This window comes from Neovison vison, chromosome 1, assembly GCF_020171115.1.
Source record: "Neovison vison isolate M4711 chromosome 1, ASM_NN_V1, whole genome shotgun sequence".
Classification (NCBI taxonomy): domain Eukaryota; kingdom Metazoa; phylum Chordata; class Mammalia; order Carnivora; family Mustelidae; genus Neogale; species Neogale vison.
In genome coordinates, this window is record NC_058091.1 from 126,114,044 (window position 1) to 126,571,157 (window position 457,114).

The following is a 457,114-nucleotide window of genomic DNA, read 5'->3' on the forward strand; positions in this document are numbered from 1 at the left end:
TCTGTGAAATTCTTCTTAGACACAAAGACCTTACTTCAAACACTCTGAAATGTAAGTAGTACCAACCAGAGTTCTCTACAATACATTATAGATCAATACTAGCATTCCTTCAAATTGCCCTGAAAAAAAATTATTAAAATAAGGAGGCAGATGCATGGCTATTTCTAAGGCAAACTATGACTTGTATACAATATGTAGCTGTAGATGGTACTCAGGTTGAATCAGGAAGCCACATAAAAACTAACATATTAAAAAGAAAACAGGTCCAAGATATAACAATTTTGCAAAGAAATAATAAATGTTAAGCTCTACCTGAAGTTTGGTACAACCTGTTGTTTAAGGCAATATGGAAAGAGGAGATGCAAGAGGTTATAACAATTACTTAAAATACAGTAATTACCATGTATAGGAGGACATCCTAGGGTCTGAACCACTCCAAGTGCAGAGTACAATTTCCGGCAGATAAAAGGAAGTTTTGCAGAATTCAAGATGACTACCAATTCTCTGGTAAAAGTCTTTACTCTCAGTTGGTGTAAGTCTTCTGAAAAGACAAGTGTCCACTCTGAAAGGAAGTATCCTCTCTCTCAAATGCCACTTTGAGCCCCTGTTTAAACTAATATGGTCCTTGATCTCATGTTGCTCAGCTGTTGCCTTCTTAGTCAGAAGGGGAAGAACATTAATTTTAGACACCAGGCTTTTCAAGGCCAATGGCTCCATTTCAGAGGTCAGGTAAGGAGAGGATGTACTGGGAACAGTGGATGAAATATCACCTTCACCTTTTCTTCTCATCAGTGTGGCAATACTCTCAGAATTACCAAGGACCATTTGCTTTGGCGATCAGATGCCCTGCTCTCATGCCCCTTTTAGACTCATGATGATTTAAGTGCTCATTCCCAGCCAAGAGGATTCTGGGTGTGGGAATCCTACAGCCACCTTTGTTTGGCCATGTGACACATAGAACATACATAACTGGAATAGGAGACATCTTTTGAAAACACAGCAAGTTTTGGTTTTCTCAGTGCTTAAATTGATTTGCCATATCTCCAACTGCTTCCAGCTCTAGGAAAGGTCAACTGTTTAGGCATCCACAGAGTTGCAAAAACAAGAATGAATTTTCATAAATTCTCCTTACAAAGAACACTGTGACTTTACCCCCCATTGTCTGTCACAGGGTAAGAAGAGGGAATCTAGTGCAAACAACCCACCTGCATGATCCAACCCACCTACATGATCCCACCTACATGATCCAGGAGCGTATCTCTGGATTTAGTTAAGTGGCATAAAACCTCAACTACCCGAGCTCGTAATACAGACAATCGTACAATTCTTCAAGACCCAGAAATCATCTTCTTCTTTGGAGCCTTAGCTGACCCCTGCACTCCCCACACCAACACCAGCCTCTAGAGTTCTCTTGTTTTTCCAAAAGAAAAAAATTTCTTATTCTTAACTCAGATCATTGTGCTCCATATAATATAAAAATACATTTCCATTTTGAGTAGCATATAAGGAATAGTAGCAAGATCTTTAAAAAGGAAAACTTTAGGTGTTTTTCTAGGATTAGAGAACTTTGTTCTTTAGGAGGAGTAACTAAACAAAACTAGGTATTTGCTAAAGGTAAATTATTTAACAAAATTGTTGCGAAAAGAGTGAACTAATTTGAGGTTACCAATTTTGCTTGGACTAGTTAAATCGTGAAAAAAGTGATAAAGTGATAAAATGACAAATCCCCTGCCCAAAGGCAACGTGTATGGCCTTCTGCTGATTTGACCATAACTTCCATCCAGACCATCCATATAGGATCAAATCTTCCATCCCCTCAGTCCAGCAAACCAGGTACAGGATCCAATGAACCAGAAAACAGCAAGATCTGCTCCTTTGCTTTTTCTTTTAATAAGTTGTTTTATTTTAGGGTAGTTTGAGATCTACAGAAAAGGTGAAAAGTGAAAAGATAGCACGGAGAGATTCCACATGCCCTCTTGTATACGCAATTTCCCCTATGGTTAACATTCGACACCTGTCACAGTTAATGAACCAATGCTGATATGAAACCATGTTTCATTCAGAGTTAATGAGGTTTTCCCTTATGTCCCTTTTCTGTGTCAGAATCTCATCTAGGAATTTTCATTCCATTTAAAGCCACCAGAATTTGTGATGGATTGGATCTGGGGTGGGAAAGGAAGATGATAGACAAGGATGACTTTTCCATTTTTTTCCTGCGCATTTGAAGGTCAGAGTAGACATTAACTAAGATGGAGAAGGGCATGGCGGGGGGGACAATTTTGGGGGTGGATGATCAGGAGCTCAGCTTTTGACAGGTCCATTGGACATTTAAGTTGAATAGGTTGTGAAATGGAAATCTCAACTTCAGGGAAGAAGTCCAGATTGGAGATATAAATTTGGAAGTCATCACATGTAGATAGTTCTATGCACAATATGTATTTGATGGATATTTGTTGATTAATAACTAGAGAGAAGCTTTTAAATTATGTCTATCATAAAAAAGGAAAACTCAATTAAAACAATCTGTGCTACCTGTCTTCTAAAATTAGATGACAATCCAGTTCCTGCTATGTCGTATTATTTTCAGCTTCTGATAGCACAGAGGACAAGCAGCCTGGTACAATACTTGACCACCAAAACAAAACAAAACAAAACAAAACAAAAAACTATATAACATATGCAAGTCCATTATGATCTGTCTACATAGCCTCAGCATCCTAAGTCCATACCCCAAAAATAATTGAAATGTCTTAAAGATGCTCCTATGCTTGGAAAAGTTGACAATGAGGCTATAAACAGACTCGGTGATACTTTTCCTGGCTATCCCTGATATTATGGAGATACAAATCCTTTTTTTTTTTTTTTTAAGTACTAGCCTCAGAAAAACCACATTCCACAAAGCCATGGGAATTGCAATTCATTTCAGGGGACATTTTCACTAATTAACAAGAGACTGTAATGTCAAAAAAGCCATAAAAGCATGGATGGCCAAGGACCGTGTGCTGGTTGACATTCAAACAAAGCTGAATAGTGCTTATAATTTCTATTTGGACACAGCATTCTGAATGTTTCCAGAACAGCAAACCTCTCGAACATTTATTCACAAAAGTGGAGCAATCTTCACAAGTACCAAAATGCAAATCAAAGACATCCCTGATATCCACATAACTATTGAATTTTCTTCCTTTCAAAAATCACCGCTAAAATGAGCCATAAAAGCAAAAACTTATAAGTTGCTCTTCACAGAAATTCAAAATTTGCTCTTCAAATGGCAGCATAGGAAAATGAAAAGACAAGCTACAGACCTGGAGAAAATACAATGAAGTTATACATTTGATAAAGGATTTGTGTCCTAAATAATATAACCAACTCTTACAGATCAGCAATATAATAACGACCTAATTTTTTAAAAGGGACAACAGATTTTAAGGACATCTCAGCAAAGAAGAGACATAAACAAGTGGTTACAAAGCACAAGAAAAATTGTTCAAAGTCAGTCATTAGGGAAGATGTAAATTAAATCACAATGAAATAGCCTCTTACACCCACTTGAAGAGCTATAATTAACAAGACAGACCAGAATAAATGGCGGGGACGTGGAGTGACTGGACCCCTCATCATGTATGTTTGTGGGAATGTAAAATGGTACAGGTTTTGGAAAACAGCTTGGCAGTTTCTTAAAAAGTTATTTCCTGTGTGACCTAACAATTTTTTTTTCTAGGTATCTTACCCAAGAGAAATGAAAACATGAACACTCAGAGCTTGGCACATGGATGTTCTTCGCAGAATTATTCACAAGAGCCAAAAATTGGCAACACCATAAATGTCCATCATTGGTTTGGTAAAAAGAAAGAGAGAATGTGATGTGCCCATTCAAATGGAATACTGCTCAATAATAAAAAGGAAAGAAGTACTGATCCCTGCTACAACTTGGATAAAAAAAAACATTGTGCTAGGTGAAAAAAGCCAGAAATAAAGACCACATATTAAAGAGATCCATTTGTTTGAAATGTCCATAAAAGGCAAATCCACAGACACAAAAAGTAGATTCGTGGTTTCCTGGGGCTGAGAGCAGGAACAGGAATTAACTGTAAATAAAATCTTATTGAGGTGGTGGAAATGTTAAAAAAAAAACTGTTCTGTGGGGCACCTGGGTGGCTCAGTGGGTTAATAAACCTCTGCCTTCTGCTCAGGTCATGGTCTCAGGGTCCTGGGATCGAGCCCCGCATCAGGCTTTCTGCTCAGCAGGGAGCTGCCTCCCTCTCTCTTTCTCTGCCTGCCTCTCTGCCTAGTTGTGATCTCTGTCTGTCAAATAAATAAATAAAGTTTTTTTAAAAAACTGTTCTTTTGTGATAAGTGTGCAACTCATTCAGTTTCCTAAAACATTGTTGAATTGTATACTTAGAATGAGTGAATTTCATATGTAAATTATACTTCAATAATGTAATTAAGAAAAAAGAAAACCTAATAATATGATAGACAAAGAGTAAGCTTGTTAAAAGAAAACAAAGGAACAAAGCACTACTGAACATTTATGGACAGCTTTTCCAGGTGACCAAGGCTGGGATCCAAAGAGACATAAATTATACCTGTTACTTGTTGGGTCACCTGGGGCCAAAGAAAAGGATAAGGAAATAGCGAGTGGGGAAAAGTCAAGACTCTCACTGTTTTCTTCTGGTATGAACACTACATAGTGCATGATTTGTAACTAATAGAAAAATTAGTGGCAACTTAAAACTAAATTCTATCTCATTTTCTTCTCAGAGACAGAGACATTTCTTCTTAGAGCAAGGATAATGATGTTGCAGAAAGTACAGTTGTATTTACATTAGACCCTTATTATTCCCAAGTGACTTTTTGTAAATAGCTAAATTCTGTGTAATTAAAAAATGAAAATAAAAACAGGAGGGTTAAAAAAAAACAGATAAAAATATAGATGGGACCATTTAAAAATTAATCATCAGAAAAATTAAATAGTGTTCTACTTCATTACTTCTATAATGGTTGAACAATTTGTTCGACTAGTTATATCCTTTTTTACTTTCTTATAAAATGTAAATACATGTCACTGAGGAAATATACTATGGCTTAAACAATACATGTAATATTCAGTTGGAAGACAGAACATTGTATAAATATTGTGCATAAATAAATTTCCAAAGCTCATATGACTTTCATATAATTTTTGTTAAATATTTTTCCTTTCCTCTGACTTTTTTCTTTTTTTAAAGATTTTTTAATTTGTTTTATATATAGAGGGAGCACATGTAAGCAGGTGCCAGGAAAGGGGATAGAGAGAGAGATTCCCAAGCTGACTCCCCGCTGAATGCAGAGGTCACATGGGGCTTGATCTCAAGACCCTGAGATCCTGACCTGAGAGCTGAAACCAAAAGTCCCGCTCTCAACCACCTGAACAACACAGGCATCCATCCTCTGATTTATTTCTTAAACGTAAAACCTACAGAGAATTTACGTGGATAGAACAATGACTATCCATATACCCTTTACATAGATTCACCAAACGTTAACGTTTCCTATATTTGCTGTCTTCTCTGAGAGTAAGTCACAGACCTCATGAAACTTTATCCCTAAATACATTAGTGTATATCTCCTGAGAATAAAGATAACTTTCCCACCTAACAGGATCCAAACACAAATCACACAGCACACTTAGTTGGCATGTCTTTTTAGTCTACTTTTACATATTTGGGGAACAATAACCTAGTCATCTTCATGACATTGATAGTGTTGGAGACTCCAGACCTATATTTTCACAAAATATCTCTCAATTTGAATTGTCTCCTTATTTCTTCATGTTTAGAACTGAGCAAACCATTGGGTATGAAAACCATGTAAGTGATGTTGTGTCTTTCCAAATGTCACAAGAGGTGGTACAAGGTGTAGCTTGTAGTATGATCAGTCATGTGAAATTTGATGATCTGATTCAGTTTTCCAATGTAAAGTTACCCTTTTTCTTTTTGGAATTAATAAGCAGCTCTGTGAATTTATGGATATCCCCTTCCCCAACAATCTATTACCCTATGATTTTAGTATCTATTCTTGCCTGAATCAATTATTACCAGAGCCATTCTTAAGCGGTGATTTTCTTTTTTTTTCCTCTCCTTTTGTATTTATTTTTTTATTAACATAATGTATTATTTGCCCCAGGGGTACAGATCTGTGAATCATCAGGCTTACACATTTCACAGCACTCAAAGCAATGATTTTCTAATTGTATCATTTCTTCTCCATTTATTAATGGGTATTCATCTGTAAAAGAAAGGAGGCCAGGATGTCCCCATCCTGGCCTCCTTTGCTTTTTAGTATCACCACAAACTGGTGGATTTTTAAAAATGAATATGCATTCCCTATATTATTCATTTTGATGCTCAATTTCTTCTAGATTTGATCCATGGGAGCACTTTTGAGCATGCTCCTGTGTACTTTTGACATGCCGCCATTATTTATTGAGTACTTCCTTACTTTTATGGCATAACAAGATGTTCATAGCTCACGTTGTACCTTTCCAGCTCTATTTCTAGAATCTGACCTTTCTCAAAGGAGCCCTGGTTCCTTTTAGAGAAGAATGGTATTTAAAAATTAAGATAAGGGTAATAGGAGTGTTTTTTGTTACTAGGGTGTCATTGCTTCTAGCTCCTTCATGGACAAAACTAAGAAATATAGTTTTTTTTTTTTAAATCATGAGTTCATACTTGTAAATTTCTAATTCTAACCTAACACCATAGGATTCTTTCTTCTCCTTCCCCCATTCTGTATACATATCTCCCTCCCATAAAAATAAAAAACATAATAAAATGCTTGCTATACGGTAAAATCCGTGCTTCTCTGTGACTACCTACTTCAACCAAGGGAGCAAAGTCTAAAAGTGTTCACTACCAAATTTTTAAAAATTCCATTCTACAGCATGAATCATCTTTTCCTTAGTTTTGGGAATTGGAGAAAGGGTATATTTACGTTTACATGCTTGGGAATGCTTTTCTACCTTCTAAATTAGAAGTGAATTTCAGGAGCTAGAAGAAGCTTATGATAGTAACAAGGCATGAAATTACAGAAGTGCAAAGCCCAAGTCACGCTCTTCTGACCAAATGTTGGCCTGCTCTTCCCAAGAGGGTAAGGTTCAGGGGAGAAATTTTCCATGGGGAAAAACACTGCAGTAGAGAGGGTATTAGTGGCTGATGAGGAGATGGGTGAATACTTCACCTACTTTTAGAGATGTGTTATTCCCTAATAAAGGTAAAAGTGGTATTTTTACGTAGATGATAAATCTGGCTTTATGTAATGGTTCACAGTATGTTCTTGGGTTTTATGCTATATACTTGAAAGCATTGATTTGGGGGGGGGGGTTACAAAAGGACCATAGGAACTAGCAAAATGGCATTACACAGAAAGGACCATAGGAGCTGGTAGAGTGGCCTTATACGGAAATACTCTCAGTGTAAATGAAGCTTGTGTGGGCATAGGGCAAGGGACACTCTCATATACTTCTCGTTGGAATGTAAATTGTTCTAATCTTTAATCTAATCTAATCTGAAAGGCAATTCAGACATACCTTTTGACTCTCAAGTGCATTCCTAAAAATTTTGCCTCTCCCCAAATAGAGTTACAAACAAAATATTATATTTGACGTCATCCACGATGACATTATTTGTTCTATTTAAAACCCTGTAAGAGAACCTAAGTACAAGATGGTTGAATGGATATGGTACTTCTAGAAAAAAGAAAATAGGCTTCCATTAAATCCCATGTAAAAGAATGTTTAACAACATGAGAAGAGATGGCTGTGGTAGTTAGGAGGAAAGGGACAGGTTATAGAATAATGTATGCAATAAGATTCCAAATTTGACTAAAAAAAGATACACAGTAAATATATAGATGAATGGTAATACAGATAGATACACTGTTAGGAAAATGGATAAGGTTGCTACACCAAATATTAACAATGGGTAACTCTAGAGTAGAGATGGAAATTATGGTTTGTGCTTTTCAAGAATTATCAGTTTTTCTAAAATAAACATGTATTTTCCTCTTAATCTGAAAAAATGCCATTAAAATCATAAATGCCATACTAAGGAGACTAGCCTAGTGGATAAAGCATGGGCTTTGGAAACATTTAGGCATGCATTTGAGGACTGCTTGTTGTCTGAAGTCAGCAAAGTTGCTCCATTTTCCTGAGCCTAGGCTTTTTTCATCTCTTAAATGAAGACGACATTTACCTTATATGGTCATTTAAATATAAGAAAGGAGATAAGAATGGCTAATGCATCAGAAGGACTTGATAAATGTCAACTTATATGGTTATTTTCATTGGTAATATAATATTACCAATATATACCTTGGTAGTATTTTTATAAAAAATAAAAGGTATCAATTGAAAAACATAAAGCTCAAATTCTAAGAAGGAAAAATACTCCCAAGTACCTCAGTTTTCTTAATGACAGTGCAAGATCATTTACTGTACATCAGGGCCTCCCCAGCCTATGGCTGCAAAATGAAGTCATGCTAACTCGAAATATATTTTTCTTTCATTGGAATATGCATATTTAGAAAGGACATACAACTGTATGTACAGCTAAGAAATAATTAGAAACACCCATAAAGCTACTAGAATACCACCAGCACCCCAAAATCCTATTCCCTTGTCCTCCCCCTTAAATTAACCACTAATTTGAAATCTTATAACAACTTCTTTGATTTTCTTTGTAGTTTTACCACTTATATGTGCACACTAGATATACAGGGGGTTTTTTGTTTGTTTAAAATTTTATCCATCTATTTGACAGAGAGAAAGAAATCACAAGTAGGCAGAGCAGCAGGCAGAGAGTGGGGGAAGCAGGCTCCCCAATGAGCAGAGAGTCCAATGCAGGGATCAGTCCCAGGACCCCGAGATCACGACCTGAGCCAAAGGCAGAGGCTCTACCCACTGAGCCACACAGGTGCCCCAATATACAGTTTTGTTTTGCCAGCTTTGGATTTGTGTGTGTGTAGATGTATTCATACTACTTGCATTATTTTTTTTTTCCCAATTTATTTATTTTCAGAAAAACAGTATTCATTATTTTTTCACCACACCCAGTGCTCCATGCAAGCTGTGCCCTCTATAATACCCACCACCTGGTACCCCAACCTACTTGCATTATTTTTTATCTTGTTTTTCTGTTAAATCTGTCTTTGATTAATCATATTATTGGGCATAGTTGTCTCTGTCATTTTTCATTATCATGCAATATTTCGTTCTATAAATATTATAAAATTTATGCTTACACCCTACTATTGATGAACCTTTTGGCTATTTTCAGCTTGGGACTTGTATGAAATTGTTGTGCATGCATGATGTATATTTTTAATGTATACACCAATATAGATCCATTAATGTGGTTAATTACATTATTGAATCTTTTAGTGTAAAATCAACCTTGAGTTTCTAGAAAAACTCAACTTGTTATTCCCTACTATCTTTCACATATTACTTAATGAGATGTGTTAATATTTTGTTTTTGACATTTCTCCATCTATATTTCTTGAGTAAGATTAGCCTACAGTTTTTCCTTTAAAAAAAAAAGTCCTTATGGGGTTTTCAGCCTTCTTTCTGTTATAACACATGCATTAATGTTACAATTTTAAATTATCTCTATTGTTTTAAGTACATCTCTCGGGTTTTGAAATGTAGTATTTTTGTATCATTGAACTTAAAACATGTTCTTTTTTTAAGATTTTATTTATTTATTTGACAGAGAGTTCGAGAGAGATCACAAGTAGACAGAGCGGCAGGGAGAGGGAGGAGAAGCAGGCTCCTGGGATCACGACCTGAGTTGAAGGCAGCCACTTAACCGACTGAGTCACCCAGATGCCCCTCAAAATGTGTTCTTATTTCCATTCTGAATTCTTCACTAATGGGTTATCCAAAATGTATTTCTTTCTGTATAGAGGGTCTCCCTGTCCCTCTGCGAAATACTGGGAGCACTTCTCAGAAATTCAGGACCAAACAAGTTTTTGTCTTGAGGCTCAATTCAGGAAACTGCAAGGCCAGGCTACAAAATCACACAGAGCTGAGCCTGTAGCCAAACTGCTCAAAGATAGGCACTCTTAACATATGGCTCAGTGCCAAAGCAACCTTTCCCACGATCTCACAGGAGCAGTTATGGCTTTGGGTTTACTTCCAGCTCACTCTTACCATCAGGGTATTGCCCTTTGGGGGTACCAGCTTAGCACAAGAAGGTATAGTAGACCCCTCCACCTGGGTAGACCCCAAGCTGGACTACTGTCCTCCTCATTCCATAAGGCCACCAAAACCCAAGCCCACGTCTGGCAGAATTCCCAAATCCCGCAGGGTAAGAACTTTCCTGTGCAGGTCTCTCTTGTCTCTGGATTTGGACTTCCCTTGACGTTTTGTTTATTTATCAGGCCTTTGATACTTTAAATATTTTTAAAATATTTTACAAGCATCTTCAGTTGTTTCCAACTGAATTTCCCAGCTGCCATTATTAAAAATGAAAGCCCCATGCATGGAGCACTGGGTGTGGTAAAAAAATAATAAATACTGTTATGCTGAAAATAAATAAATTAATTTAAAAAAATGAAAGCCCCTCACATTCATTTTTTTTAAATAAGATAAAATTTGCTTATGGTGAAATGTGGAAGTCTAAAATACTATACAGTTCTGTGGGCTTTGAGAGATGTGTATACCCAAAAACCAAGAAACCAATCAGGATATAGAACATTTCCATTATGCCCCCTTTCAGTCAATTACCCCAGCGACAGCCATCTTCTAATTCCTTTTTTTTTTTTTTAAGATTTATTTATTTATTTTAAGGGGTTGGGAGGCAGAGGGAGAGGGAGAGAGAATCCCAAGCAGATTCCCTGCTGAGTGTGGAGCTGATGCAGGGCTTGATCTCACAACTCTGAGATCATGACTTGAGCCAAAATCAAGATTCATATGCTTAACCTACTAAGCCACCGGGTGCCCCCATCCTTCTAATTTCAAACAATATATTTCTCCTGCTCTTACCTTTTCTTGAACTTCCTATTAAAAATCATAATCTGGGGCGCCTGGGTGGTTCAATGGGTTAAGGCTTCTGCCTTCGGCTCAGGTCATGATCCCAGGGTCCTGGGATCGAGCTCCGCATCAGGCTCTCTGCTCAGCAGGGAGCCTGCTTCCTCCTCTCTCTCTCTGCCTGCCTGCCTCTCTGCCTACTTGTGATCTCTGTCTGTCAAATAAATAAATAAAATCTTTAAAAAAAATCGTAATCTATGTTGTTTTGTGTTTGTCTTCTTCCACTTAATATTTGTGTAAATCTTTTATGCTGTTGCATACATACACAGTTCATCCTGTTATATTGCAAGGTAGTATTTCACTGTGGGAATAGACCACAGTTGATCCCTTCACCTACTGATTTACATTGTTTCCAGGTGTTTTCTTGTTTTGGTTTGATTTGAGGTTTTTTGCTGTTAAGAATAAAGCTTCTATCGGGGCGCCTGGGTTGCTCAGTGGGTTAAAGCCTCCGCCTTCCGCTCAGGCCATGATCCCAGGGTCCTGGGATCGAGCCCTACATCAGGCTCTCTGCTCAGCAGGGAGCCTGCTTCTCCCTCTCTCTCTGCCTGCCTCTCTGCCTACTTGTGATCTCTCTCTCTGTGTCAAATGAATAAATAAATAAATTTTTAAAAAAGAATAAAGCTTCTATCAACATTATTCAACAAATTTTTTGTAGACATGTTTTCATCTCTCTTGCATAAATACTTAGGAGTACAAGTGCTAGGTCATAAGGTAGATGCACATTTAATTTTACAAGAAGTTTTTCAAAGTGTTTGCACCATTTATATTTCCACCAGCAACGTACTAGCAACGTATGGAAGTTCCCGTCGCTCTACATCCTCACTGACATTTGGTATTGCTAGTCATTTGAATTTTAAATCATTTGCTTAGGTATGAAATAGGACTCACTGTATTTTCAAAAATCAATACTGTTCAGATAAAATCTGCATTAATAAACTGTACTCATTTTAAGATTAGAGTTTGATGTGGGTTTTTTTCAGTTTGATATTTTTATAAATATATATAACTATGTAACCATTTCCTCAATCAATACACACCGTATTGCTGTCGCTACCTCACCAAATCCCTAATGCTCTGTCACCATCAATAATGCCCACCCTTCTGCCCCAGATAGTCACTGACATGAGTTTTTACATTAGAGATTAGTTCTGCCTAGTCTAGAATGTCACATAATTAGAATCATACAAAATAGACTCTTTTGTGTCTGGTTTCTTTCATTCAACATAATGTTTCTGAGATTTATCTTGCAGTATATTTTGGCAGTTTATTTTTTACTGAGTAGAATTGCATTGTATGACCAAACCAAAATTTGTTTTTCCATTCATCTGTTGATGGGCTTTCGGAATGTTTCCAGTTTGGGGTTATTATGAATAAATCTACTATAACCATTTGCATACAAGTGATGTTGTGTTGGATGTTGTAGACATGTTTTCATTTCTCTTGGGTAACTTCCTTAGGAATAGAATCACTGGGTTATGCAGCTAGGGTATGTTTCACTTTTTAAGAAAATTGCTAAATGATTTTCCAAAATGGTTATACCAATTTGGTGTATGAGCAATGAGTTAGAGCACCAACTGTTTCTTATCCTCCAATGTTTAATATTGTCAGTCATTTTTTTCTTTCCAGTCATTCTAGCAGGAATGTAGTGGAATTTCATTGTTTTTTTTTAAGATTTTATTTATTGAAGAGAGATAGAGAGAACAAGTTGGGGGAAGGGGGGAGAGGGAAAAGCGGACTCCCCACGGAGCAGGGAGCCTGACATGGAGCTTGATACCACGACCCTGAGATCATGACCTGACCCAAAGGCAGATGCTTAACTGAGTGAACTCAGGTGCCCCTCATTGTACTTTTAATCTGCATCTCCCTGTACATGTTTCCTGTGGTTTTTGGCTATTCATGTATCTCCTTCATGACATATTATTTTATACCTTTTCCCCATTCTGCTTTATTATTGAATTGCAATTATTCTTTATATATTCTGGATGTAAGTCTAATGTAGACAAAGGTATTGAAATATTTTCTCTCAGTCTATTGCTTGTGTTTTTATTTTCCTAAAGATATCTTTTAAAGAACAGGTATTTTTAAATTCTGATGAAGTCCAATTTATATATACCTATATTTTTAATAACTAATGCTGTTTGTGTTTTCCCAAAAAATCATTGCCCCAAAGTCATGAAGATACTCTTCTACATTTTATTGTAGAAACTTTATACTTTTAGCTTTTACATCAAGGTCTATGATCCATCTTGAATTAATTCTTGCCTGTGGTGTAAGGTAGAAGCCAAAGTTCATTTTTCTCTTTTGTTTATTCAGTTTTTGACAAGATCATTTGTGACTGTCACATTAATTTTAAATGCCTTTTTAAAAAAGGTGTCTAAGATTCTCCTTTGCAATGCCTCACTCTAACAACCAGCCACCTAGCAGCTCCCAATGTATCCCCAACTTATTTCTGGAAACTCCTCAAAGAGTGGCTTCATTTGTGTTTCCAACTGTTCTGTGGGCTGCAGTCATCATGTCATGTCTGCAGGGCTCTACTCAAAGTGAAGGTCAATGCTCAGGAGCCTCCTCGAAGAAGCCTGACTGTTGCTGCGGCTCATGGTGTCCACGGTGCAAACATCAACCTCTGTGCCGGGGCTGCTCTCCACAGGTGCTGTCCACAAGTGCTCAGAGCCAGAGCAGGAGAGAATATGGCCTCCTCTCCAACTCAGTGCTGCTGGGTCTTCTAGCTCCCAAAGCAGCAACATTTACACCCAGAACATCCAGTTTCTCACAGTTTGTTCATCTTCTGGTCTTCAGCCCTCTCAACATGAGTTTTCAAATGCAGTTTGATTGGCAAGAAAGAAACAGATGTCATGGTAAGCCCTCTACATCTTCTGCCACCTTCAGTTAAAATCCATGTCTCCCCAAAGCAACTCAGTCTGACTTCCCAGGGTCAATTCTCCATTGTCCTAGATGACCACCTTACTCTCACTGATGGGGGAAAAAAAAATAGATATCTTTTTTTCTTTATGGAATGTTGTCTAAATACCTCTGTGTCAGCAATAAGTCTTTACCAAGCCTTTCCATAAATGAAAACCCAGTCAGGTGACTTTTACAAAGAAATAGAATGCTCCAGATGTGAACTTTAGGAGAAAACTGTTAAGTCTGTACTTGAAGCCTGCCTGATTGCTTTTCTTCATGGATTCCATTCAAGTACATTCCTAGTGTCCACTACATGGGAAGCCTGTGGTCTGGCCCTGCTCAAGCAAGGTGACAAACTCTATCCTATGATGGAAGTGGAGGCAGGAGTGCAAATAGACCCGTAAATGGGCAGGTATAATCCTATGAAGATATCCATGATAAAGAATAGACAAGGTGTCAAAAGGCACCAGAGCATATGGCAAAGGGTGCCAAAGCAGCCTAGAGGCAGGTAAGCAGGACTTACCGAAACTCAAGAGTAAATGGTAATCCAGACATAGCAAAGGACTAGAAGCAAACTATAGGGCAAGAAAGTAAGATGCATATGTGTGAAAATATGATGATTATCTTTACTGTTTTTGCCATGAAATATAACAATGGCTGCTAGTTTGTGGCAAAAAAAAAAATAATTACCTTAAGAAGACATCTTTCTCCTATTTTACTAAAAATTGTTTTTTTAAAATCAGGGATTGAATTAAAATTTTATCTACACCACTTCAAATTTCACTTTAGAATATTAAGAGACCTGCTCTCTCCAACAATTTAATAATACCTAGTACACATTAACACAATTCAAAAAGAGACACCACAGGCTAAGGGAAAAGTTCTCCACCAGACTGCCCCCACACCATCCTCAAGTCTGAGGGGCCAGCTGCACTCCTGAGGGGTTCTCATGACCCTCTCATTTTTGGATAATTCAGTAGAACAAATCACAGAATTCACTGAAAGCACTCTACATACAATTACAATTTTTTTAGTGAGGGATACACAGAATGTGATGTCTGAGAGGGACCAGATGTAGAGCTTCCATGCCCTCTCCCTTGGAGACAAGGCTCACTCCTTTCTCTGCCCATCAGTATGCTCACCAACCAAGCATAAAGAAGCTCAACTGGGCCTTGGTATCCAAAGTTTTCGCTGGAGTTTCATTATGTAGGCATGCTTGATTAGATCACTAGCCATGTGATTAAACCCAATCTTTAATGTCCCTCTCACCCCCAGGTTGGTATGAAGTTCTAATTGTGTGGGTGATCTTTCTGATGACCAACCTCCTTTTTGAAGCTATGTTAAGAACCTATCAGAGGCAACCTGATTGGCATAATACTCTATTGTCACTCAGTAGAGTCCAATGGTTTCTGAAGCTCTGTGTCAGGAACCAGAGACAAAGTTCAGATACATTATTTTTATATTATATCAATAGAAAATCATTTAAAATCAATAAAAGAGTTCTAAAAAAGCAAATATGAAATAAATTAATAAAAAGTCAATGCATTTCTTTTATACCAATAAGACCAATAAGAAAATAGAACACTCAGAAGATATTATTATAATATCAAGAAAATGTACACAACCTATTAGAATAAACTGAATAAAAAATGTGGCATAGATTCCAGAAGATACAGGGGAACGTCAGGAAAGAAAGGAACATGAGGTTAGGTTAGGGAGAGGAATCACAAAGCCGAAAGGAGAACAGATAATCATAGGGCTCACTTCTAGGATGGTGACTAAAGATGTCAGGGATTAAATGGACTCCAAATGTCCAGCATAACTGGGGTATAAATATGAGGCAGCAAGATGATATCTGGAGGTTCAATAATACTTGACCACAGGGCTTATTTGAGTTACCCACCAAATACATCATTCCCAAACTGACTCTGGAGAAGGAGGACAGAGAAGATAGTTAGGCGGCTAAGAGTAAACCGCAAGGCCAGTTGAAAACAATCAGTGGGTTATTTAAAGAGAAAATTTAAGCCTGGATTTTACTGCTTTACAATAGTCTCATTTCCTGCAACCTTATCATATGGTTTAAATTTATTTGTATTTAGCTGATTTTTAAAACAAAGTTTAAATTTGGTTAGAAAAATCAGTATGGTAGATTCAGTTTATTTTCCTACCATCACCATCTAGTGGAGAATACTTCAAACTTCAGGCAGAACGAGGTAGGGTTCAGAAATAAAATAAAGGCGTTGTTGGGTCGGGCACTACGCTACACACGTTACATTTATAAGGTCATTGGCTTCTCACAGCAGATCAGGTAGTGCCTCATGGAGGTAGGCACTGTTGTTCCTCTTTTAGGTTTGGGAAAGTGAGTCTGAGAAGTTGAGTGTCTTGCCCAAGGTCACACTGTGGCCAACTCAAATCCAGATTCCTGAAGTCCATGTCAAACGCCTCATAGTATATCCAAATACCTCAACTTTATTCATGAATATGACTATGGATGCCGTATACATACATATGTGAAGATTTTTCTTTCCTTTTATATTTTTCCCTTTTTCTTATTATTTCTTACATATTATATATATGAGCAAAGCACATGTATTGAAAAGAAAATATTGTATAGTTTTGTATTCTAATTTTTACTCCATATTACATAAATACTTTCCCATTACAATAAATACCTTTGATTTACTCATATATACATATACATATTAGGTAACAATGAAGACAGCTATAGAATAACATTTATATGTAAATATACAGTGTAATCCTAAAATGCATTTTGAAAAACTGGAAGAAGCTGCTAAAATATAAACTATGCTGATCTCTGAGTAGATTTTCCATAATAACATGCATTATTTCTAAAAATAAATATATTTTAAGTCTTATATTTACCAAAAGAATAGACATTCAAGAAACTTTGCCATTGTCTGATTTGTTATAATTATTTAAAAATAATTCGTTTGTGTTAGGGGTGATCATATGTCCTTCTACTTCTATAATAGTTTAAATTAATATAATACATTACATTCCCATGTTTAGTAACATTTTCCTTCACAACCTGTTTTAAGGACAGTCCTAGAACCTGAAGAGTACCAGGATTTACCACACCAAAATATACCACTTTTGCATATGGATTAAAATTGACCCTTAAACAACACCGATTTGAACTGGGTAAGTCCATTTACATATGAATTTTTTTTTAAAGATTTTATTTATTTATTTGTCAGAGAGAGAGGGAGAGAGAGTGAGCACAGGCAGACAGAGAGGCAGGCAGAGGCAGAGAAAGAAGCAGGCTCCCCGCCGAGCAAGGAGCCCGATGTGGGACTCGATCCCAGGACGCTGGGATCATGACCCGAGCCGAAGGCAGCCGCCCAACCAACTGAGCCACCCAGGCCGATAAATATAGTCCTGGGTTGGGGTACCTGGTTGGCTCAGTGGGTTAAGCCTCTTCCTTTGGCCTCAGGTCATAATCTCAGGGTCCTGGGATCGAGCCCCCACATCAGGCTCTCTGATCAGGGGAGCCTGCTTCCCCGCCTCTCTCTGCCTGCCTCTCTACCTCATTGTGACCTCTCTCTCTATCAAATAAATAAAATCTTAAAAAACAAAACAGTACTGGGCAGCTGGTTGGCTCAGTTGGCTAAGAGACTGCCTTCAGCTCAGGTCATGATCCTGGAGTCTCAGGATGGAGTCCCACATCAGGCTCCCTGCTCAGCAGGGAGTCTGCTTCTCCCTCTGACCTTCTCCCCTCTCATGCTCTCTCTCTTTCATTCTCTCTCTCACATAAATAATAAATAAAATCTAAAACAAACAAACAAACAAACAGTACTGATATGTGGAATTTAAGAAACCAAAAAAACGAAGGGGAAAAAAAAACAGAGAGAAAAGCAAGCCAAAAACAGCCTCTTAACTGAACAAACTGGTGGTTACCAGAGGGGAGGCAGGTGGGGTGAAGTGTTAAACAGATGATGGGGATTAAGCAGTGTACTTTTCCTGAGGAGCCCGGATGGCATATGGAAGTGTTGAATCACTATATTGTACACTTGAAACTAATATCATACTGTATGTTAACTAACTGGAATTTTAAATAAAAACTTAAAAATAAAATATTTAAAACTGCTAAAAAATAAAAATAAAAACAGTGCTGTGCTGTAAATGGATTTCCTCTTCCATATGATTTTTCTCAATAACATTTTCTTTTTTCTAACTTACTTTAAACACAGTATATAACATATACAACATATAAAATATGTACTAATCAACTGCTTATGTAATGGGTAAAGCTTCCCATCAACAGCAGGCTATTAATAGTTAATTTGGGGGAGAGTCAAATGTTATATACGGGTTTTCAACTGAGTGTTGAGAAGAGATCACTGCTCCTAACACCACAGTTGTTTGAGGGTCAACTAACTGTATTTTGAGCTGAAGACAATTAAGAAGCAGCAGATATAAGAAAAGCTCTCTGCTCTCCCCAATTTGCCTAAAAGAACATAAATTTGTAAAGACATCCCTCCTCCCCTCACTACCAGAAAGGACAGAAGTTAATTACCAGGGGGACCTGGGTGGCTCAGTCTGTTAAGCCTCTGACTCTCTCTGATTTCAACTCAGGTCAAGCATCTGATTATTGATTTCAGTTCAGGGCATGATCTCAGGGTAGTGGGATCAAATCCCACATCAGGCTCCACATTCATCATGGAGTCTGCTTGAGATTCTTTCTCTCTCTCCCCTTCTCCCCCTCCCCTGCTTGCACTCACTAAATAAATAAAATAAAATAAAATCTTTTTAAAAAAGAAGTTAGTTACCAGAGACAGCTCTAGACCCTTATCAGCCCCCAGTTGGTACCAGAGGAATCACGAACTTAACTGGCCCTTATCTTCCATTTGTTTCCCATATATTTACCTTTCCACAATTTGTCACTCTTGAAATTCGGTCTTTTTCCTTTGTCTTATCACTCCTCTACAGATTTATCATTCTTCTCTTAAGATGTAGTAAGCCCATGCTCATCACTAAGCACTTCCATGTGTATGAGTGCTTTACGTGTTAATGTTTTTCTTTTTTTTTTTTTTTTAACTTGTTTTCTCTTTTAGTCTGTCTTTTGCAAATTTGATTGACGGGGACCAATAAACTTAAGACGGGTAGGGGTAAAAGACTTTTTCTCTCCCTAACAAACCTCTTCTCTAAGTACTTGCTTCCGTGATGTTCTGCGATGGTTGCTCTGGGGGATAGGTAAAAGGCTATAGAAAGTCATGCTCCTTCATTTTTGCACAATTTCAGATTATGATGACCAAAGAATAAAGATTTTTATCTCATTTTTACATATTTTTTCTATTAATTTTCTTTTTGAGCCTGACATATCTAGTCAGAAAATCATGAAAAAAAAAAAACACATCTCACATCTTTTCACAACTACCAGGAGGCTGGGCCACACACTTCACAACCAATTATCAACTGAAACAATGCTTCCTTTACCTGAACTTTTGATTACTATTGTTTATCTAATTCTACTTCCTTGTGAGTCTTTCCCCTTTTTGTAAAATCATCTTAATAAAGAGACTTACAAAATCCTCAGCATTTGCTTTGGGATAAGTTTCATGGAGATGTTCTTGTACAGCTTAAATAAAAATATCATTCTTGTCAACTTTTAGAAAAATTCGTTCTTTCCTAAAATTCATTGTTTTTTCATTCTTCACTCTCCCTCAATTTTCTTCCAAATTACAAAAAAAAAATAGTAATAGTAATAATGCATCCTTACATTTTTGAAGGAGAGGTTTACAGAAAAGTAGAAAATAAAATTGCAGACAATAGTAATCCTATCATTCGAAGACGTAGAATACCACACTTTTAAATCTCATTTGTTTTTTCATTTATGGCGGGCATCATCTGTTACTGCCTATAACGCTAAGTTTGACTGATTCCCTAATATTTTATTGCTATGGGGATAAATACACCCGATTTGGATTACCCTCATTTAGAATTAAGTCTGCTTTTGAATATTTAACTCTTAAACAGCAGACTGAGACAAGCATCTAAGTGTGTTAAGTAAAAAGCCCTTGGGTGAAAAGGCCAAAAAGCCAAAAGGGGGTGAGGTGGGGGTATTCTCTCTTTATTTGCGTTTTCTGATGTAAACAGTTTTTTCAGACGTGTAGTTGCTTGCATTGTTTTCTTTTGTTCAGGTCCTTTGTCCAGTTTTCTTCTGCAGGGTTTGAGGGTTTCCCCATTTTCCTTTAATTAGAAACAACCTGCCATGGGCCTCCTCTCTTCCCCACACGCCCGCTGAGTTTCCTGGGTGTGAAAAGCCGCTTTCCCAGGTGCAATCTCTGCACGTTGTCTCGGACTCCTCCTCGATGTCACCAGCCTGCAAGGGTGCGGGAGGTGCGCCGTTTTCACCTCCGCGGCTCCTGCGCACGCGCAACTCGCCAGTCTCCGGGCCCCTCACAAAGGTGGCTCTCGGGGCCGGCCGGAAGTGGACGCGCCGCGGCCGGGGCTGGGTAGTGTGCACTACATTTCCCGAAAGGCCAAGGGGCGCGATGCCAGCGGTGGCTAGGTTGAACCGCCGCGGACTACACTTCCCGACGCGACACGCGAGGCGTTGCCAGCGGCGGCTGAGGTAAACGGCTGCGGACTACTCTTCCCGACGCGCCGCGCGAGGCGCCGCCGGCGGCCGGCCGAGGGCGGGCCGACGCGGGAAGCTCCGGACGTGAGGCATGAGCGGCGCCCTCCCCCGGCCCGCGCGCGTCCTGCTGCCTCCCCGAGCGAGGGTCGCGCGGTGCGGGGCCTAGCGGCGGGCATCTCGAGCCCTCGGCGTGCGCAGGGGCTGCTGCGGCCGCGCCGGGCGCCGGCGAGGGCGGCGGCCACCATGGAGGTGAGCGGGCCGGAAGACGACCCCTTCCTGTCGCAGCTGCACCAGGTGCAGTGCCCCGTGTGCCAGCAGATGATGCCCGCCGCGCACATCAACTCGCACCTGGACCGCTGTCTGCTGCTCAACCCCGCGGGGCACGCGGAGCCCTCGGCCGGGCCGCACCGCGCCGGCGAGCGGGCCAAGGGGCTCTCGCCGCCCAGCGCCAAGAGGCGGCGGCTCTCCGAGAGCTCGGCGCTGAAGCAGCCGGCCACCCCGACGGCGGCGGAGAGCAGCGAGGGCGAGGGCGAGGAGGGCGACGACGGCGGCGAGACCGAGAGCCGGGAGAGCTACGACGCGCCGCCCACGCCCAGCGGCGCCCGCCTCATCCCCGACTTCCCAGTGGCCCGCTCCAGCAGTCCCGGGAGGAAGGGCTCGGGAAAGAGGCCGGCGGCCGCGGCCGCGGCGGCGGGCAGCGCGTCTCCGCGGAGCTGGGACGAGGCGGAGGCGCAGGAGGAGGAAGAGGCGGTGGGCGACGGCGATGGCGACGGGGACGCCGATGCGGACGGCGAGGACGACCCGGGCCACTGGGATGCGGACGCCGCCGACGCCGCCGCCTTCGGGGCCAGCGGTGGGGGCCGCCCGCACGCCCGGGCGCTGGCGGCGGAGGAGATTCGGCAGATGCTGGAGGGCAAGCCGCTGGCCGACAAGATGCGTCCCGACACGCTGCAGGACTACATCGGGCAGAGCAGAGCCGTGGGGCAGGAGACGCTGCTCCGGTCCCTCCTGGAGACGAACGAAATCCCCTCCCTCATCCTGTGGGGACCGCCGGGCTGCGGCAAGGTGAGTGCCGCCTTGGCTGGAGGGTTCCGAGTGTCGATCTCTACGGGTCGGGCGTGGATCTAACGGTCAGAGGCCGTCGCCGAAGAACCCGCGCGTCCACCCTGGATGTTGAGGCCTGAGGGCAGGGCCTCAGATACTATCTGAGCCGGGGCCGCGCCTGGTCCACAGGTGGAGTTAGTGATGGGTGTGAAAAAGACACACCGCGCCAGATTTGTAAGACGCGTTTTCCGGTCATTTGCAAAATGAAGATGTCTGAATTCATAGGTTTGCAAAAATATTTGGACTCTTAGATTTGAGCTATCTCTGTGTTCCAAGTGTGCCTCGACCCTCCCATTAATAACCCAATTCTCAAGGAAATGACATGCTGCAAATTGCAAAGGAACATTTGTATATTCGATTTGTAGGTATATGGGTTTAGCTTTGGGGGGGATCAAAAATTTTTCTGTTTCGATTGTGTTTCTCTTCCCGCCCTCTAGCTGTTGGTTTATTTTTAACAGACTGGTGTTTATTTATCCTTGAGAATGTGTTTATTTACCAAGTCTAATATGAAAACTCTTTTCCCTTTCCAAGTCGTTTTATCTAGCATTTCCATAACTGTCCTCACTATGCTTTCTGCTTTAGAGAAGAAACATCAATGCATTTTGATGTCCAGTTGTATGTACCTTGTTAGAAATTGGCATATGTCCAGAGGAAGGTGGTTCAGATATTGGGGTCTAGAAAAGGTGTCATTGGAGAACACTTGAGAAACAGAGGCAGAGTTAAACAAAACAGAAGACTAAGAGGTGTTTAAATATATGATTTTTTTTTTCCTATCCACAGGAAGAGAAAGGAGGATGAGCAGCAGTGAGTGAAAGGCAAAATTCAGTATCAAAATGTAAAGGAGCCCTCTTAGCTTTGTGATTCACACTCCTTAGTTAGTATGCAAGGGCTTTAATGATTTTTTCCCAGTTTTTCTTTCTGACTTCGTCTCCAACTTAATCACACCTTCCTTTGCTACGGTTCCTGGAATGCATCTGGCTCATTTTGTGCCTTATTGTTCACTTCTATCCCAAATAATTTACCCAGAGGGAGATTTAGTTGCTACCCTATTTAGGAGATTGAGCAAGAGCATTATTAATAATTGTTTGTGAAATCTTTACATAAGGTCATGAGAATGGCTAATCAGCTGTTGGCAGACTAGATGGCAAGAAAAACCTCCAGAGGAAAATGAGTAGGGTGAACTAATAAAAGACGTCATGCAGAAGATGTGATGGGCGGCTCAGCATCGTGGTTGGTGGTCACAAGCCTAGGCATATGTGGTGTAGAAGCCCATAGGCTGGGATTTGATGAAACAGCAGCCACAGTAGTTTAATGATACACTACAAATTTTAGAAAATAAAATGTACCTTCCCATTCATTCAGTATAGAATTTGTCCCTCTCATTAAACACTTTTTCTTTATTTTCATTCTTATTATTATACTTTTCTGTGAACAATAATAATGATATTAATAACAGTATATGCAATTTTATGGAACACCTGGTACGTACCAGGCACTAAGCTGTGGTTTCCTTGGATCTCACTATTGTCTTCTCATAACTACTAACATGGTCAAAGTGCTATTGTTTAGTCTACTTCCACAGCAGACATTCAGAGGTGGCAGTATGCAGTCATCGTTAATGCTAGGTAGTTGTCATTGGTCTTTCAGTTCAAAGGCTCACTCCTTTTCCAAGCTGCACTAATGAGCCTCCAGTTGTAGAATTGAGTGATTCTGTGGTTCTGCACTCCATTTCTACAACTAGTCCTTCAATAGTAGTGCTTTCTTGGCTGGAAGAGGTCACAGCTGTCACTCGGGCTCTGCTAAATCAAGACAGCCGCTCTTTATTGGAGATTCCAAAGATCTTAGAGTCCCCAAAAAAGGAATCAAACAGGGTTAGGTATAAAGGAGAAAAGGTCAGGATCAGCCTAAGGTTTAGCTACTTTCCTGTTTTATTTTTAACCGTCTTTTTTTTTTTAATTTTTAAAAATGTGCTCTGGTATTTCAGATTGCATCTGTGCTGCTGAGCATTCTTTAGAGTTCAAGTTGCTTGGTAAATAGTGCTGATGCTGCTTGTGTTAGTGCCCATGGGTGCTTTTCTCTCTGTGTCTGATCAGCTTTCCAAACTCTGTGTGTCATATTTTCTAGACCACTCTGGCTCACATCATAGCCAACAACAGCAAGAAACATAGCATAAGATTTGTGACATTGTCTGCAACAAATGCCAAGACAAATGATGTGCGAGATGTCATAAAACAAGCTCAAAATGAAAAGAGCTTTTTCAAAAGGAAAACCATCCTTTTTATTGATGAGATTCATCGGTTCAATAAATCTCAGCAGGTATATTAACTTCCTTCTACCTTTTGGTCATTGTGAACATTACAGTGAATATAAAGTATGTGAGATTACTTTGAAAAACATAAAGCAGTATGCAAATATAAGAATTAATGTTACCATTAATTTTCTGTGCATAAAGAGGTATAGATTGTCAGCCCATCTCCTTTGAGCCTTTTTCACCACTTTTTCTTAGTGTTTTTTGGTGACAAGAAAATGCTTTCTGTCTGATAATGAAATTATTAATATGGTCCTGAGTTATACTGTATCAGAAAAACAGCTTACCAAGTTTCTCATTTTTACAGATTTTTGGATCTCAATATTAAGAGTCCTTAAGAAATTTAACTTGATTTTAAGATCCTTATTTTAATATTTTTAAAGTTCTTTCCTATATAGTGTAACTTTTTTATTTTTAAAATTAAAGAGTGTTTTCTGTGACCTCAGAGTTTCAGCCGGGTGAATGTTACAAGATCTAATCACCACTACTTATTTAATGGCTTTCTGAGATAAAAGTAAAAGTACAGTTTATTTGTATAAACAAAGTCAAGCCACTGTTGTATTTTTGTAAATAAACATTAACTTTTTTCTTCCAGTACTTTTCTCTGATATATTTTGTTAAAGCTTTTTAATCAGAGACAGAAATATTTTATAAAACCTTACTAAGCTCTTGTTCCTGATCTGAATCTCTTATTTTTTAATTTTTTTTATCTGAATCTCTTTTTAAATAGACTCTTCAGAGTTCTGACAAGATGTTATCGCTTTCAGTTTCATTAGACCATTAACTCTTACCATTTCTTCCCTATAAGACAATGTCCAGTGGTTACATATTCACCAATGCATATTTACCAAGTTTGTTAGGAAGAATGGCTGTTATGACCGAGTACTCCAGAGGAAAATTTTACAAATACTAATGTTTTTGTGTTTTCTTAAACTCGAATAGCCACCTGCCCACTGGGATAGAAGCCTTAGGATAGAAGATAATTTTCTAAGTAAGAAAATCATTTATCTTGAAACTACCTTAGAATTGTACTTTGAGGTTTAGTGTACCAGATAGGGGCCAGGTTTAGACATTCACATTGCAAAAGGTGTGTTTTTGGCTTAAAAAGCGTGAGTTGCACTCACCCGACCGTGCATCCACATCCAATGAATATAAAGCTGTTGTTCCTGAACTCAAAACTAGGAGAAGGAAGGAATGGCCAACTTACATAGGATTCTGCAGGTTGTTGACTGGAATCAATTTCTTCTGTTTTCCTCCCATGATTAGGACACTTTCCTTCCTCACGTGGAATGTGGGACGATCACTCTGATTGGGGCTACCACGGAGAACCCTTCCTTCCAGGTCAATGCTGCTCTCCTAAGCCGCTGTCGGGTTATTGTTCTTGAGAAGCTTCCTGTAGAGGCAATGGTGACTATTTTAATGCGAGCAATCAACTCACTGGGAATCCACGTCCTAGACTCCAGCCGTCCCACTGACCCTCTGAGCCACAGCAGTAACAGCAGTTCAGAGTAAGTTGACTGTGGGCAGTATCCCGGGGGCGCACACCTCTCAGAGAATCCCCTGGCAGAGAGCCAGAAAGGGCTGGACGGCAGTAAGGAGAGGGTAGGGACAGAGAAGAAATGTTGATCTAGTAACGAAAACAGGAGTGGAAGAAAGTGCTCAATTGTACCAAGTGTATCTCTGCAAATGTTTCCTTTCTTTTAAGATGGATTTTATAGCCCTGTAAGGGGTGCATCTAATTTTTCAAGCTTTAACATTGTTTTGCGTGTTTTTTCAGTCCTTGGGTATTTTCATTTGTGCTTAGGGATTTTTTTTCCTAACACACTTTTTTTTTAATAAGACTTGGAAGATTATGGGAAGCCTTACTGATTATTTTCTTTCATCAAATAGGCTTGACCTACAAATCCTTCTCGAGATTTATATTCAGATTCCCAATTTTTTTTTCCTGAAGTTTACTCCTCTTTTAGAAATATTAACTATAAATTAATGTGAATGTTACCATAACAGTTTTTAAATCTTAAAAATTATTTTGCACATTTTAAAAGTCAAGCTCAATTCTGTAAAAGTAAAGAAACTTTACCTGAAAATGACATATTAAAAGCTCTCTCATTCCTTTTGGCATTCTGTTTCTGTATCATGAATACTGTGTAAGTTCATTAATACCAGAGTATATATGAAGTTGTATGTAATCAATTAGTTTACTTAGGTTAGAGGTTTTCTTTATATTCGAATATATTCTTCAGATGTCGTTTATTCATATGTCAACTGAAATAACGCAGTGGAACATAATCTGGTGTGATGAGAGACTAATGCCTGCTTCTTCATGCTGTGGACCCCACAGCTGCTGGTGCCTGCCCCGAGGCCAAGTTCTGGAGCCACTCTTCTGTGAGGATTAAAGTACAAGACATAGTTTTAGGTTCAGGGTTTAGGTTTCAAAAGTCTCTCCCTGTGTGTCTGGCCTCTCCCATTTGCCTCTGTCTCATGTAGGAGGAATTATGCTGTGGCTCATGAAAGCCTTGAAACATGGCCAAGTACTCCCAGGTGCAATGGAGTCACATCAGTTTAGGGTAGAGTTGTGATGGCATAGCCATCAAAATCGTGGCTTAAAAGAAATACAGAATCTGCTGGTATCGGTTAAGTATATTCATACTTAGAACCCTTTGTGTGCTGGGCACTTGTCAGGGTCAAAAGGGGCTACATACAGCCAGCCCTCACATCTAGTATAACTGTCCTGTAAACAACATTTTCAATACAAAACTCATATAAATAACCAAATGATAAAAATGGAAAGAGAGAGGAACAACTATCCTAGTATATTTCTGTGTATTTTTATTTCTGTGTACTAGTTATCATAATATATCTACTACATATTCTGTATTTTTATTAATTAGGGTATTTTATTGATTTCATTCAGGTCATGATTTCATGGAATTGTTATTCAGATATCCTCAGGTTTTTTCTCCCCAATCACTACCATGCCAAAATTAGGTGAAATGAGAAAGACAGTGGAAGAACCGTGGAGCTCATTTTAAAAAGGATTTCCGCATTTTAACCAGATCTCCGAATCATTTGCATGCATATTAAAATTTGAGAGGATAAGTGAAAGAATTAAGATTTCTCTATTACTGAGACTGCGAGCCTGATACAAAAGTGAGCCAATGATTCTTAATCTGCTAAAACTATATTTCAGTCAGAGAAAACCTGCCATGTACAATAGATTGTTTGCTTTTTCCACTGTCACTCATTTGGAGTTGATTCTAATTATAGCTTATTTTTATTCACTTGTTTCCTTTCTAATTCCCATCCCTCCCCTTCCTGGGAGGGCTAAGAGGATAAGAACTTGTCCTCCTTGTTCATATTCCCAGCATAGGCCTAGTATATACATGCTTAGTAAATGGTTTGTGAATGAATAAATTCTAACTTTCAGTTTGAGAGAAATAGTTTAATTTTTAATTTTTGGATCATCCAGCTTAAGGGATGATTGCCTCACAGCCTGGATGTCAAGAACCTTTTTATTTAATACTACTGCCTCAGCAAACAATGAAATTAAAGATTATTAAGCTTAGTTAATTGATTTACTTGTTAGCAATTCTGAAAAGAAAGTTAAGTTGGGAGATGCCATAGGCCACAGAAAGAACTCTTATATTATAAGTGATTTCCTAACTGAAGCACCTGACCACCCCAGTGGAGAATTAAACACAGGTGTTGTTTTCTTTCAATTTTAGGTAAAATTGTACTTCCACATCTATTGACTGGCTTCAAATGTATATACATTCTTGTGAACATAAGTTGGGTTTGGTAACACTAATCTAGCTGGAAGGAATGACTTTAAACCCCAAATAATTATTTCTCTGGGAAGCCCTGAGTGCATTTGTAGTCTTGTGTTTTGGTGCCCTAGTTTACGGAGAAATCTAGACTACCACTGTGCATGAGAGTAGCTGAGCAAGTACTGGTCTGGAAACCAGTGGAGCTGATTGCTAGACCATTGTTGGTTTTTCTTGAATTGTGAATTCTCATCTAGTATATGTTTGTACATGACAGATTCTTGTGAGAGTGAGATAGAAGTGTTCTTTTTAAATTTTTCTTTCCGTATTTATTTCTTGAGCATTAATTGAAGGCCCCACATATGCAAGGCATTGGCTGAGTGTTGAAAAGTGCCTTCCTGTCCGTTTAGAGAGCTTAGTATATGATAAGGAGATAAGGTGAGTAAGTGGGCTTCCAGGGACATGCTATGATTGAGTTATGACCAAAGAGTAATAGGGGATAGAGAAGAGGCATCTAGAATATGTGAAATCAGATATCTCACCTGATAAATGAGGGGATGCTGAGTTGAATTTTGAAGAATAAGCAGAATTTAACTAGATGAAATGGAAAGTTCATTTGGCAAGGGAATATAGCACCTGAAAGTCAAGGTGGTAATAAATAGTATGATCCACTCATTATAGCTGAGTGGAAGAGTGGGCATGAGGAAGTGGTGGGCAGTGAAGCCAGGGAGGAAGGCAGAGCCAGATTATGAAAGACCTGTGTGCTAAGGTAAGGTGAGTGATGTGGAGAGCTATGGGAAACCATAGAAAGATTTTAAGCAAGAGAGTGACATATCAGCTCTACATTTTAGGAAGATTGAGAATAGCATTGGAGAGATGGTAGGTTGGAGGGAGTCAAGTCCCATCTTCCCTGCCCCTCACCAGAGATCGGGAAGATCAGTTAGGATGCTATTAGAGTGGTGCTGAAGATAAGTGACAAATGCAAGTGACTTGAACAAAAGCCAAAGCTGCTCAGAGAAGTTGGAAAGTCATGATAGGCCTGGGTGTGAGGAGGGAGGAAAAAGGATTGTCTAGATGACTCTCATACCAGGTAACTAGGCAAATAATTACACTTCTGGCAAGAACGGTATGAGGAAGAGGAGCAGAGGAGGTGTGGAGTTCAGTTCGGGACTTACTCAGCTTGTGGGGCCTCTGGATGATTTCATATGAAGAGGTTTTCTAGGCAGTTAGATAAAGAACTCAGGAGAGCAGCAGAGTTCTTTGAGTCTGAGATTTGGAAGCCACCAGCACTTCAGAGAACATATAGTCCATTTGTTTGAGTAGGAGAACTGAAGGGAGCCAGGAAGTAAGGGTAGTAAGTTGGAGACCTGTCAGCATTTATTGTGTAGGAGAAAGACAAAAGTTTAGAAAGGTAGGAAAACCAGAAGGATGCTCCGCAGAGAAGAGCTTCAGCAAGCCAGGAGTATTCAACGTTTTTGAGCCAAACTTAGGATGCAGTTTGGCTGCATATACTGGGAAAAAAATCAAATTAACTGCCATAAACAAGATAGAACTTTCCTTTTCATGTTAAAGAGTCCGAAGATAGACACGTATAAAAAATGCAGCTGCTAGTCAGCCTCATGGTATCATCAGGGACCCAGACCCTTATCTTTCTGCTCTACCACCTTCAGTGCATGGCTTCTACCTCATGCCCCAAGGTGGCTACTGGAGCTCTAGCCATCATATTTGCATTGCAGGAAACAGGAAGGAAGAAGAGTCAAAGAAGAGCATCTTCCCCATCCCCACTCCCCTATTTTCCACTTCACAGCTTTAGTGAGACGTTTGCAAAGTGTAATACTCTGTACTCAATTGTGATTTTATTGTGAAGAGAAAGATAGAGGTAAGCTGGTGATTTATGTTGAATTATCCATACCATAGTTCTTTTGGTCTGTTTGGGTAGTCGGCAGTTTTATTGTATTTTACTAAGTACCATGGTCACATGGTACAAACAGTGAATCGTGTTTTCTGTGCCCTCGGTTAATTTTGCAGAACAAGGGGGGGAAAAAAAAATCCATGCATGGTCTGTCATCCAATGAACTTGTGCTGCTGGTGATGAGAAAGTGAACTAGTGTTAAGTCATTCTGAGAACTTGCTGCTTTGAAGGATTATAGATTCCAGATAAGACATATGCATGTTCAGAAACCCCCTAAAGAATCTATTGTTTGTGGGCTAGATAACAGTGCATTTATTTGTGGGTATGAGGAGAATAAAGTGAGGAGCCATGATTGCCCTGTCACTGTCTAATGAGGCAATTCCGACAGTTGCTTGGAAGTTAAAATGGCTCTGTCCTTCTGAATTGAGGGTGCTATGGCTTGACTCTGAGACTGGGGCTTTTCTGTAATTACCAGGAGAGGAGAGCCCACACAAGCTGGCTGTAGGTTTGTTGGGCTAGGTTTTATTACTTAATATTATTAATATTATTGCCTGCCTTTCATAAATAATCTTTTTCTAACACTGAACGGAGAGAAAGGTAGTGGACCACAGAATAGAAAGTATTGATCAGAATGAGTTGTGGATTTAGTTAAGAGTGGATTTTAATAATTCTCCTTAAAAATGGTTTGGTGTAAAGGAAAAGAGGTATATAAGCATATGTTATGGAAATGATGAAAAAAATAATGAAAATAATGGCAATTGGAAATACCGATCAATCTCATTGATCTTGTATGTTTCCTCTTACTGCCGTCACAAATTATGGGTATCCCCTACTTTTTGAAATCCACATTATACCACTTCACATTCACAATAGACCTACATTAGTAGGTCATGAAAGAAATTAGAAGAGGATTTTCCCTCTTACCAAAGGGAGGGGGAGGCAAAAAGCAAAAACAGCATTCTGCACTTGTTTTTCAGTGAGTCCTTTAAAGAGGCAGTAGCACCTCGCAAGTAGAGTGCCGCCACCCAGCTCCTTCCCCAGGAACTACATTCAGCCTCTCAAATCAGGCCACCATAGCTTTGGACCATGTCTGTGAGCATATGCTTTTTATCTTAATTTATTTTGTGCACCTGTTAGCAAGATGTCTCCTCTAAGATCTCAGAAAAGCCTGAGAGAGGTCACTTTTTAGATCTGGGAACACTAAAAAAAAGAAACAAACAAAAAAACTCCATTGTAAATTAATTAATGTTAACTGCCTTTTCACTTTATGCTATTTTGGCTTGCAAAAGGTTTTAAGGGAACCCTCTATTTTCAGCTGGAGCTTCTGGTGGCTTCTGGCATTCCTTGGTTTGTGGCAGGATCACTCCAGTGTCTGCCTCCGTCTTCACATGGCTGTCTCTGTGCCTCTGTTTTCTCTTACTGTCTCCTATGAGAACATTTAAGATTAAGGTTCACACTAAATCCAGGGTGATCTCATCTTGAAATCCTTAATGTGGCTAAATTCACAGGTTCAGGGACTAGGATTTAGGTACGTCTTTGGAGGCCAATGTTCACCCCACCATTCTCTACCAGGTATAAGGTATGGTGTAATTGGAAAAGATGTGTGCTGCCATGGCATTAAACACAAACAGGGCATCATCTGTGAAGCTGATGTTCTCTCTTTTTGGGGAAAATAGTTTTGTTTTGGTTTGTGTTATTTTTAGTCTGGTTATCCTGGAAACAATAGAGTTGAGGGCTCTGCTTGAAGATTTGCAGTTCTAGAGAGTATGCTGCTGAAGAGGCTAATTAGGATGATTCTCTTCGATATAGGTATCCTTACCTACTTTTTTAGATGAGGAAATCTGAGGCACAAAAAGGTGTAACAGTATGTTCAAGCCCACCCAGCTTGACTGTGGGAGGGCTGGATTCTGAGGCACGTTTCTAGCCATAGGCATACCTTGGACATAATTTAGGTTTCGTTTTCCACCATTGCAATAAAGTGAGTCATATGAGTTTTTGGTTTCCCAGTGAATATAAAAATTAGGTTTACACTGTAGTGTGTTAAATATGCAACAGCATTATGTCTAAAAAATCAACGTGCATACCTTAATTTAAAAATAACTTTACTGTTAAAAAATGTTAACCATCATTTGAACGTCTGCAAGTCTTGATCTTTTTGCTGGTGGATGGTCTTGCCTTGATATTGATGGCTGCTGACTGATCAGGGCGGTGGTTGCTAAAGGTTGAGTTGCTGTGGCAAATTTGTTAAAATAAACAACAGTGAAGTTTGCCACAATCAGTTGTTCTTTTCACAATTTCTCTGTAGCTTGTGATGCTGTCTGATAGCATTTTACCTACAGTAGAATTTCTTCCAAAACTAGAGTCCATCCTCTTACCCCCTGCCACTGCTTGATCAACTAAGTTATGTCATATTCTGTATCCTCTGTTGTCATCTCAACAGTCTTCATGGTCTCTTCACCGGTAGGTGCCATCTCAGGAAACCACTTTCTTTGCTCACTCAAAAGAAGGAACTCCTCAGCATTCAAGTTCTATCTCAAGGCTGCAGCAATTTAGTCACATCTTTAAACCCCACTTTTAAGTCTAGTTCTCTTGTTATTGCCACCACATCTGCAGTGCCCCCTGTGAAGTCCTGAACCACTCAGAGTCATCCACAAGGACTGGAATCAGCTTCTCCCAGTGTCCTGTTCATGTTGATATTTTCATCTCTTCCCATGAATCACAGATGTTCTTAATGGCATCTGGAATGGTAAATCCTTTCCAGAAGGTTTTCAGTGGACTGTGTCTAGATGCATCAGAGGCTCTAGCCTTACAAGATTTATTTCTTAAATAATAAGACCTAAAATGTTGAAATGACTCCTTGATCCATTAGTCACAGAATGGATGTTGTGTTTGCAGGCATTAATCTCTTTATACATCTCCATCATAACTTTAGGAAGACCAGGTGCATTGTCAACAAGCAGGAATATTTTGAAAAGAATCTTTTTTTCTGAGCAGTAAGTCTCCACAGTGGGCTTAAAATACTCAGTAAACCAAATTGTCAACAGACATGTGGTCATCTAGGCTTTGTTCTTCCATGTATGAAGCACAGGCAGAGTAGATTTATCGTAATTCTTAAGGGCCCTGGGATTTTCAAAAGAATAAAGGACCATTGCCTTCAACTTCCGCTGCTTTGGCCCCTACCAGGCGAGTCAAATCACCCTGGTTTTAAAGGCAGGCTTTGGCTTCTCTCAAGCAACAAAAGTCCTAGATGATACCCTCTTCTAATAGAAAATGGTTTTGTTTACAATGAAAATATGCTGTTCAGTGCTGTCTCCTTCGTCAGTGACCCTAGCTAGATGTTCTGGATGGTTTGCTGCAGCTTCTCCATCGACACTGGCTGCTTCATCTTGTGCCCTGATGTCATGGAGACGGCTTCATACCTTAAACCTCAGAAACCAACCTCTGCTAGCTTCAGATTTTCCTTCTTCAGCTTCCTCACTTCTCTCAGCCTTCACAGAATTGAAGAGAGTTTCCTTTGCATTCTTAACTTAGCTGTTCGGTGCAAGAGGCTTAGCTTTTCGCCTGTCTTGACTTTCACTGTGCCTTCCTCACCAAGCTTAATCATTTCCAGTTTTTAAAATGCCAGACATGCAACTCTCCTTTTCATTTGAATGTTGAGAGACCACTGTAGGGTTATTAATTGGCCTGATTTCAATATGGTTGTATCTCAGGGAATAGAGGAACCTGAGGCGGGGGTGGGGAGAGAGATGGGAATAGTTGGTTGGTAAAGCAATCAGAACACAAATATTTGTCAGTCAATAAGAGTTCTCTGTTTTGTGGTTTGTGGTGCCCCAAAACAATTAGAATAGTAACATCAAGGATCACTGATCATAGTTCATCATAACAAATAATGAAAAGTTCAAAGTGTTGCAAGAATTACCAAAACAGGGCGCCTGGGTGGCTCAGTCAGTTAAGGTTCTGCCTTCCGCTCAGGTCATGATCACAGGTTCCTGGGATCGAGCCTCTGCACCTTCCTGCAGAGCAGGAAGCCTGCTTCTCCCTCTCTCACTCGCCTTGCTTGTATTCCCTTTCTCTCTGTATCTCTCTCTGTCAAATAAATAAATAAAATATTTTTTAAAAAAATAATTACCAAAACAATGGCCTAGAGACACAAAATGAGCAAATGCTATTGGAAAAAAGGCCCTGATAGATTTGCGTACTGTAGGCTTGCCACAGACCTTCAGTTTGTAAAAAAAAAGAAAAAAGAAAAATAATGTCTGTGAATGGCAATAAAACAAAGCAAGGTAAGGGAGATGTGCCTATTCTCAGTTGAGAAGGGATCTAGGTACCAAGTTAAGCAAGTTACTCGCTTTCACTTAGAACCAGGTTAAAATGCTACTGGGAAAGATTTAACATTGGACTCTTTCTCTGTGTTTCTTCATTAAGAACGATACTTTTAATTTGTAAAGGATTAGTAACAAAAGATTCCTATCTATAGCAGTATTGCCTTTTAACCACATTTGCACATCACATTTTACCAGGAATACGTTTTAAAAATATAGTTGACCCATGAACAACATGGGTTGGAACTGGCTGGGTCTACTTATACACAAATTTCTTACAGAACAATACTGTAAATGGATATTCTCTTCCTTATTTTCTTGATAACTTTTCTTTAGCTTATTAAGATTATAGCATGTAGTAGAGGTAACATACAAAATAGGTGTTAATTGACTTGTTATTGGTAAGGTTCTGTCAACAATAGGCTATTGATCGTCACGTTTTAGGGGAGTCAGAAATTTTATGTGAATTTTTGACTGTGTTGGGGGTCATTACCCCTAACCCCCACATTGTGGAAGGGTCAGATCTGCAGGTACCCAGAGTCTGTCCCTGGAGGTTTTAGTATCAGTAAATCTGTGATTAGATATACACATCTATATTTTAGGATAATTCTCTGTAATCTGATACATATCCTTGGTTGAGGACCACTATTAAGCAGTTGTTACCCTGACCATGGAGTGTTCCTTTTCTTTAGTGAAAGAGATTCATAGAGTATAGTTTTGTAATTTATGAGAGAGAATTTAATTGAGCCATACATATTTTTTTATTCTGCTATAAAATAACAAGTACATTTTCACTTATTTTTACTCCTCTTCCAACTTAAACAGCTCACCATATAAAAAGAATTCTCCAAATCCCAGTATCCTCCACCACAAAAACAGTGTGTGGAAGGATTCAGGCCCTTGGAAATAAAAAGGAAAGGAAGAAGTTGTCTTTACAGCCTGCTTCCCATATTCCTGTTAAGACCAGTGCATTTCTGCTCAGTTGGAGAAACAAGGCTAAGTCTTCGATTTCTTCATCCAGTAACTGGGAGTATGATCTTTTCAAATGCACTTACTTTATCTATTTTTTATTTTCTATAGTTTATGCTTAAATTTCAAAATAATGTCTCTGGACTAGGAGTGCTCTTCCAAGATTATTTGTGCAATAGTTACTGTTTCCTGAGGGGTTTTGCAAATACCAATATAATATTCCTTATTGCTGTTAGCGTGAACACTCATGTACTCCCTCTTCTAAGATCTCAAGATATTTTAACACATTTCATTACTTTTCAGAACCGAGGTAGTGTAAATTTGGGTTCAGGATATATTGGAGAATAGATAACCTTTTGAACATCCTGTACAGTGTTCTTAATAGCAAAATTTCATTTGGTAAGTTGCTTGTGTGACCATTTTGAGGGCCATCAGCAGTCACCTTTTATTACTTGAACAGAGTTGCTGACAGATTCATCTGTGTTTAAAAATACTCAATTCTGGACAGGGTTGAAATTTGGAATGTGGATCATATCAAGGGGGAGGAAGAATGGAACATCGGGAACTTGGGTGAAAGCTCTCAGCTCTGATTTTATTGTGGCAGCTCTCCCACTCCCTGTGACTCCAAACCTGATAAAAAGGACAACAATAGAATAATTCATACTTTGGTTAAGAGTTTAAAAACTGAAGGAAAGATCCTATTTTCCGACCCATAAAATACCCACTTAAAGGCTTATTTAAATTTATATTTACTTAAATTTATAAACAGTGTGCTGTTTATAAGTCTATGGCGTGGTCTGCTAGTTGGCTTCTCTCAGATATTAAAGCCTACTCACTGACTTTTTATGAGGACCAACGGAAATGAGGGCATAGAGTCAATGCTAGGGTGTATAAGGACACTTGTCTTTTTTCTGACCCAAAAGCACTTCATGCTGCTAAATATTTACAGTGGACAAGTTCATAGAAAGGGGATATATGCCAAAATACTGACATTAAGGAAGTACAGCAGTAGGTGATTTTTGCCCCTATGTGTCCCCCTATGTGTCTATTTTCCAATTTTTATATAATATACACTTTGTTTAGAAAAGTAATATTCAGAGTTTTGAATATTATTTAATTGTTAAGGATACAACTATATATAGTACGATCCGAATTTTGTTTTAAAAATTAGATGTAAGGTTGATGGTTCCATGGTTGGTTGGATCATAAAGGAAATTCAACAAATGACCTAGTAGCTATTGTTATCTTTAGGTGGCACAGAAAATGATTTCTTTTTGTTTTTTTAATGTTTTACCATATGTTATAATTATTAAAAAATAAACATTTTACTGAAATTGTGGGGAGAATTGAAATTAGTCCATTCATTGTACAGATATCAAATGCCTATTCTCTCCCAGGCACTAGGGGTATAAAAAAGGAATAAAACATAATTCCTATTCTTGAGGTCTCCACATTTGGTGGGGATGGAGAGATGACAAATTTGATCAACAAATGGCCCCACTCCTGTGATGGCTTAGTCAGTTAGGATTGATTAGGTCTCCTACTTTACTCCTTTTTTCTTCCTGCAAATGATCCCATAGGGTCTTTGTTGCTAGGAAGCTTTCCAAGGAGATGGAAGGCTTTGCTTTTATTAGTCCTGGAGCTGAAATGAGGTGTTCAGGCACCATCTCCACCCACTTCTACCCTCCCCATACACACACATGTGTGCACACACATGCACACAACTCATTTAACATACGGTAACCAAGCCCCCGGAGTGCCCTTCCCTTTCAGGCACTTCGGTTGCTACCGCACCCCCTCTGATGTTAGTCACTCTAGCTAATACATTTTCTTGAGTATGTGTTACCTGTCATTTTCTTCCAAATCATCTAGAATCTGCTAAACAGTATCTGTTTGAGAAATGCTTCATCAGCTTTACATAGTGCCAGTGATGTCGGTTTGGTGTGTGTTTTGAGTATCTGTCTGGTCAAGAAGGGAGGAGGATGGGCTTCTAAACTGTAACCATGGTTTTCGGGGCCGAGGCAGCTGTCAGGAGGAGTGTGATAAGAGATTCATTCATTATCGGCTATGAGAAAACAGGTGCCTTATGTGTAGTGATAGATGAGAAACTGGAAGTCTTGATTTGGTAAATAAGGGGCGGGATGAGGCAGTCTTTAAGATGTTAGAAACAAGAGGCACCTGGGTGGTTCAGTCAATTAAGCCTCTGCCTTCAGCTCAGGTCATGATCTCAGGGTGCTGGGATCAAGCCCCAGGTCCGGCTAATGCTCAGCTGGGAGTCTGTTTCTCTGTCTCCCTCTGACACCCCCACCCGCCTTTTGTGCTCGCTCTTTCTCTATCTCAAATAAATAAAATATTTTTTTTAAAAAAAGAAAGATGTTAGAAACATATCTGTTAGTGAATGAAATGCAAATTGGTGTGTGTTCAAGTTACTCACTCAAGCCGAGTAGCGGGTGGGTATATGGTATGGAATTATGCAGAGACAGGCTGGGATCCCCTTCATGGACTGGACCCCCACCGCCCTGCCTTGGCCCAACACCATTGGTGCCTGTGCTTTGTTTTCTAGGTAGCTGATGAGGACAGTCCCAATCAGCTTATTAATTAATAGAGACATTTTCAGCTGAAGGTTGGCAGTGACATGGTGAGCTTAACTCTGAAGAATTATATTTTGCTTTGTGAATGTGCAGCTAGCAGCTAGGCAAGAATAGTAAGACACCTCTAAGTAACTATATGTGTGAGATATTTTGTCTAACTAGACTAGAAATAGAAAAGTTTGCTGAATTAGACTTGAGAACAATCCTAATTAGACCTTTATGAAGGTCCACATTTGGAAATGTGATGGTAGGTGACTTATCTCAGGTCTTACAGCCAAGTTTTGTCAGAGTCTTCTAATGGATACCCAGACTAGTGACCTCTCCACTACTCTGTGCAGCCTTTATGTGATTAATACCTTCTTGGAAACATGCCTCAGGCCAGAATCCCAGAGGCTTGCTAGGCCCCGTGTGTCTAGAGTAACTGGGGACCCAGGTTGTTTGTAAAATGAGGAACATTAACTGCATGATGCAATCCTGGCCCTTTCCTGTTTGGGAAGTGGTCTGAGCGTACCTATCTCGTCAGGATGTGCACTGTGTTTGACGTATGTTTTCTGTATACTGTAATGAAGCCCAAGTATTTCTGTAGTTTTCACTCTAGTAGGATAGAACCAGAGAAGCCATGTATCTTTCCATGCCTCCTTCATGCATGCTTATGGGTGTGTGCTATACAGCACAATAATCTCAGGACTCTGAAAATAATCTTACGACTCCCAGTCTTGATAATGCTTCACCATATTGATAACATGAGTTAGGGAGAAAGGGTAGAAGCATTGAACCTACAGTAGCTTTTTAGTGACCTTGCTCAGAGCCGCTCTGTAAAGGTGCTACAGAACAAGTGTCAGACATGAAAGTGGAGGTAACTAACCCTGTTTGTGTTACAGGCCGTCCGTGTTCATAGAGGATAAAGCAGTAGACACTCTGGCTTATCTTAGTGATGGGGATGCTCGAGCTGGATTGAATGGACTACAGCTGGCAGTGCTGGCCAGGTTAAGCTCTAGGAAGATGTTCTGTAAGAAAAGTGGGCAAACCTATTCTCCCAGTAGAGTTCTGATCACTGAAAATGATGTGAAGGAAGGTCTCCAGCGATCTCATATTTTATATGACCGAGCAGGTAAGTAAGAGAAAGTGAAAAGAGGGGAACTTTAATGAAATAAGTTGTATCTACACATTCCCATCCTAGACTTCTGGCTTCAGCTGAGTTTAGAACATGAACCTCATTCTCAGTTGGATCTCCATTATTGGTAATTGAATTAAACCTCCAACTCAGAGCCTGTTCAAAGACCTAGCTTCCTGATTGATCTTTCTTGTGAGAGGCACAGAGCAGAAGCTATCCTGATAAGAACTGAGAGGAATTTTCGTGTTAAAATTGCAGGTTCAGACCTGCTTTGTAAGGTAGGTAGGTATTTTTTCCATTACTCTCTGTAGTGCCTTTTAAGATAAAAACATTTTGAAAGCCCCTACGTTCACAGTTGACAGTAATCTTTGTGACCATTTATAATGGCAATAATAACAAGACTTTTGCAATAAGTGACTTAGTTCTATTAGTTTAATGAGAAGTAAAGTCCATAATTTCTAGAGTCCTAACTAAAAATGAAGTTTATGTGGACCTGGATGTGATGTTTTTGGTTGTGGTAGCTTTTTTAAACAATTTTTCTGCATACACTTCGGTACTTTTGTAGAACTGCATTTACAGGTAACAGATTTAAAATAGAGTCTTAACTAGATCTGTGATCTGGCAATATTAAATGTCATAAGCACAGCACAGTTGTATCTTTTTATATAAGGGATGGGTGGTGAAGATTAGCATATGGTAGATTAGGCTGGACTCTGGGGCTTGAGTATTTGTGATTCTGGATAGAGAATCTGCAGTAACTGGAATCCCATACCTCTAAAAGTAATGCAAGAAATGGAAGCTGATCATTAAACATTCCAGATACCACATAGGCAGCACCTTGTCTACAATATTCTGAAATGCTTTTTGATGATGAAGAATAGGTCTTACTGGTTAGAGCAGTGGGGTGGAGGAGCTTGGGTTCTGGACATTGCCTCCTGATGAGCAGAACACTGACTTTGGGCAAGTGGCAGAAGCTCTTCAGCCTTAGTGTGCCTCAACTGATTGGGAGCTGGGTGCATGGGAATACTAATAAGTACTATGGACACATTAGTTAGGGACTCATTAGAGGCATTTAACAAACAGTCCTGTCTCCTCTCTGATGTGAACATGCCTCTCGGCAAGACCTCTCCTAGCACAACCCAAAGATCTCCGGTGGCCAGCTGTCTGTGCTCCTGAATGTCATGGGATGCTGTTAAAGTCTGAAAAGTAAAGTATTCTAGACACAGAGCTTTGCTTTCTTTTGGCCAAATACAAGAATGGGGGATATGAACAAAATTTAAAATTTTAAGAGGTAAAAATATTCCCACATGCTGGGTTCTCCAACGTTTTGGGGGGTTCCAGCAACAGGTATTGTTCTCCCTTATACGTGGCCTAAAGGAGACTCTTCATTTTGACTAGATGAACTGGAACTGTTCTTTCACATTTTATCAGACTGTCATTTAAAAATCAAAATGGTACCATTTACCATAACATTAGGTAACATTGAATATTGGAGCGTTTTCTATATGTTGTTCCTTTTTTTTAAGTCTTAAAGTAACCTTAGGAGGTAGTTATCAATAGTATCTCCATTTTATAGATAAAAAACTTGCCTTAGTTCACAAAGCAAGTGATAAAACTCATTCTCAATCACAGGTATAAGACTAGTTCCTAGGATTATGTCCTTCCCCACTGGCGGTGCTGCCTCCTTACCAGCCCTGGCCTGACATCACCAGTTTCCCGCTAGAGCATGTTCACTCACACACAGTAACACACACTTACGTGAGTACACTCACAGACCCCCATATGCACACAGTGGATATCAGACATGTCTAGTCCTAGGATTTCTACTTCTCAAGGCTCACATTCCATCCAAGGGAGCCATGCGCCGTGGGGATCACTTTGTCTACAGCTCTGCACTGCCCGTGGAAGAGCTGGGGACAGTGGAGGCTGCCTGGTGTCAGGCCTTAAGAACCCACACATTCTACAAGTCCTACACTTACTGTGACTGTGGCCCGCCCTGCCGCTACCCCACTGGAGTGTAGCAGCACAGCCGTGAATCTGTAGATACTCATAAATACAGTTCAGATCCTAGAGAATTGTTCTTTTCCAAGCTGTGTTCCATAAATAGGGATGATAGAAGCATTGCCCTGGAAACCTGCTAGCTTATACTCCTGGGCCTTTTTAGAACTCTGGTGAGACAAAAATCCCCAGCCCCAAGATTTTAATTATTTCGTGTCTTCTGGCGTATAGTTACCCACTTCTAGGATCCAGTAACTAGCTCACATATTTATGTATCAGAGTGAAGAAATTTCTAAATGAACACAGTTTCTCTGCCTTGCATTGAGGTCAGGGTTCTACATAAATAATGTCGAAATTTTAAGTTAAAAAATTTTATATGATCAAAGCAAAAATGGAAGCTAGCGTAGAGTAACGTCTAACACTTCCATGTTTCTGCAGTGCTTACTCCATACTAGGTGTACATTATTTAAGACTCAGAACCCTAAAAGCCAGCTAGTCTTTAATCCCCACTTTACAAATGAGCTGCCCAAGGCAAAGAGAGGATCAGTAACATGTTCTTAGTCACATGGCTAATAAGTTTGGTGCTCACATCCAGGGTACCTGGCTTTAGAGCCCATGCTCTTCCCTGTTAATTAGCCTCTCATCTTTGACCTGCAGTAAAGGTCTGAGTCAGTGAGTAAGTTTGTCAGGGAGATTCATTGCCACCTCATTTACGTTTCACAGAAAGTGGTGCGAAGCAGCTTCTTTCATCTCCCACATATCTGCAAGGTGGCCAGGCCTGTGACTGGGGCCAGGACCTTGTGGTTTTCACCCAGAACCCTTTCCCACCCAGTCTCCTTGACAATGTGGCTTAGCTAGGAAGCCCAGAGATAGATGACAAGTCCATTTGTCCACAGGAATCTGCTGGCTGGACTAAAAACCACTGATCTGCACTCTGCCTGAATGGGAGGTATTTGGCCCCCTACAGTCAGCCTCTTGGGTCTTTCCTCCCTGACAAGCCAGCGTCTTGTCTCATTCTGTCCTCAGAGGAAGGCCAAAGACGGTCCTACCAGCATGGTCAACTGGGGCGGGACTTGCCCCTGGGTCCCCAATGCTGTGCAGAGTAGGTCATGGATTCTCTGTCCACCTTGGTGCTTCCCTGAAAGGACTAATGCAAATAAGAATTCCCTGCCTTTTTTATGAAGTGACTATTCTCTCCTCAAACTTAGGGAAGAGTTGAGGATCAGAAAACCCTGAAATAGTTCTCTTCTTAATTATGTTTTTTTAAAGCATAGTTCACTGATTTGTTTACATGGGAATCCTGGGTGAAAAATGGGGGGAAACCCAAGTGGTGAGTGGGGGGCTATAGTGCTTTCAAGGTGAGAGCTCTTAGTCCATGTTTCAACCCTTCTGAGATCCTGCCACGTGAATGTCCCTGTACCAGATTTAAGTGACCACAGCCTTTAGATACCAGAAAGACAGCTGGAAAGGACACTGAGGAACAAATGGGCCATCTGTAACAGCTGTCCTTGTCATTGACTCTCCATCCTCATGTCTCCAACCAGGCCCGGGGACAGTTTCCTCAAAGTGACAGTGGGGGCACATGGAAACAATATCAGATTGGTTCCCTCCACCTTTCATTGTGGCAATCCACGGAGGTCCAGGAGGACCAGCTCTCCATGTGCTGCTCTCCTTGTCCCCATCCCAGGCCTCTGCTCGTGTTCAGCACGGGCAGCACAGGTACTCCAGCAGCCTCCTGCGCTGAGGCTGACCGGGTTATGAGACAAGCCCACAGACCCCAGAGGGAGCTCCTCTGGTCTCCAGCATCCTGCACTGGTGCCGTTGCCGCCTCCTGCTGAGCAGCTTGAGGGTAGCAGTCAGACTTCACTTTGCCCAGGCTTTCCTAAGTCCCTTATTCAGGCTTCCTTAAAATCAACCTAGTGGAACAAACCTACGGCTTAGATGACCCTCCTACGGGCTCTGTGGATTTCCTCTTCTGCCCATAATCGAGCACGTGCTTTTTGTGTTACCCAGGAGAAGAGCATTACAACTGCATCTCTGCGCTTCATAAGTCTATGCGGGGCTCAGACCAGAGTGCCTCCCTCTACTGGCTTGCGCGCATGCTTGAAGGAGGAGAGGACCCGCTCTACGTGGCAAGGAGGCTGGTGAGGTTTGCCAGTGAGGACATAGGTGAGTGTTCTGGGAAGGACCAGACCCTGGTGTTCAGAGTGTGGCTTTTTATGTACGGGAGCCGGGGAAGGGGGCGTTCAGAAGTGCTGACCACTTTGGAGCCTAGGAATTTCCTGGGACCATGTGGACAGGTAAGCAGAAGAGAAGATAAATAGGAACTGACTGGTTTATTTTTTGGCATCGTGTATGTGCTTTTGAGTGGTTATATTCTGAAGAAGTCATCATTATCTGTTTCCTCTTCAGTAGTGCTTTTCCTAACATGGGTATTGAAATAGAAGAAATGTTTTAAATGCTTTGCAGTCAAAGCATTTCAAGCAGTTTCATTGGACAGCTCCTGAAATAAAAAGGGAAGATTCTGGACACTATGTAATGAAAAACATTAGGAAAACATTTCTTTGATATAGTAAATGTTTTGTTTTTAATGTGTCTGTCCTTGTGACTGTCTGTATGGCCTTAGCCCCTCATGTTTGTCATTCACACTCTCATATTTTTCCTACTAGATATAGTTTTTATCCATGAAGAAACAATTCTTTTTTTTTTTTTTTTTTTTTAAGATTTTATTTTATTTATTTGAGAGAGAGAGACAGTGAGAGAGAGAATGAGCGAGGAGAAGGTCAGAGAGCGAAGCAGACTCCCCATGGAGCTGGGAGCCTGATGTGGGACTCGATCCCGGGACTCCAGGATCACACCCTGAGCCGGAGGCAGTCGTTTAACCAACTGCGCCACCCAGGCGTCCCTGAAGAAACAATTCTTGACACCACTCAGTAAATATTTCTCAAATAAATTAATGAGATCAGAGGAGAATCTGTTCTGATAAATGGGATTTTTCTGGTCAGTAACATCTACAGGCAGTGGTGATCTCTGGTCGCATCAGCTCATAGACAGGTCTGGGTGGGAGTGTGCATTATGACTTAAACTTTCCTTTGTCTTTCCGTGTGTGTGACAGGTCTGGCAGACCCTTCTGCATTAACACAAGCAGTTGCTGCCTACCAAGGCTGTCATTTTATAGGCATGCCCGAATGTGAGGTAAAGTAATCAGCCCAGTTCTTCTCAAATCACTTCCTTTCTCTTGTGCCATGTCCCTTTGTGGATTTGAACATATGTCCTGCCATCACCTTTAATGTACAGGCCCACCAAAGAAGCTGCTTGGCTTCTCAACTCCCTTTTTAGAAGCTTACACTCTAGAGGGGAGACCTTACGTATAAACAAGGTCACGTTTTGAAACTTTTCTGTAGTTGTGGTTTCAAAGGAAGTGCTCAGCTCTTTCCTGGGGCAGAAGTATTGAAAGCGCTGAACAGGAAGTTTCTCTAAGTTCAACCATAACCAGCAGCTTCATATTTATGTTTTATATGTTGGGGTTTTAAGAAAAAAAATCATTTAATAAATATTCTTCTCTTTAACAAAAAAAAAAAAGAAAGAAAGAAATCTTTTTCATCCTCTTACCTCCTGTAGGAATTCCTTCTCTCCATCACAACTGGTTATTTTGGCTGTAGGTAGAAAAGGAGGATAATAAAAGCATAGTGACAATCTTTTCCGAATTAAGTAGGGATGTCATAAAATAGTCTATAGGACAGAAACTTTCTGGCACCTTCAGTAATGTTTTCTTTTTGTCCTAGGTGCTTCTGGCCCAGTGTGTAGTCTATTTTGCCAGAGCCCCGAAGTCCATTGAGGTGTACAGCGCCTACAACAACGTCAAAGCATGCCTGCGAAACCACCAGGGGCCCCTGCCCCCCGTCCCACTGCACCTGAGGAACGCGCCCACCAGGCTGATGAAGGATTTGGGCTACGGCAAGGGCTACAAGTACAATCCCATGTACAGTGAGCCTGTGGATCAGGAATACCTGCCGGAGGAATTGAGAGGAGTCGACTTCTTTAAGCAAAGGCGATGCTGACTCTCGTAGGCTCTGATAGCAGTGGGATGTGTCGTTTTTTAAGGAGAGCGAGAGTAACAGAGTTGTGGAGTCAGTTGCCCGTGGAAGTTAAACGAGACCAACATTTTGTGCCAGAAATGTCAGAGTTGCTTAGGTGGAGGCACACGTACTTCAGCTAAATGTGTAACATTGAAATTGTGTTCATTTGCACTCTGTGCAACGGTTATGCTTATGAAAATATCTGGCAGCTTTGTGCAATGAATTAATGTTATAAGGAATTATCTATTTTGTCATAGTATTTAAGTCATAATGTCATTTCAGAATTCAGTTCTGTAGGATTTTTTTTTTCTTTAAAAGATGTATATTCAGGGTAGTTTGAATTGGTAAAAAAAATGTAATTGTGATTTAATACTGCATAGTGTTTTGGGTATTTTTTTTATATGCAAAGGTCTTATGAGCCAATAAAACTATTTCAAAGTACTCTTCAGTTCTGTCACGTCTCTCCCACCTGGGATCCTAGCTGCCAGTATCGGTCACCCTCACATGTTGGTAGGTAAATACTGTGAAAGAAAAATGCCTGTAGGGGAGAAGGTTGGAAGCTTAATGAGAAGCCTGTGGATCTTTGTAAAAATCCATTTTAAGTTTTAAAGGAATACGCTCGAGTTGTAAATGGCTTATGAAAGAATCCAGTAGTTTCTTCTTCCTCCAGTTTCTTCTTGCAGCTCCGTGTTTCTAAATGATGCATTCTGTTTTACTTTTGTGATTTCCTAAACGTAAATACCACACACGTGCGTGCACACACACAGCTTTGATTCCTTTGCAGCTGTTTCTTCCCAAACTACTTAATAGTCATCCACAAGAATCGTCCCTTCAAGTAATCAGTCAGTTCTGTTTCTTTCTCCCTCTCCCCCAACCTGGTGCGATCCCTCCAGGAACGCACTTCCTTCTGTCCAACCGCTGCACAGCTGATGTCCAGGGACTTCGCTGCCTTTCTCCTCCACGAGGATTCCTGTTTTCTCCATAGTATACCAGCCGTCTCGGCTCATCCCAGCATTTCTGTACAACACATGCTTTACTAGTTTGAGCAGGCTGGAGCGACAGTGACCTGCACTCAGCAGGCCTGGTGTGTTAACTCCCCTCCTCTGTCTGGGCATCTCCCTTGTACCTGCCTCACGTGTTCTAGTTGTGGGGTCCAATGCTTGCCTTTTTCTCCTGAGGGGATCCACATCTTTAAGAGCTTTATGGAACAAGGATGCATGGGAGGCAAAGTACTTCTAGCTGTTAAGAGTCTAAAAATACCTTTATTCTACCTTCAGACTTACCTGATAGTTTGGGAATAAATTCTAGGTTGGAAATTACATGTCAGTTGTCTTCCTCTTTCCCATGTTGCTATCAAGAAATTTGAAGATACTCTGATTTGTGACCTCAGCAAGCTGATAGAATCTTCTCTCTTTGTTCCTAGTTTTTAAAAAGCTTACAGTGATTTTACCAGGTGCTGAGTGGACCCTTTCAGTCTAGAAATTCATATCTTTCAGTTTTGGGAAAGTTTCTTTATTCATTTACTAAGTGTTGGGTACTTGCCTCATGCTAAGGACTCTTGGGAACACATCAGCTAAGGAAAAACAACATCCTGTGCTCATGAAAAACATAGTATGAAAAATCGTATTTTAATATGTCCGCTGATGATGAGTGCCGCGAGGGAAATAATCAGGGAACTGAGCTAGAAAGGGTGAGGAGAAGTCAAGATTTTATTTGGAGTAGCCAAGGTAGACCTCGTCAAGAGGAGAATATCTGACTCAAGAATTAGAGGACATGATTATGCCATTCAAGGATAAGGGAGAGCGTTCCAAGCAGAGGGAACAGCAAGTACAAAGGCCCTGAAGGAAGGTGCCTGGCTGGCTCAGTGCTACAGAGGAGGTGAGTCAAATTGGGATGGAAGAAGTAGTGGAAGTGGAGAAGAGATGATGGGGGTTTGGATTAATGTGGCACCTTCCTAGTCCTGGGAAAGACTGGCTTTTACTCAATCATTCTGGCAAAGGAGTGTCACAGTGACACATTTTGTAAGGATAGCACTCGCCGCATTGTTGAGGGAAAGCAGGGCAAAGCAAGGAGAAGGGGCATCAGAATTTGCTTGCTCCGGTGGAGGAGGTGACAGGATTGGTGGGAGCGGGCATGGTGAGGAGTGGTGTGATGAGGAATATGCTTGAAGAGAGAGTGCACTTCCTCACCTCCATTTTCCCGGAGATTGGCCCTCTTGAACTGATGTTTTTCTTCCCTCCTTGTTGCTCATCCTTTTGTCTTTTTGCTCTACCTCCTGGGAGATTCCAAAAATTTACTTTCATCCCTTCATTTTTACCATCATCACATTTTAAATCTCCAAGAGCTCACTTTTAATGTTCCCCTTTGATTTGGGGGGAGTAGCCTGTGTTTGCTTACTCATTCATGTGATGACTGCTTATCTTATCTCCCTAAGGATATTAAATTTCTTTTTAATTTTCTCCCTATATACTCTCTTCCATGTTATTTTCTGTTTGTTTTAGTCTCTTTCAGACTAAAAGCTCTGAGCTCTTGGTGGGAGTGGACTTCGATCCTTACTGAGCTATTTGTTGGTTAGGCTATTAGGCTGGTTAGGGCCCCAGAGAAACTCTTCTCCCGCTGAGTAGGTTGAGATTGGCTCCCTGTATTCTGGTAGTCATCATACAGCAATCAGTATGTCTATGTCCCCTTGATCTCTGAATATGAATTAGTAGCCAGCAATTACCCCCCCCGCCAACTCTCTTTGGGTCTAGTTCAGAGATTCCCCAATCACCTGGAATAAGAGAGCATACCTGCCACTGCCCAAGCTTTTGAGACATCTGCCACATGGATCAGGTGGGTTCTTGCCTTTCCCCACCAGGATCTCTCAAGTCAGTTACCATTTGCCCGTTGTCTTCACAACCTCCAACACTGTGTTGCCATTATCACTTGTTCTCTATCATTTTAACAGCTGATGACTTTTAAAGATTACCGTAGTTTTTGGAGGGAGTGGGGGTCCTTGAGAAAAAAATTAAATGTAGGTTCAATCCATCATCTTTATGAATATTTGGATATTTAATTTAATAAAACTATTTACAGTTTACAACCACAGGAAGCAATTCCAACCCAAGACCTGAGGAGGCAAGGGGAGAGAGCTCAGGGGAAACGCTAGGACTGCCTTCTGACCAGGATGGTGGCTGTACGTAGAAGCAGAAGAGTTCGGCAGCTACAGTACCTCTTGGCAGAAATAGGGGAGCAAAATACGTGAAAGGGAAATGAATAGCTTAACCCCTCTCCTACCCTCTGATCTCTTGGTGGTGCCTCCCATTGGCCGAACCTATGGAAGTTTTCCTGGTTAAGATGCAACGCAAGACGGTGGAGAATCGATTTAAAGGAATAAGTGATGAACACTTAGAACGGCCAGATCTCTGAAATAAGAGATAACTTCTGTATTTGAAAAGAGAATTCTGCATGATTTTATATATATGCCTTGAGAACCAGAAAGAATAGTTTGAAAAATTAACAATGGAGTCTAGGAAAATGGTTCAATGTTAACAGTACATGAAAATTAGTAGATTCTGGACAACTAACTGTAGTCAGAAAAGATACTAAGAAAAATATCCCATTCTCAGTAACAGCCTTAGTCTCTGAGGAACAGGGCCATACTATTGAGATTGAGAAAAGCTGAACAATAGGAGAGGCAACATAATTTTATTATAAATATGACTTATAAACACTAATTAAACTTGTTTTCATATTCCCATCATGGTTGGCATTTAGAATGTGATCACTACAAATTTGTTGAATGATAAATGAGTGAATAAAAAAACTTTCACCTAACTATTTATGTATGTGTCTTCAACTAGAGGTCTGTCCATGATACTTCTGTCCACCAGGAGTCAGGCTTCAGCTGTGACAGATGAGCCCATGTTTCAGTACTTCCTCCCAGCTCCCCTGGGACTGGGAAGGGTGCGCTCACTGTTTAATAGCTTCATACACTAATAAACGGGTTTTAAAAGAACTTATTTGTCTGATTATAAAAGTAGCCAGGGATCATTGCAAAAAAGATACAGGAGGAGAGACAACAATAGCAAACAAACAAAAAAACATACACCGGCACAGAGAGAAAATTGTAAAAATCGACTTTAATCTTTGTTCAGGGATAATTGATGTTAACATTTTAGTAGACGCCCTCTGGGTATTTTCCAGTGTGTATGTGTGTGTGTGTTTGCGCACATGTGTGAGAACTGGGAACATACGCCATCTGCTCTACAGCTTGCTTTTTCTCACCTCACCATATGATTTTTCACATCCCGAAATTAGTCTCTTAGCATCTAACTTTTCATGGCTGCCCACAGAGCCCCCCGGGGCCACACATGCCTTGTGCCGCACGACACCAGCTGTACCATCCACACAGGCTGTGACACAGTGGGCACCTCAGAATGGGGATCTAACAACCACCAGAGAAACCTATTTTCTGGGCCTCGAGCCACTTCCTTGGTGTCCCTTGCCAGCCCTGGCCTCTCTGTCCCGGGGCCTTCCCTGGACCTCAGCACGTTCCTTCCCCTGTGCCCCGGGCTGTGCGGTCCAGTGAGGAGGGAAGGAAGGAGGGCAACCATCTGATCCCGTGCCCTCAGCCCCTCCTGCCTAGTGCTTGCAATCCTGCCGCGCTGTTTCTCTGCTCTCGGTGTGAAAACAAGTCCATGGCCTGAGCCCGACCTCCTCCCCAGCTCCACTTCCCCCACACTCCTGCCCCAGTGACCCCCACCCCAGGTTCTTTCTGCGCTTCCACCAGCAACACAGGGTGAAGAGCGTGGCCCAGAGTCCTGTCTGCTTGGGTTCGAATTCTATCCGAGGCCACTTCTCCACTCTGTGACCTGGGTTTTCATCCTTTTCACTTTTCTCCTCTATAAAATAGGGATGCAAATATTACCTAATTAGGACGGGGACCACCTGATTTAAACAACATATTGCTGAGAGCAATGGTGAGTGTCACAAAGAGCTAGATAGGAGCGTCACACATTCTGATCTCAGCTGATACATCGCTGTCTTTGGAAGGCCCTTAGATCCCGCAGGTGAGTGAAGTCTAGGAGACGCTCCCACTGCCCGGGAACTTTCACCTGTCGCTCTGTGGGCACTTGTGCTTTTCTGGGGCTGCCACGGGCCGGCGGGACCTTGCTCTGTTCCTCTGGGCGTGCAACGTGAGCGACTGGGGCCCAGGCCACTGGCATCCTCTTTCATTTCCTTCCCTGAGGGGCCCGCACTCAGCTAGGGAGACTAGCCCAGGGGCAGTGCAGGGTTGCAGTCTTCCAAGGACACTTGATACTTATTTTTGGCTGGTGTCAATAATTGCAAACATGTGTACTGACTGCTATGTGTTGGACACTATTCCAAGTGCTTTACGTTTACGATCTCAATTTCCAAAATAACTATCTGAACTATTATTGTTATTGCATCTATTTTAAATATAGAAGGGGACATTGTGCCGGGGGAGGGGGGGGCTGCTGAGTAGCTCAGTCAGTTAAGCATCTGCCTTCATTTCAAGTCATGATGCCACGCTCCTGGGATTGAGCCCCGCATCAGGCTCCCTGCTCAGCGGGGAGTCTGCTCCCCCTGATTCTCCTCCTTCTCATGCTGCCTCTCCCTCACAAATAAAAATAAAATCAGAAAGGAAGGGAAGCGAAGAGAGGGAAGGAAGGAAGGAAGGAAGGAAGGAAGGAAGGAAGGAAGGAAGGAAAAGAGGACTTTTGGGTGGTTAAGTGACGGTCCCAGAGTGACAGATCTAGGCTAGGAACCCATGTGGTCTGGCCAGCTTCTTGACTCTTGTGTGCCTCAGAAGAGCCATTTGCTATTCTTGTTTAAACCCTAGAATTTCTAATTCCGTCCGTCTGCGATGAGCCCTAAGAATTTGTTTCTAATGAGTTCCCCAGCGATGCTGTCGCCGCTGGTCACCTCACCATGCCACATTCCCAGCCATCAATACTCTAGAAAGAGGGTTTTCAATGGCAAACACACTTTTTTCAGACTGAGGGTAAAATTGCCATGTTTGTTTTCCCCCCACCTATACCCATTTATCTTGACTTTGTTGCTCTAGTCAGTGCCTTACGAAGCCACGAGGCCTGTCCAAAGTCCCCATGCCAGCTGGGAACGCCTCCCTTCCCACTTTTCCCTCAGCTCCTTCATATAGCGGGCGTGGCTGGGTTAAGTCCTCCACACTTGCAATCGGCACGTGAGTGGGGAAACAGGGCTGCTGAGCGTCCTGCCAACCTGGCAGGCCCAGGGGCAGGGCAGCTGAAATCCAGAGGAAAGGGCCTCCATTTCCGATTCTCAGGTTCTCAGGGAGGTGCCACATGGGCTGGGGAGACTCTTGAGGGAAGATGGATTTGGGAGCAAGATGATTGCTGAGTTTCTTGCCTATCTTGATAAACTTTGAGCGTCTACTGAAAACACGGTTTTTCCGTGACTTGGCTCCTTCCCGAGGAACGAGATGTATGGACTTGATCTTGTAGCCAGGAGGTTCCCTACTCAGCCGGGCACCTCCTCACTATTACAACGAGCTGAATCAGGTATTGTGATAAGAGAGTCTCTCGCTGGGCCAAGAGCATGGAGATGGTCAGAACTGAGCACGGATATAGGAAGTGAGCACAGGCGGAAGGGGCCTTGTGCCTCAGATGGGGTTGTGCCCCGGTTAAAAGCAGCTCTGAGGAGACCAGCATCCATGGGGCCATCTGCTTGGGCAACCTGCAAAGTCACAGGGCTGGTGTTGCTTTACTGTGAGTGGAAGTTATGTAAGCGGCAGCCTACGATCACACAGTTATTTTCCAAAGCGGCTAGCCTTTGAGTTGGAATCGTAGATCTCTTCCATTAATTTTTTTGAAATCTTGCCCCAAGAGCCATCAAAAGCATGAAGTCCTCGCTAAACCAACCAGTGAGAATCCACTGCTCTTCCCTCTGCTTACCTCACACCCGCCCGCCAGCGCTGCCTACAGTCTGTCTTCTGGGTGGTGGCCGAAAGCCTGCTGAGGGCAGTCAGACCACTAGTCGTGTTGGCCTCACAACATCTGGCCGGCTCCTAGCAGGCTTTGCCAAGCATCTGTCTCATTGACTTTCTTGCTAGAGAAGATGGTGATATCCAAGAGGAGGCGTCTTCCCGTCACCGAGGGTGCGGGTATGAACTTGCCCTAGCTCAGGGCAATGCATCTGGCTTTCTGGGCTTCTGTAAATGCCTGGGAGGGATGGTGTCCTTTAGGATAAGGTATGAATTTTCCATTTCTGCACTAAAAACAGAGTCCATGTCCCTTTTGCAATATCTTTATTGAAGGAATAACCTGATTGCAAAGTAAGTGTTCTGTGATGTCTTAGTGGGGCAGAATAAAACTATACAATTAACACAATTGAGGCGGTAATTCATAAAACACATTTGGACGACTTCTGGAATCACAGAATATCAATCAGCCTCTCTAAACCTCTGTCTCCTTATCTCTTGAAGGAGGGTAGGTTAAAATAATCTCTAAAAACTCAGGCAGTTTGCAGATACATGCTTGTTATACACATCATAAAACCACTTAAAGGAAAGTCCCTCTTTTGCTGATGAGTCACTCAAAGTGTACATTTTAGATCTTTCTAGAATTCTTCAATGGCAGGCAAATGATTTGGAGACAAAGCCATTGTCCAGTCTCTGGCAAGTCACATGCATTCTTTGGGCCTCTGTTTTCTCAGCTTTAGAGTGAGCATAACAGAGGCTGCTGTGCTCTTTTTGACGTTGTACAATTCTTACAAAAGACATTAAGACAACACAGTTCATAAGGGTACTTTTTAACTGTCAATAAAGTCTAAAATTGAGGGACTTTTTTTTTTGTCCACTTACAGATGAAAGTGTTAAGAAATATTAGCAAGTTTCAGAGATCTATTGCCATGAGAGAGTTTTTTCATCAGCATTCTTAATACACAGGAATGGAAGGAACTCCAGAAAACTGATAAATATGCTCCCACTCCCAACTCCTGGGCTCCTTGTCAGTCACCCTGCGGTCTCAACCACTTCCTCTCCCCTAACGGTCCTGAGCAGCCACAGATAGGAATGAATTTCTGTTCTTCTTTGTCCTTGTCTCCCTTGGCAACATGAGTGGAATCTCTGCTTGCCCATCTGCCTCCACCTTCCCTTTCCCAGAATCAGAACCTGGTGATGGTGTGGAACTCAGGAAGATGAGACCTGAGCATCGTATCAGGAACCTCTCTTCTAGTTTCTCTTGTCCTACGAGTGTCCCAACTGCACAGGAGGCAGACAGCTGTTGTTGCAACATTTGATGTTTAGGAAATCTTTACCAACATTTTCCCAAGTCATGCTTGAACTGGGAGTGCCATCTGACTCTGGGGTGGATAACGAGTCTTGTAGGATTCTGCGGGACAACGAGCATTGTCTTCTTAGTCAGCGCTACTCAAAGTGGGGTTCCCTGAACTAGCAGCAGCCCCACAAACATGCGAGAAATTTAGGGTGTGAGCAGAAAGGCTAAGGTCCAGGAGTCTGTGTTTTAACAAAATCTCAACTAATTTTTGTGCCCGCTAAATTTTAAGAAACAATGTTCTGAGTTATTCTCAGAGACTTTGGTCCCATAATACTAGAGAAAGGGACTGTGACTTAGGAACAGTCAGGTAATATCAAATAGCCAATCAGGTTCTCCAAATTCTTCTCTAATTTCTCAGGAACCTCCAGAGGACTTCCCTTTTCAGTCTACCTAGAACCCAGAGATCTTGCTCATTTTCCCACAGTTCTGGAAAGCATGCAGGGCTGCCCTGGAAGCCCTCAGGGCAGGGAGAAGGAGAGGACAGATGGCTCCACCGCCAACCCACACCCACCCCCAATCACCAGCCGGAAACCTGGCAGATCCTCTCTCGTCTCATCCCTCCTTTTCCACAACCTCAAATCTCTTCCAGGAAGGGTATGTCTGGGCCACACCAAGGCTGGGTGTCCCTCAACAGAAAGAACCTCACTCAGATGTTGGTATGTCTAGAGCTCACCCTATTACTTACTGCGGCCCACCCATTCCTTCTAGATTTGGGGGCAAGACACCCAGCAGACCCAGGCAGAGGAAAGAACCATATGGGACAGCGCCCGTGCTGGCCCCATGAGTCTGGCATGGGGCTGGCTGTGTCTGCAGGACGGAGCACCAGAGGGAGCCCAGCTGGAGCCATTAGTGGTATCTGTGAATTGAGAAAATGTCCCTGTGAGGAGAAAAAAGGAGGTGAGAGGAGGCAGGCCAGGTGTGACTCTCGGGCCCTAAGGCCCAGAAGCTCAACACTCAACCCAGTCCGGCAACTTTGCAGACATGGTTTAACCTGGCCCCCTTCATCCACAAGCGCATTCTCTAGGTCACAGAAGCCCCCCGAAGCTCCCTATGCTGGTGAGGGTGGGAGAGAAGGGATTGGCCCCCAGTGACGGAGTGAGCCAAAACACGTCCCTGGAACCGCACGTTGGGACCAAGAATGAATGTGTCCTTAGTTCTTCCCGTCCGTCCTCTGCCCTCCCCACCCCAAGCAGCCAGCAGGGAAGTTCCCACAAGCAGCACCCTCCATGGCTCGGTCCCTAGTGCCCAGCGCCCCTGGAGGCCTCCAGGGGACAATCTATACCCGAGGGAGCAGGGAGGGTTCACTCAGATTTACACAAAGAAGCCATCCACTTGAACCCACGGCACACATTCCAGTCATCACTCAATTTTATCAAAGGCAAGATGTCTTCTTCTGATCCTTCCCGTGTTGCTGCAGGCAATTCTGGGAGAAGTGGAGGGACCTGTGTTTCCTTTAAAATCAGATTCCAGGGGCAGCTGGGTGGCTCAGTCGGTTAAGTGGCCAGCTCTTGATTTCTGCTCATGTCATGGTCTCAGGGTCCTGGGATCAAGCCCCGGGTTGGGCTCTGTGCTCAGCAGGGAGCCTGCTTCAGGATTCTCTCTTTCTCTCTCTTTCTTTCTCTCTCTCCATTCTCTCTCTCTCTTTTTCTCTCTCTCTTTCTCTCCATTCTCTCTCTCTCTCCCAAAAGTAAATAAATAAATCTTTAAAAAAAATCAGATTCCACTGTGGTTTCAAGCGGATGCGTCTCACTTTCTTCAAAGGAACCCCTCCTCTGCATCTAAATTTGTTTAAATATCCTCATTCAGCTTTTCAGCATCAGAAAGATACTTTTAAATAGATATTTGTAAATCTGTAAGGATACACTTGTGAGATAGTGCGTAAGTAAATAATATTTTGAACATAAAATTCCTGTAAAATCCTGGATTGGCTTTTAATCCTTGAGTGTAAAGAGTTACAGTATGGATAGTTACCGCCTGATTTCCAACCCTGTGCCCCCTCTCCCTAGCGGTGCCCAGAAGACACTGGCAGAGGTTTCCTTGGGCAGTGACAGTGGACACCTAGAATCTTGTGTGTACAGACCAGCCATTGCTTTCTTTGGAGACATTCTGCTCCTCTGCCTGGAGCGTGTGTCATGAAGAGAGGTTACGGCTTCCACACCCGCCCCGGCCCAGGAGCCAAGCTCCGTGCACTTGGCTTCACTGGGTGCCTGACTTTCAGGGCCTGACCGCCAGGCCCCGGTTCTGCCCAGAGACCAGAGAGGTGAGTCCCCATTCTTCCTCGGCCATGACACTCAGAGATGTGAAAATGGGCTTCCTGCTTTGTGAAGAAATTCTGTATGAGGAAATCAGAATGACACATGAAAAGACAGGAAAAGGGACAAGCCCAGAGCCTTGGAAGCCCCGTTGGGTATGTTCCTGAGGGCAGCCACACCTCTGCCATTTCTGGGGTTGAAACTGCCAGTAATCCCCACTTTCTCTCCTCTTCATCCGGTTCAGGTTGCGCTTCTATAACCTGGTGATTCACGGACACCTTGGGCTCAAGAGCTGGGCAGTGGAGGAGGTACTGAGGAGTGGAGGCCTTACTCAGCTGTGACTCAGTCGCTGTCAGAAGGCAGTGGGTGACGGATAGGTCGAGGGCGGCTCTCGAAATCTCACACCCATTTTTATTGGTAACTTGCTATTTTGGATTTCCTATTGAAAAAGCTCCAACTTTATTTTGAAATGGAGGCAAAGTGTCTTCAAGAACTACCAAACTCTGGTAGGAACATCCTTGGCCTTTATAATTCTTTGAGTTCAAAAGCAGCCAAGGTTGTCTGCTACTCCCCTCTTACACCTGTCCGTCTTCGCCCCAGACCTGTCCATCTGTCCCTACCCTATGCCCTGTTACCACAGTTGTTTGCTGAGAGGTGCAGAGGGGTGGTGAGGAGAGCCTGGGGTTTGGAGTCAAGCTTGGTTCGAATCCTGGCTCATTAGACCTACACTCTGGACCTTGGTCTCTTCACTCGTATAAATGAGCTAATGACACACTTACTTCTATGACCAGAGAGAAGTCAAAATTATGACTAGAACATGCCTGGCATATAGAAGGTGTTTCGTTATCAATCTTGAAAAACCCTTATGTAACACGCTTTCTGAAAGTAAAGATTTTTTTTTTTTCTGCTCCTGGGTATTTTCAAAGGTGGCCAGTATTGTTTCCATGTGCTGGGACCTGTCCAGATATGATTTTCCCTTTGACCTGTGAAGCCAGGTGTGCCCAACATCCCCTCTGTGATTTACTTCTGGGGATCCTTTTCCTTGTGTTGTTAGAACATATAAATCAAGCTGCATTTCAGTCTCTGTTTCAGCCCTAAGAAGAGATCACTTATAAGAACGCCGGGGGAGGGGGGGGCTCAGTCATTAAGCATCTGCCTTCAGCTCTAGTCATGATCTCAGGGTCCTGGGTTCGAGCCCTGTGTCAGGTTCCCTGCTCAGCGGAAAGCCTGCTTCTTCCTCTACCCCTCCTCCCTCCTGCCCCTTTGTGCTCTCTCTCTCTCTCTCAAATAAATAAAATATCTTTTTAAAAAAGGATAGATCACTTATCGATAATTGATGCTGTCTCACATAGCATCATAAGACCGTAAAGGAACTTCTGAGTCATTTAACACAGGTCCTACTGCCCATGTGACAGACATTTGACTGTGGTAGAAAAAGAAAAGATCAAAATCAGTAATTTTGATGGATCATTTGTTCAATCATAACTGTCCCATTAACATACCTAGTAAACACCAGTCCCTAATTAGTCATCCTGATGATACTTGTGCCTGCAAACAAAATAGAGCACATTAAAAAAAAAAAATAAGATCAGGCTATCGTTATGGAAAATTTTACTTGAGAAACATACTATTACTCTTGAAACATTCTCCTTTCAGTATGTGCTTAACAGGCCAAGTTAACCCCAGCAAGGCTCTGTGCACTTAGACAAATGCCCATGACATCATTCCATTTCTCCAGTTTCTGTGCATGTTCCAGGTTTGCTGGAGAACGGTCTAGACAGTTTTCCTCTGAACTGAACATAAAAGGAAGAAGTGGGAGCTCAGCATATCATTTCAGAAGCTCCACCCAGCAGCAGCGTACCATCTCCTTTTAAATCCCTGTCTGGTCACTGGACACGGGCACCTGATTGTATGCATTCATTCCCTCACTCATTCACTCATTCATTTCCTCCCTCACTGATTTAACAAAGGTTGGATGTTGGGAATATAAAAGTCAGTGAGAGAACTCCAAAGCTAACCTGGCAGAATAAATACACACGCAATTGAATTACTTTCACATATCACTGTAAAAGAGTCGATACTTTGTGTCTGATAGTCAGTTTGTTAGTAACAGGCAAGTTGGGTTGGATTTGATCTCCTGGATGTCTCTCTGTCTGAACTGATCTTTCTCTTCTTCACACTCCAACAGGGATGTACAGCATCTTTGGTGTGATAGTGCTTCCTGGGTTCTGTTTTATGTATTAGCCAAATTACTATGATCTGAAGAAGATATAAAGAAATAAGCAGGAAATGGGTCTTTGCTCTCAAGGCGTTTATAGTCTATTAGCAGGTTTCAGACGGGGCACTAGCAATCTTTCCAAGATATACCTGGTAAGTGTTTAAAGGAGATCCACACAAAGAGCAACAGAGAAGATGTGAACAAGAACACGGCATCACCAGGGAAGGATTCAGGTGGCAGAGGGAGTGGTGACAGGTGACTTGCAGGTGTATTTCAGCAGGTACATAGAGTAAAAATCAGCATTCCAGAAAGAGAAAGGGGCACTCACAGTTCTGCTTCCGGGATTCTCAACCTCGGCATTATTGACGTTTGGGGTCAGACAACTCTTTGTTGCCGGGGGGCTGTCCTGTGCAGACTGGGACGTTTGGCAGCCTCACTGGCCTCCCGCTACTCCATTCCAGTAACACCTCCCCCGAGTCATGACAAGCAAGAATGTGTCCAGATATTGCCACATATCCCTGGGGACGGGGAGCAAAATCATCTCTGTTGAGAACACTGATACATAAATTCTATACCGCGCAGATGCACACGTCCATACATACATTTACAGTTTTTATCCTGTGCTGCTATTTGAACTGAGTCACATCCTTTGACTTGTCTGAAAGTGGGAATGAAGGTAATAATGTTTGCATTAAAAGATTATTGTAGGAATGAAAGAATGTATGTCAAGTCTTTGGCACATAGTTATTACTGTTCCTTAAGTCAGTTGGTCATGGGATTTTAGAGCAGAAGTTGGTAGGTTCTTAGCTGATTATTATTTTTTTTTATCTTTTAACATCAAAGAATGGGTTGGTTGGAGGGTACTAAACAGGGAGAACTCTGAAGGTGTAACTGTAGAGCAGGCAAAATATAATAAGGGCCTGGCCATAGGTGGTGTTGCTGGGAGTGGGAAGAAGGAATGGCTGTAGGAGAGAGGCTTTAAACAACTTTATTGAGTTATATTCACATACAATAAATGGCACTTATATAAAGGGTATAATTTGCTGAGTTTGACACACATAGACATCTGGGAAATCACCATCACAATCAAGATAGTGAATGTATCCCTTAGCCTCCCAAATGTCCTCCTTCTTTCTGTAATCTCTCTCTCTTCCTACCCCTAGTCCTGTCCCCAGGCAACCACCGATCTGCTTTCTGTCACTTTTGATCAGTTTACAATTACTAAAATGTTATAGAAACAGACTCATGCAGAGTGTGCTTTGATTCTCATCTGGCTTCTTTCATTCAACAGAGTCATTTTGAGACTCATGCACATTACAGAATGTATCGATAATTTGATACTTTTTTGCTGAGTAGTATTCTGTTATATGGATATGCCACAACTTGTACGTTCATCTGTTTGTTGATTGACATTTGGGCTGTTTTCAGGTTTTGATTATTACAGATAAAACTGCAATGGACTTTTGCATATACTCTTTGTGTGGACATGTGCTTTCTTTTCTGGTAAATACCTAGAAGTGGAAAGGCTGGGTCCTATGTTAGGTACATATTTAACCTTTTGAGAAATTGTTTTCCAGAATGGTGTGATGCTTATGTCACCATCAGTAGTGTATACTTAGTATGATGAATCTTTTTCACTTAACCAATCTACTGCATCTATGTCTCATTGTGGTTTAAATCTGCATTTCCCTAATGACTAATGACATTGAACATCTTTTCGTGTGCTTTTTGGCATCACATATCTTCTTGGCACAGTATCTATATAAATCTTTTATTTTAAAAAATTGAATTTTTGACTTGTTATTATGTGCCAAGTATTCCTTATATATTCTAGATTATGTCTTTTGTCAAATATGTATCTTACAAATATTTTCTCCTGGTCTGTGGCTTGCTTTTGAAAACCAAGTATTTTTCTGCTTTGTTTTGTTTTGGTAAGATCCAGTATATTAATTTTTTCTTTTATAATTTGATCTTTTTATGTATTTTTAAAGATACTTTACCAAACTCAATGTCATACAATATCACTAAGATTTGCTCCTATGTCTTAGTCTAGATGTTTTTTGTTTTGTTTTGTTTTGTTTGTTTGTTTGTTTTAAGCTCTTACATCCAGGTCTGTGTTTCTGTTTGTAATTAAATTTTGCATATTAAAATTACATAGGAGAGGAGTGACATTAGCATCTTAGCAGCACAAGCCAACATTCATTTTGTCCCCCTCTCAACAACAAAAAATCAGCATCTATTCACAAACAAAAGTGGTTTTGTTGGAGCTTTGGGATCCAGGACCATACTCAAGGGACCAGGAAAAGTTCCACCCATCTGTTAGTTAAGTAATAGGCAGCAAGACCTTGGTCCCTACTGCAGACCCTCAAATGACCCATGAACCACCTCCATCCCTTCTTGGCCATGGCCCAGGAGCCCTTGGAAAACACTGTCTTAGACCAACAGCCTACAGACGAGACTGGAAGTTTTCACTGCTGGGTTCTACCAAATATTTAAAGAATTAAAGCAAATTCTTCTGAAACTCTTCCCAAAAACTTGAAGAAGAGGAGATGCTCCCAAACTCATTTTAATGAGCAAGCATTACCCTAATACCATGGCCTGATAAAAACACTATAAGAAAGGAGACCTACAGGGGTGCCTGGGTTGCTCAGTCAGTTAGTGTCTGCCTTCAGCTCAGGTCATGATCCAGGGTTCTGAGATCAAGCCCAACATGGGCTCTCTGCTCAGTGCCAAGCCTGCTTCTTTCTCTGCCTCTGCTGCTCTGCCTCCATGTGATCTTGCTATTTCCTTCTGTAAATAATTAAATAAAATCTTTTTTTTTTTTAATTATAGAAAAGAGAACTACAGACCAATATCTCTGGTGAACATAGATGTGAATATCCTAACAATATATCAGCAAACCAAATTCAATATCATAGTAAAAGGATCATACACTATGATCAGGTAGATTTTATGTCTGGGATAAAGGAGGGATAACATCAGCAAATCAATAAATATGATATGCCACATTAATAGAATCAAAGGTAAAAATCATGTGATCATCTCAATAGATGCAAAAAAAGGATTTAACAAAATACAGCATCCTTTCATAATAAAGACAGTCAATAAATTGGGTATAGAAGGAACACAACTTCACCTCAACATATTTCAACAACTTCAATATCTTCAACACATTTAGATTTTCAACTAATAAGCACCATGTAGGAAGCCCATAGCTAACACCACTCTTAATGGTGAAAGGTTGAAATATTTTCCTCTAAGATCAGGAACAAGACAAGGGTGTCCACTCTCAGCATCTCGTGTTCAACATATTACTGGAAGTCCTAGACAGAGCAACAAGACAAAAAAAAAGTCATCCAAATCAGAAAAGAAGAAGGAAAATGATCCTTGTCTGGATGTGATATGATCTTATATAAAGAAAACCCTAAAGACTCAACCAAAATACTGTTAGAACTAATCAATGACAACAGTCAAGTTACAGGATAAAAAATCAATATACAGAAACCACCTGCATTTCTATACACTAACAACAGAGTATCTGACGAGGAAATAAAGAAAACAATCCCGCTCACAGTGGCATCAAAAACAATAAAATACTTGGGAATAAATTTAATCAAGGAGGTGAAAGATCTGTACACTGAAAACTACAGGATTTTAATGAAAAAAATGGGAGACACAAACGAGTAGAAAGATATTCATGTTCATGGATCAGAATTTATATAGTTCAATTGGTTGATCATACTAGCCAAGCCATCCATAGATTTAATCATTGGAGCTATCAAAATTCAATATTCCAATGGCATATTTCACAGAAATAGGGGGAAAAAAACAGAAAAAAAATATGTTTGGGACCACAAAAGACCCTGAATTGCCCAAGTAGTCCTGACAAATAAGAACAAATATGGACATATCACACTTCCTGATTTCAAATTATACTACAAAGATGTAATAATCCAAACAGTATGGTACTGACCTATAGACCAATGAAGCAGAATCAAGAGCCCAGAAACAAGCCCTTACATATACAGTCAACTAGTATTTGACAAGAAAGCCAAGAATACTCAATGAAAAAAGGCTAGTCTATTCAATAAATGGTACTGGGAAAACTGGGTAATCAAAGGCAGAACAACGAAATTGGATCCCTAACTTACACCACTCACAAAAATCAACTCAGAATAGAGTTGAACACTTAAACATAAGACCTGAAATCATAAAACTCCTAGAAGAAAACTTAGGGGAAAATCTCCTTGACATTGGCCTCTGCAGAGATTTTCTGGGTATGACACCAAAGCACAAGCAACAAAAGCAAAACTAAATAAGTGGAACTACACAGAAGTAAAAAGCCTGTACAGGAAAAGAAACAACAAAATGGAAAGGCATCCTGGGGAATGAGAGACAATGTTTGAAAAACCATATATCTGATATATCAAAAATATGCGATAATATATTAAAATATTAAGAATATATTAAAATATATTTTAAAAACTCAAGTGGACCCCTGGGTCACTTAATCAGTTAAGCATCTGCCTTTGGCTCAGGTCACGTTTCCAGGGTCCTGGGATCTGGCTCCTCGCTCACCGGGGAGTCTGCTTCTTCTCTTCCTCTGCTGTGCTCTCTCTCTGTCTTTCAATTAAACAAATAAAATCTTTAAAAAAAAATACATAAGCAGTTCAATACCAAACACAATCTAATTTAAAAATGGGTGGGGAAACTGAGTAGACATTTTTTTTAAAGATTTTATTTATTTATTTGACAGTTAGGGATCACAAGTAGGCAGAGAAGGCGGGGGGTAAGCAGGCTCCCTGTTGAGCAGGGAGCCCGATGCGGGGCTCAATCCCAGGACCCTGAGACCATGCCCTGAACCGAAGGCAGAGGCTTTAACCCACTGAGCCACCCAGGTGCCCCTGAGTAGACATTTAAAACACACACACACACACACACACACACAAATGGCCAAATAGGTTCATGAAAAGCTGCTCTGAATCACTTAATCATCAGGGAAATACAATTCAAAACTGGGAGATAATCACCTCACACCTGTTAGAACGGCTGTCATCAAAAAGACAAGAGATAACAAGTGTTAGTAAGGATGTAGAGAAAAAGGAACACTTGCGCACTGTTGGTGAGAATGCAAACTGGTGCAGCCACTCTGGAAAACAGTGTGGAGTTTCCTTATAAAAATTAAAAATAGAACTACCCTATGATCCAGCAATTCCACTTCTTAGTATATATCCAAAGGAAGTGAAAACAGGATCTTGAAGAGATATCTGTATGCTCATGTTTACTTTATTCACAATTGCCAAGATATGGAAACAACCTAAGTGTCAGTCGAAAGACGAATGGATAAAGAAAATGTGAGATATCTTCTATCTGACTATTTACCTATCTATCTAGGAATAATATTCAGCCACGATAAAGAAGAGTTATCCTGCCATTTAAGAGAACACGGATTGAATTTGAGGACATTAGTCTAAGTGAAATAAGTCCGAGAAAGTAAAAAACTTATCAATTTTATGTAGAACCTAAAAAAGCTCAACTCATAGAAACAGAAAGCAGAGAGGTTGTTACCAGGACCTGGGGTTTGGGGGGATGGGAAAAGCTGTTTAAAAGATACACGCTTCCAGTAATAAGATAAATAATTTCTGGGGATCAAATAAATGACTTGGTGATTATAGGTAGTAATTCTATATAATATACTTGAAAATTGCTAAGACTAGGTCTTAATTGTTTTCACCTCAAAAGAGAAATGGTAATTATGTGTTGTGGTGGAGAGGTTAACCAGCTCTCCCGGATAACATATCATTTTACAATATGTGAGTGTGTCAGATCCACACATTGTATACTTTAAATTTAACACAATGTTATGTTCAATTACATCTCAGTAAAGCTGAAAAGTATATATAAGAAAGACAGAAGTGTTGAGATTCATATCTTTGAATATGATTGTCAAATTGTTCCAGCATAATTTGTTGAAGTGATTGTACTTTTCCCATGGAATGCTTTGGCACGTCTGTTGAAAGTCAAGTGATCTTATGTGTGTGTGTGTGTATTTTTGGACTCTATTCTGTTTTCTATATCTGTATAATGTAAACATGATATATGTCATGTAATGTTATTTATATGTATTCGATACATATATATACACATATTATATATGTATATATGTACATTTTTATTTATATCATATATGTACATATATATTTACATATATACATATACATATATGTATATATGTACTTTTTAAATTTATATCATATATACATATATATGACATAAATAGAAATTTTTCTCTTTGATCTCAATACCCCCATTTTCTTGATTATTACTGGGGCTTTATTACATCTTAAAATAAGGTAGTTTAAATTCTCCAACTTTGTACTTCTTTTTCTTTTTCCAATTTATTTATTTTCAGAAAAACATTATTCATTATTTTTTCACCACACCCAGTGCTCCATGCAAGCCATGCCCTCTATAATACCCACCACCTGGTACCCCTACCTCCCACCCACCCCCCGCCACTTCAAACCCCTCAGACTGTTTTTCAGAGTCCATAGTCTCTCATGGTTCACCTCCCCTTCCAATTTACCCAAATTCCCTACTCCTCTCTAATGCCCCTTGTCCTCCATGCTATTTGTTATGCTCCACAAATAAGTGAAACCATATGATAATTGACTCTCTCTGCTTGACTTATTTCACTTCAAAGTTATTTTGGCTATCTTAGGTCCTTTGCATCTCAATATAAATTTTGACTAGCTTTTCAAACAAAGAAGCCTTCTGGGTTTTTATTGGGATTGTATTGAATCAATAAATCAATCTGGGGAGAATTGACATGTTAGCAATATTGAATCTTCTGATCCCCAAGCACAGTAGGTCTCCCAACTGATTTTTGGTTTTCTTTAATTTCTTTGAGCCTTGTTTTGTAGTTTTCAGTATACAGATCTTTCACATATTTTGTCAAATTTATCCATATGTAATTTGTATTAGTTATTGTAAGTGGCATTTTAAATAATTTCTATTTTCAATTGTTCAATGTGCATATATAGAAATGCAATTGATTTTTGTGTATTGCCCTTGTACCCTGAAATTTTGCTATGTATTAGTTCCAAGTAGATTTTGCATACTCCTTAGGATTTTCTACAGAGTTAGTTATATTGTCTGTAAAGACCATTTTAATCTTTAATGTCTAATTTGGAAGCTTTTATTTCTTTTTCTTGCTTTATTTCATAGCTTAAAACCTTTGGTAAAATGTTGAATAGAAGTGATTAAAAACAAGCATCCTTGTCTTATTCTCAATGTTAGGGTAAAAGCATTCACTCTTTCACCATTAAGCATATTAGATGTACTGGTTTTTGTTTTTGTTTTTGTTTTTGTAGATGCCCTTTATCAGGTTGAAGGTTTTCTTCCATTTCTATTTTTCTGAGAGTTGTGTGTTATCATAAAAAGATATTTAATTTTAAATGTTTTTTCTGTATCTGTTGAGATGATCACAAAGTTAGTATTGTTTTTAATCTGATAATATGGTGAATTACATTGTTTCTTTATTATGTATTAATCAATTTTTTTTAATTTGACAGAGATCACAAGTAGGCAGAGAGGCAGGCAGAGAGAAAGGAGGAAGCAGTCTCCCTGCCGAGCAGAGAGCCTGACGTGGGGCTCAATCCCAGGACCCTGAGATGGTGACCTGAGCCGAAGGCAGAGACTTTAACCCACGGAGCCACCCAGATGCCCCGAATTGATCAATTACTCCTTAAGTAAGCATTTTTACTATAAAGAGGACTTAAATGTTCACAGTAACAGAAATGATAGCTTAGTCACGGAATTTCAGGTATTAATCAGAAGATAAGCGAAGTCTTTGGAGCAGAGGAGCTGGAGTCCTCAGGGAACAGCTGTAGACTATCAGCGGTTCTACTTGGCTTCCACCAGCCTGGTTTCAGGTACAGTTGAGTGCTAAGTGTTTTCCAAGTTTGAATTACAACGATTTAAGAATCTTCCTCTGTTCTTACATTAAAAAAGGGAACATGGGACTCCCGGGTGGCTCAGTTGGTTGAGCGGCTGCCTTTAGCTCAGGTCATGATCCCAGTGTCCTGGGATCGAGTCCCACATCAGGCTCCTTGCTCAGCAGGGAGCCTGCTTCTCCCTCTGCCTCTGCCTGCCACTCTGTCTACCTGTGCTCACTCTCTCTGACAAAAAAAAAAAAAAGTTTAAAAAAAAAAGGGGGAACTTGCCTCGTTGCTTTGTGTTCAAAGTACCATGCTCTTCCTGCTCTCCAGGAAAGTCCAGTTCTGACCAAATTCTTTACAACATAGGAACCTGAATCTCGAGTTTTTCACCTTTGCTTTCTGCCCATATAATCGCATGCTCTGCCAAGGCCTCACAGATTGTATTTTTAAAATCCAACAGTAATTTGTCCCATAATACTTCAAATGCAAACCAAAGTTGAGATGCAATTAAAGTACTGAAACACCCAGCCCCTTATCTTATAATAAATTCTGATGATCTATCACTCTATTTCTGCTGCCTGGTAATTCGGGAACATAAAGGGACTTTATTCTGTGTAGGAGGGAAAAAAATAGGGATAGATTTGCTGAAGTTACAGAAACAATGATAAGAGGAGATATGAAATCAACAAGGAAATGGTTGCCAGGCAACATGCTTGGTTGTCAAAGAGATAGAAAGAGATAGAGCATTCTTCAATAATAATCCATGAGCAATCTTCAATAATGGCTCATAAATCTCTCAGCTAGAAAACGTCTATGTCATGAGTGGGTTACAGCAAACACTTTTCCAAAGAACCAAAGCATACAGCTATCCTATTCCATTCCATAACAAGAACCATGCTGTAAATATAAGGCCCTGGGGTGACGCATGTTTGAGGAGTGTAGGGTCCTTGCTAAGTGGAACATTTTGTAGCTTTTTTCTATGGTTGTATCCCCAGCTGTATGTACTATTTTTACTCAGCACAATGAACTGCAGTCCCATGATGCACCCAAATTGTGCCCAATATCTTGTTTTGCAAGCCTGGTAAAGTCTTGGTGGTTTGATCACCAACGTATGGCCTCTGAGTCTCATTTGTAAACACGACTGTGAAGACTGCAGAATGTTAAGGTTTAAAGGAAACTTATAAGACATTGGGACTGCATTTTTCACTTCCCAGGTGAGGAATGTGGCTTCTATGATTGACACATTAATGGCCATCTCCTTTTGCGATTAGAGTCTACCATTCGAAATAGAACCTGGTCTTTAAGCTTGGAGTCTTCCGCAGCTGTGCTCATTCTGTCGTTTTCCTCCATGAAAAGACTCTTTTTTTTTTTAAGATTTTATTTATTTATTTGACAGAGATCACAAGCAGGCAGAGAGGCAGGCAGAGAGAGAGAGGAGGAAGCAGGCTCCCTGCCAAGCAGAGAGCCCGATGCGGGGCTTGATCCCAGGACCCTGGGATCATGACCTGAGCTGAAGGCAGAGGCTTTACCCCGCTGAGCCACCCAGGCGCCCCTGAAAAGACTCTTTGACAAAGAATTCTGCTCTACTCATCCCTGGTCACTGGCCACTGTTACAGCACATTAACACATCATTTCACAGGATTATTAATACATTAACCTGAGCAATGATCTTCAAGACAAGGAGTGAATTATAATGCAATACTGTGGCTAAGAACACACACACTCTGGCACCATACTGTCTAGGTTGAAACTTGGCTCTTTTTGAACCTTGACAACTTAACTCTGTGCTTTGGTTTTGCCATCAGTAAGCCAAGGATATTAGTTATACCTAAATCCATCAGACTGTTGAGAGGATTAAACAAGCTCTAAGCAAACAGGTAAGTTTAGAAAAGTTCCTGTCACACAAGCATTTTGTAGTATGAGAATATTACCTTCTTTTGTTTTAGAGTTGGATATATGTCAGTATCATTGTTGACCATTGCAAAACAAATTCTCCCAGAGTTACAGATTGGAACTAGGAAGGGCTGTGCCCATGGGCAAGGTGCAGGGTTGGGAGAGGTGATGGGAGGAAGGGAAGCACCTTTTCTTTCCTTTCCTTTTCTTTTCTTTTCCTTGGCATTTTTAATTAATACATGAGCCACTTGATTGCTGGGTTGGTGATTCTTAGCAATATAAATTAAGCGATTATCTGGCTTTTCCTCACAGGATTTTCCATGTCAATGTTGATTTTTATTTACTTTTATTTCTTCTAAAGAGTAGCCAGCAAAGAAGTTTACCAAGAATTGTACTCATTGTTGTAACAAAACTGGTTAACTGCTCAGAAAAAAAAAGCTTTCCTGCTTAATGGGTGATAAGTTTGCTTATATTTATAAGGCTTTCTTGACATACAAAAGAAAAGAGCAGTCTAGAGAAAGAAAAATACAAATAGGGTAAGAATTCTTTATTATCACTTGGACACATAAAAACCAAACACAGAGCTTCAATCCTAAGGGATGTTGCTTTCTTCACAAGATAATTTGATCATTCAAAATGGATTTATCAGGGTGCCTGGGTGGCTCAGTTGGTTAAGTGTCTACCTTTGGCTCAGGTCATGATCCCAGGGTCCTGGGATGGAGCTTGGAGTCCTGCCATTGGGCTCCCATTGGAGAGTCTGCTTCTCCCTCCCCCTTTGCCCCTACCCCCTGCTCTTGCTTGCACCCTTTCTCTCTCTCTTTCAAATAAATAAAAAATAAGTAAAAAAAAAAAAAAACCTCATTGATTTTAGCACATGTCATTTATCAAAATATAGACTTTTTAGAGAGTTTTATAAGTTGTATAAAGTCCAATAAAGGTGATCCCTAGTTAGGAAATTTGATGGTTGCAATGATTGAAAAACAACAACAAAACATATTATCTAAAAGAGAACTGAATGGTAATGTGTGGAAAAAACACTCAGTTCCAGGATTAACTGATTCCCCTCCCCCTCTTCCTTTCTGCCCCCTGGGGCAAAGTAAGTCACTTCTTTCTTTGAAAATGCTTAGTCCCTGCCTCTGTCCTGGACCTCTCATGCTTTATTGTGATAATTTGCTTCTGGTACTTGTCTTCCAAAATAGTCACCATCCAAAAGAATGATTTTGTCTCAGTTACCTTTTAATCTTTAGCACCTAAGGCCATGAGAGGCACACACACCTGGCTCATTTTCCACCTGTTGAAGGGCTGTGAGGACAGAGAACTTTCCTTCTGGGCCCTGGTTGGGGAGATTTCCAGTTCCTAGGACTGGAATCCTGTAGAATCCTCGTAGAGCCAACGGCTCCTCAGAAGTCATCCACCCAGCCTCTCCCCCTGACGCCCGGACACACAACTACCTCTCATGGCGCATATCTTAGGGTTACTATGCCCTGGTCATATATGTTGCAAATATTTTCTACAGGTAGAAAAAATTTATGAAATGAAATATGTAAATCTCTCCTTTATGACTCTTGTCATTTGTTTTATGAAGCCCTTTCTCTCTCAAGGATTTTAAATATGTTCTCTGAGGTTTTATCCCAGTACTTTTATTACTTTATCTTCTTAACTTATAGCTTTATTTTTTTCAGTTTCGGTCTTTAATCTACCTGAGATTCCTTCAGGGTATGAAGTGGAGTTATTTTTTTTTCCCCAAAAGTCAGCCGATTGCCCCAACCCCCACTTAGTCTATCCACATTAATTATTTAAAAAATTAATTATTTAACAAACTCCCACATATTCACACAGTTTCATCATTAGACACTCTGTTTTCTTCTGTTGATTGATTTGTCTATTCTGAGAGTCACACTGCTTACATTATTATAGTTTGAGTTTTCTTTCATTTTCCCCTCTTTTTAAAAGAATTTTTCCTGTTTTACTCATTTACGTCTCCAGGAAAACCTTTAATTAGTTTATCAAATTGGGGTTTTGATTGGAATTATGTTAGAATTATAGATGAATTGACCACATTGGTTCTGTCTTGTAATATGGTTGCTGTAAGTCATTTTCCCTGTTTTTCACTCAAGTTTCATGGGTTCCTTTCTTCTCTTGCACTTCTATTAATTCCTAGATATTTTCTAATTTTGTTGATAAAGTAAATGGGATCTTTTAAAAATTTTTTAAAGATTATATTTCTTTATTTGACAGAGAGAGCGAGCACAGGGAGGGGGAGCAGGAGAGAGAGGGAGAAGCTGACTCCCCCCTGAGCAGGAATCCTAGGCAGTCAGTACTTAAGCCAAGAACCTGGGATCAGGACTGGAGCCAAAGACAGATGCTTAACCAACTGAGCCACCCAGGCATCTCAGTAAATGGGATTTTTATTACAATTTCTAATTTACTATCATGTTAAATAGAGACCTATTAATTTTTGTAAATTCATCTGAAATCTTGTTATCCTGTTGGTCTCATTATAACTAATAAGTTATAATAGTTTGTGAATCAATTCTCTAATTCTCTAGATATTTTCTTTGTCTTTTCCCAATCCTCATATTTTAGTTCTCCTTCTTGAGGCATTTCACTATCCGGAATGTCTAGAAAAATGTACAATACCATATGTGATAAGAGGTTTTGCTTTGGTCTTGACTTTAATGGAAATGCTTGTACTATTTTAATACCAAGCATGATGCTGGTTTCTAGCAGAAACTTATTAACAAGTTAAATGTTACTAAATGTTTTTCTGCTATTTATTGAAACAAGTATATGTATGTTTTTCTTTTTTGTGATTCTTGTAGGTTTTCTCTTATATTGTTTATTCTTATTTCATTTTATTTTTTTTTCTCTATTTCTTCTTATATTGGTTTTCTTCTTGGAATTAGTAATTGAGTGATTACGACATGTACTACTAGGTTATCTAATGCTGAATTGTTCTTGCTTTCATAAGCATAGATCCACCTTAGTTACATCTATTAAAAAACGAGTGGGTAATTAAATTGTAGTATATCTATACAATAAAATACTGGTTGGCCTTGAAAGGGAATGAATTAATACATGTAGCAACATGGAAGAATCCCCAGATCAGGTCAGGGGAAAAGTCAGAGACAAAAAGCACCTGTGTAGGATTCCATTTATATCAAATCCTAGAACAGACAAAAGTTATCTATAGTGATATCGAAAAAAATCGGTGGATGCCTGGGGTGACAGAGGTGTTCTATCTATTGATAAGGGTAGTGCTTTCATGCATATATACATTTGTCAAAATTCCTTGAACTTCATACATTAAGCGGGTGATTATAAACTATACTTCAGTAGGTTGATAAATAAGAAAAAAAATCTATGCTATTGTCACAGTCTTGCAGCTTGTTTTGTCTTTAGTACCTAAAACAGGGTATGGGACCTACTAGGGTGAATGGAGTAATTGCACTTAAGATAGAAATCCCCAGGGCCACCTGGCCTTCAGTGCTCTACAGGATCCAGGCTCTCCACTCCCTGGACACATCCCTCTTGTTCTTCCCTTTACTTGTTCATCTTCATTCACACCATCCTGATTTTGTTTCCCTAACCTTGTGTCTTTGATCACATTCTTCCCTTTGCAAGGGGAGCACCTGTATGCTCCTAGATTAGCTGTGCTTTGGGGATTCACAACTCTGTTTCGACAGTACACCCCGGGATAAGTATATCCAGGAGGGGGAGTAGATAGATACCAGCATACGTACCCCGATAACAACGTAAGTACAGACCAACTAATTACCAGTTTACCAAATAATGCAGAAGAAAATGCCTCCCAGAATGTTAGCACTCTTTTCTTGGGTTGCAATAAAGGAAAAGATATGAGCAAAAGCACAAGATTAACGTGCCAGCAGCCATATTGGTACTATTGCTATCAATGGGTCATTAACCAAATGAGTTATTGGAGAACTAGATCATGAACTAGTTCATGAACATAAGCTACCTCAGGGCAAGGGCCTCACTGGGCTCATTGTCCATCGTTGCATCCTTAGAGCGTATTCCAGAGCTTAGCACATAATATACAGAGAATAAAAGTTAATTAGAAAAATGAGTGGATGAAATCGATTTGAACACTCTTAAGAGATATGTCATGCCATTGTTGTGGTTCAGTAGAAGATGGTGAGCTTTGACTATGAAGAACTTTACCTGTTCTAGGCAGTTTCTGGAGTTACTATATTTTTGCTTAAAAGAAAACCCACAATGATTAAAAAATATTAATTTTTTTAAAGTAGTTCAGCAAGTAATGTAGGACATGAGTAATAATAACAAATTAATGAGTTTTAAAAGCATAAAACTCCTGGTGTGCTTGGGTGGCTCAGTCAGTTAAGCATCCAACTGTTGATTTCAGCTCAGGTCATGATATCAGGGTCATGAAATTGAGCCCCCTGTCCATGCTCAGTGTGGAGCCTGCTTAGAATTTTCTCTCTCCCTGTCCCTCTGCTCCACCCCTTCCACTTGCACTCTCCTTCTCTAAAACAAACAAACAAACAAACAAATAAATAAATAAAATAAAAGCATATAAGTCCTTATAGTAGTATGGTTATGTCATGTGAAGCAATTGAAAATTTTAATATCTCTTATTTTGCCTTGATTGAAAACACCTGGGTTTACCTAAAAATAGGAAAATCTTACCCAGTTTCCTAAATATCTCAGGCAACGTACCAAATTTTGCATAGAAAACTAAAATGTACAGTGCATATTCTATCTTTGAAAACTGACCTTTTAAAATACTGTACAGCGACCAAATATTTAAGTCATTCATAAACTCATTTATCTGCTGAAACAAAATTTCTTACTACAAGGATTTGGTGTAACATAGTTACAAACTGAAGGAAGGGCTTGTGCAAGAACTCTTTGGAAACCTCTTTCAGTAATATCCTCTTATTCTTGTTATGCATTGCCCCCCCCCTTTTATTTTCCAATTGTCCCACCTGTGTACTAGAAAATCACCTTCGGGGGCACCTGGGTGGCTCAGTGGATTAAAGCCTCTGCCTTCCGGGATCAAGCCCCACGTCCGGCTCTCTGCTCCGCAGAGAGTCCGCTTCCCCCTCCTCTCCCTGCCTGCCTCGCTGCCTACTTGTGATCTCTGTCAAGTAAAGAAATAAAATCTTTTTTTAAAAAAAAAAAAAAGAAAGAAAGAAAGAAAAGAAAATCACCTCCGTTCCATGCACACATGTGGTTTTGCACTACAAATTATTCTTTGGCAGTTTAATTTTGAATGGATCCATTCACCCCACATCACTCCCTTCACACCCTGTAGACTGGGCCCCTGTCGCTGCAGCTACTGACTGTTTGATCTTTCTCAGATTGTAAAGTGCCTGATGTCAAGTTCAGTCTACATAATTAGAACACTGAGTATTTGGATGAAGAAATGCTTTAGAGCTGTACACGTTTATGAGCCAGCCACCTCTCCAAGGTTAAAGTGTAACACGTACTTCTTCAGTGCCCCCAGCTGGTTATTATTATTATTTTTTTTAATGCCCAATTCTTCTTCCAAAGCATTTCTTGTCCCCAACAAGATCGTTTTTTGTAGTGATCTCAGCTTTTGGCAGTGGCATTGGAGGTGAACAGGGTGCAGAATTCGTGCCATGGAAAAATGGTAACTCAGCAGGTTCTACTGAAATGCCCTTTACCTCCTGCCTCGAAGCAATCCCAGGTTATATTCTTCCTTTCCAAGAGCAAGTCTATTTGAGATTGTAGAATTATTGAAGGTTTCCTTTTCAGTGGCTGAGACTGGCAGCTGAGTGTGAAATTGTAACATTAATATTGAAGGGCAGACTCTCTAAGACTCACTTAGAATGCATTTCTCGTCCCTCTGGGTGAGACTTGTTGGTGACACTCTGGGGACCTTTCAGCTCATGATGAATCACGGTGATCTCAGCACTGCAGAGCTCTGAGCTGCAATCCCCATTCCACTTCTCGTCTATAGAACAAAGACGGTAACACCCACCTCATGGGGTTGGCGTTAATACAAGTGTCACGTATGAAACATGAGGCTGCCCCGTGTCATTCTTCATGAAGTTTGAGTGAGTCTCTCCCTGACCTAAACTGGGAGAAGTTATGGGCACATGACAGTTCTAGGTTACAGTCTTATAATTTATTTCTGAGTGAGGAAGAATCAAGAATAGCAAGAACATGGCAGTAATCTGTTTAAGGAAAAACACCAATGTAGAAATCGCCTGAGCAATTTGACTTTGGATGATGTTAAAAGCCCTTTTGTTTTGGTAGTACCCAACCAGATTCCCCTTCTTTCCCTCCTGGAGATGGGCTACCAGTTTCTTCAGGTAGTCAAGACAGCGTTTCTGACCTATAAAAACTCTGAAGATATTTGGAAGCCTGTTCTCCAAAGCTGTACCTTCACAAAGTCTGGCTACACTAATCATAATTTTTGAGTTCTAGCCTGGGAGATAAAGAGGGAAAGGCTCAAGATTTGGAAACCTGCCTTTGGGAACATGCTCTCAGACCGCTACGGAGATGTTTCCTCCTTGGGGCACTGGCCTCCATCAACTGATCTGAGGTTTGTCTTTTTCACTCTCAATAGCGCATGATACAGGACTGAAGTTCTTTATTTTCGCTTGGCCCAGCTTATCATAAAAAATGTCCAAATGCCTAGAAATAAATTTAACAAAAAATTGTTTATGTGTGTGTGTCTTGTTAAGAAATCACAAGTTCATGAACATAAATTTGTATATGACCTTCTAAAATTTTATTGTTTTGCTCTCAGAGTTTAAGTCCAGCTGGTATGAATATTTGTTCAGGTTCAAGACAGGAATCAACTTGAATTACTTTCCATACGCATTCCCAAATATCCCAGAACAATTGATTGAAAATTTCTTCCTTCACTCTCAACTTTGAAGTGCTATGTTTGTTATAGCTAGGATGACCATATGACTTATTATCCAAACTGACTCAATTTTCAGAGTAAAAGAGGACATTGACATTAGTTAGAGGAAGTCTCAATTTAATTATGTCCTGTCACCTGGTTCTTCTTCCAAGACTGTCTTGGATATCCTTGGTCATTTTACATTATTGTATAAATACTAGAACCACTTAACATGTTCCACCAAAAATATCTGTAGCTTATATCTATTTCTATGGTATTTGTACCATATATATTCTCCATTCTTTTCTTTTAAACTCTATTTTTATGTTACAGATATATTTCTTATAAACACCAGATAGTATTATTTGCAATTTAGCCTAAACATCTTTGTCTTTTAACTGGCACAGTTAGCCAATTTGCATGTTAAGTAGTTACCTAGATATTTGGTGTTTAATATACCATCTTGGTATTTCTCATGTCTGCTCTATGTACTTTTCTCTCATCTTTCTTCTTTTTGGATAGTTTATTTTTTCTCTTTGTTTTTTTTTTCGGTTATAAACCCTTTCACTCTTCTCCTAGTGGTTACCTTAGACTACACAACATGCACCCCTGACTTATCAAAATAGAATGTAATTGTAATTGTGCTTCTGTTCTATTCTCTTCCCAGACAATGTAAGGACTTTAGAGTTTTCACCTTATTTCCTTCCAGAAGAAGAAAACAAGGAAGGAAAGCTTTCCGACAACAGATTTGCCAAAATGTTTTTTTTTTATTCTGAGGACTGTCATATGGACATCAGTTCCTTCAGGCCAAGAACTCCCTGTTTTACTCTTGGCTTATCTAAGATCCAAGAGAACAAGGAGGGGACTGAGATGAGTCTGGCTTATAGAATCTTAGGAACATTTATTAACCAGCCAACTAGTTTTGTGGGAACAAGAAAATGCAGCATTTCAAGCCTCATTCCAAGCAGTACATGTATATCACTCAGAGTCCACCCCCTACTTCCCCCCACAGCCTGCATAAAGCCATCCCATTGCCACAAAAACCAGTATCACATGACTGAAGTCGAGAACCTTCATCAGAAAACAAGCAAGGAAACAGTTAACAAGTGAGATCTTGGCACCCCCTCTTTGCTTAATAGCGTTTCCCACTATATTACTCTTTCTGTCATTTCTTAGCATCTTTTATGATAAGACACCTACTTTTTGACTCCATGTAATCCCACACCAATGCCACATCACGTAGGATAAAGGAGAATGAAAAGGAGAAGGCAGGCTATGACCTGGATAGCCTGGTGGCTCTAAGAGTTTGAAAGAGTAAGAACCACCACCAAAAACACTAATCTTGTAGAATAAGGGATCAGAAATCTTGGCCAAGGCAATTTTGTCTTTATAAACCAGGCCCTTAATTGAGGCCCTATATTTCCACTGAATATCCGTTTTTAAGCTTCCTTTCTACAGTATGTGTCTCTCGATTTGGGCTTTCAAAATTCTGTGTGTAAAATAAATTACAGAATTACCATGTTTCCTTTGGTTACCAGAAGAGCATAGCAACTTCATAGACTACTATGTTGTCAAGAATCTAACACATCTCGTTTCTTGATTTTTTTTTTTAACTTGCATTCAAAAGCAATCACTGGACTTTGTCACTATAAAAAAAAATAGGAAAATAGATATCTGTGCCAAAGTTCATGGGTGTATGTAAACAGGAAAGAGCTGAACTTACAAGTGAAATTAAAGATCTGCTTAGGGATGGTAGTGGTATTGGCAAAGATGTGTGAAACTTGACACCATTAAAAGTGCAGCTAACAAAGCTCTAAGCTTGACCTCGTATTTCCAGTCTCTAAGGGGAAGAAAGTCTGCCCAAGAACAGGATGTGAGATGAGGGATTGTGCCGAATGAAGAAAATGAATGGATGGTCAGCAACAAAGTTCTCCTCATGTATCAACATGGCAAAGGTGGCAATGCCTGCTGTAGCGGCCGCCGCCTCTGTGCCCTCTTCATTCACTTCCACAAAGGACTTGTGGACAACTTTTGATATGAAAAGATCCCTGGTTCCTGACATGCCAGACAGATCAGCCTTGCGACTAAAGAGATCCTCTGTACCCAGGTGGGCTAGGTGGGAGTTGAGGTCATAGCTCTCCTCCAGTTTGAACTTGGGCAAGTGGACGTTGACTTCAACCCAATCCAGATTCTCAGCTTTGGTCCACTCATGCAGTTTTTCCAGAGTCAGCTGTTCCTCAATCTGGAATAAGAATGGGCAAAAAGAAGAAGTGAGAACAATTTTACATAAGCAAACTAGTAAAACATTATTGAAATGAACGGACCCATTATATCAGTTGCTAATTAGTCTCCTCCGTGTCTTGTCCCCAGACAGATTCCATTTGGAAGATGTCATTTCTTTCCAGGGACTGGAGAGAATATAACAGAGCTGTTCCCTGACAGTAGCTGAAAATGTAGCTGAAAACTTTGGGCTTTGGAGTAGTCATGTCCATGAGCCACTTGACAAAAGAATGACAAAGCACTGGAAAGGAAAGAACCCTCCCTAAGCACACATCAAGCACCGGCCACTACCACACAAGGCAGGTGGATACAACCGGAAGAGACATGAAGCGTGAAGCTGGGAGCTGTTACCTTCTTGAGACCCGTGGACCCATCCTCAATGTCATCAGGCAACAGGATAATCATGCTGAGCTCCTTGCCCCGGTAAGGCAGTTCCAGCACACGGCACTTGAGGTCCTGGATGTAGCCAAAGGGGAGTTTCTTCTTCTGATACATCATTTTCACAGTTTTTTGGTCTTTCTGAAGAGTTGAAAACAAACAAACGAACAACTCACATTTTTATCCCCATTCTCTTTGAGCCAAGAGTAAGTTTAGGCAGTTACCTCTCTCTCACCTTATTCAGTCGGAATTGGGCATCCGCAGTGTCTTCCTTCCGAAACTCGTCCTCCCAGCTGCCTTTGAAATAGACGGCATTCACCAGCACGAGTTTAGTCATGCTGTCAACCGTACCTGTAGCCAACAGTTCTGGAATCTTCCCTAAAAAGATACAGTTGGCTTTTTAAAAATAAATTCATCTATCAGAATTCCAAATTGGAACTAACAATCAATTAGCACTGAAATGCAATCCAAAAGCAAATTCTGTACTTAATTTTCCTTTCACGTGGTATGAAGTTAGGAAAGCCCTATCAGCATGTTTCTAATTTAAATAATCCAAGTAAAGGGCTAATGAGCTAAAACAGGACATTTCTCCTTTTCTGGAGTGTATGGTAAACAAGGAGCTTTATTTTAAGAATGACCATTCTTTTTCAGGAAAAAAAATATCCTGAACAAAAGTATTTTGGGGCATTAGTAAACCACTTTTTCAAATCCTCTAAGTAGAAGCCTTCTCTCTCTCTCTCTCACACACACACACAGCAAAAGAAAAAGAAAAAAAAAGCTTTTAGTACATATCCAAAAAGTAGGGCAGTTACTCCACTGAAACACGGGATCCACCCTAGAACACAGACAGTGCTGCCCTGAACAACTCTTTGTATGGAAGACAGGTGTTCTGCAGGTGCCCTGACTTCTTCCACGACTAGGTCAGAGACAGCTGTGCTCGAAAGTCCCAGCTACCATCCCTGATTTCTTAGACAAGAAGTGGACCAAAATTATTTATGACCACAGTGGTTTGTGAATATTCACTCACAAGTATGAGCATATTCCTTTCCATGTGTATATGAAATAATCCGGGCCAGGCTAGATTTCCCTCAAATTTTTTATTCCTTTTATTCTACATTCAAGGTGAGTTTTCATTTTAAAATGGACTTTTGGGAACTTACGAGGGAAAATCTATTTAGCTACTTCAGTTAAATCATGCTGACATTTCCTCTGTGAAGAATTTTCTACGTGTGAACACTGTCCAACTGGGTGGTGCAGAGTTCATGCCCAGGATGAACCCCAGGATTCCCAGGGTCAGGATGAGGGAACAGGAAAAAGGCAGAGGCAATCACATGCAGGTGGGGAAGCTGGAAGGAGGAGGAGAACGTGTGTAATGATTACATTCTGCCCTCTCTCTTACCTTCCGTCTGCCCTTTAACCCACTCATTAATCACCTTCCTCGAATCTTCAGAGGCTTGCTGAAAATCCACACTGGCCAATTCAGCACCATACATTTTCTGAGTTGAAGCTAGGAACTCCTGTTTAAAAAAAAAGGTAATGTCATGAATAACTCCTACTACATACAGAGATAGTTTCCTAAAATCCTTTAAAGCAGAAATGGTCCTAAAGGTACAAATTGCATTATAACAACAACAAAAATTCTAACATTATACTTTTTTTTTATTATGGTTAAAAAAAAATAAAAAACTGGGGCACCTGGGTGGCTCAGTGGGTTAAAGTCTCTGCCTTCGACTCAGGTCATGATCACAGGATTTTGGAATGGAGCCCTGTATAGGGCTCTCTGCTCAGTGGGGAGCCTTCTTCCTCCTCTCTCTCTCTCTCTGCCTGCCTCTCTGCCTGCTTGTGATCTCTGTCTGTCAAATAAATGAATAAAATCTTAAAAAAAACCCCACAGAACACTAAATTCTCCACCTTAACCATTTTTTAATGTATAGTTCAGTAGTTTTGGTGTTGCATAAAATTTACCAATTCTTTTCCAACATTTGGCTGACATGTTCATAAATAAGCAAATACTGATTGTCCTTGGAAAAGAATTATGGAATTCACTCTTGCTTTAGCAAAACAGCCAGGATCAATCTTTTTCACTGTGAAGACTATAAAATGAAGCCATGTCTATTAATGGGAGTGCTGTCATATGTTTTCATTCTGTCTCATTTTTTCTGAGTTTTTATAAAAATTTTAAAATATTTCTATGGCTTGGTTATGCTAGAAAAAAATCTGCATTGTCTAAGTGAGTTTTTGAACAGGAAGTGCAAAGTACTTACAGGGAGGAAATTGTACGTCTTCTCTCCATATAACCTATTAGCAAGTTTCAGGATATAGGAAGCTCCACGTTTGTTGATATCAGCATTCAGACTCTGAAATCTTGAATGAATCTCTTCAACCATATCAAAATGAAGAGTCTAAAATAAAGAAAACGTTCCTTCTATAACATTCTTATTTTAAATTATAAGGTGATGCCTTGGCATTTGCTTCCACCAAACTAAATTAATGTGGTTTTGGTTTTATTTTTTTACTGATTATTCATGATCTGCAGCCCAATATTTTATTAATTTCTCATAGGTGAACAAATAATAGAAAATCCAAAATGTACAGCTTTGTGAGATATAATAATTACATCAGAAACTACTTTTATGGGGCGCCTGGGTGGCTCAGTGGGTTAAAACCTCTGCCTTCGGCTCAGGTCATGATCCCAAGGTCCTGGGATCGAGCCCCACATCAGGTTCTCTGCTCAGCAGGGAGCCTGCTTCCCTTCCTCTCTCTCTGCCTGCCTCTCTGCCTACTTGTGCTCTCTCTCTGTCAAATAAATAAATAAAATCTTTAAAAAAATAAAATAAGAAAAATAAACTACTTTTATACTACTTTTTGTTATAATTCTAGTTTTACAGTATGAGTGGTTAATAAACTGTTTATACAAGTCTGCTTTTTGTCCCAAAGAAAGTCATAAATAAATCATGTGCTTATCTTGTATCTAATATAATTTCACTGAACATTCTCAGAAATAAACAGAAAAAATAAGAAACATGACCCAGGCAGGAACTCAAACTTACTATAGGCAGAGGGGGAATTCTTTTTTATTATACTATTAGCATCAGTAACTCACTTACTTAAAAATAACTTCTTTAAACTTAATATTCGGCAAAAGTTTAGTTCCTCATGTATCAGTTACAAATCAAGAGTCCTTTTATGGTTTTATGAGGCCTGGCCTGGTTCTTTGCTTTTAAGACACAAGGAACAAACCTCTACAGTGTACAAAGTCCACTTACTCACCAAGATACGGAATGTTTCCATAGTTGCTGCAATCAATCTGCTTCAGGGGAAATAGGGGTGGGGAGGACCTTGAAACTATTCTTTGCTGAAGGCATAAAGAAAGCCTCCAAACAGGAGCTGACAGGGAGCCCCAGAGTGGCTCAGTCCGTTAAATGTCTGCCCTTGGCCTCCGGTTCTGATCCTGGAGTCCGGGGATCAAGCCCCAGGCCGGGCTCCCTGCTCAGTGGGCAGTCGGCTTCTTCCTCTCCTCCTGCTTCTCCTCCTGCTCCTGCCCTATATCTCTCACTTACTCTCTCTCAAATAAGTAAAATTTTTTTTAAGATTTTATTTATTTATTTGACAGAGAGAGATCACAAGTAGGCAGAGAGACAGGCAGAGAGAGAGAGAGAGAGAGAGAGAGAAAGAAGCAGGCTTCCTGCTGAGCAGAGAGCCTGATGCGGACTCGACCCCAGGACCCTGAGATTATGACCTGAGCTGAAGGCAGCGGCTTAACCCACTGAGCCACCCAGGCACCCCATAAGTAAAATTTTTTTAAAAACAGAAGCTGGTATTAACCTTCAGGGAGTCATTAAAAATTACTACCAGAGGGTAAGAAAAAAAGAAGAGCTTCGAACATTTTTAAATGCTTTCATATCTGCACTGATGTAGAGGATTGGTTCTTCATAAAGTACAGTCATAGAGGCTTTGCAGCTGGAACAGACCATAAACTTGAATCCAGGGCTGGACCTTTCCTAGTATCAGCCGCCCTGTACTTTATGACTGGTACGTCAGAAAGCCCTTCCCTCTTGGTACTCCTTTCCCCTAGATTCCAAGGGAAGCCAGGGTTCCCCTCTTGGAATGAAAGAATACCCAGCATGGAAGTGGGCTCCACCCCCACAAAGGACAAGAGGAAGGTTGGGCATTTGCTTCTCCTCCTGGGAGTGAGAGAGGGACCTGCCACACCCTCAAGGGCTTGGTCCCCCACCCCTACCCCCAGCCACTCCCTCCCTGCGGGGCCCTCCCACTCACAAAGGCACACTGTGTCACAGCCCACAGAGCCACACTTGGTGCCAGGCCCAGGGCTAGGCGGAGGCAACACCGAATCACACACTTGCTTTGTCCTCTCGAAAGGACACCACTGCCAACTTCTCCAATGTGGATCATTTCCTATGTGTCATTATGCTCAAAAGTAACATTACATAAACAGGCTCATCACATGCAAAGCAGAGAATGGAAAATCCTCGTCCAGGAAGAGATCTTCTGGCTTACAGAAAAGCCATCATGCAATAGGCACACCACGGGGCTTTCATCAGACTTCCTCACTGCCCTGCCCTCAACCACATAAAAAACAGTGCCTGGCACATAGCAGGTGCCCTGTAAAGACTTGATCATAAAGGAAAGCCTGCATACAAATGGACTGTTCTTGGGGCTTCTTCTGAAATTCTGACCTCACAGTATATGGTTGAACACAGAAATACAGTTTTAAAAACACACTGTTAAGGGCGCCTGGGTGGCTCAGTGAGTTAAGCCGCTGCCTTCGGCTCAGGCTCAGGTCGTGATCACAGGGTCCTGGGATTGAGTCCCACATCGGGCTCTCTGCTCAGCAGGGAGCCTGCTCCCCTCCCCACCCCCACCTGCCTCTCCATCTACTTGTGATCTCTATCAAATAAATAAATAAAATCTTTTAAAAAAAAAAACCGTTAAGAGGGGTGCCTGATGGGGTGCCTGTGTGGCTCAGTGCGTTAAGCCTCTGACTTCAGCTCAGGTCATGATCCCAGGGTTCTGGGATTGAGCCCCACATCGGGCTCTCTGCTTAGCAGGGAGCCTGCTTCCCACCCCCACCCCCGCTCCCCGCCATCTCACCCCACCTCCACCACCCCCCCCCCGTCTGCCTCTCTGCCTACTTGTGATCTCTGTCAAATAAACAAAAATCTTCAATTAAAATTAAAAAAAAAAAAAAAGAGGGGTGCCTGAGTGGCTCAGTCGTTTAAGCGTCTGCCTTCGGCTCAGGTCATGATCCCGCAGCTCTGGGATAGAGCCCCTCCTCAGGCTCCCAGCTCAGCAGCAAGTCTGCTTCTCCCTCTGCCCTCCCCCCACCCTTCACACTCTCTGTCTCAAATACATAAATAAAATCTCAAACACATACACACCCACTGTAAGAGCTCAAAGGCACGACCTCTCAGTACAGACTTGACCTGAGCAAGGAGACTCAAGGGAGAGCGGGCTGTTTTTGTTCGGTTCTGCTGACCTTGGACACCTGTGCTGCAGTATTGCCTCGAGTCCCCAGAAAGATCATGGCCAGTGCTGATGAAATGCTGAAGGGAGAGATGAAGATGTTCCCAGTAGGATTGTCCTCATTCAAAGCGCGGAACAGGTCCACGGCGAAATGGGTGTTGGCTGTGCTCAGCTGCTCCATGGTGAAGGCTACAACACAGAACAGAGGGCCCGAGCTGCCCACCGGCCACCGCAGCAAATGAGGCAATCCGCATCTCCCCAGCTCCTCCTTGGCGGCTGCCAACCGCCCTGGAATGCCCTGAAAGGCCCTGCAACTTGTACTTTCTCTTTCTCACTTTATTTTTAGGAAGGCAAGATACTTACCACATGCACGCATGTGGGACTGGGGATGACCCCCGCAGGGTCCAGCTATGTAATTTCACCAAGGGATTTAGCAGGGACCCCGGACTAGGGCACCCTAAAGGGCTCTAACCTCACAGACAGGCTGAGGAGGGGCCCACACAGAGCCTCGCCTACTAAGTTTAGGCGCACACACATTGCTGTGCACCTTTGGTTCAAGTCCCTGATTCATCTGGGCAACGAATCCACTGTCCATATTTACCTGCAATAATGTGTCTACTAGAAAATCATTACTACCTACCTGTGCCCTAAAGCAAATTCCACTGAAGTAAATATAATTGTCCTCATTATTGAGATTTAGTCTAACGCTTCCACAGGTTAAGTATCGCAAGTCTCATAGCTTCGTGTTGGATATGAGTGCTAAAAAACACAACACAGGTCCCAGGGTGTGGCAGGGCAGCGGGACAGGGAGGTGACAGCTATCTTCTCTGTCACTCTTGCAACAGTTAGGGGCACCTGGCCTTGGGTCTCAGCCACTGACTTCTCTCAGAGCCTTAATGTCCCCACAGAGAGGCCAGGAAGACCACCAGCTGTGCTGGCCGCCTAGCGGGTAAGGAATTAGCTACATTACTGTTAAATGAGAAATCATCTCACGGATCTGGCCTCCTTTCTCTTCCTCCTGTGGCAGCTCCCCGGGCCCGCGCTGCCAGGAAACTGCCACAAACACTCAGGCGAGAAGGGAGAACAGGTCGAAAAACATTCCGATCGCGGGTCCTACTGACTCCAGCCGCCACGCACTGACCTCGGCCCTCGCCGGCCTAGCGCCCCCGGCGCGGCGCTGGGGGATCGGGGCTCCCGGGGGCGGGGCGCGCGGCGTGGGCTGCGGCGTCCCCGGCGCAGGGCAGGGGGGCTGCGCAGGGAGCAGTCCGCGCGCAGGGGCGGGGGCTGCGGGGATCTTAGGCATCCGGGACTCGGCGCCTATGGAGTTCCGTCTGGCCTGTTCCGCCCGAACCACCTCCCCAGACTCCCCGGCCCCGCCTTACCGGCTCCGCGATCCGACAGGCTCCGAGTAAAGAAGCTTACGGTCCGAAGCCCTTATAGCTGCGGAAGGGGAGTGTCGCCCAGGCAGGCGCGAGCAGGCAGTAGGGCAGGGCCTTGGCCCTTCCCCCAGAGGACTTCCTGGGAGTCCGGGCTTGGAGGCTTGGCCTTGTAGAAGGGAGGTAAATGTGGGCTCCGCGCAGCGTCCTCCTTTCAACCCCTTTCTGAGTTCTAGGCAAAGTCAGATCCCTGGCAAGGATCTGATGGGCTATTTTTTACTAAGATGTGAATGACTGCCATGATTACTCTTAGAGGAGAGACTAGCACCGTTGACTGCCATGCCATCCGTGTATGATATACTCCAAACTTGAAGGTTATTTGTTTTATTTATTTTTTGGTGGGGAAGCGAAGTAGGGACCTCTTGTGTAGGACGCAAAAGGGGTTTCCAGAATAAGAGAAAACAAAGTCTGGTCCTAACAATATCCTTGCTGTCACTGTCAGGTACTACAAGTGGGCTCTGCTCCAATACTTCCTTCACAGGTGATGACCACATCAGCTGAGTCAACTCACACGCCACACACCATGATAACTGACAGCTGTGACAATGAAGAATTGCTTACCCACTAGAGTAAAATGTGGACTCACCAATTTTTCTTCCTGTACTATTAAAACAGAAGGACTGTGGTTGAGTAGTAAAGGCACTAATTATTTCTGTGGGGTTTTTGTCTATTCGCTTCTCCTTTTAAAATCCAGCTATGTATTTTCACCAAAATTTATAGTGCCCAAAGGTATGAAATAATTCTGTATCCTTGAAACTTCTCCCCTGCTTTTTTTTTTTCAAATATCACCATGTAAAGGGGACAAAGGAAAATCCTATTGCTTTATTAGTACGGGTGATATAGTTTGAATAGATTAGTAGATCTCTTTCAACTGTGAGAACTTGTTTATAATGAAAGGAAGTAAGAAAGATCACAGTAGTGACTAATAAAAATACTGTCCATAGTTATTTTTAAAAAGCAAGGATTTAATAACTGGGATTGTAGAGTGCTTTACAATTTACTAGGATAAATAAATCAACATTTATGGAAAACCAATCGCAATTAAGTTGAAGCAGTTTGATCAAATCTGGTAAGCTCTCCACCAATTCTCACAAAACTAGAGAACAATTCAGTAGCTTCTGTGAGAAAGTCAAGAGTGCAAAGCTGTGCTGAAAAGTTAAATTAAAATCTGAAACACGTAAACCAAAAAAGAAAAGTGTTCTGAATTTTTATTTTTTTCTCCTGACATTTTACATTTGTGCTTATCTGGAGTTAGTAGTAATCTGGGTCAAATATAAAAGGAAACAATTTCCTAAATCAATACATTTACTGTCTAAGGTCAAGACAAAGTATTCTGTTGTATAACATTGGAGTGTCCTTCTTGTGGCTTTAAACTGTGCATGGCCCTCTATCAAAGGTCACACAGAGATACCCTCTCACCCTGGTGATGGCACAGCCAGTTTGGACAATGCTTGGCCTATCTACTGATCTCAAATGCATGCTTACCCTAACTGTGATCCGGAAATTCCACCCCAGGATTATACCCAAGGAAAATGTTTGTAAGGGTGTGCACCTGGAGATACATACAAGAATGGCTCTAACAACGTTATTTATATGAGACCTGACCTGGAAACCAGCTAAATGCCCATCCACAGAAGAACAGATCAATTACTGCAACAGAATGATATACAACAGTGGAAATGAACACACTACAGCAATACACAACAACAGGTCTGAATGTTACCAATACACTGTTGAACAAAAGACTTCAGACACTAAAGATTCTGGTTCTAGTTACAGAAAGTTCAAAAACAGAACTAATTCAGGGTGTTTGATGTCAGGAAAGACATTCTCTCTGGGGAGGAAGGAGCACTGTACTGATTCTACTTTCTTGTTTGCTCTGGCATTTGGGGACCTGATCCTGGAGTGTCTGCCCCTACCACAGCTAGCTAATTCCTAGAGATAGTGAGTGGTTCCCGTGATAGCGAAACTTGGGTATACAAACCCCACCAGTTCCGTGACGGTACTCTCAGCTATCTTTTTCATCAAACTCTCACACCTCAGGCCAGTACTCCCACTGCCCTAAATCACCCCAGGGCAAGGCACCAAACAGAGACCACCTGAATAGCCCAGAGCCCAGCAAAATTATTTAAAGCTCCCAGTCCTATGTTTTCTTAGTGTACCTACCTTGTCTTGCCATTCCTTCCTGTAAGAACCCCAGTAAAGTCTCCGGGCCACGCTTTGCCCTCTTGCCTTCTGCCTGGGGTGCTTCCCAGGTCCTGCATGGTCTGGCAAGGTGTGGTTTGCCTTTTATTTCCAGGTATCTATGAGTATACACCTCCTTCATGACTATCATGTCCATGTCAGCAGTCCTACCATGACTGACAAAAACATATCCCAGGTTCATCTTTAAACACAGGGGGCATGAGTAGGAGCAGCATGGGGTGGGGGGGGCTCTGGGGTACTGATATTGTGGCATTTCTTGACATGGGTAGTAGTTACACAGGTGTATTCACATTGTGAGAATGTGCTGAGTTGTACACAAAATTTCTGTTCTTTTCTGCTTGTATGTTATACTTCAATAAAAATTATTATACTTTATATATATATATACTTTATACTTCAATAAAAATTATTAAAAAGTAGCAACAAAAAATGTTGAATGCTAGTGATTATCTTTTTTCTGTCCCTCCTTTTTCCCCTGCTGCAGGGTCAATCAGCTTGAAGCTGGCTGGCATGTAATCCAGCCTGTCCACCCCCTAACTGTGTCCACAGTTTGTGCCCAAGGGACCCAGATGAGCTAGAGAGCCTTCTGCCCTTCCTCTCTCCCAAGTCCAGCGACACACAACTCCGAATCCAGGTAAGAAGCCCTTCCCATCTACTCCTACATGTGAGCACACTTCAACCACTACTTCAAGGGGCACAATAAAGGAGATGCAGTATAAATTTTTCAAGACCCATAGCCAGATTTACAAAACCCAGGAGAAAAATCTCAAGCAGCACTGATAAGTGTTTGAGAAATAATTGTGTTTGTTATTGACTTCTAGGTTAATTGCACTGAGGTTAGAGAACATGAATTCTCTATTATTGTCATCTTTAGAAGTATTTTCAGATTTGCTTTATGGTCCACATTATGGTCAATTTTTCTAAATACTCCTGTGCATCAGAAGAAAAGATATATCCAAAATCCATTAGGGGCAATGTTCTATATATGTGGCCATTAGGATAAAGGCAATTAATCATTTTATCCTGCTCTCTGCTTAGATCTACCAAACATATTTAGCAAGGCAGTCACTAAATGTCAGTATTACTATTGACTAGTGACAGATGGAAAATGAAATTAAAAGAAAGATATCACTTAAAGTAGCCTCAAAAAAATCAAGCAAGTGGAAACATGTCCAGCAAGATATATTTTTAAAAACCTCTATACAGAAAGCTTTTAAATGTTATTAAGAGAATTTTTTTTAGAAATCTAACTGAATAAAGCAGTATCTCATGTTCAATGAGGGGAACTCACTATTGGTAAAGATGGCTGTTTACGTCTGATTGATTTTTTAAATCAATCCCAATCCTAATCAGTATTCCAAAGGAAGTGTGTGTGTGTGTGTGTGTCTGTGTCTGTGTGTGTGTGCACACGCACGCGCACAAGCTGATTATAAAATTTGCACGGTGTTGTAAATGATCAAAACACTCTTTTTTGCTGTTGCTATTTATTATTGATTAAAACACTCTTGAAGGAGAACAAAGCAAGGGGCCATGTTTCCATTATATATCAGAACTTATAAAGCTGTAATAATTAAAACAGCCCAGGATTGGTGCAGGGAGAGATGACAGGTCAATGAAAGAGAATAGAGGGTCCAGGAACAGAACTTTGCATGTACTGACATTTGATAGAAGTGGCAAGGTGTCAATGAGGAGAGGATACAATATTTAATAGGTGGTAGAGACAATTGAATATCCAAATGCAAAAAGTAAAGAGACAGCTGGGGCTGCCTGGCTGGCTCAGTCCATAGAGCATATGACTCGATCTCAGGATTCTGAATCTGATCCCCATGTTGGATGTCGAGATTACTTAAAAATAAAAGTCTTAAAAAAGGAAACGAGAGAAAGAAGAAAAAAATTCCTCACCTTACCCTATACAAAAAAAAAAAAATCAGTTCCATGGATATTTAAGAGTATGAAATACCATGTGAAGAGTAAAATTAACTAAACTTCTAGAAGAAAATGTAAGACATTTTTCCATGAGTTTTCAAAGAAAGCATTTAAGAAAAAAGAAACAATTAATAAGTCTGACTACTTTAAAAATAAGAATTTCTGTTTATTACAAAGACAAATTAGGAGAGTTAAAAACATAAGTCACACAGTTGGATGAGAATTGAATGGCATATGATGGACAGAGACGGTTATCACAGTGCATGCACGCATATAACTTACACAAATCACATTAAAAACTTTAAAAAAGGCAAACAATCTGAGTAAACACTTCAAAAAGAGAAAAGCCAAGTGGTTTATAATGTATTAAAAAGTGTTAAATACAAATTTTAATGAGATACTTTGTACTCACATTGGCAAAAATTTAAAATTCTGACAATTCCAAGTGTTGACAAGGATATAGAGCCACCAGTATTCTCTTGCTCCTGGGTGGATTATGAACTGATAAAACCCCTTTGAAAAATAGTTCAATGTTATTTAAGAATGTTGGCCCAGCAATTCTTCCCTCTCCTAGAGAAATATGTTCACATTTATATCAAAGACATGTACAAAGGGGCAACTGGGTGGTTCAGGTCATGATCCTGAGATCCTGGGCTTGAACCCTGGATTGAGTTCCCAGCTCAGTGAGGAGCCTGCTTCTCCCAATTCCCCTGCTAGTACATGTGTATGTGCTCTCTTTCTCTCTCTCACACACATAAATAAAATCTTCTTTAAAAAAAAAAGACTTGTAAATAATATTCAAGGTAGCTTTATTGGTGAACTGCAAAGATCAATAGTAGGAGATTGGATACGTGAACTGGGATATATCCATTCAGTGGAGTGGAATACTATGTAGCAATGAAAAGAGACAAATTATTGCTGTGTTCACAACATGGATGAAACTCCCAAAAATAAGTTGAGCAAAAGAAGGCACATTCTAGCGACTACATTTCAACATTATCTCATTTATATCAATCTCAAAGTCAGCTAAAGCAAACTATGGTATTTTAGAGAGAAGCAAGAACATGGTTGCAAAAGTCAGAAGAGTTGTTACCAGTGGGGGAATGTGGGGGCTGTGATCTGGAGGGGTCACGTGGAGGGGAGAGTATTTGATATTTTGAGCTGGGTTACTTGAGTGCGTGCTTTATAATTAGCTGTTCCACAACTCTTATGATCTGTGCAGTACATTTTACAATAAACGAGGTAAAATCATACCAAGTGATCTAACAGACTAACATAGCACCAAACGCCTGAAAAGCTGCTGCACATAGGAGCCAGAGATAAAGGAGTACTGGGCAGGGGCGTGAGCAGGTGAGCTGATTCCCATACCAATGCTGCCTCCCTTGACAGCCCTCCCATGAGATTCCTCCCTTGTGCTCTGTGCTGCGTGGCCCCCTGCTGGAATGCACTGTGACAGGTGCAGCGCTGACAACAGAGGGCTGTAAGGAGTACGTCCCCATGGGACACGCCAGGCTGTGGCGGTGTTGCCAGACCCTGTCCTCTCAGCTGGCTGCCAGCGTTGGTAGCTCTATGCAGCAGTAGCTGAATTTTTTTTTAAGATTTTATTTATTTATTTGACAGAGAGAGATCACAAGTAGGCAGAGAGGCAGGCAGGGAGAGAGAGAGGGAAGCAGGCTCCCTGCTGAGCAGAGAGCCCAATGCGGGACTCGATCCCAGGATCCTGAGATCATGACCTGAGCCGAAGGCAGCGGCTTAACCCACTGAGCCACCCAGGTGCCCCTGAATTTTTTTTTTTAACAGACTTTTGATTTTGTTCAGAAGTTTCCAGTCAGATAAAAGCCAGGCTTAAGTAGGGAGAAAGAGCTTGCTGTGCACTTGATGGATGAATTGAGAATAAGTACAAACAAATCCGCAAACTTGCCATTCTTGTAAAGAGTATGGAGACTCATCGGTGAAGACTGTCAACCTTGAGTGAAGTTATCTGACATGCCAAGTCACCGCATGAAACCGAGTGCTCCCAAATCATTGGGAGCCATGCTCCCAAATCATTGCTCCAAAGCCAAACAGACATCCTAAAAAAGGAACTGAGAAAAGTAAAAAATCAGATGCTTAAAATGATATAAACTGCTTGAAGACATTGTAAGAAAGATATCTTCATTGAGACGGAATCAAAGTCTGTCAAACCACATGTGCCTTTTCCATGCAGAATGCAAGGGAGAGCGAGCATTCCCATCCACTCCCTGATCAGTTAGTTTGGGTTGGAAAGGAGAGCTTCCCCCAGTGTTCACACAGACGGTCTCCAATGCTGTGGGCACCTTCCTTCCTCCCAGTCTAGTCTGAGGACTCATTGCCAGTGGGTGAAAGGGAGCTCTTCCTAAGACCTCCTCTTCATCCCTAATGTTGGGCACTGCCAACATTACTTCCCACCAAGTCTTCCCAGCCCAGCTTGACCTCCAACAATAAAGAATATCAGTCCTCCACGGGGTGACCCTCCAGCTGGACTTGAATTATTCCTCCTGCCCCACATCTTGAAAGTAGGAGGGTGCTATACTTAGATTTGCCTTGACCTTCAAAACAAGGTGATCACTGATCATCCAGAACCCCCATAAAAATCTTGATTTTTCTCCCTCTCTTTTCAAAAGCCATTTTGAATTGTTTTGCCATTCAATTTAAGACACTGTAATTAAGTGAACTGTTATACTTTTAATTAACTTGAAGTTTGGCTGAGTTAAATGCCTCACAATACTGTTTTGTAAATACATTAAATGTGGTTCTTATGAGTAACTATTTCCATGTTGTTGTGGTCTCTAGATAAGATATTTTATCTTAGATAACCCCTCAAGACATAAACAAAATGTACAATATTCCATGGGCGTGGAAATATTTTAAGCTTATAAAGTTATTTTTGTAAACCAAGAGCATTATTTACTATAGCTGAAAGAGAAATATGACAATTACTGGCTATTTACTTAAATAATTTTTCAACTTTTTTCAGTAATTTACTTTTAACTTGTTAAAACAAGAAGAATGACTGAAATCACTCTGTGAATAATGTTTTCCTATAAACAGTGTGAGAGTTTTAGGTGAGACACAGTAATTTCATGAAAATGAATAATTTTAGCCCTGGTCAGTGGCTACAGGTGACTAGACAGTCTTGGGAAATTCTACACCAATTACATTCTCGTATCTTGGGCAGCTTAATGATTGGGGTTATAGAATTGGAGAAAACAACCCCTCAAAGTTTCTTCTAGTCCCTTTACTTTCCACCAAAAACAATGGGACAAACTCCATGTTTAAATTTCAGCTGCATAACAGAGTTTCATCCACTAGAGGGCTGAATGTCTTCATTATAAAATAACGAGGGATCTGATGTCCAAATACCGGGAACCCTCCTGTAGTTCAAACAAGATCAGTCCCCTTTCTAGGATACCTGAAGTTTCCAGAAAATTAATTTCCTCTTACAAATATGCATGTCAGTCAGGGCTTTCCTTTCACCTCACCTCCAGCTCTTTCCCCCTCATTTCATAAGGTGTTTTTTGTTTTTAATCTCTCAAATCAGAAGGCCCACTTTCTTCCAAATCTTTGTCCCTGCTACTATCTGGCCCTGTAGTGACTGATTCCTTTCAAGTCTGGCCTTTGCTAGATGCCCCCTCCGCTGAGACTGACCCTGGCCACGAGGACTCTGTTCTTATTCCAGGTGACTTTGTTTGCTTTCCAGCACCTGTCTCCAGCAGAAATTACCCTGCTTATGAATGAGTCATCTCTCTCAACAAACTATCCCATCACAGCAATGGGGCTTTGATCCCGTTTTTCACCACCACTTCCACAGTATCCAGAACAACAGCTAATGCATGGTAGATGTTTAGTAAATATCGTTGAAAAATACCTGGGGGTGCCTGGGTGGCTCCGTGGGGTAAGTGTCCCACTCGTGGTTTTGGCTCAGGGTCATGAGATCGGGCCCTGTGTGGGACTCCACGCCCAGCAGGGAGTCTGCTTGAGATTCTCTCTCTTCCTCTGCCCCTCCCCCACTGCATACGCCCCCATAAATCAATAAATAAACCTTTTTTTTTTTTAATAAAGTGCCTCAATATATGAATGAAGGTTAAAGCCCAAAGCAAACTGCGCTGTTAAATAGCCTGAGAGATGGGTAAGACACCTTGTTAGGTTGCTTGGGTTGGGAGATGAGAGTGTGTGAAACCCTGCAACGGCAATGTCAAGAAACAGAAGGGGGTACTTTCAGAGGAGGCGGGTCCTATCCAGGAAGGACTATGCAGATGTTGAGGTGGGTTTGCTGTGTGTGGTGTCATAGGTGAGAAGGGCTGAACTGGTCATCTGGGCAGAGCAGCAGAGAATTCAAAGCTGAAAGGGCAGCCAGAGGATATAGAAGAGAGAAGAGGCGACAAGAGGCTGGCTTCTGAGCAGAGAAGAGGGGGAAAACCCCAAAACCTCACTTCTGCTGGTGTGGCCAAGGAATAGATAAGTCAGGGGTACAGCCCTGCTCCACTCCCTATAGCCCCCTCCCTCCTCCTTGGCCTCTCTCAGAGGCATCCCCTCCCTCCCCTGACCTGCCACAGCCCCTCCCTGCTCCCTTGACTCTCTCCTGCATTTTCTCCTACCCATTTCTTTTGTTTTTAAAGATTTTATTTATTTATTTGACAGAGAGACAGACCACAAGTAGGCAGAGAGGCAGGCAGAGAGAGAGAAGGGGAAGCAGGCCCCCACTGAGCAGAGAGCTGGATGCGGGGCTCAATCCCAGGACCCTGAGACCATGACCTGAGCCGAAGACAGAGGCTTTAGCCCACTGAGCCACCCAGGTGCCCCTCTCCTACCCATTTCTCAGTAAACCAGTGCTACCACTGACCTTTTGTGTGAGTGAGGGTTTTCTGTTTTAATCCCCAAGAGCAGAAGCTCCTCTCTGACTCTTACACTCTGTATGCTAGGGCTCAGCTGATTCAATCAGTCCTGTGGAAGAGACTCTTCCTGTTGACTAATTCAACATAAAGCTATTAGGACTCTTAATAACATTTCTCAACTATCACTTCTTCTTTGCCATTTAAAATAGCATAATCACGGGAGTCCTATCCCTCATGGTCACAAGTCCTACCATCATTCAAGGGGAAGGGATTATACAGGGGGTGGAAATGTGGGGCTCCATCTTAGAATTCTACCCCCTAAATCATCCCAAGCATTTTCAGTCTCTCTGTGTCCTCTCAAAGACACCAGAGAATTGTTAACATCTGTAATCTCTGGGACTCATTGAATATGTAATGACCCTACTCCTTTCCTGCTCTACTTTCCTTGTGTCCTGGCAAGTTGGCCACTACTCTTGTTTTTTTTCTTAATGTTTCATTTAAATTAAATATAGTTAACATATATAATATATTATTAGTTTCAGGGGTAGAATTTAGTGATTCATCAGTTGCATACAACACCCAGTGCTCATTACATCAAGTGCCCTCCTTAATACCCATCACCCAGTTACCTCACCCCCCGACCCACTTCCCCTCCAGCAACCCCCAGTTTGTTTTCTAGTTAAGAGTCTCTTATGGTTTGCCTCCCTCTCTGTTTTCAACTTATTTTATTTTTCCTTCCTTTCCCCTGTGCTCATCTGTTCTTTTGTAAATTCTGCATATGAGTGAAATCACATGGTATTTGTCTTTCTTGGAATGACTTATTTCACTTAGTCTAATAACTTCTAGTTCCATTCACGTCACTGCCAATTGCAAGATTTCAGTCTTTTTGATGGCTAAGTAGTATTCCAGTGTGTGTGTGTGTGTGTACACATACATATACCACATTTTCTTTATCCATTCATCTGTCAGTGGACAACTGGGCTCTTTCCATAGTTTGGCTATTGTAGACATTGCTGCTATAAACATTGAGATGCACGTGCCCCTTCGGATCACTACATTTGTATCTTTGGGATAAATACCCAGTAGTGCAACTGCTGGGTCATAGGATAGCTCTATTTTCAACTTTCTGAGGAACCTCCATGCTGTTTTCCAGAGTGGCTGCACCAGCTTGCATTCCCACTGACAGTGTAAGAACTATCCCTATCAAAATAGCACCAGTGTTTTTCACAGAGCTGGAACAAACAATTCTAAAATTTGTTTGGAACCAATAAAGATTCCAAATAGCCAAAGTAATTTTGAGAAAGAAAACCAAAGCTGGAGGCATCACAATGCTGAACTTCAAGCTGTATTACAAAGCTATAGTCATCACGACAGTATGGTACTGTCACAAAAACAGACCTATGTCTGATCAATGGAACAGAACAGAGAACCCCAAAACGAACCCTCAACAATATGGTCAACTAATCTTCCACAAAGCAGGAAGGAATACCCAGGGGAAAAAAGACAGTCTCTTCTACAAATAGTTTTGGGGAAATTGGACAGCTGCATGCAGAAAAATGAAACTGGACCACTTTCTTACACCATACACAAAAATAAATGCAAATGGATGAAAGACCTAAATGTGAGACCTGTCTCACATCAGAATCCTAGAGGAGAACACAGGCAGCAACCTCTTTGACACTGGCCACAGCAAGTTCCTACGAGACATGCTCTGGAGGCAAGAGAAACAAAAGCAAAAATGAACTATTGGGACTTTATTAAGATAAGAGACTTCTGCACAGCAAAGGAAAAATCAACGAGAAACTAAAAGGCAATCTCAGGTTCTTAATCTACCACCCGAAGATAATGCAAGCTCTCACGTGCCATGGGGGTTACTGTAAATTCTTTGTAATTACAGGTTGCTTAATGGTGATGTCTCCAATAAAAATCCTCTTATAGTTTCATTAAATGAGTGTTTGTAACATCCCTGTTCATAATGGACCCAAATGGAAACAATGCAAATTTCTATCAACAGTAAAAGGGACAAATACAATGTATATTTATACAATGTATATTTATAAAATGGTATATTTATACAATACAATGGTATGATGCAGTGAGAATCCACTACAACTGAACTAAAACATAACAGGGGAATTTCTGTGTAATATATTTAGGGGGAAAACCAACCATAGATTTGTGAAAACCGTAGAATGACATTTTTTTTTAATTTTATTTATTTATTTGAGAGAGAGAGACAGTGAGAGAGAGCATGATCGAGGAGAAGGTCAGAGAGCGAAGCAGACTCCCCATGGAGCTGGGAGCCCGATGTGGGACTCGATCCTGGGACTCCAGGATCACGCCCTGAGCCGAAGGCAGTTGTCCAACCAACTGAGCCACCCAGGCGTCCTGTAGAATGACATCTAAATAAAAAGTTCCAAAACAGACTAAGCTAACTTACAATGTTCAAAATCAGCATAATGCTGAAAGGAAGAGTTGAAATGATTGGAAGGCTGACTCTGTGGTGTGGTTAATGTTGTATTACTTGATCTCAGTATTTTTTTTATGAGTTATTTCAACAAGTAAAAATTCGCTGGACTCTATACTTTGGAATAATATTATTTTATGCATATAATTTATATCTCAACAAAAAGTTCAAGGATATGTAAAGCACATGATAACCACAAGAAAATATATGGAAGTAAACTATCCTCAAATAAATTACAAACAGAAGATAAGATGATCATCCTTCAGAAGGATATCTTTGTGATAACATGCTCTGCATGTGCGATGATACTGACTTTGAAAATTATTTTGCAAATTAAGTCAGGTTACAATGAACGTAGAGTTACCTATCAACTCGTACATATGAGAACATAAGCACGTTTTCTGGAATAAAACTCTCCCTTTTATTTCCCTACAGATCAGGTAGAAGTTCAGGCCTGAGGCTTTTGTGCTGTTTCATTCACTTCAGCACAGAGTTTGGGGTTAATTTTGGTGGAATTGTTATGTGCCCTCTAGCAAGCATCTCAGTATATTTCAGTGAGCTTGGCACCTTTCTTTGTATATATTATTATTAAGGCACGAAATGTAAATAATTTTTTAAAAAATATATATAACCTTGTAGTTTATTTCCAATCACTTGCTTTATACAGAACAAAATAAACAGTGGCATATCGTATTTAATCCAAGAGTAATCTTCTCAAAAGATGTGAATGAATGACATATGAATGAATGACCTTACATTAAGTGAGTAAATATCACGAAGACAGATACATGAATATTAATTGTAATATATCTTAGAATGGCAGTGATTCTGACTTGAAATCTATATTTCATATTTAATTCTGGAAAATCTTTGTTGGCATAATACTTTCTTTTATCTTGTGTGCGTATCCACTACTGGTGATAGATTTCATTATCTATGGTAGTTTTGTGTTGAGATCACTAAATATAGGGTAGTGCAAAGCAGTGGTGTCAGGAGTCTATATATTTATACTTTGACTCTCCTGGTTCTTCCTAGACTTTTCATCTTCTCATTTTATTATCTTCCCTAGGTGATCCAGTCCATTGCTCTCCTCTAAGACACTACATCTACACTGCTGACGTTTTTAAAAGCTTTTATTTCTTATTCAACAATTCTATACGTTACTCAGTGCTTATCATGACGAGTGTACTCTTTAATCCCCGTCACCTATTTCGCCCACCCCCACCACCTCTGCTTTGGTAATCCATCAGTGTGTTCTCCAGACTTAAGATTCTAGAGACTTAAGTGTTTCTTGGTTTGTCTTTCTCTCCTCCCCCCCCTTTTTTCATTTGTTTTGTTTCTTAAGTTCTACATATCAGTGAAATCATATGGTTTTTGTCTTTGTCTGTTTGGCTTGTTTTGCTTAGCATTATACTCTCTAGTTCCATCCCTGCTGTAGCAAATAACAAGATTTCATTGTTTTTTTTATGGCTGAATAATATCCAGCTATATATATATAACATAGGGGTAGATGTATCCCTTTGAATTAGTGTCTTTGTATTCTTTGGGTAAATACCGAGTAGTGCAATTACTACTAGTTCCATTTTTAATTTGTTGAAGAACCTTCATACTATTTTCCACAGTGGCTGCACTAGCCTGCACTCTCGCTCTCACCAACAGAGCATGAGGATGTGGAGAACATCTTCTCCAATACTTACTGTTTCTTGTGTTTTTTATTTTAGCCATTCTGACAGGTGTGAGGTGACATCTCGTTGTAGTTTTAATTTGCATTTCCCTTATGATGAGTGATGTTGAGCATTTTTTCACGGGTCTGTTGGGCAATAGAATGTCTTCTTTGGAGAAATGTCTGTTCATATCTTCTGCTCATGGGGTGTCTGGTGGCTCAGTGGGTTGAGCCTCTGCCTTTGGCTCAGGTCATGATGCCAGGGTCCTGGGATCGAGCCCTGGCATCAGGCTTTCTGCCCGGCGGGGAGCCTGCTTCCTCCTCTTTCTCTGCCTGCCTCTCTGCCTTCTTGTGATCTCTGTCTGTCAAATAAATACATAAAATCTTTTAAAAAGATAAAAAGAATAAAAATTTTGCATGCTAAAGGAAAGCCAATTCCGATTACGATATATATGGTCTGCTTGGACTCTTATTCGCTCTGTTCTTGGAGCCTTTACAAACCTCTGATTTGGAGAGCGATAATGAGTGTTCAGGAGAAACTAAAAAAGAGGAATCTGAACGTGCCATCCCGGAGGAAAACGAAATTGCTAAGGTCATTGTAAAGGAATATATAAAGGAGGAATTTCCTCTCCCCCCTCCTCCAATAATAGAACAAAAGGAGGGAACAATTGCTACTGTGCCACGACCCCCTATGAGAAGGTGCCATTTAGTGAAAAGGATGAAAAATCCATGCTATCAGCCATTCAGAAAACCTCATTAAAGCAAAGTGAGCAGGAGACCTAGATGAATTACATTTTAATTTCCCAGTTACTATTAGAAAACATGTCACTCCAGGATATGATCCCAACAATCCTGATGGTGTCTATGAGGCCAGGCATGAGCCATTTCCCTTCCAGTTATTGACAGAATTTAAGCAGGCAGTACAGAACTATGGAGTTAATTTCCCCTATACAACGGGGATCATTCAAGGCATCGGAGAAGACAATCGACTTACTCCAATTGATTGGTTATTGCTAGCAAAAAGAGTCTTATCCTCAAGTGAGTTTTTATAATTTAAAACATGGTGGCAAGATCATGTAGAAATAGCAGCTGCCCGTAACAGAGCTATTAATATTCTTATTTCCATGGAACAGCTCATGGGCCATGGATCTGAGTAAAAGATCAAGTACTAATGAATGATCAAGCTATTGAGCAGTTCTGTCATTGAGAGCCTGGGAGAGAGCAGAATCCCAAGGAGAGAACTGCTCTTCTTTTCAAAAGGTGGTACAGGGTCCTATAGAACCCTATACTGATTTTATTGTGAGATTACAAGAAGCTGTTAAAAGACAGGGAAATAATCTCAAAGCTGCTGATACTATTCTTCAGCTGTTGGCGTATGAAAATGCCAAGGCTGGTTGTAAAAAACTGATTGCACCCTTTAAAGGCAAGGGAAATTAACAGACTATATTAAGCTATGCCAAAGAATGGGGATAAAGACCTATAAACCCGATTTGTTAGCTCAAGTAATGGCTGCTCTGACCACAGGAAAATTTGAAGGACAGCTTTTCAGCTGTAGGCAAACAGGGCATACTAAAGCTCAGTGTGGGCAACAAGGAAAATTCTCTCCACAAAATGCAAGACACAAGCCACCAGGTCTCTGTCCTAAATGTAAAAAAGGGAATCACTGGGCAAATCAATGTCATTCCAAATTCCACAAAGATGGATCCCCCCCCCTTTCAAGGAAATGTACTTTGGGGCAAGCTCTAGCCCCCAAAACAAGGGGGCCAATTCTCCCATAACACCCATCTATCAGACAAATGTACCATTTTATTTTTTTTAAAAGATTTTATCTATTTATTTGACAGAGAGAGAGAGATCACAAATAGGCAGAGAGGCAGGCAGAGAGAGAGGGGGGAAGCAGGCTCTCCACTGAGCAGAGAGCCCGATGTGGGGCTCAATCCTAGGACCCTGAGATCATGACCTGAGCTGAAGGCAGAGGCTTTAACCCACTGAGCCATCCAGATGCCCCAAATGTACCATTTTAAATTTACTGCACACTATGCCTGCCTGGTAGTGCCGGACTAGATACCCCCATTCCCAAAGATCATCTCTTAATGCCTGCCAAGCTTCCCACTAAAATTCCAACTAATATTTTTGGCCCTTTACTGAAAGGAACCACTGGGTTATTTTTTGGACAGTCTGGCCTCACCTCAAAGGGAGAATTAGTCCACACCGGTGTTATTGATTCGGATTCTACTGGTGAAATTTCAGTGATAATAACTATAGTGGCTTCCATCCTGTTTTCAGAAAGGGGACTGCATTGCCCAGTTACTACTTTTACCCTATTTCCAGAGTCAATTTTAAGAATATGGAAAGAAACTCTTAATGGGTTTGGAAGCGCTGGAAAAACCGGGCATATTTGACTGAAAAAAATTTATCTAGATAAACTGATTTTGCCATGTTAAAATACAAGGAAAGAATTTTCAGGTCTAATTGATACCAGAGCTGATTTCTCAATCATAAGCTCATTACATTGGCCTAAAAATGGGCCATATAAGGGCACCTGGGTGGCTCAGTGGATTAAGCTGCTTCCTTCTGCTCAGGTCATGATCTCGGGGTCCTGGGATCCAGCCCCACATCAGGCTCTCTGCTCGCAGGGAGCCTGCTCCCCGCCCGCCCTCCTGACTCTCTGCCTATTTGTGATCTCTGTCAAATAAATAAATAAAATCTTAAAAGAAAAAAAACTATTTTAAAACATGGCCATGTAGTCCATACTGTAGTATTACAGGATTAGGACAGGCTACCGGTGTGCATCAGAGCGCTAACATTCTTGTCTGTGAAGGACCTGAAGGTCAAAAGGGCATTATTGCAGACTTGCCTAGTAACCTTTGGGGACGAGATTTATTAAGTTAATGGGGAGTCTCTGTGGTTATACCTTCCCCTAAGGAGGATTCCCAGATTCTTCACTGAGGGCCACTGCTCCGGAACCCATTAAGCTAAATTGGAAGAGTGTTTGTGTGGAGCAACACAAGCGAGAATACTTGCTTTACGAGCCCTGGTTGAGGAACAGATAAGAAAAAGGCATATTGGGACACCTGGTTGGCTCAGTCGGTTAAGCCACTGCCTTCTGCTTAGGTCATGATCCCAGGGTCCTTGGATCGAGTCCCACATCCGGCTCTTAGCTCAGCAGGGAGCCTGCTTCTCTCTCTGCCTCTTCCTGCCACTCTGCGTGCTTGTGCTCTCTCTCTCTCTCTGACAAAAAAATAAAATCTTTTAAAAAGTAAAAGAAAAGGGCATATTGAAGAATTTCACAGTCCTTAGAATTCACCTGTCTTTGTTACTAAGAAAAAATCAGAAAGGTGGAGACTTTCAATAGACCTGTGCATGGTAAATTCTAATACAACCAATGGGTCTCTCCAACCCAGACTGCCTTTGTCTAATTTAGTTCCACACCAATGGCTAGTAATTATCAGATTTACAGGATTGCTCCTATACTACACCACTTGCTAAGAAAGATTATCTCCGGGCACCTGGGTGGCTCAGTGGGTTAAGCTGCTGCCTTTGGCTCAGGTCATGATCTCAGGGTCCTGGGATTGAGTCCTTCATCGTGCTCTCTGCTCGGCAGGGAGCCTGCTTCCTCCTCTCTCTCTCTCTCTGCCTGCCTCTATGCCTACTTGTGATCTCTCTCTGTCAAATAAATAAATCTTTAAAAAAAAAAAAAGAAAGAAAGATTATCTCCATTTTGCTTTCACTATTCCCAGTATAAATTTAAAAGAACCAGCCAAATGGTAATCAATAGAAAGTTTTACCAAAGGAAATATTAAATAACCCTATTAACTGTCAGGAATATGTGGCAAAAGTTATACAGCCAGTCAGAGATAAATATCCACAAATTTATCTTATCCTTTACATGGATGATATATTATGTGCAGCCTCTGTTAATGTACAATTGCAGGACACATTTAACATACTTTAATTACAGTTTGAAAAAATGCAAACTAATTATAGCTCCAGAAGAGATAAAAACTACCACACCTTTCTCATATTTGGGGTTCATTATGGACAGGACCTCAATTAAACCACAAAAGGTTCAAGTTCATAGAGATTAGATTATGACCTTAAATAATTTGCAAAAATCATTGGGAAACATTAATTGGATAAGACCTAAAATTAAGCTTTACAACATCTATTTGCCTCTCTGAAGGGAGATCCTAACTTAAATATCCTATCAAAAGAGGCCTTAAAAGAATTGCAATTTGTCGAAAACCAGATTCAGTCAATGCGGACAGATAGAGTGCAACCTAAAATACCCTTAGATCTTATTTTTCATACCCCACATACACCCACTGGGCTAATTATCCAGGAAGAACTAATCATATAATGGGTATTTCTTCCAAAAACACTCACTATCTATATAGACCATATTGGTAGCATTATTCAATTGGGAAGAAAAAGAACTTATCAAATAACAGGGGTATGATCCAAAGGTTATTGTTCTGCCTTTAAATAAAATAATACAAATTGAAATAACATTCCAGAATAATTAAATTGGCGATTGCCCTCAGTGGTTTTACTGAAAGCACATCATCTCATTTACCCCTCTTTACCTATTTCATTTCTAAACTTTTGTGTTTCCTAAAATTACCTCTAAAAATCCAATAACAGATGCCCCTGCTTAACTTTTTTGATGGTCCTGTCAAAAGCAAATCTTGTTATTATGGTCCTACCTCAAAAATCATATCTACTACTGGTCTCTCAGCACAAATATCAGAATTAATGACAGTTACTACATTATTTCAAGAGTTTCTTCTGCATTTATCACAGAGGATTAATTTGTTATCTGATTCTTTATATACACTGTATGTTGTACAGCATATTGAAACTGCTGCTATTCTACATCTGATGTACTATGCTGGCCCTCATCATGGTAGCCGCAAGCCTTCCGAGATATTTACACAAATAGGTAACTTTACTTATTGGGTGTATATTCCTAATCCTCCCATGTTCTGTCCAGTAGAGTGGGGATAAGATATAATAGCAATTTATTTGAAAGCCTCTGAACAGGTACCTGGGATATAGAATCGTAGATCACCATTATTGCCCCAAGAAGAGGGCACAGACATTAATCTTACCTTGGGATATCAAAATAGACCAACATATGTATCGGCAATCATTCCGGTTGTCTTATCCCTGACGATGAAAGAAGGTTGGTGGCCTCTCCTATTAATAATAGTCTGATTAAAGTTCAGTTACGTTTACTTTCTACTAAAGGATTCCATGTCAATGAATATTGGAGTCCTAGCTATAGCACGGCAGCGCCCTGTGTGCAAATTAACACAGATGTGGTCCAATAGGGAATTTGCCCCTTGTGGGAGGATTGTCTCCTTCTCACCCCAGTGTCCTTATCAATGACTCCCTATGGAATTGGATGGTCCCCTAAGGGGATGGCAGTCACCAGTTGCCCTGGGAGACCTTGATTCTCTCATCGGAAGTTAAAATGGCAAGTTTCTGATCACCTTACCTCACCACAAACCTCTACTTGGGGAAATGTGCCTCTGGTCTGGCATGGGCAAGGACTTTCAGCACCATCCCTTTTGTTGGTTATTATAAAAGACAAAAAAAAATGATGGAAGGTCACCACCACTTTAAATCACCTAAGAGTTTGGAACAGCTCTTGGATTTATCAGTCCAATCATTATGCATTCACCTTTTCCCTGATGAGAGAAGAATGGGTAAGAGCTTGTGTTAGAGATACTTACGTTTTTGTTACCAGAAAAATGACTTTTGATGATAACAAAAAAGAAATATACTGTCCCAAATGTAAAATGTTCACCTGCATGGATGAGAATGTTTACACAGACAATTCTATTATTCTCATCGCTAGAAGAATAATAGGAGTCTGGTTACAGGTGAAATACCACCGTGTTAGGGAAAGCTTTCCAGAAAACACATGTACTTTTAACAGTTTTGAAGGACTGGGTCCACAAAACAAAAAGGATTCTTGGGCTGCGTGTAGCAGCTGTTTTAGGAATTATAGCTATTACTGCAGTGGCTACCACTGCTGGTATGGCCTTGCATCAGACCATACAAACCACAAAATTTGTGCAAAAATGGCACGAGAATACTAGCAAGCCTTTGAATCAACAAAGACCAAAGATCAAATGAAAGAGTCTCTGATTTAGAATCGGCCATGGTATACATAGGAGATGACCTTCAAAATATAAAGCTTAGGTTCCACATTTTATGCGATGGGAATGTTTCTTCCTTCTGTATTACTCCCTACACCTATAACGAATCAGAACTATTGTGGAACAAGATTTCGCTATCACCAGTCATTATGGCAATAATTTGACTTTGGATATTAAACAGCTTCAAGATACTATTCAGGACATGAGTTGCCCATCATCACAATCGGTTCCAGGAGTGAGTCTCCCACTAAAGGATTAATGATACCCTGTTTGATCTAAACCCTTTCAGTTGAATCAGACAAACTGGTCTTGGCATTATAGGTGGAATGATAATTCTTTTTATTGCTATAATATTTTTATGTTTAGTCCTCAGATGTGCATGAAAATCCTTCCTGTCGCCCTCTACCCGCAAGGACGACAAGAAGCCCCGGTTCACATGTATCTTCTCTCTCTTTATTTCCGCAAGTCTACACACTTATATACGTTTACATGACCAATCAGCGAGCAGGGTGACCAATAAGGGGCCAAGCAATGGGGAGAGCCAATGAGAGTCCTGTTACTATGCTGATTAAATTTGAAACGGCCAATGACTATGTCCTCCTTTAGGCGGGATTCACCAGAACATTCGTTGTTTACTTGGAGCGTATTTTGCTGGCAGTGAGCCAAGTGCCATCTTGTAATGGCGGGGACTTTCTCGGCCGGCCGGAGGCGGTCCCTGACACCTTCCAACAACTAATGGATCGAGAAGTTGCAGAATCGACCTTCCTACTTCTACACAAACAAAAAGGGGGAAATGTAACCGTCCCTCAGAATAATAATACTGCTTAAAATATAACCAGCAAGGAGTTGTATTGGTCACTCAAGCATGCTTAAAGATGACCTTGAGAAAAACCTGTACTAGCAGCGGGCCTCTGGTGGAGAGGATGATGCATGTCCTTGAAGCCGAGCATCTGGGGATGCCTGGCTTGCTCATGGCCAAACTCAGTCCGCTTCATGGAAGGGAGCAGCTGGGAACACCCGGCCTGCTCCGGGTGGAATGATTGCTTCCCTTTTTCTTGTCTCCCCTGCCTCAGAGAAAGCCTGCTCTTTACATGTGCTTGCTCAACAAATTTGTGCTGCTGGACCAAACACACTTTACTCTCTTCCTCGTTTATAAGACTTGTGATCAACATATGACTCACATTCCTTCTTGTTTACCTATAAGACTAATATAACCTCCTTCTTTTTCTTGTTGGTTATTATCTTGCATCTAATAAATACAGAACTGAGGAGTTGTTGGGGGTGACAGTCCATTCAGCTGTTGTCCCAGGCCCACTCATTCTCAACAGCTGACTCATTTGTGCCTCATTCTCCCGTGCGCCATTAGGAAGTGACATGTCCCAACCACAGTTGCTGGGTCATAGACTAAGTACAGGTCTCACTTTGAAAGAAACTGCCAACTATTTCTAGAGTGTACATACTCAACCAGTGATGAAGTCTGAGTGATCCAGTTTCTCCAAATCCTGGCAGCATTTGGTGTTACCACAATTTTTTGTTTTAGTCATTTTAATAGGTGTGGAGTAACAACATATTATGATTTTAGTGCATTTATGCATTTCCCTAGTGGCTAATGATACCAAACATCTTTTCATGTGTTTATTTGCCATCTATTAATCCTCTCCACTGGAATGCTAATCATGACTTTTGCCCATTTTCTAACTGGACCTCCTTGTTTAGCTGTAAGATTTTATACATCCTAGATACAAGTCATTTGTCACATACATAGTTTGCAAATATTTTCTCCCAGTCTACACCTTGTTTCTTCATTCTCTCCCCCAAGATTCTCTGGCAAAGAAAAATATTTCACCTGTGGTGAAGTCCAATTCACCAAGTTTTTTTCCTTTTATGGATTGTACTTTTAGTGTCAAGTCTAAGAACTCTGCATTTAACCCTAGGTCCTGAAGATTTTTTTTTTTTTTGGCAAATGTTTTATAGTTTTACATTTCACATACTAGTCTCTAATCCATTTGAGTTAACTTTTGTATTAGATGTGAGAATTAAGTCAAGGTGGTTCTTTTTTTTTTTCTTTTTCTTTCTTTTTTTTTTTTTTAACTATGGATGTCTGGTAGTTGCAGCACCATTTCTTGAAAAGTCTATTCTTATTTAAATTGCTCTTTCATATTTGTCAAAACTCATCTGGGCATATTTGTGTGGGTCTATTTCTGAGTTCTCTAGTTCTCCATTCTGTGCCATTGGTCCATGTATCTGACCCCCCACTGATAATGCTGTCCTGATTACTGTAGCTAGACAATAAACCTAAACACTGCACAGAGTAATTCCTCCCAGTTTAATCTTTTTCAAAACTTTTTAATCTATTCTGTCCTTTGTTTGTCCATACAGATTTTAAAATAAGCTTGTCTACAAAGGGATCTTGATAGGAATCATCCAAAATCTATAGATCATTGAGCATTGACTCTTTTTACTATCATGAGTCTTCCAATTCATGAACATGGTATGTGTCTATATTAGATCATCTTTGATTTCTTTCATCAGCATTTTGCAATTTGCATTTTACAATTTTCAATGCATAGATCCTGTATATGTTTTACTACACTTATACCTAAATACTCATTTTCTTTTGAGTGACTGTAATTCATTTTTAAGTGACTGAATTCATTAATTAATTCAAGGAGGGTTTTGTGGCTTCATTTAGAGTTACTACATAGATAATCATATCGTCTATAAAAAACAGTTTTATTCTATTACAATCTAAATGCCCTTTGTTTTCTTATTTCCTCATTACACTGGCTAGAACTAGTATCACTGTTTGTAGTTGATAGGTCTCCTAAATCTCTCCTTTAAAAAAAAAAAACTTTTTTAGAATGGTTTTAGATTTATGGAAAAGTTGCAGAGATAGTACAGTTTCCCTTAACACCTTACCTTAATGTACATTTGTCACAACTAATGAATCAATACTGATACATCATTAAAGTCCATAATTCATTCATGTTTTCTTAGTTTTTACCTAATGTTCTTTTTATATTCCCGAATCCCAGTCAGAACAAAAACATATTTAGTCTGCACATTTATTTTTTTTTCCAATTTATTTATTTTCAGAAAAACAGTATTCATTATTTTTTCACCACACCCAGTGCTCCATGCAAGCTGTGCCCTCTATAATACCTACCACCGGGTACCCCAACCTCCCACCCCCCCGCCACTTCAAACCCCTCAGACTGTTTTTCAGAGTCCATAGTCTCTCATGGTTCATCTCCCCTTCCAATTTACCCAAAAGCACATACCCTCCCCAATGTCCATAACCTTCCCCCCTTGTCCCAACCCCCCTCCCCCCAGCAACCCACAGTTTGTTTCGTGAGATTAAGAGTCACTTATGGTTTGTCTCCCTCCCTATCCCATCTTGTTTCATGGATTCTTCTCCTACCCACTTAAGCCCCCATGTTGCATCACCACTCCCTTATATCAGGGAGATCATATGATAGTTGTCTTTCTCCGCTTGACTTATTTTGCTAAGCATGATACGCTCTAGTTCCATCCATGTTGTCGCAAATGGCAAGATTTCGTTTCTTTTGATGGCTGCATAGTATTCCATTGTGTATATATACCACATCTTCTTGATCCATTCATCTGTTGATGGACATCTAGGTTCTTTCCATAGTTTGGCTATTGTGGACATTGCTGCTATAAACATTCGGGTGCACGTGCCCCTTTGGATCACTACGTTTGTATCTTTAGGGTAAATTCCCAGTAGTGCAATTGCTGGGTGATAGGGCAGTTCTATTTTCAACATTTTGAGGAACCTCCATGCTGTTTTCCAGAGTGGTTGCACCAGCTTGCATTCCCACCAACAGTGTAGGAGGGTTCCCCTTTCTCCGCATCCTCGCCAGCATCTGTCATTTCCTGACTTGTTGATTTTAGCCATTCTGACTGGTGTGAGGTGATATCTCATTGTGGTTTTGATTTGTATTTCCCTGATGCTGAGTGATATGGAGCACTTTTTCATGTGTCTGTTGGCCATCTGGATGTCTTCTTGGCAGAAACGTCTGTTCATGTCCTCTGCCCATTTCTTGATTGGATTATTTGTTCTTTGGGTGTTGAGTTTGTTAAGTTCTTTATAGATTTTGGACACTAGTCCTTTATCTGATATGTCATTTGCAAATATCTTCTCCCATTCTGTCAGTTGTCTTTTGGTTTTGTTAACTGTTTCCTTTGCTGTGCAAAAGCTTTTGATTTTGATGAAATCCCAAAAGTTCATTTTTGCCCTTGCTTCCCTTGCCTTTGGCGATGTTCCTAGGAAGATGTTGCTGCGGCTGAGGTCGAAGAGGTTGCTGCCTGTGTTCTCCTCAAGGATTTTGATGGATTCCTTTCTCACATTGAGGTCCTTAATCCATTTTGAATCTATTTTTGTGTGTGGTGTAAGGAAATGGTCCAATTTCATTTTTCTGCACGTGGCTGTCCAATTTTCCCAACACCATTTATTGAAGAGGCTGTCTTTTTTCCATTGGACATTCTTTCCTGCTTTGTCAAAGATTAGTTGACCATAGAGTTGAGGGTCTATTTCTGGGCTCTCTGTTCTGTTCCATTGGTCTATGTGTCTGTTTTTGTGCCAGTACCATGCTGTCTTGATGATGACAGCTTTGTAATAAAGCTTGAAGTCCGGAATTGTGATGCCACCAACTTTGGCTTTGTTTTTCAATATCCCTTTGGCTATTCGAGGTCTTTTCTGGTTCCATATAAATTTTAAAATTATTTGTTCCATTTCTTTGAAAAAGATGGATGGTACTTTGATAGGAATTGCATTAAATGTGTAGATTGCTTTAGGTAGCATAGACATTTTCACAATATTTATTCTTCCAATCCAGGAGCATGGAACATTTTTCCATTTCTTTGTGTCTTCCTCAATTTCTTTCATGAGTACTTTATAGTTTTCTGAGTATAGATTCTTAGCCTCTTTGGTTAGGTTTATTCCTAGGTATCTTATGGTTTGGGGTGCAATTGTAAATGGGATGGACTCCTTAATTTCTCTTTCTTCTGTCTTGTTGTTGGTGTAGAGAAGTGCAACTGATTTCTGTGCATTGATCTTATATCCTGACACTTTACTGAATTCCTGTATAAGTTCTAGCAGTTTTGGAGTGGAGTCTTTTGGGTTTTCCACATAGAGTATCATATCATCTGCGAAGAGTGATAATTTGACTTCTTCTTTGCCGATTTGGATGCCTTTAATTTCCTTTTGTTGTCTGATTGCTGAGGCTAGGACTTCTAGTACTATGTTGAATAGCAGTGGTGATAATGGACATCCCTGCCGTGTTCCTGACCTTAGTGGAAAAGCTTTCAGTTTTTCTCCATTGAGAATGATATTTGCAGTGGGTTTTTCATAGATGGCTTTGATGATATTGAGGTATGTGCCCTCTATCCCTACACTTTGAAGGGTTTTGATCAGAAAGGGATGCTGTACTTTGTCAAATGCTTTTTCAGCATCTATTGAGAATATCATGTGGTTCTTGTTCTTTCTTTTATTGATGTGTTGTATCACATTGACTGATTTGCGGATGTTGAACCAACCTTGCAGCCCTGGAATAAATCCCACTTGGTCGTGGTGAATAATCCTTTTAATGTACTGTTGAATCCTATTGGCTAGTATTTTGGTGAGAATTTTTGCATCTGTGTTCATCAAGGATATTGGTCTATAGCTCTCTTTTTTGATGGGATCCTTGTCTGGTTTTGGGATCAAGGTGATGCTGGCCTCATAAAATGAGTTTGGGAGTTTTCCTTCCATTTCTATTTTTTGGAACAGTTTCAGGAGAATAGGAATTAGTTCCTCTTTAAATGTTTGGTAGAATTCCCCCGGGAAGCCATCTGGCCCTGGGCTTTTGTTTGTTTGGAGATTTTTAATGACTGTTTCAATCTCCTTACTGGTTATGGGTCTGTTCAGGCTTTCTATTTCTTCCTGGTTCAATTTTGGTAGTTTATATGCTTCTAGGAATGCATCCATTTCTTCCAGATTGTCAAATTTGTTGGCGTAGAGTTGCTCATAGTATGTTCTTATAATAGTTTGTATTTCTTTGGTGTTAGTTGTGATCTCTCCTCTTTCATTCATGATTTTATTTATTTGGGTCCTTTCTCTTTTCTTTTTGATAAGTCTGGCCAAGGGTTTATCAATTTTATTAATTCTTTCAAAGAACCAGCTCCTAGTTTTGTTGATTTGTTCTATTGTTTTTTTGGTTTCTATTTCATTGATTTCTGCTCTGATCTTTATGATTTCTCTTCTCCTGCTGGGCTTAGGGTTTCTTTCTTGTTCTTTCTCCAGCTCCTTTAGGTGTAGGGTTAGGTTGTGTACCTGAGACCTTTCTTGTTTCTTGAGAAAAGCTTGTACCGCTATATATTTTCCTCTCAGGACTGCCTTTGTTGTGTCCCACAGATTTTGAACCGTTGTATTTTCATTATCATTTGTTTCCATGATTTTTTTCAATTCTTCTTTAATTTCCCGGTTGACCCATTCATTCTTTAGAAGGATGCTGTTTAGTCTCCATGTATTTGTGTTTTTTCCAAACTTCCTCTTGTGGTTGAGTTCTAGCTTCAGAGCATTGTGGTCTGAAAATATGCAGGGAATGATCCCAATCTTTTGATACCGGTTGAGTCCTGATTTAGGACCGAGGATGTGATCTATTCTGGAGAATGTTCCATGTGCACTAGAGAAGAATGTGTATTCTGTTGCTTTGGGATGAAATGTTCTGAATATATCTGTGATGTCCATCTCATCCAGTGTATCATTTAAGGCCTTTATTTCCCGGTTGATCTTTTGCTTGGATGATCTGTCCATTTCAGTGAGGGGAGTGTTAAAGTCCCCTACTATTATTGTATTATTGTTGATGTGTTTCTTTGATTTTGTTATTAATTGATTTATATAGTTGGCTGCGCCCACGTTGGAGGCATAGATATTTAAAATTGTTAGATCTTCTTGTTGGACAGACCCTTTGAGTATGATATAGTGTCCTTCCTCATCTCTTATTATAGTCTTTGGCTTAAAATCTAATTGATCTGATATAAGGATTGCCACTCCTGCTTTTTTCTGATGTCCATTAGCATGGTAAATTTTTTTCCACCCCCTCACTTTAAGTCTGGAGGTGTCTTCGGGTTTAAAATGAGTTTCTTGGAGGCAACATATAGATGGGTTTTGTTTTTTTATCCATTCTGATACCCTGTTTCTTTTGATTGGGGCATTTAGCCCATTAACATTCAGGGTAACTATTGAGAGATATGATTTTAGTGCCATTGTATTGCCTGTAAGGTGACTGTTACTGTATATTGTCTCTGTTCCTTTCTGATCTACCACTTGTAGGCTCTCTCTTTGCTTAGAGGACCCCTTTCAGTATTTCCTGTAGCGCTGGTTTGGTGTTTGCAAATTCTTTCAGTTTTTGTTTGTCCTGGAAGCTTTTAATCTCTCCTTCTATTTTCAATGATAGCCTAGCTGGATATAGTATTCTTGGCTGCATGTTTTTCTCGTTTAGTGCTCTGAAAATGTCATGCCAGCTCTTTCTGGCCTGCCAGGTCTCTGTGGATAAGTCAGCTGCCAATCTAATACTTTTACAATTGTATGTTACAGACTTCTTTTCCCGGGCTGCTTTCAGGATTTTCTCTTTGTCACTAAGGCTTGTAAATTTTACTATTAGGTGACAGGGTGTGGGCCTACTCTTATTGATTTTGAGGGGTGTTCTCTGAACCTCCTGAATTTTGATACTCGTTCCCTTTGCCATATTGGGGAAATTCTCCCCAATAATTCTCTCCAGTATACCTTCTGCTCCCCTCTCTCTTTCTTCTTCTTCTGGAATCCCAATGATTCTAATGTTGTTTCGTCTTATGGTGTCACTTATCTCTCGAATTCTCCCCTCATGGTCCAGTAGCTGTTTGTCCCTCTTTTGCTCAGCTTCTTTATTCTCTGTCATTTGGTCTTCTATATCGCTAATTCTTTCTTCTGCCTCATTTATCCTAGCAGTGAGAGCCTCCATTTTTGATTGAACTTCATTAATAGCTTTTTTGATTTCAACTTGGTTAGATTTTAGTTCTTTTATTTCTCCAGAAAGGGCTTTTATATCTCTGGAGAGGGTTTCTCTAATATCTTCCATGCCTTTTTCAAGCCCGGCTATAACCTTGAGAATTGTCGTTTTGAACTCTAGATCTGACATATTACCAATGTCTGTATTGATTAGGTCCCTAGCCTTCAGTACTGCCTCTTGTTCTTTTTTTTGTTGTGAATTTTTCCGTCTTGTCATTTTGTCCAGCTAAGAGTATATGAAGGAGCAAGTAAAATACTAAAAGGGTGGCAACAATCCCAGGAAAATATGCTTTAACCAAATCAGAAGAGATCCCAAATCGTGAGGGGGGATTTCTCCCCCCTCACGATTGGGTGAGGGATCTCCTCTGATTGGGATCTCCTTTGATTGGGATCTCCCAATCTCTTCTGATTGGGATCTCTTCTGATTTGGGGATAAAAAGAGGTTCAAAAAGAAAGAAAGAAAAAAAGAATTAAAAAAAAGAGATTGAATTAAAAATTCAATCAAGAATTTAAAAAAGAATTAAGAAAAAAAAGATTGAAGAGATTAGGATCTCTTCTGATTTGGGGATAAAAAAAGGTTCAAAAAGAAAGAAAGAAAAAAAAAGAATTAAAAAAAAGAAAATGAATAAACAAAAGTATAAAAAAGAAAAATATATATATTAGATAATCTAGTTAAAAAACGTTAAAAGAGAAAAGGGTAAAAGTTATAAAAAATTTTAGCAGAAGAAGAGAAAAAAAATGAAAAAGAAAAAAATTAAATTAACTGCAAGACTGAAAAATCACAGGCAGAAAGCCATGAGTTCCGTGGTTTGTTTTCTCCTCCTCTGGAATTCTGCTGCTCTCTCCTTGGTATTGAAACTGCACTCCTTGGTAGGTGAACTTGGTCTTGCCTGGATTTCTTGTTGATCTTCTGGGGGAGGGGCCTGGTGTAGTGATTCTCAAGTGTCTTTGCCCCAGGCGGAATTACACCGCCCTTACCAGGGGCCGGGCTGAGTGATCTGCTCGGCTTTGCTTTCAGGAGCTTTTGTTCCCTGAGCACTTTCCGTAGAGTTCCGGAGGACGGGAATACAAATGGCGGCCTCCTGGTCTCCGGCCCGGAGGAGCCGAGAGCCCGGGGCCCCGCTCCCCTGTGCGCCCTCAGCGAACAGCTCCCAGTAACTCGCGTCTGCCCAACCTCCGGCCGCGCTCCGAGCTCACCGAGCTTGCGACCGGTTCAAGGCAACTCCAAGCTGCGAGCTTACTGTCGGCTCTGTCTCTGCAGCCGGCTTTCCCGTTCCAATATCCGCAAGCTCTGCGACACTCGGACACCCCCGATCCTTCTGTGACCCCGCAGGACCTGAAGTCACGCCGACCCCGTGTGGGCTTCGCCCCGGTTTAGCCTCCGGAGCGATGTCCCTCAGCGGAACAGACTTTTAAAAGTCCTGATTTTGTGCTCCGTTGCTCCGCCGCTTGCCGGGAGCCGGCCCCTCCCCCTGGGGTCTATCTTCCCGTCGCTTTGGATTCTCTTCTCCGCCAGTCCTACCTTTCAGAAAGTGGTTGTTTTTCTGTTTCTAGAATTGCTGTTCTCCTCGATCTGCCGATGGATTTGCAGGTGTTTGCAATCTTTAGATAAGCTCTCTAGCTGATCTCCTGCTAGCTGAGGTAGTCTCAGCCTGCTACTTCTCCGCCATCTTGACTCCTCCCCCCTAGTCTGCACATTTAGATATCAGGTTTATCTTAGCTATGACAGTTTTTCAGATTTTCTTTCCTTTTGATGACAGGTTATGGGATTTCAGAAGAAAGATCACAGAGTTACCTCTGAGTGCCTTTCTCATCAAAACATATCAAGGATACATGCTATCTCAACATGATATATTACTTTTGATGCTGACCTTGGTCACCTGACTGAGGTAATGTTTGTCAGGTCTCTGTCCTTTAACTCTCCCACTCCAACAATGAGAAACTTGTTCCCACCATCCACCTACTTAATTGTTCATTGGTAATATTACTTTGAATCAAGAGAGACATGGAGAAAGTCCCTCAGACCCCTTGATACTCAAACCAATGCCTAGTTACAATTCCTCACATGAAACCCCCTTGATTTTCCCAGTTTCATTTAATTATCTTCAATCTACCTAATAACTGAGGCTGCTTAGTAACCTCGGGAGTGAGCGTACTTACAGCTAATGCTGAAATTGGAAAGTTTGTGTGGATGGTAACATTCACATTTTTTGACATTTCCAAAAAATTCACACAATTTCTTGTCCAGTTATAAAAGTCTGAAACTTCAGAGAAATAAAACTGTTCGCTTCCCCCTGTAAAATCACCTTTGTGGTTTCTTATAACTTACAGTCAGCTGTGCTTATGTGGGTGTCCAGACAGCCTAAAATTCCCTTATTTCTTATTCTGTGTAAGTCTATGTTTGAAAATCCCATGCCTTAAAGAGAACACGAACAGATAACCAATGCCAAGCAACAATCTTGGCCAAGGGCTTCCCTCTTGAGAATGTAATGCTGCATGACCACATGCCCACCAGGATGGAGCACAAGGCATACCATGGGACGTGGGACATTCTCCTGAGAAAGGACTCTTGAGTCCAGTCAAGTGAATCAACAGCTCAGGAAGTTCTGTTAGCTCTTACGAGTTCTCCTAATGAAAGTATTCTCAAAAAGTGTACCAGCCCTTTTATCTTTCCACATCATGTCTCAGAAGGAGAGATGTTTAAGTGCACTTTCAAGCTGTTTAAAAGGGTGGAACAACAGAGGCATCTTTATCTGGGATCTTTATCCTGAAGGTGAAGGGCAGACAGTTGTCACTACTGAGATGAAAAAGTAGATGGGTTGAAGCACTGGAAGGCTAGTGCCTTCCTGCTCTTCCATGGAAGGAAAGGTGAAGGTGTGAATGCTGACAGACATCCTGGGGACTGCAGATGTACCCCTTAAGCAGAAAGCTGCAAAGAGCCATTTCCTCCTCTAAACTTGAAGATAGGCATTTTCTTTCTAAACCCAAATTAAAACTCATTCTGCTCCTCTAATTTCCAACATACCCTCAGAACATTCTGAAGTTTTTTGAAAATCATAAGCATAAACCTTAAGTGTACAAATAAAGTTCTGAGCTCAGAATTTCAAATGAGCTTCTTAGGGTGTTCTCTCTCCTGTGGGGTTGAGGTCAACTACATGGCTATTGTCATGGGAAACAGAAGAATATAGCACAGCAGCCGGAAGGAACTGGCTTAGGGAGAGGAGAACCTTCCGCAGATTGCTCTCTGCTCTGTGGTGCTAGATGAGGAAAAGGAATGGGTAATCTGTATTCAACCTTCCGGGTTTGGGCATCTTGCCACCTCAACCACCACAGTGCTCACAACAGCCACTCCTGTGCCTCCCTGATTGACCTCCACAGAGGACCTGTGCACAAACTTACATAGTGACACTTCTGTCTTGGACAAGATTCCAGAGAAGTCAGGCTTGGGATCATCAAAAGCATTGGTAGTTCCCCAACTGCCAAGAACAGACCCCACAGTGCAGTTTTCTTTGTTGTCTGTTGCTCCTGGCTTTGTTCATTCACTTAAGCTTGACATGTGTAAGCTCACTGTTCACCTGGAAGAAAAGCAGAGCGAGCCCTAGGGTCCGGATGGTGGGCCAGTCACTCAGGTCTGCACTGGTTCCCTGTGGAATTACCCAGGACTGTGGCATCACAAAGTCCTCTGTCCATGAGGTAAGGCTGCTTCACGGAGGTTCAGACAAGGCCCAGACCAGTATCACTTTTTGAGTCTCCAGCATTAATAAAAAAAAAAAAATTAAGAAATACTAACATTATGGTATATTTTAAAATTTTGTATTTAATAAATGGATGCTTTTAAAAATGCAACGCTATTTGGTGTTACCCCAAGTTAACTATAGGATTTATAAATAAGGCATTATTATATGGCTTCTTTTATGGGACATGAGCTGAAATTTTATAATTAAAGTACTGTCTGTCTTTTCAGTGGATCTATCTCTGTGACTGGACATTAGAAAATAATGTCAACAGTTGAAATTCGAGGAAGCTGTTCCCAGTCCTGGGCTCTCTTGCCTGGCATGCCAAGGCCTGGAAACTGTACCAGTCCCCAAGTACCCTGACATCAGCTCCTATCAGTCACCTGGGCCCTGGAGGGAGGTGTGCAGTTGTATGCAACAGGTCAAAATGGAGGGATCCCTGATCACTGAAAAAATGAGCAAAGGAGGAGCACAAATGTCTTTCAAAGAAGGTTCTTGGATGATGTGGAGAAAGTGGAGCCTTCGAGCGCTATTGGCACAACACTGTGAGAAACGGTATGACGGGTCCTCAAAAAATTCAACATACAATTATCCTATGATCCAGGATTTTCACTTCTGTGTATGTACCCCAAAAAATTGAAAACAGACTCAAAAAGGGATCTGCACACCCGTGTACAGAGAAGTATCATTCACACCAGCCAAAAAGTGGACACACCCCACGTGTCCTCAGAAGGATAACTGAAAAAATATGGTGTGTATAGACCACGGAATATTATTCAGGCTTAAAAAGGAAGGAGTTCTGACAGATGCTACAACATGGATTCGACCTTGAGGACATTATGCTCAGCCAACAAAGCCAGTCACAAAAGGACAAAGACTGTATGATTCCACTTATATGAGGGACCTGGAGTAGTTGAATTCATATGAACAGTAGAATGAAGAAATGAAAGTGGAATTGGGGGGCTGTTGGGGACTGGGGGAAGGGGGGAGGGGATGTTAGTGTTCAATGGGCACAGTGTTTAATGAGTTTCAGTTTGGGAAAATGAGAAAGTTCTGTGGATGGATGATGGTGATGATTACCCAACAGGGTGGATGTATTCAATGACACCAAACTGTATACTCTCCCTCCCTCTCTTTTATCATTCAGTTAGAAAAAGAGAGTTCTCACTCAAGTAGGCAAAAAATAGTCTGGTTTCATTTCATTCACTCCAGCTAATTGCAGGCAGCTTTCTGCTCAAAACACAATACACCGTCTTGAACAAACAGAGCCCAGCCAAGCTCCCGGTCAGGAGTCCCCCTTTTTCAAGCCCACCTCTGGTTCAGGCCTCCCTGCCTCTCCCCCAACACCCAGATAGCTGCTGCCTGCCAGATCATTCTCTGACCCAGGCCTTCCGTTGTTTTTACCACAAACATTTATAGCACAGTTTCAGTGAAATTGCCAGGAATCAGCTTAGGTTCTGGGAAAACAGAACTGAACAGTGTTCCAGCCTTCAAAATTCTGTTATTTTACTGATGGAAAACAAAGGCCTGGAATTAAGCCCAGATTAAAGACCGCTCCAGCCCTCAGTGCTGTGTTCCCTGTCTCCGCTCTGTCTGTCCCTTCTGTGACCATTTGATGGGTATTCTCTCTCCTCACCTTTGCCCCTCCCATCATGAGGCTTAGAATGCCCTCTCTGTTCAGCCCACCAGCCTTTACCTTGAGTCTGAGTTTAACATTGTCAAAAGACAAAAACTCAAACAGGTAAATTTGAAGTTCTAATTGGCCTTCTATAATGATTCGTCAATCAGCAGCACCGCATGTAGCACGTAGAGGGGTGCTCTAAGAAGTTCTGCAAAATGGAAGGTTTTTGTAGAAAGAAGGTGGGGCAAGAAAGTGCTAGCAAAAGATAAAGATTGTTCTGGGCCAGATCTCTTCCCCTTCGAGAGAAAAGCATGGAGTCTTATCAAGCACGTGAGCTCATCCTGCTCTGGGAATGGAGAACCCCTTTGCCAGACTCACCCTGGATGGAAAATTTTCTGACTGGTCTGATTAGACAGTATTTCTGGTGAGGGTTGAAACCATAACTAAGTTAGGTATTAAGCCCAGATTTGGGGACTCAGGCGAAGTGATGACGTTGGGGCCTGTGGTTTTCTTTAAATAAGCTCCATCCTCTTCTCTTGGTAAGTTTGAGTCCAAGCTCTGCCACCAACCAACTCTGTGATCTCAAGAAAAGTTCCTAAACCTTATTGTCCTAAATTCTTCATTTGTAAAATGTGGATAACTGTGGGGAGTCCAGGTGGCTCAGTCGTTAAGCATCTGCCTTCGGCTCAGGTCATGATCCCAGGGTCCCGGGATTGAGACCCATGTCCAGCTCCCTGCTCAGTGGGAATCCTGCTTCTCCCTCTCCCATTCCCCCTGCTTGTGTTCCTAATCTCATTGTGTGTCTCTCTCTCTCTGTCAAAAAAATAGTTAAAACCTTACAAAAAATGAAATGGTTTTGCCTGTGGCCTAGAGCTATTATAAAAATCAAATACACAGGGGCGCCTGGGTGGCTCAGTGTGTTAAGCCACTGCCTTCGGCTCAGGTCATGATCCCAGGGTCCTGGGACCAAGTCCCGCATCGGTCTCTCTGCTCAGCGGGGAGTCTGCTTCCTCCTGTCTCTCTCTGCCTGCCTCTCTGCCTACTTGTGATCTCTCTCTCTGTCAAATAAATAAATAAATTCTTTAAAAAAAAAATCAAATACACAAATGGATCAAAAGTGGTTTCTAGATTGCTAAAGTACTCTATACCTATTCAGTTATCATGTGCTACATTGTAGCATTGTATTACATTTATTACATTGTAATACATTGTATTACAGGCAGACTAGCTTTTCTTTCATATGTAGTTAACACCTGGCAGAACTGGGACCATGTCAGAATTCTCTCTATGTTCCTCACAGTTCAATAGTACATTTCAACAGTGCTTCCGCCTCCACCAGAGGGCCAGACCACAGGGTTGCCCAGCTCCAGGGACAACACACCTGTCACACTCAGTACGGATGGCTTGCTCTGGAGCTTCGCAAACTAATGAGGCCCTTCCTCTCCTCCCCCACCCCCAAGCAGGAGGGAATCCTAACACCTCAGAAAATGAGTTGTCCTTGCTCTGCCACAAGTTGTTACACTGAATTTTTAAACCATTTTTAAACTGGTGCTGGGAAAGGTATATTTTAGAAGTGGGTGTAGAGACACAATGAGCAATGACTCACAGCATTTAGATCCCCGTTGACGCTGACAGGAGGGAGCAGAATGGCCATGCTCAGCCCCGCAGGGACATAGGGCAGCTCCAGGACCAGGGTCTGCACCTCCTTTACACAGGGTGTGAGAACCCCATCTGCCTGATGTGTCCTGGGCCCCATCTGTTCTCAATCTAAAACAAAACAGGTGTTACTAGGCAATCATGACCAGGGGACCGAAGGGGAAGGCAAAGGTCTTATTCAACACTCTAGCCATGCACGTTGACTTGTTCCTCAAGACAGAGTTACAGATGGAGGTGTTTTGGAGGACTCCTACCATGTCTTTGTCCAATAAAACCAAATTAACTAATATCATCACTATATTTAATAAACACAAAACCTATTAGCTTAAAAATTTGGTTCCTCAGGACGCCTGGGTGGCTCAGTTGGTTGGACGACTGCCTTCGGCTCAGGGCGTGATCCTGGAGTCCCGGGATCGAGTCCCACATCAGGCTCCCAGCTCCATGGGGAGTCTGCTTCGCTCTCTGACCTTCTCCTCGCTCATGCGCTCTCTCACTGTCTCTCTCTCTCAAATAAATAAATAAAATCTTTAAAAAAAAAAATTTGGTTCCTCATATTTTAGTCTAAAATAAATTCCAAAATAGATTAATATAAAAAATGAAACTATTAAAACTCTAAAGAAAAATATAGGTGAATATTTATATAATTTTAGGGCCAAGAAGACTCTCTATGCATGACAGTATAAGAGAAGGAGAAGATATAAAGAAAAGGTGGAAAGATTGACTCTAAAACTGTATTTATGGACATTGAACAAAGCCTATGTGATATTTGATTAAATGAAATGTTGTAGGTAGGACATTGCTAGCTGCTTTAGGGGCTAAAGTTATAAAGTTCCAGAAACTGTTTCTTTTGTGTATCTTTTTTTTCCAAATCCTATTTAAGCTGAAATCAACTAAGATGAGTATCAATAGTAATCTTCTTTGCAGGACATGACACAAGAATGATGTCTTCTTTCTCAATATTTGGGAAAATGAAGGAGATGAGGTGTTCAGAGAAGCTGTTCTGGATGAAAAGAGTTTTAAGAGACATAACAATGAAATTTGATAACAAACCCTTGAATGGATTCTCAGGAGAAGAAAAGAGCTATAAAAGACATTTCCAGGGATGCCTGGGTGACTCAATTGGTTGAGTGACCAACTCTTGATTTCAGCTCCAGTTATGATCTCAGGATCCTGGGATCGAGCACCATGTCTTTGGGCTCTGCACTCCCCGAGGAGTCTGCTTGAGGATTCTCTCTCTCCCTCTGCCCTTCTTCCTGCTCTCACACACTCTCTCTCTCTCTCTCAAATAAATAAATAAATCTTTTTTTTAAAGAGAAGATATTTCCAGGACCATAGGGCAATTTGAATGTGGATTAGATATGAGGAAATAATTGTTCATTTGGTAAGTATGAATATGGTGTTTAATTATGAAGGAAAATGTCTTTTTCTTTAAGATTTTATTTATTTGAAAGAGAAAGAGACAGCATGAGAAAGAGCACAGGTAGGGTGGAGGGGCAGAGGGAGAAGAAGAAGCAGGATCCCCACTGATCACGGAGCTTGACATGGGGCTTGATCCCAGGACCCTGAGATCATGACCTGGGACCAAGGCAGACCCTTAACCGACTGAGCCACCCAGGTGCCTGGAAAATGTCTTTTTTAAAAAATAAATGCATACTGAAGTATTTAGGAGTAAAAGTCATAATGGATTCATTGATTTTTGTTTTCTTTAAGGCAAAGTCTGATCCCCGTTAAGGTTTTTCAATTCTAGACTTTCTTTGTCGTGTGTGTGTGTGTGTGTGTGTGTGTGTGTGTTTTAGTATCTACTTCTCTACTGGGTTTTCATATCTGTTCATTCATTATGCCATGTATTCCTTAAATCTTTTAACATTTTTATAACAGCTATATTGCCATCTTTGGCTGTTAATTTCAACATTTGCATGATTTTTGTGTCTGTTTCTTTTTGCTGCTTTTTTCCCCTGGCTATGGGTCATATTTACTTACACTTTCATATACTTAGTAATTTTTTACTCCGTGCTGGACATTGTGGGTTATGTTGCTTTCCTTCAAATACAGTTGAGTTTCGTTCTTACTTGGTGGCTCAGTTTGATGCTGCTGAGGTTAATTAAGCTTTATTAGCAAGGACTTAGAGTAGCCCTTATTCTTGGGATATATTAACCCTAGTCCTAAGGCCTGGGCTTCTTGGATTCTCAGTCAGATGCCCAAGTTGTTCAGCCAGGGTTTCTTAACTCTGAAAGTTCAGAAGTCTAACAATGCTGTCTAACTGCATTGCAGGACCATGCAATCTGAAATCTTTGTTCAGCCCTCATGACCCTGTCTGTTCCCTGCCAAATCTCCAAGAATCTCATCTCATCTTGCAGCTCACTATTCAGTTAGACTCAAGGAAATGCCTCTGCATGTCTTGGGGCTACTTTTCTGTGTTTCTCCTTTTTCTGTGGCACCATGTCCTCCAACTGCAACTGCTCCAGCAACCTTAGACTCTGATCTTGTTCATTCTACCCAGTGAGACTGCTCCTTTCTGTTTGGGCTCCTCTTCCCTGTGCTACAGTTTAGAAAGTGCACTCAGGTAGAATATAGACCCCATCTCATGTGTTGCCCATCTTTCAAAGATCACAGCCTTGCACTGTCCACTCAATTCCTGAAAGCAGCTAGTTCATATATATTGTCCAGTTTTATGGTTAACTACAATGGGAGGACAAGTCCAATACTTGTTACTGCACTTTGCCTAGAACTAGAAGTGACATCAACTTGCTTATTAATCTCTGAACTTCTGGTTTATCAACACCCATGGCATGAGGCGTTGGGCTAGATCAGTGGTTCTCAAACATTACTACCACTTGGAGGGACCTCATTCTCAGAATTGCTAAGGTCTGGCATGGAGTATGCAAGAATTTACATTTTGGGACACCTGGATGGCTCAGTCAGTAAAGTCTGACTCTTGATTTGGGCTCAGGTCATGATCTCAGGGTTGTGGGATCAAGGCCTGGGTTGGGCTCCGTGCTCAGTGTGGAGTCTGTTTATCCCTCTCCCTCTGCTCCCACCCCTGCTCATGTGTGTTCTGCCTCTCTCTCTCTCTCTCTCTCTCAAATAAATAAATAAATAAATAAATAAAATTTTTAAAAGAGAACGTACATTTCTAACAAATTCCCAGGTGATTGCAATGTTGCTTATATAAGACCACACTCTGGAGAACCACTGGACTAGATCTGTTGGGGGCCGCTGAGGCCCTGATGATGGTCAAGCCTCTCAGGGTTAAGGCCTGGTTTGCACGGTTCCTGCCATCTCTGCTGACCTGATATCTCTCCCTTAGACTAGATACCCATGACCCACTCTCCTGGGCTAGAGACTTGGGAGCATAAAAACTTCAGGGCCATGGCTCTACATGAACAAGCCTGGAAAAATCATCAGTTATCTCCAGACTCCAGGCAACAAAGACTAGATAACTTCAAAAAACAAACAAACAAACAAACAAGAAATCCATCATGTTCCTGCCTTCTCAGGACCCCAAAGACCTACTCGTATCTTGTAATCAGACCACTAAGTCCTTGCCTATTTTATGGCCACATCAGAATGTAGTGTGCCTTAAATATAATCTTTTCCTATTGTACTACTGAAGGTTAAGAACAATGATTACCCTTCCTCTACATATAGATACTTATTACTAATCTGTGTTTGTTCCTTTTTTTTCCATTACTCACTGTAAAAAACCTTTTGTACTGATGTAACCGTAGACAATGCCTATATAAGAAGCGTACCGATCAAATAAACTAGAGATGCCCGATTGCTGAGGACAACCTGTTGAGCGGATCTCTCATTCCTCTCACCAACACTGTCCATCCTTTGGGGACCCCTGGACCTGCTGAGGCTGGACCCCAGCAGCTTATACAAGACCACACTCTGGAGAACCACTGGACTAGATCTATATGTTTCAACTCTGATAGCACATAAAGGTTTTTAAAAATACCAATGTTGAAGCATCAACCTAAAATAACTAAACAAAAATTCCCAGTGGAAGCTAGGCTTGGGATGTTTGTTTGTTTTAATAGACCTATCTTTACAACGGTTCCATCCAACCTCACTTGTCCAGGAGGCCAAGGAGAACTAATTTTATGTGCAAACTTCAAGGTGCATGTCATTATTTTCTTTTCATTGATTTAATTATATTGGTTGTTAAAACTACATTTATGATAAAAATTCAAACATTGCAAAGGAATACACTGAAGAAAAGTAAAATATCCTGGCCTAGATAGGATGATAGTTCCCCAGGAGATTTTCCTATGTGGCCAGTGTGAAGAACCCCTAAGCTAGATGTTTCTATGGGGAACTAACTAGAAAGTGCTAACTTTCTAGAATTCCATGATATACAGAGGGGAACTTTCAAAGTAAGAGAGGGACAAGGACATTATTCACCTGGGGGAGGGAAAACAAAATGGCAGGACACGGAAGTCTTGCCAAGTAGAATTCTCAAATCCAAAAGCTGGGACACATGAGCACCTTAGCAGAGATGACACCTGAGAGAGGACTTTCAAAACTGCACCAATTTCAATTACGCAGGAGGCCCTCACACTCACAAAGCTGTATGTCTGGGTATAATTCTGCCCATATTCAGAACGATTTTTCAGTCCAAGCAACACTTTCTCCACATACAATATGAGTTTCCAGTGTAAAAGTTGGATTTGTTCTCTTGAATAAACTCTTACGCAGTTACAGAAGTTTTTTGAATTAGAAAAATCTTTGGGTATTACAGAGTCAATATTTTTATAGCTTAGATACACATTATTTAGCAGTTTATAAAGCACTTTCACATGCATATTTCATTACTTTACAGATGTTCTGTGTTTTGTGACTATAAGCCAAGCTGATATTATCTTTTATAAGGTTCAGAAAAGTTATATGACTTAGGAAAGCTTCTTTAATGGATCAGAGGCATAGCCTGGACTTTAAAGCTGATCGACTCTCTCCAAGCCCCAGGTCTTCCCACAAAACAACAGCTCTGGGTTTATGTGGAAAGTGAGCCAAGGAAGAAGTAACCACAGATCTTCATGGTCCTACTACACTTTTCACTTTCTTTCTCATTCCAACAGCACTGGCAGAGGTCCTCATGTGCAGTTCTATGAAGGTGTGGGAAAAAAAAACAATGTTTGATTGTATCAGTCAGGATAGGCTTGGTTACACTGTGATAACAAATAATCCCTCAAATCTCCATGGCTTGGAATAACCAAGAGTCACTCAATGTTCAGGCTGTATGTCCATTACAGATGGGCAGGGGCAGTGCAGCTCCCAGTCAGTGGTGGAGCCATCATCTGAAATGTTGCTGATGCCATGCTGGAACAACAAAAGGAATTCTAGCGGACCTCAAACTGTCAGTTAATATTCCCGTGTGTGTCCCTTCTACATATAACCCAGTAGCCAGAATGGGTCATACGGCCCCACAAGGGAGCCAGAGAAAACAATCCTGCCAAGTGCAAAAAGGGAGAAAGCCCAGAAACTTTTGGCAAATAATTCTAATGACTACAACACAATTCCTCCTCCATCTGCAGTGGAGACCTCTGGGCATCTGGACGGCAGTGTTTCCCCTTACCCCCAGGAAAAGCATGACCAAAGCAGAAGAGACATTCAGGAGAGGAAAACACACACACACACACACACACACACACACAGCTTCTTTGAAATCTGGATAGCAATGGTGCCATTTGCTTGAGAGGGCAACAGCAGTGGGGGGATCTGGAACCATAACACAGAGAGAAATGTATTTTGTGTGTTCAACAGTTTGCTGGCCTCAAAGACAGGTGGCTTCTCAGTAGAGCCCGCAGAGTGTTCAGGATTTGGAGGGGAGGAGAAGCTTGGCTGCTGTACAGCCCAGGGATGTGGAGGACAAGGGGGTGCTAGAGAAGCGGCCTCTTCTCTTTTCTCCTCTCACACAGAGGACTCTGCAAAGCAGGGTGATGGCCAGGCAAAGCTGGGCAGCAGTGAAGCAGGGGGTTAAGCTTGCCAAGAGAGGGAGCAATGCCAGTGGCAGCTCCCAGAGGCCATCTGACAGGGAGGAGGGAAGAACGCCTGTCAGACCTAAATCATCACTTCCTTTTAGCCCCTTCATCCCAATCATGCTTCTCCCCTGCCAGCCCACCACTCAGGACCCTCCCTTATGCTGCCTCTGGTTGTCCGAAGATGTCCCCTATGGCAGGGCCCCCACGAATGGCCCCCATCCTCAGGAAGAGAACAACCTGATTAACACAGGTTGTGTTAACAACCTGATTAACAGAGGCTAACATTCATCAAGCCCTTACTGTCAGTTCCCTATTGTCCCAAGTATACCACCCGAATCCTTTGAGACAGGCATCCTTACAGATGAGGCAGTCAGGCTGGAGAACTGCAGTCACTTAAGGGAGTCTAGTCAGTAAGTGGCACAATAAGGGTCACACCCCGGCTGTCCAGGTGCAGAACTCAGGTGCCTCACCACTGTGCTGCCTTTGCGCTCTGCTAATACATATGCCTGGTCAAACATGCCCCATGGATCTTGACTTAGGAAATTTCAGGCAACTCAGGGGCAGAGTTTTGCTTGGCCCCCAGCCAGAGGTCTCCCAGACGAGGGCCTTCTGGTGGACACCAGAGGACCCTCCTGTCATGCCAAGGCCCTCCTCTCCTTGCCCTAGGTAAGTCCAGAACCCTGTCCCAATTCTTATTCTTGCTGGACTTGAGTCCCTCCCAGCCCTTGCCTCCATTTCGGCTTTGTTGACCTAGATGCCTGCCTGGAAGCTCTGCTTCTCCAAGCTCTGGCCTGAAAGGAGCACAGAGCTCTCTCTTTGGAACCCAAACCTGGCTGCCATCTTCGGCTTACCTCTAGAAGGGCCCACTGACCAAGAAGAGGGTTCTTCCTTGAAGTGGAGGGAGTCATAGAGCTCATCTGCCAGAGGGCAGGCCCCAGGATGGTGGTGAGTGTTAGGTCCCCCAATAATGGGTCCGTGATTAAAGGAGCGAGACTGTATAAAGTGAAGGTCAAGCACAGCTTTATTCCGTGCCAAGCATCAAGAATCAAACTAACCTGCCAGGGCCACACCTCTTACAGAGAGGGTGACCTCTCTCTGTTTCATAGACTAGCTTTTAAGGGCAAAGGCCATGCGGTTGGGCCTGGCCACGCATAGGTGGCCAATGAAATTGTAACACACAGAGAAAGCTGCACATTGACCAACTGAATTACAATTTACCCTAGTAGATATTTGAATTAGCCTATTACCTTGGTCAGAATTGGCACCCAAAAGGTGCCCAGAGGGCGGGACCCATACTCCTTGGTAACTAGGGAGACAGTATGCATCCCCCCCACTGATCGGATGTCTCCACCTGGCCTGACCCACCCTTGTATTTGGGCTTTGTTACCTGGGGCTGGTTTCTGGGACTTGTTTTGAGTAAGCTCCCTGGGGGAGAGGTGGCAGGGACAGTTTAAGGGTTAAACTGTTTAACCTGGATGGGAGTGTTCTGGCTACAATAGGTCTTTACAGTGAGAATATCCTGGGCAGTGGACAATCAGAATAAATGCTGGCCAAACACAACCAATGAGACCATACCGCGGCATGCTTGTTAAAGATTAGCCTCATTGGGCTTCTCCCCAAGTTAATGAGTAATTCCAGGTCCTATACAGTCAATATCTAAAATCAGTGCTCATAGAAGGACATAACATCCTGGCTCTCAGAGCCTGCCCTCCTGACCCTTCTCAGCATCTACTCTGCAGTTCTCTCTGAATTGGAATCAGAAGCCTTGGCCTTAAGAAAATAGACACTGAGGTCTTGTCCCTGCTGGTGCAACTGTTTAGTTACTATACAAAACAGCCTTGTTTTCTAATCCACGAGATGCCTGGATCCTGGTGGTCCTTTCCTGTCTTCTCGTAAAGCCAGAATGACTCTCCCAGCACCCCGGGGCTCTCCAAGGACACCCGAAAGACTCAGCTGACCACTGAGAGCGCTATCAATCCCAGAGTCCCCTCCCCCACCTCTAAAGCGTCCTGCCGCTCTTGCCCCTCCTCTTCCGGTTCCAGCGATGGGGCCTCCGCCGGGTGGCTGAGGGGAGTAGGGGAGGAGGGCTGTGGGGAGTAGGGGAAGGAGAGGCTCGGGCCTGGAGGGCGGGGATAGAACCCATCAAACTCGGAGGGGCCGGGAGGGGTGGGCCGGGGACCCGGGGAGGGGTGGGCCGGGGACAGGGCGAGGCCGGGAGGTGCGGGGCTGGGGCCTGAGAGGGGCGGGGCTAGGGCCGGGGCGGGGCGGGGCGGGGGCGGGAGGAGGGCGGAACCGGGGCTTGGCTGGACACCCGGATACCTGGTCCGCACCGCGGAGCAGCTCTCCCATCTACCGCATCCGACCCCAGCTCCTCACTCCAGGCATTTCCTATACGTAATACCAGTTCATCCTGTCCACCCAGGCTGGGGGTCCCAGGGTGGTGGCGCGGGGTCTGGGGCATCAATAAACCATCCTTCCTTGGAGAGATGGAATTTCAGATCCTAGCTACCCTCGCCATCCAGCTCGATTCGCCTGAAACTTCCGGCGAGAGACCCTCCTTAATGTTTAAAGAAAACAAGGACACATCACTGGCAGAACAACGTTTCCACGTTACTGGCCTGGTGTGCCTGGTGCTGTCTGGGAAGCACCAGCTTCAGCAGCATTCGACCTGTATATTGGCAAAAGACCCCGCACTCCCAAAGGCCCTGTCCCTGATCCATGCTCTGTTGTCCTGTCCTGAAACTCAAACAAGAGACCTTTGCTCTGGGCCTCGTGTAAATTGTGTAGCTAGGTGCTGAGTGCTGGAAATCCAGCTGTGGGACACGCCTGCCCTCCAGGAGCTGGTTGGTGAATAGTTTCATTTATATTCAGTGCACCAAATGCCTCAACTTCAAAGAATTAAACACACAGGCAGAGTATTTCACCCACAAGAATTAGTGAGTGTTAACTGCTGATGGGGAGTTAGGGCTGAGGGAGGTGAAGAGAGGGGAAGGGTGGGGAGGAAGGCTTTAGAGGTAGCATGGGCAAGCATGAAACCCAAGAGGAAAGACAGAGCATGGAATCGTCAGGAAAGTAAAAATAATATAGTCAGGCTAGAGTTGAGGATTATCCTTGGAGAAAGGCAAAGGATGGATAGGAGAGTGGGTAAAATTAGGAAGCGTCTTGTATTAGCCCACTGGGACTGCCATAATAAAATACGGCAGACTGGGCGCTTACACAGCAGACATTCCTTTCTCACAGTTCTGGAGGCTGGAAGTCAGAGATCAAGAGGTCAGCAGGGCTGGTTTCTCCTGAGGCCTCTTCTTGGCTTGCAGAGGGCTGGCTTTTTCTCTGCTTATTTGTCCTTTTATCTCTTCTTCTTTTTAAAAGACTATCTATTGGTCAGAGAGAGCACAAGCGGGGGAGCAGCAGGCAGAGGGAGAAGCAAACTCCCGGCTGAGCAGGGAGCCTGATGTGGGACTCGATCCCAGGACACTGAGATCATGACCAGAGCTGAAGGCAGATGTTTAACTGACTGAGCCACCCAGCTGCCCTCTTCTTTTTGTAAGGACACTTATCATGTCAGATTAGGATCACACCCTTCTGACCACATTTAAGTTTAATGACTTCCTTATAGGCTTGATGTTTCAACATAATCACATTCTGTGGTACTGGTGGGGGTGGTGTGGGCATTGACATGTACATTTGGCGGGAGCACAACCCAGTTCCATACTGGTTGGCTCTAAGAGGGAGTTTAATCTTTATCTTAAAGGCGGTGTGAAACTGCCCGTCCTCATCCACATAACCCTCGGAAATATAGGGGCAAAGTATATGAAGTCAGTTTTTAAAAAGCCAGAAATGAACCTTATTCATGAAAAGAGGAAGGTACTTGTTTGACTGACATTCTTATTAAAATTTCTTCTAAAAGCCAAGAATAAAATATTTTAAAACTGTTTATGTGGATTTTATTCCAGTTTCAAAACCATGTCACTCAGAATCATACATGGGATTATATCCTAGAGTTCTTCCTTTGAATTACGTGCAGATCACAGGATTAGATTTTCCTAGCGGAAGCATTAAATAACATTGAGACAGAGAGAGTAAAAACTAGAAGTTTTCCTCCCATTCCCCCTCCAAAACTTTCCCAGAGATAACCTCTGTTAGCAGTGAAGGCTTAGCCTTTTAAACCTTTTCCCAGAGACTCACAAACATGAATTTACATGTAGACATACAGGGTCTATTCATATAAATGTGTGCATCGTGCTAGGCACATTGGACTGTAAGCTGTATTTTTCACTTAATTCATTTTCATGATCTTTTCAGGAACTGTATATAGACCTTCCACAATTTAAAGAAATGTTCTACAAAGTATTACATAATATAAATGACTTAAATTCTTCTCCTGTTGCAGAAAAAATAAAATTCAAAGAGTAAAATTTTAAGGCACCCAATTGGTGTCCCTGAGAAGTGGAGAAATTGCTTGGTGTGGAAAACCTACACAGCTGGTGTCAGAGGTACTTAGTAGCAGGAGGGAGAAATAGTGTTTCTCTTTAGTATGTATTAAACTTTAATTGTTAGCTTATATGTCACCCATAACCAGATAAGGGAAAAATGTTCTCACTTAAAATTATTACAATGAGGGGCGCCCAGGTGGCTCAGTGGGTTAAGCCTCTGCCTTCTGCTCAGGTCATGATCCCAGGGTCCTGGGATGGAGCCCCAAATCAGGCTCTCTGCTCGGCAGGGAGCCTGCTCCCCCCCCATGTCTCCCCTCCCCAGCCTGCCTCTCTGCCTACTTGTGATCTCTGTCAAATAAATAAAAACTTTAAAAATAAAATTATTACAATGACAATAAAAATTTAAAATAACCATAAGAAACAAAACTCAGTCTCTCTCTCTATATATATACACAAAGATATATAAAAAAGTATTTGAATAAATGGAGACTCCTCACATCTTCCCAAACAAGACTAAACTCTGTAAATAGATTAATTTATCCCTGGATTTATGTTTAATGTCACACTAATTCCTCCAAAAAATACCAAAGTTAAAAACATTATTTTGAGTATTGCAAAAGTATTCTGATGTTCACCTTGAAGAATGAAGTTGAGAAAAATCACATGAACACTGGGGAAAAACAGACTATTTAATTATTATTACAAGTGAGAAATTGGCCATTTGTAAATAAATACAATAATATTTTCTCTCAAATGTCAACAACACAAAAACAAATGTCAGAGGGATTAAACAGTTAAATCTATCAAAAACATAACAGTTTAGAAGAAAATATAGGTGATGAACTGGCTTCAATGGGAAAGTATTTTTAAGAATTGAAAGCAGTGTCTGGTTGCAAACCACTGGTTTCTGGCGAATAATGGAGTGTCCTTGGGGCATGATTCTCTCAGAGTTTCTATCAAAAAGGATTGGGTTCTTTGGAGTTTTGTATAAACACTAGTGGTCTGTAATAGCTGGGACCTTTTTTATCGGTGGCTTTATATAGACCCCCCGAGTTTGTGTTCTGTCCGTGAATGTCAAAGCTAAGAACATTACCTGGGGTCCCAGAACACGGAGGTATATAGGAAGTTCCAGAAGGTTGGGGGAGGGGCAGACCCTTTGAAACTTCTGGAACATTCCATGCAACTCCAAGGAGGGTGGTCAATAAAGTTTATTAATCATCCAAAAAAAAAAAAAAAAGAATTGAAAGCAGTGTCAAAATCACTAAGGAAAAACCTAGATTTGACCAAAAGAATAAAAAACCCCTATTCATTAATAAAATATCATAACAAAATTTATGAAAAGTTTCTCAGCAGTAAAAGAAATACAACAGGTATATAAACAGGTATATATTCTTATATAATATATTCAGTAAACATGTTTAATCTACATAAGCAAAACTTGTAATTTGTTAAACTATGTGTGTATATATATATATATTGTGTATATGTGTGTGTATATATATATATATATATACAGTGTATATGTGTGTGTGTATATGTATTTTTTTTTACTCAACATCATCTACCCATAAGACTGAATGTCCACCTACTGTGTACTTTAGTTTCTAACTCCTACATAATATCACAAAGTATGCCCACATATTCATTATCTATTCCCACTGAGAGGGACACTTAGCTAGCTTCCAACTCATTGTCAACATAAATGAAGTTGCAGTGAACACCCTCGTGACCGTGCCTCTGTGGGCCTGGGCCATGACATCACTGGGCCACAGACCCAGAAATAAGCCTGCTGGAGCCCAGAGCAGACACCAATAGAGTTCACTGCCAGAATGCTTCCTAACTTGGCCAAATGTTCCTGTTCCCACAAGTGCTCCTAAATTTCCCTACTTCCTGGATGACGCTGCACAGTATCCAACTTTCTGACACCAGTCTGATGGATGTACAGCAGTAGCTCATGGTATTTCATTTGTATTTTTCTGATTATTAATTGGCTGTGTTATTCTCTTTGATTTGCAGGATTTCTTTGTATATCCTAGCGTTAATTCCTTACTGATTTTTTATAATATCTTCTTTTAGTCTGATCATGGTGTCCTTCATAGAATGGATTTGGGGTGTGTGTGTGTGTATATATATATACCCCAATTATATAATTTTTCACCTTATCACTTGTTTAGATATTATCTTTTTTATCTACTATCAACATCCTTTTTCAATTCAAAAGCAGTTAAAAAAATTAAGTTGGACCCCTATGTCACATCATATATATCAGAACAGATTAACATTCTAAATATAAGAGCTAAAATCATAAACATCTTAGGAGAAAATAGTTGTAAAATTTCCTGACTTTGGATTTGGCAAAGGACTCTTACATATGAAACCATAAGTCTGAGTAACAAAAGAAAATATAGATAAACTGGATTAAAAAATGGATAAAAAATTAGATAAACTGGATGTCACTGAAATTAAAAACCTTTGTGGATCAGAGAGCACTACCAAGAAAGGGAAAATATAACTTACAAGACAACCCAGTGAAAAAATGGACAAAGGACTTGAATAGACTTATCTCCAAAGGAGATATTTAAATGGGCAGGAAACACAGGAAAAGATGTTCAGCCCTAGTAGTCATTAGGAAAATGCAAATAAATCACATGAGATTTCGCTTCCCACCCACTAGAGCGGCCATAATATTTTTAAAAAGAGGAGTGGAAAATAACAAGTGCTGGCAAGGATGTGAAGAAATCGGAACCCTCATACAACACCTACCCAAACAAACACATGAACATGCGTGTTTGTAGAAAGATTACTCATCAATAGCCAAAAGACGGAAACAAATCAAATGTCCATCAACGACATTTCGGCTACAGCTCTACGGTGAAATATTATTCAGTCATGGAAAGAGGTGAAGTACACGCCACAACATGAACAAACGTGTCCTGCCGAGGAAACGCCAGAAACAAAAAGGTCATACGATATATAACTCACTTTTATGAAGTATCCAGAGTCGTTAAATCTATAGAGGTAGGAAGCAGATTGGCAGTTCCCAGGAGTTGGATAGGAGAGAAAGGGGGAGTAACTACACAGGGTTTTCCTTTGGCGTGATGAACATTTTTTGGAACTAGATAAAGGTGGTGGTAGCACATTTTTAATATACTAAAGGCCACTGCTTTGTTCACTTTAAAGTGGTTAATTTTACGCTATGTGAATTTCATCTCAATAACAAATTCTTTAAGAAGACCCCAACAGGGCCACCTGGGTGGTTCAGACAGTTAAGTGTCTACCCTTGGCTTTGGTCGTGATCTCAGGGTCCTGGGATCAAGCCCCACTTTGGGCTCTTTGCGCAGTGCGGAGTCTGCTTCTCCCTCTTCCTCTGCCCTTCCCCACTGCTCATGCTCTCACTCTCTCACTCTCTCTGCTCTCTCTCTTCAAATGAATAAATAAAATCTTAAATAAAAAAAAGGCCCCAATAATGTCACAGATATCTAAACACTTCTTTAAAAATTACAGAGCTCATCTCTGATCAAATTACTTATCGCTGCATTGTACATGGCACATAGACATGTAAAATACAGTCCCACCCCTGAGGAATTTAAGGTCTAGCTGGAGAACACAGATGATTAATAAATAAAGCAACCGCCGTAAGAAAACTGCCCTCCCTCAGTATGCACTCAGAGTTCAAAGATGCACATCGCTTATGCAGAAAAGAAAAATATCCCTGGAGAAGATGCCATCAGAAATGAACTTTAAGAGTTGGGCAGGATTTTTGTTAAGGCTGGAGGTGGAGAAAACAGAAGAAGAGCAGGCAAGGGGATCCCTTCAAGGCAATCCCTTCAAAGGGATCACAGGATAAGTGTAAGGACATTAGCTTGTCCAAGCTAGCTGTCACAGAAGCTACTCTGCTACTCTGGTAGGAAAGACCAGGTGTCAAAGACACCATGACTCCGCCCCTTTGTCTCTAATGCCTGTGGTCCTTTTTGCCATCTGCTTGGTGATGCGTGGAATGTCACCCCAAGATAAAATAAAAATGTGCATTAAAGCAGCTTTCTAAAAAGCCCAGGCACCAGGCAGACTATAAAACAGTAGCTCTAGCTAGCGGCATTTATTACCACTGAAACAGGCTAAGGCAAGTCTGCCAACAGGATTTGAGGTACAAGGCAGAACAGTGTCACTAGAATGAATTACACGTGAAATGAGGGGGGAGTAAGTCTGGGGCCATCTAGGGAAACCTGACATTCGATCCTATGGGATTCGGAGTGTACTTTAAATACTACAGGGAATCATTAAGGTCTCTTGTCCCATGCTCTTGGGGCTGATGAGTGGTCAGGATGGGGACAGCTGGGTGTGGACAAGCATGGGACAGAGATACAGGAGGAATCTGCCCTCCCCTTTGCACTGGGCTTCACGGGCCCATCTTCCTGGGGTTGTGGCGCAGGACAGGAGGACACAGAAAGAGGGAAATGTTCACCCTTACGGAGAGGAAAACCTGCCACAGAACAGAATAGTGTTGGCTGCATTGTGCCTAATGAAGAAAAGGAAGGGGTGGTCGGCGCAGAACGTGGGGCCAGGGTCCATACAACATTCCACAGCCACGATGGCTGACGCGGCTGCGGCCTCCGAGCCTTCCTCATTCACCTCCACAAAACTCTTGTGCAGGAACTGGGACAGACACAGATCTTTCTCTCCTGACATGGCCGAGAAGTCAGCCGCGCCCTCCTGAAAGGCATCAACCATTCCCAATCCCTGGAGCATGGATGCCATGTCATAATCCTCTTCCAGCTGAAATCTCGGAAGGGAAACTTCCACCTCTGTGCTCTGCATCCGGTCTGGCTGGGTCCACGCTCTGAATTTCTCCAAAGTGAGACTTTTTTCCACCTGAAAGACCAGAATTAGACATTCAAACTCATACCTCTGTACATATGGACACACACATCCTCTCCGGCATGGGTGCTGACGGTCACACAGGACCACGGGCACCTTTCTGCGGCGGGATATTTGTGAGACCTCGGACTTGCGCTATTCCAGCCACGGCTCCCCTGCCCAGCACGTGAGGCCGCGCAGAGGCACAGAGACAGGGCTGCGCCTCTTCTCACCCAACACTCTCTGTGAGACATCCATCCTGACAGCGCTTCTCCCTCTCTGACTTTCTCCCTGCTGACTTTCACTGTCTTCTTTTCTTTTCTTTTAACTGTGCTAATTTTTGGAGATGAGGCATTGCTGGTAAGAAAAATGACTGGAAAACAAAGTGCTCTTGCCAGAGCTTTTTGCAAGAGGCACAATCCTGTGTACATTCTGAAGAGCACTCAGGTGGGAAGGACAGACAGAAGCCCATGCCTGCAGCTCTGCTCCCAGAGGACCCTGAGGACAATGGGCGTGCTGTGTGTGCCCCTCAGTGCCTGGACCTAGACCCTGCTGGGCCGTTGCTGACTCACACTGGGGATCCACGCTGAAAGGAAGCAGAGTGAGTTGGGAGTGCCGTTTGGGACTGTTTCTGGCTCTGCTCTCCTGAGTTTCAGGCTCTTGGTATTTAAAATATAACACAGGGCGGGGAGCCTGGGTGGCTCAGTGGGTCAAAGCCTCTGCCTTCAGCTCAGGTCATGATCCTGGGATCCTGGGATCGAGCCCCGCATCAGGCTGTCTGCTCAGCAAGGAGCCTGCTTCCCTTCCTCTCTCTCTGCCTGCCTCTCTGCCTACTTGTGACCTCTGTCTGTCAAATAAATAAATAAAATCTTTAAAAATATATATATATATAACACAGGGGCACCTGGGTGGCTCAGTCGGTTAAGCGTCTGCCTTTGGCTCAGGTCAGGAGCCCAGGGTCCTGGGCTCGAGCCCCACATCGGGCCCCCTGCTCAGTGGGGAGTCTACTTCTCCCTCTCCCTCCGCCTCTGCCCCACCCAACTGCTCTTGTGTGCTTGCATTCTCTCTCTCTTTCTCTCAAATAAAATCTTTAAGAAATAAAATAATGCTAACAACAATGACTATGATAATAATAACGAATCACATTCATTCAGGGCTTATTAGGTACCAAACAATGTGCTAAGCTTGCAACTCAGACCACCCCCACTTTATCCTCCTAATAACTCCCAGGAAGATGTTACCACCATTCCCATTTTTGAGGTGCAAAAACAGAGGTAAGGAGTTTGGCGAGATCACACAGATAATAAGGGGGAACAGTGGGTCCTGCATGACAGTTTGGTTCCAGAGCTCGATGCCCAGATACCGTGCTCTGTGGCCTGGTGGCCCACATCACTGCCTTCAGAGATAAACATAAACACTGAAAGTGGAGAGTGGGTTCTAGCAGGAAGGGTGCAAAAGGTACCCCGGGTTCTCACCGAGCTTAGATCCACATTCTCGTCCGGGAGCAGAATGATCATGCTCAGCTCCTTACCCACGTAGGGGAGCTCCAGGATCTGGGTCTGCACCTCTTTAATATAGGCGAGCTTAAACATAGCCTCCTGAAACATCATCAGCACTGGCCTTTGTTCCTTCTGTTGGGAAGGAATAGATGAGCATGGAATTAAAAACAGGTTCTTGAAAGAGCCAAGAGAATTTCCCAAAAGAGCTATAATCGACTCCAGGAGTGTTTTCAGCACCCATGATGGACACAATGTCCGTGTGCTAGGTCTGACTCTTTCCCATCATCGTTCTGAGGATCTCTGTCTGGTAAACGGATACGGCTCTAGCCTCAGCAAAAAGATGTTTTATTCAACAAAATAAACGTTGACACCCTGCATTTTCCACAGGAGGAAATCATATTTTCTTCCTGTAAAATACACCCAGCAAAGGGGCACCTGGGTGGCTCAGTTGTTAAGCATCTGCCTTTGGCTTAGGTCATGACCCCAGGGTCATGGGATCGAGCCCACACTGGGCTCCCTGCTCATCGGGGATCCTGCTTCTTCCTCTCCTGCTCCCCCTGCTCATGTTCCCTCTCAAGTTGTCTCTCTCTATCAAATAAATAAATACATTTTTTTAAATATGCCTGGCAAATGTATCTAAGGAAACAATAGAATCAAATACAATGAAATAGAAAATCATTTCTCTTAAACTGGAAAAAAGTGTTTATGGTAAAGAGGAAGAGATTGAAGAGTTTTACAGCAGTATGACTGGTGGTTTACGGAGAGAGCCCGTCAGGAAGCAGTCTGCCAGCAAGTAGAAAGATTTCTATTTCTCCTCCTGTATTTAAATCCAGTTGCCCCAGCTCTGAAACTCTAATCCAAGGAAATGATTTTTTAAAAATACATAGGAGGTATATGCACGCAGAATTTAACTGCCGTACTATACTCATTAAAGTTTTAAAAGTTGATGTGTATTATAGAGGGCACAGCTTGCATGGAGCACTGGGTGTGGTGAAAAAATAATGAATACTGTTTTTCTGAAAATAAATAAATTGGAAAAAAAAAGTTGATGTGGATCAGCTATTATAAAAATTAAAACAGTTTCTAAAATTGTTGCTAAAAAAGTTCTTCCCCTCCCACTTTTGTAACTAGAGGGCTGATTATGGAAAGTACACCTTACAGCCCCCTCCAAAAAAGGTTTTACCTGTACAGGACAAGTTTCCTAATTGCATTAAAATGCAATTTTTTTTAGAGGCTTGGAGATTTGGCAAGCTATTTTAATGCCTGTCTGAACTGAAGTTATACCTTAAGACTAACATATTTTTCAGTTAGTTTTAACGTATTAAAAACTTATAAATGGGGGCACCTGGGTGGCTCAGTGGGTTAAGCCGCTGCCTTCGGCTCGGGTCATGATCTCAGGGTCCTGGAATCGAGTCCCACATCAGGCTCTCTGCTCAGCAGGGAGCCTGCTTCCCTCTCTCTCTCTCTGCCTGCCTCTCCATCTACTTGTGATTTCTCTCTGACAAATAAATAAATAAAATCTTAAAAAAAACTTATAAATGATTAACAATAATTAAAAATAATTCAACTCTATATTTATTTTAAATTTTCAGCTATCTGATTAAAGAAAATTCACTCCTTCTCTCCTCTCCCCTAACACATACACCTATCACACATCCTTAACACTTGTTTTTTTGCTTTTCTGTTAAGCAACTTGGGCTTAGAGGAAGTCTGAAGTTTCCAAAACTTAGGTGGCAGTAATGGTGGCCGCCAAAATTAGAGGCATTAGGAGCAGCAACAAAATGCAAAAAATCAGAGGCAGCAAATAATTTTTATTTCTCAGTGCTCTCCTCCTGTGCTTCAAATTTCATTCAGAAATGCACTTTCAAAATTATTTCTAACCAGTCATTTATGTCTTTACAAAGTTAACTTTTTCCAATCAATTTCTTCATGAAACTAGCACAATTTTTGAAAGCATCTCTCACCTGGTTTATTTTAAAAGGCATTTCCCTTGTGTAGCTTTTGTTGAACTGTTCATCCCACCTTCCTTTGAAGTAGATGGCGCTGACAAGAACCAACCTGGTGTCTGCACTGACTGAGTTACCTGGCAGCACCTCTCGGATTTTACCTTCCAGGAAAAGCAGAGAATATATTCAGTTGGTTTTCACAGAAGTGTGGTGGAAAAATTGTGATAAGGCTTACTGGCAGATCTTTGGTTATTAATCAAGAACACAACAGTCTTTTCGTTTCCAAGTTTGCTGAGTTTCGATTGATAAGTACAGAAATAAACAACACATACAAGTGGTTTTCATGGTCAGGTCACCAGTGCTGTGGGCACACCCACAAGGTGGATGATGGTGAAATGTTTCTAAATCACTCAAAGTAAAACACGACACGAGGTCGGACAACAAGGCAAGCAGGGATGGGCTGGGAGGGACTTGGGTTCTTTCAGGTGCTAAAATGGAGTGTTTGATTTAAAGCATCAAAGGTACAACCAGTGCTAACATCCCACAACTATGCCCACATGTCAGAGGCAGCCAGAGGGGAAAGAGCTGAAAACGGGCAGCATGGGTGCTTTGAGGAGCTTCTGGAAGCATGTGGAAGAGATTTCACTATTTGATCCTCTAAACAAAACACCAGACATTCCTAGAAAAGATAAGGTACTTAAGTGAAAGATACTCCCTTCTTCCCTAGATGCCTTTCCAATGAACTAAGAGCATCTCTGCTCATTTGCTGCCTCCAGATACCATAAGTGGCGAATATTCCAAGAAGAAATGGTAGCAATAACTGCTAACTCTCTAAGGAAAGGCAACCTGTTGTTCTTTGTTGTCTGATGTATTGACAGAAATAGGAGTGTTCCTAGTGGTACTAAGTGGAGTTGGTGCAGAGGGCGCCCAATGGTTCAAATGTCACTGAACGTGCAGACCAAGATCAGAACGTGTCATTCTGTAAAACAAAATCGAATAAGGCTCAACGCCAAACAAAGGATGATTTCAGTCTGTAGAACTGATCAGTACTGAGAGAGCCATTGGCCTACCAAATCTAGGATCATCAAACCTAAGTAAAGGAGTGTGCGTAGAAGACATAAAAGCTGCAACAGAATTAAGAATAAGTAAGCTTAATGGGCAGGGTAAAGGTGGTTGTAAGGGAGGTTCACAGAGAATTTCAAAGCCTAAGTGTATGTCTCAGAGAAGATTTGACCAATAGCCTCCTTCCCATGGGGGTGATGAGTTCACCCAACATGGGAACATTACAGGCTAAGTGAAAGTATATTTCAGTGTAAGTTATTAAACCGGAAACCTGGCTTATGAGTTTCTTTGGACATTTGTATCAGTCTTTCTGGTCCCAGGAGAATGGACAAAATTAAGTCTCTGTGGTTGAAAACCCTGAGCATCTGATCGGAACCACTGTGAGTCCATCAAGGTCAAAATATGCCAAGAGGCCCAGTCCGTGAGCAGACTCTGACCATCTGAAACACTAGTGCGATCAAAGCAGCAGGGAAAGTAAGGGGAAGAAGAGGGAGGGAAGGAGAACCAGGGGAAAGAGGGGACGGCAGGGGGAGAAGGAAGAAGGAGGAGGTAATAACATATGATTCTGACCTTCAGTCTTTTTGGAGACCCAAGTGTTGATGTGTTCCCTGGACTGTTCTGCAGCATTGGCAAAGGAAAGCTGCTCCAGTTCAGCATGGTAGAACCGAAGACAGGATTCCTTAAAGGTCTTTGAAGAGAAAAACGTTCAGTATAATTATCTTCCTAAAAAAAAGTTTAACTTCCAAGAAAATTCGAATCTTACATACATTTTATTAAAATGAGTATACATCTCTTAAAAATGGTCATATCTTAGTCTACTAAGTACTAAAATATCAGAGTTTATAAATAGGAAAGTACCAAGCCATGAATAACCAGAAATGGCTAAATGAATTTGAGAAGTGATTCAATTTTAAATAACTCAAGGCACAGTTATGGAATTACGATTTCTTTTAAAAAGATGTTTAGCATCATTTTCAGCTCTCCCAGATCTTGCTTTCTGACTCCATAGTTTGACTACAACTTTAAACCTTCTGCTGACTCAACTTACCGAGAGGAATTCGCAAGTCTTTTCTCCAAAGAGCCTGTTGGCTATTCTGAGCAAGTACTGGGTACCACATTTGTTCACTTCAGCAAGAAGTGACTGGAAATTCTGGTGAATGTCTTTCTCTGTGCTTAATGAAAGCACCTGTTGAGAAAAATAATCTCAGTGAAGGAGATTCCCAGCCTTCTCCTTTGTTCTTGGTCCCCAGGCAGCCCCACTGGACAGAAATAAGCACAGGTGTGTATACACACTGGGCTCCCCTCCCATCCAGCTTTATGGCTGTTCTGGAGCCTGAGGTACGAAGCTGGGTGATGGACCCTAACAACTGAAAAGGCAGTCCCAACTGTGGGGTGAGAAGCAAGCTTACCTGGGCCATCTGGGCAGCAGTGTTTCCTTTTGCCCCCAGGAAGACCATGGCGAGGGCAGAGGAGATGCTCACAGGAGAATAAAACACGTTGTGTGAAGGGTTGTCTTGACATAGGATCTTGAAAAGCTGGATGGCAAAGGTGCCATTTGCTTCAGAAAGAGCATCCATTATGTGGGGTCTGAAGCCAGAGCATAAAGAGAAAGTCTGCCTCAACACACACCCTCCACACATTACTGACCTCACATGTGGCAATTTTGGAATTGTACTTTTTTTTTAACATAATAAAGCTCATAAATATCTTTTTAAAAGATTTTATTTATTTATTTGACAGACACAAATCACAAGTAGGCAGAGAGGCAGGCAGAGAGAGAGAGAGGAGGAAGCAGGCTCCCTGCTGAGCAGAGAGCCTGATGTGGGGCTCGATCCCAGGACCCCGGGATCATTACCTGAGCTGAAGGCAGAGGCTTTAACCCACTGAGCCACCCAAGCGCCCCAAAAGCTCATAAATATTCTAAGTTGAAGAAAACACATTTCCTGTTGCTCTCTCCAAAAAGTAAGTCCAAATTTTAAGATAATTAGCGAAGTGTCGCACTGGCAGAAGATCAAACCGGCTTGAGAGCCTTGGGGGAAATGAAGAGCAATGGTTCCCGGGCACAGACATACAGCAGCACTCAGCCTCCAGAGACCAGGGAAACCCAGTCTTCTCCATAATACTCTCTTCTTCCATACATTTATGGAGAGAATTCCTGAGAGTTTCAGTTACACAAAGATCACAGTCTCTCATTAGCTGATTCTTGAGAAATGTTTGAGATGCTGGTAAGTGAAGAGAGAGAAGCTACAGCTGGGTATGAAATTGGCTGTGAGGGTCCCCCTGGCGCGGTGGGGCCAGGGGACAGCCAATGTGCTCTCCTAATGGGCCGCCCACACCAGCACCCCCAAAGCCAGTTAACTCTGGATATCTCATAACCCAACTCAGAGTGCCCCACCATTGCTAGCCAGTGGCTAGGCATCACAGGACCCTCGGACCTCGGAACTAAACGTGAAGACACGGCATGTTTTTGTTCCACAATTCTTTAGCTAACTCAGAAACACGGATTTGGGAGTTTTACTCCTTAGTCTCAGAAAAAGCCACTAGAGTGAACTGTGCGGGAGAGGGCGAAGCCCAGACCCTGGGAACGCCAGAATGGAGAGGTCAGGACGAACAGAGAAGGGCCCAAGAAAGAGCAAAACCACTGAGAATGGGCCAGTAATCTGCGTAGCTACAGAGGTCAGAAGCATAAATGTGACTAGGCAGGTCTGCTGACCACACACAGCTCCCACCCCCCAGGCCACGCTTCTCCAGGGAATTAACTGAGGGTGGAAATGAGACCCTCACACACGCAACTGCTGGTCTCACACCCTGGGAGACCTCCCAGACTTCTCCTCTCCTGCCCTCATCCCCTCGCACACATCACCAAGGCTTGCCTTCTGCTGTCTACATGGCTCTTGCACCCCTCTATTTCTCTTGAGCCTGCACCGAGTGTAGACCACCTGCTCCCTTTCCCCAATGCCGCCTCAGAACAGAGCCACCCTCCTCCTCTTCCCCCGCCCCACATACTCCATTCCGATAGAAAAGCAGAGCCCTTCAGCCCTCCTCTTAAACCTCAGGACCCTTACAATAAGCTAAGCTCACTTCGTTTACATGGCTTACCCTCCACCTGCCCGCCTCTGGCTCCAGCCTCCGCCTCTACCCACCCTGACCGCCTTTCATTCCCTCCAAGTCATCCCTGGGCCTTTGAAAACACTGTTTATCCAGCTCAGTGCTCCCTACGCTGATGAATGGCACTCAGGCCTCCTCTGCACTGGAACATCCTAGCGTCCAGAGACTTCCGAAGGCCCGCCCTAGACAGGGATCCCTTCGCCCGACCGCCGACCCCCTACCTCCCCCCCGCGCATTACTGCTTGGCCCACTGTGGTCCCCCTGGACTGGAAGCTTTGCGGGGCGAGGGCCAGCAAGAGAGCTCGGGAAATGGGAAGTTCTCTACGAATTTGTGTGGAATGCCTGAAAGGATTAGGGTGGCTGAGAAGTGCTTGGATTTGCCGCTGCACACTGGGGATTTCAGCAGGAAAGAGGAGAGGTAGGGAGGTGTCATTGCGCGGATCCCGAGGAGAGAGAAGGGGTGGGGAAGAAGGGCGGGTGGGAATGCGGCTGCACGGCGGCGGGGCGACGGGGAAGAGGCGTGGGAAGAGCGGAGAGAAGACCTACGCGGAGGGCCAGCAGCTGGGGCTAGTGGGGATCGGGAGGCACCAGCGGGGAGAGCGGTGCAGCCCCGCCGGCGCCACCGAGCAACTGCGCCACCGAGCAACTGCGCCACCGGACCCACCGAGCAGCTGCGCCACCGAGCAACTGCGCCACCGAGCAACTGCGCCACCGGACCCACCGAGCAGCTGCGCCACCGAGCAACTGCGCCACCGGACCCACCGAGCAGCTGCGCCACCGAGTCTCCGTCTCCGTCTGCGTCGGTCTCCGTCTGCGTCAGCAGGGAGAGGGCCGGGCCGGCTCGGTTTCCCTCCCGTCCTGGCGTCCAGTGTCCCGGCCGCAGCGCGGGGGTGCTCCCGGTCCGCCGTCCCCGCCCGGCCCCAGAACGCCCCACTAGCCGCCTTCAACACCGCGCCGCTCCTCCCGCCGCCGCCCTCCCGGCCGGATGCCAAGCCAACCTCTACAGCCGCGCCGCAGGTCCCCGCTCGGGTGACTGGTACCCGCAGGCCTCTGCCCGCCCCCCGGGCCCGAGACCACCTCTTGGCTTCCGCCTCTGCGGGGGCGGCGCGGGGGCGGCGCTCGGCAAACCCCCAGGCGCTTCCTGGCCCCGCCGCCCGAGGGGGACCCCGCAACCAAAAGGGCTGGAGGCGCCCGCGGTCCGCCAGGGGCCTCCGAAACCGATTCAGAAAGCAAAGGCGTTCAAACTGCAGGTGATCCGGCTATGGCCGCTGCGCTGGCGATCAGTGGAGGAAAAAAACGGGGATGGGGGCAAGGGCAGGACGCGAAGAACGCAGAAGTCCTGGCTTTTCTATTCTCAGACTCCCGTGTTAGAGTGGGAAGGGCTGTGAGTCTAAATTAGGGGGAGGCAAACCAGGCAACTAACTGTAATCACCGAGGCACATACTCTTAACGGGCTAACCCCTGTACTCACCTGACCCTGCCTCCCTTTAAAAGAAAAAAATTTTAGCAACTTTATTGAAATACACTTAATGCACCATAATATTCACCCTTTAAAAGTATACATTTCAGGGACATCTGGGTGGCTCAGTCGGTTGAGTGTCTGCCTTCCTTGCGCTCAGGTCATGATCTCAGGGTCTTGGGATCCAGCCCCCAGTCAGGCTCTCCTCTTCTCGCTCTCCTTCTGCTCCTCACCCACGCTAATGCTCTCTGTCTAGGTCTGCTCTCTCCCTCTGAAAAACAGAAACAAAAACACCTTAAAATACGCTTGTTTTAAAAGAAAAAGTGTACAGTTAGTTAGTTGTATACTGATACTAGATAGTTGTACAACTACCCCACCACCTAACTTCAGAACATTGTATCACCTAAAAAAGAAACACCGTGCCCATTAGCGATTATTATCTATTCCCTCCTCCTCCAGCCCGTGGCAACCATTTGTCCATTCTGCCTAGGTTTGCCTATTGTGGGCATTTCAGGTAGGTAGATTCATATATGATACAGTCTTTTGTGACTCCCTTCTTTCACTTAGCATGGTCTTCTCAACGTTGATCTTTGGTGGTTCAAGGTAACAACTACCTGTCTTTGATTTCTTCTTGTGACTGATAATGTAATAATATTGAGTGCATACACGTATATATCCATTTTGATTATTCATTCATCAGTTGGTAGACATTTGGGTTGTTGCCCTCTTGTCTGTTATGAATAATGCTACTATGAACATTCACATATAAGTTTTGTGTAGACATATATTTTCGTTTCTCTTGAGTCTGTACCTGGAGTGGAATTGTTAAATCATATAATAAGTCTATATTTAACCGTTGGAGGAAATCTCAAAATATTTTTCAAAGCAGCGGCTCAATTTCACCATCATCATTGTATGTGGGTTTCAGTTTCTTTTTTAATTTTAGCCATCAGAGTGGGTGTGAAGTGCTATCTCATTATGGCTTGTAGTTATATATTTCCCTGATGTCTAATGATGTTGAGCATTGCTTTTTTGTCATGTGTTTACTGGCTCTTTGAGAAAAATCAATTCAAATACTTTGCTCATTTTCTTTTTTCTCTTTTTAAAGATTTAATTTATTTATTTGACAGACAAGTAGGCATCTGAACTTCTCAGATGTCAGTGCTTTTTCCATGTGGAAAAGCAGAGTTAAATCATAAAATCCACCTGACAACATCATGGGCCCATGTACACACTTATTATCCCCCTCCTGTCTCCCAGCCCCACAGCCCCTGTGCAACTAGGTGGTAGGTTCTGGTCCAAGACAATGCACAGACACTTTTCTTCTTATAAACACACCAAGACTCTTCCGAAATTGGCATGTTTTCCCTATCCAAGGGACACAATAGTAAAACAGCTAGAAAACAATTGAGACCAGCAGAGGTTTTCTCCTCCTCCTCCTCCTCCTCCTCCTTCTTTTTAAAGATTTATTTATTTATTTGTGGGGGGAGGGAAGCAAAAGAGCACGAGCGGGGGTGGCAAGGAGGAGAGAATCTCAAACAGACTCCCCCACTGGACATGGGGCTCGATCTCTTGACCCTGAGATCATGACCTGCACCAAAAGAGTTAGACACTTCATCAACCGAACCACCCAGGGACCCCCAGCAGCAAAATTCCTGTTTGCCCTCACATACCAAGCTAACTGCCTGCCCTGGAGTTAGCACCTGGTCCCCCAAGAGCTGTCACTCATTCTGTGTGTCCACAGGGAAGGAAGGAAGAGCAGAGAGGTGACCTCCATTTGCATCTGCTCCTCCCCTGTGAGGGCTTCTCTTCAATGACAACTCATGGAACACCAGCTCTAGTCCCAGTCTCTCCTCATTTCCTCCAAGTAGCCATGACAGGTCCCATCCATGGCCCCACAAAGGAAGCACATTCTGGTCCCAGGAGAGAAGGCGGGAAATCAGGCAGGCCCCCTCAGCATCCTGGGCAGGGGGGAGCTGGAAGCGGCTCCTACCTGTGGCAAGAGGCCATTCTTAAACTTCCAAGAACTTTGCAAGTCAGTTGTCAAAGTCTTGGTAATAGAAGTCAGCCATGGTGAGAGTGTTTACTCCACAGGAACCAGCAAACACTATTATTCAGGGCTTCCTCCTTCCCCCACCCCAACACATGCACACCACCTCTGGGTGTGCTTAGCCAGTCTGCTAGCACATTGATCCTGTATCTCCTGCCTACGAGTTTACTTCGCCCTCCTGGATTCCCTTCCTTCCTGGCAGAGAAAAATATGTAAGGTAAGTTCCTCACCTGTACTTAAGATTCTTGCTACTCAAAGTGTGGTCCACCGACTAATAGCATCTGTACTATGTGCAGTCTTGTTAGAAATAAGAACAGGAAGGCGACACCCAGACCTACTGAACAGAGACAGTGTCTAAGCAAGATTGCTAAGGCAGCCATAACAACGGAGCCTAGATCCAGTGGCTTAAACAACAGAAATCTATTTACTCGCGATTCTGGAAGCTGGAAATCCAAGATCAAGGTGTCAACAGATTTGGTTTCTTCTGAGGCCTCTCTCCTTGGCTTGTGGATGCCTATCTCCTTTCTGTGTCTTCACATGGCTCTTCCTCTGTATCTATCTGTGTCCAAGTGTCCTCCTTTTAAAAGAACCTCAGTCATGTCAGGTGAAGGCCCACCCTAATGATCTCCTTTTTACTTTATCACTTCTTTAAAGACCCTGTCTCTAAGTACAGTCACATTCTGAGCACAGGGGGTAAGGACTTCAATATATGAATTTTGGGGAAAACAACTCAGCCTATAACAATTTGTATCCGTATTAATGTTTGAGAAATACTGTCTGGATCAATCCCTACCCTGTCTTTCAAGGCTCTTGTTCAATAATTACTGGGCCTTCAACAAACTCTTCCCTTCAGAATAAAAAATAATGTCCTTACATTTTTGGCATAGTCTCTTCTTAGCTTCATCAACCCGTCCTTACCAGCAATTCCACTTTTGAATAAGCAGTAGAAATGCGTACACAAGGGGCTGCCTGGCTGACTCAGTAGAGCACCTCATTCTTGATCTTGGGATCCTGAGTTGGGGACCCAATTTGGGTATAGAGATGGCTTTAAAAAAGAAAGAAATACATACACATGTTCACCAAAAGACTTGCAGTGGTCTTCATCCAGCACTACTTGTGATAATCCAAAGTCGGAAACTCCTGGAATGCTGTCTAGTGGATGGATTGAAAGAAATGAGCTCAGACTGGAACCCATGAACACTCAAGACTCATTGCCGTGGGCTTACCATGCCAGATGAGTATTGTCATCAGGAAGCAGAATGACATCAGGTCCTGGCTGTGCACAGGGCAGTCCCAAGTCCTGGGTTTGCACCTCTCTACATACTCTGTTTTAAATTTAGCTTGCTTAAATATCATATATACTATCTCTGTCTCCTCATAAAAACAAGAAGTCAAAATTAGATTACTGAAACATGAACACAGCTTACCCCCTAAATAATATATCCAGCTTGAAGAACCCCTTGGAGACAGACAAGAGAGTTTTTACTTCTGTATGGATCTTTATGCTGGTACATTTAAATCTTCCTTGGTACATCTTGGTGTTGAGTACAGAGTGCTTGTGTTCCCACAGATCAAATACTACAAGGTGAGCAAGAATAGATCAGCAAATACAGAGAAACCTAAACTTTCTGTATTAGTTTTGGAAGGAGGTGTGGTTTTGTTCCTTTTTTGAGAATCTGCATAAAGAAATACCCCCATGGATCTCCTAATTCAAAAATATTCCTCCAAGTTAAGAGGATCATTAAATAATATTTAGTCCTCTGGGGAGAAGGTTCTGGCTAGAAAAGATACTGTTGGCCAAAGGGAGGATCCCTTCATCCTGAAGAGTTGCCCAATTTTGTCAAATAAATGTAACTCTAAAGCTTAAAAATATATTCAAATATACTTTAAACTTTTCTGTCATTGAGTGATATGCATGAAGGTTGAATTCAACCTATAGCTCCCATCCATCATCCCATTCAAAAGGGAGTGTAGGAAAGTATCTCAAGTTAGCCCTAACACCCAGTAACACTGTTTTCTGAGCTCAGAATTGTAGAGCCTTGAATCTTAACACAACAGGCATCCTTGTCACCCACATTGCAAAGTGTCTGAGTGAATGTAGAGCATGACAGCACGACACACTCATGCTGGCTGTCACTGGGCTCCAGGACTCAGAGGCAATTTATCTCCAATCCATATCCTATCACCAAGGACAGCGGCTGGGTTTGACCAAGGATGAGAAAACAGAACTCTCGCTACAAAAATCATTTTGGGCTTTTTCTCCCTTCCTCCCAGTAAAAGATAGGGAGAGGACATGAAATCCACCCAGCATAGATTAAGAATTGAGAAGTGTTTTGTTTTGTTTTAGAGATTTATTTATTTATTTATTTGAGAGAGAGAGAGAGAGATAGCAGGGGGAGGGGAGAGGGCAAGAGGGAATCCTCAGGCAGGACCTTCACTGAGTGCAGAGCATGACATGGGGCTCATTCTGAGACCCTGAGATTTTTTTTAATACTATTTATTTATTTGACAGAGAGAGACCACAAGCAGGCAGAGAGGCAGGCAGAGAGAGAGGGAGAAGCAGGGCAGTCTCCCTTTTTATTTTTTTTTAATTTTATTTATTTATAAAAATGAACATCAATTAATCAGATGTTTTCTAGAATGACCAGGACTTATCCATGAAGACCCAGCCAGCAGAAGGACCCATGATCATCCCCAAGGAGACTGAAGCTCAGAGCAGGCCACCTCCTTGGGGCAGCACCATGTATTTTTGACTTACAGAAGAATGCTTGGCACAGCTAACCGATGGGATGGTCAGAATCACTCCATCAGTTCATGAATCTTACCATAACATCACCCTATATATTGCATGGTAGTTGGTTTTGTTTCACTTACTGCATTAAGGAAGGCTTTTTCTGGACTTAGGAATTTGGGAGAGACTACCCAGATTAAAGTCTCAGTTTGACAATAAGATTTTTGTTTAGAAAGACTATTTTGTCAGTAGTGTGATCCTGGTTGTGGGGGCTCTCTGTGCATTTTAGGATGTCTGGGAGCATTCATGGCCTCTACCCACTAGGTACCAGGAGCACTTCCCCCATTATGACAATCCAAGTGACTCCAGATGTTGCCATGGGTCTTCCGAGGGGACACCATTGCCCCCAACTGAAAACTTGTGTAGCAAATGTATTCCTATCAGAAAAGTATGATAACAGGGAGCAGAAAGAAAAGAAAAACATAGGTCTTTGGGATTGAATCTAACATGGCCTCAGGGAACATGAGAAAGAGCAGACATAAAAACGAAAATGTCTCACTAGCAATTTTACAGAAGTTCTCCAGACCAGATTGTGATTAAATGTCAAGTCAGAATGGAAACTAAGGTTGTTCCTGTATCTCTCTCCCCAACCCAAACCCAAAGTCTTCCATCTCCAGTAAATGGGAAGAAGGAACCTTAGGGTGACCCCACTGAGGTTCACTGCTGCACTGTGGGGAGTGTTCATACATGCAAAATGTCTGCACATCACAATGCTCTGGGACACTTTCGCCAGATCGTCATAGAAACCCAAAACACAAAGAGGCTAAGGGCTACTTCCCCAAAGCACTACCCACTACTGCATTTGTACAGAAGGTCACACATAACCCACTAGATTATGTGTTTGGGGAAGATTATGTGTTCCCTCTAAACAACTCCAGAAGACATAAATTCTCTCATTTGTATTGTATTTGTCACCATACATAGCCACAATCTAAAAACGATCCATTTACAAAAATTCATGTAGATAACTCCCTTTCCATTTTAAATGTTTTTTTATTTTTATTTTTTAAATTTCTTTTCAGTGTTCCAGAATTCATTGTTTATGCGCCACCCCCAGTGCTCCATGCAGTATGTGCCCTCCATAATACCCACCACCAGGCTCACCCAATCTCCCACCCCTCTCCCCTCTAAAACCCTCAGATTGTTTTTCAGAGTTCATGATCTCTCATGGTTCATCTCCCCCTCCAATTTCCCCCTACTCCCTTCTCCTCTCCATCTCCCCATGTTCTCTGTGTTATTTCTTATGCTCCACAAATAAGTGAAACCATATGATAATTGACTCTGCTTGACTTATTTCACTCAGCATAATCTCTTCCAGTCCCGTCCATGTTGCTACAAAAGTTGGGTATTCGTCCTTTCTGATGAAGGCATAATACACCATAGTGTATACGGACCACATCTTCCTCATCATTCGTCCGTTGAAGGGCATCTTGGTTCTTTCCACAGTTCGGTGACTATGGCCATTGCTGCTATGAACATTGGGGTACAGATGGCCCTTCTTTTCACTCCATCTCTATCTTTGGGGTAAATACCCAGTAGTGCAATTGCAGGATCATAGGGAAGCTCTATTTTTAATTTCTTAAGGAATCTCCACACTGTTTTCCAAAGTGGCTGCACCAACTTGCATTCCCACCAACAGCATAAAAGGGTTCCCTTTTCTCCATCCTCTCCCACACCTGTTGTTTACTGTCTTGTTAATTTTGGCCATTCTAACTAGTGTAATCAATGTGGTTTTGATTTGAATCTCCCTGATGACTAGTGATGATGAACATTTTTTCATGTGTCTGTTAGCCATTTGTATGTCTTCATTGGAGAAGTGTCTGTTCATGTCTTCTGCCCATTTTTTGACATTATTTTTTGTTTTGTGTGTGTTGAGTTTGAGGAGTTCTTTATAGATCCTGGATATCAGCCCTTTGTCTGTATTGTCATTTGCGAATATATGTTTTTAACAAAAGTTTAAAATAAAATAAAACAAAATGAAAATTTGCCTTTTTGTGAGCTAGAGTTATAGTTTTATCTTATTTATCAAAGATGTAATTTTGCTATAATATACTGATACTTTTGTCTGGATAAAATAACTTAATCACTTGATTTCCCCCCATGAACACTGTCAGAGATTCTCTATCCTACACAACTGACCTTTCTACCCATGTCTGCCCTTTCTCCATCACCATGGTGCCCCTCCTGCTATCAATGAGCTGTGCTGGTTTTCATCAGCTGATCTGAAGATGTGAAAAGATCAGCTGTTTGGAATCACAGGGAAAAAAGCATGACCTTGCTCTTCCTTTGTAACAAGCATGCACACCTGGGACATCTGGGCAGCAGTGTTTCCTTTTGCTGCTATGAAGACTGTAGCCAGGGCAAAAGAGATGCTCAGGGCCAAGAAAAACACATGTCCTGAGTTCTCCTTTTTCTCCCACATTCTTTTTTTTTAAATTTATTTTTATTTAAATTCAATTAATTAATAATGTATTATTAGTTTCAGAGGCTGAGTTCAGTGATTCATCAGTTGCATATAACAACAGTGCTCATTCCATCAAGTGTCCTCCTTAATGCCCATCACCCAGTTACCCCATCCCCCCATCCACCTCCCCTCCAGCAATCCTCAGTTTGTTTCCTAGAGTTAAGTGTCTCTTATGATTTGTCTCCCTCTCTGATTTTGTCTTATTTTCTTTTTCCCTTCCTTCCCTTATGATTCTCCTTTTTGTTTTTTAAATTCCACATATGAGTGAGATCATATGGTAATTATCTTTCTCTGATTGAGTTATTTTGCTTAGCATAATACCCTCTAGTTCCATCCACATCATTGTGAATAACAAGGCTTCATTTTTGATGGCTGAATAATATTCCATTATATATATATATATGTATATATATATATCACATCTTTTTTATCCATTCATCTGTTGATGGACATCTGGGCTCTTTCCATAGTTTGGTTATTGTGGACATTGCTGCTATAAACATTGGGATGCAGGTGCTCCTTTGAATCAGTGCTTTTGTATCCTTAGATAAATACCTGATAGTGCAATTTCTGGGTCATAGGGTAGCTCTATTTTCAACTTTTTGAGGAACCTCCATACTGTTTCCCAGAGTGACTGTACCAGCTTACATTCCCACCAACAGTGTAGGAGGGTTCCCCTTTCTCTGCATCCTTGCCAAGGTCTCTTGTTTCTTGACTTGTTAATTTTAGCCATTCTATCTAGTGTGAAGTGGCATCTCATTGTGGTTTTGACTTATATTTCTCTGATGCCGAGTGAGGTTGAGCATTTTTTCATGTGTCTATTGGCCATGTTGGCCATGACTTCTTTGGAGAAATGTCTATTGATGTCTTCTACTCATTTCTTGATGGGATTATTTGTTGTTTGGGTATTGAGTTTAATAAGTTCTTTATAGATCTTGGATACTAGCCCTTTATCTGATAAGACATTTGCAAATATCTTCTCCCATTCTGTGGGCCATCTTTTTGTTTTTTGCGAAAAGCCCCCAAATGGCCAAAGGAATGTTGAAAAAGAAAACCAAAGCTGGTGGCATCACAATTCCAGACTTTCCCCACATTCTTAATGAGCTAATGGCAAAAGTACCACTTGCAACACAAGCAAGTCTGTGACCTAAAGAATCATTGGGGAAAGTCGAAATCGAAAGCATAATCCAGAAGTACATCCAGTCCATTTTTAGTCACCTTGTCATTTGTACCTCTGCCAGTGGACACCGGGTGTGTTCAGCAGAATAATGGCCCCCAAAGATGTCCACGCCCTCATCCTCAAACCCTGTGACTGTGTCACCTTATATGGTAAAAGGGACTTGACAAATGTGATCAAGTTCAGGACCTTGAGATGGGAGATTCTCCTGAATTATCTGGGTGGGCTCAATGGAATCACGAGAGAGAAGCAGAAAGGTCAGAATCAGAAAAAGGAGGACAAATGTAAGGACAAGACTGATGCAGGGTCATCAGCCAAAGAATGTAGGCAGTTTTAGGGGTGGGGATAGGGATAGGGTGGCTGGGTTATGAACATTGGGGAGGGTATGTACTATGGTGAGTGCTGTGAAATTTTTTTTTTTAATTTTTTTTTTAGTGCTGTGAAATTTGTAGGCCTGATGATTTGCAGACCTGTACCCCTGGGACAAATAATACATTATATGGTAATTAAAAAAAAAAAAGACACTGATTTGTTCACAAAGCAGCCAATCCTGGCTGCCTGGGCCCATGATGGCTAAGAGTCAGCAAAGGGACAGCCACTGGGTCGCAGACAGCCTCCAGGACCTGCTTCCTGTGCCCGATATATCCCATAATGGCCAACTTCTGCCTGCGGGCCCTTCTGGAACACTTGACACGCATGGTCTCGAACGCGTCCCTTGCTGAGGTCAGTGCTGTCAGGGCTCCTGCCAGAGGCCAGCGGCAGTCATGACAGATGAAGGCAGCTTGATTCCAGAGCCTGAATCATCACAGAACCAACCCCCACCCCCGCCCCCGCCCCCGCCTCCCGCCACCGTTGCTCCTCTGCCTGACGTGTCTCTAATTTGTAAAAGATGCTCTGTGAATAAATAAGGTGAATGATGTAAATACAAACAACAGTTTGGTCACTGTGCCATGTGAAAACAGCTGGGCAGAATTCACCAGACCTGGAGAGCTGGCTTGAGAAAAGTCTGATCTGAACCGTGAGAAATGTAGAAAAGACTAATTTTACTTGGAAACAGGGGCGCTCCAAAGAGATATGCCATTTTCCAATACAGTGGCTGACACGGGGCCAAGGAGGGGCCCAGCGGGCTCATGGCACGGACAGCAATAACGAACCCAGCCCCGCTCAGCCGGCAGTTTTTTTTTTTTTTTTTAAGATTTTATTTATTTATTTGACAGAGAGAGATCACAGTAGGCAGAGAGGCAGGCAGAGAGAGAGGAAGGGAAGCAGGCCCCCTGCTGAGCAGAGAGCCCCATGCGGGACTCCATCCCAGGACCCTGAGATCATGACCCGAGCCGAAGGCAGCGGCTCAACTCACTGAGCCACCCAGGCGCCCCCCGGCATTTTGCACGAAAGACATTCCTGTGGGTCCCCGGGCTTTATCTCCCGCAGCTGTATTGCGCACGCGCCCAGGAAAGGGGCAGCCGGGTTCATTCCCACGCGCCTAGAAAGAAGGAATACATGACTTCAAAGAGAAGCTTTACCGCTGAACCGAAAGCTAGTGCCGGTTACCGTTCCTTACTACAGGTTTAACAAATCATTATAAGGTTTCAATAAACCTTATTTAATAAGAGGGGATGTTTTTGGTGGTCTACTACTCAATACAATATTGAAGTTCATCCATGCACCTGTTTCCCTCAGCTGCTTTGTTGTCATAATTGAAAACATTTTGGAAAACAAAGGGACAAGTCATCCATAATCCCATAGCCCTGTAATCTGTTTTCTTTTTTTTTTTTTACATGTATGTATATTTTTAGCTCAAAACTTTTTTTTTTAAAGATTTTATTTATTTATTTGACTGACAGAGATCACAAGTAGGCAGAGAGGCAGGCAGAGAGAGAGGAGGAAGCAGTCTCCCCATCGTGCAGAGAGCCGGACGTGGGGCTCGATCCCAGACCCCGGGATCATTACCTGAGCTGTAGGCAGAGGCTTTAACCCACTAAGCCACCCAGGTGCCCCTAGCTCAAAACTTTTAAAACCATATAAGAACTATAGTTTCCAGTTTTGGAAAATGAAAAATAAGCCCAACAAACTTACTGAAAACTCTACCTAGAGATAAGGATCATGGTCCATAGATTTGAGGTTTAAAAATTTTTTTCAGGTGTAGTAAAACACACTTAACGAAGCTTACCATCTTAACTACAGTTAAGTATGCAATTTGAGGCACTGTGACCTGGAGTCACTCACACCGTTGCTCTACCCTCACCACCGTCCGCCCACAGAGCTCTTTCCATTTCGCAAAACTACAACTCTGTACCCATCAAACAGTAACCCCTGCTTCCTCTCCCATCGCCCCAACCCCTGGAAGCCACCCTTCTCCCTCCTATCTCTGAATCAGAGTATTCTAGGTTATCTCAGAAAAGCAGAGTCATACATTTGTCCTTTTGTAACTGGCTTATTTCACTGAGCGTGACATCCTCAAGGCTCATTCAGATTTTGGCATCCGTCAGAAGTTCCTTCCTTTTTCAGGCTAATATCCCATAGTGTGTAGACATCATATTTAGTGCATCCATTCATGCATCTATGAACCCTTGGGTTGCTTCTGCCTTTGGCTATTATGAATAGTGCTGCTACGAACGTGGGTGTACAAATATCTGAGTCCCTGCCTTTATTTCTTTTGGGTAAATATCGAGAAGTGAAACTGCTGGGCCATATGGTACCTCTGTGTTCAATTTTTTGAGGAACCTTCATACTGTTACAGATGGATTTTCACAAGCAGCTGGGTTATCATCTGATCTCTTGCCTTCCTCTTTCCTAGGGGCCTGCAAAGTGCTTCCTCTGCATTTTTGAAAATGTGCTCCATTAAGCCTTAGGCAAAGTCTTGTGATTCTCATAGGGCCACGACTGGGGGAGAGAAGAGCCGGCTGAGGGAGACTAAGGAGTTGTGGAATCACCATTTCAATATGAGCATCTCCTGGGTTAGATGTTTTATGTGAAGCTTCCTCTGACACTAGTTGTTTAAGAGGCAGTGTCTCACATTTGAAAGAAAAAAAAAATGTGAGGGCCACTCTAAATATAGATCCGCCCAAACCAGTACTAATTAAGTCTCGAACAACGTCAACAAGAAAGTACAATAGTGGTATAGTTTGCTCAGCAAACTCTGCACATAATAAGTCATGTTAAATGTTAAAGTTCCTTGACTGTCCTCAAAACACAATGCCTCCCAGGAGCCTTCAGCTACACAGCTTGTCCTCGAAGGCTACAGGTTCTGGAAGGCTGGTGTGTTGGCAATGGGCAAACTGCCTGCAGAGCAGTGTCCAGCTTCCTCCTCCCGGCCGCTGCCGGCCTGCATAACCTCACTTAAGACATTTCAGGATGAAATGGCTGAGAGCCAGAAAGAACTATTCAAACTCCAAAGCACTTGGGTCCACCAAGTAAAGAGACCGAAAGAGGGAGAGAGTTAGGTAGAGCAGAGAGCACAGAGACACAAATAAAATTTGAGTTTGACCCTACTTGACCATCTAGTTTTGCCATCTAGATGAAGCAGGCATAAACCTTGGCTGGTGAGTGTGTGTCTGTGTGTGTGTGTGTGTGTGTGTGTGTTTAATCGTCCTGTCTGCATAGATCAAAGAATGAACTTGAATATCCCATCAATCTCAATGTTGGCTTTTAACCACTTTGACTGCCTTGTTATGGCCTGCTCCCGGTTTCTCCTTTTTTCTTCTTTCATCTCATGCCCTTGCCTCCTTTCCTGTGCTGGAATGGAGGCACAGGAAGTGCTGGTCAATAGCACCGTCTTTCCCATCATCATCCACTTCAGAGCCAGGACACACAGGTGTGCATGCACACTCACGCAGTGTGCCTCCACAGCGTGTCTCAGCTCACACCAATGTCAGCAGGGTGGGAGGGAGGTAACAGAATGACTCGTTCTTCCACTTCTTCGTGCCTTGGTCCCCTTGAACAGTAAAGCTTCTGAGAAGGTTGGAACCTTAAACAACATGGATCTCTGGGGTGTCTGGGGGACTCAGTCAATTAAGCGGCCGGCCAGCTTTTGGTTTCAGCTCAGGTCATGATCTCAGGGGCCTGGGATTGAGCCCTGTGGGAGTCTCTCTCTCTCTCTCCCTTTCCTTCTGCCCCCCCCCATGGGTGCTCACTCTCTCTCAGATAAATAAACGACGTGGATGGACCTCCCAGCAAAAATCTAAAAATGCTTTCATTTCAATACCACACGAACAACACAGTGGGCACCAGGGCCATGTACCCCAGGGTCATGTATCCTGCATGGGGGGGCTCTGACTTCCAGTCATTGCAATTAATTAGCATCAAACCACGTGTCCCTTTACAGGTGAGCACATAAGGCCTGGGGCAATTAAATTACTGTCCTCAGATGTGGCAGAAAGAGGGACAGAATCTCAAAAGCAAGTCTTCTGCTTCCCAGTATGTAGGAGCCTCCCGGGAGCCTTGCAACCCAGGGAGCCACATTGCCATAAGTGAGTTTATTCAGAGAGCATTTACGGAGAACTTTCCTTACATGTTCTGGGGATGAAAATGCAAGCTGTGCTCCTCACCTGAAGCCCAGTCCCCAGGGGAGAAGAGCTACCTGACTGCACAGCTGGCCTGTGGCCCATGAGCTCGGTGACCACAGCTCCCTCACAGCAGACTGACGGGTCTCAACTTGGTTGGGAAAGTCAGGCATGGTTTTAAACAAATGTGGAGTGTGAGTACTTTGGAGTCTTAGAAAAACAACGTGGCCCACCATGGGCTGGCGAGAGCCAGTGGAAAGCCTATGGCAGGGACCACAGCCGTAGACTAACCAGCCGCTGGGATGCAGAGGAAATGTCTTTGTCGGACATGCAGGAGATAGAATTGCCGGGCCACGTGACTGGTCCCTTAGGCTTAGGGAGCAGGAGAAGTCAAGGATTCGTCTGAGTTTGTAGCACACTGAGGGCGAACCAAGGACCACAGGGACAGCGGCAGGAGGAAGCCAGTTCAGAACAGGGAAGCTGATACATTCCTCGGGAGGGCTGTGGGACCTCCCATCTGAACCCATCTCCAACGCCAGCCAAGGGCTGCTGCGCATACAGGTAGGAGACTCAGAGCTAGCAGCGATTCTAGGGTTAGGATCCCTTAGCTTCGCTGTTGCGGGAGGTTCCGTGTGAGTGGATGAAATTTCTGAGAAGGTGTAGTGGAGACACAAGGAAAAGAAATTCAACGAGGTCTGGGGACTTTCCAGTATTTGGAAGTAGTAAGAGGAAGGAGGAGGAGGTGCCTGGGAGCCTGTGACTCCCGCAAGGGAAAGGGGAGGAGAACAGCAGAGGCCCTGAGGCCGGCTGCTTCCGCGAGGGAGGCCTTAACCCCCGGGGCTGAGGGAGTTAAGGGAGTTCCTGCCATGTGACTAGAAGGGCAGCCTGGGGAAGAAGCATTTTTTTTCAAGTTGGGAAGAAGTGGCTGGTGAAGGAGATAAGGTTAAACTGTTTTGTTTTGTTTTGTGTAATCAGGGTAAAAGCAAGAACACAAGGTCACCAGTAAGCGGCTGGCAGATATGGAGGATATGCCGACCAAATTTGCCAAAGGTAGGTCAGGGTGGCTCCAGGCCACTCTCAAGGCCACCAAATCCTGTGCAGTATCACTACCACCCAGCCCTGCCCGTGGGCCACGTGCCCGAGGAAAGATGCACAGGCCTCCGGGGTTCTGACCCTGGGCCTTGGAGGCCACAACTCCAGCGCCAGGCCAGAGTGGGGGTGGGGAGGGGCCCTCATATGACACCCCCACCCCCATGACGCTGTGGGGCACGAGGGAGGACCCCTGCACCTGCACCTGTGAGGCTCTCCTCTTTCCTTCCCTCCCCCTGCCCCCTCCTCCCTCTCTCCCTGTCTGCAGGTGCCCTGCCTGGACTCTCCCTCCCTCCCTTTTCCCCAGCTTACCTGGAGCTCCGGGGGAACGTTTCAGCTCCCACACCTGGAAGGTCTTGCTGGAAACACGTGTGCCTTTTTATTCGGGCACGAGGAAGTGTGGCCAGCTCAACTCTCCTTACTTGACCTACCACCTCTCTGCCCCTTCTGTTTCAAGGAAATCAGAGCCCCTCCTTCTTCCCCAGGACCTAGTGGTTCCATTGCTGTCTCTCCTCCAGCTTTACTCCCTTGTACGCTATGGGAGTCATGTTATTCACATCTCGTACATATGCCCAGTCGCCCCCATGTTCAGAACCAAGTAACCACACTTCTTCTCTCCTTCATTGGACCTATGCCAACCTGATCGCCACACTGAAGCCCTAATAATCATTCCAAATCTGATCACGTTGCAGCTGAGTTGAAAATCCTTCATAACATCCTCTTATCCTAAAGATCAAGTTCAAGCTGTCAAAGAGTGTGAGCCTTTTAAAGTTTTAGTTATTCCTTTTGAGCTGTGGTAAACTGTTCGTAGTCCCTCCATATCCTGCATGTTTATCCTTCTACATGTACCCCTGGAGCGCCTGGCACCCTAGCTTCTCTATCAAAATACAGCTCAAACAGTGCCTCCACCGGGAAGCTTTCCCAGATATCTCCAAGTTGTCACCCTCTTCTGTTTCCAAAAAATCCCATGGCCATTTTGAACCCCAGACCAATTAAGGGAGAATTGCTTGAGCGGGAACCCAGGCAGTGGGATGGATTCCAGAGTGGGGCAATGGTTGAGTACCACGGACCGCTGCGGGAGATTTATCTGATTCTCAATCCTTCTGCATGTGATTATGGAGGATGTCAGGTCCAAAATCTGCAGGGCAGGCGGGCAGGCTGGAGACCAGGGAGGAGCCGATGCTGCAGCCATCTGGAGGCAGAATTCCCTCTTTCTTAGGGCACCTCAGTTACCCTCTCTTAAGGGAAACTGATGAGATGAGGCCCACCAATACGGCATGTAATCAAAGTCTGCTGATTTAAATGTTAATCTCATATTTAAAAATACCTTCCCAGCAGTATTTAGACTGGTGTTTGACCAAATATCTTGGTACTGTGACCCAGTCATAGGTGACACGTAAACTTACCCATCAGACTGAGTTTCCCCTTTGTCTCATGAATTGTGGGAAATCACCAAAAGATCTGGAGTGACGAGAAGCACAGCCATTTCTGTTTCAGAAAGACACCTCTGACTACCTTATCACGAGTATATTGTGGGAGGCTGCTACCACGAGCAGTGAGACATGAGGTTAGGCAAACCCAGCCAAGGTGAGAGATGAGGAAGAGCGTCATGCGGTGGAGACAGGGGACTACAGAGGTCACACTCACCAGCGAGGTGCTATTGCCTGAAGAGAAGTTTCCAGTCCATGATTCAGAGTCTCAGACACTATTCTCAGTCTCACCTTCTGCCTTCTTAACCCCAACCTCATTTCTCACACCTCTTCAACTGGTACCTGCAGTGGTCCCCAAGTCCCCACTCCTTGGCGTGGTTTTTCTGACTGCCTTGGCTCCGGACTCCAGAGACCTCAGGAAGGACACACGCCCAGCTCCCTCTCAGGCTGGGCTCCACTCGTAATTCCCCAACCTCATCTCCCACTCTGGCCACGATATGCTCTGAAGGTTTTCGTAGTTTCGAGAAGGTGTGGGGGAAAGGCTGCACGGTCCTCTGCTGATTCATCCCAGGAGAGCCAAGCTAGCAGCGTGACCCATCAGAGCTAGAAAACCCCTAGAACACGGACTGCTCCTCGTGTTTTCCTGGGGAAGAGAGGGAACGAGGCAACGGGTTTTGGTTCACTGTGGGTCCCACGGACAGTTCGTGGAAAAAACCACACTGTGGTCCATAGACCTCCTTCTCTTGGCTCTTTCTGCCATACTCTGTAGTGGTGGTATTGTCACAGGACAGTATCAAAGAGGGTCCCACACATCCCGCGAGGAAGGAGATGAATGATGAATGCGTGTAGCAAAGTGTTGGGGTGTGGTTGTGTGAATACTTACAGAATGGGGTTTTCACTTTCTGAGAGCAGCCAGACCACATTGCTCCACGCAGCCTTCTTGTTCGTAATCTGTGATGCTGCTTCGCTGGAATGAAACTGACATTTCAACTAGAAAATGATCCTCCGCGCTTTTTTTGCCACTTCTGCTGAGTTCAGTGCGCCCCTCCACACTAACGCGTGTGTTCTCTTCTCTCCAGTTTTCCCACCACTTCCCTCCGTTCACACTGATATAAAACCTTCTTGGGTGTTATTTGGCGAGTCGACAGAGTTAAATAATGATTTACAGAAGACCTGCTTCTGTCCTGTTTCACTCCCCTGCCACCATGCAGCTGGGACAGCGTCGTATCAACACGATCCTAAATTCAAAGTACTCAGTTATCACCTGGTCATGCAGATAATGCAAAACATGCTCATATTAAAATGTGTCAATTACTACCCAAGTGAAAGCATGCCAGTAAAAATAAAGGTTGTGGAGCACATCTCATGCTCCGGAAATGTGTGAATAACCCAGCGGACCTCAATTTCAAAAACATCACAGGACTTTTGCCAAGTTTCAGATTTCAAGGGACTTGTGAGAGAAACAAAGTGTTTCTGACATGATACCACGTGGTGATCGTCAGCAGTGGCTTGTTACCACCCCGTTCTTCTTTCTCTTAATTTTAAGGGTGTTCTTTAGAACACGTTAGAGTCAGCTCCTGAACAACATGGGGTTCAGGGCACACACCCTCCTGCACAACCCAAAATCTGTGTATAACTTATGACTCCCCCCAAACTTAACTACTGATAGCCTCCTGTTGATCAGAAGCCTCCCTGATAACGTAGTCAATTAACACATCTTTTGACTGTTACATGTATCGTATACTATATTCTCATAATAAACCAAGCTCAAGAAAATGGTTTTAAGAAAATCATAAGGAAAATACATGTAGAGCACTGCACTGTAGTTATTGGAAAAAATTGCATGAAAATAGACCCGTGCCGTTCAAACCCGTGTTGTTCAGTTGCATGACAATTAATCAGAGCAGTCTGTTTGTCTTCTAAATATGCCCATTCTCTTTGAGGGGCTTTGACTGGACATATTGCAGGTGGGACATTAAATAGAAACATAACCCTCATATAGTATGGTGTAGTATAGTATATGGAACATAGTGTAGTATAATTAACACACTCTGATTTGTCAGGGATAGTCCTAATAATAGCTGCTCTCCTGGTGTCCCACTTAGTTCTGCAGTTGTCACAACTTTTTCATTTTTAATGAAGTTTCTTTGCTAATAGCTACATGAAACCAGGAGGGGTTTGATAGACCTTCATTTAGTACATCAAGATTCTGCCTTGGTCTTTCCAACACTATGTGACACTCATAGTTACATCAGTCAAGGCCCACTTAAGAGACAAAACCACCTTAGTTCTTTGAATGGGGGAGGCAGTCTACAGAATTGTTTAATAAGCAAAGGAGTGAAATGGGACTCCCAGGGGAGTAGAAGCAGCAGGTGCAAAGGGTCAGCTGCTACCTCAGGGCTGAGGAGAGGGGACAATGAAAGACAATGAAAGGACCAAGGACCTGGAGGAACTGCTGAGATTCAGACCTCCTTGAAGGGGGGTGACTGCCACGGACACATGAAACCAGCCTGGGTCAGAGCTGGCCCAGAGAAGCCAGCTGCTCTTGCTGGTGGGTAGAGCTGGTCTGTAGAAGCAAAACGCCAGGTAAGGGTACAGTTGGCTGAGGCTGCAGCCTTTGTGACCACAGAAGGGCCACTGCCCTGAGGGAAAGCAGGGGAGTGCAGATGGAGATGGATGGGGTGGGCTGCTCTCAACCCTGCAGCTGAGAACCACAGGAGGACCTGTGACTTCTGGGAGGGAAGTCAGTGCCCTCTTACAGGCAACTCCTCGAATGTCTCTCTAGAGCCCCCTGCTGACGAACCCCAACATTGCACCAGCTGGGTTTTAGGGTGTCAGTGAAGGTTGGAGTTAGAGCCCAGAGACAGTAAATTGATAACTGACAGCCATGCATAGAGCTCTCACCGCTCACTGTAAAATGGGGTGAAATCTGAAAGGCAACTGGTGAGTCTGTTCCTGTTTTCCCGACCCTTTCCAGGCCCTCCCTTTCCACGCACATCACTCAGGAAGACCTCATTTTATGGTGTTTTGTTTTAGCAACTTTGCTTTACTGAGCTTTGCAGATTCTGTGGTTTTTGGTCTTTGGGTTTTTTTGGTTTTGCTTTTGTTTTTCTTACAGAATGAAGTTCTGTGGCAGCCCTGCCTCAAGTAAGTCTCCAACAGAATTTGCTCACTTCGTGTCTCTGTGTCACATTTTGGTAATTCTCATAATATTTCAAATTTTGTCATATGTGTGATGATGATCTAGTCCTAGTGATCCTTGATGTTGTCTGGGGCCACCACAAACCATGCCCGAGGGAGAGGAGAACTTAATAATTGTGTGTGTCTGGCTTCACTCCATCTCTCTCCCTCTTCACACACTTTCCTATTCCCCAAGACACAACAGTAGTCAAGATAGGCCGAGGAATCACCATTCAAGTGAAAAAAAGAGTTACACATCTCTCACTTGAAACCGAAAGCTAGACATGATTAAGCTTAACTGAGGAGGACATGCGGAAAGCCAAGACGGTCCTCTTGTGGTGAACAGCTGAGTTGTGAAAGCAGAGGAGAAATTCTTAAGGAAATTCAAAGTGCTTCTCCGGTGAATGCATGAATGGTGAGAATGTGAAAGAGCCCAGTTGCTGGTGTGGAGAAAGTCTGAGTGGCCTGGACAGAAGACGAAACCAGCCACAACATCCCCTTCTGTCAAAGCCTGTGCCAGACCAAAGCCCTCGCTCTCTTCAATTCTGGGAAGGCTGAGGGAGGTGAGGAAGCTGCAGAAGGAAGGTCTGAAGCCAGCAGAGGCTGGTTCCTGAGCTTTCAGGCAAGAAGCCATCTCATCACTCAGAGAGCAAGGTGAAGCAGCCAGTGCTGACGGAGAAGCTGCGGCAAACCATCCAGAAGATCTGGCTAGGGTCACTGACGAAGGTGGTGGCACTAAACAGCCTATTTTCAATGTAGGGGAACCAGCTAGCCTCCCCACTGGAAGAAGAGGCCATCTAGGACTTTGACAGCCAGAGAGGAGAAGTCGATGCCAACCTTCAAGGCTTCAAAGGATAGGCTGACTCTTGTTAGGGGCTAAGGCAGCTGGTGGCTTGAAGTTGAAGCCAGTGCCCATTTGCCATTCCAGAAGTCCCAGGCCTTTAAGAATTATGCTGGGTCTGCTCTGCCTGTGCTCTGTAAATGGAACTACAAAGCCGGGATGACAGCATATCTGTTGAGAACATGGTTTACCGAATATTTAAAGCTCACTTTTGAGACTTAGTGCTCCAAAATAAATGACTCCTTTCCAAATATTCCTGCTTATCGACAATGCACCTGGCCACCCAAGAGCTCTGATGGAGAGGTACAAGTTGATGAATGTTGTTTTCACACCTGCTAACATAACATCCGTTCTGAAGCCTGTAGATCAAGAAGTCAACTTTCAGGTCAAGAAAGAAATAGATTTCATAAGCCTAGAGCTTCCAGAGACAATATTCCTCTGATGGATCTGGACAAAGTCAACTGAAAACCTTCTGGAATGGATTCACCATTCTACACACCCTTCAGAACATTCCTGATTCAAGGAAAGAGATCAAAATATCAACGTGAACAGAAGTTTGAAAGAAACCGATTCCCACCCTCATGGATGACATTGAGGATCTCAGAACTCTGGCGGAGGAAGGAAACTGTGGATGTGGGGAAACAGCAAGAGAAGTAGAATCAGAAGGGGAGCCTGAAGATGCGGCTGCACTGGGGCCATCTCGGGATTAAACTTAAATGAAGAGCTGCTTCTTACAGAGGAGCAAAGACCATGGTTTCTTGAGATGAAGATGCCAGTGAAGACTGATGAGATGACAAGAGAGGGCTTAGAATGTGACATGCCTTAGTTGATAAGGCAGTGACAGGGTTTGAGAGGATGAACTCCAATTTTAAAAGACGTCCTCTTTGGGTAAAATGCTATCAAACGGCATCGGGTGCTACAGAGAACTTGCTCATGAAAAGAAGTCAACCAATGCGGCCAATTTCATTGTTATCTTAAGGTACTACAGCTGCAGGCATCCCAGTCTCCAGCACCCACCACCCTGACCCGTCAACTGCCATCAAGAAGAAGGCAAGACCCTCCACCAGCAAAAAGTTTATTCACTCAAAGCTCAGATCATGGTTAGCAGCCTTAGCAATAAAGAATGTTTAAATTAAGGTATGTATATATATTTTTAGATACAATACTGTTACTGCATACTTCATAGAGTAAAGTACAGTGTATGCATAACTTTTATATGCACAGGGAAATTTAAAAATTCATTTGATTTGCTTTATTGCGATGTTTGTGTTATTATGGTAGTCTGGAACCAAAACCTCAGTATCTCCAAGATGTGCCTGTATGAGGAACTAACTTACTGATAGAGCCACAGTATATCTGTTGGCAAGGTGGTGTGCACAGTCACAGCAGCTAGGGACAGGTAAGTTCTTCTGGTCCCTAGTGTGGGTGGGAGAAGTATTTCATACTTCAACTGCCACTTGGTTGTGCTGTGGTTCCTGCAAGGTGTATGAGAAGCCACCATCTGGCAAGGGCAATTGGAAATATGGAAACTTATAGTTCAGACATATGTACAATATGTCTAGGAAAATAGAGGCTGACCAGTCCGGTTATGCTGTATTATAAAAAAATCCAACTATAGAGATCATAGGGGGAAAAAAGTTCTAAACTCTCGGGCAACAGTGATTTTAACATTCATTATGGGAATGAAAATCTATAGACATTTTCTTATTGTGTGGTGACACTTCTTTATTTTGCAGTAAATTGGTTCGGCAGGCAGTGGGATTGAAAATTAAGTACTGAGTTTTCCTATCTCAAGAAATAGTGTGTGTCATGTGCACAAAATCGTGTTTACCCTCCACTATAGTGGGTATTGTAGTGTGATCTCTAATCACGTGAAGACCCGAAGATGTTATCTATAAGAAAATACCAGCATTTTTTTTGAAGGGTAGAAGTTAATTTTTTTAAAAGATTTATTTATTTATTTGAGAGAGAAAGATAGAAAGTGAGAAGTGGGGAGGGGGAAAGGAGAGAGAGAATCTCAAGCAGACTCCCTGCTGAGCATGGAGCCTGATGCAGGGTTCAATCTCACAACCCTGAGACCGTGACCTGAGCCAAAATCAAGAGTCAAACACTTAACCAACTGAGTTACCCAGGTGCCCCTAGAAGGTAGTAGTTATTTTAGGAAGATTCCTCCCACAGATCTACTGAGATCTAATGAGTCCTGCTGCAGGGGGTACATACATATGTGACTTCATCAACTGACTTTTCATTTGATCAACTGATTGTTATTCTAAATGAGCTTCTGTCATTTCCAAAAAACAAAGCCATATTTGAATGTGTTGGCTCCATTAGCAGAAGAAAAATTACATATTGCCAAAGCCAGTTTCATCAAGGCTTCAAATAAAAAAGCTATTTAAGGTTTTCCTTTAATGGGGCGCCTGGGTGGCTCAGTGGGTTAGGCCTCTGCCTTCGGCTCAGGTCATGATCTCAGGGTCCTGGGATTGAGTCCCACATTGGGCTCTCTGCTCAGTGGGGAGCCTGCTTCCCTTTCTCTCTCTGCCTGCCTCTCTGCCTACTTGTGATCTCTCTCTCTGTGTCAAATAAATAAAAATAAAATCTTAAAAAAAAAAAACTAAAAAACCCTTAACCTCTTTAAAAGAAAAAAAGGTTTTCCTTTAATTCCTGGCTAGAATCAAGTTTCAGCTTGTGGGAGTTGTGTCTCCCAGAGGTGAAATGAACAGTACTCTGAACAGATGCTTTTACAAACTTAGTTCAAATGTGACTCCATGAAGATTTCTGTAATGACAATATGAGTCAGGTTTGGATGGAACACACCGCTGTGTAAAAACGACTTTCTTACTAAATTAAAAACCTTTGGAGAAGAAATGACCTGGAGTTGGTTATGAGACACACAATTGGGACCGCATTAACAAGTTGCAACATTCTTGCAAGCAAGATATAATACATAGTTGTGCAAATTTACAAATACTCTTTATATAATCACAACAACAAACTATTTGTGACGAAGCCACTGTTGAATACAAAACCAGATATCTACTGGGCAGCACACGCTTTTCCTCTCTGTGCCAATCAGCACATGGAATACAGTTATATATGCTCTTTCAAAGAATGATTTTAAATTAACCTAAATGTCCAGTGATGGTGTCATTGAACTTTGAACTGAGTCCTCTAAATGCCAGGGCACTTCGTTCAAAATCAATTAGAAATGTTTGGTCAAAATATTCAAAGAGTGAAGTATTTAAATTAAAATCTTGATGGTCAACCCCATAATTTGCAAACAGGGAGATATCTCAAAGTTGTACCTACAAAAACATGGAAGCATATAATATGAGCTCGATAGCACGCAGGATTTCATTCTGAAATTCTACGATTAAATTTTGGAATATCTTGGCTGGTCGGAAGAATCTTTAGATACAGTTCCTATTTTTAACTGGATAAATTTATACTCCATATCAGAATCTGATGAAACAGAGGTCAAAAAATTTGCAGCATATAAATTTGGAGAAAACCTCAAAAAAAAAAAAAGAGTTACGTAGATAAATCATTTGATAAGTTTTGTCCTATACAAGTAATTGGAAAAGAAACACATTATGTGTGGAGGCAAAAAGACAGTAGTTATGGAAATAGTCTCACTGAAATATTTATACATTTTGTTGATGCAAAAATGAGCAAATCTTTTAAAATTTCTTAAACAAGAGAAAGAAGAGAGTTTTATTCGCACTCAAGTGAGGACAGCTGCCCAGGATACTCAGTCTTCACAAAGAAGAAAGTGCTCCTCTGAAGGATTGTGTAATCCAGAATTATACATGGTTTTTTTTTGTTTTTGTTATATCAAGAGTTACAAATCATCAGGACATAAGACATTCCAGAAAATAACAAACTTTATCTTACAGTTTTAGTATGGGCAAGGTTGCATGCTTTGAGGTGTGGGAACTTTGGGAGATTTTCACTCTTACCTTTAGTTTGAAATGTTTCTTCTAGGTTATTTGCTGACAAAGCAGACGGACATTGTGTGCTATGAGCCAAAATGGAGCCCATGCTTTGAAGTGTGCTAAGTCATTCTGATCCTGGTGAAAGTTAACGTATAGTTTCCCTGGGAGACCAGAGCGGGGCCCACAAACATGAAAGGTTGAAAACTTCCTTTATCAATTTTAATATAAAAAAAATAAAACTGAGAAGATCTTTATTTTTCAGAATTTGCTCTGAGCTTACCTAGGTCCCTCAGCATCTCAAAAAATGAGAGTTTGCTCAATTAAAAAAAAAATGCCATAGTCTACAGCAGCTCTGGCTACATAATTTGAAGGATCTGGTGCAAAATGAAAACAAAGGACATTTTGGTCAAAACTTTGAGGTTCAAGACAATAATAAGAGAGCATTAAACCAACTGTGAGCTCTTCTGAGAGGGACTCTGGATGGCTGCAGTGGCCACGGGCCTAAGAAGCCACGAGTGCTGGTCGACAGTCAGGAGCCAAGTGGTGATGACTATAATTTCAAATTTGTGAATAATACAACGAATGAAAATTCATTAAACATTTTAATAAGATCATATTGAAAAATAAATTTGAGATAAATACCAGTGATATTTCAGCAGATTCAGCTAAGAAGCAAATTAAAATATATTAATAGGTAGCAAGAATAATTATTCTGTTTTTTTTTTTAATTTTTTAAAATATTTATTTATTTATTTATTTGACAGACAGAGGTCACAAGTAGGCAGAGAGGCGGGCAGAGAGAGAGAGGAGGAAGCAGGCTCCTCACTGAGACCCGACCAGACAGGACCCTGGGATCATGACTCAAGCCGAAGACAAAGGCTTCAATGCACTGAGCCACTCAGGTGCCCCATCTGGTTTTTTAAAAAACATTTAAATAATCAGGGATGCCTGGCTGGCATGGTTGGTGGAGTGTGTGACTCTCGATCTTGGGGTTGTGAGTTTGAGCCCGATGTTGGGTATAGAGATCACTTAAAAATGAAGTCTCTTAAAAAAATAAGTAAAAATAAATAAACACTTAGATAATATATTTTTTAAATTTTGCCTTAATTTATATGTTAAATTTAATCTTTTGAAAAAATATTTTTAGAGACCATTTTGACAAGAATTATTTTTATTTTTTTTAACATTTTATTTTATTTTATTTTTATAATATATATTTTTTCAATTTATTTATTTTCAGAAAACATTATTCATTATTTTTTCACCACACCCAGTGCTCCATGCAAGCCGTGCCCTCTATAATACCCACCACGTGGTACCCCAACCTCCCACCCCCCTGCCACTTCAAACCCCTCAGATTGTTTTTCAGAGTCCATAGTCTCTCATGGGGAGGTGAACCATAAGAATTATTTTTATGTCCACTTTAATAAAAGCCAAGTTGGCAGTCAGTAAATCCATTTCTTTTTTTTTTTAAGATTTTATTTATTTATTTGACAGAGAGAAATCACAAGTAAATGGAGAGGCAGGCAGAGAGAGAGAGAGGGAAGCAGGCTCCCTGCTGAGCAGAGAGCCCGATGCGGGACTCGATCCCAGGACCCTGAGATCACGACCCAAGCCGAAGGCAGCGGCTTAACCCACTGAGCCACCCAGGCGCCCCAGTAAATCAATTTCTTAAAAATAAAACAATCAATTCTTTTCATGACCTCTTTCCTTTTCAGGTGTCGCAGTTTGGATACACCACATACCTAGCAAGGATATAAAGCATATACTTTGATATTTCATGTTATAGAGATGTGTATCAGTGTTACAAATGCTTTATGTACTCAAAAAATAATTCTATATTGCCAGAAAAATGTGTTAATTCTTCTCTAATCTGATTCCAGCTGCATGTTGATCTGTTTCCTGTAAGAATGGGGGAGGAAAAGAAAATGTTACTTCTAAAAAAGATTTTTAAAAGAAATATTTATTTATTTAGAGGAAGAGAGAGAGAGTGCTTGAGGAAGCAGGGGTAGGGGCGGAAGAAGAGGGAGAGAGAGAATCTTCAAGCCTACTATCCCCTGAGTGTAGAGCCCAACTCAGGGCTGGATTCCAGGACCCTGAGATCATCACCTGAGCTGAAACCAACATCTGTACACGTAACTGAGTGAGCCACCAAGTGCCTCTTAAAAAGAACATTTTTAAATTAGCTACAATGTAAGATATGAAACCATAAAACTCCTAGGAGAAAACATACAGGATGAATTCCTTGACACTTGTCTTGACAATGACTTTTTTTTTGGATTTGACACCAAAAGCAAGGGCAACAAAAACAAGAACAAACAAGTGGGACTACTTCAAACTAAAAGATTTCCATACCATGATGGTAAAGGAAATCATCACCAAAAATGGTTTCCTATGGAATAGTATGAAAAGGTATGAGAGGGTAATCTATTAAATGGGGGAAAATATGTGCATATTATACATCTGATACAGATTTATATAAATATAAAGAGCTCATACAACTAAATAGCAAACAATCCAATTAAAAAAATGGGCAGAGGAACTAAGCAGACATATCTCCAAAGAAGACATCCAGATGGCTAACAGGTACATGAAAAGATGCTCAGCCTCACTATTCATCAGGGAAATGCAGATCAAAACCACAAGGAGATGTCAACTCATAACTGTTAGAATGGCTTCTTTCAAAAAATATAAGAAATCCCAAGTGTTGGCAAGAAGTTAAAGAAAAGGGAATCCCTGTGCACTCAGAGGGATTGTAAATTGGTGAAACCATATCATCCAGTAATTCCACTTCTGGACACATATCCAAGGTAAATGAAATCAGTCTCTCAAAAAGATATCTGCACTCCTGTGTTGATTGCAGTGTTATTTACAATAGCCAAGACATGGAAACAACCTAAGTACCCTCTGATGGCTAAATGGATAAAGCAAATGTCACACACACACACACACACACACACACACACAGGAATATTATTCAGCCATGAAAAAGAAGGAAATCCAGCCATTTGTGACAACATGGAAGGACCTTGAGGGCATTATGCTAATGAAGTAAGTCAGACAGAGAAAGACAAATATTCTATGATCTCACTTATGTAGAGAATCTAAAACAAAACGGGGAAAACCCCAAATTCATAGATACAAAGAAGTGATTAGTGGTTGCCAGAGGTGGCAGATGGAGTAGGGGGTGAGTGAAATGCGTAAAGATGGTCAAACTTCCAGGTATAAGAAATAAATCTTGGGGTACCTGGGCTGCTCAGTCAGTTGAACCCCAGATTCTTGGTTTACTCGGGTCATGATCTCTGTGTCCTGGGATTGAGCCGCTAGTCAGCTCTATGATCAGTGCAGAGTCGGCTTCAGGATTCTCTCTCGGCCCCTCCCCCGCCCACCTCTCTCTCCCTCTCTCTCTAATAAATTTTTTTAAATCTTAAGAATTTTCAAAAAATTTAATTTTGGGGGGGTATAATTGTAGCAGGATGACTATACTTTTTAAAAAGAACAGACCCCACGTACCATACAAACACAATTCCACCATATAATATTTTCCTGATTATATAAGAATACATGTTCATTGTAGAAAATTTTTAAATTACTAGCTATATCTCCAAATAATAAGTAAAACTCACCTACAGTGCTAGAGCCTATTTTCAACATGTTAGAGTGCAGATCACTTGGAGCTCTTCTACTCACCAGGGCCCATTGGAAGGTGGATTATGGCTCAGGATGATACGGTCTGTAGGATTCAGGGGTCTGTCTCTGGTATCTGCCGCCTCCACCCTCAGTAATGCTGTAGCCTTAAGGTCCCTCTGAGGACCGCAGCAGAATCGAGGGGTGGGAGGCGTGGGCTCCCCAGTGTCCCTCTGGCCCTCCTGGAGTGCTGCCATCCCAGGGGATTCCTAGAGCCTGCTGTGGCACCCAGCCCTAGCTCCACACCCATGGCCCTGGTTCGGGGTCCAGTTTCATGTGTTCTCGGGGCTGGAACTGTCCTAGCCCCACTTTTGCAGATGAGAAAATAGAAGCAGAGAAATGAGACTTCCTGTGAGAGGCTGGGACAGTTGCTGCCCTCCAGGGCTGCTTTGCTGATCGCTGTGCTGTTGGGAACCCTGGTTTCCACGCAGCACCACAGAAGGCGAGGTTTGGAGGTATTAATACTGACCTCAGACCTGGGTTCTTTCCTTGGCTGGTTGCAAGAACTTGTTCAAGTTATTTAACCTTTTGGGCCTCAGAGCCCTCCTGGTTTATTCACTGCTGAGGATCAAGTAAAACCACCTGGGTAAAACACCGCAGTGCAAAGCAGGTGTTCAGTAAACATTTGCGAGTGGGTGAGACCAACACTTTCCTAGAATTAAACCCTAGGGTATTTTAGGTTGTAGATCCTACAAGAAGCACCACATGACAGAAGAGAAATGTCTTCTGGTTCAATCTCATAAGAGACATGGAAGCATTATTCAGGCGACTGTGCCTTTTACTAAAATTGTATGTTGAGTGACCCTTCAAAGGCAACTTGACAGCTAAGTGAAGGCGTTCTGGGCGAGCTCTGAGAGCAGCAAGTGTGTGTCTTCTACATGCCCTGTGCCTTCCGACGCGGTTAGGTTCTGTGTGATAGGTCTCCAACAGAGAAGAGCACTGGTGTTCGTTGTTATGATTTACTGTTGATGGGATCTCACAGTTCTCCAGAGAAAGGGCAGACAGACACCTTGAAACCTGGACGCTTGGCGACTATTACGCTACAGGACATGCAGCAGAGTGGACAACGCTGGTGACAGGGAGGGGGGTGCCAGCCACCTAACCAGCAGTCCCCCGACCAGCAACCCCTTCGAGCCCTCTTTCCTTTTCTCAAGCCACTCATTGTGTCACCTCTTCAGTCCCAGCCTCTCCCCACGGCTTGGGCACGATGGAGAAAGTGGACCAGCCACGGGAAGGAAATACGAATCCCATCAGTTAGGTTCTGATCGCATCCACACAGTTCACGGATGAAGTCCTTGCAGCTGTCCCCAAAACACAGCACAGGTCTCCCCACTGAACCTCACGCATCAGTAGACTCAAGGGTCACTGAGCACAGTGATCACGTTTCTAGCGAGAACACAAGTGGCCACAGAAACCTTAGCCACCTTTTCCCTAATACTTGCAGTAGAACAAAAAAACATCAGTATTTACAGCTCAGGAAGTTGTTTTAGATGACACCACCATGAAGAGAACCTCTCTAATCATCTCTGGCCCCTGGTCACCACTTAGGGAGTTCAGAGAAACTGGATGTTGTCCATCTAAATGCGTGTGTGACCCCTCTGGCTGTGGGCTGCGCTAGAAAAAGCCACAGGGCTGGGCAATGGGACCTGTTTCTCACTGGTCTGAGCTAACGCTCTCCCAGCTCTGTGCTGGCTTCTGGAGTGCTTGCCACATGTGCGGGGCTAGAGCTCTCTGCAGGGGTCTCCAAGACCTGCTCCCCCGGCACCCCATCAACTGTGTCACCCTGGCCTCTCACTAATGTGCCACAGACCAGAGAAGAGAGAGGCACCATGAGTCCTCCTGTTCCTGCAGGAGAGCCACATTCTGCCCAAAGTGAGGACCTGGGGGCCTGGCAGGTGTGAGGGGGGAGGGGACCACACCGCTCTAATCAGCGGGACTGGCTGGCTAAGTGGCTGCCGCTGCCCTGCCAGTGAGCGCGCAGGACTGCCTGAATGGCAGTTTCCAATCCTCAGAAACATTTGAGACGTGAACACAGACACATACAGGAGTCCAGGACACAGTATCCCAAAATCGGGCCTTTTATTTTTGGATTGTCACCCAAGGTCACTTTGCATTGTAGGCACATTGTGAAGAGTCAGGAAAAGCAGGCCAGCAGGAGAAAGAGACCCAAATGGGGCTGACTATGTCCTTACGGGGAGGAGAAGCGGCCACAGAACAGGATGCTGTTGGTCTTGCTGTGCTGGATGAAGAAGAGGAAGGGGTGGTCGGCGCAGAACCGGGGCACGATTCTCGCACACCGCAACATCATGATGGCCGCGGTGGCCGCTGCGGCCTCCGTGCCTTCCTCGTTCACCTCCACGAAGGCCTTGTGCACCACCCTGGACAGATACAGGTCTTTCCCAGAAGACATCCCAGAGAAGTCTGCCTTGGCCGGCTCAAAGGCATCAGTTATGCCCAGAGAGCAAAGGACATTCTTCATGTCGTAATCCTCCGCCAGTTTAAATCTAGGGAGGAAAACTTCCACCTCTTCTTCGTCCAGCATGTCTGTCCTCGTCCACTCTGCGAATTTCTCATAAGTGAGTTCTTTCTCCACCTAGGAGAGAGTGAAGAGAGTTGAAGATGTTCAGATCTAGAACCCTGCTGCCCCCAGAGAACCATGTGCTGGGCTGTGAACGCTCTGGGCTCTGCACGACGAGGTGGCAGGAACGGGACGTCACGTGACCTTCAGAGGCAGCCCCCACAGCCCCTCCCGGCAAGCGCCAGGACTGCCCAGTGCTCCTTACCGTCCTCAGATCCATGTTTTCATCTGGAAGCATGATGATCATGTTCAGCTCTTTGCCCACATAGGGGAGCACCAGAATTTTGGTGAATATTTCTCCTATATAGGTCATTTGAAAGGTAGATTTTTTAAACATCATCTGCACAGGTTTCTCCTCATTCTATAAAGGAAACAGATAAACATTAAGTTGAACAGACCCAGTGGACACATGGGTCAAATGGACAGAATCAGCCAGTGGGGGTTCTACAAACAGTTCCTCGGCTGGCTTCTGGAACACTACCTCGGCCCCCTCTTCTGCCGGCCCATCTCCATTGCCTCAGCCTCCAAACACTGGGGTATTTAGGACTCAGTCCTTACACTGCTTGTCTCTCGGTGATCTCAACCTTGTGACTTTAAACAGAAATACCAAACGTGTACTTGTAGCCGGGACTCCTCCCCTGCACCCTAGACAGTTATGTTGCCGTGTGTTGTGCTTACTTGGCAACTGCATTTGGACAGTGAAGGAACCTCCAATGTCATATGTCACACTGGGCTCCTCACAGGCCCTTCCAGGTCTGCTCCACCCACATGTTCCCCATCTCAGGTGACAGCAATGCCACTCACCCCACCATCAAACACACCGGAGTATTCCTGACTCCTGTCTTTCACCCCACAATGGACTCATTAGCAAGTCGTATCAGCTCTGCTTTTAAAATATTTTCACAAATGAGATCAAATCATTCTTGGGTTGAGCACCTTTCTGTGGTTCTCCTCTACTCAAGGGAGTAAAAAAGCTGAAGCCCTTAAAGTAATCTGTGACATGACAAGAGCTCGTCCCCCACGCTCTCTGCTCCCATCTCCCTTTGCCTGTCTGCTACAGTCACAGGGGCCCCTGGATGGTTCTGCAGGCAAACCCAGCCCTGCTGACCCCAGAACTTGGATGGCATGCACCCTTGCGTCATTCGGGTCTTTGCTCAGTGAGGGCTGCACCCTGAAACTGTATCCCCAGCCCCAGGTTGGATCCTTCCCCTGTGTCTGTCTTGGAATCACTACCGGGGTCCCATACAGTCTATTTTCCCAGGCATGCCCACTCTCTCGCCCCCAGGAAAACGGCAGCTTCATGAGAGAAAGCGTCACCAGTTTTGCACGCACTGTGATGGGACCAGGCACCGCGCCTGGCCCCCAACCAGCACGAGTTGAACAAATGGATTGACAACTACAGGACCAGACAAAACAAACACATCCTACCAGGAGAACAGTGCACTCGTCACCAATGCACCCTGAGCCAGGCAGTAAGAAAGACCCGGGGCAGTGACTGCATCCTAGCCAGCAGCCCCCTCAACTTCCAACTTGCATGCAAGTATGAGATCCACAGTGGCTGTGAACTGGCCAAGCCCCAGGCTGCAGTCCCCGGGTCTCTGGGCAGCACATGACTCTGTGTCACAAGCAAGAAACTTTGGTTTCGGCTTTGCTCCTGTGCCTTGCCCACGCATGCCTGAACTGGCCTGAGCCATGCCTGCGCCCTCATTCCTCAGCGTCCCATTCACCTCCAGGGCCAGCCATCAGCACCCTTTTTCTCTAACAGGCCAGATAGTATATATTTTCAACTCTATGGACCATACAGTTTCTGTCCCAACTACTCAACTCTATAGTTGCAGCATGAAATACATAAGTAAGTATGGCTATGTTGCATTAAAATTTATTTAAAAAGTTCTAGAAAGCCAAGGAAGACCTTAAGCCTGACAACTGACATGGGATTTATGATTGTAGACAGAACACCTGGCAACCATAGCCTATGAGTATGCAGCTACCTTCGATGACACAGCAAAGGAGAAGGACAAGGCACGCTGGTGAGCCCGGCTGCCCAACTGCCTGAGGACGGACAGGGCTTGTGAGGTGAGCTTTCCTGCATGTTTTTAAAACCTGTGTGAACACAGGGACTGTCTCCAAGAATCTTTGTTATTACAGAATATTCACCTTGCTGACTTTAAATGGTCTTTCCATGGTCTGTGTTTTGTTAAACTGATTATCCCAGTTTCCTTTGAAATAGATGGCATTCACGAGAATCAGATTCGTCATTGGATCCACTGAACCCGGAGACAGCAACTCTGTAATCTGACCTGAAAAGAAGAATTAAAAAATCAGTAAATGAAAAGAATTGCAAGATGGTTAGAGAAAGACAAATACCACGTGATCCCATGCATGTGTGGAATTTAAGAGACAAAACAAAGGAGTAAGGGGGAAAAAAAGAGAGGGAGAGACAAACCAAGAAAAAGACTCTTAATGATAAAGAGCAAACTGACCATTACCAGAGGGGACCTGGGCAGGTGATGGGTTGAAATAGGTGATGGGGATTAACAGGGCACTTATCTTGATGAGCACTGAAGAATGTACAGAAGGGCTGAATCACTACATTATACTCCTGAAACTAACCTTACACTGTATGTTAACTAGCAGGAATTTAAATTAAAAAAAAAAAAAAAAGTTTCCCGATGCATGCACCTGGGACAATATTTAAATTGGGCAATCTCCTTGTGAAACACACAATAAAAAAAGTTTACTGTCCCCCAAATATAACCATGTAAGGGGATTCTGCTCCATAAAACAACAGCAGCAACAAAAACTTAAAAAGCCCTGGTAAGAAAAATACCATCACTTGAGCAAAACATAAAATGGACAAAGGAGTCTGTGTGGGATGAATTCCCAGGAGGTGAGACAGAAAGGAATGCCTGGCGCCTATGATCAAAGACAGGCACGTAAGGGACAGTCAGAAAGATGAGCGGCCGTGTGCGTGTCCAGGGCAGTGTCACTGAAGAGCCGCAGGAGGGGGAGGGCTTGAGTGAGGGTCCTACCAGGATGCGTGGCAGTCCACATGGCATGGGCAACACCGGGCAGGCAGATGGCATGAAGCCATCTGGCTCTTTTTCTTTACAGTATTTATGAAAAGAAGGTCTATATTAACAACAATGACAACCATATGGATTGTTCTAGAAGAGGAGTACTGAAGATTGAGGGATATCACAGACGCACCAATGAGACCAGGGAAGAGCTAGAGAAAATAAGCAAACACTGACAATATTTCAGAAGCAGATTTTAAAAATTTACAGTTATTCAGAGAAAAATGTCATTCCTGTTTACATGTGGATGGGCCTGGGAAGGACTGGACAGTGAGATCAATGAAAATACTATTAGGACAGAGTAACACTGTATTTTCACCTTCCGTCCTTTCGGCCACCCAGGTGTTGATGTGTGTCCTGGACTCTTCCGCAGCGGTATGAAAGTCGAGCTCTTCCATCTCTGCTTGGTAGAACTTGAGGCAGGAGTCTTTGAAAGACTAGGAGAGACACAGCAACGTAATCACATGGCTGCAGAAACAGTCAACACTTAGAGCTTACTTCTTCGTGGCGCCCAATCAGAATGTCTGCAGTGTTATGATTTACATGTGGGATATACAAGTATACAATACCATATGCCCTCACCTATTGATAACCTGTCACACTCCTGGGTGATTTCGACAACTTCTAAACATATTTGAAAATAAATGTTTGCTATTTAAATTACTGCTTCATAAGCCATGACTAATCAAACTGAAGTATGAGGAACTAACGAAAATCCATTCTTCAGCTACATTTAATCTTAGCGTATAAACCAAGTGAAATAGTGGTTTGAATATCAAATAAACATCGTGAGTTGCTAGATTTCTCGAGGAACTAGCTCTGCAACAGTGAGGCAAGTCCAGAGACACTGAGACTCTGAGGTTACTAGAGTATCATTCCTGGAGAGCCAACATGTTTGCTATGTGAGTCCCGCCCACAGCAAGAGCCACAGCTGCCTCCACAACATTCCAGAACAATGGACTGGAAACAAGGGTCTGCTGTTCCATACAACGGGGGAAGTGTGTGATCCCACTCCGCCCCTTCTACTACAACTCTCTGTGATGATGTTAGCAATGTTGTAAGTCTGTGCTGTCCCAAACAGTGCCTTGTGCAGCTCCTGAATACTTGAAATAGGGCCCATGCTGCTCAGGAGCTGAAGAGTGAACTGTAGTTTTAATTATTCACATGGAAATTCAAATAGCTACCTGTGTCTAGTGCCTACCACTTTGGATGGAAAGTTTAAACTATATTTTGTTAATATAGTCTGTAAAATGATGATGTAAAATGAACATGTACATCATGCCCCATAAAAGCAGAAAATCTGACAGAAAGTAAACGGACTGAAATAACCCATTTGTGGCCACTACACCCTACACACTACGGAATGGTTTCCCGACCTTTCTTTTGAACAGCTTACAGCTAAATATTTAATCCCCCTTTTCAGGACTGGTTTTCTAGTGCAGGATTTCATGCTTCCCCTTTGAGACAACATGACAGAGGGAATGGGGCACAGTAGCTACCAACGCTGTCCCGCAACTTATTAGCTGTGTGACCTTAAAAAATCAGTTTGTCTCTCTCAGCTTCCTTGTCTTTCCCTGCAAATGAAGATACGGCGTTGGTCTGAGGGCCAGGTGAATTCTTTTTTTTTTTTTAATATATATATATTTTTAAATTTCTTTTCAGCATAACAGTATTCATTGTTTTTGTACCACACCCAGTGTTCCATGCAATCCATGCCTTCACTAATACCTACCACCTAGTTCCCCCAACCTCCCACCCCCCGCCCCTTCAAAACCCTCAGATTGTTTTTCAGAGTCCATAGTCTATCATGGTTCACCTCCCCTTCCAATTTCCCTCAACTCCCTTCTCCTCTCCATCTCCCCTTGTCTTCCATGCTATTTGTTATGCTCCACAAATAAGTGAAACCATATGACAAGATACAGATGTAGTGAAAAGAAGGGCCATCTGTACCCCAATGTTCACAGCAGCAATGGCCACGGTCGCCAAACTGTGGAAAGAACCAAGATGCCCTTCAACGAACGAATGGGTAAAGAAGATGTGGTCCATATACACTATGGAGTATTATGCCTCCATCAGAAAGGACGAATACCCAACTTTTGTAGCAACATGGATGGGACTGGAAGAGATTATGCTGAGTGAAATTAAGTCAAGCAGAGAGAGTAAATTATCATATGATTTCACTTATTTGTGGAGCATAACAGATGAATTCTTCTCGTCAGGGCTGTTTCATACAACATCACTGAATTCTCAGCACGCTGCAGAGGTGGGCGGGGTATCATTTCATTTCATCCCCATAGCGTTTGAGCTCTGCCTATGTTGCCGCTCCACGGCGGCTCCGTGCCCCTGAAAACCGTATGAGTCTCTCAGGATAAGAAACTATTCTGGAAGAAACCTGGGCCCTGGCGTATTGATAACCTGTCACAGTCCTGGGTGACTTCAACAACTTCTAAACACATTTGAAAATAAATGTTTGCTATTTAAATTACTGTTTTATAAGAAATGACTAATCAAACTGAAGGAATATCTCATGGTATGCTGCGATTGGTACTGGATTCTTGGAACACTAAATAAGAAATAATTGAGAAACAACTGCCTTATATTTCAATATCAAAATAAGATTCAAAACATCAATGCTGGGGCACCTGGGTGGTTCAGTTGGTTAAGCATCTGCCCTTGGCTCAGATCATGGTCCTGGGGTCCTGGGATCCCGCACTGGGCTCTCCACTCAGGGGGAAGTTTGCTTCTCCCTCCCACTCTACTTCTGTGTGCACATGCTCTCTCGCTCTCTTTCTCTCTCAGTTAAAAAAAATCTTTAAAAGAAAATTTCACTTAAAAAAAAATCAATGCTTTTCTTAAATTATCCAATAGAAAAGAAAGAAAACTATAGAAAATCCACCAGTTCTTTTTGTTTATTCGAAGTTTTGTTCTTCTTTATGCCAAAGGCTTATAAAAAGATGACAAATGCCTAAGACTAATAAAATAAGATAGGCTGCAAAAAACCACACCATGGGAAACAATTCTTGCCAATATTTGACCTCATGCTTGACTACATTTACTTTACTCCAATTATTTTAAGACAATTTCAGTCTGAAACAAGTTTAAAAAAGTAATGAAAAAAATCATATAATAGAATAAGATTGATACCGTGAACATAGAACTCAAAAAACAGTAAAAGATATATAGCCCAATAAAAAGTGTGCAAAGAAAATTCTCAGAAAGATACAAATGTTCAATAAACATAAAGAGGTCAATCTCATGAATTATCAAAATTTAAGAGGTCAACCACATGCAGTGCTGATGCGAGTGGACCTGCACTCTGCTAATATTTCTAGAGAGAATGTAGATGACCACAGCACTTTGACCAATCTGGCAATATTCGCTACAGCTTGAAAGCCTCACTCCCTTCCTCCCTTCTATGAATCCATCTTGAACACGCACACAGAGGCACTGGATCGTGTACCCTAACGTTCACTGTCTAAATGCCAGTCAGTGGGAGAAGGGCGCACTAGGTGTGGTTCAGTACTTGCATACTGAGGAACAGCAGATAACAGTGAAACAGAGGTCAATGCCCAAGATGCAAAGAATTTCAGACAGAGCTGGGTAAAAAGAAACAAGTTATGAAATAATATTATGGTATAATGACATTAGGTAGAGAAAACCCCACCAAACAGATTTATTTCTCCATGTGTGGGGGATACACCTCAAATCTATAAAAGCTCATATACTGGGAGAGGAATGATGAGGTATGGAAAATGCCTACTTTGCTTGCATTTTTACATAATAAGAATATACTCGTTATATAACAAGAAGGTGATAACATATTACTTAAGTAGTTTCTGGAAAAAAAAAAAAGCCTGAAAGCACTATAAATAAAGAGAACCAGTATAATTAGACAAATAACTTTATAAAAATTCTGCACTGGAAAAAAATGATAAAAATATTTACAAGTGTAAAAAGGTGACCAAGTATCACATGCACAAAAAAAATGATCAAATGTGGAAAACAATGATTAGAAATATTCCTTTTGATCCCTTCTTTGTTTCAGCCAGTTTACCTCTCATTTTTTTTTTTTTTAAAGATTCCATTCATTCACTTGACAGAGAGAGATCACAAGCAGGCAGAGAGGCAGGCAGAGAGAGAGGAGGAAGCAGGCTCCCCGCTGAGCAGAGAGCCTGATGCGGGCCTCGATCCCAGGACCCTGAGACCACGACCTGAGCCGAAGGCAGCGGCCTAAACCACTGAGCCACCCAGACGCCCACCTCTCATTTTTTTTTAAAGGTTTTATTTCTAAGTAATCTCTGCACCCAACATGGGGCTCAAACTCACAACCCTAAGATCAAAAGTCACATATTCTTCTGATGAGCCAGCCAGACGCCCCTTGGCCAATTCATCTTGAACTGTGTTTGCTCCATGTTAATTCTTTTATAATTATCTCATTGAAGCTTCACAAAAATCTAGATGGTATTTGTGAGAAGGCTCACTTTACAGAAGATAGCACTCTAGCAGGGTTCAAGAGAATGCATGAAGTTAGTGAATGGAGAGCCAAGTTCCTGCCCACCAGTGTGAATTTATAACCCCCAGGCTACCTGCTGTCACCTCATGACCCCTCCTCCCCACCCCCTTGGCATCTTTACTTTCTTGGTCAAAAACAGTGTGTATGACTTACCGAGAGGAATTCATGAGACTTATTTCCAAAGAGCCTGTTGGCAGTTCTAAGCAAGTACTGTGTATCGGTCCTGTTGACTTCTGTGAGAAGCGACTGGAACCCCTGGTGCACGTCCCCTCCTCCGCAGCTTTTACTTAAAGAAAGTGTCTGAAATCCAAAACAGAATACAAAGGCACAACATCAGTGTGCCCAGACTTCCCAAAATGGATACAACATAACTCAGCCTAGTACAGATCCAGCTTAAGGAAGACTGGTCCAGTGGAATATAAAAGGCACTTCCTGCAGGGGGGCGGGGCAGAGCCCTGTGAGCACCCTCAGGCCCCAGTGCCCCCTGAAGCCCTACTCTGAGGGCTCACTACTCGGAGTCTGCCGCAAATAAGGCTGCCCACCAGGTCTGCCTTCTCTGCAAACACAGGCACTCCTTGAACAGAAAGGGCTGGATAAGGCTTTGTGCATTTAAGCTGGTCCTCCTGGAAGCTGGGTACCATCTTGTAAGGAAGCCCAGGCCACTCGGCCAAGGATACACGCTGAGGAGGCCACATGGAGGAGGCCCAAGACCCCACACCAGGGACCCTGCTGGGGCCAAGTGGAGAAGTATCTCCAACACAGCCAGAGTCAGATCCCAGGAAATTGTCATCTTAAGCTGCTAAGTTTTAGGGTACTGGTTAGTCAACAGCAAACAACTGAGATGTTACTGGAAACATCTGTGACTGACCAGTGCCATTCTAAGAAGGTTTTATACTTCAGCGAGAAAATTAACGTATCAATTTCTAACAACTGAAAAGCAAGTGACAACATCCAAACACTATCACGGAACTCAGCATGGGCTCTGTGATGGACTCCCTACTCACAATCTCAAACTCATGGAAAAAGCATAGTCCAGGCTAGTGACATCACTCATCCTTCTTCATAGAGCACACCTCTTCCTCCCTCACAGATCTGAGGCCACCACTCCAGGTGCTTGCTCCCTCAGAACTAGCATGTCACCTGCAGCTCTGTCCCCATTCCCCAGCACCCGCAGAGGGACCTGTCAGGAGCAAATCCTGGAGGTGAACATGAAGACCAGCTCAACTGACAAATTAATAGCATTTCCTTCACTCAGAAATGGCTTCAGGTACATACCTGGAACATCTGGGCTGCCGTGTTTCCCTTTGCCCCCATGAAGACCATGGACAGGGCAGAAGAGATGCTCATGGGTGAGAAAAACACATTTTTTGAGTTGTTTTCACCCAGCTTTTTCAGAAGACTTAAGGCAAAGGTACCATTTGCCTCTGAAAGAGTATCCATGACGGTGAGCCTGAAAGAATGGTTCTAAAATCAGTATCACATTCCAAATTAAATAAACAAACAAATAAATAACACAATAAAATCAGTATCACATCACTACAGGATTACACCTTGACTACATTCACTCTGTTATTAGTGCTTACCACTTTGGTTCAGTGGGCAAATACGTATATTCACAAAACTCTATTTCTTTTTGGGGCCTTCAAAATTATTTTGTGCACATCTAATATTAAATGAAAAATAAAACTGAACAACGTATTAATAATATAATCCTGTTGTGTGGTGGGGGAAAGGCAGTGAGGACGGCTATGTCCTCACCCACCTGGGAGCCCAGAGGAAGTGGAAAGTTATACATTTGACAGCTTACCCAAGTTACTTCCAGCTTGTGGGGGGGCAGTCAGGAAAGGAGTTACCGGCTTTTGCTTCCATTTCTTATTGTTTGGTGTGTTGTGTGGGTTTGTATGTATTATTTAATCCTCCAAAAATCATTCAAAATGATGAATCCAACCACAAGGTTACGCAAAAAAAGATGGTTGAATGTTTTAAGATGTGGGAGGGCTCCATTTTAAGATAACGTGAAGCCCAAAGATAAAAGGTAAATCAAACCACATGCAAAGATACATAAAAACCTTAAAAACAAGGACTTTTGACCTTCAGTTCTCCTTCTATGAAACCTCTGCTTGTGCTGAGGCCCAAATAGACGGCCATGTTCCCCAGACCCCCTGTTGCCACAGGCCTTCTTACCCCTTGTTCTGGACAAGGGTATGTGACAGCAGGTACATGCCCCTGGCCACCCCCAGACACAGGCCTCAGGGGTAAGGGGTCAGACTGCACAGGTTGGCATGGAGGGCATGTGGCCATGACCCCGGTGGTCTAGGCAGGGTCCAGAACAGGAACACTTCTGGGCGGTCTAGGATGGGGTAGATATGAGAACCTTCAAACAGTTCTTTAGAAAGACCTATCACCGACTCCCCATTTTATGACAGGGGAGCTAAAGGTCACAGAGGTGAAGTGATAAAGCCAAGCTAAGGAACTAAATAGCTAAGGCTGAACTCGGGGCCAATACCCCGTCTTTGCACTGTGGCTCTAGATGTCCCTACTTGAGGAAGAGCCTGAAGGTAGGACAGAAGGGTCGGCGGGAAGGCAAGAGGCAGCCAAGGGCCCCACCAGCCAGCTTAGCTGCAGACGCAGCAGCGGGCCTGGGAGGAGCAGACTCTGGGAGAAGCAGCCCCTGCCTGCTCTGCTGTCTTGACAAATATTTACCAGACTCACATTTCCCCCGTCAGAGACTGGGGAAATGACTCATCTGAGTTGTGCGTGGGAATCTATGGAACAAGGAAAGGGTGACACTAGATATTTTCAGGGAGTAGAAGAGAGGCGGGGTACAAATCTGACTGAAAGGCCCAGACCAGAGAATGAGGAGTAAACCCACTCTCCACAGAGCGAGCTTTTCTGTTCATAACTGTGGGCCGCTGAATAAGGGCAGCAGAGGGGCCCCCAGCCCAACTCCTGCCTGGAATATGCGAACGTTCCCTTATACAGCAGAGACCTTGCACATGTGATTAAAGGAAGGATCTGGACATGGGGAGGTCACTGGGGATTATCCAAGTGACCCCTAAACGTCATCACGTGTATCCTAATGAGAGGCGGGCAGGCAGAGGAGGATGTGACTAAGGAGGAAAGCAATGTGGGGACAGAAGCAAAGCGCTACCCTGTGGCTTGAAAACTGGAGGAAGGGGAGACAAGCAAGGGTTGGGGAACTGCAGCTCTGGAAGCTGGAAAGGGCATAGGACAGATGCTCCTCTCGAGCTTCTGGAGGGAGCAAGGCCCTGCAGCCCCTCAGTGTGGCTCAGTGAAACCTGCCAGCCTTCTGGCCTCCAGAAGCCTGACAGTAAACGCACTGAGGTTGTGGTGATTTGTTACAAGAGCAGCAGAAAACGAATACTTAATGAATACACCTGATAAATTTTATTTACAGTCCTTGTTTAAACTCTTTGTTTTCAAACTCTCCTTTATTCATTATAGAGAAAAGGTGGGGCGCTGGGCACTCCTGGTTTGCTCAGACTTTCCATCCGTATCTTAAATTGCTAATTTCTGATGAAAGTACAATAGAACATACCCACTACTAAAATTCTCCTAGATACAATTGATTGTATGATACAGAAATAGCTTCAGGAATTCACAGGGCCTTGGGAACATCAACATAAACAAAAGTAGCCATTATATGAAACGGATGCAAAGTTACACTGCTTATTTGGATTTTATATTAGCAAATGCTCCCTACTTATTAATTTTAAAGGAAACAACTGTTAAAAACAGGTTTAAGAATTAAGAACTAGGTAAAAGGATCAATGTGAGAAAGGAATCCATCAAAATCCTTGAGGAGAACACAGGCAGCAACCTCTTCAACCTCAGCCGCAGCAACATCTTCCTAGGAACATCGCCAAAGGCAAGGGAAGCAAAGGCAAAATGAACTTTTGGGATTTCATCAAAATCAAAAGCTTTTGCACAGCAAAGGAAACAGTGAACAAAACCAAAAGACAACTGACAGAATGGGAGAAGATATTTGCAAACGACATATCAGATAAAGGACTAGTGTCCAAAATCTATAAAGAACTTAACAAACTCAACACCCAAAGAACAAATAATCCAATCAAGAAATGGGCAGAGGACATGAACAGACGTTTCTGCCAAGAAGACATCCAGATGGCCAACAGACACATGAAAAAGTGCTCCATATCACTCGGCATCAGGGAAATACAAATCAAAACCACAATGAGATATCACCTCACACCAGTCAGAATGGCTAAAATCAACAAGTCAGGAAATGACAGATGCTGGCGAGGATGCGGAGAAAGGGGAACCCTCCTACACTGTTGGTGGGAATGCAAGCTGGTGCAACCACTCTGGAAAACAGCATGGAGGTTCCTCAAAATGTTGAAAATAGAACTGCCCTATGACCCAGCAATTGCACTACTGGGAATTTACCCTAAAGATACAAACGTAGTGATCCAAAGGGGCACGTGCACCCGAATGTTTATAGCAGCAATGTCCACAATAGCCAAACTATGGGAAGAACCTAGATGTCCATCAACAGATGAATGGATAAAGAAGATGTGGTATATATACACAATGGAATACTATGCAGCCATCAAAAGAAACGAAATCTTGCCATTTGCGACAACATGGATGGAACTAGAGCATATCATGCTTAGCGAAATAAGTCAAGCGGAGAAAGACAAATATCATATGCTCTCCCTGATATGAGGAAGTGGTGATGCAACATGGGGGCTTAAGTGGGTAGGAGAAGAATCCATGAAACAAGATGGGATAGGGAGGGAGACAAACCATAAGTGACTCTTAATCTCACGAAAAAAACTGTGGGTTGCTGGGGGGAGGGGGGTTGGGAGAAGGGGGGTAGGGTTATGGACATTGGGGAGGGTATGTGCTTTTGGGTAAATTGGAAGGGGAGATGAACCATGAGAGACTATGGACTCTGAAAAACAATCTGAGGGGTTTGAAGTGGCGGGGGGGTGGGAGGTTGGGGTACCAGGTGGTGGGTATTATAGAGGGCACAGCTTGCATGGAGCACTGGGTGTGGTGAAAAAATAATGAATACTGTTTTTCTGAAAATAAATAAATTGGAAAAAAAATGCCAACTGAAAAAAACAAAAAAAAACAAAAAAAACACAAAGAATGTGCAAGACAAGGAGTGGATTCTAATGTAAACTATAGATTTTCATTAATAATAATTTATACATATTGGCTGATTAATTGTAACAAGTGTATCACACTAATGTAAGATGTTCACAATAAGAAAATCTGTGTTGGGAAGGTGGAATATAAGGGGGTTTATAGGAACTCTCTAGCCTAATACATTATATATCTGTTTTCAGTAAACTTTCTTTTCTGCTTTGGTAAAAAAAAAAAAAAAAAAAAAAGAACTAGGTAAGAGGAGGTCCCACAGGACAAGAAGCACAGTCCCAAGCATTCCTGATACAGGTGTTGTGGGTTTCTGGACACACAAATCTTTTTGCCTGGGGACAGGGGGACCTCTGGCTTTGCCCCCAAGATAGAACAACCCCTCAATGAACCAAGAAAGCTGAAATATTTAAAAGTATATTTTTGTTAAAAAAAGGAAGAAAGCTGAAAGACCAGTAACTAGTTCCTCAACATAAAGCAGCTCCAGTCTTATTTTAAATACTGAGCCCAGGAAGAACAAGCCAGGACATTCAGAGGGAAAGGCACCAGTCAGGAAGGAGATGAAGTTTATAATCCCAGCTCATGGGCTCTAAATATATTCTTGAGGGGCGCCTGGGTGGCTCAGTGGGTTAAGCCTCTGCCTTCAGCTCAGGTCATGATCTCAGGGTCCTGGGATCAAGCCCCACATCAGGATCTCTGCTTAGCGGGGAACCTGCTTCCCCATCTCTCTCTGCCTGCCACCCTGCCTACTTGTGATCTCTCTCTCTCTGTCAAATAAATAAATAAAATCTTTTTAAAAAATATATATATATACACACACACACACATATACATATTCTTGATTTCTGCTCCCTGTCTGAGGAAAAGAATGGGCCAGATAATGTGTTTTCTTCCATCCTGGATAGGAGGGAACAATGTCATCTGTGGCTCACTCTTCAAAGCCCAGAGAGAAGTCTAATAGCTTCCATTTTTCAGCTGCAAATGACTGATAGCCAACAAATATAAAATTCCATCCACATCCTATAAAAAATGCTAAATAAAAAAGAAACATGAAATCAATGATGCCTCATAGGTTTATCCCAGATATGCAGGATAGTTTTATAGCAGAAAATACATTAATCATGAAATAACTAAATTGTCCACTCACAATAAATGTCCTTGAAACAAATGGGAAATGATACTTTCTATACTTCCTTAATGTGATGATCATGGATGATAAAATATTAGAAAATAGTTCCCTTGTTCCCCAAATAGGAACAATAATAACTAGATTAAAAAGTTTTAACTTCAGAAAAAAATAAATATTGCGTTTGGAGTATATACTACACGCTGGGACCTATGTTAGCACTTTTCCTAAAACACTTTCACACGTCTATAAGGCTGGTTGACAATACCAGCATTTGACATTGCTCTTTTGTCTTGCCCTGTGGTCACAAGACTATACAAGCAGCGGGGTGGTGGCGGGAAACCAGGTCTGGGTGGCTCTGGAGTTCACTCTCTTAATCACGGTGACATACCAAATTCAAAAAAAAAAGGAGAGGTGGAGAGCAAATTAAAGACACCTGTCCCAAACACAATTTTTGAAAGTTCAAAACCATTACTTTCCAACAATGACTAAGATAGGTATTCTTTCCTAATCTGTGTAAACAATTAAATAAATCTGCATGCCAATATTCCCAGATCATAATTTAAAATTATATAAAAAATAAAGGAAGACAAAAATGTCATGAAAACATTCATATTCCCTGAGCCAAAAATTCCACATCTATGGGCTTAAATAAAGGTAAAACTCAGAGTTACTGATACAAATACCAGGCACGGACCAACATGGCAACATAGGTCGGTCCTGTCTTCACTTGCCCTCGCAAGAAGAACTAACATCTATTCAAGAACAAGACGGCACTGAGACAATCCCAGCACAGGGGGTGAGACTGAAGACAGACTGCATTAGACAAGTAAGAGGAGCAGCTACACGCTGGCCATACTGCCCTCCAGCGCCCCAGACAGTGCTGCACCGTAAGGGGAGGTCCCAACTGAGTCTCCGGTTTCTCCAGTGGGAAAAGAGAACCCAGAGGAGATAGCCAGACTCTGCCAGCACTGGGTTTTTTGCAGGAGCCCCTCCCTGATGTCTCTTTACTGAGATTGCAGGGGAATCTGCAGGGCTCAACCACTGGGCATCTATGATGGACAAGAGGGGAGGGGCTTGCAACAACCAGCACGTGGATCTTGGCAGACCGAGTTTAAACCTGCAATGTCCAGGCAGTAATCCCGCCCAGAGGCTTTGCTCATCTGTAGGACTAAGTCAGGGGTGACCTCTGAATAGTGAACATGCTGGGGTGGAGATCTGCCTGATTAGATCCTCAGATCAGGAGAGTGCCAGCCCTATGCCCAGTTTGAAGGTGCCCAGTTTGAAGGTGCCCAAGCTAACATGCTGAGTCATAGCCTCACCCACTGTGGAGAGGGCCTTCCAGCCCCATCTGACCAGAGACCTGGTGGCAACCGGTGGAAGCTGGGTTGCCCAGGGGTGCTCAAGCTGAGAGTCAGACAGGCAGAGCTGACTGTCCCCACAGCAAAGCCAGTACCAGGTATGGAGGCAGAAGGATACATTCACAGAGGACTGAGGGTAGCTCCAGGACTCTCCCAACCAGAGAGCCCATTTGGGAAACTGAGAGTAGCTTGGAGTAGCCTTCCCTCTCCCACCTAGACAAGGTAGCTGAACCACAGTAGCTGCTGTGGAGGGGGTCTTCCAAGCCCCATCTGACCGAAGAGCTGGATACAACCCCTGGGAGCTATTCAGCCCAAGGGTGTTGAGCCAAGAGAAGGACATACAGAGCTAAGAATTTACAGAGCAAAGCCAGCAGTCCTGTTTAACAGGGAAATTGAGATGTGGATCAGTCTGAGTTAAGTCTAAGTTAAAAAGAATTTTACCAGCTCTAGAACTGCTTCTCCCACTGCACTGGAACAGGGAATCTAATTCATAGCCCCACTCATTGCTGAAGACAGTCTTCAGCCCATTCAATCAGTAAACCTATCCAGAGCACATGAGAAGCTCTATAGCCCATTCAACATCCCTAGAATCATAGGCTCTTGAACAGAGAGTACAGCCCATGGCTTCCCACATCTGCAGAGTGAAACCTGTGGCCTCGCCAGAGTAGGGAACCCTGTTTCAGCCCCTCAAGCAATGAGTTGAATAGGGCCTCGGTTCAGGCCTGCTGCCCTACCAGGGCAGGAAAGCTAATTCAGAGCCCCAACCACTACTGAATATAGTACCCATTCCTGACCATCTAGCAGGCAGGACCAGAAATCCAAGCAACTGCTGAGCCTATCCCACAGCCTCACGTAGGTAGGGAACCAAGCCAGTAGTCCTCCCCAGCCAACAGTTCTCAGCCAGTGGCACAACCTACCATCTCCATCTTCAGAGCTCAAACAATTGCCTCATCTCAAAATAGACCATAATAACAGGCCCCACCTGCCTAAAAATATTAGCAGCAGATGTATCCAGAAACCCACTGTGCTGACTGGTGAAGGACGGTCTCTGCCAAAATCAATCAGAAAAGTCTAGAGGAACCCCATTAGTCAAATGTGTAGATACCAACATAAGGAATCAAGGGTCATGAAAAATCAGGTAAAGAGGAGACCATCAAAGGAAACTAATAAAGCTCCAATAACAGACCTAAAAGAGATGGAGATTTATGAACTGTCAGAAAAGGATTCAGAATAATTTTCCTAAGATAGTTTAGTGAGCTAAAAGAAAGTACAGACTTACAACTGAACAGAATCAGGAAAACAATGCAGGATCGAAATGAGAAGTCTGACAAGGACATAACAACCATCAAAAAATTCCAAAAAGCTGAAATCTTAGAGTTGAAAGTACAACACGTGAACCAAAGAATTCAAGAGTTTCAAAGGTAGACTTGATCATTCAGACAAAAGAATCCGTGATCTGGAGGATAGAACATTGGAAATTATTCAGTTATAGAAACAAAATGAAAAACCAGGAAGAAAGTCCAGGGGAATTATAAGACACAGTGAAAAGAAACAATATTTGCACCATGAGAATTCCAGAGGGAGAAGAGAAAGAGAAAGGGACAGAGAGTTTATTTAAAGAAATAATGGCTGGAAACTTCCAAAACCTGAGGAAAAAAATGGATATATACACTCATGAGGCACAAAGGACCCTAAATAGGTTGAATGTGAACAAGGCTACACAGAGACACACCAGAATTAAACTGTCAAAGACAAAGAAAGAATTAAGAGCAGCAAGAGTAAAGAGAGAAGTTACATACTTATGGGAACCAGCAAGACTATAAACAGATTTCTCAACAAAAACATTTCATGCCAGGAGAAAATGAGCCCAAAAACTAAAAACCCCAAACTGTCAACTAGTTATTCTATGCCTGGTGAAGCTCTCCTTAAGAAACAAAGAAGAGATAAAGACTTTCCCCGTACAAACAAAAGCGGGGAGATTTCATTATCACCAGACCTGTCTTTACAAGAGATGCTAAAGGGAATTGAGTGGAAGTAAAAGTACATCAACATAAAAACACAAAAAGGTAGCATAAATCTCACTGGTAATGGTAAATAGTCATAGATTCTGCAACACGGTAATAGTGGTACATATCTCACTTACAACCCTGGTTTAAAAGTTAAAAAAAAAATTAATGTAGGGAAAAAATATCCATAAATATGATAATCTGTTATTAGTTACTCAACATAAAAATGTTATTTGAAATAGCAATTATCTATAATGTGGAAGGGAGAAGTAAAAGTATAAAGTATATTAATTCTATTGCAGTTCAGTTATTATCAGTTTAAAATAGGGTTTATAGGGCTGCCTGGCTGGCTCAGTCAGTTAAGCATCATGATCCCAGGGTCCTGGGATAAGTCCCACTTCAGGCTCCCTGCTGAGTGGGAAGTCTACTTCTTTGCCTCTCCTCTGGCTCATGCATTCTCTCTCTCTCTTTCACTCTCTCTCTCAAGTAAATAAATAAAATCTTTTTAAAAAATTTTTAAACCAAACCTTAGTACACATTTCCATAAACTTCTATAAACCTTATAAATCAAGACTTATACAGTCCAGTAAGCCAGGATTACCTAAGGCTTTCAAATGGGCTTAAGAACACACAAAGCATTACAGTGGTTATAAAAATCATTTCTACACCTGTACTTAAGCCTAGCACAAAGGTATTAACAGCATGGATCTAATGTATTTTATCTTTGTTATATCTTCTTATACATTTCCTAAGGTGACAGTAATGCTCATTTTAATGGTTCCCTGGTGCTCAATCAGTCTTAAGGGACCATCCCCTCCCCGCGCAAGGAGTCTGGTTCTTGGTCACTGGAGGTCCCAGCGGCTCCTTGGAGCTTGGCACTCACCATTTTGTGGACAAGCACACCCCAGTACGTGGGGGAGTTTCAATCTTCATTTCTCCATTTTCTGGGATTTTACAAGGCCAAAGCCAGTCACACTTTCAGTTTCTGGTAACCCAGTGTCTTTCCTTAAAATGAAGTATTATTTGAGTTTTCCTCCATCTGGGTTGTATAACGTGGCTATGAAGCTCAGCTTCATTTTTAGGCCTCTGGGCTGGCTTGTGTGACTACTGTGCTTGGTAACAGACCGTCTTACAGTAACAACCACAGCACTACCTAAAACATTACTGAAATTCCTTTGTGCCTTTCCAAAGCTCATTTCGTCTGCCTCATTTGAAGTCACTAACAGACTCAGGGATTTTTACAAACAATGCTTTAGCTGATCTCCGTTTTCTTCTTGGTGCCTGGACAGCCATAGTGGGCTAGTGGGGGCTTTCTTTAAATTGATTGCTTTATCTTGATGTGTTGATCTCAAAGGTTCTTGCTCTAGGGCAACAACTCTAGTGCTTACCAACCCATTTCCATTTTTTTCCCAGCCCAAAGACCTCAGGGATCAGCCCCTCTCCTGGTTTCTTTGAATGGAGAAGCACTGTAAAGTACAAAATCTGAACCTTCAGGGAGTATGTGAGTTTTGGTGCTGCCTTCTGGGTCACACCAGCGACAAAGCTGGGTAGATGTTTCCTTTCAGGCCCAAATGTGCCATGCTGTAAATGAGACTGCTGCATGAAGTTTTGATACACTTGACTTTTCTAAAGCACAATTGCACTTTGAGGCCTTCTTTGATTACACTCATGCACTGATACCACTGTTTTGTCAGCCACGTCTTGGACACACCGCTCTCCTGCATGCCACACTGCCACCTTCTATGAGAGATCTCTTTGCCAATAATATCCTCTGTGTCAGACCCCAGGGTCTTCCTGCTTCATGATTTACTTATTTTGATGAAGCAAATTGTCAAATAGTTTTCCAAAATAGAATGCATACATTTTGGCTTTTTGCATGTCTGAAAGTCTTTGTCATTCCATGTAATTGACAGTGTGGCAGGGTCTGGAATGAGCTGCACAGCATTTTACCTCCAAATGTCTGACACTTTGCTACTTTGCTTTCCAGCCTGCAGCTCTGCTGGTGGTAAGTCTGATGACATTCTGACCCCAGTTCCATCCCTCCTTCCCCATATCTCCAAAACGCTCATAAAATCTTATCCTTATCCCTGATATTCTAAAATGTCACAATGTGTCCTTAAGATGGGCCCAGTTTATTTATTTGCTGTGTACCCGGTGGGATCTTCCAATCTAGCAATTCGAATTTTCCTTCTTCTCTGGGGAAAATTTTAAGGAACTTGTTAGTTCCTTCCAGACTGACTTTGTTCTCTTTTTTGGTATCCCCTATTATTCAGGTCTTAGAAATCTTGGACTGATCTCATCTGATATTGCCTAAGCAGCTTCATGTCATGGCGCACACAGAAAAAGATATTTGTGTGGCACTTTGGGAAGGGCAAGTTGGCTTCCGCAGACGCAGAAAGTTTTGCTCTGATCTTCTTCCCTCTTTTGCATTTTCCACCACAATGACATTTTTGTCCTATTTCTTGGAAGAGGTCCATGATTTTATCTTCTAAATTTTTACTGATTTTTTTTCTAATTTCATCCATTATATTTTTAATTTCCAAGGACTTCTCCTTGTTCTCTGCTGTTCCTTCTTTACAGCCCTCTATTCCAATTCCTTGAAAAACATCCTTACATTTTTATTGCATTATTTCCTGCTCCCTACACTGTCTCCTTCTCTGGAGTCTTTTTTGTTATTGTGGTTAGTGTACACTTTATTTTTTCTAGGTGTGTTCCATGCATAGGCTTCTCACAAATGTCTGACTGATCCTTGGGTTATCAGTCACATTTAAGAGAAAAACACAAAACAGTGTTGGAAATTGTTTACATGGGGAGGAAATCAGCTGGGGGCTTCCATGCAGTGTGATCAAGAGATCAGTGGCTGGTTGTGGTTGTCCAGCAAGTGGAGGAACCCGCTGGTGTGGCTGCTGGTGTGTTCTGGAATCAAGCTGGGTAGGGCTGGAATTTCTATGGGATCTATAATTCCCTCGTTTCAACCCAGTACCTGGTGGTCCCGGAGTCTGAGCATCAAATTCAGACCTGATCTGGTGGGTGGCTGGTAGGGATGGGAGGGACGGGAGGGTGGCTCCCTGGTTGCCAGGGTCAGGGATAGCAGGTGGGTTCTAATGGACCTGTCAACACATGTTCTAACAAGACCCTGTTTTGCATCCCTGCACTTCAGCCCTAGCCTTCTGGGTACTAGAGCCTCCACCGTTGAGCACGTGGCCTCTGCAAACATAAAAACTGAGTATTAAAGTTTTCATAACGAACAAATGCATATGAGTGTGTGTGTATAAAACAAGCCTAACAAAACTATCCTCGTACCATTATTCTTCCCTAAAGCACCATCAGTAACTTTGAGCAATTAATGTTCACAATTGATTTGATTCAACCGATCAGGTTTTTAAAGTGTTACTATTTGTGTTTCCTTGCCTTCCTGCATTAAGGATGCCTTAATTTGCTACAAAATCTAACCATTTAAAGATTGGCTGAATGGAGACCTGGGCTTCTGCTCTGTCCGTACCTACATTGTCTGGTGTACTCTGTGTATCCTCTGTGTGTTTTACTTTTCTGAACAGCAGTTCTCCAATATGTGAACAGGAGATGATTCCTTCAATGTACAAGTTTACTGTGAAGATTAAATAAACTAGTGTCTGGCATGCACTGGGTATTCAACAAATGGGTAGAATTATACACTATTTCCTTTCTTCTGATGTCTAGGCCTGATCTCAGGTCAGCAAGCTTGGAAATGGAAGGCATGTGGTCTTCCTCCAGATTCTATAACAAATGCCTAATGTGATACAGAGTGCTCTAAGTACAAACAGAAAAGAATGGTGATTACATTCACTCTAATTCCACTCTACTGTTAACAGGCAGAGCTCACTATACAAAATATGCAGAATTGTAATAAGATACCTTGGACTGGAATTGGCCTCATAAAATTTTAAATACTTAGTTCATGTGGCCAAGTATGACTCAAAGTGTACCCTTTCTCTGTGATGACATAAAGGAAATGATACAATCACTCAAAGGTATCATGAAATACTGGGCACACCTCTATAATACTGATAACAGCTTCATTCATGTTAACCCCAGTGCACGTTTCTTAGCTCAGCAATACAATGCTGCCATAGGACCTGAATCCAAAGGTTACATTTGCCGGCTCACCTCACCACACCAGTCCTAAACCACACCAGGGGGGAAGTAGGCAGCCTCCCGACAGTCATATTCCTGTCCTCAGGTACAGCTGGACAGACGCAAGGAGTAAGAATGCCAAAACTCACCCCAGTTCCCCCCTAGCATCTAGGTATTTATTCCTGACAGCATGTGACTATTCATTGCCCATACTTCACTTTTCTAAAACTGAGCTTTATGGGGAGAAAGAGGGAAAGAAGATAACTTCTGTGCCAATTTCGTCAAGCGCAGAAGCCGGAAGTATGATGAAAATTTCTATCATGTCCTTTTAGCCCCTTAGACACCACATCTTGGAGTACTTTGCCTGCGGGGAGTTTAATGAAAAACACAGAAGTAACAATATCTGGAAAGATGCTCACGAGTTCTCTCCGCAGGCCTGAGGGGCCTGGAAAGTGCTGCGGAACTGGCGAAGTCCCCGGACTACAGGGGTGGTCAGGAAGACCAAGGTGCGGGTTCAGTGAACCAGAATCGGGCTGCCTCTCCCACGACCCCCCGGCCTTCTCGAGGGCCTCCAACCCCACTCTGGATTCCCAACGCCCCGCGGGCCTGGGCCCCAGGGCAGGGGGGGGTCACCTGTGGCGGGGGACCGCGCGCGAGGTCACCTGTGGCCGCGGGACCCAGCGTGGCAGTTCCCCACGCTCAGCGCTGACCCCATGCCCGCTCGCGCGTCCTCCACTGCTGGCGCGGGGCTGCGCGTCCCGGTCTAGGCCTCCACGCACAACTCACCAAATGGCGTCACCGTCCTAGACCGCGGGACTCCTCAGGGGAACACGAGCCCAAACGCTCACACGCCACCCCCGCCCAGCCAGAACTGCAAGGGCCGCGGCCCCGCCCTCCCCACGCGCGACCGCGGCCCCCGAGCGGCGACGCCCCTCTCCCTGCGCGGCCACGCCCCGGTCCGCGCAAGCCCCTCGCCCTCGCCCTCCCCTCCCCGGAGCGACGATGCCCAACCGCTCCCCTCGCGCCGCCGCTCCAGCCTGCGTCCCCCGCTCTGCTGGCCTGGGAGCGGAGGACGGACCCCCGTGTGCCAGGGCGGGTCTCACGCCCACCCCAGCCGCGTACCTCTGAGGGTCGGCGCCGCGGTCTGTAGGGAACGGAGCAGCTCCCGGCCTCAAATAGCCGCGCGACCCGAGGGCGGGGCGAGTCCGGGGCGCGAGCCAGCGACTCCCACCCCTGGGATGGCCGAGCCGCAGCCGGGGCGCGGAGGAGGGCGGAGCGGGGAGGCGAGCAGGTGTGCGCCAGGTACTCCGCCGCACTTTGACCGCCGCCCCGGGGCCCGCTGGTCCGCCGGAGGGGCCGCGCCGCCCCTCTGGGCCTAGTTTCACGGACCGCGCCCACGGGGCCACGGGGGGAAGTGAATCAAAGCAAGGCGTGACCATGGCTTTGTGGAGACCGGGAATTACGTCCTCAGCGACCAGAAAAGTGCCAGTTCCTGGTACATGGGCATAAGTTGTACCGTGCAGGACAGAAATTTATTTTTTATGTATTTCTTTTTTAAAGAGAGAGGCGATGGGAGTGGGCAGAGGGAGAAGGACAGAATCTTAAGCAGGCGCCATCTCAGGACCCCTGAGATCATGACCCCGAGATCATGCAAACCAGGAGTGCGACACTAATCGTCAGAGCCACCCAGATGGCCCAGGACAGAAATTTTTAAATGAACAAACTCTACGTGATCCTCTGGGTATTCAAAGACTCCAGTAGTCTTCCGCCCCATGTGAATTACACTCCAGGGCACTGACAAATTAACCAAATGCATAGGAAATCCACGTTTCCCGTCTTGGAGCAGTCTTGGAGAATGGGATCGGCTCAGGTGACCGGAGGAGGGGAAAATGCTCGCCAAGTGTTTAAACACAAGGTCAGTTTTGGAAACTTCAAGACTGTTTCGTGCTTCCTCCATCCTTACCCTAGGCCCGGAGTTCTCACCCTACACACTGTTAACGTCGGAGCTGGATAATTCTTGGTTGCGCTCCCACACTGTAGAACGCTTAACAGCATCCCTGGGCTCTCTAGACACTACATGGCAGTAGTCGTAGCGACCCCGCCATCCCTGTCAAAACAGTTGTGACTGTTTTGATTTTATTTTTGTAGTGAAACATAAAGGAATGCCCAGAGGTATCGCTCCACCTTTATCCTCCCCGTTCCTTTTCAACCCAGTTTTACTGGCTTCAGGTTTGTCTTTCCAGCTCGCCTTTTTGCAAACATGTATGTCTGTGTGCCCTTATCAGAAAGGCGGCGTTCTGTTACCTTTTATCTATCCATAGTTCTGCAACTTTTTTTTTTTTCACTTAACAAATTTTGGAGATCTCTATTTGCTACAGAGAGATCCTTATTCTTTTTCATGGCTACATCGAGTATTTCATCGTGTCACTGATGGTCATGTGGGTTGTTTCCAGTCTTATGTCATTACAAATAATGCCACCAATAACCCAGTGCTGTGCTTCTCAAACTTAAATGCACGTGTGAACGATCTGGAGTATTGTTAAAATGTGGATTCTGATTCAGCAGGTCCTGAGATACAGCATTTCTAACAAGCTCCCAGGTAGCTGAGGCTGCTGTCCCATAGACCACATTTTCAGTGGCAGGAGATTAGTGTAAATACTGTTTTGTATTAGTAGAGAAATATCCATTAACCCAGATTCCTAGAATCCTAGAAGTGGGATTCCTGGGTCAAAGGACAAATACACATATTTGTGTTATTGTCCAATTCCTCTCACTGGGATTGTATCCTTTTTGTCCTCTCACCAGCTATATCTGAACACTAATTCATCTTTGGATACTTGGATATCTTTGGATTTTTACCAGTCTGATGGAGAAACAGTATCCCATGTCATTTTAATTACCATTTCCTTTATTATGAGTGAGGTTGAACATCTCTTCGTATGTTTAAAAGTATTGCCTCAGGACACCTGGGTGGTTCAGTTGGTTAAAACATCCCACTCTTGATAATGACTCAGGTCATGATCTCAGGGTCATGAGATGGAGCTCTGTGTGGAGCTTAAGATTCTCTCCCTCAGGGGTGCCTTGGTGGCTCAGTGGGTTAAAGCCTCTGCCTTCCGCTCAGGTCATGATCCCAGAGTCCTGGGATGGAGCCCCACATCATCGGGCTCTCTGCTCAGCAGGGAGCCTGCTTCCTCCTCTCTTATGACTGCTTCTCTGCCTACTTGTGATCTCTCTCTCTATCAAATAAATAAAATCTTAAAAAAAAAATTCTCTCCCTTGTCCCCTACCCCCACTCTTATGTATATGCATGCTCTTGCTCTCTCTTTAAAACAAAACAAACGAACAAAAGCATTGCCTCTTTTCTGTGTCCCCTTGTGAACTGCTTATGACTTTTGTTCATTTTTTTTAAGATTTTATTTATTTATTTGACAGAGAGAAATCACAAGTAGATGGAGAGGCAGGCAGAGAGAGAGAGGGAAGCAGGCTCCCTGCTGAGCAGAGAGCCCGATGCGGGACTCGATCCCAGGACCCTGAGATCATGACCTGAGCCGAAGGCAGCGGCTTAACCCACTGAGCCACCCAGGTGCCCCTTTTGTTCATTTTTTTTTTTTTTAACTGTTTGGTCTTTCTCTTCTTGATTCTTAGGAGCTCTTTATATAGTAGCATTAGACCTCTCGGATATAAAGTTGCAAATATTTTATCCCAGCTTCTTGTCTGTTTCCTAACTTTGTTTCTGGTGGTTTCAGCCTACTTGTTTGTTTTTCAGGTAGTCAAATTTAATGATTTTTTTCCTTTACTGCTTCTAGATTTTTGCGTCATAGTTAGAAAGTCTTTCTCTAGATTATACAGTTCACCAGTATTTTCTTCCAGTATTTGTATAGTTTCATTCCAGCCCTGAGTAATGACTGGAGGAAGAGAGAGCAGTGAAGATAGAAGGCAAGAGTATTCCAGTGCATGTGCTGAAGGACACCCACACAGCTGTTGTTCAGTGGTACTCGATGATTCATTGGTGTCTAATGTTTAGAAAATTCACTTCAAATACAGCAGTGTTGTCAACAAAAAAGATCTGATACCACAGAATGTCTTTTCTTTCCAATCCCATTTTAACTGGCATCTGTTGTTAACCCTGACTGAAAACATGACTCTGACTCTTGGGCAATAGCGTGGCATTTTATTTCCCGAAACTTCCCAGAATGGGGGATTGGTTCAATTTCAGTTTCAAAAGACTTTGGTATGCCATGTAAAATAAAAGTAAACAGAACCCTTTAGGTGTTTATAAAGCAGTCTGAACTTACAACCAGTAAACTGGAAATAAAGATTAACTAAGAATCTTGATTATGATACTACACTCACTCATTTTACTTATGAATTTGGGATTTTTACAGGTAAATATTTTGCTGTGTTTTATTTTTGAAAACAATCCCCCTTTTAAATGTTGGAAAACCCATTCAAAAATCATGTGGCAACCTGTATTCAGCTCATTCAACACAAGTTGGTTTTGACATGAGTGTACAGCACAGTAATTCACCTGTGAGCAATCAAAGAACAGTAACTGAAACACCACCCTGAATAAGTGCGTTCTATTTTGCTGACATTTCAACCCTAACACAAAAGGAGAAGAAAGGAGGGGCACCTGGGTGGCTCAGATGGTTAAGTGTCTGCCTTCAGCTCAAGTCATGATCCCTGGGTCCTGGGATCAAGCCTTGAGTCCCACATCAAGCCCACATCAAGCCCCCTGCTCAGCAAGGGTCTGCTTCTCCCTCTTGCCCTGCTTGTGTGTTTCTCTTTAAGAAATAAAATCTTAAAAAAAAAAGAGAGAGAGAAAAGAGGAAACTCCTCTCATAATTGGAACCTGTGACCATGACATTTATGTTATGTAATATTGTTCTCTATATATATTTTCAGTGCTATGTGGACTAACTGGAACTAAATTCCATAAAACTGGTAGAGCATTTATACCCTGACCTCAGTGGTAGTGATGGGTTTGTACTGATTTAGCCATACCTTTTAAAAATCAGATTACAGTAAAGGAGCCAAGCAAGACTAAGCATCTAAATAGTCAGCTGGGGCCTTAAATAAGTTAAAAAAAATCATCCTAATAGATTGAACCATCCCTGATTAGGTCAATTGCTTAGCAACCCAATTTAATTAAGTAGATATTTACCACACATCTGCAGTGCAAAACTCAGAGACTGGCCCAGAACTAGAACCTCTGCCTTCCCAGAAAGCACATAAGTTCCCAGGCAACCATCTAACCTCTATTTGGTTTTCCTTACAGATAGTAAACATTGCAAGGTTTCCTAGGAACATAAAATTTATTCGAATGACATGGCAATGGCCCGTTAGTAGCATCACAATACTTAATAGTTCCTCCTATCTAACGTTCTTTCAAAGAAAGTGTAGCAGCCTCTCCCAGAGATTCATTTGAGAGAACTGTTCAGGTCATAGTTTACTTCTGAAAGACAGACCAGGTTGGCAGCAGAGAACAGAGGTCATGAACATGGAGAGTGTTGCTGGAAGGTCGACCCCTGAGGACAAAATGTAACCTTGTCTTCTGCCAGTGAAAGTCATCAAAGAGGCCAATAAAATAACATCCTTAAATCAAAACTATAATGAGATCTTACCTCACCCCTGTCAGAGTGGCTAAAATCAACAACACAAGAATCAACACGTGTTGGAGAGGATGTGGAGAAAAAGGAACTCTCTTACACTGTTGGTGGGAATGCAAACTGCAGCCACTGTGGAAAACAGTATGGAGTTTCCTCAAAAAGTTAATAAAACTACCCTACAATTTAGCAATCACACTACTGGGTATTTACCCGAAGAATGGAAAAACACGAATTCAAAGGGATCCATGCACCCCTGTGTTTATAGCCCCATTATTTACAATTGCCAAAATATGGAATCAGCCCAAGTGTCCCCTCTATTGATGAATGGATTAAAACGATGTCGTATATACACAATGGAATATTACTCAACCATAAAAAGGATGAAATCTTGCCATTTGCAGTGGCATGGATGGAACTAGAGAGTATTATACTGAGCAAAATAAGCCAGAGAAAGACAAATACCATATGATTTCACTCCTTTGTGGAATGTAAGAAAAAAAAAAAAAAGGAAAAAGAGAGACACAAGAATCTAGAGAACAAACTGATGGTCACCAGAGGGGAGGTGGGTGGGGGATGGGTAAAATAGGTGATGGGGATTAAAGAATGCACCTGTTGTGATGGGCACCAGTTGTTGTATGGAAGTGTTGAATCACTATCTTGTACACCTGAAACTAATATAGCACTGTATGCTAACTCACTGGAATGAAAATATAAACTTAAAAAACGTAAAATAAGACGTTGCTCAAAGTGGCAAAATGTGAGCAGCAGAGATCCAGTGAGTCAGCTGGCGTGGACGAACAAAGGCGCGCACTCCCTTCCTCTGGGAGGTGGTGACCCCCTTACCCAGGAGAAAAACATTTGGAAAACTGAGGTAAAGTCTCTATTTTTTTCTACTCCAGAGAAATTTCTGGAATAATATCTAAGGAGTTGAGAGGCAGATGCCAGGCTTCTCTGCGTTTTCCCTTTAAGGAAAGTTTGGGGAGTATCCAGGACTGAATCCCCCAACCCAGCTTGTGAGTGCTGGAGTGCTGATCTAACTTTCTGACTCTAGCATCAGCCTTTAGGATGGTTTGGAAGCAGCAAACAGTGGTGGCAGGAGTCCACTGGGAGTTGACTCTATGGATCCCGAACATAGGCCATGTGGGCCTAAGCCTACATAGTTGGCAGTGGTGATGCTAGTGAGGCAGGGAGCTAGTCGGGGAGCAGAAATCATAGGACAGAATGCCCAAGTGGATTTGGGGAGGAGGGACAAGGAAAAGAATGGAGTTCCAGATGACTTTCAGCATTCTAATTCAGGTAATCGGATACAAGATGATATAATTAACTGAAAGAGAGAATACGAGGGGAGGAGGAGAGGTTCAGGGGTCAAAGAATTAGTTTGAGTCAAAAGGGCTTTATAGTGCTTGTGACACATTTAGGTGATGATATCCAAGATACGGGGAGAAATAAGGATAAAGCTATGGGATCCAGTGACTAGAAGCCAGAAGAGGGATGCATTGGCCCCGCCAAGCTTGTTGAACAGGAAGGCGTCTGTCTGGTGACAGAAGCCGAAGCAATCACAAACATTTTAAAAGATTGCTGGGGGGAGGGAGGAGAAAGCACCCAGCAAAGAAGACTGAGCAGAGCAGAAGAGGCTGGACACTGGAGAGCGAGGTCAATGGCATCAGTAGCTCATGCTGGAGACAGTGGAGAGCTAAGAAGAAAGAGGGCACTTGTCATTCCCAGGTCAATAGTGACAGGCAGGACAACCACTAAATTGAGGGCAATTCAAGATAAAAAGAGACAGGCGGAGACAGCTTTCTTTGAATACTCTTTGAGGAAACATGAGGTGATGACTAAGAGGGCTGGTTAGAGCTGGGGGTCAGCTGGAAGGGGGCTGTTTTAAGGACCGAACAGGGGTGAACATGTCATTTGCCTTCTGAACAGTCACGGTCAGGAAGAGCCGGGAAAATACTAGGCATTTGTCTGACTTAAAGGAAAACCTAAAATGAAAAAATGATTGTTCGGTCAAGAATACCATGGGGAGGGGCGCCTGGGTAGCTCAGTGGGTTATGCCTCTGCCTTCGGCTCAGGTCATGATCTCAGGATCGAGCCCCACATCGGGCTCTCTGCTCAGCAGGGAGCCTGCTTCCCCCTCCCACTCTGCCTGCCTTTCTGCCTACTTGTGATCTCTGTCTGTCAAATAAATAAAAATCTTATCTTATAAATAAAAAAAAAAGAAGAAGAAGAAGAAGAATACCATGATGAAACAAAGCAATGCTGATTTCTGTCTGGACAATTATTCTTTGTTATTTCAGGCCATTTTTAATCCAAGAGCTCAGAAGAAATTCGCACTTTCCAGCCCAACATGTTAACCTAGTACAGGCGTCCTTAACCTAACCTAACCTAAGACAGGTATCCCTAGGAAGAGGGCCCATAGGAAGGGGCTTGGAGCGGGTTCATCTATGGTGTGAATGGTTCCATCTGAAGTCCAGAAGGAGTTTTTCAGAATCTACATTTCAGTTATCTTACTTCATTCATTTTATTATTCTTTTATTTCTTTTGAAATCATGCTCTCTTATTTAAAATCGGAGTTAAATCAAGAGAATCTTATTACTCTGGAGATTTTGTTAATATTCATGATCATATGATTTTAAGAAATAGCTAAATAACTGAATAGAGGTTCCTCTCTGTCTTACTTTTTTCCCCTCTTTCTTTGTTCCTCAGGAGAGAAGCTTGTCTTCTTATACCGTCTGGAATTGCTTGGGTGATCCATTTCAGAATGCAAATGAAAAGAAAGGTGAATAGAAACACTTTGTCCTGGAATAAGATGCCCCTGGGTCTGGGCCACCTTGCCCCGAAGGTCCAGGTCATTGCTGAAGGGAGCCTGATGGATTTGCCTGAGAAGCCTAAGGAAACCTGTTTCCTCAAATACCAGGCTAGAGAGACTTAGTGTGGTTAGTCAGAGAAGTCCCTGTCAGGGCCTGTGCTAATGAAGCCCCTAAATTTTTTTTAAAAAGCAAGCAAACAAAGACAGAGGAGAGCAGAGCTCAATAGTTATATTGTAATTCTAGCCAGCCTATGGCTTGTGCCAAAAGGTGTGAAAATCCCCTCTAGACCTGTCATCTGTCACAGGGCAGGCCTGGGGAGACAGGCCCAAACCTGATCTTACATTACTGAGCAGTGACCTTGGAAACTCAGAAGAGTGTCTTCTTGGCCACGCTTAGTGCTCAAGGGGTGAGAGACTCATGAGAATGAACCAGGTTTTGCACAAATGGCAGTGATGAAGTTCTAGAATCTAGGTGAGGTTCGGTGGGGTGAGCTCCGGAGCCGATGACCAAGAAAGAATTCTTGAGACATCTTTGGTGCAAAATGGTGGCTTATTAAAGCACGGGGACAGGACCCATGGGCAGGAAGAGCTGCTGCCCCAGGGATGTGAGGAGTGGTCTATTATATACTTGTAAATTGGGAGGGGGTTAGGGATGGCGTTAAGTCTCTAAGGAATTTTGGAAGCAAGGTTTTTAGGACCTTTAGGGGCTAGCTATTGTTTGGGAGAAAGAATATTTATTACCAGTAATAAAAACCTTCTCTTGAGACCCTTTAGATGTGTATCAGTGGGTCATATGCTTGGGAATGATTGTCGACACTATCTTGGAGGTTTAGAGATAAAGTTTCCTAAAGGAATTGTTAAAGTAGACTTACTGGATCCTGGTTGGGGGTAGGGAGTTGGTCAGGCTAGGATTGCCCTTTGCCCTTAGCAAAGCCTTATTATTCTTAGCAAAGCCTTACGGTGGAGGTCACTCTGCCTGTCTTAAGGGCTTGTCAGTAGGTAAGGAAATTCAATGATTTTCTTCTGCCTCTATTTCCCACATCAGCAGGAGATTTCATTTCAAAACGCAAGTTTGGGTATCATAGAACGAAAGCAAAAAGGGACACAAGATAAGCGTTTTCATTACTCCTACTTGGTGAGAGGTGGTCAGAACATTTTCATTCTTTTTAAACAAAGACAAGCAGTCCTATCACTTTCTAGGTGCCCATCAGCCTCGAGCTGGAGAACCTCAGTCCCTCACGAGGAAGGTGACTATCTGCTGAGCCCCAGGGACAAAACATCAAGGGCTGAAGGAGGAGCTCTGTTACCTCAGCACTACTGTGTGACGTACATACTTTCTCCCAAGGCCATTGCAAATTCCAAAGGCAGTATAAGATCCTGACTGTGAAGAGTTCTTATCCTATGACTTATCTAAGCAACATGATGAGCAAGGACTTTTAGACCACTTGCAATGGTATTCTCTGATGACTTAATGTTTGCTCATCAGCCTTAATAACTTTATTATATGAACAATTTGGCATTCACAAAATGGTAAGTGATGTCTTAATTGGTGCAATAACTATTTCATTCACTCCATAAACTTTTATTGAGCACCTACTATAGGCCAGGAGCTACAATAAGGTAATATGATGATATGATGGCAATATGATGATAGAAGCAAGGTCCCTGACCTCAAGATATCAAACAGATACTGTGAGAAAATAGGAAACATATCTAATGGTCTGGCCCCTGCTCCTGACAGAGAACCTCCTGAAACCTTTGTAATTTCCTAAGTGATAAGAACACAAGGAACATCTTTTGTTCTCACTGTTGGTCATTGACTCCGGTTATTGACATATGGCTTCTGAAACTCTTGTAATTTCCTGGGTAATAGTGGTGTCTTTTTCTAACAGGGCAACTCTAAGTGGGGTCCTAGATGGCTCCTGGATGAGAGCTGGTCACCGGAAGGACCAAGCCATGATTAGAAACTTGGAATTTTCAGCTCCACCCCCCCTCCTCTTGAGAAGGGAGAAGGGCTGAAAGTGGAGTTAATGACAGATCATGCCTACAAAATGAAGCCCCCACAAACATCCCAGCAAGATGGGGTTTGGGGAGCTACTACATTGGTGAACATACCCACACTGGGAGGGTGGTGCTCCCCACCCCCACTCCAGAAGGACAGAAGCTCCTGCATTCAGGACCCTCCCAGACCTTGTCCTATGTATCTTTTATTTTAAGATTTTATTTATTTGAGAGAGAGCTAGAGAGAAGGATCATGAGTAGAGGGGGAAGGGTAGAGGAAGAAACAGTCTCTGCTGAGCAGGGATCCTGATCTGGGGCTGATACCAGGACTCATTCCCAGGACCCTGAGATCATGACCTGAGCTGAAGGCAGACACTTAACCAACTGAACCACCCAAAGGGCCCCCATATCTGTTCATCTGTATCCTTTATCTTTCTTTTAATAAACTGGTAAATGTGTTTCCTTGAATTCTGTTAGTCATTCTAACAAATTAATCAAACCAGAGCAGGCTTGACATCATCGGAACCTCCCATCCTTAAGCCAAACTGGACAGGAACTGTGGGTAACCTGGGAATCTATTACCTGCAACTGGCATCTGAAGTTGAGGAGTGTGAGAGGCAGTCTTGTGGGACAGAGCCCCTAACCTGTGGGGCCTGACATGATCTCCAGGTAGAATGTGCTAGAACTGAGTTAAATTATAAGACTTCAGCTGGTGTGGGGCACCTGGGTGGCTCAGTTGTTAAGCGTCTGCCTTCAGCGCAGGTCATGATCCCAGGGTCCTAGGATCGAGCCCCACATCAGGATCCCTACTCAGCAGGAAGCCTGCTTTCTCCCTGTCCCACTCCCCCTGCTTGTGTTCCCTCTCTCACTATGTCTCTCTCTGTCCAATAAATAAATAAAATCTTAAAAAAAAAAAAAGACTTCAGCTAGTGCTGTGGAGAACTGCTGGTGTAGGAAATCCCCCCCATACATTTGGTGACCAGAAGGATCAGAAGTGAAGAGTTTTTTATGAGTAGTAAAGGAGATGCACAGGAGAAACACGGGATGGGGGAAGGACTGGGGTTTTTCAAGAGGAAGACTGGACTGAGGTTCTTCCTAATACAGATATGCAAACAAGTGAAGCAGGATGTGGTATGTGCTATAATGGCCTTAAATATAAGGGGCAAGAAAAAGCAGGAGCAGCAACAAAGAGTCTGACTGGAGGAATCAAGAAAGGTGTCACACACTCCATAACACTTAAGCGGAGATCTGCAGAATCGGGCTCAGTTAAGTAGGGGACAGTATTCCAAACTGGGAGACAGGGAAACTTGCAAAATTATGCATGTTGGTAGAAGCAGTTAACTACTCCAGTATCACCAAATATGAGCCAATTTTGAGTAGACAGGGCTTTATATGTCACGCCAATAAATTTTGATTTTATTTCATAGGCATAGAGAGTCTCCAAAGAATTCTGAACTGTGGGACACATAAGCAGAGTTATATCCTGGCAAGATAGTTCTGCAGGAACGTGGACAAGTGCGATGGGAACAAGACTGATGTGTCAGAGCTGCGGTCCTTGAAATGAAAGACCCCAGTCAGTGGGGGTGGGTGGGATGGAAGTATTAAAAAAGAAAATTCAACCGAGTAAACTTGAAGATCTAACTGACTTTATTAAATGATTTCTCACTCAGGCAGTCTCCCATCTAGCAAGCAGAGGTTCTAAGGAGTTGGACAAAATGGAAAGTTTTTATAGGAAGGAGGGTGGGGCAAGAAAGTTAGAAGCAAAAGGAAAAGACTGTTCCAGGCAGGTTCTCGTTTCCTGAGTGGGACAGCAGGGGGGTTATATCAGATTATGTCATCTTCCTTCAGGGGAATGGAGAGGGCCAAGTGATAGACTCACTGACCCCCATCAGAAAACTCCCGACTGACCAATTGAGACTATGTTGCTGGAGGAGGTTGGAATTGCGATTAGATTTGGTATTAAGCTCTGGTTTGGTGACTCGGCCTGGACTAAGTGACTCCATTTGGGGCCTGTGGTCTTCTTTTTCACAGAAAGAAAAGCAGTTCAGGAAGAAGGTAGGATGGGACCTGGGGGTTGTCAGATAGATAGCTAAGGAAGGAGGAATCTGACTTTCAGATCACTGACTTGGGCCGGTGGGAGAATGACAATGACCGTACATGAGATTAGAAAATTGGAAACAGAAGGACAAATGGCTTCGGAGAAGGGAATGAATTTTGGTTTTGTGAGGGCAAGGATGAGGTTCCATGGAAGGCTCAGGTGGGTTGTGTAGGCACCAGCCGTCAATGTGGGGGTCATCAGCAAATGGATAAGGTGAAGTTACCAGCTGGAGAGGTGGGCCAACCCTCAGGAATGCCAAATACTTAAGGATGAACTGAGGAAACGAAGAGCCGGGAAAAGACAAAGAGAAGCCAGGGAGGCATGAAAAATCTGGAAAGAGAACTGTTAACAACAAACAGAAGAGAGTTTTAAAGAAGGAAGCTAGCCCTGTGTGGTTAAGTGGCAGTGTTATCAAAATTGAGTACTGTAGGATCTGATGGAGACCCTAATGGCTGCAGAGGTATGGGCAGATTGGACTGAGGATGCCAGCGGGATGGGTGGGGAGGAAGCTGAGCTGAATGCTGATACCCTCAGCTGTGGGGAAATGGGACCAGAAAGGAGGGTAGAGGCTGGTGATACCCAGCGGCTTGGGAAAGGCCACTCCGGTTCTACCCCAGCCTGAGCGGGAGGAATCAGAACCTTCCGCCTCTGGCAAGAAATGCTGCAAGGAAGGCGAGGCTGGAGAGGTTTGGGGACACGTCAGTTCCGGGTAACCAAGAAAGCAAGCCAGTGAGTCAGAAGGCAGAGCTCAGGGATGAGTCACCTTGAGCCGCGCTCAAGTCACGATGCTCCCGGAAATAGAGGAGAGGCAGGCCTGGGAGGGCTCGCGTCCCTCCTGGGAGCCAGCAGAACTGGGCGATTGCGGAAAGCTGCAGGCACCGCCCGGGGCGCAAGGAGCCAGCCCGGGGTAAGGAGTGACGGGACTCCAGGCGCCCCGCACGGCTCCTTTCCCGCCCGATATCAGGACGCGGGAGGGTGTGCCGCGGGGGACCAGCAAGAGGCAGGCCTGCCGCCCACTCCTGAGACCTACCTACCTCCCCGCCAAGCCTCTGGCACCCGCTGCGCCCTTGACGCCCTGCCCGCCGGCCCCGGCCCGCTTCCTGGAGGCCGCACCCCGCGATCTCCGCCGCGCTGCGATCTGCCAGCCAAGCCCCCCGCGCCCCAGTTCGCCGCGTCTGGGAGAAGCCGGCGACACCGTGGCGGGACCGGGGGACGCGTCCCGGCACCGGGGTAGCAGGGCGTGAAAGGGGATCGCTTGGGGTGACTCACCTGGGGCCCAGGCTTTGTAGAGGAGGGTCAAGTGACACTTGATACACCCTGCGGAGACCCGTTAGTTCTACCACAGCGCCCTCTACTTCCTTCACAGCACTAGCCACTGTCTGTAAGGAGTTGTACTGTCTTCATTTTTAGTTTCCATTGGAAGGTGATTTCCAGGAAAGGTGGCCAGATCTCTTGAGTTCCCCCACTGGATTCAACAGCGCCAGACTCCGGCGGCGCACTGGCCAGGAGAGGAGGGGAGGCTGGAAGACCCGGGGTTAGAGGAAGAGACTGGCGTTCAAAGTGAGCAGAGGTGGGCGCAGCACCTGCTTGGCCCGGGGTCAGCGTGGGGTGCTGTCATTGACTGTGCCCCCGGTCCAGCTAAGGGGGAGGCTCATCACATTACACTGCACCTCCAGTCCACCTTGATGCCGCTCGGACCTCTGCCAGAATCCCCTGGCTCTGCCAAGGTCACGTCCTGTGTTAATTGTATAAAATGTCTGGACAGGAGGGTCTCCATCTTGAAGCTCGATTTCCTTTCTGACTAATCATCTGGAACTGTGCCAGAAGCGGGCATTGTTTTACAAGCAGTTGTTCATAAAATCCAACAGGATCACTGGCATTCGGACCATAAAACTGTTAATAGGGAGACATAAATTTTTTTTTTTTTTTAAAGATCTCATTCATTCATTTGACAGAGAGAAATCACAAGCAGACGGAGAGGCAGGCAGAGAGAGAGAGAGGGAAGCAGGCTCCCCGCTGAGCAGAGAGCCCGATGCGGGACTCGATCCCAGGACCCAGAGACCATGACCTGAGCCGAAGGCAGCGGCCCAACCCACTGAGCCACCCAGGCGCCCGGGAGACATAAAAGTTTATGAAGTCATAAAAGTTAACTAACGCATACCAGGTAAAGCTCCTTTGATAGCACCAATAAAAGAGTCAATTAGATGTTTATTAAAATTAGCACCAAGTTAAGATTTTTTTGTCTTCTTTTCCTCTAAATCATACAATGGTGCCTTCTTTCTTTCTCATAAAACCCCTTGCCTTCCCACAGGAACGGGACACTCCAGAATGCTCCCCAAATTGCATAAGACCCCAAATAAGGGTCTTTGTTCTGTTTTAATTTAACTCCTTTTCTCAGTAGACAGCCCATAGGCCATCAGAGCCTCACCAAGTCCCACAGCCACTGGGGCAGAGTTTGCTCATATAAGTCCTGAGGCCCAGCTTTCTGTTGTCGCTCTAATTTTTAGTTTGATATTTGAGATCTTAACAACACTTAGATCATTTTTGCAGCAATTTCCAAAACAATCACAAGGTATAAATAATTTAACTTCAATCCCACAGTAGAATTTATTTATGGGGGAAAAAAAACTGTAAGTTTGGTTTTCTTGAAATGACACGTTTGTATCATGGTGCATAAATCTACAGATCCAAGCAGCTCAAAGAACTCCAAGTTGGGATGCAAAGAGATCTACACTGAAACATATTATTATCAAACTGGTTATAAGACAAAGAGAAAATCTTAAAGGCAGCAAAAGAGATCCAACTCTTCACGTACAAAGGAGACTTGGTAAGATTAATAACGAGTTTCTCCTTAGAGATGAGGGAGGCCCAATGACAGTGGGATGACATATTTAAAGTGCTGGAAGAAAAACTGTCAATCAAGAATTCTATACTCAGCACAATGGTTCTTCAAAACTGAGGGAGAAATTAAGACACTCCCAGATAAATAGAATCTGAGGGGTATTTGTTACCACTAGACCTGCCATACTAGCAACGTTAAAGGGAGTCCAATTTGAAACAAAATGACATCAGACAGTAACTCAAAGCTGTATGAACAGAAATCTCCAGTAAAGGTGAATACATGGGAAATACAGAAGCCAGCATTGTTGTATTGTTGTTTTGTGCTTATGCTTTTTTATTTCCAAATGCTCAAAAAATAAATGTACAAAACAGAAATCTATGTTATTAGGCAAAAAATGTAGAGAGATGCGATTTGTGATGATAATATAAGGAAAAGAACAGAACTGTATAGAACTGTGTAGAGAAGAGTTTAACTACTGAAATTAAGTTGGTATCTATTCAAATTAGGCTATTATAAATTAGGATATTAAATGTAATCCCCATGGTAACAACAAAGTATCTAAAGAACATACACAAAAGGAAATGAGATGGGAATCAAAATGATTCATTAAAAAAACAACTAAATGCAGAAGAAGAGAATACTGGAGGAAATGAGAGACAAAAGCCTACAGAAAGCAAATAGCCAAATGGCAGAAGTAATCTTTCCATTAGTTTCATTTCCATGATGATGGATGATGTCATTCCACATCAGTAGTTACTCTGAATGTTAATAAAGTCTCTAATAAAAGGCAGAGATTGGCAGATTAGATTAGTAAAACGTGATCCAATTGTATTCTATCTACAAGAAACCCAACCTATATACAAATATGCAAATAGGTTGAAAGAGAAAGGATGGAGAAAGATATTCCATGGAAAATGTAATCCACAGAGAATTGTGGTAGCTATACTAACATGAGACAAATAGACTTTAAATCAAGAATGGTAAGAAGACAAAGAAAATATTATATATTGGTAAAAGTTTCAAGACAGCAAGAAGATATAACAATTTAAAACATTTACACACCTAAGAAAAGACCCTCAAAGTGTTAGAGGCCAAAAATGACATAATTTGAAGGAGAAATAGATTATTGTATATTAATAGTTAAGAGACTTTAATACTCCACTTTAAAAAACAAATGGAACACCTACACAGAAGATGAATAAAGGAGTAGGGAATGTGAAAACAAACAAACAAACTATAAACCAACTAGACCTAACAGATGTGCTACACTGAACAACAGCAAAATACATATTCTCCAGGATCGGCTGTATTTTAGGGCACAAAGTAAGTCTTAACAAATTTTAAAAGATTGAAACCATATAAAATATATTCTCTGACCGCAAAGGAATGAAGCTAGAACCAATTTTTTTTTTAAAGGAAATCGAACCACATGTTCTTAAATAGCCAATAAATCAAAGAAGAAATCACAAGGGAAATTAGAAAATACTTAGAGATGAATGAAATAAAACAACATACCAAAACTTACGGGACGCAGTAGAGATAGCACTCAGAAAGAAATTCCTTGGCATAAATGCCTACATTAAACAAGAAAATAAATTTCAAATCAAGACCTTAACTTTACATCTTGAAGAATTAGAAAAAGAAAATGAAACTAAACACAAAGTTAGCAGAAGGAAGGAGATAATAAAGACTAGAAATATAAATATAGAAAATATATAAATATAAATATATACAAATAAATATATATAAATGAAAATATATAAAATAAAAAATAGAAAAACAATAGAATCAATGAAACTAGGACTTGATTTTTTGAAAAGAACAACAAAACTGGCATAACTTTACCTAGACTGACAAAAAAAAAGAGAGCAGATGTAAAAAAACTAAAAGCAGAAATGAAAATGGTGACATTACTACAGATCTTATAGAAATAAAAATGATGACAGAATACTATGAACAATTGTATGCCAACAAATGTAATAACCTAAATGGAATAAATTTCTAGAGGTTCACAAATTACATAAACTGAAGAAAAAATAGTAAATCTCAACAGATACATAACAAGAGATCGAATCAGTGATCAAAAACCTCTCAATGGGATACCCACTCTCACCACTTTTATGCAACATAATATTGGAAATCCTAGCCAGAGCAATTAGGCAAGAAAAAGAAATAAAATATACCCAAACTGGGAAGGAAAAAGTAAAACTATCACTATTTGCAGATAGCATGATATTTTATGTAGAAAATCCTAAAGACTCCACAAAAAAACTGTTGGAATAAATAAATTTAGTAAAGTTTTAGGGCACAAAGTCAATATACAAAAACCTGTTGCATTTCTGTACACTGATAATGATAAGAAAGAGGAATTAAGAAAACAATCCCATTTACACTTGCAACAAAAAGAATAAAATACCTATGAGTAAATATGACCAAGGAGGCAAAAGACCTTATACTGAAAACTACAAAGACATTGATGAAAGAAATTGAAAAAGACAAATAAATGTAAAGATAATCTGTCCTCATGGATAGATGTCCATGAATAAAATGTCCATACTACCCAAAGAAATCTAAAGATTAATGTAATCCCTGTTAACATTCTAATGGCATTTTTCACAGAAATAGAATAAACAAATCCTAAAATATATATGGACCTAAAAAAAGCCCTGAGTAGCCAAGGTAATCTCAAGAAAGAAGAACAAAGTGGAGGCATCATGTTCCCTGATTTCAAATTATATTACAAAGCTATAGTAATCAAAAAGCATGGTATTGGCATAAAAACAGACACACAGATAAATAGAATAGATAGCCCAGAAATAAATCCATGCATGTATGGTTAATTAATTTACAAGGAGCCAAGGATATACAATGGGAAAAGAACAGTCCCTTCAATGAATGGTGTTAAGAAAACTGGACAGCCACAGGCAAAGGAATGAAACTGAACCACTACCTTACACTATACATAAAAATTAATACAAAAAATGGATTGAAGACTTGAATGTAAGATTGAAGCCATAAAACTCTTAGATGAAAACCATAAAACTCCTGGTAAGCTCCTTGACATAAGTCTTTGCAATTAGTTTTTGAATCAGACAGCAAAAGCGAAAGTGATGAAAGCAAAAACAAACAAGTGGGACTACATCAAACTAAAAAGCTTCTGCACAGCAAAGGAAACCATCAACAAAATGAAAAGATAACCTACTGAATAGGAGAAAATATTTGAAAATCATATATCTGCTAAGAGGTTAATGTATAAAACATATAAAGAATCCATACAACTCAACAGCAAAACAAACAATTCAGTTTTTAATTGATCTTCTGTACAGAAGATCTGAATAGACATTTTTCTCAAAAAGACATACAGATGGTCAACAGGTACATGGAAATATGCTCAACATCACTAATCATCAGGAACATGCAAGTCAAAACCACAGTGAGATGTCACCTCACACCTGTTAGAATGGCTGGTATCAAAAAGATGAGAAATAACAAATGTGGACAAGGATGTGAAGAAAAGGAGACCATAGTGCACTGTTGATGGGAACTGAAGTACACCCACTATGGAAAACGATATGGAAGATCTCCAAAAAGTAAAAAAAGAACTACTACACAATCCAACAATTCCACTTCTGGGTATTTAGTCAAAAACCAAAAACACTGATTTGAAAAGTTGTCCGGGGGATGGGAGGTTGGGGTACCAGGTGGTGGGTATTATAGAGGGCACAGCTTGCACGGAGCACTGGGTGTGGTGAAAAAATAATGAATACTGTTTTTCTGAAAATAAATAAATTGGAAAAAAAAAAAAAAAGAAAGAAAAGTTGTCCGTACCCTCATGTTCACTGCAGCACTGTTTGCAATAGCCAAGACACAGAAATAACCCAAGTGTCCATCAGTAGATGAATGGGTAAAGAAGGTGTGTCTCATATATAAAATGGAATAATATTCAGCCAAAATCTTCCCATTGGTGACAATATGGATGGAATTTTAGGCCAATTATACTAAATGCAATGAGTCGGTCAGAGAAAGATGAATACCATATGATCTCAGTTACATGTGGAATCTGAGAGAAAAAAAAAAGCTCAGATACAGAGAACAGATTGTTGGTTGCCAGAGGCAGAGGGTAGGGATCGGAAAAATGGGTGTAGGAGGTCAAAAAGTACACTTCCAGTTATAAAATAAGGAAATCATGGGGATGTAATAAATATAGCATGGCCACTACAGTTAATAATATCAAATTGTATATTTGGAAGTTGCTAAGAGACTAAATCATTATAAGAAAAACTAGAATTGAGAAATGGTAAGAACCAGATTAAAATATACATGTTCCTTAGCCCCTCCTTTGCCCCTGCCTACTTCCCACAAACCAAATATTCCAACTTAATGTTAACTTAAAGCAAGAAAGCAAGCAAGAAAGAAAACCTCTCAGCAAAGCGAAGTCCAGAACCATGTGCCCTCACTTGTGAATTCTATCAAAACATTAAAAGAATTAACACCAACCCTTTTCAAACTCTTCTAAAAAGTTAAAGAGGAAAGAACATGTCCAAACTCATACGTTGATACAAAAGCAAGGTAAGACACCGCTAGCAAATAACACTGTAGACTAATATCCTTATAAATATTGATGCAAAGTCCACAAGAAAGTACTAGCAAACTGCATCCAACAGCATATTAAAAGGATTATACATCACCACCAAGTGGGATTTAGTCCAGGAATGCAACATGAGAATATCTACCAATGTAATGCATCACCTTAATACAAAAAAACACATAATGGTCTCAACTGACACAGAAAGGCATTTGACAAAATCCAACACTCTTCCATAATAATAATTTTAAAACACTAAGAAAACTAGAAATAGAGGGAACTTCCTCAACATGATAAAGGGCATTAAAACCTATTACTTCTAGCTAGAGCAATTAGATGAAGGAAAGAAAAGTCATTGAAATTAGGAAGAAGTAAAACTATTGCTATTCACATATTATATGATCCTATATATAGAAATATATCAAATGTATAAAATATCTAGAAAATCCCAAATATCTAGAAAATTCCAAATACATAAAATACATAGAAAATCCATAAGAAAGCTACTAAATCTATGGAGAAATGTCTACTCATGTCTTCTGCCATTTCTTGACTGGATTATTTATTTTTGTGGTATTGAATTGGTAAGTTCTTTGTAGATCTTGAATACTAGCCCTTTATCTGAGAAGACATTTGCAAATATCTTGTCCTGTTCTGTTAGGGTGATGGAATGGGGTAACTGAGCAATGGGCATTAATCCTCAAAGGGCACATTAGGTAATGAGCACTGGGTGTTATACGCAACTGATGATCACTGAACTCTACCACTGAAAGTAACAATATACTATATGTTAGTAAACTGAATTAAAAGAAAAGAAAAGAAAGCTATTAAGTCTAATATACAAATTTAGCAAAGTTGCAGGACACAAGATTAACATACAAAAATCAGTTGTCTCTATATATGTGTAATGAACAATATGAAAAAGATATTAAGAAAGCAATTCCATTTGCAATAGCATCTAAAATCATAAAATACCAACAAAATAATATAATGCCTAGAGTTAACTTAAACTAGAGTAAATTTAAATTTAAACTATAAGATACTTCTGAAAGATCTTTAAAAAGAGCTAAACAAATGGAAAGACATCTTGTGTTAGTGGATAAGAAGGCTCAATACTACTCAAAGCAACCTCCGGATTCAGTGCAATTCCTATCAAAATTTCAACCACATTTTTTAATTTTTTGAAAAAAAATTTTAATTTTAATTTAATTCTAATTTTAATTTTTTGCAAAAGCCGATTTTTAAATTCAAATGGAATTACAAGAAGCTCTGAATAGCCAAAGCAATCTAGGAAAAGGGGGACAAAGTTGGAAGACTCCCACTTTCTAATTTCAAACAAACTACAAAGCTACCGATACCAAAACCTTGTGGTTTGGTATTAGCACAAATACAGACATATATGCTAATGGGATGGTATTGACAGTCCAGAAGTAAACCCACAACTCTGTGGTCAATTGATTTCAATAAGGGTGCCAAGTCCCTTCATTAGGGAAAAGAATGGTTTCTTCCACAGATGGTTTGTGAAAGTGGATTTCCACATGCAAAGAAGAAGCTGTACCATTACTTCATACCATATACAAAATGATTAAAATCAACCAACAATCTAAATATAAGAGCCAAAACTATAAAACTGTTAGAAGAAAACACAAGAGTAAATGTTCATGAACTTGGATTTTCCAATAGGTTCTTAGATATGACACCAAAAGCCCAAGGAGGGGATTGTACTAAGTGAAGTAAATCAAGCAGAGAAAGACAATTATCCTATGGTTTTCACTCATGTGGAACACAAGGAAGGGAGGGGGAGGGAGGGAAATCTGAAGGGGGAGAAATCAGAGAGGGAGAAGAACCATGAGAGACCCTGGACTCTGGGAAACAAACTGAGGGTTGCAGAAGGGAGGGAGGTGGGGGGCTGGGGTAGCCGGGTGATGGGTATTAAGGAGGGCACGTGTGGTGATGAGCACTAGGTGTTATACACAACTAATCAAAAACTAATGATGTACTGTATGCTGGGTAATTGAATATAATTTAAAAAAACAGAAACTTCATAAATTGGATTTCATCAAAATTAAATTATTTTTATGTACCAAAGGACATTATCAAGAAAGGGAAAGACACTGTAAATGCAGCTTGAAGGCAGAGCCAATCAAGAGGCACACAGACATAGGCATGCTGTACACTCACCACTGTGTGATTACTTTGAGTCAGGTTAATGGGCTTTAAAGGCCTCTGGGGCTACTCGAGAGGTTGGTGAATTCTTTTCTGGTCACTCCTGTTGTTTGATGTTGCCCAGAAAGCTGAAAAGTTAGAGGATATAAGGAATTGCCCTTCTTAGGAAACCTTTAATTCTCAACTCCTTTGGAAATAGACTCCATTTTTATAGGGTTGGTGGTTCTGATTTTTCTTTGTTTTAATCTTATGAAAAGTTAATAAGTTCCTACTTCCCCACAGCCCCTCTTATCCCATTGGGGATATTTTCATTCATTATCATTGTTAAGAGATGGGCTCTGGAGCCAGGCTGTTTTGCATCTTTACTGAACTCTTCGGACCTTAGTTTTCTCATCTGGAAAATGGAAATAACAATAGAAACTGCATTCTGGTGCTGCTGTGAGGATTAAATCAAGGCAGTAAAGAACCTAGCATACCGCTAGTACATAGCAAGCCCTCTATAAATGCTAACGATTCTTATCCCACACTATCCTAATTATCCAGAAGGTGAAGTTGCCTTTTTAGCTTAACCTTGAATGGCAGGGAGCATTTATTCAATTCACATTCCCTCATCCAAGTTTCATTACTCTGCATCATGAAGAAAGTGGGGGGAAAGGCTATAGAACACAATTCTGGCTTAATTATATTTGTAATTCCCATGGTGCAGTCTTTAAAGTACCATTTATCTACAATTGTTAATCAGAATTATACACAGCAATGTGTGTAGTGAAAGCCTAATACCTCGATCCATACACTTGCCAGAATGTTCTGACTGATTTGGGGTGGCGATACAAAGTTTAAGGTTTGGTTGGGTCCAAATCTCTCGGCAGTGATTTCTAAAGGCATGTTGAATTTGCCAGCGTTTTGGCTGTCAACTAAATCCTTAGTTAGAATAAGTTAAGATATGAGAGGCTCGTGTTCTCATATTTGAGTTATCAATTACTTGAACGGTCACTTAACAACAAAAACCTATTTAATAACACTCTCACTCTCTCATGCTCGTTCTCTCTCTCACTCTCAAATAAATAAATAAAATATATATAAAAAAAAAGGTGGGGTAGGGGGAGGCACGTACCAGGGTGGCTCAGTTGATTAAGTGTCTATCTTCAGCTCGGGTTGTGATCTCAGGGTCCTGGGACAGAGAGCCCCAGAATGGACTCTCTCTCCCTCTGCCCCTCCCTCTGCTCATGCTCTCTCTGGCTCTCTCTCAAGGAAACAAATAAAATCCTTAAAAAAAAATTTAAAAAATAAAAAATAGACTAATAACAAAACACAAATCTAGTCTCCATTGTTTTGTTTAGATGCTGTCCACTTACTACTGATTAATGCAAAAATTTAATTCATACCATGTTGCCTTTAGAATTCTACCCACAACTTTTGGGGTATCAAGACCGATTATTCTTGACAACAGCAGACCTTTCCAAAGTACCACAGGGAGAGAAACTTCTCAGAAACCAGAGGTTCTGTAAGGAGACAGACATTAGAGCTCATTTCCCAATGAAACTAGCAGGGGGTCAATGTCTTCCAGTTAAGTTTGAGGAAAAAGCCATTAGATTTCTTCATGACATTTCAGAGTCTGGATGACCTTCAATTAGAAACAAAGAACAACCTGAAAATAGATAACATCTGCTCACCCTGAAATATTAAAAAAAAACCACCTAAAAATATTCGGAACTACCAGTATGTTCATTGAATGAAGATTGTACCTCCAACCCACCTCCAAAATTATTTACTGAGAACTCAGCAGCAAGATAGAAATAACAATAAAAGGGAATTAAGAAAAAGAATAATGGTTAATTGCTCACAGAGGAATAGGATCCCCCCAAAGTGAAAGACAATATAAAGAATGGGAGAAAATGTTCGCAAATTATTTACCTGATAATATACAGAATATATCAAGAACTCTTACAACTCAACAAAAAATAAACAACATACTTAAATGATGAGCAAAGGACATGCATAGACATTTCCCCAAAGAAGATCTACAAATGGCCAATAAGCACATGAAAATATGTTCACCTTCATTAGCCATTAAGGAAATACAAATCAAAACAGGAGATACCACTTCACATCTATTAGGATGTGTGAAAATTAATAAAGGGAAATCCCACTAAAGTAGAGTCCTTAGGCTAGTAAGGCGAGCCATACAGAGGCAGTACAAAGAAAATGAGAGAGATTTAATTCCTGCAAAGTTTCCATATGCTTAGAGATAAATACCTCCTTCTCAGAAAGAGAAACGAAGGAGAGAGAACAATTCTTCAGGGAGTAAGGGTTATTTGAGCAAAAACAGAAGAAACAGTTCACCCAGAAATAACAATTTTAAGCCTGCCTGCACAACTATTTCTATTTTTCAGGTGCCCTAAAATGTGTCAGCCACTAAAGAGTGACGACCACAAAGTAATGACACTGTTCTGGTCAGCTTCCTTGTATATAAGCAGTCTCTAATAAACTCCACCTGTTTTCTTTCTCTCGAGTTCAAAGTTCATTTCTATGACATTGAGACTCAAGAACCTGGTTTCAGGGGTCCCATAACAATAACACTCCATGCCAATTATGGCAGAATTGTCAATTATGGACCCCCAAAGAATTGTCAGTTATAGACCCCATCAATTATAGGGTCCCAAAGGGAACAGATGTATGCTGCATCTCCTCCAGGAAATTCACCACCGTGCCCCGCCCCCCGCAACTCAGCCAATGAGAAATCATCGTCACCCTGAACTCTAACTCTTCTCCAATGGTCTTTCACTCAAAATAATCCCTCCTAATCTTCTCCCTCCTCTTCATAAAATAACATTCCTCTCCTTTGTTTATTGGACTTGCCAATGGCTTTGCCATAGCTTGCATGTCCCAAATTGTAATTCTCTGTTATTCCTAAATAAACCCATTTTTACTGGTAAAATAATTACATTTCATTGTTAACATTATGGTTAAAATCATTTTTCTAAGGAACATAAACGGTTAGGATGTAGAAAAATCGGAACCCTTGTATAGAGCTGGTGGGAATGTGAAATGGTATAGTCACTACAGAAAAAAGTTGGCCAGCTCTTTAAAAAGCCACACAGAATTACCCCGAGACCCAACAATTTCACTCCGAGGTATATATGCAGAGGAATTGAAAACAGGGGTTCAGACACTTGTAGAGCAATATTTTCAGCAGGATGATTCACAACAGCTAGGCGACCCAAGTATAAACAGGCAAATGGATAAACAGAATGTGTTCTGGTATGGGTCATGGCATAGGATTCAGCCATAAAATCTAATGAAGTTCTGGCTGGAGCTGAGACTTGCAGACAGAGGGTCAGGAGGCCACACCTGTCATGCCTGTTTGTCCTCAGCTGGTTTCTTGCTGGGGAACTCATCCTGAGACTCATTTCTGCCCCCAAGGACTGCCTTAGTGCCTGCTGGCGTCCAGGAATCCCGTTCAGCAAGCTCCACACACTTTCCAAGGAAGCAGCATCCTCTGAATGCCACTTCTTACCACAGCAGTGAGGGGCAGGCATCCCTTTAAAAAAAGAAATCATAAAGTTCTGGTATATGCTATGATATGGATGAACCTTGAAGATGGGATAGGGAAGCTGAGGGGACTCTGTTTTTAGAAAGGCTCTATCTCTGCTGTTTTTCTGTTGGGCCCCATTTCCTCATGTCTGTATTTTGCATCTGTGTAACCCAAAGGAGTTATGTTCCCACTCCAAGAGGGAAGCACATCAGTAAGTCATTCTCTGAGTTTTTCCCAGGTCCCCAAACACCTGATAATATCTAAGAAGAACTGGGACCCAAACATGTACCAGGACATTAGATTCAAACAAACCTCAGCTAACGCTAGCATCGATACCCTCTACCATTGATGATTAATGAACTAAGACCTCTGGTTCAGCTGTCACTTGCCTTTGATCAGACCCTACCCTGGATTCCTGAAGGAACATGTACTCTGGACCCCTCCCCCCTAACTCCAAGCAACAACGAGAATTGTTCTCTTTTCCTTCCCTTGGCTACTGGACATTCTGCCTCCCACAACTGATCACTATTCAGTAACCTCTGCTTCTACTTTCTCCAGCTCAAGTTTGATTTTTATCCTATGCAAAGCCAAGGACACTCTTGGAGGGACCTCTGGGTACCTCCCTCTAGGTCCTCGGACCCAACTTTCTTGCATCAAAAACATTATGCTAAGTGAAAGTAAGCCAGACACAAAGGGCCAGATACTATATGACTTCACTTGCACAAAATATGTAGAATAGGTAAACTGAGAGAGGTGGAAAGTAAATAGGTTACCAGGACTTTTGGGAGCGGGGGTAGGGAGTGATTGCTTAATGCTTACTGAGTTACTCTTTGGGAAAATTAAAAATTTGACGATATATATAATGGTTTTGTTTGCACAACACTGTGAATATAATTAACACCACTGAACTGTGTGCTTACAATGCTTAAAATGGCAAATCTTATACACAGTTTACTATAATAAAAAATATGTTATTAGGAAGAATTTGTTTCTCAAAGGAAGAGGATGCTGTTAACAGAATAAAAGTCATTAAATAAAACCCAAACTATCTCCTCTAGGAGACAGTTTAAACTGCTTATATTAGCTTTAATGTAGCCCTCGCTGTTCATTTTCATCGGAAACAAGTATAGGGAGCTGGGGAGAAGAGGAAGCGTGTAACTAGCTTAACTGCCTCTTTGCCTAGAATGCTTAATTCAGTTCTTGCATTTCTTCATAGCAAGGGGGGGGGGAATGAAAATGGAAATCTCAGAACCCCCTGCAAGTGATTTGCATTGTTGCTGTCAACTGAATTTATTGGGATTTAAAAGCACCGCCTTCTTATTAAACTCAGAATACAAACATGGTCATATCTTATTTGTTTGCAGTAAATACTCAGCTTTCAAAACCAGATTAGCAGGAGATTCTGTTATTTTCTCTTGGCAGATGGGCTCCTGCTGAACTGTCCTAGAAGCAACCATGGGGGTCCACAGGGCTCACAAAGCCAAGGGAAGGCCAGCTTCCATTCTCAAGAGAGTAACTAGCTCAGTCCACATGTGTGATTGCTCCTCATCACCACAAGATGGCGCTGTCGGATCGCACAGAAGCATAATAAACACGGCGTTCCAATTTACCCTTTACTTCTAGTTTTTCAGAGAGTGAGCCTTGGTTTCCCTTACTTCCCGGTTCTTTCAGTTCTCATACCAAGACTAAGATGCACCCAAGACTGGTTCTGGCATTTGCTATTCCACAGTTCCCTGGTCTTCCCACGGCACCCACATCACCCAGAGGTCTTAGAAGTGGCGGGGGGGGGGGGGGGGGAGGTTGGGGTATCAGGTGGTGGGTATTATAGAGGGCACAGCTTGCATGGAGCACTGGGTGTGGTGAAAAAATAATGAATACTGTTTTTCTGAAAATAAATAAATTGGGGGAAAAAAAAAAAAAAAGAAGTCCACACAATACAAGAGACCGGACAATAGGGTTACTTGCCCTCCTCCTAAGTAAGCTTCCCTTCAGGTATGCCAGAGGGCCTGCACCTTCCTTTTAGGATGAATGTGACACAGAGATGATGTGAGGACATCCTCTCAGTGAGTCAACAGAAAGGGGTCTAAGACAAAGCAAACTTCACCTTTGGGGACATTCTAGTCCATCAGAAAGTGCCTCAAGCACTTTTTCCTCTGACAAAGGTCATTCTAAAATGAAAGCTGCCTCGGGGATCTCCTGGGCTCACAAGACGAGGCAGCCCTGTTCCCTGCCTGCATGAGGGCATCTCAAAGAGGCCATATTCTCATTGCTGAATCCATCTGAGGACACCAGAAATCAAAGCATATTGTTTGGGGAGGGTCCTTGAGAAGGTCACAAAGGAAGGCGGGCTATGCTACAAAGGAAGGTAGCATAAACTAGAAAGAGCTGGGAAAAAAGGAAAAGATAATTAGCCCAAACTGCTCACCAGCACCTTTCTCTCTCACACGTGCACACACGCAGAGGCTCTGTTTCATGTACCTCTCTGCCTTCTAGGGGATATCCTTGGCCTTGAACATTCCTCTTCTTTGATTAAGCTTTTTCTTTTCAGAAAATTGTGGACTCCCATGTCGTTTAAGAAACAACCCAAGGGGCATGTGGGTGGCCAACTGGTTGAGCTGGTTGAGTCATACCCTTGATCTCAGCTCTGGACTTGATCTCAGGGTCCTGGAGCCTACGAAAGAGAAAAACAAACAAAATGAAACAAAAAGAAAATAGAAGAGGAGAGGAGAAAAGAGAAGAGAAGGAGAGGAGAGGAGAGAAAAGGAAAGAAAAAGAGGGAGGGAAAGAAAGGAGGGAGGGAGGGGGAGAGAGAGAGAGAGAAAGAAAGAGTAGAGAGACAGCCCCTCTGCCCTTTATTCAGAATCCTGCACTGGGAACATTCTGCCAAACTACAGTGCAGTATCGCAGCCAGGATACTGACATTGACACGGTCCCATACAGAACATTTCCATCACCACAAGGGTCCCTGTTGTTCCCAGTTACCCCCTTCCTAAACCCTGGCAACCACTAACCTGTGCTCCATTTGTGTAATGTGTCATTTCAAGAATGTCACATAAAGTTAGTCCTACAGCGTGGAACCTCTTGAGATTAGCTCTTTTCACTCAGCATAATTTTCTGGAGAGTCTCACCGGCTGTCCTTTTCATTGCTAAGTACTGCGCCGTGGACCCGCCTTTTTTAACCTGGATACCGAACCAGGGATGGAGAAGGGAGAAGCACACAGAAGGAGGGATTCCCCTCCCCAGCCCGGGTCCAGAGCCACTGCTAGAGGTGTGGGGCGGGGCATAGGTCAGGACCGCCCAGGCGGGAGGCGGTGCGGCGGGCGGTGCGGGGGGCGGTGCTGGGGCGAGGGAGTGTAGGGGCTCAGAGGACGCGCCAGGCAGCACCAGTGCACGCGGCCTGGCGGAGCAGAGCGCAGCCGCAGCGGGTCGCCCAGCGGACGTGCGAGAGTGCGGGGCCCCGGGGGCTGGAAGCTAGCTCGGACGCCAGGAGCTTCGCTCCTGAAGGCGGAGGTCTGAGACTTGCAGCTGCTTCTCTGGGTCCTGCGCTGCCCTCAAGGTGAGGGCCTTCCCTCGCCAGGGTGCGGGCGTTGGCGCGGGGTGGGGGTTGGGGGGCACTCTCCGGGACGCTGCGGTCCGCGCCGCGGGCCATTCACCCCTGGACCCTGGCGCTGTACTTACTTCTTACCGCGTGCTAGGTCTGGTTGTGAGTGTTTAGCAGAATCGTCTCCTTTAACGGACCCTCTGCCCTAGGAGGTACGTGGTGTGATTACCCTCGTGTTAAAAATGAAACAGGGCAGCCCAGGTCGGTGTGGACAGGGCGTGCCATCATTTAGGTCCGCGGAGCACCGGCTAGGGCTACGCTGTCCGCAGGGAGCCGCCTCTGTTTTGGCTCCTGGCTGTCTGTAGCAGATCCTGGAAAAATAGTCTTCAGCCTTTTGTCTTCCTGAGAATATTAGCTAAAGGAATGAAAAGGAATATGTATTAAAGGAGACATCAGCTAGCAGTGCTGTTTATAGTTGGGAGGGGAGCCAAATAACTTGGTTGCCCAGTAAGAGAAATGCGCACATTTGAGCATGCATACATGTTTAAAAAAACTCTTAACCTTAAAAATAAAAGTGACAGTTATTTTACCAGCCAAAAAAAAAAAAAAAAAGGTTTATTAGGGAACTGCAGAGATTTGCCATCTGGAGCAAGCAAGCTCAGGTAAAGCCACAGGCAAGTGCCCAGAAGGAACAGGAGCAATGCTGGGAGAAGGGAGTTGGGGAAGGCTGTTAGAACCAGAAAGTCCACTGGAGCAACGCGGTAGTTCCAAGTATACTGGCTTCTCATTGGCTGAGTACGACCGCCTCCCATTGGCTGGACTGTTGCTGGGCCAAGAGGAAACCTTTCTATTTCTTGCTGGGAAACTTAGGTAGTATCTCTCTGCAAAGTGCATCTGTCTCTTCTGCTTGGATCTGCGGTTGACCAAGCGGCATGCAAGGGCTGCTCCTGCTGGCCCCCGAATCTACTCTAAATGACCCTTCCTTTTATTAATTTTCTCAGAAATCAAATAAAAATATTATAAAATAGTTTCTGGGTACTCTGCAGATTAAGATGAAATAATATGCATAAAAATATCAGCCCATTTGGTATGGTATATATAGTTTAATAACCTGTTGACCTAAAAAACAAACAAATAAACAAAACAGTTATGTTATTTTATTTTATTTTTTTTAGATTTTTTATTTATTTGACAGACAGGGATCACAAGAAGGCAGAGAGGCAGAGAAAGGAGAAAGTAGGCTCCCCGCTGAGCAGAGAGCTTGATGTGGGGCTCCATCCCAGGACCCTGGGATCATGACCTGAGCCGAAGGCAGAGGCTTTAATCCACTGAGCCACCCAGGTGACCAACAAAACAGCTATTTTACTAGCAAAATGAGTGTATTCAGGAATTGCAGAGGAATTCAATGTGGAACCTGCAGGCTATGACAAACCATAGGTCAGTCTGGAGAACAAAAGAGAGGAACAGAGGAACATTTCTTTAGAGGAAAAGGAAGAATTTGGGAAGAACTGCTTTGAACAAAGGTTTGTTGAGCCTCTTGGAGGAAGGGAAGAGTTCAGGGTGGTGATCCTTTCTGGTGGGCTGAGTTGTGGCAGTTTCTTACTAACTGGACTGTTGCTGGGCAAGGAGAAAAAAAAATCTTTCTTCGTCCCGCTGGGGCTGTAAAATGAACGTCTTCCTGTTCAGGAATGTAAGGTTAGCTGTGAGGGGAAGTGTATGGGTGAGAGGCCCCCTTATGGGTTGTCCTGAATCCACTTCAAATGATATTTCCCTTTATTAACTTTCGCACACCACATGGTTCCTTTTTCTTATTGAGCTGGGTAAGTGCCTTCTTCCTAACAAAGGAAACTGCCTCTGTGCAGGAGGGTGTTAAGGAAGGAGAGTGCGGAGAGAGGTGAAGAGCACTGGACAGCTAGTAAGGAGCCTGGCTTGGAGTCTTTTCTCTGATTTTTGGACAAGTCGTTCATTTCCTGGGTCTGTGTCTTACCCTCTACAAATAGAAGAATGGACGATGGGGAGTCATGAACTCAAATGCCTCAGGTGGCCAGGTGTGTGATGTGAATATGGAAGCTGGGCCAAGCAAAACAGCAGTGAATGGTGAGGCCTGGGGATGCAAAAGAATGCATGCCTTGTCATGGGCATTAAAATTAAAGCATTTTATCCAAACCCAAACAGAATCTCAGGATAAGGTGTTCCCGGAGCCCACAGTGACACTGATAACCTTTTAAAAAGTAATCAGATCCTACCATTCTCCTGCTTAAGATGCTCCAGTGGCTTTCTGTTAGGCTGAGTAAGATCCTTTCCCCATCCTACAGACCCCACCTCACCTCTCTGACCACATCTCCCACCATCCAAACTTTTTTTTTTTTTTTTTTTTTTAAGCTGCAGGCCAGTCAAACAGGCTTTCTTGAACACTCCAGGCCAATTCCTACCTCAGGTCTCTTTCTTGCCATTCCCTCTGCCTAAACCTCTGATATTTGCATGACTGGGTCCCTAACATCATTCACATCCTTATTCCCAGAGATACTTTCCTGGAGCTCCTATCTAAAATAGCAAATGCACCCCTGGCCATTTTAGTCACAAAAGGACTTTGTTTTCTTATCACTATCGTTCCTTAGCATTATTATTAGTATTTACCACTATCTTGAATATTATGTTTGCCTTCTTTGCCTGCTGGTTTGGTTTCCCCAGCTTCCCCCTCCCCCAGCTGAGAGTATAAAGTTCCATTCTTGCCTGTCTTGTTCACTGCTGTGGCCTCCCCAACCGGGCGCAGTACTTGGCCAGAGTCCTCCTATGAGTCGGTAACCCAGCTGAATGAATGCATAGATTGGAATTGTGTTCCATTCACTGCTGTTGGTGGATAGTCAACTCCACAGGCATTTAATCACGATTCTACGTGTGCTCTCCCATATGAAGAAGTCTGAAGGTTGCAATTCAGGACCCTCTCACAGCCCCAAGGAATCATCAGGAATCCAGGTTCCTTTTATATCTCTACGCTGCCGTCCTTAGTCCACAGCGTCTACCCCCATGACAGCAAATGAATGACAGAGCCCTAACTGTCATTCCACAGTGCGGCTCAGAGGAAGGCCAGCGGCAGGGGCTGCAATGGTGCCCCCACCCTCCCCGTCCCCTAGGTTAGCGCCTTTAAGGATGTGTCCTTGGAGCCACATGTAATGGCTTCTGCTTCACTTCTTTGGCCACCCCTGAGTGGAAGACTGGGAAATGGAGGGATTATCTGGACACACTGACACCTGAATAAATTCAGGGACTGTTGGTGAAAAACAGGAGGGGATGTTGGGTAGCCAAAGACGCAGATTCCCAACTGTTCGGTCAGTAGTTAACTTGAGCAAATGGGCAGGATTTAAACTCACCTTTGAGGGATGATGGTGTTGGTGTTCCCACCCTCTGCCTGGCCAGAACTCTTTGCTCCCGCTCCAGTTAAGCATCCTGCCTGCCCTTGACTCAGTTCCGGCCACTATTATTTAAATCTCTTTTTCTTTCTGTCCCTGGGACGCCCAACCTGGGCCAGAGCCCATTCCCTATCCCAGACAGCTAGAGGTGTGGAGGGCCCAGGAAGAGGCTAATTCAGGCCCTGCTCCAGATTCCAGTCGTGACCATGGATAAATCTGTTTTCTGTCTCTCTGTTCTTGTTACCCTATAAAGATGCACTGATATGTTCAAACTGTCATTTGATGGGGCGCCTGGGTGGCTCAGTTGGTCAAGCAGCTGCGTTTGGCTCAGGTCATGATGCCAGGGTTCTGGGATCGAGTTCCACATAGGGCTCCCTGCTCCATGGGGAGTCTGCTTCTCCCTCTCCCTCTGCTTGCTGCTCTGCCTGCTTGTATTCTCTCTCTTTGTATCAAATAAATAAATAAAATCTTTTTAAAAAATTGTCATTTGATAGAACATGCATCTCACAGCGTCCGCACACTGACCCTGAGCCACAGGCTCTGTGTGGGCTGTTTCTTCTGGCAGAGGGAGCTGCCAGAAAAACCCGTCTTTCCCAGAATGAAGCTGATTATTTAAGAGCTGGCTATCCTGGAGTAAGGATTCAGGCTTCTCTTGTGCCTTTGAGGCCTTCTCGGGAGAACTGGTATTTTTCCAGAGCCCTGTTACATGCAGGCCACCATTTGTCTGTCTTGTCTGTCTTGCTCTTCTCAGCCTTGCTGGGACTTTGCAGACTGCAGTAGACGTAGTAACTGAATTTCTGACCAACACCCCTGACCTTCGTCGGTTCCGCTGTGTTGATTCCTGGTGGGTGGGGACATGGAAATGTGGGAGGGGGAGGAAGGACACAGAAACATGTCTCCTGCTTCTTATCATATCTCATTTTCTAGGACCTACCTTCATGGAAGGTTCTGAGTCCTCCAAAAAAAAAGTCTTGGTTTTGGCACCCTGCATGATTTATCCTCTGAGGCTGAAATCTTAAAGTGGTTCCTTGCCCCTCTTGAGAAAGCTTTTTTCAGACCCATATGCATGTCCTTCCTAAGGCCTGCCGTTGGTACACTGACCTCACCACATCTGTCCCCTTCCCTCACGTGTTTGTGTTCTCTTCCAGATTGTTGGGGTTGCTGAGCAGAGCGACCGACCGCAGCTGAACGCCTGCACCTTGCCCTCTGAATCCTTCCCTGCCCAGGATTAACAGCAGACACTCCCTTTGGTGGTAGTCAGAGCGGAAGAATTCATCATCTTAGAACATGGCAGGTGACTATAACCTATGGGGGTGATAAGCTTTTCTTAAAAAAAAACTTTAATTAGAAATCAAATATGTTATAAAAACCCAAACAACACTGAAATGTTTTGTTTTTAACATGAATCACTATTTGGAATTATCTTGTTTTGTATTTTCTTGTTTTATTGTGCATTTCAAACCCCACCAGACTCTAAGTTCCTCAAAAATGAGAGCCATGCTTATCTTGTTTCTGCTCTGCTTCTAGTCTCTGGAATGATACCCAGCCTATGGAAGTGCTCATAAATACCTATACTGAGTGAATGAACCTCAGGAGTAATCATGGTTTAAAATGTAGCATGACTCAATTTTTTCTTATCCCTGCTCACATACACACACACACACACGTGCACATACACACACACACACACACACACACACCCATCCTGCAGCTTATTGTTCCGCTCAACAATATTACATAAAAATTCTTAATTTCAAGGGGACACTAGGTTCAGTTGGTTAAGCCTCTGCCTTAGGCTCAGGTCATGATCCCAGGGTCCTGGGATCGAGCCCCATATTGGGTTCCCTGCTCAGTGGAAAGCCTGCTTCTCCCTCTCCCTCTGCCTGCTGCTTCCCCTAATTGTGCTTTTTCTTTCTCTGTCAAAAATTCTTCATTTTAGAATGTAAGGATCCACCTTACTTGACACAGTCTGGTATAGACTCGGGCCTCTGACCCTGAGCACTACTGACATCCTGGGCCAGTGACCCTTTGGTGTGGTGTGTCCTGTCCATTGTAGGATGTCTAGCAGCTCTCCCGTATCTATCCACCAGATGCCAGCTGCACTCTCCCTAGCGGTGACAACTCAGAGTGTCTCCAGACATTGTGACTGTCCCCTGGGAGGGGATACCGCCCCCACCTGAGAACCACGGATGTGGATGTTTCATTTGTATCCATTGGTCGAGTTCCTGTGTCACCAGTGAGTCTGAGAAGTGAAAATAAAAATGTTAACCATTAACCTAAGCCCTTGAATCCAACCTTTACACCCAGTTGAGTGCCTGAAACTGCTTCAAACTAACATTGGTATTTCCTCCTAGGGGCCTAAAATGAAAAATTTAAATCAAGAGTTCAAACATTTTAGTCTTTGACATTACCGAGGACAAATTTAAGCAGATAACCAAAGCTGCCTCCCAGAATAAATCAGTACATGACCTCCCAGAATCTTCTGAACGAGGGAGATGTTGCTTCAGAGGCTGTTGGTGTTAATGACACAGGCAGGACCTGTAAAGCTGAGACTCTTCATAGAGCCTTCACATCAGCCCTGTCACTCAAAGCGGGCTTCGTCTAGACCCCGCCTCCCTCTGGGGTTAGGGGTCTGATTTTCCCTGCCTGGTTTACTTGTCCCATTTCTGTGGGCCTGAAGGAGAAGGAAACAGAGCTGTCCGTAGCCGATGCCTGCCAAAGTCGGGTTAGCTGGAGAAATTCGTCATGGTAGCTTTCACTTTTGGTGTTCGTCAACAGGGCCGAAACCTCTGATAGAGGATAACTGCTAGAGGTCGGGCCTTTCAAGAAATTCATGATGCTATTTTTGAGGAATCCTAATTTGACCCATTTTATATCTGTGCATTAGTAAACTCAGGCAACCACGAGCTATGTTATAACTGGACTTTTTCTCAAAACTATTCATTACATTAAAACCGTTACCTGTGACAGAGGTTGGTATTTCCTAACTTGAACCTGTGATCCAACTACGCTTTGTTGTTATCTTAGTCTTCTTGGAATTTTGACCAAGAGGAATTGTTCTTCAGAAGAAATCATTTCTTTTCCGATACAGGCAAGAAAGTGCTCATTGTCTATGCCCACCAAGAACCCAAGTCTTTAAATGGCTCCTTGAAGAAAGTGGCAGTAGAGGAACTCAGCAAGCAGGGCTGCACGGTCACCGTCTCCGATCTGTACGCCATGGACTTCGAGCCGCGGGCCACCAGGAAGGATGTCATCGGTGAGTCATGGGCTGAATGGTGTTTGTTGCTTGAATTTTGGGGTGAGATTTTATTTATTTATTTATTTATTTATTTGAGAGAGAAACAGAGCACGAGCAGGGTGAAGGGCAGAGAGAAAAGCAGACTCCGTGCTGAGCAGGGAGCCCGATGTGGGGCTCAATCCTAATGACCTGAGCTGAAGGCAGACGCTTAACTGACTGAGCCACCCTGGCACCCCTGTTTCCTTTAACTTTGTTTTTTCTAATTTTTTAATGGAAAAAATATTTTGACAAAACTAACCACTGCACACGGTACCCAGTTCTCAAGTCGGGAGAGTCTACATGGCAGATCTTTTTCCCATCCCTGTCCCACCAGGACGCTCATTCGTCTCTCTGTCCTTCCAGAGTGATCTGTGCTTGGAACGCAATTACAGGGGTAGACTCCGTTTTCTCTCCACTTTGTTTCAAAACGGTAGCATATTTTACAGGTGTTGCGCATTGCATGTGTTTTTACTGCCCAGGGTATTCACTGTGTGGAGGTGTCATAGTTCAAGTAGCCCCTACTGATCAGACCGTTCCTGATCTTTTCCTGTTACACACAGAGCTACAAGGAAGAATCATGGCCATGTGTGTTTTTCTACATATCCAGGTGTATCTAGAGGTAGAATTGCTGGTCAGAGGGAAGGTGCAGTCTTGATTTTCTTAGATAATATCAGATGGTAAATGGACCAGTTTACAGTCACACCAGCATGTTTGCAAGTGCTCATTTCCTCTGCTTGACCAATTTTGATAAATTCCAGTCTGAAGAATGGCCTCCTAGTATAGTTCTGATTTGCCTTCCTCTCATTGTAAGTAAGCTTTACTGCTTGTGTTTATGTAAGTAGCATTTTCTCTTTTTCGCAGCTGCATTGAGACACAGTTGACAAAAATTATATATATTTAAGGTATACAGCATGAGGGGGGTTTGGGGAGTTTTTTTCCTAGTATTTTTTTAATTATTAGTTTCAGAGGTAGCGTTTAGTGATTCATCAGTTGCATCTAACGCCCCACGCTCATTACACCAAGGGCCCTCCTTCATGCCCATCCCCCTACCCACCTCCCCTCCAGCAACCCTCAGTTTGTTTCCTGTAGTTGAGAGTCTCTTGTGGTTTGTTTCCCTCTCTGTTTTCATCTTACTTAATTTTTCCTTCCCTTCCCCTGTGTTCATCAGTTTTCTCTCTTAAATTCCACCTCTGAGGGAAATCATATGGTATTTGCCTTTCTCTAACTGACTTATTCCCCTTAGCATAATATTCTCTAGTTCCATTCATTATCTTGCAAATGGCAAGATTTCTTTTTGATGGCTGAGTGGTATTCCATTGTATGTACGGACCCCATCTTCTTTATCCAATCCTCTGTCGATGGACATCTCAGCTCTTCCCATAGTTTGGCTATCGTGGGCATTGCTGCTGCATACATTGGGGTGCGGGTGCCCCTCCAAATCACTATGTTTGTATCCTCTGGAAAAATATCTAGTAGTGCAGTTGCTGAGTCCTAGGGTAGCTCTATTTTTAACTTTTTGAGAAACCTGTATACTGTTTTCCAAAGTGGCTGCACCAGCTTGCATTCCCACCAACAGTGTAAGAGGGTCCCCTTTCTCCGCATCCTCTCCAGTACTTGTTGTTTGCTGTCTTGTTAATGTTAGCCATTCTGACTGGTACGAAATGGTCTCTCATTGTGGTTTTGACTTGTATTTCCCTGATGCCGAGTGATGTGGAGCATTTTCTCATGTGTCTGTTGGCCATTTATATGTCTTCTATGGATGAATGTCTGGTCATGTCTTCTGCCCATTTCTTGACTGGATTTTTTTTTTTTTTTTTTACAACATGATGTTTTGAGTGCATTTTCTAAAATACTTTTTTTGAAAAGTGAGATACTTTTAGCTTTATATTAGTATATTTATAAATGTTTGTATTATACTAACAAAACTTAAGTATTTTATATTCCTTACTTATTTTTCTCTTATGTCTCTTATTGGTTTTAAAGAGCTCTTTATATATTAAAACATATGAATTGTAAACAGACAATTTTTACTTAATATGTGTTTTGTTTTGACTTTGCTTCTGTTGGTTTTTTTTTCCATGCAGGATTTTATTTTCCAGTTGGCTTTTGACCAGTCTTTTTCTCCCCTGACTTCTAGATTTTGTTCATGCTTATATAAACTATTAAGTTTTTTTTTAATTTTATAGTCTTGTCTAGTGTTTGGCATATTTCACTTTAAAAAAATATTTTATCTACTTAAAATTTATTTTGGTATGGGTCCAGTATTTTTTCTAAGAATGCACTGGTTATCTCATAATCATTTATTGCATGATCCAGCCCCTAATTTAAAATGCCACCTTCACTGTGATTTTACTTCTCATGTACCTTTGATTCTGTTCTACACTTTGTATTCTGTTGGTTTTTTTTTTTTTTCCTGTCTGTTCATGGATTTAGTACAGCATGGCTTTAATTATTTTGGAAAATGATACAGTATCTGATAGGATTAGGTCGCCATGTTTGCCTTATTTTCTATTTTTCTAGCTCGTTTTACTTTACTTTCCTGTAAAGTCTTTTGAATTAACTTTCCAGATTCAGAAAGTAACCTGATGATATCTTTATTGAGATTCCATTAAACTTACAGATGAACTTCCATTATACTGATCCTACCCAGGAGAATGTGTGACTTTTCCTTTGCTCCTGTCTTCCTGAACAACCCCGCAGCTCTTCATACAGATCTTGCGTAATACTTGAATTGGTTTTCATTTCTCTATGTGAAGAGGGATAGTAATCTCTGTGTGCCTGTTTGTGTGCCTGCGAGTGTGTATGTACCCAACCATGACTAATTTTCTTACTGTTTGTGTAGATTTTTAGCTCATTCTCTGGGGCTTTCCGGATATACCATCAGATCATCTGCAAATAATGATAATTTGACCTCAGCCTTTCCAGTATTCAATACCTTTAATTTCTTCCTGTTTATAATTGTATTAGCGATAATCCCAAGGTTTAATTTTAATATTGATGGTAATAGCTGACAACCTGTATATTCTTGCCTTTCTTCTGTTTTAATAAATCAGTCATTCATTTTCACTTAAGGAACAACAGAGCAGGGACTGAGAAAACAGACTCTTTTTCTTTTTCTTTTTTTTTAAGACTCTTGCGTTTTTAAGTGGATAAAGTAACACAAGCTTATTTTTAAAAAATATTTTAAAATACAGTGAGTAAGGTGAACATATAGGGTAAGAAATGCAGCCCCTTTTCATATATACTCCATAGTCCGACCCTGTCCATGGAGACAAATTAGTTTAACTTTTTGGTGTAGATCATTGTGGATCTTACTTTAAATATCAACAAGGGTACATATCCATGTAAATTATAGTTTCAAACTCTATGGATACAGATGTAAATGGTGCCATGTCATAGGACTTACTTTTTATTCACTTAGATCTTGGGAAGTCTTAAGTTTTAAATGATTGCATAGCACTCCATGGGATGTAATATAACTTACTCACCAGTTCCCCTGCTGATTTATATCTGTGTTGTTCCTACCTTTTATTTCAAGCTCTGTGCCAGTCTTTGTTTTATGGCTCTGGGTTTTCTGCCTTGCTTAGGAAGGCCTCCCCATACCCACACTTACAAAAGTATTCTTATTTTCCAATGATACTTAGATACCTTTACTTTGATATTTACTTTTGAAATTTACCTGGAATATATTTGGCCTACGGACCTCTTCTCATCTCTGCTCACCATCATCAGAACCTCCCCAGGCCTGCTGTAGGTTCCACACATGGTGACTGGCCAAAACCCTACCTGGAACCTGCCTGAGAGAACACGACCCCATGCCTGTCGCAGTTACCCTCTGGGTTTTCCTGTCAGTACAGAACCTCATACTCAGGAAACACTCAGTAGGTGTTTTTTGGATGAAAATCAAATACAGGTAGATTAAGAGAGGAAGCAAGGAACATTGACCTATTTCTAAAGTATGAGTCTATTTAAAGAGCTTGGATTTAGTCTTCCTCTCGGTTCCTCTCCACATGGCTGGGGGTGTGTTGGCTCCTTTCCAGACCACATGTGGTGGAGTGGTTCACACCTGGCCTGGTCGTCCCACCTCTGCTGCCACCAAAACCTCTGTGGTAGGAACTAGTCACTCAGCCTCTGTAAAGTCTCAGTTTCCTCTTTGGTAGACTGGGGCTTATTCTTCCCAGTTGTTATAAAGACGGAAAGGGCAATGTGTGTGGAGCGCAGCGCCTGATAGGTAGGGGGTCCTCAGTGAATGGTCAGCTGGGATTGATGCTGATCAGTGCCTTGGATGAATCCTTTTTGTTGACCAGGTCCCAGTTAAAAGCATAGATCAAAATAACTTCTTTTTCATTTTGGTTGCCATGGGCAGTGCTGTCAGTTCTACCCGTAGCCCCCTCCGCCCACCCCCCACTGCTGCAGCCTAACTGGGCCTCCCCCACCTGGCTCACTCTTGCATCCCTGCGGCTACACTGAGCTCGTGCACACCCACTTCAGAGCATTCATGTATTTCCCGCCTACGCCAGGGCTCTCCACAGGCAGGAGAAGTTCAGGCTCTACGAGAAGGCTCACAAGACCTGGCCCATCTCTCTGCTCACATCACCTGCAGCCCCCCCGGCCTTTCACCCATTGCTTTGGAGGTTGCCTCTTGGTGGCCCTTTCCTGGACAGGCCCAGCTGCCCAACACCCTGTCTTCTCTGTGTCTGATGCCCAGACTGTCCTGTCTCTTCCCTCCAGGGCGCCTGGTGAACTCCTGCCCATCTTCCAAGCCTGGTTTACAAAGCTCATCACTAGGGGCGCCTGGGTGGCTCAGTGGGTTAAGCCGCTGCCTTCGGCTCAGGTCACGATCTCAGGGTTCTGGGATTGAGTCCCGCATCGGGCTCTCTGCTCAGCAGGGGGCCTGCTTCCCTTCCTCTCTCTCTGTGATCTCTTCCCTTCCTCTCTCCTACTGTGATCTCTCTGTGTCAAGTAAATAAATAAAATCTTTAAAAAAAAAAAAAAAAAAAAAAAAGCTCATCACTAGCCCAAGCAAGCAGAGCCAGCCACGGCTGTACTGGGTTAGACCACATGCATCTTTATTGTAAGATGGGAGGCTTCTCTGGAAGTGACATTAGACTGAGCTAGCTTGACTGTTGTCTTGTATATTCATCATGTGGTTATTATCTACTCTTACTGGACTTTGAGTCCCAGGTGAGAACAGTAGCTTCTTCTCTTTTTATTTCCGTAGCCTGACCCCCAGGGCCCAGCACTGGTGGGGTCTCAGTGAATGTCCGGCCACTTGCTTTAGGGAGTCCAGGTAATGGGGATGTCAGTGGGATAGGCCAGGATGGGCTGTGGGTGCGCATATGAGAGTGAGAACATTTGGCCTTTTCTTCTCCAGGTGCCCTCTCTAATCCCGAGTTTTTCAACTATGGGGTAGAAGCATATGAAGCCTTTAAGAGGAGGTGTCTGGCCAGTGACATAACTGATGAACAGAAAAAGGTTCAGGAAGCTGATCTAGTGATATTTCAGGTTTGTTTTGTTTCCAATTATAACAAATTAGATTCATTCCATATACAAGCTCTTTCCAAATATTGAGTCACACACTTCTAAGAAATGGTATTAATGTTGTTAGCACATTTGCACACTTACTTATGTCTAATTAAGTAAGGAGATCCGTGTAGCCAATATTCACTCAAAATCCTGACTCCCAAGTAGTAAGGAATTCCCCTGTAGCCCAGTGCTCTGAGAAGCATCTACATCATGCAGGGGGAATTGCCTTCATTCCTTCTGTTCCCCACCCCATTCAGGCAGAGGCTGAGTGAAAACCAGATTTGTTGACGCAAGGTAGTTTGGTCCAAAGGCAACTCCTGCCCTAAATATCTCAATTATTAAGAGGAAAGTCGTCTTTTGTTTTCTTCCTGTCACTGGTTTCCTCACCAGCCCACCTGTGCGCTAATTCACAAATTGCCCCAGCCTGGGACTCCCCGCAGAGAGAACTGGGCCCGATCTTGCTTCTGTGGTCTCATCCCGGCCACGCACCCTCCCTTCCCCAGCTAGACAGGCGTGTGTACCCACAGAGGGAACGGTAAGCCTGGCAGCAAAGTAAACGTGCTTTGGGGGAGCTGTTGGGTTGACAGAAGTCCAAGTCAACTAAAAAAAAAGAATTTATTTTCAGGGCCCTGATCCCTTGGGTCTCGTGGAAGCCAAGGACAGGCTAGCTGGGCTTCAGGGACCCTTCTGCCCTCTCCCTCTGATTCTCCTCTGCTGCTCCCCACATGCGGGCTCTGTCCTCTTGCTGCACACCACGGACTGGGGGCTCTAGGTCCAGAATCTCCAAGATGGATCTGATGGGTCCCAGTTGTCTCTGTTTCCAACACAGAGGAAAGGCGGGGAGTGGGTGAGAGAACAAGACCCCCACATGCGGCGGAGGGGTGGAGATGCGACCAGTTTCCAGGTGAAACAACATGTCCAGAAGGCAAAGTTCACAAACCCTTGGTAAAAGAACCCGACGCGCATGGGAGAAGGGAATGCTTCAGCCCTCCTCTTCTGCCCCACCCAGGCTAGCTATGTCTAGACACCCTCTCCTGGCCCCTTCCCTTTCTTTCCCAGGCAACCTGGAGGGGCTAACCTGATCAGAGTGCGAATTGTGCTTCCATCCTGATTCCACGTGGATGGATCACGGTGCCACCGAGCGTGCTTGCCCCATGCTTTGTCATCCACAGGACAGTAGCCACACCGGGACAGTGAAGCTGTATCACAGCTGGCCCAGCATTCTGGGCCCATGGTCCAAGCAGAACCATACTGAGCTCTCTGACTCTTCTTTCCTGTCCCCTGGCGTCAGGTGACCACGTGGAGCCCAACTCTCCTTTCTCCCTGCTCCTGCACTCCTGGATAGCTAAAGCAAGCCAAGGCCTGTCCTTTCTGTACTCATCTTTCTTTTTTGCTACTCCATCTCACAGCTCCTTTCCTTCTGCCTTTCCTCTTTTCCTGATGCTTTGCCCAGAGGGCCTTCATTGTAAGTGTCCTGTTTTTCATTCAACATTAGTAATAACTTCATTCCTCACTACTACTTAGTAGTGATCACTCCTCCCCATCACTCACTGAGCATTTGCTCTATTCTAAGCACTGTTTCGTGTCATGGAATCCTCCCCAGGATGCTGTGGCCTAGTAACGTGTACCAACCCTGTTGCCAGATGAGGAAAAGGAGGCACAGGGAGGAGAAGTAACTTGTCAGCATCACACAGCAGTGGGCCGTGGAGTTTAAATTTCAATGCCAAGTCCTGTCTTAGATTTATAGCAAAGGCACATGAAACACAGGTTTCCCTCTGCCTTTGGTATCAGATCATTATCTGCTCATCTCCTGTCATTGATGATGATTCTGGATATAGTGTAGGGGTTCTGTGGAGACCAGGATGGACTTCAGGTCAATCTTATTGCTGGTGTGTAGAATCTGAGGTTTCATTTGTGTCAAAACCCAGAGCTTCTCAGAACTTCCCTCCGCCTGACTTCCAGAAGGTAGCAACTGGAAATGGCCAGATTCTTCTCCATACCTTTCTCTGGTGCCCCTTGATTGGATCAGTCACAGGGACTGCTGCCTCTGAGCTAGCGTCCAGAACTTCCTAGCACCACCCCATCTGCTCAAGGACCAGCCGATGGGGCTGTCACAGAGCCACCTGTAACAGCAACCAGGACCATAGTCAGCTCTGCCCCCCTGCCCACCATCACCCTGTCCACGCTGCATGCCCCCAAGCGAAAGGGAAGGAAGTCTCCTGGTCGTGCTGCCCTCTGGTTATACTGGCCTGCCCAGCCCCCTGGGAAGAGGAAGACAGTGGGATTCCTTCCAGATCAGCAAACCTGCCACGTCAGGCAGCCTGCAGCATCCGCTTCTCCCTGGTGTTGTGTCCACAGTTCCCGCTGTACTGGTTCGGCATGCCGGCTATCCTGAAGGGCTGGATGGACAGGGTCCTGTGCCAGGGCTTTGCCTTTGACATCCCAGGATTTTACGACGCCGGTTTTCTCAAGGTACGTGCCTCAGGATACAGATCTATGCATACTGTTGCGGGGGCATCTCCTCAAGTCCTGTTTCTAGTTTGCTTTTTTATCAACAAACACTGACTGAGCACCAGCTGTGTGCAAAGCCCTGTGTGCTGTACTTGGGCAAGGAAAGCGTCATTTCTGAGGTCATGGGGCTTTTGTCTAGTGAGGGATATAGATGCAACCACCGCGAACTGCATGGCGGGGCCAAGGAAGGCCCAGAGTTGGTATCGCAGGAGGGCTGCAGTGGGCCCCATGGTGTGAGCTCCGGCTTGGGAGAGGGCGTCTGCGCTGCGGTGCAGAGCTGACCGGGGCCTCACATCTCTTCACCTCACGACTTCACATTCCTCCTTGAAAAACAGGATAATATGACGCGTGTGGCAGGGAGAGCATTGCATGGAACCCAGTGCGTGCACAATGCAGTAGCGGTGAATTTGCTACTAAGTTCACTCTTTACTGAAATAAATAATGTCTTAATTCCGAAAGCCTCAGAAAATAAGGGCAGGTAAGAAAGCCGTCCATAGAGCCATGAGGTCCGTCGTGGATGGTGAGGTAATTCTGCCATTCCGTGAGTGGTCCTGGCCAGGGGCCGTGCTGCCTCATTGGCCCTCACAGCAGCCCAGGCCGTCAGCATCTGGGCCTCGCCTGTCTGCACCCGGCATCACACCCTGCTGTCTTCCAGAAGTCGGGGTGCAGCGGAGCCCCGTGTTCACTCCATCTGGTCCCTCCCCATCCCCAGCGGCTGTGGTTGCTGCCTGTAGCTGGGTGTGTTCGTGGAAAATGTTATCATTTGTCCATTCCTGGAGGGACTGACCTCAGACTGTCCCTCCTGGTCCTTCTGCTCCTTGCTGCTGGAGTCACATGGATTCGTTTTCTCCTCTGCAGAATAAATTGGCCCTTCTCTCATTGACCACGGGGGCACAGCTGAGATGTACACGAAAACCGGAGTCAGTGGAGATTTCCGATACTTCCTGTGGCCCCTCCAGGTACCCGCTGCACCCCCCACCCCCTCCGCTTCCCCTGCAGCCCACCCCACCAGGAGTCAGAGATGTGATGGAGCCCGGAATCCAGACCATTTTGACTCCACCTGAATACAAGAAGTTAAAACATTTTGCCCTTTCAAATGCCTTAGCACTGAAAAAGTGGGCCAGTAGGGAAACACCTATTTATTATGATGACAGCCTTTGACTTTGTTGGGTGGAAGCTAAGCTGAACTTGGTTAACTGCTATCTGCCCCGTGAGTGTGTGCGGAGCACCGGGGCACCGTCTACACTGACGGGCGGTGCTTTGTGAAGGTGGCAACCCACTCAGACCCTGGCAAGAGGGGCCCCAGGGCCAGCAGCCCAGACAGCCTCCCACCACCCACAGGTGATGGTCCATGGAGCCGGGGTCATGCCCCATCCCCAGAGCCCACACCCCTCCCCAGGTTCCCGGGATTCTGGGCCTGCTCTCAGGTGGATACCCAGCTGCCTTTGTGCACCCCTGGACTGTCTGTGAAGGGGACAGCAGGGACAGCGCATATGCAGGCAGGCTGGGGTGTCCCCATGGGAGGCACCCCTTGCTCAGGGACGGAGCTGGGGGTTGGGGCAGAGGGAGCAGGCTCTGGGCCAGGCGGCCACATCCTGGCTCTGAGCTCCTGGGAAACCAAAAGCCCAGAGGCAAACCATTCTTCCAGGATGTTATAAAGGGACATTTGTCCAGCAGTAGGAGATCACATATTCAACAGCTTGTGAGCTTTCTTTAAAGATATGGACAGTGACCTGTGGGCCTCTTGCCCCCTGACTTACCCCTGGTAGGGCAAGCCTGGGTTTTAAGGCAAGGAGTGCAGAGAGGGGAGAGTGATATTTTCTAGTAAGAGCTGTCTTTGAAAAGATAGTGATTCATTTTGTGATGCTCTGTGGGAGAAAGTGAGAACTTACAGGCCTGAACTTCCTCCTCCACAGGTCAACTCGTCTCTTAGGGGTCATGAGCCAAGCTTAAATTCTTCTGGTTTTTAAGAAGTCTTTATATATTCTTTTCATTTTTCAAAAATACATATTAAGAAAAAAGAGTGAGGGTATAAAATATAAAAATAGAAAGCCCTCTTAATCCCCCCTAAAAATAATTACTTTCAGTAATTTGATGTATTTCCTTATGGCCCATACGTATTTTTATATGTGTATTTTTTATTATTAGCATTATTATGTTTATGTTTTTACATAAATGGTATACCACAAATACTGCTTCAGATTTTTTATTATTTTTCCTTGACACATCTTGAACAACCATACGTGGATATACACCATAGCTAGAATAATGTCATATCGTTCTAGAATAATCCACTGTATGAATGAACCATAATTTGCCTAATCAATCAAAACCATAAGGTTTACTGTCTGAGTCAGAAGCAAAGATTACAGATGAATCTCAATTAGGATCGGAAGTTTCCAGCTGCCAGGAGTACCTCACTTGCCCGCATCCTAAGGGTATAGGGCAGTTTGGTTGTCTTTGGTTACCTAGAAGCGGTGAAGTTGTTCTTTTCTTCCTTGAAGGCTTATTTCAGGTCCTTTCTCCACTTTCGTTGTTTACCTTAATGACACGAAGGGATGCCGCTTCTGATCAGCTCTCTGCTTTCCTTGTGGCCGCAGCACGGGGCGTTGCACTTCTGTGGATTTAAAGTCCTCGCCCCGCAGATCAGTTTTGCTCCCGAGATTGCCTCAGAAGAAGAGAGGAAGGCCATGGTGGCGTCCTGGGCCCAGCGGCTGAAAACCATCTGGGAGGAAGAGCCCATCGACTGCACGCCTCCTTGGTACTTCGGGCAGTGACACTTCACGCCACATCCACGTCTGCCCGCGCGTGAGAGAGAAGATGCTCCCATAATAAAATGACGTTCTGACAGAGTGAGCTGGCGGTATTTCCTGTCGGGCAGGGCCGGGTGTCCTACAGCTGGTTACCCTGAATTCTCCTCCAGCTGAGCCCATTAGTCATCCGGGCTTGCTTTTCTCTTCTGAGGTCTTTTCCTCTCCCTGTGATCAACCTTTGCCGGTATTCTTGTTTTCAAGCAGTTCTCCTGTCATGGCAGTTTTTTTCTTTTTCTTTATTTCATAACTCAACTTGGTAGTTTCTGTTTTATCATAGAAAGGTTGAATCCTTGATAGCTAGTGTTTCAGTGCTATGTGTGGACCTTTTTCTTCCATCTCTCGCTCTCTCTTTTCTTTTTGTACACGCAGGAATGATGGCTTTGACGTTTTCAGTGAACAGCTGTTTAACCCGTATGTAGTGTCATTGCATGGGGTTACCGTGAACGTCTCCCAGCATCGCTCCGATCGCGTCCTCTCCCCTCCCTGCACATGTGTTCCCTTGACATTACTGGTAATTACTCTGAGTAGAGGCTTCTGTAGCAGCAGGGATCTCCCTAAAAGCAGGTCTAAAGGGTTAAATCTCCTCCTCCTCCTCAAGGATAGAGCCATGGCCTGTGCACAGAGGCCGTCCTTCCTTAAGGTCCCCAGGGCCACCTGTCATACCCTCCTCAGACTGGCCACCAGCTTGTCCCTAGACTCCCCTCGTCATACTCCTTCAGGCTGATATCCTCATCCTTGAGTAACCTGTCCCCTGCTTCGCCTGTCCCCTGCTGCCTTCCTCTTTCTCAGCATCTCCAGACCCTTTTCCATCTGCCTTCTCTTCCTCCTGTTTCCCCTCTGGTGAATCATCATGCTTCTCTGTGTGTGTCTCCTTCCTCCTCATCTGCATCCCCACAGCCTGCCCCGCCCCCTGCCCCAGACACTCCCTCAGAGCTGCCATCCCCAGATGCTCTGCTTTCAGGACGGTTCCTCCCTAACTTTTTTTCAACACCGTTTTCTTCTAGTTATTTTTTTTAAGCCCTCTTCAAACTCCTTTTCAGAACAATCTTCAGATTCTCTTTCCAAGACATCTTTCTCCTCAGATTTTCAGGGTCAACTTCAGACTTTTTTCAAAGTCTTTTTCTTCAGAATCGTTTTTGAAGTACTCTTTCGAGACTGTTCTCATCACTTTTTGGAACCGCCTTCTTCAGATTCTTTAGGGACTGCATTCTTCAGCATCTTTTTCAGAAGCATCCTCAAAATCTCCCCATCTTCTCATTTTCCGAGTATCTCTCCATGTCTAGATTCTTTCCGTGCCAGGTTAGTTGTGGCTTCTTGAGCATTCATCCTGGATGTGCTCAAGTGTTCTGGAAATGCCTTACTTTTTAGAAAGCCTCGCCTTTGGGAGCAAAGATGGAAGTTGAACACTAAAGGCCTGCACTGGCCTCAGGACACTGAAGAAAGACTTCCCTTCTCGCGGCTGTTCCCCTCCCCGCTTGGGGGTCTTCTCAGCCTGGCCATCGGTAGTCCCACCCCATGTTTAGACAGGGATTCGATGGCCACCAAGCCACCTTCCATCGAAGGTTTGAGTACACAGATAGTTTCCTCAGGACATCTGGATGTCTCTCCAAGAGAAGGAGCTTCCTGGCTGGCCCCAGCTTGAACAGTGTCCAAGGTTTTCTCTGACCTTGATCAGCACCAGTGGACCATCCTCGAAGTCTACAGGGTGAAGCATTGTGATGATGAGCACTCCCAAGTGGGGCTCCCACGAGCCTTCCACCAGCCCTGCTGCCATCATTCCGGAGCCAGCTCCTTCCTGTGGTGCTCGCACCTCTTCCTTTCTGATACCCTCTCATCCGCTTCTGTTGAAGCTGAGCTATCTCAGTATGTGATTTCTAGCTTCTATTTTCATCTCCATCCAAAAGCATTAATGTGCAATCCAGATTCCCTCTTCAAGTAACTGTAGTGCCATCTGCTTCAAGATTCCCTTGGTTTAGCATCGTAAAACTTGACCATAAGTTCTGTCTGAGGATCTCATAATCATGCCAAGTTAAGACAAGTTGTACAAACGCCTCTACTGTGATGTCGGCAGGCAGGGCAGTTGCATTTACATTTGTAGTTCTTTCTTCAACGTGAAACCTTTCTTTTTTCTCCTCCTTCCGAGATCAGTGGGTTTGAGGCTATTTTCTGCAGAGGTCTCTTAGCCTTGCTGAAACATCCCATACATTGGCCCCGGAGCCAGATGTGCCAGCACCGAGAAGCCATAATCATCCTGATGCACAGAGATAGCGTCTCCAGTGATCTCACACCAGCCGCCTTGCCCAGGTGTCAGCCTGCTGCTGCCCAAGAGATTGGTTTTCTCCACTAGGATTCTTGGTCTCTGTATAGTTCTCCATTCACAATTGCTCATATGCAAATTCCTCAGCCAAGTACACTTGACCCATGAATGGCATGGGCTTGAACTATAGTCCACTTAGATGTGGATTTTATTTTTCATAAATACACTGGAAAAATTTGGGGGGATTTATAAAATTTGCAGAAACTCACAGGTGACCCAAGTAGCCTGGAAACCCTGAAAATTTTAAGAAAAATGTATTGTTGTAAGAATATAGTAAATCCCTTTAGAAAATATGTGTTAGTGGACTTTATATGTTATGAGTAAGGCTTCCAGTCAATACTAGCTTATTAGTAGATAACTCTGTGGGGTCAGGAGTTACACATAGACTTTCTGGGGGCATGCCCAGCACCTCTAGCCCTGCATTATTCAGCTGTACTTGCTGCCTTAGTTTTCCTGCCTAACCCAGAGCAGGCTCCAGGCGAGCAAGGGGCTGCCTTGCTCTGGCCTTCCTCAGCACTGCGGTCCAGGCTCAAGATCTGGTACCCGTGTTATTTTTGCTGGGTCTGGCTTTTTTTGTGGCACTATTTCCCTATCAGACACTGCCTCTGGATTCTCTCAAAGTTGCTGATCATTGGAGAATTTACTTGACTGTCTTCCAGGTACCTCCGATCCAACACCTCATCACCTGAGTTCATCCCCCTACCCACAGCCCCCTCACCACCCCTTATCTCAGTAAATGGCAGGAACATTCCTCCAATGTCAGGCCCTGAACCCGGGCCTCACCTGGACTACCCACAATCAAGATTCATGCCTTGCCGACTCCACCTTCTCCCTTTGTTCATTTGCCTGTTATTTCCATCCACAGTTCTACCATGCTCATCCAGGACACCACCTTCTCTCGCCTAGATTATTGCAGCAACCACCTAGATAATTTCCCTTATGTGTGCCTGTCCCTTAAAACCCATTTTCTATAGTTTGCTTAGAGCAAAGCGTGCGCACACACACACACAAACACACACCTCATGCCACTCTTGAGGCCTATTCATCTATTTTGTTTTTTTTTAAAGATTTTATTTATTTCTTAGGCAGAGACAGATCACAAGTTGGCAGAGAGGCAGGCAGAGAGAGAGGAGGAAGCAGGCTCCCTGCTGAGCAGAGAGCCTGATGTGGAGCTCGATCCCAGGACCCTGAGATTATGACCTGAGCCGAAGGTCCCTCAAAGACCCGTGAGGGGGTTCATAGTGGGAAAAGGAGAAGTCTGAACTGAGGCATCCCGCTCAACAAGGACCTAATTTTGTGGGGCTTGAGGATTCTTTTGCCAAATTTCTGTTTGAGGTTCAAAACCTGACCTAGACTTTCATTTCCCGCTCTGTGGCAGATAAGATTTCTGAAGAGCTCTCCTACAGCAAAACTTCTAGAAGCCAGAAAAATCATAACAAACACACTTTTAAAAAAATTTAAATTCAGTTAATTAACATGTATTATTGGTTTCAGGGGTGCAGGTCTGTGATTCATCAGTTTTATATAACACCCAGTGCTCATCATAGCACATACCCTCCCCAATGTCCATCACCCAGTTACCACCCCCCAACAGCAACCCTCGGTTTTTTTTCCCTAGATTAGGAGTCTCTCTCATGGTTTGTCTCCCTTTCTCGTTTCGTCTGGTTTTATTTTTTCCTCTCTTCCCCTACAATCCTCTGCCTTGTGTCTTAAATTCCCCACATCAGTGAGATCATATGCTATGTCTTTCTCTGATTGACTTGTTTCACTTAGCATAATACCCTTAGTTCCAACCACATCATTGCAAACGGTAAGATTTCATGTTTTGGTGGCTGAGTAATATTTCATTATACACACACACACACACACACACACACACCCCACATCTTTATCCATCTGTTGATGGACATCTGGGCTCTTCCCGTAGTTTGGCTATGTGGACATTGCTGCTATAAACATTTAGGTGCAGGTTTCCCTTCTTTTCACTGCATCTGTATCTTTGGGGTAAATACCCAGAGTACAATTGCTGGGTCATAGAGGAGCTCTATTTTCAACTTTTTGAGGAGCCTGCATACTGTTTTCCAGAGTGGCTGCACCAGCTTGCATTCCCACCAACAGTGTAAGAGGGTTCCCTTTCTCTGAACCCTCGCCAAAATCTGTCATTTCCTGATTTGTTAATTTTAGCCATTCTGACTGGTGTGAGGTGATATCTCATTGTGGTTTTGATTTGTATTTCCCTGATACTTAGTGATACAACAAACACACTTTTAAATGCATTAGTGAGATTGTCAGAGACTAAGGAGAATGTTCAAATGTTGTCCTTTCTCTCCCTACTCCACCGAACAACCTTGCCCTATAGCAACAAAAAACCCAACAAGCTGCTGATAGCAGAATGATGAGCAAATGCAGAGTCTTATGCTTCCTCAGGGTCAAATGCTGATATTGATATTCTAGAAGGATCTAGAGACCAGATTTGGGTCCATGCAGCCTGGGCTACTGAGCTGAGACCTTACATAAATGGGGTCACTTGTGAGAAGGTGAATAGAAGATGACATCTGCCTTCAACAGGAGGCAGGAAGGTAACCTATCTATCTCCATCTCATCTCTGGGCAGAAGAAAACAACAACTCTCCAGTACTATAGGATTTGGGAATGGAATTTAGTCTACCCACACTTACAGAGTAGGGGAAAGCTATATAAAGTGGCCCAAAATGATGAGAACCCTCAATGCAGGAAGAAGTAAACATAAATTTGCCCTGGAGGAAAAAACAAACAAACATCATCTCATTCCTGTCAGAATTCTCCCTGATTACAATCAGCCTAATATAAGCCCCTCCAAACTGCGAGACTTAGGAGGAAACAAAACGTCATGGCTGAGAACAAGCAGAAACACCAAGCAACAGATCTTATCGCCCATAGATTCAAACGTCAGCATTATGAGATACATAATACAAAATAACAAAGTGTAAAATCTTTGTTTTTTTATTTTTAAAAGATTTTATTTATTTATTTGTCAGGGAGTGCACTCACAAGAAGGGGGAGCAGCAGGCAGAGAGAGCAGCAGGCTCCCTGCTGAGCAAGGATTCCCAAGACCCTGGCATCATGACCTGAGGTGAAGGCAGCCACTTAACCTACTGAGCCACCCAGGTGCCCAGTGCAAAATCTTTGAAGAAGTAAAAACTGAATCAAACCCTGAATGATATAGAAGAGTCATTCCAAAGTGACCAGATAGTTTTAGAATCTTTTTTTTTTTTAAAGATTTTATTTATTTATTTGTCAGAGAGAGAGAGCACAGGCAGACAGAGAGGCAGGCAGAGGCAGAGGGAGAAGCAGGCTCCCCGCCGAGCAAGGAGCCCGATGTGGGACTCGATCCCAGGACGCTGGGATCATGACCTGAGCCGAAGGCAGCTGCTTAACCAACTGAGCCACCCAGATAGTTTTGAAAAATCAATGAAGAGGTTAAACAGATTATATATAGATGAAGAAAGAATTAGTGAACTGAGAGATGTGGACAAATAAGGAATGAAATGGAAAGAATGAAAGATAGACTCAGTAGGCATAAAGGATAGAGGAGAGAGACCTGCTATATTTTTAATTGGGTTTCTTGAATGAGAAAATGGGGATGTGTCATAATTTCAAAATACACAGTATCTGCTTATGTGCCAGAGTTTATGAAAGATATTAGTACCACTGATTTAGTAAGTACCACCTGTCTCAACAAGCTAAATAAAAGAAAACCTGTACACAGAATAACATGAAACTGCTTAACACAAAAGAAAAATGGAAAGAATAGATATATCACCTATAAAGGAATAACAACTGACAACTGATTTCTCAATAACAGCAACATAAACCAGAAAATGATGAAATCATATCATCAACACATTGCAAAAAAGATAACTACAAATTGAAACCTCTATTTCAACTCTTAGAGTAAAATAAAGACATTTCTCTCTCTCTCTCTCTCTCTCTCTCACACACACACACACAGACACAGAGTTTGCTTTGAACAGAGATTACTAAAAGGAATTTCCAAAAGTTGCATTTCTTTTAGAAGGGCAATGACTCCAGAAGGAAGGAAGGCCTGAAATGCAATAGGAAATGGGGAGCAACGAAAATGGTAAACTTTGACCAATTAGACAAACAATGACTATATAAAACAATAGCAATAACAATAACCATCCTGACTCATAGGGTTAAAAAGCATGCTCGACAAAAATAACAGAGAGAGAGTGGAACCTAAATTAAAACAGCCGACTTTAGAAAATGTACTGTGTAAAACTGCATTTACACACTTTACTCCCCATTAAAAAATAGTTAACTATAGGTACTCAATCAAGATATATACATTTCATAATCAGAAGCTGAGGGAGTGGATAAAGGTCACAGAGTATCACTCAACCTAAGTATAAAAACATGCCAAGTAAAAATTCTTTGGGGACACATACTGAAGTGGTTGAATTATAATGGAATATTCAGAGTAGTCATATGATGGGAAGGGACACACAGGTCTTTAAAGGTGTAATAATGTTTGTTAAGTTAGATGGCAGGGGGGCACCTGGGTGGCTCAGGAGGTTAAGTCTCTGCCTTCAGCTCAGGTCATGGTTTTGGGGTCCTAGGATGGACCCCGGCATGGGGCTCTCTGCTTGGCGGGAAGCCTGCTTCCCCCTCTCTCTGCCTGCCTCTCTGCCTGCTTGTGATCTCTGTCTGTCAAATAAATAAATAAAATCTTTTAAAAAAAAAAGTTAGATAGTAGGTACTTGCTTATTCATTTTACTGTCCTATAAGACATATTTATGTAACATTTACTTTTACATATGTGAAATTGTTGGTTTTTAAAAAAGTAATGATAATAAAGTAATCTAGGTCATTGTTGTAGGTGCCAGCTGCTGAGGTGGGAGGCTCTGCGCCGGGGACAGTGGCCCAGGGAATGTAAACTGAGAGAGTTGCCCGCCCCTTAGGAGCCCACTGCGGGGAACCTGAGGGCCGTGAATGCTCTGAACCATCTAGGGCATGTCCATCCCAGCGAACAAACGTCGGTGAGGCCCTGTATGTCGTTGGTAAACTCGGCAGTGACCCCAAAATGTCAGGGTCAGGAGCACCGGTAGTGGCGGAGGGAGACAACTTTCCAGGTCTTAAGGTTTGGAAGCAAAAGTCTGAGAAAACCCCTCAGGTTCTTGTGTAATTTAAGGGTAGTTGGGGAGGGGCGGATTTTAACTAATAAAGGCATTTAGGGACCCACGAGTTAACTGGAAGAAAATGAAGGCTTCGTGGCCAAGCTGGTGCAGGCTGATGTCTCCAGCCAGGCGGGTTGGAGGTAGGGCGGGCTGGCTCTCTACAGCGCCCTCGCGCGGGCTCGGGCCGCAGCTGCAGGACGGGCGACCTTTCTTGGTTCCTCCTTGGCTGGGGAGGGCCACATCAGGAATGCGGGGTTTGGGCCAGCAGATCATTCAGAGCTCTCAGAGGCTCCTCCTTTTTGCAATATCCAAATTGCAGCCATAAAATCTTCCCCCTGGGGAAAAACGTAAATAAATAAAGACAAATTCCTATTCTTGGGAGAATGGTCTGAAGCTGATAATTTTAGCATTATGTATATATTCGCTTTTTAGGGCCTGAACAAATCCTACAAAAATTGAGGATCTATCATTTTAGTTTTAAGTTGCTCTGGCTTGCACTTAAGCATTTGGATTTTGTAACCCATCCCACACAGAGGGTGCCTGCCATTTTTGCCTTGCAGAAGGTTGAAGAGTCTCACAGGACTTCGAAATGCTAGCCCTCTGTACCAGGGGTGGCGAGGGGCGGGCCATAAGCAAAGCCTGTAAGCCATCACCAGTTTGGATTTCTCATGGCTGCCTGTATCACCACCAAAAGCCGAATCGGTCCGGGGCTTGCTGAATCTTAGGTCAGTTATTTGCACAGTGGGCAAGGAGAAGAAGACATAACTCCATTCTTACAATCAGATTGATATTTATCAGGGTGTGACCATGGCTGAAGGCAAAATGTCAGAGCCCCAGTCATTCAGCACAGAGCATGAACTATATTTATTTCCCCAAGAACAGGGTTAAAATCTCTCATCCCAAAATAACCAAAGCAGAAGAGACTTTTAATAAAGTCTGCTTGTTTCATCCTGAAAAGACATGATTTATTCCACTCTATTTTCTAATTGTAAAAGCCAGTGAAAGTGACCTTGCAAATTACCACTTAAAACACTATAAAATGATCACACTTTTTAAGAAGTATAACTAAAAATCTTATTTCTCTGCTTTGAACATGGTAATGCACTTAAATACAATACTTGCTAATGGTTTTCTTCTTCCCTGAAACATGGCAAAGAATTTTTTTTTCCCCAAAAAGTTTTCTTTATTTTCTTCTTCAGATTTAGGTGAGAAAGTGCTCACCTGGAGAATTAATCACAGGGATGAAAGGTGCAGCCCAGGGAACAGAGAACATGGCAGTGTAATGGCGAGGTATGGTGATGTGGTTGCTACACTGTGGTGAGCATAGCATCACCTAGAGAGTTGGGGAATCACTATGCTGTACATCTGAAACTAACATAACATGGTGTGACAACTATACTTCAAAGAAGGTAGGAAAAAAGGAAAGTGCTCACCATCTATGCACACCAAGAAAGAACCCAGGTCTTTCAATGGAGCCTTGAAAAACTCTCCGTGGATAAACTCAAAAAGCAGGGCTACGTCATTGCTGTTTCTGATCCCTGTTTAAAGGTTTCCTTTCTTTCTTCATAAGAAATCAACTATGACCATAATATTCAATGGCAAAATAAGGACCAGGAATGGGGTTTGAGGAAAGGAACTAATGGTACCCCATTAACATGTCAAAGTTATAAACAGACACCCACAGTCCAAGTACAGATAAATAAGCCTTTTGAGCCACTGCCCAAGAGATAATCAGATGAGCTTGTGAGCCTGAGAAAAGTTTTCAACATTCCTAGACTCTACCAATCCCCCTTTGCCCCAAAGCTTGTAATGTTGTTTCTTAGAATATGAGACCCTCAGGTTTCATGAGGCTGGGCCATATGGTGCCCTGGTATTTTTTTATCATTATATAGTCATCTCTGAAATGGTTGCCAGACCTCCCACCTTGCCCTTTTCTACATTGCTACCGAAGGATGGGTCTAAAACACAAATCTGAACATGCTCTAAGTTAACCTTCCAGCTAAAACACCTTCCATTGCTGCCCTTTGCTTCCAGAAAAAAGCACAAGTCTTCATTGATACAGCCCTACCAATCCCTAGTCTGCTTTCTCGTCAAGGCTCCCTAGCCCTCCTGTGGCTGCCACAAACTCAGCCATAGCCCAGCCCTGACACACACAGACCTTACACTCCAGCAGAGAGCCCTCAACACAATCAAATGCTTTGCCCACAGCGATCTTTTTTCTGCCATCTTTTGGGCTCTTCTCTCTGGAAATTCCTAGGTGTCCTTCAAAATTCCATTCAAAACGTCCTGTCTGGGACGTCTTCCTGACCCACCCTAAGTGGAGCTAATCTCTCCCCACTCCTAGACTTGCTGTACTATTTAAATAGACTTGTTTTCTTTTCTTTTTTTTTTTTTAAATTTTATTTATTTGAGAGACAAAGCACAAGTAGGCAGAGCGGCAGGCAGAGGGAGAGGTAGAAGCAGACTCCCTACAGATCAGAGAGCCCATTGCGGGGCTCGATCCCAGGACCCTGGGATCATGATCTGAGCCCAAGGCAGATGCTCAACCGACTGAGCCACCCAGGCGCCGCTTAAATAGACCTTTTATTGCCTGGGGGTTTGAATATTAACTCTGAGTGATTCTGGCTGAAATCTCTGTTTTCCAGGGTTGATTCGACCAATACAGCTGGCTGAACAGGTAGTTTCCCCCCACATTGCTCCACAGATTTTAGTTCCTTTTATCCATCTGTTCCCCCAGTGCACCTCAGGAAAATGGGAACCCATGGTGCCCAGCACATACTAGAATGTACTAGCCCATACCAGAACTCCAATGAATGAATGCATGTAGACTCAAAAAGAGGCAGGAATATCCTAACCCTGTCTGCTGGGGATGATCTCAAATTTGCATGAGCTGCCCGCTGAGCTCAAGAGTGAGAAGATCTAGGTGTCACATATTTCTCCCCAAGATCTCTCCTCAGCCCCAGGGCCTTCAAGTATGAGTTGAAGCAGATGGAGGCTAAAAGAAGAGGTCTCTGGTCAGAGATAGGATAGGGGAGCAAGAGAAGATTCCGGAAGCCAGTCTGGTGATATTTCAAGTTTGTTTTTTCTCCTATTTAATATTTAATATCACATAAGCCAGGTGTCTGCAGAATGCAGTGTAAGTGCCACGCGTAGACTTAGTAAAGGGCATCAGGGAACGGCACTCACATCACACATCTGACCGCTGTAGCCAGAACCACAAGGAGCCCAAATGGTAAATCCCGAGGCTTCAGGCTAAATTGGCTCGAGGGCTCTTTGTCCCGGTGGTGGCTCCAGAAGTTCTCATGTCATCCCTGTTCCTTCCAAGGGCCAGGCTGCCTGCCAGCTTGGACATGCCATCGCTAAGACGGGATGATCAAGGTCACTTAGGTTCACAACAAGCATTCCACCTAAGTCTGGAGTACTGAAGGAAAATCCTCATTGTCTTTGTTTACTCTGATGATTGTCACATGCTCTTTTTTTGTTTGGTTTTAACAGGTTCACAAATTGATCAGTGACCTGAGTCAATACTTTCCCAAAGTATTGATTCTAATCACATGGCTTGGCCAGTTCTGCGTGGTGAAGCCGCTAACTGCATACTGTGGGGTCCTCGAGCATTGTGCACCTACGTCTGCAGAAGTTGACTGGGGCTCCCAAGACCATATGGATCCACACAGACACAGGGCGAACCCCCTTCACCCGACCCTATGATGCACCCAAGTACTGTGGTTGCCCCTGGAACAGGCAGAGACACAGGCTGCGTATTTGCTTCCCTCTAGTGGCAGGTCCTGGATTGAGCCTCGGGACTCTTGTCCTCCATGGAATGAACCAGTGCCTTCCAGCTTCACTCCCAGACCATTCCCAGACAGCCAGCCCAGAAGCTAAGCTCATTTTTTTCACTGAACACTGACCAGAACCATGGCTAAAGTTTATAGAATGCTTACTCAGTGTCGCACACCGGGCAACAGACTTTATAGAAGTGTGTCATTTAATCCACACAACAAGTAGGTACCATTTAGTAGTAGTCCTGTAGAAGATGGTGCGGGGAGGAGAGCCATGCTGGAGAGAAAGGAAACGGCTCAGCTAAGGAGTTTTAGAGCCTGGATCACACCCCAGGTCCTCTACCAAAGAGCGCAGGCTCTTAACCTCTGTGCATATCGCGTCCCTCAATGCCCATGAACTTAAGCTACGTTCAGATCCACGGCTCCCACCTGCATGGCCCACTCCCAGTACGGAAGCTGTAGGCTGGGCAGTGTGAAGGTAGGCCATCTGTGGGCAGACGAAAACGTCTCATGCAAGTATACAAACCCAGTACAGGAATATAGCCTTTAGCATGGGTTGAAACCATAAGGCTTTAGAACCTTACTCAGGTCAAGTCCAGGATGGCTAGCAACATATTAATCCAGACCTGGAAAGGGAAAGACTGTTTTCCTCTGTCTGTCATGGGCTCTCCCTTGGCGGGACCCTTGTGCCTGAGGAGAGAACAGACTCCACAGGGCCAGTGCCCGGCATAGCTACCAACTGTCTTCTTGAACATCCCCTCCTTTGCTAGGGGATCGCATTACTACAAACACACCAGACACAGCCCCCATAGGACAGGAGGAAGGAAACAGCCCAGTTTATGCCAAACCTGTCTGATCTGCTTGATGAAAGAGGATGGCTGGATTGATTCGGAGTCATTATCAGTTCATGTTTAGATAGAAGAAAGATGAGCTGTGTACAGGGTCTCCCGCCAAAACCCAAGTGTTCATTTCTGTTTGGCTAACTGCGTCTCTTTGGTGTTGCCATGGCTGGGGCCCTTGGTGCTGGCTCGGCGCGCCACCTGTCCTCAAGGGCTGGTTGGCCGGGATGCGTGTGAAAGGTTTTCTTTCAAGCCACCAAAATGCTGTGAATCTGGCTTCCTTCAGGTTTGTGCTCAGTAATACTTGGGTTAGAAGTTCCGTAAAACCTTAGATGATGTTCATAAAGTTTTCTTTTTTTTTTATCCCATCAAGTTAAACCTCCAATCTATTAGATATGTTTATTTTTTTTATTCCATAAATGTTTTTCAAGCAATTATGTGCAGTGCTGTACCTTAAGTGCCTACAGATCGGGACAGCATAGGCCACATTCTAAGTGGACTGTTAAACTACAGGGGGCACACTCATAAACAAATACCTATGACATGTGGCAGGGAATGTCCTATCTGTCTCTGTGCCTGGAGGACACTGATTTGGATTTGCCCCCAGCGATGTTATCAACACTTCGTGTTGGATGTCACTTTTGCTCTTCACCCAATTGTTAATTTTTTCCCAGAATAAATTAGCCCTCTGTTCTTTCACCATGAAAGGAGCCGCCATGTCCACCCGAGTGGGACCTGGGGGGAGACAAGCACTGCTTCCTGTAGTCCCCACAGGGATTTAAGCCCTGGGATTCTCTGGTACAGCGGTGCCTCACTGCATCCCACCCTCCTCCACCTCCTGCCCTACCCCTGAGCAAAGCAGCAGCCACTGGGTGCTGATCATTAAGGTCAATCATTAATGCTCAATCATTAGTTATTAAGAGCCGATTGTGAACAGAGAGATAAAGCCAGGCTTGGGGGATGATGGGCTGCCCTAATTGTTCCCGGAGTGTGTGAAGAAGCTTGATGTTGGCTGACCATGCTTTCTCACAAGGCCCCCTGAGAGCTGATTCATTGAACCCTTCTGGATGGAGTCGAAGGCAAACCTTCCCCACGGGGCTTCAGCTGTCTGGCTGAGCTTACAACGCAGCTGGTGGGCACCAAGTCCCATGTCTCAGGGTGTCCAAAGCAAAGTGCGCGCATCCGAGAACTGCTTTCATGAAGGATGGTCTTACAGAACACAGGGCAGAAGAGAGGCGTTAATGGTGGGTTAGAGGTGGGTTAATGGTTCTAGGACGGAGGCTCCTGCAGAGTGAGGGGCTTTGAGCTTTTCATCGCAGGAACTGGCTGATGATGACTGACACCAGGATTTGTGTCTGACTGATGCTGACACCAGGATTTGTCCCTGTCACAGTCAGAGATCAAAATTGCCTTAACAGGAAATTTGCCTTACAGAAATAAAAATTGCTTACTGCTTACTTACAAAATTGCTTACATTTCTTACAGGAATCAAAATTGCCTCACTTACAGGTGCCTGACTTATAGGAAAAGTTGTATATCCAGTGTGTTCTGCCCTTACACTGAGGGGGACTTTGGTTTTAGCTAACTGCCATTTAACCCTTCTGGAAAGGCTTCGGGGTGTTTGGTTCTCAGAGGAATTGTGAGGGATGGCTTCTAACCAGTTCTTTTTTCTTTTCTTCTCTTCCCTTTCCTTTTTCTTTTCTTTTTTTCCTTCTATCTTTCTCAGATTTTATTTATTTATTTACTTACTTACTTATTTTAGAGAGAGAGAGCATGCAAGCAGGGGGAGGAGCAGAGGGAGAGAGAGAATCTCAAGCGGACTCCTCACTGAGCACAGAACCTGACACAGGGCTCGATCTCAAGACCCTGAGATCATGTCCTGAGCCAAAACCAAGAGTCAGATGCTTCAACGACCGAGGCCCCCAGGCGCTCCCAGTTATTTTCGGACTGACTTCAGGACTGTGTGCTACACTCCCATGGAGCTAGGTCCTCTCCCCTCAGAGGAGTGTTGCTCCTGAGGCTGTTATCAGGCAAAGGAAGGCAAACAGCAGGAGCACTGGGGGCCCGGACGCTGGCAGGCTGTGAGAAGGAAGAGCTCGCCCACTGCCAGCCTCCTTTGTACTCCAGAAAATAACATGCAGCCTGCTCAGCCCACTGAGGAGTGGTCAGATGTGACTGTAGTTAAATAAAACTTACAGAAAAGTTGGCTGAGTAGACTTAACGTGTCCACCATTAAGTTATTGCCTCTTGGCCCCAAATGCCACTTCTAATATTTGCTGCGTGATGAGCACAATTCCCTTCAGCGCTTCTCCTCCTGAGCAAGGAAGATGTAAGTGTCCTTGGTGGAGGGCCCTGGGAGGACAGGCCAGCACAGAGGAAGAGGTTCTGGGGCACTTAATCGTGAGGGCCGGGGTCTGTGGTGTGGCGTCACGACCCCCAGTGGAGGGACCCACCCACAGAGCAGACGCATTGCCAACTTGCAGCCTGGGCCAGGCAGACCCCGGGCACAGTCCCCTCTGCAGGGAAAGCCGAGCCCCCTTTTGCAGATACCACCTATTGCCTGCAGCCCCAGGGTGGCCTACTGGTCTCCCAGCAACTCCAGTTCAGCTCCAACGGGAGCAAAGCACTGAAATTCTTTGCCACATGGGGGCCAAGCCACAGTCTCCCCAACAGGTCTGAACCCAAGCACTGTCTGTCTCTATGTGGTGGTTTCTCTCAGCCCAAAGGAACCTTACAGAGTGGTCTTGGATCTAACATTCACTCTTTTATCATCGTTCACAATTCTTTACATTAAGCTCCTGTTTACCCAACTGTGTGCTATCTCCTGATTAGACCCAGATGCTACATTTAATAATGTGCATAAAGGTTTCCTAACAAGTAAGTAACCCAAACAGTACTAAAATTCTTTCAAGAATTAGTATGTTTAATATCTTACAAAATAAAATCTTTCTAAGTTTTCAAAAGCTACTCTGAAGATACCTGGATTCATATCCCTGGGATACAGTCTGTGCTTTCATGGAAACTATTCTCTACTTATAATTATTTAATAAATTTAATCACTTAATTATTAATTATTTAATCATGGAGCTGAATTTTCTGCTTCTTCCTCTTTTTCTTTTTTTGAAATCATACCAAGTATATTTTCCAACCACAACGGTACCAAAAGTAAGGATCAACAATAAAACAAAGCTGGAAAATCTACAATGTAAATACTTCATGTATAAATATTAAACAACACATCCCTGCACAAGCAATAGCCCAAATAAGAAATCAAACAGCAAATCAAAATATGTCTCAGAACATGAGAAAAGAAAGCAAAGTATTCCAAAACCTGTTGGAGGCAGCAAAAGCAGATGTTATAATGAAATTTATGCTATAAATGCTTGTATTAAGAAAAAAGTTCAGGGGCGCCTTGGTGGCTCAGTGGGTTAAGCCGCTGCCTTCAGCTCAGGTCATGATCTCGGGATCCTGGGATCGAGTCCCGCATCGGGCTCTCTGCTCAGCAGGGAGCCTGCTTCCCTCTCTCTCTCTGCCTGCCTCTCCATCTATTGTGATTTCTCTCTGTCAAATAAATAAATAAAATCTTTAAAAAAAAAAAAAAAAAAAAAAGAAAAAAGTTCAAATAAATAACATGACACCACAAGGAACTAGAAAAAGAAGAAACTTAGCTGAAATTTAGTGGAGGAAGAAAATGACAAATAAATGACAGAAATAAATAAAATCAAGACCAGAATAAACAATGACATAACACTGAAAGTAGTAACTAGTTTTTCATCCCAAATAAACCAAACTGGCAATGCTTTAACTAAACTAAGAAAAAAAAAGAGAGAAGACTCAAAACCAAATTGAGACATGAATTCTCCAAAACCACCTGTGCAGTAGATGATGACAAATGTATCTGATATTATTTTATGTCCAAATAAAATTGTCTTTGATATTAAAGTTCTATCTTCTACATTAAAAAAAAACAACAAAATGAGAAATGGAAAACAATACAAAAGATATCACAGAAATACATAGTATGATAACAGATTATTATAAACAATTATATACTAACAATTCAGATAAAAAACAGATAATTCCTAAAAACACACAAGTTACCAAGTTTAAATCATGGATCTTGAATCCAGGAAGCAGGAAATCTTCTTAAGCCAATAACAAACAATTCAGTAACAGAGTTGAATTGGGAATCAAAAATCTCCCTGCACAGAAAAGCCCAAGACTGCACGGTTTCACTGGTGAATTCTACCACACTGAAAAAAATAATTAACGATAATCTTCATCGAAATCAAAATCATACAAAAAAGGGAATAGAGGGAACACATTCAGAATCATTCCATGAGGCCAGTACTACCCTGATACCAAAGCAGAATGAAAACAAAACAAGAACAAAAACAAAAATGTCCAGCTTGTCTGACAGAAGTGTGCTACTCCAACTTTTTTTTGACATCTATTTGCATGATAGATGTTTCTCCACCCCTTCACTTTCCAATCTGCCAGTGTCTTTAGGTCAGAAATGAGTCTTTTGTAGGCATATTTTCTTCTATTACTAATTTTTTCTTTCAGGAAGTAATGGGACAATTTATGAAGAAATTATTCATTACATTCAATACTTTAATTTCATTCTTGAGAATTTATCCTAAGAAATTATTTTAAAAATCACTAAGTTATAAATTTTTTAAATGAAAAGAACTATAAATATAAGTTTGATGAAGCAAATTATATTGTATCACTTTGATGTAACGTTATATATTTAAAAGAAATATTATGCATTCTTATGCACAACTTATAAAACCTGGTCATGGAAAGTGTTGCACACAAGAAATAAATAATCTGGGACTACATAATTTTCAAGTGCTGTGCAAGTCCTAGGATTTTACCCTACTTACAAGCTAACGAGTTAGTCTATTACATCCTATTTCACAGATGCGGACAGAAGACATGAGAATTCTGGGTCAGAGACAAAGGACTTCATTCATTACTCACAGAGAAAGTGACAGGTAGAGCTTACCATGTTCTTTTGTGTTGGTTCCCCATGCCACCCAAATTGCACAAAGGCAATGCAAAAGGCCCTTCATGGATGCCTTCACAAGCAGAGGATTGCAATTCTCAGGAGAGAAACATGGAGCTTGGGAGATACCCCGGTTTTTCAAAAAGCAGAAACAAGCTTGCTCCTTCCTGGGGAGGGATATTAACTCATCTACTGAGGCTGCGCACTGCAAGTATAACCCTGAGAAATAGCCCAGGCAAAGAGCATTCAAGCATTCTTGGCATACTTGGAAGGAACCTGCAGGGAGCTCAGCACCCTTGCTGGATTGCCTTTCCCAACAACAAAGTAAAAACTTGGCATAAGGCATGAAGACTGAAAAAGGCATGAAAAAATAAGTATAATTTTGTTAGTTTGGTAATATTTTCTTTAGGATTGTTCTGTGCTCTTGTCATATATATATATTTTCATTCAGATACAAGCACTGGGCAGAAAACACAGTCCGATGTCAGTTTTCAGAAAACTAAGGAAGAGAATTCTCCACTCTTCCTGCTGCTACCATCTCTGTTTCTTTCCTTTGTCAGAGAGGCCTCCCAAATTCTCCCTGTCCTTCGGAGAGGGATATTAGGCGTCACTCATCTGTGAGTTATGATAATTTGTGTCTTCATTTTTAATTCTTGTACCATCTTTGCCTTTTTTTTTTTTTTGTATTTAGGGACACCTCCTGTCCAGTAGATAGGTACCCTTATCTTGTTACTGATCTTAATGTGAAAGCTTTTAAGGACTCACTTTAGTATGATCAATAGTTGTTGAATTTATCAAATATTTGTATGCATATAGTGAGATAATCATGTTTTTAATCTTTATCTGTTGATGTGGTAGATTTTAGTGATTGTTTTCCTAATTTCCTTTCCTTTGGCCATTATGTATTATCTTTCTTACATCTTGATGGATTCTGTTTGCTACTAGTTGGTTTTAAAGTTTACCTTTATGTTGATGAGTTATATTAGCTTCTCATTTTCTTTCTCTTCCTGTGTGTGCCACATTTTAATATAAGCTTAATCTCAAAAAAGTGAGTTGGGGAGTGTATTAACTTGATTAAGAATTAAATAATTTGCTCCTTGAATGAAATCATTTGCTTGATAAAACTCTCCAGTGAAACAACCTGGACATGAAATTTAGTTTGGTTTGGTGGTTCTGGATTAGATAAAATAAGTACATTCCACCCCATCTCTCCCACTGAATGTAGTATAAAGCCTGGAAACATGCTTAAAGCAACTACTTCAGGAGTCTAAAAAGTAAATAGTAGCAGGTGGGAGGGGAAAGACCAGAATTCATAGTACTGCCAACATGTATGATTTTGCCCTCCCCTACAGTATCCCTCAGCCTGAACTCAATACAGCCCAACATTCTGAAGTAGGCATAAGTTGAAGACAGAAATCTCCAGGAGATGCTCTCTAGTTCTGACTTGACTGGAAGGAATGGGAATTGTTAATGTTCAGGGAAAGTGGGAGATGCCCCATTTTTTTCTTTCTTTTTTCTCTGACAACCCAGCCTGCAAGCAATCCTGAAATGGCAACAAATGGAGCCTGCAACTGCCAAAACCCCAAAGAAATAAAACATCCCTGTCCAAGCAGTGACACTATGGTCCCAAGAAATTGGGCCCCAATTCTGTTGCTTTCTTTTTCTCTCTGTTCTGTTTCCTTGCTCCAGACAGGGGTACACTTGGAGAAGCGTGTGGCAGAACGGGGCAATTAATGCCCCAGCTTCCTGTCTGCAGACTGGAAATGGAAGTGTCATAGAAACAGAAAGTACTGGGGAGATCCTGGAGAGGGAGAGGGAAGCACAGGGAAACCATGTCTTAATGTTGTGTTTGAACTCCTAAGCTCACCTTCAAGTGGCAGATGTGTGCATCTGATCTCAATCAGCATACTAAATGCTTTGGGAACTGAACTAAGACAGACTACTGCTCAGATCACAGACTAGACCCTGGATGGCATCCACATGAAACAGATCCAAACAGCGTGGCAAAGGACTTGAGAACTGAAATGACACAGGAACCACAGCCCACTGAATGTGTGTTGAAACTAGTGGCCTGAACCTAACTGTGTTGATTACCTGCTAAAACAAAAGTAATAACATTCTTTGTGAAATTTCTGTAAGACCCAGAGTTTCATAGCATGATCTTCAAAGTTGTCAGAAAACAATCCAAAATTAGTTGGTGTTCAAAGAACCCAAAAAGTCTCAACTTGCATTGGAAAAGAAAATCAAATGATGCTACATCAAGATGAGATGTCAGGATGAATTGACAAAGATTTTACAGAAGCTGGTATAAAACTGTTCCAGTGATCAATCACAGTTACTCTAGAAACCAAAAGAAAAGTAAAAAGTCTTAGTAAATAAATGGAAGATATAAAAAAGAAACAAACGGGTATTTTAGAACTGAAAAATACAATAACCAAAATACTATCTCAGTAGCAGACTGGAAAGACAAGGAGAAAAGTCAATGACTTTGAAGGGAGATCAATAGGAAGTATCCAGTCTGAATAACAGAGAAAAAAATGATTAAAAAAAAATGACCATGGGGCGCCTGGGTGGCTCAGTGGGTTAAAGCCGCTGCCTTCGGCTCAGGTCATGATCCCAGGGGCCTGGGATCGAGCCCCGCGTCGGGCTCTCTGCTCCGCGGGAAGCCTGCTTCCTTCCCTCTCTCTCTCTGCCTGCCTCTCTGCCTACTTGTGATTCCTCTCTCTCCGTCAAATAAATAAAATCTTTAAAAAAAAAAAAAAAAAAAAAGACCATAGCCTCAGGGACAGAACCTGTGGCAAAATAACAAAAGGTCTAAGATTGGTGTCACTGGAGTCCAAGAAGAAGAGGAGGAGTATACTGCTAAAAAGCATCTGAAGAAAAATTGACTAAAAACTTCCCCAATTTAATGTGAAAGATACAATGCAACTAATTCAAATCTGAACAGCATAGACTGCAATTCATACTCACATAAATCTTAATGAAACTACTAAAAACTAAAAACAGACAAACAAAAAGCCCAAAACCCCAAAACCAAAAAACAAACAAACAAAAGAACTCTTGAAAGCAGCCACAGAAAAAATGTATTACCTATAGGGGAACAACATTTCAAATGACTGTGGATTTCTCACCAGAAACCCTTTATCTCACTAATAGAACTAGAGATTGAAAATCAGCAAGGAGATTAAAAAATAGAAAAAATATCATCGATCAATTGGATCTAATCAACACAGATAACACTTCATCCAACAACATCAGAATATACATTCTTTTCAAGTATATATGGGACATTAACTAAAATGGACCATATCCTGAGTCACAAAAAGGTTGAAATAAATCATAGTAAATATAATTTCTAGATATAATGGAATTAAACTAGAAATTAAGAGAGGAAAGATTAAAAAAAAACCCTACACACTTGGGAATTAAGCAACATACTTAGAAATGATCCTTTGGTCGAGGAAGGACTTGAGAGAAATTAGAAACTATTTTGAATTGGGTGATAATGAAAATCCTACATATAAAAACGTGAGACGCAGCTAAAAAAGTGCTTAGAAGGAAATGTTTAGCATTCAATTCTTATATTAAACATAAATAAAAGTCTTGAATCAATAATCTAAGCTTCCATCTTAAGAAATAAAAAAAGAAGAGCAAAGTACACCCAACAGAGCAGAAGGAAGGAAATAATAAAGATAGGAGTAGAAACCTATGAAACCAAAAACAGAAAACAATGAAAAAAAAATTACTTAAACTCAAAACTGGTCCTCTGAAATGTCAATAAAATTGATAATTCTTAGACTGATGAAGCAGAAAAGGAGAAGACAAATTATTGATGTAATTACAAACCTGCAGACATTAAAAACTAATAAGCCAATAACATAAGCATCTCTATGCACATAAACTTTAGATGAAATGGACCAATCCTTTGAAAACGCAAACTACTAAATTGTGCCCAAACTGAAATAGATAATTTGAATAAAATTGAATTTATAGTTAAAAGCCTTCTGGAAAAGAAAGCTCTAGGCCCATGTGGTTTTACTAATAAGTTCTTCAAAACATCTCTATGATAAAAAACATCAATTCTACACAATCCCTTCCAGAAAATAGAAAAGGGAGAACTTCCCACTTTATGAAGCTAGTGCTATTATGATAGCAAAAACAAAGACAGTATAAAAAAAGAAAATCTTAAGCCACTATATCTATAGACCATGATACCACTTTTTTTTTAACATAAATGCAAAAATCCTCAACAAGAAATTAACAACTCATAGAATAAAAAAGACAAGAAATAACAAGTGTTCTGAGGGTGTGGAGATAAAGGAAACCTCACCCACTGCTGGTGGGAATGTAAATTGGTGCAGCTGCTGTGGGAAAGAGTATGGAGGTTCCTCAGAAACTTAAAAATAGAAATACCATATGATTCCCAGTAATTTTCTGCTACTAGGTAGTTAGCCAGAGAAAACAACAACCCGCCAGGCTCCTGGGTGGCACAGTCAGTTGAGTGTTCAACTCTTTTTTTTTTTTTAAAGATTTTATTTATTTATTTGACAGAGAGAAATCACAAGTAGATGGAGAGGCAGGCAGAGAGAGAGAGAGGGAAGCAGGCTCCCTGCTGAGCAGAGAGCCCGATGCGGGACTTGATCCCAGGACCCTGAGATCATGACCTGAGCCGAAGGCAGCGGCTTAACCCACTGAGCCACCCAGGCGCCCGAGTGTTCAACTCTTGATTTTGGCTCAGGCCGTGATCTCAGGGTGGTGATATCAAGTCCTGTGTCAGGCTCTGCCCTGACTATGGGACCTGCTTAAGAATCTCTCTCTCCCTCTGCCCCTCCCCTGATTGTGCTCTCTGTCTAAAAAAGAAAAAAGAAAACAAAAACACTAATTTGAAAAAGTATATGCTCCCCTATGTTTATTGCAGTATTATATATGACAGCCAAGATGTGAAAGCAATCTAAGTGTTCATCCATAGACAAATGGATAAAGAAGATGTGGTATTAGACAGATAGAGAGAGAGAGAGAGAGAGAGAGAGAGAGAATGGAATATTACTCAGCCAGAAAAAAAGAATAAGATCATGTCATTTGTGACAACTCTGGGTCAATGGATGGCCTAGAGAGTACTATGCTAAGTGAAATTTCAGATGGAGAAAGACAAATACCATATGATTTCACTTTTATGTGGAATCTAAATGGGTGAAGAGGAGTTGGAAGTACAGGCTTCCACTTATAGAATGAATAAGTCATGGGGATGAAAGGTATAGCACAGGGAATGTAGTCAATGATACTGTATGAGCATTGTATGGTGAGAGATGGTAACTATACTTTGTGAGCATAGCATGACATATAGAGTTTTGGAATCACTATGTTGTACACATGAAACTAATGTAATATTGTGTGTCAGCTATAATTCAATTTTTAAAAAATCAAAATATTAGCAACTCAGAAACAGTAAGTATAAATAAGATGACAAAGTGGGATTTCTCCTGAGCAGGCAAGTGTGGTTTAACATTTGAAAATCAATGAAAGTAATCCAATATGAAGAAAAACACATGATCACTATGTATTGATACAGAGAAGTATTTGACAAAATTTAATGTCTATTCACCAAACTAAATAAATAAATAAATAAATAAATAAATAAATAAAAACATAAACCTCTCAGCAAGCTTGGAATAGAAAGAAATTGCTTTAATCTGACAAAGAGTATCTGGAAACCTCTAGCTAGCATTATACTTTCCCCATAAAATCAGGAATGAGGCAAGGATATTTACTCTCACCACTACGATTCAACATCATACTGGAAGACCTAGTGAGTACAAGAAGATAAGGGAAAAAAAGCTATACACGTGGGAAAGGAAGAAATAAAACTGTCCCTATTTACCGGTTATATGATTGTCTAAATAAAATATTTCAAAGATTCTACCAGAAACATCCTCTAAAACTAATAAAAGTTTGGCAAATTCACAAGATCAACAAGCAAAGACAAATTGTATTTTTATATACTAGCAATGTCCAATTGTAAACCAAAATTAAAATAAAATTTGTGATAGGTATAAAAATGGAGTAATCTTACAAAACACGTATACAATATCTGTTGCAAACTATGAATGGCTGGTAAAAAAGTAAAACAGTTCTAAATATATAGAGAAATACACCATATTCATGAATAAGGAGAATCAATATGTAAGGAGATCAGTTCTTCCCAAATGCATACATAAGCTTGATATAATAATTCCAATCAAAATCTCCAAAAAAATTTGGTAAATATAGACAAGTCAATTCTAAAATTTCTAGAGAAAAGCAAAGTAGCTAGAATAGTTAAAACTTTTGAACAAATAGTTGGACCCATACCAGTCAATTTTAAGACATATTCTGACATTACAGTAATAAACAAAATGTGGTACAGCAAAGGAGTACATACAAGATCAGTGAAAGAGTAGAGAGGAATAGACCCACAAAAGTACAGCTAACTGAATTTTTTGGCTTTTAAAAATTAGTAGACTACAGGTTAGATGTATAGAAAAGCTGAAAACATAGTACAGTTTCCATATACTCCATGGACAGTTTCCCCTATTATTATCTTACATCAGTATGGTACATTTGTTACAATTTATGGACCAATACCGATACATTATTATTAACTAACATCCATAGTTTACTCAGGTTTGGTTTTTACCCAATAGTCTCTTTTCTGTTCCAGGATTCCATCTACAATATCATCTTACATTTAGTTGTCATGTCTTCTTAGGCTCCTCTTATCTGTGATAGTTTCTCAGATTCTTATTTTTAATGACTTTGGGTATTTAAAGAATACTTGTCAGGTACACAGTAGGATGTCCCTCTAACGGAATGTGCCTGATTTTTAAAATCATGATTAGGGACAGCTGGATGGCTCAGTCAATTGAGCATCTGACTCTTGGTTTCGGCTCAGGTCGTGATCTCAGGGTCATGAGATCAAGCCCCATGTGGGGCTCTAGGCTGGGTGTGGAACCTGCTTAAGATTCTTTCTCTCCCTCTGCCCCTCCCCTCCAAACAAATGAATAAAATCTTTAAAATCATGATTAGATGGGAGTTATGGGTTTGAGGTGGAAGATCACAGAGGGAAAGTGCCATTTTCATCACATCATACCAAGGACACAGTGTAAATATGACGATTGATGTTGACCTTGATCAACTGGATTAAGTAGTTGAATTCTACTTTTTCCCTTTGTATGCTGTATTGTTTGGAAAGAAGCCATTTTGTGGAGCTCACATTTAATGAGTGGGAGTTATGCTTCCCATCCTTTAGAGTGGAATGTCTACATATTTGGAATTTTCTGCGTAAGACATTTGTCTCTTCCTATTTATTTATTCAATCATTTATTTGTATTAATATGGACTCATGGGTATTATCTTATAATTTTGGTTATCATCCAATTATGTTATAATCCGATTTATTAATTTTCTTGCTCAAAGTATTCTAGCTTTGACCATTGGTAACTCTTACTAACCAAGGTCCGGGCATTATGTGTGTTTGCTGCTACTGCATAGTGTGATTTCTTTCAGACTGTCAATCAGAAGAGGAAAGAAATATATGTGTGTATACCAACCCCTATATATACATATATCTATAAATATTTCTGTATGTAGCCATCTGTATGTATATCATGTTCTTACTGTCTTCAATTCTATCCCTCCCACATCGAGTACTCTAGTCTCCTCTTCGTATCTATGAATTCCTACTCCAGTGATAAGAAACCTGGCTGCCACCATCCTCTATCCATTTACAAAATTGTTCAATTCCAGTACACATGTATAGCAGTATTAAAATTGTTCATTAGTGTACCATGAGAATTTACTTTGCCAGCCCCATCCACATTGTTGCAAATGGCAAGGTTTCATTCTTTTTATGCCTGAGTAATATTCCATTATCTATCTAAATATATATGCATTTAGATATATAAAAATATTTTTATATATATCACTTCTTCTTTATCCATTCACAAGCTGATGGGCATTTGGGCTCTTTCCATAATTTGGCTCTTGTTGATAATGCTGTTATAAACATTGGGACACAATGTATCCCTTTGAATCAGTATTTGTATCAGTGTTTTGTATCCTTCCAATAGCATGCATTTGCTGGATCATAGGGTAGTACTATTTTTAACTTTGTGAGGAACCTCCATACTGTTTTCTACACTGGCTGCACCAATTGCATTCCTACCAACAGTGCAAGAGGGTTCTCCTTTCTCTATATCCTTGCCAACAACTGTTGTTTTCTGTGTTGTTCAATTTAGCCCTTCTGACAGGTGTAAGGTGATTATCTCAATGTAGTTCGATTTGTATTTCCTTGATGATAAGTGATGTTGAGCATCTTTTCATGCATCTTAGCCATCTGTAGTGTCTTCTTTGGAAAAATGTCTATGTCTTCTGCCCGTTTTTAAATTGGATTTCTTGGTTTTGGGGTGTAGAGTTTTATAAGTTCATTATGTATTTTAGATACTAACTCTTACCAGGTATGTTATTTATAAAAATTTTCTCCTGTTCTGTAGCCTTTTAGTTTTGTTGTTTCCTTCACTGTGCACAAGTTTTTTTTATCTGATGAAGTCCCAATAGTTCATTTTTGCTTTTGTTTCTCTTGCCTCGGGAGGCATATCTAGTAGAAGTTTCTATGGCCAATGTCACAGAGACCATTGCTTGTATTCTTGTTCAGGATTTTGATAGTTTACTGTCTCACGTTTAGGTCTTTTATCCATTTTGAATTTATTTTGTGTATGGTGTAAAAAAGTGATCTATTTTCATTCTTTGGCCTGTTACTGTTCAGTTTTCACAACACCATCTGTTGAATAAACTGCCTTTTTTCCATGCTTTGTTGAATATTAGTTGACTATATAGTTGTTGGTTTGTTTCTGGGTTCTCTATTCCGTTCCATTGATTTATGTGTTTGTTTTTGCACCAGCACCACACTATCTTGATGACTATAGCTTTGTAATACAGCTTGAAGTCCAGAATTGTGATGCCTCCAGGTTTTCTTTTCTTTTTCAAGATTGCTTTGGGTATTTGGGGTCTTTTGTGGTCCAGCAAATTTTAGTATTGTTTGTTTTAGCTCTGTGAAAAATTCTGGTCTTATTTTGACACAGACTGCATTAAATGTGTAGATTGCTTTGGGTGTTATACATATTTTAGAAATATTTGTTCTTCCAATCCATGAGCATGGAATGTTCTTCCATTTTTGTGTCACCTTCAATTTCTTTCATTAGGGTTTTATAGTTTACAGAATACAGATACTTTACCTCTTTGGTTAGGTTTATTCCTACATATCTTATGGGTTTTGGTGCAATGATAAATGGAATTGATTCCTTGCTTTCTCTTTCTGCTTCTTTATTATTGGTGTGTAGAAATGCCACAGGTTTCTGTACATTGGTTTTTTGTATCCTGTGACTATACGGAATTTCTGTATCAGTTCTAGCAACTTTTTGGTGGAGTCTCTTGGGTTTTCTATATAGAGTATCATGCCATCTGCAAACAGTATGTTTGACTTCTTACTACTGAATTTGGGTGCCTTATATTTCTTTTTCTTGTCTGATTGCTAAGGGTAGGACTTCCAGTACTATGTTAAGTAACAGTGGTGAGAGTAGACATCTGAGTTGTGTTCCTGACTGTAGAGGAAAAGCTCTCAGTTTATCCACATTGAGGATGATATTAGCTGTGGGGCTTTTTGTATATGGCCTTTATTATGTTGAGATATGTTCTCTCTGGCCTTTTGTTGAGGGCTTTAATCATGATTGGACGTGGTATTGTGTCAAATGCTTTTTCTGCATCTATTGAGAGGATCATATGGTTCTTATCCTTCTTTTTTTTTTATTAATGTGGTGTATCACGTTGAGTGATTTGCAATATTCAACCACCCTTGCAGCCCAGTAATAAATCCCACCTCATCATGGTAAAGGACTCTTAATATATAGTTGGATTCCATTTGTTAATATTTTGTCAAGAATTTTTGTATCCATGTTCATCAGGGATATTGGCCTGTAATTCTCTTTTTTAGTGGTGTCTTTGGCTTTGGAACCAAGGTAATACTAGCATCATAGAATGAGTTTGAAAGTTTTCCTTTGAGTTCTATTTCTTGGAATAGTTGGAGAAGAACTGGTATTAACTCTTCATTAAATGTCTGGTAGAATTCCCCTGGGAAGCCATGTGGCCCTGGAATTTTGTTTGATGTGAGATTTTTAAATTACTGATTCAATTTCTTTGTTGGTTATCAGTCTGTTCAAGTTTTTATTTCTTCCTGTTTCAGTTTTGGTAGTTCATATGTTTCTAGGAATTGATCCATTTTTTCCAGATACTCCAATTTGTTAGCATATAAATTTCATAATATTCTCTTATAATTGTTTGTATTTCTGTGGTATTGGTTGTTATTTCTTCTCTCTCATTTGTGATTTTGTTTGTTCAGGTCTTTCTATTTTGATAAATTTGAATAGCAGTTTATCAATTTAAAAAATTTTTCAAAGAACCAGCTCTTAATCTTAATTCCACTGATGCTTTTTTGTTTGTTTCTACATCAATTCTTTCTCTCTCTCTTTTTTTTTAAAAAGATTTTATTTATTTATTTGAGAGAGAGAGACAGTGAGAAAGAGCATGAGCGAGGAGAAGGTCAGAGAGCGAAGCAGACTCCCCATGGAGCTGGGAGCCTGATGTGGGACTCGATCCCGGGACTCCAGGATCATGCCCTGAGCCGAAGGCAGTCGTCCAACCAACTGAGCCACCCAGGCGTCCCTCTTTCTCTCTTTTTTAAAGATTTTATTTATTTATTTGAGAGAGAGAGAAGGGAAGCATAAGCAGGAGAGGCAGAGGGAGAATAGAGAGAAAATCTCAAGCAGACTCCATGCTGAATGTGGAGCCCAATGTAAGATTCAATCCCAGGATCCTGAGATCACAACTTGAGCTGAAACCAAGAGTCAGACACTTAACCAACTGCACCACCCAGGTGCTCCTATATCATTTATTTCTGTTCTGACCTTTATTATTTCCCTTCTTCAACTGGCTTTAGGCTTTGTTTGTTGTTCTTTTTCTAACTCCTTTAGGTTTAAGGTTAGGTTTTTTTATTTGTTAGGGATTTTTCTTGCTTCTTGAGATAGGCCTATGTTGCTATCTACTTCCCTCTTGGAACTGCTTTTGCTGCATTCCAAAGGTTTGGACCATTGTGTTTTCATTTTCATTTGTTCGGTGTATATTTTTAATTCCTTCATTGATTTCCTGGTTGACCCATTCATTCTTTAGTAGCATATTGTTTAGCCTCCGTGTATTTGTGATCTTTCCAATATTTTTCTTGTGGTTGACTTCCAGTGTCATGGCATGGCGGTCTGAATATATGCATGATATGATTTCAATCTTTTTATCCTTGTCGAGGTCTGATTTGTGACCCAGTATGTGATCTATTCTGGAGAATGTCCTATGTACACTTGAGAAGAGTGTATATTCTGGTGCTTTAGTAAGAAATGTTGTGAATATATCTGTTGAGTCCATCTTATCAAGTGTGTCATTCAAAGCCACCGTTTCCTTGCTGATTTTCTTAGATGATCTGTACATTGATTGACATGAGTGGGGTGTTAAAGCCTTTTACTACTATTACTGTATTATTAATGAATTTCTTTATGTTTGTTATTAATCATTTTCTATATTTGGGTGCTCCCAAGTTGTAGGCATAAATATTTACAATTGTTAAATCTTTTTGTTGGATAAACTCTTTAATTATGATACAGTGTCCTTCTTCATCTCTTATTACAGTTTTGGTTTAAATCTAACCTATCTAATATAAAGATTGCCACCCCTGGCTTTCTTCTGATGGCCATTAGCAGGATAAGTCACTTCTCACCCTCACACTTTCAATCTGGAGGTGTCTTTGGATCTAAACTGAGTCTCTTGCAAAGAGGAACCCTTGCTCTATCCTTTAGGCCAGTCCTTCAGAGGCTCTCCTTGCCTGCAGTGGACAGTGTTTGGCCCTTGGCCAGAGTGTGGAGAGTTTTAAGTACGTGTGCTCTAGTCTGCATGTTAATTGAGACCTGATGCTATTTCCACTAGAACTGAAGCCTTGCAGAACTCTATAGGAGATAGATGTGGTGTGTGCAAGGGGTTTTGCTTGTCTTCTGGGGAAAAGGTCCACTGTCCTGGGCCTTAAGTACACCTTCCCAGAAAAAGCAGTACCAATAGAGTGCAGAGAGATGGGACTTGGTCTAAGCAGGTTAGGCAGCTAGGGTTGGTACTGTGTTGTTTATTGATGTTGGTTTATGTTGAGAGGCTGGGGAAGGAAATGGTGCCAGCCAACTTCCTTCTGCCCAGAGAGGGAACTCTGTGCTTGCTGCTCTCAGAAAAGCACCCTCAAAAGAGCCAATCATTTCCCCTTCATATATCCCAGGCATTTTTCACATCACTGTTTCCATGCTGCCTGTGTTTGGGTTCGTTGGTTGCTTTCCTGGAGAACTGCAGTGCACTTCAAGCTCTATCCCATCCAAGTCTGCTGACTTACAAAGCTCCAAAATTTAGGTACCTGGTGTGGCAGGGATCTGCACTGGTATTCAGCGGGAGGGTCTCACTATGGTGAGACTGATGAAGGTTTGACCCAAAAGGGCAGTTGAGCCAGAGTGCAGGTTTGTGGGATTTGGAACAAAGCTAAACAGCCAGTGTCCTGGTTAGCTGCACTCAGTAGGTGTCTCTGCACCTATGCTGAGAGGTGGGGAAGGGAAATGGCACCCACCAGCCCTTTTGTCCCCGGAGATGCAACTCTCCAAATGCCATTTATCACAGATGTGCTCCAAGAAGAGCAGTCTCTTCCCACACACATTAGTAAATTGTCAGATGGCGCTGTCTGCCATGGGGTTGCTTGCATGTCTTCTCTCCAGGACAGGGCAACACCTCAGGCATCTATCTCAGCCAAGCCCACTGACCTATAAAACTCCAGTGTTTCAGTCCAACTGGTTGCAAAAACTCATGAGAATCAGCCCCTCTCATTTTCCTAGCCAATGGCTTCGCGTAAGTGTTCTCATTGTGTGTATTCCTATGTACTCCATTCTCTCTCACCTTTCTCCATATCCAGGGCTTCCTCCCCACTACATCACCCATGATTTGTTTTTTCCCCAAACCACATCCTGTCTGCACACTTCCTTCTTTCCTCAATATGGCCTCTTCTCTCCCTCTAGTTGTGTGGGTTTTTTCTGTCAGTCCTTAGGTCCATTTCTTTGGTATTTAAAATTTGAGTTATGTAGCTGTGTTTGAAGGATGAGGCAAGCCTGGTGTCTTCCTACTGCATGGCCATCTTAGCCCCCTCTCATTAATCTTTTTTTTTTTCTTTTTAGTCTCTATTTCATTTATTTTTGCTCTGCTCTTTATTATTTTGTTCCTGGTACTAACCTTGGGTTTAGTTTGTTCTTTTTTCCCCTAGTTTCTTTAGTTATAAATTTAGATTATTTGAAATTTTTCTTATTTCTTGAGGGAAGCCTGTATTGCTATACATTTCCCCCTTAGAAATGTTTTTGCTTTGTCCCAAAGAGTTTGGACCATTGTGTTTTCATTTACATTTGTCTCCATTTATTTTTTTGCTGTTGTTTCCACTTCAATTTCTTTATTGACCCTTTGGTAACATGTTCTTTAGCCTCCACATGTTGTGGGGTTTTTAAAAAGATTTTATGTATTTATTTGAGAAAGAGGGAAAGCAAGAGAGATCACAGAGGGAAAGGGAGAAGCAGACTCTCAGCTGAGCAGACAGCCCAATGCAAGGCTTGATCCCAGGACCTGGAGATCATGATCTGAGCTGAGGGCAGACACGTAACTGACTGAGCCATCCAGACATAACTGCCAGTTTTTTTCCTTGTGATTAACTTCTACTATCATACCATTGAGGTAAAAGGGGTATGATATGATTTCAATCTTCTCATCAAAACTTTCTTTGTGGCCTCACATGTGATCTACCCTGAAGAATGTTTTATGTACACTTGAGAAAAAGGTGTATTCTGGTTTTGGATGGGATGCTCTGTATATATCTCTGAAATCCATCCAGTATAATGTATCATTCAAAGACATTCTTTCCTTATTGATTTTCTGTCTGGATAATTTATCCATTGGTGTGAATGGGGTGTTAAAGTCCCCTACTAATATTGTGTTACCGTCAATTTCTCCCTTTAGGTATGTTAATATTTGCTTTATATATAAGTGCTCTAATGTTGGGCACATAGGTATTTGTAATTCTTACATATATTGTTGCATTTATTCCTTTATCATTATGTAATTCCCTTCTTCATCTCTTCTTACACTCTTTGTTTGAATGCCTATTTTATCAAAATATTCTATTACTACTAGGGCTCCCCTCCACTTCCATTTACATGGAATATCTTTTCCCATCTTTTCACTTTTAGTCTACGTGTGTTTAGCTCTGAAGTGAGTGTCTTATAGGTAGCATAGATGGTCTTGTTTTTTCACCTATTTTGCAACTGTCTTTTGATTGGAGCATTTAGGCCACTTATACTAAAAGTAATTATTGATGGATATTTACTCATTCACATTTTGTTAATTGTTTTCTGGTTGTTTTGGTTGTTCTCCATTTCTTTCTTCTTCTCTTCCTTTTTGTGATTGATGATTTTCTGTAGTGTTATGCTTGGCCTTCTTTCTCGTTTTTTGTTTTTTTTTTTTTTTTTTTGGTGGATCTATTTTAGGTTTGGGGTTGTAGGTTACCATGAGATTCATATATAATATCCGAAGTGTACAGCACTTTATATTTAAAGTTGATCGGTATTTAAGCTTGAACACATCTTTAAACACCTTCTTTTTAACCACACCTCCACATTTTATGTATATGTTGTCATATTTTACATCTTTTTATTCATAATTTTCTTACTTCTATTTTTGGCTCTTTTTTCTCACTTAAAGACATCATTTTAACATTTCTTATAAGGCTAGTTCAGTGGTGATGAACTCATTTGTTTTTTGTTTTTTGTTTTTTTTTTGTCTGAGAAACTCATTATTTCTCCTTCAATTCTGAATGATAGCCCTGACAGTAGAGTATTCCTGGGTGTAGAGTTTTTTCTTCCAGTCTTTGAAGAGATCATTCCTCTCCTTTCCAGTCTGTAAAGTTTCTGCTGAAAAATCAATGGATAACTTTATGGTGTTTCCTTTGTATGTAACTATTTGCTTCTCTCTTACTGCTATTTAAATTTTCTCTTTCTTTTTAATCTTTGACATTTTAATTATTATGTGTCAATTCGTCTGGAACTCTCTGTGATTCCTGAATCTGGATGTCTGTTTCTTTTCTTAGGTTAGGGAAGTTTTTAGTTATTATTTCTTCAAGTAAGTTTCCTGACCCTTTCTCTTTTCTTTTTCTGGGAACTCTATAGTATGAAGGTTCACTTGATATTGTTCAAGATAGTCCTTAAACTCTCCTTATTTTTTAAAATTCTATTTTCTTCTTGCTTTTCAGTTTGGGCCTTTCCATTACCATGTTTCCTAGGCTGCTGACTCATTCTTCTGTATCTGGTAATCTACTATTGATTCCCTCTCGTGTACTTTTCATTTTGATTACTGAATTCTTCAAAGCTAATTGCTCTTTTTTAAAATTTTCACCACCTGGTGACTGAAATGAAGGCAGGGCATGGGCCAGGTGGTGACAGTATCCCCCATCCAGGGGACAAAGGGCCCTCTTCTTGATTCTGTGTTCACTTGGATGCTATAAATCTTTGACAGTTCTTATAAAATTGTTTCAGATAATTTCTACCTGTTTTTTAAATGGTGTGTGTGTGTGTGTGTGTGTGTACAAGAACCTAGAGCTTCCTACTCTGTCATTTTCCTGGTATCATTCCAGATGGAATTCTTACGCTTGTTTCTCTATCATCACAAATATTCCTCCTGATTTTTTTCTCTTTTCTTTCTGGTATTCCAATTACATGTTTATTGCAACTTTTATAGCGGTTCCACTGTTTTTTTCTTAGATGCTTTGTTCTGTTTTTATCATCTTCTTTTTTCCTCTTTGCATTTCAGTTTGGAAAGTTTCTACTGATTTGTCTTCAAACTCACTTTACTTGGTCATGTTCATTCTACTGATGAACCCATCAAAGGCATTCTTCATTTGGTAGTGCTCTGAATTCTAATATTTATCTTTCATTTCTTTCATAAAGTTTCTGTCTCTCCACTTAAGTTCTTGCAAGTTATCTACTTAGCTCACTAGATCCTGCAGCATATTAATCATAGTGTTTTAAATGCCCTGGCTTAGAATTCCAAAACATTTTCACATCTGAGTCTGGTTTTGATGTTTGATTTATCTATTTGGACTCTTTTTATTCTTGACTTGTAGTGTGCCTTACAATTTTTTTGTTGACAGTAGACATATGGACAAGGTGTAAATTATGGACAATATTAAATTATGTAACTAGGTCATTAGTAAGAGGCTTTATGTTAATCTATGAATTAGGCCATATTTAATGTTTGCTATAGCTGTAGGTTCCAGAGGCTTCAGCTTTCTCTAGTTCCCTTATCTCCCTTCTCCTCTATTGTTTTTGGATTTTCCTAAGTACTCTATTTCAAATAGAGTTGGTATTTTCTAGGTCTGTCCATTTTAATCCACTGGTATTATCGTGGAACCCTTTTGATGTGGTAATGTGTGAAGGAGAGGAAGCATTCGATAATCTTATGATTAAATCTTAGTTTTTTAGTTCTCAGTGGCTTGATTTTTCTCCCCCCATATATATTAGGTTCTGGCAAAGTTTTTTCCTTTGGAGAGCAGTCTTGGATATGTGAACTCTTTGGGTGTATATCAAAATGGTTTCTTTCCTCCTCCCCATAACAAAAACGGGAGCAAATTCTTGTTTTGTGTTGGTTCTTTTTCTGTGAACCTAGTGGAGTTCCTGGTGGTAAAACTGATGAAAGTATCCTCTAACACTGAGTCTTCAATAGTTCCTTACTCTCAAGCTAATGCCCATTTATCCCCTAGCAATTCACCAAAATCACCATTTAATTGTTCTACTAGTTTATCTCCCTGGTGGTTTCTACTCCGGGTATGGTAATATTGTGATTCTTTGTATTTTTTCCCCCCCACAGATATCAGGGTAAAGGTTTGCCTTTTGACCTTGATTCTCTGTTGGGTCTAAAGAAGGTACTGATTTCAGGTTGTTCACATTTTTTTTTTCTTACTGTAATGATGGGAGTAGTGACTTACACACTCTTTACACGTGGAACTGACAATGGGCAAACCAAGCGAATTTTGATTAATGTGCCCAAGCAATTCAGAGGATAGTCTTTACAACACATCATGCTGAACTACTGGACATCCATGTTCAGAGAGAGGGAGAAAAGTGAAGAGATTTGATCTAAATTAAGCATCATACCTATATAAATATTAACTGAAATAAATACTTCTAAACATAAAATATAAAGCTATAAAACTTCTAGATAGAAAATACAGGAAAATACTTTCATGACCTAGGCTTGGAAACAGAGTTCTTAGACTTGATATCAAAACTACAATTCATAAAATTTGAAAAAAGTGATTTAATTTAAGGGGAATTAGCATCTTAACATCAATTCTATGAATTGAGGAACAGGAAACATTCTCTTCTTTATTTAGGTATTTCTTCATGTCTCTTGGCAATGTTTTGTAGTTATTTTTGTAGAGGTCCTACATATTTCTCACTGTATTAATTCCTTTCAAAGCTATTATAATTCAATGCTATTGCTTTTCTATCTTCTAACACATCTTGCTAGATATAGAAATACAGATTATTTTTAATATTTATCTTGAATCCACTAACCTTACTAATTCACTTTACTTTTTTTAAAGATTTTTTTTTAAAGATTTTATTTATTTATTTGACAGAGAGAGATTACAAGTAGGCAGAGAGGCAGGCAGAGAGAGAGGAGGAAGCAGGCTCCCTGCTGAGCAGATAGCCTGATGCGGGACTCGATCCCAGGACCCTGAGATCATGACCTGAGCCGAAGGCAGCGGCTTAACCCACTGAGCCACCCAGGCGCCCACTTTTTTTAAAGATTTTATTTATTTGACAGACAGAGATCACAAGCAGGCAGAGAAGCAGTCAGAGAGAGAGGAGGAAGAAGGCTCCCTGCTGAGCAGAGAGCCCGATGATCCCAGAGGACCCTGGGATCATGACCTGAGCCGAAGGTAGAGGCTTTAACCCACTGAGCCACCTAGATGCCCCACTAATTCACTTTATTTTAATAGTTTGTTTTGTTCCTTTAGAATCTACCCACATAGTAATTTCATCTGAAAATAATGGCAGCTTTATTTCTCTCATTCCAGTATTTATAGGTCTTTAATTTCTCTTTATATTTAAATTTATATATTATATAAAGATAATTTATAATTTATATTATATAATTTATATTATATAAAATTTAATTTTTTATATAACTTATATTATATAAAATATAATTTATATATTATATAAAGAGAATTAATATTCTCTTTAATTTCTATAGTGCATTGGCCGGAACTTCCAGTATAGTTTTGAAAATAAGTGATAGTGGACCTCCTTGCCTTGTTCCTGATCTCAAGGGAAAGTGTTTAATGTATCACTATTAAGTATGATGTTATCTATGGTTTTTGTAAATATTCCTTATCTGATTAAGGCAGTTCTCTTCCATTCTTAGTTTCACCATGAACAAGTCTCAAATTTTTATCAACCCTTCCTCTGTATCTTTTGAGAGCATATGATTTTTTATTCTTCTGTAATGTGGTAAATTACTCTGATTTTTGAATGTTAAAACAACATTACATTTATGAAATAAGACCTTTGGTCATAATGTATTATTGTATTAATATATCTCTAAATTCAATTTGATAATATCCAATTTAGGATTGTTTGCACCTATGTTAATGAGATATATTATAACATGACTTTCCTTTCTAGTGCTGTCCTTGTCAGGTTTGGCTACTATGTTTAAGCTATCTTAAAAACTTTTGAGAAGTTTGTGTAGAATTTGCACTAGTTCATCTTCAATGGTTAGAAAAACCTACCAGTGAAGTCAATTGGGTGTGGTATTTTTTTTGATTTTTAAAGATGCTTTCAATTTATTCAAGAGATATAGGACAATTATAATGTTCTATTTCTTCTTAGATCAGTTTTAGCAAGTTAAATGTTTCAAGAAATTTATCTATTTCATCAACATTGTCAAATTAATGGCATAAGGTAGTTAATAGTAATTTCTTATTTTCTTTTCAATGCTTTAAAGTTCTGTATTGATGTCATCTTTTTCATTTTGAATATCAGTGGGTTCTTTTCTCTCTCTCAACTGGGTGGGTCTTGCTCAGGGGTGAATTTTATATAGAGTATCAACTTTTTCTTGACTCCTTTTTTTGTATGTTTGGTTTTTATTTCAATGATTTATTCTCTTTTTGTATTAGAATTTACTGTATTTTCTTTAAGGTTAATTTGCTAGGGAGGAGTCAAGATGGCACAGGAGTAGCAGGCTGAGATGACATCAGGTAGCAGGAGAGCAGCTAGATAGTTTATCAAAGCATTCTGAACACCTACATATCCAACAGGAGATCGATGAGAAGAGCAATTCTAGAAACAGAAAATTGACCACTTTCTGAAAGGTAGGACCTTTGGAGAACTGAATCCAAAGCGGCCCCAAAGCAATGGGGCCAGCTCCCGGCAAGGGGTGGAGCAACAGAGCACAAAATCAGAACATTTAGAAGTCTGCTCCACTGAGGGACATTGCTCCAGAGGATAAGCGGGAGTGGAGCCATCATGGGGACAGTGTGGTCTCAGGTCCCATGGGGTCACAGAACGATCGGGGGTGTCTGAAGAGCTTGCCGGTGGGGAAGCTAACAGAGACGAGGAGTGAGCTCTCAGCTCGGGGTTACCTTAAACTGTGATCCACAGCACAGTCAAACCACTGCTCTCTGAACAGGGACCCCATAAGTGGCAGATCCAGGGAGACACCCCTGGAAGATCGGCAGGGATCTGCTGGGTTTTGAGACTCCATGAAGCTGTGTTCCAGAGACAGAAATGCTCGGTCACAGGCCAGGTGAGCTCAGAGCATGGCCAGAGACCAGGGAGACGGGAGTGATTGAGTGCTTTTCTCTGAGGGCACCCTAAGGAGTAGGGCCCCAAGCTCTCACCTCCTCCAGGCTGGAGACTGGGAAGCTGCCATTTTCATTCCCATTCTCCGGAGCTCTATGGAAAGCGTTCAGGGAACAAAAACTCCCAAGACTGAACCTGAGCCAATTACTTAGTCTGGCACCTGGCAAGGGCAGCACAATTCTGCCTCAGGCAAAGACACTTGAGAATCACTACAACAGGCCCTCCCCCAAAAGATCAGCAAGAAATCCAGCCAAGACCAAGTTCACTTATCAAGGAGAACAGCAGAATTCTAGAGGAGGAGAAAGCAAAGCATGAAAGTCATGGCTATCTTTCTCCCCATGATTCTTTAGTCTTACAAAGTTATTTAATTTTTTAAATTTTTTCTTATTCTAATTTTTAAAAATTTTACTCTTTCCTCTTATAACGTTTTTTAACTAGTTTATCTTAACAATACCTTTCATTAAAAAAAATCTTTTTGAACCTTCATTATTATAGTCATATTTTATCCTTCATTGTATCTAACTTTATTTTTTGTATACACATAGGGTTTTTTCTTCTAAAAAAATTTGGGGATACAACTTCTTCTATTTAATAGATCAAAATATACCCTAAATCTAGCACAGGGCTTTGTTCTAGACTCCAGCCTGAACAAACTGTCTCCACCTTCCTTTTCTTCTTGTTCCCAACCAACTTATATTATCAACTCCATTTTAGAATTTTTTAAAAAAATTTTTATCCATATAGTCATATTTCATCCCTTCATCATGTTTACCCTTATTTCTGTGTGTGTGTGTGTATACATATATGTATGTGTATGTGTGTGTGTGTGCATACATATATTTTTTTTTCTTTAAAATTTTGGGAGGTAGTTTCTTCTAAGAGACCAAAATACTCCCAAAATTAAGTGGGTGGCTCTGTTCTACTCACCAGTCTAATATATATATTTTCTTTTTTCTTTTCCTTTTTATTTAATATAATTTTTAAAAATTTCTCTTTATTCCCTTTCTTTCCCCCCACGATTTGGGGTCTCTTCTGATTTAGTTAATGCACATTTTCCTGGGGTCTTTGCCACACTTTTAGTAGTTTATTCTCTTCTTCATATATTCTTATCTGGATAAAATGACAAGGCGGAAAAACTCACCCCCCAAAAAAAGAACAAGAGGCAGTACCAAAGGCTAGGGACATAATCAATACAGACATTGGTAATATGTTAGATCTAGAGTTTCAGAATGACGATTCTCAAGGTGCTAGCTGGGCTCGAAAAGGGCATGGAACATATTAGAGAAGCGCTGCGTGGAGAAATAAAAGCCCTTTCTGGAGAAATAAAAGAACTAAAATCTAACCAAGGTGAAATCAAAAAAGCTATTAATGAGGTTGCAATAAGAAATAAAGGCTCTTACTGATAGGATAAATGAGGCAGAAAATTGAATTAGTGATATATAAGACCAAATGACAAAGAATAAAGAAGCTGAGCAAAAGAGAGACAAACAACTACTGGACCACGAAGGGAGAATTCAAGAGATAAGTGATACCATAAGATGAAACAACATTAGAATAATTGGAATTCCAGAAGAAGAAGAAAGGGGGGGGGAGATATACTGGAGCAAATTATTGTACAGAATTTCTGTAATATGGCAAAAAGAACAAGCATCAAAATCCAGGAAGTGCAGAGAACCCCCTCAAAATCAATAAGAGTAGGTCCACACCCCGTCATCTAATAGTAAAACTCACAAGTCTTAGTGACAAAGAGAAAATCCTGAAAGCAGCCCAGGACAAGAAGTCTGTAACATACAATGGTAAAAATATTAGATTGGCAGCAGACTTATCCACAGAGACCTGGCAGGCCAGAAAGAACTGGCATGATATATTCAGAGCACTAAACAAGAAAAACATGCAGCCAAGAATACTATATCCAGCTAGGCTGTCACTGAAAATAGAAGGAGAGATAAAAAGCTTCCAGGACAAACAAAAACTAAAAGAATTTTCAAACACCAAACCAGCTCTATAGGAAATATTGGAAAGGGTCCTCTAAGCAAAGAGAGAGCCTAAAAGTAGTAGATCAGAAAGGAACAGAGACAATATACAGTAACAGTCATCTTACAGGCAATACAATGGCACTAAATTCTTATCTCTCCACAGTTACCCTCAATGTAAATGGGCTAAATGCCCCAATCAAAAGACACGGTGTATCAGAATGGATAGAACACCAAAACCCATCAATATGCTGTCTACCAGAAATTCATTTTAGACCCAAAGACACCTCCAGATTTAAAGTGAGGGGGCGGAAAACAATTTACCATGCTAATGGACATCAAAAGAAAGCTGGAGTTGCAATCCTTATATCAAATCAATTAGATTTTAAGCCAAAGACTATAATAAGAGATGAGGAAGGATACTATATCATACTCAAAGGGTCTGTCCAACAAGAAGATCTAACAATTTTAAATATCTATGCCCCTAACATGGGATCAGCCAACTATATAAACCAATTAATAACAAAATCAAAGAAATGCATCAGCAATAATACGATAATAGCAGGGGACTTTAACACCCCCCCCCACTGAAATGGACAGATATCCAAGCAAAATATCAACAAGGAAATAAAGGCCTTAAATAACACCCTGGACCAGATAGACATCACAGATATATTCAGAACATTCCATCCCAAAGCAACAGAATACACATTCTTCTCTAGTGCACATGGAACATTCTCCAAAATAGATTATATCCTGGGTCATAAATCAGATCTCAACCCATACCAAAAGACTGGGATCATTTCCTGCATAGACCACAATGCTCTGAAGCTAGAGCTCAATCATAAGAGGAAATTTGGAAAGAACCCAAATACATGGAGGCTAAAGAGCATCCTTCTAAAGAATGAATGGGTCAAGCAGGAAATTAAAGAAGAATTGAAAAAATACATGGAAACAAATAATAATAAAAACACAACAGTTCAAAATCTGTGGGACACAGCAAAGGCTGTCCTGAGGGAAAAATACACAGCGATACAAGTCTTTCTCAAGAAACAAGAAAGGTCTCAAATACACAACCTAACCCTACACCTAAAGGAGCTGGAGAAAGAAAAACAAAGTAAGCCTAAACCCAACAGGACAAGATAAATAGTAAAGATCAGAGCAGAAATCAATGAAATAGAAACAAAACAAAACAAAACAAAAACAAAACAAAAAAACCACCACCAACAAAGAAAAACAATAGAACAAATCAATGAAACTAGGCGCTTGTTCTTTTAAGAAATTAGTATTGGTAAACCCCTGGCCAGACTTTAAAAAAAAAGAAAAGAGAAAGGACTCAAATAAATAAAATCATGAATGAAAGAGGAGAGATCACAGCTAACACCAAAGAAATACAAACCATTATAAGAACATTTTATGAGCAACTATACGCCAGCAAATTTGACAATCTGGAAGAAACAGGTGCATTCCTAGAGACAAATAAACTACCACAACTGAACCAGGAAGAAATAGAAAACCTGAACAGACCCATAACCAGTAAGGAGACTGAAGCAGTCATCAAAAATCTCCCAACAAACAAGAGCCCAGGGCCAGACAGCTTCCCAGGGGTATTCTACCAAACATTTAAAGAAGAATTAATTCCTATTCTCATGAAACTGTTCCAAAAAATAGAAATGGAAGGAAAACTTCCTCATTTTATGAGGCCAGCATTACTTTGATCCCAAAATGAGACAAAGATCCCATCAAAAAAGAGGATTACAGACCAATATCCTTGATGAACACAAACGCAAAAATTCTCACCAAAATACTAGCAAATAGGACCCACAGTACATTAAAGGATTGTTCACCACGACCAAGTGGGATTTATTCCAGGGCTGCAAGGTCAATTCAACATTCGCAAATCAATCAATGTGACACAATACATTAATAAAAGAAAGAACAAGAACCACATGATACTCTCAATAGATGCTGAAAAAGCATTTGACAAAGTACAGCATCCTTTCCTGATCAAAACTCTTCAAAGTGTAGGGATAGAGGGTACATACCTCAATATCATCAAAGCCATCTATGAAAAACCCATAGCAAATTATCATTCTCAATGGAGAAAAACTGAGAGCTTTTCCGCTAATGTCAGGAACATGGCAGGGATGTCCATTATCACCACTGCTATTCAAGATAGTACCAGAAGTTCTAGCCTCAGCAATCAGACAACAAAAAAGAAATTAAAGGCATCCAAATCAGCAAAGAAGAAGTCAAACTATCACTCTTTGTAGATGATATGATACTTCATGTGGAAAACCCAAAAGACTCCACTCCAAATCTGCTAAAATTTGTACAGGAATTCAGTAAAGTGTCAGGATATAAAATCAATGCACAGACATCAATTTCATTTCTATACAACAACAACAAGACAGAAGAAAGAGAAATTAAGGAGTCAATTCCATTTACAATTGCACTCAAAACCATAAGATACCTAGGAATAAACCTATCCAAAGAGGCAAAGAATCTGTACTCAGAAAACTATAAAGTACTCATGAAAGACATTGAGGAAGACAAGAAGAGATGGAAAAATGTTCCATGCTCATGGATTGGAAGAACAAATACTGTGAAAATGTCTATGCTACCTAAAGCAATCTACACAATCTACACAGGGTTTAATGCAATCCCTATCAAAATCCCATCAATTTTTTTTTCAAAGAAATGGAACAAATAATTCTAAAATCTATATGAACCAGAAAAGACCACAAATAGCCAGAGGAAGGTTGAAAAAGAAAGCCAATGTTGGTGGCATCACAATTCCAGACTTCAAGCTCTATTACAAAGCTGTCATCAAGACAGTATGGTACTGCCACAAAAACAGACACACAGATCAATGCAACAGAATAGAGAGCCCAGAAATAGACCCTCAACTCTATGGTCAACTAATCTTTGACAAAGCAGGAAATAATGTCCAGTGGAAAAAAGACAGTCTCTTCAACAAATGGTGCTGGGAAAATTGGACAGCCACACGCAGAAAAATGAAACTGGACCATTTCCTTAGCACACACAAAAATAGACTCAAAATGGATGAAGGACCTCAATAAGAGCAAGGAATTCATCAAAATCCTTGAGGAGAATACAGGCAGCAACCTCTTCAACCTCAGCCGCAGCAACTTCTTTGCAGGAACATTACCAAAGGCAAGGGAAGCAAGGGCAAAAATGAACTACTGGGACTTCATCAAGATCAATAGCTTCTGCACAGCAAAGGAAACAGTTAACAAAACCAAAAGACAACTGACAGAATGGGAGAAGGTATTTGCAAACAACATATCAGATAAAGGACTAGTATCCAAAATCTATAAAGAACTTATCAAACTCAACACCCAAAGAACAAATAGTCCAATCAAGAAATGGGCAGAGGACATGAACAGACATTTCTGCAAAGAAGACATCCAGATGGCCAAGAGACACATGAAAAACTGTTCCACATCACTCGGCATCAGGGAAATACAAATCAAAACCACAGTGAGATACCACCTCACACCACTCAGAATGGCTAAAATTAACAGGAAATGACAGACGCTGATGAGGACGTGGAGAAAGGGGAACCCTCCTACACTACTGGTGGGAATGCAAGCTGGTGCAACCATTCTGGCAAACACCATGGAGGTTCCTCAAAAAGTTGAAAATAGACCTACCCTGCATCCCAGCAATCATGGTACTGGGTATTTACTGTAAAGATACAAATGTAGTGATCTGAAGGGACATGGGCATCCAAATATTTACAGCAGCAATGTCTGCAATAGCCAAAGTATGGAAAGAACCTAGATGTCCATCAACAGATGAATGGATAAAGAAGATGTGATACACACACACACAATGGAGTACTATGCAGCCATCAAAAGAAATTAAATCCTGCCATTTGCGACAACATGGATGGAACTACAGGGTATTATGCTTAGCGAAATAAATCAATCAGAGAAAGAATTATCACATGATCTCCCTGATATGAGGAAGTTGAGAGGCATCATGGAGGGTTTGGTGGGTAGGAAGGGAATAAATGAAACAAGATGGGATCGGGAGGAAGAAAAACCATGAGACTCTTAATCTCACAAAATACAAACTGAGGGTTGCTGGGGTAGGGGGTAGGGAGAGGGTGGTTGGGTTATGGACACTGGGGAAGTTGTATGCTATGGTGAGTACTGTGAAGTGTGTAAACCTGGTGTTTCACAGACCTGTATCCCTGGGGCTAATAATAGCTTGTATGTTAATAAAAAAAATTTAAAAATTTAAAAAAATTTTTTTAAAGTTTTATTTGCTATTCTATTCTTCAGATTTTTGAGATGAAAACCCAAATAATTGATTTTCAACCTCTCTTATTTTATAATGCATGCATTTAGAAGCCAAAATACACCTTTAAGCACTGATTTGTCTTCATCACATACACACATGAATGCTGTACATATTATTATTTAGTTCAAAACATTCTCTAATTTTTTTTAAAGATTTTATTTACTTTTTTGTTAGAGAGAGAGAGAGAGAATGAGTGAGCGCAGAGGCGGGGGAGTGGCAGACAGAGGGAGAAGCTGAGCAAGAAGCCCAATGCCAGACTCAATCCCAGGACCCTGGGATAATGACCTGAGTTGAAGGCAGACACTAACATGACTGAGCCACCCAGGCATCCCTCTAATTATTATTTTAGTATTTTCTTGGTCCATTAGGTATTTAGAAATGTGATGCCTGTGAGTATTTGGGGACTTTCTAGTTCTCTTTCTGTTATTGCTATCTAGTTTAATTTTATTGTAGCCAGCGAACATGCTGTGTATGATTTCAGTCCTTAGAAACTTGTTGAGACTTGCTTTATTGTGCAGAATATTGTCTGTTTTGGTAAATGTTTCACATGTACTTAAAAGAATGAATATTCTGCAGTTGTTGAATTTAGTTTTCTATATATGTCAATTGGGTCAGTTTGTTTTATTTATTCAAATATTTCTATATCTTTACTGATTTTTGGGGTCTGTTTTTTCTAGCCATTACTGACAGAAGTTTGTTAAAATATTCAACTATTATTGTAGGTCTATTTCTTATTTTTGTTATGTTATTATCTTTTTCTTATTAGACACATACAAAATTAGAATTGTGATAAATTCCCATCAAATTGACTATTTTGTTACGCAACATCTCTTCCTTTAAATTCTATTCTGCCTGGTATTGGAATAGTTATGCCAGCTTTTTTTAGTTGGTGCTTACACTATATAGCTTTTCTATTATTCTCCTTTAGACTTTCTGTCCATATATTTACAATGTGGCTCTTTTAAACAATATATAGTTGAGTTTTGTATTTTTCTTCACATTACACTGTCCTTTAATTGGAGTGTACACTATTATTGACATAATTGAATTTAAGTCTACCGCATTGTTATTTGCCATCTATTTGTTCCATCTGTCTTTATTCCTGTATTTCTCATCCTTTGTCTCATTTTAGATTACTCAAAAGTTTTAGATTATTGTATTTCCACCATATCAGCTTTTTATTTATGCATTCATATATTAATCTTTTAGGAATTAACTATTTATTTTGGGGTATGTCTTTCAGAAATCAGTATTTTTACCACTTCATAAACGATGCTAGAAACTAAAAAGTTTTTTTTCTTTTTTTTTAAGATTTTATTTATTTATTTATTTGAGAGAGAGAAAGAATGAGAGAGAGAGCATGAGAGAGGGGGAGGGTCAGAGGGAGAAGCAGACTCCCTGTCGAGCAGGAAGCCTGATGTGGGACTCGACCCCAGGACTCCAGGATCACGACCTGAGCCGAAGGCAGTCACCTAACCAACTGAGCCACCCAGGGGCCCCAAACTGAAAACAGTTGAATTCTATTTTCTCAACTCTAACATTCCTGTACTAGTTATCATATATTTCATTTCTACATAGGTTTTAAAGCCAACAAATCTTCATCACATAATTGTTTTAAAGATTCAATATTTATCTATATTTATCCATGTATATTTACCCTTTCCAGTATGTTTTTTTACTTCCTGTCATTCTGTGCTCTCTTTGAGATGATTTTCCTCCAGCCTACAGAAATTCCTTTAGTATTTATTTTAATGCAGCTCTCTGGCAATAAACCCTTTAAGCTCTAGTTGTCTGAAATGTGTTTTCTTGCATTTTTGAAGGATATTTTAGCTACTACAGAATTTTAGGTAGGAATGTTAATTTTTTTTCCTATCAGCACATTAAAGAGGACAATTCATTGGCTTCAGTTTCCACTGAAAAATAAGAAATCTATATTGCTGTTACTGTCTTAAATGTAGTATAGTAGGTCTTTCCTCCAGCTAATTTTAGATTTTCTTTTTTTTTTTTTTTTAAATTTCCAACTGGCTTTTCTGTCTAGGTGTGGTTTTCTTTGTATTTATCCTGTATGGTTTTACAACGTTCTTTGAACGTGTTGTTTAACACTTGACAATTAAATTTGAAAGATTTTTGGTCAGTAATTTTTCATATATTTCTCCTATCCCATTCTGTCTCTCTCTCTGGTATTTCAATAGCATAAATACTTGACATTTTCATCATGTTCCATATACCTCTTGTGCTTTTTCCCCCTATTTCCATTTATCTTCCTGTATGTTCTTCACTCTGGATATTTTTTAATTGCCTTATACTCCTCTTCCCTAATCCTTTTATGTGATATCAATCCCATCCATTTGATTTTTTTTTTTTTTTAGATTATTTTATTTTGAGAGAGAGAGAGGGGCGACTGGGTGGCTCAGTGGGTTAAGCCTCTGCCTTTGGCTCAGGTCATGATCTCAGGGTCCTGGGATCAAGCCCCGCATTGGGCTCTCTGCTCAGCAGGGGGCCTGCTTCCTCTTCTCTCTCTGCCTGCCTCTCTGCCTACTTGTGATCTCTCTCTGTCAAATAATTAAATTTTTAAAAAATCTTTTTAAAAAAAATTTTTATTTTAGACAGAGCACATAATCAGGGAGAGAGCGGCAGGCAGAGGGAAAGGGAGAAGCAGGTACCCCCTAGCAGAGAGCCGCATGTGAGCTCAATCCCAGGACCCTGGGATCATGACCTGAGCCAAAGGCAGACACAAAACCAACTAAGCCACCCAGGTGCCCTCATCATAACTATTTTAAGTTCCTTTCTGATTATTCAGTATCTGAATCACAAGTGGTTATTTCTTTCTCTTGTATGTTCCCCCCCCCCTTTTTAAGTTCTATTACTTTTAAGCATGTTTCGTAACTTTTTATTGGATACCAGATATTATGAAAAAGTGTATAAGTACAGAATAGTGTTGTCTACCTTCAAAAGTGTAGTTTCCTCTGGCAAGCACACAGTTTACCAGCAAATTACCATAGTCCTGTTTAGGTGGGTTAAAGCTGCGCTTTGTTAGAGCTGGATTATTTCAATTCTGACTTTATTCTTGGGTCATGTTCTTATTTCAAGGGAATTGCTGTAAACTGAATTGTATGTCCCCTGCCCCAAATTCATATATTGAAGGCTTAACCCCCAATGTGATAGTATTTAGAGATGGGGACTTTGGGAGGTAATTAGGTGTAGATGAATTCATGAGGAAGGAAACTTCATGTTGGGATGTGCGCCTTTGTAAGAAGACACCACAGAACTTGCTCTCTCTCTCCACAAGTGCACAAAGGAGAGGTCGTACAAACACACAGCAAGATGGTGGCCACTAACAAGGCAGGAAGAGAGATCTTTACCAGAAACTAACCATGCTGGCATCCTGATCTCAGACTTCCAACCTCCAAAACAGTGAGAAAATAAATGTGTATAGTTTTAACTACCCAGTCTATAGTATTGTTTTAGCATTCGGAGCAGGCTAAGGCAAGCATGGTTCTGACTCCTAGGGCCTGTCCCTTCTGTGAGATATTAATAGAAAGCCTGGGGTGTTTTCCAAGGCCCATTCAGCTTGGCAGGACTTGAACTCTAACCTTTATGTCCCTAGCACTATGAAGCTGCTGAAAATCCTGTTCAATTTAGCCTCTGGTCTGGTCTTGCCTGTGGGTTTCTTGGGGTCTGTCCCTACATACATATGGTTTAGTCATCAGCCAATCACTGGAGTGTAATATCAATGGATAACTTTGGGGTCACTTCTTTATAGCTCCCTCCTTTCTGAGATTTTGCTCAAGTTCCAAACTCATGTCCTCAGTGACACTGCTACTTTCTGCTTAGGTTCTATTATCCCATGCATAGAATTAGATATAACCCCAGAGAAAAAGCAAGGAAATTAGCTCTCTAATGCCTTAAGTCATTTCATGTATTTTGTCCATTTCCATTATTGTTTCCAAGGCAAAGGAATCATTCTGAATGTTCTGTAAAGACCAGAATAGGAAGTTCTTTGGAGACCAGTTCCGTGCAGACCAGAATACTCATATTTTAAGATTCAACCTAAATGTGACGTCCTTTGTGAAGGTTTTCCTGATTCTTTTGATCCAGAATAAAATTATCATCTCAAGTGGAACTTTTCCAGCTGCCATAGAACCTGGAACATACCTCTGTCATTACCCTTACCAGATAACATTTCCATTTTTATGGAACAATTGCCTCTCTAAGGGACTCATGTATCAATTTCACTCCATTTTCTGAAAAATTCCTTCAAAGACCTAATTATATTCACTGTGTCTCATTTTTCTCCCCATCTCCTCCAACTTTTCCTTGAATGTACTCCAAACTTGCTTTTGCTCCCACCATACCACTTAAGTTTACATTACTATAGTCATTGACCATTTCCATGTTATCAAATCCAATGGTGAATTCTCAGGCCACATCTCACTTGACTTCTTTGCAGCAATTGGCACAACTGATCACTCTCTTAAGGATGCTCCCTTGACCTTAGGTTTCTGCCACTTTCCTAGTGGCTCCTCTTCATCCCGACCTCTAAACATTGTAGAAGCTCCGGGCTCATTCCTGACTCTCTTCTTTTATATCAACACTCCCTTCCTGGAAGATCTTGTCTCTTAGTTTTAGATACCATCCATGTGTTGGTAACATTCTAATTTCTATTTCTATTTCTATTACCTGGACTTCTTCCCTGAACTCCATACTCACACATATATATGCCTACTTGACATCTTCACCTGGGTATTTAATAGACATCTCAAACTTTAAAAGCTCAGGGTTTCTGATATGTCCACCAACATGCTGTTGTCACTACTTTCTCTTCTCCATCAGCAACTCTGTCTTTCCAATTACACTCAGGACAGAAAAGTTCTGGTTTCCTCTTCATTTCTCACACTCTGTTCCTGATCTCCAAGCTAATCATCACTTCCACCTTCATATTTATCTAGAATCTGACAATTCCTCACTATCTCCTTTGCTATCACTCTCATTCAAGCCATCCTTATCCTGTCAACATTACTGTAACAACCTTCAAACTTGTCTTTCTACTTTATGCTTGTTTATTTTATTTTTTAAAAGATTTTATTTACTTATTTGAAAAAGAGAACAAGCAAGCAAGGAGGGGGAGGGGCAGAGGGCGGACAGAATCTCAAGAAACTCTGCACTGAGTGTGGAGCCTGATGTAGGCCTTGATCTCTACAACTCTTGAGACCATGACCTGAGCTGAAATCAAGAGTCAGACTCTTGGGGTACTTAAATGGCTCATTTGGTTAAGCTTCTGACTCTTGGGGAAACTTGGGAGATTAAACCCCCCCACCCCACATGCTCTTGCTCTAAAATAAACAAATCTAAAAAAAAAAAAAAAGACTCATGTTTTAACCAACTGAACCAACCAGGCACCCCCTGTTCTTGTTCCTTTTACTGTATTTTCAACTTAGCATCCAAAATGATCCCATTATAATTTGGACCATGATTTTTTCCACACAAAACCCTTCAATGACTCCATAATTCAGAGTAAAAGGCAAACTTCTTTAAATCATTTACAGAGCTTCACATAGTCTTCCCTACTCCCTATCTACCTTTTCTAACCTCATCCTCTATTACTACTTTTTATCTTCTTTCCTTTTAGGCACCTCCTTGCCATGCTCCTATCCTGAGCCTCTGTCCTTGCTTTCCCCCAAAATATCCTCATGGCTTCCTCCCTCATTTCCTTTAGTTATTTACTCAAATATAACCTTTGCACTTGGCCACCCATCTAATACCGTGAATCCACTCTCCATACATACATGCACATCTTCAATCCAACTTTGGTGCTCTTTTTTTCTCTCTTAGCACTAACCACTAATGTACCACACACTTTCCTCACTCATTCATCTTCCCCACTAGCATGTGATCTCCACAAGGGTAGATATTTTTTTATTTATTCACAACTGAGTCTTTAGTGTTTACAAAAGGTGCTCTGCAAATTTATTGAGTGGATGAATGCCTTTTTTGATCACTTCTATCTACCATCAGATATTCTTATATCTAGTACCTGCTTAGTATACATTAGTCAGAAATGTTTGTTGAAGAGGTACCACCTTCATCTTTTTTATAGGTATTTTAAAAATAAAGTTTTTTTTAATAGTTTTAGTTTCCAAGAAAAATTGAGTGGAAAGAGCAGAATGCTCCTGCATATTTTATTTCTTCCCCTACCTGCAAAGACAGACTACCCTGCCATCAACATTCTGCACCACTGTGGCATGTTATGTTAATAATCAATCAACCAACACTGACACATTATCATGCAAAGTCCATAGTTCACATCTGTTTCACTTTTTCTTGTACTTTTGTGGATTTTGACAATATATAATGTATTCACTATTATGGCATTATACAGAATAGTTTTGCTGCCCTAAAAATCCTGTGCTCCACCTCCCTGCAAACCTGACAACCCCTGATTTTTTCTGCCTCTGTATTTTCGCCTCCTCCAGAATGTCATATAGTTGGAATCATTTATTATGTACCTTTTTCAGATTAGCTTTCACTTAGAAATAAACATTTAAGCTTCCTCCATGCATTTTCATGGCCTGATGGCTCTTTTTTTTTTTTTTTAAGATTTTTATTTATTTGACAGAGAACACAAGTAGGCAGAGAGGCAGGCAGAGAGAGAGAGGGGGGAGGAAGCAGGCTCCTCGCCTGAGCAGAGAGCCCAATGCAGGGCTCGATCCCAGGACCCTAAGATCATGACCTGAGCCGAAGGCAGAGGCTTTAACCCACTGAGCCACCCAGGCGCCCCCCCCTTTTTTTTAAGTGAATAATATTCCATTGCATGGATGAACAAATGTTTTTTGCATATTCACCTACTGAAGAACATCTTGGTTGCTTTCAAGTTTTGGCAATTAGAAATAAATGTGCTATAAACATTCATGGCAGATTTTTGTGTAAACATAAGCTTTCAACTTATTTGGGTAAATACCAAGCCATGTGGTTTCTGGACCATATGAATGGTAAGATTATTTTCAGCTTTTAATGCCCAACTCTCTTCCAAAGTGGACGTAAAAATCTACACACACACCAATAATGAATGAGAATTCCTGTTGCACCACTTCCTCACCAACAAGTATCATCAGTGTTTCAGATTTTGGCTGTTCTAATAGGTATGTAGTGGTATCACACTGTTGTTTCAAATCTGCAATTCCCTAACGACCTGTAATGCTGAGCACTTTTTCCATGTTTGTCATCTGTGTAAGGTGTCTGTTCAGATCTTTTGCCCTTTTTCTAATTGGGTTGCTCCTTTCTTTATTGTTGAATTTTTAGTATATTTTGGATCGCAGTTCTTTATCAGATGTCTTTTGCAAATATTTTCTCCAGCTTGTGGCTTCTTATTCTCTTGAAGTATACATTTGACCCTTGAATACAGGGGTTGGGGCACCAACCGAACCCACACAGTTGAAAATTAGCATAAAAGTGACTCCCCAAAAAGCTTTATTAATAGCCAACTGTTGACTAGAAGTCTTACACTAACAGTCAATTTAACACATAATTTATATATTATATATCATATACTGTATTCTTACAGTAAAGTAAACTACAGAAATGTAAATGTTTAGAGTATCACGAGGAAAATACAACTAGAGTAGTCATTTACCCAAAAATATCCACCTACAAGTGCTCCCGTGCGGTTCAAACCCCTGATGTTCAGTGGTCAAGTGCCTACCTTTCTCCAATATGTAATCGTGTATGTATGGTCTGCTTTCTAATATAACCCTATGGCACTTCCGATGTTGCTTGAGACTTCCCAATCACCATTCTAAAGGGCTAAAGATAAATATCACATTTCTTCCTCCACAGCGCGATTATGTCCACTTCACGGATGAGGGGAGATAAGAAAATGGTAATTTGCCTAAAGTTGTAGGGCTGATAACGCGCAGAGCTCAGAGCGGGAGTTGCGGGGAGTGGTGGAATCTACCCAGTGCTTACCCCTAGACCAAGCTGCTTCTCCCCAGCGGCGGCGGTTTCTATGATTAGGTAACATGTCCTCTTTTGGCCTCCCGGCTGACTCTAAAACAAAGTAAAGTCATGATACTCTGGGTGACATCTCCGGGAATTTTAAAATCTGGGTGCAAGGCAGGGTAGGCCACGGGGCAGGCGCGCCCTCGGCTTTCCCGATTGCGGAGCCCGCGGAGGCGGAGCGAGCAGTCCACGCCCTCTCGCCGGCCCCACCGCCCTCACTCAACACCCAGAGGGCGCGGACACCGGACCAGAGCTCCCGGAGCGCGGCGGTTTTGGCGGGCCCGCGTCTCGAGGTGCGTCAGCCCGCCGCCCGTGCAGGCAGGGAGCCCGAGCCGCGCGGCCGGACGCGCACTGACCGGCGGGGCCCACGGAGCCGGGCGCGGTGAGCGCGCAGCGGGGCGCGGCCGCTCTGCGTCTCGGCCTTCCGGAGCTCCCGAGCTCCATCCCCGGCGACCCCCGTGTCAGGCTCGGGCGTCCGCCCCCTGCCTGTCCCGGCGAGGCTGTCGCGGCGTCGGAGTAATTCCGGAGCCTCCCACCGCTGTTTCTTTCCTTCCTTACCCAGGCCTCGGGAAGTTTGCCGCGGAAACGAAAGTAAATAACTCGGGGCGCGTCTGCGCGGAGGAAGCAGCGGCCACATCCAGGTTCGCCCCGGACCAGCTTCCAGGCGGGGGTGGGGTTTCCTGACTAGACCGGCGGGCGGTGGGCGGGGACGGCGTTCACCGGAAGTCCACTCTTGACTGGGCCTTTCGGTTGGTGGCCGGGGCTTGCGGCGGATGGGGAAGTTGAGTTGTGGGAAAGCCGTCGGTATTCCCGGAAGTAGGGCGGCTGGCTAGACGCGTGGAATTTCCCTGAGTTCGCTGCAGAACTGTCAAAAGCCCAGCTGCGCTCCTTTCTCTCCCACCAGGTGTTAACTCCGTCCGAGGGCGCAGACCTGGCCTCGGGCCAGGAGGACGCTGTGGCGTTGGGTTGTTGCTATCGTTGTTTCGTAGCGGTGTTGGGTTTTTATTATAGTATCATTAAGATACGGTGGCACAAGCTCTCCTCGTAATTGGATGACGTACCAAGCCTTTGAAAGGGCTTTTACTCTTGCCCTTGGGGTCGCGCGCGGGAATCGCAGAGAAAAAGCATTTTGCAAAGCATTTCCGCATAATCCTAGATGTGAGCTGGCAAATGAGAAGGAGGGTTACACTGCCACAACGACAAAAGGGATGAATGTCATAACCCTAAAGACCTCCCAGGTAGTCAGTGGCGTTTGCTTTTACGAAGTGCTGCAGAATCTCGTTAGAGTTTGAAGAGGTTAAGCTACATCCTTCTTTCCTAAGCATCTGACAAAACCCCAGGGGTGGGGTGGGGCGGGGCGGTTTTTTCTTCGTCTCTTGCTGATCATTTGGCTCCTCCTTGCCCTGAGCTGTTGTATGTTTTGGCAAAGCTCGAGTCTGTTACATTCAACCAACTTTTCAGAAGTCCTTGGGTCTTTAGACCACTGTTAAGTCTTCCCTTGATTACACCTGAAGAAATCAAGGCGCAAGTAACCTTTGGAACATAGAGTGACTTAGTAGTTGATCTGCATTTTGTAAACATCGGGTAGATGCCAGAGGAAGGAGGAAATTGTAGTCCGTTATAAATGTGGTGCCTGGGTGGCTCAGTCCCTAGGCATCTGCGTTCAGCTCAGGTTATGATCCCAGATTCCTGGGATGGAGCCCCAAATCGAGCCTGCTTCTCTCCCACTCCTCCTCCTTGTGTTCCCTCTCCCACTGTGTCTTCTTTGTCAAATAAATAAATAAGATCTTTTTAAAAATGGGGAAAACTGCAGCTCTTTTAAACACAGAAAAGTGAAGACTAAGTTTGTTTAAAAACTTTAGGGTGTATGGGGTACCTGAGTGGCTCAGTTGGCTGAGTCTCTGCTTTGGGCTCTTATCACGATCCCAGTGTCCTAAGACTGAATCCAGCTCTGGGCTCCTTGTTCATCCGTGAGTAGGCTTCTCCCTCCGCCCACTAATGTGCGATTGCTCTCAAATAAGTGAATAAAGTCTTTAAAAAATAAATAAAATTTAGGGTGTATCATTTTAATTATTACTAATAAAACAGTAGTGATTATTTACTTTAATTTTCATTTTCCTCTGCACTATATTGAGCAGCAGAGATATGTTGTACCTTTTTAGGGAGGCGGAAGGAGCAGAACAAAAGAGAATCTTAAGCAGGCGCCACTGCCTACTGGAGCCCCATGCAGGACTCATTATCACAACCCTGAGATCATGACCTGAGCCAAAGTCAAGAGTCGGGCTCCCAAACAATTTAGTCACCCAGGCTCCCCAATATGTTGCACTTTTAAGAATGAATATTATTCCTAAAATATCAGTTTCCAAAATGGCAAATTACTACTGGGTGCTTTTTAATTAATAATATGTTAATACCACCAATATTATCTGGGACTTGAAAAAAATATATATATAGGCTCCCATACTTTGGTTGGATATTTTATTCTGGAAAAATGATTGACTGCATTTGCCTGTAAAATACTGATTTTGAACCACATATTTTGTTATGTTTTAAAAATTTGGCCTATGCATTCCCCATGTTTCAGACTGTAGCTTATTCATTTAATACAGGTGAGCAAGGTTATAAGATTAAGTCTTTGGATGGGATTTTAACAAAGATTTTAGTTCCGCTATCTAGGGAAGCTGTATGTGTGGGCAAATTGATAGCGGAAGTTTGAATGAAGAAACAAAGGTTCAGTGCCAGGATCTGGTACTTTAGGTGAATCATTTAACTCTTCAGATTTTAGTTTCTTTTATTTCTGAATTGGGATGATAAGAAAAAACTTACTTCATGGGGTCATAATGTGCTAACATATAGGATAATACCTGGTTGAACTCTTCTAGTCCTGTCCTTTACTCTTCTTTTGGTTCTTCCTTACTCACAGCTCTTGTTTATCTGCATCAAGCCGTTAAAACCAAAGAATCTTCGAGAATTCCACGTTGAATACTTGAGTAAAATCAGAGTTCTGTTAGCAGGGGGAAGGAAGGCAGTGATAGGTAGGCAACTGACATTTTCTAATTATTGAATTCTTGAATTCAATCATCACTGAAAAATTGAGAAATAGTCTTCTATCACTGAAAGGTAAGTATGAATATTTTTTTTAAAGATTTTATTTATTCATTTGACAGAGACAGATCACAAGTAGGCAGAGAGGCAGGCAGAGAGAGAGAGGAGGAAGCAGGCTCCCTGCTGAGCAGAGAGCCCGATGCGGGACTCGATCCCAGGACCCTGAGATCATGACCTGAGCCGAAGGCAGCGGCTTAACCCACTGAGCCACCCAGGCGCCCCTTAAGTATGAATATTTTTAAAGTCTTTTTAAAACTTTTAAAATTAAAGTATAATAATCAGTGTGAAATGCACATTTCATAATTGTACAGCTCTATGAAGTATCACAAAGTGAACATGACCCGGGTTAAGAAAAGAACATTGCCAGTATTCCCAAAACCTTTTGTGCCTCTCTCTTCTCATTCACTATCTCCTGTTTTCTATCTTATAGTAACCACTATCCTACCTCTTAGTATCAGGAAATAATTCTGCCAATTATTCTTGGTATTATTTATTTGTATTTACCCCAGTTTTATTGAGGTATCATTGACAAACAAAATTGAATATAGATGTGAGTATTTTGATATATAGACTATCTGCCTTAGAAGACATTTTAGAAATTTGTGAAATTTTTTGAAATTGTGAATGAATTTCAGTGGACAAAATTTGCTTTCTTGAGTCCCTGAATTAACATCCATTTATGAAAAAAAATTAAGAAATTCCATTAAAATGGGCATGATTACATTACTCGTTGAAATTAGTTAACATAAGATGATATAAGAGGGCAGTGTGCTTTTGTTAATTACTCTGTAACATGGCTTTATAAGGTGGTTTTTTTACCTGCCTACATTCAATGTTTTTGAGACTGTGGGGTATCTAAACCACTCAAGACCTTCCTAAGATATTCAGTGCTTATAAAGTTGAATTGTTCGTGGTGGGGGAAAAGGATCAAAAGTGGTAAAAGCAAAAGAAATCACTGGGAACCATGCAAGAGGTGCATAAGATTGAAGTCAGGCTAAACCAGCGAACTGCAAGACTGAGAGGAGAACTGATTTGGGTCAGGAGCCAACTTCACAAAGTGCAATGGAATCATCAGGAGGCCTCCTTGCCCTGAGGTCCATCATGCTGGCAGGAGGCACTGCAAATCCTAGTTGGCCCTGGCAAATTCCAGGAGACAAGATCTTGACTGAAGGAGAGTGAGCAAGTAGAACTCCTCAAAAAAGTTGAAATCTTATACTCAGATGGCATATTTCAGTTTAATTCCTTCCTGTTTCTTTACTCTCTGAGCCTTTTTTAAAAAGGTCATATACAACAGTATTTTTGAAAACTGCTATATGTATTTCAGAGTATGGATGGGCTATAACTTATCCTCTCTTCTGTGTATGTAAATTGTTTTACATGTTTTTGCCATTCTGTGTAATGTTGCCAGGACCATTGTTAAATAATCTGTCTCATCATCTCTGATTTGACTAAAGAAATACTGAGTGAAGTAATTATTGCCTTTAAAGAAACAAGTTTTATTATAAAATTATAAATGTAATTAATCTTTATTGTAGGAAATTTGAAAAGGTAGAAGTGTACAGAAGAAGTAAGAATCATCCTTCTATCCAAATATAATCCTTGCTAACATTTTGATGTCTTTTTTCCCCCTGTATGTATGTGTATATGTGTATGTGCCATCTACCTGTAAATATATTTTTTTACCTGTAATTTTGAATGGTTATATGATATTCCATTTTATGAGTGTCATGTAATTAATTTTCTCTATCCTTTATTTTTGGACAATTAAGTGTTTCTTTTTAAAAAATAATTACCCATTTAATAATCGATTAGGACATACGGAATCTTCATGGTTTCCTATATATAATATCATGTCTTCTGCAAATAGTGACAGCTTTGCTTTTTTTCTTTCTAATTTTGATGACTTTTATTTATTTTTCTTGCCTAATTGCTGTGGCTATGACTTCCAACATTACGTTGAATACAAGTGGCTACAATAGGCATGCTTGTCCTGTTCCTGATCAGTGCTTAGGACAAAACCTGCCATATGTCCGGGCTTTTTTTTTCCCCCCCTAGGCAATACAGACAGTATACAAAGTAGTTTCCTGCCCCCTGTGTATTAATTAGAAGTAATTCTCAAATTACAGCTATCTTAACTGTTTAAAGGAGAAGTTAAGGAAGCTCTGAGAATGTCTGATGGGAGGACCTAGGATGGCTTCCTTGAGGAAATGACACTTCATTGAGACCTGAAAGATGAGCAGGATGAGCCTGGAGAAGAATGTGCCTTTAGAGGGTTGTAGGGGAGAGTGGAACAAATTACTTGATCTCCCCCACTTCGCCCCTTACCATTCTCACAAGGATGAATCAGTAAAGAACTGCTGGGCAGAGGATCCCAGCAGCACACTGGCATTCTCAAAGTCCGTTGAAATGGGAGAAGTGTGGATAAGGGAGGGCAGCTGGTCCAAACATAGCCAGAACCTTTAAGCAAGGAACAAATCTGTTTTCCTTTCAGAAATGAGGAAATTGAGGCTTTTGAAGTTACACAAGTCATGGGGCTAATACATTACAGAGCTACAGTTCATACTCACAAAAGAAAGGCCTGTGTTCTTTCCACAGTAATACGGCTCTGTTACCTCTCCATCAGTGCCTGCCTCAGAGCCATCACGGCCCTTTGCATCTCATCCTCCATGCCTTTATCTTGGTAGCCTCCCCCACCCCCGTCTACCCATACATAGATAGGCTTCTTTCCAGAGGCTGATTCCTCTTGTTTGGCAATGTCTCATGTTACAGAAAGATGGTCCATAGTGTTGTGTACTTTGCTGATATGTGAGCTTTGCTGGAGTGACATGGTCTGCCCACAGCCTTTGTACACGGTGCAGGTGGTAACCTGAGCCAGAGTGCCAAAGGCCACTACACAAGACTGCCATCAGGCCAGACATTTTCAGAAATCCCTCAATTACTTTCTTTTTTAAACTTCCTGCTTCCCAGTACTTTATTATGAAAAATTTTGAAGTGAGAAGTTAAAAAGATCTTACACCCACAATTAACATCACACTCAGTAGTGAAAAATTAAAAGGCTTTTCTCTAAGATCATGAACAGGATAAAGATGCCCACTCTTCCCACATTTATTCAACATAATATTGGAAGTCGGGTACCTAGGTGTCTCAGTCAGTTAAGTATCTGCCTTAGCTCAGGTCATGATCCCAGAGTCCTGGGGTCAAGGCCCACATCAGGCTCCCTGCTCAGAGGGAAGTCTGCTTCTCCCTATTCCTCTGCCTGCTGCTTGTACTACTTGTTCTCTCTCTCTCTCTGTGTGTGTGTCAAATAAATAAATAAAATCTTTGAAAAAAGTGTCCAAAAAAACCCCATAATTTTGGAAGTCATAGCCACAACAATTAGGTAAGAAAAAGAAATAAAGGCATCAAAATTAGAAAGGAAAAAGCAAAGCTGTCACTATTTGCAGGAGACATAATAATATATATAGGAAACTATGAAGAGTCCATCAAAAGACTATTAGAATAAGTGATTTTTGATAATATAATAGGATATAAAATCAATATACAAAAATCTGTTGAGTTTCTGTATGCTAATAATGAACTATCAAAGAGAAATTAAGAAAATAGTTATGTTTATAAATGTATCAAAGGAAAAGAAAGTGCCTAGGAATAAATGTAACTGAGGATATGAAAGATTTGTGTAATGAAAACTACAAGATACTAAGGAAAGAAATTGAAGAATGCACAAATAAATAGATATTCCATGCTCGTGGATTGCAAGAATTAATATTGTTAAAATGTCCACACTACCTAAAGCAATATACAGATTTAAAGCAATCCCTAATAACATCCCAATGGCATTTTTCACAGAAATAGAACAGACAGTCCTAAAATACATATAGAACCACAGAAGACCCTGAATCAGCAAAGCAATCTTGAGAAAGAAAAGCTGGAGGCATCACACTCTCTGATTTCAGACTTTATTACAATGCTATAGTAATTAAAATAGTGTGCTGTTGGCATAAAAGGAGACATATAGATCCATGGAACAGAATAGAGAGCCCAGAAATAAACCCACTCGTGTAGTCAATTAATATATGACAAATAGGCCAAAAATATACAATGGGAAAAAGACAATCTCTTCAAGAAATCATGTTGGGAAAATTGGACAGCCACATACAAAAGAATGAAACTAGACTACTATCTTGCACCATACAAAAAAAATTAATGCAAAATGGATTAGAGACTTAAATGTACCATCTAAAACCATAAAAATTCTAGAAGAAACCATAGGCAATAAGCTCCTTGACATAGGTGTTGGCAATGATTTTTGGAATCTGACACCAAAAATAAAAGCAACAAAAGGAAAAATAAACAAGTGGGACTACATCAAATGACAAAGCTTATTCACAGCAAAGGACACCATCAACAAAATTAAAAGGCAACCTACTGAATGGGAGAAAATATTTACAAATCATATATCTGTTAAGAGGTTAATATCCAAGATATATAAAGAACTCATACAACTTCATAGCAAAAAAAAAAAAAGATTCAACTAAAAAATGAGCAGAAGATCCGAATAGACATTTTTCCCAAAGAAGACATCCAGATGGCCAACAGACACATAAAAGATGCCCAGCATCACTCATCATCAGGGAAATGCAAATCAAAACCACAATGAGATACCACCTCACACCCCTTAGAACTGCTGTTCTTGTACAGACCAGATAACCAGTGTTGGCAAGGATGTGGAGAAAGGGAACCTTTGTGCACTGTGAGAATGTGAACTGTTTTAGCCACTATGGAAACAGTATGAGGTATGGAACAGTACGAAGCTTTCTCAAGAAATATTTACTCAAAACAAAAACACTTACTCAAAGAGACATATGCACTCTTTAAGTTCGTGGCAGCATCAATTACAATAGCCAAGATATGGAAATAGCTTAAAAGTCTATCAATATATGAATATATAAAGAAGATGTGTGTGTGTGTGTGTGTATGTGTGTGTAAATTCAGCAGTAAAAAAGAAGAAAGTCTTGTCATTTGACAACATGGATGAACCTTAAGGGCATTATGCTAAATGAAATGTCAGAAAGATAAATACTGTATATGATCTCACTTATATGTAGAATCTTTTTTTTTTAATATGTAGAATCTTTAAAAAAAAAAAAAAAACTTCATAGATCCAGAGAACAGATTGGGGGTTGCCAGAGGCAGGGGCTGGGAGAAATGGAGGAAGGGAGTCAAAAGGTTTTAAAAAATTAAAAAATCATGAGCTACAAAAAGCAATGTAGTATTCTGGGTCGGATCCTAGAACAGAAAAAGGGCATTTGTTAAAAAAAAAAAAATGGGTAATATCATAATCAGGTAGGGTGTTTTGTTAATAGTAATGTACAATGTTGGTTTTTTAGTTTTGACATATGTACAATTAGGAACTGGGTGAGGAATATATGGGGGAAATTAGTAAATAAACAGAAATGTAGAAACAAATTTTAAAAAAAAATTTACAGTGAACTTTTGTGTGTCCACCATCAATATTATTTTATTCAGTCTGCTTTATTACAGAATATCTGTTTACTACACTCTTTATCCACAAGTCTGTCTGCAAAGTAAATTGCAGATATCAATACCCTTCCTACTAAATATTTTCAGTATGCACACCACTAACTAGAGTTCAGTATGTTTACAGATTTTTCTTTTTCTTTCTTTCTTTTTTCTTTTTTTAAGATTTTATTTATTTATTTGTCAGAGAGCAAGAGAGAGAGGATAGGCAGGGAGAGCAGCAGGCAGAGAGACAAGCAGACTCCTCGCTGAGCAAGGAGCCTGATGCGTGGCTCCATGCCAGAGTCCTGGGATCATGACCTAAGCTGAAGGCAGACGCTTAACAGACTGAGCCACCCAGCCATCCCCCAATTTTTTCTTTTGATGCCAGATTTGCCTACAGTACATTTACTGAGTATTAACAAATGCTTATGCCTGTGTAACTCTAACCCCCACCGAGATGGGAGAGCCGTACCATCACACCGGAAAGTTTCCTCCTGCTCCAAAGCATGCAGTCATTACCCTGCCCTGGGCTATCTGTTCTGGAAAAGTGCTCCTTTGCCAACACAGATTTCTTTGTTCAAGAGCTTAATGTAGGTGGAGTTGTACAGTATGTATTCTTTTGTACTAGGCTCCTTTTATTTACCATCTTTTGTGATTCGTTGATGTTGTGCATATTGGTAGTTCATTGCTTTTTTTGCTGAGTAGTAACCCATTGTACGAATATAGGATCTTTTTTTTTTTTTTAATCCATTCTCCTATGATGCATCACTGTTTCCAGTTTGGGGCTATCCTGAATAAAGCTGCAATGAACAACAGAAGTCTTTGGGGACATATGTTTTCATTTCTTTGGGGATTAGGATTGCTTAACCATAGTTGAAGTGTATGTTTCGTTTTATAAGAAACCTCCAGACCTTTTCTCAAAGTGCTTGTACCACTTTATATTCCCACTCACAATGTATGAGAATTCCAATTGTTTCTTATCTTCCCCAGTATTTGGTGGTGTCAGCCTTTTTAATTTTGGATATTCTGGTAGGTGCGTAATGGTATCTCATTAGGGTCCCCCATGGGTTTTTATGCTTCAGTTCAGTTTGGGGAAAATGAATGGAAGAAGGGAAGAACGAGAAGGAAACAGTTCTGTTTTGGGATCATATACACTTAGACTTCATAGCACTTATATACAAATTCTCCAAATCCTCATCCTTTTTATACCTTTCTATTCTTTTTCGATAATGCATTGTTCTTTCATATTCTTCAAATTCATTCTTTGTGTTCATAATTACCTAAAACCTATTATTTTCTAAGAGTATTCAATACTCTGAAATTCTTTAGTACCTGATACTGCGCTTGTATCTGCTGGATTTGGCTCGTTTGAACTTTGTGCTTTATAATTTTGGAATAGGAGCTGATGTTTTTAGAATTTATTTGTGGGAATTCTGTCTAGTCTTCCCTGAGGGTGTTTGTTTGCTTTACCCTTAATTCAGTGATATCATGAGCCTGTTAGCCACTTTCTTTTTTTTAAAGTTCTTCGTTTGGGCCATTTCAGCCATAGGAGGAATAGAAAAGCCCAAATCTATTAGAAGACAGGCCCAAGGTTATGAATTCACTTCGAGACTTTTTTTTACACCCCATGTCCTATCTAAGACCAGAAATTGCCTCTGCTAGTGGACTAGCTTTTCCCCTGTGCATCCTTTCATTGATGAGTGCTGTGTTCAGTACGGGGGGTATCTCTGTTTCAACCCTCTTTTCTTGCATGCCATGAACTCGTCTCCTGTCCCTGGCTGCATTTTAGACCTTGACCTTTGGATGTCAAGATTGGCCTTGCACAACAGAGCCACTGTCTCAGTTCAGCAAGTTATTAACACATATCACAAGTTATTGACTGGGGGGCTTAAACAATGGACGTTTATTTCCCACAGTTCTGGAGGCTGGAAGTCCAATATCAAAGTACCAGTAGATGTCGTGTCTGGTGAGAGCATGCTTCCTGGTTGGCAGATGACTCTCCACTTCTTGTATCCTCACATAGTGGGGGCGAGAGAGAGCGTGAGAGCGAGCTCTTATATCTTTTATAAGGACCCTGATCTCACTTGTGAGGCTTTCACATTCATGACCCAATTGTCTCCCAAAGACTCCACCTCCTAAAACTATCACAGTGGCATTAGAGCTCCAACAAATAAACAAATGACAACCGATCAGTCCAAAGCAGCCCCCATGTGGGACATTGCCCTAGGCCCAGGGTCTGTTCTTTTTTTAGTCATAGAGTTAATTCTCCTTTCTCTTGGGCCTATCTGTGCATCTGAATGATGTTTGTGTTATGCTATCCTACACAGATAGGTCTTTTGCAGCAGGGAGGTTTTAAAATTTTTCTGTTTCTCCATGTTGCCAGAAATGGAAGCTTAAAGGAATAAAACTTGTGGTTTTCTCTGATTCTTGAAAATATGACAAACAGTTCATCTTACAATGTCTGTCCTCAAAAAAAAAATTTAAGGCACACTAAGCACATGGTAGAACTTTGCATGTTTTTTGGATAATGACTCTTTGCACTGAGATGCCTTCTTGTTTTTGTTTTGTTTCACAGGGCACAGCTCTGAGTGGGAAAAAGTGGTGCATTTCTGAACATTCTCAGGATTCACAAGGAAACCAACCATGTCCTTGGATGACATTAAGATGAAAACTAGTGACTTACTGGAGAAGGAGTACCTGGACAGCGGGGGTTTCGGAAAGGTGTCTCTGTGTTTACACAGATGCCATGGACTCGTGATACTGAAAAAGGTGTACACGGGCCCCAAGCGCACTGAGTGAGTCAGGAGCAGAGGCGGTTGGGCCAGATTACAGCCTGGCCATGGGAAAAATTACTGTGGAGATGCAGGGCAGGGCAGTGGATAAACATGGCCCAGGCATTAGAGGGAGACAGACCACGGTGTGTCAGTGGGCACAGTTTTTGTCCAATAACGCTGAGAGCTGGTTATTATTACCCCTGTACTGCTAAATGGGGATTCTGAGGCTGGTTAGCAAAAAGCTCCCAGCTAACAGACAGTGGAAGAGAAGTGAAGAGAAGGAATTAGAGAAAGGGAAGGAGATGAGGAGTGATGAGGGAGGCAATGAGATAGACTTGTACTTGCTGCAACGTTTTGGCAGGGACCAGCCCTACCTATAGAAAAAAAAAAAAAAAAGGCCATTAATTAGAAGTTCCAGAAGCCCTCTCTTTAAAGCAGTTGGTAGATTTGTTTTACTTCCCTCTTTTCTTTCCAGAGTTGTTACCAAGAGAGGCTGCATTTTCTCTTGTGCCATCTGTTCAGGCTGCCTCTCCTTGTGGCTCTCCACGTGCTTTGCATTCATTCTTTCTTTGCTCTGATGTTTCTCAAATGCTCGCTACCCGTCACTGGGAAGGACTGAGAAATTCCTCTACCAGTGGATGCGCACTGTCTGGGCCTGGAAGAGATCAGGGCACGCACAGGCATCAACACCAATGTGTGATGTGTTGGAGGCGTGTACTGCATTTCTTGGGGGCACAAGGGACAGGGTGCGAACTCTGCCCATCTTGACAGCACCTTTCTGTCCCACAGGTACAACGAGTCCCTCCTTGAGGAGGGCAAGATGATGCACAGGCTGAGACATAATCGGGTGGTGAAGCTGCTGGGCGTCATCATAGAAGAAGGGAACTACTCCCTGGTGATGGAGTACATGGAAAAGGGCAACCTGATGCACGTTCTGAAGGCGGAGGTAAAGAGGGCTTCGCTGCGTGCTTGACCCGCATCATGCCCTGGGCGCTGCTCTTCTGTGATGGTTCTCACTGTCATAGTTGTTGGTGTCAAATAACCCCCTTATGAGTTTGGATTTTCTGAAGTCAATACCGGGTGGGTGGCTCAGCTGGTTAAGCAGCTGCCTTCAGCTAAGGTCATGTCCCAGCATCCTGGGATCGAGTCCCGCATCGGGCTCCTTGCTTGGCAGGGAGCCTGCTTCTCCCTCTGCCTCTGCCTGCCACTCTGTCTGCCTGTGTTCACTCTCGCTCCTCTCTCTCTGACAAATAAATAAAAAAATCTTTAAAAAAAAAAAAAGGTCCCGAACGTTCCCTGCCCAGAAGGTGGTCTTGCTTTCCTGTCAGTCATTGCAGATAGCTGTCTATACCCCTCACTTTGGGGTGTCCCCCTGTGTCTTAGTGCTGGAGCTGGCCTTGGTCAGCCAGTCCAGCATCCACAGTTCAGGGGTAGGCACTGTCTTCCAGAAGCCCGTGGTCTGACCCAAGGCAGATGCCTGCTGGGTAGCCAGGAGCTGACTGACTGACTGAAGGATGTATACTAGACGTGACTGTCTGTGGAGACAGAATCTTAGTGATTGCTCTTTGATGCCAACTGAGAAACCTAGAGGCTGAATATAGAACATCAGAGGCAACAACACTGGATAAGTAAGACTTACAATAAAAGAAAAATTGTGCATGCAAACCACATCACCTTAATAAAGCATTTTTTAGCGTTGATCTACCTATTAAGGACAAGGCCTCGTGCTAGTTGCTGGGGAGGCAATAGCAAATAGAACAGACACATACCACGGACAGTTGAGGAGGGAACGGTATGGCGTAATGGTGTTTCGGTAGACATCTCCCAGCATGCTGTTGGGAACACAGGGGAGAGGCGCTCGCTTTCCTGTGGAATAGATAAGAAGGGATTCCAGAAGGAGGATGCTTGAGCCAAAGCCTGAAGGACAAGCAGAGATTTAAGGAACATGTGTTCCGGTGAGAGAATGGCAAAGCAAAGAGAATATGCCAAATTTGGGACACTGCAAACAACTGGATTTGGCCAAAGCATAGATTGCTTGTGGGAATGGTGGGCTGCGGCAGTCTGTAGGGCAAATATACCCCCCTTTCCCCTCACCCTACAGCTCTTCTCCCTCACCCTACAACTCCCTAAGGTTATGTCCGTTCTTTAGGTCTTCAAAGCCCCAGACATCTCTCGCAGACAGTTGTGGGAAGGGTATCAGGTGTTCACTGATACACGTTGTGTTATAATTGAGTTAGACTGTTCTTCTCGCCCAAACTAGGCAAGACCAGCTGCTGCATGAAGTAAGTAGGCATCTTGACTGGGAGATAAATCCTGTGTGACACCAGGTGTCGTGCAGGATGATGTGAAGATAAGGTGGACTAGTTTGGGCTCCAGAGGAATTCAGGAGGGTGTGAGGGAGAAAAGCAGAGTGGGGAATGTGAAGGGGATTTCCTTTTGCTTGCTCAGAATTTGTTCCGAAGTCCAAAGTTATACCAAGGAAGAAGGGAAAATCTCTTGACTCTTTTTTGGATGGTGGTGATCATTGTGGGTTTTAAATATGGTATGGGGGGATTCACTTGAGATTCTAACTTCCGTCATTTAAATTTTGGTGTTTACCAACAACCAACATATACATAAGTTTTTAGGAAACAGCCCGTTTGTAAACCAGAGACTGCACGTGTGCGTGCACACACAGTTTGCATTTTTCAGTGTTAAGCAAAACTAATGTTTTGGAATGCTCTACATTAACATTGATATTTGTGTAACTAGAATAGAATTGTTCAGTGAGAATGACTTGCGAATTTACAAGGACCTGAAGTATCTGATAACAGATTACGAAATAGCTAGTAAATTCACTTCCGCATTCTTTTAACATCATGATATCTCACATGTTAATCTTTCTATGTTTGTAATCAGTGTGAACACACTGAGAATCTCTTGTATTCTTTTTTCTCAATATTATTTCATCTACACATTGCTGTGACACTGTTCACCCGTTTAGTATATAGTAGCATATATTAATGCACTGTGGAAAATGCCTGCTTTTTGTTTATTTATTTTTCCCTTCATTCAACAACAATTCTAGGCACTATGCTAGGTAGTAAAGATGCATATATTCTAATCATCATCATGTTCCTCTCTCAAGGGGCTTAATTTAAAAAAAAAATTTTAAGATTTTATTTATTTACTTGAGAGAGAGAGAGTGAGAGAGAAAGCATAAGAGGGGAGAAGGTCAGAGGGAGAAGCAGACTCCCCACTGAGCAGGGAGCCTGATGCGGAGCTTGATCCCGGGACTCCAGGATTATGACTGAGCTGAAGGCAGTTGCCCAACCAACTGAGCAACCCAGGCACCCAAGGGGCTTAATTTTATAGCATTTTAATATATTACCATATTGGCGTGAAAGTTTTATTTTTACATGACAGAACACAGCATTAATACTGTTAGCACGTGGAATGAAATCTTTATTTCAAAGGGGTTTTTTTTTAAAATGATGACAGTGTTGCAGATCATGATAGAAGGACTCCTGGTAGCTACAGATGGACCCTAACCTATGGTTCCACTTAAGATTTTTTTCACTTTATCATGGGCAAAGCAATGGGCATTCAGTGGAAACCATACTTTGAATTTTGAATTTGGATCTTTTCCTGGGCTGGCAGCATGCATTACGATCCTCTCTTGTGAGGCTGGGCCGTGGCAGTGAGCCACGTGATGACACGGGGGACAGCTGATGTCCTCACAACCATTCTGTTACTCACACAGCCATTCACTTTCTCACCTGCTGTTCAGTATCAGTCAATTACATGAGATAATCACCAGTTTATTGTCAAATAGGCTCTGTGTTAGATGATTTTGCCCAACTAAGGCTAATGGAAGCATTCTGAGTAGGCTTAAGGTAGGTATAGGCTAAGCTATGATGTCCAGTACGTTAGATATATTAAACACATTTTTGACTTATGATATTGAGAATGTATGATGTGTTTATAAGGCTATATCCCCACTGTATGCTGGGAAGATCTGTATATCCTCTAGTTCAGATCCCACTACTCTGGAATAAAACAGTTGCTTTGGCCCATTTGACTTACCTTTCCTTTTCATAGACTAATGTCACTTGTTTTAGGTCAGTATCCCCCTTTCTCTAAAAGGAAGGATAATTATGGAGATCATTGAAGGGATGTGCTACTTACATGGACAAGGCATAATACACAAGGACCTAAAGCCTGAAAATATCCTCGTTGATGATGACTTTCACATTAAGGTAAATCGTAATCTGAAGGTTTCTAGAAGATTGGGGTGATTTGATTTTAATTCTCCATTGTAAATCCACTTCTGTACCTGGTAGACCTCTAAAGGAAGACCTCATTCAGCTTAGAGCTGGCAACAGTGGAGCTGGAAGGTTCTGCTGAGCATTGACAAGAAAGTTATGGACTTGATGGAGTTCATATTACTTATTTACTTACTCTAATCTACATTTTTTGTCAGGTTTTTTTTTTAATTTTTAAACTGTAACTTACTCCATTATAGTAAAGGGAACAAGGGGAAGAGGTTTTCCTTTTGTTCACTCAAGAGCAAACTTAACTAGGTGGAACGTCACATCAATTGGTTTTGGCAGCAGGAATCCAAGCACGAGAATCTGAAAGGGGAAGCAGCACTTGGGGGAGAACTCGGGAACTGCTTACGCAGGCATCTTTCCACTACAAGATTCTGCTTCTAACACTTCCTTCTAGTCTTGGACAGATTTTATTCCTACAACATTGAAAGAAGCTTCCTTCTTTACATTAGTAACATCTTTTATGTATCTCTTATGTTACAATCTGGGAATTTTAGATCATCACACTCCAAAACCCATACCCATAGGCTTGGATTCCTAGAGGTGAAAGTGAAACTCTCATCTTTGATTTCTTCTTAACTGTATTGTTCTATTGTTCCACACTTTTGCCCTTGCCTCCTCTCTCTGTTCTGTGTCTGACCTTTGTATTTTTCATTTTGCTTTCTTCTCTGTTCCCCCCACCCCTCTTCTATCCCATCATCTCTTAGGTTCAGGCTACCCATTCAAAACAACGAGCACTGCTGTCCTTCTCCTCAGGACTTCGGAGTCCTTAGAATCTTGTATCCATGGGCTTCGGGACACCTTTTGGGAAAGCTAAAGGTGTGGTATGTTGTCACCATTGGCTGTACAAATCTGCTGAGAAGAAAATACCTTTTCTTCCTAGCCCCCAAAATAGTTGAAAAAAATATGCAGAGTAAATGAGGAATTCAAATAAACATGTTTTGCTATAGTTCATGTTAGAAACGACTTCTGCTTTTTCTCTCCTCTCCCCTGCCCCTAACCCCACTAGCAGATTCCATGGTTTTATTGCATAAGACTCTGAGATACCAGAATTTCACATGGACATTTCTTAGGGGACATTGTCCAACTAGTTGAGGAAGCACAAAGTTTCTATGAATTTGTTCAGAATTAGCTGCTCTACCTAGTGGAAATTTCTGGAAATCCACTCTACCTCCCATCTATTAGTTAACCCCCAAATTTAAAGACAAGGCTGATTTGCCTGTGGCTCTCACAGAATAATCCCATTGGTTTGCTCTCTTGCAGATAGCTGATCTTGGTGTTGCTTCCTTTAAGATGTGGAGTAAACTGACTAAAGAGGAACATAACGAGCAGAGGAAATTGAATCGAGTCTCTAAGAAAAACGGTGGAACCCTTTGCTACATGGCCCCTGAGCATCTGAATGACGTCAATGCAAAGCCCTCAGAGAAGTCAGATGTGTACAGCTTTGGCATAGTACTTTGGGCAATATTTGCTAATAAGGAGCCCTATGAAAGTAAGACATTTGTAGAGGAGTGAGGTGTTAATCAGACCTGCTGAGTAAAATAGCGGTCTTCAGTCAAGTCAGTTAAGACTTATCATGTCTGTTCATTTCACGTCTTTCTCACCCACTAGACCATAAGCTACACAGGGTCTGGGACCATATCTGATTTCTTCAGAGCTACTTTACCCGTATCTGCCCACAAGTGCTTGGAACACAGTAGGTGCTCAACACCATGAGGTTGAATGAAAGTAATTTCAGTTTGGGAATCAGGGATCACAGGACAAGTAGGAGACTTGATGATGTATCTGAGTTCAGAAGGTGCCATAAAATTCTGGGATTCTTCCTGGACAAGAAAGCTTGCTTGCTTCTGCTTATGAGACATGTACTTCATACTTGATTCATTCACTTGCTCCCTTACTCGAGAATCATTTCTTTTCAGTACTTACTGTGAGCACTTTAATTCAAATTAAGAATGAAGAGGTGAGAAAAGACCTCTTGGTTCTTGTAGGAGAACAGATACAGAAGTAGTCATTCTTCAGATTAATGGACATTCTCTGGTCCCATTTTTTTGGGTGATTATCAGCTCCCCTGGTTTAATGATCACCCATTGCCAAGGCCTCTCAAATCTCTTATATCTAGCCCTGGCCTGGATATCCACTTATCTGTTATGTCCATTACACTTACCAGAGGAACCCCAAAGCAACATCCCCTAAATAAACTTATCTTCCGCATGTTCCCCTTGTAGTCCACTCAGCTTTGCTCTTCTCATGTTCAGAAAATGGCATTACCATCTACCTACCAAGTTGCTGGACCAGAAACCTTATGCATCCCAGTCTCAGCTTTACCCCTTGTTTCCCACATCCAATCAGGCATCAAAATCTATGAGTTCAAGGTATACATACACTTCTACCCCCACCAAACTCTCTGCTGGTCACACCCTCTGTATTTCTGCTGAAGCCTGCTTATGCCATTCCCCATTCACACTGCAGCCAAGCTGGTCATCTTAAAAGGCAAGTATGACCATCTCTCATCTATTTAAATCTTTCCAAGGCTCCCTGGGCCTTTAGGATAAAGTTCAAATTCTTCAGTATGGAATACAAGGCCCTCTCTGATACGGCTTTTCTGTCTTTCTCTATCCTTATTCCTTATCTCTCTTTCCTTAGTCAGTATGTCCAGTGAGAGTGAACTACTCATAATTCCTGGGACACTTCATGATTTCGGGGACTTCCAGTCTATTCATATCCTGCTTCCCTAGCCCGGAATCCTCCTCTCTGAGTCCTCCTTCCTGATTCTTCACGTGGATAAATCCTGCTTATTTTGTTGAGTCAGCAAAGCCTTCTCTGACCTTCTAATCACAGTTGTGTTAGAAGAACCCTTTGTACTCCTTGAATAGCAGTTAACCACTCTGTATTCTCAGTCACTCTCAATAGACTGAGCTCCTTACAGGTAAGAGCTATACCATATTTGTTTTTGTATTAAAATCTGGAGTATGCCTTTGGTTTTATTTATATATTCTATTTGTTCTACCAGGTGGCCACCTTGTGATGAATTCTGTCTCTCCTTGCCAAGGTTAAATGTTGTTTGATCATCTGGACAGTAGACTATGTCAGTGCCTTGTCAGGGGGTCATTCTGCCTCTATTGGATGAGGCACCTGGACTAAAAGCACAGCCTAGGGAGAGAGATTAGCAGCTTTGTCCAAGTTCTGCCACCTCCCTACCTGAGACACACAGGATTTGAGGAGAAAGTCAACTTAAATCCTTCTTTGCTTTATAGATGCGATCTGTGAAGAGCAGTTGATAATATGCATTAAATCTGGGAACAGGCCAAATGTGGAAGACATCCTTGAGTACTGCCCAGAGGAGATAATTAGCATCATGAAGCAGTGCTGGGAGGCGAAACCAGACATTCGACCAACATTTACTGGTAAGGGCATCTTTTATGACCTGAACATTGCCAGTGAGGCGATTTTTTCCTAGGAAGATGTAATCAAGAAGTTGCTTTAAGTTTTCAGAAAACTCAGTTCCACTGGTGATTTCAAATTGATTTTCTAGATTTCAAACATTTTGTTCAATGAAAAGATACCAACCCTCTCAAAAGCATGAAGGCCTGCAAGGTGCTCTTATTTCTTTTTTGTTTCACAATTAACTTTTTAAAAATTGTGTTAAGATTGGGGCATCTGGGTGGCTCAGTGGGTTAAGCCTCTGCCTTCGGCTCAGGTCTTGATCTCGGGGTCCCCACATCGGCTCTCTGTAAGCGGAGAGCCTGCTACCATTGCCCACACTCTTTCCCTGCCTCTATGCCTACTTGTGATCTCTCTCTTTCAAATAAATAAATGAAATCTTTTAAAAAAATTAAAAAATGAAATTTCTAAAAAAAAAATAATTGTGTTAAGATATACGTAACATCATTGACCATGTTAACCTTCTCTTAAGTGTACAGGTCAGTGGCATTAAGTACATTCACAGTGTTGTGCGTCTATCGCCACCTCCCATCTCGAAAACTTCTTCATCTTCCCCAACTGAAACTTTGTACCCATTAAATACCAATTCCCCATTCCCCTTCCCCCAGCCCTTTGCAACCATTCTAACTTTTCATCTCTCTGAATTTATTGTTATTTCTATTTTTACATAAACAGAAAGGTACTACTCTGGGTACCTCATGTAAGTGGAATCATACAGCATTTGTCCCTTTGTGCCATGCTTAGTTCAGTCAGCATAATGTCCAAGCTTCCTTCATGTTATAGCCTGTGTCAGAAGTTCTTTCCTTCTTATCACTGGATGGTATGTATTCTGCGGTGTGTATAGACCACATTTTCTTTATTCATTCATCTGTCAGTGGATACTTGGGTTGCTTCCACTGGCCTCTTTGTCTCTTAGCTTCTATTATTTCTTCTCTCTCCCTTTATGTAGCTGGCATCATTGGAAATGTATGTTCTCATTTAGATTGGGCCTGTAGTAGAGGAAGAGGAAAAAGGACATGGATGTTTTGTCACATCCTTGCACTTCTTCCCACTCCCCTAGGTTACCTAGGATCTTGCTAAGATCCTAGATGCAGAGGAAACATGGAAGTCAGAGGAAAGACAATCAGTTGAGCAAAAAATAAATAGCAAGAAGTCACTTAGGAGCCTGTTTCTGCTATAAGAAAACAGAATTAAAGCCCCGCCTACAACTACTACCAAGGATTAGAGGGTTAACTTTGGTTTATTTGCTTGTTTTCTTACTCTCTTAGTTGGTCAATCTTCTCCTGACTTGGTCTTGTCTCTTGTTTTATGCCTTTTTCACTTTTTTAAAATTAAAGTTCTTATTTTGAGATAATTGTAGATGTACGTGTGGTTGTAAGAAAAACACAGAAGTGTACTGGCTGCCTCCATTGGTAGAGTGTGGGACTCCTGATCTCAGGGGTTGTAAGTTTGAGCCCTAGGTTGGGTGTAGACATTACTTAAAAATCTTTAATTAAAAAAACAAAACAAAACAGGGGCACCTGGGTGGCTTACTCAGTTAAGCCTCTGCCTTTGGCTCGGATCATGATCCCAGGGTCTTGGGATCAAGCCCTGCATTGGGCTCCCTGCTCCATGGGGACCCTGCTTCTCCCTGTCCCTCTGCCTGCTACTCCCCCTACTTGTGCTCTCTCTCTCTGTGCCAAATAAGTAAAATAATATTTAGGGGGAAAAAAAGAAGAAGAAAAGAAAAGAAGTAACATAAATATTCCTTATCCTTTTACCAAGTTTACTCCAATGATAACATCTGGTCAAACTATAGTATGGTATTACAAGTAGGATATTGACATTGATACAGTCAGATACAGAACATCTCCATCACCACAAGATTCCCTTATATTGCCCTCTTATAGCTACACCCACTTTCCTCCCCAGCCCCACCCCACTTCTTCACCTTTGTCAGTTACTGAGCTGTTCTCCATTTCTATAATTTTTTTTTGTCATTTCGCAAACGTTACATAAATAGAATCATAAAATACTTTTTGGAAACACTTCAGGATTGACTTTTTGCCACTCAGCATAAATCCCTGGAGATTTGTCAAGGCTGTTGTGTGTATTAATGATTTGTTGCTTTTCCTTGTATTGTATGGTGTGGATGTACCACAGTTAGTTTATTCTCACCTCAAAGGAAATTTGTTCCCAGTTTTTGGCTGTTAAAATGAACACTGCTGTAAATATTCATGTTAGAGGTTTTTGTGTGAATATAAGTATTGACTTCTCTGGAATAAATACCCAGAAGTGAGATAGCTAGGTTGTACAGTAGTTTCATGATTGTTTTTTTTTTTGTGGGGTTTTTTTTGCCACTGTTTTTCAGTGGTTGTACCATTTTATGTTCCTGGCAGCAGTGTGAACCACCAGTGATCCAGTTTCTCTGCATCCTTGCTAGCATTTGATATTGTCACTATGTCATTTTAGCCATTCTGATAAGTATGTAGTGAAATCTCACTGTGGTTTTAATTTGTATTTCTCCAATGGCTAATGATATTGAATATGTCTTTTTTTGTGCTTATTTGCTATTTGTCTATCTGCTTTGGTAAAATATTGCTTTACTAACTTTTGCCCATTTTCTACTTACATTGCTTGTTTCTTTTTAACTATTGAATTTTGAATGTTCTTTATATATTCTATATAGTATTCCTTCATTGGATATGTGGCTTGCGAATATTTTCTTCCAACATGTAGTGCTTTTTTTTAATCCTCTTAGAAGCATCTTTCACAGAATAAAAGTTTTTGATGAAGTCTAGTTTATTAATTTTTCCTCTTATGGATTGCACTTTTGGTGTCCAGCCTAAGAACACTGTCAGGTTTAGCTTTCAAGATCTTATAATGTGTTTTGTTCTAAAATTCTTACAGTTTTACATTTAAGTCTGTGTTAAGTATTTTTCTATAATTGTCGAGGAAAATTTTTAATTGATAACCAAAGAACAATAGCACAGAACTAAATATTTGATTTGTCTTTTCTTACCTGTTACTCAATTTATATTTTATTGGAAAAATAACACAATCCATTTTGAGTGAATTTTTGTATAATATGTGTGGCTTAGGTTAAATCTCATTTCTTGCCTATCAATATCCTCTTCTTCAGCACCACTTGTTGAAAGTCCTTCTTTCCAGGCTCAGTCGGTTAAGTGTCCACCTTCAGCTCAGGTCATGATCCTGGAGTCCCAGGATCAAGCCCCACCTCAGGCTCTCTGCTCAACGGGGAGCCTGCTTCTCCCTCTGTCCCTCACCCCGCTCATTTACTCTCTTTCAAATCAATAAATAAAATCTTAAAAAAAAAAAAGTCTATTTTTCCTCTATTGAATGGCTTTTTCTTCTTTGGCAGAAGTAAGTTGGGATATCTATATGCACTTATTTCTGAGTTCTCTATTCTGGTCCATTGATCTGTGCATCTATCCCTCTGCCAATACCCAGTCTTAATATAATGGTATGTCTTAAAACCGAGTAGACTGATTCCTCCCTTTTTTTTTTTTAATTTAAAAAGTTCTTTTAGCTACTCTAGTTCCTTTGTCTTTCCATATAAAATTTAGAAAAAATCTTGTCTATAAAGAAATCTCACCCTGATTTTGATAGAAATTATGTTAAATCAGTATATCCATTTGAGGAGAATTGAGATCTTTACTATATTGAGTTTTGTAATCCATGAACACAATATGTCTCTTATTTATTTATATCTTCTTTGATTTGTTTTATTGGTGTTGTGTAGTCTTTAGCATAACAGTCCTATATATTTCTCTTTTTTGAGCAATTGTAAGTCAGTTGTATTTTAAATTTAGGTGTCCATTTGTTCATTGCTAGAATATTGAAATATAGTTAGTTTCTTTGTGCTAATCTTGTATCTTATGACCTTATTGAACTGACTTATTAGTTCTAGGAGTTTTTTGGGATATCTTCTTTAGATTTTCATGTCATCTCCAAATAGAGACAGTTTTCTTTCTTCCTTTCTGATCTATATGACTTTTATCTCCTTTTCTTACTTTATCACATTGGCTAGAATTTCCAGCCTTATCTTAAATAAGAGCAGAGAGAGCAGACATCCTTACCTTTCTCAGTATTAGGAGAAAGCACTCAGACTTTCAGTATGAAGTATGTTAGCTGTAGATATTTTGTAGATACTCTTTATCACTTGATGAAGTTCACCATATTTATTCTTATTTTTCTGAGAATTTATCATGAATGCGTTTTGAATTTTGTGAAATGCTTTTCCTGCATTGATTGGTATGGTGGTATGTTTTCCCTTCTTTTAATTGTTAATATGGTGAATTACACTAATTGTTTAATACCTAACCAGCCTTGCATCCCAGGAATAAAACCTATTTGGTAATGGTGTGTGATTCTTCTAGTATATTGATAAATTCCATTTACTAATATTTCGTTAAGACTTTTCCAAGTATAGTCATGAGGACATTGGTCTATAACTTTCTGCTTTTTGTATTATCTTTGTCTGGTTTTAATATCAGATTAATATTGGCTTCACAAAATAAACTGAGAAGTTTTCCCTCCTAATTTTTGGAAGAGAATGGGTGTAAGTGATGTTAATTCCTTTAAAGTTTGGTAGAATTCTCCCAGGAAACTATCCAGGCCTGGAAATTTCTTTCTTTCCTTTCCCTTTTTTTTTTCCTGGAGTTTTTAAATTGAAAAGTTGATTTCTTTAGTAGTATAGGAGCTATCAAGATGATCTGTTTTACATCAGAGTAATCTGTTTTATATCAAAGTAGTGTATCAAATGGTTTGGTAGTTCTACTTGTGGTAGTTCGTATTTTTTGAGGAAATGACATTTCAATTAAGTTATCAAGTTTATATATGTAAAGTTGTTTGTAGTAGCTCTCATTATTGTTTAGATCTCTGCAGTGTTTGTAGTGATATCCCCTGTTTCATTCCTGATACTGGTTATGTATGTCTTCTGTTTTCTTTTGTTAGTCTTCCTGTTGATCTTTTTAAATAACCAACTTTTTGTTTCATTGATTTCCCCTATTGTTTTTGTTTTACATTTCATAGATTCCTGTTCTTCATCATTTCCTTTCTTCTACTTTTTATTTGTTTTGTTCCTCTTTTTAATAGGTTCTTAAGGTTGGAACTTAGATTATTGATTTTGATTTGAGACCTTTTCTCTTTTCTAATGTGTGTCTAATGCCATAAATTTCCTTCTCAGCACTGCTTTAGTTATGTCCTGCAAATTTTGATATATTGTTATTTTCATTTCCTTTATTGCATTTTTAAATTTTCCTTGAGACTTTCCCTTAGATCTATGCATTATTTAGAAGTATGTTGTTTAGTTTCCAAGAGTTTGGAGATATTCTTGTTATCTTTGTTACTGATTTCTGGCTTAATTTCATTTTAGTCAGAGAACATGTTCTATGTGTTTAGCATCTCAAATTTATTGAGGTTTATTTTTTGGCCCAGAATATGGTGTATCTTGGGATATGTTCTGTGGACACTTGAAAGGAATGGATTATTCTGCTGTCGTTGGGTAGAGTGTCCTGTAAATCTAGATTAGATCCTATTGATGATGTTGTTGAGTTCTTTCATGCCTTGGCTGATTTTCTCTCTAGTTCTTTGAATTACTGAGAAAGAGATATCCAAGTCTACAACTATAATTGTGAATTTGTCTATTTCTGCTTTTAGTTTTATCCTCTTTTGCTTTATAGATTTTTCCATCTCTGTTGTTTGGTGCATATATATTTAGGATTGCTGTGTTTTGATGGAGTGATCCTTTTATCATTATATAAATGTCCCTTTTGTCTCCAGCAATTATCTTTGCTCTGAAGTCTACTTTGTTGGATATTAATATAGCTACCCTTCTTTCCTTTTATTAATATTTTTTATCTTTCCCCATCTTTTTACTTTCAGTTGTGTATAATCATGTGAAGTGAGTTTCTTGTGACAGCATGTACTTGGGACATGTTTCCTTAATCTGTTCTGTCAATGTCTGTCTTTTGATTGGTGTTGTTAGACCATATTAATTTAGTGTAATTTTGATATGTTAGAGCTCACATTTGCCATTTTATTTTGCTTTTTATTTGTTCTTTGTTTCTCATTTCTCTGTTTTCTTTTTGTTGCCTTCCTATGCATTCTTGAACGTATTTAGAATCCCATTTGAATTTATCAATAGTATAGTATTTTTTTTCTTTCTTTTCTTTTTTTTTTTAGAAAGAGAACCTGCGGGGCGCCTGGGTGGCTCAGTGGGTTAGGCTGCTGCCTTCGGCTCAGGTCATGATCTCAGGGTCCTGGGATTGAGTCCCGCATGGGGCTCTCTGCTCAGCAGGGAGCCTACTTCCTCCTCTCTCTCTCTCTCTGCCTGCCTCTCTGCCTACTTGTGATCTCTCTCTGTCAAATAAATAAATAAATAAAATATTTAAAAAAAAAAAAAGAAAAAGAAAGAGAACATGCATGTATAAGCAGGGAAGGGGCAGAGGGAGAGAATTTTTTGTGTGTGTGTGACACTAAATATGTCACAACTAGAATTCAATTAAATCCTGACATTAACCACCTGGAGTTATTATTAGACTCCACAGGTTTAAGGGCTTAGCCCAGCTGTAAGATTGTCTCCACTTTAGACACCAGGTGCAGATAGTATGCCCAGGCTACCCACACTTCTGCTCCACCAAATACAAATTTGAGAGTCCTCATAAAACCGTCTTAAGGTTCAATAATTCACTAGAACTCACAGAACTCAGGAAAGCATTTTATTTACATTTACTGGGGTATTATAAAGGATACAACTCAGAACAGCCAAAGGAAGAGATTCATTAAGTTATTGGTGGTGGGATGGGTGTGCCACATAGCTCCCATGCCACTTTCCCAACAGTGTACTCACTTAACGTAGTCACTACTGGAAGCTCTCCAAACCCCATTGTTTAGAGGTTTTCATGGAGGCCTCACTAGGTAGGCAATATTAATTAAATCACTGGTCATTGGTGACTGAACTAAATCTCTAGTCCCTCTCCCCTCCCTGGAGGTCAAAGAGCGGTACTGAAAGCTCCAATCTTATAATCATAACTAGGTGTTTCTGGTAACAAGCTCCCATCCTGATGCTATTTAGCCTCTCTACCTCATCCCTCTAGCCAGGAACTGTCTCATTAACATAGAAAAGACATTCTTACTGCTTAGGGGATCCCAGGGATTTTGAGAGCTCCCTGCCATGAACCAGCTGAAGCTGGGAGAAAGAACAAATATTTATTTTTTAATTATACCACATGTGTTCTTTCTTCCTCCCTGATTCCAAGGTATCTTCTTTTATCATTTCCTTCTGGTTTAGGAAGTTCCCTTAGCCATTCCTTTAGGGTATGTCTGCTAGGGACAAATTATCATAGTTTTTCTTCATTTGAGAATGTCTTGAGCTTACTTTCATTTCTGTAGGATTTTTTTGCTGGGTATAGGATTCTGGGTTGACAATTCCTTTCTTTTAGGACTTAATAAATACTGTGCCACATACTCTGGCCTCCATTGTTTTAGTTAAGAAATCCCTTTTTTTTCTCTGGGTGCTTTCACAACCTATTCTTTATCTTTCAGAGGTTTAATTATTATTGGTCTTGGTATGAATTTGTTTGGGTTTCTTCTGTTTGAGTTTTGTTTTGATTTTTGAATCTATAGGTGTATGTCTCTTCCTAAATTTGAGAAGCTTTCAGCCATTATCTCTTAGAGTACTTTTTTCAGTCTTTATCGTTTCTGAGATTGGGATAACAAAAATGCTAGATCTTATGTTATAGTTTCACTTGTCCCTGAGGCTCTCTACACTTTTTTTCCCCACAGTTTATTTTCTTTCTCTTGATCAGGTTGGTTTATTTCTTTCATTCTGTTTTTCAGCTGACTGATTTTCCTTTTCCCCTTTATTCTGCTGTTGAACTCATCCATTTTGGTTTACTATATTTTTCAGTTCAAAAATCTCATTGAACTTTCTTTTATATCTTGTTTCTTTCTTAAGACTTCCTTTTTTTTTAAGATTATTTATTTGACAGAGAGAGAGTGAGAGAGAGAGAAAGAGAGAGAGAGAGAGCATAAGAAAGGGAATGGCGGGCAGAAGGAGAGGCAGGCTCCCTGCTGAGCAGGAAGCCCAATGGGGGACTTGATCCCAGGGTTCTGAGGTCATGTCTTGAGCCGAAGGCAACCACTTAACTGACTGAGCCACCCAAGTGTCCCTCTTTTTTCATTTGTTTTAAGCTTATTTGTAATTGCTTATTGAAGCATTTGTATCATGGCTGTTTAAAAAGTTTTAAACAGTGAATTCTACTATCTCTGGTATCTTGGCATTGAGATCTATTGATTGTCTTTTTACCTTCAGTTTTAGATCTTCCTGGTCCTTAGTGTGATGAGTGATTTTTCTCTTGAAACTTGCTCATTTTCTTACAATGTTAGGAAATTCTGGATCTTCTTCAAGCTTTCTCTTTTACCTGGCCATTTCTGACATGGCTTTGGCAATGGAAGGTGCTGCCACCCTGTTTGACAGGTAGAAGTCCAGGTTTTCTACTGAGCCCTGTTGACACCTGAGTCGGGGCAGGGGCTCTTTATTTGTACTGGTCAGGGCAGAAGTTCCAGGGGAGTCCATCTGTCTCCACAGACACTGCAGTGGTTGTGAAAGTTGTGACTCCCTGTGGGGCCTCTCCTGACACTTCTCCATTAGAATGGGTGGGAGTGCCTTATTACTGCAAAGTAAGGTTGTGAGTCCAGTTTACCCTCATAGTCCATTGATACCATGGAGTGGAGGGGCTCGTTACCATCTGGCAGGAAGGGAAGCCCTGGTTTTCCATTTGGCCTTCTCTGACATCACCCTAGTGGGGTATTGGAGTATCCTGTTACTGTTGCATGAGGTTGGAAGTCTTAGGTCTCCTTACTTGGCCTTTGCTGGTGAGTTAAGAGTGGAGCCACAGTGTTTTCTGTGATATTTGGCTGGAGAATGGTTATTGACTAAAGGTCTTCTGTCTTCCTAGGCTGCCCCTTGCTTTGTCCTTTGGCTAGAAAGAGCAGGTTTTTGTTAGGGTTTTTTTTTGTTTGTTTGTTTTGTTTTGTTTTTATTGTTTTGTTGCCAGCTTCCTTGTCTGGGATCTTAGAGGCAAAAAGAAATCCTGTTGAAGTCATCATCATGTCTTTCCTCAGATCCCAAAGTCCCTAGTTGGTCTGCCCTTTCCTTTCCTCCTTTCAGACTCTTTTTTATGTTTGTTTTCATGTGTGATATCTAGGGGGTTCTTGTGCTTAGAGGGAGAAATGAGGAAAAGTATGTCTACTCCATCTTCCTGAAAGTGGAAGTTGCCTTTTTCTTTTAAGGCTAGCAGCTTTTAAGTCTTTATATCAAATCCCTATACTAAGTATTCTGTCCTATAATAATTCTGATTCCAGAGAGAGAGAAACAAACAGTCTGTCCACCCCTGTTGACTTGGAGAGGAATTTATATTAGATAGGATTTTGTGCTACAGCTGCAGAAACATGCTATTAGGCAGCATCTCCTGGTTTCCAGTGTTATTTTGTCCCTCCTTCTGTACCCCTAGTTATTAGGCTTATTAGTCTCTTCATGTAAGTTAGTGATCTGGCATTAAAATTTTGTTTTACTGCTCTGTCCACAGATTAAGGTAAGTAATTCAAAGATAATAGATTACTAATATTTAAATTTTACTTTAGAAAATACCTAAGAAGTTTAAAGTACTATTTTTTTTAATACAGGCCTTGAAGAAAAATTTAGGCCTTTTTATGTAGATCAATTAGAAGAAAATGTAGAAGACGATGTGACAAGTTTAAAGGTAGGTAACCTAGCAGGTACTCAATGCATTAACATATTAAAGCATATATATTACCAATCTTGAAAATCAAAGCAATATAATTTGTTACCAAGCTTTGAGGTAAGTGAGCTTGATAACCACGTGTAACAAAATTAGCAATTTTATACAGAAATCATCAAGTTGGCATATTGGACCCATTCACTGGAATAGAATTAAAGGTACCATAGGTGGATTGGTCATTTTGAGGAATTCTTGAACGACAGAAAGCCAACAGAATTATATTTGCTGAGTCATAGAACAGAAAAAGAAAATGCTAACCCAACACAGTTACAAGTGTTGGCTCCTCCCCCTGGTTCCCTCGCACTAAGCAACAGATGGGAGCCAAATCTGCCTCAACCTGAAGTGGATTTGGTGTCTGAGGTCCAAGAGGTATGTCAAAGGTTGTTACCAGCTAAGTAAGAGAAGCAAAGACCTTCCCTACATACATACTTAGGAAACAAGTTGCTGGCATAAGTCTTACAGCAACATGCTGCTATAATCATGAGGGGAAGACTACAGTAAATAAAACAGACAGGTATATGGAGTTTTAAAATCAAAATACAAAATGAGTGAGTCAAGAATTACCAGACTTTTGAGGGATACCTACTCCAAAAGGAGAGGTATCCAATGGAAACTATTCTTGAGCATCCAAAGGCCATCAGGAAGGACAGATAGTCCCTAAAGCTAAAAAGCATTACCATAGTAGTCAGGAATATTTCATAATGATAAAAAGTTCAATTCACCAGGAAGATAATAGCAGCTTTAAATATGTATATGCCCTTAATAACATGGTTTATATATACAAAGCAAAACTTGACAAAACTCAAAGGAGAAATAGACAAATTGGAGATTTTAATACAGATTTCTTACTGATAGAACAAATGGACAAAAAAAATTAGTAAGGATATAGAAAATTTGAAGAACATGATTAACATTTGACTGAATGGAAATAAATAAAATGCTGCATTTAATAACTGCAGAATGCTTACTTTTAAAGGCTTTTCAGGAACATACAGAACATACTTTACAATTGACCATGGCTTGGGAAATAAAACAATTATCAACCAATTTAAAAGGATTGTAATCATGGGGCATCTGGGTGACTCAGTGGGTTAAAGTCTCTGCCTTCGGCTCAGGTCATGATCTCAGGGTCCTGGGATCGAGCTCCACATTGGGCTCTCTGCTCAGCAGGGAGCCTGCTTTCTCCCCTCTCTCTGCCTGCCTCTCTGCCTACTTGTGATCTCTGTCTGTCAAATAAATAAATAAAATCTTTAAAAAATAAATAAATAAAAGATGGTAATCATATAAAGAATTTTCTCTGATTCTATTTTAGTTATGCTCTGATTTAGTTATTTAGTTATGCTCCGATTTTATTTTAGTTATCTTAAAATTAGAAAATCTCATGTGATTAGAAGTTAAGAAATATATTTTTAAAATATTTTATTTATTTATTTGTCAGAGAGAGAGAGAGCGCACAAGGACGCAGAGTGGCAGGAAGAGGCAGAGAGAGAAGCAGGCTCCCTGCTGAGCTAAGAGCCCTGTGTGGGACTTGATCCCAGGACCCCGGGATCATGACCTGAGCAGAAGGCAGTGGCTTAACTGACTGAGCCACCCAGATGTCCCAAGAAATATATTTTTAAATACCCTGTGGATCAAAAAGGAAATCACAATAGAACTTAGAAAAATTTAAAACTGAAGACTAACAAAAACACTACATATTAAAACAAAATGAAAATATGACTAAGAAAAAAACTTAAAAGAAATACCAAAATGTTAATTTTGTGCTTGAAATGGAGGCAGTAAATATAGGTTTCTTTTTAAATATAATTCTGTATCTTTTCTATATTTTCAATAATGGATAGTACCACTTTTATAGCAAAAAAGAATTTCTTTACTTTTTTTTTTTTTTAAAGATTTTATTTATTTATTTGAGAGAGACAGTGAGAGAGAGCATGAACGAGGAGAAGGTCAGAGAGCGAAGCAGACTCCCCATGGAGCTGGGAGCCTGATGTGGGACTCGATCCCGGGACTCCAGGATCACGCCCTGAGCCGAAGGCAGTCGTCCAACCAACTGCGCCACCCAGGCGTCCCTACTTTTTTTTTTTAAGATTTTATTTATTTATTTGGGAGACAGACAGTGAGAAAGAGCATGAGAGGGGAGAAGGTCAGAGGGAGAAGTAGACTTCCCATGGGGCTGGGAGCCCAATGCAGGACTCAATCCCAGGACTCTGGGATCATGACCTGAGCCTAACTGAGCCACCCAGGCACCCTCTTTTTCTACTTTTTTATATTTTGGTAAAATATATGTAGCATAAAACTTGCTATCTTACCCATTTTTTTCTTTTCTTTTTAAACGATTTATTTATTTATTTTAGAGAAGATATGTGTGCACATGATGGGGGAGGGCAGAAGGAGAGGGAGAGAGTCTTAAGCTGACTGGGTGCTGACAGGAGAGACTGACACAGGGCTCGATCTCATGCACGGAGATCACGACCTGAACTGAAACCAAGAGTCAGTCGCTTAAAAGACCACACCACCCAGGCACCCACCATCGTACCCATTTTTAAGTGTACAATTCAGTAGCATTAAGTACACTCACAATCTTGTACAAACACTGCTAGTATCCATTTTTAAAAATCCCAAACAGAAACTCAATTCCCATAAAATAAGGGTTTCCAGCCCCTGGGAATGTTTAATTCCAGTTTCTGTCTATGAATTTGCCTCTTCTAGGTACCTTACAGACATGGGGATCAAACAATATTTGTATTTTTGTATTTACCCTATTTCACCAAGCATAATGTTTTCAAGGTTCATCCATTTTGTAGCCTGTGTTAGAGCTTCAGTTCTTTTTAAGACTGAATAATTCTACATTTTATGTGTTTACCACAGTTTGGTTATTGATTCAGCTGTGATGGATAATGAGTTGTTTCCACCTTTTATCTGTGAATAATGCTGCTAGGAAACATTGGTGTACAATTTTTTTTGAGCTCTTCCCTTCAATTGTTTTGGGTATATACATAAGAGCAGATTGCTACATTGTGTGATAATACTATGTTTAACCATCAAATTGATTTCTGTAATGGCCCTGCCATTTTACATCCCACCTGCAATGCACCAGGTTCCAATTTCTCTACATTCTCAAAAAGACTGTACATTCTCTGGGTTTTGTCTTGTTTTTTTTTTTTTTTTTAAATAATAGCCATTCTAATGAGTGTGAAGTCATATATATCTTACATGGTGGTTTTGATGAGTATTTTCCTAATGACTCATGGTGTTGATTTTTTTTTCATGTGCCATTTGTATATCTTCTTTAGAGAAATGTTTAGTCAAATCCTTTGGTCATTTTTGAATTGAGTTGTTTATGTTTTATTGTTGAATTGCACGAATTCTTTATATAATCTGGATATTCATCCCTTATCAGAGATATATGATTTCAAATATTTTTCCTCCTATTCTGTGGGTTATCTTTTCGCTCTCTTGATAGTGTCCTTTGATGCACAGAGGTTTTAATTTTGATGTAGTCGCATTTATTTATTTTTATTTTGTTGCCGATGTTTTTGGTGTCCTATCTGAGAAATTATTGTCAAATTGAAAGACATAAATCTTTTCGCCTATGTTTTCTCCTAATGTTTATATGGTTTGAGCACTTAAGCTTCAGTCTTTGGTCCATGTGAGTTAATTTTTGTATGTATTAAGGATAAGGGTCCAGCTTCATTCTTTTAGGTGTGGATATCCTGTGTTCCGCCATGCATGGTCTTGGCACCCTTGTTGAAAATCAGTGGGCTATGCAACGGTTTATTTCTGGGTTCTCTATTATCTTCCATTGGTCTCTGCCTGTCCTTAGACCAATACCACACTTTTTCGATAACTGTAGTCTTATAGTAAGTTTTGAAATCAGGAAGTTTGAACCCTCCAAATTTGTTCTTCTTTTTAAGCTTGTTTTGGATATTTGGGGGAAAAAAGTTTAGTTTTTAAAAAAGCTTTATTCCTTGTAAGAGCTATATGAAATCTCTACCATTTGAAAAGATTCATTTTTCTTATAATAATTTTCTGGAACTATTTTCTACTATTTATACTAAAGTATACATTTATGCTGTTAATTACAGAAACAGTATCCAGACCCAGACCAGAATTCATTTGTGAAGAGAATGCATTCTCTCCAGATTGACTGTACAGCAATACCTCCAAGCAGGTCAAATTCAGGTAACATCCAGTTGGTTGGACGACTGCCTTCGGCTCAGGTTATGATCCTGGAGTCCTGGGATCGAGTCCCGCATCGGGCTCCCAGCTCCATGGGGAGCCTGCTTCTCTCTCTGACCTTCTCCTCGTTCATGCTCTCTCTCACTGTTTCTCTCTCAAATAAATAAATAAAATCTTTAAAAAAGAAAAAAGTTTTTTTTTAATGTTTTTAAAAAAGAAAAAAGAAAAGAAAGTAATATATTCACTTGCTTGTTCATGCATTCACTCTCTTCTAGAAAATACTCTTCATGACTATAAAGAAACAGAAGAAGCTATAAAACTTAGGCCCTGCCTTAAAGGAATTTATAATATATTTGGGAGTGAACATACATATATTTGAAATACTAAATAACAGTGTATTCACCAAAATCACAAAGCATCCTGAACCTAAGAGGCCTAATGTACCTGATAGGGAGAAAGCGACGGCTCAGGAACAAGAGGGGACATGTGTCCTTGAGGTCCTTGAGGTCAGGGATAATAGATCCAGAGAACAAGCAGAGAAGTTGATCTCAGATTCAAGGAGGGATACTTTTTTCATTATAACAAAAGGAAAAACAGAGTATAAGATATTGAAACCACTTATTAGCTATCTGTTCTAAGGCAAATTAACCTCTTGTAAACCCTGTCCATCAAATCATGATAATAATTGCTCCTACTCTTACAGGGCTTTTAAAGAATAAAAGAACCCATGGGAAGTACTAAACATCAAGCTGCTCCTGTTCTCATTTTGTAGCCCTGCATCACACCAAGGAGACAGCCACCGTCTCTGCTACAAAACAAGTCCCTTTCTTCCTTGGTCATTCCCATGACACTCAACGTTTCTGTTGCCTGTTAAAATTTCTCCAGTACTCTTTAACTACCATGCAGGGACTTCTACAAATCACCTATATAGCTTATAGGAAGAGGACCATCAAGTAAATGCTTTTTTATTTGTTGTCAAAGGTTTCAGTATTTTATTTTGAGATACAGATGTGTGATGGTGCTCAGCTTTTATTTTACTTCTTGTTGCCTTATGAAACTCTTTCCAATGTTGATCATTTCTTTTCAGCCCCAGAACAGCCCAGCTCACTGCACAGTTCCCAGGGACTTGGGATAGGTCCCGTGGAGGAGTCCTGGTTTGCTCCCGCCCTAGAGAACCAGCAGGAGGAGAATCAGCTCAGCTTGCAGAGTAAACTCCAGGAGGAAGCCAACTACCATCTTCATGGCAGCCGCATGGACAGGCAGACAAAACCACTCAGACAGAATGTGGTTTATAATAGAGAGGAGGAAAGGAGACGAAGGGTCTCCCATGACCCTTTTGCACAGCCAAAACCTTATGAGAATGTTCAGAATCCGGGAGTAGGCCTTCCTTACTCTAGTACAACCAGTCCTGGTAATGCACTACACCAACCAACAGGGCCAACCAGCCAACCCCAAGTACTGTACTGGAACAATGGATTGTTCGGTCCATTCTCTTTTGGAACAAGACCACAGGATCTGGGAGCAGCAAGTTCAAGAGCTTGGTATGGGCCAAATCCAAGCCATATGCCAAGTGTGCATAAAACTCCAGTGCCTGAGACCAACCTACTGGGAAACACACCCACCCTTTCATTCAGCTCCTTCCCATCAAGAGGTAAACAGTTTTTTAGCTACACCATTTTTTTTTAATGTTTCTGAAAATAAAGCTCTCTTATAGACTGTAAGTTGACAAGGGTGAGTTGCTTGTGGCCTTCAGCTACCAGATGCAGTATGCAACCATGGATAGTCTCCATCAGATCACTTGGCCTCAGTTTGGGTGGGATTCATTGGAGCTGCCCACAAGTGTTGGGTTACAAGTCCTTGTAACCAGTAGGTATCTTCTTCTATAATCTGCATCACAATGGTCCCATTATACCCAGTCTCTGATGGAAGTGAAGGTCACTGCTTGAGTTCTTTTACTTGCTTGCTGTTTTCTGAAGGTTAAGAAAGAAGTCTTGAATATTTTAATTCTTATCTTATAGAACTCAAAGACCACCATTTGTGATGAAAGCAAAATGTTGGGCTACCGTCCCCACCATTTATCTCCAGAGCTCTTTTCATCTTCCCAAACTGAGACTCTGTACTCATCAGACACTAACTCCCCATTCCCCTCCCTCTAGCCCCTGGTAGCCACCATTCTACTTTGCATCTTTATGAATTTGACTACTCTGGGGTACGTCATGTAAGTGGAATCATACAGTCTTTGTCCTCTTGTGACTGGCTTATTTCACTGAGCACAGTGTCCTAAAGGTTCATCCATGTTGTAACATGCGTCAGAATATCCTTCCTTTTGAAGGCTGAATAATATTCCATTGTCAGTATATAACACATTTTGTTTATCTGTTCCTCTTTTCCTCTGTTGATGGACACTGGTGACTTCCACTTTCTGGCTCTTGTGAATAATGCTGCGATAGATATGAGTGTATAAATTTTTGAGGAACCTCCATACTGTTTACCACATCAATTTGTATTCCCACCAGCAGCACACAGGGATTCCAGTTCATCCACGTGCTTGTTACTTTGTTTGTTTGTTTTGTTTTGTTTTTTTAGTAGTTGTCCTGATGGATGTGAGGTTGGTTCAGCTACATTTTAAAGAAGAAAATTTCAAAGGTTGGCATAGGATAAAGAATTTAATATGCGTCTGGAGTAAAGCTCTGCCCTTTTACCATGTTGTATTTATTTCTCTTGCTTTCAATCTAGCTATATTTACCTGTGTGTTTCACTCCTTTCAGATGAGACTGTGAAATGTTCCATACGCAACAGTGCTGGCATTCAGATTGGAGACCATAATTACATGGAGATTAGTGGAATGAGTTCAGTGCCACTGGACATGAACTTTAAAGAAGAGCCAGCTGCTAAGTACCACGATATCTTTGGTAAGATTTCCTTTAAGGACCTGTTGTCTAGCAGCCTTGAACTTTCTTACTTGTTTAGAGGGATATTGTGGAATCCTGAAATTTCCCTGATTATTCTCCCTGAAAGTTGCCCCATGTTTTCTCTATAACATGTCTCTGAAATTTCTGTATAATTCCTTTGTGATTTATTTATGTTTATTATAGGGGATAATTACAATATCTAATTAACTGATTTGTTATGAAAATTAAATGAGTCAATATGTATAAGGAGCTTAGAACACTGCCTGGCACGTAGTAAGGTCTATGAAAGTGTTGAACCCATCACCATCATCATCACCATCATCATCAGGATGGACCTGGGAGAGGCAGCTCCCTCCGATCTCATCAAAAGGGATTCTGACAAGATAGAAGACTATGCCCTCAACAGCACCCCTGTAATAAAAACAAGAGAGGTTTCTCTTAGAGGGTTCCACTATGTAACTTACATGTAATTTATGTAACTATGTAACTTATATGTAAGTCTTATAGGGTTCCACTCATAACATTAATCCCAAAACACAACGGTGGGGGTGGGAGGGGGGAGGAACACAGGCATGAGGCCAAAACAACAGGATTTAAGAACCCAGCCTTAAGATTAACCCCAGGATTGGTAAAATGTTTCTATCATATATACTGGATAGTAAATATTTTAGGTTTCACGGGCTTTGAGGTCTCTGTTGCAACTACTCAGCTGACATTGTAGTGAACAGCAGTCACAGACGATAAGTGCATATGTACATGGCTGTGTTCTAATACAAATTTATTTACAAAAACAGGCAGCAGGCCAGATTTGGCCCACAGGCCATCGTTTACCAATCCCCAGCCTAATCCAATTGAAGACTAGGCCTCCTTAGAGAGGAAGTTCCTAAGTTTTCAGGTGACGCAGGTTCCTTTGAGAATCTGATGAAACCAGGGTCCCTCTCCCAGAGAAGTATTGACAAAACTTGGCAAATATCTTGGGAGATTTTTGGACTGCTGCCATCCAGTGGTGGTAACAGAAGCTGCATTGTGGGGTGCTAAGAAAAGAATGGGAGTTGGTGGTGGGGGAGGAAAGCAGGAATGAAATGCCTTTTTCCTTATATTTGGTTATTGGGGTGGCATGAGGATCGAGGAAAATGTGTGTGGTGGTGGTTTTATACTTTAGTTTCTTTTTGTTATTTTTATGAAGGCCTAAGGAGAAGGGACCAGTAGAAAGCGAGGGTATGGCTGTAGGAGAAGAGAAGATAACGCTTAGGGTAGAGGAGAGAAGAGTCCCAAAACAGACCTTGAAAAGTAGATACCTCATTCCTTAAAAGACAAGGGAAGGCACCGTAATTGAATGAGTTCACCCTTGATGGTCTTGGCTTCCCTAAGAGGAAAGTGAATTGTTGGGTGCAGGGGATCGGGAGTTGGATGACCTTGATTCTGGCCAGATATAGGTAGACAATACGAAAAGGAACAAAAATGGTGTTTTTCCCTCTTCACATCAGGAAGGTCTGATATTAACGGGGCCACTGGATAAGGTTGTATAGAACAGCTTCATAGCCAAGCTGGGCTTTCATTCCCAAAGCCATCGGCTCTGGCTCAGAGAGGAATCTGCTAGGAGGAAGAGGTTCTCTATTGTCTTCACATAAACACTCCAAATGGGCTTCCAGACACATAAAGTATCACCTCATGGGTCAACAACTCATAATTAAGAAGTTATCTTTTTTTACTGTCTCCAGATACTCTTTATGTGGGTTTTTGAAACTAGAATGTTCAAATGGATTATAGTCTGATACTTTCTTCTCTTTTCTGTTTGGCAGAAAATATCACTAGTCTGACTGACAAACATCTGGACCCAGTCAGGGAAAATCTGGGAAAGCAATGGAAAAACTGTGCCCGTAAGCTGGGCTTCACTGAACCTCAGATTGATGAAATTGACCATGACTATGAGCGAGATGGACTAAAAGAAAAGGTTTACCAGATGCTCCAAAAGTGGCAGATGAGGGAAGGCAATAAGGGGGCCACAGTGGGAAAGCTGGCCTATGCGCTCCACCAGTGTTCAAGAATAGACCTCCTGAACTATTTGGTACATATCAGCCAGAGCTAACTCCTGGAAGGGTTATGGCAGCATGAGGTCATCTCCTCGCCAGTAAGTAACCCACTGAAAGTGTGCTGCCTCCGATCCTGCAGAATTCTTTCCTCACTGATATAGGTTCTCTGCATGAAAATCTCCTGCATTCCATAGCTGGAGAATGGGAAAGAAATCTACAGCAAACAGCTTACTAACCAGGAAGACCTATTAATGGCTAAGGCCCAATCCAGAAAGAAGCCTAATTGGGTTTTGAAAGAGAGAGAGAGATGTTTGAGAAAGATAATTTTCTTTCAGTTCATTCCATAACCTTCAACAACACCATTCATTTACTTTCCTGGAGTTTTGTTCCAGCCAGAAAAAAAAAAAATTCAGGGGACACAAACAAAGTCAACCTTCTTATTTTATGCACTCTTTTCCATATAGACTCCTGTTATAACCAAAGTATGGTGAAATTGTGGGTTTTTTTTTTGTTTTGTTTTGTTTGTTTGTTTGTTTTTGTATTCTAGCCACAGTTCATTCCAAAACTATAAGATCTTTTAACTTCAGTATCAAATGTTGTGTCAGGTAGTATAGGCTTCAAGAATTACATGTAGTCTCCACTCCATAAATTAACTGAAGGGATTTTCAGTACTAAAACAGAAAAAAAATAATAGAGAACAAAAATATCAGAATTTTCCAGTGGCTGTTGCAAGGAATTGCTACTAATTGTGGTGACTACATCAATTCTTAATGAAGTGTTTAAGTTCTTTCCTAGCATTCTGATACTTTCCCAACTTGTGTGCCCTGCGAAAGGAGCATGTATGTATTGATCTCTTCATACCTGGTTGTGACTGGAGCCTCAGGGCTGATCACTGTCGAGCAGCTTCCTCAGATGACCCCAGGATACTGTAGAAATATTTTCATTTTTTTCTGTGAGCACCTGTGATGTTTAAAAAAAAGGGGGGGGGGTGCTTCAAAGCCTGATCATTGTGCCCCTAACACTCAACCTTTCAAAGCCCACTCGATACTCAGACCCTCAGACCGGAAGACTAGAAGACTGAAGGCAAGCAAACCATTCAGTATCATTGCCTGCCCGTGGCTAAACAGAAAGGGTGTGTCATTGTGCTCAGCCCTTCCAGGAAGGAGGGAGTGATGAATGCAGTATGGTGACTCGGGATATCCAAATAGATTCTACGGTCTGGTGGGATGATAACAATTTTATGGTTCTGATTCTAAAATCCCGCTAGCCCCAACTGACAAACACAAAGACACACACACACACACACACACACACACACCCCTACACTTGAAGTGGGACTACAAAACAGAATTTCTTAACTTTGCACTATTGGCATCTTGGGCCAGATAATTCTTTGTTGTGGGGGCTGTCCCGAGCACTGTAGGATCCAGATGTCTGAAAGTGTCCTCTACCCACTAGAAGCCAATAGTGCCGTTCTTCCCTCCTCCTGTCCCTGGTTGGGACAAGCCAAAATGTCTCGAGACATTGGAATGCTCCTTGGAAACGCCCAGTTGCCCCAGCTGAGAACAGCACCTCTACAAAGTAATGAAGCTCAGTTATCCATACATATCCAGACCCACTACTTTGTTGCCACATAGCATTAGGTCATGTAGACCAAAACAAAAATTGGATGGAGAGAGTCCCAGGCTTTGTTAGAGAGGAGTGGTGGGTGGATGACTGCTTTTCCACGTGTATCCTTGTACCTCTGTCCTAAGTGTCTAAATTCTCTAAATTCCAAAGCGATTGGATGATCAAGTTTAGAGGCAAAAATGGTATTTTTAATGGACTTTTAAAAATAAAATTTTGTACCTCAAATACTGAAATGATGTGTTTGTATAAATGAAACCATTTGGGCTTCTTCACCTAGGTTGGCATTTCCTATATGTATTCTCCGTTTCGCCCTCCTCTGTTAGCAGGCAAGAGGAAGCTGATAGTAAAAAGAGAAGTTTCTGGACAGCTTTTTGGATCTCAGGATGAAATCACACTGCCTTGAGAGCCTGCAGCCCCACTGTCTTTCAAACACAGTTCGGAAGTCTTTCCTTTAGGCCCCACTGTCTTAAAACTGGGCTGAAAAGAGCCAAATTTGTATCTGAAGAGTTTCAATACAAGAAAATCAGTTGGGCAGAAAATTAAGTGAGATGACACAGACTAAAAAATGAGAAAGAAGACTATCCATACTTGGCTTCAGAAAAGATACTCACACCCTAAGGTTTCTACTGGTAAATAACGCTCATTCCCAACTCTTACAGTCTTGTGCAGTCAGTGGATTTTCCACTTGGCTATGCTTACAATATGTGTTTGGGGTCCATCATATGACATTAGATCTTCCAGAATAGTTCTTTCTTTCTCAGAAAAGTGTTTACTTTTTATTTTTTAATTTAAATATTTTTATAATTTTAAATTTTAAATAATTTTTAAATTTTAAATATTTTTTTAATTTTAAATATTTTTAAATATATTTTTTATTTATTTGACAGAAAGAGAACTAGCAAGAGCAGGAACACAAACAGGGAGTGGGAGAGAGAGAAGCAGGCTTCCCATCAAGCAGGGAGCCCGATGTGGGGCTCCATCCCAGGACCCTGGGATCATAACCTGAGCTGAAGGCAGATGCTTGGACTGAGCCACCAAGGCGCCCCCAGAAAATGTTTTAAATCATATTTCGATGTACATTTTAATGTGTCTTATTTATAAAGGTTTTTCTCTTACAATAATATAAATAAAAGTAGGTGTTTACTAAGATAAATGATATGCCAGTTGCAGATAGAAATGGGCTGTGTCAGCAGCAGTCTGTGACCCTACAATGGAAGACAAGCTCAACCTGACTTTATGTAAAAACTTCCTTGCCAGGAATGTACAATGGTAGATGATATTGTTAATATTGGTTTCTCGCCATACAAGCGTAACCATGTCAACAAGATTATTTTAGTCACATCTGTTCTTGTTGGATTAAAAAAAAAATCTACTAACTGCCAAAACTGAATTTAATACATCACAGTTTAAATTTCAAGTTTATTTTAACCCACTAGGTTTTAGTGTTTTAAGAGTAAGAAGTGAAAGATTAATGATTTTTACCCATTGCAGTCAGGCAGGGTTAATGTGCAATTTCACTGCAAGGCACTTAAGTCAAGAAAACAACAACAAAAGAACAAATCAAAGCAAAACTAGTTGTCTATTTGGTCAAGATTTTAGAAGTATCTGATCACAAAGAAATAATCATTGAAGTCCTAATGTTATTCCAGTGAGTTCCATAACATAACAATCCAAGTACAGGTTGTGGAGCCAAGCAGGCTTAAAATCTCCTCTGCTACTCTTTTGCTGGGTACAGAGGGCCTGCTTCCTAACCTCTCTTAGCCTCAATTTTCTCTTCTAGAAATAGAGCAATAAAGTTGATGTGAGGACCAAAATAATGCATCATAAGGTGCCGGCACAAAGTTATTTTTAAAACTATATGATAGTGGGGTGCCTGGGTGGCTCAGTGGGTTAAAGCCTCTGCCTTCGGCTTAGGTCATGATCCTGGGGTTTGGGGATCGAGCCCTTCATCGGACTCTGCTCAGTGGGGAGCCTGCTTCCTCCTCTCTCTCTGCCTATCTCTCTGCCTACTTGTGATCTCTGTCTGTCAAATAAATAAATAAAATCTTAAAAAAAAAACCTGTACAACAGTGTTATGCATAAAGGACTAGTTCTCAAGTATGCACTTAAAAATCAACTGTGACACCAATAACCTAAAGCCTCACAGTGCTACCATTTTTGCTTCTCGGTAGGGTAACATGTTAAAATTGTATGATTGTTTTTACTCTCATGATCTCTGACCAGAAATCCCAAATCAACATCTCAGGAAAAAATAAGGAATTGTTGACCCACCAAAGGTTTCTGAAAGTCAGATGATAGTAGTCAGCTGAAATTATTTCTCTTTCCTTCTATGCGGGAAATTGATGTGACACATTAATGTTGAGAGAATAGTTTTGTATAATCCATTTGTAGGCCAGGCTTGCCTTTATTGCTCAAGAAACTCAAATGGCCAGTGAGGATACTGCTATTACAACAGCGGGGTCTTGTGGAGGATAAAGAATGCAATATGCAAGGAAGCTGTTGCTATCCTGAATAATTGGAGCCAAGGATAAACAGTGATGGTGAAACTGCCAGTTATTTCCAGTTTTTTCTGCACTGAATTGTGAATGCAGGCAATGTTTTATAACCTTTAGAAAGCTTGAATTAGATGATCTGAAGAAGAAAAACACTTTGTGATAAAATACTAATAAAATTTACCATCTTAAGTGGATAGTTAAGTGGCATTAAGTATACTCACATCATCTTGCTACTACCACCACTTCCATTTCCAGAACGCCTCTCATCTTACAAAACTGAAACTCTGCACCCATTAGACACCAACTCCCCATTCTCCCTTCCCCACCAGCCCTTGGCAAGCCACCTTTCTACTTTGTCTCTCTGAATTTGCCTACTCCAGTTACCTCATACACATGAAATCATACAGTATTTGTCCTTTTATGACTGGCGTATTCACTTAGCATCATGTCTCAATGTTCATCCCTATTATGGCGTATGTCAGAATTTCCAACCATTTTAAAGAACAGTATTCCATTTTATATATATACACACATTTATACCTTCATCCCTCCATTGACATTTGGGTTGCCTTCTGCCTTTTCGCTGTTGTGAATAACGCTATGACCATGGGTGTATAAATATCTTTGAGACACTGTTTTCAATTCTTGAGGGTATATAACCAGAAGTGGAATTCCTGGATCTTATGGCAGTTCTGGGTATAATTTTTTGAGGACCCACCATACTGCTTTCCATTGCCACTGCACCATTTTACATGGTGCACAGTGTTCCAATTTCTCCACATCATCGCCAATACTTATTATTTTCTGGATTTTCTTCTTCTTCTTCTTCTTCTTCTTCTTGTAATAGCTACACCAATGGGTGTGAGATGAAGAAAAATTTTCTGAAGGAAAATTTTAATCCCAACATTCTTAGAAACAAATGCATTTCACCCCACCGATAGCAGCCAGCCTGAGCACCCCCCCTTTCTCCACCCACCCCTCCCGAGCCCCGCCTTGCCTGGCCACCCGCCACCCGCTCCCTGAGAGATGGGCGGAACGGATGGATGCGGGCTCGCCTCCTTGAAGGGGCGGGTCACCGTGGCAACGAGTAAGGTAGAGCCGACTCGGACGCGCTCCTCGTGAGCCAGAGCTGGCATCCTGAGGGAAGACGATCTGTGTTGTAGTATCCGTGGGACCCAGAGTCCAGTTTCTGTCAAGGGTCAGGAATAACCCAGTGGGCTACGCGGCTGAGCACCCCGGAGTGACAAGACTTAGACTGGAGAAATGTCACCAAAGAGAGCATGTCCGGACAGAAGTCCCTGCGCATGCGTGTTCCCGGGCAACCAAACAGAGCGGTCTTCGGCGCATGCGTGTTTCCTAGCGACTACGCGAGTGGGGCTGGGGCTCTGGCCGCAGATGGGGCGGGGCGCAGGCTTGCTCACCCGCGGGGCAGCGGAGGCTTCCCAGGGCCGCGGGTGGATCCCGGCGCAGGCGTCCTGCGCGCCTGGCGCCACCTGTGAGCATGGCTGCGGCGCTAAACAGCCAGGTTTTGCGGAGGCTGCGGATTCTCCTGTCGGCTCTGAAGCCCGGGAACCAGGTCTCGCGTGCCGGGCCTGCAGCCGCGTTCGGGTAATGGTACCCGCTTCCCTCCGGGAGCCCGCGCGGTCTGGTCCAAGTTTTGCGGGGCGGGGGGAGAGGAGCGCGCTAACCTGGGGGCAGGCTGGGCGGTGCAGGTAGCTGCCTGGAGCGCCGCGTCTCCGCCCTCTGGCTTTTACCCTGCGACCGGGAGCCTGCCCGAGGTGGGTGCGCGGGAGGCGGTGGAGCTATCCTCCACCTCTGCGCCTCCGGGACTGAGGCCTTCAGCCATGCATCGGCTTCAGTTCTGTGACTCGGGAGCTTTAAAGGACTTGGGTGATGGAGTTCAAGCCCTTCACTGTGCAGACCAAAGAGACCCAGGAGGTAACGTAATTTGCTTTTAGCCGCAGACACTCTCACGCCAGAGATTAGAATTCCAGACGCTTCATTCTTATTCGATGCTCTGTCCAGTCTCTTCACACCTTCATGGCTCTGATCTCTCATGCTTCTAATATAAAAAACCAGCCCGAGAATGTCCGTGACCTATTAGCGCTCATAGTCACCGGTCTCGGGTCCGAAGTCCTCGCGTCATCTTTTTTTTTTTCCTTTCTTTTGCTGATTTTGAATTTTAAGGTGCAAAAGAATCCCCGTGAGCGTCTGGGAAAATTCAGAATCCTTGGCCAGACTCTGAGGTTCCGATGTAGCCGGATAGACCAAGAATCTGCCTTTTTTTCTTTTCTGACTCCCTGTCCCCCATCCTCACGTACACTTCGAGATAAAACAAAACAAAACAAGTAGATTAATCTCTGGCGTACTGTCTTAAAAATGGGTGCCCTTGGTCCCAGGAGATACTAAGCAGAAAATGTGGGTAGAGCAGCGTGAGGCTTACTCTACTTTATTCCCTGCCACCTACTCTACACTCTACACACATGGGTACACGGGGCATGTATGCAGTTAACTGGTGAGGGGTCAGTTCCTTTTATAACTAGGAAAAGCCAGATCCCAAATGGGTACCTGGCATTTAGAACTTCGGTTGATCCAATGGGGAAGCGTCTCATTTGAAATTTTTATTTGGAACGAGAAGGGAAAAATCTGACCAGCTTTAAATTTTTATGTTGTGATCAACTAGTCCCTGAGTTTCATATTTGATTTAAGTTCTTTTTTATTATTATTTTATAACTTTTAGACTTTCAGGACTGTCTTAATACAGGTGGGAAAAATAGGTCAGTGTTCACAGCTGTGTAAATCAACATTGAAAAGTGGCAATTTATCCAGTTTCCTATTTGGAGAAAGAGATTGAAATAAGGTTACTATATACCAATACCCAAGTTAAGATAGGTTAGTTAATGGTTGCAGGAAGGCCCCATCAATTCAGTGCAAATCATTCTTCCCATAACTCTGAAAGACATGTTTCTCTGGATTTTGAACTGCCATTTTGTAAATGCAGTTGCAACTTGATATTACATGTAATCAGAGGAAACCAGCAGTGGTATTGGTCGTCCTGAAATGAAGCTGCAGCCCAATACAAGGAGGAGAAAACACCCCTTTAAGACCTTTGCTTCTGAACAGCCAGTACCCATCCTACACTTGATTTGTGTTCCAGAAGCTTGTTTTGTCTGTGTTTTGGAGCTCTGACTCTTTTTTATTATCTGTGACTCTCTTTTTTAGTTTGTAGTCTGTAAACTGGTTTGTTCCGGGACCCGGTTAAAAAATAATAAAAAAAATAAATAATAATAATAATAAAATTTTAAAGAAAAAGCCTTTCCTACCTGCAGTTGTATATGGAGTACAGTTCTAGTATTGATGATTTGCAGAACCTAACAACCTGCCAGAAGAAAAATGTCTTCTGAGTTCAACCTTGGGATGCTCTGCCTAAGAACCAGAGACCCTCCTTTCCCTGGCACCTGCCACCACCTTCTTTCTGCTGGCAATCAGGGTAGGTGGGGCCCCTTTGGAAGACTTTGTTCACCCATGAGGTAACAGCATGGAGTCTGGTCTTTTACGTGGCTTCGTTGCCACTTCTAGCTGTGCAGCTTTGAGCAAGTTACTTAACTTCTCTAAGCCTAGTGCCTTGCAGTTTTGTTCTGAGCATTAGAGACAATAAATGTAAAGGGCCTGGAATATAATAAGAATTCACTAATTGGTAGCTGCAGTTAGCACTGATAGAGATTTGACTATCTTAGTAGTAATGCAGTGTAAAAGATCCAAAGTAAGTCATCAAAATTCTTTTAATTCCAAGCCCTAGGGGTAGCTGCTACTCTGTTGTAGCTGATGGTTACTTTGGAATAAGTATACAAAATAATTAGCTGAACATAAGATAAACGGAGAACATGTAGGACTTTCAGAGTGAGGAAGTGTCATATTAATTGGCTCCATTTTTATTTCTTTTTTTTTTTAAGATTTTATTTATTTGACAGACAGATCACTAGTAGGCGGAGAAGCAGGCAGAGAGAGGAAGGAAAGCAGGCTTCCTGCTGAGCAGAGAGCCCAATGCAGGGCTTGATCCCAGGACCCTGGGATCATGACCTGAGCTGAAGGCAGAGGCTTTAACCCACTGAACCACCCACCTCCATTTTTATTTCTAAGCAAAGGCAAAATGCCAAAGGTGCTGATGTCAGACACTTAGATATAAACTAGTAATGTGACTAGGGCCAGTTGTTGAAACACTCTAATCCTCAGGTGTATCAACAACAAAATTAGGGTAAGTGTAATGTACATCACAACGATAAAATTAGGGTAAGTGTAATGTACATCACAACAGCAAAAGAAATGAGATAAGTAAGCTCTTAATAGTGTTGGTTACTGAGCTTAAGTAATGAAACTAAGTGTTAGTTTGTTTTCCCCAAGTTGTTAGATTCTTAAAGGAAACTTTCCTTCTTGGAAGGGAGTTAAGGCCCCCTCGGTCAGGGAGTTATTATCATTGTATTGCTTGTTACCTCTGTCCCATTCACATAATTGCTTATCCAGCTTCCCGGAGAAAGAGAGTCAAAGAATAGAAGATAAGGCGATTCTAGAGGAGTATGCCCTCCTACAGGCTGTTTTTATTTTTATTTTTTTAAAGATTTTATTTATTTGACAGAGATCACAAGTAGGCAGAGAGAGAAGAGGAAGCAGGCTCCCTGCTGAGGAGAGTCCCCGATGTGGGGCTCGATCCCAAGACGCTCGGATCATGACCTGAGCCAAAGGCAGGGACTTTAACCCACTGAGCCACCCAGGTACCCCTAAAACTCCATTTTTTAAATTTTAATTAGATATTTAAAAAATTTTTTTTCAAACTACATTTTTATTTTTTTTATTTTTTTTCCAATTTATTTATTTTCAGAAAAACATTATTCATTATTTTTTCACCACACCCAGTGCTCCATGCAAGCCGTGCCCTCTATAACACCCACCACCTGGTACCCCAACCTCCCACCCCCCCTAAAACTCCATTTTTATGCATCGAGTTAGTGAACTAATTACTAGCAGGGAGAAAGTGGTGGTAAAGATGGATGGACACCCCGAAGGAAATATTCATTTTTGGTCTTTAAATTTTCTGAAGTTTTGTATCCTCTTTCCTGTGTGACAGTTTGGGAAATTTGGTCTCTTGATTGTGGGTCAAGTAATAGTGCACATTTCAGGGCCACTGAAGCCTGGTCTCTCTGTAGCCAGATTTTCAATCAACAGACACATAAAATGAGGCCTGACATACTGTCTAAGAGCCCCTTGCTAAGCTGGAGAGAAGAATGCTTCCCTCATTTCAGTGTTCTATTGATGATAAATAAATCATTCAGTAAATGATTTGATAACTATTTTTTTAATTCAGCAACTTTTTTTTTAAATAAAATTTTTTTCTTGCATTTGAAATTGATTTGCTTTGATTTACTTTTGTTCATAAACACTTCCCTGTCCTGTTTCCCTAACCTGGAGATCGATGAAAGGTTGTTGACAGCCTTCATTAACCCCATGGTGTGGGCTGATGTGACAGTGGGGCAGGTATCTCTGGTATGGGGACACATAGGATGTTGATGACAAGACACTAGGGACATGTTATTTTTCCTTAGCCTAGCTGCGGACCTCTTCAGCATTCAGCCCAAACCTTTCTCCCTGTCTGACTCTCCACACTCCTGCCAGGCTGAACACTGCCTTGTCCCCACATAAATATGTCCCTTGCTCTGGGCCTTCGATCATGCTATTTCTTCTTCCAGAAAAACTCTCCACACCATAATCTTTTTTTCAAAATTTTACTCCTTTTGGAAGTTCAACTCAAATGCTACTTCTTTCACTCTTCTCCAGTTACCTCTGCTAAACCCCATATGGTCTCTGTCTTTCTTCTAAAACTATCTTCAAAGTCTTCTGCCTTAGTAACCTCCCTGACATTGAGTTCCTATTAAGCCAAATTCTAGACCACATGGTTTTGTTTTTGCCTTCATCTTGGGCAACGAAAAGATGGGATGGGGATAATTGGGGGGTAAAGTTTGGAATGGGGAACCAAAACACAAATACAGCAAAACGCAAAGGGAGGTTAGAGGTTTTTTTGCATTAGAGACTTTGGAATGATCATGAAAGCTGAAGGAAAGGATGCCTATTATGGCAGTGCCCTTGCCGGAGACCCGAACACTTGCAGACAGGGAGAGTCAGCAGTGTCCAGCCACAAAATCCTACTGTCTTGGATGTTGAGAAAGATGCCGTGGGGAGTGGGGTTCCTCTCATTGTATGTGCCATCTTCCCTGCACAACATGATTCCTATATGCATGTCCTTGAATGCGGCAAGGAAGGGGAGCCCCTCAAAAATCTTAGGACACGAGGTGCAACAAAGGCACACGTCATCGCTAACATTAGCCATGTGAATACAGGTCATCTCTAACTAGTTGCTGCCTCATTTCTGGGTGGTGAATATGGGAAATCCTACTAAGTAGTTCTAGCCGTGCTCGTTGTGCTCCTGGCCTCGGTCATCACCTTCTCTCCCTGGTGGTTTGCAGAGGGAATCTCTTGTCTCTTTATCTTCTCTCCTGCTAGACTGTGGGCAAAAATGAATATGTCAGTTAATGTTTGCAGAGGTGAATCTTTATTCCCAGAGTATTATTTGCCTTTATCTGGATCCTAGAGCCACCTTAACAGTGAAAATGAATGACTCGAAGAACTTGGCAGTGTCAGTATGATAGCACTGTTGCTCAGTGGCTTTATTATTGCTCTTCATGATTTCTCTGTAGATAAGGAGCTTATAGTTATGTCAGGATTTATTACCACCCAATTCTGTTACTTTTGCAGAAATTGTGTTAAGACTTAATGTACCCGCATATAACACATTTGTTTCTGCATTCTCATAAGAAGTTTTAATTTTTGAGAGAGAGAGAGAAAGAGAGAGAGAGAGAGAGTGCGCATGAATGGGGGGGAGGGGCAAAGGGAGAAGCAGACTTCCCGCTAAGCAGGGAGCCCAATGCAGGGCTCAGTCCCAGGACCCTGGGGTCATGACCTGAGCCAAAGGCAGATGCTTAACTCACTGAGCCACCCAGGCGCCAAGGACCTCATTTTTTAAAAAATGCTTCATTTCTTTAAGCATTTTGACTAATTGCAAACAGGTAATAGGGGTAGAAAATACCTAAAGAAAAGGGGGGCAGTGGTTAATTTAAATTCCTTAACATTCTGCCAGGAGAAGAGGAGCACCTCCTTCCAGCATCTGTCCTGGCATGCCAAAATGTCCTTTCTGCACGTCACCCAGCCACCTGGGAAATCCGTGGGAGGCTTTTAGAGCCTGATTCAGGAGTCTTGTGTGTGTTTATTGCTATGTATCCCTGCATAGTCATTCTGGAGGTTCTGGAAGAGCCGCAGAGGAAAGGTTCATCAGAGCGGTACCCTTGATGTGGTCAGTACACTCATCAGTCCAAACAGACCTGGGCACACTCCTATGCCAGCATGTCCAGTTAGATACTATGTCATGGGTAGTGTTGGGCTAAGGAGGGTCAGCGGCCCAGGGAGCGCTCTTGACACGGAAGGTTATGGACCCCCATGTTTAATCATCAACACACATATTGCAACATGTTAAAAACCAGGCCGGCCGTAGCAGTGCAGACAGGCATTCCCTCCAAGAGCCCTGCGGTAACTGACCAGAGAACATGACAAGCCATATGCCTAAAAGACTGCCTAGGAACCAAGTCCTTCTCTGTGGACTCCTGAGATCAGACTTGCCCCAAGGAACACTGCCATGCAACAGAAGTCCCAGGCCACCCCTCTAGACCTGCAAAGGTCCTGACCAGTGACTCCAGGCTCTGTGTCCTGGTTGCTCAACCTCGCATGTCATTGAGTGAAGCTCGTGTCCGCCTGCATTCTTGGCACCACTGGCTTCCAGCTCACCAAGTGTGAGCCCTTGAGGGTGTATGGCCATTGATTTCAGCGACCTCTCAGTACTGTCATAGGGTAAGCCCCGGGCTGGCGGTGTAGGGCATTCAAACGTGAAGGCATAGTTCAGACCGGCAGTCTAGTGAGTGGTCCCCTGTTAGGTTTGGGAAACTTAAGCACAAATCAAAGGAATCCAAGAAGACTGAGAAGGGTACTGGAGTTGACTCGGGTATAGATAAGGGCAGTTTGTTCACATTACGTTTATACTGCTAATTAATCTTTCTTTGGGGGTGGGATTTTTCTCTTGCAGCACCTCAGTAACCTCTGCCAAAGTGGCTGTGAATGGCGTCCATTTGCATTATCAGCAGACGGGAGAGGGAGAGCATGCAGTCCTCCTGCTTCCTGGAATGCTGGGTCTGGAAGTTTTTTAATGGAATTTGTGTGCTGTGTAGTCTATGATGTATTCAGGTTATTAGATGCCAAATATTGATTATTGATTTTAGTGCTTTGTTAAATGCTTTAATATTTGCTACAAATTTAAGTGACAGAAAAGAAAGGTAACTTACTATATGTATTCTTTATTCCCTTAAATACCCAGTTGTTGTTGTTGTTTTCATGCAGTTACACCCTGTAGTTACCTATAATTTGGGAGGATGCCAGGAGTCAAGGAGAAGGGTGTGGGCAGAAGGTATCGACTAACTAGATGAGCTACTGACCAACCATCCCAGTGAGCCTGGAATTGAGGGATTCCAGGATGCAAGACTGCCAGTGCTAGAAGGTGGATTAATCCCCTTGTTGCAGTTGATTATATGCTCAATTAAAATAAGAGCTAAGAGCAAGACTTAATTTAAAGCTTTTTGGAAATCAAAATTAGATTGGCATGAATGGAGCATAGTAAAGCCAAATGGATCCCGATTTTATCTTCCAGATAAGTAATTTACCTGTATCCAGCTCAGGGAGATAATGTCCAGTGATTCCAGGACACTCAAATTTGCTTTTAAGGGTTTTGGTATTGTTTTAATTTAGTTAAATAATACTAATATATACTATTTCCTTGTGATTTATTTTCTTGTAAAAGTTAAATGCTAAAATGCCTTTCCAAACTTATATACACACGTGTGTGTTTGTGTGTAGAAGACATATATATGTGCAAAAACATATGTATACTATGTATATATATATGAAACATTGTATACACATACAATATATGTATTATAGCAACATTGTAGCAATGTGATACATATCTAAGTTTTGTTGTTTTTTTTTTTTAAAGATTTTATTTATTTATTTGACAGACAGAGATCACAAGTAGGTAGAGAGGCAGGCAGAGAGAGAGAGAGAGAGAGGTGAAAGCAGACTCCCTGCTGAGCAGAAAGCCTGATGCGGGGCTCGATCCTAGGACCCTGAGACCATGACGTTTTTTTTTCAAGTAGGCTCCATACCTTGTGTGGAGTTCAACACAGGACTTGATCTCACAAACAGGTCAAGACCTGAGCTGAGATCCAGAGTTGGACATTAAACTAACTGAACCACCCAGACACCCTCTCCATTTATATTTTTGCCTTAGGTTTTCTGATATTTACCTGAAATTCAGAAAGGTAGATCTTCCCAGAAAGAATGGTGGTCCTTGATATTGTTAAATACCATCTTAGAAGACATTTTGTAACAATAACTACTTTATCAAGCAAGATGTTTGGTATCTGTGTGTGGCCTGAGCTACAAGCCCTTACCAGCTAAGCAGACTTTAAAAACAAAATGCTGACTCGCCCCTGGACTGGGCTCCTTAGAACCTTCCATGCCACACACGGTAGGTGTTTGCACACCGTGGCCATGACCTCGTGGGCAGGCTGGGAACTGCCAGTGAGCTCCACCACAGCCTCAAAAACGGGGTTCTACTTGTTAACATGCTGTTGTTTGAATGAAACAAGTGAATCCGATTACTCCCCTCCACACCCTGCCCTCCCTCTCATTTTAATGTTTTAGTTGAGTTTTCTGGTGCTTACTTATAGCCAGAAAATAAAATCTGCAGGCCTGTTCACATTAGCCTAGTTAAAAAAAAACCTGGGAATTTAAAATTCTACTTTGAATAACTTGGATCAAATCATATAAATTCGTTGACAGATAATACTGGGATCTCTCTCATTTGTAACAGTCACTTTTTAAAAAGAAAAAAAAATCACCCAGAAGCATACCATATTAGTAAGTAAATTTCTATGCAGTTTCATGAATTTCTTTTTTTTTTTTTATTAAAAAAATTTTTTTAAGGAAGATTAACTGGGAATGTATCAAAAGTGCTGAAGTAATAAAGGATCAAATGAATCCTCAAAGTAGCCACTAGGAGGAGACAAAAGGCAAGTCTGAACTCTACCAGGAAAGGAAGTCAGCGTCTCAGGAAATGGATTTTATTTATTATCACAAGGCTACTTTGCTGACTGCATCCTGCTGTCCAACTTTTGAGTAGAAACTAGTTACTTTGTTTTAAGATTGCAGTTGTTTCTGCTTTTACCTTAATGTGCTTGAAATAATGAAATCATTCAACTGAGGGTAACCGAGTGGCTATTTTTAGGAAGTGGAGAGACTGATTTTGGACCCCAGATCCAGAACCTGAATAAGAAGCTCTTCACAGTGGTTGCCTGGGATCCTCGAGGATATGGACATTCCAGACCCCCAGATCGAGACTTCCCAGCGGACTTTTTTGAAAGGGATGCAAAAGATGCTGTTGATTTGATGAAGGTGGGTCTCTTAGGGAAGAGCCCAGAGGAGGGAGGAGAGCTGGGCATGTCTTCATCCATTTTGGTTTTTTTTTATTTCTATAAGAGTAATACTGTGTAATTCCTGCAGAAAGTTCAGGGAGTTCAAATAGGTATGAATTAGGAAGTAGAAATATCCCACAATCCAACTATTTAGAGATACTCTTGCTATGACTTTAAGACTGCCTTTCTAGCCAATCTTTTTTTTTTTCAATCTAGTTAACATATAGTGTATTATTAATTTCAGAGGTAGAATTTAGGGATTCATCAGTTGCATAAAACACCCAGTGCTCATGACATCTTGTACCCTCTGTAATGCCCATCACCCAGTCACCCCATCCTTCCACCTACCTCCCCTCCAGTGACCCTCAGTTTGTTTCCTAGAGTTAAGAGGCTCTTATGGTTTGTCTCCCTCTCTGTTTTCATCTTATTTTATTTTTCCTTCCCTTCCCCTCTATTCATTTGTTTTGTTTCTTAAATTCCACATTTGGAATCATATAGTATATGAAATCATACAGTATTTGTCTGTATTTTGCTCAGCATAATCCCCTCTAGTTTCTTCCATGTTATTGCAAATGGCAGTGGAATAAAAAAGATTTCATTCTTTTTGATGGCTGAGGGATATTCCATTGTATGTATAGACCACATCTTCTTTATCCATTCATCCGTTGATAGACTTCTGGGCTCTTTTCTTATTTTGGCAATTGTAGACACTGCTGCTATAAACATTGGGGTGCCTGTGTCCCTTTGAATCACTGTGTATCCTTGAGATAAATACCTAGTAGTGTAATTGCTGGGTCATAGGGTAGCTCTATTTTTAACTTTTTGAGGAGTCTCCATTCTGTTTTCCAGAGCAGCTGCCCCAGTTTGCATTCCCACCAACAGGACAAGGGGGTTCCCCTCCAGGCAGTCTCATTACATATATAAGTACACAGTTTTGTATGACGGCATCATCCTTACCCATAATGTTTTTCCAAATTACTGTTCTTTGAACAATTTGTCAAGGAGATACTTCCATGTAAATAAATAATGGGTTCAAGTAAGTCTTATAATCGTCACACATTATTCCATTGTGGGGGTGCCCTGTCTTACCTCTCTCTAATGGCAGATAAATACTCAAATTTTTAAATTGCTTTTTTGTGTGATCATAAACAGCAGTGCAGGAAATGCTGTTTTATCCGTGGACATTTTGGTCTCTTTTAAACAATGTGGTATGGGCACCCCTGGACCTGTCCCCTGGTGCACAGGTGTAGGAGTTTCTTGCATATCTAGGGGACAATGCTGGGGTGTAGAAGACACAGATGTTCCTTTTACAAGATAGAGCCAAATGATTATCCATGCTACTTATAGCAATGTATATCAGCATCTTGGGCTGATATTTGTTAAATCTTTCATTTTCCAAATCATTCTATTTTTACTTCGAGGCAGCATCTCTCAGATGTAATCTTAATTCAGTTTCCCTGTCGAACACGTTTTCAGAGCCTGATTGATTTAAGGATGAACATAACCTCCCCGTGACACCATTCTCCTCCACCCCGTTCTTCCCACAGTTGCAGTCAGTGGTTTTATCAGATGCAATGACTTCATTCCACCCAGTAAATATTAAGTTTCCCTCTCTAATCTGCATGACTGTTCTCAAAGCCTTCGCTCAGGCGTGGGTGTGTGTGCACATGTTACTTGTCATTCCCAAGGACAGCTGATCGCCACTGTTTCCATAGATTCTGTCCAACCAGAAGATGTGGTTCCCTCATTAATTCAAAACAATACTCTGTACTTAGGGGTTTTTTTAAAAATTAAATTTAATGATGGGCGCTTGGGTGGCTCAGTGTGTTAAGCCGCTGCCTTCGGCTCAGGGCATGATCTCAGGGTCCTGGGATCGAGGCCCGCATCGGGCTCTCTGCTCAGCGGGGAGCCTGCTTCCCTTCCTCTCTCTCTGCCTGCCTCTCTGCCTACTTGTGATCTCTCTCTGTCAAATAAATAAATAAAATCTTTTAAAAAAAATTTAATGAATATATACTGCATTATTAGTTTCAGAGTTACTTAGGATTTTACGATACTTATATTTACCCCAAAACTAATTTAGGAAAACACATTTGCATCATCAAATGACAGTCTAGCATTTTTCTTTAATTGCCAACGGCTGCTCCAAACCTCACAGCTGTATTGATTTTGATGATTATCAGTTACGGGATTCCTTTAGCATAGAGGAGCAGTCGGCTATGCTATGTGTTTCGCTGTATTCCTTGCAGACGCTGAAGTTTCAGATGGTGTCTCTGCTGGGGTGGAGTGATGGTGGCATCACCTCTCTCATTGCGGCTGCAAAATACCCATCATACATCAACAAGATGGTGATCTGGGGAGCCAATGCCTACGTGACTGATGAAGATGAGAAGATTTATCAGGGTAGGTTTCACGAATCCGAGATGTCATGACAATGGCACCTTTGCTCTCCCCTTCTCGGGACTTAACTTCAATGTGTATTGACAAGTCAGTCCTGTCTCATCTGCTTTCAGTTCTCAACTCTGAGTTGGAAAAGTCACGAGGTCTCAGAAAAGTCCTGCAGTTCAACCAGCCTGTGTCTTAACACTTTCCACCCAGCTGTGGGATTTGCAGAAGCGACACCTTAGTGACTCAGGAGAAGGTTCTAGAAAATCCACGTTCACATTTCTGACTACTGATAGTGAACTACAAGGAGGGAGGGCTTGATGGAAAGTGTTCTTCAGAACCTCATTTAAAATTATGGGAGCGTAAAAAGGAACATTGTATTCAAATATGAAACCTTATATTTTGATAAAGAAATTTTGTGCTGTTCACATCTCATAAGGTTGTCCTTCAAGCTTATCTTTGAAGTTTTTAGAAGCAAGAGAACAGGGCCTGGCAAATTACAGCCTGCGGGCCAAATCCAGCCCATCTGTTTTTGTAAGGCTAAGCAACGATGGAGAAGACCAGTGCCGTCAGGCCTAGAGATGAAGTAGGGGTGCCCCCTCCATCCCCGTTTCCTCCTCTGCACCCAGATTTGCTGCCCAGGGCTTGTGCTAGTGGCTGCTTACACACTGGTGACTGCTGGCCATTCCCGGCACCCAGCTGTGGGATTGTGGTCAGCAAATTGGTACTTGCTTAGCCTCCAGCAGGCTGACCAAACTGAAACTTCTCAGCTCTTGGGAGAAAAGAAGGGCACATTGGAATCTGGAGGTGTCTGGGGCAAAACACAAAACTCCCCTGGGCTACTGTATCACCAGCATCTGCCAGCTTGACCCGCCAGGACCCTCTTCTTCAATCTGATGGCTTTTTATTATGAGTATGTTTCTACTGGATCCCAGATGGCCAGGCTCAGGCAGTTGTGGTCAAGCAGGTCAGAGATCTCTCACCTTAAATCTACCTACCTAATACCTTGGATTTTGCCTTTTGGCTTGCAAAGCCAAAAATACTCTCTGGCCCTTGACAGAAAACATTTGCAGACCCAGGCACTTGAATATGACAAGTCTAGTTTTATTCAGCTGGTTCTGCAAGTCACCTGATTTAAGTAAGCCATGAAATGGCAGTGTTCTGTTACAGAATCTTAGTTCTTTGCACTGTTTGGGAAAGGACCGTGAACCTCTTAAATGATGAGTCTGAAGCAGTCACCCATCCTAATCAGTACTCCTGCTTGTCCTTGTTGTATCCCTACCAGGTTCAGAGGGAAGAAAATCCTGTAAAGGGAATGGAGATGCCTGTGACAATGCCTGCCTTCTCTGTCTGATAATGCCGATGTCTGGGTCATCTTAGGGTCAGCATTTGCTGGTTGTCTTTTCCCTTGAGAATTGGTCAGATTTGCTTCTTTTTTAAACATTTTTTTTTTAAGATTTTATTTATTTATTTGACAGAGATCACAAGCAGGCAGAGAGGCAGGCAGAGAGAGAGGAGGAAGCAGGCTCCCTGCTGAGCAGAGAGCCCGATGCGGGCCTCGATCCCAGGACCCTGAGATCATGACCTGAGCCGAAGGCAGCGGCTTAACCCACTGAGCCACCCAGGCGCCCTCAGATTTGCTTCTTTAGGGGTTGTAGAGTTTCTTCATTTATTTATTTGTTGGTTTTGTACTTTGCTTAATTTGGGATTGTTTTTACTGTACTATGTTGTGACTCCATATCCTGTTAAAACTCTGAGGAATGTTGATATATATATATATATATATATATATATATATATTTTTTTTTTTTTTTGGCATGCAGTCAGCCTAGGTAGGTTCATACTGCAAATTCTGTTTAGCTGTAGTTCCAGCATCAGGTCCATTCTTGAAGACTGTGCTACACTTCCTCGTGTCTGCCCCACACAAACCCCACTCAGGCTATGCTGGGACGTAGGTAGTGGTTCATACGGTTGTTCAGTTCTTGACGCTTATGCTGAATGCTTTTTTGCATCTTTCCCAGGCACAGAGAACTCAGGGGTGATCCCAGGACTTGAACCATTTTATCAGTTCATATGCAGAATTAGGGACCCAGCTCCTATGACCAGAAGCACAGACTTCCCTCAGAAAGACAGGTCTCAGCGTCCCCCTGATCCCCCGCTATTGTGCAGTTCATGCAACTGGAGCCATCTTTAGGGAAAAACAGCCAGAGAAAAGAGATAGAAGAAAGAACAGGGATTTTGATTACTATGGTCCCCTTTTTTCTGGTACCTTCAATCAGAGAGATAGTGTTCTCTTGGGGTTTTAGGGGCCTGCCAGCCACCAGACTAGTAGTGCAGGCCCATGGACTAGAGTAGGAAGAAAGAGAGAGAGAGAAACAGTTTTCCTCCAGCAGGGGAACCTGGTCCTGGTCCCTGGCTAACTCTAGGGGTCTTCTGAAGTTTCGCTTTCAGCAACCCCCAGCCACATGTGTGATTCTCCCCTCACCCTGTGTCTCAAAGTTGAGACCCAAAGGAAGAAAAGGGAAATAAGAAACCCATCCCCTTTCTGGGTCGTTATTTAAGGTTTAACTGTCCAGCCTCCTGCTTTTACCCCTTTTAGTTGCTCCTTGTTCCGTCTAGAGTCCAGCTATAATCTCTGAGCTGGGGGCTCACGCCAGCGTAGCCAGCACCCACGCCCGAGAGATACTGGGTGCTCGCCGGAGCAGACATCTCACAGCTTCTGCTATGACTAGGGGTGATGTTCTCTCAGCCACTCTTTAGCCAGACTCCTCCTGAGCCCCGGAGCTGGATTTCTGTCTACTGACTGAGCACCTTCCTCCAGATAGCCTGTAACCAGTGTGTCTGCCTTGAACTCGCTACCTCATGACTCTCGACTCTTCCCATACCCCAGCCCATAATCTCTGTCTCAGTGAGTGGGGCCAGGTCCCCTGGGAGGCAACCCCTCCTCTCCTCCTGCCCGTTTTCCTGCTTCAGACCCTTGGCCTCTGAGGGCGGTTGGTCTTCCATAGAAGAGTCTCCTCACTAAGGCAAAAGCCTGTGACTTAAATTCCTTCAGTGACTTCAGTGACATCCAAGCACCTGGGCCCGGCCCGCCCCGTAGCCAGCTGCTCCTTTCCCCTCAGCCTTCCTGTGCGGCTCCCACGTTGAACAGCTGCTGTTCCTGAAACAGGCCTGCTCCTTTGTGCCTCTCCGCCTCGGCGTCTGCTCCCGTGCTTGCCTCCGTGGCCTCCTGCCCAGCCCAGCGTCCTCACCACACATGGCTGCTTCAGCCACCATCCGAGCTCTTGCGGCCCAGCGCCGAGCACCAGGTGGATGCTTGTGCCTCTCGGGCTCTGGAGCGCTTCGCGCATCCTGTCAGAGGGCCGATTGTCCTGGGCGCTCTCACCCTATGACACCTTTCCCTCAGTCACCACTGTGTGAACTCCACATGTTCAGTGAGTCTGACTTCCCTCCTTTATGCAGACAAATCCTGAGAAGCTCCCTCTTCACCTCCCACTCCTCTTTCTGTTACTTTCTGCTGTGTTTCGACTGTGTTTCGGCTGCCCTTCCTGGCCACCAGGCCCTTCCCGGCCACCAGGCCCTTCCCTCATGCCCCACTCTCTCCCTGACTTTTGCCGGGGCTGGGGGGTGGCGTCCGACCCACCGGCCTTGTGGAACCCGGGCCTCTCTGCTGCCAAGCCCCTCGGATGCTTTATGGCCCTTCAGCTCCTTGGTCGTTCTGCAGCATTTGAAAACACACACATGCTGTAATATTCATCCCACCCTTCTTCCTCTTCTTCTTCTTTTTTTTAAGATTTTATGTATTTATTTGACAGACAGAGATCACAAGTAGGCAGAGAGGCAGGCAGAGAGAGAGAGGGAAGCAGGCTCCCCGCCGAGCAGAGAGCCCGATGCGGGGCTCGATCCCAGGACCCTGAGATCATGACCTGAGCTGAAGGCAGAGGCTTAACCCACTGAGCCACCCAGGTGCCCCATGATCCCACCCTTCTTCTTGAAACTTCCTCTGGCTTGAGGTTCTCACCTCCACGTGCGCAGCTTTCCCCTTACCTCTGCCTGTTCTCTGGTTCGAAACCTTCCCTGCTCTATCTGGCCACCATCCAGAAAGGAGCTCTCTGCTCCTCTTCCTGTTCTTACACCCAAGAAACTTCCCTCGTCCCTTGGCGTCCTCAGACTCCCAAATTCCAGATATTCAACTTTGTGTTTATTCTTCTTACCTGGTTGCCCCACTGGCCCCTTACCTTCAGTGTGTCTGAAGTCGAAGTCATAATCGTTCCTTCACACCTGCTCCTCCTGCTGCATTTCCCACCTTGCTAAGCGACAGTCAGTTGAATGTATTTTTTCTTCTGCAAAAGAATATTTGAATTATGATGTATGGGATGGCTGCTATGAGCTCACGTTAACATAGCTACTTCTGACTCAACCTGAGGCTCAGACAAGCGAAGAAGCCTGTGTTGATGGCCCCGCTGGGAGGTCTGCCATAAAGCCCAGCGTTTCATGTCTGCAGCGTCGTGTTCCCGTCCTCCGAGTTCTTCCAGCGTTCTGCTGAGCTCTGTCTGGAAGCCGTCTCACCTTTTCCGTTCCTCCTGCCAGGCCCCAGGTCCAGGCCTCCCCATCTGTCTCCACTTAGCTCCACCAGCACTTTCCAGCCTGCCCTGTCTTTACCGCCTTTCAGTCTACTTTCCAAACTGCTTGGATGGTAGTTTGCTAAGATGTAAATCTCATTATATCTTACTTGAAAACCCTCCAAGGTCTTGCATAGCTTTCCAGTTAAGTAGAGTTCAGACTCCTCTGCTTTGCTCACAGAGTTTGAATGAGCCTGGATGCCCTGTCTTTCCAGGCCCTTCTGTGCCGCTTGGTCTCCTCTACCCCCATGTGCCCATCCTTTTCTCTGGACACCTGGAAACTCCTGACAGTAGTAGATGGCATGGCTCCCATATTTGCTTGCTGGCTTCTGTTCTCGCAGACTTAGACCTCCTCCAGGAAGCCCACCACCACTGCCACTTCCTGCCATTGCCCGTCTGAGCTCACTAACCCTCCATCGTCCTCCCCCAGCCTCTTCCATCACATCTATCCCACTCTTCTACAGAGGTTGTTTATAACTCTAGACGATAAGGCTCTTGAGGGCAAGAGACCAAATCTCATTGAAATTTGTACATGCTGTGACCCACGCTCAGCCCCCTTCAAATAATGTTTACTGGATTTATTCACTAATTAATAGTGAATGAGTTTTCTTCTGGTGCTTAGCACAAATTATATGCTCAAAAAAAGAAATGTATTCATTCTGGGGGGGATACAAATTATATCTATTTTGCATCAACAAATAGTTTGATTCAAATAGTTATTTTAGGAACTTAACTGTGAAACATAATTGCTACTTATTTTTTGGTGGAAATTATGCTTTGGGGTAAAACTGGCTTCCTCTTGAAAAAAAAGTTAACAGAAGTAAGTATATAAATACATAGAATATTTTTGAGTGTTTGTTATATGCTGGGTACTGTTGTTGCCACATTTCATATGTTACTTATTTACTCTTTTTTTTAAAAGATTTTATTTATTTATTTGACAGAGAGAGAGATCACAAATAGCCAGAGAGGCAGGCAGAGAGAGAGAGAGAGGGAAGCAGGCTCCCTGCTGATCAGAGAGCCCAATGTGGGGCTTGATCCCAGGACCCTGAGATCACAACTTGAGGTGAAAGCAGAGGCTTAACCCCCTGAGCCACCCAGGTGCCCCACTTATTTACTCTTTATCTCAGGTTATTATAGTTCTCATATTTCAGATGAGGAGACTGACACAGAGAGGTTAAGGAAATTGCTCAGGATCACAGAGGTAGCACGAGTGCTGGATTCAGACCCAGCCAGGCTGACTTCTGAGCCTGTGTGCTTAACCACAGTTCTTGTGGTGAATATCTGCTTGCCCAGCTACTGCCGGATTTTTCTGCCCCTTGAGATTTAGATAGTAATGTCCCTAAGAGTCTGAAGCCAGGCCCCAGAATTTACATACTAATAGATCCCCCTCACTCTAGTGCCTGCTTTTACTAAGTTAATTCACTTGGAGAAATCTCTCGCTATCCCGAGGAGGCATTTACATGTTAGCCAGAAAAATGTCTTCACATTGAACATTAGCCAACTTGGATCTTGAAAGATCTTAGCCTTCCTGTCACAGCAGAATTTTTTTATTTTATAAAAATATATATAATTTTGTGGAAAATGTTACACTTACAGTACAATTAATAACATTAAAATATAATAATAAAACATTGTATTATATTAAATATAGATATATTTACATTAAATCTATTTGTGTATCTTATAAATATATAAATTAAACATGAATAATATATATTTATACTATATATTATATAAGGCATATAGTATATATTTAAATTTTATTTTATAATTTATTCTATAATATTTTATGTAAATTTATTATTTTATAATTGAATTTTATTTAATTGATTGATACATATAATGCAACACATGTGACCCTGTAACTTACAGACACCCATGAGCCTGCATGGCACATTAAGACTGATCACTGTTTGTACCTTCACTGTATCCTCATGCTTTCTCCCCAGTCCACCTCTGTCTCTAGCCTGAGGCCTATGATCATCCCTATGCCTTTTGGAAAACACTTCTGTCACACCTATTTATATTCCTAAACAATATGTAATTTAGTTTTATTTGTTTTCGGGCCATACAAAGTGACTTCATACTATAGATCATCTTCTGTGACTCGCTGTTTTCAATGAATGTTGAATTTCTAAGCTTCCTTCCTGATACTGCTGTATCATATTCTACTGGGCAGCAGTATTTTATTTTCCATCTCTTTTATCAATGGACTGTGGGTCTGTTTTCACTGTCACTGTGAACATTCATGCGCATGTCTCCTGGGGCCTATGAGCCGCAGTGTCCATCTGGGGTATAGGCCCATATGTGAGATTTGCTGAATATTGTCATATGCAGAAACACCATGTTGCAAGTGACCAGCTGTTTTCCAACTACATAAATGCATTTCCACCACCAGCATATTAGATTCCTTAATTTACATCCTCAACAAAAACTTGGAATCATCAGACTTCCTAGCAGATGTGAAATGGTACCTTACTGGGGGACAGAATTTGCATCTTCCTCTTTCTAATAGGATTGAGAATCTTTTTACGTATGTATGCACCAGTGCAGTTTCTTCTCCTGTATTGTACCTATTCATGTCTTTTTGTTTCTTCTTGTTGATTTATATATATCAAAGGTTACATAAACGTTTTAAAATGGTATGTTTAACAGGCATACCGTGTGAAGTCTAACAACAGGACATACACCCAAGGACCCTCCACCCAGCCTGAGACTAGACCACTTCCAATATTATTATGATGTTACTGATTTGCAGGATGTTTGCTGTTGGACAGTCTGATTATCCCCTTGCTGATTAGTAATTGCCTTAATCCTTAGGCAGCATAGCTTGTGCCTTGTCCTTTCGCTTCCTTTACACACAGAACTAATATTAACATAAAAAAAAAGTTCCAGCATTCTGTTTTCTCATTAGCTTGGCATGTTTGTGTGTTTTCACTCTTATGGACACGTTCTTCAGTTTCTTGACTCCCCTTTCCTTCTTTCGTCTCAGATATTCCTCCCAAGCTCACTTCTCTTTCTTCTCGAGTTATTTTTTAGAAGTTTTTCAAAGGCAGTTCTGATTTTTTTAATTAACATATAATGTATTTTTAGCCCCAGGGATACAGGTCTGTGAATCGCCAGGTTTACATACTTCACAGCACTCACCATAGTCCGTACCCTCCCCAGTGTCATCAACAAATAGTTTGATTCAAATACCACCCTCTCCCTGTCCCCTACTCCCAGCAACCCTCAGTTTGTTTTGTGAGATTAAGAGTTTCTTATGGTTTGTCTCCCTCCTGATCCCATCTTGTTTCATTTATTCTTTTCCCACCCCCCAAACCCCCCACGTTGCATCTCCACTTCCTCATATCAGTGAGATCATATGATAGTTGTCTTTCTCCAATTGACTTATTTCGCTAAGCATAATACCGTCTAGTTCCATCCACATCATCGCAAATGGCAAGATTTAATTTCTTTTGATGGCTACATAGTATTCCACTGTATATATATACCACATCTTCTTTATCCATTCATCTGTTGATGGACATCTAGGTTCTTTCCATACTTTGGCTATTGTGAACATTGCTGCTATAAATATTTGGGTGCACGTGCCCCTTCGGATAACTACATTTGTATCTTTACAGTAAATACGTAGTAGTGCAATTGCTGGGTTGTAGGATAGCTCTGTTTTCAACTTTTTGAGGAACCTCCATGCTGTTTTCCAGAGTGGTTGCACCAGCTTGCATTTCCACCAACAGTGTAGGAGGGTTCCCCTTTCTCTGCATTCTCGCCATCATCTGTCATTTCCTGACCTGTTAATTTTAGCCATTCTGACTGCTGTGAGGTGGTGTCTCATTGTGGTTTTGATTTGTATTTCCCTGATGCCGAGTGATGTGGAGCACTTTTTCACATGTCTGTTGGCCATCTGGATGTCTTCTTTGCAGAAATGTCTGTTCATGTCCTCTGCCCATTTCTTGAATGGATTATTTGTTCTTTGGTGTTGAGTTTGTTAAGTTCCTTATAGATTTTGGATACTATCCCTTTATCTGATATGTCATTTGCAAATGTCTTCTCCCATCCTGTCAGTTGTCTGTGGTTTTGTTAACTGTTTCTTTTGCTGTGCAAAAGCTTTTGATCTTGATGAAGTCCCAATAGTTCATTTTTGAAGGGCAGCTCTGTTAATAGTGATCTCCGTTTTCACCTCAAAATGTCTTTGATTCCACATTCATTCTTGAAAGATTATTTGGCTAAATGCAGAAATATAAATGGCAGATTATTTTCTCTGCCATTCCACCGTCTTCTGCCTTCCTCGACTGCTGTTGAGAGGTTTTGCCCATTTAGCTTTTCCCCTTCTGGAGTGATGTGTCTCATCTCTGGCTGTCCCAGGTTTTTTCTCTCTCTCCTTGATGTATTGCTATTTTACTATTGTGCGACTAGATGCGAATTCCTTTTTATTTATCCAGTTTGGGTTACATTGATTTTTGTCTGTGGACCCTTACCTTTGATCAGTTCTGGAAATCATTCTTGCCCATGTCCTCCCTCCTGTACTGCATCTCCTCTGTTCTCATCTGCTCTCCCCAACCTCTCCCCAGTCAGGGACTGATCGGACTTTGTGGGCCTTGCCTTCCCATCTTCCCTCTCATTCATCTTCTTATCTCTCTGTGTGGTGGGCTGCATCTTTTCGTAAGCTTTCTCTTCCAATATTCTAGCTTTTTCATTAGCTTTATGAAGATTCTGATTGTTTTGTGACCTGTGATTACCAGCAAATATTGGCTTACTCTTAATCTGAAAACACACACACACACACACACATACACAAAGACCATGCATACAAATTGATGATACTTTCCTTCAGAGAGGATTTACATTTGCTACTCTAGGGAAGCACAGGATCATACCAGGTTGGGGCCATTCTCATCTCCATTTAATCTAGAAATCTCAGATTTGGCTCCACCCACCCAGTCCCAACTACCAGTTCCATTTCCCCCAAAAGCAACCCTGCCCTTTGAGTAGTCTCACCAGTCTTTGCTCTCTTCTTAGGTTCTCTTTCTCACACACACACCTCCATATGATAGTTTCCATTAATTGCGGCAACTCCAAAAATGCAACAGTAAATATGTTTTATGAACAGTCTAGTCATAGGGACACATGGGTGGCTTAGTTCATTGAGTACTGACTCTTGATCTCAGCTCAGGTCTTGATCTCAGGGTCATGAGTTCAATCCCTGCATTGCGCTCCACATTGAGCATGGAGCCTACCTTAAAAAAAAAAAAAAAAAAAAAATCTAGTCATTCCCCAGAAAGGGCACATTGCAGAAGGTGTGGTCTGCAAAAGAGCCCAAAGTAGAAATACCTGTGGGAGAGTTCTTTATTGGCCATCTTTATGACCTCTTGCTGGCTCCTCTTTCCTCTCCCTCTTCCAGCTATCCTTTTTCTTCTTCCCAGATCTCCTCTGTCTCCTCTTAATTTCCAGACTTCTCTGCACCCCTCTGTGAAGTCTTTTCACTCCTGTGCAGAGCAGCTCAGCTCCCCTCAGCCTCCAGGTGCACCGCTGGGCCTACTTCTGCAGGCGGGTACCGATCTGGCACTGGCTGTCACAGCATCTGCCAGTTGTGGTTGTAAACAGCACTTTTCCCTCCACTCTGTAATCTGCATTCACTGAGTGCACACAGGCTGCGTGCCCAGGTCCTCGCGCTGTCGGGAGCTCTGCAGAGGGGTTATTTTCAGTATGAATTCATGTCATTAGTCATGTGTTGTCTTTTGAGGTATGTTGTGTGGGAGAAGCATCATGTTAAAAGCTGACATTAAGCAATGTGTAATATGCTCAGAAGCATTAGAATTATCAGTGTGTTTAAAGAAATATGGAAAAGAGTGGGCTGAGTAATTGAGTTTGTTCATGAGTTTTATTTTTTTTTAATATTTTATTTATTTATTTGACACGGAGAGAGAGAGAGACAGGGAGAGAGGGAACACAAGCAGGAGGAGTAGGAGAGGGAGAAGCAGGCTTCCCACTGAGTGGGAAGCCCGATGCAGGGCTCGATCCCAGGACCCTGGGGTCATAACCTGAGCTAAAGGCCGACGCTTAATGACTGAGCCACCCAGGCACCCCAAGTTTTATTTTTTTGAAGAGTTATTTATTTATATATTTGAGAGAAAGCACAAGCACAGGGAGGGGCAGAGGGAGAAGGAGGAGCAAACTCCCCACTGAGCAGGGAGCCAGACCCCAAGATCATGACCTGAGCCAAAGCCAGACACTTAACTGAGCCACCCAGCTGGTCTGTTATTTCCTTTTCTGAGAATGAATCATCCGTAATATAGTTTCAAGTTTGTAGTTAGCCTTTTATACCCATATTTCTTCAGAAACAGAAACTAGAATGAATAATTTGTCTGTTTTTAGTGTACCTGATCACTCTTCAGAAAAAAACTTTTTCTTTTATAAATCATGTCAGTCTTACTCAGATAACTCTAATTGGGGAAAATCTTTTTATATATCTTTAACAGAAAGCATAAAAGCAGATCTAATTTCATTTAGTGGATAAAAACTTATTTTGTGCCTCTTTTGTGCCAGGCACTGGTCTAGGCTCTGGGGGTAAGTGGGAAACAAAACAAAGCCAAGTTCCTTAAGCTGGAGCTTTTGTCTTTTTTTTTTTTTCTTAATTTTTTTTTATTTATTTAACAGACAGATATCACAAGTAGGCAGAGAGGCAGGCAGAGAGAGAGGAGGAAGCAGGCTCCCTGCTCAGCAGAGAGCCCGATGCGGGGCTCAATCCCAGGACCCTGGGACCATGACCTGAGCCGAAGGCAGAGGCTTTAACCCACTGAGCCACCCAGGTGCCCCGAGCTTTTGTCTTAGTAAGGAGACAGACACTCGGCCATGGACACAGAAAATGCTACAAAGCACTGATGGGTGCCAAGCAGAGTAGATGGAGGGAGGGTGCTCTGTGTGCCTGGGTGTGTGTCGGGGGGTGCTGTCAGGGAAAGCCTCACTGACCTGGGTGAGGTGAGGAGTAAGCCATGTGAGAGCAAACATGGCTCTAGAGTGGACTGTATTTGCAATATTTAAAGATATTTTATTTTTTAATTAAAATTTTAATTTAATTTAATTAAAATAAATTTATTTAAAGATATAAAAGATAAACCTTACTTATCATTAGACTAAACTTGTTGGTTTGTTTTTTTTTTTAAGATCTTATTTATTTGAGAGAGGGAATGAGAGCATGGGCAGAGGGGAGTGCCAGAGGGAGAGGAAGAAGCAAACTCCCCACTGAGCAGGGAGCCTCACGGGAATCAATCTTGGGACTCGGGGCTCATGACCTAACCCGAAGGCAGATGCTTAACTGACGGAGCCACACAGGCACCCCTAGACTAGACCTGTTCTTGTCAATACTTCTATTTTTCAGGTATCCGAGATGTTTCTAAGTGGAGTGAGAAAACAAGAAAACCTCTCGAAACCTTATATGGCTATGACTACTTTGCCAAAACCTGTGAGAAGTGGGTGGATGGCATAAATCAATTCAAACATCTCCCAGATGGTAGGTTATGTGAACTGTTTAGCTGTCCCTTTGCTTGCGTTCCTCCCCTGGTGTTCCAGAATTCCCTGGCGATGAGTGCCCTCAGCCACTGTCCTTTCACGCTGATGTGCCAGCTGAGGATGCCAGCCATGGCGCGCCGTGCACGCTCTTGTGTAGTAAATCTGCCTTAGCAATGCTGTACATACGGCATACACACCTGCTCCATGTATCAGGGTTCACAGTGGGAAGTCTTAAATAGCAGACAGTTCCTTTCTCCTTCTGATCCTTTGTGTGTGTGATGACAGACATTCCCCAGAAGCCTCAAATAGCATGTGTTTCTTTCTAATTCTGGAGTGGGTCGTCAGAAAACAAACATGCTGTCCTGTGTACTACATTTTTTTTTCACATTTAGGCCCATTACCCTGCTGTAGCCTCTGTTCCCAGGACAAAAAAGAAGGGCCTTTGTGTCATGACCTTCAGCCCCCGCAGAATTAGCCTGAGGAAGAACGTTCAGTTTATTCCACACCTTCAGAACTCGGTTATGTGACTGTAACTCCCTGTCTTCAGCTGAAAAGGAGCAGGAAGAACTGACATCATTTAAGAGAAATTCTGAAGTAAAGTGTTTTTCAGTAGTTTTACAGTGCTTACCTCTCACTCTTCTATTTCACCTGCTGAAAGAAAAGCGGGGGAACTAAGATCGACTCTGGGAGCACATTGGTGACAAAATGGCGACTGCTGAAGGATCAGTTTGATCTATTAGGTCATCATTTCCAGAGTGAGTCACCTATCAAAACTTTCACAATGAAAAGGACATTTGGAAATGTTACTTTTCTGGTTCAAGCAAATATATCCTGTTCCAGGGCAGTACCCAACCGTGGAAACAGGTCTTTGAAAAATGTGTCTCCCTCAGCTCTTAAAACAAAAAAATGCCATAAAAAAATGTCTAAGACAATCCTCCATTAAAGAAGGCAAATTTTTGAAATGTAAACTTTTATGCTTTCCTGACTGGGGAGCGGAAGGGGTAGGAAGACTCAAGGGTAGAAGCAGAATTAAATCAGCAGCTCAAAAATATGTCCTACGTTTGTTAAAATTTAAAGTGTCCCTTCTGCAAAAGAGCCTGTCAAGAGTATGAGAAGACAAGCCACAGACGGGGGAAAATATTGGCAAAAGACATGTCTGAGGAAGCACTGTTATCCAAATGTACACAGACTCTTAAAACTGAACAGTGAAAAAAGAACCTCTTTAAAAGATGAGTCAAATAATAAGATCCCAGTACTCACCTGTTAGAATGTCCAAAACAGAAGTTTCAGGGATGGGAAGACACTCTGTGGTCCCACCGTGATGGCTACATGTCACTACACACTTGGCCAAACCCACAGAATGTGCAGCCACCAGGAGTGAACCCCAACATAAACTCCAAACTCTGGGGGACAGTGACGTGTCATTCCATGCAGGTTCATCAGTTGTAAAAATGTCCCACTCCGGTGGGAGGTGTTGATCCTGGGGAAGCCTGTGCATGTGGGGAGCTGGGGGACAGGGGAGATCCCTGAACCCTCCACTCAATTATTCTGTAAACCTGCAATTTTTAAAAAATCAAATACTTTTAAACTTTTCTTTTAAAAAAGAAAGAGAGGGAAATATGTCAAAACATAGAGGAGTTAGCGGTGTATGAATGATCTTGCAGCAAGTCTGTGAATAAACTCTTTCTCTCCCCTGCACACATTAATTTGATAGGAGGCCTTTTTTTCATAATTGTTTGAAATTATTCTTGCAGCATTCTTGGATACTTGGTTTAGCGTAGGGGCCAAGGAGTCAGACAGGCCTGGGTGTGAGGTCTGGCCTCGCCGCTTGATTGCTGTCAGAGAGACGGGCAGACTCCTCAGCGTCTCCAAGCTGCCGTTCCCTGTCTGTGAACCGAAGAAGCTAATAACTACCCCATAAGGTGCTGTGAGGACAAAATGGGCTTCTGCACATTCAGCTGTGGTGCCCTACCAAGTACAGGGTCAGTGCTTGATGAAAGGTTATTAGGACCCTTATTATAAAAGTACTGGGCCTGCCAATAGTTGTACAGACCCGGTGAGCTAAAACAGGTGAGGCCGTGTTTCGTGAGCCTCAAAGCACGTGAACAGTGTCTGACCCGTAGTGCTCAGCGATGAGTGCTCTCTCCGTCCTCTGAGCATGCGGTGTCATCCCAGGGACAGAAGAGGGCAGCTTCTGAGTCCTTGAGAAGTGTTTCTCAGGCCAACCCATCATCTTCTCATTCAGCTGGCAGTGCCCCCTGCCCCAGCCACTGAGGGGGAGGGACAGGCCAGGTGCCTGGGCAGCACCCCAGTGAGCTGGCTCCCAGCTTTCTCAGGGCTCCAGTGACCCCTGGGAGGAGGCAGAGGAGGAAGAAGCTCCCTTTATGGAGTACCTGCCCGCTGCCCAGAACTGTAGATAAGACATCTCTTTTTGGCCTCACGGCCACTGCAGAGAACTAGAACTATCCCCTCTTTGCCCAGGGGGAGGCTGAAACTCATCCCTGAGGAACCACCAAGATTTCCCAGCCAGGAAACAGCAAGATGGACCGGAGCCGGGTTGTTCCTCATCTGCCTTAGAAATGTTGTTACAAATGGAGAGGGGGGTCCTATCGTCCCCAGAGTTGGTCAGTCAGGAACGTCATGGAGGCAGGAGGAATGAAGAGAAGCCCATTTGCTGTGTGTAAATTATAACTTCCCAGGAGGTACAGAAGCTCCAAGGGCTGGCTGGAGCCCCAAGGACCACTTAGGGCATTATTTAAAGGGAAAGCTTTTTTTTTTTTTTTTTTAAGATTTTATTTATTTATTTGACAGAGATCACAAGTAGGCAGAGAGGCAGGCAGAGAGAGAAAAAGGGAAGCAGGATCCCTGCTGAGCAGAGAGCCTGATACAGGACTTGATCCCAGGACCCCGAGATCATGACCGAGCCAAAGACAGAGGCTTAACCCACTGAGCCACCCAGGTGCCCCTCATGGGAAAGCTTTTCAGATGCCAGGCATCTAACTTCCTTTTGCAAACTGGGGTCTGCTCTCCATAATATAAAGAGTTGTGGGATTTTTTTGTTTGTTTATTTTCCTGTCTTGCATACATTATGCATATAATCAGGCAAAACTGCTTGTTTACTAGCAGAGCTTTACAAGGGGCTGGGGGGAGGATAAAGAAACCCAGCAGAGAACCAGAAAAGAAGGCCCACAGATTGTGAGAGTTAGAAGACCCCTCAGACCCTGTCTAATGCAAACCACCTCTTTTAGGGACGGGGCACCAAGGTCCAGAGGGAGGATGGATGAGCCCCAGCTCTCTGCTGCTCCTCTGACTCCCCTCACGGGATGGTCACAGGGAAGCAGAGTCTCAGTGCTGTTTGTCTTGCAGGGAATATCTGTGGGCACTTGCTGCCGCTGGTTCAGTGCCCCACCTTGATCGTGCACGGGGAGAAGGATCCGCTGGTCCCACGGTTCCACGCTGACTTCATACACAAGCACGTGAGAGGGTCGCGGTAAGTTTGGTTCCTGCCCCAGGGCTCTACCTAGAACCTGAGGACGTGCATGCATGGAGGGAGCTCTGGAAGGAAAGGAAACCTTTGGGGTGGGGATTTTTTTTTAAGATTTTATTTATTCATGAGAGACAGAATGAGCAAGCACAGAAGGAGGGGGAGCAGCAGGAGGGAGAAGCAGTCTCCCCGCTGAGCAAGGAGCCTGAAAAGGTGCTGGATCCCAGGACCCAGCAAGCAAGACCTCAGCCAAAGGCAGACGCTTAACCAACTGAGCCACACAGGTGCCCCCAGGTTGGGGGTTTTTAAGGTCTCCCCCTTCCCAGTTTCCCAAAATCAGTAAATAATACTGTTCTGTTTAGGGTTCCAGGAAAACACAAGGGCACAAGAAGCCAGGATCTGTGGGTAACCGGAAACAAAAGGAAAGGAATTCTTAGATGAACATCTTACAGTTTCTAGGAAGACAAATGTGCTAATGGGTACTAAATTCTGTAACACTGCAGACAGTTTAGATTTCTAGCTATCAGTGTTAACAAACAGTTTTATATAATTTGGGGATTTTCAGATGGGTTTATCATTATAAAAGTACTATCTACCCAGGAAAGAAAATGTGTAAAATCAAAAGAAGAAAACAAATTGCCTGCTGCTTGCCACTCATTTAAATAATTCTGCTATTAGCATTTTTTAAATTTTCTATTTATTTGAGAGAGAGCACACAAGCGAGGGTCTGGGGGCAGAATGAGAAGCAGACTTCCTGCTGAGCAGGGAGCCTGGGATCAGAACCTGAGCAAAAGTCAGACCCTTAACAAACTAAGCCACCCAGGTGCCTCCTGCTATTAGCAATTTCAATGTGGTTTTACTTTCTAGTATTTTTTAAGCATAAATATAATTCTATTCTGTATTCAACTCTGAATCCTGCTATTTTCCACTTAAAAATATGTTGTAAACGTCTCGTGTTGTTTCATCCTTAAATATGTACACATCAGATGGGAAGCCTGTATTCAGAATCACAAAACACCAACATACACCAAGCCATGTTGGTGGCTGACTCGATTAGATGGCAGATACATGGTACTTGCTCTTTGCGTTCTTGTTTCTGCCAACCAGTCTTGGACACTGAAGAAGCTTATTATACATGTCAGCAGAAATTCTGTTCTTCAGTCCCGTGCATTTTTGTGTGGAACAGAAATTTGTATTTTAAATACTTTGACAGATGCAGGACCAGCTTTTGCTGGTACTTATATAGAGACGAAAATTTAAAGTTGAATAAATTTGGTATTTCCTTTCCATGCAGTGGATGCATACCCTGAAGGAGAAAGTGAAGTGTGACCAGGGGATAGTGACCTGCTTTTTTTATTTTTAAACCAAACATGCCAGAGGATCAACACCCAAGTGAGCCTTTCCAAGGGGGTGTATCAGTTCCAGGGATACTGTCATTATTCCGGCCATCTTTAGAATTCTATGGAATTCTTTTGAAATTGGCTTTATTAATGACTTAAGAAAATCTTCTTTCCCTCCCTCCCTCCTTTTCCCCTTTCCCTCCATGAGCTGATTTCTGATGCCTACCTTGGGCCAGCACTGCCTGTCCCTGTCCTGAGAGCTCACACAATCTGGTAGGAAAACCAGACTCAGAAAACAGTTCCACTTCTGCTTTGTTTTGTTTTTTAAATTCCAATGTAGGTAACATACAGTGTTATATTAGTTCCGGGTATACAGTATAGTGACTCAACAATTATATATGTTACTCAGGGCTGATCATGATTAAGTGTCCCCTTCATCCCCATCACCTGTTTTGCCCATCCCCCCACCTGCCCTCTGCTAACCATCCGTTTTTTCTCTATAGTTAAGAGTCTGCTTCTTGGTTTGTCTCTTTTTTTCCCCTCTTTGCTTGTTTGTTTCTTAAATTCCACATATGAGTGAAATACTGTGGTATTTGTCCTTCTCTGACAGACTGATTTCACTTAGCATTATCCATTTACAAATGACAGGATTTCGGGTTTTTTTTGTTTTTTTTTTTTTTAAAGATTTTATTTATTTATTTGACAGACAGAGATTACAAGTAGGCAAGAGAGGCAGGCAGGGAGAGAGAGGAGGAAGCAGGCTCTCTGCGGAGCGGAGAGCCCGATGTAGGGCTTGATCCCAGGACCCTGGGATCATGACCTGAGCCGAAGGCAGAGGCTTTAACCCACTGAGCCACCCAGGCACCCCGGGGTTTTTTTTTTTTAATGGTTGAGTAATATTCCTCTGTGTACAATATCTAACTACACTTCACAACAAACTTACGAAAAAATGTAGTCCCCATATATAGATGAGAAAATCAAAATTGAGATAAGTAATCTTCCAAGGTTGCATAGCTAGTAAATGACAAATCCTAGATGTTTTTACCTCCTAATATAGCACTTTCCCCCCACAGCGCAGCTGCCTCTCATAAACAAACTCGTATTTTCATACGATGGTAAGATGCCTGGATTATATACTTGCTGACCTGGTTAATTGTCTTCTAGCTTCAGAAATGACAGGTTTTTGCACACTGACGCTCATGATAAATGCAGTGTGTTCTCTTAGAGAGCCAGATTCAATAAAAGTCAGTCTGCAAGGAAGTTTAATTTAGGAATTCTGTTCCAAACCCATCTCCTAGCAACAGAATACATCAATATGGGGAAAAAAAATAGCCCCTTCCCGTTCAGATGTTAATTATTTCAGGAGACTATTTTGTGGAAGATCATTTTCTTAGAGCAGGAGCCTTTGGAACAAATGAGTGGAAGGTGAAGTGCTGTTGGCAACAATTGTCTTAAACTGGCTTGCATTTTACACCTGCTGCCTTCCTCTGCTAAAATGGGCCAGAACCCACCTAGAACACGGGTGGGTTTTTTCGGACCCCAGAAGAAGGAGGTAGATGCCTTGAACACCAAAGTCCTCCTGAGATTCAGTACCACAGGTCACATGACAATAGGAAAGCAAGGTAGAATGGCAAGTTTTCAATGACCTGGGTATTTCATTACCTTACCAGGTACATTTATAATTAAACTTAAGGATACGGTCTATCCCTTCAAAGATTCTACCAACAAATAGATAATCACATATGAGACCAATGCCTTTCTCTCCTGAGAAGGAGGCCAGCTGAAGGGTGGGGTTGTTCAGGCCTGCCAAACAGGCCTGGGTTAATTTGTCTCTCTTTTTTCTCTTTGTGAAGAACAATGGTAGAGTCTCTTGGACAGAAGAGGCCTTCACAGTCATTCAAGTTCAGTGGTTTTAAAGTTTGCTTTTAGGCAGCTGAGCCCTTCCTCCTAACAAACTCTTATGTAGAAGTCCAAGACATAACATACAAAATAAGAGCTACTCTGATTAGAGCTGGGGTTGGGGGGTGCACCCCTGCCCCTCTGATTCTAGCCCCTGTGGCTGCTCTGCTCATCCGGCCCTCCCCCCTAGACTGCAAAGTCCTGACGCTGCCCTCCACCTCCTTGGCTAGCTGGCTGCTTCTGGGGCACCATCTCGCGTTCAGAGGATTTGCATTGAGCTGAGGCTGACAACCAGGAGACCCTTTGGGGTTGCAGCAGACAAGCCTCGGGAGGTCGTGGGGCTGAGTCAGCTCAGAAGACGATGTGACTTCACAGCTGGCCAAGCCACATGTGTGTTACTCTGTGTTATGGGTCAACAAGTGCCACTGTAATAAATATCACACGGTGAGTGGCTTAAACAGTAAAAATGTATTCTCTCTCTCAGTTCTAGAGGCTCTGAGTCTGAGATCGAGGTAGCAGCGAGCTGATTTCTGCTTGGGCTTCTTTCCTTGGCTTATAAATAGTCCTCTTCTTATAAGGACACAGTGCCATTGGATTAGGTCCCACCCATATGATCTCATTAGTCACCTCCCGAAAGATCTTATATCCAAATAAGGTCACACTCTGGGGTGCTGGGAGTTAGGACTTCAACGTATGGATTTGCAGGACATGAAATTCAGTGCATTGAGCCTGTGTTTCTGTGGAGGTGCTCAGATCTCAGGAATGGGAGGACCACAGAGACCAGGACCCAGTTCTAGACCCGGCTGCAAGTGACCAGCACCATGCCCGGAACCCCTGTCCACAGCCCTCCCCTCCCCTCCCCTCCCCTCCCCTCCCCCCTACTCCCTGACCCCGGCATTGCCCAGCCAAGTGCACTCATCCCTCCAGTAGCCACTCAGATGTATCCTCCTGCAGTTACTCATCGTTTGGAGACCTCACGTCCTCTTTAACAGTTGTGAGCGTATGAATTTAATTTTCCTCCTATTGAGCATGTCAACACTGGTCCCAGGATGTGGTTTAGTGCATTTTAAAGTGCTTAGTACATTTTGAAAGAAAGAGAACATGAGAGGCACACAGAGGCCATTGACCGGTGACTCAGCCCCGAAAAGTGTGGTGTGGTGTCCGGCTTCGTGCTCTGGGGCCCAGGCCAGAAAGTCAGATCAGGTGGGAAAGAATAAGGGGTAAAGTCCACGTGTGCAAAGACTTGGTGCCAAGGGTTCAGTTGAACTAACAGGGAGCAGTGGGAAATGGAGTCTCGCCTGGAGAGCTGGCTTGGCCCATTGGGATCCTGAGCGGTGTTCGCAGTGGGGCTTAAGAACACGGGCAGGGACTCCGACAGCCCTGGGTTTGAGTGCCGTCGCTGTTCCTAAGTGTGCTCTTCAGCAGCGTGCATGTATTTCTGTACTTCTGTTTCCGCGTGTGTAAGATTGGGATGATACCTACCTTCAGAATATTTTGTAGAGGGGCGCCTGGGTGGCTCAGTGGGTTAAGCCTCTGCCTTCGGCTCAGGTCATGATCTCAGGGTCCTGGGATCGAGCCCCGCATCGGGGTCCCTGCTCAGCGGGGAGCCTGCTTCCCCCTCTCTCTCTGCCTGCCTCTCTGCCTGCTTGTGATCTCTCTCTCTCTGTGTGTGTCAAATAAATTAATAAATAAAATCTTTTTTTTTTATTTTTTTTTTAAAAAGAATATTTTGTAGATTTAGTAAAAGGTCAATACACGGTAGCTGCCACTTCCGTGCCTGGAATGCTGGGGCGGGTGCAGATGATCCGGGGTCCCAGGAGGCAGCTGGGCTGTTGCCTGATAGGAGGTCAGTGGCAAGCTGCTCTCTGACCTGACTTCCAGACCATTGTCAGGATAGGTGCAGGGGGGTATTCGTGTTCTCCAGAGAAACAGAACCAATAGAATATACACGACAGACACATATGCACACGGGGGTTGATTTATTTTACGGAATAAGGAATTGGCTCATGCAGTTATGGAGGCTGAGAAGTCCGAGATCTTCAGTGGGCCAGCTGGAACATTAGCAAGCTGGGGTCTCAAGAGAACCAATGGTGCAGTTCCAGCGTGACCGAAGGCCTGAGAACCGGGGAGAGCCAGTGTTTCTGTGTGACGTTTTCTCTACCTCTCCCCATCCCTTCGTCCGCCCAGTACTGCTTCTAGTTCCTCATCCCTAGCTGCTTGCTGCTTCCCTTCAAGGTTGAAGGGAAAGCAGTCAGCTCAAGACCTCACTTTCAGTGGCACCTGGATGGCTCAGTGGGTTAAATAAAGCCTCTGCCACTTGGGTCATGATCCTAGGGTCTTGGGATCGAGCCCCGAATCGGGCTCTCTGCTCAGCAGGGAGCCTGCTTCCCTTTCTCTCTCTCTGCCTGCCTCTCTGCCTACTTGTGATCTGTCAAATAAAGAAAAAAAAAAAAAAGACCTCACTTTCGGCTGGGTAATAGGACAGAGACCAAACAGGATTAGCCTTGTCCTTACAAAGCTGAGTCCTGAGTACTTTAGAGAGAGTGGGGTCTCCTCCTTTCTGGACAAATCTTACCCAGAACATTTGTAAAACCTCTCTTGAGAATCTTCCACTTGGAGTGGATATTTCAGCCAAACGTAAACAAATTATGATCCCAAGTCAGAGCATTTCATACATCCAGAATTAAAACCATTATGAGGATTTTTGCATATTGTAAAGTGTTAAATAGAATAACCAAATAATAAAAAAACAATTTATTGCTCACTGTGTGCCCAGAGGTCCCGTACATTGTGCTTTATGTGCATTTTATCACTTTGTCCGGAATAACCCTGTGGGGTTAAAAGCTATTTCTTGTCCCCCGTTTTCCAGACGAGAAAGTATAACTCAGGGAGATGAAATAACTTGCCAGCCTGAATCCCACACTGATCAGACTGGACAGTCCTGACCCCATACAGCCCATGCCTTTAACCCTGCGGTACAACCTCCAATTACATTCTGCTGTGACTCCAAGCTCTCAGTCCAGTTGGAAGGCCCCAGCGTGGCCCCTGCCATCCTGCAGGTTTGACAAGGCTTGCTTCTCCGTATGCAAGTTAAAAGCATCAATCTGGCAGACCAGGACAGCCCAGAGTTGTCCGCCTCCTAGATGTGCCATTGCCAGAAAAGCTGCCGCTGAGACGGTTTGGTTTCTTTCTAATGCTTGATATGTTGGTTGCGTTTGAGAGAGGAAACTTCTCAGAAGTCTACTTCCCTTTCCCAGACCTCTGCTGGGCTCTCAGGCGGAGGGGGAGAGCCTGCTGGAGAGGACACAGGCTGGGAAGCTATGCTCTACATGCCCTTTTTACCAGCTTGAGGGGGATTGTGGCCTACCCACTATTACCCTTTCCTTAGATGGGCTTTCTGAAAGGAGCAGAGAATTAAGAATATTTATTTAATTATGTATTTGTTTGTTCGTTTATTTATGTAGAGTGCAACGTGTGGGGGAGGGGCAGAGGGAAAAAGGCGAAAGAAAATTCCCAGCAGGCTCTGTGCCCAGCGTGGAGCCTGACGCAGGGCTCTATCTCACGACCCTGAGATCATGAGCTGAGCCAAAGTTAAGAGTCGGATGCTTAACCAACTGAGCCACCCAGGTGCCCCAAGAATGAAGAGTTAAAAAGGGATGCTGTGGGCACCTGGGTGGCTCAGTGGTTTAAAGTCTCTGCCTTCAGCTCGGGTCGTGATCCCAGGGTCCTGGGATCGAGTCCCGCATAGGCTCTCTGTTCAGCGGGGAGCCTGCTTCCTCCTCTCTCTCTCTCTGCCTGCCTTTCTGCCTACTTGTGATCTCAGTCAAATAAATAAATAAATCTTTTTAAAAAAAAAAAAAAAAGGGGATGCTGTTAGCAACCAGGTCTGGATAGCCTTGGAAGGAATGTCTAAAAGTGACCAGGCCTCCCTGTTAGCGATGTGGCTGTCCAGTTGTCACCGTGGAAGAGATCAAGGTACAAAGAACCCACAGCCCACTTTGGTTTGCAACTAAAACAAAACGCTCACAGACTGGACTAGCAGCTCGACGGGTTCAGATACCACTAGAGTTTTATCACATTGAAAATGAAGGGAAAAAGTGCTATGGCACATCACTTAGGGGCTGCTCCTGTCTGTAGCTCCCACAGCTTAATTTGAAAGCTGTCGAGGGTTAGACTGAGGAAGGAAAGGTTGTATGGTGCAGTCACTGTGTTTGTCCTTGGCCACCTCATCTGTAAGGAGCATCCTAGGAGGACCCTTCCCAAGCCCAGGTAAAGTGACCATCGAATTTACACTGTAAGGTCAGACACATTTTAGCTCCTCAGAAGATCTAGAATCAAATCTCTTCTTCCAAAGGTGCCAAATGCAGGTAGGAACCTGCCCCCAGGAAATAGGAATTTGTATTTGCCCCCACGGAGGCCCCTACATTTCCAGTTGCACCATGTGTCTGATGGTGGGGGACTTGCTACAACTTTTCCTGGAAAATGCGATTATTTGAAAGCCACCCTCCATGGAGCATGTAATTTGTTCCTTTTGTTGTTTGGGTGAGAACCTACCTCAGCAGTACATCGCTACATTGCCCTGACAGCTTGTCCAGGGGACTATTCCTGAAGAGGAACACATGACAGGTTTTAAGTATAGTGAATCTTGTGTCAGACCTAAAGAATGAGGATATACTGAGGACCTTGAAATGACCCCCAAAACATATCAAGAAGAGGAATTTTCTTTCTAGCCCCATCCATCCATCCATCCGTCCATCCATCCATCCATCCATCTACAGTCCATTGCAGTTCTAAATGTAGATGCCTGAAAATGGGCCCCCCATATTTTTAATGAAGGGGAATAGTTTTTTATTTCCCTAAGACCTAGAGATTACCATAGGAATAGTGCAGATACACTGAGGCTAAAAAGAAGAGATGCACAGCTGGTATCTCTCCTTCCTTGTTGGGAATCTGAGCAAATTGTAGAAATGGGGTGGGACTTGTGATAGCCAGCTTGGCTACCCACAGAGAGGATGTCCAGCTTTGGTAGGTGAGGGTCCCTTTGCTTCAAAGTTCAGCTTAGCACACATTAGGGGACACAGTTATAGCCTAAACATGTCCTTCTGTGAGCTCTCAGTATCCTTGGCAGTTGCTTATTTTCTGCCTTCTAAAAATGGAGGCCCTTGAGCATCCCTACCAGCCCTGCTCCTTATGTAGGGCAACTGGGATCCTGTCTTTGGGGTTGGTGTGGCTGATCCTTTTTTTTTCCTGAACAACATAAAAATTGACTTTGGAATGTTCCAGCTGTTATTAATGGCATTATTAGCTTTTCCAAGGGCCTCAGAAAATGCCAGCGATACATCCTTCTTTCAAGTAGATAATCACGTGTCTAGGTACCCCTACCCCACACCCCATGTGGCTGAGTTACAGGGGACTTGACATTGTCCAAGGACAGCTCAAATCCCCCAGCTCCTTGACCCTACAAATCCTCCCTGACGTTCTTAGAGCTCTCAACCCCCAGTTGTTGAAAGGTTCGTAACCGGCATTTGCCCCAATAGGATCCATTTAATGTCCCATTGTTACTATAGACAAAAGAGCTTGAACTTGTGCCTATACCCTAGAAGCTTTGATGAACACTTTGTTTCTGCACTTTTACAGCCAATAAATAAAACACAGGACTCAGGTCGTGATCCCGGGGAAGACTGCCTATACTCAAGAAATTACAAACCAGCCACATTTGACCAAAAGCTTATGAAAGAAGTCTTATGAGCACAGTGAGGTTTGCCACAAGACATGTTGTGACAGCTGCAGAACAAAGAGTTGCTGAGGCCGGCCCCAGCTGCTTCATGGGCCCCAGGAACACTTACTTGCCCTTTGTATGTGGCTTCTATTCAGACTTCTTCAATCCTACCAAAGTGACAGGGTGGTTCTGAACCTTAAATGGCAGGCTGGTGGGGGCTGCAATTTCTGATCTAGGCTTTCACTCTAGGATATCCGAGAAAGCTCACCTGTTACAGTCCAGTGGATTCTGGATGTTTCATATTTTTCTTGGCTCTCCAGCCTTCTCTCTTAAAATCAACCTTATTAAAATGGGGTTTCCCCTCTTAGGTAATGACCAGATCACATCTCCTACTCTCAGTCAGATTTAAAGTCAAATCATTTGCTACATGATACAGTTCCAAATTCCAAATACAATGTGCGTGCACTGTTAAGTCAACCCCAATTTGGCTGTAAATGCCCAAGCAGCTCTTTTCCTCAACGTCTGTATTCAGGGAAAGTTTATATTGCGTACCTTACCTTTCCTCCCTAGTAGTCATCATGAAAAAAAAAGATCAGGCAGGTTTTTACTTGAGACTTTCACCAAATGTTAGAACGGTTTAGAGTTTTAAATCATGTGCCATTTAATCACAAACTTTTTTTTTTTTTTAGGTTGCATCTGATGCCAGAAGGCAAGCACAACCTGCACCTACGTTTTGCAAATGAATTCAATAAGTTAGCAGAAGATTTCTTGCTGGGAAAACACACCTGAGAACAGCAGGGACCTGGGGATTCCTTACTGTGGGGCTCAAGCCTGTTGTTGCCTTAGAAACACACTGCTGTCCCTCCTAAGCTCACCTGCCTCCCCATGCTTTCTATACCTCCCTGCAAACTGCTCCTGGTCAAATAGAAATAATGACATATTAAAATGTTTTCTAGTTCTAAGTGCTACAAAAATTAAAGCTGATTTTTTTAACATTAGAGTTGTGAATTTCTACCATTCTGATTCTAATACACTTTCTCTCCGGTGAACCTTAGGTGAAGCCTTTGGAGTTTATGACTGTGATTTCAGATCCCTTGACTCTAGAAGACCTCTGAGAGGTATTCACTGGTCTTTTTACTTCAATTTATCACACTGTCGAAGTAGAGAAAGAGAAGAAAGCCCTTGCATAGGGCCCTTGATACTACATTTTCACAAGAGTTGCTGGAACTACAGCAAATAAAGTAGGCAGGTTTGCTCTGTCCTTAAATCTCCATTCACTCAACACATTGCCTGGGTTCCTTTACTTTCATGTTGGGCCTTAGAAGATGAAAAAATTTGCCTCTTCATCTGTCTTCCCTAAAAGAGCAGAAAGGTTATTAATTAAAAACATTAAAGCAGAAATCCTAGTTTTGTTAAAGTTACTAAACCCAGAAGCATATTTAAGAAGCATTCAATGGAAGAATAAGAATTGCCTTAAATGAAATTAAAGAGACCACAAAGTTTTGGACACATGCTTTTTTATTAGTATAGATATCTTAGACAATACTGTAATTTTTAGGAGTTCCACATTATTACATCAACAGTGTGAATTTCTGACAGAGCAAAACGGAGCACCATAGTATACAAATAGAAAGACCATGCTTGATTGAGGACAACAGAAGTTCACTAAAGATGCACGATTTATCTGAGAAGTTCTTAAGCCTCATCCTCGCCCTCCTCCTCCTCGAACTCCCCCTGTTCATCGGCCGTGGCGTCCTGGTACTGCTGGTACTCGGACACCAGGTCGTTCATGTTGCTCTCAGCCTCGGTGAACTCCATCTCATCCATGCCCTCGCCCGTGTACCAGTGCAGGAAGGCCTTGCGCCGGAACATGGCCGTGAACTGCTCCGAGATGCGCTTGAACAGCTCCTGGATGGCCGTGCTGTTGCCGATGAAGGTGGCCGACATCTTGAGGCCGCGCGGCGGGATGTCGCACACGGCCGTCTTCACGTTGTTGGGGATCCACTCGACGAAGTAGCTGCTGTTCTTGTTCTGCACGTTGAGCATCTGCTCGTCCACCTCCTTCATGGACATGCGGCCGCGGAAGATGGCGGCCACGGTCAGGTAGCGGCCGTGGCGCGGGTCGCAGGCGGCCATCATGTTCTTGGAGTCGAACATCTGCTGCGTGAGCTCGGGCACCGTGAGCGCGCGGTACTGCTGGCTGCCCCGGCTGGTCAGGGGGGCGAAGCCGGGCATGAAGAAGTGCAGGCGCGGGAAGGGCACCATGTTCACGGCCAGCTTGCGCAGGTCGGCGTTCAGCTGGCCCGGGAAGCGCAGGCAGGTGGTGACGCCGCTCATGGTGGCCGACACCAGGTGGTTGAGGTCTCCGTACGTGGGGGTGGTCAGTTTCAGGGTGCGGAAGCAGATGTCGTACAGGGCCTCGTTGTCGATGGAGTAGGTCTCATCTGTGTTCTCCACCAGCTGGTGCACGGACAGGGTGGCGTTGTAGGGCTCGACCACCGTGTCGGACACCTTGGGCGAGGGCATGACGCTGAAGGTGTTCATGATGCGGTCGGGGTACTCCTCCCGGATCTTGCTGATGAGCAGCGTGCCCATCCCGGACCCCGTGCCGCCCCCCAGCGAGTGGGTCAGCTGGAAGCCCTGCAGACAGTCACAGCTCTCTGACTCCTTCCTCACCACATCCAGGACCGAGTCCACCAGTTCGGCTCCCTCTGTGTAGTGACCCTTTGCCCAGTTGTTTCCCGCACCACTCTGGCCTGCCAGACGGAAAGGAGTATATTAGACACTTAAACATTAGGAATTCTGAATTCTGTCATCTGACTGTAGACGAATCTTAAGTTTGCAGATTCATCTCTTTTAGATACACTTTTTTGACTATGGAAAATTTTCTATACATCAATGATCCTCAAAAACACTGGACATCATAATAAGATAAAAAGCAAGTTTGGGGGGCACCTGGGTGGCTCAGTGGGTTAAAGCCTCTGCTTTCGGCTCGGGTCATGATCTCAGGGTCCTGGGATCGAGCCCCGCATCGGGCTCTCTGCTCAGCAGGGAGCCTGCTTCTCCCCTTCTCTCTGCCTGCCTCCCTGCCTACTTGTGATCTCTGTCTGTCAAATAAATAAATAAAATAAAATAAAATAAAATAAAAAGCAAGTTTGGTTCAGATATGCAGTTATTAACTGATCAACAAGATGGTTTAGCAAAACCCAATTGGGTTTTTAGTTTTGTTCTGAAAGAGAGATTGAGCTAGAGAGAGAGCACAAGTAGTGGCACAGCGGGAGGAAGAAGCAGACTCCACTGCTGGGCAGGGAGTCCGACTCAGGGCTCAATCCCAGGACCCTGGGATCATGATCTGATCTGAAGGCAAACACTTAACCAAGGCATCCCAAAACTGGACTCGTTTTAAAATTAGGAACAGGAACCTTCTATAAATATTTACATTAGGTACCCTAAATGGGCAAGGGCAAGGGCACATTATGATCCGAAGAGAACATGGGCTCCAAGCTGCTTGTCCCACTCTGGTCATAACCTGCGCCTTTGGCCTTTGGCTTCCTGACAGTTACCTGCCGGCCCTGGTCCTCTGACATCTCCAGCAGCCCATCAACTCCTACAGCAAGGTTAGCCACTGCTCTGTATTCTTCACGGGTCACAGGCTCCTCTGCAGTGGGGGGCATATGGGCATATGGGCCCTCTACAGGCTGACACTCTTCCTTGAGTTGCCCAGAGAGGGGCCAGAGAAGGGGCTGACCCAGGATTTGGTGGAGCCAGGCCAGGACTCAGGGTTCCCTGTGGACACACAGTCTCCACCTTGGCATTCAACCCTAAGAGCAGTGATTTGCACAGTGCTAAGAAGGGAGACTCACTGAGCCAGCTGCCACTGATCACGACTACATACCGAAGACAAAGTTGTCTGGCCTGAAGATCTGGCCGAATGGCCCAGACCTGACGGAGTCCATGGTGCCCGGCTCCAGGTCCACCAGGATGGCCCGGGGGACGTACTTGTTACCTGTGGGGAACAGAGCCGGACTTAGATGTGCAGCCAGCAAAGGCATCACAGACAAGGCTGTGCCCTATGCGCCTTTCACAGCAGTATCATTAGAGAAAATTCTAGCATCCGACACAAAAGTGAGCAAACAGAGGTGCTTTTCTGCCTCAGAAGAGGGGATAACGGCATGCTTAGTCATGGCCAACACGCAGGAGTCGTGAGGAACTATCTAACGTGTCGTTTTTAGCAGCTGACATTTAAAACGAATGCAAGAAGCATCTCTTTGTCATTTATCTGTTCCTCATCCATTCTGTCTGCCACAGTATGCAAAGCAAGCTTGACTGGGCAAAAAAACATTCAAATAATCACCAGCAGCTTCATTGTAGTACACGTTGATTCTCTCCAGCTGCAAGTCACTGTCTCCATGGTAACTGCCAGTGGGGTCGATCCCATGCTCATCACTGATCACCTCCCAAAACTGGGGAGAAAGAAAAAAAAATCACATGATGGGCTGACATCCTAAACCTCAGTAAGGATGGCCCTTCTCTCCATCTCATGTTCTTGGAACAGCAGCCACTGTGGTCAGCCAGTGAAGGAGTCCTAGAGCTGCACCCCCCATTCCTCCAGGGGCTGCTGCAGAGGGGCTTGGAAATCCGCAGAGCACTGGCCATAGGATGGCGACAGACTGAAAAGCTGGGAAGGGCGCGGAGGGTGGGCACAGCAGCTGCCCTCCTCCAAAAGCCATGGATGCTGGGGAGGCCAGCAGCCCCAGGCAGGGTGAATGTCACTACATCCCAGCTGGTGGGTGGGTCCTGGGAGGACCCAGGACCACTTGGACCCCGCCCCTCGACTGCCTCCAGGGATCCAGGTCTCCTGGTGCAAACTCCACCCAACCCTCCAGGCAGAGCGGTTTTAGACCACTGACATCCATCAAGTCTGCCGCCCCTACCCACGGGCAGGGATGGGTGGGGAAGGACAGGTTGGAGCAGTCTGGGATCCCCACCGGGGACAGTGGGTAGAGCTGGGCACGGTGAGGCACAGGCTTCATTGTGAATTAGTAGCAGGAAAGGGGGCGGGGAGGTCGGGGTGGGCAATATGGCGGTTGAAAGAGACCACGTCCTTGTCCAGGGGCCCGCCCACACCCTTGCACCAGGCTGGCTCCAGCCTCGCCCACTGTGGTCGGCAGTCCCAGCGCCGGGACGTCACCTGCCGCCTCTCAGACAGGAAGCCAGACTCCGACATGATGTCTCATCATGTCGATGGTGCTCATATTTGGGAAATTATCTAACATCCTCGACTTTGAAACCCAACAAGAAGTCTCTCTACCATGTCACTCCAATGACACTGCATATTTTTCATTCAAACTACAGAGGAAAATGTAAAAATTAAATTCTACATAAGGCCACTGGATTAATATGAGCATTCTCCCTATCCAAATTCTAGAGAGTAATACACCCAGGGAAATGCCGACTACCTCTCGCATAAGGGATGTGTCGAGGAAATTTCAAAGGGCCTTGATTAAGGCAGACACCACTGCGTTGCCGCGCGCCTCGTGGCAGGTTGTGTGGTTTCCTGGGCCCCGCCCGGCTGCCCCGCCGAGAATGCGCCACCGGGGCGGGCGAGAGCCGCCGCCACTTCTCCCCGGCCCCTGCTCTGGCCCGCGTCCTGGGGTCCCGCCACCCCCGCCCGGGTCGCACCCTCCGGGCCTGCCTCCCCTTCCCTGGCCCCTGCACGGGGGCGCGCCCACCTTGGCGCCGATCTGGTTGCCGCACTGGCCCGCCTGGATATGCACGATCTCACGCATGGTGCCGGCTGCGGAGGGGGTGGTGGCGCTGGCCCTCGGAGCTGTGCGCACTGCGCGACCGGCGGACTCCGCAGCAGAGACCAGTCGCCGCCCCCCAGCCCCGCCTTTTATAGCGGGGGAGTCGCCCCCTCCCCGGCCTGGCCCGCGATGACGTAATGGCGGGCGGGGCTGGAGGCGGGGCCGCGCGGACTGCGGCACCACGAGGGGGAGCTGGGGCGCGGTGCGAGGTGCGGGGGCGCTCGGGCCGGAGTCCGCGCCTGTAGGCTCGCGAGAGGGCTCCAGCCCCCGCGTCCCGCCGCGGAGGGCGGTGTCCCGGCCTCGGGCCCAGCCAGGCCGGGTCGGCTGGAACCACGGACACGGCCCCACCCTTGCACTGGCTTCTTCAGTAACACCGCATCCCCACCCACCCTTCCACTCTGGACACCCGAGAGGGGCTGGAATCCTGGGTTCTGGGACGGAGGCGGGGGGCTACCTCCAAAAGGGTCCTCGCCTCCGGGGGGAAGGTGAGAAACAGCCAGGACCCCCTTGGAGTCGGGAGTCTAGAATGGTCTGTGGGCCCTACAGTTGTTCCTTAGGTTTCCTGACTCCCTTGGGCAGGGGTCCTGGACTCCGGGCCACGTTCTCTTTCTGTTCCGGGTGGAAATAGTCTAAATGTGGGGAGGGGGTGGAGGATGGGGGAGAGTGGGGGGGGGGGCTCCCGGTGACAGCAGATGGGGACTATGTTTGAGGAAAGCGAGGGTGGGGGAGGGGTCAGCGTTTACTTCCACTTGTGAGAAAGATGGTCGGTTTGGAAGATGCTGGATTTGTCTCATGTCTACTTTGGGCTCTTGGGTCCTTGTAAAGGGCATCTAAATGTGGAAAATTCTGCGTGCGTACCTGTATGTCAGAGAGGACGGAACAGCGGCACTTCAGCCCCGACGTACCCTTACCTTACGTTCAATATGTCACCTAATCCTGAGCAGCACAGTCCCGTTCAAAGGCGACTAGACACGTGTAACTACTGAACACTTGAAATGTGGGTAGTCTGAATGGAGATGTGCTCTCAGTTTAAAATAGTCACTGGATTGCACTGGATTAGCTTAACTCAGTTAAAAGGCTGTAAAATACTCCATTACTAATTTTATATATTGATTACAGATCAAAATAACATTTTGGGTATATTTTTTAAATTAATTTCACTTTTTTTTTTTTTTTTTTTTTTTTTTTTTTACCTTTTTCAATGACTTCTACACTAGTAGTGACTACTGGAAAATTTTGTTACCTATGTGACTCACATTGTATTTCCATCAAACAGTCCTGCTCTAGAGTATACATAATTACTATCCCAGTTTTGCAGCTCAGAAAAGGAGGCTCAAAGAGCTGACTAGCTACAAAGCTAGTAAGTGAAGGCATCTAGATTGCTTCTACAAAGACAAAGCCCAGGTGAATTTTAAAGGCTTGGTCCTAGTGAGGTAACACCCAATCTTAATTGTTCTCCAAGATGATGCTGAACATTGGGCTAGGTGAGAGGGGACCCGGGGACTGTTTTTGTTTGCTTCACATACCCCTTTTCCTCTCTGGGGCCAGTTTCTCCAACTATAAAATGATGATAATTATAGGTGCCCTGCAGCCAGCTTTGTGAGTAGGAAATGAGAAGCTCTATATGAAAGTAGGTCAAGTTTATGGAGCAAAAGTGCCCCCATAAACCCCAAGGTGATGCTGTCGTTAGAAGCATGAAGCCTACTTGCTGTATTAATAGTGGGCATCTGTCAGAGGTGGACAAAGTCATGGCTTCATCACGCCAGCTTGAGGGAACCAGTCCTTTGGGGTCCTTTCAGCTCTGGTCAGGTGCCTGATTCCCTGTCTCAGCAGGGAGTGGGGGCATGCTCCGGGATGGGTAAGGTTTCCTGGAGTGGGGGCATGCTCCGGGATGGGTAAGGTTTCCTGGCTCTCTCCTCTTCTCTCCCCTCCCCATACAGCTGGGCCCCCAGTCCATCCCACTGATGCTGCTCCCATGTTGCGAGGGCTTGGGCCTCCACCCTCTCCCCATCTCTACCTCCAGTTCCTATTTCTTGGGCTGTTCATAGCAGCTGGAGCCTTCTATTTGCTCTCCAGAGAATGGCCCTGCTCCGGGTGACTTCACGGATAACATAGCATGCATGCCATAAAGATTTTCTGGAGGTAATTGCTTCTTAGTCTTTGTTGTTTCCTTCAAGATGGGGATTTGGGACCAAACAGGCGCAGAAGATATGACCTGGAAGGGATGATATTAGGATATTAGGTGGGCATTTCCCTACCTGTGGAAGGAAAAGATCCCCTTCATGGATGGTGCCCACTCTGCTTTGTTCTGTTTGGGTCCTTAAGAAAGTCACCTACCCTCTCTGAGGCTCTATTAGCACATCTGAAACATGGAAATCTGGTTTTGTTATGCGGTGAGCCTGAGAGACATGTCTGTGAACTGGACATTCGGTACACACGCAGTCAATAAATCAATGATGGCATTGATTACAGCAGGCCCGGGGACAGGAGGCCCACCCGGGGCTTACAGGCAGCAGATGTCCTTGCCAAGGCTGCCTCCTCCTGCCTTCCAGTCTGCACCAACCTGCTTTCTCATCTGCTCACTCCTCCCCCAGTACCCACCCTGTTGTCTGTTGGAATATAATCAAAGAGGCACACAGGCAGATTTTAAATAATGCCTGCCCAGCCTAAGGTGACTCATCCGACGGCTGTGAGCTCCTACTCCACTCCATGTGGGCTCTGCCAGCACCAGCCAGTTGTCACACAGCAATGCTCTGGGGCACAGCACCTGGGGTGGGAGAGAATAGGAGGGAATGGAGCCGGCGGATCCTCCCCTCCCCTAGAATAGGCTTTTGGCAAGCTTTGGGGAAAGGTGGTCCCCACCCACCCACCCCAGACCCCCCCCCCACCACCACACTCCTGTCCAAAAAGGAGCAGCTATCCTGGCAGGGTGGCAGGGGGAGGGGCCCCAACATCCTCCAGCCACATGTCTTTTCCTGCTTTGGACCTGATGTCACTGACATCACGTGTGTGAGCCCTCCCTGCCCAGAAGGCACTTTGGGGTGATGATGACAAAATTCAGACCATAAGGGAAAGGAGTGAATTCCCGGTAGAAAGCTGGGCCTTGCCTGCGTTTTACAGACGGACTCAGGATCTTCCCTTTCGCTCTGTCTGCCCTTCATCTCCTGCCATCTGTGAGAGGATTCTAGCGAAAGTGCCCTCTGGGATGCCCTTTCTAATGGGACATGTGCAATCAGGTTCAAAGAAATTTCACTGGGATCCTGACATTTTGAAAGTATCAGTAGGTAGAATGATGAAAACCCAGGAACCATTCCAGCAATCAAGTTGCTTGAATTATTCTGGAACAGTCTCCCAACCTATTTGTGCCCTCAGAGAGGGTCCAGCGGGCAAGGCACCTCAATTTCTCTTTCCTGTGAAATTCTTTTAGAACAGCCATGCCTGCTCCTTCGACTGTGAGCAAACATTTTCAAGCTTTTAATAAAAGCATCTCTTCATGAAGATGAAGGAATTTTATTTAAAGCATTAAAATGCTTTCTTTTTAAAAAGGCTGCTTAAAGTACAGTCTGAACCCCAATTTCACTTACTTTGAAAATATCAACTCCACTAAGTTATAGTTTGTAAATTTTTGCACCAGAGAATAATAATTTGGAGTAATATATGGTAATGTTTTTCAGCCCCCTTCTGGAATGTTTCATGTCCCAGTATGTGTTATTTTTACCAGAATTGTCAATCTGGGCCTTTCAAAATTGAAAACAACAAATTGTGTGTGTGTGTGTGTGTGTGTATTATACACACACATTATATATACATACATATTTTATTATGGTAATAAAATATATATACATATTTTCTGACTATGAAATTAGAAACTTTAGAAAATACCAAAGAACATAAATATGTCTTTCTACTCTTCCCTGTATGTACTTTTTTTCACTGTTTATGTTTGATGCATTACCTTCTTTTCTTCTTCCTTTTCCTGGTCATTTGGATGTTTTTGTTTGTTCCTTTTTAACATCATTTCAATTACATTTGCCTTGGGCATTAAAAAATGAAGAAATACTGCATTTTCTTATGCCATGACTTAAATCACAATCTTACAAATTTTCAAACATGGGTAACCTTGTACCAACTGCTATCATTTTTCCTATAATCTAGAGCATTATAGGAAATAACTGCTTCATACAGCCAAGGCTGTTCACATGACCAGAATGAATGTCCCCCCATTCAGCCCATTCCCACATTCCCTGGATGGAGTTAAGAGCACAGGCTGTGGATGGAGTGGGTGCAAATCCTGATTCTGACACTTACTAGCTGTGTGACTGAGAGGAAGTTACTTATGCCTCAATTGCTTCATCTGTAAAATGGTAATAATAATAGCACCTAAGTCCTAGAGTTGCTACAAGGACCGGATGAATTGATAGGTGAAAACACTTAGAATACCACCTGCTCTGTAGTAAGTGTTTCATTAATCTTAGCTATTGTAATTAGTATTATTATTTCCTTCCTTTCTTCCTTCCTTCCTTCTGGGGGAGCTCCTCTCCACAAATCAGGTCTCAACTCCAATGTCTCCTTCTCTGTGATACTCCCTCCTTTGCACCTCATCATATGGTGTACACACCTTCATATTATAATCCCGACCCTTCATCCCTGAGATTAATTTAGCAAGGAAAAGCACTACTGTAGAAATAAACATGTAGAAGAACTGAGCAGGCAGTGAGCTGAGACTCTGTTTGGATGCTCTCTCCCCCTCCCAGTCCCAAGGGTCTGCAGGTCGGTGGATGTCGCCATACTCTGCCAGAAAGTCGGACCTGAGCACCCCCCACGGGACTGGACCAGCTCCTGGAGGAAGCGTGGAATCCAAGAGAACCCAATTCCCATCACTTTCCAACTTTCTGGCTTCCTTGCCACTTATTTTCTGAATGTAGGCTTTTTTCACCCCAAAATCTGAGTTGCAAAGAATCTGGGTGAGGCCAACCACACTGACTCCCTTGTGGCCAAGCGAGGTGCACAAAAGGTGTGAGTCATTTTCTTGGAAGCTCCAGGGCTCAAGTGATGCTCTCTTTCACTGTCAAGGCGAGTGGCGGTTACGGAAAGGTTGACGTCAGCATTTTCCTCCTGGTGGTGAGAAAGCCATTAGGTTGTGCAGAGCCTAATAATTCTGCCTTCTGCCCCAAGTGTGCTGGGGAGAGGCTTCCAGTGGTGGCTGGTGGGGAGTGGCAGGAGTTGCTGCAAGTTCCTGTTACACAGGAACTTGTCCCGTGCATTCTCAGTGCCCCGCCCCAGACTGCCAGTGTTTTAGCCCATAATGTAGGAGCCACCCCTTCTCTGCCCACCACCAGCATGGTCTGCCAGCTTGCTCAGGAACGGGCTTGGCACTAAGAGCAACCAGCACCACTCATTAAATACCCGGGGGCGGGGAAATGCACTCAATGTATGAAGTGCCTATTTTTTAGCTGTAAAATACTACTGAGGTACATTTTTGCCAAGTATTTATTGGACCAAGCTCATCTAAATTGTGGAAAACTACAGCCTGCTGGGGTCAGCTACATTATATAGCTAGGACTCTTCAGAGAAACCCTGAAATTGTTTCTCATTCCTGCTGCCCTCTTTTTTCCCAACTAAGTGCCAGAAGTGCTTAATTTGTCTGTGCAGAAATACGGTCATTTATTTGTAATCAGTTTTGCTTTATTTTATTTTTACTGGAAACCTGTGCGTCCCACTCTCCTACTCCCTATACCCCTCTACCCCCTCTGGCAACCATCTTGTTCTTTGTGTTTATAGGTCTGATTCTGCTTTTTCTTTGTTTGTTTATTCCTGGTTTTTGGTTTGTTGGTTTTTTTTAGATTCCACATGTGAGTGAAATTGTGGGGTTTGTTTTTCTCACTCTGACTTATTTCATTTAACATCTCTCCATGCTGTCAAAAATGACATGAACTTGAGCACTGGGTGTGGTGCAAAATCAATGAATACTGTTAACGCTGAAAATAAATTTTAAAAACTAAAAAAAAAAAAGAAAGACAACATCTATCCAAATTAAAAAATAATAATAAAAAAAAACAACAATTGAATTAAAAAATGACATGAACTCATCCTCTTTATGGCCGAGTAATATTCGTGTGTGTGTGTGTGTGTGTGCACATGCACGCTCACATGCCACATCTTCCTTATGCATTCTTCTATGAACCCTCAGATTGCTTCTATATCTTGGCTATTGTAAGTAATTCTGTAATAAACAGGGAAGACCAGTGTTTTCATTTTCTTTGGATAAATACCTAGTAGTGGAGTTATTGGGTCGTATCATAATTCTATTTTGAATTTTTTGAGGATTCTTCCTACTGTTTTCCACAGTGGCCGCACCAATTTACATTCTCACCAGCAATGCATGAGGGTTCCTTTTTCTCCACATCTTTGCCAACATTTGTTGTTTCTTGTCTTGTTGCTTTTTGCCATCCTGACAGGTGTGAGGGGATAGGTCATTATGGTTTTGATTTGCATTTATCTGAGGATGAGTCATGTTGAGCATCTTTTCATGTGTCTTCTGGCCATTTGGATGTCTTCTTCGGCAAAATGTCTATTCAAGTCCTTTGTCCATATTTTAATTGGATTTTTTTGGGTGTTGAGTTTTATAAGTTCTTTATATGTTACGAATATTAACCCTTTATCAGATATCTGCAAATATCTTCTCCCATTCAGTAGGTTGTCTTTTGGTTTTGCTATTTCCTTCACTGTGCAGAAGCTTTTTAATTTGATGTAGTCCCAATGGTTTATTTTTGCTTTTTTTTCTCTTGCCTCAGGAAACATTTCTAGAAAATATTTCTGCAGCTGATATCAGAGAAATTGCTGCCTTTGCTCCCTTTCCGGTTTCAGTCTCACATGAAAGTCTTTAATCCATTTTGAGTTTATTTTTGTGTGTGCTATTAAATAGTGGTCCAGTTTTACTCTGTTATGGTTTTCCCAACACCGTTTATTGAAGAGACTGTCTTTTCCCCATTGTATGTTCTTGTAATCAGTATTCTTTATGTCTAGTTGTCATGTAGCACAAAAATAGTAATAGCCTGCATTTCAAATATGTGGTAGATTAGGTTTGTTAAATTTAGTATTTGACTGTACCAAATTTCTGGATAACATGCTGCCAATATTCTTTGGTTTTTCATAATTACAAGGAATATTTATTTCCACTCTTTTAATCTCCCCAGCAAGGCCGATTTTACCCATTTTACTATTTTACCCCTATAAGCATTGCACTTACTAGTATTCAAGACCTGAGAAAATGTTTGAGATGAGTGTGGGGGGAGATAAAACTCCAAAATGTGAATATGAAAAGAAAACTGCAGTAGTAAAATTAGTAAATGTTCAATGACATGTCTATCAAACATAGGATATCAATTAATCAAATGCAATTTAACTTCTATATCATAACATAAATTACAATTAGTGTAAATGTTTTACAAAATAGATTATCTTCTGTAAATAACTGATTATTTACAAAGAAATAATTAGGGGTTTTTTTTGATAGCTAGAAGAAAGAAGGAGATTAAAGAACATGGAGGAAAAATATGTTTGAAAAGGCATCCTCTGAGGGAGATCTAACAGAGTTGTGAACATTGATAGAGGAAAGGGAGGAAGGGGCATCTAGGTAGCTCAGTTGGTTAAACGCCTGCCTTTGGCGCAGATCATGACCTCAAGGTCCTTGGATTGAGCCCCGTGTCCAAATCCTTGCTCAGTGGTGACTCTGCTTCTTCCTCTCCCTCTGTGATCTCTCTTGCTTTTGCTGTTTCTCAAATAAATAAGTAAAATCTTAGAAAGAGAGAAAGAGCGAGAGGGAGGGAGAGAGGGAGGAAAAAAGAAAAGCAAGAGAAGCAAGAAAAGCAAGCAAACTAAAAAGAAAGGAAGGAAGGGAAAGAAAGAAAGAGAAAGAAAGGAAGGAAGGAAGAGAAAGGAAGGAAGGAAGGGAGGAAGGGACATGTTGGTGCACAACTACTTTGGTGAAAATAAGGATGTGTGATCCTTGACCAGTCATTTCCCCTCACTGGTTGGCAGGGGGCGCACTGGCCAAGGGTAGCTTGGTTGTGGGGGGTGTGGGGGAAGAGGGGAAGGTATAGGATGAGAAGCAATGTGTAACCAGAAATTCCTATGTATTGGGTGTTTCAAAGTCAAATTTTTGTTAACTCAGTGAATACTGTACTGATTCACAGATGACTTCTTTTTTTTTTTTTAAGATTTTATTTATTTATTTATTTATTTGACAGACAGAGATCACAAGTAGACAGAGAGGCAGGCAGAGAGAGAGAGAGAGGAGGAAGCAGGTTCCCCGCTGAGCAGAGAACCCGATGCGGGGCTCTATCCCAGGACCCCGAGATCATGACCTGAGCTGAAGGCAGAGGCTTAACCCACTGAGACACCCAGGTGCCCCTCACAGATGGCTTCTAAGGTTGGATAGTTTTGCAATTAATGAGGCATCTGGATCCCATTGAGATACCAATACTGATATCAGAGCAAGGAAGCTGGAAATAGGGCCCCGGTGGAGAGTCTCCACGGTGGGAGAGCCCCCCACAGGCTGAAGACAGGAACAGTAAGAGAGGGAAGGGGCCCGGCACAACTGGGAGATAAGTCAACAAATGAACTGTCAAGTCTGACTGGATAATGCTGGGACCAGAACCTGCAGTCCAGTCTGTAGCTGGAGCCGAAAGGAAGTGATGGGAAAGCCAGACAGGGAAACAGGGAAGTGCATGTGAGAGGAAAGTTAGAACGGGCTCTCGACCTGCAGGGCTGCAGCAAAAATCTTATGTTGCTACTCTGAGCCCAAGATAGAAATTTCCACGGTAGCCGCCTGCAGTTGCAAATTTAACTTACCGAATTGGAACTAGTTCTAAGGCAAATTGTAAGAGGGATTAGGTTTCTCTTTTGATTCTTTCTCCACTTCTTGCTACTCTTTCCCAAATTTGAGCACATGGGCTCCATCCCCTTCTGAAATTCTGTACCAAAGAAATGAGTTAATACTAGCCAATTAAGGCCTTATTTTGATGAGTATATTAATTCTTCCAAGAATATTCACGTAGATCCGTAGATTTCCAAAGGGACCTGGTCAAAAGGGACCTGAAAATCACACTTACTAAAGTTAAAAAATATTCCAAAATCAATCTATCTTGGTTCCCCCTCTCCTGCAGAATTCCGAACAAGAAGTCATACAGCCTGTCCTTGAACACCTTCGTTAAGGGGACACTCATTACAACATCCACTGTTGTACTGTTGTGTGACGAGTACTTTCCAGTTGTTACTTCATTTAACCCTTACATTGACCCTCTGAAGTAGATACTATTAGAACCATTTGTTTGGAAAAAGAAGCTAAGGCTTGCAGAGATTGAATACTTGCCCAAGGCCATACAACTAGTAAATAGAAACATCACTCAGTCTGTGAAGATAGGTTCAGATGTTGGAACCCATTTCAAAGACCACGTGTTTTCAATTCCCCAAACGGCCCATTTCTGGTACGCAGAATTCTAACACAGCCCTGGGAGCCACCCAGCCCTGGTGTGCACATAATTTTCCCAGTTGTTCCAACACTCATCTAGGTACCCCAGTGAAGGGATTTTGCAGATATAACTAAGATTCCAAGTGCATTAGCCTTAAAATAGGGAGATTATGGAGGTGGGCCTCCTCGAATCCGATGAGTGCTTTTAAAGCAGAGAATTTTTTTCTGGCTGGTGACAGAAGAAAACACCAGAATTTCAAAGCAGTAGAGACACTCTCCTGCTGGCCTTGAAGGAGCGGCTAGTCTGTTGTGGAGAGGGCCATGTGCAGGGAACAGCAGGCAGTCTTGTGGAGCAGAGAATGGCCTCTGATCATGGGCCAGCAAGCAAACAGGAAACTCAGACCTACGACCACGGGGAACTGGATTCTGCCAACCACCAGAGGGCCATGGAAGAGGGCCCTGGGCTCCAGATGGAGCAGCTCAGGGTGGTCAGCTGAGGACACGAGCAGGAGACCCGCGACTCATGACCACAGAAACTGTAAGACAACTGTGACACTTTAAGCCACTGAGTTTGTGGTAACTTGGTACATAGCAATAAAAAACGATAGCATCTCCTTTTTGGTGAGTGTCTCAGGTCAGTCCCCCAGAAGCCAACCTGAGACAAGGGTTTGAGTGAACTTTACCCCAAGAAGCAGGTGTAGGAATTGAGCCAGGAAGGGAAAGTCCCTAGATTGCATTTGCAAGCAAGTGCTGGGGTGGGCATAGGGCTCCATGCTGGGGAATCTGTAAGGGACGAGGACGACCATCACCCAGAGTGGTCCCACCAAAAGCCAGGGAAGCTAGGCTATTTAGCCCCTCGTCTGCCCCTCGATAGTCCTCCTTCCAAAGGGGGCATGATGGGTAGGACACACAGCAGGGAAGTCTAGGAAGAAGGGACTAGGGAGTCCCAGGAACATGGGCAAGTACCAACAGCATCTGTTATAAAGACATTACTTAGAAAGTTCCTTCATATCAATTGACACATACCCTTCAGCCATTGGTCCCCGTTTGGTTCCTTGGCTAAAAATGTCTGTCTTCAGCATCCTCTGCAGATGCCTATAATTTCCATACTCCTGAGGTATTGCTTCACTAGTTAAAATTTCCAGTCCCTTCCTGGACTCCCAACCCACAGCCCCATGAAACAGGATTTTGAGTTCAGAAGTAGTTAGATGGTCTTGATTACGAGCTATGAATGCAGCTCTGACCACGTCAGCTTCTGGGCAGCCTTGTCCTGCTGATGACTCATGTGAGGCTGTCCTCGTTCTGTTGTGGAGCTGCTGAGAACCCTCTCGCCCTGCCTGTTCCTCTTATTAGTGTTTAGATTGTAGGGAGGGACGTTTCACCTGGGGAAGCTTCGGCCCCTTTAGGGGATTGCTAAAGGCACTGTGTTCATGACTCATTTGCGCAAGTCTGCATTCAGTGTTTAACAGACCTAAAGTAGATACAATAAATGAGCGAGGGCAAAGGCACATTATGATCCAAAGAGAAGATGGGCTCCAAGCCGCTGGCCCCACTCTGGTCATAACCTGTGCCTTTGGCCTTTGGCTTCCTGACATGGTTACCTGCGGGCCCTGGTCCTCTGACGTCACCAGAAGCCCATTAACTCCTGCTGCAAGGCTAGCCACTGCTCTGTATTCTTCACGGGTCACAGGCTCCTCTGCAGTGGGGGGCATATGGGCATATGGGCATATGGGCCCTCTACAGGCTGACACTCTTCCTTGAGTTGCCCAGAGAGGGCCCAGAGAAGGGGCTGACCCAGGATTTGGTGGAATCAGGCCAGGACCCAGGGTTCCCTGTGGACACACAGTCTTCACCTTGGCATTCAACCCTGTTGATGTTGGCAGTGATTTGCACAGTGCTAAGAAGGGAGACTCACTGAGCCAGCTGCCACTGATCACGACTACATACCGAAGACAAAGTTGTCTGGCCTGAAGATCTGGCCGAATGGCCCAGACCTGACGGAGTCCATGGTGCCCAGCTCCAGGTCCACCAGGATGGCCCGGGGGATGTACTTGTTATCTGTGGGGAACAGAGCCGGACTTAGATGTGCAGCCAGCAAAGGCATCACAGACAAGGCTGTGCCCTATGCGCCTTTCACAGCAGTATCATTAGAGAAAATTCTAGCATCCGACACAAAAGTGAGCAAACAGAGGTGCTTTTCTGCCTCAGAAGAGGGGATAACGGCATGCTTAGTCATGGCCAACACGCAGGAGTCGTGAGGAACTATCTAACGTGTCATTTTTAGCAGTTGACATTTAAAACGAATGCAAGAAGCATCTCTTTGTCATTTATCTGTTCCTCATCCATTCTGTCTGCCACAGTATGCAAAGCAAGCTTGACTGGGCAAAAAAAACATTCAAATAATCACCAGCAGCTTCATTGTAGTACACGTTGATTCTCTCCAGCTGCAAGTCACTGTCTCCATGGTAACTGCCAGTGGGGTCGATCCCATGCTCATCACTGATCACCTCCCAAAACTGGGAAGAAAGAAAAAAAAAATCACATGATGGGCTGACATCCTAAACCTCAGTAAGGATGGCCCTTCTCTCCCTCTCATGTCCTTGGAACAGCGGCCACTGTGGTCAGCCAGTGAAGGAGTCCTAGAGCTGCACCCCCCATTCCTCCAGGGGCTGCTGCAGAGGGGCTTGGAAATCCGCAGAGCACTGGCCATAGGATGGCGACAGACTGAAAAGCTGGGAAGGGCGCGGAGGGTGGGCACAGCAGCTGCCCTCCTCCAAAAGCCATGGATGCTGGGGAGGCCAGCAGCCCCAGGCAGGGTGAATGTCACTACATCCCAGCTGGTGGGTGGGTCCTGGGAGGACCCAGGACCACTTGGACCCCGCCCCTCGACTGCCTCCAGGGATCCAGGTCTCCTGGTGCAAACTCCACCCAGCCCTCCAGGCAGAGCGGTTTTAGACCACTGACATCCATCAAGTCTGCCGCCCCTACCCACGGGCAGGGGTGGGTGGGGAAGGACAGGTTGGAGCAGTCTGGGATCCCCACCGGGGACAGTGGGTAGAGCTGGGCACGGTGAGGCACAGGCTTCATTGTGAATTAGTAGCAGGAAAGGGGGCGGGGAGGTCGGGGTGGGCAATATGGCGGTTGTGAAAGAGACCACGTCCTTGTCCAGGGGCCTGCCCACACCCTTGCACCAGGCTGGCTCCAGCCTCGCCCACTGTGGTCGGCAGTCCCAGCGCCGGGACGTCACCTGCTGCCTCTCAGACAGGCAGCCAGACTCCGACATGATGTCTCATCATGTCGATTTTGCTCATATTAGGGAAATTATCTACCGTTCTGATCTGAGAAATCTGCAAGCATCAGACATCAATCAGAACAGACCTTTACAGGCAGAAATGGTCAGGACTGGCAGGGACTGTGTGGATGAGAAGGGAAAGACACGTGGGGCTGTAGGTGCATAATCAGGTTGCCCAGCTGGAATATTTTTTCTCCATAGTCAGCAGATTCTCAAACTGAACTGTTAAGGGGACAACAAGTTCACCGGTATGCTTGTTTAAACTTGGTGCAAGCCAAAATTTATGGGCTGTGGGTGGGGGAAAACCTGCCTACAGTTGGGTGAAGCAAAGCAGAGGGTAAGAAATGGGCAATTGTGAACAGCTGGTCATTGCCTCCGTTGTTTCAGAGCTACCATATGCTGTTAAATGCTGTGGGGGATGGAATAATGGTCCTTGTGAGGTTGGTGTTGGTTCAATTAGTTATCAGAAGTGGGCTGACTCCCACTGTTGGCTCTGAAGGACTAGCTGTTATCATCGGCTGGGCATGTCCCTATACTGACAGGTAGGTGTTAGAAGTCTTCAAAATCAGGGGTGTCATAAGAAGTATACTTGGGAATACACTAGAAAGAATAATGACTGAGGGTTACATTAGGGAGTAAACCACAATTCGGAGTTTGAAGGGAGTTATTCGAACAGGTTCTGAGATGTTGGGCTTGAAGCATACTTAATGGCAGAAATGAAGAGGACAGTGGCAATTTGATGGATTTCCTGATGTGCAGTAGATATTTCTGGTGATGGCATAGACATTTATGGGAACTCATGCACAATGGTTACTTCTGCTCCTTTGGGAAGCCAGAATCATGGCCAATGCCAGACACCTGTTGAGGTCTATTTCACTGGGGTTCTCCATAGTTCTCTGTGATGGTGTTGGGTCTTGGGTAACATCGTCCATAGTTCTGGTCATGTCCTGAGGCAGAACATAGAAAATGGAGATATCCTGCTAGACTGTCTGAATGGCTCACATAGTCACAGCTCCACACACAAAGATTGCCCACATGTGATCTGCTGTACCAATCAAGCCCTCTGAGAGTCCTCTAACCCCCTAGCCTCTTTTTCTAAGGCTTCCTAGTAACCTGGCAAGGAACGAAGGTAATGCCTGTCTGGGGCTGGGATTCCACATCCAGGCTTGTAGATGTAACATGCTTTTGTAAGCCTTTTGGATCAACTAGTGCCTGCAAAACTGAAATCAGAGGTGAGAATACAGCTATGGGGATAAAAGCAGGCAGTCCAGCTGAAGATTTGATATGGGCTCATAAGATTAGCTCAGTAATAGATAATAGATCCTCAATGACACGATCTATTCCAACTACAGGCAATCTTCTCCCTTTCTTTTTGAATGCCCCTCCCCCTGGGAGACATTTGTTTAACCAAGAGATCATATGCACCCAGAGCTTGCACCCCTCTTTTCAACCATGTCCCATATCCTAGGATGTCTGAATTTCCTACCCAAACTGCTCTGAGCCCACTTCTAGTGAATGTGGAAGTCTCTCTTCCGAGTCTTCCTGTGGACAGGTCATGCCTGCTGTACGCACCTTTAGGACCAAGGGGAGACTGCAAATGAAAGAGGGGTGATGAAGTTCGGATGTGTGCACTGGGACATCCACAAATATGCACATGAGGCACAGCAGAAACTCTGAACCCTGTAGCTCAAATGAGCTTCCCTTGGCAATACTCCATGCACATTGTCACACATAATTGTGGTAAAAGTAACATGTCCTGACTCCATGGAGTGACAACAGAAACTCTATGTATAGTTCTCCTCTGGACTCTGGCTTTTGTACCTTTCCCTTGGCTAATTTAATCTGTAGCTTTGATAGACTTTACCTATAAAAACAAATCTGTAACTGTGAAGATAAGAGCTTTCAGTAAGTTCTGTGAGTCCTTCTAGTGAATTATCAAACCTAAGGGTGATCTTGGAGATCCCTGACCTTGCAGCTGGTGTCAGAAGTAAAGATATTCTTGGAGACTATTCCTTTTGACTTCACAGTTGGCCCAAATGCTTCTCAGTTTGTGTAAGAAGTGGGACTCGCTAGCCTGACTCATGAAACATGGTTCAAGAAGAGAAGGAAGAATGGGTGGGGGTTATTCAGGTAGACACAGGGGTCCCTAGAATACAGGAGAGCTGAGCTGCCTAGATATTAGAGGCAAAAGTTGGCAAAACGGAGTCACCTGGGTGGATCAGTTGGCTAAGGATCTGGCTCTTGATTTCAGCTCCAAACATGATCTCAGGGTTATGGGATCCAGTCCCACGTTGGTCTCTGTGCTCAGCACAGAGTCTGCTTGCTCCTTTTCCTCTGCTCTTCCCCACTCCTGCCCCCCATGGCACTCTCTCTCTTTCAGACAAATAAATAAATAATTTAAAATTTTTTTTTAAGTTGTCAAAAAAATTTAGAAATGACGGCTCCAACTCCTGAGGAGTGGGCTCCTCAGGAAGGGTGTATAAGGACACTGGGTGTATAAGGAAGTGCAAAGTAACAAGAAACAAGCAAAGATTAATCCCTTGGTTGTTATTATTGCCAATAACCAAAATGAAAGGTAGATGTTGGGTGGATCTTCAGGCGGAGACAAGACTGGAATCTGAGTTATCACAGGACTACCACCAAAAGAAATAGTTCAAGTGAAGCCACAGATCGGCAAGATTTGAAAGATAATGGGGGAAAAGGCAAAGGGGTGAGGTGTGGGGTACAGACTGAGGCTCATGGCAAAAGCCTGGGAGTGCCACTGAGCAATGACCCCTGGGATTGCTGTATGAAAATTCCAGAACATTCTCATTTAAAAGACAATTATAGCTTGCTATTTGACATTGATTGAAATTGTTCCTATGACTGAAGAACATAAAATAATCTTGAAATGCTTGAAATTTTGAAATAATGTCCTGGGTAGTGTCAAAAATTACTGTAATGGGGAGGGGAGTGCTCAGAAGATTTCCATATAATAAAAAGGACGTTTGCATAGGAAATGGTAACAAGGGAATCCAAGGAGAGGTATTCATGAGCAGGGAGCTCCTTCTCCTTTAGGACTGACTTTGGAACCATCTAACATGCCGCTGGACACTAAAGCCACTTGGGTGTAGCCATATAAGCAACTCTCTATTGATCAAGAAAGAGCAGCTTGATTATGGATAGCAATTCCAAAGTGAGCATTTCCAAACATCCTGTTTGGAAAGCTGCCACTCTTATCAAAGAGCATAAAAACAATTCAGCTCAGTGGGATGGAATGTATGCTATTTGCCTCTGTGTTTGTGTTCTGATTCATGATGGTGGCCAGTGGCTGGGCCATGGGATCAGACAGATGGATTATGGAAAGCTGACCTATTAAAGGAATACCATATGGGGCACAGGCATATGAAAATCACTATGAGAATTTGAAGGGGTACATCAAAGTAGGACACGTCATTGCCCATGAGAAGGACCTCCTCCTGGTATTGGAAGTGGCTGGAGTTGGCAAGTGGCAATCCTTGAGATGGCCATGGAATAATACATTCATAGGCCCTATAGCAATGCAGAGATGGGCAAATTTAGACACATTCCTCCTCTACCCTATAAGGCACAAAATGCCAACTATACAGTCTGTCCATAAAAAAGACAGAGGCTGGGCGCCTGGGTGGCTCAGTGGGTTAAGCCGCTGCCTTCGGCTCAGGTCATGATCTCAGAGTCCTGGGATCAAGTCCCGCATCGGGCTCTCTGCTCAGCAGGGAGCCTGCTTCCCTCTCTCTCTCTCTGCCTGCCTCTCTGCCTACTTGTGATTTCTCTCTGTCAAATAAATAAATAAAATCTTTAAAAAAAAAAAAAAAAGACAGAGGCTGTAGGTGGTTCTGAGGCAGCCTCCAACGGGAAGACCACACACATAGCTGTCAAATCGGGCTGATGTGAGCAGCCCCTGGAGACTACAGCCAGGTTCCTGCTGTAATAGACACTTGCTCTGGATTGGGTTGTGGATACCTGGTGGTTGAGGTGAATGTTCCAAATACCAGAAAAGCACTGGACTAGAAGATTTTGTACCAATTTGAACCATCAAGGCCCATTTCCTCAACTTTGATCAACTTTGAATATACTTTGATCCTGATAGTTTGAAGATGATTAGAACAGACGATGATTAAGGCATGAAGGGCTTACATGCCCTCATGAGTCTGTGCTGTGTTATTACTCTACAATGCTTCCCCATGGAACCTCCACTTTATTTTTTCCTACCTGATATAGTGGCTCTGGGAGCAGAGCCACAACCACAGGTGCCAGTGGCAAGGAGGATCCCTAAACAAAAAAACTGTCACTATACCTTTAAACCTTCTATCAGAATTACTAAGGGCCTGATGGAGCAGGTAGTACATTTATCTCATCTTGCAAAATTGAGAAATTGAGATTAACAGTGAATGCAGCTATATTGCCTGGGGGTGAAGAAAGTCCACTATTTCTGTACGTATGTAACCCTATGCACCTGTATTGGAATTAGAGTGGATTGAGGGGGAGGTACTTGCTGGACTGGTATTCCTAATGGCAATCTAGACCAGCACATTAGCCAAATCCAACATATTTTCCCAAAAGAGGTGGAAATGCCTGGTAAAATTAAACTGGCAAATGTGGAGTTCTATACAATGAAGGAAATGCAATATTATATTGGTGCCTTGAGAGACACTCTGAGCAAGAGATGGTATTGTCTCTTAGCTCAGTTATACTCAATGCCTTGAAAGGTGGTCCCATACACTGGTGGACTACTCTTGCCTTTGGAAGCTTGACAAGGTCGAAAGGAAACCTGCAAAATGAGAGCGGTGCAACTCAGGGAGACACCATGAGATAGCACAATGGACTGGACTAATTCCTAATGACTCAGTGGCGCTCTGGTAGTGTGGCATATTTCTGACTTGCCATGCTGGGATATGACGTACCACTGGCCGTGTTGATGAGATTCAACCATCTAATGTAAACAGGTCTTCTGGTAATACTGATACTCATAATCAAATATATTAAGAAATTGAGTTAAAGCCTCATTGGGATTAATATCACTATTTTGGGGAACAGCTGGATTTAACTAACCATAAACCAATATTTCTGCTAAATAGTTCTGTACGAGGTTATTATAAGGTACAAACAGCAACACATCAAGAGAGGGCAAGAGTAATCAACCTAGTACAAAATGTGAATATCTACGTCATGGCTTTATAGGGTGAATTAGTTGTTTGCCATTGCTTTGTCTAGTAAATACTGTATTAATCACGGATGCCCAGACAAAGGTGATGGTTTTGCTGTAATAGAGTCTTGGCCAAAGGCCGGGGGGGTGGACTGTATAGTGAAGACTCAATCTTATCCAAAGAGGGGTCTGGCCTTCACTCTTGGCTCCTGGGAGGTGATTTTTTGGCCCCTGGAATGTCCTATCCAGGTCCTATCCCCTGGATGGAATAGGACCATCTTTATTTGCTTGAGGGGTTTGGCCATCAGACAGTCTGTCAATGTGCTTTATGATAGGGGCTTTGGTACTAGTTCAGATCTCCAGGAACTAGAGACTGAAGGTATCCGCTCAACCTCCAGGATGGACTGGAGACTAATGGTTGGCCACGTGAGCAGTATGTGTCCCTGGTGGCAGGAGATAAAAGTCCTCCGCAAAATTCTTGACACCAGAGGCTCAGGCGAACTTCCTTGGTGGGAAATCATTCCCAGATGCTGGGAATGAGCATTGTCCCTGATACTGCGGGGAAGGGATGACTGGAATCTCCACATTCAGACCCTTTGGGACTCTTCCCCAAGTGCCTTCTTTCTTGGCTGATTTTAATCTATATACTCTCCCCATAAGAAACCAGGAACATAACAACTTTCAGTGAGTTCTGTGAATCCGTCTGACTAATTGTTAAAATTGAGGATGGTTTTGGGGGCTCCTTGAACTTGCACTTGTTGTCAGAAGCGAGGGCAGTCTTCTGTGTGAACACTTTGTGTCCTCTAAAACTTCATAGTTGGCCTGGCCGCACTTTGTTCAGGGGATGAAGTGAATATTTACATTACGAATGCTGAAACTTCCAGCCCTCTACTCAGCGAGCAGAAGACTGGTGGCCAGGCAGAAGAAGCAGGATATGGGTGGGGATAATCTGGGCTATATGATCATTTCAAGAACAAAGATGTCATAGGCTATCTTTTGCTGCACAAAAACCCACCCCAATACTTTGTGGATTGAGACAAAGTATTTATTATTAATTATAGGTTTGAGGTCAGCCGAGTGGTTTTGTGACGGGCCAGTTCATCTGGGACTTGATGTTCTGGGGTAGCTTCACTCACGTGTCGGTTGGTTGGCAGGCTTGTTGGTCTAGCGAGGGGTTTATGTCATGTCTGGCAGTTGGCTTGATGCCAGCTGGAAAAGTCATGTGCCTTGCATCATCCATCAGGCTAACCACGCTTGTTTATATGGTGGCAAAAGGGTCTCCAGTGGCAGGAGAGGGCGAGCCCCTATCCACAAGTTCTTTTGCTATCCTTCCTTGTATCACACTTGCTAATGTCCTGTTGGTGAAAGTAAATCATGTAGCCCAACCCAGATTCAAGAGTCAGAGAAATTGACTCCACCTCTTGATTGACAGAGTAGCAAAATCACATTGCAAGATTGTGTATTCGTCCGTTTCTCTAGAAACAGAACCAATAAATCCTGAACTCTGTAGAGCAGGCTGATGTGCTGGAAACTCAAGCAGGTTTTCTAGGTTATGGTCTTGAATGGATTCATCTGTGGGAAACCTCAGTCTTTGCTCTCAAGGCCTTTGACCATTTGGATGAGGCTTATCCCTATGAAAGGTAATCTGTTGAAATGTTAAGTAAACAGATTGCAGTGTGAGTCATGATGAAATACCTTCCCAGCAGCATCTAGACTAGTCTGTGACTGCATAGCTGGGTTACATAGCTTAACCAAGTCGACACACAAAATTTCACCATCACAGAGCAAATAGTCAGCTCTCATTCAGTCTTGTACGCTGTCGCTGACAGTTCCCGGACCAAATAACCAGACAGATTGCTCTTAATTCACCCAAGGAACCCCATGCTCAAAAGGCTCCGTGAGGGGGCCTACAGATCCCAAATAGCCTCTTAGTGTCTCTCTCTTAAAAATGAGCACACAACTGAAGATGACCGGGTACCTGGAAGACGAGGCTCAAACAAGTAAGCCAAGACTAAGAACAAAGAAAGAAACATGGAGAAAATTATGAAGGGAAAAGGGAATGTCCTTTAAAAATCTTATGCATCTCGCCCGAGAAGAGATGATAGTATACCCATGAAATAACAGAATACGTAGAAAATGAAATTAAAGAATTGAGAAATAATCTTAGAAATTTAAAAAATATCAGAGCGCGATTGAAAACCCAGTTGAGATACTGGAAGATAAAGCCAACCAAATCTAAAAAGTATCGGAAAGAAGGGCACGGGATAGAAACTAGGAGAGAATTTGATTAAAAAATTAGAGGATTAGCCAGAGGTCCAAGATCAGATGAGTAACAGCTCCGTAGAGAAGCAGCTGAAGGGGAAAAAAAGTGGGGGGGAGAAAAATGATCATACAAATATATGAAGAAAATGACAGAAGAATGTGAGTTTCCAGATATAACTCTGTATGGTGGCGTCGACCACCTCCTGACGATCTGAATGCATGATCCAGTTACTTGAAAATTCCTTGTCTCCCGTTGGTCTCTTGGGAAACAGACTCGGAGAGATTTGCACGAGGAGCATATTGGAGAACGAAGGGAGCCGGATTAGGGGAAAAGAGAAGCTGAGGTGTGCAGTCCCGGTCAGGCTCTGGAGCTCAGATGACTCTTCAGGGACGTCCCGGTTTGAGGCAAGGGGGCTAACCCTTCATACTGCTGCTTGTGTATGCAGCAGGTCCCCGGGGAAGGCACCACGCCTGTGGGTGAGGCAGTTGGCTAGCTGAGGGCAGCTCAAAGAGCAGAGCTCTGCTGAGGCCGCATCGGGGGCCCAGCCGCCAGGAGCCCCAGAGTCCTGAAGGGGGAATTCACTTCCCTAATTCACCTGGAAACTTCTACTTTTAAGTCCTTTGAAGTTCTTAACGCACACGTGGTCAGCAACCTCTTGTTCCGCTGCATGGCTTGGGTGGCCGTCTGCCTACCGGGGGAGTGTGGTATGGGGTGCCTGTGCCAGGCCCAGGCTTGGCAGGGAGGCCCAGCCCTGGCCGGGGTGCCAAGGCGGGGAGCGGCCACAGTTGTGAGGCACTGCCTGGGATGGGAATGTGAAGTCTTTCCGAGGAGCGGCATCAAAAGCCCCATTGTTGTCACACAGTCAGTAATATGGATTTGTTTTGCTTTTTCAAGATTTTATTTATTCATTTGAGAGAGTGAGAGACAGAGACAGAGAAAGAAAGAGCACAAGCAGGGGGAGAGGCAGAGGGAGAGGGAGAAGCAGAACCCCCTGCTGAGCTGGGAGCCCACCCAGGAGCTCGATCCCAGGACCCGGAGATCATGACCTGAGCCAAAGGTAGACGCTTAACCGACCGAGCCACCTAGGCATCCCAGTAAGATGGTCTTTATCAGTAATAATGCTGCTGTTTCCTCGCCAATATGTCCGACTCCCGCAACCAGCCCTCACTCGGTCTGAATCCAAGCAGACAACAAGGGAATGCTATTGATGGGCTCTTCAAAGCCTACTGTGCGGCTGTGCTGATTCAAAGAGCATCGAAGACATTTTAAACATTTCAGATTTATGGAGGGGATAAGCTAGTAGTATTAGCATTTTTTAAAAGATTTTATTTATTTATTTGACAAACAGAGATCATAAGTAGGCAGAGAGGCAGGCGCAGGGGTAGAGGGGGAGGGGAAGCAGGCTCCCTGCTGAGCAGAGAGCCTGAAGTGGGGCTTGATCCCTGGACACTGGATCATGACCTGAGCCAAAGGCAGAGGCTTTAACGCACTGAGCCACCCAGGTGCCCCAGTATTTGCATTTCAAGGGATTTTTTCCATTTGCAAGAGACTGATCATCTAATGCCACATAATAACATTCTTATTAGGTGTTAAATATCATTTCACTTACAAAAATTGAATGAACATCTCATTTCTTACCAAAATGTTTCTGTATTAGATCTCTGTGCCATTTATTCAGTGGTGCCTATTCCGTGCAACATGTTTGGGAGATGAAGGGAAAAGAAGGGAGCTCCACACTGAGCTCCTTCTGTACTCTACAATCAACTAAGACGCTTTACACACGCATGCACACGCACACACGCACGAGGTAGAGATTATCTCCTCTTGGTGCATGAGGACACTGGTTCGGAGGGGTTAAGAAAATGGCCTGGCATCATGCAATGCCAGCAAAAAACTCAGCACTTCCCTCTCGTGCCGCCTGACAGCACATTTTCTGGAGTTTCACATACATAGTTTCCTAGGTAACCAGCACACAGCCTCCAGGACTGCCTGCATGAAAGGGAAGGGGAGGGGGGAATCCATCTACTCTTCCCCTCATTTCCTGCATCAGCAATGCCACAGCCCTTTGTCGGGGTGTTAATGTGGCGAAAACAGAAAGCCCAAACGCTTGCCTGTGGGATTCTGCTTCCAATGAGATATTTCTACTCGCTGAAGGACCAGATGCATTAAGAAACTTGCCTGTCAGAGCATGGAGCCTGTTTCTGTTTTTATTCACTCCCCTGCTTTCTCCTTTTCTCTTGGGCTTTTTGTCCTTGTAGCAAGTTCCCTTTATTAGTGGGCGAGAGTAGCGAGTACCCCTTATTCAAATGAGCCTGTGCCCTTGAGAAATGCCAGCGTCTCTTCCGCTTTGGGCAAAGGGCTCTGGAGCGTCCTTACAGTTTTGTGGACCAGCCAGTGACCAGGACAAGGGCCAGGGCTGGCAAATGTCTGTGTCACCTGACCCATTCACCCTGACATGGAGTCTTTGCTTATTATCTTCCGTCTGTGATGGTCATTGCAGGTGGCCCTTGGGACCGGAAGAATTTGCTCTCCTTGGCCTGCTGCAAGAGACAGGCTTAGGCTGGGAGATTAAACAAGAAAGGGGAAGGAGAGTTGAAGCAGTTCACTCCTTCAGCACCATCAAGAATTTGATCTTCATCAATTCAAAGCATTCCCTTTACTAAAAAGCTGAAATGCACTTGGCTTTTATGAGCAGCTCTCTTATGATAGAAAGAATAATGAAATTTAAGCTCATGGGTACTGCTAAAAACCATTTTGTTTCAGTAGTGTTGTGCTCAAGGAATAAGTTGGAAATGTCTATGCCCAGCCCTATTACATATCTCGTTACACCTTCCCTTGCCATTTGAAATATCAATGAATAGCTATAGCATGGCCACAGGTCAAGGTCAAGAGGCATCAGCCTAGCTGCAGGGCAAGCCCGCAGAGATAGGAAATGTGGGCTCAATTTTTAGGGATGTGGGAAGGCATCAGCATCCAGGGGTCTGAGCTCATGGATGAAGGTGGTTGGCACCATCTCTGGGCACGGACTGTGCCGCAAGTCAGACTTCTAGTTTTGAACAGGCAGTGGACAGGGCAGGGACAAGGCTCAGTGCCCAGGCGGGTGGGGCTGGCAGCCAGTTCCAGCAGGAAGATGGGCGGAGCCAGTTCACAATCCCAGGACTCTGCAGCTGGCAGCTGGATATTAGGCGATTCTCTTGAATTAATGATGTTTCCTGGGAGTGGTAATAGCATTATGCTTATATAAGAGAATGTCTTTGTCCTTAGCAGGTGTATACTGAAACTTTTAGGAGTGAAATGTTAAGATTTCTATAATCTACTTTCAAATAATTCAGCAAAATAATGTTCCCACACACACAAGCAAATGTTACACAATGGGTAAAACATGAATAACTGTTGAAATTAGAAGAAGGGTATTCTAGAATTTACTGAGCTATCTTTCATCCTGTAAATTTTTAAAAAATATTTTATTTATTTATTTGATGGAGAGAGAGAGCGCGCGCACAAACAGGGGGTGCAGCAGGCAGAGGGAGAGGGAGTCGCAATCTCCCCGTGAAGCAGGGAGCCTGATCCTGGGCTCCATCCCAAAACCTTGGGATCATGACTTGAGCCAAAGACAGATACTTAACTGACTGAGCCATCCAGGTGCCCCCATCTTGTAGGTTTTAAGTGTTATTGTTTAAACACTTTTTTAAAAAAGGGTTAATGGTTAATTCCAGACCTGAAACATAAAAGAGACTTTTTAAAATACTAAGTGGTACAGTTAGTTAATGTTTTGCTGACTTCGCCTTTATAAACACGGTATAGTCCAGGAAGGATAGAATAAGGTAAAATGCTATGGTTAAATCCACCAGTTAAAAAAATGTGTTGCATAAAGCAGGCTAGTGTGTTCTCTTTTTAGCTTGTGTTTCCTTGTTCTCACATTTTCAACGTTTAATTGTTTTCCTCATTCAGAAGAACGTTTTATCTGACTACCCATCCTGTGGCAGGAAGTAGAAGGGAGTGCTGTCTGGAGATTAAACCACAAAAGAGGACAGCAAGTCTTCCAGATCCCTGTCGTGGTTCTGCTTTTCTAACCCTGAGGAAATAACTCCATCAACCAAAACACACAGAGCTGCCACACTTGTACCTAATTAGCAAGATCATTAAAAAAGGGGGGGAGGGGGCTCCTGGGTGGCTCAGTGGGTTAAGCCGCTGCCTTCGGCTCAGGTCATGATCTCAGGGTCCTGGAATCGAGTCCCGCATCGGGCTCTCTGCTCAGCAGGGAGCCTGCTTTCCTCTCTCTCTCTACCTGCCTCTCTGTCTACTTGTGATCTCTGTCTGTCAAATAAACAAATAAAATCTTTAAAAAAAAAAAAAGGTGGGGGGGAGGGCATTTCTATTTGGTTGCTTATGTGGACAGAACACGAACACACGGCTCAAATGGGTCAATGCGTGACACTCACATGATGATATCTGTCTCCCCTCCTGGACTTAATATCCTTAAGGGCAGGAACAGTGTCTCTCCTACTTATATTTGTATTCTTATTGACGGCTCCATAAATATGTGTTCAGTAAATGAGTAAGTAAATGAACAAATGAATGAGCGAAGAAAGTAGAATTAGGAGATGTGACAATATTTAAATTTCACATTAGCCAGGGATTGTGCAAATCCACAATACGATTGTTTTTATGTTTTATCACATTCGTAGACTCAATATAATAGACCATTATAGGAGAAATGCTTAGTTAATGATATAGCATGATATGCATTTAAAATATCTGTGGAGTTAAGCAATGATGAAAGCTAATATTAAAGAAATGAAACTAACTGCTTCTGTTAGAGCAGTGGGATTTCAGGCAGTCTTCTTTAGTCTGTGTACTGTTTGTTTTTAATCAGAACAATTTATAAGTGGGCATGACCCCTGCAGGCAAGCAAACACAAACTATTTAATGTATAAGAAAATTGTACAACATGGAAAATTACTTGCCTCTGTCATGAGGAATGTAGATTCAAAGGACATGTTTATTTTTATTAGGATATTGGGAAGAAGAAGAGAGATTCGGGAAGTAACAAAATCCTGAATCACATGGAGCCTAGTGCCCTGGCCTTGGTTCCAGAAGCCAGAGTTGATTCGAAGGCGTAGGCAGGGCAGTGCATATAGGAAAACCAAATGTAACTTCCATGATAAATAGCATCACCAACGAGAGGGTAGAAGGTCAACTTGAAATGGAAGAATATGTCTCATGAGTGGTCTTTTTAATGCTGGACAGACTGTAAGGCTCGTCATTGTGAGGGTTAATGTTGTGGTCCCCAGGTGGGCACAGGTGAGCTTATCTGCAGATCTGAACCCACAAATGTAAGCTGAACCGCACTCAAAGGCACTGTGGTGGATTTCGGTATGATGTCCCCAACAACATCTGAGTGATGCTCATCCTCACCCATAATTAAGAAATAGAAATAAAAATCGGGGCACCTGCGTGGCTCAGTGGGTCTAGTGGCTGCCTTGGACTCGGTCATGATCTCAGGGTCATGGGACTAAGCCCCGCATCAGGCTCCCTGCCCAGTGGGGAGTCTGCTGCTCCTTCGGCCACCCTTCCCCCACCCATCGCTGCTCATGCTCTCTCGCTCAAATAAATAAAATATTTATAAATAAATAAATAAATATGGGGTTGAGGTATTTTTCATCAGGTTGGTCAAATTTTTAAATCTGATTGTCCATTGTTAGAAAATACAAACTTTTAGAGACACCTGGGTGGCTCGGTGGGTTAAGCGTCTGCCTTCGGTTTGGGTCGTGATCCCAGGGTTCTGGGATGGAGTCCAGCATGGGGCTCCCTGCTCTGCGGGAAGCCTGCTTCTCCCTCCGCCTCTGCCTGCTGCTCCCCTTGCTCATTCCGTCTCTATCTCTCTCTGACAAACAAATAAATAAAATCTTTTTTAAAAAGAAAGAACATAGGAATTTTAGGACTTGAACACAGGTATACAAAAACTTTTAAGTTTTCCTAAAATTAATCTTCATTTCTAACTCAAGAGCCGCTATTCTGTTTGGGAGAAACAACAACTTCAACATAGCCCGTCTAGGTCTGTGTTTGTCCAGTTGGGAGAACCTCAGTCACCTCAGGGCTCTTCCCCTCCCGCCTCCTCCCGGATGAGGATTTTGAGCAGTAGAGGTGGTGGTGATGCCAGTCCGGGGTGGGGGTGCCGGGGTGGGGCTTGCCAGAGAGGGGCGTCCTGCCCACCCTCTCTTCTGCCCTCCGTCCAGCGTCACCCGCCTTTGGAGTCTCACGTTACAGAGTTCTCGCTGACCTCTCCTGTCTCGACTCATTGTGATGGTTAATTTTATGTGGCATCTTGACCGGACCGTGGGGGGGCGGGCAGGGCAGATATTGGGCTAAATGCTATTTCTGGGAGGGTGGTCCTGGATGGGATTAGTGCTTGAGTCCGGAGACTGAGCAGAGCAGATTGCCCTTCCCGGTGTGGGCAGGCGTATTCCATCCACTGGAGGCCCAAAGAGACGAAAGAGATGGAGGTTGGGAGGATTTGTTCTCTAGCAGACTGTGGGGGCCGCGATGTCTGCCTTCTGCTCTCAGATGCCGACGGGCACCGTGGGCTCTCTGGATCCTCAGGCCTTTGGACTCAGACTGGAACTACACCCCCGGCTCTCCTGAATCTCCAGCTTGCAGATGGTGGACTGCAGGACTTTTCTGTCACTGTAATCTTGTGAGCCAATTTTTTGAAAAAGATTTTATGTATTTTTGAGAGAAAGAGAGAGAGCATGAACAGGGGGAGGGGCTGAGGGAGAAACAGGCTCCCCGCTGAGCAGGGAGAACAAAGCAGGGCTCTATCCCAGGACCCCGGGATCATGACCTGAACCTAAGGCAGATGCTTAACCGACTGAGTCACCCAGGTGCCCTGTGAGCCTTTTTTTTTTTTTTTAAACAAATGTCTTTATGTACATATCCTATTGGTCTGTTTCCCTGGAGAACCCTGACTCACAAACCGCCTGTCTAGATAATGAGGACTCTGGCTACCTCTGTTCCTCCTGTGAAAACATGAAATTTTCTGAGATTCTCTTGTAATATTCTGGGGCCCCACAAGGCTCCCAGGGGCTGCCTCGGGACCTCTCAGTCCCGACATACAATGCAATTTCTATTCTACTGCTACACATCAAACTGGTGGGAGGAAACATGGCTGGGTTGGATGTGCCATTTCTCAAATCCAAAATAGAAACCGGTATGCAGATTTCTGGCTTGTGAAACTACCTAGGACTTCATCGGCTAGGATGTTTTTGTCTAGGGGGAATGGAAGATACAACTGAAAATGCCTTTCCCAAGAAGAAATGTGTTATCCCATATGACAAAAATATTATAGGAGTGGTTCTCAAAGTGTGGTCTAGTGACCCCTGGAGGTCCCAGAAAGTGTTTCAGGGACCTCTGCATGATCAAAACCGTCCATTCCCAGTGCAGGATAGACCAACGGGTTTTAATTGTCATAAACCAGAAGTCATGAGTTATTTATGAAAAGCTTATTTCAAAAAAGGTTCTGTAAAAGTTTTATTGAAATACAACCACACTCATGTGTTTATGTATCATCGTAGCTGCCCTTGGGCTACACGAGCTACTTGAACAGTTGTAACAGAAACATCAAGACCTGTAGAGGGGAAAATATTCAGTATCTGACCCTTTATGGAAAAAAGTGTACTGAGCCCTGTAATAAAGTGTAGGTATTTTTGGAGATCATTTCGGAGTCTGCATTATTAATAACCTTTAAGGAATTACAACTTGTTAAGTTTTTGGTGTCTACCAAATAAGAGTAACCAAAATTTTCTGAACACAAATAAAAATACTCCTCCTTTTCTCCACTATGGATCTGAGGCCAGATTTGTTTGTTTGATTTGTTTGTTTGTTTGTCTTTAACTGAAACAAAAGATGAGAACAGATTGAATGCAAAAGCAGTTACAAAAATCCAGTTGTCGGGCGCCTGGGTGGCTCAGTGGGTTAAGCCGCTGCCTTCGGCTCAGGTCATGATCTCAGGGTCCTGGGATCGAGTCCCGCATCGGGCTCTCTGCTCAGCAGGGAACCTGCTTCCTCCTCTCTCTCTCTGCCTACCGCTCTGCCTACTTGTGATCTCTGTCTGTCAAATAAATAAATAAAATCTTTAAAAAAAAAAACAACAAAACAAACAAACAAAACAAAAAACAAAAAAAAAAAACAAAAATCCAGTTGTCATGGGACTTACGAAAAACCAGACATTAAAGAGATTTGCAAGGGATCCCTGGGTGGCTCAGTGGGTTAAAGCCTCTGCTTTCGGCTCGGGTCATGATCTCAGGGTCCTGGGATCGAGCCCCGCATTAGGATCCCTGTTCAGCAGGGAGCCTGCTTCCCCCTCTCTGTCTGTCTGTCTCTCTGCCTACTTGTGATCTCTGCCCGTCAAAATAAGTAAATAAAATATTTTTTAAAAAAAAGGATTCGCAAAAATGTAAAACAATGTCACTCAGATCCCTAAATTGTTTTTTTTTTGTTTTATAAAACACTGTTTTTCATAAAAAATGTTTGTTAACGGTAAAATGTAATGGGTTTTCTATGCGACCATCAATTAATTATCTATTTAAATTCATAATCATTACACCTTTTTAAATGTTCTCAATTTCTACTAATGACATGGTAAATATTGACGGAGATAACCTGCATTCACAATAACTTGTTGGGATCTTTGGTAGTTATGAGGAATGTCAGGGGGCCCTGAGGCTGACAGGTTTGAGAACAGCTAGTTCAGAGCTAGCACAGGTCCAGGGTTGGTTATTCCATCTCACTGTCTTTACCACAGACCCAGGTGTTTTCTAGACTCTTACTCTCAGCAGGCTCTTGGCCTTCCCCTTCTGTTGGCTTCCTCATGAAGCCTATGGCAATGTTTCGTGACATCACATGCTTTCAGAGGCAGAAAAGGCACTACTTATTTTTGCCCAACTATTTTTAAAAGCAAGGAAAACCTCCCTCAGAACCAGAGTATTCTTTGGTTTTTATTTATTTTTTTCTTTTTTAACCACATAAAAAGCCCCCCCCAAAAAAAGCCTCATTAAAAGGAGTGTATGGGAAGTAAATTGATTCCAGACCAACCCTTGTTCCATAAACAATGAGAGTACTGGACAAAATCTATGAAGCAACGGTTTTCAGTCCCTGGAAAACAGACCCAGGAGGACTGATTGTACCTTCTGGAAAAAAAGAGAAACAAATGAGGTGAACCCTCCATTCACTGTGCTTTCTGCCTCAAGAACCTTCTGAACCATGGCACAGAGAGAAGGCATCCACTCGGAGCCCAGCTGTCTCGCTGAGCTGAGAAGACAGAGACTCCCTTGGAACACCGAGGGAGGTCAAAGCAGCAAAACCATGCAAAGAAATTGCCCCATAAATCTGCACGGAACCTTTGAAGGTTCTGACTGAAGACTGGCTTTGTGATAACAGGTGAGATTCCCCAAGGCCAAGCAAAGATCAACCACCATGGGAAAGATCAGCTATTTGGTAATTATTGCTCACATGGGATTGGAGACGTTTGAGCTGGGACCAGCCACACAGAGATATTTCAGTGAACTACCCAGGATATCCCACAAATGTCCCACCCTAGGACTAGAACTCAAGTAGCACTGAAGGAAAGGCTACTCCAAACCCACCCAACAGAGCTTGGAAACAAGGCTGGGAAGGACCACGCTGATCTAGAAGTACATTAACTACCTGCAGGGGCAAAGCCCAACACTCTTTGCAAGAAGACAACCAAATCCACATGCTTAAAAGTGAAACATCTGCCATGCCCTACATTCAATTAGAAGATGCTAGACGGGAAAGGAGGAAAATGTGATCCATAATCAGGGGGGAAATCAAGACAATAGAAAGAGAGCCAGAAAGGACAGATTTTTAAAATGTCAGTATGAGATACGGATCTAAAATAATATATTCTGTTATGAATATATTGAAGGATTTCAGCGGTCGGCGGAGCAGGGCTTGGGGAAGAGGCCGTGCTGGCCTGGCAGCCCGTTAGGGGGCAGCTCTGTGTGAGATTGGTGGGGGCCTGCAGGGCCGGCGGAGCCTGGGTTGGGGCATCCACGGGTTGTGGAGCTGGGCACCACAGCCCTTTGTGCTGCAAGTGCGTGTGCCCCTGAGCAGCCTCACCACGATGCCTTCCACTGAGGCCTCTTTCTCCTCTGCTACCCAGAGCCATGGGGGCTAAGCCCGCTGTGAGTCTTTAGGAATCAGCTACCCTAGAAAAAGTTTTACTCATCTGAGCCCCCTTCTAAGAATCATCTCCCACGGACAGGAAAATCCTGGTGCCTCCAGCTGGGGTCTGGTGCTCCTCTCTGCAGGGCCTGTGGCGGTCGGTTCCCCCAGACCTGCCCTAGCTGTCACAAAGCACATTACTGCAGTAGGTAGCTTCCTAGTCTGGACCAGAGACTAGGACGCGAGCAGGCTTATTCACCAATTATCTGGACAGGAGAATTCCAGACTGCCACCTCCTCTTTCCAGGACTTGAAACCAGAATGGAAACAGAAGATGGGGTTACACCTGAAGTTGTAGAAAAGGATGATGCTGCAGAGATGATAGAAAGCGTGGGAGAAGCGCCTGAAAGAGAACTGGATGCTCTAGCAAAACATGAATCCAGGGAAAATAACACTTTGCAGAAGTTTAAACCCAGAATAGCTTCTGAATCGGGACAAATTCTCAGAGATTGGCAGAGGGATTGTCCTCATCTGGATTCCTGGGGAAAAGAGCTCTCAAGTAAAGGGTATTCCAGATTTCCCCTTTTGTGCCAAGAGAGTATTTGAACTCCAGGCCTGTCTCAGTGGCTCAGGTGCCTTGGGGCAGACACTTGGGGCACGCACGTTGACGAGGCCACCTGGCAGGGCTCCCTGGAGCTCAAAGCTATAGACTGGGCACTGGCTACACAGAGAAATTCGTAGGAAGCAAGATGTAACAGATTCATCTTAAAGCCATTGTTGTAAAACCTTTAAAATGCTGCCAATCTCTGTCTTCCAAAAATTCCATGTCTTGGAATTTATCCTGAAGAAAATGATGCCATAGACACAAGTAAAAAATGTTGTCTTAGGTATTGCTTACGATGCCTAAAAATTACTGAAACAGAAATTCTAGTGACAGGGAATTAAATAAATTTTGGTATATCCATGCAGTGTGAGGCTATGCATTTTAACCTCTTTGTTGTAGAGATTTAATCTCTTAATTGTAGAGACCTGTATGGACACCACATAAGATATGGATTTAATTGACATCAAGATACCATTATGAATGGTAGTTATAGTATGATCGTATTGTCGTAAGAATATTTATACATAGGTATGTGCATGGAAATAAATCTGTAAAGATCAGCACTAGGCATGAACTGGTTACCTACAAATGGTGGGACTGAGTGAAATGATCTTTTCACTTACATGTATATGTCTATCTACAGTAAAAATGCATAATGTGGGGCACCTGGGTGGCTCAGTGGGTTAAGCCTCTGCCTTTGGCTTGGGTCATGATCTCAGGGTCTTGGGATCGAACCCCACATTGGGCTCTTTGCTCAGCAGGGAGCCTGCTTCCTCCTCTCTCTCTGCCTGCCTCTCTGCCTACTAGTGATATCTCTCTCTGTCAAATAAATTTTTAAAAATGTATAATGTGTCTAATAAGGGAAAAAGAAGTCTTTGTTTTGTGGTGTTGTTGGGATGTGCATGTGTGTGAGGTTTTTGAATGGGGGTTGTGATTTCAAAAGTGGAGCAAGAAAATTAAGTATTTTCCAAAACCCTTTGGAAGAATGGATTTTTAGCAATCCAAAGACGTAAAATGAAATGGTTTACAAAACTGTCAAACTGGGGAAAATTAGCCATGCCAAACATTAGGCGAAGCAAGGTAGAACCAGTTTAGAAGGTGCAGAGCATTTAGATTCCTTATCCATTGCATTATATCCAAAGTTGAGAAATTTCCAGGGCAGGAACAGATCGAAAATTCCTGACCCTCTCTGTCTCTGAGTGCTTGGCTTTAGACATCAGCACCCTTCCCTCCTGTCTTTCCCTTGCTACTTTGTATTCTCCTCACCCTGCACTGACAGGGTTTTAATTGATCCTGTCCCAACAGCTGGGCTGTAAAAGCCACATAGCACAGATGACGCACGTTCACCCTGGAACATTTTTCATTCCTCAGCAGTCTGTCGCCCAGCCCTTCACCAGCTGCTGTGAGGCCAAAACTAATGACTTGGAAGCAGGTCAAAGTCCATGGGCATCTCGGATGGAGAGACCTGCCAGCAAGGAGTTCCTACCAGGACGCATAGTACTTAATACCAAAATGCAGTTCAGCAAAAAGTGGCCGATAGGGCAATGGTTGAGACATTTCTCTACACTTAAGAAACTTCAAGTTTAGCCAAGAGAGAACTGGAAGTTCAATGTAAAATTGTCAGAACAGAGTGGGTACACGAAATCCACCTGGTGTTCAAAAAAGAATTCCTGAAAAAAGTGGTGGGGAGTCACTTCTGGAAGCAGGTAAGTTAGCCGTGAATATTAGATTGGATTCTATAGATGGTCTGTAGGAAAAGGGAGCCGCTCAGCAGGAGACTGTGGGGACAGGTTTCTAGAACTGGGCAGGGCTTGAGGTGGAGTGAGTGGACTGTGAGAGGATAAGTTGACTTTCAGCAGGTATCTGAAGGGCCACATTAGGGCCCTTGCACTTTATATTTGCAGAAATAGAATTGTAAGAAGAGAAATCAAAGGGTCAGATTTCCTTTCCAACAATTACTCCTACCACAGTATGAAGCCTGGGTTGGGATTTTTCTTCATTACACAGTATCTCTGACATGGTAGAGGCTCAGGAAAGATCTGATGAATGACAGATCAGTGAAGAAAGGAAAGAAAAAAATCTTTTTTTATAGGCTTAGTGGGTTTACAAGAACAACAACAACAAAGTGGGTATGGAACTCTCCAGACCCGTGGGGTGGGGGTGGGGAAATGGGACAGGGATGTTTTACGCACAACTGGCTGCAACTTGGTTTTATTTTGTTTTTAGTATGCTAATGTTGCACGGGAAAGATTCGTTCCGCCGGCTTGAGAGCTGGAATGCGTTATAGCTCTACCAAGGACATTCTAAAGCCTGCTCTGCACAGGATGGCCTGGCGGCGGAGGCATCCCCAGCTTGCCTGTTGGAAATGTAGAATCGCCAGCCCCACCCCACTGACTGAGTCAGATTCTGCATTCTAATGAGCTCGCCGGGAAGAGTAGGCAGTTTCATGTTGGAGGTGCCAGTCTGGATGCAGAGACTCTGTCCTACGGGAAGAGTCACCAGGAGAACCTGGGAAGTGAGAAGATCTGGGAATCTCCCTTTGCCCAGTTCTCTGCTTGAGGCTAAAAGTGGGACCAACAGGAATCTACGGTTTTCTCCCCAAGCTCCAGCAATTCCACATTGCTGTTCAACCTCATACTTGGTCTGTTTTTTATTTTGCGCGTGTTTTTTGGCATATGAATATTTATTACTGTCTGTGTGCACCATCAAACCTATGTTCTTGGTCTTTCCTTCTTGCTTTCTATGAGGCCAAAAGAGAGACATTGGCTACGTTGACATCTTTAAGACATCTTTAAGTCTCCAGAAATGTCACTGACATTTCCAGCCATGACTTTTCCAGCCCAATCCAGCAACAAGAACCTGTTCATTTTCTTCCAATCCAGCAACCAGACTTGCTCATTTTCCTCGATAAAATTAGAAAAACCATCATTGGGTACAAAGGCTGTGGGTTTTGTTTGTCTGTTTGTTTGTTTGTTCATTTTGTTTTGGGCACTTTTGCCCACCTGGACCCTGACATACTTCCTGATGGCAGAATCTGCGTCACCCACGTACTGCTCAGCCCCCAACCCGCCCAGCAGGCTGTCCATGCGCTGGACGCTGCCGCCCGAGACTCCTGATGGCGGAATCTGTCTGTTTGGCTTCAATCTCTACTTTTTCCAGCACAAGTCCCTTTGTGTGGGAAACACCTCCAAAAAGGTTGGCCTTTAGGGCTGTGCCCAAATGGCCTTTCTTGTACTGTTTATAATGCTACTTCTGATCTCAACGGTGGCTACAGAGCACACTGGCCTTATGGAGACCGCAAAAACTTGCCCGTCCGGCCAGCACCACAGGCCTGAGCAAGAGAACTCAACCTCACACTTTGGAAGCGCCCAGAATGAGACCCACATGTCCATGACTTCTCCTCACGCAGCTCCCCTGCGCTCATGCGTGCACGTACTGGTTGTCATCCTCCTCCTGCTCTCCGACCTGAGCACCATGCCTCTTGAGGAGACAGGTAGGAGGCTTGCCTAGAGGGTCCCTCTGTCTAAGAGATGACAGTTTTCCTGCACTGTCTGTAATGCTCTCCAGAGCCGGTGACCACAACCAGTAATGGTATCAAGCCTGCTGTGTAGTAGGCACTGTTCTAGGAGCTCATGTGTATGTCACCTCACGGTACCAGCATAATAACTGTTCCTATTTTACAGATGCAGAAACTAAAACCCAGAGAGGTTACGTCACTTGCCAAGTCCCACCGTTTGAAATCAGAATGATGCTTGATTATCACCAGAGCTGCTCAACGCGCTAGTGGACAGAACCTTTAGCAAAAGAGCTTTTACACTTATTGCTGGACCGAGGAGCTACAAGCTAAAGAAACCACTCAGAAGGAACTAGGGACTTAGTGAATGGTTTAAAAATGAGTTAATACCAGGATATGAAAAGAATCTGGTTATCCATACCCCTGCAGGGGAGATGTGTTCCCAGGAACCAGGGTGCTCTGTCGAAGTCCCGGTAACTGTGGTGTAATCAGTTCCAAACTCCAGCCCATGCTACTGGGGACGAATGGAGGGGTCTTACTGAAGGATGCAATTATTATGAACAATCAGTCAGCTCTGTGTGCGGAAGGCTGGAGAGCACCAGGAGAGATGGAGGGAAGGTGGGGGAAGAACACCAGGTCAAGGTCACAAAGCTGAAGGATTTGTTCAAGAAGGTTTAAAGCCCCGAAGAGGAATACTGACTGTCCAAAGGGGAAGTATCTTCTGCACCACTGGCTCAGGGATCCCTGAGAGAACACAATAGAAATTCCAGAGGTCCCACCTCAGGCCACGCCCAGAAGTGAGAGAGAAAGAAGGAAGCCAGTACCTGGGAGGACAGAGGGTTTTGTCTCAGGTCCACTGTACCCCAAATGACTGAGTCCCTCTGCTATGTGCCCAAGTCAAGCAGGGCTGAAGTAAGGAATACATGGAGGAACCCGAGTGGGTTGTGCCAACTGAGCCAAGTTGCAAGACAATTGAGTTAGGACAAGAATCTTGTAGCTCAGGGCACCCAGGGGGCTCAGTCGGTTAAGCATCCGACTCTTAATTTCAAATCAGGTCATGTTCTCAGGGTCCTGGGATCAAGCCCTACATCAGGCTCTGTGCTCAACATGGAATCTGCTAGAGATTTTCTCTCTCTCCCTCTCTTGGCCCCTCCTCCACTCTCTCTCTTTCTCAGAAAAGAATCTTGTACCTTCTAAGTCTTTTGCTTCTAAGCTTTAAAGTTTCTAACTTCTTTTGTGAAGTTTCTGAGATCATCTTTTGGAACTGTCATGCAAAGGGGCTCCCCACCTGGTGAGGAATTGGGGTGTCAGTGAGCCCCTAGATTGTAGGAGCAGTGGTGAGCCAGCAGTGACTGGCCTGAAGGCTAGGGTAGGGGAGCTGGCATAGGGACAGTGGGGTCCCCAGAAGGGCCAGGGTGAGAAGCAGGTGGGAAGGCTGCTAACCCCTTGCCTCCAGGACTTTGAATTATCTTCCCCTTCCTTCTCTTTTAGCTTTGGGGTATGCTTATTCTTAGCAGGCTCCCCTTTCTGGAAGGTCATTACTGGGGCTCCCAGAGAGAAGGCCTTCTTTGGCCACATCCTCCTTTTTCCCACCTCTTGCCTGGCCTCATGTGTTACTTTGGAGCTTCTGGTTCTGTAGGAAGCAACAGCATCACAGACCAGAATATACTGCCAAAAATAACCCCATCTTCTATGTTTTTAAAGAAATTTCTAGTTGAAACCTTACATAATTGAATACAGGACTCAACACTTTAAAAAAAACCCATTCTTATGAATAGAAGTGAGACACACACATTGGTACTGTATAATGAATATCTTCCCCCAAAGAGTGCTGTGGGTAGAAGCTGGGTAGATGGCAGCCTTCCCTCCTCCTGTGCCAGCACACACATCAACCCATTGGCTTTATGAGCAGATCCAAACAAAGGGACTCGACTGTGTGAAATGCCAGCCTGGCTCCTTTGCCAGCCTGTGAGTCTCCCCAGGTGATGGGGTGGTGCAGGGCTGGAGGCTGGGGGTGAACATCACAGGTCAGGAGAGCAGGACTGCTTAGTACAGGACTCCTCTTCCAGCAGAGGAAGGGAAAGCTATAATCTGCTGTGTCTCCCATGAAGAGAACGAGATAGGATCTACACCAAGCCCCAGCCATCCTGTCTTCCTCCCAGAGAACTGTCAGCATTGCCAGGGGAAGAGGAAAACAGATAAAAGAGGAGGCTAGGCTGAGGCAATGAGAAGCACGCAGCTCTAATTACCACGCCACGGGTTCTTTAATAACATAGCTTGGTTATTTCAAAGCTGCTGTTTAAATCAGTCCACCCTCCTACAAGAACCCTGATTCCTATTATTAGGTGGATCGCATTAGACCTTCCAGTTTGGGGGAATGTAAGTGTTGCTTCTTCATGAAAATTGTCCTGATTTCAAACCAATAAGAATTAGTCAGTGTCATCACTGTGTTTCCATAGCATCTATTTTTTTTTCTTTGTTCGTTTGTTTCAGGGGTAGAATTTAGCAATTCACCAGTCATGTATAACACCCAGCGCTCACCACAACAAGTGCCTTCCTTAATATTCATCACACAGTTACCCCATCCCTCACCCTGCTCCCTTCTGGCAGCCCTCAGTTTGTTTCTTAGAGTTAAGCATTCACTTATGGCCTCCCTCTCTGTTTTCATCTTATTTTATTTTTCTGTCCCTTCCCCTATGTGTATTTCCTTTGTTTCTTAAATTTCACATTATGAGTGAGATCATATGGTATTTGTCTTTCTCTGACTGACTTGTTTCACTTAGCGTAATACCCTCTAGTCCTACCCACATTATTGCAAATGGCAAGATTTCATACTTTTTGATGGCTGCATAGTATTCCATTGTACATATACACATCTCATTTACCCATTGACCTGTCAATGGACATCCGGGCTCTTTCATATCTGGGCTATTGTGGACATTGTTCTTATTCTCTTGGATCTTCACAGCAGTGGCCACAGCCTGGCTGTGCCTAATTGTGCCTGTATTTGCCTTCCCAGCTAACTCCTTGTAGGCTAGAGCCTGTTTACTCATATTTTTATCTTGAGCACTGCGTCGTGCATAGTGGGTACCCTATAAACACTTGTTGAAGTACATGAGTGATGAAATACAAACGTGACAGTCAGAACTACAAGACTTTAGGCATGATTGGGTCCTGGAAGATCTAGAAGATCATGGAGGTGGGACCATAAGTCTGAATCTGCCTGGACCATTGGCCCCTACCAGCCCCCATCAAAAAACTGACCCAGAAGCTAACTAAATAAATTCTCAAATGAGAAAATCAAAGTTCCCTTTAAGAACAAGCCTTTCAGTGAGTGCAAATTTCTAGACAAGGACTCCATTGTACAGACGATAGGATTAATAGCAGCAAAGGAAAAAGAATCCCAGTAAAAACGGAGGAAGCATTAAGGATCTCTAACGTAGAGTGGTTTCTGAAAACAACAGAAGGGGGAGCTATAGAGCCACGCAGCTCTTAAAGCTATCCTGGCCTTTCTCTTACTCCTAAAACCCCAATAAAACTTGTTTCACTTAAGCACGGGCAACAGAAAAGGATCATGAGCAAATCGATACAAAATTATTAATAAAATCGGGAAGAATTAGGAGCAGAATAGTGTCTCTGCAGATGATGATCAGAAAGACAACAGACACAAACTGGTGAAACCTATAACCTAAAATTTCAAATTAGCCAAAAAAAGAAAAAGTCAAGCAAAGAGTCACAAATGCAAAAGGAAAAAGATACATTAAAATTAGGAAAACTCTGAAATGAGATTCTTGGAGAACAGAAATATTTGTAAATCTGTGAAAGAACTGGGAAAAAAGATAAAGAAAAAATTATAAATGAAGTCCAAATTAAAAGAAATGCAGAAACAAACAAACAGGAAAGACACTAAGAGAATTAGTAGATAGAAGGAAAGAAAACACATTTTGATTGAAAGAAAATGAAGAGAAGAATTCTACTTCTGGCTGAGATGGAGCAGGAGGAGTTGGACTTATCTTCTGACCACAATAACTGAAAAAAGGGGGGCAAAATATATGAAACAATGGTTCTCAGGACATTGGACAATAGGCAGTGCATAACCCTTGAAGAAAGGGAAGCACATGAAGTTAGCTTATGGTTGCTCCAACAGAATTGGGGGTTGCAGGGCAGGGAGGAAGCACCCAAACAGAGCTTGGTGGGTGCACTGAGTTGAGCAGAGAGAAAGCAGAATTCAGAGTACCCAATTCAAGGGGAGCTATAAGACAGTACACGGACATGGGGATATCTTCACAGACAGGGGCTCTGGAGATTCGCAGAGAGGCCCTCTCTAGGCTTGGGCTGAGAATTGATATGCACATTCAAAATTAGAAATTACTCAAGAATAGGGAGGAACAACTGGAAAGCAGCAGACCAAACAATTCCTTGAGTGAAGACAGGACTAGGAATGATTTGTGTTCCTCTTGCCTGGAATGGAAATGCCTCAAAGACACTGCCTTCATAGTGAAGTTAAATTATCCCTAGACCAAAGAGTGCTTTGCACCTGCCCTAGTAAAGTTTAAAAGCAAGCTTTGAAAAGATCCAACCAATTCCAAGTAATGTCATTGTGCCCCAGGTTGAAGTACAACTACATTTAAAGAACTACAACATAGCCAGCACTCAACAGTGTAAAACTCACCATGTCAGCCATTCAGTCAAAAGTTACAAAGAAGCAGGAAAGTATGGCCCATAATCATGAAGAAAATAAGTCATAGAAATAGACTAGAAATGACAAAGATGATGAACAAGGCCCATCAAGCCGCTGTTCTAAAAATATGCCACACATTCAAGAAGGTAGAGGAAAGCACGGACACAAAGAGCGAAATGGGCTCCATCCCAGGATCCTGGGATCATGACCTGAGCGGAAGTCAGACGCTTAAACGACTGGCCACCCAGGCACCCCGAGAAATGGAAAATTTTTAAAAGACAAAAATAGAACTAGAAACTAAAAATATAATATCTGAGATGAAAAATACTTGTATGAAATTAGCAGTCGATCAGACACTGCAGAAAACATCAGTTTTTGAAGGCACAGCCGTCGAAACTGAAGCACAGACAGGAAAGTCTGAACAAAAAAGGAACAGATCTGGGGCACCTGAGTGGTGCAGTTAGTTAAACATCAGACTCCTGGTTTCGGCTCAGGTCCTGATCTCTGTGTTATGAGTTCGAGCCCCGCCTTGGGCTTCACCCTCAGTGAGGCGTCTGCTTGAGCTTCTCTCTCTGCTCTCTCTGCCTCGCCAAAATAAATCAATAATCTTTTTTAAAAAAAGAACGAATCATCAATAGACTATGAGACTACGTCAAGAAGTCTAAAATACAGGGCGCCTGGGTGACTCAGTGGGTTAAGCCTCTGCCTTCAGCTCTGGCCATGATCTCAGGGTCGTGGGATCAAGCCCCGTGCGTAGGGCTCCCTGTTCTGAGAGGCGCCTGCTTCCCCCACTCTCTGCCTACCTGTGATCTCTCTCTCTCTCCCTGTCAAATAAATAAAGTCTTTAAATATTTTTTTATTTTAAAAAAGAAAAAAGGGATCATCCAGTAAAAGCAACTAGACATAAAAATGGAACATGGCATATGGGGAAACAAAGCTGAAAATCACTAGTGACTGTGCATACAGCACAAATCTGGGGACAATGGAATGGCATCTTTAAAGGGCTGGCAGAAAACAGGTCATCTATGTAAAATTACTATAGCCAGCAAAAATATCTGCCAAAAATGAGGCAGAATAAAGACTTTTTCAGCCACACAAAAGCTGAGATTCATGCCGGAAGATCTGTACTACAAAAAATGTTAAAAGGAACTTTTTCAGGTGGAAGGAAATGTGACTCGCCCAAACAGGTGAAGAGACCTAGCTGTACATACGTGACTAAATATGTTCTCCTTAGTTTCTTCCCCCTTTGGAAGCACACTGCTGTAAAAATCTCCCCCTGTGTACGAAGCGAGACAGTATTATCTGATGGCAGATAATGGCAACTTTAAGATTTAAATTAGAAACCCCAGAGTAACCACTAAAAAAATACACATAACTAAGCCAATAGTGGAGATTAAAATGGAATTAAAAAAAAAACCACTCATGATAGAGTACCAATGAGCAATAGCTCAAATTGAAGTTGAAACTGTCAGGATGGAAACTGACATTGCCTGGCTCCTAGAACTGGGCTCTCAGTGTATCAAAAATGCGAGGAATGTGCCAAATGAGGCATCCGAGTAAAGAAAGATTTCTGAGAACAAGTGGAACCTCAGCATAACTCTAAGAGCTGAAAAGCATTTGGGGGAGAGAAGTGAAATAAGATAGTCTTGGGAGGGAGAATGGAAAATGTAATGATGAAGGTAGGAGAAGAGGAAGTATGACAGTTTTTAGTTGGAGAAATTGAAATGACAAAGTGTTTATGTAGAAAGTAACCAGAGAATATTGGAAAATAAAAAGAGAGGTAAAGAGGTTAGCCAGATGGTCAAAGGCTTTGAATTTAGACCTGAGCGGGTGGGTGAGATGGAGTCTCTGAGGGTTGCTTGTCTCTGAGTCAGGCATGCGTCCTCAGCTGCAGCCCTGGATACCCCTTTTTAATGGACTATAATCACTTTTTTGCCATTGTATTGCAAATATCATGACCTTTAGAATCAGAAATCCCTGGGGTTTGTATCCAGGTCCTCCACTTAGAACAGACTGATTTGGGGGCAAAATGCTTATTAATCTAAGCCTGAATTGTTTTCGAAACTGGCAGTTCCCTAAAAGATGAGACAGCCAGTCACGTGGTAGTTGATCACTGTCCCTTTTCCTCTGCCCACATTACTGATTCAGAGATGGACACGTGACATAGTTCTGCCCAGTCTGTGTTCTTTTCTCTGGGTCTCTAGCAATAGGGCGCTAGGAGCCTAAAATTGCCACTATATGGGGAGAGCCTGCCAAAGGCGGAAGCCAAAACAGAAGAATGCAGAGCCCAGAGAGTGATAAAGGACAAAGTTCTGATAACATATTTAGAGGCTCCAGAACTAGTCATGGTAGAACTTGAAAGATCTACCCCTGGACTTTTTGATTATGTGAGTCAATAATTTCCCAAACTTACCTTTTCATAGACAAAACTTTATATGATTTTGGACACAGTCGAAAGCACCTAAACTGGGGGTGCTTGGGTGGCTCAGTTGGTTAAGTGTCCTACTTTTGATTTCCACTCAGGTCATGCTCTCAGGGTCATAAGATCGAGCCCTGCCATGGGTTCTGCTCTCAGCAGGGAGACTCCTTAGGAGTCTGTCTCTCCTTCTCCCTCTACCCCTCTCAGTGCATGCTTTCTCTCTCTCTCTCTCAAATAAATAAATCTTTAAAAAAAGAAAAAGAAAAAAAGGTCTAAAAGCACCTAAACAGGGCATCTGGGTGACTCAGTGAGTTAAGGCCTCTGCCTTTGGCTCAGGTCATGATCTCAGGGTCCTGGGATCGAGCCCCACATCGGGCTCTCTGCTCAGCTCTCTTCCTCCTCTCTCTCTGCCTGCTTGTGAACTCTCTCTCTGTCAAATAAATAAATAAATAAATGAAGAAAAGAATAAAAGCACTTACACTATATACCATTTCTGTAGGATGAAATGAGACAAATGTGTAACAAACAGCACACTTTCAATAACACTGGCAACTATCATTTCCTTATCACTGTATATATCTTAATGACATTTAAAACTCTGAACAAGTAGGTATTAAGAACTCAATTTTATAGAAGGATTTAAGATTTTATTTATTTATTTATTTGTCAGAGAGAGAGAGAGAGAGAGCACAAACAGGCAGAGTGGCAGGCAGAGGCAGAGAGAGAAGCAGGCTCCCTGCTGAGCAAGGAGTCGGACGTGGGACTTGATCCCAGGACCCTGGGATCATGACCTGGACTGAACGCAGCAGCTTAACCAACTGAGCCACCCAGGTGTTCCGAATTTTATAGAAGGATTTAGAGAAGGGAGATAACTTGTTAAGTTCCCGAAGTCAATGAATGACATAAGTGAGCTATCTCTCCATTCTCCATTATAGTCTCTGCAGTACATTCCCAGCACATAGTAGGTATTTGGTAAACATTGATTCCTTTCCTCTTTCCTGTACATGAGAGCCTAAAATCCTGCCTTTCTACCCAGAGATCTGAAGGAAAGCAGAACCTGAAAAGTTGCTTCTCTAGATTGGGCTCACTTTGGTATAGTTTGCATTAACTCTGAATGATCTTACTTCCTTAATGTTGACTCTTCCGTCTTAACCTCTGAAAGTTCATCCCTCTCAGCTGACCTCTCAGATTTCCATCTACTTCTGGATGTGGGCATCCCACAGAGTCCCTGGCATGAATGGGCTGGCCCTCTGGTCCTTTGACTGCATTAGTCACTGATGCCTACCAATATCCTCCTGAGCAGATATATCCCCTAATTTCCTCCACGTGTCCCATTTGGTCCCATAGCTGCTCATGCCTGGAGGGCTCCCTGGTGCCCCCTCCTCCCACCCAATTCATCAAAGTAGTCTTGGTTCTTTCTCTTCAGTGATCAGGTTTGTGAGTCCCAGTGAAATATATTTGTGAAAAAAAAATCCCATTGCTTTAGCTGATAAATGTTCATGATCAGCCCAACCTAATATGGCCATTTCATTATAGGTCATTGATAGGAATTTCTCTCGAAGTCACGGACATGTGCTGTCCTCAGTTGACTACAAGTTAGAAATGCTGAAAAGTAAGTAAACATTTTGATTCAGAAATTTGAATCAAGAAATGTTTCATTTAGTCTTCAGCTCTCTGTTTTAGAAAACGAGGACTCTTAGCTTCATGACAATCCTTGCAAACTGACATTTTTGGAGAGCACTGGATGAGGAGTAGAAAGATCTGAGTCAATGTCACTTCTTAGCCATTCTTTAATTATGGAGAAAACTACCACTTTCCCACTATTCTACTCTCCACTGCTTCCTTCCTAATAGAACCTCTACGTGGTTGGGGGGCTGGATAATGCACCCACCTAAAAGCCTCCTTTGTTCAGCCTTCCCTGCAGAAAAGGAAGTACAAGTAGAAGCCATTGGCGGGGGGGGGGGCGGTGCAGGGAACCCTTGACATAATCTTTAAAGTGGCTGACTCAGCTGGAAGGTACATTTTTGCCCTTCTTCTTCCCACTCTTCCTTGCTTAGAACTAGGTATCATGACCAGAGCTGCAGTGGCCATTCTGTGGCCTGAGGGGAACGTGAGTCTGAAGGCCAGTGACAAGGATCAGTAGAGCAGAAAGAGGATTTCTGGAGCCACATGGCCTAGACCGTGTGTCTCTACACTTTTTTAAGTGAGAGGAAAAAAATAATTCAGAGTCACTGTTGCTAGAAACCAGTAGTATCAGCCCTAACAGAGACAGTGACCAGGGAACGTAGCTAATTAAGCAATGAGGCTTCATTTCCTCATTTGTAAACTGATGGAGTCATGTTAGCTCCCTACAGTCTCCTCCATTCCTATAACTATAATTTTAAGAGTCTATATGGATGCCCAAATGCAAAATCCAGAGCTTGCCTGATCTCTATTCTATCCTGGACTTCTGGGAAAATTCGAAAGCATTTCCATCTTTAGGTGGAAGTCAAAATGATTGTGAACATAGAATTACCACCACATGACCCAACAATTCCATTCCTAGATGTATATCCAGGAGAAATGAGAATATATACATACATGTAAACTTGTACATGAATGTTCATAGTAGCATTAGACTTAATAGCTAAGAAGCAGAAACATAATAGCTAAGAAGTGTCCACCAGCTGATGAATGGATAGACAAAATGTGGCATATCCAGACACCTCAGTAGTATTCATCCATAAACAGGAATGATGTACTAAAGCATGCTACAACACGGAAGACCCTTGGAAACATCATGCTAAGTAAAAAAAAAAAAAAAAAAAAAGCCAGACACAAAAGACCACATCTACTGTATGATTCCATTGATATGAAAAGTCCAGAACAGGCAAATCCATAGTGAGAGAAAGATTAGTGGTTGTGCAGCAGATGGAGGCAGAGGGGCTGGGGAGGGACTGCCAATAGGCATGGGGTTTGAATTTTGGGTGATGATTCTGCCATGACATAGTGGGAATAGTTGCACAAGTCTGTGAATATACTAACACTCACTCGCTTGTACCCTTCTGCGTGGTGACTTTTATGGCATGTCAATTTTATCTCGGTTAAGAGAAAAACTAAACATTTTGAGTGAAATAGGCTGCACTCAGATAGGCTTCTCTTGGGTATGTGCTGGCAAGTGCACCCTAAGAAAAACACGATGAAAGGGGCGCCTGGGTGGTTCACTCAGTTAAATGTCTGACTCCTGGTTTCAGCTCAAGTTATGATCTTAAAGATTGAGAGATGGAGCCCCATATTGGGTTTTGCACTTCGTAGGAATCATGGGATTCTCTCTTCCTCTCCCTCTGCCCTTCCTACACCCCAGTGTGTGCACTCTCTCTCTCTCTAAAAACCAAACCAAACCAAACTAAAAAACATGAGGAATAGGATGGATAGGCAAAAGGCCTCTAAGAAACAAAGGTATGAATGAGTCAGATTTCGAGTAAATAGCTCAGCTTTGAGGCACACTTAAAAAAGCATGACTACACAATAGAATATCTCTTAAATAATGGGAAGAAATCGGCATTAGAGTAAATGTCAAATAGCTTTGTCTAGTATATGTCACATCTTAACTAAAATGGGGATGTGTAAAGGGTGGCACTCCAAAGTGTTATTTCTTACTCATTACTTTCTTACTCATTTTCACAATAACCATGCTCCAGAAGACTATCTTGCAATCAGGATTACATTAGGATATTGTATATATGGTATTTTTAGAACCAGTAAATTCAGTACAGTCTGTCAAACAGTGACCCCACTAGAAACAAAAGCCTTCAGCACTTCATCTCTGTCCAACCCATCCAGGGATGTTGAGCTACAGACCGAGGGACATCTTTGGGTTTTTTTTTCTGGAAGCCAGGGAATTTCTCTTTCCTTTCAAGTGGCCTTGTACGTAACAGGACCTGAGAGAGGCAGCTGTAGAGAAAAGAACGCTAAGTCCGTGATCTGATTTGTACAGAAAAAATTAAGTGATCTTAGACAAGACTCTGAGCCTCAACCTCTTTCCTTACAAAGTAAGGAGGTCAAACCAGATGACCTCTTAAGGTTGCTTTTGGTTCAAATTTCTATTAATCTAGCAACCTTGTGATGAAACAGTAAATCTAACATAGTCTAAGATCTCCTCTGAGTCTGGTGTAGAGGTGTAGGCAAAAATTTGGAACATATGTTACTGTTCCTTCTAGACTCTTAGGAGGAGCTTAAGGCAACTCCAGCTCCTCCTCCCTCATTTTAATCTTCGGATTTTTATCACATCCCAATACCTGCTATAATTTGGATGCTATGTCGGCCTCAAAGTGAATATCCTCCTGGTGGTACTCGGGGAGTGATAGAACATTTCCTTTGTAAAGGGTTGAAAACACACACACACACACACACACACACACACACCACCATCCCCACCCCCTGCCCACCACCACCACCATGACCATGACCATCTCTCCAAATTCCATCACACAATGGTAATGTAACAAAGGAAACTAAGAGTTTCCAAAAGAATCTTTTAATCTAAGTGTTAGTCCGCATTTTCTTGTTTTTGAACTGTTTTCCTAAGTATGCATTTCAAGTTGTCTTGTACAACTGTGCTTTAAAAGCTTTGCCCTGGAGCATCTGCTTGACAGGTCAGTCTGGCACCTGCTGTTTTAATCACGCTGAAGTGAGGCTCTAGCCGTGTGCACACGTGCGTATGCTGACAGGCTAGCAGGCTGGCCTGCCGGCTGCCTGCCTGTCCCCCTCTCACAAGGTGGGAAAGAGAAGCAGGATACTTACAGTATGCCAAGAAGCACCTGGCAGCAATCCCTGCCTTCTCCGAAGTAACCGATCATGAGTCTGACAGGTTGTGGGGAATGCATGGCCAAGGATCCAGGGGGCCCTGGCAGCTGACCCAGTATTCAGGGCATTTAAAACCAATGTTACCCTTCAATTAAGTTGTTGGAAGCTTTACACCAGCTCAGCATGAATGGTACCAGCCAGTTCACTGTTGAATATAGAAAATTGAAGAAGTCACTGACTCTGATCCATTTGACCCTACTCGTTACTAGGTCTAGTTTTTATAATAGAGAATACTTGTAAGCTGCTGCTCTTTTCCATTTTGGAGGCCATTTTAACATTATGTAGATACTGTTCACACTTTTCCTTGGAACCATCTTCATATATTCTTCAGCCTCTTTAATGTGGAAATCCCTTATCTAACCCTCATTTTTTCGCTTCCTCTTTCTTTTAAAAAACAATGATGCAGTAGAACCAACTAGAATGAAATAAATATAGGGTCATATTTAGAGTAATATTTTTTCCTAACTTTGCATTTGTCTAAACATTAGAAAAATCCGAAGCCTACATTTTTTTTTTATCCTATAGGGGTATGTAAATAAATGTACATTTGTTTATAACTTAACACTCCACTTCTGCTTCCCAGATGAGAAACTGACTCGCCCTATCTAAGACAAAACATGGTGCAATGGGGGCAGAAAATCTCCACAGAGAAATTTGCAGGCTAGCTGGTTTCATATACACAATGATATATGCACAAAATTATTCACTGGGGCACTAGAAGAAAAAAAAAAAAAAGCATAGACAACCTACATGGCCATTGGTAGGGAACCAGTGAAATAAAGTATGGCAAGATTACATAATGGGTACTGTGGGAAGCTCTGTGTTTTAAACATACTGTTCAGTGAAGGAAAGAGGCAGCACAACAGTGTTACTATCATCATAGGATGTGTGAAGAGAGGAAAAAAGGGAATAACCTACATCCATTTGAAGATAAATGGAACATTTCTGCAAGGATGCTGAAGAGACAACAGTGGTAAGAATGGTTCCCCTCCAGGGAGGAAAACTATAGCAAGGAGGAAGAGACTTCCTTTCCACTCTCTATCCTTAAGAATTGTGTGCTGTATGCAAGTAGTAACTATTCAAAAAAAAAAAAATTCTTTTTAAGAAGTAAAGATATAGAAGGATTTCTAAACAAAATTATACTTAGTCTGCTTTCAAGGAGGCGTCCTTTCGACTAATAAAATATTTAAGGGTATTTACAGATTTGCACTGATGTCACATCTCATATTGGGTATGACTGTGGTTGGTTTGGTTTTCCCATAACGACAGAGTAAATTCATTTGAACTTTTACCTATCCCTCCCCTTTTCTAGAGGAAGAATTTAATAGGATGTGTTCTGAAAGTTAACAGGCAAAACCATAACAAAGAAGCCAAAAAGGAGAAGAAGGAGACAGAAGAGAGGACACCATTAGGACACAAACGTTTATGTGATTTTAGCCATTACAACAGTAGTTCAGAAATATCTCAAATGTTACATTGATGTCATCAATATTACAAAAAGAAAAAAAAAATGACAGGCAACAGTGAAGAGCACCAGAGAACCAGCGCACACACCTAGAGAAGACCATGCTTCTTTCCTTCAACTGCCAAGAGATTTTCACCACTAAGCCCCCCACCCCCGTGCTTTCCTTCTGGACTTTCCCTAACCTGCTTTCCTTTGTGACTTTAGGCCTCGTCCTCGCCCTCCTCCTCCTCGAACTCCCCCTGTTCATCGGCCGTGGCGTCCTGGTACTGCTGGTACTCGGACACCAGGTCGTTCATGTTGCTCTCGGCCTCGGTGAACTCCATCTCATCCATGCCCTCGCCCGTGTACCAGTGCAGGAAGGCCTTGCGCCGGAACATGGCCGTGAACTGCTCCGAGATGCGCTTGAACAGCTCCTGGATGGCCGTGCTGTTGCCGATGAAGGTGGCCGACATCTTGAGGCCGCGCGGCGGGATGTCGCACACGGCCGTCTTCACGTTGTTGGGGATCCACTCGACGAAGTAGCTGCTGTTCTTGTTCTGCACGTTGAGCATCTGCTCGTCCACCTCCTTCATGGACATGCGGCCGCGGAAGATGGCGGCCACGGTCAGGTAGCGGCCGTGGCGCGGGTCGCAGGCGGCCATCATGTTCTTGGAGTCGAACATCTGCTGCGTGAGCTCGGGCACCGTGAGCGCGCGGTACTGCTGGCTGCCCCTGCTGGTCAGGGGGGCGAAGCCGGGCATGAAGAAGTGCAGGCGCGGGAAGGGCACCATGTTCACGGCCAGCTTGCGCAGGTCGGCGTTCAGCTGGCCCGGGAAGCGCAGGCAGGTGGTGACGCCGCTCATGGTGGCCGACACCAGGTGGTTGAGGTCTCCGTACGTGGGGGTGGTCAGTTTCAGGGTGCGGAAGCAGATGTCGTACAGGGCCTCGTTGTCAATGCAGTAGGTCTCATCCGTGTTCTCCACCAGCTGGTGCACGGACAGGGTGGCGTTGTAGGGCTCGACCACCGTGTCGGACACCTTGGGCGAGGGCATGACGCTGAAGGTGTTCATGATGCGGTCGGGGTACTCCTCCCGGATCTTGCTGATGAGCAGCGTGCCCATCCCGGACCCCGTGCCGCCCCCCAGCGAGTGGGTCAGCTGGAAGCCCTGCAGACAGTCACAGCTCTCTGACTCCTTCCTCACCACGTCCAGGACCGAGTCCACCAGTTCGGCTCCCTCTGTGTAGTGACCCTTTGCCCAGTTGTTTCCTGCACCACTCTGGCCTGCCAGAGGGAGAGACTTCGTAAGTCACTGATGACTGGATTAAATTCTTTTTTACCTTAAACCCCTTAATATAGATCAATGACTCAGTGTTCAGATAAGATTATCTCACATTACCACCAAAATGGCCAGACATTAAAATATTTGGTTAGAGATGTAATTATAAACAAGGGAGGCCAGAAATACCTGGCAATTAAAGGTTGAAAGGTAAATTTGTTTTAGATTATATTAAGACTGAATGGGCCCATGAGGGGATGTTCTTCATACAGTACTCTCCCTCAGGCGGCCATACACCTCCACCCTGAGCTGTACTGTGTCAGATGAGCCTCCCATGCCATCAGCCATGTCAGTCACTCACCAAACACGAAGTTGTCTGGCCTGAAGATCTGGCCGAATGGCCCAGATCTGACGGAGTCCATGGTGCCCGGCTCCAGGTCCACCAGGATGGCCCGGGGAACGTACTTGTTACCTGGAGGGAACACAGCTAGACTTAAATGTGCAAGCAGAGAGTTCTAAAGAGAAAGCCTTTTTTCCCCTTTTGCAGGCACTACTATTGTCCCCAAACAAAGAAGGATACAGAACCCATCACATTCTCAAAGGCCTTGGTTGTGAATGCCTCCCTGAAATGCTCCAGTGAAACAGTGGGAATCCTAAATCCGCTGGTCCACCCTCCCCTGGGGCCACACTCCTGGAGTAAATCCTGGGGAAAGGAGAGTAAAAAAATTGAAATGGGGGGGGGGGCGTGCCGGAAAGGCAATTACCAGTGGCTTCATTGTAGTACACATTGATTCTCTCCAGCTGCAAATCACTGTCTCCATGGTAACTGCCAGTGGGGTCGATTCCATGCTCATCACTGATGACCTCCCAAAACTAAGACACAGAAAAAGTTTCCATTTAGCCATGCCCAGCCCTCAAAGGCAGAATGAGTCTCACAATAAAAAGCCCCCGACTCAGTTCCAAAAACCCCAGCTTTCGGGCAGCGTGACCGGGCTCAGCCCTAAGGCTTGTATCATGCAGGGTCAGAAAGTTGAAATTGGGCGTTTCCCTGGCGAACAGCTGCCGGCGGGAGGAGGCGGGGGTCCCTTCGGGTGGCGGTGGGCGGGGAAGGATAGAGCCGCAAGCCGAGGGCTCGAGCTGCCGCGGAGTTTCGCGCTGAGTCGCAGCTGCGGGGGGCGGCGGCGGGAGGCGGGCGCGCAGGGACTCCAGGCGGCGCAGAGGGGGTGGGCTGGGGAGCAGGGAAAGGAGGGAACGGAAGGAGGGTGGTTTGAGATTCAAAGCACGTCCAGAGATCTCAAGACAATCGCTCTTCTCCCCTCCCCCACAGCTCGACTGCGGGTCTAGCGGATAAAATCATTTCTACCCGCGCGCACAACCTCGCGGACACACCCGCGCCTTCTCCTGCAAGCTTGCCTGGCCAAGGGAGGAGTAGGGGATAAGCGGGGGCTGAGGAGTGGCCGGGATTCCAAATGAGTTACAGCAAAAATGAAAGCGAGGTTCCTCCCCCCAACCCCCACCAAGTCGCCTCCGAGCCCACGCCCCACACGGCCGCACAAAGCTGCCGGGAAGGTTTGTGCCTGGGGAGCCCCGGGCCTGCTCAGGTCTAGGCTCTCGCGGAGGAACTCCGAGGGCCTTCAGGCCGGCGCACCCCACCCCTCTGGACCCCTCCCCTCCCGGCGCGCCCACCTTGGCGCCGATCTGGTTGCCGCACTGGCCCGCCTGGATGTGCACGATCTCACGCATGGTGCTTGCTAGCTTCTTCGGGCTCTTGTCGGCGTCTGGTCAGTCTGTTCCGTCCTCTCTTAAACACCCACTGTGGGGTCACCGGCAACGCGCTCGGGAACCTACTGGCTGAGAGCGGTGGCCCAGAGGATTCAGCCTTTTATGCAAGGAGGGTGGGGCGGCCCGCGTAGGCCGCGCCCCCAGCCCGAGCCCCCAGTCCCCTTCGCGCTAGAGCTCTTCAGGCCCCGCTGACGTAATGCTCCGAGTCCCAAGGACCATCCTGGGGGCTGGACATTGGGCCCGCAGCCAATCAGCACAGACTTGCGGACCGGGCGAGGAGTGGGGGTTTGGGGTAGTAGGGTGGAGGCGTGGGCATTGTCTAGGACTTGGGGCAGGGGGAGGTGAAAGAGCTGGGAACTGAGAATTGGGGGTAGGTGAAGGAACTGAGGGTGGGAGGGTGGCGAAGCGAGGGCGACCCCTGTGGCAGGCCGGTGAGGGGTGGGGAGAGCTGGCACTGGATGGGGTGAGCAGAGACTGGAGCAGGTGGAGAAGCCCTCAGGTGCGCTGTGCTCCTGGTGCTGGCAGGTGGAAGGGTAGAGGGTGGCGTAGGTTGCACTGCCAGCGCTGACTGAGACGCCTTCTCGGCCAATGGCCGGAAATCCCTAAGCCACCTCTTTCCCCAGCCCTAGAAGCCAAAGACTGTCCAGCGGCCGAACCCTGGTCACACAGAGCCTTGGACGAGCCCAGGAGAAAATTGTGTGTGATCAGGCTGTGGGGTCTGAAGAGCCATGACCCTAGACCCCCAAATCCCAGGAGCCCCGGGGGACCTTCGTCCTGCCCACAGCATCCGCCTGCTCTCAGTTTTGTCTCTGTCAAGGGCTTGCTCCCTCTCACTGCGGTTGCTGCATCCAGGGGTGGGGCAACCTCCGCATCCCCTCCAGCCCCATCCGACTCTGTCCAAGAGTCCCCAGCTTCCTGGCTGGTACCAAAGACCCCGCCACCTCTCGGACTGGCTTTTGTTTCTTGGGAGTGGATGGGGTGGGTGTGGCTGTCCGCGCACGGGTACAGTCCAGCGGTCAGAACGAGGGTGGGGTCCGGGGGGCGGGGCTGCGGCAGAACAAAGGGCTCACAAATGTATGGGATAACTCCCACAGCCGAGTTTTTAAAAATCACAACCCCGTCGCTCTCCCTCTCTGGGTTTCGTTCATCTATTGTCCGGTAGGGAAATGGGTTCCGCGGGTGATCATCGCCCACTACACCGCTAACACTCTTATCATTCATCAGGTGCCGGACCCTGAGGCGGCCACGAGGTCCCCAACCTTCGTGCAGTTGGTGGGGATGAGGGACACGCCTAAAAACTGCGGCACAGCGAGGAAGCAGCCACCCGAGACCCTGACGCGCACAGAGCGCGTGCGCAGTCTCCGAGCACTGACACTTTCAAATCCGCGGTTTCCAGGTGGTCGAAGGAGATGATTGATCTCTTTGTTACTTTTCGTGTGTATGTATGTGGGGGCTGGGGAGAGAGTGCTCATCCTCCTTGCGTTCAAGGGTAGGAGAGGAAAGGGTAGCTGAAATGTCACTACTGACCTGGAACCTGGCCCCTGCAATTCTATGGGTGAAGCGCCCCTCCCCCTCTGGACTCGGGACGGGTCGTCGGCTAGGTGACGTGACCCCTTTTCATCCTCTGGCGAGAAGGGCCGAATGACTCGGGTTCCCGTGGCGGAGCGGAGACTGCAGCTGTTGAGTGAGACCCTCCCACAACTATCAGCAAGCTGTCACCGCCTTTCTCTCCCGCTGGGAGGTGGAAGGGGGGCTTTCAACTCAATTCCAGTGCACAAAGAGAAACCGGGAGAACAAAAGCCCAGCCTCCCCAAACACCCATGGCGCCCAGACTGAACCTTCGGGACAGAATTCCCCAGACGCCGCTTCCCTTCTTGGGGTTAGGATGGGTTGGGCGAGAGGCAGAGGAGCAGAAGACCCTCCCACATGCCCCATTTAAGGGTTCCAAGGACCTAGAACCCCGAGTTAGAAAACTCAGCGACTACAGACGCAGAAGCGTCGAGGGTGAACGATTCCCAAGGTCCCACGGCAAGTTAAAGACAGGGTTCAGGCTGGAATCCCGGCTTGCAGGCGGCCTAGCCCTCGGGAGTGGTGACCATTTTCAGGCCAAAAGAGCTGTGGCTGGTGTCCGCACCCGGACCTGGGGGTGGCGGCTCCTGTGGGAGCGAGCCGCGCGGGAAGGCCCCTAGCTGGGGCTGCACGCGTGCTCTGTGTAAACGTGCGCCCAGCAGTGAGCACCTGGCGGCCAGCGCCAAGGGGCAACCCTGGTACGAGGCGCTCCAGGGGCTCTGCTCCAGGCCGGGAAATTTGAGCCGGTAGCCAGCCTCCCTCACCTAACGGTTTATTTGCTCAGCTTCGGTTTCAGAGCCAGATTGCCGCGGAGTGTCGGGTGAAAACGCGAGTCGAGATTATGTGGATAAAAGGCCCTTTCCTCTCGGGTTTATTTTAGGGGAGAAGGTTTGGGATAGGGGGAGGCTGCAACTCACTCTTCGGAAAGCCCGGATGCCCTCCCTTTCATACTTCTACGGGTAAAATCACCCACCCCAGCCTCTGCGGAGCCGGCGCTTCTGTTAAGGGTTTTACGCCTCTGCATGCCCCCCTCCCCTTCCCAATTTGGAATTACGCTGCTGCACATTTTTATTTTCGCAAGAAGCTGATTTTGTGTCGGAAGGCTGAGCGTTGATGACAGCCAAATCTTTCCCCCGCTCTTTCCGTTTATCTGCTGCTAATCCTTATCAGCTTTATTCCGTACAGCTCCCGAAGAGAGGCTAGTAAGGAGCCTCCACAGCATAAATAGATTCGGTCTCCGTGGGGTCCTCCAGCCTTTCTTTTTGTGAATTACACACAATTCTTCTCCACCTAGGTCATTGTATATCAGACGTGAAAGGTGTCAGGACAATATATTTCACCATCACTTACAGGCTATTCGCTTTAATCATGTACCAGTATTTCTAAAATTTCCCTTCCGCAGACAGTCGTAGAAATAAGGCAGCATAAAATAAAATCCAACATTTATTTTATGCCGAACAGATTGGGTGGCTGAGGTTGAGTAAGATATCCCCGAGGCTAATAAAGCTCTCACAATATTCAGAGTATATTCAATGGCAAATACTCAAGTGATTTTACATTTCTCTATGATTACACACAGAGTCATTGTTTTAATTAATTGAAGTCTGATAGAGAGCATTGTACTGCTGATTTGGTAGTGAATTTTTAAAAGCATTGTTTTCTTAAAGCACGTTTTGTTTGTTTGTTTTTGTTTTTAACACGCTGAAATGACAAGATATGTAGCTTTCTGGTTTCCTTGCTGCCTGCCTGCATTCACCACTTAATACACAGCCCAAAGCCGGGGTAGCCGGAGAGTCTCCAACGCCGCGAGCTGCACGCGGTTTCCTAGGCAACCGACACTTGGCCAATGAATGAAGAGGAATTGAAAGAGATTGCAAATCCATCATTATTTCCTTTTTTCGCCCTTCTCAATACTCTCCAGCTAGAAATATTGGAAAGCTACCAGTCCGAACATCGACGTAAATAAGTCGAATGCCCAGAGGAAGGGGTCGCAGCCCCATAGCGTGACTGAGGCGAGGAGGTGGTGCACGGGCTCCCTGGGCCCCACCGAGACCTCAGCTTTCTCAGCTTTGTCACTGCTCTGTTCCTATGCCACTGTCCTCCCTCTTTTCTCTCCCAGGCCTTCCCCTTCCCCGATGAGGAGCCGGCAGCTCCCGGGAGAGCTGCCCTGGTGCTCTTTAGTCCGAGGGTTGCCGGGCTGGGAGTCTCAGAGCCCCTGCCCTTCCGAGATCCTGGGGCTCCCGGGGAACCAGCCGGCCCAGGTAACAAAGACTAGAATGAGCAGGGAAAATTCTGAGTCCGTGAGTGCGGGTCGCTGCGGAGACATTCACTTTTGTTTCTCGGTAAGGTTGGCTGTGTTCCCGTTGTCCGAGTTCGAATTTGGGTTAAAATGGCCTCAGTCCCCGCGGAGAGCGCTGAGTTTTCATCAAAGAGATTTGCCTTCTTTGTCATACAAATGGACGGAGGGAGTAGAGCCCAGGCTTTCCGAGGCACCGCCTCCCTTTTATAAGCAGCCTCTCCTCCCCCACAGTATCTGTGCGATCCTTGGGCGGGGGGAGGGCGAGCCGGAGAATGCTCGCTCTGTGAATCCTAGGTAAATGGCATCTCACCACCCAGAGCCGGACTGTGCAGAAAACAGAACCAGAGAAGTAGAAAGTCGCCTTAAATGGGAACATTACAGAATGCTAAGATTGATAGGATGCTTCTTGCAAGGTGTAGTTGGTGAAGTCCACAAATTTATAAACAGATCCCTTATGAAATGAACTGAGCACACGCGCGCAAATAGGTTTCCGGAGCCATTTTCAGAGCCAGCGGCAGAGGCTGTGGACTAACGGGCTCACAGGTCTGCCTCCCCACCTTCGGGGCTGTTCCATCAGCAGCTGCTGCTCGGGACGGTCTAGGCAGCTCCCCCTTAGTCTTGTACTTCTACCCCGAGACCTTTGCTTGCCATTTAAATAAAATTAAAACTGTGTATTGAGGGACATCTGGGTGACTCAGTTGGTGAAGCCTTTGATTCTTGATCTCAGCTCAGGTCTTGGTCTCAGGGTCATGAGTTCAATCCCAGTGTTTGGCTCCATGTGAGGCATGGAACCTACTTAAAAAAAAAAAAAAAAAAAAAGAACAAAACAAAAACCCCTCTGTATTCCGATAGACAGATATACAGGTCCCTGTGGTAACACCCTTTGTCTCTTGGACTGAGATGCCTGGTGGATATTCACTACATCTTCACTGAGAAAGGAAGCAGGTCAGCTTCTGAACAGGAACTCTTTTAAGGGCTTGACATGCCGAGCCCATGTTTCAGTGCCACCACATATCCGTGGTGTATTTTCAAAAAAATAATGCATTAAGGGAATCTCCGGGAAAACTCACTACCTCTTTCAAAATAACCCGGTAGAAAGGAAACTTACTAAGAAATACTATTTATCACATATACCCAGAAGACTTGAAAGCAGAATTTCAAAGAGATATTTGAATACCCATGTTCACAGCGACATTATCTACAACAGCAAAAGGGTGGAAGAACTTAAGTGCTCATTGACAGACGAAATAAAATGTGGCATACGCATACAAAGGAGTATCATTCAGCTTTTAAAAAAAGGAAATCCCTATACAACATGGATGAATGAACGTTGAAGCCATGAGGCTAAGGAAATAAACCAGCTCTCAGAAGACAAATGTTACATGATTTCGTGTATATGAAGTCTGTAGAATAGTCAGATTCATAGAGTGAGAAAGATTCATAGGGTGGGGTGGAGGATGGTGTTTGCCAGGAGCTGAGGGGAGGGGATAATGGGAAGTTCATGTTCAATGGAGACAGTTTCAGTTCTACAAGATGAAAAGAGTTCCGGAGATAGATGGTGGTTATGGCTGCACAGCATTTAGAGAATGTACTTAATACCACGGAATTCATACTTAATAACGGCCAAGATGATATGTTTTGTGTTTTGCGCATTTCACCAGAGTTGAAAATTAAAAACAACCACAACAACAACACAGGATTAGTTTCTTAGCATCTCTTAAATATTAAATGATATTTTTGTCTACATGCTAATGTAGTGCTCTAAGTTTCTCAGTGAAAGGTAGATAATGTTAGATAGATAGATAGATATTCCTAAAACCAAGGACAATGTCATCATTTATCACTCGTTCTTTTGCGGGTGAACTGGGGAGTCCTGGGCCCTGGAGCCTGGAGCCAGCCAGACTGGAAGGAGTCACCGAAGGTTCTTGGTCTTGACAAGAGAATGAATTCAAGGACAGGTACAGTGGATGACTAACAGAAGCAGCCAAGTTCCTTAAAGCAAAAGGCACACTAGCTGAGCTCCAGCTGAAGAGAGAGTTGCTGGCCCAGGGGGTTGGTTTCCTAACTTTTATTGATAGTTGTTAACCAGGGGGCGGGATATTCATTACTTGGGGCAGGAAGCAGGGAGGATTTCATAGCTTTTTCTTCCTAATTTTGTCAGGGGTTGCCTGTCACCAAGGGCAGTAGCGGGCCATGACTTTGTTGCTGACTCCCTCCCCCACCCCACCCTGTGAGAGCCTGTATAACCGCCTATCTAACCGATCCCTGGGCCAGTTTACAACTGAAAGTGGTGTCAGAGACAACCAGACTAGTAACTGGACCATGGGATTTCTTTCCTCTACATCTCCACTGACTCCCTATAGCTCCCACTGTCTGGTCTAAACTCTTAAGATAGAATTCATGCTACCTTACTTGACCAAACTCTTAAGGTAGAATTCAGGTCCTCTGAATCTGGCTGTGATCCATCTTTCCAGGGAAACCGGCCACCCCTCTACCTAGACACAATATGTTCCAGGAGATCTGGACTTGCCCATTGCTCTCTCTTCTAGGCCATGTTCTCTGAGCCATGTTCTAGGCCTGTTCTCTGAGAGTCTCATAAACCTGGAATGGACCTCTCCTCTTCTTCCTCTGGTGACATTTCATTCGTTCTTCATGACGCAGCTCAGCTATCTGTGATCTATCTATCCCCCCAGTTGCCAGGAACAATGAACTGCCTATGCTACGCACACCCAGAAGTTTCTCCCTACGATAGGCGCTGCATTTATTACATGAGAACAGTGGTCACTAAGATTTCCAGTAGAAAAAGAAAAGTTGAGCATACATTCCCAATATATGTGTATTTATTTACCATGAACTTTTATGTGTATTGCCCTAAGCCAGTATTTCAAGATGTATATACTTAGTATGAGATACTTCATTAATGACACCAGGTGTTAATATTTCAAATACTCTTTTCTAGAATTTTCCATCTTACTTTGGTCAACATCTTGCCACACTTGAGTTCCTCATGGCGGTGTGCCTGACTAAGAGCTTATAGGACCTCCTTTCCCAAGGACTGATGCGCGACACGTGACCAGAAGATAGAAGCATCCTGTGAGGACAGCAGTGTCGTCTGGAACACTAACTATTTGAAGAGTAACTTATTTTTCTAGGAAATAGGTATAAAAAGGAGTTTTCATTGTTTCTCTTCACACTACTAAAGATTATCTTGCCAGTCCCACTCTGACCTTCAGATTAGATTAATTTCTATAGATGCCTCAGATTCCCACTGCTTTGTGACTCCTTGATGTTGGGGACCACACCATGTCTTATTAGCTTTTGTATTTCCCATATTGCCTGGAACTAAGTATAGACAAAAAAAAATAGTCCTCGAGTAAACAAAATACCTCAAAGAGACTGCCACCAGAAAAAACCTGGCTTCTTCTCCGCCCCCCCTTAAGATTCTATTTATTTATTTGTCAGAGAAAGGGAAGTAAAAAGAGAGCACAAGCAAGGGGAGTGACAGGCAGAGGGAGAAGCAGGATCCTTACTGAGCAAGGAGCCCGATGCAAGACTTGATCCCAGGACCCTGGGATCATGACCTGAGCTGTAGGCAGATGCTTAACTGACTGAACCATCCAGGCATGCCAACCCGGTTATTTCTAACTTGAAGCAAGAGCAGGTTGTGCTGCAGGTAAGTAGTGAGAAACTGTTCTCCTTCTTCATCATTACCTCCCAGCCTAGCCAGGTCAAGTCCCATCCTTCTCAGACTCTGCTGTTCCAGCTGGAGGGTGGATACCGTAGGTTCCCAAAACTGGGGCCTTCTCTGGAATGATCTTTCGGTTCCCTCCAAGCAGCTGCCCAGTTCTTCTCTTGCATTTGCACCCTCTCTTACCTGCATTGGTAATGCCTGCCTAACACTGCTGGGGAAGATTGCCTAATAGGGCAGAAGGGAAGGAAAGAAGGAACTCAGTTCTTAGAAATCAGCACTGATTGATTGATCGATCGTGTCTTCTTTCTCAGCTTATAAATCAGGGCACTTAATCAGATAGCTATCTTCTTGAGCAGGTTTGGAGATGAAAGAACAAAGTGTGCTTCCCCCTCCCAAAAAGAGGAGGAGAAACAAAAGTGCAGATCCCATCTTTCATGCACGTAGGGGAAAGATGAAACAGTCAACTTCCTAGACCTTACTGTTAAAGAAAGAATCCTTTGGGCTACCTGGAGAAAAGATCAAGTCATTCCTAAAGGTGGAAAAAATACAGTTGTCCCCGACTTATCCAAACAATATTCAATGCTAAAAGATAAGAGAACAATTCTTATAAAATTTTCAAAGACAGTATGTCTCAATATTTGTATATTCAGTTATACTGCCTTTCAGTTTTAAAGGTAACAAACATTTTTGAACACAGAAGAACTAAGGAAATATAATATCTGTGAGTCATTGTGTGGGAAAAGAAAGGGATCCCAGAGACTATAGACACAGATCTTAGAAAGGTTGGCTTTTTGGTAGTTCTCTCAAAAAGAGAGTGAATGGTGCCTCTGAATATAGGCTAGAAAGAAATACGGGAATCCTTCAGATGGGGGAAGTTCTGCTTCTTTCACTGAAGGCTGTTGGAAATGCTATTCCAAGATGCTGGTGGTGACCCTGGCCGAGGGCCTGAGGCTACCAGACCTTTGAGTCTCCTGCAGACTGGAATTATTACTGCCTCCCAAGGAACTGGTTGCAAGCCAGTTTATTATGGAAGCTCTTTTCTGGCACAAGGAGCAGAAGATATCAAGTGATGGAACAGCAGACTGCACAGACGGTCAAAAAGATCATGTGACAAAATCAATCCCTAACAAACCGTAAGATTTCAGAGAAATGATCAAAGCAAAAAAGCCACCTTTGGAAGAGCTCAGAAGGCAAAATTACAGTCTGTCTGAGGTGAGTGGCTCCTCTAGTGACACGGTCAGAGGGCTTGAAGAAAGGAATCACATTGCAGCAGAATATCTGCTTCTTTGAGAACTAAAGAAAGTTGCTATATAAAAACACAGGACAAGCTACCGGGAAGTCAAAACTCTACAGAAACATCATATTTTTGTAAGGAATTTTATAAAACTTTCAGAGGCAAAAATATGGGGCAATGAAGTTAAACCAGCAAAAGAAATATGATGTCTAATTCCACCAGGCTTAAGAAGAAAATGACTAAAATTTTTAAAGATTTTACTTATTTATTTGACAGAGAGGTCACAAGTAGGCAGAAAGGCAGGCAGAGAGAGAGGAGGAAGCAGGCTCCCTGCTGAGCAGAGAGTCCGATGTGGGGCTTGATCCCAGGACCCTAGGATTATGACCTGAGCTGAAGGCAGAGGCTTAACCCACTGAGCCACCCTGGTGCCCCAAAAGTGACTAAATTTAAAAAAGAAAATATGGAACAGTTATTGTGGAAAGATGACTGGAGTAAGGAACACTCTGGGCTCATCGGACTAATAGTATTGTACGAGAACGCTTAGAAAGACATCTAAGAAGATTTGCTCACAGAGGGAAGGAAATTAAAATTTTAAATCATTATACTGTGTGGTTGAAACAGCGGCAGGTCAGAGGAGTGGGATTTTTTGTTTTTTTAATCAGAGAAGAAGAAAGATGAAGGGCTCATAGAAAAATCTTTGCTAAGTCCTTTGTTGCCAAAAGGAGCTGACCAGAGAGGCGTCATTTAGGCATGCCACATGGCCACAGTTTTGTTGGAAACCAAAGCATGGCAGAGGAAAAGTCTGATCCTTAATGGCCTCTACCTAGAGAAATCCGTGGTTCTGAAAAAGCAGCTGATTCATGACTGGTATAAATAGGAAAAGAAACAACGAAAGTTACCAGCTGCAGAAGAAGTGAAAACATACAAGCAAGGGAATGAAGACACGCTGCATGAATTATGGCCAACAGAGAGCCCTGATAAACCCCCAGACTGTCCCTCATGGTGAGAAAGCTTGTGACAGTTGGCCCACTGCCCTTGCTGGAGTGGAAGGGGAAATATGCCGGCCTGGGATGGAAATTCATGCAGCTAAACCAGGAAGGCCCGGGAGAAATCCTCTTCACCGTGCTTCTCTTCTGCACCCACTGACTTGAGGCACACACAAGCTCTACCCCGTGCCCACATGGAACATGTAGCCAGAGCTCTGAATTTCTCTTCTCTTATGCAAGAGATATGCCCCCAGGTGATCTGTGGACAGTCCTGGGGGATCATATTAGGTTTTTAGAATGAAACTTCCTAGGACAGGGGCTCCAGGAGCCTTCTTCGATAAAGCCAAGAAACCTCTTCCCTTTTACAGTGATGAGTTTCAAAGGTAATGTTGGTGTCAGAGCTCCTGGATTTTCAATGGAAAGATGCCCATGGAGTTGACTGGGACACCTGCTCCCTGCACGTGGTTTCTGGGCCTCTGTGCCCTCTTCCATGCCTCATTTCTGTGGGGCTTTTCCTTGAAACTTTCAGAATATTGCACACTCAAAGCAGGCTTTCTCATGGACTTAAGGACACGACTTCCTGCCCTAAAGAGGGTCCGCCTCTTAGAATTGAGGCCCTCACATACTCTTCTCACCAGAGAAGACCGTTCCACCTGTGGCCCATCCTAGACCAGGGACAAATTGTCTCCACCTCTTGCAAGATTCAGAACTGTCTTCAGGCTCCAGATCTGACCCTCTTCTCTGTTTGGAGGCTGTTCGGAGGACAACTCACAGGCCTCTCTCAGACCTTCACCACGACAACGAATGGACTGTGGGAAACATCCCCTAGGCTTTGACCCATTTCCATTGTATTGTTTTTACTGAATTTTTTATTTGCTTAGGCTGCCCTAAACAAATCGTGCATTTTGGGCCACAAATAAAGAAGACTCTGAAGATAGAGCTAAGACCCAACCATTTTGTTTTGGTCGCTATAATTTGAGTAACTAGCAAATTAGTGTAAACATTATGAAAATGAAATACCTTTAATAAATACTTTTAAAGTTCAGAAATGTCAAGCTACTGGAAAATGGAGGAAGAAAACCTTACCGTAATTTGAAGTGTGGTGAGGAGTTCACTCCTCGACTATCGTCCTCCCTCAGGAAGTAGGTGGTCTGGGATGCCACCACCCATGACCCATTCCTTTGTACCCATCGTTGCCTTTATTCTAGAAATGGTTTTAAATCATATGTGCTCCTGACAGTGGTAACATGCTGTGCGAACTTAAAGGTACGTGGACGTCTATGACCCGGTTTTCCTCAGGATCAGAAAAACCCAGGGAGTGTGTGGGTTAGGCCACAGTGGGAGGTGAGGTAGGGAAAACTTGGTTCTAGGTGTAGGACCAAGTGTGATATACTGGTGCTTTCCCTAGGTGGGCAGAGGAAAAAGGCCTGGTAGGCTTTCCAAGGAAAATGGGATGGCACTGGCCTCCCCTCCAGGTGAACCAGGAAGCCCATTGTAAGACCCTGAGGGCTTTGGAAAGCACAGTTGGCCCTTGAACCCGACAGCATGGGTTTGAACTGTGGGGGTCCACTTATATGTGGATTTTCCCCCAATAAATACAGTGCAGTACTGTCAATAGATTTTCTTTCTAAGAATTTTCTGAATAACATTTTCTTCTCTCTAGCTTACTTTATTGTAAAAATCCAGCACATAATACATAAGACAAACAAAATATTTGTTCATCGATTGTTTACGATATTGCTAAGACTTCCAGGTCATTAAGTTTTTGGGGAATCCCTAACCCCTGTGTTGTTTGAGGGCATTGTCTTCCGGCTGGACACGCCCAGTCTATCTTTCAAACAATGTTACAGGCCGTCAACTTCATCCAACAGATATTTTCTGTGTGCCAAGCTGTGTTCCGCCCACCAGATTCACGCACTGCGTGAATCAGCCGTAAATCCTCGCCCTCCTGGGACTAGCACTGCGCTTAGCTTTGCCAACTTTCTTCCTTATTTCCCTTCTTGTTTGTTAGTGTTTTTCATCCCATTTTGGTTCTTTTCCATGCCCTCTTCTTTGGTTTGCTAAGTAACGTGGGTGATGAGAGGGAGTAATTAAAGGTTACGAAGGACATAGGTGGCGTTGTAATAACACCGTGTGTGGGACAGCTGATTACATGGGGGCAGTTGGGATTATCCAATCTCCCTGCTGCTTTTGGTAAGGACAGGGTTCCAGCCTTTAATACAGCTTCCATTCCTCCCCCACCCAGACTACTCTGCTTCCTGACCCCCCTCTTTTCTCTGTCTGAATGACCTTAAATTACCTGATAGAGGAAAATGAAATGACTGATTCTGGGATTTCACTGAAAACAAACAAAGAAACAAAACTTCAGCCTAAAAAATGGTGTCTTTAGTTATTATAGAATCATCACCACTATTTTTTTTAAAGATTTTATTTATTTATTTGACAGACAGAGATCACAAGTAGGCAGAGAGACAGGCAGAGAGAGAGGAGAGAGGAGGAAGCAGGCTCCCTGCTGAGCAGAGAGCTCCATGCGGGGCTGGATGCGGGGCTGGATGCGGGGCTGGATGCGGGGCTCGATCCCAGGACCCTGGGATCATGACCTGAGCTGAAGGCAGAGGCTTTAACCCACTGAGCCATCCAGGTGCCCCAGAATCATCATCACCACTATTAAGGTGGCCTCTAAATTTCTGAGAAAATCGTGTTGGAAAACCCAAGCTAAACAGCACTCCCCACCACCACCCCAAAATATTACTCCTTTATCGACTAGCTGAAGCCAGGACAGAGTAAAGTTTCAATGGTAAATGAATTCCGCCTGCTGGGCTCTTACTCAGGTCAGATCACATAGAAAGACAAAGATGTATCTACTTTCCTAGACATACTTATTCATTGTCAGCTGAGCCCACAGAAGCTTTGGAAGGTAGGTCCTCTTATCTCGCAACTATTTTCATAATGACCAATTAACGTGGAACACAAGAGGCAGCTTAATCACCAGGAAGGAGAAATGCACATTCAAATTTGCTTCCCCAGCCTTTCACTCACCAGCTGGGAGACCTTGAACAAGCCAGCCCACCTGTCTCCCCAGTGCATCTTTCATCTGTAGACGGGAATAATAAGAATAATAACGTGCTTCCCTGAGATGCGATAACATCACCATGGGCTTTGAACTCTTCTCGCCTTGGCACCCAGGGTTCCAGGTGTGTCATTACAATCACAGGGGTGACACGTCTCAGCCCATGGGGCCGCGCGCTGGAATTTAACTTTGTTGAGTCTCTCTTCTTTCATACCCGTGGCCTGCACAAAGGCAACAGAGATTGGATTGAAAATTGTCCATTTGGTCTCACTGAGCTTCCCTTTTTTTCCTCTTTGCCCCACGATCGTCCGTCTCTGGTTCCTGAGTGAGTGCGATATTAGAGAGAGGCTAGGTACACGGCTTCGCCAAACTTGCAGTTTCATTGCACGCGTGCGTGTGTTCACATGCGGACTGCACACGGTGAGCTTCCGTTCGGCTTGACCTTCAGGCCCGTCCTCTGTGGTGGAGATGCTTCCCTAGTCTTACGTATATGAAATGTTTGCATTGTCTTTCCTTTTAATAAACTGTCTCCTGAAGCTGTATTGCCATAAGTAAACGTACAATTGAATACCATTGTCCTGGCCATGTCTCTACACATTACACATAATCCAACCCAAACCTTTGTTCATCAGTGACTTAATGTACTTTTTTCAGGTCTCTCCAACTACTATGCTTTTTTTTTTTTTTTTCCATTTAGTATGTATACTTTTCCCCTATAATTCCAGTATCCAGCACTGGTTTATGATACTTTCAGTCTCCTCTCCTGGTCAAACCCCAAGTCCTTCCTCCATCCATAAAGAGTGATTTCTTGCTCTAAGAGAAATGGATTGTTTGGGTGTGCAAGCTGGCCCTGATTTTGACTCCAGGATGAAATCAGGCCAGGCCATGCTTGCTCCCTCCACATCACTCACTAAGCTCTCTGTCTCTCTCTGCATGGGACTCAGGAACAATTTAGAGTTTTCCCTCCCTGGAGTGACACCGGTGGCAAGATCCCTGATGGGAGAGATGTGCTATTCTCCTGTGAAGTCCCAGACCGACTGGGGAGTATGAAAGCCCGCTTGGAAAGGCTGAGGCTCAGGATATAGAATGTTCACTGGAAGAACACTTCTAGAAAAGGCATGCATGGAAGGTTTAGATCTGTAAACAAACCCTTAGAGCTCTTTGTCACTCTGCACACCCAGAAAGTGTCCATGTTCCCATGTTCAAGGTGTGCATACCTTCTTTGCAAGTCCTCTTTGCTACATTCCAGCCACCCAGAGAGAGAGAGAGAGAAGTAAATCTCCCTAGGTCTCAAATGCAAATTCCTAAAAGGGATTTTATTGGCCCCAGTCTCCAGCCTGGAGTCTCAGAGCCCCCTGGGTGAGCTCAGCGAGGAGCCCACGGAGGTAACCATGAATTGCAGGGGAGGGGTGGGCTTTTCTGTAAAAGCATGCATTGGGGTGCCGTGGAATGGGTGATGGTGACCACATGGGGGTTTGTATTTGTAGCCGTGAGTAGACAGTACACCCTTACCATACAAGCCAGATTATGGGTCCCATAGCTTATGCCTTTACCCATTACTAGAGTTTGAAGTCTAGCAAGACTTTCAGAAGGCCATACAATGAGCTCCGTGCTCTGCTCTGAGCTCTTAGTGATGAAATTTTGAAAGATACAAAAGGAGCCAGAGAAGAAGGTGTTTCCTCTGCTCTGGGGTTGTCTCCCACCTGCTGCAAGAATTTCCAGGGTGTGCATTGGGGCAGGGCAGATCAGTGGGAGGGGAGGGTTTGGGCAGCTTGCCCAGGCTTCAGCCCGGATGGACTTTGACCCACGAATGGCTCGGCATCCGTCCCGGAGGCTAAGGACCTCTTTCTGCATGGGCTAGCCGGCAGGTGCATTGGGTGTGCGTGCCCTACAGAGAAAATTCATTGCTGTTGACATTCTTGCTGGACGACTAGAAATCGGGCCCAGTCGGAGGCCTGGAGGGAAGGGGCAGGCCGGGTGGGATACAGGAGAAGCAACAGGACCAAGGAGTCTGTGACTATGTTACATTCTCATTAACTTGGAGGGAAGCCTTACACCTACTTCCAAAGGGGAGCTCGGATTGCACAAAGGGAGCAGAAGAGCAGAGCGGGAAAAGCACAGGTCTGGAATCAAACAGCGAAAAACATCTGGGCCATAGACCTGTGAAAGGCAACCTGCGTTTCAATGCTGTTGGAGGAAATATGGAACAAGGGTGTTGAGCAGCGTAACTGGGAAAGGCTCAGACTGGTTTCTCCTCTCAGACCAGTGGCTGTGAGCCTGTGAACAAGTTACTTCCTGTTTGGCCCTTGGCCTTCTCAGCCTCCTGATGAGACAATAAGATCTTCTCAAGGCACTGCTTGGGGCCAGAGCTGGGCTGGGGTTGCCCTCCCCATGCCAGTCCTCAGGAGCTCTTCCTACCATCCTGAGAAGCTGTTTTGGGGAGTGGGGTTTGGGGCCACGGCTTCCAGAGTGCAGCATTGAGAAAGTGGGCCCTTGACCCCATGGGGCTCTTGGACATAAAGTTGATTAGTTGACTCAGAATCTAGGAGAACTGTAAAATAGGGTCATGTTAGAGTCAACAGTCATTTGTGACTTGTTCTGGGTTCTTGGAGGAGGATCTGTTATCCTTTGGGCAACAAAGTTCACAGAAGCCCCCCATGGTGGTGGGGCTTGGTTACATTCCTTCACAAAATGACTGATTTTTCAAGCCAAGGTCATCTTTCTTTTTCTTTTTAATTGCAGTAAACACACATACTACGCATCTACCATCTTAATCGTTTTTAGGGGTACAGCTTAGTGGCACTAAGTACCTTCACTGAGTGCTGTGCTTAGTGGCACTAAGTACCTTCACTGAGTGCTGTGCTTAGTGGCACTAAGTACCTTCACTTAGTGCTGTGCTTAGTGGCACTAAGTACCTTCACTCAGTGCTGTGCAACCATCATCAGCACCACCCCTCTTTGGAGTCTTCTCAGGTTGCAAAATTAATCTCTGTCCCCACTAAACACTGCCTCCTCCTTCCCTGCCCCCAACGCATTCCACTTCCCGAATCTGAGAATTGGACTACATTAGGAACTCCTTATACGTTGGAACCATCCAGAATTTGTACTTTCATAACTGGCTTATTTCACTGAGCAGGACGCCTCAAGGGTCTTCCATGTTGCAGCACATGTCCTAATTCCCTTCCTTTTTAAGTCGCGGTCGCCTCTGTAAGTGGGTGCCGGGACATTCAGCTGAGAGTTTTCCATCGTATGGACTCGGGGCATCTTGCTAAATGTGGCTCCGTCCTTTTCTTCCATATTGCTGCCCTTTCTTGGCCAATCACCCCTCTCGCTCTTTGTGTAATAGCTTCCTGAGTGGCTCGGTCCCGGGAGGGGGCCCTCTTTGTTCTCATGCTGTCCCCCCCTTCTGATCACCTTGCCGTTCCTCCATCTGGCTTCCTCCCCCTCTCATGCCTGTGCCCTCCCTGCTCTGCTCTCCCTCCCTCCCTGCCTCGTCCCTCTGACTCCTCCTCCTCCTCCCCTTGGCTATCTCACCTCTTCCAGGAAGCTCTCCTATGGGCCCCACCTGCCCTTCCGGAGCCTCTGTGAAGTCCCTCTGTTTATATTCAGCCCAGTGCTTGCAGTGCTGCTTTGGAGTTTCCGCTGGTCCTTTTCTTTCACTAAAAAGAACTTTGTCTTCACTTTTTGATATCCTTGGTGCCTGGCACCCAGTAGGAACTCAAACATGTTTGGAGGATGACCACAGGCACGAGTAGATGAAAAGCTGCTTGGGGACTCACCAGAAGAAGGCTGACCTTCTGTGCCAACGAGGGGCCACCGTTATGATCCGTGGGCTTGCTGGCTGCGTTTTATGGACTGAGACTGGCCATAAAGAAGACCCTTCGGGGGAGAAAGACTAAAGTTTGGGGTGAATACTGAAGGGGCCTGAATCCATTAGATATGGTCTTAGGCAAAGACAATTCATAGAACAGCTGCCTTCGAAGGCCTCCTTCTCTCTGATTCAGTATACAAATATACGTAAAGAGGTGTGAATAGATTTTTCTTTTTTTTAAGATTTTACCTATTTATTTGACAGACAGAGATCACAAGTAGGCAGAGAGGCAGGCAGAGAAAGAGGAAGCGAAGCAGGCTCCCTGCTGAGCAGAGAGCCCAATGCAGGGCTCCATCCCAGGACCCTGGAACCATGACCTGAGCCGAAGGCAGAGGCTTTAACCCACTGAGCCACCCAAGCACCCCAGGCGTGAATAGATTCTTAGGGTGTTGAAGGCTGGATTCAAACAAACCTCCAGACCATAGGTGTTCTGCTTGATGCATGTCCTCATGGACACCACCAGCCTTCCAGAAGCCCCTCGAGGTTCTCCCTCCCACTCCTGCCCCCAGATGTAACTGCTGCCCTGATCTCCAGTACCGGGGCTTAGTTTCATCATGTTGGGCCTTTGGAGAAACAGACTCTGACCGTAAGTGCCCTTCTGTGCCTCACTTCCTTCCGCGAGCTTCGTTCATCCCGCTGCACGTTCACACACCTCCCACGCGTTCTCAGCTCCTCCGGGGGCCGCGGCAGCTCCGTGGCGCCTGTAGAGGGTGAGCTGAGTTGCATCTGTGTGAGCGTGTCCCCCCTCCCCCCAACAACCCCGTGTGGTTGCCTGTGTGGAGCTGCGGGGTGTGGACAGCTCACAGGAGGTGTGGTCCCCGCTTTCAAGGCCATCTTTGTGTCTCTGCAGCCCTCAGCACAGGGCCCGGAGCACAGATGGCTTCAGTAAATGTTTGCTGAGTGCACCCGATGAATGGACAGTTTGTCACTGGATCTTTTCATTTATCCCTTGGCTTAGTCCCTGACTCCCCTTGAAATACGGCTGCATTCGTGGGCTGCATCTTTATTTATCAGGTCGTTGTGCTTGTTTTCTGACCAAGAAGAAGAAACAAGCGCAGAAATGGGCCCTTCAGGGCAGCCATATTCTCTGCAAAGGAGATCTCCTTTGTGCCAAGAATAGAACCATCTATGGACTGGGTGGACTTTTCGAGTCCATCAGGACTCAAAGGGCCGTGTGTAGGGGAATCAGAAGGGCCGGGTGACCAGGCAGGCAGACAGGCCATGACTCACACGGTGTCCCGGCACCAATGCAGGGGAAGGCTTTCCACGTTCTCGGAAAAAAAAACCCACAGTGAGCTGAACAGCCAGCCCACCTGCCCCTCCCATCCGCAGTGCCTCAGCAGAAAGATCTCTGCTTCAGCATCACATGATCTGCTTCTGCAGGAGGGAGGGGGAACCAGGGTGCAGGAAGGGAGAGGGAGAGGGAGAGAGATGGAGAGAAACGGTCTTTTGTTCTGCCATCCTCCATGATTGCTTATCTCTGGCAACAGGCTCTGAAGTCAGGCCAAGGATTTTAATAAAGCATCCGAAGAGTCACCCAGCAGACAGCAGGGCCTTTCACTTGGCACTGATTTGGACGAGGGATATAAATTCTGTGTTCCCTGTGATAGCAGAGCTGTCTCTGTTTGCTGGTTTCCCGGTGAGTCTTATTGTGTCTTATTAACCCTACATGTGTCCCAGAGCCTGAAGTAACCTCCCCACACAGTCACACATACGGATGAGCACATATTTCCCCGCTCCCATAAGGGTACACGCTGTCCCTGAAAAGAACCCCTCCCTGTGCGTGAGCTTGCTCATCTAAAAAGCATCGAGTCACAAGATAATATCATCTGGAAGCCTACACTTAATTGAAATATTAAAAGGCTGGGTTGTTTGGGGGGAATTCCGGGATATTGGATAAGACCGTTAGAGCAAAAGGACAGAATACAAGTACCACTGGGGTCATGACGTGGCCCCAGGGTCACTGCATCTTCAGGGCTTGTCATGGATGAACAGCCCTTGGAGGCTGACCTGGGGAGGCGCCTTATCTGGAAACCTATGCATTCCCTTCAGTCCGGGCTTCCTGGCCTGGCACTCCATACCGCACAGCCCCAACTTTCATCCTCAGCTTCCTCAGATCCGGCTGGGGAGGGAGGATCTCCAGGTGGGTTCAGGATCCAAGACCCCACTCCACCCGAGGCCCCATGTACCTCTGAGGATTTCCTCTATTCCTCAAGCGTTCATTTCCTTGGGAATCATGATACCCACTTCCTTGGACTTTTGTGAGGCTCCTCTGAGACACGAGAGGTCTTCAAATGTGTGCCATCGTTCTTAACCCTTTGAGCTACTCCACTTCCTAGGACATGTGCTGCCCATGGCTCTGCCCAAAACTGTCTCCCCCTGAGCCCCAGCGCACCCTCTTTCTTGTCTCTCATCCTGGCTGGTATCCCCCATCCCCTCGTTCAGGTTCTGACGATCTGTCCAGCCTGACCCAGCCTTCCTGACGCTCCTGACCCGTGAGTACTTGGTGCCTCCCTGGCCGGTCTGTGCCCGGCCCACCACTGTTAATTACCGCCTCCTCTCTGCAACAATCTGTCTGTGCCCAGAGATCAAGGTGAAATACATACTCATTGCTCAGAGCTCTGTGTACCGTCAAGACTGCGGAAAGAAGCAGAGGTCAGTGAGGTGAAGGTGAACTGCCACACAGCGGACCGCCCGGCTACTTCTTGTTGGAAGGGCCTTTCCTGCCTTGCTCTCCTAAAGCCTGTGTGTTTCCTTCCCCAAAACAAGCGAGTATGCACATAGGCTGCTCCCTTGGCCTTGCCTGATAAGGGAGGAACATTTTTATTCACCACTCATGGTTGATCTGGAGCCAGATCTGCACTTGCGCTGTGGGAGGGGAGGATTGGGGCTTCTGCGGAGTCTGGTGGAGTGAAGAAAGGGGCGGCGCCCTCCGGGGCCCTCGATGGGGCTGCCCAGTCTAATGGCAGAGGCCGAGTTGACTTACCAGCTGTCCGCTGGGTAAGACAGAGCCATATGGAGGCTTAGTTGGTTATGGAAACTATACTGACATTTTTCAAAGAATTATAAAAATCTCTTCATGGTTGATTCTGCCTGTGACTTAACTGTGACACCGTTCTACTTGTTTCTAATCTGCTTGGAGCTTTTTTCCCCCCTCTGAAGCAAAGTGATAGGATTTATCTTATTTTCCTTTTGTGCCAGAGTCTGATGACATTAGAACTCGAGCAGGGGGTTTTCTTCTCTGTGCTAAGAAATGGCATGGGACAGCTGCTGCCAGCAAAAATATTTTGTCTGCCCTTGTGAGGAGTGTGTAGGGGGGAAGCAGGGGTGGAGGAAGCAGGGGCGGGGCTGGGGGGAGGAAGGGAAGAGGTGGATGTGCCTGAGAATACTGGTCTTTGGGGGGAGATTCAAGAATGAATAGGGGAAATTTTTAAAAATATGCATCAAGAAAGTCTTAATATCCTTGAACTCTTCACCGGAAACAGACTGCTCCTGTTAGATAATTTTGGTATGAGAACCTAATCCTATTTTGAAAATGAGGTAAGAGGAAAACTGCTTTGGAAGAATCATTCTGAATGTTATGTGGAGAACTGATGGTAAGGGGATGAGGTCAGGGTCAGGGAGACCATTTAGGTTAGCACAGGAGTCCAGAGGAGAGCCGAGGTAGAGTGGCCGGCTGTAGTCAGAGTCTGGACAGAGCCAGCAGGATTTGCTGATGAATGGGACATGAGCTGGGAGAGGATGACTGGGGTCAGGGAGGATGCCAAGGTTTGGGGCCTGACTACCTGGAAGAACTCAGGTACCACTTTCCAAAATGATGATGAATGTGGGAAAGGCAGGCTTTGTGGGGGACCCTTGTTGAGCTTCCAACTCACGTTCAAACTGGGATGCTGGGTTGACAGCGGACTCTAGCACAGGTTTGGAGCTCAGGAAAGCTCAGAGACACAAATGTGGGCGGCAGCAGTGTGTCGAAGGTACGGAAGCCATGGGCTGGAGGAGGGCACCTCACAGGGAGAGCAGCTAGAAGAGAGAAGTGTCTCTGGGGCACTTTCATGGGGGAGGTTGGGACTATGAGTGAGATCCAGCAGAGGCACTGGAGGAGGGGCCTGGAGGAAGGAGAGAGAGCACTGTCCTGGGAGTCAGCGCCATCCAGCACAAGGAAGAGAAAGACTGAGGCTCCAGGACTTGACAGCTAGAGAGTTTCAGTGGCCTCGGCAAGAGCAGTGTCATGACGGGAAGGCAGACCGGCGGGAGTGAGGCCAGGAGAGAAACGGAGAAGAGCATCTGGAGGTAACTGTGGAAGCCTTTCCCTGGGGTTTTACTATAAAGGGGCAGAGACACGGGGAGGGAATCAGAGTGATGTGAGACTGAGAAAGGTATTTTGTAAAGATCATGTCTGTATGTTGATGAAAATAGTCTAGTGCCGAGGAGAAAATCCATGATGCAGGAGAGAGAGGTACAAATTGCTAGTGTGCTGTCCTTGAGAAGGTGAGAAGGAAGGGGGACAGGTGCACTGGTGGACTTCAGACAGGTGCTTCAGGTGGCATCAGAAAGTCAGTAGTTGTAAAGTTTTCCGACGAAATAAACACAACACCAGGTGAAGTGGGTGTAAGGCAAGGTTTATTAAAGGTTCTCTCCGGTGAAGTTTTAGGGCCCAGGTGAAGGGGAGCTGAGAAAGTTGCACCGGGAGGAGGTGGGCACCCTCGGGCGAGGTTCCGCGACTCTGGAAAGCAGAGTGGGGGAAGTCGTGCCCAAGGCAGGGAGGAGGGGGCTTTTAAGGGGTCTTGGGGAAAGCTCAGGGGTCTTTTGGCAAGTTTCCCTTATTTGGATATCCCGCCTGCTCATTGGGATCCCATTGGTCCACAGGAGCCCGGGGCTGGTGTCTCAGATTCCTGCTTGGGCCTTTGTTCTCCTGTCCGAGCTCAGGTCTTATGGCGGGAACTTTCGCCATCTTTAGTAGTCCTTCCTGCCAGCCCAACAGTAGTAACTAGAACAGAGGTGGACTTAATGGGCTCAGTTAGAGAGAGTTTGTTGGGTTTGGTGGGAGGAACACTTTTGGAGCAGAATGTGAATCACTCTTTGCTCTTTAGATTAGAGAAGGGCCACTTGGGGTGGTGAACACAGCTTTGGGCTTCATCTCTTGACCCCAAGCCACTAGGGCTCCCCAGTGGAGAAGCTGGAGAATATATATATATCTCATATATATATGGCGGATGTGAGACATTCTGATTGGCACAGGCAATGAAAGAATTCATCCGAGGCAGATCAAAGGAGATAGAAGTTTTTTGAATATACTGCAAGGGAGCAGCAGGCAGGACGGCAAAGGAGAGACCATCCGGGAGGTGGTTGCGGGGGTGGGGGTTGCTATAGTTATGGGGTGGAACTGTGCCTGGTCGTATGCAGCCCATTGGTCAGTTAGGGACTCTGGCCATTTCAAGGTGGGTCACTCAATGAGCCCATTTGTGTCATCTCGGTAGCCCCTGTGGGTCCTTTTGCCTCGCTCAAGTTTTCATTGCTTGAGCCTGTTGCCTAAAAGTGGCCTCTACAGCAGGGACATTTGGTGCTCGTCAAATGTTCCGTCAGCTTCCCATATTTTGCACACAACCCCTCCCTCCTGCCGCAGGGAGGCAGCAACAGGTGGCAGTTTCTGGCTATTGGCCACAAGAAGATTTGTGGTGTCACTTCTAGGTCAGAGCATCAAGAAGCCTGACCCAAGAGTGCAGATCCCTTCTGCTGTTGTGACCCAAGGTACCGTCTAGGTCCCCGAAGCACTATACGGAGCAGAGTCCTCCCACCTTACCTCCTACCCCCCAGTGCCAATGCCCTTGCAGGATTAAAATGTCACTATAGCATAACCTAGCCTTATTATGAAACCAAGCACCATATCACCAGTCACGGCATGTGAGAGAGTTTAGGTTTGGTTTTGGATTAAATGCCGAAGGATCTCCGGAGAGAGTCCTGTGAGGCTGAGAACATCCTGGATGTTCTTATGACTCATTGATTGCCCTGCGAGAAGGCCCAGGGCTGCTCTAGCTTCAGATGGCATGCATTGTCTTTCAAGCCTCACCTTTCTTCACCTGGAAGGGAGGTAGCCAGTATCCTCCCCACAGAGCAGTTTTCTTATCTATCATCTAAGTAATCCTGTAATTCTTGGTTCCTACCGAAATTCGTGCCAGACGAAGTCCCACAACCCAGACTGGTGGCAGAAAGAGGAGAGGGATGAATCAAAGTACCAACGCCCCTCTTGCCCTCTTTTGAAGCAGTTAACCCCGGGGGAGGCTGGCCCCTTTTGCAGTGTGCTGCTGAGTCCTTTTGCATGTGTGGGCTGCGGCCTCGCTGAGAAACAGGACCTGCTGTTTCATCTGAGCATTCTAAGATTGCAGAGCCCAGAGAAAAGACTGCCCCCGACAGGGTTCCTGAGTTACAGAGTAAGACCTTGCTTTCCGAAAGCTACACCGCAGCCAGCCCGCTTCCTTCCCACCTGCCACCTAGTGGTTCTTCGGAGAATTGCACCGTCCTGCTCAGGGTCGGCCGCACGCGGGGATCTGGTTACCATTGTGCGTTCTTATCTGATCTTCTTCAGAGGGCATTAGCTCTGCAAGGCGCCTCAGAGAGCCTCTAAGCCAATCGTCTCGGTTTACAGCTAAGGTAACAGAGACCTAGAAGAGAGGCATCGAGCTAATTAGTGGTGGAGGCAGGCGTACAGCCCAAGCTCCCCCATCTCCACCCCCCCCCCCCAGGAGGCCCTTATTTATCCTTCTCGCAAGTATTCATTCACTCCCTCAACTACCTAGTCAATATTTGTTCGGTGCCTACTGGGTGCAGGGCCCGTGCTGCTCAGGGCACTGAAGCTGGGAGACCCCGTCGCCGCCCTCAAGGAGCTTCCTGAGAAGGCCGAGGAGCAGGCAAACAGGCCAACACAGAAAATGAGTACTCTGTGGGGGGTAAAGATGAAGGGCCGGGAAAAGCCAGGAAGCCCCCCCCCACCCCACCCCGCAAGGATGCTCCTGGGCTAACTATGGGATGAGGGGTTTCTCCAGCAGGTGCAACGGTGGTGCAGTGACCACGTCGGTGCACAGCGCAAGCAGAGGTGGTGGGTTCTGGACGCCTTGTGGAGTTCCATATCTACCGCCAGAGCAGAAAGCAGCACGTGGGGGAAGGGACAGATTTGAAGCAGCCTGGCGGCTGGGCCAGGGACCTCGAATGAATGAGGCTAAATGTCCCTGCAGAAAGTTTTCGTTAGAGGAAATATCACCAGCCGGTTTAGTCCTTCGCTAGATCTCCCCGGCCACAGTGAGAAGGGCCCCCTGGTGGAAGCAAGAGAGCACGCCAGAATGCCAGGACAGGGGTTCAGGCGAGAGAAGGAAGGACAGGGCGTGCCCCAGGCCCGAAGCCTGAAGCAGTGTCGAGGCCTGTGGGCCATAACCGGGGATTCTTCAGTTGCAGTTTGGGAACCCAAGGGAGTGGTGGAACATTCACCAACGGAGGGAGTACAGGAAGGAAAGGGCTGGGGTGGGGGCAGGAGGGAGGGGGTGGAAGAGACGGTGAAATTAGGTGTGGACGTGGGGAGGGGCCAGGTGCTGTGGGGGACAGTTAAGAAATGACGGCCCCAGACCGTTGGGTCTGTGTGTGCCTCTGGGAAAATACGTGGGTACTTGTGAGATTAGGGGACAAGCAAATTCATGGCCGCGGATGCAGTTGCCCAGGGAATGCATGAGGGGAGAGGAGAACCGGCTCATGGGGAGCCTGCTCCAGGCTGGCTTCGCCAGAAAGCAATTTCAGAGAGTTCAGTCTGCGTATTTTATTAGAGAATACCCTTGGGATCCACACCCATGCGGGGAGTGAGAGGAAGTAGGAGTAGGCAGAGGGAGAAGGAGAAGCCTCTGGTGACCCCACGGGGAGCTCTGGGGCTCACATGGCTGTCAGCATTGACTGCATTGGGCCAAAGTGGCGGCATCTTTATTCCCTTGCCTCCATCAGATGGCCCTCCTGCCCCCAACTCCCAGCCCGGGAAAGACCCTGGGGACAAGGCAGCTCTCAGCAGCAGGGGTTATCCCCAAAGGGGTCGACTCTTGAAGGCCCTGTGGTCCCAGCAACCCGGCAACCATTCTTCCCTGGAAGGAGGACCTTCCCTTAGGCCAGCATTACAGGTGGGTCCATTCGTGTCACAATCAAGCAAGGGCGTACCTTGTGGCACCCAAGTAGATCACCTGAGCGTCAGCCATTTTCCTCCCTGCCCTCACCTGATGACAACAGCCCTATCTCTCCCTTATGATGAAGGTGGCGTTCCCCTTACCTGGATGGTGACTCCTCTTTGTGAGTTGCTGGGGTCTGGAAACAAGGAGCGCAAAGCGCCTCGTGGCCGCCATAGCTAATTACGGAGCAGAACCCTTGCTTTGTCCCCTGGAGGAAGCGTTCTCCCTTTGTGAAGCAGGACCACTACCGCTACATTCCGTAAGTGCAGCATTGGGAAGCACAGTCACCTGTCCCTGTTGGGGGAGTGATGATAAGATGCTCCTGCTTCCACTCATGGATCCCTGACATACGAGGTCTTCCTGCTGGGAACACAGCACCATATATAGCCCTTTGCTTCTAGCTCCATTAAGGGTCTTGGGGGATGGTTCTCCAACCTCCAAAATTATCATCGCTGAGCATTTTGGTCTTCGGTGGACAGCTTGTGGGTGGCACAGGTGGTGGGATGTGGCCAGTGGCTCCCACAGCTCTGGGCCCACTCTCCCACCTTTTTGGCTGTCTCATGTGACATTCCGTGTGAGGCCATGCTGGCAGATTGCACACTCTGTGAGAGCTCAGGTAATGGCACCACGGCTCTGCGGGCAGGGAGGGCAAGCTGACATCTGGAATGGGTTCTATTCCATCAGAACCAAATGCTGTCCCTTCTGGGTGGAAAGAGCCCCGCATCGCCAGACTGCAGGCTAGTGGCAAGTCCTCCTTGGTGCCTGGTGCCATGACAGCCTCAGCCTGGGCCTCTGTTGGTAGGTAGGACGTTTGGTGACAGCAGCAGCAAGAACAGCTTTGGTGAGTGGAATTCTATGCTGTCGGCTCCACTTCTGTTACCACAGCTGTTTTGTTCGTGGCTGTACCAGCCCTGCAGTGGTAGAAGGCAGGGGCTAGCTAACATCCACTGGTTGAGTCATTTTGTCTGCTCATGTTCTCTGTGACAACAGAGATCATGATCTTCATACTTCATGGACACTCTACCCACATGCCTCTTCCCCAGACCTCCCTGTCCTGTTCTCTGTCAAAATCTTTCTCCCCAGAGTTTCCCGATCAGCTCACCAATGCTTGGCCCTCCGCCCACAAGCCTTCGTGAGCCCTAACCTTGGGCTCCTGCTCTGCCCACACAACGTGGCTGACCAGGTGGCTTGCCAGAATAAGACTATAGCACAACTCTACCTGGTATAACTTGCACCCCTACACGGACCCATCTGGAAACCCAGCTCGGGCTCTTACCTCACTCGTCGCCACTTCTGTATGGGCTCCCCATATAGCCAGAGGTGTGAACTAAAGACAAGGCATTGGTGAAACAGGTGATGAGAGCTGTAGCACATCAGGGTGATATTCTGTGGGATGTCTGGATAGTCTAGAATTCTTCATGATGTTCTCACCGAGGGTGGAGAGCAAACATGGTCCTAGGCAGAACTGTGTGAATATTGTTGTCCATCCCCTGGAAATGCAGTCTGTTTCTGCTCCTCTTTTCTGATTGGAATAGAAAAGAATGCATATCCCAAATTGTTGGCCAGAGATATGTCCCTGTGGCCTTATTATATGCTCTATCAAATATATCACATCAGCCGCAATTGGGACTCCTTCTTGGTTGAGTTCGTTGTAGTCTATTATCATCTTCCAGGATCCAGTGGGAAAGTAGAGATATGATGAAGACCACCAGCACTGCTTCCTTTGGATTCTTAAGGGTAGCACTAATTTCCAACATCCTTCCCTCAATGCAGTGTTGCTTGGCTGGGGAAGGGGCAGTTTCCTAGACTTCCACAGAGCTTTCTCCACTATAAGCACTCTTACCCCATGGGCCAAGGACCCACTGTGGGGATTGTGCCAACTTCCAAGTATGCCTATCCTAGTTCTATATTCAGAGACTGGGCAAATGATCCTAGATGGGTCTGAAGACCAAATGGACCCTTAGCCAGGACTTTGTGTATTGTCTGGTTCCAGTATGCCCCCATCTTGGCAGAAGGACCATGATGAAACTTCAGATCTCCATTTCTCAAGTCCCACTCTGACTCTTGAGATGTTCGGGTCTTCCATTTCCCTAGGATAGTGTTACCTGCGTAAATGACTCAGGTAACTTGGTCTCAAGTCACTTGGGTAACTTGGTCTCTTTGAGGAGGATCTGGATGGTCATACTGTGTATACTTAATATGGTTTTTCAGGGAACATGGCCATATCTTTAGTTATTGGGTTTTGGGCCCAGAAATTGAGCAAGGGGCCATAAGATTTTTTTTTTAAAGATTTTATTTATTTATTTGACAGACAGAGATCACGAGTAGGCAGAGAAGCAGGCAGAGAGAGCGGGGGAAGCAGCCTCCCCATCGAGCAGAAAGCCCGTGGCTGGGCTCGATCCCAGGACCCAGGGATCATGACCTGAGCTGAAGGCAGAGGCTTTAACCCACTGAGCCACTCAGGCACCCCGGGACCATAAGATTTTATTGGGGTGACTGCACTCAGCATCTTGATCGCCGTCCACAGTTTCTTCTGACGGTGTAGGGTGAATCACCTCTTGCCGTCAGCCTTAGTTGAATCCATGGAACTCTGGAGCAAAAACGGCCCGTCACAGTTGTACTGCATTGGGCTGAAATGACCTGGCCTCTGTGCGGCTGCCTCCATCAGTCACTGGATGTGAGCTGTCCGGGGAAGGGTTTGTAAACGCCAAAGGAGGTAATAGTGGACGCCTGTCTGCTAACAGTAATTCCAGCAGTGGGGACAAAGTCCTTTCTTGAAGGGGTAATCTAGGTAGCACATCTCAGAGCCCACCCCAGAGTCTTTGGAGAAGCTACCAAATTTAACAGAGTGGAGATCTTGAGAATGTCTAGAAGGATAGGGTCAGAGCACAGGTGGATAGATTAACCTTCGACAAGAGGAGGGGAAACTCATGGTAATGGGGGGAGGAGAAGTTGGTAAGAATGGGGTCAGATGAAGATAAGGGTTTGAGTAGAGAGATAATGTGTTAGGGAAATCAAGCCAGTTAATCTCTATTTTCTTTGTACAATTAGAAGCACCTCATCTGGTGAACTTGAGCTTGGATAGGGTTAGGGCTTGAGGAGAATAGTCCTGAGGGTAAATGAGAGAGGATGTTGTCTAAGGGAGTGCAAGGTAGTGTTGGGGGGTGGGCAGCTGATGTTGGGGCCATGCCTGATCATGACCCTCGCCTGCAGGTCAGGTGGTTTTCCCAGCAGTGCTCAGTGCCCAGCTAGGAGCAGAGAGGAGTTTCCTTCAACCTGTGCTGGGTGGATGTGGAAGAGGACAGTGAGGCAATATGCTCTTAACTAGTTACCTCAGTTTCCCTGGACAGTTCTTCTGGATTTTTTAGATATATAGTCTCACTTTAAAATTCATTTGTTTGAAAAGGGATAAAGCATGCCGAGGGTGTTAGAGTTGAGATGTGGAGAGATCATCTGCTCCATTGGTCCCATTTATCAATTTGTTCTTTTACAGATCTTGCTGTTTTATCAAATCTTTGTCTAATTAAAGATCACAAAGGTTTTCTCCTATGTTTTCTTTCTAGAACTTTTATAGTTTTAGGTTTTATGTTTAGGTCTATAAACCATTTTGAGTTTGTTTTTGTGTATGACGTGAAGTATGAACTGAGATTCCCTGGTAAATAAGGAAATGCAGATTAAAACCACAGTAAGATACCACTACACACCACTTAGAATGGCTGAAATGAACAAGCTTGACCATATCAAGTAGTTGACATGGTCCTTGCTGTTTGATGGGCATGGGGAGGACCCAGAACTCCATACACTGGTAGGAATGCACAATGGTATAATTACTATGGAAAACAGTTCATCAGATTCTTTAAAAGTTACAGGGGTGCGGGGCGCCTGGGTGGCTCAGTGGGTTGAGCCGCTGCCTTCG

At 43.1% G+C, this 457,114-nt stretch overlaps 8 protein-coding genes, 1 long non-coding RNA gene and 1 pseudogene across 16 annotated transcripts; 5 read left to right on the top strand and 5 right to left on the bottom strand.

The window, feature by feature from the left end:
* Positions 1-20,760: 20,760 nt before the first annotated feature.
* Positions 20,761-45,178, top strand: WRNIP1 (WRN helicase interacting protein 1). The gene is made up of 7 exons (XM_044257925.1): positions 20,761-21,641; positions 23,805-23,996; positions 25,255-25,496; positions 38,428-38,657; positions 42,672-42,827; positions 43,774-43,853; positions 44,444-45,178. Exons 1-7 carry the CDS (start codon positions 20,820-20,822, stop codon positions 44,717-44,719), a joined length of 1,998 nt encoding a protein of 665 aa, XP_044113860.1. The 5' UTR covers positions 20,761-20,819; the 3' UTR covers positions 44,720-45,178.
* Positions 45,179-74,077: 28,899 nt separating this feature from the next.
* SERPINB1 (serpin family B member 1) lies at positions 74,078-83,941 on the bottom strand. Of its 3 annotated transcripts, XM_044257947.1 has the most exons (8): positions 83,742-83,778; positions 83,000-83,118; positions 82,373-82,548; positions 79,140-79,277; positions 78,275-78,392; positions 77,111-77,253; positions 76,849-77,016; positions 74,078-76,459 (listed from the first exon to the last, which is right to left on the bottom strand). In XM_044257947.1, the coding sequence occupies exons 3-8, from the start codon at positions 82,538-82,540 to the stop codon at positions 76,058-76,060; spliced, it is 1,137 nt and encodes a 378-aa protein (XP_044113882.1). In that variant the 5' UTR covers positions 82,541-82,548; positions 83,000-83,118; positions 83,742-83,778; the 3' UTR covers positions 74,078-76,057. The 3 variants fall into 3 exon arrangements, with proteins under 3 accessions (XP_044113882.1, XP_044113873.1, XP_044113891.1); XM_044257938.1 differs by lacking the exon at positions 83,000-83,118 and having other exon boundaries at positions 83,742-83,941; XM_044257956.1 differs by lacking the exons at positions 83,000-83,118; positions 83,742-83,778 and adding an exon at positions 83,501-83,520.
* Positions 83,942-132,635: 48,694 nt separating this feature from the next.
* Positions 132,636-142,093, bottom strand: SERPINB9 (serpin family B member 9). Of its 3 annotated transcripts, none has more exons than XM_044238395.1 (7): positions 142,022-142,093; positions 139,325-139,502; positions 138,964-139,101; positions 138,486-138,603; positions 136,872-137,014; positions 134,884-135,039; positions 132,636-133,423 (listed from the first exon to the last, which is right to left on the bottom strand). In XM_044238395.1, the coding sequence occupies exons 2-7, from the start codon at positions 139,490-139,492 to the stop codon at positions 133,019-133,021; spliced, it is 1,128 nt and encodes a 375-aa protein (XP_044094330.1). In that variant the 5' UTR covers positions 139,493-139,502; positions 142,022-142,093; the 3' UTR covers positions 132,636-133,018. The 3 variants fall into 3 exon arrangements, with proteins under 3 accessions (XP_044094330.1, XP_044094321.1, XP_044094338.1); XM_044238386.1 differs by lacking the exon at positions 142,022-142,093 and adding an exon at positions 141,786-141,930; XM_044238403.1 differs by lacking the exon at positions 142,022-142,093 and adding an exon at positions 141,688-141,708.
* Positions 142,094-171,680: 29,587 nt separating this feature from the next.
* On the bottom strand, positions 171,681-207,412 carry SERPINB6 (serpin family B member 6). Of its 3 annotated transcripts, none has more exons than XM_044257991.1 (7): positions 207,328-207,412; positions 181,069-181,243; positions 179,947-180,093; positions 175,600-175,717; positions 174,361-174,503; positions 172,409-172,564; positions 171,681-172,218 (listed from the first exon to the last, which is right to left on the bottom strand). In XM_044257991.1, exons 2-7 carry the CDS (start codon positions 181,231-181,233, stop codon positions 171,814-171,816), a joined length of 1,134 nt encoding a protein of 377 aa, XP_044113926.1. In that variant the 5' UTR covers positions 181,234-181,243; positions 207,328-207,412; the 3' UTR covers positions 171,681-171,813. The 3 variants fall into 3 exon arrangements, with proteins under 3 accessions (XP_044113926.1, XP_044113915.1, XP_044113905.1); XM_044257980.1 differs by lacking the exon at positions 207,328-207,412 and adding an exon at positions 194,664-194,766; XM_044257970.1 differs by lacking the exon at positions 207,328-207,412 and adding an exon at positions 194,328-194,410.
* Positions 207,413-222,565: 15,153 nt separating this feature from the next.
* NQO2 (N-ribosyldihydronicotinamide:quinone reductase 2) lies at positions 222,566-240,307 on the top strand. The gene is given in 8 exon segments (XM_044258002.1): positions 222,566-222,742; positions 227,286-227,431; positions 229,229-229,393; positions 234,789-234,919; positions 237,299-237,412; positions 238,310-238,334; positions 238,337-238,410; positions 240,052-240,307. Coding segments are annotated over 7 exon segments (693 nt in total). The 5' UTR covers positions 222,566-222,742; positions 227,286-227,424; the 3' UTR covers positions 240,229-240,307.
* A 6,949-nt stretch (positions 240,308-247,256) lies between these two features.
* On the bottom strand, positions 247,257-292,393 carry LOC122912362. The gene is made up of 3 exons (XR_006385604.1): positions 292,305-292,393; positions 291,714-291,794; positions 247,257-248,092 (listed from the first exon to the last, which is right to left on the bottom strand). It is a non-coding gene; the product is annotated as an uncharacterized LOC122912362 (long non-coding RNA).
* RIPK1 (receptor interacting serine/threonine kinase 1) lies at positions 292,312-331,680 on the top strand. Its single transcript, XM_044258016.1, has 11 exons — positions 292,312-292,387; positions 302,947-303,166; positions 303,935-304,091; positions 307,246-307,383; positions 308,719-308,947; positions 310,710-310,859; positions 320,587-320,663; positions 324,788-324,884; positions 325,969-326,532; positions 327,650-327,793; positions 329,596-331,680. Exons 2-11 carry the CDS (start codon positions 303,015-303,017, stop codon positions 329,880-329,882), a joined length of 1,995 nt encoding a protein of 664 aa, XP_044113951.1. The 5' UTR covers positions 292,312-292,387; positions 302,947-303,014; the 3' UTR covers positions 329,883-331,680.
* Positions 331,681-335,354: 3,674 nt separating this feature from the next.
* Positions 335,355-372,534, top strand: BPHL (biphenyl hydrolase like). The gene is made up of 7 exons (XM_044258061.1): positions 335,355-335,558; positions 342,133-342,236; positions 344,389-344,555; positions 346,822-346,975; positions 358,964-359,095; positions 362,461-362,584; positions 372,226-372,534. The coding sequence occupies exons 1-7, from the start codon at positions 335,452-335,454 to the stop codon at positions 372,323-372,325; spliced, it is 888 nt and encodes a 295-aa protein (XP_044113996.1). The 5' UTR covers positions 335,355-335,451; the 3' UTR covers positions 372,326-372,534.
* A 502-nt stretch (positions 372,535-373,036) lies between these two features.
* Positions 373,037-428,465, bottom strand: TUBB2A (tubulin beta 2A class IIa). 2 transcript variants are annotated; one of them, XM_044258039.1, is made up of 4 exons: positions 377,269-377,413; positions 375,891-375,999; positions 375,432-375,542; positions 373,037-374,292 (listed from the first exon to the last, which is right to left on the bottom strand). In XM_044258039.1, the coding sequence occupies exons 1-4, from the start codon at positions 377,323-377,325 to the stop codon at positions 373,232-373,234; spliced, it is 1,338 nt and encodes a 445-aa protein (XP_044113974.1). In that variant the 5' UTR covers positions 377,326-377,413; the 3' UTR covers positions 373,037-373,231. The 2 variants fall into 2 exon arrangements, with proteins under 2 accessions (XP_044113974.1, XP_044113982.1); XM_044258047.1 differs by lacking the exons at positions 373,037-374,292; positions 375,432-375,542; positions 375,891-375,999; positions 377,269-377,413 and adding exons at positions 425,190-426,507; positions 426,864-426,974; positions 427,267-427,375; positions 428,189-428,465.
* LOC122891545 lies at positions 389,950-408,487 on the top strand (annotated as a pseudogene).
* Positions 428,466-457,114: the final 28,649 nt, after the last annotated feature.

Bases quoted from the DNA above. Each gene is read 5' to 3' on its own strand.
- SERPINB6 (XM_044257991.1), bottom strand. From the start codon at position 181,233: ATGGATACTCTTTCAGAGGCAAATGGTACCTTTGCCTTAAGTCTTCTG. The intron at 174,504-175,599 runs GTGAAAATACAG...TCTTCTTTTCAG, and splicing joins GGTGGCCGAAAGGACGGAAG to GTCAGATTACAGAGTTGCTG. The intron at 172,565-174,360 runs GTGAATATTCTG...TTTCCTTTATAG, and splicing joins GACCATTTAAAGTCAGCAAG to AATGAGGAGAAACCTGTGCA.
- SERPINB1 (XM_044257938.1), bottom strand. From the start codon at position 82,540: ATGGAGCAGCTGAGCACAGCCAACACCCATTTCGCCGTGGACCTGTTC. The intron at 78,393-79,139 runs GTAAGTACTTTG...TTTTTTAAACAG, and splicing joins AGACGTACAATTTCCTCCCT to GAGTTCCTAGCTTCAACTCA. The intron at 77,254-78,274 runs GTAAGAGAGAGG...GTATCTTTTTAG, and splicing joins GGTTAAAGGGCAGACGGAAG to GGAAGATTCCAGAACTGTTG.
- WRNIP1 (XM_044257925.1), top strand. From the start codon at position 20,820: ATGGAGGTGAGCGGGCCGGAAGACGACCCCTTCCTGTCGCAGCTGCAC. The intron at 23,997-25,254 runs GTATATTAACTT...TCCCATGATTAG, and splicing joins GGTTCAATAAATCTCAGCAG to GACACTTTCCTTCCTCACGT. The intron at 43,854-44,443 runs GTAAAGTAATCA...TTTTTGTCCTAG, and splicing joins TAGGCATGCCCGAATGTGAG to GTGCTTCTGGCCCAGTGTGT.
- RIPK1 (XM_044258016.1), top strand. From the start codon at position 303,015: ATGTCCTTGGATGACATTAAGATGAAAACTAGTGACTTACTGGAGAAG. The intron at 320,664-324,787 runs GTAGGTAACCTA...TGTTAATTACAG, and splicing joins ACGATGTGACAAGTTTAAAG to AAACAGTATCCAGACCCAGA. The intron at 326,533-327,649 runs GTAAACAGTTTT...CACTCCTTTCAG, and splicing joins CAGCTCCTTCCCATCAAGAG to ATGAGACTGTGAAATGTTCC.
- TUBB2A (XM_044258039.1), bottom strand. From the start codon at position 377,325: ATGCGTGAGATCGTGCATATCCAGGCGGGCCAGTGCGGCAACCAGATC. The intron at 376,000-377,268 runs GTGGGCGCGCCC...CTTTCTCCCCAG, and splicing joins GCAACCAGATCGGCGCCAAG to TTTTGGGAGGTGATCAGTGA. The intron at 374,293-375,431 runs GTATGTAGTCGT...TCCGTCTGGCAG, and splicing joins GCCAGACAACTTTGTCTTCG to GCCAGAGTGGTGCGGGAAAC.
- BPHL (XM_044258061.1), top strand. From the start codon at position 335,452: ATGGCTGCGGCGCTAAACAGCCAGGTTTTGCGGAGGCTGCGGATTCTC. The intron at 344,556-346,821 runs GTGGGTCTCTTA...TATTCCTTGCAG, and splicing joins ATGCTGTTGATTTGATGAAG to ACGCTGAAGTTTCAGATGGT. The intron at 346,976-358,963 runs GTAGGTTTCACG...TCTATTTTTCAG, and splicing joins AGATGAGAAGATTTATCAGG to GTATCCGAGATGTTTCTAAG.
- SERPINB9 (XM_044238395.1), bottom strand. From the start codon at position 139,492: ATGGATGCTCTTTCTGAAGCAAATGGCACCTTTGCCATCCAGCTTTTC. The intron at 138,604-138,963 runs GTAAGTTGAGTC...TTCTCTTCAAAG, and splicing joins AGACTTGCGAATTCCTCTCG to ACCTTTAAGGAATCCTGTCT. The intron at 137,015-138,485 runs GTCAGAATCATA...TTTTCCTGGAAG, and splicing joins GGTCTCCAAAAAGACTGAAG to GTAAAATCCGAGAGGTGCTG.